Genomic DNA, 517,136 nt, shown 5'->3' on the forward strand with positions numbered 1-517,136 from the left:
AGAAACACACTTATATGCAAGAGCTGACATAATGACTGTTGGCAAGTCTGTTGCTAAAGCCCAGCAGTGTCATTCTGTCTAGTAATAATCAGGAAATATACTTTTTCTAATAGAGTGTAAAAGAAACTTATAAAACAATCAAAGTGGCCAGGTATACTAGCCATTTTTAAGAAGTCCTCAGCAACCAGATTGGATTTCTTTTTTAAACTCATAAAATCAAACAAAACAAAACACCTCATAAAATCTTAATGGCCTATGAGATTTCCAGGTACTTACCACCTTATCTCCTTCTAGGTTCCTTAGTGGAAGATGTAACCCGAACCTCACCTAAGGGAGCCTTTTAAAATATTCCTATTTGTCAGGTTCAAAGTCTCCTGTCTTGGATCTATGTTTTAAGAAGATCATTATGTCACCCATCAAAAGATTTCTTATTAATTTTTAGTTTCCTAAAGATACAATGTATAGAAGAAAGTTTCTTGAATGCTTCCTACTTAAGGCACTGGACTAGTAGCAGCAGCTTACAGGTAACTCCTGGTAGTGCTGGGTCTATCTATCTAGATAGCCTTCTATCCTAACCCTGCTCTCTTCTGGTCAGGAAAATTCAACTTCGGATGTCAGACAATTCTAAAAAAACCTTCCAGACCTGTTTCAAGAGAATTCATCATGAAATAACTAAAATCTCCAGAAGATAGCACTAACTTGCCGACAGGCAATGTCAATAGCAAAGTTTTGCCTCTGACTTCATTTGATGGGTCTTAACTAGATTATAACTTGTCCCCCTGAAGTATAGCCCAACCTTTGCTTTCATGCTTTGAGGTTTGGTCTTGGACACTTCTGAACTGAGTCCAAACACTATATAACTTTTCAGTAAAATTTACTGTTCTGAAAATCTTTCCATCTATTTAATCATTTTTCTTCTTGGAAAATAAATTCTTACTTGAGACCCGGCAGGCAACACAGAGAAACCAGGATCACTAATCTTTCATCAAAAACTGCCAAATGACCACCACTAGAACAATAAGTGGATGACACCTAGCAAACACTGTGAGGGTGGCAACTTGCTGTACCACCCTTTTTGAGCTTTGTGGTTTATTGAATCTCAATTAAAGGCAAGGAGGGTTTCTTATCAAAGACTGAATAAAACGAACTTTTCTAAAAATAATAGACCTGTACCTAGTTATTGCTCTTATATTTTTGGCTGTAGAAACTCAAAAGATACAGTAACAATACATTCCTTAAATGTTGGGTTTGTTCTCAAATAACCAAAACATTAAGGGAGAAACTCTTACACTACCACCATCTTCTACCTGAATAATGTGTGCAAATGTTTGAATACCTAGAAGTAAAAGCCTCCTTTAAAGTTCAGAATATGGCACTCTTTTATCATGATAAAATTTGTGGGAAAATATGGAGGTACCTGCCTTACATTAAGCAACTGATGTCCCTTAATTCTTATACAGCTTATTCTGGACTATTTTTAAAAAAATGCTACATGTTATGGTGAACACAGCATAATATATAAATTCATCAAATCACTACTAAGTTGTACAGCTGAAACTATGTGTCTAGTACACTTATTTTAAAAAAAGCAGTCTCATGAAAAGAAATTAAATCTAAACATGTTGTTCAAACATGCTGTTGTTCTTTATAAATAAATAAGCAAGCAAGTATGCGACCTGTCATTTTGACCCTGAGTGAAACCTCCAGCTTTATTTTACTTTGTAAAGATTTTATTTGAGAGCGTATACACACATGAGCGGTTGGGGGCGGGGTGGGGGGGGGAAGAGAAGAGGGAAGAGAGACAGACTTCACGCTAAGCGTGGAGCCCAATGTGGGGCTCAATCCCACAACCCTGAGATCATGACTCGAGCCGAAATCAAGAGTCAGACATTTAATCAACTGAACCACCCAGGCACACCAAAACCACCAGCTTTAAATTGTGACTTTAAAGAAAAGAGCATGATACTTTTAAAGATATGTATTTCATTTGTCAAACTCATGCACACTCATGGTCATACACATTTGGCCTGGCTTTGTATCTTCCAACATTTCCCAGTGGGAAATATTCACATCTGTGAAGCACAATGGTTTAAGGAAATAGCATTCCAAGTGAGGTTATACACAATCTCAGAAAGATAACAAATTATTAAGATAAGAGAGCAATAAGACTGCTTCTCTAAATCTGCTCAGAGGATGGCCATTGTACTAGGTCCTACAGAATGACTTGGCTCAGATTTCACCTTCACCAGCAAAGAAAGGATGTATGTTCATTGGCAAGGAATGATGTCACAACATTCCTGGCAATTCAAGCTATGTCAGAGAGAATTTGCCAATCTGTACCAGATTGAGAACTATTTACATGGGCTGTTAGCCTTTTATAGGGCCTTTAGCAGTTACAAAAATTGTACAAGGTATTGCAATAAGGTTAAAACTGTTAGTCCATATGTAGCAGTGACATTTATAAATATGTTATAGAAGTTGTAGTCTTAAAAGACTCATTTCAAATGTTATACCTGGTTAATAAACAAGTAGCGCACATTGGCAAAGAAAATCTAAGAATAAGTGATAAGGGGATTCCTATAGATTCTAATTTAAGATAAAGTATTGCCTAAGAAGCCCCACACCTCATTTTTGAGCTCAGTTTTCCCTAAAGTAAGGTCTTTTAGCTTATTCTACCATAATTCTATTTTTATTTTGCTTATTTTCTGTCACTTTCACTGATCAATGACTTCTGTTTAAACTTTTATATACTACTCTTTAAATAATAAATGATTCAGATAAATTTATGGTTTTATGCATATTTGCTTAGCAACTAACTATGACTCTGGAAATTGGATTTTATTAGCAAGACAGAAGGAGTGTTTAGTAGAAAAAAAAAAAAAAAAAGCACTGATTTGTGAGCCAGGAGGCACACTGTAAAATGTTTACCTTTTAAGAATGAGCTCAATGTGTAACATAAATCAAGTGCATCAGCCTAATTATTGGAGTCTGAGTAAAGCACATGTTTTCTCTCAAATATGCCCTTTCCCTTTGGTTCAGTAGGGAGTGGGCCAAAATCATACTGTTAATGTAGATATAAAAGATGATGAGATGGTACCCTTCCCCCACCCTCACAGATGATGCAGGGAATTCGATTTAAATAACAAGAATTATGCATATAAAGATCTATAAACAAAAAAGGGCAGAGAAATAATATATTTCTAATATCCATTGAACAATTCAGAATATGCTACTCAAGTAGTTTAGCATTTTTAAAAAAGGTTGTGATGAACTGCAGTCAGACTAGTATCCTTGAAGTTCCAATTATCATACACTGAGCCCACAGATAAGCTGCAAGAACCTGCTGTGAGATAAAGTACCCCTGTTGACAGATCTCTACAAAAGCAAGGTCTGGGCCTACTCCTAGGCACATTCCTCAGAAACTGCGGCAAAGAGGAATAGACCAAGTAAGCACAGTGGAGAACAGGAAGATTATTGCAGTGTGACCTGGCCAGGCCATTATAAACATTCTGATCAATGTCACCCAGGAACACAAAGCACACACTCCTATGCGTGCAATTATAATAAATGCATATATATCCTTAGACATTCCCTATTAGTTAGTTGAAGAATTATATTTGAGGCCCATTTTGAATTGACTTAATTTCTTATCTATAAATTTTCAGTAGAGGATGTTCATTGGCAAGGAATGAAGAAAGGTGGTTAAGTGCATTTAATTACACGTCATTTAAAAATCTAGTTTTTTTAGAAACATTTGCTTGTTTGCTGTAATTTTTTTTTAAAGTAGGCTCTACACCTAGCGTGAAGCCCAATGTAGAGCAGAACTCATGACCCTGAGCCTAGATCAAGAGTCAGACATTCAACCTCCTGAGCCAACTCAAGCACCCCTCATTTGCTCTAATTTTTATAATTTGATGAACTATAATGGTATTCCTTAACTAATGTTTCAAAATGGCTTTCCCTTGAGGCTCCCACACAAAATAAAAAGCAGTGCCTGAGGTGATCCTCTAAACTGATTACTTGTCCTTAGCAAATATAAGTTTAGCTTTTTGGGATCACAGGGCCCTTTAAGATGCCCAAGCCTGCTGAGACCCTTTCCCTAGAAGAACTGAATAAACACATTGTTTCATTGGGTTAGTGGACTCTCTGAACACCATATATAGACCACAAGTTAACTCTCTCTTACCTGGTTTAGGAATATACTAAGAGTAATATTCCAAGTTTCTTTAAAAACTATCATTGAGAACAAGGATAAGGTAGGGAGGAGAGTATCTATAGTGAGCACAAGCCCATGCAGAGTGGTGCAGTCTGATATCATTACTATTTTTGGTGGCCCCAACTTTAATGGGGTAGAAAAACTATTGAGGTTTGCAAATGACATGTCAAAGACGGATTTAATTCAGTGGGAAGAGAGCAAATTCCTGCATTTCCTAAAGAGTGGGAAGCTTCTTCTCAGTTTCCAAAAGAAGAGGACATCGTTTAACCCCCAGTTAACCGCGAGGCAATCTATCTTTCAATGTACTTAAAATTACTAGATGTTAGAACAGGACCTACACTTATACTTATTTAGGCTATCAATAATGACTGATGGCTAACTGCTTAATACAACTATTATTAATAAGAAGGAAATTTGGTTATAAGATATAGTACAACACTCTTAAAATTTTCATCTTTGTTTAAAGTACCTGCAAGCATTGTAGTTACCCCTAAAATAGTAAGTCAGTTATTTTATACCCCCAAAGAACAGATTATAAGTATTTCTCAAGTGCATTATCACAGATTATTCTAGACTATTTTTATTTTTTTAGACTATTTTTAAATTCTATATACTAGAATTTATACTGGCCTTGGTTGACTTGCAATTTTGAAATGTAGTTGGTGGCATATTTTCAGAGAAAAAAAACTAAATAAACTATTAAGTCACTACTACTCTGATTCATATAGCTACAAAAGAAAACCTGCATATATATTTATGAAACCTAATTATTACATAGTTTTGCATTTTGGCTTAATTCCTATTTTATTGTTTCACCAACAAGACTGCCAACTCTTTAAGCTTTACAGCTAGTCAAGAATTAAATCTGCATTAAATACTGAATTAATGTGTCTTTGGAGTTTAATTTTTTTAAATTAATAGCAAAGTGCAATGTCAGAAGAGTCAATGTACCAAAAAATTGAAACAGAAAATCAAATTTCATTAAAACAATTCCTGTTCGTTTGCTCAGTAGTATATTTTTTACACTCCTTTGCTTTTCCCATAATTAAAAAGTTAATTACTGGAATCATATTTTTTGTGGATCTGAGTTTTCAAAGAATGTAATTTAAATGCTGTTTTTAATATTTTTACAGCACTTGGAGTAACACCAATCTTACATTGATCCTAACAGTAACGTAATGCTATTTGTACCTAATTATATCTAAATGTCTCTATTCTAACTAGAATTTTGAATTTAACTCTATGCTAAATATCCTGCTTAAGTATTAAAAATTAAGAACCCTATGGTCTGAATAGTTCATTATAATCTTTTAAAGCTAGCAGTTAAGAAAAATGTAGTACTAGAGTATTCTAATTTCCTAGAGGCTCAAGTCAATTTCCCAATTCCTCCCTCCTACCTTTTGCCCAAAATAGGCAATCAATAAAAATTTATTCAGTGATCTGCACTGGTAAAAATAAGTATTTATGTTTATGCTCTTATAGTTTTCACAAGTGATTAAATGCTATAAAAAACCAAGTGTTAAGCTACTATAAACTGTGACACTTTATAAAGAGCACAGGATATTTGGGGCCTACTGTTCTTTTCAGTGATCAAATTAGATAAAATGAATAATGCACAAATGTAGCACCTTAAACCCATAAAAATCTTAAAAATTCAAGATTAGGTAACTGACCTAAACAATTAATGAGAACAACTCCCTGTCAAAAGCACAGTCAGGGATGTCTCTCAAAAGAACACTGTAATTGGCTAAAAGATGATTTCTTAAGTCTTATTAAAAAGTCTTCATTGGCTGAAAATTATCTTTTTTTAAAAACAAATTCCACTAGATTATGCACAAAGCATAGCCTTTAATATCTATTGAAAAGAAACTATAACAAAGAAATTCCCCGAAATTTATCAGATTCTTAGGGACAAATCACTCCAATCTCGGTTAGTTGCAGATTCAGAACATCTAACTTTACAAGTGCCTTAATCTGCATTAGAATAAACTATGTCCTCACTTTTTTAAAAAAGCTTAGTTACTACTATTCCCAGAGTCACTATCTGAGGAAAAAGGCCTTATCTGTGATATTATATTGTAATCAAAGGCTGAAATAAGACAAATTACATAGAAAAGTACAGCAGGAGACACAGGCAAGAGCAGCAAGAGGTGAAAGCATTCTCTTCTTAACAACAATACCTTTCTTAAGATCATTAAAGAAATAAAAATGAAAATTCAATACCCAGTTTAACCAGTTCTTTTAAACCGTTGAGTAACTTAATATCCAAAAATTTCTCCAGTAAATCCCTGTACCAATTCCTCAATTAAGTCTGTTCCAGTTGTTGTAATTTTATAACCTGACATGCTTGATTTGAAATTTGGTTTATTTTTTTTTTTTTAAGTTTACTGAGGGGCTTTTAAACATCACTATTTCTTGACTAAATAATATTAAAACTGACCATAAGACTCAGAGATGCACATTGAATAACAGAAACCTCCAATTATGATGTTCTGGCTTTGCAGTTACTATTAAAAACCACACTTACTTTTCCATTTTTTTTTTTTCCACATCAAAAGGTCTTGTCAATATTTCTCACCAGAACAGTAAACTACACAAACTGAATTTCAGCAATTTCCATGGTCACTGGTAATTTTTATAGGAATGATTTCTATTAATGCTTGAAAACGATGAAGTACATTTTATTTATATCACCAAACTAGAGAACGTTGTCAGACTGTTGGCACTTGTGGGACATGGTTTTCCAGGATCCACAGGCTCTATGCTGCCCACTATAGGAAATGCAGTACGGTTCGAAGGGACGTAATACTACCCGCCAGGGTTACTCGTAGTGCATGCATGCAGTCCCACAAAAAAAACATTCCCTGGGCCTCTTGGGTTCTAAGATGCGGTATTCTTGCAAGAGATACAGACTGATTTCGTGGTAACTACATTTATTAAATAAAAAGAACATCAGCAGGAACAGACAGTGCCAGAAGCTGTATCTTGGTGATCCACACGCCAGGAGTAGCAATTGGGTGCGGCAGGGCCTGGGGCATGGAACCTGGTGATGGGGGCACAGCCTGCAGGAAAACGCAGTTCTGCCCTCGAGAGTAAATACGAGGGTCAAACTCAACATAAATAAAACACTTCGACAAAACAAAACAAAACACTCACGGAAATACAAATGACCGCTGCAGCTGTAAAAAAAAAAAAAAAAAAAAAAAAAAAAAAAATTTGCAATAAATTCCCAAAACACTTAAGTTTCATCAGCTGTATCTCCTCTTCTTTTAAAACCTATGCACTCCTCTTAAAGCAAATACCCTTAAGAGCTTACTCTTGCCTTACATTTTTCTAGTTCTGGAGAAGTTGTAGTAATCCGTCCCTCAAATTTTATGTTTTTTTCTTTTTTTCTTCTCCGACTAGAGCATATCCAAAGTGTCATGAATTTAAATTCTATTCATTTAGATATACTTCAGGACTCCATTTTGAAGAGGACAGCTTCTCTTCAGAAAAGGCTTTTTGTTTTGTTTTTTCCAGAGTCAACTCTCCAGTGACAGATCACATCTTTCTTCTTCTTTTTTTTTTTTTTTTTTTTTTTCTTTTCCTAAAGGGCATTAAAACGTTAGTATCACCTTCCAGGTCTTTACCCTTAGAAATTAGTTCCTAAAAGTAAGACACACTATTGCACAGGCATGTGTGTGTACGCACAAACACAGACTGACAGACAGCAAACTGTGGCTTCCAAGTGGCAACCTCCCCCTGAAAAATAAAAAATAAAAAAATCTAAAAAAATGAAAAATGAAAAAAAAAAAAAAAAAAAAGAAAGAAAAAGGTCATCCTTCCACTCCGCGCTTCCCTACGAAAGAAGACCAAACAGCTCTGCCCACCGCACACCGGGATACTAGGGAAGATGTCCCAACGCCGGAGAACCGGAGACACTAGGAACGCACAGACCTACATCCCGACCGGCCGAGCTGTATCTCCGCGTCCGCGCCTCGGTTCCCAGGCCGGCCCCCTCAGCAGCGGCCCGGGGCCGGGGCCGGGGCCGGGGCGCGACCGGGGCGCGACCGGCGTCCGGGCCGGGGCTGCGGGCGTCGCCGCCGTCCGACCCCGCGGCTCCCCGGCTCCCCGGCCCCCGGCCGGCCGCGAGCGCCCCGAGCCCGCGACTCCCACACGGGCGACCGACGCTGCCGCGGGCTCCGGCGTCTCCAAACTACCGGAAAGTCTCGCGGCACGAGTGGCGCGGCTGAGGCGGAGACGGAGGCGGCCGCTGCCGTCGCGCGTCGCCCCGGCCCCGGCCCCGGCCCCTCGCGGCGGGCCGAGCGGCGCAGGCGACGCTCCGGGACGACATGGCGGGACGGGCCGGGCCGCGCCGGAGCTGCCGAGCCGCGGCGGCGGCAAGTGCCCCGAGCAGCCGGCCGCCGCTCTCCCTTCTCCCCTTAGTTACAGTTACCCCGGCGGCTGCTGGCGCTTCCTTCGAGACAATGAAAATAGTAAAAACAAAACAAAACAAAAAGCGTGGAGGGAAGAGACGTCGCGGACATTTTCCGTCGAACGCGGAAACTCGTTTCCCCTCGGCTCCAGCCCTTGAGCAGAATCTCCAAACTCCGATTGCATCCTCAGCCGAGGTATTCCATGTTGACAGATCTCTCGCCTCCCACAAAATGGGGCCGAGGAGGCGGCCGCTGTCTCCTCTATGGGCGCCGCCATTTTGTGAGGCGGCGGCGGCGGCGCGGCGGCAGCGGCCCGGGGTGTGTGTAATGGTTGAATAGAATGACCCCCTCTAGGGAATCCCCGGCGCTGACAGTTACGTAAGGGGCTGTGCGCAAGTGCGGCGTTTAGGGAATCCGCACAGCCCCGGCCACGCAGCTCTGCGGCCCACATCTCCACCACCCCTAAGAGGACCGGTGGGGGGAAGGGACAGATGACCTGGCCTCCCTCCTACCCCGCCCCCTCCCTCCCTCCCTCCCTCCCCCCCGCCCCCCCAGCCAGCCCGGGCCCGGCTCCTCCACTCCCCCAGCCGGGTCTCCGCCTTTCCCCGGCTTCCGTGACACTCACTGGCCCTCGGGTGTCAGGAACTTCCTAGCCACAGCCTCATTCCAATCCCCGTTGAAGACACAAACTTTACTTGGGAAATAAATCCGTTTCCTAGAGTGAGCACCGGAAGCACGCTGGGCTGTATTACATAATTTTTTTTTTTTTTATTCCCCCACCACCGCCGAATAAATGTTCCCATTGGAACCACTACCTGAAATGATCATCCTCCAGACCTTTATAAGCCTGTGACCTTGGGGTTACTCGGTGACTTTGCCCGTAGTGGCCATCGCTAAAATGGGAATGAGGAGACGCCTCCCGTTACAGCGAAGCCTCATTACCATTCGTGGCGAGGAGCCGACACCCCCTTGTAAATGCAAACTTAGGTGGGAGTATTTGTTGAGCTGATTAGCCTCCCTTTAAGCAGCCTTTTTCTTATTAACCTTCAGCGTTTTCTTTTTTTTTTTTTAACACGGGGATGGCTTTTGAGACGTTTGGAAGCAAGGGGGCACCAGGTCTTGCTATGTATTTATAAGCGCATCTATCTTGAAGGCACCTTAACGCGAAAATATAAAACGTTAATTATCGTCCAAGTTCAGAAGGTTGGCTCCCGAGCCGGTTTAATTACTGTTTTTGCATAACTCAGCATAAAATAATCTAGTTTGATAGGTGAAAGCGACCAGAGAGGCAAGACGACGTGGGCATCCGTGTATTTCCAGGAGAACTAGGACACACACACACACACACACACACACACACACACACACAGTTCCCATCGTATTTGATTTCCAGTTCGCTCAAGTTAGTTTGTGGATAATTCATGGAAAATGTGCTAATCAGGCCCCAAAATACTAGCACAAGGCTCGGAAACGCCGATTCCCTTAGACCCTCAAAAAAAAAAAAAAAAAAAAAAGGACTTTATTCGGATCCGTGAAGGATGCGTAGCGGCAGGAGCTGCCCCTCGGAGCTTCCCTTGCCCGCCGAGCGCCAGGCCGGTGCTGGGTGCTGCGGGGCCGGCGGGGACCCCGGGGCGGCCCTGGCAACAGCCGGGCCGGGGACGCGAACATCGCCTCCACCCCTAACCCTGGAACAACCGGTAGTGGCCGTTTCCCCGCGCCGCCCCCCTTTCCGCCGGCTTTGTGTGCGTGTGAAATGTGCGGCACATTGCAGATGAACCCTAAGCCCGGCGAGCCGAGTCTATTGTTCCCCGCGAGGAGCTGCCGGGGCGGTGTGGAGCCGGGCGCAGTGCCGCGGCCGGCCCTCGGGGGTCGCTGTGCGGCGCTGGCTGCCCGGCCGTGGCGGCGGCGGCGGCGGCGGCGGCGGCGGCGCTGGCGGCGGCGGCAGAGAGCGAGGCTGGCGGGGAAGGAAGCGGGCGGGCGGCGCGCAGCGGCTCGGCCGCCGCCGGTGCTTTCTGCCCGGGGACGCCCCGGCCGCCGCGGCCCAGGCCGCGCGTGAATGTGTGCGAGGGCCCCGCGGAGCCGCGGCCGGAATACACGCTGTCACCCCTCTCTCCACAAACCACCACACAGACCTCCCCCTCCCCACCCCCAGCCCCGCCTGCCCCAGCCCCGCCGCCGCCGCCGCCGCCGCCGCCGAAACTCCGGGCCTCCGGCCGCTCACCGTCGGCTCGCCCGGCCCCTCGCCCGCCCGCGCGCCCCCGGCAGCAGCCCCATGTTGAATCGCGTCCGCAGGCCGAGCCGCCTGGGCCGGCGGCGCTGAGAGGCGGGCGAGAGCCGGGCCGCGGGGAGGGAGGGAGGGAGGGAGGGAAGGAAGGGGTGGGGGCCGCGCTCGCCCCGCGGCTTCGCGCCGATCCGGCAGTCGCCTGCCCCTCTAGTTTCGCTCCGATTTCTTTAAACTTTTTTAGAAATTCCCCTCCCTCCTTCCCTCCTCTCCCCCCGGCCTCCGGCTCCCTCCTTCCCCTCCTCCTCCTCCTCCTCCCCCTCCCTCCCTCCCTCCCTGCGCCGCCGCCGCCGCCGCCGCCGCCGCCGCCGCCGCCGCCGCCGCCACCGCCGGCCCATGACTGAGCCCCGCCGCCGCCGCCGGCCGAGGAATGGGCTCCGGGCTCTGGTAGGACGCGCGGGGAGCGGGGGCCGCTTTTAAGACGCCGATCCGGGTTTTTTTTGAAACCTCCTTTGCAAAAATAATGGCAAACTCGACGGGGAAGGCGCCTCCGGACGAGCGGAGAAAGGGACTCGCTTTCCTGGACGAGCTGCGGCAGTTCCACCACAGCAGAGGGTGAGCGCAGAGCCGGGGGGGCAGCGCCGGGGCGAGCCGGGGCGAACGGGGCTCTCCCGCCCGGGCCGGGCGCGGGGTCCCGGCTGACAAGTGCGGGGCTTTCTCTCTCTCTCTCGCTCTCTCTCGCTCTCCTCTCGCTCTCCTCTCCTCTCTCTCTCTCTCTCTCTCTCTCGTCTCCTCTCCCGCAGGTCGCCTTTTAAAAAAATCCCTGCGGTGGGTGGGAAGGAGCTGGATCTTCACGGTCTCTACACCAGAGTCACTACTTTAGGCGGATTCGCGAAGGTGAGTGGAAGTTTTAATTCGTATTTCCCTCTCGCTGGCCTGCTCCGAAAAGTCTCCTTTGACCCCGGAGTGGGCGCTCGGGGCCCGGGGCGGGGGGGGCCCGGTGGCCCGCGGGGGCAAAAGGCGTTCTCGGCGCTCGCAGCCGGTGGCACGGAGGCGGCCGGGCGGCGGGGCTGTTTTTTTGGCCTGGTGGCTCGCGTGCGCGCGGCGGGGCGGCGGGGCTCGGGCGGGCGGGCGGCCCGGCGCCGGCTCGCGCCCTGCCCGCCGCCCGCCCGCCCGCCCGCCCGGCCGGCCGGCCCGGCGGGGTCCGAGCGCCGCGGCGGGGAGCGCGGGCGTGCAGGGGGCGCCCGCCCGAGCCCCGCCGCCCGGCCGAGCCCCGCCGCCCCGCGCCCGCCCGCCCGCCCGCCCGCCCGCGCGCCCGCCCGCCCGCTCGCTCGCGAGTCGGCTCCGCCGCGGCTGCCGCTCTAGCACAGGCGGAGACACAGAGACACACAGACTCTGAGAGCAGTTTTCGTGCAACTCAAAATTAGCGCGGGCAGGTTTCACATCGATAATCGGCCGCCAAATGATCCCGGCGGCCGGGGGCACAGCCTCGGCCCCGTCGCCCTCGGTTTATACGGCTAACAAAAGAAACCAGGACCTGTCTCCAAATAGCCATCTTAGGCTTCAAGGCTAGGCAGAAGCTGTAGGCCTCAAAGAAGGGCCTATGGAGATGGAGAGATGTGGGAGAGGGATCGGGAGCGGCCCCGGGCCCGGCCCCCCCCCCGGAACCCGCCGACGTCGCTGTCCGGAACAGTATTGATCCTTTTGAACTTTTTTTTTTTTTTTTTTTTAGTGTAAACGGACCGCGTTGAGATTTAAAAGGGGGCGACAGAGGGACTTGCGATTGGTTATTGTCCGGGCTTCAAAAACAAAACAAACCCACCAGTCTCCCCCACACACCCCCTCCCGGGCCCCCCGCCGCCGCCGCCCCCCCCCCCCCCAAACAAAACAAGTGCTATTAAATACAGGGCTCTCGGGTGAAAACACAGTGATTCGAGCCCCCCCCCCCCCCACACACACACTCCCTTGCTTAGTTCTCCTCACGGATCGATCCCAAACACCCACTGATGCCCGAGGTGGTGTATCCTCAGATCTCTGTAGAATGGGTATTTATTTCACGGTTAGGCTGCAGTCTCCCTGGACGGTGCACTCTCAGACAAGTGTGGCTGTGTTTTTAACAGGTTTCTGAGAAGAATCAGTGGGGAGAAATTGTTGAAGAGTTCAACTTTCCCAGAAGTTGTTCTAACGCTGCCTTTGCTTTAAAACAGTATTACTTGCGGTGAGTAGTAGTGACTCTTGCACAGTATTTGGAACTGAGGGACTCAAGGGGAGATTTGTGGGTGTTTTTTTTGTTGTTGTTGTTGTTGTTGTTTGTTTGTTTGTTTTTTGGTGGTGGTGGTAGGGATAAGCCCCCCACTCCCCCCAAACAAACCTTGCACACCAGTTTCTAAACTTGTCTTCATCTTTTCAGTCCGACAAACATCAAATATCCATAAAGTGAGGTTGTATAGGAAGGTGAAAGTTTTCCTCGCCTATTTTAGGACTGTTTACATTTTTCATACGGGATCATTACAGGTGACACCCCACCTCCCATCTTGGTAAACGTTCTTTTGTGACATTGTTATTGATTGGTTGATATCCACGGAGGGGCAGAGAGGTGATGCTTAGTAAAAGAGTTAAGATAGTTAATGAAACTTTGTATCCCCTGGGAAAATTTTTGCTTGGCTTCGGAAACTCCTTTGCCTTTTAAAATCCTCACTTTAAGATTCTCAAACAAAACAAAAATGATACCTCTTGCATGGAACCGTGTAACAGAGTAGTTTTTCAGTAGAATATTTACACACAGCATAGCATGTTTGGTGCCTTAGGTGACCAGGATTCTTTTTAGAATAAGTTCTTTGGGATTTTTGAGTGACTTAAAAACGTTCAGAAGGATTATTATATATGTAGGAAGATTAAGGATACTATGAAATGGAATACTATGATTTGGATTTTCTTTCATTCTCTCCCTCCTTTTTTGACAGTCTTTGACAAAGTAAGTTTCTTAGTTGATGTGTGGTACGCTTTAGATATTGTATTTTCTGATTAAGCTTTATTTTTTCCTTTTTCTGCTAAGAATATTTTCATATTGTAACCTATTATGAGGTCATCTTTTATTTTTAATGCTTGCTTACTCATAGAGGGTCTTTAGGTGGTGGTGGTGATTTAAAACTCAGAGGGTGCTCTTCGTATTTATTGCTGTTTAATAATGATACCATTAAGGGATATAAAAAAGGGATAGCCTTTTTTTTTTTTTTTTTTTTTTTTTAGTTAATGTACCTTCTACATAGTTTGAGTTTGGCATTTATCATTGCTCCAAATGCAATACCCAAATGTAGATATGCTGTGTTAAGTTCAGCTTTCTGAAGTAGGAAATGCGGTAATTGCCCAGGTGTACTTTCTATTGGCTATCTTAGATTGACTTCAGGCTTGAAGCTGAAGAGTTCACAGAACTTTGTGGGTAGTTACTGAGTTACACAGAAGTCTCGAAAATATTAAATATGGCTAGTTGTTATCTGTTCTGATGTGTGTGTGTGATGGCAGTGTGTGGCAGAGTACATTTTTAAATAAAGGTCTAAAACAAAACAAAACAAAAAAAAAAACAAAGTGAAATTCACCCCCCAAACTGCTGATTTGGTAATGTGGTGAGAAGTGGAGAATTTTATATTTGTGGTGATATTCATTTGTACATTTCCATTTATAACATTGAGAGGAATATTATTTATACAGGTCTTGGTTTTCTGGCAACCAGTTTGAACTATTTGGATTTTAAACTGTTTTAAACACAGTTTAAAGTTATGCCTTATTGGGTTGACTGATGATTGAAATTTAATATCCGGAAGGTACTGAAAGATACATATGATTCAGGAGATGTGTGTTATACTGAAGAAATTGCACGCATACTAAGAGGGTTTTAGCATAATCAATTAAATGTCTAGAACTCTAGTTTTTTTTTGTTTTTTTGTTTTTTTGTTTTTTTACAAGTCACATAAATACTGTTTTTCCAGTTGTGATTTCTGAGATGATATCATTCACTGATTATACTTATAAGTACTATTTTCAACTATATAGCTTCAGGGTTGTTTGCAACTCTTTACATTGTTCTCAGATCAATTTGAGCTTTACGCTCCCATTAGAAGCTGCTTTTTGAACTATGTCCTTAGCTAAACTTGTTTTTCCTCCATATGTCACTCTCCAGGTTTGTTTTTGTAGGGTTGTAGCTAGGCTACTAGGAAAAAAGTTGAAGCATTTGTTTTGGAAAATAAAGCCATGTGAAGATTTGCATGGCTTGTAAAGAAATACAAGAGAAATATGCTGGTCAAAAATTGGGTACTACCAACCTTGGAAGATTTTTTTTTTCCATGGTGGTGTAATATTGCACAATTAGAGGACATGTATTATGCTGGGTTTTACACCTTCCTCTGAAAAATCTTAACTGGCAGACAGGATGCCAAGCTTTCACAGTAATTCTCTTACTTAACCTTAAGAGTGCCTCTTCAGAGTAAGAAATAGTAATTGAGTGACTTTGTGAGTTCCCTCTCTGATGTATCAAACTGAATATCATGGTTTCTGATGAGTAGATAGCGCATTGTGTTTTCTAAATCACAGGTAGAATAATTTTTTTTTTTTAAATAAGGACCGCTTTTTCATTTGACTTATTGTAAGATTGCTATTACATATCAATTCTCATTTACTCTGTAAGTTTAATATTTGCTGACATTCCTCTGTAATTTTATTAATTGGATGGATGGCTGTTAGCTTAGTATGGCCAGTATGAAGATGTGATTACATCTTCATGGTATTACAGACATGTAAATAAAGAGGAGCAAACTAGTATGCTGGCCGTGTATATATTCTAATAGTTCTGTATTCGTTTGGATACAAACACAGACAGTCATTGAACGTAGAGACTTGAGTTTAGTGGTCTGCCAAAACTTTGCTTGATTGTATCAAGCATACATTTATTCAGTTGTAGATTGCGTGTAAAAATTCCTCAGTCTGAAATTGAAAATGTGATTGATTATTTGTTTAGGCATCAGCAGGTGATGGTTTAAACGTTAGTACCTACAAGTAACGGGTAAAAAGTACTCTATTTAAAAATTGGGTATTAATCCTCTGTGATGTCCATATATTTTGTTTTCACTTAGTTCGTTTCTTGGCCTCTACATCTCCATTTCTTCCACAAATGTTTATTACTAGAATATCCCTTTAAGTATAACAAGATAAGGTAATATTTTCTACATTTCGTAGTTGGAGAAATTAAAAGTGTAGAAAAAAATCTAAATGGCTTTAGGGGCACTTGTTAACTGGACAGAAAAGTTGTGTTCCTGACACATGTTCTGTAATACTTAGTCTGTTATGAATTCAGTTAGTCACAAATGATTTTAAATTAAAATATGGTTGTAAGTTACAAATGGTTAAATGTATGCCTGATAGGAATGTATAGCTATACATGATGTGTTCTGTATTTACTCCATGAATTTTTATTTTGTTTTGTTTTGTTTCTAATTTTCTGTTTTGGTGCAAAGATTGGGGGACAATTTGCCCCTCTATTTCTGTTAAAAATTTGAAGCTTTGGTATGAAGATTTATGTAAATATTTCAAATACTTAGTTGAAGAATTTTGCTGTAGCTTACGCCAACAGTAGTCAAGGTTAACTTGATGTTTCTATTATAAAACTTGAGTTTTTGGTAAGGAGGTGAAATATTTTGGACCTTAAAAAACTTGTGGTACAAAACTATGTACTAGTGATATTATTATAATATTAAATGATTTTTTTTTTTTTTTACACGTACTTACCTTTAGAAAAGTTGGCCACTTAATCATAGCATTGTATCCACCAGAGTGAATTTTTAATTGCATTGTGAATTTATTCTGTTTTTTCCCCCTTGGTGAATAAAGCCCTCCCTTAAATTATACCAATAGAAAGAGTTTACATTTGTCAGTAAATAGAATGAATACACTTGTGTTCTCTAGTTGGTGTACACCATGTAGATCACCTCTTTTAAGAGAAAACGTTCTATGAATCACTTGACGTTCAGTGAATGAATGCTTCACAATTGTGATATATAAAGTAGTACGCTGACTTTGTGACTTGCCAAATAGAATTGTTAAGCAGACACTGCTTGCTTTATTCAAGGAAGAAAAATAAAAGTAATATGGAGATTGGAAGGATAACTGTATTTAAATAAATTATTCAAATATGCATTTTACATTTAATCTTATAAACTGTATCCTTTCATTTTGAACAAACTTGATTTTGATCTCTTTGGATATTCTGTTACATTTTAAAGGGCATGCAGACATGTTGAAAGGAGGAGTAGAATGCAGAGAAGGTTGAAAGACTGATCAGCACTTGGCTGGGTTAATGTTGTGTCTTAGAAATCATGTTTAAACAGCTTAAATTTGCCACAAAATAGAAAGAAATCTAACACCAAAATAGTTCGTTCACCGAAGATACACGTATTTTACCGAGTATACCAACTAGAAACTGAACCGTAGTAACTCCCAAAAATATTTGCGTTTCTTAACATTTCACATTTTCTGCCTTAGCAGTTAACTAAAAATGTCTGTTTCTAAATAGGAGCACTCTTTTATAATCCTACCTGTACTCTGTTGTGGAGTATTTTCGTAGTTGGTCGTGTGGGAAATCCACTGTAACTTTGCTAGAAAAGCATATCACTACTGTGAATCATTTTTATTGTCAAACTGAATGATAATGGAAGTTGGAAAAGGAATGAAGAACAAACATTTTAATTCATTGGAATTTAGTCGCGTTAGTCTACAAGCAGGTACTCACTCAGTACATATTTTTAAGTGAAGTGTTTAGAGCTTTTATTAATATTTGGTAAAGTCTACTTACTGGGCATTTTCCAGAGTGGTATAGATCTTACTGAAGTTTACTGGCAAAAATAGGATTTGTCTGAATTGGGAATTAGAGGACACATGGGGCAGAGTGAGAGGGATTTTCTCTGTCTCCACTTCTTTGATCTGCCACCACCCGTTATCACCATACTCTTTGGTATTTAGGATCAATTAGTGTAGAAATTCCCAATTTGTGCTTTATGAAGTACTTGTTCTCTTGAAATGTCAATATGTTTCCTTGAAAAAGGGCCAAATGAATTTGAGCAGTAAAGCTAAACTTGGGTTACTTTATTGCAGGACTTCCAGAGACTTTATATTGTTAATGTGCATGTGGATTCTCTAGACAGCTTGGAGAAACACGATTTATTACATTCTTCTGCCTACCCATAGTAAATGGTGTTTCTCAAATGCTACCACAGATCGCAGTAGTGTGGTGTGAAACCCCATGTTTGAGGAACACTTATTAAGTTCTGTAGAGCATAGTTTGGGAAACTCTGATCTAGACCGAAGAAATGAGGCTTAAGGAAGAGAAATTTTAAATGTGGAAAATTATGAGGAAATGAGAAATGAGAGGTAATTATGTGTATTTATAGAGAGATATATATAAATATAAACGTAAATATTTAGGAGTTACCATTTTCACGTCCTTATCAATGGCTGTGCAAAATTACTTGGTAATACTTGTTAAATATTTGTTTGAAATAAAAGGACATTAAAATTATCTTGTGTTCATTGCTAGTAAAAGAAAGGTAAAGAAATATTGCAGTCCAGATGGAAGAAGAAAAATTGAACCTGTAAGATAAGCAGTGGCCTTAGTCTGGAATGGAGAAAGCTGTCCTTGTAGATACATAACAATATTTTTTTTCTATTATTTAAACTACAACGTGATGAAGGACAGAAGACCAAAAAAAAAAAAAAAAAAAAGTCCATGATAAAGATTTTTAAGTCTTAGGCAGTGTTCCTATAGTAGCTTGATATTCTTTATGACAAAGGAATTAATGATTGATTTTATTTGACCACTTAGTCTTGTTTTAGCTTAAGATTCTTGTTTGAATCAGCAACACCCCCCCCCCAAAAAAAAAGCAAGTAATTGCCCTTTATTTCTGCTGTTGTCCGTTGTTCTAACTGAAGGCTTTTTTTAAAGAGGGTATTTATATTTAAATTTTTAAAACAATTTCTGTTTATGCAAGGTTCTTTAAAGAATTATAGCAGAATTATTGATCACATTATTTTATGGAATAATACTACTTTTGTTAAAATATAGTGATAGTCCTGTTAAAAATTTATATTTGCTTCAATTCTATGACTTTAAAAATTGATAAGTCGTATCATCAATTTTGACGTTAGGAAAAGCTGTTTAGAAGTAAATATTGTTTTAAGGACCAAACTTACTGGAGTTAAAAATGGAGATGTTAGCATTAAAGATTATCTTCAAATATTTTATGGCTTGAAGTTAAAAGCATAATTTTTATGAAAAGCAAAAGCATTGTGAATTTGAAATAAATTTAAATAATATGGTTAGTACAGTTTATCCATAATAGAACTAAAGAAAATAGGCAGATTGATTCTGTTTATTCAGAAGTGCGCAAAAATGCATATATGCCAATTGATAATTGTTTTTGGTTACCTATCCTTCTGGGGGACCTAGAATTAAAAAAATGGTTTAGAGCAAATGTCACTCTCAGTACTGTTCAGATTATCTGTGAATTTCACTAAGCTTTCCAAGAATTTTGTTACTAACATCAGGGTCTAACATGTATTTTTCTGTTTCTAAATATAAAGAAATGTCTTTTGTATATTCATTATGTTGTGAGATGGAAATTAATTCATTTCTACAAGGTAAATACTCTGTTAACTAAGTATATTGTAATAACCTGTTGCTGGTACTGCAGTCTTTTGGTGATCTCTAGCAGTAGCTGTCAACATTCTGAATTGTTGCCCCAAAATGATAGATCCATAAATTATTAGTATCTAAGTCAGCGTTTACAGGGTCCACCCCATCTTATTGCAAGAGATTTTGCGGTGCGGCTGAATCTGTTGTTTTGGCTGCTTTATCTCAGTAGTCTCTTAACAGTTCCCTTTTTCTTTTCCTATTATGCCATTGATTTGTTGAAGTAAATGGGGTCATTTGTTCTTCAGGCTGCACCAAATTCTGGATTTGGTTCGTTGCTTCCTTCTAGTGTCAGTTAACTTGTTCCACTATCCCCTGTATTTATTTCCTGAAAATTGATAGTTAGATTTAAAGCTTGGTAACATTCAACTTCAGTATTTTAGGCATACTTTATATGTAGTGCTGTGCTTTTCATCAAATCATGAGACATACAATGTTTATGTTGTCCCATTTTAGTGGTGCTAAGATTGATCAGTGGTTTTAAATAGTAATAGTCTGTATTTTTAAAAAGTGTGCCATGGGTGACTCTTAGAGTGTGCTGAAGTTTGAGAACAGCTGATCTAAGTACTGTAATGAAACTAACTTAGTTGCTGAGATAACCAGTTTAACTTGGCATCAATATATTGGCCAGGGTTACATCCAGAACAAAACCTCTGGGTGACATCTGGTCTGGGGCACCTGCTTAAGCTGCACCTGTCATCTCTAAGCAGAGCTTGGACCACACCCTATACTTTGTCTCTGGACTCCAGAGAAGCTAACAAGGGCTCCACTTCAGTTAAGGGGAATAAAAGGGCACATGAATTAACCAATTCAAACTTATCCTAACTGTATTTTGTGTAATTTGGATTTTAAAAAGTAATTACGTTTTCCTCAGTATCTAGGTGGTTTGTTGTTGTTGTTGTTGTTGTTGTTTTTTCCCCTGTGCAGGACTTTGTGATATTCATCCCAAATGAGATGCCATTTGTTTTATTGAATTTATTGAATGCTTTTCCACTTTGTGAGGATTTTATCGATTGGTCCCAGTACTGCTGAGGGGAGTAAACTTATATGGCATAAGTTCCTATACAAATAACAACATCAACAGTAACTTGTTTTTTAATGTACTGTTTTCATTTTACAAACCATTTTCATATGTGAGATTTTATTTTTATCATTTCAAATTTCAGAAGTAATTGCTGTTATTTAATCTTAGAAAAAATAGCACTTAGAAAAAAAATTCTTTACACCATTCAAACTCTTTTGGAGCATATGGGCTACTTCTTAAAAAAAAAAAAAATGAAAAAGGCTGTAGGTTATATCCAACTTTCAGTCTCAAGTGTCAACCATAATGGCCAGTTAGAAAACATTTTTTAAAATATATTTTCAGAGCACACTTTTCCCCCCTTTGCCTTTCTGTTTCCTTCCCTAGAGATTCCCTTGCTTTAGCAAAGCATCATCTTATTTATCACCCATCATTATCCACAGTTTTAACATATCTTCAGGGATATTCCACGTTCTTGGTATGTTCATCTTTGGTTTCTATCAGTAGATGATTTTTTTCCTTACCATTTAGTGGGGCCAAAATAAAATGTTGCTTTCTTATGGAGCAGGATTTAAATAAAGTTGTATAAGAATCTATTGTTTGAGTATACGTCTTATTATGAAATATGGCAGGTATCTGATTCTAGCCTTTCTTAGTTCTTACTGTTGTTCTTGGTTAATTTCTTACTTACAGTGTTCAGGGGTCAACTGCTCTGTGCACAAAGATTATTTTTATTCTGTAATTCTAACGTATCTTTCGTGGTGAAGTGTTTTCAGATGAAATTTTATTTTGTTCCTCTCCTAGGCCATTGGCTAATTTTAAATGAATAAAAAGTTAATAGAAACATACATGAGGTGAATAGGAACATTCACTTTTTAAAATAGGACAAAGAAGAGGCCATAAGTTAGGGCTCTATGTAGAAAATACCTAACTTCCGGTATTTTAGAGAAGGAGCTAAATTTAAAATCATCAGTAATAATGCCCAGGTTGATCATACTTTAAGTGAATTTTCACCATACTGGAACTCAGATAGGACCACTTTGTACTTCATAAACAGAAGTCCCTACCTTAGCAGGCTGTATGTACCTCCAAGTGTACCCCCAAGTAATAGGTGAAATGTGCTTAAGTGGTTTGGTATGATCTTTAGTTTATACCTTTAAAAAGTCAAACCTCTGAATTTGAGTCGTTTTTCCAGGTAGCTCCACATTGCAATTCATTAGTTCAGCCTGGTAGTAAAAAAAATCTGTGTGAGAGGAACACCTGTGTGGCTCAGCGGTTGAGCATCTGCTTTTGGCTCAGATCGTGATCCTGGCGTCCTGGGATCAAGTCCTGCATCGGGTTCCCTGTAGCAAGCCGCCTGCTTCTCCCTCTGCCTATGTCTCTGCTTCTCTCATGCATAAATAACTAAAATTAAAAAAAAATAATCTGTGAGAAATACTAAACCTAATCATTTTCCTTCCTTGCTATGTTTTCTTTTTTAGAAATTGTTGAAATTTTTTTTTTTTTTTTTTTTTTTTTTTACTATAACGTGAATTCTTGTTCACACCTCATTTATACTGGTATATTTTGCCACATTTGCTTTGTAGTTTTGTCTTTATATGTGATGGTATGTATATATACAGACCGTATTATTACTGTTGTGTAATCATTTGATATTGTTATAGGTATAGTGCTGTTTACTTCTAAATACGAGTATATATTAAGAATAAAACATTCTCTTAATGTAGCAACAGTATAATTATCACATTGAGAAAACTTAACATGGATACAATCATATTATCTGTATTATATATAGACTTTATTCAAATTTTGCCAGTTGTCCCAAAGATGTCTTTTTTAGCAATCATACCCACCCCCACAAGTCCATGATCTTGTATTATATTTAGTTATATCTCCAAGTTTTTCAGCCTTTCATGATATTACTGTTTTTTGAGCAGTACAGGCCAACTGTACTATAAAATTTGGATTTGTCTGATGGTTTTTCAGGATTTGATTTAGGTTAGGTATTTTTGGCAGGAGGCCAAATGTCACTTTGTCCTATTGTTGATGTTAACTTTGGTTTAAGGTGGTATCCTCCTGGATTCTCTGCTGTAAAGTTTGCATTTTCTCTTTTGTAATTAATTATTAACCTGTGGGGATATTTTGAAAGCATATAAATATCTTGCTCATCATTATACTTTTACCCAATAATTTTAACATTCATTGATGATTCTTGCCTGAATCAGTTAATTATAATGACATGCAGCGCTTGTTTTCTAACTTTATCATTCCTTCTGCATTTCTTAGTTAGCAATCTATGATAAGGAAAATATTTTCGTTCTTATTATTTATTCTATCTTTATTTTATACAGTGGATTAGTATCAATTATTGCTGCTTAAATTTGGCCAGTAGGAGCCCTTTCAAGCTGGCTCCTATGTCTTTAACATGTCCTCATATTTAAGCTCTTCTGTGTTTTCTGACAAGACCTTCCAGGGTCAACTTGTGTTTTGCTTACCCATCTCTCGCATCATCTATTTCTCCCAAGGAGTGCCCTAGGTTGTGGTTTTTCTTTTTCTTTTTTTTTTAGTGTGGAATGGTATACAGAAACCAACGTCTTGTTGGTAGGTGTACTAATTGTTGTTGAGTTGTCTTTCTTCCAGGCTCTTTCAGAGTAAGAGCTAGGAAGTTTATTTTAAACATAAACATACATAGGTTAAAAATCACAATGCTGTATATACTGATACCTCTGGCTACAAATCCACACAAATTTCTTCTTGCCTTCTTCCATACCGTGGATGTATCTTCCTTCTTCTGCATTGAGAACTGTAGTTCTAACACCAGCATATTTACTCATCTTGTCAGATCTGTAATACACAGAGTATAGTTTCAGAACTGTTATACCTGTACCACTACAAACAACAAACCTGCTAAGTAGAGGTACAGATTTCTTTGCAATTTTTTTTGTGTTCAGACTGAAGCTATAATGTTAGTATTTTGTTAACAGATTTACAGTGGTTAGATTCTTCTTTTCCCATTACTGCTATTCACTTAAAAATACAGTGAAATTCCCATTTTTTCCATTTGTATTTCAATTTTGTGATTTCCCCACTTTTGTTTTTTAAGTTTTATTTATGAATATGTAAGACACTTAACAAAATTCTAAAATCAAAATTTAAGATACTTGGAGGTTATCCTCTTCCCTTCCTTTTACTTCTACCCTCTTCCCACACATGCTTTGTTGGTAACCAATTTCCTTAGTATCCGGTTATCTTAATATCTGTTATAAAATGAAGAATACATTTTGCTTTTTTAATTTCATGTATCTCAAATATCACTCTAAATAAATTCAAATTCATAAAGTCCTGTTCTTTGTTTAACATCTGCATAGTATTCCATTATATATATATATATCTCCTAGTTTATCCAATCAATTCCCCATACAGTGGCACTTAAGTTGTTTCCAATATTTAGAATAGGAAATAATGCCGTATGAGTAATCTTCTGCAAATCTAGTAACCTTATGCAAACCTATTTTTAAAGTTTTGGAGATGCATCTTCAGAGTCAGTTACACAAAGCGAGTGTTGATGTAGTAATCAGAGAATAAATGCATATGCAGTTTTGTTCAATATTGCCAAAGTGTCTTTGTGGAAACTATGTAGCATTTCTACCACAGTATATGGAAGTGCCTATTTCCCACAGCCTTGCCATATGCTTTTTAAGTTTTTCCAATGTGAGGGGTTAAAAAATGGTATCTCACTATATTTTAACTGCTGTGGCATACATAGCGTGTTTTACGATTTTACTTACTATTTTGGAGCGAGCGAACACGTGTGCACGTGTGAGCAGTGGGAGGGACAGGGGTGGAGAGGGACAGGCAGACTCCACATTAACCTTTCTGGGAGCTCAATCTCATGATCCTAAGATCAAGACCTCAGCTGAACCAAGAGTCTGTCATTTAACTGACTGAGCCACCCAGGCATCCCACAGATAGCATGTGTTAATATTTGGTAGTGCCATTTCCATTGCAGAGTTTTGTGTGGGGGGATTTTGTGAAGTTTTCTTGGCTGCTTTATGTTTGTTTTTCCACATGAACTTTATTTATTATTTTTTTAAATATTTATTTATTTATTTATGATAGACATAGAGAGAGAGAGAGAGAGAGGGAGAGGCAGAGACACAGGAGGAGGGAGAAGCAGGCTCCATGCCAGGAGCCTGACATGGGACTCGATCCCTGGACTCCAGGATCGCGCCCTGGGCCAAAGGCAGGTGCTAAACCGCTGAGCCACCCAGCGATCCCCTCCATATGAACTTTAATATCAATTTGTTCTAGTTCCAGAAAAAAGGAACTTGTTGGGGTTTTTTTTGAATGGAGATTGCAGTAAATTTATAAATTATTATAGACAACTGAGATGATGATATTGAGTTGAATTATCCAAGAACCACAGAAGTCCTCCCATTCAGATCTTTTTGTGTTATGCAAGAGTCTAAAATTTTCCTTTTATAGGTTTTAGACATTTTTAAAGTTTAATCTTAGATATAATTTTTGTTCCTACTACAAATGTGGTTTTTCTTTCATTTTAATCTTATTATTTATTTAGATGAAAGTTTTTATATTATAATCTGCCCTTCTGAATTGTTTTTTCACTGGGTTTGTTGGGGGGGGGGTTGTTTGTTTTGAGAGAGGGGGAGGGAAAGTTGGTAAGGAGCAGAAGGGAAGGGAGAATTCTAAGCAAGCTCCATGCCCACTCGGGGGGCTGATCTCACAACACTGAGATTCTGACCTGAGCTGAGATCAAGAGTCTGCTGCTTAACCAACTGAACTACCCAGGTGCCTAATTGTTTTACTGTTTATATTAGTTTTATCATCGATTTTTAAGAATTTTTAAGTGTGCTAACATGTACTCTGCAAATAGAGATGGTTTTACTTCTTTCCTAAATTTTATGCCTTTAATTATTTTATGTCCTTAATTATTTTCTTTTGTCCAGTTGTATTGGCCACTATTCAATAGTTGAAAAGGTGATGTCTTTGCCTTGATGCTGACCTTAATTTGGTATTTCTAGCATTTCCTTATTGACTAAGATATTGCCTCCTATGTGTTTTGTTTTAAGAGTTTTATTTATTTATTTTAGAGAGAGAGCATGCATTTGAGCATGGAAAGGGGCAGAGGAGGAGGGAAAGGGAAAGGGAGAGAATCTCAAGCAGACTCTGTCTGCACTGAGTACAGAGCCCAACCTGTGGCTTGATCTCACAGCCCTGAGATCATGACCTGAGCTGAAACCAATGACCTATGCTCAATGACTAAGCCACCCAGGCACCCTCTGCTATGTGTTCTTGATATAGTCTTAACTCTGTATGTTGTACTAACATAGTATTTCTGTATCTGTTTATTGGATGAACAATACTGTGAGACTTAGAAGTCAGATTTAGAGATAACCTTCATATGTATTATCTACTAGAATTTGGCTTTTTTTAATCTGTAATTATTTCTTTATTAACTGTATTCAAGAGAAGAGCTAAAACTGAATATTAAAGATTTTAAGTCCCATTTCACAGCTTATATTTATTTGAATGTGAATATTTCTCATATTCTAGGAATTTAACATATAAATAAAAATTAGCTACAGTGCTAAATGATAACCTCAGAGGAAGGTTACCTTTCCTGTTTTATCTATCCATTAAAAAGTCGTTACTATTTTATTCTTTGCTGGCCTGGCCGTTGCATCACCTGCTATGTGAAAACAAGATAATTTAATTCATTGCTGATTTTATGTTGTTAAAACTAGTGTAAACTATGATTCAATCATTGTTTAATTTTTATATTCTCAAGATGAGAAGTCATTGTTTTTGTCTAAAAGTTTTCTTTATAGGTTATCCACCCTGTAGAGATGAAAAGCAAATTCATATTTTAGTTATAATCAGAAATCTTACATGCTTGTTTCAGTGAATCCATTCAAATCCATTACCACAAAGTTAAATGTTATGTTTTTATATTGCGTATCTGATCCTCAGATTTAGTTATAATTTGGATATTAAAGTCTTATTAATTTTGAGAGTTGCTTGGAACATCCTTCCTTTTTTATAAACTATGAGAATTAACTTAAATGGGTGTGTGTGTGGGCCAACTCTATAAGAGTTGGCCTGTATGTGTGTGCACAAGTGCATGCAATACTGTTTATTAGCTTTAAGCAAACAGCTTGGTATTTCTTGGTCAGTACTTGGACATACCAACTCTTATAGATATTACCAAATCTTATACATTTAAGGGGTGAAGCTGAGGTAGACATTAGATACTATTTGCAGATGTTACATTTAGAGGCCTAGTAGTATAGCTTTAGGTTCCTAAAGATAGGAACAAGAAGTATATAGTTAGAAAGACTTGGATATGGCTACCTAATCTATCAATTCATAGCATCTTTATTCTTAGAACTTAGAGGGATTTTAAGAAAGTGGTCTAACCCCATGCTTTTTCGTAAGCTAGAAATAAGGATATTTTTTCTGTTAGGCCTACATAAGGATAATTAACTTGCCTACAATCACTATTACTGAATAATGGAAGGGGAAAGTAGAAGCCAGAGCTGCCTTTATTACTCTAGCTACTCTATTCTGACTTAAAAGGAGGAAATGTAGATTATCAAGAGATTTCTTTGCCACTATAAAATGTGACCTTTATTTTTATGTTAAGATGATTCTACTGACTTATACCATATATGAGGCATAGGTTTTAAATTGTTGGCCAGTAGCAGTGATAATTATGTATCTGATTTGTCATTTGTTTCAACAGTCTTATCTCTTATCTCTTTCCCCTTCTTGTGCAAAAGATTATGTTTATAAGACAGGTAAGTATTATTGGAAAGCCCATAGCAAAACGTATAACAATCACTGGGGGGGAAAAAAAGTCACTTTTTACTTGGGTGATATTCCTTGTTTTTAAATGTTTTGCTTGGAAACACTTAAACTTACATATTTGATAATTTTTTTTTTTTAATAGCCAGGAATACTAATTTAAAGTTTTCAGTCTGGTACATTATTTTTTAGATGGAGACCTCTACTGGAAGTATGAAGCAATAGATGGATTCTATTATACATTATTAAATATCTAGACAAAGGGATGGCAAGGAATTTTACTTCAGAAATAGTCAATGTAAAGTATCCTAGAGTCCTTTTAAAAGAATCTTTCTTATGGTACTTTAGATAATAATAGTATACTTTTGGTTTTATGACATCATCTTAAGTTTTTTATAAAGCAGAATACCAAGCTTATATTTGAGTTTTGCTTTTTAGCTGTGTATTGAATTTATCATATGCCAGACACTGTACTAAAATGGTTTACTGTAACTCATTTTTTCTTTGTATTTACCTATGATGTAGGCACTGTTATTAATATGCCAATGTTGTAGAAAAGGAAATAGGACAGAGAGGTCTAAGAATCTTGCCTAAGGCCATACAGTAAGTTCAGGAGCTGGTCTTTGAACCTGGGCCATTTGACTTTAGAAAAGGTATGCTATGTTGTCTTTCTCCGAGTGCACATGATTACAACTTGATAAAAAAGTGTATGAAGACAAGGACTTGAAGGAAATAAGCAAAGTATGAAAATGGTTGTAACTGTGGGATTGTGGCCTTTATTTTTTAAAAAAATTCTTTAACGTATCTTTTTTCAACAGAACTTGTGTGCTGCAGTGCAATTTATAGTTTTTATCTATAATTATTCATCTTACTGGATTTTCATAACTCTACAAGTTAGGTATTATCCTTTAGATGAGGAAAAAAGCCTTTACCATTGCTAAAAAGTAGTAGTATCAGGATTGGAGTTTAGCTTTGCAAATTATAATTCATTTCTCTTATTTTACTGCCAAAGTCTTGGGGTCAAGGATTTTTAAAATTTTTATGTATTTATTTTTTACTTTTATGTACCTCTTAAAGCCCCTAATTCAATATTTGACACATTACAGTTGAACCGAATTAGATCCTCTGCCATTGGGGAGATCCTTATGAACCCAGATAGGCATCATAGGCCTTTCAGCAAATGGAAAATCTAATTTGAGAATTCTGAAAGAATTGAACAATTCTAAAATACAGAATTAGAAGTGTAGCATTCCATTGATCAGGTCCTAAGCCTAACCTTTTCTTGTGTGGTTTTATGAAACAAGGACCAAGAGCCAGTTCTAGTTGTAGAGTAGAAGATTAACATTGTGATAAATGTGGCACTTTGTGCTGTTTTATATAGCATGCATTTATTTATTTGTTTATTTATTTATTTTTAGGTAAGATAGACGCTAACATTTCCCCATCTCTTTGTAAACTACAACAGAATAGAATCTTGTGTAAGAGTTGACCCAGCGTAATAATAGATTTTGTTTCGAACTGGCAGATGAGGAGCCAAGGATTTTGCCAAGTAACTACTATTTCTGAAAAAAATGGGTGTTGGAAATGATGTCATAACTCAGTGGAAAGATTTTGAGAGTCAGGAATGTTCATTATCATCATAGTAATAGCTAACATTTATTGAACATTTACTGTTTGCAAGACACTGTGCTCATCCTGCATTATTCTAATCCTCAAAACCATCCTCTAAGATTGATACCATCATCATCATTTTATAGATGAGGAGACTAAGATTGAGAGAGGGTAAGTAGCTTTCACAAGGTCACACAACTGCCAAGTGGTGGAGCTGGAATTTGATAACAGTCTTAACGCCCCTAGAGACCAAGCTTGTAACCACGAGGCAGAGTACTGCCCTTTATTCAAATCAGTGAATAACGATCATCTTTCATTTGCCAGACACCATTCTATGCACTGGACATAAATCAGTAATGAAAACAGAGGAAAATATTTCCCCTTTGAAGCTCAGGAAAGGAGACTGATAGTACACAGTGTATTAGAAAAGCACAGGGAGAAAAATAAAGCAAATGAAGGAGGTAGCTTTTGCATGGAGAGAGTGCAACTTCTTTAGATAGAGTGCCTTTATAATAGAGGGAGACATTTGAATAAAGACTCAAGGGAGATGAGGGGAGCAGACAGCAGTGGATATCTGGGATAAGAGTGAACAGACAGAAATGGAGTATGCCTGGTGTGTTCAAGAAACAGTAGAGAGGCAATTTTGGGCGGTGGGGAGGGAGGGAGGGAGAATGAGCTAGTAGCTTATCTTGTAGGGCCTTTGTAAGGTCTTTCCCTTATACTGAAGCCATTGGAGGATTTTAAGGATGATGTGCCATTGTCTGGATCTCTCTGGGTGTTTGTTATATATAGATGAAGGGGGGGTCAGGGCCAGAAGCAAGGAGACATGTTAGGGAGCTGATTGAATAATCCAGATGAGATATGACTTTGGTTTGTACCAACAAGATTCATAGTTCTTGAGGTGTTGATAAGTAGCCATATTTTGTATATCTAAAGTTCTGAATCTGAAACTTTTGAGACTTTAATTAGCAGACACCTACTCGAGAGACTTACGGAGAACCCATCGGGTGTCAATTTTTGTACTATTTCAGTTATAAACTATTTTCCATAATTATCAAAGTAGAGTAACACTTGCTCATTGTACACAATCTAGGAAATACAAAGAGGGAGAAAGTATTGAGCACAATTAATAATTGTAGTGTGTTTTCTCCTAGTCTTTTGTTATAAGGATTAAACCTTAAAACCTATCTACTGAAAGCTGACTGTCTCTTTTGCTAAAATGTTAGCTCTTTATTTCTCTGTCGTAGGTACATAGTTCATAATAAGTGTTCAGTACTGCTTGTTTTGTTTAAATTAATTGTGCCAACAATTGGGCGCTATATTCTTGCACTTTTTTTTTTAAGAGATACCGCACTTTTTCATTTGTTTTAAGGCTTGGTGAATGGGAAGCCAATAAGTGTTGGTAGACTTAGTTAATGTGCTCTGAACTCCAGCCATGCTCATCTATTTATAGTGGTCTAAACATGCCAAGTTTTTCTCGCCTCTCTGCCTTTGCATGTGCTGTTTTCTCTGCCTGGAATTCCTTTCCCTTCTTTTTTGCCTGACATACTCCTACCCATCTTTGAAACAACGTAAATGTCACCTTCTCTGAAAAGCTTTTTCTTATCTTACCAAACAGCTTGAAGTGATCCTTATGATCCCACTTTTCCTCCCATGTATACCTCTATTATAGATGTTGCTATAATATATTTCTTTCAGGTCTGTCTCCCATATTGCACTTTAAGCCGAAGGAAGTAGAGATTTAGTTTTTTTTTTTTTTTTAATGCTCATCAGAGAAATGAACTTTTTTTTCTTAAAGACTTTATTTATTTATTCATGAGAGACACAGAGAAAGAGAGAGAGAGAGAGAGAGAGAGGGAGGCAGAGACACAGGCAGAGGGAGAAGCAGGCTCCATGCAAGGAGCCCGACGTGGGGACACGATCCCGGGTCTCCAGGATCATGCCCTGGGCCGAAGGCAGCCCTAAATCGCTGAGCCACTTGGGCTGCCCGGGACTTAGTTTTTTTTTGTTTTTTTTTTTGTTTTTTTTGTTTTTTTTGTTTTTTTTTCTGGGATTTAGTTTTATGTATCTTTGTAGTCACATTATCATAACACAGTGATTATTAGTGCATAGGAGTTAATGTGTGGCTAATGGAATCAATGAATGAATGCTGGAGAAAGGGTCCTTGGAAATAAGGAAAGAAAGAAATCACTTTGGTTTAAGGGTAGGGAGGAGTTTATGGAAGAGGTCTCAAGCTTGGCATCGAAAGACCAGTTGGATTCAAATGGGGAAATAAAGGAGGATAGATTTTTTTAAGTATGAGGAAATGAGGGTATGCACAATGTATTTTGGTTATATTCATGAATCCCATTGCCTTAGAGGGTTTGTGCATGTGATTGGGGTTAAGGTAAGATAGAGACCAACATTTGGTAGTATATCATGGAGGACTTTGAAAATCAGATCAAGATGTTTGACCTTTATCATTTTGCATATAGTGAGGATGTGAGATTTTTATTGTTGTTTTTTAGCAGAACAGTTTCTTGATGAAAATATTTGGGGAACATTAATCTTACATTGGTGTGTAGGATAGATTTGAGATGGGGCAGATAGTGACAGGAATACCAACACACTTGTCTGGTTTGATCAGAAAATGGGGTATTAATCGAGTTTTCAGATAAATATGAATTGCTCTTTTTTCATATTAGTTTGAGGTGTACAGTACAATGATTTGATATTTGTATGTATTATAAAATGATCACCACAATAAGTCCAGATGTCATCTGTTACCATACATAGTTAATTTTTTCTTCTGATTCGAACTTTCAGGATCCATCTCCTAGTGGATCGTATTCTCTCACATATACGATACAGTATTAACTATAGTCACTATACCGTACATTATATCCCCATGACTTATTTACTTTGTAATTGGAAATTTGTACCTTTTGACTTCCTTCACTCATTTCGTCTACTCCCCACCCTCCTGCCTCAGGCAAGCATCAGTCTTTTTTGTATATCTATGAGCTCAGGGTGTTTTTGTTTTTTGATTTTTTTTTTTTAGATTACACATATGAGTGAGATCATGTGGTATTTATCCTTTTCTGTCTGACGTTTCATTTAGCATAATGCTCTCAAGGTCCATCCATGCTGTCACAAATGGCAAGATTCCTTTTTTTTTTTTTTTTTTTTTAAGGCTGAGGCAATATTCTATTTTGTATGTGTATACCACATTTGTTTTGTCCATTCATCCATTGATGGACATATAAGTGGTTTCCATGTGTTGGTTATTTATTGTAAATAATGTAACAGTTTTCATTGAACTGTCAATTTACTGAAGATAGAGTACTAGAGAATTCCAGGTGCTGGCAAGTTTAATAAACTGACTTGTGGTACTTCATTTTATTTTTTTGAGTGTAGGTCCATCGTTAGTTTACAGTTGTGCAAAATTTTAGATTATATGTAGATTCATTTTATATGTAAATTCAGTTTATCTTCTCTCTCTGTGCTGGAAGGAACTTTTTATAACTTCCTCTCTGAGTTCACTTCTTTCCCTAAGCTTGGAACTTAGCACTTCTGTTTATTTGCTCAAATAATTTAGCAATATTTTCCATTCTGTTTTTCTAAAACCATATGAGTAAGGTCTAGTGGGGATAAGTAGATATCCTCTTGACAGAAACAGGCTGCACTGAAGACAGATGAACATATTTGATAGATTTAGAGTTCTTTAGAATAAGTTTTCTAACTTAGGATATTCTTGGACACACATTTGTGTGACTATTATGTGTGGTTAAGAAAAAGGATTATTTTGGAAAGGGTGCTTAGGAGTGAGGAGAACGGTCTGGTAGGATGTGCATAGGACCATATCTTATCAAAATTCTCCTGTAAGTGCTTTGTCATTATTTGTAGTCTTATTTTGACAATAAACTGATTTGATTTGGTTTGGATATTTCTATATTCATTTGTGATTTTTCAGTGATCACAAAGGTTAGGACTAATAAAAATTACCTCCACTCTAACTCATCTTAATATATGAAGAAATTCATTACTGAGAAACATTCTGACTACAAATAAAGAGAGTACTGATATTCCCAAATCCAGCATTTAGAATGAAGATGATTTTTTCTGTGCTTCTTTAGCTGTAACACCCAAGGAATGGGTTTAATTTTGCCTGTAAGAGCAGAGGAAGTTGTGACATGGACAAAATATGGAGCTTTCTCTAGGATATTCAGAGAAAATTCAGGATTGTTCCCTTTGCTGCCCAGCAGGAAGGAGTCAGCCTTCCAAACTACAGCCTGGGTTGAGAATAGCTCAGTCCAGTTCCTTCTCAGCATCATTATTAAGAGGAAAAGGAGTTTACACTCCTGAAGAAATGTCAAGTCCTCTTTCACTGCACAATTTTAGATGGTTGGCTGAGGACTGGTTGTCTTCACAAAGGGTCTTTAGGCCAGTATTCTCAAACTGTTAATTAGGTGGGCTATGGGAAAAAGTATTCTGACTTAAGTACAGTTTGGAAACTTTGTTAGAAGAGTTAAAAATTGTTCTTTTCTGCAACACTTCTCAAAACCAGTGTGCTTATAATGTGTCTTATGACTGTCTATGGAATTTTCCAGACACATTGAGCCCATATTGTCCCATCCCTTCTACTCCTGGCCTCACCAGCCCCCAGCATGCATATCTACTTACAGGGTTACTGTAAAATGCTGCCGTCAGCAAAAAACTTGCTAGATAAAATAGACCCAGCTGGAGTGGTCTTGAAAAATGCTTAGTTTACTAAGATAGATGTGAAAGCCCATTGCTTTCCCAGTTCTGAGATGCATGGGAAACATGATTAATCATAGATAGCTTGGTTGAAAAAAAGAGAGAAGCCAAATTTTAATGGCTTTGATTTAAGATGCAGTTACTATCCTAAGGGAGAATAGGGTACTTTGAGAGAGGAGTCTTTTAAAGTCATAAGGTTATGAACCTTGATAGTGAATTAGCAAATATTTAGTGTGGAGAGTTGTTTAGAATTAGGCTTTAGCACTTCATTGCAGATTCTTACTGTTGTTGTACTCTGAAATACAATGTGAGAAAGCATTTCAGGTAGACCTCTAAGTTGTTGAATTGTCTTATATTCCTGAATTTAAATAGCCAGGGTGGTTCTTTCAGTTAATTATTAGCAAGGACATCCAATGGAAAATATGTTTGCTGTGCAGTATTTTTCTTTTTTAAAATATTTTCCAATATAGTCCTTTAAGCAAGTACACAAAGATCACAATAATAAATTTCCATTTATTAGTTCCTTAGGAAGCACTGTATTTTCATTGACAAAGTGATCCTTCAAGACAACACAACTTTGGGTTTTCTGGAATCTTTATAAGTGGAAAGCTTACACTGTCTTTTGACATAGCACATATTCCCTTCTTGAGAAAAATGTAAACGATAAATAATTGGGCATATATTAGAAATTAATAGGGAAAACAAACTTTGAGGACATTTCATTAAGTCAGGGTAGATTCATCCAACTTCTTAGACTTTCTGATACTCTGTAATACAGACAGTTGATGTATTAAGATACTGGTTTCATTGCCTTTATATACATTAAAATAACAGTGGCTTACACGTGGCATAAAGTTCTCCTAAATAAAAGAGTGCAAACATAGATATTTCCAGGACAGATAAAGTAGCTCTAAATGAAGCCCTCAGTCCATTCTTTCCTATCCTGTACATATGGCTTCCATCTCATGGAACCATATATAGATGGCTGATACATGTATAGATGGTACCATTTATAGACGGGTAGATCCTCCTCACTCTAGCCAGCAGGACAGAGTAAAAAGAGAGGAGAGGAGCTCTTTCTCTTCACATGCCTTTTCCATGTACATCTCATTGGTCAGAACCACACACAAGGAAGGGTGGAAGTCTTTGAGCTTTCACAAAACATTCCTTAAATTGGTTGTATAACAAGCCATAAAGGACACTTTCATACATTCCCCAAAAAGTCAGACAGATAATGTCTTGCTGAAACTTCTATTGCATAAAGAAGAGATAAAAGAAGAGACTGAGCCTTGGTGGCTCAGTCAGGTAAGCATCTGTCTTCTACTCAGGTCATGATCCCAGGGTCCAGGGCTTGAGCCCCACATCAGGCTCCCTGCTCTGCAGGGAGCCAGCTTCTCCTTTCCCTCTGCCTGCTTCTCCCTCTCCTTCTGCCTACTGCTCTCCCTGCTCTCTCTTTGTCAAATAAGTAAATAAATCTTTAAAAAAAGAGAGAACACAGACACCACACACATAGATTATATATATATATATGTATATGCATTATATTTGATATACATAGAATGTATGAGTATATGTGTAGACAGTTAACAGTCTGTTATTATTCTGAAGTAGTTTTCCAGATGCTAAAGTGCCCTCTGAGTTACCACAAAAAGAATAGATTGTACTTCATAGAACTTCAAGTTGTTAAGTATATTGTATTCTAATTCTCTATAAGTAAGTAAACCTATCCGTTTAAGAATTTATTGTGTATTAAGTTAAATGAAGACATTCAGTTCCCAAAGATGTCTGAGTGTGTATTGAGTTTCTTAATTAGTGATTTATGTATTCATGTATGGGAACACAATGTGATTTGTTATGCAGATACTTGATTCATAGGCTTTATCAAAAAAGTTGAAGTAGTGGTTTATTAAAATGAGTACTTTTGATTTTAATTGTTTTTCTCTGAAAGGAAAAAATAATGGCTTGGTGTATTAGTTCACTTAAATTGCAATATGATCTGGGAGGTTTCGGGTCTTGTTTCAAAATTAAATTACTATAGTTTTGAAATTGTGAAGATGATTGTTTTAAATGAAGGAAAATATCTATTCAGACACATACATTAATTTTTATAGGCCCCATAATATTTTGTTTATACAAACATGAACCTGGATGACAGTTCCTTTTAGAAACATGAACATGAATGACAGTTCTTTTAGTGTAATAATTTTTATTTTGAGTTCCAAATAAAGCAATTAAATTAGGAAACAATTTTAACTGCCATTTTAAAATAATACTTTATTAAATTTTATGGCCGAACAAGCATTTTTTCATATATATGATATTTAATACCATTCTGGAGCTTGTTTTTAATAATTCTTATTTTTGATAAATTTTTTCAAATCTTTACATTTCTCTTTAAGTCTTAACCAATTTTCACATCCTTTGACATGTGTTTTCTTTGTCTCCCTCTATTGAATATTACATTTAGAATTTCCTCTTTAATCCACAGATTAATTTCTAGGTAAAAGGTCTTTAAATTCTCTTTTGGTTATCTTCTTTATTTTGGTTTTAATTTTATTGCCTTAAACTTTGCAAACTTAGTCTGTATTTTGATGGGGAATTATGTATCAAGTATCTTTTGTGGCTTATTATGTGATTGATTTAAAACATGTTCTATGTAAGCTCAAAAAAATATATTCTATGTTGTAATATCATTTATGTCATGTTATCAGCCTCTCAAGGTAGTATATTTCAAGTCTTTCAAATCTTTGTTTTTTTTTTATTGCTTCATACTTTTTGAAAGGTATATAAAAACCTCCAGTTAGAATTATTGGTCTATTAGTTATGCACCAAAATTTTCAATTGTTGTTTCATGTACATTGAGGCTTCATATTCAAATTCATTTTTACTTTTTACTGCTATATATCTACCTGTCTCTTATGGCTTCCCCCCTTGAAGTTTAATTCTTTTGATAGTAACAGTCACTTTCTTTTGCCCTGTATTTTTCAGATACTTTTGTCTCTTTATTTTTTATTTTTATTGAATCTTGGCTTTATATTTAATCTAAGGATGTCTTTTGAGTTTAACCCATTTATATTTAATGTGATTATTGTTATATTAAAGTTTATTTCTGCCATTTTATGTTGTATCCTTTCAGTATGTGAATTTAATCTTTATATCCTCTCCTCTTCCTGCCCAGTAAATACCAAGAACCTTAGGATACTCTCCTCTTGTCACCTCTATTTTGTTGGAATAGGGAGATATTTTAATTTTTTTTATGAATTATACTTTTAAGAAAGATTTTATTTATTTGCTTTGAGAGAGAAAGAGAGCATGTGCAAGCAGGGGGAGAGGGAGAGAACCTCAGGCAGACTCCACACTGAGTGCAGAGTCCATTGTGGGGCTTGATCTCAAAACCATGAGATATTGACCTGAGCCCAAACCAAGAGTTGGACACTTAACTGACTGAGCCACCTACGTACCCCTGAATTATACTTTTTTAAAAAGATGAATCTTCTAAACTTTTGCCTTCTCATATTATTTTTTGCTTTTGTCTGGGTTCATTTCTCTTCCTGCTAGATTACATTCTTCAGAAGCTTTGAAAGAAGGTCTTTTTGTGGTGAACTTTGATAGATTATATGCCTCGAATGTTTACCACTCACATTTAAGTGATAATTTACTTTGATGTATAATGCTAAGTATAGGGGTTTTATTCCCTCAATATTTTGAGGATATGATTTCATTGTCCTCTTATTGACCTGGTGTTTGTTGCTCTTGAAAAGTCTGATATTTGATCTTGTTCTTTTGTATGTGACCTCTCCCCTTGCCCTTGTTGGAAGCTTTTAAATATATAAATATATAAATATATAAATATATATATATTAAGTATATATATATATATTTGGCTTTGGAAAGGCATAACTTTCACTTTAATATGTTTAGATATAGGCTTTTTCTTTTATTCTTAACATTCTAAGCCATTTCGGTCTGAGATCTCATTGAACTCTGTAAAGTTCTTGGCCATTATTTTTTCAAATTCTTCCCCTTCATCCTTTTTTCTTTTTTTAACGGAATTACTGTTAGGTAGATATTGATACTCATACTACTTTCTCTGTATCACTTTAACTTTCAGTATACATCTTTTTATCTCATTCTGCTGCTCTGTGGGAGATTTCCTGGACTTAAAGATTACTACAATGTTCTTCAGTTCTGTCCATTCTGTTATCCATACCATTTTTAAATCCTTTATTTTGATGATTACGTATGCTTTAATAGCCGGTATTTTCTTTGTTCTTAACTGCTTATTCCTGCTTTATGTTTCTAATATTTTTTCATGTCTCTCCAAGTCTATATATTATGAATGTTTAAAATTCTTCTTTAGATTAGTTCTGCTTCAAAGGTTATTGCAGTTAGGTGTGGATGTGGGTTTGGGTGTTTGTCTCCTCTCCTTATATGAGTGATTCTCAGATCTTTCCTTATTCTATTTATTACTCTTTTTATATTCCTGAGATGCTGGTGAATTTAGAGTGAGAGAGGGACATGCACTTAGTTCCACCATTCTTGTCATTTTACTCACACATAGTGTCTGTTTCTTAGGGACACTTCTCTGTAGGTACTACTCTTGTCAGTAGAGTGTCTCTGTGTCTTCTATTTGTTTTAGTCCTTGAGTCTGGCTGTTTCTGCTGCTTTCCTACACTGAGGTACTGGTAGCATGGGAAATAATCTACCTAAGAAAATCCTGCCTAATAAAAAGGCACATAGCCATAATTCTTAACCCCAGTTTATTCTCCCCATCAGTGGATGCTGGCTTTCATGTGCTCTGTAACTCCCTAACCAGGCCCTACAATTATCTGTGTGCTCAAGTGTTTTTGAACTAGATTCTGAAATTCAGCAATCTAGTATCTGCTGTCATCTCCAGAGTAGAGTTCATAGGGAGGCACCAACAACCAGCAGATGGTGCTGGTCTTTTACCTTTTCAGGAACCAAAAGCCATATCTTACTTTTACAAAAGGTAGTGGCTACTATAAGCAATTATTAAATTTCTCAGAACATCTTAAGAGTATTTGATTATTTTAATGAACAGATAAGAAGGAAATAAACGGACCTTAACAATTTATGTCTCTTTCCTCGTGTGTTTTAAACTTGTGCTGTTCTGGTTACAGTACATTTTGAATACCTTTTTTGATAGGTTAATTGACTTCTAAATATATTGTGATCTATAGTAGCTACTATTTATTGAGTGCTTACTGTATCCTGGGTAGTATAATAAGTGTTTTACGTTTGTACTGTTGGGGATACCAGGATAATTTCTCAGATGAGAAGTTTTAACAATAGATTTTTAAGAATTGTGGATTACTATTTGACTCTAGAAGACAAAAAAATTATATTCACATAGTTTAACAACAATAAATTCTGTTAAAGTCGTAAAGTGTTTTGCCTGCAGAAGAGGGAAATAATTGAAGAAGGGTACTTAAGAGATTGTTACTAATGAGAGAATGGAGACTTTGAATTTGTCACTTTTATGCAGTTCATGAGCTTTCTCAGTTTTTTGTGTTTTTTTTTTTTGGTTTGGGGATATATTTGGGATGACTACACAGAACCTTTTTGTTTTTAGAGTAATATTTATAGAATATTACAAATAGAAATGATCACTGAAAAGTTGTTTATTGAATGCTTATGTGTTTTGTACTCAGATGTGAAAATAGAAAATAAATCATTTCAGCTTCCTAAAGCAGTTTAGGTGATCATTATTTCTCATCTAGTTTCCTCTAAAAGACTAGTGTGCTTACCTATTTAAGTTTATTTTTAGTAATAAATCTTTAGATCCTTGCCCTTACCTCAGAGCCTAATTTTCTTCCCTTATCCTGTGTTTTCTGATTGTACTTGCTGGTGGAACCTAAAGCAATGATTGTATGAGATGAAGAAGTATACAGATTGGAAAATCGCTGGAATTATGTAGCTAGAGTTTTTTTGCTTGACATTATCAGTGGAACCATTTTTTTTGTTTTTTATATTTTATTATATTTTGTTTATAATTTACACACAGTAAAAGTCACTCTTAGTACACTGTTCTGTGAGTTTGAACAGAGCATATGAACAGGTATAAGCACCACTAGAATGAAAATACAGAGAGCATTTCCATCATACCCAAAATTGCTCTGTGTCCTTTTAGGTAGCCCAGCATCCCATTGTCTATCCCTTGTAACCACTAATCTGTTTTATACCCCTGTACTTTTATCTTTTTAAGAATATCGTATTAATGAAATTATACCATATGTAGCCTTTTCAGTCCAGCTTTTACTTCACACAATGCATCTGAGATTTATCTATGTTGCCTGTATCCATAGTTCATTCCTTTTTGTCAGCAAGTAATATTCTGTTGTATGGATATCCTACAGATTTTTTTTTATCATTTTTTAGTTCAGGAAGATTTTTTTTTCCAGTTTTTGGTGCTTCAAAATATTATAAACGTTATATAAGTTTGTATGTGAATAGAATTGTCCACATCATTTGGGTGAATACCAAGAAGCTGCTAAATTGTTTTTGTAAATGACTGAACCATTTTGTATTCTCATCAGCAATGTATGAGAATTCCAATTGCCTCCCTCCAGCCCCCACCCCTACCATCCTTGCTTGGTATTGGTATTGTTAGTTTCTTAGTATTAGCTATCCTATAAAATATGTAATGGTCTCTTATTGTTCTTTTAACTTGCATTTCCCTAAATGACTAGGGATGTTAACATTTTTTGTTTCTTTGCTATCTGTATATCTTCTATGGTGAAGTATCTGTTTAAGTCTTTTGCCCATTTTCTTATTGAGTTATTTTCTTATTGAATTTTTTGAGTTCTTTAAATATTCTGGATATAAATTCTTTATCAGATATATGATTTGCACATATTTTCCACAAACTGTTGCTTGTCCTTTCATTCTCTCTTTAAGATGTTTTTTTTAAAGTTATTGAGAAATAATTGTTAAACAATAAAATGAACATTTTATAAAAAGTTCCATTTTGTTATAAAGTATCCATTTTGGTAAGTCTCAACATATGTATACACCTGTGAAATCATCACCGTAATCAAGATAAAGAGCATGTCCATCACTCTTAAAAGTCTCCTTGTGCTCTTCTGAAATACTTCCCTCCCTCCCGATCCCAGGCAACAACTATTTTTTTTATTACAAATTTGCATTTTCTAGAATTTTATATGAATGAAATCATATACCATGTACTCCATTTTTTTCTTTTTTTTTGTCTGTCATCTTCTTTCAGCAAAATTATTTTGAGGTCCATCTATGGTATTGTGTGTATCAAAGGTCATTCTTGCTTTATTGCTGAGTAGCATTCTATTATATGGGTATGCCATGATTGGGTTATTTCTAGTTTGGGGCTATTATAAATACAGACACTGTTAACTTTTGTAGACAGATCTTTTTTTTTAATGGATTTATACTTTCATTTCTCTAGGAGTGAAATGTCTAGGTAATATGGAAAGTGTTTTTAACTTTTTAAGAAGCTCTCAGACTGTTTAATAACATTTTACATATTCATCAGCAGTGTATAAGAAGAGTTCTAATTGATCCACATTATTTCCAACATTTGATGGTCAGTCTTTAACTTTAGCTGTCCAAGTAGGTTCATTGTATTTTTGAAGCTCTCTTAATAGGTACATAGATGTTTCTACTTGTATGTCCTTTTGATAAAATGACCCCTTATATGACCAAGAAATTATCTTTATCCATGGTAATATTTTTTATTTGAAATCTGCTTTGTCTGATATTAACATAGCCATTCCAGCATTCTTTTGACTAATGTTAGCATGGTATATATATTTTTTCCATTCTTTTACTTCTAAACTGTTTCTTTATATTTTTTTTAAATATATTTTTAAAATTTATTTATTAGAGACACACAGCGAGAGAGAGAGAGAGAGAGAGAGAGAGAGAGAGAGAGGCAGAGACACAGGCAGAGGGAGAAGCAGGCTCCTTGCAGGGAGCCTGATGCGGGACTCGATCCCGGGTCTCCAGGATCACACCCTGGGCTGAAGGCGGCGTTAAACCACTGAGCCACCGGGGCTGCCCTGTTTCTTTATATTTCAAGTGCATTTCTTGGAGGATTATAGTTGGGTTGTCCTTTTTTTTTTTTTTTTTTTTTTTTTTCTGTTGATAATCTCTGCCTTTTAGTTGGGGATAGTTAGACCATTTACATTTAATGTTACTAATGATCTAGTTAGATTTAAATCCACCATCTTGATGTCTGTTTTCCATTTGTCTCATCTGCTCTTTGATTCCTTCTTCCTTTTTTGTTATCTTTTGAATTAAATCCACCATCTTGATGTCTGTTTTCCATTTGTCTAATCTGCTCTTTGATTCCTTCTTCCTTTTTTGTTATCTTTTGAATTGATTATTTTTATGGTTCAATTTATCTCCTGGGTTTGTATATCAGCTATAACTTTGTTTTAGAGGTTGCTTTAGCTTTCTGTACTCTACCATCTAATAATATCACATTTGTAGTATAATTACTTATAGTGGTATACTTCCTTCTCTCTCTTTTGGCCTTTGTGCTTTTTTTTCTTCTACTTCTAGCATGTTGTAAAGTAAGCACTGCATAGTAGTTACTTTTTAAAAAGATATCTTTTAAAGAGATTTAAATATTTTTTTAAAAATCATGTTTATTTTTTTCACATTATTACCATTTACAGTTCTCTTCCTTTTTTGTAGATCCAGATTTCCATAATATATGACTAGGATATTCTGTCTTGGCTGAAATGAGAAATCTCAGCTTTTCCACTCTTTGCTTTAAGGATTTATTATTATTATTATTATTATTATTATTTTAAGATTTTATTTATTTAGCCACGATAGACACAGAGAAAGAGAGGCAGAGACACAGTCAGAGGGAGAAGCAGGCTCCATGCAGGGAGCCTGACGTGGGACTCGATCCCGGGACTCCAGGATCACGCCCTGGGCCACAGGCAGGCGCCAAACCGCTGAGCCACCCAGGGATCCCCCTAAGGATTTATTATTTACAATTTAATAGATGGGCTTCAATTAATATAGGTATAGATGTCCTAACTGTATGCCTTTTAGGTTTTTCACCCCAAGAATTTTTAGATCACACATCTAAAGATATTATTCATTCTTTAAAGATAGTGTAAGTGAATGAGATTTATTCTTTAATGTATATACTTAACTATTTTCAATATTTCAATATTGAAATTATTTAGTATCATTTAGAATATTCTAAGTTCAGCTAACTCTAATATTCTAACATAAGACTATCACTTGACCTTCAAAATAGCATGCTTGCTATTTTCCTTCCCTTTCCCCCTTCTCATATACAGGAAAATAATCCTGTTGAATATATTTTTGCTGATCATTTAAGTCCTTTTGATAAATTGGAATTTTTAGTAGAAATGAATACTAGTTTATTTATTTATTTATTTGAATACTAGCTTGTTATACAGAATGCAGTTTATATGTTTAGGATTCAACTGATCATACCTTAAATGACTTCAAGACACCATATAAACCTGACTTCAAAAAACATATTTTCTTCTTTGGGGAAATTGGGTGGGTGAAAATCTCTATTTATAAAGGAGGTCTATTTAGAGGAGTATAACTTAAATTTTTGTTTAAATGGTTTCTTCTATAGTTACTTTAAAATATGTTTTTTCTATGCCTTTGAATAATCTAGTAAATGAGGAAATCTTTAATGCCTGGGCAGTTATGGCAAGTCACTAAAAACACCACCAGACTCGGGGTCCTGGGGAGGGTGGTAATATGTGCTATAGGATGTATCTGTGGAAATATAGCTGATATATCTTGCTCCTTGATGGTGTGTGGAAGAAACAAGTTTAACCCTATTGCTGGTAGTCCTCTCCTGTTTTGGGGAAAAGGGATGGTGAGGAAGATGCCATTAAGAAATCATTAAGAGACAGTTGAGGAATAGATTTGTTGAGACAGCCCACTTCTGTCAGGACAGCATCAGGATCTTTGTGGACCCACTTCCCAGTGAAACTGGTCAAAATTATTTCTTTTCATAGTAGTCATTTAAAGTCTCTGAAAATGATTCTAAGGGTATACAGCAGATGAAGAAAGAAAATCTGCTAAAACTTGGTAAGAACAGCCAAAGTCTGTGGTATCGGAACCAAGACTTGCTTCCTCTCTCCCCTTTTCTAGCTCAGCAAGATGGAAACTCCACTCCAGACTGGTGCAGCCATGAACACAGGATTCCCTCTCTCCCCACTGCCTAGTTGGAGGGTATCTTCCTGAGAGGAACAAGATGTCAGGATTTTTCATTCTGCCCCCAGCTACATGTTGCTGAGGCTAAGTTCTGGGCAAGTGGGGCTGAGAGGCAGGGACTTTACAACTTCTCTCCCACTCAAGGCACAGAGACTACACTTGTACCTAGTGCCGTTGAGAATTACTCATGCCTCAGCTCTTGAGATAGAAGTTCTACACTGGGAGAAAGAAACAAGTTGAGAAGAACTGAGGTTACTGTTCCCCTTCCCTCCACTCTACCAATAATTTTGGTCTCAAAGTTGAGTTGTCATTCTGTAGTGTACCACTATCCCTGCCCCCAGGCCTGTAGCTCAGAGCATTATAAAACAGACAGTTCTGCATCTCTTTCAAAAATAACTAACTTTATTTGCAACAATGTATGGAAAAGTTCAAGCCTAAGAGTACTTTCAAAAACAGTGGAGATTGTGAAAGGCAATGAGGAAGGGGTTGGTCGATGCATTGGAGATAAATAAACTGCAGTCTGGCTAGGCTAGCTTGCTGGAGGGAACCAGGGAAATAATGAGCTGGAAGGAGACCTCCTGGGGTCAGAATAAATCTCAAACACCTCTCTTCAAAGGAGCAGAGATTTGTTTAGATCAGTCTGTGGAGCAATTTATGCATCAGAGCATCATTTAAAACAATAGAGCAGTGAGCTGCTAGTAGTGATGCTTAAAAGCTGGGTTTTGTCAGGAAAAGAGACAGGGAGCCCTGCCAAAACTGCTGTCATCTTATGGTAACTTTGGGAATACCCAAGGCTGTGCCTCTTGATGAAGAACATCAGGGGCTTCACACTGAGGGACGATGAAGGAATAGACTTCACGGAAATGATCTAGCCAGTGAATAAATACAATAAAAAAATAAATAACAACAAACTGCAGAGGGAGGCAAACACTATCCAGAGTTGCTACAGTACCTAAAATGTCTAGTTTCCAATAATCATAGAAGACATACAAAGGAACAGCAAAGTATGACTTATAAACCAGAAAAAAGGGCAACTGAGACTGCCAGTGAAATTGACCAGATATGAGATTTAACAAAGATTTCAAACTAACCATTATAAATATGTTTGGAGAACTAAAGAACCATGATTAAAGAAGTAAGGGAAAGTATGATGACAATATCTATCAAAAATACCAATAAAGAGAAATTATTTTAAAAACTGAGTGGAAATTCTGAGTTTGAAATGAAAAATTCACTAGAGGGGTTCACTGATAGATTTGAACTGGCAGAAGAAAGAATTAGCCAACTTGTAGTTAGATTGATAGAGATTATGAATTCTGAAGAACAGAAAAAAGAATGAACAATAATGAACAGAGTCTTAGAGAAATATAGGATACCATTAAGTGTATCAGCACACACGTAATGGAAGTACCAAGAAAAGGAGAGAAAGCAGGAAAAGTTAAACAGTGGGTGAGACTTCCCAAATGTATTGAAAAACATTAACCTACATGTTTTGGAACCTCCATGAACTCCTAAGTAGGATAAATTTTAAGAGATTCACAGATACATCAAAATAAATATGCTGAAAGGCAAGGACACAGAGAAAATCTTGAAAGTAAGAAGAGAAAAACAACTCATCATTTACAATGAAACCCCAGTAAAATTAATAGTTAATTTCTCATCAGACAGAGGCTATAATGCAGTGGGGTAACAATCAGAAGTGCTTAAAGAAAAAAATTGCCAACCAAGAATATTTTCTTTCAGAAAGGATGACTAAAGAAAAACATTCTTAGATAAACAAAACTGAGAGGATTTGTTGGTATTAGACCCACTTTACAAGAAACACTTAAAGGAAGTACTTAAGGCTGAAAGCAGTTGACCCCACACAGTAATTCTAAGATATATGCCAAAGAGCATCAGTAAAGGTAATTCTATAATAATTAAAGACAGTATTGGGATCCCTGGGTGGCTCAGTGGTTTAGTGCCTGCCTTCGGCCCAGGGCGTGGTCCTGGAGTCCCGGGATTGAGTCCCACATCAGGCTCCCTGCATGGAGCCTGCTTTTCCCTCTGCCTGTGTCCCTGCCTCTTTTTCTCTCTGTGTCTCTCATGAATAAATAAATAAAATCTTAAAAAATTAAAGATAGTATAAATGCATATTTCTTCTCTTTACTGATTTTAAAAGCAGTTGTGTAAAAAATAGGTATATAATATATTTTAAGCTGATAACACATAGAAATGTAGTATATATGCCCATTATAGCATAAAAGAGGTTTATGGGAACAAAGCTGTGGTAAGCTAAAGAAAGGACTCCGCATGGTAACTTGAATCCACAGGAATAAATCAAGAGAAACAGAAATGATAAATATAAGACTAATAAAAGCTATAAATATTTACTTGTTCTCTTCTTTCAGCTTCTTTAAAGATCATGATTATATAAAGTAATGGTTATAGCAGTTAGAACAATTATGACATTTATAGCTTCATAACATTTTATTGTTGAGTTTGTAACATTTATAGATGTAATAGCACAAAAGGGGGGAAAAGGACTAGAACTATATCGGAATAATATTTTTATATCTCACCGAAGTTAGTATAAATCTGAAGCTGAATCTGATAAAATATATATGGAAAGGCCTAAAACAAGCATCAAGGAAATAACTTTTTTAAAAAGATCACTGAAAAGATTAGAATACTACATTAGAAAATATGCACTTAATGCAAAAGAAAGCAGTAAAGGAGGCAAAGGGCAACAAAAAGACATGAGATGCAATGGAAAACGAAAAGTAAGATGGCAGACATTAACTATATTAATAATGACATTAAATGTAAATGGGTTAAATAACCAGTCAAAAGGCATTGGTTGTCAGACTGGATAAAAAATAGAGAATCTAATCATATGCTCTCTATAGGAGACACACTTTAATTTTTTTTTTAATTTTTTTTTTTTTTTTTATGATAGTCACACAGAGATAGAGAGAGGCAGAGACACAGGCAGAGGGAGAAGCAGGCTCCATGCACCAGGAGCCCGATGTGGGATTCGATCCCGGGTCTCCAGGATCGCGCCCTGGGCCAAAGGCAGGCGCCAGACCGCTGCGCCACCCAGGGATCCCTAGGAGACACACTTTAGATGCAAGATACAAATACATCAGAAATAAAAGGACTGTGATCCCTGGGTGGTGCAGTGGTTTGGCGCCTGCCTTTGGCCCAGGGCGCAATCCTGGGGACCCGGGATCGAGTCCCACGTCCGGCTCCCAGTGCATGGAGCCTGCTTCTCCCTCTGCCTGTGTCTGCCTCTCTCTCTCTCTCTCTCTCTCTCTCTCTCTCTGTCTCTGTGACTATAAGAAAGAAAGAAAGAAAGAAAGAAAGAAAGAAAGAAAGAAAGAAAGAAAGAAAGAGGAAAGAAAGAAAGAAAAAGGAAAGAAAGAAAGAAAGAAAGAAGAAAGGAAAGAAAGAAAGAAAGAAAAGGATGGCAAAAGGTAATTATGCAAACAACAACCATAAGAAAGCTGGAATGTTTAATACTAATATCAGACAAAACAGACTTTAAAATGATTAAAGTCATTGGAGATAATGATGAGAGTGTCACTTCATCAGGAAGATGTAATAATTACATATATATATATATACATCTACCAACAAAGCTGTGATAAAGTAGAACCTGACAGAAATGAAGAAACAGACAACAATAATAATTGCAGCATCCCCATTTTTACTATTGGATAGAACAACCAGGCAGAAGATTAAAAAGAGGTCTGTTTTGAACAACATTACAAACCAACTATACCTAACAGATGACTTCTGTAGAACTCTTTACTCAATAATCGCAGAATATGTATTCTTCTAAAATGCACATGGAACATTTCCTAGGAAACACCTCAATACGTCGAAAAAGATAGAATACCAAGCATAGTTTCAAACCACAATGGAATGACATTAGAAATCAAACAAACCAAGGAAATTCACAAATGTATAGGACTTAAGCAAGAAACTCTTCAATAACTAATGGGTCAGAAATCAAAAGTAAAGTTAGGAAATGAGATGAATGAAAATGAAGACACAACATACAAAACCATGACTATAGCCAATGCAGTGCTTAGAAGAGTATTTATAACTTTAAAGAAGAAAGATGTCAATAACCTAACCTACTTTAAGACCCCAGAGCAAATTAAACATAAACCAGGAAAAAGGAAGGAAATTATTAAAATTACAGCAGAAATGAAATGAGTAGTAAAACCATAGAAAAAGTCAAACCAATAGATGGTTCTTTGAAAATATCAAGAAAATTGACAAACCCTTTAGCTAGAAAAGCTTATTTTCATTGATCAAGGAAAAAAAAGACTCAGGGCACCTGGATGGCTCAGCAGTTGAGTGTCTGTTTGCCTTCAGCTCAGGGTGTGATCCTGGAGTCTCGGGATCGAGTCCTGCATTGGGCTCCCTGCATGGAGCCTGCTTCTCCCTCTGTCTCTGCCCCCCCCCCCCCCACCTGTCTCTCATGAATAAATAAAATCTTTTTTTTTAAAGGAGATTCAAATTACCAGAATGAAAGATAAAGGATAGAATAAGGATAGAATGTTACTATTGTTCTTTTTTTTTTTTTTTTTTTATGATAGTCACAGAGAGAGAGAGAGAGAGGCAGAGACACAGGCAGAGGGAGAAGCAGGCTCCATGCACCGGGAGCCCGACGTGGGATTCGATCCCGGGTCTCCAGGATCGTGCCCTGGGCCAAAGGCAGGCACCAAACCGCTGCGCCACCCAGGGATCCCTATTACTATTGTTCTTAAGGAAATAAAAAAGATGGTAGAGGAATAATAATTATATGCCATTAAGATAATTTATATGACATGGACAAATTCCTAAGACTATACCAACTACCAAAATTGACTCAAGAAAATAATCTGAATAGATCTGTGACAAGTAAAAAAGACTGAATTAGTCATCCAAAAACTACCCACAAAGAAAAACCCAAGCCCAGATGGTTTCACAGGTGAGTTCTACCAAACATTAAAGGAAAAATCAATACCAGTTCTTTACAAATTCTTGCAAAAAATAGACTTAGCTGGCCATATATGTACCTTTTACACTTGAAGTGGAGAGGATGACAAGAGCATCAAGGGAGAGACAGTATATTTAGTTTCTCCTGTGACAGGAGCATTGAGCATCCCTACTTTGAGTATAAACTTCTTTTTATATAGTGGCCTCCTGGATTCATTGTGCTGTATCTGGTTTATAAGACTTCAATCTGTATATGTCCTTGATATTGTATTGTCTGAATGAGTCAGACCCTTTGAAGGCAGATCCACTGATGAATGATTCTGAATTTATTTCCAAACAGATTTTGGTTTACAAGAGAATAACAAATACTAATTGTACTTATTGGTTCTAACATAGTATCAGTCTGATGGCTTTGGTAAATTTTCTGTTTCCAGGTTTCTAATGATCTAGTTTTTGGTGTTAGGATCTATAATGAGAGTAAATGTGTTCCTTTCATTATTTTGGGTAAGGTTGCACAGTATAAGCTAGGACTGACTTTGCTGATTTTTTTTCATTTCCATTTGTGTTTTCTTTTTTACATCTTAGATTAACACTTTTTTCCAGAGAACCTTATTTACATTCATGTAGCATATTTGCCAAAGGTCATTTGTATATATCTCACTGGAGTCTCACAAAATTTTGAGATTAGTAGGTCAATTATTCTTTTCTTTTCTCTTCATGTGTATGTAGCCATATGTTTGGAGTGCGTGTGTTTAAATATATGAATCGTGGCATACTTTTTTACCATTCGGAACATAAACATGACTTTCCATGTTAGCGTTTAAATATATAGTAGTGCCGGAAGTCTTTAGATTAAGATGAAGCCCCTTCCATTTCACATTCCAATAAACCTTTTTGTTAACTATTATAGGAAGCTGATTCAGATTGCAGTTGTTGCCTTTGCACATACGACCAATTTATGCAAAGTAAAATAGTAATAGCTAACACTTACTGAGTACATAAGTGTCAGTCATTATGGTCAGAATTGTTCTAGCTAAAACCTAGATTATTTGAAGAAATTCTGAATTTGCTTGATCTTAACCTGGGCAGTGGTTCTCAACAAAGGACAAGTTTGGCCCCCAGGGAATATTTGAGAGTGTCTAGAACAGTTTCGATTGCCATAACTAGTGGGTGCTACTGGCCTCTAGTGGGTAGAGGCTAGTGATCCTGCTAAACATCATGTACTGTACCTGACAGTCTCCCATAAATTATCTGGCCCAAATTGTTTATAGTGTTGAGGCAGAGAATCCCTGGGCTAAAGGTGGTTTTTGGCTTCATTCTGTATGCAGTGACTTTTGAAAGGTCTCTGGAAAAAAACAATACTTTGTTCTAGTGTTTGGTTCCACTATGATATTTTCAGATTAGTATTCCTTGGATATAGGTTGGCCACCAGAATGTCTAGCTCTGGAAAGGTTTAGGTGTGTGCTATCTCAGGGAAAACCTAGAACAGCTATTTTTGGATCACTGCTCTCCATACCTGACCCAGTCTACCAAAATGTCTATTTCTTCCCTCAGGGTGACTTGATCAAAGGACCTCATTGCTGTCCTTTGCTTTTGGTTTTGGTCAAGGAACCCTCGTTCCACCTGAGGGAACTTTTTTTTCCCCACTTGATAGAACTTCATCATTGAATCCAAGTGACAAAAGAATTTTAAGTTTTCAATTTCTTCTCTCTCAGAAGCTTCTAGCTGCTTAGGAAAATTTATCTATTCCTATTTTTATATTTGGTTCTTTAAATACCAGTAGTTTCATGGAAGGAAGGCATGATGAAGCCATGATTTGGTTCTTTAAATATCAGTAGTTTCATGGAAGGAAGACATGGTGAAGCCATAATTCAGCCTTAGCTATGTCTGACATAAAAGCATACTTTATTCTATCAGAGAGATGTAAATATAGTTTAAATATATTAAAGAACTAATTTCATTTTGTAAGTTATTGAAGACTCTTTGTTTCTTCTGTTTGAACAAGAACTTCGTTGCTGATGCTTATCTCAGTAATTTCTAGCAGGTATACTGTTAACCTTTTGACAAATTTTATTTTCTTTTTAAAGATTTTATTCATTTATTCAGGAGAGACATGGAGAGAGAGAGACAGAGAGAGAGACAGAGACATAGGTGGAGAGAGAAGCAGGCTCCATGCAGGGAGCCCAATGTGGGACTCGATCCTAAGACTCCAGGATCACACCCTGGGCCAAAGTCAGGCGCTCAACCGCTGAGCCACCCGGGCATCCCTGAAGAATATTATGATCTCTGTTATTATAGCAGTAATTAGTGAAAAATCAAATGATACTATCTCTGAAAGAATTTACTTCCAGTAACTAATTAATACACTGTTAGAGAAGTTGTCACATAAGTTAAAATTTTTATTTCAGACAGTACAGTTCATGAGACTCAGTAGCAGTGGTTCAGTATGTGAGACCCCCAGACCAGCATGTGTCACCTTCAACTAGAAGCTTGTCAGAATGCCAAGTTTCAGACCGTCTCAGACCCACAGAATCAGAAACTCAGGTTAGGACTAAAGAGTCTGTTTAACAAGTCTTCCAGGTGATTCTTAACTTGGTAAAGTTTGGGAACTGCTCTACAGAGACTGTCTTATTTTATTAGTTCACTTGATTTTGATGCAGTGCACTTGTTCTCTTTTTGTTCTTACTACATTTTAAACCTGTATTATTTGTGGGAAGATAAGGTGTCCAAATCATAGACCTATCTCAAGTAGTGCATATAAAGTATTTTAAAAAGGGCTTCTTAGGCAGATTTGAGAAATATTATTATTTCAAGCAATCAGGATAGGTATTTGTGTAAATCACTATAAAGTAAAGCCCTCAAGAGATTTAAATCAGAATCTTGCATTGTGGGAATATAATTGTTTGGTACTCAGGGACTGCTGAGTTAAACAGACTTCTGAGGCATGAAATCAAGGGATATATATTTTTAAAAAACCCACACATGCTCCCATAGTAACTTTTAAAATGGAAATTAGGGTGATGATAATAGATATCAAAGAGGGAGTGTGCTGAAATCTGAACTGTTTAAGGAAAAAATATCTCAAACTATACTCTAAAGTCTTGGTGTAGTAAATATATGTAGTGTAGAGATGTTATTTTAAAAGTTAAAAAAAGAATTTCTGATTTGAGTACCTATCAAGGATTTTTGAGGATAGTTATTTTTTAACTGTAGCTTAATTAGTATTAATGCTCTAATTCATGTATTCATAATGACTGAATCACCATTGAAATGATAGTCTGTTACCTATAAAATATAAGAGAGATAGCAACACTGAATTTACAAAGCCGTGATGTCTGTAGATTCCAGATCTTTGGGCTGCTTATTGCACAAGTAGTGCATGAATATTGAGGTATTTCAACTAATGACCTTAATTTTCTCTTGGTAAGTTAATATTTTTTTCATATGCAGTTTGTACTACTAAACTCCAACTGGAGTTTATCCCCTGGTTCTCTTTCAATAGAGGTGCTATGTATATTGTGGTTTATTTATCTTTGTTGGCGAACTAACATATTTTATGTATATTTTAAATGTTAGTTTAGCATTTTTTAGTGAGGTCTTAAATTGTTAGGTCCTAGGTCTAGAGACTTTTATCTCTAAATCTTATATTCACAGGTAAGATTTTCGCAAACTGGACTCTTAAGTCATTTTGCTAATAAGAATGATTAAAATCCCAGACAAAGCCTGTTTTTTCTTTTTTTAGAGAATACTTTATTATAGATTCAGGATATAGATGGCAGAATTGGGGTAACCTTGTGTGTTGTGAATTTGAAGTTTCATTTTACTTCCAACTTTAGGGCATCTAACCTCCAGATCTGGATAGAGGCCAAGGATATTTGTATGCAGTGTGAAAAAGAATGTTCATAAGCTGGATGTCTATTAGTACTTGGTGCTGGTTTTGGTACTAGTTATGTACAAAGAGAAGGCAGAGAGAGCTGTAGAGATGGGGAGGGTGAGAGAGAAATACTATAAAAAGACTATAGGGTCTGAATTGATCTGTATTTGCCTTGAAGTTATATATAGTAAACATAGTTTATTGTTCAGTGTATTTAGCTTAGAAAGAATGTCAGTCTTTTCAGGATTTGTACTTTATTAAGTATTTGCACTTTTTTTAAATGACTTCATTTGCTAAATAATAATTTATTGTAGTTCAGTTAAAATTCAGTGACTCTTATTTAATCATCCAAATTTAATGCTTTGGAAAATAATGGGCTCTTTTTTCATACTGAAGTTAACACTGATTAATTATAGAAAACATGGAAAAGTCTGAAAAATTATTTAGAAGAACGTGTGTCGCACATGATTCTATGACTCAGAAGTAATCACACATAATGTTCTGGTGTGAAATAATCACATATAATGTTCTGGTGTATTTCTTCCCAGTCTTTAAAAAAATAAATGTTTAAAATTGAGATCATTCACATCTTTTTATTATATTCTTAATCTAATGTAGTTACAAGAACTTTTTTATATCATTAACAAGTCTTTAATAGCAATATTTTTATATCAAAATTTGTTTTTCTGTATTTTCAAACATTTGTTACCATTTTTCTTTAATATTATAAAGATCATGCAGTGAACTTTCCTGTTCATAAGTCTTTATCTATATAAATTTATCTGTATAAATCTTTATCTGTATCTGATTATTTCCTTCCAGATTCCTATGTTGGGAATTATAAATTTTTTCAAGATTCTTAATGTGGATTGCCACATTCCATCCAAAAACATTGATCCAATTTAACCTCCGCCAGCAATACATAAGATACCTAATAAAAAATACCCTTGTCAGCATAAGGTATTATTGCATTTAAGATTCACTGTCCATTTTCTTCATGAAAAATCATACCTTATTCTATCAAATATTGTCAAATACTAAAATTACTGTTATTGTTTACAATAGATTAATTGGACTTTAGACAAACCATACCTGGACTTTTTTTCAATTTGAATGAGAATGTAATATAGTAGAAAAGTGTCAACAATAGGAAATTTGAAAGTATTGGGTGTTCATAATGGTCTGATAGTCATTGGGAACCATTTTATTATTATTTTTGAAACAGTGCAACTAAAAGAAAGGGAAAATGTATACCAAGGAGATATTTTTCTACCATTGAAAAAAATAAGTGCTTGCTATTTATGAAGTTTTAGGAATACTAATAGGAGTATAGGACTTTAAGAGCACTGCTTTGAAATTAGATTTTTAGTATCTTATTAAGATTATGTTGGATAAATTAGTCTCTAGGTCTCAGTTTCTTTATTAAATGAATATTAAAAAGTTTCTTTTAAGGATTATAAAAGATAATACTTTTAAAGTACAAAGCAGAGTATCTGGCATTTGGTTAATGCCAAATAAATGCTAGTTATTATTTGGCAAATTCTGATTTATTTATTCAACAGATGTTTATTGAACACTTACAGTATGCCTCACACTCAAGACATTGAGGATACAGTCATGAAACGAACAAATCCCTAATGAAAATTATATTGTAATTAGGGCAGAAGGGGATGGTAATATCTTATAGAGTAACTACAAACAAGAGTTTTAGAAACTTGGACTGAATGACTTCATATGAATAAATGGCCCTGTAACTAAATCAGGTAAAGAATGACTTGTGTTTGTTGAGGGAGGAATACCTTTGTACTGTTGTTTTTTTGTTTTGTTTTGTTTTCTGTTCAATTTTTATTCATTTGAAACATGATATAATTAGTATCTGCTTTCCTTTACTTGGCAAACTCAAGTTGCTGGAAAATAAAGCATCTGGTTTTTATGGTAATGCATGTTGGAATTAATGATGCCATAATTATTTCTTTGAGAAAGGAAGAAGGAATTGCATTGAAAACTAAACAGCTGAGTTCGTGTATGTTTTGAAATATGTAAACAGAAAATATTAGTTTTCTTTGCTTAGCTTTTAGCAAAGTGTTTATAAAATTGGTCTTGAGAATGAGAGAGAAATGTAATATTTATTTTTAAGAGTAGTATTTGTCTTTAAAATGACTTATGAGGTAATTTTGATTATTTAAATCCCATACAGAGTTGCAAGAGAATGTACTAGTTACTATAGCTGCATAACAAATTATCCCAAAACCTAGCACTTAAAACAACAAACATTTATTATCTTGAGGTTCCTGTGGGTTCTGAATCTGGGTGAAATTTAGCTGTATACTCTGGCTAAGAGTCTCACAGTCAGTCTGTTTCAATCAAGATGTCAGGCAAGGTGTCGGCCTGGGCTACGGTCATCTCAGGGTTTGACTGAGGGACAATCTACTTCCAACCTAACTTAAATGGTTAGTTGTTGGCAAAATTCAGTTTCTCATGGGCCATTGGACTGAGAGCCTCAGTTCCTCTGAGTTCCTTGTTGGCTGGATTCCTCCCTCAGTTCTTGCTGAGGGCAAGATGATAGTAGGCTTCCATAGGGCAGCTGATAGTAGGCTAAGTGGCTTCTATCAGAGCAAGCAAGTGGGGGGAGCAGAACAAGGTAAACAAGATGGAAGCTAGAGTCTTTATTAACCTATATCTCAGAAGTGATATCCCTTCACTTCTGTCGTATTCTAATTTTAGAAGCAAAGCAATAGATTTAGCCCACACTGGAGAGAATTATACAGGGACATGATTAACTGTCACAAGTCAGGAATCACTAGGAGCCTATTTAGAAGCTGTCTACCATAGAGAGCAAAGCAAAACATCCATGGACAGCATCTATGAAAAACCAAGTGATAAGATAATCCAATGAGCCCTAAATACTAGAGTCTTTGGGCAAATCACAGCTATAAGAATCGAACAGTCTGTGAGGAAGTAAGCATAGAGAAACAATGGATCGTCTGACAGACTAGAAAATAGGAAAACCCCAAAATACTCTACAAATCAAAATATGCTGTTAAGTATTTATAAGAAGACACAGCTGACTAATTTGAGAAAAGTGGAACTAGAATAGGTACAAATGAAGGGCGCCAGGATGGCTCAGTTGGTTGAGAATCTGACTCTTGATTTTGGCTTAGGTCATGATCTCAGGGTTGTGAGATGGTGGAGCCCAGTGTCAGCTCCTCGCTCAGCAGGGAGTTTGCTTAAGATTCTCTCCCTCCCCTTCTCCCTCTGTCTCTCCCTTTGCTGTGTGCACTCTTTTTCTCTAAAACAAATAGAGATCTTAAAAAAATAAAATAAAAAGAATAGTTACAAATGATACATGGTAAGGTTGTTGAAGGGATTGGAACATCTGGGCATTAGGAACTCATAGAATGGCAGCCAAAGCTCTCATCCAGGACAAAACCACACTGAGAGGAAATTGCTAGGAAAAAGTCTAAACTGCAGTGCAGGGACCATAGAATATTAAAGGAGAAGATTCAGCTAAAAGCAAGGGGAGAGGTCTTAGGAGATCTCTGCAAGTTCCTGATGCTTTTTTGAGAGAGTGAGCAGGGGGAAGAGCAGAAGGGGAGGGAGAAGGACAAGCAAAGCAGTGTCTGTGCTGAGCACAGCACCCATCGTGGGGCTCCATCCCACAACACCAAGATCATGACCTGAGCCAAAACCAAGAGTCCATAGCTTAACTGACAGAGCCTACCCGGGCACCCCAAGCAAGCTGCTTCTTAAAAGATTGCACAAAAACAACAAAATGAGCTTTGAGATGTTAGAAAAGCTCTGTTGAACCATGCCTCGTTAAAAGTTCAGGAAAAGTAATTTCATTTAAACATGCATAGCAAAATAAGAGAAGAAAAATACTAAAGGGACCATAAGGGAAGGTGGGAAACTGAGTGGTGAAAAATTAGAGAGGAAGACAAACCATGAGAGACTCCTATCTCTGGGAAACTAAGGGGTTGCAGAAGGGGAGGTGGGTGGGAGGATAGATAGGATGACTGGGTGATGGGCATTAAGGAGGGCACATGATGAGCGCTGGGTGTTGTACTTTATGTTGGCAAATTGAATTTAAAATTTAAAAAAATACTGAACAAAGTTATTATAAAGGAAAAAATAAAGAGCAAAATGATTTCTTAAAGACAATTATTGCAAATCAGGAAGATGTGTCCACAAAACAGCTGATTACTATAATCTATTTCAAAACAAGCTGAATAAAGTTTTAAAAATAGTATGTTAAAGGAAAACATAAATTGGAGTTAGGAAAACTCAGGAAATAGGTGATAGACCTCAAGAAAGATCAGAATAAAAGTATAAAATTTCAGAAATGAATCCTAATTCAGAAGAAATTCAAGAGTAAATAAACATTACAGGTAATGTGTAAAGAGATACAAGATAAAAAGGAAAAAATATTGTTAGAAGATTTAAGAGAAAGGGACAGATATTGAAAACAAAGACAGTCCAGTATATGGATAGTGCATGTCCCTTATAGAAGGCAGGGAAACTGACCAGATACTAAAAGCTATGATTCAAAAAAAGTTCCTGAAATTAAAAAAAAAAATTTCTTTGAAACTGCATGTTGAAAGGATACACTGTATACCCAAGAATATTGACCCAGAACAATGACGACTGATACAAATGCTAGTAAAATCAATGAACTTTAAAGAAAAAAATGAACTGTGAGCATCAGGCATACAGACTAAATAATAAAGTAAGATTGTCATCAGACTTTTTTTGTCTTTTAGCATAATTTATTTTTCTAATTTAAGTTTTTATTTAAATTCCAGTTAACATATAGTGTAAGATTAGTTTCAGGTGTACAATTGAGCGATTCATCACTTCCATACATCACAGGGTGTTAATTACAACACGTGTGATCCTTAGTCGTTACCTCTTTCCCCCACCTGCTCACCTCCTTCCCCTCTGGTAATCATCAGTTTGTGCTCTTCTTGGTTTGCCTCTCCTCTTTTTTTTCTCTATGCTTATTTGTTTTGTTTATTCCACATATGAGTGAAATCATATGGTATTTGTCTAAGACTGATTTTGTTTAGTATAATACTCCCTAGTTCCATCCATGTCATTGGAAATGACAAGACCTCATTCCTTCTTATGGCTGAGTAATATTCCATTGTTAATATATACCACATCTATCTTTGTGCATTCATCAATTGATGGACATTTGGGCTGTTTCCATAGTTTGGCTCTTATAGATCATGTTGCTATAAATCAAGGTGCATGTCTTCTTAACAGTAATACTTTATTCCAGAAGAAGATAGAATAACATATTTAAGATACTCAAGGAAAGAAAATGTAAGTCAAGGGGTAATATGTGGATTTATTTTCAGCAAAATGACTGAAATGTGAAAGCTGTGAAAAATCTTTATGTAGACAACTCAGGGATTGTTGCTCTGTCCGCTAGTTCTGAAAAATTTTACTAGAGAATAAGCTTCATACAAAATTACTAACAAGATATGAACATGAGGATTGGTGGCTAACTTTAGGTATTTTTTTCTCTCTTGAGGATTCCTAATGCACAGTTATCTTCATTAGCTCAAGTTAATTCAAGTACTGTGTTATAAATGTTCATAATTTGGTTACTATCTTTAGTACAGCAGCCTTGAATGGAAGACTAATAGGTCTTTTATTAGAGTATTTTTTGTATAATGGTGTAACCATTGTTCCTATTGAGAATGGACCCACTACTTTGCTATGTAGAGCAGTTTCTCAATCTTGGCACTATTCACATTTTGGGCTGGATTATTGTTTGTGGGGCTGTCCTGCTCATTGTAGGATGTGTAGTAACATCCCTGGTCCCTACCTACTAGATGCCAGTAACACCCCATCTCTGTAATGACAACCAAAAATGTCTCTACATTGCCAGATGTACCTTAGAGGGCAAAATCAGCCCTAGTGGAGAGTCACTGCTATAGAAAAGTGTTGAATATTCCTACAAAGAACTTATTAGTATACCACTGCACTTGATCAAACATGAAAAACCATCTTCAAAATTGTAATGGAAGACCTGATAAAAAATACTAATATTAATCTGCCAGGATAATGCCATTATATATTGGATTATATGTTTCATAAGCTTTACTTTTGAAATCGGAGACAATATATATATATATACATATGTTTGTGTATAATTACTTATATAATCTATAAGTAATTCACTTACTGGATTAATTGTGAAATTAAGTTAGGTGTAATATGCTAGTTTCAGAGAAGACAAAGTGTCAGTATATATTATAACAAAAATGTGATTAATAGAATTTCAAATTTAAACATACATTTTTGTTCCATACATTCATGTTTAATCCTTAACATTAAATTTATCAAATAATTTTCAGTATTTTACATTTTAAACTTTCTATATATTTTTCAACATATTAAAACTTAAAAAATGTCTTCTTGATTATAACTTGTGCTAGTAGGAGGGACTTGCTTCTTGGTATATGGGAAAGGCACTTTTTTAAGCAAATATACTTGTAAGGTATAAGAAAGGCACTCACTTATAAATTCATACTTATCTGAAGGTATATATAGAAAAGGTATACTTCTTGGTATAACACTGAAATAAAGGGATGCAAAATTTGGGGGTGAATGTGTCCAGCCCCTAAAGTTCTGCATGACATTTCTTGGAGCTTTTAAACTAGAACACACAAAATCTTCCACTCCTAGGTGAGAATGTTCTATTTGAGGTTGCTTTGATTTCATGATGAACACACATGAAATAATAAAATTCACGTAGTTGAAATTTGCTTTACCTTGAATTTTCTCTACAATTTTATTTTTAAGTAAGGATAACTCTCAGGTCTTAAATTTTATCAAAATTGAATATTTTGCCCAATAAAACTAAACCTTTAAAGTATAGAATGTCCGTTAAAACTTGAAGAAGTTTACGTTACCAGCAATCAGTATTTATTATCTTCTATTTAAGTACCAAGTGTCAGAAGATTAATGGCTATATTTTCAGACAAATAAGATACCTTCACATCAGCTTACAAGCTCATTTTTCCTTAGAAGTGCTTTATACTTCGGATTGGTTTGAAGGACCTCATCATAATTCTGGTTTTCAGGATTTAAAAATAGATGTTATCTCCGTTGATTTAATGATTCATCTCTTTCTGGCCTTGAATTTCTCAGCACACTATTTCACAAATTGCCCTATAAGATATGCATGGGTTCAAGGATGGGGATTTCCAGGAGGATCTGTGAATCTGAGAAAAGCTGCATATTGTACCCTACTTAGAGATTCACTATGCATATTAGCATATTAAATGCTCTAAGCTAAAGAAAACCACTTAACCCAGTATTTCTCAAAGTTAGTGTACCATGGAATCTTTTTTGGTAGAATTTTAATTAAGATCTTGAAGAGCAAATATTTTGTGGACCAGATCTGCAAGTACTACTCTGAAACAAGATGAAACCCAGCTTCCTCAAACTATTAAATGACCAGTGGAGGGTAGATGTAGAAAGTATTAATATAGAAGTTGTAGAGAATTAAAGGAAAAAATTGAGGATGAAAAGAGAATGCTAGTAAGTTTTTAAAAAGGAGAGAGTGGTTTAAAAAAGATGACTAGCTATAAATTGAAATTGTTAAATTAAAGGAGTTTGGTATATGCTGCACTAATTCTTTTTTTTTCACTAATTCACTAATTTTCACTAATTCTTTAATAAAGAACATAGCTTGGTATGTGATATAGAAAGAAGTTAGCAGCATTAGAAATTATATTGACAAGAGTTTAAATACTGATTTGATAAAGTTATTAATACTATTTTTGCTATTTTGCAAGAAAATGAAATGTTATCCATCCTATACATTTATATTATTTTTGTATATATTTGTGTTTAATGGTTTTGTTTGTAATATTCTTGATTCATTCAGAAATGAACCGCTAATAGGAAAGACAAATTATTTAAACTCTTAACATTCTTTAGACAGCTAGTTTACACACAATGTTGCTTAATCTCCATAGCCGGTATTATCAGTAATTTCATCTCTTGTAGGTGGGGAAATTGTGCCTTAAAAAGGTGACTTGCCTAATACCATACAACTAGTTACTTAAGAAGCTGGTACTTGAAGCCTAGATCTTTCCATCACATTAGATTACTTACTTAAGTAAACAGTTGAAATTTATAATGGACACAGAAGGGAAAACTTTGTTCCAACCAAGAGTTTCCTATAAGTCTTTAGCCTGCCTTCTGGTTTTCTTTATTTCTTCTCCCAGAATGGAGGTAATGGAGGATGAAGTGAAGGCACTCAGCTTTACAAATAAGAGCAGGAGACTGCTCTGAAGTTAAAACAAGGTTAAGCCCTGATTCTATCACTTGACTAGTTTTGACCTCAGGCAAATTATTTAACGTTTGTCCTCATTAAGTGGACTCAGTAATACCTACCTCATAGTAAGTGTTTCATAATTGGCCTGAGTGCAAGGGCCTTGGATTATTGGGAAAAACCTTACTTAGGCAGATTACTAGTATTTGGGGCTTCTATTTTATTATTATTGAAATAGAAATACCATCTTAATAAGAAGATCCACTGAGATAATGGATATATATATATACTATATATATATGTATAATAGAGAGAGGGCCATGAAAATAAAAACTATTTCAAAAAACAGTGAATGCCTAATATCACATAGCTCTGTGGAGGAATACTGTCAAACTCTGAGTCACCATAAAGTTGTACAATTACAACCCTTTGTAACTATATATTATTATATAATTCATATTTATAAACCATACACATTTTTGTTTCCTCTGTAAAATACACCTTTTCTATTTCTAGTTCCTCACCAGCAAAAAAATAATGCACAAGTTCGTTTGATCCTTTCGGTTACTTAAAATAAGAAGGATCTAGCCTGAAGTAAAGAATCCTTCAGAAAGCAACATAGCATGGAAAGGGTGTGGATTAATTTGTCAGTGTGGTGACCATCCTCTTTATACCAAATCTTGGAATACGTATTCTGATGTAGTATGACAGCATGATTTAATTTTTGAAATCAATATGCCTTATAGAATATGGAAGATAGAATCACTGTCAAATAGAAGTGATATTAACAGTGGTAGTACTTCTCAGATCTTTTATTCCATAGGACATGTTACAGGCTTGGAGGCTAGTTGTGTTAAGGGAAAGACTTAGGGGAGGGAGAAGAGAAGGGAGAGATTTGGATCAGGCAGCGGTCTTCGCAAAAGAAGATGGTAATGCTGCTAGCTTGTATAGTGCTTAAGAGTTTAGCACATGATATTTTAAAAATATATTGTTTGGGACGCCTGAGTGGCTCAGATTGAGCATCTGCCTTTGGTTTAGGGCGTGATCCTGGGGTTCCGGGATCCAGTCCCACATCGGGCTCCTGCAAGGAGCCTGCTTCTCCCTTGCCTGTGTCTCTGCACTCCCACCGTGTCTCTCAGGAATAAATAAAATCTTTTAAAAATATTTTTTAAAAATATTGTCTCATTTAATCCTTACAGCACTTTGAAGTACTCCAAGTACTTCTAGCACTGTTTCTTGTTGAGCAGTTTAAACTGTTAATTTTTTAAAGATGTACAAAGTTTAAGAACTTTTAATTGCAGAAAGAGTCGATTTTGCATACATTTTATTCTTGATTCGCACAGTTAATTCACATTAATGTAATTATAATATCATTACTGTAATACTTCGGCCAATCTTTAGTTTTAAATTTTTTCAAGCTGCCTCAAGTTGATTTTTTTCTCTTTAACCTGGATAATTTTAATTTTAATTTTTATTATTTTTTAAAAAGATTTTATTTATTTAATCATGAGAGATACACAGAGAGAGAGGCAGGGGCACAGGCAGAGAGAAGCAGGCTCCATGCAGGGAGCCCGACATGGGACTCGATCCCAGGTCTCCAGGATCACGCCCTGGGCTGAAGGTGGCGCTAAACCGCTGAGCCACCCAGGCTGCCCCTGGATAATTTTTAAATGAATAGACATGAAGCTAGGCTTCTAGTATGTATTATCCTGATTAGGCTTCAGAAAAATCATATGAATTATAGAATAGAATAGATATATTGTCCCCCTTTTACCTATGTACCCAAAGTCACGTCACTTTAGGGGACTATAAAGTTAGAATTTGAAGTAAGATTTAACTTAACTTCAAAGTTTTCTATTCTTGTTTCTCTACCCTATTAGAATTTATTTCTATGCATCTTGCTTTCCTGAGCAAGCATTTATAGTGTACACTCAATATTTAAACTTGAAACTTTAGAGAGAGCTTGTGGCTTGATTTCTATGTTTCTTTCTGCTCTAAGTGGTTGATTGATTTTGAATATAGTTGACAAAAATCTTAACATTAGTTTCAGCTGTACAGCTTAGTGACTTGTATTGTTCAAGTTTATGCATTATGCTATGTTCACAAGTGTGGCTACCATCTGTCCCATTACATCTCTGTTATGATATCATTGCCTGTATGGTTTATGCTATGCTTTTAATTCCTGTGACTTAAATATAACTGGAGGTTTGTATCTCTCCTCTTCACCCATTTTGCCCAGCCTGCCATCCGCCTCCCCTCTGGCAACTATCAGTTTGTTCTCTGTATAGTTCTGATTCTGTTTTTTGTTTGTTTATTCATGTTCTTAAAGATTCTATTTATGACTGGAATCATATGGTATTTGTCTTTCCCAGTCTGACTTATTTCACTTAGTACCCTCTAGGTCTACCCAGGCTGTCTCAGATGGCATGATCTCATCCTTTTTATGGCTGAGTAATATTCCACAGCACACCTTCTTTATCTCTTTATCTATTCATCTATTGATGAGCACTTGGGTTGCTTCCATGTCTTGGCTGTTGTAAATGATGCTGTAGTAAACATAGGGATACGTGTATCTTTTCAAATTAGTGTTTTCATTTTCCTTGGGTAAAATACCCAATAGTAGAATTATTAGATCATATGATATTTCTTTTTAAATTTTTGAGGAACCTCCAGGATGTTTTCCATAGTGGTTGTACTAACATTTCTGGACATCTTGTTATATTTTTACCAACATTGCAAAAGGGTTCCCTTTTCTCTTCATCCTTGCTAACACTTGTTTCTTATCATCTTGATTTTAGCCATTCAAACAGGTGCAAGGTGGTTATCTCAGTGTGGTTTTAATTTGCATTTCTCTGATAGTTACTGATGTTAGGCACCTTTTTATGGTTCATTGCCATCTGTATGTCTTTGTTGGGAAAATGTCTATTCAGGTCCTCTGCCCATTTTTTGATCAGATCATTTGTTTTTTTAGTGTTGGATTGTATAAATTCTTAATATACTTTGGATATTAACCCCTTATTGGATAAATCATTTGCAAATATCTTCTCCCATTCAGTAGGTTGTTTTTTTGTTTTCTTGATGATTTCCTTTGCTGTGCAAAAGCTTCTATTTTCATGTAGTCCCAATAGTTTATTTTTGCTTTTGCCTTAAGAGACATACCTAGAAGAGTGTTTCCATGGTTGATGTCAGAGAAATTACTGCTGTGTTCTTTTCTAGGATTTTTATGGTTTTAGATTTCATGTTTAGGTCGTTAATCCATTTTGAGTTAATTTTTGTGTGTGGTATCAGAAAATAGTCCAGTTTCATTCTTTTACATGTAGCTCTCTGGTTTTCCCAGCATCATTTTTTGAAAACACTGTCTTTCCCCCATTATATATTCTTGCTTCCTTTATCATAGATTAATTGACCATATAAATGTGGGTTTATTTCTGGGGTTTCTATTGTGTTCCATTGATCTGTGTGTCTATTTTTGTGCCAGTACCATACTCTTGATTACATACAGCTTTGTAGTGTAATTTTGAAATCTGGAATTATATAACCTCCATCTTTGTACTTTCTTAGTACTGCTTTGGCTCTTCAGGGGTCTTCTGTGGCTCCATACAAATTTTAGTATTATTTGTTCTAGTTTTGTATAAAATGCTGTGAGTGTTTTTAATAGGGATTGCATTGACTGTAGATTGCTTTGGGTAATATGGACATTTTGACAATAGTAATTCTTCCAGTCCGTGAGCATTGGAATATCTTTCCATTTGTATCACCTTTAATTTCTTTCATCAGTATTTTATAATTTTCAGAGTAGTATAGGCCTTTCACCTCTTTGCTTAAGTTTATTCCTAGGTATATTATTCTTTTGGGTACAATTGTAAATTGTAATTTCTCTTTCTACAACTTTGTTGTTTATAGAAACACTACTGATTTCTGGATAGTAATTTTGTATCCTGCCATTTTACTGAATTCATTTATCAGTTCTAGTTGTTTTTTGGTAGAATCTTTAAGGTTTTTTATGGATAGTCTCATGTTATCTGTAAATAGTGATGGTGTAGCTCTTCTTTGCCATTATGGATGCCTTTTATTTCTTTTTCTTATCTGATTGCTATGGCTAGGACTTCCAGTGCTGTGTTGAATGAAAGTGGCAAGGGTGGACATCTTTTGTTTTATTCTTGACCCTAGAGGAAAAGCTCTCAGTTTTTTACCATTGAGGATGATGTTAGCTCTGGGTTTTTTGTATATGGCCTTTATTATGTTGAAGTATGTTCCCTTAACTGCATTTTGTTGATAGTTTTTATCATGGATGAATGTTAAATCTTGTCAAATGCTTTTTCTGCATCTATTAAGATGATCATATGATTTTTATCCTTTGTTTTGTTGATGTGGTATATGACATTGATTTAATTGTGAATATTGAACCACTATTGCATCTTGAAAATAAATCCTACCTTACTGTGGTGAATAATCTTTTTAATGTTCTATGGCATTACTTTACTAGATACTATTGAGAATATTAACATCAGTTACTATTTATTATATGCTTATTATATGCATAACACCATGACCTTAGCTCAATACACAGTCTCCTTTACAACAATACTATTAGGTAGATACTATCTGTCTTACATATAGAGAAATTGAGGATGAGACAAATTAAATTATATATGTCAGTTCATATATCTAATAAATGGCAGCAATGGTATTGAAATCTGGGTTTGATTTCATAACTCATATTGTATTTAACCATTGTATTCTTATGGCCCCATATGTCTGTATTTTAATAGAGAAATTTATGAAATCTTTCAAAAGATAAGCTATATAAAAATTTCTTTTTTCTCTCTGCATTGTCTCTCATATATTTTATGTAAGTCATCCTCCAAATAATTGTTAATGTTTACGTCTATAAGCACACACGTGCGCGTGCACGCACACACACGCGTACCAGGGAAACAAAGTAGAATTTGATAAGGAAATGAACTATAGTTGATTAAGAAAAAGGACTGTAGTCCTTAGGAGTAAAATTCATATAAAATTTCATGTAAAATCTTTTTATTCTTAAGAGCTATAAAATGGAGCACCAAGTCCATTTACACTATATTTTAATGCTTGAGTTTACTCAATTTTATAAGTTAATAAAGCTGTTTTATGATCAGCCATTTGAGGTTAAAAATGTTTGGCTTTGTTTAAACTTTTCTTAAAGCTAACATTTGCTTGTTTGACTATTAATGCATAGAAATGTGAACAGTGTATCATTGTGGTTCCTTTTGGAAGAAAAGTCTCATCAGCTTGGGAGAGACATTTGTTTTTTAAAGATTTTACTTATTTCTTTGAGAGAGAGAGCGGGGGGAAGAGCAGAGAGAGGGACAAGCAGATTCCATACTGAGTGCACAGCCTGAAACGAGACTCCATCTCAGGACCTTGAGATCATGACCTGAGCCAAAATCAGGAGTCCAGCACTTAACTGATTGAGCCACCCAGGCGTCGCTTTTTAAAAATTTTATTTAATAAATAAATAAATAAATAAATAAATAAAAATAAAAAATAAAAATTTTATTTACTTATTTGAGAGAGAGAGAGAGAGAGAAGGACAAACTTCAGAGACATTTTATATTCTTTAGAAAATCAACAATAGTTTCCATAATAGTTCTTTGGTATTTGTAAAAAAAAAAAAAAAAAAAAAAAAGAAGAAAAAGAAGAAGAAGAACTTTAGAGTTACTGTACAAAACCTATTTATCATTTAGAATGGCATCATTAATAGCATTCCTGAGGATCAAGCATTGACTATAGATGAATTTCTTTTTTTTTTTTATAGATGAATTTCTAATGGAGGTCTTAATGCCTAGAATTTTCTTTCCAGTAACCTAGAAAGATGACTGTACTGATTCATGCCATGCATTGCATCTTACTGAAATTTCCCTGTCATGATACTGCTATTGAAAAAGTACCAGGATTCATACTTTCATGTAGTTCTTTTCTCCTTTTGAAGAGGTGTTCTTCTGTGTTATCAGGAACACTAACTTTAGTACTTCTCTAAAGTTTCAAGAAAATAGATGTAGAGGAAACTTGTTATTTTTTATTAGAAACTTTGTTTATTCTTTTTCTCCCTTAGAATGTGGGTGCTTATATTACATACTAAAAGGTTTCAAGGAAATTTCTTTTTTTTCTATATTTTCTAAACTGAAGGTTTCCCAGCATCTGATGATTAAGTCATGATAGTGATAGAGTCTGGATGGAGAGTCACCTATCTTGAAGCAGTTCCCTTTCAGTGGTTAAAGCATCTGACTTCAGCTCAGGGCGTGATCCTGGGGGTCCTGGGATCGAGTTCTGCAACAGGCTCCCTGTATGGAGCCTGCTTTTTCCTCTTCCTGTGTCTCTGCCTCTCTCTCTCTCTCTCTTTCACTCTCTCTCTCTCACATGAATAAATAATCTTTTAAAAAATAAATAAAAAATAAAAAAAATTCTCTATAATACCAAAAAGGAAATTTTGATATCAATCAGATAATATCCATCAAAAATGTAACTACCTGGGTGGCTCCGTGGTTGAGCGTCTGCCTTTGGCTTAGGTCCTGATCCTGGGGTCCTGGAATCGAGTCCTGCATCAGGCTCCCTGTGGAGGAGGGCCTGTTACTTATTTGTTCAACAAACACTTATTAAATGCCTATACAAAGTTCAAAATAGTGGATAAGTTTTGGGTTCAGTAGATAACCTGGATTCAAATCCTGGCTCTACAACTCACTATTTTGTTTCACTTTCCTCATCTGTAAAATATTAGTTGACAGCACAACTGTTTAAAATCCAAGTGGAACACCATCCTCCCTCCTCAGATCCCCTGGGAGTGACAGTGGAAGGTTAATTTTTTGTTTGCCTACGGAAAGACTGGTGCATTTAAATCTATTAAGTTAGAACGTGGCATCTCAGGCTGGTTCCTCTGCTTTGTAGCCCTTGCACTTGCACTGGGTCAATAATTCTTTTCTTTCTTTCTTTTTTTTTTTTGTTATTCTAATATAATTGCACCGTTGTCGAAGATTGTAGTCTGTGTGATACTAGTTTTTTATATGTGTTGAGACTTTAGGGCTTAGTATGTGGTCTATTTTTATAAAATAAAAGCCCCATGGCTTGAGAAGAATGCATATAATCTAACTTAAATATTAGATTAAGCTTGCTAATGGTTTTATCCCTCTATATCTTTATTAATTTTTTTTTCTTGTCTATCTGAGCTATCAATAAACTTTTTTGAAATCTCTCACTAGCTTTAGTGGTAGATTTATAATTTTGTCTTGTGTTTGTAAATTTGTAAATCCTAACATTTGCTTTCTATATTTTGAAGTTATTTTATTAGTGTGTATTAGTTTTAGGATTATGAATCTTTCTAGTAAGCTGAACTTTTTATTATTGTATAGCGACCCTCCTTAAAAATAATGTTGTTTGCTTTACACCCATTTGTGTCTTCTCATATAGCTTCTCATATCCCAGCTTATGCTATTAGAATATAACTGGTATAACCTTTGAACCTTTGTGTATACATAAGAATTAGATGTCTTATAAATAATAACTTCCTATTTGATTTTAAATACAGTTTTACGGGATGCTTGGGTAGCTCAGCAGTTAAAGTGTCTGCCTTCAGCTCAGGGTGTGATCCTGGAGTCCTGGGATCGAGTCCCATATCAGGCTCCTTGCATGGAACCTGCTTCTCCCTCTGCCTGTGTCTCTGCCTCTCTCTCTCTCTTTCTGTGTCTCTCATGAATAAATAAATAAAATCTTTTTAAATAAATAAATAATTATATACATACATACAATTTTATTATCTGACTTTAAACTCGAGTTCATTAATCATTTTATTATTTCTGATTATTGGTATATTTAGACTTTTTTAACTCTCCTTAAATTATTTTTTTCTGCTTTTTCTGTATGGCTTAAAAAATAATGTATGTTTTGGTTTGTTTTTTATTCCATTTATAAACACAGCTGGCATAGAAACTGTACAGTATTTCTGTTATTTTTAGAAGCTTCTCTGGAAATATTGTCCTATGTATTAGCAGAGTCTTAAGTTATAACTTCCTCTCCTCTTGAACAGTTAAAAGCTTTTAGCTTACTTTCATTCTGATTATTTCTGTTCAGATTTTTGACTCTGGCTTCCTTTTTTTTTTTTTTTTTTTTTTTTTTTGAATCTTAATGCTGCTATTCTTGGACAGATCTACTCTTTTTAAGAAAAGACATTATTTTATATGAACAGTAGGAATTTGGAAGAAATATTTAATTGAGCAAACATTTGTTAATAAATATTTCACAAAGTACACAAAGCATAAGTATACAACTCAATATATACTATTTAAAGTCTATATGATATTTCAGGTATAACCATCACCTAGAGGTCCTTGTTTATTTTCTGTTTGAACATGTGAATGTTTTTCTATTTACTTGTGGGTTTACCAGTCTCTTCACCATTTTTTGGCCCTCTAAGACCTTTCTTCTAGTATTGTTGTCCTTCTTGAAGTACATCAGTTAGCATTTCCTTTACTGTGGGTCTTTCGGTGGTAAACTATTTGTCTGTCTGAAGATTCTTTTTTTAATCTGTTATTGAAAGGTAGTTTTGCTGAGGACATGTGTTTTTATGACTCATAATTTTCTAATAGAATTGATAATACCATTTCACTTTCTTCTGCCTTAAAGTTATTGGTGATGGGTCTATTTCAATCTAATGCCATTTGCTTGTCAGTAATCTGCATTTTCTCTTTTTCTTTGGGTTTGTTGAGTTTTATTACAATATACTTGGTGTGCATTTGTTTTTATTTACCTTTCTCGGTGTGTGTTTTCTTGTATCATTTGGGTCTTTCATCAGCTCTAGAAAATTTATAGCCATTATCTTTTCAAATCTCCTTTTGGTATATTATTTATTTTATCCTCTGAAGATCCTAATGGCCTGTTTTAGACACTCTTATTATAATTTCTTGTTGCTTGCTCAAGTTTCTGACTTCACATTTTATTTCTTTAAATTTTCTCTATATGTTTATTTTATCTTTTATAGCTGATGAATTGGTTATTGTTTATGCTGTGTAGCGCCCATGGTTGTTTATTTTCATGTGTATTTGGTAATCTTTGATTATGACCTCATCATCATTATTTTACTATTCAGAAAACCTGGGTACCTAAACTGAAGCATTTTCTTGGAACAAGATTTGAGCTGGATTACTGCGGACCTGGCACTAACTTTAGCTTCTTTTAGAGTTCGTTGCTTAGTATTGGAATTTCTTAAAGACATATTTAACTTCCCTCAACATTAAAAATGATATTTCAGCCTTAGACATTTCAAAATATTAAATCTATCACCCAAGATATGATACTTGACCAAACAATGTGTAAAACCACAGAAATGATTTTTATACTTAGGAATATTATGAAATTTAAATGATTTGTCACCATTTCAAAATATTACGTATTTTCCCTTGACAGCTAGATTACAGAGAAGTGTAGAAAAGTGAAGTCTTTCATTCATTGCCATTTTATTAATACAACACTGACATGTTGTGTACAGAGTGGTCATAATTGACCAGATTTACTATTTTCACCATTTTTTTCAACAGTGATTTGAGTACAAGAAGCATATTGTTTGGGATCCCTGGGTGGCGCAGCAGTTTGGCGCCTGCCTTTGGCCCAGGGCACGATCCTGGGGACCCGCGATCGAATCCCACGTTGGGCTCCCGGTGCATGGAGCCTGCTTCTCCCTCTGCCTGTGTCTCTGCCTCTCTCTCTCTCTCTTTCTCTATCATAAATAAATAAAAATTTAAAAAAAATAAAAAAGAAAAAATAAAAGAAAAAAAAGAAAAAAAGAAGCATATTGTTCAATACACTGTAGAAAAATTTTGGCAGTCCCTCAGTTAAACATAGAATTACCCTAGACCCAGCAATCTCCTAGATTGGGGAAGGAATTGAAAACAAATATTCAAACAATTTGCTCATGAGTATTCATAGCACTATTTGCAATAGACAAAAGGTGGAAAAAACCTACATGTCAATCAACTGATTAATAGATAAGCAAAATGTAGTGTAACCACACAATGGAATATTATTTGACCATAAAAAGGTCATCCCTGCTATTGATAGCAGGGATGAACCTTGAAAACAGTATGCTAAATAAAAGAAGCCAGACACAAAAGGTTACACATTGTATGATTCTGTTTATATGAAGTATCAAGAATGGGCAGATCTTTAGGGTCAGAAAGCCTATTAGTGGTTGCCTGGGTCAGGGTTATTAAGACAGAAATAGGAGTGACTTGTTTCATTGGTGGTTTCCTTTTAGAATAAGGAAAATATTTTGGAACTAGATAGTGAATGCACAACATTCTGAATGTTCTAAGTACCATTGAATTCTTTTTTTTCTTTTTAGTACCACTGAATTCTTAAAAATGATTACATTTATGTTATGTGAATCTTACCTTATTAGTAATTTTTAAAGGTATATTGTTAGCTTCTAATTGATCCTATGAAGGAAAGCAGATTTTGGAAGTGAATTCATATGAAGCCTCCTTGATACATTTGAACATAATGTTACATTAAAATTGCTTTCAGCTTAATAAATTAAAGAAATCTTGTTCTGTAGCTAGGGTTTTCAGTAACAAGTAGAATTGAAATTTGTGCATTTTGCTTTCATTTATAGTTCTCTATGTATACTGAGTTGATTCATACTTCGTGCATCAATGGTTTTGTTAAACTCTAAAGTAATAAAGTATCTATGGATATGCATGTGAGAAAGTAGTTGCTCTTCCAAATCATATGTCACTGATATTATATCTGATATAATATCTGATATCACTGATATCATATAATATCATATAATCACTGATATCACTCATTTGATAAGGAGATTTTTGCCAATTGTCTTTTCTGTTTGTTAATAGGCAAATAATTATGTGCTTAGTTTAAAAACTTCTTGGCAGTTGAGTAAATTATACCTATTTCTCTTGTGAGGAATAGAACTTCAAAGTCTGCCTCTTTAATCATGGTTTCTCCTCAGTTTTTTAGACAAAGTCTGCCAATATCCATCTGGAAAGTATTGAGGGGTGGAGAATTGTTCTGTTGAAATTTAGTTTACAAAGAAGTCACTGTTTGATTTGAAAATGACTAAGGCTTCAGCAGCTTTATTTCACTATTTGTTAAAGTGTCCCTATTGACAACACAGTGGGCTCTAGGGGCGTATAGGTAGTTAAATCTGATCTCATGTTTAAAAATTATTGTACCTTATGTTTTACACTTTTCTGATGTGTGTGATATCATCACACTTAAAGATTTATCTTAAGAGTTTTCATATTCATATTAGAGTTATTCCCTACCAACATTAATTAATCTGCGTGGTGGAGTTTGGTACTGTTTTCATCAACATTTTTATACTTCAGTGAAGCATTTTTCAGATGGCCAGTTAATTTTGTAATATGGGAATAATGAAATACAATAAGTGTAATGGAAAGGTACAAATTTAACCAAGTAAATAGTAAATTTTAAACTGAATATAGTCAAGATGAACCAGATGTTAGTCATTGTAACAGGTGTTCAATATTTAAGAACATGGGATGTAATAGGATTTCTGTGGAAATAATAATTTTACATTTCAAATTTATAATATGTATGTACAAAACTGCTTATCCCTGTCAAAGTGCTAATAGCTAGTGGATCACCTAATAAATCCAGGGACTGACAGAGATCCATTCCAGTGCCTTAGTTCATTGTTTTCCAACTTGAATCATTCACATGCCATTTTGACAGTATCTTTCTTATTCCATATTTTGCAGTTAGGGTTAAGGTTGTTGGGTTCAAACTACGGAGAGAGAGACTCCTTAAACAACAGTGACTTAACCAGTATAGAAGTCTGTTTTGCCATCACCTGGAAGCCTGGAAGTAGGTGCAAAGGGGCTGTATGGTAGCTCTGTTACACAAGGTACTCAGGGATCCAGGTTTCTTTTATCTCATTACTGTGCCATGTGTATCCTACATTGCCAAGTTCACCTTACAAACCTAGATGGCTTCTTTAGTTTCAGTCACCATCTGTATCTGTATCTAGCCAACAGGAAGGAGAAAGGAATGAAAAAGAGGAGGGCTGCGAGGGTGAATGCTAGCTGTGTTTAAGGAAGGTTCCTGGAAGCTTCCGTAAGTAACAATAATTGGGTCTTAAATTGTCCAGAACTTAGGCACATGGCCACACCTAGAATGAGGAAGCTGTGAAGTGTTTTCTTTATTCTGATGGCATGTGCCCAGTGAAAACTGGAGGAACATTTAGTGTCTGCTTTATTCAGTCACCTTTACTCCTACTTCCTTAATATTTTTCTTTGTTCGATCTCTTATTACTTAAGTAACTGTATTTGAAATGTAAATAATACATTGTCACATTAAATAGTAACACCTACCAGGAAAACAAGGAACTTTAAAAATCAGTGGAGTGAAAAGGCAATAATGAGCCCATTCCCTAGGTATGTACTCTTCGTTAACAGGGAGATTAGAGCTGCAGAGGTGGCAAAGAAATGCTAACATCAAACTGAGAAATATTTTATTTTCTTGCTGGTCATTAGTACTAGCCACATTTGCTAGCCCCTGGATCACTAGCTGGGTAATCTTTTTTTTTTTTTTTTTAATTTATTTATGATAGTCACATAGAGAAAGAGAGAGAGAGAGAGAGAGAGAGAGAGAGAGAGAGGAGCAGAGACATAGGCAGAGGGAGAAGCAGGCTCCATGCACCGGGAGCCCGACGTGGGACTCAATCCCGGGTCTCCAGGATCGCGCCCTGGGCCAAAGGCAGGCGCCAAACCACTGCGCTACCCAGGGATCCCCTAGCTGGGTAATCTTAAGAAAGAAAAAAGAATTCTGCCTGTAACTGGTTTGTAGAAGAACACTGTTATTAGTTTCTATAGCTAATATTCAGTGTTGTTTTATTATTTTGTATCTTGATTTTAAAAGCATAATGATACCAATAAGAGGAGACAGAGCTCAAAATATACTAGAAAATGTGAAGTATTGTAATATTAAATAATAACTATGTTTAATTTAATTAGGAATAGATCATTATTAACTGGTCAGCCTCAAAGTATAAAGCAAAAGAAGTTCAATACTTTGTTTCTAATTGTATATTTATTCTTTCTTAGGCAGTGGATTACACTGTCTGAAGATATGCTTTCTATAGACGTTATTTATGGCTTTCTATATAGGACTTACATTCAATGGAGAAAAAATACCAGAATTTCTCAGTAGGTTTATCATTTGTTTGTGGGTAAATTTAGATACCCTAGGATTGGTACAGTGTCTTATTTGGGGAGAACTAAAATATATAAGGGGAGTTTGGAATGGATCTAAAAGATTCCAAGTTTGGGTAAGGGAACTTGGATGAGGAAAAACTAGAGAAATGGAAATTTTTAAATCTAGAAAATAAATTTAAAACCTGATTTTTGTATTCAGCAGACATTTGTTGAATACCTACTGTGTGTTTGGATGTTACTGCTCTGCCCCATTGTTACTACAGGGCAACAATAGGGTATAAATGTTGGTGGAAATAATATAGACAGGAGAAATTACTGACTGGAAGAATTAAATTTAGCTAAGTTAACTTTATAACCTATCATGCGCCAACCACCATACTTGATTTGGATCAGTGAACAAGATAGACATTGCAAAAGAGCTTATCAGGTTTGTTTTGATTTTAATGATTTATTCTCTGGATATTGAATTTTAAATTTGTATTTATTTTCTTAGAGCACAGTGAAAATGTAATTCCATTACCTTTGTTTTCCATTGTTTCTAGTGAGTACTTGAATGTATTGCTTATCTTGCTCCTTGGAGGGTGATCTGTCTTATTTTTCTTCTGATTGTCTTTAATAATTCCTTTTGTCTTTGGTTTTCAGTACTCTTATATGTGATAAACAAGTATGGTTTTTTCAGAATACTGTTTGTGTTTGAATAATCCCAATATATGAAGCTCAGTTGACTGTATTTTTACTGACTTTTGTTTTGACTGGTTATTGTCTATTGCCTCCTGATTTTTCTTGTTGTCTCTTAATTATATACTGGATTGTACTTAAAAACCAATTATAGACATAATTTGAGACCTGAAATTATGTTATTTTTCTCCAGAATTTTTTGGTAGTTGCTTATGACTGGTAGTTGGAATTAGGAATCTAGGATCTTAAAAAAAAAAAAAAAAAAAGGAATCTAGGATCTTAGTCCAATAAGTCTTATACTGCTTTCTCATTCGCTGATGCCGTTGGGGAACATAAAAAATGAATATTCATATTTTTCAGCTTTCCTGGTTCTCTGTAGGAGCATGTGTCTTAAATGGTCTAGGCTAACCACTTCTGGAAGTAAAAATACCCATTTCAGGTCTTGCATTTCTTAAAAGAACAAAAGGTTTCCACCCTCAAGTGTTTTCATTGACACATCTGTTAAATAACATATTTTCTGATTAAATAATCTATAATTTTCAGTTTAATGTAGCCTTTCATTATCATTTGAAAGAAGTCTAATGTATAAACCAATAATAGTAAAAAGTTGGATATATGTATTTTAGTGGTTTTTTAATCAAAACTTACTCTTAATTTTGAGAAATTGTGAATTGATTTACTAATATGACTATATGACAATGTGTACTCAGTTTTCAGCAGAATACAGTCTTTTTCAAATCATTTAACAGTTCTCCAATTAATTTTTTCATAGTTCATAACTATTTATAAGGATACATTTGGATTTAGTTCATTTTGTACAACTTTGATGCAAAGTAATCAGTTGATACTATTTTTCTATATATTCAAAATGTATTCTCTTTTTAAAGATTAAAGTGATATTCATTTGAATAAGATAAACATATTTTGAATAGCATATGGTAAATATGTCCTTCAAACTCAAAAATTACACATATAAAATCTAATCATTTTGAAGTCAAAGACACAATTATTCTTTGTCACTGTAAAAAAAAGCAGTCAGTTTATAAATGAGTTTTATTTGGTAACTTGCAATCCATTGCTTAGAAATAAGTGTAAAGCTTCTGATAGAAATGTCATCATAATTCCTAGGCTGGCCTCTAGTGCTTACTTACTAACTAGTCGTGGCAAAATTTCAGCTCCAGATAACGTTCTTCCTAATGGAAAAAGTATTTTAAGTTCTTTCTGCAGTTGCTAGCATACACATTTCTTCTTCCCTTCATTCTGTATGGGGCGTTTTGTTTTCTTCTCTGGCCCCTCTCCCCCTTTCTCTATGTCTGTCTTTTCTTACGTGCTTTGCTTTGCTCTTTTGGGTGGATTGGGAAAGAGACATTCCTAGGAAGCAGCATGTTGTTAAACTCTGCATAAAAGAATATATAGTCGTTTTCTAGATGGTATGATTCAGTTATGCTAGGACTTTTTTTTCCATTGGAGGCAGGGCCTCTGGACTCAAGTCCCCATTTTCTTTGTTAAGAAATGATATTCATGAGTCAAATATTCATTGGGAATTTCCCAGTTTATTGGAAATTCTTAATGTTTACTTTTATAGTGGAATTGGATCAGTGTTTCTCAGTGGAAACACTTGGCATTTGGGATAGTACAAATCTTTGTGCCTTATAGTATGTTTAGCATTTCTGGCTCCTGCCTCCTAATTACCAGTAACATTCACATAGTCATGGTGACAAATAAAGATGGCCCCAGACTTTCCTGGACTGTCTCTGGCATGGTATCGCCCTGAATTGAGAATTACTGAATTAGATCAGCAGCTTTCTTACAGTAGCTTTTTATTGCCTAACAGAATTTTAATTCTTAGATTTAGAAAGGTTAAGAATATGGATATATTTATTGCTTTTCAGCACTGCATGCCTATTCAGCTTTGATTCTAATTTGTTCTGATTCATTATATAATAATATATGTCAATAATCAGCTTAAAATGTTCTACTCTTAAGCCAGTAATTTTCAGACTGCTTAATAGAGCTGCTGAGTGTCATATAAAAAAAGTACCTTAAGCCACAAGCAAGATGATATTGGGATAGGAGAGGTGGGCAGAAATCCTTAGCAGGTGTAATTTTCCTTTTACTTGTTTATAAACTGTGCTTTCAGACAAGGATTCTTTCTGTCCTAAGTTATATGATTTTTCTTCTCCCTTAACAGGTATAGATGATTTAAAAAATGAAACATGGCTTATGACAAAAATGTCCAAAAGTTTTTTGACAAAAATTTCTAGACCACTAGGTAGTATGTTGGAGTATTAATTTTTCAGAGGAAACTTAAATTATCTAATAGGTCATTTGAACTAAAACATTGAATTTGAAGATAATTCTTTGTTTCCATTATACATGGTCAGTCAGTCCTTCTTAAACCTATTTATTCATATTTGTTTCCATTGTAGACTTAATAATTTTATAAACTTATTAATTAAATAAGATTTCCATTGTAAACTTTATTAAAACCATGATGTCTGTTGGAATACCCAAGTCAGGTAGACTAAGTCTTATTACATTGTAGTATCTTGATTCTTTGAGGGTTGTAGTTTTGCTGCACATTCTGAATAAGTGCGACAAAATATTACCATCTATTTTTCCCCCTAAAAAAGAAATGGTAACTGTTTTCTAAATTCATAACAGTTTTACTTGGTAATTCCTACTTTGTGGTAAAGGAATTCATGCTAGGTGCTTTGATTCTGGAGGGATTCTTAATATGTGAGATTTTTTGTTAAGAAATAAATGTAATAAAATGTATACTATTTAGACAGTGGAATAATTGCTGTCAAGTAATTATAGACCAGAAAGAGAGAAAAGCAACTAAAGGTTTACAGATTTTATGAGAGTGTATAGACCAATAAAATGAAGTAACCTCTCAAAGATAATTTTTTTTTCTAGGAAAATTAACTTCTAGAGATATTTGGCTGGTCATACAGCCTATAATTAATCCAGTGACTTTCTGTCTTTCTCAGACACACACACACACACACACACACACGAAGATACTTTTATGGGTCCATTAGTACTACTATGCTTTTATTTATTATTTTGGTTATTAATTACTTTTTGAAAATTATTGGGAAATATGAAGAAAACATCTTATGCAAATGACCTGGAATACAACTCTTTGCTCTATCTCTGTTTTGTTCATTTCCTAATAAAATTTGGAAGAATAGGCTTACAGAGGCATAGTTGAGTGTGTATGTTGCTGAAATAAGACTAATGAGAATACAGATAGCTCAGCATACAAATAGTAAACTTGATTCACTGATTTAAAAAACTAGTCTTTAGGTCTCCGATATCCAGAACCAGTTGCAGCACCAGGGAGAGCTCCAGGTAGGCTCTTTGTTCTGATTGTGTTATTCTGATGGTTGGGTGATTTTTCCTGTGTATGTTAATTGGTTAAACATGCAAGGTTCCCCTAAGGATAATAGATTTTTCTTCTTGGTTTGGTCAGTTTTCACTGTCTTAAGTGAGAAAATAAAGTGCAGTTATTCAGTAATGAAAATTAATTTAAATATTATATGGTAGAACTGATTGTGAAAAGGAATTCTGTAATACTCTGCCTGCTTAGATACTATTTTCGTCTTGAACAATTTAGCATGATAATATTTATTTACCCCCTTTTCTCTGAGTTTCCAGGGGACTTTTTACCACAAGTCCCAATCTTTTTCCCATTTCAGTCTAAAACTACTTTCTTAGAATATTCTACTTCTATCCCTTTTTCCTTAGAATATTTATATTCTGCTCAGTTTTAAAACCTGAAAGAGTTCTTAGGTTATTTTAAAAATAGAAGTAAATATCTTCTGTAATTATTTAGAAGTAAGTCAGTATTTATAAAGGGTGTATTATAGTTTAGGGATATATTATATTACATCTTGTGCATCACTCATACACCAGTATCAAAGTTCCATCTAGAGCCTTATCCTATAAAGGAAAATTTTTACCACAGTATAGCCACCTTAAGTCTGTTCTCATGCAGTCACTGCTTTCAAGCTAGCCACAGCACTGCACTGTAGTCTCTAGTGATCCATATTTCATTTTTAATAAACTCTTATATCCTCATCCATTTCTTAGAGCACTCTGTCCTTTCTTCTTCGTTGGTCTTCCTTTTCTTCCTTTCCCTTTACCTCCTTTCATCTTTCATACTTCCAAATCATTTTCTCTCTTCTCTTCCCTTTTTCTTTCTTCTCATCCATTTCCTCTTGGCTTTCCTCATCTTTTTTCTTCTTCATTTCATATCCTTCCTGAACCTCTTTCTATCCCACCCATTTCCTGTCTCTCCAAATCTTCTTCCTTCCAATTTAAACTAAAACCTTTATTTCTCTGGTAACTCTGCTACTACCATCTCAAGAAATGGCCACATTCTCTTTTTCTAAAAAAAAAAAAAATTTAAAAATTTATTACTTCACTTAAATCCTGTAATTTGCACGGCTGCCTTCTCTACTCTTTTTAGATATCCTTCTAATGTATTAAGAAAATGGAAATTGGCATATATGATTTCTTCTTAAACTATTTTTCCTACCACTTCTACGTGATCTATATCTTAACTTGTTTTCTCCTCACTCTGGACCTATTCTATGTCTATATTCTATTTTTTCCCCCTTGATTAAATTAAAGCAAAGCGTATTTACTGTGGACAATTTAGTGAGTACAAACAAATCAACATTTTTAAATAAAAAATTTTACTTCTAACACTAAATACTCTCAACATTTTGTTGTATATGCTTTAAGACTTTTCTTTGCATATATTTATTTGTGAAATGTATATTTCAAATAAATTATATTGTTCATTGCATTTTCTAATTTATTTTTTTAAAGGAGTTTTTTTTTTTTTTAAAGATTTTATTCATTTATACATTGGAGACACACAGAGAGAGAGAGAGAGAGAGAGAGGCAGAGACACAGGCAGAGGAAGAAGCAGAGAGAGAGAGAGAGAGAGAGAGGCAGAGACACAGGCAGAGGGAGAAGCAGGCTTCCTGCAGGGAGCCCGATGTAGGACTCGATCCCAGGTCTCCAGGATCAGGCCCTGGACTGAAGGTGGCTCTAAACCGCTGAGCCACCCGGGCTGCCCCTATTTTCTAATTTATTATAGCATCTCAAGTATTCTTAAATGTTCTTAAATAATCTTTTACACCATTTTTATGGACTGCATAGAATTCTCGTGCCTAAAACTTAGTGTGCCAGTTCCTGGTTGGATAGGTTATCTTTCATCCTTATAAATGGTGATGGACAGCCTTGAATATATCTTTGAATACATTTTTGAATTATACGTTTAGTTATTTCCTTAAGGTAATTTGCTAGAGGAAAGATTTCTGAGATCAAATGATACTCATATGTTTAATGCTTTTAATGAATATTGCTAAATGCCCCACCAGAAAGGTTTTACCAGTGTACATTTCTACTGTGTGTATGAGTTTCTGCTTACCCAAACCTTTGCCAAAATTGGGTGTTGTAATATTTAATCCTTTTACATTTCAATTTGCATTTCTTATGTCAGATATTTCTTTTTAAAAAATAATTTGCTCATATAAAAAATTATAATATTGATACTATTCATAATGACTTGAAATATTTTAAGATCTAGGGGATCCCAGGGTGGCTCAGCAGTTTCGTACCTACTTTTGGCCCAGGGCGTGATCCTGGAGTCCTGGGATCGAGTCCCGCGTTGGGCTCCCTGCATGGAGCCTGCTTCTCCCTCTGTCTCTGTCTCTGTCTCTCTCTCTCTCTCTGTGTCTATCATAAATAAAAAATATATAAATAAATAAATCTTTAAAAAAAGAAATATTTTAAGATCTAAATGTGTGTGTTGACATATATGCATGTTTAAGAAATATTTTTCCACACACTCACTTATCATTGTGTTATTTTGTGCCCTATTAGAAGTTTTAAAATTTTCTTGAGGTAAACATTACTCTTAATTTATGGGTGCTTCCTCTCATGCTGGGCGGTGCCTTCCCCACTCTAATGTTATAAATATGTTAACTTATATTTTCTTCTGTGTTTTCTTTAATTTTTAAATTTATATTTAAATCTCTAACTCATCTGGAAATTAATTTGGTCTGTATTGTATGAGGCAAAAGTTTTAATGGTTTTCCAGTAACAAATTGGTTATCTCAGAATTAATTATTGAATACTCCATTTGTTTCCCGCACTTATTTGAAATGCTACTTTTTTGTATTGGACAATGGCTATCTCTCTTCTGTTCCATTAATTTATCTTTTCATTCCATTTTTAATACTGTAACTTTTAATAGATTTAATATTTGTAATTAATTAGCCTTTTCATTGAAGAAGTAATCAAGAGCATTGTTTTAAAAAATAGAAAACTCAGATAACATAAAGGGTGAGAAAGTTTCCACTATGAAGGTAACCACTACTATTATAGTCTTTTTATTTTATTCCAGAAGTACTTTGTTCATATGCAATTACACAGGTAGAAATATGCCATATACACCATTATTCTGCACTCTTTTTTTTATTACCTTTCAGCATATTTGTATAATTCATTTTCATAGCTATATAGTAACTCAATTTAAGAATTTAAAACCATAGTTTCCTTAAGTTCTTTTCCAGTCTTTTGTTGTGACCAGCTATAGTAATATTGTACAACCTTATTCTTTTCTTTGCTGCATGCAATTTCTAGAATCTAGAGTAGGATAAATTTCTAGAAGTGGAATTACTGGGTTATAAACTGTAACTATTTGCAAACAACATAAGTCAGCCCTGCCTAATTTCTGAAGAAAAGGAATTTGTAAGAAGTCTAGAAGAACAAATTCTCAAGTCCTATTGGTACTACTTTAAATCACCCATTTTTTTTGTTACTCCTTACAAGTTCAAAGTTCAGTTTAGACAAAACTGATTTGTATGCCCATATTGTAGCCAACATGAAGTAGAGAGAAACCATTTTTCAGCCTTTTTAGCAAGTTATGTGAGGCCAGACTCTGTTGCTTATCACTTTGGGGAGTTCCCCAAATTATAGAGTTCTTAAATGCTGGGTATCAGCAAACAAACATTTCATGCAGTCCTCATTTTTGGTTGCTTAATATCTAAATACACTCATTTTCTCACACATACACTTGATACCCTCGAACAAACATTTAGACATAGGAAAAAAAACAGCTAGAAGTATAAAATTTAAAAACAAAGAAACCGAAAAGAAATAATCCCCTGTCCCAAACTCATAAAATCACAAAGAGACCTAGGAAGAAATGGGAGAAGAGTTGGCTGAACTCAAGAAAGATGTGGAAGAAAAAGAAAAAAAATCTTAGAAATGAAGCCTAAATTCCAAGGTGCCCAAAGTGGAATGAACTCAACTGGAAATTTAATAAAGGACATTGAAGAAAGTCAGAAAAGTAATCCTGGGAAGGAAAATTAATTAAAGAAGTAAAACAAGGAAAGATGAAAGTGATTGTAATGCAAGTTAAACAAAAAGATCTGGCATATATGTATAATTGAATTTGAAAAACTATAAACAATGGGAACAAATATTTAAGACTATAATGTAAAAAAAAATTCCAGAAATAAAAGACCTATATGTACACATTGACAGGTCCATAGAGTACTTGGGGAAATTGATCAATTTGAGTCATGTTTTATAAGAGTGTTAGACTTTAAAGATGAAAAAATTTTGAGAGCCTCCAGGTAAACCAACAAAACAGGGCAAGAGAATTAAACTGGCACACACTTCTTAATAGAAACATTAAAAGCAAAGTACCAGCAGAGCAGTGTTTTCAAGAAACTACAGGGAACCAGTGAACCAAGAATTTTATGTGAGGCCAAGCTCTTCTTACGTGGGAAGGGTGTGTGCTTAAAGTTAGCATTTCTATACTTTGACCAGGGCTCTTATAGCACTTAGTAAACATGGCTGTGATGAAACAGTGGAGGGTTCCCAACAGCATGTAGCACACTGCCATCCCAAGACTGGGTTGAGCTGCTAAAAAATGACAATCAGATTCATTAAGAAATCTTGGTGAAAGAAAAGGAAGGAAGAAAAAAATAAATTTTGGTCATTACATTGATTCTACATATTTTTTATCTTTAAAGAGTTTATCACAGAACTTTAAAATCAACCATTTAGGGATCCCTGGGTGGCGCAGCGGTTTGGCGCCTGCCTTTGGCCCAGGGCGCGATCCTGGAGACCCGGGATCGAATCCCACGTCGGGCTCCCGGTGCATGGAGCCTGCTTCTCCCTCTGCCTCTCTCTCTCTCTCTCTCTCTCTCTCTCTGTGTGTGACTATCATAAATAAATAAAGAAAAAAATATTTTAAAAAAAATCAACCATTTACTTCGAAATATTTTTTTCTTTGTAATAGTTGTTAAGACATTCATCATTAGCACAGAACACTTGATTGCAGACAAATATATGGGAATTTTAGCATATAAATCGAGAATTCTGTGAATTTCAACATTAGTTTGAAGTAGCTCTTCAATTGTAATTAGAAGTGTTGTAAATATGTAATGTATTTTTGGTTTAGGTAATCTTCCAAAATACAAAGAAGTCCCAGTTACGTATCAGTGAACTTGAATTGATAAAATGTTGAAAATGTTAAGTGTTTGATTTTTATATAACAAGTTTATTAGATATATTTTTGTGGAAACGAGGAAAAAAGCCAAGCTGTTTTTTATATATCAAGAATAGAAAATTATTTTAAACATGTATGACTGAAGAGGATACTATACACATGAATCCTTGAGGAATCCACTAGAGGATGGGCTTTATCCAAACCAAGAGTTGACTAGGAAGATACTTGGAGAAGAATAATCCACGGTTATTATTAAATACATTATAATTGTAGATCTAAGACTAAAACGTAGGTGACAACAAAGGTGAAAGAAAAATGTGTAAATCTTACATATTCTTAAATAATGCAACTCTAAAGGAAGAAGTAAAGAGGAAGGTAGAAAAGTTTATTGATTGTTGTAAAAGCAGTAGTTGGGAATGAGAAGATACCATTGAAAGTTGACATATACTAGCTGATAAAATAATAAGACAATGAGTTTGTTTGCTATAGGATTGAGCAACTGTGCAGTTGTTTTGGGAAAAACATTATCCAGATTTCTAATTATCAGAGAAGAAAGTTAAGGGGCACTTGGGTGACTCAGTTAAGCATCTGCCTTCAGCTCAGGTCATGATCTCAGGATCCCTGGATGGAGCCCTGCATAAGGCTCCTGCTTCTCTCTGCCTCTCCCTCCTGCTCTGTTCTCTCTCTCAAATAAATAAATACAATTTTTTATTTTTATTTTTTATTTATTTTTTTTAAAAAGAGAAGGGGGCCACCTGGGTTGGCTTAGTCCATTGAGTGTCTGCCTTTGGCTCAAGTCATGATTACAGGGTCCTGCATTGGGCTCTCTGTTCAGCAGGGAGTCTGTTTGTCCTTCTTTCTCTGCCCTGCTCCCTACCCCACTTATGCTCTTTCTCCCCTCCTTTAAATAAATAAAATCTTTAAAAAGATAGAAGAAAGTTAAATATATGAAAGGGGAGGACTGTGGTGATAAATGGGAGTAGAGGTATAAGTATGATCTCATCCTTTTATAGAGATACAGAAATGGATTTATACATACTAATAAATATACAGAAAGGGCCTGGAAGAAAGATACCTCTATAAGCAGTGAGCATACCTAGTGTCCAGATAGTGGTTTCTCAATACCATTCCTCATTAAAAAGAAGCAGTGTTCCTTGGAGAAAAAGGTATTGCTAGTATAGAAGTGGGGAAAATAAAGGTAAGCCTGCTGTATCTTATGCCATAAAGCAAGCAGCTGCTCAAAAAATGATTGGGACACATCAAAAGATAGAGGAGCTGGCTTGAAAGGGCTCCCACTATCCAAATCTGGGACACTTTGAGCATTAGAGTAAATAATAATAATAGGAATATAATGTTTATGAAATAATCCATGATGTTGTAAATTAATGAATGAATGGGAGAAGATGGAAAGAGATCACTTATGGTAGAATGAATGCCAACTAATGTGGAAAGAATAATGGTGTTGAGAAAAATTACCATTGCAGTAATAATTGATTCAGGCAAGAATCTTCAATGGATACTAAAACTAATGGGTGAAGGTTTGATTAGAAACGGGTTATTTACATAGCTTTGAAGTGCTCTCCCATTAAGTTACTTATTAATTTCCAAAAGGAAAGAGTAACTTCTTAGTGATTTACCCTAATAATTCCAAGTTTATGAAGTAATCAAAATTAACAGCACCATTATTGGGACATGATATACCTCCTTATAATACACTAGGATACACATTCATTTCTGTGGTATTCCTGACAAAAGTGCATTCTCTGTATCTAATTTAATTATAAAGAAATCTCAGACAAACCTAAATGGATGGACTTTCTACAAAGTGACTGCTCTGTAGCCTTGAAAAATGTCAAGCTCATTAAAAACAAAGAGCAATAACTTAAATAGTTCAGAAAACAGAAAGGGGTGGTATTGCAGTGGTATGGGTGTGTGCATGTATGGACAGCCCTCTGTCCTCTGGAGGAGAGATTGAGAAAATGAGAACATGATAAAGCAAATGAACAACATATAAACAATTGGTATATCTGGATTGAAGGCATAAGAGTTGTTTGTACTATTCTTCTGACTGTTAAGTATGGAATTATATCAATATACAAGTCGTCTTAAAGGATTCAAAGCCCACAGAGTTTGGAAATTTTTTAATAGTTTTGAAAAATTCTCTTTCCTACAGCAATGTAGATATGAAGGTTTCAATGTATGACACATGCACAGTATTTTCAACAACAAGATCATGTCCTGTAAGGAAAATTATTTTTAAAAAACATCCTTTTGGGGCACTGTAAGGAAAATTATTTTTAAAAAACATCCTTTTGGGGCACTTGGGTGGCTTAGTTCATTAAGCATCAAACTCTTGGTGTTAGCATCAGGTCATGATCTTGGAGTTGTGGGATTGAGCCCTGTGGCAGGCTCCCTGCACAGACAGGAGTCTGCTAGACATTCTCTCCATCTGCCCCTCTCTCATGCTCATGCATACGCTTTCTCTCTCAAATTTTTAATATCTTTTAAAAAAAATAAAATAAAAAATAAAATACATCCTTTTCCTGGCTGGCTCAGTAGAGTATGTGACTCTATATCTCAGGCCGAAAGCCCAAGCCCCACATTGGGCATGAAGCCTACTTAAAAATAAAACAAAAATATCCTTTTTAAGAAAATGCTCTCTCCATAGCATTAAGTTCTTTTCTAAAGTAATTACTTTCTATTCATTGTTAAAATTTTTCTTTCACTTTAAAGGGTTGATTAGATGTCCTTTTGTTTTCTAAATTATCTGTTAGGTAAGATAACTGCTTATCACCTACTGCTATCATGAGAAAAGTGAACAAATCTGGGACTTTTTAAAAAGTGAAGCGTATAACACTCAAGATTGGCAGCACTTTTAAGTACTCTTCACTAGGATAGCCATTTAACCTCCCTGGTACAAAATATTTTTCTTAATCAGTTCACATCTCATTATGAAATATGCTTGAATATTTTTCTGTATTTCAAAGACCTTGTTTTTATATATATCGTTGACCTCACTGAAAAATCATCCTGAAGCATTTTTAGCACTTTTGACTTCAGCTTCTTTGCTGCATTATCCTGCCTGTAAATGATGGAGTAAAATGCTTTTTACGTGTCTCATAATCTTCCCTTTTCCCCTTCCCTCTGCCTGCTCTTTCATCTTCTTCAGTTCCCTACCCCCTACTTCTTCTCTCCTCTTTCCCTTAAAGCAGCTGCTGCTTCATTTTAGCTTTAAGTAGAATTAACATGTTTTCCTGAACACTTTTTTTCTAAAATCATTTGCTTTTGAGAATATATCCTCTCTGGTACAGCTTTCCTTTAATGACTCACCAAAAAGTAGTTCTTTGTGAATTTCATTTTTGAAAGAGAATCTAGGAAATACTTATAAGCTCAGATATGTTAGAAACATCTGTACTTGAATTCAGCTATATAGAAAACCTCCCACGCAATATAATTTGCCTTAATCCTTGTTTTTTCAACTCCTCAGTTGTGTTTTCTTACCATTTCCTAACAGTATTTGTTTTGTTGACATATTTTTCATATATTAATTTAGCCATTTTTATCATGAGAAAATGAAGATATGCTTCCTCAGTGATACGGATTTTGGCCATTAAAAGATTTATCAATACACTTGCTTGAAATAATATTTATTTTTAAATTTTAAAAAGTTTTGATTGAATTCCAATGACTTGAAAATATTACTGAGAAATATGTAGGGCTTATTTATCTTCAAAATCTGGGTAGTTTTAAACATCTTAGAAATTGTCAGTAACATAAAAAGTATATAACATTAACCTAGGACAGGGTTCATCATCAATGTTAATGTTAATCCACATAAAGGTATTTATTTTTTTGATAATTTATAAAATTTTTGGCCTGCTTTTATATCTGATCACATTGTGATGGTTTTTACTTCATAGTATGATTGACAATACAAATGAGCTCATGTTAAAAGTGGCAGCTTTGCTTTTTTTCTTGTTTTATTTTGCTACATTATTCAAATTGTGGCTTTTCAGAAATCTATTTAATCTTTTTTGTGGGAGTCTAATTAAAATTAGATAATATTAATTATCTAATTAATTATCTTTAAATCCCCTAAAACCTAGACATACATAGACATTATTAGTACATAATGATTAAGATTCCGCTGGTCAGAGAGTAATGAGTGAAAGAGACTTCCACTCTTAGCCCCTCCACATTGTCTCACATTGGATGAGTTAACATATGGACTATCCAGTAATGGAGTGAGCAAGGGAGGGAGGAGGAAGTGTGGATCTATAAATTAAATGTCTCTCCCTATTGGAGTATTTTGTTTGTGTACCCCATTTTCAGGGGTACTCTTCTCCAGAAGCAAGTACCCTGGGTCAAGTTGAGGTATAATATTCTGAGAAAACCTGTATTGGAAGGTAGATAGGGAAGCCTTTGTTTTGTATGGTACAACCAAGGTGGCCATATGAGACATCTAAAAGCAGCAGTATTCTAGAATTCTTCATTAATTAACTTTTTTTTCAATGAAGCATAGATGCTTCATTTTATTAAGTAACCTTTGGCATCCATTGTTTAGATAATATTCTTTTCTTGATCTATAAGTGAGAATAACGTTATAAAATCTTCAGTACTGAACTATTACTGGATTTCTGTAACAAAGTCTTGATATGTGTTTATTAACATATATTAATAGATTGCTTTTTCCAATTTTATATATATAGTCTTTTTTAATCTGTAGTTTTTATAAAATTTGTCAGATTTTACTGGATTACAGTTATCAGGGAGCTTCTAATCTTTTTCCTATAATTGGAAACATTTTATATAGCAACAGAAATACTTGTTTCATTTGAAACTTTGAAATAACACTACTTTTTTCATGTTTTAAAATTTGTTTTAATTATGAAATGTATACACACAAAAACTCTAATAATATAGGTTTATCCACATGAAAACAAAAACCAAAATGAGAACAATAAAAGTCTACTAATACCTTTGAAGCTGCCTGTTTCTTTCCTTATTGCATTTCTCTCTTAAGGGATAAACCCTAATTAATTAATTTACTTATTTTTAAAATTATTTTTTTCCTAATTTATTTTCTAAGTGATCATTGTTATGTGGCTTTTCTTTGTGGTTTTAGCACCCACTTGCCTATTGCTAAAAAATATATTTAAAATTTTTTTCTTGTTTATGATTTATGTAAATGCAATCATGTAATCTTTGGAAATGATTTTTTTTTACTTCACAGTTTGTTGGTGATGGCTACTTGAATCGCTCCCATGTTAGTTTACTAATTTTCACTGCCATATAATATTTCATTGCATGAATGTGCCACAGTGTTTTTATTTATACTGTCATTAATGAATATTTGGGTTGTTTCCAGTTTTTACTGGGCTAATATGCCTAAGAATGTAATTAGCCGCATCACAGGGTGATCTTTCTTTTCTCTTTTTCTCTGCATATTATATACGTTAATATTTTTATATCCCTGTAGTGATTTGGAAAGTAATTAGTCGATTTTAATTATGCTGTTAAACACTTGGAAAAAGTGAGAAACAGCTAAAAACATATTTTCCTTAATTTTAACAATGAACATTAACCCATCTTGTTCAGTCTTTATAGGCAACAGAGTACAGTTTTAATACTTCCTCCCACTACTTCTTTGTCTTTTAAAAAGTTCCTGAACTTCATATCAGGAGTATTTTTTTTCAAATTATTTTAATAGTTCTGTATTTTTATGTTCTTTCGTAACCAGTGGCATTTGTATTCTCTTTTGTAATGTAATAGTTATGATTGAGACTGATATTTTAAATGGTTTTGGGCATGTTATCAGTCATCATGACCTGAGCTGAAAGCAGATGCTTAACCAACTGAGCCACCAAGAGACCCCTCCATTAGAGTATAGTTAGTTGACCCTTGGACAACATGATTTGAACTGCACAGGTTCACTTATATGTGGATCTTTTGTACAGTACTATAAATGTATTTTCTCTTCCTTGTGATTTTCTTTTTTCTTTCTTTTTGTTTTAAGATTTTATTTATTTATTCATGAGAGACACAAAGAGGCAGACATAGGCAGAGGGAGAAGCAGGCTCCTTGCAGGGAGCCCGATGAGGGACTCGATCTCCTGACCTGGAATCAACGCCCTGCGCCAAAGGCATATGCTCCACTGCTAAGCCACTCAGGGATCCCTTCCTTGTGATTTTCTTAATATCATTCTCTTTTCTCTGGCTTATGTTATTGTAAGAAAACAGTATATAAAACATATACAAAATGTGTCAATCTACTGTACATGTTATTGGTGAGGTTTCTGATCAACAAGCTATTAGTAATTAGGTTTTTGATAATTCAGAAGTTATATGCAGATTTTTGACTGTATAGGAATGAGTGCCCCTAACCCCTGCATAGTTCAAGGGTCATTTGTACTTAATTTGAGTGGTATTTTTTCCCATGGGCTATGTGTTGCTATATCCTGAGTCCTTGCATATCTTTACAAATGAATTTCAATTGTCTTAGTTGAGCAACATGATTACGTAGGGATTTCTTATGAAATAACTTTCCTCCCCCCAGTTCTAATAATTACTTGTTATCTTCTAGCTGTTAATTTTGAATAGAAATCAAAGTCTAGTCCAGCTGTTCTATGTAACTTTTGGGGAGTAGCAGTCATTCTGAATATTTCTAGGAATCTTTATCTTTGAAGCTTAAATCTTTTATCAGAATATATCTGATTATTTTTCCCTTTAAATTAATTTTTGCTTGGTGGTCCATGTACCCTGACATCCCAGCTCCAGGGAGCTTTTTGATGTACACATTACATATTTTAGCTTAAGAAATTCTTTTATTATGTCAGTGATTATCACTTTTGTTCCATTTATTCTGGTCTTTCCTTCAGGACCAGCAGGTATTTTTTTCTTGTCTTTTTTGTTCTTTGATCTGTTTGATCCCCTGTTTATCATATATATATCTCATTTTTATCCACCAGTTTCATTAGTTCTTTTTTTTTTCCATATACAAGTTTCTCAAGCTTGTCTTCTGCATTACCCAGGTGATCTTCTACATTGTCATGTCATTCTTTCATGTCCTCCTTTTGAGGGGATATTCCTGGTCAAAGAAATTTCATTACTTTTATAGTTTCCAAGTCACCACATTTGATTTGTGCCTGTTGTGTTTATAAAGCATATCAATCGAGATCTAGTTGCTTGAAAACACTTGATGACAGCCTTTCTATGCTTATGCTTTTCATAGGTGCCCCGCATCCCTGAGGTCTTTGGGGTGATCTTGACAAAGAAGGTGTAGGTGAAATTTATTTAAAAAATTTTTTTAATTTAAATTCAATTTTTAATGTATCGCATATTATTAGTTTTGGAGGTAGAATTTAGTGATTCATCATTTGCATATAACACCCAGTGCTCATTACATCAAGTATTCTCCTTAATGCTCATCACCCAGTTTACCCTCATCCACCTCCCCTCCAGCAACCCTCAGTTTGAGTTTCTTATGGATTATCTTCCTCTCTGATTTTGTCTTATTTTTCCTTCCCTTCTCCTATGTTCAGCTATTTTGTTTCCTAAATTCCACATATGAGTGGAATCATATGGTATTTGTATTTCTGACTGACTTATTTTTTGTAGCATAATACCCTCTAGTTCCATCCACATTATAAAATTTCATTCTTTTTGATGGCTGAGTGATATTCCATCGTATTTATATACCACATCCTCTTTATCAGTTCATCTGTCAGTGGACATCTAGGCTCCTTCCATAATTTGGATATTGTGGACATTGCTGCTATAAACATTGGGGTGCATGTTCCCTGTACGGTGAAATTTATAAAGGACTTTGCCTCCCTGCAGAACCACTGAGCTCAACTCAACTTTATAGAAGTTCTTTTTTAGATAACTGATACTCTGGCTCCCATTATCAGACACATACTCACTTTATATTCATTTCTTAGTAGCTGAAGGAAATCTAAATGAACTTTCTTTTATATGTTTTCTGGCCTAGGATATCTTTCACTTTTCACTAGATCACATTAGTGTCTTAAAGAAGTGTTTTGCAAGTTACTCTTGTGGATCCTTGAAGTTGCTTTTAATGAACCAGAAATTCTGAAAGTTTTTAGCTTACAAATAATGCTGTATTCCTCTATTTTTATTCTTTAGAGGTCATTGCAATTAGATTTAAGGGAAGAAATGAATATGTGTCCTTGAACTGTCATCTTTAGCTAAAAACATTTCAAAAAGTTGCTATATTGAAGTGTTCCCAATCATATTCATTTGATTCTTTTTCTAGATCTAAGAATAATCAAGAGTTTTCTTGAATATTGTTGTTCTTGTTAATGTTAATTTCCAAGAATTCTACCAAAGTATTTACAGTTGAAACTATATCTGGGAATTGCTTTAAAATAATGTGATAGAGGATTGTGAAGATAATTGCATATAGATTTGGAATTTTATATCGTGAAAGATATTTTTAATTTTCCAAGAGTTTAATTTCTTTCCTAGAAAAAAAAACTTTCTTTGAATTGTATTGTGGTTAGAGAACGTGCCCTATATATTTAATCTGACATTTATTATGGTTTTCAGTGTGAATTGATATATGACCAATTTTGTAATTTCCTTGGAGTTTCAAAAAGAAATTCATTATATGTCTAATAAATCAATCTTACCAGTGATTATATTCAAATTTCGTACAACCTAATTTGTTTTTTTGTGTACTTAATCTGTCAGATATTACAAGAGGTTAAATTTTCCTGTATTCATAATAATACTGCCCATATTATTTGATGCTATTTTAAATGGACTCTTAAGCCACTACCCTGCATTGTATTTGTATTGGTCACATTTATTAAGGTTTTTAATTAAATAGTACCATTTAAAATAATTTCTCTATTATATGCCATCTGTTCATAATTGCCTTCCTCTATATCTGTAACCTGTGACATAGAGGCTACCATAAAATAAATTAATGCTAAGTTGAAGAAAAAGAAGATAAAACTCATCCCACCTGAATCTGTTCCTATCTGGATTGCAATATTTACCAGTGTTGAGTTAAATATGTAGTGTAGTAGGCAGATTACTGTAAGAACTCAGTAAATACTTACTTGATTAATATATTAAGTATTCAAAGTGATGTCATTGACCCTGAGAAGAGTGAAATGTACAATCTAGCATTGTAATTTAATGAGCGAACACAAAATATCCTTCAGTGTATAAGCTCAAGGTCGTGATAGAGAAATCAGAAAACTTAGACTTTGAAATGTAACTCTGTATTTTAGCTGCTTTCTCTTAACTGTTATTACTTTTTAGTTTTTAGAAGTATATAACTCCTTTAAAAGCCAAAGACTTTGTGCTTGTTTATTGAGAGAAACAGGAGATCAAAACTGGGTGCCAAAACCTTAGTTGAACTAAGAAGAAAAGTTGAGTCTTGGTTTGAAATATTTAATCATGACAGAACAAGTTGTGGTCCTCAAGCCAGGAACATAAAAATTTCAAATACCTTATTAATTTACCTAAACCACAGATTTTGGGGGAGTGGAACTAAAAATCATTTGGGAGGAATAGGGTAGAATGTGTCAAGGAACCGGAGGTCATATTTTTTTAACATTTTAAGAAAATTTGAATTATAAAGGGTTTCATGTATATAATACACTGTTTATTAATGAGTATATAGGGTTTGTGTTGTTGTCAAGCACTCTATATTGCACTCCATTTTGGGTATTTGGGAGGGAAAAATCGTATTTATGGTCCTTCTTTAGTAGTAATACTGTTTTCTCTCCTAGCTGTAATAAAAAACACAAATTTCAAATCTGCTCTGCTCAATTATGACTAACAAATTTATAGAAAGTATCATAAACATATTAATAATGGAAAGTTTTTATTTTAAAATTATTTTGTTATTTTTATTATGTTTAGATAAAAATTATTTAATAAAAATTATTTATCTTTAGTTTGTTTTTAACCTTTCCACAAGGAGTTTCGTCAATTCTGAAAGACTGTACTCTCTAAAATACCTGTCAGTACTATTGCCTGATTGATGTGGATAATCTCTCATTTACAGAAAATATGTCACGTAATTTTTGAGCAGATGTTTTTATCTTTTTTTTTTTAGGTGTTTGTATCTATAAATTTATATATACTCTTCTTTTTTGTGATATCTGCATTAGAAATCCAAAAAGAATCGGCTTGAGAAATAAATATCATTATTTACCTATTTAAGTCCATTGTGGGTCTATCTTGGAGAGAGACTGCTTCTTTTTAATCATCCTTTAGTTTTGTTTTATGGTTTTAGACTGTAAGTCTATATGCTGGGGGGACATCCCCAGGATCAGGGTGAAATGTGTGCAGCTGCATACTCTCCTCAATGTTCAAAGGTTATATCTGCATGTATGTCTCTACTTTAGTATGCTATGTCTCCAAAAGTAAAGAAAAATGTTGGATTCGTTAGCTAGCAAACTGCCAGCTAGGAAAGAGTTCCTTGCTCAAATTGAGCTTATATGGAGAATTTAGAAGGAATGTAGAGGGACAGTTTAATTTCTTTCCAGGCTCAAAGATGTGAATTATTGTCCCTTGTAAAACTGAAAGGGGAAAATAAGGAATGGTAACGATTTTCTATGTCATTAGTTTTTATATTTGTAAAATTATAGTTTCCATTTATCCCATCTTGGAAGTTAAGGTTTGGTGCTAAAAATAATACTTCTGAAATCATCGTATATCTTTATTGATAACCCCCTTTCCTCATCTCAGCTGTCTATAACTAAAAAGGAAAGGGGTGGGTAGCTGTAGGACTTTGAAAATAGCTACTAATGGGCTTGGTACCTGCTTGGATCAGGAATGGCTAAAGAGATGATCTGTAAAATAATCAAATCTAGATCTTTTCTGTGGTAAATATAAGTCATAATCAGCTCAGCTTCTAATCTGTGAAGTGTAGTAACAAGTTTGTTAGCTACAGTGTTGTATTTGACAAGAGTTTGACTTGTTTCCCTATTTTAAAAGTTTACTTGGAAATCTTATTATAAACAGGTAGGTTGAGGATTCAGAAATCTAATTAATGTCAAGAGGATTAATCAGGGGTGCCTAGATGGCTCAGTCAGTTGAGCATCCAGCTTTTGATTTTGTCTTAGGTCACATCCTCATGGGTAGTGGCATCCAGCCAGCATGGGGCTCTGTGCACAGTGAGGAGTCAGCTTAAAGATTCTCTCCCTCTGCCCTTCCCCTCATTTGTATGCTTGCTTGAGTGCTCGTGCTCTCTCTTTCTCTCTCTCCATCTCTCAAGTAAATAATCTTTTTTAAAAAAGAGGATTGGTATGCCTGGGTGGTTCAGTTGGTTAAGAGTCTGCCTTTGGCTTGGATCATGATCCTGAAGGTCCTGGGATCAATCCCTGCATCAGGCTCCCTGCTCAACGGGGAGTCTGCTTCTCCCTCCCTCCACTCTCCTCCCCTAACTCATGCATGCATGTGGGTGTGCCCTCTCTCTTAAAAATAAATAAAATTTTAAAAAATTAAAAATTAAAAACAGAATTAATCATACCCAGTAATGGTAATACAGTAGGGGATATAGGAACTATCTTATAAATTAGTTAAAATACATTAGGCCATCACTTTTGGATTGGAATTTATTTAGAACGAGCATACCATTTCCAATGTCTGTCCAGAGAAAAATATTCAAATAAGTGCACAGATTAAGCTTATTGCTGTTGCATGATTTGTGACAGCAAAAATCAAAACTGAAAGTAGTTAAGTATATCATTAGAGATCTAGTTAAATTATTATGTATGAATAGGGTCAAATATTATATAGCTGTTAAGAAAAACTGAGGCAGTATTAATGTATTGACATACTTAGATCTCTAAAATATATATATATTTTTTAATTTTTTTAAATTTTTATTTATTTATGATAGTCACACAGAGAGAGAGAGAGGCAGAGACACAGGCAGAGGGAGAAGCAGGCTCCATGCACCGGGAGCCCAATGTGGGATTCAATCCCAGGTCTCCAGGATCGCGCCCTGGGTCAAAGGCAGGCGCCAAACCGCTGCGCCACCCAGGGATCCCAAGATCTCTAAAATATATTGTAAATAAAATTAGGCACAGAAAATATATGTATTCCAGTATGTACATGAATCTGGTGAGTGGTTATCTCTGGTGATTGAGATTGAGCGTGACCAAAGGTTAGAGAATATCATTTTCACTTGGCTTTTAAGTGACCATGTGTAATTTTTTAAATCAGTAAGTCGAATGTTCTCCCATTCATGTACATGGATTTGTTCTTTGATATTACCTAGTTTTGTATGTTTATTTGAGTTAGTGGTCTGTTTTTTTCTAAAAATATAAAAACACTTTAGAAGTATTGCATGATTTTTGTCTGCAGTATCACTATTGAAGTGACTGTTTCACTAATATCAGAGATTTATGGTATCTTATTTTTTTTAATTTTGGGCCTCGGGAAGGAAAACAGATACATGTGATACAAGTTAAAAGATAAGAGATAAGATATAAATCTATTTGTAAAAGTCTGTTGTATTGTTTTTCTATTTCAGTTACCTAGAAAAGTACGAGAAAGTTCATCATTTTGGGGAGGATGATGATGAGGTACCACCAGGCAATCCAAAGCCACAGCTTCCTATTGGTGCAATTCCATCTTCCTACAATTACCAGCAACACAGTGTGTCAGGTAAATATCATTAAAAATTGTCCAGTTATGAATTAGGAAAATAACATCATCCATTGAATTAATTCTTTACTTTGCACATGTAACTTTGAAAGACCAACATCTAATTGGTATCAGGGCCCTTTCTGTAATAGGCTGTATACGATTTTTAGTTGCAGGAATTTTCAGAGTTACAAATACCTGTAAATTTCAAGTGAAGTTTTTTCCCTTTTTTTTGACTGATGGTCAGTTTAATTTGAATAGTTACTAAAATAAGAAGAAAGTCATGTAGGATTAGAGAGGCCAAGAATACTCAGCATTTACTAGATTTTCTACAATTGCTGGAATTCCAAGCATCAAAATTCCTCAAAAATATTTCTTACTATTTGAGTTTTTTTTTTTTCCCATGGTACCAGGAATAAGATTTTTTTTTCATGTAAGTCATTCTTAACAATGGTTATAGAGGAATCTGCAGCTAAAAAGATCAGGACTCAAATTGAAAATAATTAGGTTGAGAGTTTAATAAAATGTTATTGAGGCAGAGTAGATGGGGGTTCCTCTGTAGTAGCTTTGAGTGTTGAGACTGTGATGACTAGGAAGAGATCTCAGAAGAAACAAGCCTCTTCAGTCACCAACATTTGGCCTAAAAAAAAAGGAGATACAACTTTTTTAAGGCTATGTTGTTGATAAAACTTATAATTTTCTAGATAATTTATTATTCTTCATTGGTTCTAATCCCAGCCTCTTTTTTTTTTTTTAAGATTTTATTTATTTATTCATGAGAGACAGAGAGAGAGAGAGAGAGTCAGAGACAGGCATAGGCAGAGGGAGAAGCAGGGTCCATGCAGTAGCCTGATGCGGAACTCGATCCCAGGACTCCAGGATCATGCCCTGGGCCAAGGCAGGCGATAAACCGCTGAGCCACCCAGGGATTCCCTTGTCCCAGCCTCTTATAGATAATCACTAGATTTTAGCTTTCTCGTGTCAGTATCATTTTATTCTCCATTATTTATTTTCAAAGTTTTTTTCACTTTGAATTTGACTCCATATTTCTTCCTCAACCAGTATTAACTGAAAAAACAGAATCTCCTAGAATCTGATCATTACTAGAAGAGGCTTTATCATCTAATGTTTTTGTATAATGGAGATGGGAGTTGGTGATGAGTACAAACCAAACCTCACTTTATTTTTAATACGTAGTTTATTATCCAGGAACCAAGGTTAAATTAAAGGAGAACATTTTAAGTCACCGTGTAGAAAATCTTGCTAATAGTTTAAGCTGATAAAATGGAGTGATTTATTAAGTGATATACCCTCTGTTCCTAAAAAGGGCTAATGTGATCATTATTAAATTCAAGGATATTATAGAGGATATTCCTGCATTGAATGAGACATAATTATACTAATGGTCTTTAAGACCATTTTTAGCTTTATATAACTCTGTGTTGCTATATTACAGTAATAGAACTATTCAGTTTCTTGTCTACTGTTATGGCTTCCCAAATTGACCCATTTCTCCTCTTGATCATATTTAAAATGAAATGTTTTCTGGATCTGTTTTTTCTTTCCTTTCCTTCCTTAAATTAGAAACTGATTACCTCAAGAAAAAAGATGTGAAATATTTCTGGTATTTCAGAAACCTAATGAAAGTCATTGATGGAGTTATACAAGTTAAGGGAATAACAGAATTGCTTAACTTGGTGTTAGAATAACTCCTTTCTGATATGCTGTCATATATATGTCTTCTTTTTTATTATTTATTTTTAGAATAAGTTTTTTAAATTTTATTAAGTTCAGTTAATTAACATATAATGTATTCCTGGTTTCAAAGGCAGAGATAAGTGATTCATCAATCATATAATACCTAATGCTCATTGTATCATGTGCCACCCAGTTACCCTGCCCCCCGACCTCTCTCCCTTCCAGCAATCCTGTTTATTTCCTGTGATTAAGAGTCTCTTGTGGTTTGTCCCCGTCTCCAATTTCATCTTGTTTTATTTTTTACTCTCTTCCCTATGATCCTGTTTTGTTTACTAAATTCCGCATAAGAGTGAGATCATATGGGATCCCTGGGTGGCGCAGCGGTTTGGCACCTGCCTTTGGCCCAGGGTGCGATCCTGGAGACCCAGGATTGAGTCCCACGTCGGGCTCCTGGTGCATGGAGCCTGCTTCTCCCTCTGCCTGTGTCTCTGCCTCTCTCTCTCTCTCTCTCTCTCTCTCTGTGTGACTTTCATTAAAAAAAAAAAAGAGTGAGATCATATGATAATTGCCTTTCTCTGATTGACTAATTTCACTTAGCATAATGTCCTCTAGTTCCATCCACATCATTGTAAATGGCAAGGTCTCAAATTTTTGATGGCTGAGTAGTATTCCAGTGTGTGTGTATGTGTGTGTGTGTGTGTGTGTGTGTGCGCGCGCGCGCGCACCACATCTTCTTTATCCATTCATCTGTTGATGGCTGTTTCTGTTATTTGGCTATTATGGACATTTCTGCTATAAACATTGGGGTGTATGTGCTCCTTTGGATCACACTATACTTATCACTTTGGGGTTAATACCAAATAGTGCAATTGCTGGGTCAGCTTTATTTTTAACATTTTGAGGAACCGCCACAATGTTTTCCAGAGTTGGCTACACCGGCTTGCAGTCCCACCCCCACCAACAGTGTAAGAGGGTTCCCATTTCTTTGCACCTTGCCAACATCTGTTGTTTCCTGACTTACTAATTTTTAGCCATTCTTGAGCATTTTTTCATGTGTCTAAAGCTCTTTATAGATTCTGGATACTAGCCCTTTATCTGATGTATCATTCGCAAATATCTTCTTCTGTTCTGTAGATTGCCTTTTGGTTTTGTTAGCTATTTCCTTTGTTGTACAAAAGTTTTTTATCTTGATGAAGTCCCAATAGTTCATTTTTGCTTTTGTTTCCCTTGCCTTTGGAGATGTATCTAGCAAGAATTTGTGGCTGCTGAGGTCAAAGAGGTTGCTGCCTGTGTTTTTCTCTAGGATTTTGATGGATTCCTGTCTTTCTTTTAGGTCTCATCCATTTTGAGTCTATTTTTGTGTATGGTGTGAGAAATAGTCCAGTTTCATCTTCTACATGCGGCTGTCCAATTTTCCCAACACCATTTATTAAAGAGACTTTTTTTTTTCCAATGGATACTTTTTCCTGCTTTGTCAAAGATTAGTTGACCGTAGAGTTGAGGGTCCATTTCTGGGCTCTCTATTCTGTTCCATTGATCGATGTGTCTGTTTTTGTGCCAGTACCATACTATCTTGATGATTATAGCTTTGTCATAGAATTTAAAGTTGGAATTGCGATGCCACCAGTTTTGGTTTTCCTTTTCAACAATCCTTCGGCTATTTGGGGTCTTTTCTTCTTCCATACAAATTTTAGGATTTTTTGTTCCAACTCTGTGAAGATAGCCCATGATATTTTGATAGGGATTGCATGGAATATATAGATAGCTCTAGGTAGCTTAGACATTTGAACAATATTTATTCTTCCGATCCATGAGCATGGAATGTTTTTTCATTTCTTTTTGTCTTCCTCAATTTCTTTCATGAGTGTTCCATAGTTTTTGAGTACAGATCTTTTGTCTCTTTGGTTTTGGGTACAATTGTAAATGGGATTGACTCCTTAATTTCTCTTCTGTCTCATTGTTAGTGTATAGAAGTGCAACTTATTTCTGTGCATTGATTTTTATATCCTGCCAATTTGCCAAATTTTTATATGAGTTCTAGCAATTTTGTGGTGGAGTCTTTTGGGTTTTCTGTATACTGCATCATGTCATCTGCAAAGAGTGAGGGTTTGACTTCTTGTCGATTCAGATGCCTTTTATTTCTTTTTGTTGTCCTACAGAATATTTGTGACTACATATTTTCTTTTTACTTTCTTTGTAGGTTTGGACGAATGTGTGTGTATCACGAGACGTTTATATTGTTAATATTCAGAAAAACTATTCTAAAATATTTTTTGTATATTTTTTGTTTGGAGTTGGATTTGCCTAAAATATTTTGAAATAATATTTTGAAATAATAAATTTCAATAGACAGCTTTTAGGACATTTAGTATAGAGTGCTATTTTACTTGTTATAATATTGATAGAATATGGAACCAAAGTTTCCTTAAAGATACTGACTCTGGCTTTAAGTGGCCAAAAAAAATATTTAGCAGATTTTGCCTGGAGTTTTAGGACTATTAAATACTGGCATCAATATTTGACAGTTTTGTCTCTTATTTGCATGTTTTTCATGCTTTTCCTTGCCATAAATACCTAATCCTTTGTTTTCCTTCTTTCTCTGTTGTGTGTTGCTGTGTATTGATTTTGATGCAGTCAGTTCTGCAGAATTATGGGGTAGATTGTTTAAGGAATTTTTTGTTCATCTTCTCTTACATTTTAAAATAAAAATAAAAATAAATTTATATGCATAAAAATAAAAATAAAAAATTTATATGCATTATCATTAGTAGAAAAATTGTGAAAGGTAAAGTTGACATATGACAACTCATTGACATTGTAGAATTTCAGAGCTAACCAAGGTATTAGTGATCATTAATCCAATCTAATCTGTTTGGTAAAAGGAGGTTAAGCAGTCTGTCCATTTTCATTTTTGTTGCTTGAATTTGGAAAAGTTTTATACAGGATGATTTTTTTTTTAAGCTTTATCAGTTTTAGGGAAAGATTTCCCTTTAATCCTCCATATTTTAATAGATATTTAGTCTATAATAATATTACCAATAATGAAAAGAATGTATTGTGTAATTTCTACAGTATAAACAGCATTCCAGCAACAATTCTCCCTTTCCTTTAAACTGAAAACAAAGAGAAATGATTGCCTCAGATTAAGTTTGTCAGCAGTGATCCATTTGTATAAACTGTCAATCAAAAATGTTGAAAATAAATTTCTAATCCCATATCAATTATGAAATTGTAGCTGTTCAGTCATATATTTCCTTGGGGAAGGGAAGGGATCCTAAAATCTTATAAGCAGTTTCTTTTACATTATGTTAGAAATCTTTACCAAGCCTGATATAGTTAAAGGACTTCTCATAATTATCATATTTATTTATTGTATTTTAATTGGAGATCTCTTTGGCAAAGTCACTTAGGTAAGGATATACTGAATTGAGTATCTGGTGGCATCTTTCATTCTTCAGTAGTGAACAATAGCAATTCTAAGGTCATATTGAATGCACATAAACAAGACTGTGACAAACATTGAATATGGGTTCCCAGTTTTTTTCTATTCAGGAGATTTGTCGAGATCCCTGGGTGGCTCAAAGGTTTAGCGCCTGCCTTTAGCCCAGGGCACGATCCTGGGGCCCTGGGATCGAGTCCCGCGTCGGGCTCCTGGCACAGAGCCTGCTTTTCCCTCTGCCTGTGTCTCTGCCTCTCTCTCTCTCTATGTGCGTCATGAATAAATAAATAAATAAATCTTTTTTTTTTTTTTAAAGGAGATTTGTCTGAAAGTTTCTTGGAAGCTATAATTTAACTATTACTGAGACTTAATATCTCATCATCAATTTCAGTGTACGATATCGAAATATCAAAATCTGTTCCTATGTTCACAGTTTTGTTCCCTTTTCTTCAGATTTTATGTTTATCTTATGTTATTAGAAATTTCATTTCTCAAGTTTGTAGAAAATGAACAATATATTATTCAGTTTTAAATATTATAAAGAATTGTGTCATAGTAATTTATAACTATTGTGGAACCTCTTTATCATTATATTATTGGAGAAATTCCTGTAATATTTTAGAATTAAAAGAGGTGTTAGCTTACTTGTCTAAGATGGGAAATAAAGAAAATTCTTTCCTATATGATTTTCTTTTGTGTCATGTTGTGATGATAGATCTCTTCTTGCAATCCATTTAGCAAGGTCTTAAAAAAATTCTTTAAAAAATTCATGTGTTCCTGAAATGTCTCTTCTAAAAGTTTTATTTTCTTCTTCCCATTAAACTAGTTATATCTTTATGTGAAAAATGTACTTGGATTATGTCTGAGGGCATAGCTGCCAAGGCCTAAACTTCCCCAAGTAAGAGTCAGTATTTCTAGAAATATGATGTTTTCTTATATATTATGATAATATAATATATTAGTGTTTTATAACCCCACTTCCCTACCTTCAAAGTGTTGAAGATATTTTAAGTTAATTGTCCTACAGAAAATCTTAGTTACCTCAGTTTAGGCAAAGATTTCTTAGGGCATGAAAGCATGAACCATAAAGGTAAAAATTTAAAAATCAGACTATCAAAAGTAAAACTTGTGCTCTTCAAAGACACTGTTAAGAAAATGAAAAGCCACTATTTGGGAGAAAATATTTATTAAACATATATTAGATAGATAACTCCCATTCAGAACATTTAAAATTGACAATATTAAAATGCTGGCAGAGATGCCAGGCACTCTGTACATTGCTGGTGGAAATGCAAGATGTTATAAGCTACTTTGAAAATAGCTTCACAGTTTCTTACCAGTTTAAACATATACTTATGTCCAGCAATCCACGAATAATAAGAAATATTTCTGCATGAAATTCTGCATATGAATGTTTATAGCAGCAGTGTTCATAAGTCCCAAAAACTGAACCAAATGTCCCTAGACTAGAGAATGGATAAACAAATTGTGTTGTACCCTTACTATAGCACCAAAAGAAACAAACTACTGAGACATGGATATTGACCATGTTCTTTCATTTAACTAAATAAAAGAAGTCAGGTATAAAAGACTACATACAATATGATTCCATTTATTTGTCATTTTGAAATAAAGTTATAGGAACAGAAAGTAGATCAGAGTTTGTGGGTAGAACAGGGGTTTAATTGCAAAAGAGCATAAAGAAACTTTTTGGGATGATGAAAATATTCCAGATCTTCACTGTGGTTGTGTCAAACTCATAGAACTAAAAAGCATGAATTTTACTCTGTTAATGATATTGCAATAAATCTGATCTGAGCAAAAAAGTAATAATTCTCCTACAGTTAGATAAAGAAGGTAGGCAATGTATCTAAAATCATGATATTCTTAAAAATTTCAAAGGAACAAGTATCCCTGGCTTATAATATATAAAAACGAGAAATAGTCCCTTGAAGTACAAGAGTAAAAAGAGTACAGTACGTAAATTTAAATAATGATAAAATAATAATTGGTAATGATATCCAAGAGGGTCTAATAGTAGTACATTTTTTTATATTTTTAATACTTTTTGAAGAATATAATTTTAACTTAAGTTTAGAAAGTTGAACTCATTAAGCTTCTACTCAATTTAAATTTTATAAAGGAAAACAAGCCTCTGTCCTGTAATTGTAAGATATTAACCATAATGTTTTTTAATCCTTGATATACTTCAGGTGTTTTTATTTTTATCTTAGATTATCTGCGTCAAAGTTATGGGCTATCTATGGACTTCAATTCGCCAAATGATTATAATAAATTGGTGCTTTCACTGTTATCTGGACTCCCAAATGAAGTGGACTTTGCTATTAATGTATGCACTCTTCTATCGAATGAAAGCAAGCACGTCATGCAACTTGAAAAAGACCCTAAAATCATCACTTTATTACTTGCTAATGCTGGGGTGTTTGATGACAGTAAGTTTTAAACTGAACCTATTGTGTGATCATTCTATAAAGGTGTTAGGGATTTTTAAAAAAAGATTTTTAAGAAGAAAAATTCCTTTTATTGGTATAATAGCATTCTTTATTTGCTTTTATTATATTAATGTGTTATTTAAGACAATGAATGTTTGGGTTTTTTTAAAACCTTACATATTTTTGAATAGTAATGATCTCACTAGAACTTTGGAAATAAAAATCTTGGATTTTTCTTACAGTAGTTATATGGGTTTCTTGATGTTAGAAGATTGTTTGATAAAATATCCTGATAGAGAAAATTAGGGCCTGGAAGAAATTGTTTTTTTTTTTTTTTTTTTCTAGTGTGTGATTATAATTTTTAATTAAACAGTTTAAGTAAATGCATTTAAAAATTTGCTACCTAAATAAGAGTTTTCAAATATATCATGTCCATTTTACTTGTAGTATTTGCCAAGAAGATTTTTATATAAGTCAAATTCTTTATTTTCTGTGACATTCTCTCATTAAATCTAGGTTACTAAGACTAAATTGCTCATTTCTCTCATTGTAGTTTAAAAGGGATTTAGAAAATATGTTTTGAGAACATGTAGAAAATATATTAGCTGAATGTTATTGATATACAGTTTTTTCTTGCTAATAATCATCCCTCCTTCTATTCCAATGCCATTGTAACTTCTTTATTCCAGAAGTATATATTATTAAAGGATAAGGCATGGGGGTAATTCCTAGACTACATGAATCAAAAGCAAATTCTAAGTGTACATAGTCACAAGGAAAGAGGTATTTAATTTTTATCCCCTGGGGAAAAGATTCAGCAGTTCAAGACAAAACTACCATAATGTCTTCCCAACAATTCAGATATATTGGGGGGAGGAAAGATAAGGTAATGACATATTGAAATTATTTTGTCATATAGAAACTGTATAGCACAGTAGAGACAGTTTGAGAGAAAATTTCTTATATTTTATAGATTTATGACCATTGTTTTTATCTTTAAATAGCAACATGTTTGCAAATGAGTTCATTTTTCTGCAATTTGATTTGGGTCAAGTAGTATACTTTTCAAACATAATTTTATTTGGGACTGTCTAAGTAGGATTCCTTAGAATTTGACAGGTACTTCGGTTGTATGAAGACAATTTTGAAATGTTTAAACAAAAGTGAAATTAGTTTCTCACCCTGCCTGAAAGTCTCATTGGTTACATGAGGGAGGAACAAAGTACTTTACTTCTCAGTTTATATCATAACTTTGGAGATCTAAATTTGGTAGATTTGTCTCACCTTCATGTTCTGTGGTTCCTAATGTTTTGATCTTTTAAGAACATCTTTTAGCATTTAATACAGAATAAAGTTAAAATTTTTCACATTTAGAAACCTTAAAATGAAGTTTTTAGAAAAATAATTCTCAAACCAGAACAATTTTAGTAGTCCTTGAATAAGGATTATATATGTGTGTGTGTGTATATATATATGTATATACATGCTACTATATATATGTGTGTGTATATACATATATGTGTTTATGTGTGTGTATATATGTATATATATATATGGTAAAAGTTTTCTTAGCAAATTTTGCTCTAAGGCATGACATTCTTCAGACCTAGTTGATCTTTCTGCATTTTTTAGTCACTTCTATTTATCTAAAAACCTAAATCATTATTCATTGTAGCAATCTAAAACTAATAATCTAGCAAATGATATTTAAGGAATATTACTATCATTCCAGTAGTCAGAAGTTTAAGAGTTCCAGAGTTCCAGAGTACATAGGGATTTTATGAAGACACTATACTTAAAACCGTGATTTGCATTAGGAAAATAAATACTTTGACTTTGAGGATTATCAATATATTTGATTTGGTTAGGCTTTTGAGAGGTTTTGATTTATTTCTTAGAGTATAGAATTTTAATAAGAGATAAAAGTAGATGACACTTCCTTTAGAAAGTGTGGAATGTTTATATTTTTTGTGTGTATGAAGAAGTATAATAAAAATTCTATTTAACAAAAAAATTTTATTTTTCCATTTTATATTTCCATCCAGTATTCTTTTCCCAGTGAAGTTTTTCTTTATAAGGTTTTTTTCAGGACAAACAAATCCTTGTTTCTCTTTAGTGGTATGTGGGCTTCATTTTTCTAATTAAGCTGCTACTTATATGTAAGTGTGATATTTTATGAAATTCTTCTTTAGGACATAATAGTTTATTAAAAACTTTCACATCTATTTTATCATTTCCTCATGACCCTCTTATCAGTATTAAAATTCATTGATAAACTTAATTTATGTTAACATTTACTCCTCACTCTTTTTAGTGTGTTTTTCAATGAAAATTCTTATTCTAACCTAAATACTTCGTAAACTTTATCATACTTAATATTAAGGAAATATTAGGTCTGTACCTAAAGGCATAATAAGATTATAAAGATTCAGTGAACCTACAACTGAAAATATATCCATTTGTTAGGTTAATCACAACACATCCATTAAGGAGGCTTACTTTTGTTTTTTAAAGAATTCTTTTCACAAAACTAGTTTTTCTATTAACAATTACCACTGTATAGTTTTCTGAAAGAAGTAGCTTTCATTACAGAATTAATATCATAGTTGATGAAAGCACTTCCCTAATTTTTAAAGGCAGATGGTTGGTTATGTATCACAGTTTAAGACATTTGTATCGTACTACTTTATTGTCTGGTCCCATAAACTGACAGTACCAGCCGGCAGCATAAAGGAGAAAAAATGATGTAACATGTACTTATATGCCTTAATCTTTGTTGTAGGGGGTTGGGGGAGTAGGGTATTATTAAGGTTTTGAATTGAATGATTTGATTTTTCTTCTAAAACAAATGTAAAGAAGCTATAGGCCTGAGTATGTTTCTTAAGGGAGGTTTCATTTGTGGGAATTATTTCCAAACAATGCCTTGCACTAATTATTTGAAATATGTATTAGGCAATTATTTTTGAAATTAACATAAAGATTTAAGATTTTAAAAATCTGGCAACCTGATAGCATTAGCATTAGTTTGACTTTTTGATATTTTTCTTATCTGCAAATGAAACCTAATGTAGAGTAACTTTTAAAGAACTCTTCATTTCCTTTCTTGGTTGTATAAATATTATAAAGATAAGTTCTATAGTTTTATAGAAAGACAAGTTTCTTTGAATTCTGTAATTTAAAAAGCTGTCTCAGAAGAGGTTATCATGACTGTATCATGTACTATGAAATAGTTTTTAACAAAGAAGATACTTAAGTGTTTTTTTACTGTTTTTTTCCACATGCATCTATTAAGGAATTAAGTAAAAGAATAATTTCATTTTACTGAATATATTATTTATTCTTTTAGCTTTAGGATCCTTTTCTACTGTATTTGGTGAAGAATGGAAAGAGAAGACTGATAGAGATTTTGTTAAGGTAACTTATAAAATATTAAACCATTGAATTACATATTGCCAAGGGCCAAGGATCAATGATTGCTCATCTTATACATGCTACTTATACTTTAATCTTTAGTATAATACATAAAGATACCTATTTAAGAGTTGCGACTGAGTAAAAAAATATTTTAAAATACCTAACAGATGAAATTCTGTTTTCATTATACATTGATTTCTGAAAATAATAAATCTGTAACAAAAGCAATAAATCTGAGAATACCTAGATTCTGAGCAGTATTCTAGCTAATTTTCTTAGGTTTGTTATCAGTTCACTTAATCACTCTTTAGTTGTGTCTAATATTTCACTTGATTCATTTGTTAAATTTTATTTGTGTTTTACTTTTATTTATTTTTTAACATGACATCAAGATTTTATTGTCTTCAAAACAAAATATGAAATTTAGAACTGGATCGCTTGGTCCTTTCTCTTCTTATTTCCTCCCAGCTCAAAATACTTGCATCTCTTAATAGCCAGCATTCTCTTCTCTTAGATCTGCAGTTGGGCTCAACACATTCAAGCCTCAGCACAATCTTCTTTGTAGTTTTAGCCTTTTTCTGGAAGATCGGCTTAGTCTGCCCACCATAGCCACTCTGCTTCCTGTCATAATGCCGCTTTCCCTGGGCATAAAGAGAATCTTTGCCTTTCTTGTACTGTGTCACTTTGTGGGGTTGGTGCTTACCACATTTCTTGCAGAAAGTCCGGCGGATTTTAGAACATTCACCATCTTTGCGAGAGCGCTATCGGCACGGAAAGAAGCTGTGTTTTACTTTTAATTTCTAGGCCTTCTCTTTGTATTTTTTCAAATTTACCATTTTGATCTTTTATGCTTTTAATAATTCAAAGAAGATATATTTTAAATATACTTTATTAATATGAAAATTTTGTATAAATATATAATATAGAAATGTAAATATGTATAAATATATAAAATATAAGTCAAAAATTAAATGTGTGTGGACAAAAACACATACACATCTGACAATTCTGATATGTAAGCCTCTTGCAAGTCTAATTGTAGTCACTCTGACTCATGGATTATTCCTTTGTGTTTTATAATGTTGATTTATAAATTTTAGCAAACTCCTCTGTGGGATTTTTTTTTTTTTTAAGATTTTATTTTTACTTATTTGAGATGGAGAGAGAGTACAGGAACAAAGGGTTCAGGGGTGGAGGGGGAGGGAGAAGCAGACTACCCACTGAGCAGGGAGCCTGATGCAGGGCTTATCCCAGGATGCTGAGATCATGACCTAAGCCAAAGGCAGACACTTAACTGACTGAGCCACCCAGGTACCCCTCTGTGGGATTTTTTTATAGATTGGATGCTCATTTCTTCACTTCTTGTTTGCATTTGCCAGTCACCTAAAAAGAAATAGTGGTCAGAATGACTTTATATTAATTTTGTTATTAGAGATTCTCTGATGATTTTAAGAATAAAACCAAACCCATGGGGTTGTGGATCAGGCTAATGATGAAATATTTTAGAGATTGTTTTTCACTCAAACTCAAGTAGTCAACCCCTTTAGCTCCCTTTATTTGAGGATATTAGACCTTCCAATTTCTCACCATGATGTGGACTTGCATATTAATTCCCCACTTCACAAGTACACCCAAAATCCTATATTCTGTCCTCATCCCCACCTATTAAAAGCCAAGCCTCTTGGTTGTAGTTAGGCAAATAATTTCCTTAACTCTAGAAAAGTGGTGATTAAAGAATAAGATGCATGTATTGTATATTACACAATCACAGTGGGGATTGGGGGTTGTCAGTATAATCACTAATCACTTGAAATCTAGAAGACACAAATATGTTGAAGATGACTAGATCACCTCTTGCATGTTTTCATTAATTTCTGCTCTTTATATATTTCTTATATGCTATATTCTTTGGATTTAATATATTGCACTATTTTTAATCTCTTGGGCTGGTGCTTAGATTTGATTTTTGTTTTTTATTTTTTCGATACGTACATTTTAATACATATATTTAAAGCCATGAAATTCTTTCTAAGCACATTTAATTTTATTCTCCCAGTTCTGCTTTTCATGTTTTCATTAAAACTCCACTTAAATTATCTCATAATTTCCATTATGAAATCCTTTTGATACATGGATTATTTTCAAAGAAAGTTTCTTTTTTTGTTTTTGTTTTTTTATTTTTTAATTCATGGATTATTTTCAAAGCAAGTTTCTTTTTTTGTTCTTGTTTTTTTTTTTAATTCCAGTTAATGTGTAGTGCAGTATTAATTTCCATACAAAAATCTTTGCTAATCACAGCAAGTGTGCTCCTTAATCTCCATTACCTATTTCACCCATACACCCACACACCTTCCCTCTGGTAACCATCAGTTTGTTCCCTATAGTTAAGAGTCTGTTTCTTGATTTGCTTCTCTCTCTCTTTTTTCCCCTTTTGCTTATTTGTTTTCTTTCTTAAATTCACATATGAGTGAAATCATATGATATTCATCTTTCTCTGTCTTACTAGCTCTATCCAGGTCATTACAAATGGCAAGATTCCATTCATTTTTTGGTTGAATAATATTTTATATGTATATAATCTACACATATAGAGATGTGGATATAAATATAGATAGATATATACACCACTCTTCTTTATCCATTCATCAGTTGATGTACACTTGGGCTGTTTCCATAATTTGGCTATTGTGGATCATGCTGTTATAAATAAACATCAGAGTGCATGTATTCCTTTGAATGAATATTTTTGTATTCTTTGGGTAAATACCTGGTAGTTAGGATTGCTGGATCCTAGGGTAGTTCTATTTTTAATGTTTTGAGGAACCTCCAGAGTTTTCCAAAGTGACTATACCAGTTTGAATACCCACCAGCAATGCAAGAGGGTTCCCCTTTTGCTACATCCTTACCAACACCTGTTCTTCTTCTGTTGATTTTAGCCATTCTGACAGGTGTGAGGTGATATTTCTTGTAGTTTTGATTTGTATTCTCTGATGATGAGTGATGTTGAGCATTTTTTCATGTCACTTTTGGCCATCTGTATGTCTTCTTTGGAAAAATGTCTGTTCATATCTTCTGCCCACTTTTAATTAGATTATTTATTTTGGGGTATTGAGTTTTATAATTTCTTTATATATTTTGGATTTTATCAGATGTGTCATTTGCAAATATTTTCCCCTGAAAGGAAGTTTCTTAATATCCAAAAAACATGCAAACTTTTTCCAGTTTTCTTTTTCTTACTAATATCTAACTGAATTTCACTATGCAGAAATAATAAACTCTGTATAATCTTAAACTTTTGAAATATTTTCACTTTTATCTATTTCATAGCCTAGCACTGATGAGATTTTATAAACACTTTGTATTTGAAGATGAAATATATTTCGAAGTTGTTGGGTGTAAATTTCTGTGTGTCAGGACAACATGGTTAATCATGGTATTCATATTTACATGTCAGTACTGGCTTTTTTGTCCATTTTTTCCTTCATTTATGGAAAGAGGTATGTTAACACCCAGTGTGATTGTGGAGATGAGTTTTCATATAGTTCTGTTTATATTTCAATACTGATATGTATTGTACATTATAGATGTTAAACCTTTCTGGTCAGTTGAACATGTAAGTATCCTTTTTACCTTTAAGTCTACTTTTTTGTTGATGTTTTTATATCAACATAATACCATCTTCCATTTGTTTTTGGTTTATATGGCTCCTATTTTGCTTTGAACCTTTCTTATCCTTGTATTTTAAATGTTTTTTGTGCCTATTTTTAATTAACAACATATGTTTGGGCTTTTTATTCCATTGTGAAAAACTTTGTTTTAATAAATTAGTGCATTTAGTTGGGCTCCCTCCCCAGCAGGGAGCTTGCTTCTCCCTATCCTCCTTACTCATGCTCTCTCTTTCTCAAAATTAAAAAAAAAAAAAAAAAAAAAAAAAAAAAAAAACCTTAAAAAAATAGTGCATTTATTAAATTTTGATATAATTGTGTTTAAATGTGCAGTGCCTTGAATTGGTTTCTATATGTCTTTACCTTTTTGGTTTTGTTTTCTTCCCTTCCTCCTTTCTTACCTTTTTTTAAAAAATTGATTTAACTGATTATTGTTTATTCTGCCTAATATTAGTTTGATATTTATACACTTTTTCTGTTCTCTTAGTGGTTACACTAGAGATTATAATTTTAACTTTTACTAATTTAGCAAATTCGTACTTTCACCACTTTTTAGATAATGCAGGGACATTAGAACAACTCTCATCTCCATTTACTCACTTTTGATTTGTATTTACTGTACTTGTTACGCATTACTTTGCTCTTTTTCAGACTTCTTAAAACAGAATCTTAGAACATTGGTTTTAAACTTTCCTTCTTGTTTAATGTCAGTATATAAAGCTATAAATTCCTTCTATACACTGCTTGAGTTGTATCCCACAAATTTTCTAATGTTGAGTTTTCATTATCATTTCAAGGAATTTTCAAGGAATTTTCTCATGTCTCATGATTTGTTCTCTGATTTATGGCTAATATAGAAGTATGCCATTTAATTTTTTTTTCAAAGTAGCTTTTACTATTAGTACTATTGTTGATTCATTTTTTAATCACACCATTGTTGTCCAAGAACATAATCTATATGTTATTTATTTATTTATTTATTTATTTATTTATTTATTTAGTGTGCATACATGAAGAGGGCTGGGAACAGGGAGCAGAGGGAGAGAATTTTTAAGCAGCCTCCCACAGACTGCAGACCTTACATGGGACTCAGTCCCATGATCTCTAGATCATGACTTTAGCAAGAGCCACCCTGGCACCCCAGATAAGATCCTTTAAACTTATAAAGACTTGTTTTATGGCTTATCATATGGTCTTAGTGAATGTTTCATGCACACTCGAAAACAATGTATTCTCTACTCTTGTTGTATGAAGGTTTATTAATAACAAGTTAAAGTATTCGACAGTGTTCAAGATTTTTGTATCATTATGCTTTTCTGTATAATTACTCTATAATTTCCTGAGAGGCAAGTGTTAAAATCATCAACAGTATTAAGGTTTATATCTTCTTTTAGTTCTGTCAGTGTTTGTGTATTTTGAACCTGTGTTGCCTATATACTTAAGATTATTACATTTTCTTGATAACTTTTATTTATCATTACATAATATTCCTCTGACCTCTAGTAATATGCCATCTCCTGAAGTCTCTTCACTGGTGTAATTTATCTACAACAGCTTTCTTTCTCTCTTTTTTTCTTCCTTCCTTTCCTTATTTAAGATTTTATTTGAGAGAGAGAGAGAGAACAAGCAGGGCAGAGGGAGAGGGAGAAGCAAGACTCCCCGCTGAGCAGGGAGCCCAACCTGGGACTTGATCCTGGGATCATGACCTGAGCTGAAGGCAGATGCTTAACTGACTGAGCCACCCAGGTGTTTCTACAGCAGCTTTCTTATGATTAATATTTTTATGGTATATCTTTTTCTTCCTTATACATTTCATCTGTTTTTTGTTGTTGTTTTTTGGGTTTTTTTAAAGATTTATTTATTTGAGAGAGAGAGAAAGAGCAGGAGAGGAAGAAGGAATCCCAAGCAGATTCCTTGATGCAGGGCTTGATTTCATGACCCTGAGACGGCAACCTGACCTAGAAACAAGAGTCAGATCCCTAACTGACTAGGCCCTTTTCATCTGTAGTTTTACATACAGTTTCTTAAAGATAGCTTATAGTTGGATCTTGCCTCCTCCTTTCCTGTAATTTGCTTTTTGTGCAATTTCTTCCTTCTCCTCAGTGTATTCAGGCCAATTATACTTCATGAAATTATTGATGTGGTTGAATTTTGGTTCTTGGCTTTTATTTTCCTGAAAATTATATTTTGCCTTTATGTTTGAAAGGTATTTTTGCTGGATATAAAATTGTGCTTGTAAACTATCATCTGAGCAGTTTTAAGGTAAAGTTTCATTGGCATCTCATTTGCATTTTTCCTGACAAGTCAGTTTTAATCTTATTGTCTTGTGTGATCTTTTTTCTCTGACTGCTTTCAAAGTGCTCTCAATCATTGATTTTTATTTTGGTCGGGATGTGTTTTGTTGATGTTTTCTTCATGTTTCTTACTTGGGACTTAGTTAGATCTTTTGTATTTTTCATGAAATTTGGAATATTTTGGCAATTATTCAGATTTTTTCTTTCTTCTCCTATTTTTCTGAGACTATGTTTATCCAAATGTTAGACCATATATTGTCCCACAGGCTACAAAAGTTCTGTTCATTGTTTTTAGACCTTTTTTCTGTGTACCTCATGGATAGTTTCTATTGTTTTCATTTTCTCTTATCCTGTTAAGCGCTTCTAGTCATATTTTTAAATTTTAGGTACTATGTTTTTCAGCTCTAGCAATTCTATTTGATTCTCTCCCATATCTTCCCATTTTTCTCCTAATTATGCTTATACTTTCTTTTAAATCTTTGCCCATATTTAATAAAAAAATAAAAATTGTATTAAAAATGTTTTTAAAGCTTTGGTAATTCCATCTTGAGTCTGTTTTTGTTGAAACTATTTTTGTCTTAGTTATGGGTCATGTTTCCTACTTTCTTTGTACATGAAGTAATTTTTCTATTAGATATGCATATTGGGAATGTGACATTATTGAGTGTTTGGATTTTGGTGACTTTTAAGAATGTAGAACTTTTTTCTGGCGTGTTTTTAATTGACATATGGATTGTGACGTATCTTTTAGAAGATTGTTTTAAAGCTTTGCTGTGATTCAGATAGATTAGCCATTTTTTTCTTTCTTTTCATTTCTTTTTTTTTTTTTTTTTTTGAGATAGATTAGCCTTTAGCACCAGTTTATTCCTACACCTAAGGTATGGCTTTGTTTGGATTTCTCCTGAATTAGCAGGGTATTTAATGAATTTTCTCTATTTTGTGAGTTGTTCAGTTATAGCTCTTCATTAGTTTTCTCCATTTTTTGCTTGGTGTTTTGGATTTTAGCCATCATATGTGTAGTTTTAGTACTCAGCAATCAGTTCAAAGCATTCTTGTGCAGATTAGTTGAGTTCTTTTTCTTCATGACTCCTCTTTCTAGCAAATTTGCTCTCAAATTCTAGTTCTGTTGTCCTTGCTGAACTCTGATCAGCTTCCTCAGCTTAGAAATTGCTATGATCTCTTGGATTTATTGTCCCTGTGCTGTATAGAGTGTCCTATAAAACTATAAGGAAGTGATTGAACTCACTTCATTTGTTTTCCATATTCCAGCAATTAAAGTTTTGCATTGCTATGTTGTCCAATCTCTGAAAACAGTTGTTTTATACATATTGGTTTTGATAGGAAGATGACTGCTGAAGTACCAGTTACTCCATTATGGCCTGAGAAAAAAAGTCTTCCAGGCTTTTTTTTCTTAGATTTTAATTTTATGCATATTTTTACCTCATAAGACATTGTTTTTAGTATTTTATTCATTTATTATTTATTTTGATTTAAACCACATCTACCTTTTCATGTATTTTTCCTTAGTGCTGTTTTGTAGATGAGTTGTCTCAGTTTTCCTTTGCCAGTTTTCATTTTTAAAGGGCAGTTTCACTGTTTAAAGATTTTAGTTTAGGAGATATATTCTTCCATCACTTAGAAAATGTCCCATTGTCTTATGGTTTCTATTATTCTATTTTATTTTTTTAGAAAGTCTGCTATCAGTTTAGTTGTTGTCCTTTTTAATATTATCTGTTCTTTTTCTGCCTTTGCATTCTAGTTGGGGTTCTTTTTTGTCTTTGCTTTTCAGGAATTTTATTATTTTATTTTGATGTTCTTACACATCTTTATCTTTCTTAATTGTTTGGAGTGCTTCTTCAATCTCTAGGTTAACATCTTTGAACCTTTTAAAAAAATTCTTTGCCCAATCTCTTTGAATACTTTTTCTGGCCATTCTCATATTTATGTCCAGTAATTAAATATATAGCACATAATGATGTCTGTATGGATTTTTTTTAAGTACAAATTTAGGGACCTCTGTGTGGCTCGTTCAGTTAAGTGTCAAACTCTTGATTTCAGCTCAGGTCATTATCTTAGAGTTGTGAGAAGGAGCCACATGTAAGGCTCCATGCTGGGCTTGGAGTCTGCTTAAGGTTCTCTCTCTCCCTGTCTGCCCCTTCCCCTTTTACTCTTCCCTTGTCTTTAAAAAAAAAGAAAAAAATCTCTCCCTCTTGCCCTCCCCACCCCCCTTTCTCTCCCTCTTTAAAAATAAATAAGTATATAATGGAAATTTTTTAGTGTATTTGACTATTTTTAAAGTAATAGAATAGTTGTTTCAAATATCAGACTTTAGTATAATAATTTCTTAATTACAGTTTTGGAAAGACATTGTTGATGACAATGAAGTACGTGACCTCATTTCTGACAGAAACAAGTCTCATGGTAAGGCAATAAGAACAATTTAAATAACTTTGAAATATCTACAATAATAAATGAATTATCAATTTAAATAAAATATGTGTTTTCTGTTATAGAAGGTACATCAGGAGAATGGATTTGGGAATCTTTATTTCATCCACCTCGAAAGCTGGGCATTAATGATATTGAAGGACAACGGGTACTTCAGATTGCAGTGATTTTGCGAAATCTTTCCTTTGAGGAGGGCAATGTTAAGCTCTTGGCAGCTAATCGTACCTGTCTTCGTTTCCTGTTACTTTCTGCACATAGTCATTTTATTTCTCTAAGGCAATTAGGCCTTGACACATTAGGAAATATTGCAGCTGAGGTAAGTATGTGATAGTAACTTAAGACAGTTTTGATAGTTAGCAATGATATTTACTTTAAAATTTTAGTATGTAGCATTATTATATTTGCTATACTTACAGGATATGAAATGTAGGCTTACATACAATTTTGCCTAAAGTGGTATAGTTTGACATGCTTTTTTGGAAGAAATATTTGAAGTGATGCTCTAGATTTAGTGATGGCTATTCCCACAGTAATTACCATTTTTAAAACATAGGCAACACTGTTCTATTAATTTTTATTAAATTTGAAGTATACAACACTGAAGAGGGCTACCTCAACAATAGTGTCTTTTCTTTTTTCCAGCTTCTATTGGACCCTGTCGATTTTAAAACTACTCATCTGATGTTTCATACTGTTACAAAATGCCTAATGTCAAGGGATAGATTTTTAAAGATGAGGGGTAAGTGCTTACTTAATTTTCTGTGTATAACATGCACAGATTTCTTATCTGTTAAAAAATAAATTCATGTTTGTGTACATATACTTTTCAGGCATGGAAATTTTGGGAAATCTTTGCAAAGCAGAAGATAATGGTGTTTTGATTTGTGAATATGTCGATCAAGACTCATATAGAGAGATCATTTGTCATCTCACTTTACCTGATGTGCTGCTTGTGATCTCAACACTTGAGGTGCTATATATGCTCACAGAAATGGGAGATGTTGCTTGCACAAAAATTGCAAAAGTAGAAAAGAGCATAGGTAAGACTAAACCAAAGAAATCTTTCTTCCTTTATTGAAGATAAAAGTATTTAATGGGGTGCTGTACTAAATTACAATTGATATTTGGGGTTTACTGTTTATTTTGAGGAGTCCTTACGCATTCAGACACACTTGTTTGTGTTATTCTTCCTTCGTGTTTTAGATTAGCAAGAAGCTCTGTCATTTAGAGACCAGGGTATATGTGGCTATCAATAATTCCTATTCCTTTCTGTATTTCTGTTATTACTTATCAAATTCAACCAAACAACCCCAATAAGACTGCTATCACTCTGAGGAGCAGGTCTTTCTGTTTCAAATGGTCAGCTGCTACTATTAAGAAACTGAAGCTGAGTGAAAAAGTTTCCTTGTGTTTGTAGAAGTTGCTGGTAATGGTACTATTCTTAAATTACTACCTCTTTAGTGGCTTATCAGTTTTAAACACAATTGTGAAAGTAGGTCATGTTAACATTTACTCATTTATTAAAATGATTTCTGTCTTTGATATAAATACTAAACCCAGAGTTAATAGAGATTTGGCTTGAAATTATTCTTGAGAAATTAAGATGTCACTTTCCATATCAATGGTTCCTAAATCTAACTACACATCAGAATCAGTTGGGAAACTTTTCAAAAATAAAGATACCTAATCCCGATCCCAGAGCTACTAAATCAGTCTTCAGAGATTGAGCCTAAAAATCTTTTTTTTTAAAGATTTACAGATAATTCTGATGTACAGTGATTCATAGACTGGCATTTGAGAAGCAGCTATTGTGTATGGCATGTGTTTTTCAGTGATGTCATTGTTTGATAATATCATTAATAACTATTGGTTTTTAATTTATTTTAGATATGTTAGTGTGTTTGGTTTCTATGGATATTCAAATGTTTGGCCCTGACGCACTAGCTGCAGTAAAACTCGTCGAACATCCAAGTTCCAGTCATCAAGTTTTATCTGAAATTAGGCCACAAGCTGTAGAGCAAGTCCAAACCCAGACCCATGTAGCATCTGCCCCAGGTTAGTGTTTTTACATAATGTTTTCAGTATGGTTATGGGTGTATAAGACGTGAATATACAGTACAGGGAGCTGATATTACATAATGGAATAGGCTAAAACAGAACTTAAGTGTGAGCTTCAATTTCTTAGATTCTAGGAGCAGTAGGACCAAAGTGAGCACAAAGGAAGAATAGCATAATAGATTTTTTTTAAAAAGACATTTAGAAGAATGTGAGGGATTAGATATTTACAGTTGTGAGAACAATATGAAGTACCCCAGTGGACTTCTTATTTGTGATTTTGTCATTGGAAGTTGGTATGCCAAGAGTAAGTTAATCATACATAACCTTATAATTCTCCCAGCTGGTATCCAAGTACATAAATATAATACCTCCTAATACCTGAACCAAATCCATAGAATCAGAGCTTTGAATCAGACACACGTGCATGTGTACACACATGACACATTTATAAGCATGTGTACCTGCACTTGTGCACCTTTCTTAGGGTCTCTTGGATAATTCTATTTAACTCAAATGTCTTTAATTACAAATCATAGCTGTCTAATAATGAGCATTCTCTTCAGTCCTTGGACTTCTTTTTCCTGGCTTGTTTTGAATTGTCCTTTTTATATTTTAGCACTGTCCACCTTTTTGGGAGTGCTTTCTCTGCCTTCATTTGTCTTAACAAAACAATCCGTCTTTCACCTCATCTGCTTTCCACCTCCCACCATTCCCAAAATATTTCTCTTCCCTTGTGTTAATGGAGGATACTCTTTTTCTCAGTTGATCTTATTACTTCTCACTTTGCAATTAATATGGAAGCCAGGTAGCATGAATTCTTCAACTTGTTACCCCTTCACTTACAAACTTATTAGCATCTGAACTCATTTTCCTTCAACTTCCCCTTGTCTTCAGAGATGTCAGCTTCTGAATCTGTGCTCTGAATATCAGTCTCATTCCTGTATCTTAAACCTCTTTTTCTTTACCTGCTTTTTCCTTTCAGCCTAAAATACATTTAGATCATCAACTTCTCCCACTACCTTTAATTCAAAAATTTCATTTTTTATCTTTAATTACCACATCCATTTAATCACCAAATCTTGTTGAGTCTTTCTTCCTAAATACCTTGGCTTCTTCAATTGCCAGTGCAGTAATGCCCCAGTTCAGACTTCCATCACATCTCTCAGCTATTTGTTCTCCTCTCATTTAGTCATGGTACCAGTCTCTCCTCTACTCTAACTCATAGTATCACAATTATATACTACTCTATTCACACAAAAAGTATGTAATATATATATCACATATTTTATGGATTTCCACTATGTCCTTCTAAAGTTTATAGTAGAGTTAGTTGTATCATATGTGCATTTAACTTACTTGGTGTCACCTAATAGAATTGGATAAATAATAAAGCAGAAAAAGAATAGATAATTTTGACTACTAACCTACTCAGTAACTTTCACCTGCAGGCAATAGATGTTAAATAGCCAGTCCATTTTGGGGAATCAGCAGTCAAATTAGTAATGTTTTCTCAACCTTGACAAATGAAACAGTTCTTTTTGCCAGTTAACTGGGTCATGGAGGTATATTCCTATCCTCAAAGAAGAAATTGCAGATTAAATTAACTGAGAGCCAGAGAGAAACTTGTTCAGCAAAGCGAGGGACTAATTTGTCAGTGATACACTAAAATATAATGGGCCATTTGAAGAATATTTAAGGGTAATTTTGATGAAAGCTACTGATTTTTGCCTTATCACTGACCGTCCCCCCAACTAAGATTTGGTCCTCATTTGGCAAATGGATGAAATTAAATGTTGAGAATCTGTGACTTGTTCATATATATAGTAATTCGTTGGTAGATATGGGAATAAGCCTCTAAAGACCTAAAATTCACTTTTGAACTGGTGAGCATTTTATTACTTGCTCATCATGAATGATAACTTCTAATTGCTTGATTAGTTATCATTTATAGTTTGACCTCCCACCCTCCCCATTATCTGTTTAATACTACTTACCTTTGGAATGGTCCTCTTCAAAGGTTTTGCTCACTTCCCCTCATTACTATCTATGAAAACTTATATAATCTTTCACCCACTTTTAGTTTGACATCCAAATTTTTTCATTATAATTTAAATAGTAATAAATAATTCTTTTGTGTATATTAAATTAACATTTTAAAATAAAAAATACTTTCTGTATCCAGTGGAATATTGATATTTGCCATCATCCATTTTAAAAGTACATAAACCCTTAATAGCAGAAATTTTATTGTAGCCTCTTTCTCTTTGAACTCATATCCACCACTCTATCAATAATAGCAGCTATTAATGTAGGTATTTTAATTTAACTTTCTCAAAAAAGTTTCTTTTTTTAAAAAGTTAATTTAACTTTTTCTATTTCCTGTTACTCTGTAAAGTTTTAAGTTTTTAAAATTTTATCATTATAAGTTTTAGAATTAAACAGTACATAAAACAACAGTACATGACAAAGTAGTAATTGGAAGTTCATCTCTTTTAATGAGATAGTTCTCTGGAAAATGTTACTCTAGTATTCCCAGAATGAGTATTTTTTTATTTCTAGAGTGAAACTGGGTTCAACATTAATACTATCTCCATTTTTCCTTTTTATAGATTTAATTTGAAAATCTAGTTCACATCAATAAATAGCTAAGGGTAGAACTTAAATTCTTTGAGCTTCAGAATTATCCAAAATTATTAAAACTATATTTAATGATCTTCTGGCAACTTGAGTTCTTTGATTTTATTGAAATAAGAGAATTTGTTGCCTAGTCATTATATTTATTTTTAAATTTTATTGGAAATATGTGAAAAAGATATGAACAAGATATGGCTATAAAATATACTTGCTGACTCTTGCTTAGGTGCACCTTGTTTAACCTGATATAGTCAAGAAGTATTAGCACAGTGGTTCTCAAGCTTTAGGGTGCATCACAATTGGCTGGTGGGTTTAATTTATTTATTCATGATAGACACAGAGAGAGAGACAGAGACACAGGCAGAGGGAGAAGCAGGCTCCATGCAGGGAGCCTGATGCGGGACTCGATCCCGAGTCTCCAAGATCACACCCTGGGCTGAAGACAGGTGCTCAAACCGCTGAGCCACCCAGGCTGCCCTACACACTGATTTCTAGGCTCCATACCCTGAATTTCTGAATCAGGTGGACTAGAGAATTTTAATTTCTAAAAATTTCTCATGAGATGCTGATACTGCAGGTCAGGGGACTCTACTTTGAGGACCACTGGGTTAGGAAAATTGAAATATTGTTCAAGATAGTTTTTGTTTTTTTTTTTTTTTAATTTTTTTTTTTTTTTATTATTTATTTATGATAGTCATACAGAGAGAGAGAGAGAGAGGCAGAGACATAGGCAGAGGGAGAAGCAGGCTCCATGCACCGGGAGCCCAATGTGGGATTCAATCCCGGGTCTCCAGGATTGCGCCCTGGGCCAAAGGCAGGCGCCAAACCGCTGCGCCACCCAGGGATCCCTCAAGATAGTTTTTTGATAAGGTGCTTTTATCACGTGCTTTGAGTACTTTTTTTTGTCAAAACCTTAGACGTGCAGATTTATCCCAGTTATAGAAAATGTCTGACACATAATCTAACTGATAAGGTTAGTATTTATTATCAAAAGTATCAGGCAGCCTGGGTGGCTCAGCGGTTTAGCGCTGCCTTCAGCCCAGGGTGTGATCCTGGAGACCTGGGATCAAGTCCCACGTCAGGCTCCCTGCATGGAGCCTGCTTCTCCCTCTGCCTGTGTCTCTGCCTCTCTCTCTCTCTCTCTCTGTGTTGTCTCTCATGAATAAATAAATAAAATCTTAAAAAAAAAAAAAAAGTATCTTGCTTAATTGGCCTCAGTTTCCATCACTTAGAAGTCCAATTTTATTTTTGTTTCCAAGAAAGTATAGTTAAATAGGTGTTCCCATGACACTTTCCTTACTTCAAAATTCTAAGATAATTTAGCCATAAGTTTATCATCTGAAATAAAATGCCACCACTTTCAGTATTTCTTTAAAAAATTCTCTGTGCTTTACTTCTACAAGATTCTGCCTCAAAAATAATGCCCTTTTTGACAGTAGTTGAAGGATAGAGGAGGGAAGGACATTAAAGAAAATTTGTCATCACTCTAGATCTGAATTTATAAAACACCAAATGGCCAGAATACTCAATATGTCATGCCAAACATTGCTCTTAACTATAATATATAAAACATTCATAAAATGTAGACAGGAAGCCCTACCATAATACCTTGGTTAAAAGAAGCTTTGTGAATTCTAATGATTCTAATTCTCCATTTGGTTTTTACATCATTTATCATCATCATCACATCATAGGTGACAATTATATAGTGCTAACTATGTGCCAAGCATTGTTTTAAGTGACTTATATATAAACTTCTCTAATCCTAATAACTATCTATGAGGTCAGTGTACTATTACTTTTCCCCTTTTTATAAACAGAGGTTAAGTAACTTGCCCATGGTTACACAGCTAGTTAAGTGCTGAAACTCTAGAGCCAGCCACAGAGCCATGCCTTTAACCATAACCTGCATTACTATAAAGGATGGATGAAAGTTAAGACTTTCTGTTCCAAAAATGGGAGAAGAGCAGTTTTAGGAAGGAATATATATAAAAGTTGAGTATCTGGAGAATGATTTCTTTTAAAGATTTTTATTTATTTACTTTAAGGGAGATAGGGAAAGAGATAGAGAAGGGACAGAGGCAGAATGAGAGAGAATCTCAAGCAGACTCCCTACTGAGTATGGAGCCTGTATGAGGGCTCAATCCCATAATCCTGAGATCATGAGCTGAGTTGAAATCAAGAGTCAACTGTTCAACTGGCTGAGCCACCAAGGTGCCCCTGGAAATTGATTCCTTTTAAAATATAAGTCCCTTTGTATCATTTGGAATGTCTTCAGGTATCATTCTGAGCGAATGCTTCTCAGTTTATAGCCACTTTTATAGTAATTCTATGGTTCCAGTTTATATTCTTAATTTAATTGTGGCTGCTTTATTCTTTATGCATTATTTTTAAAACTTATAATTTAAACATAATTTCTTATATTTTACTCAATTGGTTATTAATTGATTCATGAGAATCCAGTCTAAGTAGGGTATATGCTCTAGTAATGTAATTGGTAAAGAAAAAGGAGGAAGATTTCCACATAGGTTCAGGCCCTGCTCGGATATCTTCTGTAATGGTGTCATCAAGTTAGGAAAAGATAAGCTGTGGTTGCACCAGGAAAATAATTTTGGTTGTAATTATTTTGTTCTATTAAGAAATAGCATGTCATAGTATGGTACCTGAAATTTGACAGACCTGGATTCAAATCCAATACCCCTAATAGGTTTTCCAGCTACATACAGCTGTGCCATTTCCATCATGTGTTTCTTTGTAAACTTAATCTCTGAGCTTAATTTTTTTCATTAGCAAAATGGGGATAATTAAATTTATGCCTATAAATAAGATTAAAACAAACAGTATTTTATAAATGTAAGTGGCTTGATACAGAGTAAATGTTCAGTAAGTGGCTGCTTATTAGCTCTTATCCCAATGAAAGCTTGGGGGCTTCATCAAACAAAAGTCAAGATTGCTTTCGATCATTCACAGATTTGACTGTGCTGTAGAGCTGCTTTGATTATTAATTAGAAATTTAGAAATACATTTGTTCTGTTTGAGGGTTCCGAGTTTCGCTAAAATGTTATCTGAAAAATAGTGGGTACATTTTATAAGTTTAAAAACTATAAAATAATGCTGAAGCAGTATAATTTTTCATTTTATAAATATGTAAGATTCATATTTATAAATTACAATATGACTAAGTTAATATAATCACATTTTTCATGTTTTCATTAGTTCCTTTATATACAGCAGAAAACATTTTTCTACAGATCTGTTCAACTTGTTAGAAAATAATAGATGATTTAGTTTATTCATTGGAGTTGAATTGTTTTAAAAGATATCATGAGTAAAATCTCAGAAATTGGTATTGTCTTAAGATAATAGCTAGTACATTTTTTACCCAGCCATCTTCCCTCTCTTAGGACAAAAGGTATACTTCAAAACTATTATTACAACTGATTTTTTCCCCCAGAATAATAATAATATAAAAATCCTTTCTTGAATATAGGACTTTAAATTAGTTCAGACTTTTTGTTCACCTTTTTCCAAAAGCGTCATATATGCTGCTTGCAGAGTTAGTCTTCTAAATTCAGAAGTGAAGTGATTATTTCTGATACTCTCTGCTTCTATAACTATACTGCTTCTTATTTACTGGTATGTTCAGCTGTGTGACCTTGGGCTAGTTATTTTAATCACTTTGAGTCTGTTTCCTTATGTGTACCCATCTCACAGGAGAATTAAAATAATATATGTATTTAACTCAGTGTCTGACCCATGGGAAAAACAGAGTTTATATTAGCTATATAATCCATATTATTGTTATTATTTGAATGATTGTAAAGTTAAAAAAGGAGTTTATATAAAGCATCTAAGACACTGCCTGGTATGATATGTGCTCCATTATAATAAGTTTCTTTCTCAAATTTGTATATTTTCATTATGTTTATACCCTTTTAAAAAGATACTCGTTGTGAATATTGTTTCAGTATCCATGAACTAAACATGGCATATAGTGACTAAGTTTTTACAAATGATGTAGCTAATGTATTTTTTTCTTTAGCTTCCAGAGCAGTTGTAGCACAGCATGTTGCTCCACCTCCAGGAATAGTGGAAATAGATAGTGAGAAGTTTGCTTGTCAGTGGTAAGTGGTTTATTTCTATTAAGGCTTTATCCTTGGGAAGAATAAAGCAAAAAAGAAAAGGAAATGTATTTCAACAGTCATCCAGAATGTTTTATTCTGTATTTCTTTTTAGTCAGAGTAGAATATCATTTATCCAAAGAAAGGACAATGTAAAATCATTTCACCTGCATTTTAGAATAATTTGAAAGAAAAACATCAGAATCTTCACAATTAAAATAATCTTTGACTAGAATATCATTAAATTGCACCACTTCTTTTCAGAGTAAAATTTGTGTTAAAATGTTATCTCTGTCTTTGTGAAAAATAAGATTTGTCAGATTGTAGGATTTTTATTTCTTAAATTAATGTTTCATTAAAACTGAACTGGGCTGTCTTTAAGAAAGTAAAACCAGGTTTTGTTGTTAAATATCTCTTCTTTTTCATCACAAGCAATACTTCCTGTTCATTGATAGTTAATTTTTCCTCTTTGGTCATAGTAAGGGGAAATGAATCAAATGATACAATAGTTAGTGGGTTTACGTGGAAATAAACAACTTGAAAATTATATTTTATCTGAGAAGACTGAATAATCCTGTATCAGCCACTTTCTGAAAAAAATATAGACTTGGCTAGATTTCATTTTCTCATGGATAATTGCTTCCACATAGTTTATAAATTCCAACTTAAAATTCTTTAGATTTACAGGTTGAATATAAAAGATCACTTTCTGATGATCTATTACTTAAAAATTTCCTTTCTTTGATCCCTTCTCTCCCATTCTTTAACATTTTTTGTCTCCCATTCCATGTTCCTGTCATTCTGTGTTCCATATTTTTGGTGCTTTCATATCTTTGTTCCTGTGGCAGTTTTCTCTAGACTTTTCCACTTTGCTTAAAATCAGGTTTATAGTTTTAAATATCCCTAATTATTTGCTTTTTTCCTCCACCTCCTATATTTTTGCCCCTTATACTTGATGAATCTCTTCCAGTAATACTTGGAAATGTTTATCTTCTACACTAAAACCAAAAAAAAAAAAGTTTTTATGTCTAGTCCTTTTGAAAACTCAGTACTCAAAGAATTATGAACACTGGAAAAAGTATCTACTACACGCACAGTAAAATGTGTGTGTGTTAGGAATAGATTTGGTCTTCTAAATCACATTTGTACATTTCTGCTAGTTCTAGTGTGGAAGGGGGAGAGAACTGTTTTAAGTATTATTTGATTCAGTTTATATAAACAACTATAATAAGTCCTAGAAAAGAATCCTGTGAAGATAATTTGACCTTCAGTTCTAACTTATGTGTGGATGGAAAAGACAAATTGAAGTTTGAATTAATTTTGTGATGCATTAGTAATAGAAGTTTCTGAAATTGGGGAATGGGAGTGTGAGACATGGGAGAAGTAGGATTGTCTTAAAGAGTAGTCAAAAGCTTGGGTAAGTTTTTTTCTTAAGGAATTTGATCCAAGAGAGAGCAAAAGTTTAATTTTAGTTCAGTTTTTCCTCCATTTTCTACATCGCCAATGGAAATAGCTCATTATTGGGAATTTCTGTTATATTTTAATTATCGCAAGACAGGAAATTGAGTAGGTATTGACTAAATAAAATTTATTTGTTGTAGAATATTTTTTTGCCAACAGACCAACCCTATTCTCACTGAGATGTGAACATAGTTTTTATATTTGTTGTTAATGATTTTTATACTAAAATAAATATGATTAAATAATTAATCTCCTTTTAGTTTCATCAGGCTAAAACCTAGCATGCATTTTTGCTAATAACATGAGATAGTCAAATTTGATTGACAGGCATAAATATTACCTTATGATACATTGCCTTCAAGTAGTTTTACTATATTTAAATATGAACTCTACTGTAATATATTGCGTAATGCCATTTATTTTTCTCCTTTTTAGGCTAAATGCTCATTTTGAAGTAAATCCAGACTGTTCTGTCTCTCGAGCAGAGATGTATTCTGAGTACCTCTCAACGTGCAGTAAATTAGCTCGTGGTGGAATCCTAACTTCAACTGGATTTTATAAATGTCTTAGGTAGGATGTTTAGTTATTAACTTTAAACAAAGTTAATTTGAATCACCTAGAATATCTCTTGCTCTTTGGGGAAAATACCAACTATCTATCTACTTTTAAATATTTCTACTACTTGAAATTTCATATAGGCTATGTTGTAATAAGATGGAAATTTAAATACAAGGAGATTTTTGGAAATCAAACCTCATGTTTGTGTTTAAACATTATGAGGCTTATCAAAGAAAGAGAAGGGAAAAACTTCTTTCTACCCACTGAAATATGTTAGAGACATGACTTTTGCCCTTTTTATCTTGAATAATAGTCTACAACTAATACTCTTATCTTCAAATATCAAGGCTTTTGATATTTTGCAAAAGTTCATAAAATAGACATTGCCTAGATGCAGCTTCTTTGTTCATTAGATATGGTATAGAATTATTTAAAACCCAACAATGTTAATAATGATTTTAAAAATTGGGAAATTGATCTTTTATATTTTTTCTTTGCTTCCCACCCTTACAGAATAGATCTATATGAATCATACTGGTTCGTATTAGTAGCAGTAACTATCCTGCTACTGTTCATGTAAACATTGTTTGAAATGTTTTTTGCTCGTTTGCTAGTTTATAAAACTAAGTTATGTGTGTACTTTACAGAACGGTCTTTCCAAATCATACAGTGAAGAGAGTGGAGGATTCCAGTAGCAACGGGCAGGCACATATTCATGTAGTAGGAGTAAAAAGGAGGGCTATACCACTTCCCATTCAGATGTACTATCAGCAGCAACCAGTTTCTACTCCTGTTGTTCGTGTTGATTCTGTTCCTGATGTATCTCCAAGTCCTTCACCTGCAGGTATTAATTTTTGAGTTTTTAAGTATTACTAACTTAACAAACAAAATGAAACAGTATATTATATAAATTTAAAATGAATAATTTTTCCTTGTTTTTCCAGTTGCATTTTGCTTATTCTGTTACTTTTATCATATTCATATGATGCAGAGGTGTTAAATGTTAATTTCTTAAAAGGATTTTTCTTTTGTATTAAGTAAAGCAATGCCTACATTCAGCTTTTCAGTCCTTTCCTTATGAATTTTGACCTTTCCCTCATATTTTCAGGAATCCCTCATGGACCACAAACTGTAGGAAACCATTTTCAGAGGACTTCTGTTACCAACCAGTCTTCAAATTTGACTGCAACACAAATGTCTTTTCCAGTACAAGGTGTTCATACTGTGGCACAGACTGTTTCCAGAATTCCACCAAATCCTGCAGTTCATACCCACCAGCAGCAAAATGCTCCAGTGACTGTCATTCAAAATAAAGCTCCAATTCCTTGTGAAGTTGTTAAGGCTACAGTAATCCAGAATTCTATATCCCAGACAGCAGTTCCTGTTAGCATTGCTGTGGGAGGTGGAGCTGCTCAGAGTTCTGTGGTTCAGAATCACAGTACAGGGCCACAACCTGTTACGGTTGTAAATTCCCAGACATTGCTTCATCATCCATCTGTAATTCCACAACAGTCTCCATTACACACAGTGGTACCAGGACAGATACCTTCCGGCACTCCTGTTACAGTAATTCAACAAGCTGTCCCACAGAGTCATATATTTGGCAGAGTACAGAACATACCAGCATGTACTTCTTCAGTATCACAGGGTCAACAGTTAATCACCACATCACCCCAACCTGTGCAAACTTCATCTCAACAGACGTCAGCTGGTAGCCAGCCGCAAGACACTGTTATCATAGCACCTTCACAGTATGTAACAACTTCTGCATCCAATATTGTCTCAGCAACTTCAGTACAGAATTTTCAGGTAGCTACGGGACAAATGGTTACCATTGCTGGTGTCCCAAGTCCACAACCCTCAAGGGTAGGGTTTCAGAACATTGCACCAAAACCTCTCCCTTCTCAGCAAGTTTCATCAACAGTGGTACAACAGCCCATTCAACAACCACAGCAGCCAACCCAACAGAGTGTAGTGATTGTAAGCCAGCCAGCTCAACAAGGTCAGACTTATGCACCAGCCATTCACCAAATTGTTCTTGCTAATCCAGCAGCTCTTCCAGCTGGTCAGACAGTTCAGTTAACTGGGCAACCAAACATAACTCCATCTTCCTCACCATCACCTGTCCCAGCTACTAATAACCAAGTTCCTACTGCCATGTCATCATCTTCCACCCCTCAATCACAGGGACCACCTCCTACCGTCAGTCAGATGCTATCTGTGAAAAGGCAGCAACAGCAGCAGCATTCACCAGCACCCTCACCGCAACAGGTACAAGTACAGGTTCAGCAGCCCCAACAAGTACAGATGCAAGTTCAGCCACAGCAAGCGAATGCAGGCGTTGGTCAGCCTGCTTCTGGTGAGTCAAGTCTGATAAAACAGTTGCTGCTTCCAAAGCGTGGCCCTTCGACACCGGGTGGTAAGCTAATTCTCCCAGCTCCACAGATTCCTCCCCCTAATAACGCGAGAGCTCCCAGCCCTCAGGTGGTATACCAGGTGGCCAATAACCAAGCAGCAGGTTTTGGAGTGCAGGGGCAGTCTTCAGCTCAGCAGCTGTTGGTTGGGCAGCAAAATGTTCAGTTGGTACAAAGTGCAATGCCACCCACAGGCGGAGTGCAAACTGTACCTATCTCGAACTTACAAATATTACCAGGCCCACTGATTTCAAACAGCCCAGCAACCATTTTCCAAGGGACTTCTGGCAACCAGGTAACCATAACAGTTGTGCCAAATACAAGTTTTGCAACTGCAACTGTGAGTCAGGGAAATGCAACTCAGCTCATTGCTCCAGCAGGAATTACCATGAGTGGGACACAGGCAGGAGTTGGACTTCAGGTGCAAACGCTTCCAGCCACTCAGACATCTCCAGCTGGACAATCATCCTGTACTACTGCTACTCCCCCATTCAAAGGTGATAAGATAATTTGCCAAAAGGAGGAGGAAGCAAAAGAAGCAACAGGTTTACATGTTCACGAACGTAAAATTGAAGTAATGGAGAACCCGTCCTGCCGGCGAGGAACCACGAACACCAGCAATGGGGATACAAAGGAAAATGAAATGCAGGTGGGAAGTCTTTTAAATGGGAGAAAGTACAGTGACTCAAGTCTACCTCCTTCAAACTCAGGGAAAATTCAAAGTGAGGCTAATCAGTGCTCACTAATCAGTAATGGGCCATCGTTAGAATTAGGTGAGAATGGAACATCTGGAAAACAGAACTTGGAACAAATGGACATGCCGGATATCAAAAGTGATTTGAAAAAACCTCTAGTTAATGGAATCTGTGATTTTGATAAGGGAGATGGTTCTCATTTAAGCAAAAACATTCCAAATCACAAAACTTCCAATCATGTAGGAAACGGTGAGATATCTCCAGTGGAACCACAAGGGACTCTAGATGCCACTCAGCAAGATACTGCCAAAGGTGATCAACTAGAAAGAATTTCTAATGGACCTATATTAACTTTGGGTGGTTCACCATCTGTGAGCAGTATACAAGAGGCTCAAAATGTGGTAACACAGCAGTTTAGTGGTACTGACTTGCCTAATGGACCTCTAGCTTCAAGTTTGAATTCAGATGTGCCTCAGCAACGCCCAAGTGTAGTTGTCTCACCACATTCTACAACCTCTGTTATACAGGGGCATCAAATCATAGCAGTTCCCCACTCAGGATCAAGAGTGTCCCATTCTCCTGCCCTATCATCTGACGTTCGGTCTACAAATGGCACAGCAGAATGCAAAACTGTAAAGAGGCCAGCAGAGGATAATGATAGGGAAACAGTCACAGGAATTCCAAATAAAGTAGGAGTTAGAATTGTTACAATCAGTGACCCCAACAATGCTGGCTGCAGTGCAACAATGGTTGCCGTGCCAGCAGGAGCAGATCCAAGCACGGTAGCTAAAGTAGCAATAGAAAGTGCTGTTCAGCAAAAGCAGCAGCATCCACCAACATACGTACAGAATGTGGTCCCACAGGTAAGTCATTCTGCTGTCAACGTTTCTCTTAAAAATTTTCCTACTTGTACATAGGATTTTAGGAGAATGTGCACTCTTGTTCTGTGTGTCATCCTGAAGAGTTAATTGTATTAACAGATGGTTTAAAGAATCTTTTTGAACTTAAGGATGTGGTTTAAGACTCTTGAATTTTGTTATAGACCCAAATTAGTAATTTTGTAGACCCAGGATAGAGGAGCACTTGCTAATCACTTGCTAATCTGACATCTTCTGGAGAGTTTTTTAAATGTAAGTTAGTCTCCTTTGGGGGGGAAAAAAAAGTTTCCTTTGGTTGGGGGGGATATACTAAAAGCATTTCAAAAGGGAGATTCTGTATTTGATTTTGACATGGGTATGTTTTTGTGGCTCTTTTCACCGTTCTTTTGTAAAAAAAAAAAAAAAAAAAGATGGATCCCTAAGTTTATCAAGTGTTTTCTTATTATTTTTATATATTGACTTAGTTGCCTTTATTCTTTAAAAAGTATTATAATTTCAATTTCTTTCAGCTATACTGATATTCTTGCTTTTGTGTTTCTTACTCCTTTGCCCTACTATCATGTTTCTGCCATCACCTCTTTAATAATCTACCGTCCAATCACTGTTGTACCATTAAGTAAAAAAAGTATTTTCTAGAATCAGTTCTACTGAATTGAATTTACAGTTCGTTCTCCCTGTAAAAATTTTAAGATCAATCTTGTGTGCTGTTTCCACTGAAACTAAGGGTTTGCTTAACAGTTGTCTTTCACCTAATTTCCTGGATTACTTTTTCTTCATTCTCTTTCCTAAGTACTATATAGCCAGAACCTTCTGTGACTATTACCAACTCTACCAGCACTCCTCTGACATGAGTTTCTTCTGTCTGCTCTTGGTGTTTACAGCAGATCTATGGTGGCCATTGTTGGCATTAATACCAAATCTGGGGATGGGGGTGCAGCAAAATGAAAGAACAGAACATCAGAACAGTTCGTCCACTGATGTGCATCCTTTTTCATATGAGTAGATAAAACTGGACATTGCTGTCGGGGAGCATAATGAGATTTTAATTCATATGTTAATTACTATATAGCTTAGATTTATTTTTATTGCAAGGTACCTAAATAGGTTGAGAATTTAGTTGATGTATACATGGCAATATTTAATACTAAGTTTTAGCGAAAAATACTATACTCAAACTGCTACAAGTTGAGTTTTTCATTTATTAATAAACACACTAAAATTTTTTTAATAGTGCAGTGGCTGGCATATAATAAGCATTCAGTAAGTTGGATTTTCATAGTTTTTCCTACATTTATAATTTCCCAATTCATCTTGATTATGTTCCTGACTCTGTTTTTTCCTCTCAGATTCCCTCATAATCCTAAATAGTTATAATAGACTAAGCCAAATGAGAGAAAAACTCCATTACTGTGAAATTAGGAATCCCCATTTTTTTGTGTGTCCTTAATCTTCCAGTGTGATTATATTCAATAACTCTATGAGGTAAAAATTGTTATTACCGTTTTAGAGATGAGGCTCCAAGATGCAAAATAACTTCTCCAAGATCATCAACAAATGTGAAGTGGTTCCAAGATTGAACCACTTGGGTGTGTGTGAAACAAAAATTCATCCTCTTAACCCATTTCTCCACTGTTTTAAAAGATTTCCTTGAAAAGTTCTAGAAAGCCCTTTATTATATAACATACTGATTATTTGAATTATTATATTACAGAATGTAATATTAAATTACAATTTTAGGACATTAATGCTAAAACTTTTTCTTAACACACTGGACAAAATATGCATCTAATTCAAGCCATAAAATCACTACATTTTATTCCTAACCTGAAAAATGGGTTTTTCTGTATATTCTCCCAAGGAATATAGTCTATTTAAAATAGCTACATTCTTCATTTTTAAAATAAGTATTTGATTGGCACGTAGAAATTTAAAACTTTGCAAGGAAAAGGAAATAGCATGCACAGTATCTAGGAGAGTAAGAATTAAAAATCGAGGTTCGTATGTGTGACACTTAGCTTGGTGATTGCTACATAGTTAGGTACTCACTCAGTAATATAGTACATACAGTACTATATAGTATAGTATATAGTAATAGCAGTACTGCTGTATTTTACCTTCATATATATGAGAATAAAGTGCCATAAAGGCTAAAAAAGATGAACTGTTCAAGATGGGATCATAAATTTCCTTTGAAAGGTCAGCTGTTGGGCCTTTTTAAGAGCCTGCTAATAGAAAATCATTTCCATTGTTACCCAGATTCTTTAAATTTCTTTTATGTAGACCTTGGTTTAACACCATTTTATTCACTATTTGAATTGGTACCTTAAAAGGGTAGAGGAAATAGAGGATTTTAAATGTGAATTTTCAGCCAAACCTTGTTATTTCCGCCATTTCAAGGGTTCTGGCGATATTAAGGAGGCACCTGAACCCCAAGAAGGGACTTTGAGACTTGCAGAATGTTCAGGGCTGGAAAGACTGCAGGGAAATGTCCCTGCTGAGAATGGCCAACAGGTAATCCTTCCTAATACCATTGTTACTTCGTGTTTCTTTTTCCAATTTTATTCCCTGTAACTCCCATTAATCACCTATATTAATTTCATTATCTAAAAAATAGCAACCAAAAAAGAGAAAGATATGTGAAAGTAATTGATATAACCATAGATTTTGTGTTTAAGATTTAGCTGGATAGTTCATAGAAATACAAAATAAATTGTACCTGTTTCAAGGCAGATTTCTTTATTTGTAGCTGCTTATTTTTAATCTTGTATTTGCGAGTTATAGGATAACTATTTCTGAAAGCACTACCCTCTTCCACTATTCATGAATTGGTATCTTCTAGGGGCATCAAACCAGATTAATATATAAAAAATAAAAATGAGGGGCACCTGGGTGGCTCAGTCAGCTAAGCCTCTGCCTTTGGCTTGGGTCATGATCCCAAGGTCCTGGGATCAAGCCTCACATCTGCCTCCCTGTTTGGTGGAGAGTCTGCTGTTCCATCTCTCCCTGCTTATGGTTACTCTCTCTCTGTCAGATAATAAATAAAAATCTTGAAAAAAAATAAAAATGAATAAAAAAGAAAAATAATTATATTTACTGAAAGACTTGCCTTTTTCAGGAGCGTGTAAAAACATATTGAACACAACTATAACTGTTAATCCCGTGATCTGAAGACATTCTGAATTCTTGTCCCTAAAAATAGTTTACTTAAGGATGTATTTAAGGTGTTTCATATATGCCTTCTCCTCAGTTCCGTGTCCTTCACTTAGGAATCATTGCTGATATGGTTTTGTGTGACACTGCATTTTAGTGTCTCTCTGGTCCCTTCCTTTCTTTGATGAAGAGCTTGAAATTACTCAGCCCATCAGAAAGCAGCTCTGTAGCCTCAAGGGGGCAGCATTTAGTCATAGCCAAAAATCATTTTAGCAAGAGCCACAGGAATTATCATTTCAGTATTTTCTTAAGAGTACTACTGCTTAGTTTTGTAGAGTAGTAGCACATTGTAAAAATAAAAACTAAGAAGCATTACTACTAAACATAATTTTTTTGTTTGCATTTCAGTATGTTCTTATAAGCCAGGCTTGGTATGTATTGATTACCTAGGTTTATACTTTATAAAAGTAAAAAAACTTGGTAGTTTAAGAACATGAGGGAATGTTAGAGCAGAAAGACACCTAGGTATTATCTTGTCCCAAACCCTCATTTTTAAGAATTAGAGTTACTTTTCCACGCTCACAGAGATCTCTTTTCCAATGATTTCTATAATTGTCTTAATTCTGTTCTCAAAGGTCTGTGCATTTAGACTAACCATAATCACTTACATCACATTTAGAGTAAATCTAATTATTGTTCCTTATAACTGTTTCAGAGTATCTTTCCTTATTTGCTTATGCTTTAGAATATACTTTCTCAGTTCCTTCAATTACATCTTGTGTCAGGGTGTCTGGTTTATTCATCATCCTATTTATCTCAGTCCATTTTATAAGTGGCTTTCAAAATCTGTAGCTAGAATTAAGCACAGTATTTCATTACTATCTAGTAAAGAATTTATTTTGAGAACAGATTATGAATTTGTGTCTTTTTAACACAGATTGAAGTGTTTAAATTTTCATCTTTCTAAGGTTTTTAAAGTTTAATATTAAGAATGTAAGGATTTAAAAAAAATGTAAGGATTTAAGAGCCTCAAATCCCAAGTCTTACATCAGGAAATATTACCACTATAAGGACACCTGAGTGGCACAGTTGGTTGAGCATCCCACTCTTGATTGCAGCTCAGGACATGATATTGGGGTGCTGGGATCAAGCCTCACAGTTGGGCTCTGTGCTGAGCGGGGAGTCTGCTTGAGGATTCTCTCCTCCTGCCCCTCCCTCTCTCCCTATCAAATAAATCTTAAAATATTATCACTATAATCTAGAATTTTTAGCCATAGTTTACTCTTGAAAAGATGATAGAGGGAAGCAAAGTTAAAATTACCTTTTTTTTTTTTTAACAAAAAGAGCAATAATAAAACTGCTGCATTAACTTTTTTAACTAAAAAATTCTGTAATTTTACATTGCAGAATAAATCACATAGTTGTTTTGTATCCTTCATGTAATTTTTCTGGTCACTCACTGCCAGAATTGTGGCTTTGATTTTCTGGTCACTCACTGCCGGAGTTGTGGCTTTGATTTGAAAAATAACTATACTATTAAAAAAATAGCTTTTCCTCAATAGATGATAGAGAATATTTTTCAAGAGAGATCATTCCAAAAACTTTGGCTTTGAAACTTACTTTTACATTTACATTTGAGTTAGGGTTCTGGCTAATGGCCTAGCAATTCATAGTAAATAATAAAATTAAGAAAAAAGCTTACACATCCTAAAAAATGTATTTTTGCACTCTTGTGTAAAAGGCCTAATCCTATTGATGATTGAACAATTGATTGATTGGGGCGGGGGCAGAGGGAGAGGGAAGGTGAGTCTTTTAAGTAGACTCCAAGCTAAGTACAGAGCCCATCACTGGGCTGGATTTCACCATCTTGAGATCATGACCTGGGCCAAAATCAAGAGATGGATATTTAGCCACACAGGTGCCCCAGAAAAGGGCTGTCTTTTAATAACAAGAGGAATCCTAAAAATATTCACCCATACAGTTAAAGGAAATATGATTCTTAGAATTTCTCATTTGGTATATTATATAAATGCTTTAATTCTTGGGGCACCTAGGTGGCTCAGTTGGTTAGTCATCTGCCTTCAGCTCAGGTCATGATCCCAGGGTCCTTGGATTGAGCCCCACATCAGGCTCCCTACTCAGTGGGGAGAGGGAGAGAGAGAAGCAGGCTCTCCCCATGCTTTCTCTCATTCTCTCTCTCATATAAATAAATTAAATCTTTTTTTTTAAAGTACTGTTTTGGTTTCGGTGATAATATTTAGACCTATTCTTGTCATTTAATTTTTATTGTAAATTTTTTTCCAGCATATACAAAAGTAGAGACAGTAAATCATGTATTACTACCTAGCTTAAAATATTTATACCGTTTTGCCTTTTTAGTTTCATCTGTTCTTCACCACTATCATTTTTTTTTCTTGGAGTACTTTAAAACAAATATCAAACATTATTTCATTTTGCCAGTACATAATTCAGAATCGATTTCTCTAATAATCAAGTGAAGTACTTTTAAATATTTAAATCTGTCTTTCTCTATAATACCGAAGCACATCTAACAGAAATAGTAATGTTTTAATATTATTTGGCACCTAGTTCATGGTCAGTGTTCTCTAGCTGTCTTTAAGAAACGTGGTTTTTTTTTTTTTTTTTTAACAACTTGCTCAAATTAAGATCCACAGGTTTTTTACATATTGCATTTGGTTAATGTGTCTTTATTCATTCTTAATTTAACTTAGATTAGTTTCAGTCATCCTTACCATATCCGTCATTAACATTTGGGGTCAAAATACCCTGTGATTCCTTGTTAAATTTTTGTGTGACAATAAATAAGAGTTCCACAATGGAAGAAAAAATTGGATAAAGATTTGTTAGCACTTAAGAAAGTAAAAATAAGCTTAACCTACAAATATATGACAAGATAGTCAATAAAATACCTAATTTAAATGGTAATAGTATGGGGAACCAGAAGGTTCATTGTGAGGGAATTTGATGCCTTTAGCAAATTTACCCTTTAATTAAAATTCTGGGATATTTGTAACTTGTTACTCCCTAATATTTGTATTTGGCTGAAACTGATCTTGATTACTCTCCCTTATTAGAATTTCCTGGATTTTTAATGCAATATTTTCATTTCAGGGAAGCAATTTGAGTAATTCTTTTGATAGACTAATTCTAATGTTACCTTCCATTCCTTTATCTTTGATCTCCTTTTCTTTCTGTCTGCTTTCTCAGCATTGGTTTTTATAGCTTTAAGGATTCCCTGGTGAATGACTGTCAGATCTGTGTTTCCAGCATTAACTTCTATTAATAGACATTTGTAGTTGTTGATCTGTCAGTGTTCCCAAAGCAAACTCATTACATTATCTTTCTTCCAAAGTATTGTTTCCCTTTTGGACTTCTCTATTTGGACTTCTAGCATAATAAAATAGGATCTCTTGCCATTTTTTGAGAATCTAGAACTAGGCTCTTCATCTGTAGTTTCTCTGTTCTTCCCACCATTCCTTAAGTTAGATTTCATTACTTAACAGTTTATAGATGAGGAAACTGAGGAAAATAGGTTGGCCAAGGTCACATAATTAGTTTAAAAGGCAAATTGAAAGTTTGAGTGCTGATGTGTCAAGCCAGAAAGTCCACATCCTATCCATGATGCCTATTTTCCACGCATGTATATACACGTGTATGTTTTCTCATTGTAAAATGTTAAGGGTGGAACCGTATAATAGGAACAATTTCAATCACATCCCAAAAGTAGATTTTTTTTCTTAGACCTTAGAACTCAAAAGTTCTTATGACTTCACATTTTGAAACTTTTTTCCCAGCATTTTATTCTCTTTTTTCATTTTTGTTCTCTAGCCTAATATGTGTTTTGTGTTTTTTTCTAATTATTATGGCTTTTATCTGATGTTTGCAGCAATTTTTAGCTAGTTTTGCCCAACTATTTCCAATATTACCTTACAAGTGAACAAGTATATTTAGTATTTTCCCAAAGTGTAAATGTATTGCCATTAAGCAATGCTTTGAAAATGGCATGATACCATTTATATATGAAAATTTCAATTTTATTTTTCCCTTTGTGATACATTATGAATAAAATCTAAGGTTCAAAGAAAATATTTTGCCTCAAATTGTTTTAAACTATATTATAATTATATATTTTTCAAAGGGATGAGTTATAGAAGAAGAAAACATAGCTCGTATTTAAAAGACTTATGTGTATAATTAGAATCCTTTTACTTGTATTGTCCATCAAAAGCTGTAATGGAACAACTTTGAAGTTGTTAAAATGGCTTAATATAAAATAACATTTTACAACATTGTACTTATGGTTACTTCATTTTTAACATCAGAAATTTTCTTTGCTTTTTACTATGTTTTATGTTGTATTCATTTAAAAATCTAAAAGGAAATATATGCAAAGAAATAATTGCAGTTGATTTGTTTTTGTGCAGAATGTACGTAAGTAAATCAAGTGGGTGCATTTAGATTTATTCCTTATTTTAATCCATAATTGTATTTCTGCCTAATTTTATCAATCTAAAAATTCTTAATTCTAAATAATGTATATTCTGTAGCAATAACAGTGTGATCTTGCCTTTGTTGTTCATATGAAATAAAAGAATCTGACTTCCTAGTTATTTTTATAAAAAGTTCTCTTTTTAGAGAATTGTTTTTAAAATGATCATTAAAACTACAGATGTAAAAAAATAAAAATAAAAAATAAAACTATAGATGTAAATTTTAGGTTAGAAGTGCATGAATATCGATGTAATCATATAATTGTCATTATAATCATTTTAAGCCTACACTATAAAATATGAATGTTTTTCAGTGTCACCTCACAAACTGCATGGTTGTATTTTTTCACAGAACACTCCTATGACGCCTTCACCAGCTGTGCAAGTGCAGAGCCAGCCTAACACTTCCCAGCCTTCTCCATTCAGTGCATCTAGTCAACAAGGGGATCCAGTGAGAAAACCTGGACACAACTTCATGTGTCTGTGGCAGTCTTGTAAAAAGTAAATGGCAATTTTATTTGATACACATAAATGTTCTTTTGTTCTTTATATTTATATTTGTCATCTATACTTCAATGAAAATTTTCTTTTGAAACCACTGAAGTCTTTGAGCAAAAATACTTTCTGTTAAGAGGGATGTTTATGTAGCTCCAGTGGCATTTAAACTAAGAAATTTATATAAATGGTAGACCTTCCTTGCCTAATGGTAGGGGTAGGTTATTGGGGAATTTGTTTCAGTATTAGCTTTTAAAAAAAGAAAATCAGCTAAGCATTTAGTTCCATATTTGTTTATGAAAAGAGATAGGTTTTTTAAAGTGACTTGAAGTTGATGGCAGCCATAGAATTTCTCTATTGTAGCAATTTAAAGATAATGATCTGTTAGGAAGACTGACTTGTCTTAAATTTGAGTTTGGGTTGGACATCCCATGCAAATTATTTTTAAAGCTATGTCATCTCACAATTTGATATCTAAGATGATTAATGAGTAGAACTGAACTTCCTAAAACAGGGCTTTCTTACACTTGAAGAAATACTTGAGAATAATGTTGGTTAAAATAAGATAGTTCTTTTAACATTTCTCAACCATGACCCTTTGCTTTGTCACTTTTTAAAGGTCTACGACGAAGGCACTTGTCTTAATAGACCTAATACCCTTCATTTTTTAGGTATCAAAGATTCCATTTCCCTCTGATAGCAGAAATTACCACATTCATTTAAAAATTATGCTTGCTATTCATAATCTTTATGATATACTACAGACATTGTACTTTACTGTAAACTTCATATGTGGGCTTTTTGTGGGACTGTGATTATCACTGTAGCCCAGGGATTATTAATAGTGTGCACAATTTCTTTGGACAGTGTTCATCAAACTTTAAATCTCAATCCAGTAGGGATATCATGAAATCATTTTGTCTGGTCTCTACCTGTGGGTTTTTGCTGATTTCGTTTAGTTTTGTTTTTCCCAACAACAACAAAAAAATGAATAAAACATACCAGATTCCATCATATTAGTAAGGGTAACTATTGTTTCCAGTTTTATATGTGTATAGTATAGGCATGTGTGTACTAGACTATAGTATAAAATCTATTTGTCAAAAGGTAGTTTACAAGTCAGTGTGTTAGGTGGTCTCTGATTATTTCTTTGATTTGTTTATTTTGACCGTCTTGTTTTGTTTATGTTATAATAATCTGAAACTTCTTCACCAATGTCAATTGTATTCTTTACTTTTTTCAGATTTTTTTTGTCTTTCCATGAAAATGGAATTTATGGAGTAGGGGGTCAACTAATACTGTTTGTTGACTAAAAAGTTTGAGAATAGCTACTTTAAATGAAGCACTTACAGTATTTCAAGAAAAAAGGTTGCTGGAAGAGCTAATGAGCCTAAATGCACAACCCAATTTCCCATCTTGCTAGTAGGATCAGTGCTACAAAATTTGATATGTGCCTCCTCTTTGGAAGTCTTTTTTGAATAAGACTCAGCAAGGCTTCCTAGAGCTTGTCATTTTTTAAAGCCATTTTTAGATGCTGCAATAGTAATTCAGTTTGATTCTGCAAATATTTATCGAGCACCCTCTGGGAGAGTATATGTGCTATGAGTTAGAAATAAAAAAGATCATTCTCAGCTTTTAGAGAAGCGCATCCAAAAACAAATTTATGGTATAAATAAGTGCTATAAAAAGATAGTTGGCAGCATAGCGGACAGTTAATGTAATGCTGGGGGTAGTTAGAAAAGTTTCACTACAGAGGCGCCTAGGTGGCTCAGTCCATTAAGCAGCTGACTCTTGCTCTCACCTTAGGTTGTGATCTTGTGATCATGAGATTGGAGCCCTCTATCAGGCCTGCGCTTAGCGCAGTCTGCTTCAGATTCTCTGTCTCCCTCTCCCTCTTCCTTTGCTTCTTCTCTCTCTCTCTCTCAAATAAATAAAATCTATAAAATAAAATAAAATAAAATAAAATAATAAAAAAATAAAATAAAATGGAATGGTTTCACTACAGTCATTACTTTTGAATTGAGTCTTAAGGGATGTGTAGTGGTTTGTCTTGGAAAAATAATTTTGGTTAGAATAGCAAATGCAGGAAATTATAGAAGGAGCTCATAAGCCCAGGGATCTATGAGAAGCATAGGATACCAAGAGCAGAAGGGCATGAAGAGAATAGTGACTTATATTATTCAGATTAAGTTTTAATTCCAAGTGGAAAATACATATCATTGCCATTGTCCACTAAAGGCTATATTCTAATTTTTTTTAAATGACAGATCAATTTTTCTTCCTTGTTTCCATCAGACTTTAATTAAAATTATTTCCTTCACTGATACATTATTGTGAAATACTCCATATTGAAAGTTGAAATCACTGACCATGCACTCTTTTCCTTTCATGGAATTAAAAATGACTTTAGTTATACATTTAACCTCTTTTTCATTCTGTGGTACAACCATATTTTACATGGTGTTTTTGTATTTGTAATTCTTCTTTTCTTAATTTAATATATTCTTTTCATCCAGCCACTTACTCTTCAACACTGCACATCAATAATTGCTTTTTATAGATTTATTTATTTACTTTAGAGAGAGAGAGAGAAAGAGTATGTGCAAGGAAAGGGGCAGGAGAGGGAGAGAGAGAATCCTTAAGCAGACTTTTCCCTGAGTGTGGAGCCCAACACAGAGCTTGATCTCATGACCTTGAAATCATGATCTGAGCTGAAATCAAGAGTTGATTGCTTAACCAACTGAGCCATTCAGGAGCCCTCAATAATTGCTTTTTAAATAAGCAGGCATTTTATCTCTAAAAAATGGGGACCCCAATCTACATAATTTGCACCCTTTGCAGAAAATAAGCCCTTCAATATTGTGAGTTCTTCAAATATCCTTTCAGAATTTCCATTTCTCCACTTGTATTTTGTTTAGAGTTTGAAATGAAATCTAAGATTCAAACATTGCTTTTGGTTGAGAAGACTTTTAGGTTTCTTTTAACCTGTATATTGCCCTTTCATCTCTGTTAATCTTTTTTTAAGTTTTTGTTGATAAACATAGGTTATTTGCCCTTTAAGAACATCACAATCTGGATTTTACTGGTATCATTTGGCATGTTACTCCTGACCCTACAGTTAGTAATTAGGTCCAGATGTTTGATCAGATTTTGATTTGAGTTTTATGAAGAGCATTTTAGAAGAGGCATTGTGTACTTCCATTAGGAGATATGTAATGTCTTGTGTCTTTATTTGTGATGTCAACAGCCACTGAAGATCATTGCCTACATCCATTATTTCATTAAGAGTTGTAAAATGTAAAAATTCCCCTCTTTATCAACTCTTTGATTTTTCTGAGGAATAATAAGTTCCTAGAAAAGAAGCTAGATAGGTTATATATGATATCTCTTATTTACCAGTTTTCAAAGTATTGTGTTACTTACTTGAATTCTTTGCAGGTGTCCCATGAAGTTTGGATTTTGTGTTTGTTTTTCATATCATTGTAAGTGAACTTATGAATTTAAAAATATTTGAGGTATTTTAGTCCATTGCAATTGTTATTTCTTGATGTTCAGATTGCCTCATCTTTAGCTGGTAAAGGTCTATTCGTGCTGGTTCCCAGTTCCTTTGGTTGATCTTAAAATACGTGATCTTAATATGTCTTTGACAGTTTCCTTGCTGTCTGTTAGACAAAACGTTCCAGGCTTATCTTGTACATTTCCTGCCATACACATGGCATCAAATTTCTCCAAGGAGGTCTTTTAATGAATGGGAAATAGTATTTAGTCTAGGTTTGAAGGAGTATGCATTGCTTTTAAGTTGGTTAGTGTTCTAGACATTTTAGTAGACATACTAGAAAGACTAAAGATTTTTATTTCATGCTTAGACCTTCTAAACTCTTAGATCACATAATATACATTTTGTTGCTTTCTGCTACTTCAATTTTTTAACTTTCTGATCCATCTGTATTTTAGTTTCATGTATAAAGTGAAGCATGAAGATAGCTTTATTGTTTTCCAAATGGCTAACATATTGGTGCTTATCTTTCCCTTAGGTGTTTGAAATTCCACCCTTGATATATTAAATTCCTGTATGCTTTGTCTGTTTCTGGATTACTTATTATCCCACTGGTCTCTGTCCTTATTATACCATCACTTTAAATTTGGATATGACAAGATCCCCCTCCAAATTTTTCTTTTTTCAGGGTGTTTCTTAATTTTTTCAAGCACTTATACCAGGCACTATGCTAGATTTTGAAATAAGAGTGATTTATAAATTGGACTTAGTACATATACAGATACTTATCCTTTCAAATGAACTTTAGAATGTTTCTAGAGATCAAAAAAAAAAAAAAGCATGTTGGCATTTTTGTTGTAATTGCTTTTAATGAATTTTTTTGGTAGTGTTTGTCTTATGGTAGTAAACATTGTTCCAGTGTTATTTCTTCCCTTAAAGGAAAAAGGTATCAGCTTATGGTATTATAGTCTTTTTTTATCCCAGTATAGCTTGAAAGTTTTCTTCACATACATTAATTGCAGAACTTATTGCTAGTTGTGCTTTTTATTTTTTTGTTGCTGTCATAAATTTTGACTTCTATATTTTCAACTGTTTTTTCTATATTAATACCTCTTATTTTGTCCTCTTGTCCAAGTATAATATCTTATGTTTCTAGAATAGTTGTACAATAGTAGTGATAATATTCATCCTTATCTTTTAAAAAAAAATAGTAGACTATTTTTAGAGCCGTTTTAGATTTAGAGAAAAGTTGAGCAGATAGTGCAGAGTTCCCATATATTCTCTCTTCCTAACAGTTTCCCTAATATTAACATTTTGTATTAGTGTGATGCATATGTTACGATTGATGAGTAATATTTATACATTATCATAAGCTAAAATCTATAGTTTACATGAGGATTCACTCTTTGTGCTATAGTTGTGTGGATTTTGACAACGTAAAATGTCACATATTCATCTTTACAGTATTGTACAGAATAATTTCACCACCCTGAAAATGCCCTGTTTGATCTATTCATCTATCTCTCTTCACTACCTCCCGTCTTTCCCCTGCCTCCATGCCCCTAGCAACTACTGATTTTCTCTATAGTTGCCTTTGCCCAGAATATATAGTTGGAATCATATAGTAATATACATACAGTATGTAGTTTTCAGACTTTTAAGACTGGTTTCTTCACTAAGAATATGAATTTAAGGTTCTGAACTATGTCTTTTGTGGCTTGATTACTCATTTCTTTTTATTGCTGAATAATAATTCTGTTGTATGGATGCATCCGTTTATCTATCAAAGGACATTTTGGTTCCTTCTAGTTTTTGGCAGTTAGGAAGTTACTATAAATATTTGTATGTAGTTTTGTAGTTTTTATTTATTTATTTTTTTTCCTAAGTAAGCTCTGCACTCAACACAGGACTTTAACTTACAACCATGAGATCAAGAGTCACATGCTCCACCATCTGAGCCAGCCAAGTGCTCTTGTATGGACATGATTTTTAACTCCTTTGGGCAGTTACCTAGGGTTACAATTTCTTGATTGTATGGCAAGACTATATTTAGCATTGTAGAAACTGTCCAACTGTTTTTCAAAGTGGCTGTACTATTTTGTACTTGTAACCATCAATGAATGAATAAGAAGTTCCTGCTCCTGCACACCCTCACCACCATTCAGTATTGTCAGTTTTTTAGATTTTAGCCATTCTAATAAATGTGCGTTCACATCTATGTTATTTTCATTTGTATTTCCCTGATGACAAAAGATGTTGAACATCTTTTCATTTACTTATTTACCATCTGAATATAATCTTTGGTAGGGTATCCAGATTTAACCTATTTTTTAATTAGGACATTTGCTGAGTTTTTAGTAATATATAGGTGTTAGATTTTGTCATACCTATTTTTTCTTTTTCTACAGCTATTGATATGATATGATTTTCCTTCTTTAGCCTGTTGATGTGATGAATTATATAAATTAACTTGAATTATCCTTGCATAGCTGCAGTGAAGAAGTTAAATAAATATGCATATTTTTCAGCTTAGCCTAAGATATTTCTTTAGTGTTCTTATATTTGGCCTTAGTGGTTCAGCAAAAGGCATACGATAACACAGTGCATCCTTCATTTTTCATTGGTATGTAGTTTTTTTTAATGTTACTTAATAGATTTACTAATATTTTTCTTGAGGATTTTTTTCCCCAAAGTGAGCTCCACAGTATAGAGCCCAGTGCAGGGCTTGAACTCATGACCCTGAGGTCAAGACCTAAACTGAGATCAAGAGTCAGATGCTTAACTGACTAAGCCAACCAGATGTGCCACCTTTGGAGGATTTTTACACCTATGTTCATGAGAAATACTGGTCTATAGTTTTTCTGTCTTTGTATGTTTTTGGTATTAGGGCAATGCTGATCTTATATAATGAATTAGGAAATGTTCTCTCTTTGTTTTCTGGTAGGGATTATAGAGAATGGTATCATTTCTTCCTTAAATTTTTGGTAGAATTCACCAGTGAAAGTATCTTGGCCTAGTTTTCTTTTTTGCAAGATAAACCATTGGTTCAATTTTTTCAGTAGTTAAGTTTTATTCAGATTATTCTTCTTGTGTGAGTTTTAGCAGGTTGTTGATCATTCATTTCATAAATTACCAAATTTGTGGCATAGAGTTATTCATAACATTTATTATCCTTTTAATGTCCATGGGCTCAGTAGCAATTAAAGAAGCTTTCATTTCTGATGTTAGTAATTGTGCCTTTTCCCATTCTTTTTCTTGCTTAAGCTAGCTGGAGATTTATCTATTTTATTGATTTTTTTTTTATTGATCTTTTCAAACAACCAATTTTTGGTTTCATTGATTTTTTTCTGTTGATTTCCTGTTTTCATTTCATTGATTTCTACTCTAATTTTTATTTTTTTCTTCTGCTTACCTTGATTTATATTTTTACTTTTTTGGTTTCCTAAAGTGGGAGCTTAGATGTATACATTTAGATCTTTTCTAATTATATACATTTCATGCTATAACTTTCCCTCTATGTACTGCTTTAGCTGTATCCCACAAATTTGGTAAGTTATAATTTCATTATCACGTAGTTCAAAATATTTTAGAAGGGTGTTGTTTAATTTCCAAATATTTTGGGATATTCCACCTATCTTTTTGTTAGTGATTTTTAGCTTAATCACATTGTAATCTGAGAGCGTACTTTATGTGATTTCTGTTCTTTTAAATTTGTTAAGGTGTGTTTTATATCCCAGATGTAGTCTCTTTTGGTGAATGTTCCAGGTGAGCATGAGAAGAATGTTTTTTCCATTGTTTTTGAAGCATTATATAAATGTCAGAGCCAATTGATTGATAGTGTTGTTTAGTTCAACTACATCTTTACTGATTTTCAGCCTGCTGAATCTGTCAGTCACTGATAGAGTTGTGCTAAGTTTCCAAATATAATTAGTGGATTTGTCTGTTTTCTTCTTGCAGTTCTGTCAGATTTTGCTCATTTTTTGATGCTTTGTGTTAAGAGTACAGACCTTAAGACTTCTGTCTTTGTGAAGAGTTGACCTCCGTATCATTGTGTAATGTCCCTCTTTATTTCTCATAGTCCCTGTACTCTGAAGTCTGCTTTGTCTGACATTAGTATAGTTACTTCACCTTTCTTTTGATTACTGTTAGTGTGGTATATCTTTCACCATCCTTTTATATTTTGGGAGGGAGGGTGGATGGAGGGATGGAGCATAAAGTGGATTTTAATGTTCAAATTAATTAGTCCCCAACTTTCAACTTTGAATATGATTTTCTCTTCTTCCCATAGGTTTTCTTCACATAAGTCAATCCTTCAACTGTTGCTAACTACCTTTTTAAAAAAATTTTAATTGAAAAAAAAAATGTTTTTTAATTGAAGTATAGTTGACATCCACTATTGTATTGTGTGATGTGTACAGCATAGCCATTTGACAGTTATACGCATTACACAACATTCAGTATGCTAAGGTTAGTTACCATGTGTTATCCTACAAAGTTATTACAGTATTATTGACTAAGCTCCCTGTGCTGTACTTTTCATCCCTATGACTTACTTATTTTACAACTGGAAGTTTGTAACTTTTAATCCCCTTCACCTATTTTGCTAATTCCCCAACCATCTCTATCACTTTACTTTTAATCTGTGTTGTTATATCTAACCACACATACTTGAGTTTCATTTTGTTTATCCTCTCTGGGAGTCTCTTTGTTTTTTAATTAGTGTATTTAGATCATTCACGTTTAAAGTGATTATTGAGGGATCCCTGGGTGGCGCAGCGGTTTGGCGCCTGCCTTTGGCCCAGGGCGCGATCCTGGAGACCCGGGATCGAATCCCACATCAGGCTCCTGGTGCATGGAGCCTGCTTCTCCCTCTGCCTGTGTCTCTGCCTCTCTCTCTCTCTGTGACTATCATAAATAAATTTAAAAAAAAAAATAAAGTGATTATTGATACAGTTGCATTAATAACTGTCATATTTACAAATATTTTCTATTCATTTCACTTGCTTTTTGTATCTTTTGTTTTCACATGCTTTACTTTCTTTGGTTTTTAATGAAGTAATTTATATGATTCTATTTGTTCCTCTTAGCAAATCAATTATGCTTCTTTTAAAAATTTTTTTTATTGGGGCAGCCCGGGTGGCTCAGCGGTTTAGTGCCAACTTCGGCCCAGGGTGTGATCCTGGAGACCCGGGATCAAATCCCACATCAGGCTCCCTGCATGGAGCCTGCTTCTCCCTCTGCCTGTGTCTCTGCCTCTCTCTCTCTCTGTGTCTCTCATGAATAAATAAATAAAATCTTAAACTTTTTTTTTTTTTTTATGATTGTTCGGGTTATATGTTGATGGCTAATCTAGTTCACTTTCAAACAACAATGTGTAGTACGAGTCCTTTGTAATGCAGTATTCTTGATTCTTCCCTCATGTCCTTATGCAGTTGCTATCATTCATTTCACTTATCCAAAGATTTAATCACCAAATACATTGTAGCTGTTATTCTGAACACTTACCTACTAAATCCGTTAAAAATAAGAAAAGTAAAATATTTTATTCTACTTCCATTCTTTCCTTCTCCAGTACTCTTCCTTTCTTTATATACATCCCAGTTTCTGACCTCCACCAATTTTTCTTCTGTAGTCTGTATGAAGAACTTTTTTTTTTAATTTATTTTTATTGGTGTTCAATTTACTAACATACAGAATAACACCCAGTGCCCGTCACCCATTCACTCCCACCCCCCGCCCTCCTCCCCTTCTACCACCCCTAGTTCGTTTCCCAGAGTTAGCAGTCTTTACGTTCTGTCTCCCTTTCTGATATTTCCCACACATTTCTTCTCCCTTCCCTTATATTCCCTTTCACTATTATTTATATTCCCCAAATGAATGAGAACATATAATGTTTGTCCTTCTCCGACTGACTTACTTCACTCAGCATAATACCCTCCAGTTCCATCCACGTTGAAGCAAATGGTGGGTATTTGTCATTTCTAATAGCTGAGTAATAATTCCATTGTATACATAAACCACATTGAAGAACTTCTTTTAACATTTCTTATAAGGTAGCTCTACAGTGAAGATATGCCCTCAGTTTTTGTCTGAAAAAAGTATTTCTCCTTCACTTTTGAAAAATAACTTTGTGGACAAAAAATCTTTTTCTCTTAACTTTAAAATATTTCATTCTACTCTTCTTGCTTATGTGGTTTCTCAAGAGACATCAGATAATCTTACCTTTCTTGTGCTATCAGTAAGGTTTTTGTTTTTGCTATTTTCCATCTAGCTACTTTCAAGATTTTTTGTCTTTGGTTTTTAGCAGTTTGAATATAACATGCCTAGGTGGTGTTGTTTTTATATGTATCCTATATGGTATTCTCTGAATTTCCTAATCTATGGTTTGGGGTGTCATTAATTTTGGAAAATTCTCAGCCATTCTTACTTCAAGTATTTTTTCCATTTTTTTCTCTTTCCTCTTTCTGATATTCCCATTACACATATGTTACAACTTTTGTAATTGTCCCACAGTTCTTGAATATGTTTCCTTTTTTCATTTTTTTTCTCTTTATTTTTTAGTTTGTGAAGTTTCTATTCATACATGTTTAAACTCACTGATTCTTTTCTTGGCTGTATCTCATCAAAAGCATTCTTTTTCTTTTTTCTTTTTTTTTTTTTAAGATTTTATTTTTTAAGTAATCTCTAACACCCAACAGAAGACTCAAACCCACAGCCCTGAGATCAAATCACATGCTCAACCAACTGAACCGGCCACTCCTCCACCCACTGAGCCAGCCACTCCTTAAAGGCATTCTTTATTTCTGATACAGTATTTTTTATTTCTGGCATTTCTTTTTTATTTTTAATATCTCCATTTCTCTGCTTACTTTATCCATATCTTTTTTACATGTTGCCACTTCTTTGCATGAGTCTTAGCATATTAATTATATTATAATATGTGATTAGCATATTATATTAATCATAACTATGTTTAGTCTGCAGTATGATAATTTCAAAGTCCCTGCCATATCTGAGTCCAGTTCACATGCACCGGATATCAGTTAATAGGAACTGAGGTATAGAGACCTTTAGTGTTAAGTTTTATATTTACCTGCTTAGGAATTATGCTGTATTTAATGTTTGCTGTAGCAGTGAGAGAGGCTTCAGTTTCTTCTAGTGTCCTTTTTCCCCCTCCCTTGTTGTCTTTGGGTTTTGTTAGAAGCTCTTTTTTTCTTTTTTTTTTTTTCCCAAAGACTTTAATTTTAGGGCATGTTGGGGCTGGGGAGGGAGGGAAAGAGAATCTGAGGCAGACTCTGTGCTGAGCGCAGAGCCCCCTTGGGGCTTGGTCTGAAGACCCATGAGATCATGACCCTAGCCAAAACCAAGAATCAGATGCTCAACTGACTGAGCCACACAGGCATCCTGAAGCTCATTGTTAAATTGAGTCTGTATCTTACAGCTTTCTCAGTTGTAATCCACTGTTATTATACTGGAGCCCGGTTGATATGTTGATAAGGTATGCAGATGGGAAGCATTCTATAATCTCATGATTAAATCTAACTTTTATTGGGCTTGAGTCTAAGGGCTGTGACATGAAGAAGAGTTTTTCTTTTGTTTTCTTTATTTTTCTCCCCTTATGTGAGGAATTTGGAGGGCTCAAATTACCTAATTGCTCCTTCCCATCGGCCAGATAAGGCTTTGGTGAAGTAATTTTTCTTGAGGGCAGGCCTTTGGTAAGGAGAGAATATTCTGGGCAAATTTAAAATTGATCCCCCACCCCCAACCCCCACCCCCATGCTGGAATCCGTAGGGAATTTTTTTCCTCCAGTCTTTACTATGAGACCTTGGTAAAATTCCTGGAGTTAAAACTCAAAAAAGCTCTCTACCGAGACTGCAGCCGCATACCATCCCCCAAAGTTTTCATCTTTCAAGATAATCCATACTAGACCTTCCGACAATTCATCAATTTCTGCTTAAGTATTCCTACCAGTTATTGACTCTTGAAGTTATTTGTGATTCTCTATATTTGACTGTCTCCAGTTTTCAGGGAGGCAGTTGCCTTGTGACCTCAGTCCTCTGATGGATTTAAGAAGAATTGTTAACTGTCAATTCAGCTTTTTTTCTTGTTCTGAGAATGAGTGACAACTTCTAACGTCTTTGTATGTCTGACAAAAATTTGGAAGGTCTTTGTCCTTAATCTTTATTCTTATAAAGTCCATGATGTAGACTGCTAGTTTATAACTGAAATATATAAATAACATGTGATTATATTTTGTGTTTGATCTTTATTTAAGGAATGGGACCCAAAAAATTCTCTGTAATAAAAGATACCCATGAACTGCTCTTTTAATTCTGTATAATTAGAGGAAAAGACTTAGTGCCTCTGGTAAGCCAAGAATTTACATCCATTGTTTTTAGTACTTTTAGTACTATTTCTTGGCCAGTGTTCTTTGAATAAGCAGTGCCAGGATAAAGGGGATATTTGAAAGAGGCCTCCAACTTACATTTAACCATAGTATCTCTGCTTTCTGCTTTATGCATAAAGACTCTAAGTCATATTTTGTTTGAAAAGACTGTTCTGCTGCTATAAAAGACATTTGAAAGCTTCTTTTTTTTTTTAGAATACATTGTTTCTCATTCATATCTAGCTAATAGCTGTTATAGAAAAGACAAAAATTCTTTTCCCTTGGGAGGAGTGTAACCTATATCGTGTTTATATTTAGAGTTGTATCATTAAAGAGTCAAAGAGAATTTATAGGATATCAATAAACAAACATTTCCAAAGTGGAAACTGTTCTTTTTAGAAACTAGGGACTTTTATTTGCACTAATAAAATTGATATTCCCTGGCCACCTAAGAATCTACTTAAGTGATGTTGAGGCTCAAACTACTGGGTTCCTACTGAACCTTTTGCAGTTGTATTTCCTCCTAAAGATTCTAATATAAGGTTTTGTTACTCCTGTATAATCCTAAAGATATTTTTGCATCAAGATGGGATTTGAATAATCAATGGTCTCATGGGAACTAACAGAGAGCAACATGAAACATCAACTTCACTCTCTGTGACAAATGAATGAGAACTTACAGGCAACTAGAATTTCTCTGTAAAGGTCCTTCTAATTCTTCCAGAAGTATCACCCAGAATTCATGGTAAATCTTTAATTTCTCCTAGCAATTGAAATTTCAGAAATAATGTAGTGAGTTTGAGTTAAATGAAAAAATTGAAATATTTAACAAAAACTGAATGCAGTTTGATGTATTTTATTTTAAGGTAAAGAAGGTTTCCAAAGACTAGTTGATTATGATATATAAAACTGCAATCTTGATAGATTTGGAAGTATTTAATATAGGATAAGATGTCCAGAGTAGAAATTGGTAATTCAGGATACATCAGTGACTGCTTAATTCTACTTAAATTACAAGTTTTGGTTGAAATTAATTCAGTAGTTACATTACTTGACAGCTTAGACTTCACTTTTATAGCATTCTTTGTCCAAATTTTGTGGTCATAAGGCCAGAAGATATCTTCAGAGGGTTGATGTTTTGCATCCTGGAGTTTTTATCATATTAGCACAATGTCTAGCACATAAAGGGCTTTTAATTAATATTATTGAGTGAGGTCAATTAATGAAGATTGGCTTGATTCTGTAGTCAACAGTTCTTTGCTGACCTAGCCTGTTGGCATCTTATATTTTCAACTGTAAAGATGTAGCCCTTGCTGTTTCTCCATTTATAAAAGATTTTATGTAAAAGCTATAGAATCAATGGGTATTTTGTTATACTTGTTATTATACTTAAAGTTTGAAATAATAAGCCTAAAAAATAATAATAATAAGCCTATATAAGTGTGAGATTAATTTTATATAATACTTTTTGGTAATATTAGTTTAAGATACATTCCTTGGGCTACTACTGATACATAAAAATATCTTATTAGGAAAAGCCCTAATTCATTCCACAGCTAATGGCAGAACTTTTTATTTTACTTCATTCTTCCAAACACTGGATACCAAAGAATATTTAAAGATGGTACCCAAAACCAAAAGTTATATACCATGACACAAATTAGTCAAATTGTGTCGAAGTCCTTTTTAGAGTTATTTAAAATATTTGCGAATAGAATTTACTAAGGACTTAGCCTGTAGTTTACTAATAAACTTTATTTATTCCTTAGAAACTATACACGGAATAAAGAAAATTATGTAACAGTGTTAACCTCTTAAATCTACTATGCTTTCAGAATTTACCAGCATTAAAAATAGGAAAAAAATTATAGCATCATAAGTACTGTGTATAAAATTATACTTCAGTTTTAACCTGGGCATGAACTTAGGTTTATTATCCAAGTAAATAGTCATGTGTTAGAATAGGAAAAGTTAGGCCTTTACACATACCTGGTTTCAAACTCCAGCTCTTGCCACATAGTTCTATGGCTCTGGAAAGTTACTTGTTTGAAAGCATGTTTTCTTTAGCAGTAAAGTGGGGATAATTTTACCTTTAACAAAGAGCCATCATAGAAATCAAATAAGATGATGTTTGTGAACATACTAAATTTAGAGTAAATAATGAGCAAACAGAAGCTCAGGTAGAGAGGTACTTTATGTTGGGTGTAGCTTTATCATGAGCAGTATGAACCTATATACTGCCCTATCTTTCAAGAAGTCCAGGTGAGTATCCAGTCTCAAATTCATTTGTATGCTTTGTCTTATTAAAAACACACAAATACACACATCATCATTCATTTTTATTTTATCTCCAAGCTTATATTTAGTTAATTATTAAGTATAACATATTTATTGAAGTGCCTAAATTGTGCTTATGTACTTCTATACTGCTTTCAGATGTGATTAAAATTTTGGTGGAGGGTACAGATTTCAAAAGCATAGTTATTTAAACAAGGTCCCTGAGAATATATTTCCTATTTTGTTGTATAAAATACATGACTGCTTCACAGTAGCAGTAGGTTGGTAGGTTAGTAGGAGCTGGCGCTAAAGGATCAAAGAGCAAAAAGAAAAATCCTTTTCTTTATAATTAATAATATTAATTATTATTAATACTACTACTATTACTTGTAATATTGTCAATAGTATTAATTATTAGGAGAAAAGGAGATAGGGCCAAAGACATTTGGTTTTGAATATCTTCCATCCAAACTCCCTTCCTATGTTTGAGATATTTCCCATAATTTTAGTCTTACTAGACGGCAGGACTTATCTCTTTCTACAAAAGGCAAAAAAAAAAAAAAAAAAAAGGTCAAATACTTGCTTTCTCCCCCATTACCTCTGGCAGCTAAGCCAATCAATCAGTTGCTCCTACCTGTGGCTTTGAATCTGGTTTGACTGTGGCAGACAGAGCGCTGTAGCAACTGCAGCATTTAGTTTTGCAAGGGCACCATATTTAGTTTGGGGTTGTTCAGTTTGCACTTGCAATTTTTAGTCCTCTACTAAGGCAATAAATTAACTTCTTTTAATAATAAAGCAAGTTGTCTTTTTTTTTTTTTTTTTGGTTTTTCCATTTTGGACTTTGATGATTGGGTATGTAATAAAATTGGATAAGTCTCCCACCATCATTATTGGTTTGGGCTCCCCCCCCCCTCCAAATTTTAGCAGCTTGCTACTAAATCTCATGTGAATATAAAATAATGCATACCCTTGGTATTTCTTTGGCCAGAGAATGTTATCTGCGTAGAACAGTTAGATATATCAAGGGTTGAAGTAAAAGTTAATTCGTCCAAATTAACAGTATAACTTTTAAAACCTCTTTTTGCAGTATAGTTTTTTTCGATGTACTATCATTTATGTGCATTTATTAACATTTAAATGTGCATCTTTTAAACTAGAATTTTCCTATTAAAAATACATATCCTATGTGTTTTAAGTCAAATTATATGTTTTTGCAGCAGGAAGGCTATGAAGGAGGGACATAGAATCCTTTTGGTTGTTAAAGAAAAACAGCCTAAGAACTTCAGCAACTAAGAAAACTTTAAATGAAACTGTCTGAACTAAAATGCTATTTTCAACCTTTTTATTTATGGGTTTTTTTTTTTTAAGATTTTATTTATGTATTTGAGGGCATGAGCCTGGGGAGAGGTAGATAGCGTGGAAGGGGCAGATGGAGAGGGAAAAAGCAGACTCCCCACTGAACAGGGAGCCTGCCGTGGGGCTCTATCCCAGGACCCTGAGATCATGACCAGGGCAGACACTTAACCAACTAAGCCACCTAGGCACCCTCCTTTTATTTATGTTTTAAAAACAAAGGAAACAACCATAGCTTTATAGCCACAGATGTTTGTTTCTAAATTGTTCTTTTAAATATGGTGAATTATTAAAACATCATAGTATATATAAATATATATAACCTACATAGATTGCAGGTTTTTAAATAATAAAATCTTTAAGGTAGTAGGAAAAGTATGCTTTATTTACTTCACTTATTTATATATTTATGATGCCTGAGAAATTGCTTGATGGAAAGAAAAGTGATAGTAATAATCATTTTATAATTAACACCAATAAAGTAATGGTTATTGGCTTTATTTTCAGGTGGAAAGTGGTATAACCTTAAGCGGCTGTTTAGGGTAACTAGAATCCACAAACTTGCGCTGAGTAGCCATATGCAAATAATTTGTTCAGTTGAAACAAACAGCTGAAAGAAAAAAGAATTTGGTGAAGGGGTTTTAAATAAAGAAATAAAAGCTAATCCTATGCTTTATCTGCCACCATTTATGTAAAGAGCAGGGGACTAGCCATTATAAATTGTATTGATGATATAATTGAAAAATAATATGTATCTTTGAAAGATGGCCAATGATGGAGAAAAAAATCATCAGATATGTTACTATAATAAATATATTCAATTACTATAATAAATGTATTAAATATTAATTAAATTTATCATTGCTTTGCCAGATATTATAAATCTAGTTCCTATCTTTTATGATAGTAATGAGATCAAATGAAAAGTGTTATTTCATTTCTTTTTAGTTGGAGTAGCATATATAATGTTACAATTAAGTACAGGGTTCAGTAGAAAGGAAAAGATAGATGCAAAAGAGGAGGTAGTTTACAAAGGTAATTAACAGATTCCAGAATATAAGTGAAAGAATTAACTCTGGAAGTTAAGTTAATCTCTGGCTAAGATCAAAGACAAGGGGGAAGTCTGAGTAATGACAGAATATTTAATACAGAGAAAGAGGAAGTTAGAGCATCTCTCATAGAATAAATTTAAATTCTTTCAGTAATAAGCCCTTTTTTTTTTTCAGACACAGAACAGTTAGGTAATATCCCTAAATTTACAAACTCACACTATTTGGGGGAAGACAAACTCTAAAACAATCAAATTGAAATTTAGTGTTTATTTAACAAAAAGTGAAAAAGTTCGGAGCAGTTTCTATGGGGAATGTTTTCTTTTTTTTTTTTTTTAAAGACTTTATTTATTTATTCATGAAAGACACAGAGAGAGAGAGGCAGAGGGAGAAGCAGACTCCATGCGGGGAGCCCGACGCAGGACTCGATCCTGGGTCTCCAGGATCACACCCTGGACCGAAGGCAACACTTAACCTCTGGGCCACTGGGCTGCCCTGGGGAATGTCTTCAGAAGTAGAAATTAATAAATTGCAGTGATGAGAATCCATTGATAATTGGGAGCATTAACTTGGAGGTGGACTAAACTTTATTGAGCAAGACTTGGCAATTTTGGGATAGTTGTGGGGAAAGCCTCAGTGTAGGTAATTAGTGAGATGGGTATGGTGAAAAGACAAGAGATTACTAGTGCCACCACTATGATTGCTTTTGCTGCTACTAATGATCATCATAATAGCTCTCATTTATTGTTGGCCAAATGACTTTACATGTGTCATCAGATTTAAGCCTCACACCCACCCTGAAAGGTAGATTGACAATAAGTAAAATGAGTTTCAGAAATGTTATTTGTCTAGTGCTTCCATCTGTTGTGCACAGGAGCCCCAGGGGTGGAGGGTGTGCTATTCACATTGGACATGTCAGGAAATGTATTTATTTTTTTTCAGCAGACAACAGTGAAGTGTCTTAGTGAAGGGCATTCATTTAATTGGTAAAGTGGGGATCCCTGGGTGGCAGTTTAGCACCTGCCTTTGGCCCAGGACGTGATCCTGGCGTCCTGGGACCGAGTCTCGCATCAAGCTCCTTGCATGGAGCCTGCTTCTCCCTCTGCCTGTGTCTCTGCCTCTGTGTGTGTGTGTGTGTGTCTCTCATGAATAAATAAATAAGATCTTTAAAAAAAAATAGTACAAATGTACTATATAGCCGTACTGTAGCAGCAGTGTATCAAATTTTATGAGTAACAGTCCCAGTTGTGTATAAAAACACACACACATATGATGGGGGCAGGGGTGCAGGTGAGGGGTGCAGCTTAAAGGAAGTACTTCAAAATCTTTAACAGTCTGGGCAATTAAATCACAGGGAATGTTTATTTTCATTAGATACTCTTGAATTTTTCTGGTTTCTTTAAATGACCGTGTTATTTTGGATGGCAGCTGTACCTTGATGGAAGGGTAGTAGTAAGGAAAATTGTTCTAGACACACTAGTATACAAGTAGCGCATCCTACCTTATCTCTTTCTGTATCCCATTCCAGAAAAATCAGTAATATTCTGCAAACTCAGTATCTGTTTTACATTGAAATTGCGTTTAAGCTTTAAAAATCTACATATTCCATGTAATGTATTTGGAAACTGTAAGTTATTTCTACCCTTATATGATCATTGCAACTGCTCCATTCATAGTTATATTAGAACTTGTACCATCACCAGACAATGAATGGTTTGTATGACGAGTAGTTAGATAAATAAAAAACAGACTTAAGATGAGGGAAAAGGTAGTAGTTAGTAGAGAAATACTAGACTGTGCTAGGCAGGTAAAATCATGAACTCTTGAAAATCCCTGTGATCCTAAAACCATACATATACACAGTTTTATATATTTAGTAATTTGAGTTGATTTAAAGAGCACTAATTTTATCCCTTTTTCTAGTGACTGGCAAATTCATCAATCTTGGGTGTTGTAGTAATCTTGATTCATTTAATGTACTGCTGGAATATTTTAGAATCAGACATCATTTTGACTAGTGACTAGTAGTACATTTGGATTTTGGTGTGTGTGTGTGTGTGTGCGCGCGCAAACAGCTTTACCTTTCAATTAATAATTTATAGTATTTAGGTAAGATATTAAAAATACAATAAGAAATGCCTCCTTGAAAAAAAAGAAATGCCTCGTGACGATTATTAGAGCTCCAGTCATATTTATTTCATATTTAATGAAATAGCATTTTGAGTACTGAAGATTAAAAGATTCTAAAACTAAAACGTACTTATTAATTTTAATTACATCATAAGCTCTTCTTTTTGTTACATCTCCATGACTTTATAACTATAAATTTGTACATTTTGTTCCCTTTACCCATTTGCCCAACTGCCATTCCCCATCTGACAACCACCAGGCTGTTCTGTTTATCCATGAGCTTAGTTTGTTTTTTTAAGATTCCACATATAAGTGAGATTATATGTCTTTCTCTGACTTCTTTCACTTGGCATAATACCCTCTAGGTCCATCCATGATGTTGCAAATGGCAAGATTTTATTCTTTGTATGGCTAAGTAATATTCCATTGTATATGTGTATACCACAACTTTTTTTATCCTTTCATCTATCTGTGGACATGTAGGTTGCTTCCATGTCTTGGCTTTTGTAAATAATACTGTAATTAATGTAGGGATGTGTATGTCTTTTCTAATGAGTGTTTTCATTTTCTTCAGATAAATACCCAGAAGTAGAATTACTACTGTATCATATGGTAGTTCTATTATTTATTTCTTGAGAAACCTTCATACCGTTCGTCACAATGGTTATACCAGTTTTCATTCCTACCAACAGTGCACGAGTGTTCTCTTTTGCATACCTTCACCAATACTTGTCAGTTCCTTGTCTTTTCTATTAGCCATTCTGACAGGTGTGAGGTGATATATCTTACCTTGCTTTTCATTTGCATTTCCCTGATGATTAGTGGTGTTGAGTACATCTTTTCATGTACCTGTTGACCATCTGTATGTCTTCTTTGTAAAAATATTCAGATCCTCTGCTGTTTTTTAATTGGGTTATTTTTTGCTATTGGTTTGCATGAGTTCTTCATATATTTTGGATATTAATCCTGTATTAGATGCATGATTTGCAAATACTTTTTCCCATTCAGTAGGTTGCCTTTTCCTTTTGTTGATTGTTTTCCTTTGTTGTTCAAAAGCTTTTAGTTTGATATAGTCCTACTTATTTTTGCTTTTGTTGCCTTTGCTTTCAATATCAAATCCAAGAAAATCATTGCCAAGACTGATATCAAAGAGCTTACCACTTATGTTTTCTCCTAGGAGTCTTCTAGTTTCAGGTTTTACATTCAATATCTTTCATCCATTTTTAGTTAATTTTTATGTATGATGTAATATGTTTAGTTTCATTCTTTTGCATTGGTCTGTCTAGTTCCCCCAAAACAATTTATTGAAGAGACACTCCTTTCCCTACCATGTATTCCTGTCTCCTCTCTTGTAAATTAATCAATCATAGAATGTGGGTTTATTTCTGGGCTCTCTACTGTTCCGTTGATCTGTGTGTCTGTCTATATGCTAATACCATACTGTTTTAATTGCTATGGCTCTATAATACAGTTTGAAATCAGGCAGCGTGATGTCTCCAGCTTTGTTGTTCTTTTTCAAGATTCTTTGGTTATTCACGGTCTTTTGCATTTCCGTATAAACTTTAAGATTGTTCTGTTTCTGCCAAAAATGCCATTCAAATTTTGATAGGGATTGTATTGAATCTGTAGATTGCTTTAGGTCGTTTGGACATTTTTACAATATTTTTCCAAGCCATGACAGCTTCACAATAAACTCTTGGTATGTGTCTATATAAATGAATATGAATGTATATGAATATGAATGTATGTATAATGATTTTGGCATTGTCTTTTATAGTTCAGTATTCAGTTACTCTGATTAAAATTTATTTTAAAATTTCTATCATATATACCACACATCAACATCTGGTTTATTTATTTATTTATTTTTAACATCTGGTTTAAATACAGACCTAATTTTATGACATCCATAAAAAATCAAGTCCTAAGAGAGCTCTGCTGTAAACTTTAAAGATACTGATTATGAAAATATTTGAGTCACTAATTCATAATTGAAGCCTTTTAATATACTCTTTGCTGTCTGGATACCAGTATTCTCTTTCATTGCCATATATTTTAATTACTAAGAGAAAATAGTATCTGACTTTCTTTAGGTTGTGTCCTTGGCTACTTATCCACTCAGACCTTTGTACGTTGTTAAGCCCAGGTACATGAGTGAGTAGGGTATGACATTAGAGAGGTGAGGACTGTGACTTCTTAAACATGGACAGACAAAATGTGAATTCAACTAAAAAGCCAGACTTGCCAAAATTTGTAGCATTCATATTGTTAGATCTAATATGCTAGAGTTAATTATGTGTACTGTGAAGTCTATAAATGCTTAAGCAGCTTCTAAAAGTATAAGAAAATATGGCATTTGTTTATAAAATAATTCTCTGTTGTGTTTTAAAAAGATCTTACTTGGGGCAGCCCCGGTGGCTCACCGGTTTGGCACTTCCTTCAGCCCAGGGTGGGATCCTGGAGACCCAGGATCGAGTCCCACGTCGGGCTCCCTGCATGGCGCCTGCTTCTTCCTCTGCCTGTGTCTCTGCCTCTCTCTCTCTATCTCTCTCTCTCTCTCTCTCTCTCATGAATGAATGAATGAATGAATAAATAAATAAATAAAATCTTTAAAAAAAAAAGATACTACTTACTTTCAAGAGATTCTTGGCTGACTTTCATTGAAGGTAGGGAATTGAGAATGAAACATAAAAAAGTCTTCAGTATAGTTGAATGATTTGATTTAGAAATATAAACAAATTTTCAGAATAATTTCAAAATATTCTTTGAAATGAAATAAATGTAAGATTTGCCTACACTATTTTGCTTATAGTGTTTTTGTATACTGGTCTGGGGCTTTTGTATTAGGAGAGCAAGTGTTCTGATTTAAAGGACATATGCAAATGCCAGAAAATTTCTACTACTTTTATTTTTTCTAGGTGGTTTCAGACACCCTCACAGGTTTTCTACCATGCAGCAACTGAACACGGAGGAAAAGATGTATATCCAGGGCAATGTCTTTGGGAAGGTTGTGAGCCTTTTCAGCGGCAGAGGTTTTCTTTTATTACCCACTTACAGGTACACTTTCTTCATACTATTTGGTCAGTAAGTCACTTGGTTGCATTAAAGATCTTGATGGATATTCTTTTACTTCCTCTTTCTCAAAAAGGATAAGCACTGTTCAAAAGATGCCCTGCTTGCAGGATTAAAACAAGATGAACCAGGACAAGCAGGAAGTCAAAAATCTTCTACCAAGTAAGAATCATGAGTTTACTTTCTATTGTACATAAAAAAGGAAAGTCAGGAATCTAGGCAAAACATAGTACCAGTGAAGACAGCTTAGCATATAGACCAGAGACCTAGGTTTAGCTGAGCTCTTCCATTCACCAGCTGTGTGACCCTGTCAAACTGTTTAAATTCCCTAAGTACGACTTTTCATTCTGGCTAGAATGCATGGTCTGTTAGGACTTTGTAGCTATAATGTTTTGATTCTAAGTTGTAGACAAGTCATTAGAAGTAATGACAGATGATATTTGAGAAATGCTTTATTAACTGGAAATGTATATATGGTTCTTTGTCTTTTGAGAGAGTAATTGAATATGTATTTGATAATGGCAAAGAGATTTCTTCTTAAAACGATTCCTCGGGCAGCCCCTATGGCGCAGAGGTTTGGCGCCGCCTTCAGCCCAGGGTGTGATCCTGGAGACCCGGGATCGAGTCCCGCGTCGGGCTCCCTGCATGGGGCCTGCTTCTCCCCCTGCCTGTGTCTCTGAATCTCTCTCTCTCTCTGTGTGTGTGTGTGTGTGTGTGTGTGTCTCATGAATAAATAAATAAAATCTTTAAAAAAAAAAGATTCCTCTGAGGACAGGCCAGGGTGTCACGGGAAGACTATATACATATCACATTTTCTTTATGGTTAGTCATTTACCTGTTATTTCATGACCATATACTTATAATGCATGTAGTCAAGTTCTAGTTACAGATTTCCTTTAAGAGCCTTACTAGATTTACATAGTATTTATCTCCTGTTCTGTTTTTGAGGCCTTTAGTTGTAGATTCTATAACCTAAATAATATATTTAACTGACAAAATGTGAAGATAAATTGATATGTCACCATTATTGAGATACTGATGTGTACCTGGCATTATGTCAGAGATACAGAATTCTAAGAACAAGACCAGTCTATAACTTCACAGAACTCAAATTCTAGAAGAACTAGAGATATGGGAACACAGAAGCTGCTTACACACTTTATTCATTCCATTACTGTTTAGTGAGCATCTACTAGGTGCTGGTCACTAAAGTATGATATGAAGTATATGCGACCTAGGTACCTTTTGCTGTTCAGTGTCTTAGAGATCCAGTGAGAAATAAGTAATTCTTATTAATCTAGTGTAATAACTGCTAAAATGAGGACATGTTCAAGGCACTGTGAGAGCCCACGTAAACCAATCTAAGAGACCAAGGAAGGCTTTCTGATAGGAAAGTGCAACCAAACTGAGACTCAAAGAATGACAGATAATTTGTTGGGATCCCTGGGTGGCTCAGCAGTTTAGTGCCTGCCTTCGGCCCAAGGCGTGGTCCTGGAGTCCCGGGATTGAGTTCCACATCAGGCTTCCTGGATGGAGCCTGCTTCTCCTTCTGCCTGTGTCTCTGCCTGCTTCTCTCTCTCTCTCTCATTAATAAATAAATAAAATCTTAAAATTAAAAAAAGAATGACAGATAATTTGCTGAGAGTCTCATAAGCCATACTCATGAGTTTGGATTTTATCCTAAATGCAAGGGGAAGTCCTTTTTCTCCCAAATATATTTTTCTATAATTTCCACTGTACTTAATTTATATATATTATGTAGGATATAAGTATATGTTGGAATAGGGCACCTGGGTAGCTCAGTTGGTCAAGCATCTGCCTTCAGCTCAGGTCATGATCCCAGGGTCCTGGGATCCAACCCCATGTTGGGCTCCCTGCTCTGCTGGGAGCCTGCTTCTCCTTTTCCCTCTGCCTTCTACTCCCTCTGCTTGTGCTCTCTGTAAAATAAATAAATAAAATCTTAAAGAAAAAAGAATATATTGGAATATATTTGGTCTTGCTTTTTGAAGAAAAGATATATGGAATATCAATTACAATCAATCGAAAATCTTTGTCTCTTATACCTAAACTCCAATAACAGTTGTATCTATATATAGATATTCTTATCTGTAGACATATATATATAGACATGGATGTGAACTGGTTTACAATTTTAAGATGACTTTTACACTCAGAATTAGTATACTTATATTTAAAAGTGCCAGAAATAAACCCACATTACAGATATGAAACCTGAAGCAAGGAGAGACAAATTGAAATTTTCAAAGTCACACCAAAAGTTATGGTGTCAGAAATAGACTGTGTTTCCTCTGGTGTGTGTTATTGCTCTTTCCACCATTGCCTCACGAGAATGCAGGAGATATTGATGCAATTTTTCTCCTTGACCAAGGAAATCTAGTGTAGTTTCAACCTTCTATGTAAAATTTGTCTCTGCAGTCCTTCCATTCTGTATCTTTCAAAAAGGACAGAAGTATACTGAAAGGATTGATTGAAATGATCAAATAGTGATGAAAAATAAGATGATTTAACAAAGTAGTAGTTTGAAATACAGTGTTCAGCATAATTTGTTGTTATCGTGTTAGGTTGTCTTTTTCTGGATGACCTATCCCTGTTTCAACATATTCTTAAGTAATATTGTTTTGCTGTTAGATACTGTTTAGCAAAAAATAACTTGCAACTCAAGTTGTAGACTATTTTCTTCATTGTTAAAAATCTTCATATGACATTCAAAGATGTGAATGACACAACTCTGATACCATGTTGTATTGATTTTTATTCCATGTTTAAAGCACAGAAACTTTAAAGATGGACTACACTAGAACATCTGTTGTTTGCTTTAAAATTGCTAGATTGGAAAATAAAAAACTTGAAACTTCACCCTGATAATAAGAGCCCCTTTGCCTAGGCTGACACAAAGTAAACATCAATGCTGGGCCATAGGAACTTTTATTTATCCTATATCCAATTTCAAAGTAACTACCCTTTGGTTGGCAGGTTGGTCACTCTTGTCGATCTGTCTGTAGCATCATGTTAACAATCTCTCTCTCTCCCCAATTTAGGCAGCCTGCTGTAGGGGGCACAGGCTCAACTCCTAGAGCACAAAAGGCCATTGTGAATCATCCCAGTGCTGCCCTTATGGCTCTTAGGAGAGGATCAAGAAACCTTGTCTTTCGAGATTTTACAGTAAGCAAGCCTTGAAAGCCTTATCTGTAAAGATGTGAGCACTGTATGATTTAGATCTTTATTCTTTTCTTTTCCTTTCTTTTTAAGGATGAAAAAGAGGGACCAATAACTAAACACATCCGACTAACAGCTGCCTTAATATTAAAAAATATTGGTAAATATTCAGAATGTGGTCGCAGGTGAGTAATCTGTTTTCCATAGCCAGAGTGCATTTAGATTATTTTACATATACATTAATAAGATTAGATATCTGTGTTTTATTTACTGTTTTTCTCATCAATTTTGTGAATATGTTCAAAACCTTATGCTAAGGTTAGGCCATCATGATCTCTTAAAAGCCAAAAAAGTAAGGGTTGAAACAACTAAAAGGTGATCTTTTAATTTGTTGTTAGGCTGATTTTCTTGCTGACCATAGAATTTAAAGCAAAAAGTAGGTTTACTAAAGAGAAACCTTAGAAGTTTATTGGGGTGGGCAGGGCGGGGGGCGGGGGGGGGAGATGAATTGGAAAATGATTATGTATCATTTGACTCATATGGAATTAGGATGGATTTTAGTTTGGTCATTGACATGTTAATGAAGCATCAAAGTCATAGATACTGCTAAGATTCACTATAATGCTTTGAAGTTTAAAGTTTACTTTCTGGGGCTCCTGGGTGGTTCAGTTGGTTAAATGCCTGATCCTTGATTTTAGCTCAGGGTCTTGATCTTCGAGTCAGGAGTTCCAAAAAACAAACAAATGTACTTTCTAATGGACTTAAGCAAGACAAACTCAGGATTTTATAGATCTGTAGAAATAGAAACAATCACTCTAATCCTTGAGAAAGCAAACATGGAAAGTTCTGTTGATGACTTTTGGACTCTGTCTTCCTCAGAGCTTGTCTTTACTTGTCTAATATTCCTTCCACATCTTTAACTGACTCATTTTAGGGTCTTTTGTTGAGAAGTTGTCCTCTGAGATCTCCTACCTTCTAGCTAGTGACTTTCTCTCTGAAATTCTCTTCTCTTACATATTAGTAATCCCATCTTCCAGATGGATCTTGAATCTACCTTAGTTCTCCCCCACCTTTATTTTTACCTCGCCTTATTAGTTCTTTTACATTTCTTGCAATAACCTTCCAGCTGGATTTTCCCAACGTAAATAGTGGTATCAATTACAAAAGGAAAAAAATAATGAATTTGAGTATATCAAACTTAAGAGATGAATAAAACTTAAAACTGAAGTTCTAAAAACAGTATTTGCAATGCAAAAGTTACTATATTTAGTGTATCTGGTGTTCTCACAAGTGAATAAGAAAAATTATTAACATTCAAATAGAAAAGTAAGCAAAATTTTCAGAAAGGAAGAAATATGAAAGTTTAGTCACCACATGAGGATACCAGCACGTTCCTCCTTCATTTGTAACATGGTTTCTTCCTACCTTTCTCACTGTATTTTCCTCTCCATCCTCCTTGTGCTTCATAGCCTGCACTTCAGTTTCAGTCCAGCTAAGCCACATACAGATTCCTAATTAAGCTAGACTCTTTCAGGTTGCACTTTTGTACCTTGGTTCTAGTTTCATACTATTTTCCCTGCCTACAATGCCCTTCTGCCTGTGGTGCTGGCCTTTCTAGAAACCCTTCATGATTCAGCTCAAATAGTAACTTTTGTGTGCTGCCTCCTATACTGTGTTCCCCTTCCTCATCAAGTTTGTTGCTCTCTATTACTTGTAACATTTATTATTTTTTTAATTTAAATTCAGGTTTGTTTACATACACTGTAGTATTGGCTTCAGTAGTAGAATTTAGTGATCATCACTTCCATACAACACCCAGTGCTCATCCCAGCAAATACTATCCTTAATGCCCATCACCCATTTAGTCCATCCTCAACCACCCCCCCTCCCTCCAGCAACCCTCAGTTTTTTTCTCTTTAGTTAGGAGTCTCTTATGGTTTGCTTCCCTCTCTATTTTTATCTTATTTTTCCTTCCCTTCCCCTATGTTCATCTGTTTTGTTTCTTAAATTCCACATATGAGAGAAATCATATGGTATTTGTCTTTCTCTGGCTGACCTATTTCATGTCACATAATACCTTCTAGTTCCATCCACATTGTTGCAAATGGCAGGATTTAATTCTTTGCTGGCTGAGTAATATTCCATTGTATATGTATATTACATCATCATTATCCATTCATCAGTTGATGGACATTTGGGCTCTTTCCATAATTTGGAAATTGGGGTGCATGTGCCCCTTTGAATCAGCATTTTGTATCCTTTGGATAAATACCTTATAATGCAATTGCTAGGTTGTAGGGTAGTTTAAGAAACTTCCATACTCTTCCACAGTGGCTGTACCAGTTTGCATTTCCACCAAAAGTACAAATGTTCCCCTTTCTCTACATACTCACCAATAGCTATTGTTTCCTGAGTTACTAACTTTAGCCATTCAGACAGACATGAGGTATATCTCATCGTGGTTTTAATTTTAATTTCTCTGACGCTGGGTGATGTTGAGCATTTTCTAATGTATCTGTTAGCCATGTGTATATGTCTTCTTTGGAGAAGTGTCTATTCATGTCTTCTGCCCATTTCTTAAACAGATTATTTATACTTTGAGTGTTGATTTTGATGAGTTCTCTATAGATTCCCGGATACTAACGATTTATCCAATATATCATTTGCAGACATCTTCTCCTCTTCTATTGGTTGCCTTTTAGCTTTGTTGATTGTTTCCTTCTCTGTACAGAAGCCTTTTTTATCTTGATGAGGTCCCAATAGTTCATTTTTGTTTCCCTTGCCTCCAGAGATGCGCCTAGAAAGAAGTTGCTGCAGTCAAGGTCAAAGAGTTTGCTTCCTATTTTCTCCCCTAGGATTTTGATGGTTTCCTGTCTTATACTTAGGTCTGTCACCTATTTTGAATTTATTTTTATGTATAGTATAAGAAAGTGGTCGAGTTTCATTCTTCTACAAGTCGCTGTCCAGTTTTCCCAACACAATTTGTTGAAGAGATACAACATTTAATCTTACTGTTTTGTAAACAGTTTTTAGGTGTGCATGGGTGTTTCAGTTAAATGTCCAGCTCTTGGTTTTAGCTCAGGTCATGATGTCATGAGTCTATGGATCAAGCCCAGGTCAGGCTCTGTGCTCAGTGGGGAGTCTGCTTGGGATTCTCTTCCTCTGCCCCTCCCTCTTGTGCACACTCATGCATGCTCTCAAATAAATAAATAGTCTTTAAGATAGTTGTTATATGACTTTTTTCTCCTGCTGACCTCTGTATAGATTTTTTTCCGAGTAATCTTTGTAGCCTGAACACCTAGCACAGTACTTAATATGTGGTTGATAATCTCTACTTTCTATTCATCCTTAAGATTCAAGATTCACCACCCTAGATGTAGAGCTCTTTGAAAACAGGGATCAAATATTGATTTTCATTTTTTGTGTCCTCAGTGCCTAGCATGGTTTGGAATGTAATAGCAATTCAATAAGTATATGATTGATAGATGGAAGGAAAGAAGTCTCACAAATTCATTCTTTTCTAGAGTTTTGCTGGAATTTGTATAGATAATTGGAATTCTAAAAGTAATTTTAGAACTTTTTCTTAGCACTTTTTCCTCACATTCAAATTGCACATTCTTAGGCTTATAGCAGAGCCACTTTGGCTAGACTTAATATTACCCAGCCAAAAGTTTTCATTTTACTGTTTTTGTTTTGGTGTTGATTTTGTTACTTTATATTTAACTCTAAACCTTCCAAATGTCTTCTGGCACCTTCAGTTACTATGATCTTAGAATAGCAGAATAAAAAAAAAAATGAAAACAACCCATAATTTTCTTACCATTCAACCTCCCAGTCCAGGTTAGGCTGCAGAACTTTATTCAAACATCTCTAGCGATGTGAAGTTTTACTTAGCAAGAATACTGACAGAATCTGGCAAAACCTATATATGTGAAGAAGAGAGTATAAGAAATCAGATAGCAGCAAAAGATAATTCTGTGTTGAGATTTCTCATCTCTGGTGGAATAAGTAACAGGGTATGATTTTTTTTTTAAGACTAAAGCCAACTCTATTTGCAATAAGAAAATTGCACATTGATAAGAAGATATATGGAAATTTACCTTTATTCTTGTAGTACAGTGTACTGAACAGTATGAAATGTCAGCATTTTTAAAATTTGAAATTCAGAATCTGATTGTTTGAATAATGTAAAATGTTTAAATCCAATTTATCTCCATTCTGATTAAGTTTGAGCTCTGGGGAATTGCAATATATTTCTTCTTTTGATTTATATACCATTTGTCAATCTAATACATGGGTCTTATTTAAAAATCAAATGGTACTTTTCTATACACTAATAAGGAACAGTCTGAAAAATAAATTAAGAATTCCATTTACAGTATGTCAATCAAATAAAATACTTAGGAATCATATTAGCCAAGGAGATGGAAGACTTACACACTGAAAACTATAAAACATTGTTGAAAGAAATTAAAGCAGACATTAATAAATGGAAAGACATTCTGTGTTCATGGATTGGAAGACTTAATATAGTTAAGATGTCAGTACTACCCAGAGCAATCCGCAGATTCAGTGAAATCCCTGTCAAAATCCCAATGACATTTTTTTGCAGAAATAGAAAAATCCATTCTAAAATTCCTATGGGATTTTTTTTAAAGACTTTATTTATTTATGAGAGACACAGATTGAGAGAGAGGCAGAGACACAGACAGAGGGAGAAGAAGGCTCCATGAAGGCAGCCTGACGTGGGATTCAATCCTGGGTCTCCAGGATCACACCCTGGGCTGAAGGCAGCACTAAACTGCTGAGCCACCCAGGCTGCCCTCCTATGGGTTTTCATGGAACCTTGAATAGCCAAAGCTATCTTGAAAAAGAACAGAGTTGGAGGATCCATACTGCCTGATTTCAAAATTTACAACAAAGCTACAGTAATCAAAACAGTGTAGTACTGGCATAAAGACAGACCTAATCAGTGCAATAGAACAGAGCCCAGACATAAGTCCTGGTACAGATGGTCAAATGATTTTCATTAAGGTGCCACTTCTCCATCCAATCAGAAGAAGGCAGATGGAGCTGGGAAAACTGGATATTCACATGCAAAAGAACAAAGTTGAACCCTTACCTACCACAAAAATTAACTCAAAATGGATCAAAGACCTAGAAATAAGAGCTAAAACTACAAAACATAGGGAGAAAGCTTCATGACATTGGATCTGGCAGTGATTTATCAGCTATGACACCAAAGACAGAGGCAACAAAATGAAAAATAAATTGAACTTCATCAAAATTAGAAACTTATGCACAGTGGACACTATCACCAGAACAAAAAGGCAACCTACAGATGGAGAAAATACTTGTAGTTTTATGTATCTGATAAAATGGTTGAGGTCTAGAATATATAATGAACTCCTAAAACTCAACAACATAAATAGTCTGGTTTTAAAAATAGGCAAAGGACTTGAAAAGACATTTCTCCAAAGAAAATAAACAAATGGCCAATAAGAACATGGAAAGAGGGGCAGCCCGGGTGTCTCAGCGGTTTAGCACCGCCTTCAGCCCAGGGCCTGATCCTGGAGTCCCGGGATTGAGTCCCATGTCAGGCTCCCTCCATGGAGCCTGCTTCTCCCTCTGCCTGTGTCTCTGCCTCTCTCTCTCTCTCTCTCTCTCTCTCTCTCTCTCATGAATAAATAAATAAAGTCTTTAAGAAAAAAGAAAAGAACATGGAAAGAGGGGCACCTGGGTGGTTGAGCATCTGCCTTTGGCTCAGGTCATGATCCTGGGTCCTGGGATTGAGTCCCACGTCTGGCTCCTTGGGGGGAGTTTGCTTCTCTCTCCCTCTGCCTGTGTCTCTGCTTCTCTCTCTTTGTCTCTCATGTATAAATAAGTAAACTCTCTAAAAAAGAAATGGGAAGATGCTCAACATTACTATTATTAGAGAAGCACAAATCAAAACCACAGTGAAATGCTGCCTCATGCTTATTAGAGTGGTGATTATTTTTAAAAAACACGAGGCAGAAAACAAGTGTTGACATAGATGTAAAAAAGTTAGAACCCTTGTGCATTGCTGGTGCCATGGTGCAGCCATTATGGAAAACAGTATTTCACTTTCTGTAAGAATTAAATAGAGGATTGCTGTTTGGTCCAACAATTCCATTTCTGGTTTTGTACACTAAAGAAAGGGAATTCAACAGATAACTTATGCACCATTGTTCATACCAGCATTATTTACAATAGCCAAAAGTTGGAAGTAACCTATGTCCATCAATAGATGAATGAATAACTAAAATGTGGTTAAAATAGCATCTTATTCAGCCTTAAAAAAAGAATGAAATTTTGAATACAGGCTACTACATGTAGCATGCAAAGGGAAATAAGCCAGTGGTACAAGGACAAATGTTATATGATTCTACTTATTTCAGGTACCTAAAATAATTAAATGTGTAGATACAAAAAGTAGAGCAATGATTGTTGGGGGGAGGAACACAAGGAACTTGCACAACTGTGTAAGTGTATGTAACGCCACTGTACTGACACTTAAAACTGCTTTAAAGAGGGGGATCCCTGGGTGGCTCAGTGGTTTAGCATCTGCCTTTGGCCCAGGGCACAATCCTGGAGTCCTGGGATCAAGTCCCACGTCGGGCTCCCGGCATAGAGCCTGCTACTCCCTCCTCCTGTGTCTCTGCGTCTCTCTCTCTCTCTATGTCTATCATGAATGAATGAATGAATGAATGAATGAATGAATAAATAAATAAATAAATAAATAAATCTTTTTTAAAAAACCTGCATAAAAGAGGCCAGTGTGAAGATAGTGGGAATATAATATAATATAATGTAATATACTATAATTAATATATATAATATAAAGCTTATGACAGAATATACTAGTCCCCTACTTCATCCCTGCTACCAATCTTCAACAGGGAGCTTTAAACAATTTGAACCAATTTTTCTGGTATTTACCTACATATTTTCAAATATGTTTATGTTACTATTTCTTATTTTACCTATTTTACACATTAGCTGTTGACACTCTTTCTAAAGAATGGAATACCCTTAACACCTTTCATCCCTCGGCTTTTGCTTTCCTCATAATATTGTTGCATCACAGTTTTGGTTAAATCTTAAGTCGGATATTGTCAGATTGTTTGATGCTGAGCCAAGTGCTATTATTAAGGGTTTCTTTCTTTCTTTGTATTTCTGGGGTTAATGATTGCCTTTTTCGTTAGCTTTTATGGACCTATTGGTGATTTCTCCATATATTTCAGTATTTCTCAAGCCCATATATAAGCTATCTAGCTATTCAGCATCTCTCACTTTTACATTTTTCCCCTACAGCCAAAACAGTTTGCTTTCTAAGCCTAGTATACAGCCATTCTTGGGAATTCCTTCAATATCAAATCCCTTTTTCTTTCTTTTTTTTTTTTAAGATTTTATTTATTTATTCATGAGAGATAAAGAGAGAGAGGCAGACACAGGCAGAGGGAGAAGCAGGCTCCACACAGGGAGCCTGACATGGGACTCGATCCCAGGACTCCAGGATCACGCCCTGGGCCAAAGGCGGCACTAAACTGCTGAGCCACCCAGGCTGCCCCTCATATCCCTTTTTTCTTGAATCAGAATTATTTCCTTTACTTGATTGACTTGATTTACTCCTTCATCATAGTAAAGCATATCTTCTAATAATTTTGAAGCCATAAATATCTGAAAATGCCTTTATTTTTATCCATGATAGTTTGGCTAGATATAGAATTCTAGATTGGAAAGTCCTTTTTAAAAAAAACAAAACAAAAAAACAAAAACAAAAAAGGCTGTGAGGGCATTGCTCTAATGTCTTCCAGCATGCAGCTTTACTCTTGAGAAGAGTATAACATCCTGGCTCCCTTTCCTGTGTTTATGATCAATTTTTCCCCCTAGAAGTATTTTGGATCTTTTTCCCCCTTAATTTCTAAAATTCTGATATTTTATGATAAGTCTTGGTGTAGGTGTTTTGTTGTATTCCCTGAAGTGGGCATTTCATGTCAGTGGATCCTTTTAATCAGGAGATTGACATCCTTCAATAATGGGAATTATTCTTGAATGTCTCTTTTTATAATTCTCTGCCTACCATTGTCTATATTCCCCATTTCTTAAACTTGTTTTTTAGATGCTAGACTCTTACAGATTGATCCTCTAATTTTCTGTCCTCTTTTAGCTTTCATTTTTGTCTACATAATAAATTTTCTGGAAATTTCTTTGACTTTATCATCAAATCTATTGCATTTTTACTTAGGCTTTTTTTTTTTTTTTTTTTAAAGATTTTTTATTTATTTATTCATGATAGTCACAGAGAGAGAGAGAGAGGCAGAGACACAGGCAGAGGGAGAAGCAGGCTCCATGCACCGGGAGCCCGATGTGGGATTCGATCCCGGGTCTCCAGGATCGCGCCCTGGGCCAAAGGCAGGCGCCAAACCGCTGCGCCACCCAGGGATCCCCCATTTTTACTTAGGCTTTAATTTCTGAGACATCTTTCTGAGTCCCACTTGTTGCTGTTTTATAACACCCTGTTCATATGTTGAATACAAGGCCTTCTCCTCTTTCTCTGGGGATTTTAGTGCTAGGATTTTGAAATTTTCTTCTCCTTGTAAGTATAGTTGCTATTTCCTCTAAATTCCTCAAATAAACATATATTAAGAATAAAATGCCAGCCAGCCAGTTAGAAGCTTTGAGTACATGATCTCCTCTTGTCACTGGTTATTGCCTTTTTTGGTGACCCCTAATGAATCAATTTGTTTATTAGAAGTCCTTCAAATGTCAGTCTCTAGAGAGAGATTGTTTGTCCAAGAAAAGAAAATCTCTGATTTTCTTGCCTTTGGAGGTAGGCAGTTTGAAGGACGGTCAATGTAAAATCCAGTGTTATAGAAACAGAAAGGCAGAGAAGAACCAGGGAGATATCACTGTATTTAAGCATGTTACTTTCACCCAATCCTGTTTTTTGTCTGATTGATCCCTCACTCCCTAACTTTCACTGTGTCTATGTTTCTGTAGGTTCTAAGCCTTTCTGGATTAGTTTCTTCAGAAAATTTCCTCTAACTCATTTTGGTGCTATTTTGGATGGGAAAGGAGAAAAACTTGCATTCAAACTGCTAATTTGTGTCTTAAATTGTTTTCAGTGATGCTTACAAATTATTTTTCATTATCAAGTTTATTAAAGTGACATGGTGTTTAGCTTTCTTTAAACATATCAAAAAAAACTTGAAATTTGAAGAATACCATTTTATTTTATATTTTATCTAGTTGAGTGCTTATTTTTTAAAACCCCCAAAAGTAAAATATATTAATTTATTTTATTTTATTTTTTTTTTTTTTTTAATTGGTGTTCAATTTACTAACATACAGAATAATACCCAGTGCCCGTCACCCATTCACTCCCACCCCCCGCCCTCCTCCCCTTCTACCACCCCTAGTTCGTTTCCCAGAGTTAGCAGTCTTTACGTTCTGTCTCCCTTTCTGATATTTCCCACACATTTCTTCTCCCTTCCCTTATATTCCCTTTCACTATTATTTATATTCCCCAAATGAATGAGAACATATAATGTTTGTCCTTCTCCGACTGACTTACTTCACTCAGCATAATACCCTCCAGTATTAATTTATTTTAAAAATGGAATTGTCAGGCAGCCTGGGTGGCTCAGTGGTTTAGCACTGCCTTCAACCCAGGGTGTGATCCTGGAGACCTGGGATCAAGTCCCACATCAGGCTCCCTGCATGGAGCCTGCTTCTCCCTCTGCCTGTGTCTCTGCCTCTCTCTCCGTGTGTGTCTCATGAATAAATGAATAAAATCTTTTTTAAAAAATGGAATTGTTATGGGGTCCCTGTCTGGCCATTGGTAGAGTGGGCAACTCTTGATCACAGGGTTGTGGGTTTGAGCCCCATGTTGAGTGGAGAGATTATTTTTTAAAAAGTAAAGTCTTGGAGTACCTGGGTGGCTCAGTAGTTGAGTGTCTGCCTTCAACCCAGGTCATGATCCCTAGGGTCCTGGGATCGAGTCCCGCATCAGGCTCCCTGGATGGAGCTGCTTCTCCCTCTGACTATGTCTCTGCCTCTCTCTGTGTCTCTCATGAATAAATAAATCTTTTAAAAATGATAAAGTAAAATAAAAAAATTTTTAAAGTAAAATCTCTTTAAAAAAATTGTTACTTTCAAATCATCCTGCTGATTTAAATTTAGTTTTCTAGTTTTATCCATGTGACATAAAAATAAATATTTTTTTAACATGTGACTATTTATCAGTTTGGAAAAATTAGTGTAATTTGTGAAATATTTGAAACTGAAAGATTTTTCTTTTTCAAAATGTTCATTAATTATAGAGCAAAAATAATTTATACCACTGTAATTTTTTATTATTGAAATATAATTAACATACACTGTTTCAGGTATATAATATAAAGATTCAACAATTCTACTCTACATTACTTAGCACACATCAATATAAGTATACTTTTAATCCCTGTAACTATTTCACCCATCCCCTTACCCACCTCCCTGCTGGCAACCACCAGTTTGTTTTCTGTATTTAGCGTCTGTTTCTCTTTACTCATTTGTTTTGTTTCTTAAGTTCTGTGTCAGTGAAATCATATGGTATCTGTCTTTCTCCAACTTATTTCCTTAGCATTATATCCTCTAGGTCCATCCACATTGTTGCAGATGGCAAGATTTCATTCTTTGTATGGTTGAGTAATATTCCATTGTGTGTGTATGTGTGTGCGTGTGTGTGTGCATGCATGCTCACACTATATCTGTTATCCATCTATGAATGGACAATTGAGTTGCATCTATATCTTGGCTATTGGAAATAAAGCTACAATAAACATAAGGATGCATGTATCTTTTCAAATTGTGTAAGTTATTTATAAATCAAGTTTTACAGGACTATTTTTTTCCAGAAAAAAAATTGTAGAAATTTCATAGTTCATTTAAAAATTTGTTTAATAGGAGTGCCTGGGTGGCTCAGTTTGTTAAGTGTCTGCCTTTGGCTCAGGTCATGATTTCAGGGTCCTGGGATCAATCGAGCCCCTCAACAGGCTCTCTGCTCAGCAGAGAATCTGCTTCTGTCTCTCTCTCTCTCTTCTTCTCCCTCTCTTCCTCTCCCTCCCCCCCTCTCCGCCTGTCCCTCCCCACCATTCATTCTCTCTCTTTCAAATAAATAAAGTATTTTTTAAAAATCTAGTAAATTTTTGAAGTAAATCATACCTAAAGTATAAAAAACAGAAGTGTAAAGCTCAGTGAATTATCACAGAATGAATCACCCACATAACCAACTATCTAACTTCAGAAACAGAGGAATACCAGTACCGCAGAGTCTTTGAATCCTCACCTGTCTTTATCCCATTTTCCTTAGTGAGACCACAATCCCTGATGATACACCACAGAATTTTGCCTGATTTAGAATTTTATATAAGTAGGATCATATGGTGTACATTCTTTTGTATTCACTTTCGTATTCAGCATTGTGAGATTCATTCGTGTTACATGTAGCAATACACGGTTCTTATTGTAGTATAGAATTCTGTTCTAAAAATATACTCAAATTTGTTTTTTTCCATTCTACTTTTGGTAGACATATTGGTTGTTTTCAGTTTGAAGCTATTACAAATAGTGCTGTTATGAACATTCTATACATGTTTTTGGCCATAAATATTTCTATTGAGCTTTTAAGAAGGGATGGTGAGTCATTGTATATTACAACTTGAGTACATAATGCCAAACAATTCCAAAGAGGTTTTATTAATTTGTGCTCCCTCCAGTGATATATGAGAGTCATAGTTGCTCCCCATACTTGCCAACAATTGGTATTATAATTTTAATTTTTAGTATTAGCCATTTTGTGGGGTAAAGCATGGAAATTACATAAAAGCAAATATCAAAATAGCCAAAACACATGAAAGATGGTCAGCTCTATAATCTTTAATCTCCTTTTTTAAATAAGACTTATTTATGGGACGCCTGAGTAGCTCAGCAGTTGAGCATCTGCCTTCGGCTCGGCGTGCTCCCGGGATCCAGGATCGAGTCCCATATCAGGCTCCTTGCAGGAAGCCTACTTCTCCCTCTGCCTGTGTCTCTGCCTCTCTCTCTCTCTTTCTCTCTCTTTTTTTTTACAGTTGTTTTACTTCTTCATTTGGTTTCCTATGGTAAAAATGGTACAGTCTCCATGTGTTCAATTTTAGTTTTGAATTTCTGTGTCTTTTCCCTAATTTTTTTCCCTACAATGTTCATTCAGAATTTAGAAGTCTTCAGCTCCTTCCTCTTGTTTAGTTCCTTTTACCCAGGGTTATTTTAATGAAGGCACTGCAGTTCTTGGGTAATCTTATACTGGTTGATATTTTTTTTTCTGACATTTAATGAAGGAATTTTCACACATAAAGGTAAACTTGACATAATTTTGAACACCTATAATATACCAATCGCCTAGCTTTTACCATTGACATTTTACTGTACATTTCTTATCACATAACTATTCATCCTGTCATTTCTGGTTGATTTTTACCACTTTTCTCCTCACCACTCAGCATCACTCTGTTTTTGCTGGACAGTGCTCACTTTTGTCATTTTTTTATATACATAGCCACATCAATATTGTAATTTTAGGGGTAGAAAATTTATTTTTTAAGGTTATAAAAAAGGGGCACCTGGTGGTAAGTGTCTGCCTTTGGCTCAGGTCGTGATCCTGGAGTCTCAGGATGGAGTCCCACATCAGGCTCCCCTTGGGGAGCCTGCTTCTCTCTCTTCCTGGGTCTCTGCCTCTCCCTCTGTCTCTCATGAATAAATAAAATCTTTTTAAAAAATGTGTTTAAGTTCATAAATTAAAAAGAAATAGCTGCTTTTTTGGAGTAATATTCAGGTGATAAGCTTCACTTAATGAAGGGAAAGAAACTTAAATCAGCTCTAGAATATGATTTTTATTTTCAAATAAAAATCTCTTAAAAGCAACCATCCTAGGGGCACCTGGGCAATTCAGGTGGTTAAGCATCTGACTTTTGGTTTTGGCTCAGGTCATTAAGTCATGGGTTTTGGGATTTGAGCCCTGCATCCAGCTCCACACTCAGCAGGGAGTCTGCTTGACGATTTTCTTCCTCTGCCCCTACCCCCAATTCATGTGCTCACTCTCTCTCTAAAATAAATAAATCTTTTTTTTAAAAAAAAAAAGCAAAAATATAAATTAATTAATTTAATTACATTAAATTTTAAAAAGCCATCTTATTTCTCTCCAGCTGTTTTCTGACATCTGAATTTTTATTTAATTTTGCCTTATTGTGGCAAGGACACTTACATGAGATCTACCCTCTTAACAAATTATTAAGTGTGTAATATGGTTGACTATAGGTGCAATGTTGTATAGAGCATCTCTCAAGCTTATCCATCTTGCTTAACTGATCATCATTTCCTTCTCCCCCACCCAGCCGTGGTAAACACCATTTTCACTCTTTGATTCTATGAGTTTGACTGTTGTAGAGACATGATCTGAATTTTCTAGAAGCATGAATGAAGCTTGTTACAGAATTATGCCTGGCAGTCTCCAATACTTAGAAATGTACCACAGAGAAAAGTTAAATAGTCAGAGGATCTTCCCTAATTCTGCATTTCTGTTCAGCTAGAAAGTCTTGTAGGTTTGGAATGCCTCAGATTACTCGTCTGTAAATTGAACAGATTAAACCAGTTGTTTCCCAGATTCCTCCTCTTCCTGCAATACTCTATTAACATTACTGGGTGCAGAACTATGTATTGTTTCTTTACATACTTTAGAGGTTTTTTTTTTTCTCTTTTTTAGATTCCATTTATTAGTGAAATCCTAGATTTGTCTTCCTGACACTTTGCAGTTAGCATAAGACCCTCTAGGTCCATCCAGGTTATTGTAAATGCCAAGATCTCATTTTGTTTCATGGTTGAGTGATGCTCTATTGTGTGTATGTACCACATCTTTACCCATTCATCTGTAGTTGGACACTTGGGTTGCTCCCATTCCTTGGCTATTGTAAATAATGTTTTGGTAAACATAGAAGTGCACATATATTTTCAAATTACCTTTTTTGTTTCCTTTGGGCAAATCCTCAGTAGTGGGATTACTGGATCATATGATATTTCTATTTTTTTAAAACTTTTTGAGGAACTTTAGATATTTGGTATAATTCACCAGAGAACCCGTGAACCTGGTGCTTTCTGTTTTGGGAAACTTTTTTTTTTTTTTTTTTTTTAATTCAATTTCTTTAATAGATACAGGCCTTTTCAGTTGGTCTGTTTCCCATTGTGTAACTTTTAGAAGCCTGTTTCTTTCAAGGTAGTGGTTGCTTTCATTTAGAGTTTCAAATTTGTAGGCATTCTTTATCTGTAGGGATCTTTGGTACCTTTCCCTCTTTCATTTCCAATATTAGTTACTTACATACACACTCTTTTTCCTTAGATAGCATGTCTTAGAGACTTCTTGATTTTATTGATAATTTTCAAAGAATCAGCTTTTGGTTTCATTGATTTCCTCTTTCCAATATCACTGATTTCTGCTTGAATTATTTCTTCTACTTACTTTGGATTTACTTTGCTCTTCTGTTATTAGGTTCCTAAGGTGAAAATTTTAATTATAGATTTTAGATCTTCTTTTATAATAATATGCATTCAGTCAATGCTATATATTTCCCTCAAAGCACTGCTTTCATTCATGGCATTCCACAGATTTTAACAATTTGTATTTTTATTTTAATTTAATCTAAAATATTTTTTAAGTTCTTTTGAGATTTCTTCTTGACCCATGTATAACTTTGTGTTACCCATGTAGTTACCCATGTATTGTTTACATCTTGGACTTGGGGATTTTCCAGTCAACTTTCTGTTACTAATTTCTGGTTTAATTCCATTTTGGTCTGAAAACTGACACATTGCTACTAGCATTCTTTGAACCATCCTTTATACATGTAGCTTCTCAAAGTGTATTAAAAGCAGCAGCATGTGGTACATGGTAAACACATTTGTTCACTGAAAAATCACTACATGGATACACGGAAGTTCTGTCAAGTTTAGAAACATCCTTTATCCATGTAAGTGTATAGTGTATTCCGTTCACCGAAGTGTGCTGAACACATCCACTCAATGAAATAAAAAATATTTAGTTTTTAAACTTGCAAAATCCATAAGGAATCATCACTGACCTTGGATACTGACGAACCTCTGTTTTTTGTTTTTTTTTTCAGATTGTTAAAGAGACATGAAAACAACTTATCAGTGCTAGCCATTAGTAACATGGAAGCTTCCTCCACCCTTGCCAAATGCCTTTATGAACTTAATTTTACAGTTCAGAGTAAAGAACAAGAAAAAGACTCAGAAATGCTGCAGTGAAAAATAATTCCACTTCTCTAGTGGGGACTCAAAGTCACATACATTTCACATACTGTTACTGAAGAAAGCACCAAGTCTTAATGGAACAGAGACCATAGAATGAATTATTTTATCTCCTCCCATGATGCTGAGAGGAAGCTTCGTATTCTGATCTCTGAGCGAATCCCTTTGTTCTCTGTTTAAAAAAAATCTAAAAAGAAAAAAAAAAAACTGCTGTGGGATTGTCAACCAGCTTATCTGCAGGATGTCTCTCAGATCTGATAAATCCTGATGGAAACTGGTATGATCAGAATTCAGTACCATCCACATTGGAATATACATGGAATATTGTAAAACCTACATGAGCAGATGAAATAGAAGCATTAAATATTTTTATCTATATCCAAAAAGGAGCACATTTTTATATTTACAAAACCGTTTAAGCTGGTTTGAATAATTAAAAAAAAATTTCAGCACACCTATACCCCCTGATCTCAGAGGGGGCCACCAATATCTAGCTATGGATTGTGTGTTTTGTTTAGAAATCAGTAGCTTGGTTTTCTTACTTGAGCCAATATATTTTCACTTATTTATTATCATAAAAATTTACCAGTCTGAATAGATCTTGTAAATATTTGTGAATAGAACGAACACCTTTCATGCCACTGCAGCCACTGGAAATACATTCTGTGGTGTCCTAGAAGCATTATTGGTAGGTTCTAAAGTTTTCTAGACTTTCCTGTCAATTGTAAGTAATTGTGATATATTCTACGCAGTGGATGAATGTTCTTTAAATTTGTGTAAATACTTCTGCAAAGGTACTGATGCTGTAAAGTCAAAACAGTTTTGTGGAACTGTGATTTTTTTTTCTTTTTTTTTCTTTTTTCTTTTTTTCTTTTGTTTTGTTTTGTATTATACACCTTGTAGAACTCATTTTGCTGGCTGAAAGAGTATGGAATAATATATCTCATGTCATTTTTGTAGAAGAAAAACTATTTGAAGGTATTTTTTGGTTTTCCCTAACATGTATCCACTGTAAACGTTTGTCATGTGCAAGCTCAGAGCTTGGACAGAATTTTTTGTATTTGTAAATTGGTTTAAATACATGGAATTTTATACAGGTTTTCTCCTGTGTTATATATGCATTATGTGCAGGTATGATATTTTCTTCACTACTTTTTCTATCTTAATATAGTGTGGAATTTTATTGTATTATTCTTCCATTCTTAATACTGTACCACATTCCTGCTCAGAAACTGCTCACTTCCTTAAATTGTCTTCTTCCCCCAGCGTGAAATGTATCCATTTATAACTGCCTATTGCCTGTTCTATTAGCATCCAAAAATGTGGAAGGCCTCCCAACCACCATTTCTGCTGTGTCCTTAGGATGTGCAGTAAAAAATATAGACCTAACAGTTTATGTTATAGAATGGCTTTATTTACTTTGGTGACTGTTTATAGTTTTTAAATAAAAGACTGAACATTTTCTTGAGTCCTTCATTTCTGAGTATGCTTAAGACATTCTTTTAAAAATATAGAGAGAATCCCAAATTTAGCTGAAGACAAGGTCCAGTCACCTATTTAATTTTATGTCATTTATAATACATTAAGTAGAGAACAGATAAAAGAGATCCTTTACATGACAAATTTGCATGAGATAGCAGGAGATTGAGCGTACTTTCCATTTGTTATAATGTAAAGCAAACCCAGATTATTGTTTGATACTGTGTTTCTCTGTTCATTCAGAACCACAAGGCGCCCAGACCTTCAACTTGAATTTAGGGACAGATTCCTAGAGTAAAAGGATATAAAAATTTTTTTTTGGTTTGGATGGATATTAAAAAATTTGGATATAAAAAACAATTTTTTAATGGTTTGATTCAACTGGTGTTGAAGGAAAATCTAATTTCTCCCTGCAGAGGGGATCCATGGCACTGCACTGTGCTGTGTATTAATGGATGCAAAAGAGACTTTTTATCCAACATCAGCCCCGATCATTTCCTAGGGTTGTGGGGGTTATTCTTAGCCCACCTCCCAAGATTGAGGCTATCCCGTAGATGCCACATTAAAGTGGTCCTCCACTCCTCTGAACTGAGCTCAGTTGTTGATACCAGTTAGAACGTATTCACTGTACTTTTCTAAAAAAAAAAATCTCAAATTTTTCTAAAATAATTTTGTGCAATACCAATGTTTGTTTTAAAAGGTACATGTTTCTTTGCAAAATAAGAAACTGTACAGTAATTAGATAGAAAAGAGAAGAAACTCCAGGCTCAGAAAAATGGTTTTCATACTCACCATTCTTCCGCTCATTAGAATTGCATGCTGTAGTTCTAGCTTCTGTGCTATGATATGTAAATATGTCTGTAGTCCCTTTGAGCATTGGTCTCAGCCGAGAGTTTTTTAAATGTGTTTGACCTAATGAAACCAGTTATGGCTTCCCACTTAGGTTTTTCTCGTATAGCTTTATAGAACTATTATACAATGAAATAACGTGGACTTTCTGGGTAATGGAATCAAAGTGCTCTTGCACAATAAGTTCTGCATAACCCTCTCATTCATGAAAAGGTGCTCCTCGCTAGACGGAAACTTGATTTCCAGTATTGTTATTTTGTCTAAAGTTCTGTAAATACATGCTTTAATGTTATCTTTGAGAAATCTATGTAAATAATATAGTCTACAACATAGAGACTGTACAATTCTGTGTTATATATGTGCCTAGTGCTCTGTTGGCACTCAATAAATTTTAAGTAACAAAATTGATTATCATATAGCCAAGGCATATTTTTCTTCCAAGCTCTAGACAGGATGTGACTATATACTAATGAGACTCTGGAGTGCAAGCCACCCGATGAAAACTTGTCTCATTACTTTATAGTCATGCCATGTATGTTTTTTTTAACCATAAAATGACAATAAAAATGATTTTTAAAATGAGAATGTTTTGGATAAGTGACTTCTGTCCTGATCTTCATCACCGTGATGAAAATATTAAACACCGAACAAAGAAAACATGATGTTCTTCATCTCTAAAACAGAAGCTGCTAAGACGTAGGAGCACAGCTGCCGGATTACCCACATGGGATCCCATTGGATCATCTTGATCAAATAGTAGTAAGGTGAAAAAGGAAAAAGAAAAAGTCTAGTATCTCTCCTAGATAACTATGCTCGTATTACTTTAACTCTCTTAAGAGTACATAAACAGTCCCTGAAACACTCAAAAATTTAACTACCTTCTCTGAGGCGGCAAGACGAAGACTGTGTTACTCTCTAGTTACATTACAGCCAACAACTTTGTCTACTCCCTTGATATCTGCGAACCTTTATGGATTCCTAGATTTTCATTTCATGAAGGAAAGGAACAGATGCTTCTCAGTAAAAATTAAATCCAGGATTGCGTTGTGTAGAAGTTAAACGCTAAGGCACATTGTCATATTCCTAGGTGAGTAGATCCATTTCTTCTGATAGTGAGTACACTTGAATATTAAGAGAAAAAGGTATCATGATGAGTCCTGGTTCTTGTGGATTTCAGTCTGAGACACAATCCACACCAGATACATGCATTCAAAAGATAAACGGCTTTTAAAAAGCAACTTTTGTGAACTGGTAATATAACTGTGCAATTGAAGAATCAAAAAGCTTTGAAAAGATATTCACTGAAAAGCCTCCCCCTTCTTCCCCATCTCCTGGCTCCCACCCCTGCTGCCAGATAACCACTGGTCATGTTTCTTAAGTACCCCTCTAGCGTTGATTACAGAAAAGGCAAATGTATGTTATTTTTATGCAAAATATTTTATACCATGAACCACTGCTGCACTTAAAAAAATGTTTAGTATCTTAAGACTTTCCATACTGGTATGTAAAGATCTTTCACATCCATTTTTACAGCTGTATAGTACTCCATCGCACGGGTACACTGTGCATGATCTATTATTTGGACCCCTTATTGATGGATATTTAAATTACTGCCAAACTTTAATTATGTTGGTCACTAACATTTGCTTAACACGGTTCCTGCCATTCATGATGCTGAGCATTTTCCATGTATTGGCTCAGTCTTTATGAACACTCCGTGTAATGGCTAATGTTACAAGGTGGTGTGTACAGAGGGTTGGGATGACTAAGCTCCTTGACCAAGGTCATGGCAAGTAAGTAAGGCTGTTTGGTCAGCACACAGGAAGCTAACTGTAATTAGAATTCTCTCCAGGAGTCAGACATAAGATGCTTGTTTTGGGTGCAAATTTTGTTTGTATTTGCTGCATTGTTTCTAAAAAGTATTTTCTTCCTAAGCATCATGTTGTCTTTTTTAAGATTTTCTATAACTCCTCAGAATTTTTCTCCCCCAAGTATTTCACTTATTAATTTGGCATCATCTAACTTCTTAGAGCCAGGAAAACTTTCTGGAAATTCCCTTAAAGAAACATTTCTAAGAGAAGGGTTTATATTGTACATTGAAACCACAGTTTCCAACCAACAACTATCTCGCCGCTCTGGTGTATAATTTGAACAACTGTTAGCTGATTCTTCTGGACAAAGTTACTCTATGCTTTATTGGGATGTTAATAGGAATTTTTCCCTCTGTTTATACCTGCCTCCCTTACATCTCATTCAGCTTGAGCGTTGATGGAGTACTTCGGCTGCTTGTTCGGAAGATGAAGGAGACAGTCCTGCCCTGAGGCTGAGCCAAGCTTCCCAGCGCTGCCCAGTAGCAAAGGTAAAACACAGGCTGTATGAGAATTAAGAGAGTGTTCTGGAAGTTCAGTCATGTGGTGGGCTTCCCTTAAGTGATGGGTGGGGAAGGCTTCATGGAGAAAGAAAAATGTCTTCTGGAGACCTTAGGGGCTGATAGAAATTTGACAAGACCCAACAGTGATGAGCGAGTGTTTGAGTTTGGAGAGGTCTTGGTTCAAGAAGAGAGGTTACAGATTAAATGGTGCAGCGCCAGTTAGATGTTGCTAGAGCAGAGAAACGCTTTGGCCACCAAGTAAAGGACCTAAAGTGTGGTCCTGCGGAGTGTGGTCTGGCCGTCAATCATAACGAATAGGTTGAAACACATTTGGTTGGGGGAAGAGGAGGGTTTGTCCAGAATCTCTGGACTGTACTTTTATGGTTTCCCTAAACCAATGGAGAAATGTGTGGCCTTTACTTTAGAAAGGATTTATTGATTTGAATGCTCAGACATGATGCTCTGTTTATAGCCAACCTATGTGAAAGATAACAAGACTAGTTTGGGGGTTGACCCCTTCAACAAACTTGCTGAGCAGTTGTTGCGGTCTTTGAAAATTGACATCGTTTGACAAAATAATAACTGAAAGAAAGGAACAACAGCTGCCACGATCCAATGAATTCACTCTCGGGCATGGAGTAGGGACTGGCACATTTGTTGCTCTAGTTTTCTGGTTCCAAACAGAAGCACATTTTTGAAAAAGATTTTATTTATTATTCATGAGAGACACAGAGAGAGAGAGGGGCAGAGACACAGGCAGAGGGAGAAGCAGGCTCCATGCAGGGAGCCCGACGTGGGACTCGAACCCGGGACTCCAGGATCACACCCTGAGCCAAAGGCAGCTACTAAACCACTGAGCCACCCAGGGATCCCCCAGAAGCACATTTTATGTGATGCAGAATTCTTTCAGTGGCAATTTTTTCCCCAAATTGATGATGGTTTTTTCTTTCCCCCAATTGGGACTGGATTGAAAGAAGGGAAAAGATGAAGAATAGTAGATTGACTACCACAAATATAAACAGTGACTCTGAGCTAATTGTTGGCTTTTTTTTTTTTTTTTTTTTTTTTACACCTAGTCTTATTGTGAAATCCCACCTTGGACGCATATAACAAAGCGCATAAAATAAGGAGTAGAGCTGCTTTACTGTAAAGCAAACCTCTCTGTAACCACTGCCCAGATCAAGAAGGAGAACTTGGTAGGCCTCCCCTCCCCAAAAGGCCCTGGCCCAGCTCAAGCATACCCCCTCCCTCACCACCACCCCCCACCGACAACTCTCCAGATTTTTTTTTAACTCTCCAGATTTTAAGGACAATCCTTTCCTTTAAAGTTTTTTCTTAATCACCTAAGCATAGATCTCTAGATGCTATAATATAGTTTTGTCTCTTTTTGAACTTACTCTAGAAATACAGCATTGAATCGTATTTTTTGGTTTCTGCCATCTTTTCCTCAGCTGCAAGATTCATCTATGTGATAGTATTCCTTTTTTTTTTTTTTTTTGAACTGAGTAGTATTCCAAAATTGATGGCACTTGGGTTGTTTCCAGTTTGGGGCTATTACAAATGATACTAGGAACTTTCTTATCCTTGTCCCTCAGTGTGCTTGGGCACGTACTTCTGTTGACCGTTTTCTCCGCTGTGGAATCGTGTCTAGTTGTCTATTAAGATCCTGCCACAGAGCGGCCTACAAGAGTTTGCACATCGTCGATACAGCTCGGGATCAGAGCTAAGAGAGCCTGGAACTATCCAAAGATGCCACGAAGTCAGGTGGGTGGAGGGATGGGCAAGAGGAGGGCTGGGCAGGTGTGCTGCCCTCACCTGGAGCCTGGGCAGACCCATTCGTAATGGTTTAAGATTTTGTTTAGAAGGTTCTGGAGGAAGTTTGTTGGCAATACGGTTATAGGAATCAACATGACTCGGAGCAAGTGTTTCATATGAATGGAATTAAGTGGTTAAAGGAAGTCTGAAGGAGGAACCGGAGGAGAAGACCAGGGAGAGGGGCCAGCGCTTACACGGTTGACTAGGTGAGTGAGTGTGAAAACTTCACACGCCCTGGGGAGAGGCAGTGCAAATAGAAATAGGGCCGAGCCATTGCTGGGGCCCGAACTGGGTATGTTGGGTGAGGAGGGCTACGTGCAGGGCACATCTTGGGAGGAGCCAGAGGCGACACTAGCAGATGGCTACGGCCAGAGGCTTTGGACTCAGCCACCCCTGTGAGGTCTGAGTGATCCTGATCCTCATTTGACAAATGAGGTTAATAATAGGGCCTCCTTTAAAAGTTGTTATGTGGGCGGGTGGCCCCGTGGTTTAGCGCCGCCTTCAGCCCAGGGCGTGACCTGGGGACCCAGGATCGAGTCCCGCGTCGGGCTCCCTGCATGGGGCCTGCTTCTCCCTCTGCCTGTGTCTCTGCCTCTCTCTCTGGGTCCTTCATGAATAAGTAAATAGAATCTTTAAAAAAAAATAAGAAAAATATAAGTTGTTATGAAAAGGGAGGTGACGCAAATACAGTGTGGGCACAGAGGCAGAAAGAGCCCCTCCGTGTGGGCCCTGCTGCAGGGGCTGGCCATCCTAAGCTGGATGGAGTAAGGAGGACGTGGCTGGAGTAAGGAGGACGTGCTACCGGCGGTTTAACATGTAAAAGAAAGACTTCTGGAAATGCTGATTTAGGAAAAAAGCCATGTTACAGTCATAATGTTAGAAATGTCTAGAATTCCTCTAGGCAAGCGTGTCAATAAAAACCTGTTGAATTGAGCGTACACAACCTGGCCTTACCGACAGCTGGATTCCCTCAAGAGTCCTAGCGCACCCTGGAACCGTGAGCACCCAGGGAATGTTCCAGATCTTCTCTCTCTCCGCTTCATGAGGTCCAAACCCCACAGAGTGGCTTTTGAAAACCAGGTTTAAACCAGAGTGACGATAAACCGTCAGGTGCTATTGCTGCCCCCGAGAGGGAGGAAAGAATCTGCGTGGTTTAAAGACACGCTGTGATCTAATTAATTATGTTGTTCTAACAGAGCAGCTGGGATCTACGGGGGATCTAAAAACGTTGCCATGCGGTTTGGTTTTTTGGCTGCACATCAGCCTCCACCTGGGGAGATTTTAAACTATCCCAAATCCAAAGACTGGTTAAATCGGCCTGGGGTGAGTCGGTGTATTGCCTTTTTATTTTTTTATTTTTATTTTTTTTTTGGTGTATTGCCTTTTTAATTAATTAATTAATAGTTTGCCAACAGTGTTCTGTGGGATTCAGGTGTGCGATACGGTGATTCAGCAGCCTGCACGGCACTCGGTGCTCAGGAATATCCGTGTCCCCACCCTCAGAGCGGCTTATTACCACATTAAATCTATGGTGGCTTAAGTTTGAACCTATTCTTTTTTTTTCTTTTTTTTTTTAAGATTCTATTTATTTATTCATGAGAGAGAGCGAGCGGCAGAGGGAGAAGCAGGCCCCATGCAGGGAGCCGGACGTGGGACTCGATCCCGGGTCCTCAGGATCACACCCTGGGCCGAAGGCAAGTGCTCCACCGCTGAGCCCCCCGGGGGGCCCAAGTTTGAACCTATTCTTTACTTCCCCCCCTGGGCCCCGTGTTCGAGGCCCATGGTGTCCTACTTTACACCCTTTTATTTTGTGGACTGATTTTTATTTTTTTATTTTATTTTATTTTATTTTATTTTTTACTTTTTTTTTTTACTTTTTTTTTTCCCTTGACTGATTTTTACACAAACGCCTAAGTTTACTGCTTTTGCGCTTCCTACTTTTCTCACTCCTACTAATGGCCTCTCCACCCAAAAAGCCCCCTTTAACAATTCTCGTAGGGCTGCTTTAGTGCTGATCAATTCCTCAAACTTGTCTGTCTAGGAAACTCTTTTTGGGTCCTTCTATTGTGAATGATGCCTGGGCAGGGCAGGGCAGGGCGCTCCTGGCTGTAGGTCGCTTCCCTTCAGCTCTTTGACTATACCCTGCCGCTCCCTCCCGGCCTCGGCTTAGCCTGGCAGCCTTATGGGGTTGCCGTCCAGGTCACTGTTTTTTCTTGCCGCTTTTAAAATTCTCTGTAACTTTTTTATTTTTTTTGTCTATCACTACTTTTTGAAAAGTAGACGTTTTAATTACTATGTATCTTGGTGACCCCCTTGGCTTGATTTTGTTGGTGGCTTTCTGTGCCTCCTGGATCTGGATTCGTTTCTTTCCCCAGATTAAGGACACTCCGGTATTTATTTATTTATTTATTTATTTATTTATTTATTTATTTATTTATTTATTTATTTATTTACTTACTTACTTACTTACTTACTTACTTACTTACTTACTTGATTTTATTCATGAGAGACACAGAGAGAGAGAGAGAGAGAGAGGCAGAGACACAAGCAGGCTCCATGCAGGGAGCCCGACGCAGGACTCGACCCCGGGTCTCCAGGATCACACCCTGAAGGCAGCGCTAAACCACTGGGCCACCCAAGGCTGCCCGGAAACTCGGGTATTTAAACTACATTTTCCGCCCCCTTTTCTTTCCCTTCGCCTCTGGGTTCTCCGCAATGGGGAAATGTTACTGCGCACCACGGGCGCTGAGCTCCCCAAGTCAGTTTTGCTCCTGTTATTTTTTTCTCTTTCCGTTGAGCTTGATTGCAATTCCTCTGCCCTCGGGTTACTGATCCATTTTTCGGCTTTCTCTAGTCTATTTATTCCCACTAGTCTACTTTTAGTTTGATTTTTTGAGCTCTTTTTTTTTCTTTGTTAAGGGTCTCGCTGAGGTCCTCCCTTCTCTGAAGTCCAGCGGGTCTCTTTATGACCGTTACTTTATGCAGATTATTCATCTCCGTTTCCTTGAGCTCTCTTGCTAGGATTTCCTCCGATTCTTTCACTTGAGACCCAGTCCTCTGGCTCATTGCGTCTACACCTCTGTCTGTGTCTGTGTCCGGAGTTAGCCGGGTCTCCTGCTCTTGAAGGTAGGGGGCTGCGGAAGAGGCCCCGGAGCGCCCTGCAGTAGTGTCCCCTGCTCCCCACAACCTGGCGCGTCAGAGGTGTCTCGAAGTATCGCGTGCACCCTAGTGTTGCGGCTGGGCCACTTCGGCCTCCGGTCCCCCTGGAAGGTCCCCCTTGGCTGCTGTGTGCAGGGTTTGGTCCCTGTGTTGTTGGGGAGCCAGGCTGGGGCTGCCTCGGCCTTGAGCGAGTCGGACCAGGTGTTTGCCAGATGCAGTGGCACCAAACTGCAGGACGCCTTCTGCGCTGTCCCCCAAGCAGCTTGGCCCCCAGCCCACTGTTGGGGCCACAGTGGGCCTCCCTCGTGTGTGAGGTTACCTTCCCCTCTCCCCAGAACAGGCGTCACTTTGGGGTGGTGCTGGGCCCTGTGGGCGCTTCTTGCACGCTGCCGGGCTAGTGGCACCACTTTGGATGGGCTCTGGCCAACGGCACGATGGGGGGGGCAAGTGCCCAGGCGAACCCAGGAGTGGGGGCCTGGAGCTGGTGGGGTGGGGTGGGGTGGGCCGCGCGGCTGCTAAGGTTACGTTAGGCGCGGGGCTGCTGCGGGGGATGGAGGGGTCGCGGCCACACAACCCAGGGCAGGTGCACGTGGACAAGCTGGGTGGAGGCGTCGCTGCCCTGGTTCCCCCAGGTGCCCGCGGGGCCGCTCTCTCGTTCCTGGAGGAGTCAGTCTCCCCAAGGCAGCCCCTGCCCTCCTAGTTTAGCTCCCCACGGTTTCTCTGCACCGCCCCCCCCTCCCCCCCCCCCCCCCCCCCCCCCCCCCCCCCCCCCCCCCCCCGGCCCCCATGTGGCCTCTTCCGCACTTACCTGCACAGGAGGCTGCTCGGCCTCAGGTCCTCTCCTGGGCTACTTACACCGACGTGGGGGTTACCTCGTTGTACCCACGGGGGGCTGGGAGCTTCCTGGAAGGCGGTGTGTGACCCCAAACATGCAGCTAGATTGCAAACCGTCGGGCAAGTTGTGTTTCCATCATCGCCCAAGAGGAAATGGTGGGGAAGCCGGTCTGGATTACAGGGCAGAGGCTCTCCTGGTCAATATGCGGGAAATCGGGGCTCCGAGCTCTCACCTCTAGGCGGAGGGCGGGCAGCAGCCGCTTTTACGTGCCACTGGCTCAGAGAAGTAATGGAACATGCTCAGGGCTCCAAGCTGTACCTTAGTTCTCTGGGGCCTTTAAAGCCAAGACCCCTACTTACCTTAAGTGGACTATCTTCTCTGGGCGCACAGGATCGGCGGCAGTGTGCCCAAACCAGTTAGGGACCGGGAGGGAAACCTACTTCCTTAGGACTAGGGATCTCCGCCCATAAAGCCAGTGGGGCTTGACCCCTTACAGACGAGCACCCACCGGCTACCATAGGACGCTGTGCCCCGGGAGCTGCGCGCGGAGGGCCCTCCGGGAGGCACCTGCCACAGGAGCTCAAGCTGGAACCTGAGGCCAGTTCAGTGGGGAGCTGCGAGTGCCCAGCCTAAGGCCAAGCCTCGGGCCCGCTCCCCCACCGTCAGGTCCCAAGCAGCGAGGACTGCAATTTTCTTTTTTTAAGGTTTTATTTATTTATGAGAGACAGAGAGAGAAAGAGAGAGAGAGAGAGAGAGGCAGAGACACAGGCCGAGGGAGAAGCAGGCTCCATGCAGGGAGCCGGACATGTGGGACTCGATCCCGGGCCTCCAGGATCGCGCCCCAGGCTGCAGGTGGCGCTAAACCGCTGTGCCATGGTGGCTGCCCAGGACAGCCTTACATTTTCTTAAGTTTTTTCTGATCATACAAGTCTTGTTCGCTGTAATAAATCTGGAAGCTAAAAAGCATTAAAAATCCTCTGCTACCCAGAAATAACCCCCATTAATAATTTGTATGTTTTTGCCTTAAAAAAAAGTAAGTTGGCTTATTATGTATAGTTACCCCTCAAGTTTGGTCTGCACGTGTCCACTTACACACGGATTTTTTTTTTTTATAAATATGCTAGCGTACTATAAACATATTTTCCTTAGGATTTTAACACTTTCTTTTCTCCAGTTTATATTATTTATATTATGGTTAAACCATAGTTTAACCATCCCCTCCAACTTCCCACTATTAAATACTAGAAAGGACTAGGAGTCAGTAGGTTTTATCATCATGGAAAGAGCATATGGCTCCTTTAAGGCTCTTTATACTTATTTTCAAGCTGCCTTTCAGAAAAATCATACAAATTCCCACCAGCGCTATTTCCTCGTGGCACTCCCGGCAGAGAATTAAATTGATCAGTTTGATAAAAGAAAGTGTATACCATTAACTGTGAACCTTTTCATGCTTATTAACTAACCACTTTTATTAAGCCATTAAAAGATGAGAACAATCTTTCAAAATGCAAATCTGCTCTTATCGAACACCTCCTGCTTGAAAGATTTCAAAAGCTTTTCTTTGCAAGACCGATTGCCGTAAGAACGCTCCACCAGTCTTCACTCCAGCCAACTTGGGCTTGGGGGTTGCCATGCTTTTCCAGTCCCAGACCTTTTGCACCTATTTCCTTTTTCAGCTCGTCTTTTCCTCTTTGCTTAGTTCTTATTCATCTTTCAGCTTTTTTTTTTTTTAATTTTTATTTATTTATGATAGTCACACAGAGAGAGAGGGAGGCAGAGACACAGGCAGAGGGAGAAGCAGGCTCCATGCACCGGGAGCCTGATGTGGGATTCGATCCCGGGTCTCCAGGATCGCGCCCTGGGCCAAAGGCAGGCGCCAAACCGCTGCGCCACCCAGGGATCCCTCTTTCAGCTCTTAAATGCCACTTCCCGCAGGGACCCTCAAGGACTGCCCTTAGGTCCTAGTGCCCTATCAGATTCTCGGATCACGCGGAGTCCTGGCATTCCTGATCAGTTATATAAAATATATGGCTGCTTTCCCACCATATTGCGTTAGTTCTGGGAGAGCGAAGCCAGTGCTGTTTTGCTCCCTCTTCCCTAGTGTGGATCACACGAGGCTGGCCCTGTATGTTGAGATGATGTAGAGTGTGACCAAAGCTGTGCTATCAGCGTAGCCTGTAGTGTCTAGGATGAACTGATGCATAGGGAACCTAAGTCCTAGTTGGGACTATTAGAAGAGGCCAGATCGTAACACTGCGGGGAACTAAGGGAGCTGGATTTTTACTGCAAAGGAATTCCAGGTTGCTATGGAGGAGAACAGGAAGTGTTGAGAGAATGGAGATGGGAGGAGAATGGAAAATGCAGGAAAGATGACGGCTTCAATACTAAAAGCTTCGGACCTCCAGGACAGGAAACACGGTCACGTTAAAAAGGCAACGAAACAACGGAGACACAGAACTGTCCCCCTGCCTCTCTTCTTCCCGTCAGCTGTGTCCTGGTCCGTGCTCCCGGTATTTCACTTTTTAGTTCAGCTCTAGCTCCCGTGTGTTATACGTGTCGATCTACATCTGGGAACTCCGTGTAACACCTCGCACCCCAAGTCAAGCACTGATTCAGGGTCTACTGATCCCCTATCTGAATCCTCTATCAGTACATAGCTGGGTAACTCCGTTCATGTTTTCTAGATCTCAATTTTCTCATCAGAACAAAGAACTATTAGAATTGATTTTATTAATCAAAAGGGGTAACACAAGATTGCCTGGCACGTATTATAAGGTTAATAAATAATATTACTATGCAGCTTTTAGAAGTTTGTGGGTATGATGAAATCTCAGTATGTGAAGACTCTGCAAGTCCCTGACACATCGGTATGTACTGTTTGATGAAATCAGTGAACATTAAGGCCTATAACCAAGAGCAATTTTAATTTTACGTGTTCAGTCAACAATATCAAAGGGGGACCTACACTCTAAGTTCAGGCACTGTGAAGGGACTATAGTATACCCTTTTCTGAGAGGAGTTTGGCAAACACTAGTCAAATTAAAAACATGCATATCTGAAACTCTATGTAAGCGCATATGCAACAAAGAGGTTCGTAGAGCAAAGTGACAAAGGGTGCTCAGTAAAACAGTGTTTCTAAGGACAAAACCTGCACATAACTTCAATGTCCATCACCATGGGAACATGACATGGCCATTATACAACAGGCAGGACACGGACATTAGGACAGATGTACCTTCAACTGATGAAGGAGCCTAGAGATGCAGAACAGTTTAAAGAATATAATTCATGTGCTGGGGGGATAAGCTGTGAAACCTATATTCCTGGAAACTTAATAAGCATTTTTGTAAATGCACTGAAGATTAGGAAAGACACACAGACCTTTCGGACAGTTCTATATGGAGAAAAAAACCAGCTTAGGAAAATAATAGTTTTACATTAGATATAATTGAATTTGTAAAATTATACATTGAGTGTGTATATAATCACACTTAAAATTCTTTTATGGGAAAAAAAAAATTCTTTTATGGGGAAATAAAAATTGATTGGCCAAGAGAGTCTACTTCTAGGAATTAATCCCCAGAGAATAATTTGAAATGGGATACATCAATTTATATACAAAAATGTTCACATCAGTGTTAGTACAATTTTTACTTTACATTTATTTATATTAGTAAAAACAACTTAATATCCAACAGCAGAGGATTGGTTTAAGTAATGGCACAATATGTAACAGAGTACTATCGAGCCATTACAAAATCATGCTGTAGAGTTTTTATTAAAATGAAAACTTCTAAACACATCATTAAGTGAAAAGGGTAAGTTACAACAGAGTTATGGACAGTTTAGCATTGTTACCTTTAAATGGTAGGATTACAGGTGATTTTTCTCCTTTAAGTTTTTCAGTTTCCTCCTCCTAATTTCCTATGATTTTGCAATTTAAAAAATGCTATTAAAATATATGCTTCTAGCGGACTCTAAGCTTGCTTTACAACTTGGAATTAATGTACCTACAGTGGTGCTGCTTATTTTGGTTCTTTTTTTTTTTTTTTTGGCTCTAATCAAAGAAATACTTCAACATGGGTTTGGAAAGAGTTATAATGAGTTAAAAGTCACTATTTTCGAAGAATCATTTTTTAAAAAAACCTTAGAAAGTTTTTTTTTAATTTTATATATTTTTTAAGATATTTCCTTTATTTATTCATGAGAGACACAGAGAGAGGCAGAGACATAGGCAGAGGGAGAAGCAGGCTCCATGCAGGAACCCCGATGTGGGACTCAATCCAGAGTGGGATCTGAGCTGAAGGCAGATGCCCAACCGCTGAGTCACCCAGGCGTCCCTATATCCCAAGAATCTTAATAATAAAACATTAAAGACACTTATTTGTTTATCAAAAGAATTTATTAGAAAATATTACATACTACATATCTGTTTAAGAGTATTGTTTCAGTAGACAGCACTCCATCCTCGTACTACAAACAACGTCTCATGGACCATGGGGCAACCACTGTGCTTCTGAAGCTACATCTTTCGAATGGAACATTCAAACAGTACACACTGTGGCCATTTAAAGGACGAAATGGAGAAAATGTGGTAATTACCAGAGAAAAAAAAAAATCACAAAACTTTTGGAATGTTAAAATAATAAGTAACTACTTTTAGTCTCAAAATTCTAGGCATCGCTATAGCCTAAAACATTGGTCAATGTGACTAGTAAGTTAATGGGACCAAGATTTCAAAGGCCAACTTAATACTGAATCTTAATAAATAACAAGAAATCTGTAACCCCACAAAATGTTTAAGTTTGTACACATGCAAAATTAATGTAAATTTCTGAAAAAAGCAAGAATGGGGAATGTTAAAGCATTGTTGTTGTTTTTTAACATAAAGCATGCACTTTCTAATACATTCTTAAGTATTTCTAAGTTTGAATTCTAATCCAGTAACATTCATTAGCATTTTAAATGCAGTCTAACCATGTACCCCAAGCAGATATGGAATACACACTTCTAATTTTCAAAGGTGGGAATAATTCATGGCACTGATACCAAAGATGTGAGACTTTAACTCTTGACCATACCACCTAGTTTTCCTTCAAAATTTTTAAACATGTTCTCAAAGCTAAATGGTATAAAGCAAATTTTAAAATGTAACCCTACTCCCAAACAACACTGAAAGAAAATATAGGAAACATATGCACTGTGTGATTAATCATCTCAGGCTATTTGCTACAAAATTTTCAAAGTGTGAACCTGCTTTAACTGAAAATAGATTCAAAGTTCACACAATTGTTTCTAGAGTTCAAAACAAACAAATGAGGAGGTGTGTGTTGATATTTAAAACAGTCTTAATATTTTATTAGAAGAAATATACTTCCAAACTTCTTTCCCCTTCGTATCTAAACACAAACTTTAATTAAAAATATATATATAAATCAGTAGAATACCATATTACAAATGCCCAGAAATGCAGAATAAAGATCAAGAACTGCTTGGAAATACTTCTAACACTTTTTGGGATTACACTCATAATCTAATGAAGATTATGAACTAGCACAATCATTATTGGGGCCAACAATTCAAAATATTTGCCTTATCAAAGCTAGCACCAAGAAAGTATTATGCACATAAACTTGAAAAACAGATCATCTTTACTTCAGAAAAGCACAGTCCTACAGAGTATTGCTCTCTAGTTTAGCTAGTAAAAGGATCAATCTGTCTCAATGAGGCATACATCTATCTGAGCCATTAATAACATCTTATCCGAATCGCTTTCCAGTTATTTGGTATCTATTAAAAATTGTTACTGGAATGAAAATTTGTCATGGACATAACTCATTTTTTCTTCTAAGATGCCAGTTAAAATAGTGGCTCTCTAACACTTCAAACTTACCTTTTGTAAAAATTAACATTAGTATTTTAAAAAAAGACAATCAAATCCCTAGTCCCTGAAAGTCTAACCAAGACTCCATTTATTTAATTCCTCTCAATTCCAAAACACAGGTTTTGCAGCATGGTTCATGGCTACCATATGGTCACCTAATTAACACTTTATTCACGGGAAAGCATTTGGAGATTTCTCAAGTATGAAAAGAATTTCATTAGTGATTAGATGAGCAACTGAAAGCCACTGAAGTGAGTCCACCTTCATCCCAAGGAAGGGAGGATCACCACTCAACAGCAATTCTCCAGTTGCACAAATAATTTATCATTTCTCTAACAGGTAGAAGATCTCATGAAAACATAATTTTTACAAAGTCAACAAACACTTTTCCCAAACTGGTCTTCTAAATTCAACAGAATTTTAGACTTCCAAGTTGTGAATCTAGCAAATCAAACCGCTTCATCTCATTTGGGGGAAAAAAGGCACAAAAGAAAAACAAGCAGCATAACCTTTATTTGGTGATACAATAACAGTGTTCCAAAGTTTTGAACACTGAATTTTACTTATGTGATAATTTGTTTTCTATCTAAGCAATTTATTCAGATGTGTGCTTTAAAAATACACATTATGAACCCTGCAATTGGTATATTCTGTTATTAGAAATATTTTTCACGGTAATACATTATTTAACTTTCTATAATTAGAGGGAAAAATCATAAAGATCATACTTTATTTTTAGCCTGACAGAATAAATGTATTATATATATCTTTTTCAAAACCAGTGCACTTAGAAGACTCTAATTTATGCACTCCATTGTTCAAATCAAAAAGCTGTACATCTTCCAGTATCCACACTATAACACAGTCCTAGTAAAAATGCACACTCCTTTAATCCCTTTACTTTCCCTTGAATTTGCTTTTATTTTCGGGAGGAGGAAAGGATAAAGAAGTTGCAGTGCAGAACTATATTTATTTAGAACAAAACTTTATATTCTACATTAAAAAAAATAATTTTATCAAAACCAAATTTCAATCACAGTTATGTATGATTTTCATTTAAAGGTACATGTTGAAATTGCACTTTGCAGACATCTTGATAGTGTCCTTTATACTGCTCCCCATTTCAACCTATGTTTTTTTCGGTAGACACAGGTTCTTCCAGAGTTTTCTTTTGGCTTCCTTTCCGTGAATATTTGTATTTGTCTACATAGGCTTTAACCAGATTTGCCACTTTAGTAGAATTTACTTCTCCACTCTTACTATGACAAACCTATGAAAAAAGGACGGGAATATTTTTCTCATACTTACAAAGATTACAGCAAAATGGAAAGCTTTTTGAAAAACAACCCCCAAAAGATAAGCAGACATTTTTATATGCTTCATCTCTCTCATATGAACTCACTTGAAAGGTAAAAAAAGCAAGTAAGAATCAGAAGTTAGTGTTTATTATTTTAATTAGGCTTAAGCATTCCTTTATTAGAATAGGATTCAAAACAATACATACATAATTCTGTTAAAGCTAGAACTTACTTTATCTACTGCTTTCCGCACAATCTCTTTATATTCTTCCTTGGTGATATCTTTATTTTGGTAAAATGGCTTAATGGCCAATTTTACCTCCTGTGCTGCTTTTTCTTGGATTTGTAATTTCTGGCAAGAGGAAAAAGTATAATTATTATTTGCCCAATCACATACTTTAAAAAGTTTCTTTAAAAATATGAAATTGAAAACACCACACTTTTACATTATTGCAAGAATTCTTCAATTAGTGTCATAAATACAAAAGTTATTTATTAACACACACACACACACCCCAAACATTTCAAAAAACAAAATCATGAAATACTACCAGTAACTCACTGGACATCAACATATGTATATAGAACCCTTCAAATAGCATTAGAATTTAAGACTATCAACAGTAAATTCCCTTTACCAATTATACAAAACAAAACTGTTATTTTTTCATCTTTAGCATATACAGAATATGTAGGTTGCTCTCAACCTTGAACTTGCCTTGTCTGTCTTCGAGCTATCTGCGCTGGCTTCCACTGTAACACTTACTTTGCTTTCTGTTAATTTTACAGCAGCATTAGAGGATTTGCTGTGACTTGATGACGAAGTATTACCAGAACTTGGTCCTTGAACTGTTCCCAAATTTCCTGGGGCTGCTGTTGGAGCAGGCAAGACTGGTGTACTCATGTTGTTACTTACATGAGAAGCACTAGGAATACCCTGTTTTAAAGAGGTATCAGTTAATGAATTACTTGTATTCGATAGAAGTCTTTTAAGTCATATATTAGCAATAACAAAAAAATTCAAAGTGAGTCAACCTTGGTACTTAAGGAAAATTTGTATTTCAGGTCATGTATATCTAAAGGACTCTGAAGAAATCAGTTGCATTTCTATACACTAACAATAAAACAGAAGAGAGAGAAATTAAGGAATCCATCCCATTTACAATTGCACCCAAAACCCTAAGATACCTAGGAATAAACCTAACCACAGAGGTAAAGGATCTGTACTCTAAAAACTACAGAACAGTTATGAAAGAAATTGAAGAAGACACAAAGAGATGGAAAAACAGAAAAACATCCCATGCTTATGGATTGGAAGAACAAATATTGTTCAAATGTCTATGTTACCTAGAGCAATCTATACATTCAATGCAATCCCTATCAAAATACCATAAGCTTTCTTCACAGAGGTGGAACAAATAATCCTAAACCTGAAAAGACCCTGAATAGCCAGAGGCATGTTGAAAAAGAAAACCAATGCTGGGAGCATCACATTGCCTGACCTCAAGCTGTATTACAAAGCTAGAAGCATCAAGATGACAGTATGGTACTGGCACAAAAACAGACACATAGATCAGTGGAACAGAATAGAGAACACAGAAACGGGCCCTCAACTCTATGGTCAACTCATCTTCAACAAAGCAGGAAAGAATATCCATTGGAAAAAAGTCTCTCCAAAATGGTGGTGTGAAAACTGGACAGCCACAAGCAGAAGAATGAAACTGGAATATTCTAAGATAAAAAGGCTGAAAGATCTAAACGTGAGACAAGAATCCATCAAAATCCTAGAGGAGAACACAGGCAACACCCTTTTTGAACTTGGCCACAGCAACTCCCTGCAAGACGCCTCTATGAAGGCAAGGGAAAAGCAATAATGAACTACTGGGACTTAATCAATCAGGATAAAAAGCTTCTGCACAGCAAAAGAAACCATCAACAAAACTAAAAGACAACCTACAGAATGGGAGAAGATATCTGCAAATGTCTTATCAGATAAAGGACTAGTATCCAAGATCTAGAAAGAACTTATTTAAACTCAACACCCAAGAAACAAACAATCCAGTCAAGAAATGGACAGAAGACATGAAGAGAGAACGTATACGTGGCCAACAAGCACATGAGAAAATGCTCCACATCCCTTGCCATCACGGAAATACAAATCAAAACCACAATGAGATACCACCTCACACCAGTGAGAATGGGGAAAATTAACAAGACAGGAAACAACAAATGTTGGAGAGGATGTGGAGAAAGGGGAACCCTCTTGCACTGTTAGAATGTGAACTGGTACAGCCACTCTGGAAAACTGTGTGGAGGTTCCTCAAAAGGTTAAAAATAGAGCTACCCTATGACCCAGCAATTGCACTACTGGGTATTTACCCCAAAGATACAGATGTAGTGAAACAGGACACCTGTACCCCAAATGTTCATAGCACCATGATGTCCTTCAACAGATGAATGGATAAAGAAGATGTGGTATATATATATATACACAATGGGATATTACGCAGCCATTAGAAAGGACGAGTGCCTACCATTTACACTGACATGGATGGAACTGGAGGGTATTATGCTGAAATAAGTTAATCGGAGAAAGACAATCATCATATGGTTTCACTCATATGTGGAATGTAAGAAATAGTGAAAGGGACCATAAGGGAAGGTGGGAAACTGAGTGGTGAAAAGTTAGAATGAGAGACTCCTAACTCTGGGAAACAAAGGGTTGCAGAAGGGGAGGTGGGCAGGGGGATAGAGTAACTGGGTGACCAACACGGAGGAGGGCACTTGATGAGATGAGCACTGGGTGTTATATTCTATGTTGGCAAACTGAATTTAAATAAAAAAAATTTTAAATGAAGGACTCTGAAGAAAAATGAGGTTTCTTAAACAGAAACCTATGTAAATATGTCAAGTGACTTTTATTTTTTTTTAATTTTTTTTAATTTATTTTTTATTGGTGTTCAATTTACCAACATACAGAATAACCCCCAGTGCCCATCACCTATTCACTACCACCCCCGTCAAGTGACTTTTAAATTACATTTGTGAATTATAATGTTCCAACAACACTAAAACAACAAAAAACAACAGCATTTAAAAAGTAAATGCCTTCTTCAAAAGCTCCTTATGAAAACGAACTAAAGTACATGCCCCACTTTAAAGACAGAAGAAAAGGAGATAGTGAAGTCAAACAGCTTGCAGGGAGCTGAGCGGGGGGGGGGGGGTAGGAAGTCCCAAATTCTGGAATCCTATTCCCCGTACTTTCCAACCATACACTACTCTTAGGATGCTAGAATTTATGAAACGTAGGCACAGAACTATAAGGAACACAGTGTTTACAAACTATTATTCAAATTTTCTATATGCCTCAGAGGCACTTCTTTCTTTTTAGCATGGTAAACTCGTGAAAATGAAACACAGATGGTAATGGATAATGAACAGCTTTATCTGGCATTTGTCCCAACAGACAATATAAGCTTCATCACAAGTTCCCACCTCCTAAAAAGTCCAATAAATTAGAGAATTATTTTAAAGCACCCATCACTTGATTCCAATTTAGTCTTAACTTGAAAAAGCAAACCTGTTTGGACATCAACCACAGTATCTAGTAGGTCAGATTTGATAAATATGCATTCATTTTCTTATTTGAGGGGTGGGAAGTTGAAGGAAGACAGTGAAGGGAGGCCATGAAAGTTTATCATAAACCTAATCAAATAAATGTCTCTGGATGCCAAGAAGCCCCTTCTTGCACATCTGTCCCTAACAGTTTAAAAAATGCTTACAATGGCTATGTTGATTAAACTTTAGTTGTTAAAAAACATACCTGCAATTGCTTTCCATCTGGCTGTGAAGCAATGTAGCTGACTTGCTGGGATGGTGGGGGAGGGGGTGGTGGTGGTGGGAGTCCCTGAGATACACTGGTAGGAGCAGCTACCTGCATGAGAGGCACTCCTGTGTGCAGATGCAAGGGTAGCTGAGGATGAATGTTAAATGGATTGCGCTGGATGTTCATCAAAGGAGCATGAACACCCACTGGATATGGGAAGATATTCATAGGCTGTTGTTGTGCATTCATCTGTTGCTGCATTACATTCATCTGTGGTTGCATCATATTTATAGGTAGCTGAGAACCATCTCCATGTTGGTTGGTTTGGTCTTTTAGGTTAGAATCTATCAAAAGAAAAAAGGCTTGTGAAAAAAAATTGTGTTACAAATTTCTTTGGACAGCAGCAAAGAACCACTGGTTATAGACTAAGATTAAATAACAATGAACAGACTCAGAACACCTAAATGAACTTCCAGAATTTAGTTTAATTCTGTCATCTCTAAATAATGTGGGCTGACTTTCTAACTTAAAAAAACATCCAAAATTATTTTTAAGAATAAGTTCACATAGGAACATTTGTCAACATTAGCAAAGAATCAGTACCTCAAGACATTTACTAAAGAAATAATCCTATAAAATTTAATTAGTTTACTAAATTAGAAGATTAACCATCTTTTCAATCTTTAACAGCCTTTTTCTTGCAATGTTCTTAACCAGAAAAGCCAAGGAAAGATAAATCCTTATTAGAAGAGTAACTTATTTATAGAACAATAATCAAAAAATTCAACTACACACATCTGAGATAAATGAAATAGAAGTTAAATCCTACACAACATCCCGAATTCTTCTATTTGTAGCAAACTGTACTTACAGTATTTAAGTCGTTGGCAGGGTTTGGGAGAGGTGAAAAAGGCAGTAAATACGAATGTGTATATATCTCTCTATAAATGCAAAGGGACTTGTTAAATGGGGATTCGATTTAACATTATAAAGCTATCAATAGGGATCGTTACAATTCATATAAATAAGATGTTAAATTTAAAATCTCTTTCTTCAAATAAAACTGTTATTAAGTAAACAGGATATGTTACCTTGTTCAGTTGTTTCCTCTTCTTGTCTCATCCATCCAGACTGTGGACCCGAAGAATTCCTCCCTCGTCGTGAATAATAATTTTGTACATCTGCTGGTAGAGTCTTTCTCACCGCCCAACTAGATGCAGATGTCCACCCAGATCTATCTGCCGGTGTATCAAATGAGAACTCTTGCTCATTTTTCCGCTTATAGGGTTGCTGTTCCACAAACTTAAAAGACTCATTCCCTGAACTATTTGAATTCCCTGAGAGGGGTTTTCGGTTTTGCCACCGATTTTCATTTTGATCTGTGTAGGCAAAACCACCTCTGTAAGTGCCTCTGCCACGGTTACCTCTACCACGGTTAGACATCCAACCTGAACCAAAGTTTTTATTCCAAGAATTCCCTGAATTTTCATTTCTGTTTTCTTCCCAGTGAGAATCTTTTAACTTTTCTGGATTCCTGGTCCTTGGATCGGGCCCAGAATTTATTTTTTCTGTTACCCAACTGGGACAGTCATTTCTATGTTTGTCGGCAGAATTTGGATCATCAGCAGCATCTGAACTGATGTCATTTTTTTCTTTTCTTGTATTTTCATTCTGTTTCTCTGGGTCATTCTTTCTGTACCGATCATTTCCTCGTGGACATCTCCAACCATCATTTGCCCATCTTTCCTTCCACCGAGGAGAATAAGTGTCTCTGTCATTTCTACCAAATGATGAACTCTTAATTTTTGTTCTAGATCTTGATGGTGACCGAGAACGAGATCTGGATCTAGACCATCTTCTGGTTCTCCTTTCTCTATCTCGATCTCTCCTTGACCCATCTCTATCACTTTCTCTTTCTCTGCTCCGAGACCTGGACTTTTCCCTTGGAGAGGAATCTTTCACTCTTGACTGAGATCTTCTGTTTTCTCTAGAAGTGTCTCTTTTGGGGGAGAGTGATACAGATCTCTTGCCTTCCCTCATACTATCTCTTTTTGGAGATCGAGACTGGGATCGTCTCCTTTCTCTTACGATATCCTGTTTCGGGGACTGAGAACGAGATTTTCTACGTCCTCTTGAAGATTCTTTCTTGGGAGATGGTGATTGAGACTTCCTACTTTCTTTTCCAGTTTCTCTTTTGGGAGATGGAGACTGAGACCGCTTCTTTTCTCGTGCAGTATCTTTGTTGGGAGACCAAGTTGTAGATGGGGAGTGAAATCTAGATCTTCGGGTACGAGGCTTTTTGGCTTTCTCTATCACATCTACTGGGCTTTCAGATGGTTGAGATGCAGTTTCAACTTTTTCATTTGCAGGATCAGAAGACAGCATATTATTTTGAGAACTCTGCTCCACAGAATTTTCATTCAATTGTTTAGTATCAGCATTTACAGAAGGTTCAATTTCAGATTCATTCTGGTCACTGCAAAACGAATCACATTCCATCGGTATCATTTCATTATTGTCCTCACTAAAATGCTTCTGAATTTGTTCAATGTGTGTGTGAGGCAATTCTGCAGATCTGGAATGTTCATTAGGAGATTCAGTCTTTTCTCCTGAACATTTGTCTAATTTTGTGTTAAGATTATTTTGTAATAAATTACTTCTAGAGTCTTGCATACTATTGAAATTTTCATTCTCTGAAGTATCACAGGCTGTAGTTATTTCTACATCTTCAGTTTCAACGTGCCCAAGCAATTGAACCTCTGAACTCTCTATGGATTTTTTGTCCACTGTCTGTATAATTTTACTCTCAGAAGATTCTAATGTGGGGCTGTCTACAAGCTGTTCTGTTTTTACTATTGAATCTTTATGATCAATAACTTCTACTACAGGATTCTCCATAACTTTTTCTTCATTAACCACAGAGACTGCATTCTCTGGGAACTCACCTAAGCTTGGTACAGGTTCATGTAATTCAATTTCAGACCCTGAACATGTAAGAAAATCATTTGAATGATCATCTGTGCATTTATCTGCCTTTACCTCTGATTCTGAAGGTCCAGATGTTTGGTCTTGATTTTCCAATAGATCACCTCCTTTTCCAGAAATATCTTCAGGAGTCTCACTTACTAAACATAAAACATTAGCCTCTATACTTGTATTCTCAACTTTTTGAGTTTCCTCTTCCTCTTCAACTAGTTCAGGAGGATCTTGGGTATGAGACTCAGAATATGAAGATTCCACTGCTTCCTCTGGATCATGGTTCTCAGTATGTTCCTCACTTTCTTCTACCTGTTCATTGCAACTTTTCAAGTTATCAGCAGACACATTTTCTACACTTGCCTGTACAGTACAACTGTTACCACTTTCTACATCTGATTGGTGCTCTTTCTCTATCACAGGTGGTGTGTCAGATTCTGCTGTTTCTTCATCTACTGAATCACTGGAAGATGATTTTTCAGGGGCAGGTATAGAGCTCCGAAGTTTCTTTTTCAATAAAGGTGGTTTCCTTCCTCTTCTTACAGACTTCCGTTTTGGAGCCTGTCTTGTTTGCTTTTCTGATGCAGCTGAAGAGGGAATGCTTACAGATGGACTGCTGTTATCTGGAGCATCACACCCAGAATTATTTGATACTGGGGACCTCTGAGACTGACCGGCTGCTTCAGCTCTCACGTTACGTGTCGATCTCCTGGTAGGAGTTGTTGCTGCAGGTTTTCGTCTTGTTCCTCTGGTGTTTGATGTGCCAGAAGTTTGCTTCTTCTCCTCTCCTTCTTGAGTATGTGCTAATGCATATCCCTTGCAAGAGGTACCTAGTAATATGTTTTTTTTTTAAAGTAAAAAGTAAATACATGTTTCAATAAATAAGAATAGTCTGGCTTCAGGTTATGTTAGCATAAAATAAATGTCTAAGAATGAAACCAAATATACTTATGAATCACGTTATGAATAAATGCATAGCTATTAACATCTAAGTAACAGCATGTATTTTTCAGGTTCTTTTAATGCTACCAAAATGAGTTATAAGATTTGAATTCCTGTGGGCAATCTATAGGGGAGGAAAAAACCAAAGAAAATATGTTTGGCTTGATAACTACCACTGCTTTATGAATTGATATTAACTAGGCAAAAAAACAAGAGAAAACAAGCTATCCACAAATATATAGATTGAAACTATTTGTTCATAATTAGTAGGAGATGTAACTTCTAAAGATCTACATTTTGGACACTAAAGTCCTAAACAGAAGAGAATTCTAACCAGTTCCTCAAAGATTTGAAGATGTAATTTCTTAAAGTAAAAAAGATCTACTTAGAACAATTTAAAAGTCACTGCCCAAATATTTACAGGAACATCTAGGATTTACTATTTTTACCTCATTTTATAAGCTTTCCTAAGTCATTAACACTTACTTTGTAGGATAGTGAAAGAAACTAACAAATTTTTTTTAAAAAACTAGAAAAGCATTACACAAACTTTACCAAGATTTTCTAAAGATATGGTACTGGTTGGAAAAATAGTTCTTGGCAACACAGGAGAGATGAGAGGAAGCACTTGTGTTTCAATATTCCAGGGTATAAAACCAATTCTGAAAATTCAAAACAAAATAAAGACATTTTTGTTTAAATGGTTTTAAAAAATTACACCAACATTTAAAATTATTAATTTCCCAAGTCAGGTTAGCAATTTTAAAATCAGTGTACTTAAATTATTTTTTGCCAAAAGACTAAAAATATAAATTCAAGGTTACTCATTATTCAAAGATGGCTAGCAGCTGGCTGCAAAGAACCCCGAGAAGCATGTTGTTCTGATAAAATTAATAGCAAAAGGAGATCAAGGGCAACTTCACATGTTTATCTTTTAAATAATTTAATATAATACTTTGTCAATAACTTTTTTAGCTTCTGCTTTCTCTATACTAAAGTCAATTTGTATAATAAAATGTATATAAAATGCACAGATTTTCAAAGTGTACAGTTTGATGACTTTTGACTGATGTATATCTATACCTGTGTAATCACTACCGCCTCCTACCAGAAAATGCCTTTATGCCTCTTGCACCCTCCCCTCCCTTTCTGGGCAACCAAAAAATAATTTAGCCAGGTTAATCAAATCATGGTTTTAAAGAAATCAGCAAGGTTAAAGAGAATCCGTCCTTGAAAAAATAACTTAAAACTTGGAAACAGAACATCACTTGAATTTGAAGCATATTATTCACACACGATTATCATGTTTTTCCTTAATTTGTTTTATAAGCACTTATCCAAAGCAAAAACATCAAATACATTAAAAAAAAAAACATGATTTCTTTTCCTGTTACATTGTAAAGTTCCTCAATCTAAAAACAATGGCTCTTCAAAACTCCCAGTGTCCCTGTTAAGTTTCTGCATTCAAACCCAATCCACTCTCAGCTTCTTTCTTTCTGATTTGTATTTGTTTAATTGAGATCTCCTAAAAAAAACTACTTTATCCCATATAAGGTGAGGTTTCGGAGTAGGAAGAGAAAAACTTCAAAAACAATGTGCAGCTTATACATACACAAAAACAGAGAACTCTAAGATTTCATATTATACGTATCTGGACTTCCTAATTTCACTTCTATTTATGTTCCACTCTCATTCCTACAGGGTGAAGGCCCTAGGCAGAACTATATTACAACGTTATATAAGATAAAATTAAAATGTTACAGGGATGACAGTGGCAAGGACCTTAATCTTTATGTAGGAACTTGATTTAAGTATATATATAATACACTTCTAGCAATGTGACAGTAGTTTTAGAACTTAAACTAAGAAAGAAAGGACTACATTATAAAAAGTCATGAATGCCAGGGTTAGAGTACAAAGACTTGGTCAAATAGTCACTGAGATCTTTTGGGGAGGGGAAATGTCATGACAAAAGTAGCGCGTCAGCTAACAGCACACAGGTAAGATTCGAATGGGTGAAACAGTAGAAGTATAACAGAGCTGAATGGTATTACTAATAATGAATCTTGTCATTTGGGTGCTCTCCCTTTTAAAATACCCGTATATCTACATTTACTAAACACATAAAGGTACTTTTCAAGGGATTCTTTAAACAGCAATCTTCTTTAGGCACTGAAACACCAAATTTAATTTACACAAAACTTTCTTAAAAATGTAACTATTGATTAAAATACCTCTGGTATTAATGACATCTTCTGCTCATGTTAGCCTGTAAACACTTTGGTACAAAAAAATTTGGGGGGGGGGGGGATCCCTGGGTGGCGCAGCGGTTTGGCGCCTGCCTTTGGCCCAGGGCGCGATCCTGGAGACCCAGGATCGAATCCCGCGTTGGGCTCCCTGCATGGAGCCTGCTTCTCCCTCTGCCTCTCTCTCTCTCTCTGTGACTATCATGAATAAATAAATAAAATCTTAAGAAAAGAAAAAAATTGGGGGGGGCCACCTGGGTGGCTCAGAGGTTGGGCGTCTGCCTTCAGCCCAGGGGGTGATCCCAGGGTCCTGGGATCGAGTCCCACATGGGGCTCCCCGTGGGAGGAGTCTGCATCTCAGCCTCTCTCTCTCTCTCAGTCTCTCATGAATAAATAGATAACATCTTTAAAAGAAATGTCGTTTTTACCTCCCAGCTCCAGGTGACATATGAGGAAACCAGGACAGTTCCAATTCCTGTCTCTTCTGCCTAATCAAGGCACTCATTTCGCTGACCTCACCAAGTTCTGTACTAAAAGACAGATTTAGGCCTTATCAGACAGAACTCGAAGAACTTTTCAGCCGAACAAGTAGGTTATTATCATAGCAGAAATTTTTGTACCTAGCACTGTAAATCACATTTAAAAGACTATGAACCTTTTTCTAAATACTTTTGATATAAACTCATTCCTAATGTAAAGTTTTTTATTACAAATCAAAATCGTATTTATATGATTCATTAAAATAATGCTTGAATTTATATCTTAAGTGACAAAATTTTTTAAAAGTCAGTTCAGAATAATATCCTTATTACTGAGAGAAAAAAAAGCAACACCATTTTCCATCTCATGAATCAAAGCTGCAGCAAGCAGTCCCAGCAGAAACTGTACCTTCAAGTTTCCCCTCTGAAACTAAGTGTAAGACAAAAGGAAAAAATAAAGGAAGCTATAGTTACTGTAACCAAAAATGGGTATAGTTCAGCTTTTCAAAAGGCTACTAAGACGTAATTGTTGTCTTTGGTAACTTGAGCCAAGCTCTAAAATTAAATCACACAATCTTAACCTGTCTTGCTTGTTCAACCAAAGCTAGGTGACTTTAAAATCCCAACTTAATCTTCAAACTCCACAAATATTTACTTAGTATCCACACACCAGTCACTCACTATAGATTCAAAGATGACTGGGTCTACTCTAAAAGTTTTGGCTGGATTACAATTTAACAAGTAGCCTACCCCTCCAGCACATAAAAAACCTGTGTAGAACAATTTATTAATGAAACAAAACCCACTAGATCAGAGGTAGTTACTACACACTACAGAGTGTCACAAAATAACAGGGTTTCTCTTTACTAGAACTAGTTTATTTTCTAAAACAAAAATAAAAAACAAGGTAGGCTTTTATGTTTGAGACAATTTAAATTTTTACCAAAAGTTAATTATAATAATTAAACCACCAAGTACAAAGACATAAATTAAAAGTAGAAAATTAAAAGTAGAAAATACTAACCAGTAAGTTCTACAGGTAAAAGAAGATTCTCCAGTGTGATTACTAGAAGAAAACATATTGGAGAAAAAATTTCTGAAGCACTGACTGGTACACTGATTTGCTCTTTGAGGCTAGAAAAGTAAAAAGAAGTTAGTGAAACAGCAAACAGACCTCCATGACAAGTAATAGTTATACTTAAATATTTTGAAATATGAGTTATGGAGTTATGTACTAAACAACCATAGAGTGTTATTATCTAGAAGACTTTTCTGTATTTGAACAAACCTTATTTATCTTTAATGTTCCATTTTTCTTTCCTTCCATTTCACTGTGTGAAGAGTTTCCTGTATAAAGACACAAAAAGACTCAATTACCTTGTCTTAAAATATTTTTTATTTTTTTAAGAAGATTTTATTTATTTTAGAGAAAGAGAGTGTGTGCAGGGGGAGGGGCACAGGAAGAGAGAGGGCCAATTCTCACTGAGCCCTACAACTGGGCTCAATCTCACGATCCTGAGATCATGACCTAAGCCGAAACTAAGAGTTGAATGCTTACAGACTGAGCCACCCAGGTGCCCATTTTTATTTTAAAAGGTTATACCCCACCAGTGGATCCCCTCATAAACAAACAAACAAACAAATAAATAAATAAATATAAATAAATATAAATAATGAATGAATGAATGAATGAATAAATGCATGCATGCAAAAAACCAAAAAGGGATGCCTGGGTGGTTCAGTCCGTTAAGTATCTGACTCCTGATTTTGGCTCAGGTCATGATCTAAGGGTAGTTGAATAGAACCCCTTGTTGGGCTCCATGCTGGACATGGGGGCCTGCTTCAGAGTCTCTCTCCTTCTGATCCTCCCCCTCCCTACCCCTACTCACTCACTCTCTGTCACTCTCCAAAAAAATTAATTAAAATTAAAATTAAAATTAAAAATTAAAAAAGTTTGTAAACCAGTATTGATACTGAAAGTTAAATATGCAGAAAAGCTGTGTTTAAAATAATACTTGTATTTGTATAATTTTTCCAAATGCCTTTTTTATCTTGTTAAGCTGGAAATACAAAGAAAATTTAAAAAGCCACAACACAGAAAACTGGTAGAAGCACTGGTAAAGTGCTGTGCTCAGAGCATGAATAATCAAATTCTAGTCAACATTTTCTGGTAGCCTATGCAAACCTTAAACCACCATGTTACAAGAAATATATGCAAGATATCAAATTACTATTATTTTTTAAAGATTTTATTTACTTATTCATGAGAGACACACAGAGAGAGGCAGTCTCCCTGCGGGGAGCCCGATGCAGGATTTGATCCCAGGACCCCGGGATCACACCCTGAGCTGAAGGCAGATGCTCAACTGCTGAGCCACCCAAGTGCCCCGATATCAAATTATTTAATACCAGTAATGCAATGAATAGGTCTTTTTCTGCTATAACCTAAAAACAGGCATTGCTAATTCACCTCAAGTAGCAGCTGACCAGAGGAACTGAGGCCATCAGCCCTTGTCAACCATAAATTACCATTTAGCTACTGGCAGCAATGTCAAGTACCTTCCTTCCTTCTCAAACTTTAAAATTAGGAAGAGCAGAAGTGTTGATTAAAATAGCTTTCTGTTATAGCAATGTTTTTGGCTGCACTGCTTATGATTGTGTTTTTTGTGGTCTTACTTGTCATATCAGGAAATTTATTTCTATGGATACACACTTCCAGATAAAGGATACTTTCTGCTAACCACTAAAATTGTGTTAACACCTTTACAAATTACTGCTCTAGTTTTTCTTTACCACAAAGCCTATGTTATTAGTAATCTCAATGCATTTGTTGTCCGCAATAAACCGCTGTTGGTACTGTTGTCACTGCTCTCACCTCAGAACCCTAGAAAGTACACAGTGCAAGTGACAACAGATCTTTCAACCTTCTGCCTTGCTTGCCTCACAAAGGGCCTCGTGACTTAGTTAAAAATAAATCACACTAATGAGGAGGCCTGTTTCCTGCTACCTATAAGACCATATGTATTTGGAGTTTCTTCTGTTAGTCCAGTTGGTAATAGGCTACTTTCTACTTAATAACATACTAATTTCCTTTCACGTTACCATACAACAGCTGTTTGGTTTCCTGCTATTATCCATCCTTCACACATGTCCCACCCAGAACTGTTCTAACAAATGTAATTTCAACATTGGGGAAAGGAGTACTGGCTGAGTTCCAGGAATTTAATTTCTTGCTCTTCAATGTTTATTTAAAAGATACTTTTGTTATAAGAAGATTTTATTTGAGGGGGGGCAAGCAGGGGGAGGGGCAAATAGAGAGGGAAAGCAGACTTCCCACTGAGTGAGAAGCCTGACAGAGGCCTCAATTCCAGGACCCCGAGATCATGGCCTGAACCAAAGTCAGACACTTAACCGACTGAGCCACCCAGGTGCCCTGATACTGATTTTTAAAAACTGAGTGTAAAGAAGTCAGGAATAAAAAATCATAGGCACTCAACCACATTCTAGAAGTAACTATCTCCTTCAGCTAAACAGAATTGCTGTGTTGTAGCTATACGGAGTCTTTTATACCCTAAGGGTACTGAGTTGTTTTCACTCAAGTTTCATTCACTTAATACTTACTGAGTATGTAAAGCTTATATAGCACTCCCCTTGGAAACCCATCTCAGGAAGACATATTAAAAAGAATGCGCTCTATGTGAAGAACTGTTTTATGGCCAATGCTACATGTGAAAATTCAAAAGGTATTTCACCTATCTGGGTATTTCTCAGGTAATTACTGAGCAGCTCCAATAACAATCTCAAAAATATTCAATACTGGTGGATTTGTCTGAACTGTGGTCTCCAAGAGACAATTTCACAAATCCACCCTACTAATAATCTATCTGCCTCTGGACAGCAATGATAGGCCTTTACCTTTCTTTTTTTTTTTTTTTTTTTTACATTTCATTTTTTATTAAAGGAATGAATGTAAACAGGACTTCTAGATTTATAGAGAAAAACTACAGAAATTTCCCACTCCCTGTAAGCACTCATCAAATCTCTTACCTATTTCTTCTAAATATTTGCCTCTTTACTTCTAAATAATAGGTCTATGCTACTCCACCTTGATTTTTTGGTTTCAGACATTTTCTAGTGATTTTTTTTTTTTTTAACTACAGAAGATAAGACTTTAAACACTACTGCCCTACCCACTCCCTTAGCTGCTTCCACTGAATGTTCTTTTTGATATATCAACATTTGATAAGCAATATTACATTAATATAACTATATAAACATTATTCACAACCATGTACTAACTTATGATTATTTTTCTTGTACACTGTTTGCTTTTTCTAGGGTTAATTAACTACTGTTTTCTCTTTTCCTTTTTCTCTATATTAGCTAACTCTACAACAAAAGTATAAATCTCCTATTAATACACTCAAACACATCAACTCACCCACAAAATCTATTTCCTACTCTCTCGGAAATGCTATTTCTTTGTCCTGCTCCAGTCTGAACTGGTAACTCTCTAAAAGCTGTTTAGCAGTCATTCTCAACTATCCTCTATCATTATTATCCCAGTAATCCCATTTATCTTTTCTCTAGGTCAGAACTCATTTTCTGAATCTCACATTGTTCCTTCATTTACTTTCTCATTTAGTGAAGCATGCACATCCTCCAGCTGAATACTGAGAAAGGGTGTGTGATAATTGATTTTTGAGCTCTTACGTGTTTGACAATGTCTTTATTCTACCCTAATACTTGGCTGACAGTTTAACAGGGTTTACAACGTCCTACGTTAGTAATTATTTTCCCCAGAATTTTCAAGGCATCGCTCCAGTGCTGCATCCATTGTTGATAACATTCTTTTATACATGGGTCTGTTTTCTCTCTCTGGAACCTCTTAGGATCTTGTTATCTGCAGAGTTCTAGAATTTTATGAAGCATATGAGTTCTTTCCTCTCTGCTATTCTGGGAAAATTTCCTTTGTAGTACCTTTTCTTGATAAGTTTCTGCCTTTTGACTTTCTTCTTTCTAAAATTCTATTATTTGATACTGAATCTCACAGACTAATAGTTTATTGTCTCATTAACTTTTCATCTCACTTTCTCGGATTTTTCAGCTTATCCTCTATGCCTGTTGAATTTTTAAAATTTCTACTATAACATTTTTGATTTCCAAAAGTTTTCCTTTTTTAGTCTTTGTTTCAATGATGAGCTATCCTTTCTTTTATCTGTGAGAATACTAACTTTTAAGTTGTTTTGTGTTTCCCAGAACTTGGTTTATTCTTTCAGGTTCCTTTTGTCTCTGTTTTGACCTCTATTATATTGGAGGTTTCCCTCAAATATCTGGTGATCCTTGATTTGTAAGACACTAAAATACTGATTGAAAAATGGTGAGAATGGGTGGTCAGAGCATTTCAACTAACAGGTTTTAATGCAGGGTGATCAAGCAGAGATCTGGCTATTTCATTTGGAGACTCCCAAACATCAGTAACTTAAGTCTTTTCTCTTAGGCAAGATAGTATCCCAGAAGATGCCTCCTATTTCCCACTCTGGGAATAAACAAGACTGCCAGTGCTATAGGTAGAGAACTAGAGGCCTTAATTTTTTGACTTAATTTCCCTCTCTTTACTCTGTTGTTTCATCTATACTCATTTGTGCCAGAGTTTAATCTGGTTTAACCACTCACTCTAGAGAGTTAGCCTCCAGTCAGCCTGGGTAGACTCCTTCCCCTACCCTGTTCAGCCAAGACTCTGCAGGATAAAGATCTTTTTTTTTTTTTTTTTAAGATTTTATTTATTTACTCATGAGAGACACAGACAGAGGCAGAGACATAACATAGACAGATGGAGAAGCAGGCTCCCAAGAGGGGAGCCTGATGCAGAACTCCATCCCAGGACCCCAGGATGACATCCTAAGCCAAAAGGCAGATGCTCAACCACTGAGTCATCCAGGTGCCCCAGGATAAAGTTCTTTAAAACATTTTAACCAATTCTGGGTTTTGGCACCACCCATATCCCTGCCTTCAAAGATAATGGAGGACTTCAGACCCAAGACAGACTAAGATTCTATGGTATGTTAACTGATTTCTTCTTAGCTCCACTTTCCCCATGAAAGGTTCAGCTTTCTGCTAAGACAATTAAAAAAAAAAAAAAACTGTACCTTCAACATAGGGCTTGAACTCATGCCCCCAAGATCAAGAATCACATGCTATATCAACTGAGCCGGCCAGACGCCCTATCTGTTAAGACAATTTACCATTCACTTCACACAATCACTTTCAAGTTTTGTGGACATCTCTTATCTGCTGTCTCTTCTCCCTAGTTCTCTGGTCTTGTGGCTTTACATTTTTCTTTCATTCTTTTGTTGTCATTTTAGTAGGGTCCTGGGAAGGAGTAGGGAATTAAACAGGTGCTATGCTTATCAATCTGCTATGCTTAGCTGAAAGCTTGTCTTACTGGAGTTCAGCACATCCTAAAACATGCTTCATGAAATACTCATCCTGAAAGATGTTTCATTAAAACATCTTTTCTACAACACAAACTATTACGAAAAAGGCTCTTAGCTTACAGCCCAGTACTTGGCAGGTAGCCAACTACAGCCTGTTTGATTCCAAAGTTAATAAACCCATAATTAAATGGACCTAGCATGTACTTACAGTACTCCATTAAGAAATGCCTGAAAAGGGGATACTTTTTATAAACTATATCATTTATAAACTATTAGCCCAAACCAAAGATTAATGTTCATTCTAAGTACAAAGTAAAGGACTTCAAAATAAAAAAAGTAAGACAACTCAGTTGTCTAGCATACATAAAGAATGAAAGTGACATCTCCTTAACAAATTTGCCAAAGGTATGCAATCTAACCTTTGCCAGTATCTTCAGTAAGGCACCAGTATCATCATCAAATGAAGAAACTAAACAATTTACATAATTTTACTTCAGTCACAGACAATTTAATGGAAAAACCAGTACAGAACCCAAGTGGCCCTACGTCCAATAAAATTGCCTATTACAATTTTACAATTTTAACTAACATTATGCCAATAATTTCTAATCCAGATGAATGAATTTCACAATTTCATATACTTTATTCATTAGTTTGAGTAGTGTATAACATATAAATAACTTCAGGCATAAAGTCACACATGAATGTTCAAATAACAGCCCCTCCCTACTTCAAAAAATGTTAAGAAATGAAAGAAGCTGGGCAGCCTGGGTGGCTCAGCGGTTTAGCGCTGCCTTCAGCCCAGGGTGTGATCCTGGAGACCCGGGATCGAGTCCCACATCGGGCTTCCTGCATGGAGCCTGTTTCTCCCTCTGCCTGTGTCTCTGCCTGTGTCTCTCTCTGTATATCTCATGAATAAATAAATAAAATCTTAAAAAAAAGAGAAAGAAATGAAAGAAGCTAAACGAGTTGCTTCCAAAATCTACTCAAGCAGTCCTAGGGGAAAGACAAGGTTTTCTCAAGAAGTTCTTTTATAAAAAGAAATTTAAATTACCCTTAGGACACAATGGCTCTTATTCAGTGTAACTAGGTAAATAAAGATGTATTTAATATGCATAACTTGCTGCTAACTCTACCTTCATCTTAATCTCTTAATTCTTTGCTCAGTCATCAAATGCCTACATTTAAGCACCTAAGGTTGCTTTTCTCTGGTATAACTTTGAGACATTACTGCCCTCAAACTTTGAGACAATTACAAGTGACATTTATAGGTTCTCTTCGTGTCTTCTAAAGAGGCAATTTGTTAATAAATAGTATTGAAGAAATATAAGAAACATGAATTTTTTTAAAAAGGAGAAACAGTTTAATGTAGTAGAACCAATGAAAACAAACATCAGAAGAAATGTTCCCACCAAAGGGCAGAGGTCAGACCATGAGCACCATTAGATGCTAGCAACTCTCCCTGCCACCACTTCACACTGAAATGAAGGAAGGGGCTGCTGAGTGACTTGCCTTTTTTCAGATTTTAATTCAATTAACATATAGTGTATTATATTAAGTTTCAGAGGTAGAGTTCAATGGTTCATCAATTATATATAACACCCAGTGCTCATTACATCATGTGCCTTCCTTAATGCCTGTCACTCAATTGCTTCATCCCCCCCACCCTTCCCCTCCAAGGACCCTCAGTTTGTTTCCTATGATTATTAAGAGTCTCTTATATGGTTTTGTTTTCCTCTCTGATTTCGTCTTTATTTTTCCTTCCCCTATGCTCCCTCTGTTTTGTTTCTTAAATTTCACGAGTGAAATCATGATAACAGTCTTCCTCTGATTTATTTTGCTTAGCATAACACCTTCTAGTTCCATCCATATCATTGCAAATGGCAAGATTTCATTTGTTTTTGGTGGCTGGGTAATATTCCATTTTATAAATATATATATATATATATATATATATATATATATATATATATATATATATATATATATATAAATAACACATCTGCTGAGGGACTCCGGGCTCTTTCCATAGTTTGGCTTTCGTGGACATTGCTGCTATAAACATTGGGACTTAGGTGCCCCTTCCGAGCCCTACCTTTGTATCTTTGGGGTAAATACCTAGTAGTGCCAATTGCTGGATTATAGGGTAGCTCTATTTTTAACTTTCTGAGGAACCACCATACTGTTTTCCAGAGTGGCTGTACCAGCTTGTGTTCCCACTAGCATTGTAAAAGGGAGGAACATGAAAAGTAAAAACTCTTAAAGGTCCTATTCCTATAACTGTGATTTATGAACTTTACTCTGAAAAAAAAAAAAAAAAAAGAGACTTATTACATTTCTGAAAGGCAAGGCAAAATAATTAGATAATTGATCTGTAAGTAGGGAACAGACATGATGCTATCAAAATGATAGTTAATTCTATACTAATTATTTTTTTAGCTCAAAAGTACATCCAAACAAGAGCTATCAAAATAAGATAATAATTTGAGTTATAAAGATGAAAGGTTTAAGATGGCTAAAATTACTAATATCATGCTTTCATATTACCTGTAGTGGGAAGAGACCCCAGATCCAGAGTCAGAAAACTGGTCAAATCCTGGCTGCTCCGAATGTTAGCTATGTGGTCTTGGTCAAGACACGGAGCCTTTTAAAACTGCCTTAAAGTTTACAATTATGAACGTCTCTGAACATTCTACAACATACAAAAACAGGATACCTACAGAACAGATTTGACTAATGTTAACATTTAGCCATTTTTATTTAACATTAATCTGTCTCCTTCCTTCATTAAAGGAAACTACTTACCTGAAATTGGTAGTATGTTCTCATGCATGTTTTTATTACTTAAGCTTCCTGAGTCTTGGTTTTCTATTTGTTACTCTATAGGTCAATTATCTTTTATTATCATAAGTAGTTGCAGCCAAGGACAATCAAAGAGTAAGTACTTAATAGCCACTACCACTTTGCATGATATCCTTGAAAATGCTATTCAGAAAATACCCACAAGAAACTTAAAATCTTATAGAAGAAAAAAGAAAAAAAAAAACAAACAACCCACACACCTATGTGACAGGTTTCAATAACTCTAGCAATTACTCTTTTTGGTGCTCATATTGTCCCATTTTTTGGCTAGAGGGAGCCCAATCAAATTGATCCCTAAGACTTTATGTTATGATGCCAATAGCCTAAAAAACTTCCTTGATTTTAGAAAAATGTTCTAGGAACATCTTATTTACTACCTCAAACCCAGAATCAGTTGTTTACTTCAAGGTGCCCTGGTACTTTTATTGGGAAATAGTATTTGAAGAAATCCAGGCACCAGGGCTGGGTTACAGTGTTTTCGTATCATTTACAAATTTTATTTTATAAATCCTAAAACAGCTCTTTAGTTACCTTGTAATGAAAAGAACCCTTCTCCCCCAATTCATGTCTACCTGGAAACCTCAGAATACTGCCATTTAGAAATAGGGTCTTGGTAGATGCAATTAAGGTAAGATTGATAGAAGATCATACTGGATTAGGGTGGACGCTAACTAAATACAATGAGAGTGTCCTTATCAGACACAGAAAATTATATAGAGAGACAAAGAGAAGGATATATAGGGAGACAATGAAAGGACATGTGGAGATGGAGATGCCAAAGATGCAGCTACAAGCCAAAGAATGCCAAAGATTGCCAGGAGCCACCAGAAGTTAGGAAGAAGCAAGGAACTGTTGGGGATTTACCCCAAAGATACAGATGCAATGAAACGCCGGGACACCTGCACCCCGATGTTTATAGCAGCAATGTCCACAATAGCCAAACTGTGGAAGGAGCCTCGGTGTCTACCAAAAGATGAATGGATAAAGAAGATGTGGTTTATGTATACAATGGAATATTACTCAGCCATTAGAAACGACAAATACCCACCATTTGCTTCAACGCGGATGGAACTGGAGCTGGAGGGTATTATGCTGAGTGAAGTAAGTCAATCGGAGAAGGACAAACATTATGTGTTCTCATTCATTTGGGGAATATAAATAGTAGTGAAAGGGAATATAAGGGAAGGGAGAGGAAATGTGTGGGAAATATCAGAAAGGGAGACAGAGCATAAAGACTCCTAAGTCTGGGAAACGAACTAGGGGTGGTGGAAGGGGAGGAGGGCGGGGGTGGGGGTAAATGGGTGACGGGCACTGAGGGGGGCACTTGACGGGATGAGCACTGGGTGTTATTCTGTATGTTGGTAAATTGAACACCAATAAAAAATAAATTTATTATAAAAAAAAAAAAAGGAAGAAGCAAGGAAGGATTCTTCCCTAGAACCTTCAGAGGGAGCATGGGCCTGCCAACATCTGGACTTCAGAATTCTAACCTCCAGAATGGTGAGAAAACAAATTTCTGTTGTTTTAGGCCACCAAGTTTGTGGTTAATTTGTTACAACAGCTCTAGCGAACTAATATAGACCTAGGCATAGCTTTCTTTTGTTTTTAAATCAAATCATAAATAAAAATTAGTAATACAGGCATAATAAATCGTAAAACTTCCTTACATGCAGAATCAAACTTTTTCTAATTACACACCTTTCTGGACTTACGATGGGATTATGTTTCAACAAACACACTACACTGTAAGTTGAAAATACTTACATTTAATACACCTGAGCTACCAAACATCACAGCTTAGCCTACCCTACCTTAAACACACTCAGAACACTGCCATTAGCCTACAGTTGGGCAAAATCATCTAATACAAAACCTATTTTATAATAGTGTTGAATATCTCATAGATAGAATTTACTGAATACTGTACTGAAAGTGAAAAACAGATAGGCTGTATGGGTACAGATTGGTTATATTAGTAGAAGTATATTAGCTTTTTACTCTCATGATTGCATGGCCCAGCATCACAAGAGTACTGTATGTACTATGTATACGTATCACTGGCCCAAGAAAAGATCAAAATTCAAAGTGTACTTTCTACTGAATGTGTGTCACTTTCTCACCAACAGAAAGTCAGAAATCCTAAGTCTAAACATCATAAATTGGGGACCATCTGTAATCTGAAAATAAATAGATCTTATTTACATATGACATGCAAATATCCATGTTTCTTCAGAGCACCTCTAGTGGTTGTAGTGTAGGCTTCTTAAGTGTGAGAATTCTTGATAATACTCCTAAACATTCTATCAGCATTCACCATTTCAGTAATTAGCAACACCATTTTAACAGTTCATCAGGCCAAGACCTTAGAATCAGCCTTATATGCAACATTCAATCCATCAGCAAATTCTGTTAATTTCACCTCTGAAATATATTCAGAATTGAACCACTTCTCACTATTTCCACCAATACCTTCTTGGCTCAATCTACCATGATCCGTAGCTTAGAAAATGGCCACCTAACTAGTCTCTCAGACCTCCTATGATCTATTCTCCCCATAACAGGAAATTTACCCTTTAATAACATGTCAGATCACGTTACCCTAGAAAATTCCTCTCATTTCACACAGGCCCTAAAGGACCTGCCTACCAATGTCCTACTCTTCCTCCTCTACCTAACTCAATCATTTTAGTTATACTGATCAATGTGCTATTCCTTGAACATATCAAGGTTGCTCTTGCTCAGGGCTTTTGTATTTGCTATTGCCTCACAAACTAGAACACTCTTCCCTGGGATATCTTTATCGCTTCCATCCCTTAATTCTTTTAGGTTGCTAATTTAAATATCCAAGAGGATAAAATATCCAATTTTATCCAAGAGGATTTCCCTGATCCCTTATATAAAATATCATATCCACAATGTCATCACCCTTTATCACTTTACCCTGTTCTTCTTTAAAAGCACTTATCACTACCTGTCATATTATACATTTATCTTTTTATTGTCCACAGAAGATACACTATTAGCAAGTACTTTATCTCTTTTGTATACTACTATACTCCTAAGAGTCTAGAACAGTGCTTAGTATGGTTTGTTGAATGGGAAGAGTTGATCCCAATTCCCTTTGGCTCTACTAGTATAAATAAACATCTTTTTCTTTTTTTAAATTTTTTTTTTATTTATTTATGATAGTCACACAGAGAGAAAGAGGGAGGCAGAGACACAGGCAGAGGAAGAAGCAGGCTCCATGCACCGGGAGCCCGACGTGGGATTCGATCCTGGGTCTCCAGGATCGCGCCCTGGGCCAAAGGCAGGCGCTAAACCGCTGCGCCACCCAGGGATCCCCATAAATAAACATCTTATACTGAGTACGTGCTGTATACGGATTTAGAATTTAAATCTGAGTAATTTTCATTAAATAACTAAATACATGTTAACTGTGTCATCAGGTACATAATCTATTTTAATGAAATAAATAAAACTGGCCATTTCACATATATTAAACTCCTTCAAGTAAAAAGCAACATCATAGGAAAAACTAAAAGGAAAATCAAGTACCCTCAATGAATCCAGGTTTGTAAAGACATTTGCTCATAACTACCTAGGTATTAGTTAGTACTCCTGTAGTATCCACTCATAAAGCATAATGAGTATTTCTAACTATTCTAAGCCACACAAATTAATTAAGGCATCTTCACTTAAGTAGACACTGTGTTACAGGGCTTGGACAGTGTTAACCTTCTGGCAGGAAGAGTTTTCTCTCCCTAAAAAGAAGTCCATGCAGAAGACATATACTAAAGGAATTTTTAGTAGTCCTAAAATTAAGATTAATATAGGGAGAACATGCCAAGTTACTAAAGAAAATCTAACTCATTTATCTTCCTCAGCATTAAATTTCATATCAGATCTTAGAGTTACTGAGCAAAGGTTATCCATAAAAAAGGATGCTAATCTATAGCAATGACAGAAAAACAAAGTTTTGACACCTAAACTTTTTAACAAAAGAAAAATGCTATATAACCACAGAAGCCCTTATACTACTACTTTCATGTTAATAGTAAATTCAACGGCAGTAAATGTGGGGACCTATAAACCTGAAAGATCATGTTAATTCCACTCAGAAAAAGTAACAACACCCAAACTTCATAACATAAAAAATGAAGCTGATTATCATTTATTTTTAAGACCAATGAATTCATTAATTCTTTGAATCTATAAATAGAAATTCATTGTAACCTAACCTGGAAAATAAATGTTCATCCCCTTGCTTACAAACAGCTCATAGTAAATTTTTCTTTGGAACAGAATAAACGGCTTGAACCCTGAGGAGGAGTCACAAAGCACAAAAATGGTGCCATTTTTCTCAGGCCCTGTTGCAGGCTTTCCTGAATTAGAGAACCACACACCAGACAAGAACAAAAGACAGGAATATTTAACTGCTCATGTAGATAAATCTATAAGAGGTGCTTCATTTCCAAACAAAAGTTTCAAATTAAAAGTGTGGCTAGAGGCCAAACCACAACTTCTCCTGGGAACTGTGACTTAACTTCCTACTGCCACAGACTTCTCCTAGTAACCATGAAGCTACTGCTTAGTTTCTGGCCCACAAACTGTTTTACCTCACCCCCCTAAGGACTTGTGCAGAGTGCAGTTAAGACCACATGCAGGCTGCTAACCACCAAATAATTAGAAAACTCTTCTCTCCTTCCCTTTTCTAACACAAACAGCACGTGTGTGCACATACACTCACAGGCCATCTCTTCCATCCCTCCAAGCTGAGCATAAAGGGGAGAAGACAGCATAGGTGACTCCAGGAAAACAGTTTATATAGGACTGATCACAAGAGGCAGAGCTCAGTAGAGTTTTGGACATGACTATTTTCCAAACCAAAACATAACTAATAATTCTTATTAGAACTTTAACACAAGCATTGAAGTTAAAAAACAAATAAGATAGAAAACACAAGAAAGTCACTTACTATGTGTCATCTTCAAGTCATTAAGTTTTGCACTTAATAGATCTTCTTTTACTTTTTTCCTGTAAACATTAATAAAGAGGTGAAATAACTAAGTTATTACTCTGCCCATTTATTTTCAATTTGCTGCTAAGCAAAATAAGACTGATAATGCACTGGATTTTAAATTCTAGCAAAGAAAGCATGACTAGTTGTCACTCCCCATTCAGTTGCCACTTTCCACTCCAATGACTTATAAATGAGGTTCATTACCAAGAAAAAAAAAATCTACCAAGAAAAAAAAAATTTCCCAATTCACTCAGTAAATTAGTATAAAGTATCAGATAGGGAGAGATGTCAGTTTTTTTTTTTTTTCTTCAACTGCTTTAGAAGGGAGGCCAACACTGAATGGATATCTAAGTGTTGTAGAGACTAGCCTATGTGCAGTAAATGTAAGATTGAATGAGAGGAATGCTAAAAACATTCAGAGCCTACAAAGATATTGAAATATTGAATATAAATATTCAATAGCTGACAGATTTTCCACCTTGGGAGAAATCATGAAGGAACTGACTTGGTAGGCAAAAGCAAATTATTATTTTGCATCTGTTATTTCTCTATACCATCCCACTACCACAAATCCCTGAGGAAAAAGCAGTTAAGCATATGGACTATTTCAGCTGTGTTAGACCCACTGAATGGCCCTGTTATAGGTCAGACAGTGACAACCACTGCACTCTCAGTAAGGGCCAGAAAAAATTCAGAGAAAGCATAAAATCCATATCCATGACACAGCTACACCTAGTGATAGGAGATGAAGCTAGCAGAAGTTCTTCAGTGTGCTGGGAGAAGTGTGCAACTATCTTCTATGTAAACATAAAATGCAAGAATCAAAACTGACTCATACAGTTAAAACATTAATAAAATTTGCTCTAATGCATTTACTAACTTGGGTTTATGACTGGGTTCTTGGAATGCTGTGTTCCATAAATCCCTTAAAATCACATACAAAGTTTTGTCTGTAAGTATGTTTTATGAACTGCTTTTCCAGTAGAAGGTGTCTGTAGCCTTCTTCAGATTCTCAAAGTCTATAACGTCCAAAAAGATTAAGAGCTACAGTACTATAAATTGTGGCATAATTTAATAAACCTTAAGAACTACTGTCAAATGTTTTAGCAACTAAATAAATCTACTCTGTTAATAAATAAGTAGTCTGGGGGGGTGCCTGAGAGGTGTCCAACTCTTGGTTTCAGCTTGGGTCTTGATCTCAACTGAGATCAAGCTCCATGTGAGGCTACATGCTCAGCATGGAGTCTGCTTAAGACTCTCTCTCCCTCTGCTGCCCCCTTGCCTAAAATAAATGAATCTTTAAAAGAAGAAGAAAAAAAAGTAATTAGTACCCTGATTTAATGTATTAATCAATCATAGATTTAAGTATGAATTGGCAATATATATTGTCTTAGGAATACAACTTTTGGACAGTTCTGAATATATGTCAGATCAAAATGGGCTTAACTTTTAAATGTATTAGAACAATTCACATATTAATAAATTAATTTCCAGTACACTATTAACTCAATTTAGTTAAAAAAATATATTAAACATCTATTATACTTATGTACTAAACAATGTATTTCTAGGCATTTATGTTTTAACAGCAGCAATTAAAGAAACAAATCCAAACTTGTTAAAACACAAATGGTTGTTACGGTAGGTACCAAGTACCTGCTACAATATAAAGAAAGAAAACCATCAATAATAAGCAGTTTCAATTACAACTGTCTTATGAAGAATGCTGTGCTATACATCATTAGTTACTTTCTACTTTTTGCCCATAAATATTAAAGCAGTGCTATGCAAAATGTGGTCAGTGGAGTAGGGCTTATTCATTATTTGTCATATACAAAAATGAGTAAGCTTTAACTTACACTGCTATAACGTTTTTATTTTACAAAAATATCCATCTAAACAGATTACAGAAAAAAAACTAAAAAAAATCATCAAAGATACAGTTAAAATTCTATTTTCAGATTTCAGCTGGTCTTTTCTTAAATTACCAAGTGTGTGCTTTAAAAGAGGTAACTGAATACATTTAAACTCCACATCATTAAAAAAAAGAAGAAAAAGTATTCTTCTTCATACTAGCTCTCTTCTGGTTCTAAACATTTGGATTCCAGGTTCTAAAGTTTATCACTAACCTCATATAGCTTTTAGAATTTTCACAACAGGAGAGCTGTTTCTTAAAAGAACTTTCAGTTTTGTCTTTTGTTTCTCTCAACTGTCTTCTTACTTGAACCTAGAAGAAAAGCAAAATCATTTATTTAGAGTGATAATCCAGCATCACAAATGATAACTTATCAATTCTCCTTTGAAAGGATAAAAAAGAAACAAAATTGTCTGAATGAAAGAGTAGCCCATATACATATGCTTATTTATTCAAGCATGCTAAACCGTTAAGACTGGGTAAGTATGCTAAAGCTCTGTGGAAAAAAAAATAGTGAGAGGCGTGTAAACAGAAAGTGCTCATGAGCATAAATATATGTATATACATAGGACTGAGAAATTAACTCTATTTGAGGATAACAAAGAAGACTTTAATGACACGGTCTTAATGGCAGGAATTTGTCTAAGGAAAAAATATTCTGAATGGAACAAAGGATACGGTTGCAAGCAACAATGAGAAGCCAATGAAGACAGGGAAGAGTGTATTAGCAGGATATGAAGTCGATGTAATATATTAGGACCAGATTATAAAGGGCCTCAAATAAGAAAATAACTCCAAGGGAACCAAAGAATAAATGGAGCTACTAAAGCAAATGAATGAAATGATCAAATCTCCTTTTCAAGATAAACTTTGCCAGTGATATGGAAAATGAACCAGTTAAGGAAGAGACTATTAAGGCTGGGAAACCAAAAGAAAATTCTTATAGTCATGTCTTATAGTCATGTCGATCTACACTGTGTGTGAGACAATAGTCATTAGCCATATGTGACTAGTGAGCACTGAAATGTGGCTTGGTTGAATTGAGATGTACTCTAAGTGTAAAATATACACTGGATTTCAAAGATACAGAACAACAAAACACAAGGTAAAATATCTCAATAATAATTTTTTAAAAATACTGTATGTTGACATATTAGATATGTTGGATTAAATTAATTATAAAGATTGTTTCTTTTTACTCTTCTAATGTGACTACTAAAATTTTTAAATTATCATAGCTTGTAGTATATTTCTATCGGCAGAACCAGTCTAGACGACAATATGAGGGCTTACAAAAAAGTGACGAGAGGAATGAAGAAGAAACACATTTAAGACATTTCTCTACCCAAAGATGACAGAGAAAGAAAAAATGGAAAAGTCTCAGATGAGTTCTTGATTTATTAATGTTAGATGAAGATATAAATCTGGTTCTGAGGAAAGAGATCTGGGCTAGTGTTAGAGTTTTAGAAGCCATGCAAATACACGTAAGAGCTTAAAGCTACTGGAGTACTCGAGAAGATGTAGAAAGTACCCCCAGAAAATTGAGAGGAACTTAAAATTTTAGAAATTATTTTTAAAAAGGTTAAGGTAGGCAGAGAGCAAAGATTGTAAAAGGTCAGATTAGTAAGACAAACATATATACAAAATTCATAAAAGGATTTTACCGTAAGCCCAAGAAAATAAAGGGTAGTCAAGAGCATCACATGCAGAAAACAAAAACTATTCCAACCTTAGTGAGGACAGTTTTAGTAAAATAACATGATAGAGGTAAATGTTCAATGTAAGTTGAAAAGGAATTATGAAAAGGGAGTAAGTAAGCAAGTATAGATGTCTCTATAGTAAGCAACTATAGATAATTGGAAAGGAATAAGGATGATAAAGTGAAGATTCAGAAGTAAAGGTCAAAAGAAAATATTAAGAACATATAAGTAATGTCACATAATAGGAAATACTTTTTAAGTCTAACTAAATTAGGTTACCACTGCACCAAACTTTTTTATTACTATTTTCTATTTATTTTTTAAAGATTTTATTTACTTATTCATGAGAGACACACAGAGAGAGGCAAAGACATAGGCAGAGTGGAGAAGCAGGCTCCCTGCCAGGAGCCTGATGCAGAACTCAATCCCAGGACCCGAAGGGTCACGACATGAGCCAAAGGCAGACACTTAACCACTGAGCCACCCAGGTGCCCTGCACCAAACTTTTTTGAAATATAGATAGATAGATAGATTAGATAGATGATAGATAGATAGATAGATAGATAGATAGATAGATAGATAGATAGATGATAGATTGATTGACTTGAGAGGGGGAGGGGCGGGGGGAGAGAGAGAGAGAGAAAGAGAGAAAGTCCCAAGCAGACTCTGCGCTCAGTGTGGTGCCTGACCTGGGCCCAATCTCACAACCCTGAGATCACAATCTGAGTGGAAAGCAAGAGTGAGATACTCAACCCACCCAGGCAACACTGCACCAAAATTTTAATTGAAGTAAAACATACACCATATTAAATATAAAACATAAACTGTTATTCCAAGCAACAAAACTTTATTTCACATAAAGCAACAAAAAAAGTTTTAGAGGAAAATGTCTTTGGAAGCTAGTTCATGCTAATACATCTTCAGCAACATAATATATACATAGTCTGGAAAAACAGAGAAGCTGTCTTTCAAAGAAGCCCTGTCTTAATTTTGATCATAATATTACACATTTATATAACGTATCTTTTCTCCAAGAATACTAATTTATACAGATTTATAATTACACAATTACAACCAGCAAAATCATTTTTTACATATGTCATGTTATTTCAATTGCAGTCTCATTTGTTCCTTGTCACTGAGATTCATCTGGTAAAAATATATCAAAACAAATTATAAATACCTACACTGCGAATATCTTTGCTTAAATAGTTTTAGGTCACTTCCATACCTCTTCCTACTCATAAAGACAGGAACCAAGCTGTTTTTGACTTATCCTGATACTTGGGAACATCCCCCCAACCAACCATCAAGGGCATCAGGTATGTATATAGTAAGAATTCTTTTTTTTTTTTTTTAAAGTAAACTCTACCTGCAACGGGGGCTCAAATTCACTACCTGAGATCAAGAGCTGCATACTCAGGGGCACCTGGGTGGCTCAGTGGTTGAGCATCTATCTGCCTTTGGCTCAGGTTGTGATCCCGGGATCGAATCCTGCACTGGGCTCCTCATAGGGAGCCTGTTTCTCCCTCTGCCTATGTCTCTGCCTCTCTCTCTGTGTGAAAGAAAGAAAGAAAAGGAAGAAAAGAAAGAAAAGGAAGAAAGGAAGAAAGAAAGAAAGAGAAAGAGAAAAAGAAAGAAAAGAAAAGAAGGAGTTGCTCACTCCACCAATGGAGCCAGAATTGCTAATTCTTAAAAGTATTTTTGGCTATACATCATTCCTGACTTGTAAATGATACCTCAAGAAATCGTCTCATACATTTTACATAACTACTTACTCTCCTTTTGTCTTTTTGCCTTTTACTCATTAACTCAGGAATATGTTCCTATTTCTTTTTATTCTTTTATTTGTAAAAATGAATCTAACTATAAATCATAATCATGATTCATAATCATAAATAACATCAATGAGATATGTATTTAAATGTGCATCTCATGAAAGTTATTAGGATTAAGCATTATAATAAAATCATACTTAATAAAAGAATAAAAGTCATCTGCCCATGCCAACCTGGAAACTATGAGAAATCTCTCAAGATCTCTATCAATCCCTGCATTCTCCTCCAACTGCTCACTTTCTTTCAAGCACCAGCACTTAAAGACACCATTTTATATTTAGTTTTATTAGCTTAATTTTCCTAACATAATAATGCTTTTCATGAAAGACAATTTTGGGGTATTTCAAACTTAAGTTTCAGTGCACTTGGTCTTTGAATCTCCTATTTCATTTCAAACCCCTTCTCAATGGAAAAATGTATCCAAAGCACTATCCAATTAATCAATAAGTGTTCCTAACATACAAAAGTCCTCACACTAAAAAATTTTTAAATTTAAACCTCCTGCAATATAAGACTAAATGTAAAACTTCTTTTAGAGCAACAGAAGAAGTATTTTGTGGAAAATCATAAGGTAACTAACATGGATATGTCTTCTTTAAGAGGGCAAAGAAATAAAAGGTTCAGAATTTTTGTATCCTTGTAGGTAAGTCTGGGCTTGCCATGCTAAAGAGAAATGATAAATCATATATTAAATCTAAAGTGGAACAATTCATAAATATACTCAAACTGGCAATCTATGAAGGCAAAATCATCTCAACTAAGTTTATGCAATTCATGCTACAAAATAAAACTTGAGTCTTACCTTAACACAACCTTCCAATGCACTCAATTTAAACACTGCCTGAAACGGTTTTCGGTCAACAGGACATGAAGCCAGTATCTGAAAAATGATTAGCAAATTATAACTTTACAAGTGTTTCTTTAGGAAAGATCAAAATTAAACTATAACAAATGCATTTATAATAAGTTTTCTACTGGAAAAGGAAATAGAAAAATAACTTTTTTCTTCTTTCAAATATAAAAATACTTTCCATCTGTACCATGTCAGAGAGTAATAAATATCTTAAATTTGTTAAATTCATTCAAACACTTATTAAGCACCTACTATATGCTAGATAAGTGCACTATAACAATCAATGAGAGATAAAAATCTGTTATCAAGATAATATCTATTAAGACCTGCTTATGGGGATCCCTGGGTGGCTCAGCAGTTTAGCCACCTGTCTTGGGCCCAGGGCCTGATCCTGGAGTCCCGGGATTGAGTCCTACATCGGGCTCCCTGCATGGAGCCTGCTTCTCCCTCTGCCTGTGTCTCTGCCCCTCTCTCTCTCTCTCTCTCCATCTCTCATGAATAAATAAAATCTTTAAAAAAAAAAAAAAAAAGACCTGCTTACACAGCTGAGAACTACTGGTATATTGAAAGGAGAACTACACTCCTTTAGATCACTACAGCTCTGTGATCTAAAGCACTTGGGCAACTCTAAATCAGCTATAGAAGGAATGGCTGAGACAGGTCCTGTACAGATTTCAATATTCTATGACTTAATAATTCTCTCCAAATCAATTATTTTGAATAAACAGTTATATCAGCAATAACTTCTCCGGAAAGTTTCTTATATATCCTTCAGAGAATATCCAATGCATATACATATATATATGGTATATCTTTTTAACATACAAGATAATTAATTCATATGCTGAACTGAATTTTGTTTTTCTTTTAATTATGTATCTTAGATTGGTTTATATTACTATTTCTAAGTAGGCCCTATTCTTAATTAATACCATGGTATGCCTAAGAGTTTTAATTTACACTTTCTTTCAAATAAGTAAAAGTGGGCATATTTTCTTATCTTTAAGAGCTCTTCAAAGTTCTTTTTCTTTAAATTGTTTATTCATGCCCTTTGCCTAACTTTTTTATTAGGTTGCTGGTCTCTTTAAGAAAACTGAATTGCAGGCATTCTTTATAGATTAAGGAAAATCATCTTTTGATCACTAATTGGTTCTAAATGAACTTTATTCTGATAAAATTATTTCCTGTACTTTCAAAACTAATGTGATCAACTACAGGAGTTTCTCTCATTATATATTTAACTATTTATACAGGAATAGGTCTATATTTAAATAATTTGAGATGGAGTGTGTTGTCCACTAGAGTAGGAGGGAAGATTGTGTACCATATAAAAATGCCAAAAGATGATATTATTAATACTTACAGTTATAAAAGTAAAACAGGATTTTAACAACATAATAGCAACAGTCTAAAAGACCACAAGATAGTAAATGGAATTTTGATAAAATTATCTTATATTCCTTAGTGGAAAAAATGTCATTTTTGCCTTTCTGGACTTTGGAACATATCAAGATATGTTTATACAAGCAAAGGAAGACCAGACCATATGTAGACTTTGATCATAAAATACATTTTCACAAAGCCTATGAGAGAAGTCAAAATATAAATTGAGTTACTTTTCACTACTCTGCTAAAAAGTAATTTTTCTTTTCCTGTTAAGTAAATAGGTCTTAATAAAATGCTTTACCACATCTGAATTAGGAAATGTCACCTTCCTGTATTAAATTGGTTCTGACTGGTAAAAGCCAGCTCAGCTTACTTCCAAGTTTTATAGATTTAGGATGCTATTACTTTCCCTACAGAAAACTTGACCTTAAGAAGCTTTGCGACAAGTAGTGACAAAGCTGTCCATATCTTTTTAATAATGCATTGCAAATAGCAATTCTAAGTTCAAGGAACTCAACTATGTGATTGTTGTTTACCACATTAGCATTTTACTATATGAAATTTCTTAAACTAGAAGTTGTATTAATATATTTATAATTCAAAATAATATTTAAAAGTAAAAACTTTCGGGGCGTCTGCATGGTTAAGTGCTCAACTCTTGATTCAGCTCAGGTCATGATCTCATGGTTGTGGGGTCAAGCCCCATGTTGGGCTCTGCACTGGGTGTTGAGCCTGCTTAAGATTTTCTTTCTACCTCTCTCTAGTTTAAATTTTTTTTTAATTTAAAAAAATAAAAATTTTCAAGTTCTTACAAATAACTAAAATTTCAGAATACACCTATTTCTATTTTAAAGGTAAATTTAGATAGACATTCAAAAAAAGAAAAAACAATGATAGATGTAAACTTTGTCTCTGTCAAGGTTTTTTAAAGAACTACTAACAAAGGGAAGTTCTGAATTTATTACCTACTTTCATATCTTGTCCTGATAAGTAACCTTGAGCAAATTAGACTGTGTGTCTTGGCTACCTCATTTGTGAATATACAGATAATAGAACCTCTCTCTATGGTTCTTATGGGAATGAATGGAATTACTCTAAGAGTGTATCGCATATACTAAGCATTGTGTAAAGTCTTCCAAATATCAACTAACTCCACTATACAAACAAACAAACAAACAAAAAGCTTAGTTTGTTAAGAAAAAGACAACCCACAATATGTTGTTTTACACCCAGGGGAGAGAAGTTCCTAAAGATTTTTTGTTGGAATTTGCAAAGCTCATGACACATATGGAAATTAATATATTTCATTGTATCTATTTCAATTTGTAACACTTAAGATCTAATGATAAAGCCAGAGTGTTCAAGAAATTTACTCTATATCAGGTGCACTGAATCTTTCAAAACCTCTGAAATTACATAACCTTATTTTCTTCCTTATTAAATTTCCTTGGTTGACACCAGCTAAACGGTACTCCTTCCTTTAAAACTGACAGTTTTAACCTGAGCCATTCCATTTTGATCTGTTTCAAATAATAGGGTTCTGAGTAAGATTTTGGTTTTGTTCTCTTCTCCGTAAGCATAATTGCCACAGATTTGTTTAAGGTTTCATTTGAAAAAAAGGTTGCAACTGCTACTACAAAAACAAAAAGAAAACAAAAAAATAGTTGGAAAACCACTGCTATATATTCTCACAATCTGTGTATACTTACATTTTCTAAATCTAGTTAGTACTAGAAAATTAAGTTAATAGGTTTTCTTTAGCTCAGACTCAGTCATCAGAAAAAATGCTGAGAACCAAGTTATCCTCTCCAGTTAAGGAAAGCATAGGGAAGAAAATGAGCTACCTATAGTAGATAGAATAAACTATCTTTGCTATGGCTACTCAGAAATGAGAACATCCATTTCTGACCTTACAACAGTTTAACAAACATTTCAAAGGGGAAATAGAAAAGAATTTCGGTATCCTGAGTTAAGTCTTCATTGCATACTTCAGTAAATTAAGATTGACTAAAGAATAAAAAAAATCAAAAACAGATTCTTAAAAATTAAATGGATCATTAATTTTGTATTAATGTATATCGTAAGAAAAGTACAAGGCTACATTAACACATGGCAGAATTGAAAGACATCATCATTAGCAGGAACTAATGCATAAAATTACACATAATGCGATGATCAAATTAAAAATGGTTTGCGTTGGCCTAATTTTAAGGCATTCCCAAGGGTACTTCACCCTTATAAATCCAAGAGATACCCATTCAGAAAATGTCAGATATTTTAATCTTACTTTTCATAGTTTGTGTTACTAATATAATTGATTTATAATTTTTAAATTGTTTTAAAACTGCATATTTAAAACCAATGTAGAAAATTTTGAATATACTTATCATGCTTAAAAATGTGATTTTAGTTTTGAAAACTGTCCCAAATTGTTTTCCTTATATACAACAAAAAAATACCCCTTGATTATTCACCATTTTGATTCCTTATATACAACAAAAATACTCTTTAATTAATCACCTATTTAAACCAATATGGCTTTCATTTAAGTAATTTGTAAAGTAGTTTCATAATCGAGGTAGTTCAATATCACCATTCAACTTGATACAACTACAAAATTAATAGAATTTGATCACTGCTTTACAATGTAACATGTATTAAAAAGTAGAGCATATATTTTATTGTGAAAGCTCTGTACTAAGGTTGTATCATTTAAGGTGGCAATTTTGATAGGAAAAAAAAAATCTTCCTAATGATTTCAGTAAAACATACCCTAGTATTCTGAAGCGTTGTAAATTCCCAGCTCAGATAAACCCATATTTAAATGTAAGAACAGGAAACCTTCCTTATTTGGAATTCAGGATTCTTGATTTCTAATATTTCTTGCTTCCTGTTGCTGCTCTATCCTCAATCACAAAGGCTGCCTACAGATAGCCCCTCCTAGAGAGAGAGAAGCAAGTGTTAAAGGTAAGTGCTTAAAGACTAAATCTCAGTACCTATGCTCATAAGTAGGTTTGTCTGTTTATGGGAATCTCTAGAACATCTATCTTTCCTACTAACAAACAGAGCACATTATATATAACTACAGTTCTAAAACAAATAAAAAGGATTTAGAATGCATATCATTAGAGGCTATTTTTAAAAACTATTTACAAGAACCTATTTTTCTTGTTGATGGTTCCAAGATACCTAGCCTGGACCTCCAAAGAAACTGCTCACCTGTATTCAGACTACATGTTCCCTATCACACTTAAACCAATTCTTTCAAGACAGTCCTTATCAATCCACATTAATGAAACTCCTGAGTTTTTTATAACAGCTTTTAAGAATGTATTCCTAAAGGACAAATGACTGTCAGTGATAAAATTAACATCAAGAAAGTATTTTATCTAACTACTCAAGAACCCTTTCATGTTCTTGAAGATACAACAGTTGGGTAAGAATTACATTTAATTCTAATTTATTTTTACATTTAATAGTTTATATTTTCTTTTCCTAGTAAAATAAAAAAAGAAAATTCCACAAACTACCTGTACAAATCATTTTAAAATTCTGACATTTAAAACTAGGCTATATACGATATGCATTAATTTACCCAATGGGTAAAAGCAGTATTAAATAAAAATCTATTACATTTATGCTTCAATGAATGTTCACAATTAAAAATATTCTTTGCTCTACTAAAGGTTTTACCAAAGGCTTAATTCATGAGGTGAAAACAACAGGGGATTTGGAATAATTAGTCACAAATTTAAGTTCTGGAGGACCCAGAACTAGCAACCTCTCTCACTTTTAAGGATGAAGACAGTGCTGAATCACCTATTGCACAAGTTGTAATAATTAAATGAAATGTATCTGACCATGCTTTATAAGTTTTAAAGATAAGGACTAATAGTATTGTTCCATAGATGTTTAAATTTTTGTTTATGGAGAACTATATAACAGAGAGGTTTAGTTTAATTCAGGAATAAAAATTAAAATTCCAGGAAAAATTTAAGAAATCCAGACAATACAGCTTTTAAAAGCATTCTAATCACCAGAATGTATAAATTTCTAATCGCTGTATAAAAGAATATCTGTACATAAAACACATCAGTAGTCAAGATGTAAGTCAACTAGTCAAATTCTAATTTCTTGGTTTATATTAATTCAAAAATATATTCCTCACCTGTCTGCATTGGGCACTGTTGTTTGACTTCTTCAAGAACTGTACTCATCATAGTAAGACCCTCTTCATTTCTAGTCTCAGAAGAGAAAACATACCTTTGCCAGCTGTTCAATTTTGATTTCTTTAACCTTACTTTCTCAAACTGAAGCTGTGAGCATTTGATATAAAATGGAGGGCTGAGATAAATAAGTTGAAGGAGGATAATTTGCTTATAGCAGAAAAGTTAATCACATTTTAAAAGTTACTTACAAGGGAAATATCTTACTTTAAGATAAAAAAAACTCTAGTGGATTATCAAAACCTCCTGATCACATATATTGTATGTCCCTTTAAACAAAATAATAACTCTTAAATACTTCACACATAAAAATGCTTCCAAGGCTTTAAACTTTAACTGTATTAGGGCCAAAATTTTAACCACTTCTTGGCAATCTGTCAAATCATAAACCCTATTTTCTCAACCTGTGTGTGTGTGAAAGCAGTATCTAAAGGGAATCACAATTATGATCAGCTGACATGACTGCAGCTGTGTGTCAGACTTCTGTAGCCTTCACCTTTCTGATTATCTACTTTAAAATGTGCAAACTCAGAGGATGAAGATTAAACTTATGGGCAAAGTAAAAACTGTCAATATGCTTAGACTATAAAGGTATAATAAGAGATAAAATTTATATAAGTAATATAAGTAAAATATAGGTACATATATATAAGTAAAATTAACTTTTTGAGTGTCTGATAAACTTCAGTGTATTGCTCTGTACATATTTCATCAGTACAAAGGTCTTCCTTGTTTGGTATAGATTCTCAGCTCTAATATTAATGCTTTAATAAAAATTTCAACTTTCCTTAAGTTGAAAGTGTCAATTACTGTTTATTTCAATACAGGCCTATCATGCAAGAATTTCTTGAAATTAGTGGACATGCTTCATTTGTTCTAATGTCCCCAAGGGCAAGAAATTACGATATGGGCCATGAAGGCCACTACGGGTTCCATTACCCTGAATCTTTCTGCCCTGGGTAAGGTGAATTGTATAGAATACCTGCAGACTAAAGCTCAGTTACTTGATCATCTACACGGCCTTGACTTTGGATATAGGTATTTTAGGAGCATGAAAAATTTCAGGAGGGTGTCTGAAATAAATATACTGTGCTACTATATGCCCAAGTTTACTTTTTTCTTACAGAGAATTTCTACAAGGCCTCAAATATTAAGGTGAAAATAAATAAGTACTTCTTTTTGGTTCTTGATATCTATTCTGAATCATATTTTAATGAACTTGGAGTTCATTAAAAATCTCAGATAGCCTAGCTGAATTTCTGAAAGACATATACACTAGGAAGATAATTCTCAACCCATTTTGCACTATTTTCTTATTATGTAGATTTCTAGTCACTATAAATCTCACTTTGATTTCTACCTTCCTACTAAAAGTTAAACATTGGTAAAATTTTGAACTATGGATCAATTTTTTTTTTTTTTTTTTTTACTATGGATCAATTTTTAAAAATTATTTTAATTTCAGGCTATTCCTTGAAGTATTTAGCAACAAACACGGTTTCAGAATCCTTGACTTGAATATTAAATAAACACTGATTTAAATGAAAGAATATTTTAAAAAGCCTTAGTATAGGACCTGGCTGGTTAGGAGCCTCTAAATACAGATGTATATCCTAATCATGAAATCCAACATAAACTGCAAGTCCCTCTTTAGAAAACAGAAAGTGGCTAAGTCCATTAAGTGTCTGCCTTTGGCTCAGGTCATGATCCAGGGTCTGGGATCTAGCCCCACATCAGGATCCTGCTCAACAGGAAGTCTGCTTCTCCCTCTCCCTCAGTCCTTCCCTGACTCATGTTTTCTCTCTCAAATAAGTAAAATCTGTAAAGAAAAAAAAAAAAAAAAAAAAAAAAACAGGAAAAAGAAAAAAGAAAACAAAAGGTGGCTAAGGAAAATGAGAGGCCAATGACAACTAATGAAAAAAAAAAACCCACCAGTGAATCTGAAATCTGATTCTATTTGTCAAAGCACATATATGCTTCAAAACACATCCAAATTTTTATCTTACCAATAAAAGATTTAAATGGAAAATTTAATTCAAAGCCTAAGTGATTCTGTTAACCAATATTCATTTATTATTTATAATGAACAATTTATTGGATTGTGCTCTTGTTACTGTTCAATTTAATGATGGCTGCTATCCTGATTAGGGACAATGAAATAATTCAGAATAACCTCTGGTTATTCTCTGCTTTCAAGGTTAATTACTTCTGTTTAAACAATATTACAATGCCCTACCTACTTTCTTTTAAAAGCAGTTTGGCTTCAATAAATGTTTATATCCAAAGGAATAACACAAAGAGAAAATATTACATACAAGACAGGTATTGATTTCAACACTTAATGTTATCAAGTATTTCTAACTTAAAAAAAATTACTAGGTGGCTCAATAAAGCCTTCAACTCGATTTCAACTCAGGTCATGATCTCAGGCTCATGAGATCAAGACCTACATGGAGTTTTACACTCAGCTGGGAGCTGGCTTGAGATTCTCTCTCCTTCTTTTTGTCCTCCCCCCTCCCCCCCTGCACTGCCATTCTCCCTCAAATAGAATCATGAAAAAAAAATTCTCAGCAAGAGTTTAAAAAAAAAGGTAAGTTTAGAACTGTCTGATAGAGTTGAAAATGTGCATAGTACACAATCAACTAGTAGTTCCACTTCTAGGTACATACCCTAGAGAAACCTGGAACATGTACACCATGATAAAGTAGATGATTGTATTGAAGTTGCATGTAGAGCACAAGGATGGAGAATCATGTCTATTCTATACATTCTAATTTCAGAGAAAAGCATATGCTCAGACTATGCTGCTGAACCTTACAATTATGTGATCACTAATCTTATAAAGGCACTGAATTGAAACCCTCTACCCATCTAATAACACTGCCTCTCTACGGAAGCAAAATCTCTATTTTTAAAATATTTAATCACAAAGCAAACTAAGGTGCGTTAAATTCAACACAGATGAAATCTTTAATTGGATGGCATTGAAAAATATGCATTCATTAGTCAATGCTCCTGCAAACACATCAAGATTTATAATTATATTAAATAATTAAATTAAACTCAACATATTTTTTCCCAAAATACATTTTTACTTCTGCTTAGTCCCTTCTTGCCAAGATCAGTTTAGGCTTTAATCTAATTACAACTGTTTCCAAGTATACTACTATGAATTTGATTCATAGTAGTGAATCAGAACTTTTTCCTCCTTCCAGAACTCAGCCAAAAAGTCAGTATACAGTTATATTCTCCTTTCTACATTGTTAATGAAAATGTAAATAAAACACAGAACTTTGAAAACCCCAATTATGTAACAAGCAATTAATTCCAATGTGCTTAAGGACATCAAACAATCTGAATGCAGCTGTTAAAAATATTTTTGTGATTTATCTCCTTTATTTATTTTTACACACTGAAAGACTACTAACTCAGAAAATACAGCATGACTCCTATGATGAGTTTTTATTTCATAATTCATAACAATCGGGCTTATAATGCATACTCAATGATTCAATGTACCAGTACCATGATCTACTTGGCCTGAACTAAGTCAATATAATACATTAAAAATCTAAAATATCCTTACTACCTATGAAGAATCTCAGTAATATCTTTAACTCGGACTCTGAAATTAGTTCACATTACATTAAAAACAGGAATTAGAAAAGGTAGTTCAATATTCACTTCTGCCTCTTTAAGCTATGAAGTCTTGGTCAAGTTCTAAAACACAAATCCAAGCTCTTCATTTATAAAATTGAAGAACACTACTATACTACATCTGCTCTTATTATACCACAAGGCTGATGTAAAAAGAAATCAAATAATCTATGTAATACTACTCTGAAAAATATAAAACACAAAACAGACAGAAGGTGTTATTAGTAGTAAACAGATATTATCCCAAGAGGGTCAAGTACACCAAAGATGAATTACTGCATTTCTACTACCCACCCCCACCCTCCCCCCCGCCAAATCTGTTATTCCTGTAAGGTTGTTTTTTTTGTTTTGCCTTTTTTTTTTTTTTTTAAAGATATGCACTTAAAAATGTTTAATTATAAAAGAACAAAAAAGATGTGTTAAAAAAAAAATACAGAAGAAAATATACTGACAGCATTTGAGTAATACAGGGAAATTTGTCCAGAGTAAGGAAAAAAGTTGTTACTGTGAAATAACTTACAAAAGGCATTATCAAATCTTTAGGTAGAATGATATCATGGCTAAGGAATTAAAATACAATATTTAATTTATACTCAGACTCACCTCTGCCCATTTAAGAATACAGGTCATGCAGAAGACATGATTACAGCTTTCTGGAAAACCAACTTCTTTCTCTAATAGGCAATTAAGACATATCGGACATCTGTCAGCTTCACTGTACAACAGACCAGTGGTAGCAGTATTATCTTTGTTTTCTTCACCTATAAAATAGAGCAGCCATATATGCTTTCAAGTTTTCGAAACCAAATGACATGTTTGTGGCAGTATCATGAATAAGATATTCTAAAGAGACTCCCTACTACAAAAGTATTAGATTTTACAGTGTAACAAACTTACTCCTTGAGTACAATGCCTTGAGCACAACGTTTACTCATCTATATTTTTTAGTAGGGAAGTAAAAAGAATTAAATAATAGCCAGATGGTTCAAAAATGTTAAAAGCAAAAAAAGATTACAGTGACAAATCTCCCACTCAAACCTACTCCCATCCATCCAGTCAACGCATAACACCCATCCACCCAATGCAACGTATAACAACTATTAAGTTTCTTCTGTGTTCTTCCAAAGATTTTTTAATGCATAAGCATCTCTTAAAACACACCCTTTTAAAGCTCCTTCTTCACATAAATACTAGAACTCTATACACACTAAGTCTGCTTTTTTTTTTTTTTTTTTTAACTTATTGATGGACATTCACTTATTTCCAACTTTTGGCTATTACAAACATGTTACAATGAAAAACTGTCATTTCGGGCAGCCCAGGTGGCTCAGCGGTTTAGCGCCACCTTCAGCCCAGGGCATGATCCTGGAGACCCAGGATGGAGTCCCATGTCAGGCTCCCTGCATGGAGCCTGCTTCTCCCTCTGCCTGTGTCTCTGCCTCCTTCTCTCTGTGTGTCTCTCATGAATAAATAAATAAAATCTTAAAAAAAATTATGTATTAAAAAAAGTCATTTCACATTGTTAATAGCATATCTATAGGATAAATTCCTAAAAAAGGAATTATATAAAAATGGTCAGCCGAAATGCAAACAATACACACCAAGCAAATGGAAAAGTGGGGATCATCCTGGGAGCAAATGTCTGTATTAGTGCTCACATCTAGAGACTAACCCTTACAACCAACTCAGGAAGCAGAACTGATCCTAAGAGACTTCCCTACTAAGTCAAAGACCCCAAATGAGGCTAAAGTAAAGCATGGGTTCAGGAAACAGCAAATATAAATCCTCTGAAGGAAAACATCCCTTATATGGACCCTGAGAATTCTATAGATTAAGTTTAACAAACATGCATTCATAATCAAACATTACCAAATCTAAGAAAATAAGCTGCCTTGAGTAAGAATCAGCAGAAACAAGGACTTAGATTTTTTCATTTTATATATTACACATGTTAACCATAAATTTATTTAGATGCCCACTGGCTTCAAATATCAGAATTTGTAAACACTACAGAGAATAATTAGCATATTAGACCCAGATGAAAAGAATATTTGTGAAGTGGAAGACAGATCTGAGAAAACTACCTAGACTGTAAGAGACATACAAGGAAATGTAACCTGGGAAAGGAGAGTGGGAAATGAGGTCAGAACAAAGTCTAACATACTAATTGAAGCCCAGAAGAAGAAAATAAAGAATACACACTAGTTAAAACAGTAATGGCTGAGAAATGAGAAAACAAACAAAAAAGATCCAAAAGATAAAGGACATACACAAGGGATAGTAACCAAGAGAAATGACAATTATCCATGCCAGAAACAATGTAGCAGATCTTTTTATTTTTTTTAAAGATTTATTTATTTATTCATGAGAGAGAGAGAGAGAGAGAGAGAGAGAGGGGCAGAGGCAGGCAGAGGGAGCCCGATGCAGCACTCGATCCCAGGACCCAGGATCATGCCCTGAGCCAAAGGCAGATGCTCAACTGCTGAGCCACCCAGGCATCCCCAACATAGCAGATCTGTACAACATCAAGGCATCAAAGATAAAAATAAGATCTAAGAAGAAAAATGACAGAAAAGACAGATCATTTATAGGGGATTGACAATTAGGCTGAAAAGAGATTTCTTGATAGCAAAAGAAAACCAGAAAATGGTTATAATGTCTCCAAAGTGCTAAGGGGGGGAGGGGAACCCTATCAATCCAGAATTGTGTATCTCCGAATAATTTTGAATACAAAAACTTAAGAATCTACCACTAATAGACTTTCACTAAAGGAACTTAAAGTGTTTTTCAGGAAGAAAAGAAGAAATGGGAGAAGAAATTTCCCCCAACCACTATTTATATTAAAATACCAATTAATTTGTGGTGTTTCAAAAAGAAAGGGTGACTATAACCCATAAATCAAGAGTAGGATGATCAGAGTTAACTTTAGAAACAGAAGAAAAAAATCAATGCCAAATATTTTTAAAAACCCTAACAGAAGATTACAACAACAACAAAAACAGAAAAGTATATTCAGAAAACATTAGGAAATAAAAATTTAAGAAGAAAAAGAAACTTCAAACAAACCAAAACCTCCCAGGATGATCCCCACTTTTCCATTTGCTTGGTGTATATTGTTTGCATTTCGGCTGACCATTTTTATATAATTCCTTTTTTAGGAATTTATCCTATAGATATGCTATTAACAATGTGAAAAGCAAAAATAAGACATGGGAGGAGGAACAAAAAATGTGTACACATCTTATTCAGGTAGCATATTCAGGTAGAACAATAAAAAGAAGTGAAAACAAAACAAAACAAAAAACCACTCTGGTATTTTGAAATATATTCAAATGAACAGTTCAGAAACACTAAGTTTTGCTTTCAACACACAAGCTTTATAAAAAATAAAAAGTTACCTTCCATATCTTCATACTCCCGATCTCCCACATTTAAGGTATATACAGTCTTCCTCTTCATTTCTCCTTGAGAAAGGGTTTCCTATAGGATGAATTATAACAGAGAATTTTTATGTTTGCTTTCTCCCAGTATCAATGAAAAACGAAAACCCCCAGAACTATAAGAAATTATTTTATACATAAAAGAACACAGTACAAGCCAAGTCAGTAAATTTTACATATAATCCAGTAGTTTTTTATACTCCTTGCCATCAAGTCTTACTGAAAGGGAAAGCCTTATATAGGTACTAAGCAACAAAAACTAAATGATAGATTTTATGGAACAGGCTTAAAATAATTAGAGTTTAGGGAAAAGAAATCAATTTGAACTGGAGTTTTCACTGAAGGTGATAGGTTATGTGTGTTGAGGAGTTTAAGGCATTTAAGGGACAACACAGTATAAAGTAATAAATACATTTAACTAGGCCAATCTGACAAGAATGAGTAAAAAGTATGAGAGAAAGAAAGAAAGAGCATGTGTTGTGAGTGTTGTGTGTGTGTACTGTAGAGGGATATATGCCAAGAAGTTCATCTGAAAGACTATAGTCATGAGTAAGGAAAGCAATAAGCAGAGCAATGTAAATCAAGTAGGGACAGATTACAAATCGATCACCAATGATGGAGAAGTTCAGATGCAATCTTACAGATTCCTCTGAAGAAGACTGAAATGATAAAAGGAATATAAATGCATCTTTTAAAAGAATGATCTGCCAGCAAAGCACAGAAATGGATTATAGCAGGGAGAGATGAGAAGCAGACAGATTTGGAATTAACAAGAATTTCTGAGATATGGTAACTAAATAAATACGGGGAAGGAGTCAAAGATTATTCTGGCCTAAAGGACTAAGAAAATGGCGATTCCAAAAGGCAAAAAGAGAAACGTGGGAAAGAAAATTAATTTGTTAGTAAAGGGGAATAAGTTTTTGAGGTAAAATTATTTTGTAAGTTAACCCAAAATTCTTTCTTGAACTGATACAAAACACATGATTCTAATGAGCTGTTCAAAAACATTCTGGAATATCTAGGCACAAGAAATCCCCAATTTCATCAGTTATAATTCTTTTTTTTTCATCAGTTATAATGCTCCCGCAATTATACAAAGGAATTTTTCTATTAGTTTCTTAAATAATTTAAACATACTAGTTTCTACATTTAAAGTACGTATTGCCTAGGAAAATTTTTTTAAGCTAAATAAGGAGAAATGCAAAGACCCATAATTTGGTTCAAAAACCAAATGTAAAGCAGATAAGAAACTTAGCAGCACAAAGATAAAGGATTTAAAGGTTTTCGTACATTAAAAAGTCAAAATCAGTAAGGATTAGAGTTACTTTAAAAAGTTAATTTAATCAGTCTCCCTTAATAAAAAGATTGTCAAAAACAAAAAGAAAACTTCCCTTCAGCCTACATTTGCAAAACTTTAGTTCTGATGCTATTCCCCTTTAGGGGACAAACAACAAAATGATGAATGTCCAGGGAAGATGACCAAACTGGTGACAGCCCTGGAGATCGTATCAAATAAAAAAAGGTAAAAAGTAGTAAGAATGTTTAGCCTGGAAGAACAGAAAAGCTTAAGGAGGTTAGCAGTTACTTTCAAATGGAATGGGCTGTACTAAAGGGAGGTAGAATAACTAACCTATCAATGAAGACATTCAAACAGAGATCCAATCACTTCCGTGGGCTTTTTTTTTTTTTTTTTTTAATTCAAAGATTTACTAAGTGCCTTAGGTATACAATTAGGCAATGCTCTAAATATAGCACTGAATAAGAGACAGAAATTCCTGACTTTACATTCTAGTAGGGGAGAAACAATGAACACACTAAAATATCTAGTATGTTGAGATGTTGAAAAAAATAATTATAAAATAAACCCACAATTATGAAGAAGTCATTATGTATACAAAGTATTTAGTGAAAGACTTTCTGATAAAGTAAAATTTGAAATGGCAATCTGAAACAATCAAGAGAGAATTATGTGAATACTGAGAGGACCTATATTCTAGGCAGAAAAGAACAGTAAATATCAAAGTCCAAAGGCAGAGAAGAGCAGCATGTGTGATGTGTTCAAGGAAAAACAAGGAGGTAAATGTGGTTAGAATAGAATGAAAAAGAGGAAAAGTAATAAAAAAAGACAGAAAGGTAATAAGATCATGCAACACCTTAAGGGCTAAGGTAAACACACCTGTTTCTTTGAATGACATGGGCCAGTAGCAGATTGTAAGCAGAGGAGGTGGCAAAGGAAAAAGCAAGGACACTAATCATCTAGGGAGGAAGATGACAGCAGCTTGTACCAGAGTAGCAGCAATGGTGATGAAAAGGGTTCAAATTCCAGGTGTTTTCAAAATACAGCCGTCAGGATTTGCAGAGAGAACGGAAGTCCAGGATAATTCCAAAGTATCAAGAGTCCAGGATAATTTCAAAGTATTCTGACCGGAGCGACTACAATAACGGAATTACTGAGACAGAAGATTACTTTTAAAATATTCTGTCAGTCATAGGTTACTCTACTTGGTATTCACTTAGGACAGTATCAGTGTCACATGGGAACTTGTTACAAACGCAGGATACCACAGGCACCATTCCAGACCTAGTGAATAAGAATTTAATCAAGATCTGGACATGATGGGATCCCTGGGTGGCTCAGCGGTTTAGCGCCTGCCTTTGGCCCGGGGCGCGATCCTGGAGTCCCGGGATCGAGTCCCGCGTCAGGCTCCCGGCATGGAGCCTGCTTCTCCCTCCTCCTGTGTCTTTGCCTCTCTCTCTCTCTCTCTCTCTCTCTCTAGCTCTCTCATGAAGTCTGCTTGCTTCTCCCTCCTCCTGTGTCTCTGCCTCGCTCTCTATCATAAATAAATAAATAAATCTTAAAAAAAAAAAAAAGATCTGGACATGATTTATACCTACCTACGTTAAAACCTGAGAAACATTGCTCTAGGCAACTTCCCAACTTAATTGATTTTGGAGGCATACTGTGTTCCTGATATGATCTATAATTGAGTGTAATCCTTATGTGGGGAAATTCATACCACATCAACTCCCCTGGTATCCTAAGTATCTAAGAATAAAAAATATTAAATGTGATAAAACATCAATTTGAAAATTAACATATTTTAAAAATCTAGGAAGTTATCAAAATGTGCAATATACCATTCCTTTACGTAGCTAAATAATTTATGTCCCATTGGGTAGTCTAACCTTATGCTGTTTTCACATTTCCTCCCTTAAGAATATTAAGCTTGTATTAATATATAAATTACAATTTATAACTAATATTTTACAGTGAATACTGCTCTATTTTAATTCATGCAATGAAGTACATAAGCAATAGTTTACCACTTAGAAACTAAGAAGCCTCAATCAAGTTACAGACTGCCCTTGTTAGAAATCTGCTTAAAAAACTAAGTGCTCCAAATTCTTAAAAGTTCTATGCTTCTTGAGTACATCATGTATTAACTGCTGCCATATCTAAAACAATTAGGCTACATTGCCAGTTTATTCGCTCAAAATGATAGGGTTCAGGCATTTCACTAGATAAAAGTCACAAATTTTAGTTCAACAACTTAGAAACTTACAGTTTGTTCACATTTATTTGTTCTATCTGCCTCGATTCCAATTTTTAATCTAAGGATTCATAGTTTTTAATATCAGTTTTGTTTTAAATTTCCAGTAACAGGAGCATAGGAATACAATGCAGACTCTTAGTCCTAGGCCAATATTTGTCATAAAAAAAAAAAAACCTAAGAGATAAGCCGTGGGTGGGCAGGACTATCCCTCCTGTGGTTATCCAAAAAGTTAAATATAACTTGAGTTTATGATGCTATTTATGATTCTGAATCATGCCGTATTCTACCTATGCTACTTAATAGTTCAACCGAGTTCTGTAATTACCTATAAACCAAACCGAATTTTCTTTTAATTTTGGTTTACTTCAATAAATTTCGAAGAATGGTTCTTCATTCTTGACTTTAAGTTAGTTCTGTTTACTTTTCATATGACTTTAATTTACAGATTTCAATCTTTTAATATCTCTTCCCAGGCTCCACCTTTCCAAGGTACAGTATCTCTTAAGTCTGTTATCTCTAACAGAACGATCTTAAAGCACTTGTATCTTCCAAGTTACCCTTCTTATTTCATTATATAATTGCTTCTGTTATGTATTAGAAATACTATTCCAAATATGTTCATAAAAACAGTTTGGGGGAGAATGGCCTAACTTAAAAATTTTCTTTATCATAAAAGCCATCAACTTTTAGATGTGGAATTTAAAACAAAACAAAACGAAACAAAAAACAGCACTAATACAAATCAGTTTTCAGAATTCAGAATTCATTCTCCCAAACCCTGGAATACATGGAAATGAGAATCCTAGGCCAGCCATTATAGTGCATTCAACTAACAGTAGTGTAGAAGACAGTTCAATTTTCTAGAACAGGACTGTCCAACAGGGAATTGTTCTATCAAGTACTTGAAATGCAGCTAGTACAACTGAGGAACTAAGTTTTTCATTTTCTTTAGGTTTTTAATTAAATTTAAGTAATTCAGTGTGGTTACTGGCTCCAGTCACAGCAAAATTCTAGGATATAACTACCATCCTCTATAAAAGAAAACTGTTTCAAGTTACACCTAAGATGCTAATAATGTATTTTCTCTTGTAGTGGTTGCTGAAGCACCTCAAGCTTCAAGGAATCAGAGAAGGGAACAGAGGTTCCTGGTAACAGAAATTAAACATTTTAGCCTTGACTGGCTCTACTTAAAATTCCTATCCTTCCCTTCCCCCCATCCTTTTCTCTTCCAAAGCCTTCCAAAGCCTTTCTCTTTTTCTTTTCTCCTTTTCTTTTCTCCTTTTCTCTTCCAAAGTCTTTCCATCGACATCCAGTTCACACTTTCAACTTTGCTCTCCTTGTTCCCTCCTACTGTCCTTCCGGCCAAGTCCATTGTATCTAAAGATATGAACATCCTAGTTAAGACTCAGACCTAACTTCAAATCCCAGCTCCACTGCCATGCATTAAATAGCTGTTATTATTATCATTACTTTTTAAAAAAGATTTATTTGTAGAGAGCATGCACACCCATGCATGAAGAGGGGCAGGGAGAAAGAATCCTCAACCTGACTCCCTGCTGAGCACGGAGCCTGATGTGGGACTTGGTCCCAGGACCCTGAGATCATTACCTGAGCAGAAATCAAGAGCCCATGCTCAAGCAACTGAACCATCCAGGTGCCCCTATTGTTATTATTAGTGCTAGTAAGAATATAAAAATAGGGAAGGGTAATAAAAGTGTTAACTGCCCATTTTTTTTTTATTTTCCCTAGACACGAGGGAAAGACAAAGACAAACACCGAACTGAAAAAATACAAATCAACATTTCTGAGTAACAACTAAATTGATCAAGTCCACTAATATTCTGTCAGAAGAGTACCTCAGATCTTTTGTGCACACAAAGACATATAAAAGGCCATGAGGAAGTTTAACTCTATTTCCCACCCCACTCCCAAACCCAATCCTGCCATTACAGATTCTACCATAGAAGAGAACAGATAGGATAAATGAGAGCCAAGGCTGAATGAAAGGGATACTGGGAAAAAGTTAAGAGCTATCCCTGTGTTGGACATACTTATGCCAAGGACAAAGCATATTTCATGAAGATGCTAAATACTATACTGATTCACATGGCTAAAGTCTTCAGAGTATCCAGTGACTCCCAGAACCACTCTCAGATAATCTATTCTTTCTCCTTCATTTCCAATCCTCTATCCAAGATACACTGTTCCCAAATTCAATCCCCTGTCCAAAAAAATTCAATTTAAAAAGAAGGGGCACTCAGTAAGGTACTCTGAGTGGTATATTTCAGTGATTAATGACTTGGGCACTGGTGTCAGTCAGGCAAACCTGTGTTTATGATATTATCTAGCAGTAATAAACACTCAAATGTTAATAACCATTACAATTAAATGCACAATTTTTCATCTCAATCCCAGTCTTATATAAAGCCATTAACTGCCTCCCAATTACCTATTCAGAAATTTGATCCTCCCTTTAAGAATGTTATTTTCATTGGGAGAAACCATAGCAAAGCTATTTTTTACTAATATCTCGGGAGGGATAGTGTGCATTATCATAAGCCAGTGGTCAAAAAAATGGCCAAGGTTTTCTGTAAATAAAATTTTGTTGAACACAGCCACGCTCATTCATTTACATATTGCCTATGGCTTCTTTCACAGTACAGTGGCAAAGATGAGTAGCTGAAAGAAACCATATACACTGCAAAGCCTAAATAAAAATACCTATGACCTGGCCCTTTCCAGAAAAAGTTTACAGATGTGTTTCAGTCTCTCACAGCAGAAGGCTCTTCAAGTTTTCTAAAGTATAGGCATCTACCTACATCTATATTCAACCTGTACTCTGGCATGACAGTTACTACACATCTTAAGTCCATGGTTCTACAACCCTGTCCTTGGGTTCCTTTTAAAACACCCCTGAAGGCTATGTGATTTTGTTGATTTATATCTACATTTATTTTACCAATCTGGCTTAAACTATCACAGATATTTGCTCTAGTGCCCTCAGCTAATTCACTTCAGAGTAAGGTTAAGGCAATTAACTCCTTCAGTTTAATAAATATTTCCTTTCCAAGTCTCTGCTACATAATCAACTCAGTCCTGCTCTGTAACTGTTGATCTGTAAAACCCTTACAAAAGGCTCTCAAAGTTTTTTGTTTTTTCTACCTGTATAACAGTTTTATTGGAGTTTGTAAGTAGATTTCTTTGCTTCACATGGCCTGTTCTGACATGTTTTTGTTTACAATATCCCTCACCTGCATGTTTGTTGCTGAAGCTTTAATATTAGTACTCTTCAGTATATAGACAGAATGTCCCTTTAAGCACAGGTTTTAGAAAAAAAAACTAAGTTCAAACTGCAATTAGTCTGCCACTTACTAGCTGTGTGACCTTAACCTCTTTAAGCTTGTTTCCTCACCTAGCTAATGGAGATAATACTAATAACCACTTTGGTCATTATGAAGACTAAATTATATAATCACATAATCCTTTTAAAGTGCTTAGCACCAAAACTAGCACAAAAGAAATAACAACTAACGCACAGGCACAAACACATGAACACCATCCCACCCTAAGAGGATCTTAAGTATATCACAGGATGGAAGATTGATAAATCTTTAGGACTCTCACTAAGAAGAGATTTCCATTATTTTAAAAACTACTGTATTTCAAAGAATATCTACATAAAGAATGTGAGTAAAGAATTCACAAAATTTAAATCTGTCAAATAGCTTTTCAAATAGATAATACAAAAATAAACATGCTCTCTATTCTACACTGATAGTACTTATCAAGATTCCTATTTATCTGGAGATAAAAATGTTGAAGCAAGAAAAAAAATCTAGGAATCAAAAAGAAAACAATCCTAGGATTTTTGCATCCTATCCTACTTTATATAGGTATAGGAAATAAAACACTAAATGGTTTTAACACGGCAACTTCAGAAAAAAAGAAGAGGTTATATGTAAGTAAAGCTATAACCAGAATTTCCAGGGTAGTACCTAAAAGTGTCATTTTAATTTTTTCATAAGTATACAAATATTCACAAGCCCTCTTACCTTTAAGATTCTTGAAGACAAGGGGTCACGTAATCAGTTTTCCAGCAAACTATTCTGGGGAGGGAATTATGAAAATTAGTCCTATTTTACTTTACTTTCACCTAGCTACTCCCCTATTTATCTTGGGTTCAGAAAAAAAGAAAACAGGAAAACATAAAAGATGATTTATTGCAGAGGCCTCTGAATAGTGAATACAATTTATTTACAATATAGGACATTTTTGACAGAGTAACTATATGCCTTCATATATGAAGATGCACACAGGTAATGGAAGCAAACAACAATGAAAACATTCTGTTTAGTAAAAAAAAAAAAAGCACAAGAAGTCACATTTTAGCGTACAGGAAAAAACCAACTGAAAACAAAGTAATGGAGAATTAGAAAAAGATCTACCTCAACAAATAGACTGGTCTCATCACCTAAGAAGACAATTTTGAAAAAGATACAGAAAATTCAACAACTACTAGAATTTAAATTACTTGCTGAACTCCAGACCTGAAATATGCTTAACCAGCAGTCACTTCTTTTTTTTTCCTCTTTGTTCAGATAGGACCCATACCAGACTCTCTACCTTGCTACAGCCTATCTTTATTTATTCACTCAATATTTAGTCAGTGCCCCTATTTCCTAGGTGCCATTAGGCCTTACACACTGACACACCTGACAATAACAAAAACAAAAAAAAATCAAAAATTACAATACAGTACAGCAGGTGCTGTAATGGGGTTAAGCACAAAATGTAACAGGAGCACATAATGAGCACAAAATCCTTGCAACATATATGCATTTGTAAAAAAGGCTTTCCAACTGAGACCAAACAGATTAAAAACGCATTTTTCTAACTCCCTGACCATTCTGTACCACTGTGACATTTCCATCTTTAAAGGACTCAGAGCTGGAACTATCAATTTTAACGTGACAGTGAGAATTTTAATTTTCAAAACAAAGGAAGGATACATGTAAATCAGAGCACAGGTAAACTGATGTTCTATGTTCAACTTCCTATATGGAAATGACCATTAGGCAAACATAAAAGATAACACTGTGCCAGACCCCACACCATGAAGGTTTATCTTCCAAAAAAGGTTTTCAGATAATGGATGGACATTCACACTGCCTGTGGACATTCTACTTTGTAGAAATAGAAGTATCTTTTCTCTTTCTACAAATTTTATAAAATAGTGTATTTCACACAATTATCTGCCACACAATTAAAAAAAATAATCCGAGGGCCTGGGTGACTCAGTTGGTCAATTGTCCAACTCTTGATCTCAACTCAGATCTTTCTTTTTCACCTCAGACCTTAATCTCAGGTCATGAGTTCAAGCGCCACACATTGGATGAAGCCTACTTTATAATTTTTTTTTAAAAATAACTAATAGGGGACGACGCTTGGGTGGCTCAGTGGTTGAGCGACTGCCTTCAGCTCAGGGCATGGTCCTGGAGTCCTGGAATCAAGTCCCACATCAGACTCCTTGAAGGGAACTTGCATCTCCCTCTGCCAATGTCTCTGCCTCTGTGTGTCTCTCATGAATAAATAAAATCTTTAAAAAAATATATAAAAACACTAATAGGTCTTTAATAAATGTCCCTTTAACACAATGTTTTTTCAACATCACATTTTTTTTTAAAAAATAAAAAAATTTTTTAAGATTTTATTTATTCATGAGAGACAGAGAGAGGCAGAGACAGGCAGAGGAAGAAGCAGGCTCCCCCATGGGGAGCCTGATGCAGGACTCGATCCCAGGACCCCGGGATCACAATGCAAGCCAAGGCAGACACTCAACCACTAAGCCCCCAGCAACCCTAAATATAAAATTCTTACTCAGAATGAAGAACCAGTAAATTATATGTAGTAACAAAAACAGCAACAAAATTTTCATTTCTACCAATAGTTTCAATTTCACCCCAACTTTATAACTACTGAAATGGATATGAAACTTAAGACTTTCAATCAGTTTTAGTTTTTGCGGACTCATTTATATGTTGCAATGGTCTGAATGTTTTTATCTCCCAAAATTTACATGTTAAAATGCTGAGTATGTGATGATGTTATTAGTAAGTGGGGCCTTTGGGAAGTGCTTAAATCATATAAGTAGAACCCTCAAGAATGGGATTAGTGCCTTATAAAAAGAAGCTCCAGAGAGATCCCAAGCCCCTTCTTCGACCACATGAGGACGCAAAAGATAGTCTGTGACCCGGAAGAGGGCCCTCACTCAACCATCCTGCCACCAGAACTGTGAGAAATACACTTCTATTGCTTATAAGCCATTTGGTTTGTGACTTCTGTTATAGCAACCTGAACATATAAGACACATATTCTTCTTTCAGTTACTATTCCACATCAGGCCCTGGAAATACTTCCTATATTTAATGTTGGCTAAGATTTTCAGTGATGTGGTTGCTTATCAGCAACTGATCAACCACAGGAATTTCTGAGAATCTTTCATATTCAATTCCTTCACTCTGGACCTATATCCAAAAAAAGCTTGTTTTCCAAGCACCATTCATCAATGAACAAAATAATCTTATATCTTGTTGTTTCAAACAAACTGAAAATAAAAAAGGTGAAGTCATCCAGACTTATCAGTCTTATAATAAAATCAGCTTCCCATATCAATTAAAGAAGTGAAGATATGCTTCAGAACGTCTCTATAATTTTTGTGCAGTGTCTGCAACAACACGTGAGAGCCAAGAGTCCACTAATATGAAGCATACCACCTCATACTTAACTCTACAATAACCAATAGCCTAATTTTTAAAGAAAATCATTTTTTAAAAAGATTTTACTTGAGAAAGGGACACCACAAGTGGGGAGGGAAGGGCAGAGGGAGAGGGAGAAGCAGACTCCCCAGTGAGTGGGGAGCCTGATGCGGGGCTCAATCCCAGGATCATGACCCAAGTCAAAGGTAGACACTCAACTGACTGAGTCACCCCGGTGCCCCTCAAATCATTTTGAGAGAGGGAGGGAGAGTGCGCATGTGCACGCATACATGCATGTGAGTACAAGCTGCGGGGAGGGACGCAAACTCTCAGTTGAGCAGAGAGCCCAATGTGAGGCTCAATCCCAGGACCCTGAGATCATAATCTGAGCCAAAGGCAGACACTTAACTGAGTGAGCCACCAGATGCCCCTGAAGTAAATCACTGTAAAAGGTTAGAATGCATAAAGAATAAAATATTTCCAAAGTGAAGGGAAACTGGAAATCCTTAGAGAGAAAACAGATTGAAAATAGGAAAACAGGTTTTCAAATGTAATATAATTACAGAAAATGAGAGTTCATCAAGACTATGCTCTAAAAGAGACATTAATTTTCCTGTTTTACATTACATGTAGCATCTCCGCAATAGGGCTTGCACTGTTACACAGAGGATCACACATATGTTTAAAGAAATGTAACTGAGAGACCATATTTAACTGAAATAAGGAGATCCTAAATCTAAATAAGGAGATTATCATTACATTCTAAAACTGGTAATAAGTAATCTGGGGAGTTCTGGTTCTGGGTAAAATGGAGTAAGCACATTCCACCTTGTTTATCTCATTGACTGAAACTATAAAACCCAGACAGAATAAAAGCAGCAGCTAACTGAAATTTTGAAAGTAAGTAACAACAGGTGAATTGGGGAAGAGCCCAGAATCTGATATATTATCAGGTTGGTGGTGAACTTATAATTTTTCCATCCTATTTTGCCCCCACCCTGGGCTTAATTGGAACCTAAACCCAAAAGTGGCTATTGGTAAAAGAGAGAGAGAGAGAGAGAGAGAGAGAGAGAGGGAGAAAGCTAGCTCTAGGAAAAGCCCTCTATCTCTGTCCAAAGAGTGGAAAGGGGGGTCTCCTAATTGCTCAGAAAGAGTAAGGGGAATCTCTTCTTTTTCCGTTTTTCATTCCCCATGACCCAATTTCCAAGCAATCCTGTGGTGAGAGTTGCAACTGTGGCAGCAGCATAGTCAGCAGGAGCTTAAAACTCTGAGGGAAAGGTACCATCCTCACTGAGTAAAGAAACTGGACTAATCTCCGTTTTTCTCCTGTCTTCCTGTCACTTGCTTCCAGATGCAACTGTAGAAAATATGCACCAGAGTGAAATAAATGAAATGAAGACTGGGGTTTCTAGCCAGGGGAAGAAAGCAAGGAGGGTGTCCCAGGGATCTAGAAAATACCATGAGCATAACAGGGGAAAATTTAAGTAACTTGTAAGTTAGTTATGAACTCCCAGCTCACCCCTGAACTGTACATTTATAGGTTTAACCTTAAGCAGCATACCATAGACTTAATACTAAACCTCCGTATACAGGTCATAGATTGGCTACTGGATAATACACAATAAGAGAAAAATCCAAATGTAGTACAATGGTTTTGAAAATAGAACTGAGATTAAAACTAGAACCTAAAGAAAAGTGGCTAGAACTTGTGGTCTAAAACCCAACTGAATCAACTACGTGTCCAAACAAAAATATCGACATTCTCCATAGCATTTAAACAAGACAGTAAAATTCATATGTTTAAAATCTCCAAAACACAACTCAAAATTACTTGGCAGGGAGAACAAAAAACCCTCAAACTCCTGTGGGAAAAGAGAATCAACAGAAAACAACACCAAGACAACACAGATATTAGAACACTGGGTGAATTACCTGACAAGACTTTAAAGCAGGTATAAAAATGTTCCACAAATAAGAGCAAATACTCTTGAAACAAATGGAAAACCAGAAAGTCACAGGAAAAAAAAAAAAAAACCACCCACAAAACACACAAGATATAAAGAATCATCAAATAGAAATTTCGGAACTAAAAAATGCAATACCTGAAAGAGAAAATACACTGGACTCAATAGCAGAATGGAAACTCACATCAACAGAAATTACCCAATCTGAAAAATAGAAAAAATATTGGGAAAAAAATATTGAAAACAAAAATAGTGCCTCAGAGACCTGTGGAACAACACTAAAACCCTAACATTCATGTCAAGTGCCCAAAGAGAAGAAAATGAGTTCTAGAAACTCCCAAATTTAGTAGAAGATATCAACCTCTAAATTCAAAAGGCTCACAAACCCCAAATAGGATAATGAAATCCATGCCTACCGAAAATTACAAAGTAAAAAATCTTGCAAGCAGACTGAAAGAAACAGTGCATTACTTACGAGGAGAAGGTGGGCTAATGACTTGAATAACTAAATTATTAGTTATTCACACTTAAAGCACACTTAAAGAAGTGCTAAGATAGAAAAGAACTGTAAGCCTAGAATCCTCAATCTAGTAAAATTATCCTTAAAAAGAACACAAGAAATGATGGAAGAGCAACACAAGTGATAAATATCTGGATAAATATAATGAACTACCTTCCTCTTGAATTCTTTAAAATATGTTTGGCAATTAAAAGGAAATATTACAAAACTTTCTAATAAGATTTCCAATACATGTAGATGTAACAGAAGACAATTACAACATAAAGGGTAAAGGGACCCCAAATGGTAATAAGAATTCTATATTTCACTTGAAGTAATAAAATATTGATTCTAAGGAAACTGTGAAAATAAAAATGTATTATAATCCTTAGAGCAATCACTAAAAAAAGAATGATATCTAGGCAAAAAGAGAATAAACTGGACTACTAAAAACTGTTCAAATAACCCAAAGAAACAGGTTACATAAGAACAAAGAGAGAATCACAAAAATAAAATGGGAACACCTGGGTGGCTCAGTCAGCTGGGCATCTGACTCTTGATTTCAGCTCAGGTGGTGATCCCAGGGTGGTGAGATCAAGCCCTGGTCAAGGGCATGGAACCTGCTTAAGATTCTCTCCCTCTGCCCCCACCCCTGCTCCCATGTATGCTCTCTCTCTCTCTCTCTCTCTCTAAAAAATAAAATAGTAGGGCAGCCTGGGTGGCTCAGTGGTTTAGCGCCACCTTCAGTCCAGGGCCTGATCCTGGAGACCCGGGATCGAGTCCCATGTCAGGCTCCCTGCATCTCCGCCTCTGTGTGTGTGTGTATGTGTGTCATGAATAAATAAAATCTTAAAAAAAAAAAATAGTAAAACTAAATCCAAACATGTCAACAGTTAGAATATGTAAGATGCAGCAAAAGCATGACTACATCAAAGTATTTACATTAGAAAAGATCTCAATGATCTAACTTTTACATTATAAAACTAAAAAACAGGGGCACCTGGGTAGCTCAGTGGTTGAGAGTCTGCCTTTGGCTCAGGTTGTGATCCCAGAGTCCTGGAATCGAGTCCCGCACTGGGCTCCCTGTGGGAAGCCTGCTTCTCCCTCTGCCTATGAATCTGCCTTTCTCGGTGTCTCTCATGAAAAAATAAAATCCTTAAAAAAAAAAAAAAAAAAACCTACACTAAAAAAAAGAAAAAGATCTACAAAGCAGACAGAAGGAAGGAAATAAAGAGAGCAGAAATCAATGAAATCGAAAGCAGAAAAACAGAAAAATCAATGAAACCAGAAGCCTGTTCTTTGACAAATCAGTAAAATTTAAACCTCTAGCAAACAACACTGAATAGCATGAGTACTATTTATAAAGAAATTAAATCTGTAGTCTTCCAAAAAAGAAATCTCCAGGCCTAGATAATTTCCCTGGTGAATTTTACTAAACATTTAAAGAAATAACACCAGTTCAACACAATCTCCTCCAGAAAAATGGAAGATACTTTCCTAATCCATTTTGAGCCTAGATTTATTTTGATAGAAAAGCCAAAGACAGTACGAGAAATTAAAATATTAGATTTAATCAAAATAAACTACAGTATATTCAGCCATATAATGGAATATTACTCAGCCAAAAAAAAAAAAGAAAGAAAGAAAGAAAAAGCACTTTACTCAACAACCTGAATGAATCTTAAAGGCAATATACTCAAGCCAACATCAAAAGGTTACATCCTACACAAATGAATATAATGACATTCTCAAAGGCTAAAACTGTAATAACAAAGAATTCTCATCAGTTGTCACTTGGGTTTGGGTAAGGTTTACCTACAAAGATACCATCAGGGAGCTTTTTAGAGGTCATACATAGAACCATTCTGAATCCTGACTCTGGTGGTGATAATACAAATCCACACGTGTATTAAAATTCACAGAACGAGGGATATCTGGGTGGCTCAGCAGTTGCACATCTGTCTACCTTTGGCTCATGATTCTGGGGTCCTGGGATCGAGTCCTGCATCTGGCTCCCCACAGGGAGCCTGCTTCTCCCTCTAGCTATGTCTCTGCCTTTTTCTTTGTGTCTCTCATGAATAAATAAAATCTTTTTAAAAAAAATAAATAAAAAGGTGAGAGCCTTCTATGTGCCTGTCTACTTTCATGAAGAGTTTGATAAGGAAAGAAAATCATATGAAAGGCTTCCACTATTTCTCCAAATGAGAAATAATATAAAAAAGCAGTATCATGTTATATGTCCTTCAATAATTTCAATATATATTTTATGCAATTCTTCTCTAATAACCCCACCCTAAGGTATGGTGGAGGGAACAGAAAGGAGGAGCTGATTGTGCAATCTTCACTTGTCTTCAAGATTCTTAACTCCATTTTCTCATCCCTATTTACTAAAACAAGATGACAATTAATTCAAATGGTAAAGGCAAACCTAAAGCTCTTCCTTTTTGGGTTTCTTTCCATCAGCAATTCCTCTATGTCTGTTACAGGTCCCTTGAACAGAAGAGCTGTAAGTGTGGAAAAGCAGAATTTACATTCAGAAGATTGTTATGCTTATTAAAGACAAAAAAAAAAAACCAACTCTCAAAAGAACAGTGAGGTGGTAGAGACTCCTCTAACTAAACCAAACTTCTCAGGACTAGCTACAGGAGCCCTTGAGATTAAGAGCACCATAACCTCTTACGTAGCAAGCAGAAAGGCCCAAAGAAAGTGATCTTGGATGGAAGTGTGGGAAGTAGAGGAACCGGTATCTCTTCATCTTTTTTTGTAATCCAAAACAGAAAAATTGTCAATTATATCTTTAATGTAACCTTTGTTCTACCTTAGAAAGACGCCCAACCTGAACTGGCAATCCCAGTCTGGCCACCTCCCAAAAACATACATAGCATAGGAACACTTGCAAATAAATCCTAAGAATTGAAGAAGAATCAATGACAATAAATGACCATACACAAATGCCTGGTACAGGAGAATGGAAATGGAGTTCATCTATAAGAGGGGGGAAAAAGGACAACATTTAAAACACTGCTTCTGAAATATTGCTGTGTTGTGTTTAAAAAAGATTTTAAAAACATTAATTATAGTTTCAACTCCAGAAATTAGACTCTTTTTTACACGTATGCTAAAGGTCACTCTTTGGTTCCTCAAGAAATGTCATTCTCTAATTCTTTGTAAATTGGTACAAATTGCTATAGTGAAACTAGTATTGAAAAGAAAAAAGCAATTGTTTTGTGTAGTGAGCAAGAAAAGTGCTCTATTGCAGCTCTATTATCTGAATTTCTTAAACTCACCTAGGTAGTTATCACAGATAAATATAATTTTATGTTACAATGTATATGATCAATGTATTCCCAAATGAATATTTCACATTTATTTTATTTTATTTTATTTTTTTTAAATTTTTTTTTTATTTATGATAGTCACAGAGAGAGAGAGAGAGGCAGAGACACAGGCAGAGGGAGAAGCAGGCTCCATGCACCGGGAGCCTGATGTGGGATTCGATCCCGGGTCTCCAGGATCGCGCCCTGGGCCAAAGGCAGGCGCCAAACCGCTGCGCCACCCAGGGATCCCAATATTTCACATTTAAAGAGACATTTCACAGTCCTACTTCTGTAAAACATTACTAATCTGGAAATATGTTATCACTTACTATGAAAACTTAACTTAAAATATAAAAAAGAACATTCTTCTACACTGACATCAAGAAGATACTGGGATTCTTTCCTAAACGTAATCTTATTATAAATGCTTCAAATGCCCCAAGAGCTGGACTATTGAGTATGCATTCCATACTATCTCTAGATATTACTTTCTGACATTTCCTATGTTATCTCACTTAACTTTTACAATATTTTGTGAAGACATCTCCATTCTATATACAATGAAATTAAGTAACTTGCCTAAGGTCACAAAGCCAGTTTTAAGTATCAGGATAGGAACTCACTAGCCCTTTGCCAGAAAACAAAAACAAAAACAGAAAACAAATATTAATCCGGGTCACTAGATGTTAAAGGAAATTAATGGAAAGGCACAGATTCTCAGGAGAGAAATAGTGGCTATAAAAAATAGAGAAACAAATGGAAATTTTAAAACTGAAAAATACAGTATCTGAAATAAGATCTCAATAACAGACTGGAAATACAAAAGAATGATTCAGAAAATGTGAGGATACATCAAAGAAATGATCTAATCTGAAGAAGAGAGAAGGGGAACACTGAAAGAAAATGAAGTCTCTGGGTCCTGTGGACAACATCCAAAGTTCTATTTATGCCATCTGGGTTCCAGGAAAACAAGAGAAAGAGACTGGTACATTATAAAAAGTATTGAAGAAATAATCTTCAAAACCTTTCGTAATTTAAAAATTCACAAATTTCGGAAGATACGTAATAAGATTAACTCAAAATAAAGATAAACATGCCCAGACAAATCATAATCAAGCACAAAAAAGGAAAAAAAAATCTTTAAAATAGACTGAGAAACATAAAGATGAAATCAATGATTCAAATTACTGCAAGCTTATCAGAAACAATGGGATTCAAGAAGGTAGGACATCTTCAGTACTAAAGAACTGTTAAACCAGAATTCTGTATCTGGTAAAGAAACCTATCAGAAATTAAAGTGGAAAGAAGCGTTTTCAGTTCAGAAAAACAAAGAATTTATCACCAGCAAGGCTACCTTAAAAGATATGCTAAAGGAAGTTCTACCAGCTAAGGAGAAATGATAGGAGAGAAACTCGAAATTTCTTTAACAAAGAAGATAGTCAACAGCTATGTATAGACATGAGACTATTAAGTTCTCTAAAAAATACATGATTGCTGTAAGCAAAAATTGTATTATTGTCTGGTGGGGTTTTCATTCCATATGCATGTAATATATACGACTTTAACATAAAGGTCACTGGAAGAGTTGTTTGGCTTTTACCATCACTTCAAGTGGTAAATATTAACTCTGAATAGATTGTTAATGTTTCAGTGTATATATTATCATTCCTAGAGCAGCACTGTCCAACAGAAATATAATGTGAGCCACATACATAACTTTAAGTTTTGGGTAGCCATACTATGAAAGCTAAAATCAATCTAGTATATTTTATTAACCCAATATGTCCAAATATTAACATTTCAACATTAACCAGTAAAAAACTTATTAAATGTGACTTTTATATTCTTTCTTGTGTGGCAATTGTCTTTGAAATCTGGTGTATATTTTACATTTACAGCATATCTCAAATCAAACTAGACACATTTCTAGTTGTCAAGAGTAGTCCTAAAGCAACCACTAAAACATAATCCAAAGAGATATAGTCAAAAGGTCAATAGGTGAATTTAGAGAATATTAAATATATTCCCATAATCAAAAAAGGGGGCAGGAAATGGGAAACAAAACAGTGTATCATATCAATAATTACATATAAACAACCTAAACACACTAATTAACAGAGAGATCGTCAGATTGGATTTTACAAAAACACTGGATTACATAATGTCTACAAGAAACCCAACTTCTTTTTTTTTTTTTAAGATTTTATTTATTTCTTCATGAGAGACACAGAAAAGAAAGGCAGAGACATAGGCAGAAGTAGGCTCCCTATGGGAGGCCCGATGCAGGACTTGATCCCAGGACCCCAGGATCACGCCCTGAGCCAAAGGTAGATGCTCAACCACTGAGCCACCCAGGTGTCCTGAAACTCAATTTTTTTTTTAATTTTATTTTAGTATAATTGACAATGTTAGTTTCAGGTGTACAACACAGTGATTCAATTTCTCTGTAGGTTATGCTATGCTCATCACACAATGCTACTACAATATTAAGACAATATTCTCTATGCTGTATCTTTTATTGTTGTGATTTATTCATTATATAACTGGAAGCTTGTACCTCCCACTCCCCTTTACCCATTTTTCCCAGCCTCCCACCCTCTCCTTTCTGCCAGCAACCATCAGTTTGTTCTCTGTATTTGTAAGTCTGGTTCTGCCCTTTTTTTTTTTTTTTTTAATTTATGATAGTCACAGAGAGAGAGAGAGAGAGAGAGAGAGAGAGAGAGAGGCAGAGACATAGGCAGAGGGAGAAGCAGGCTCCATGCACTGGGAGCCCGACGTGGGATTCGATCCCGGGTCTCCAGGATCGCGCCCTGGGTCAAAGGCAGGCAACAAACCGCTGCGCCACCCAGGGATCCCTGGTTCTGCTTTTTAAGAAACTCACTTTAAATATAAAGACACAGGGTAAAATGAAAGTTTGGAAAAAGATATGCCATGCAAATAGTAATCCAAGAAAGTTGGGATGGCTATATTGATTTAAAATATATTTTAAACTTCTCTTAAGAATTTGACTAGATTTGTTTCTCCTTCATTTAATTTTATTAATTTTATCTACTTCTGTAGCAGCTTTGAAACAATAAAGCTATTTCCGTTTCATGCATCTCCCTCATATTATTCATGTTGATGTCTAAGTTAACTGGACATACACAATTCCTAAAGAAATACAGCCTTAATGCATTAAAGCTGTCCTATCTAAAGGCTCTTCCATGATAAGGTTTTCAGGTGCAAGACAGCTTACAAAATTTTTACATTATTAATATTTATTCCCCATTAGAGCAATAATTTGAAGAAACAATTTTCTTGACAGGTCATCCAGGCATACAAAATAGTGTTAACAAGTATATGTACCTTAACAGATAATTTATCATTTGTAAACTGTTTCACTGATCCCAAAGAATTTTCTTTTTTTTTTTTTTTTTTTTTTTAAATTTTTTATTTTTATTTATTTATGATAGTCACAGAGAGAGAGAGAGGCGCAGAGACACAGGCAGAGGGAGAAGCAGGCTCCATGCACCGGGAGCCCGATGTGGGATTCGATCCCGGGTCTCCAGGATCGCGCCCTGGGCCAAAGGCAGGCACCAAACCGCTGCGCCACCCAGGGATCCCATGATCCCAAAGAATTTTCAAAGCAATGTTGCTGTGGCTGCTCTCTTTAATATTTATATTTCTGTTTTCGTTTACTTTAAGCTGCTGAACTACTACTTTGGCCAGGGTATTGAGAATGGCTTGGAATACAAAAACAGATTAAGATACTATAATAGAAAAACAGACTAAGATACTATAACCTTTTCTGCTGCAAAAAAGAGTTGGAGTACTAGCATACAAAAGATGAACAAGTGATGAACACGCTAAGTGCCAAATGTGAGCTACAGGCATTTTTCAGGACTAATTTAGTCAGAAAGAATTCATTTAGAACAGCAATAGGAGAGGGATCCCTGGGTGGCGCAGTGGTTTGGCGCCTGCCTTTGGCCCAGGGCGCGATCCTGGAGATCCGGGATCGAATCCCACATCGGGCTCCCGGTGCATGGAGCCTGCTTCTCCCTCTGCCTGTGTCTCTGCCTCTCTCTCTCTCTCTCTCTCTGTGACTATCATAAAAAAATTAAAAAAAAAAAAAAAAAAAAAAGAACAGCAATAGGAGATAAAGGTACAGACTTAATTACAGGCCAGAATGTAAAGGGACTTAAAGTTTAAGTCCAAGGTAGGACTTAAATTGTGTTTTGTAAAAAGTAGGAAATCACTAAGGAAAAGTCCACCTCTATCCCATTTATCTACTTTGACATGTTTAAACTGGAGGTTTTGAAAATAATGCAGCAGCAGAAAGTGGAGAAAGAGAGGAAGATATAGAAAACTCGTCAGGAAAAAATGAAGAACACTGGGAGCAATAAAGAAGGCCTGATTAGGACTAAGCCCCTCAAGGGCAAAGGCCATGTTTCATCCCCAGACCTCTGAGACACACAGCTATCAACAAACCTATAGCAGAAGATTATGGGTAGGGGAAATGCCTGTTTTATATTAGGCAATAAACTCTGACATGCTTTTGTACATTTAATCCTCAAGATACCATACAATTTTAAAAATTAAAATACCACCAACATTGCACAACTAACACTGCATTGAAAAGGTTTAAAAATTGCTAGAGTTAACTTAAAGTTGTAAAACGAGATTGGAGTTAAGCTATTACCACTAGATTTAGGTAAATGTTACTTAAAATAGATGAGGACACTGATTAAGTCACCAATAAAAGATGAGAATCAGTATATGGGACAACTAGAATGCAAAGCTAGGTCTGACTGACCCCAAAGAACTAATTTTTACCTTACTGTCAAAATTATATTAAAAAGACTCTCCTGAAAGTACATCTGAGAACTCTCTGGTAAAAGGGAAAATAAGGAAGATTAGTATTATCACTAACAGATGTGAGAGTCTCAAGAGGACTTAAATTTTAAAGGTGAGGACATATTTGATCATAATTTTCACAAGTTTTGGTGTGATAATCTTTTATAAAAACAAATGAGCACAATCTTTAAGAAAAATATGTCTGCATGTTGGTAGTCTGCCTGGAGGTGTTGGAGCCCAAGTTACTGAGCAAGGTGTCCATGTGAAGATTGTTGAGGGAGCCCAGAGGTACTGGAACTCAAGAAGAATGGTGAGATCCTCAATATGAGGTATGGTGAGGGGCCTAGAGTGAGGAATGCATCTTGGCACAAGGCAGCAGAGCCTTGAGAAGAATGAAAATATTACCCAACTCTGGAGAAGAAGCAACAGTGACAATAGAATTTGGCTACACCTTGGTGACTGATCATAAGTAAACACACTAAGGATACTGGAAGTCAGGCTTCCCCTTAGAAGAAAGCAATAAATCTGGAAAGGGAGAAAATGAAAACACCGGAACTGGAAAAATTGGTAATAGCCCATGGTTTTTTATATATATACAGAAATAAATCTTGGCTTTCTAAACATCTTTCTCCACTAAAAGAAATCACTCCTTGGAGAAATGGATGATTCTAGGGTTACAACAGGGAAAGTACGTACAAGGTAACCCTGGAACATTTTCTTGTGTCAAACAGTAAGGAAGTGCTCAAAGCAAGTCAAAAGAACAAAGAAAGCATTTGAAGGGGCTTTCACTGGTCAAAGCTGGGACAATTTGATAATAAATAGCAAATCTGATGAAGAATGGGCTATTTATAAAGTCTGAAAATGCGTCCCACAAAATACTTATTGATTACTAAGAGGAAAAAAAAAAAAAAAACTTGGGTGAAGAAGCTTGGGAAACTTCATCTTAATCAAATGATCAAAGTGTACATCATCAGTAATGGCACAAAAAGAAAATTGTATGCCATCCAATAGGATGCAATGAGAACACAGCATCATTGCTGAGACACTCCTGCACAATTTGAACCCAGCCATAAGGAAATACTAGGCAAATCTAAATTGAGAGACATTTAACAACAAAACTAACCTGTAATCCTTTGACGTGTCAAGGTCATGAAATTTAAGGAAAAACAAGGGATTGTTCTAGGTTGAAGGAGTGTAAAAAGACATTACAATTAAATGCAACGCAGGACTCTAGACTGGATCCTCTTCTTAAATGAAACTACTATGCAAACTGGCAAAACCTAAATGAGGTCTGAGAGTTAAATTGTAATAATATAGTGATGTTAATTTCCTGATTTTGATATATTTATATAAAAGAAAGTCCTTATCCTGGGTTTGGGGCTATGAGAAGGCATCGTAACTTACTCCCAAATGGTTCAGGGTTTGAAAAAAACTTCGTACTTGTACTGGGGCCTTAGCGGGATGGTGTCTGAAACTTATTCTCAAATGGCTACGGGGAAAAAAGTCTTTTGTATTCTACTTGAACTTTTCTGAAAGTTTGAAATTGTTTTTAAAAAAGAAAAAGTTAATTTACAATGTTCATTTATAGCACCTAAAACTAGCATATAAGTAAAACAGTACTCTTCCCAAATAAATATGTTTCCACCTCTTCTAATTATGACTCTGCTTTATTATTTATGAGGTTCTTAATGACTTTTGATCTATATCTGCACCATAACGACTACTCAGTTCCTTGGTCGCGCTGGCCATATTTCAAATGCTCAACAGCCACATTAGCTACTACTGTATTGGCAGTACACACACTTCGATCATCACAGAAAAGTCTACTACTAGATAGCGCTGACCTAGAGTTTGAGAGGCCAACCCACAGACACAATGAATAACTAAAGACTAAAGGCCCAAGAGTCAAACGGACTTGAGTGTATATTCTTAACAAGTGCTCTGACACTTAGCAAGTCATATAACTTCTCTAGAGCCTCAGACTCCTTTCCATAAAAAGGATTAACATACCCAACATAGCAAGGCTACTGAAAAGGTCAAATGAAAATTTATGTAAAATGTCTAAAACAGAGAGGGTGGCACACAGGAAATATCCAACAAACATTAGGTCTCTTCTGTAATGTAGACAGCTAATTTCTTAATGTTTGATCTCAGTTGTTTTTTTTTTTTTAATCTACTTCAGCAATTACAGGAGCATCAATTGGAAAATAAGAAACTTACTACCTTGCTTATTCAAAGGCCAATGAGCTCCTTGTTAAATTCAGTGAAAAGTCTTTTAGCTCTTGGGGCACCTGGGTGGCTGAGTCCTGCTTAAGTGCTTAAGCATCCCCACTCTTGATTTCGTATCAGGTCATGATCTCAGGGAGGTGAGATCAAGCCCACCGCCAGGCTCCACACCGGGCATGGCACCTGCTTACCATTTTATCTCCCTCTGCACCTCCCCTCTTTCTCTCTCGTCTCTAAAAAAAGAAAAAAAAAAAAAAAAAAGCAAAATCTTAAAACTCTTACATTACTCAACTCTCATCAACACTGGAATCTACTGATTACTCTTCCTTGAAATACTCTCTTCCTTTAGTTTTTGTAATATCACACTCACCTTGTACTTCTCTGATCTTCACAGTAGTTTTGGGGAACTTCCATTCACCCAAGCAAACTTTTTTTTTTTTTTTTTAATGTTATAGGCCACTGTGATTCCATTCCAGTTATAGTCCCTCCCTTAGGCAATTCCACCTATAGTTTCAACTACCTACATAAGTGACACCAATTTTCTATTCCAAGCACAATTCCTCTGAAATTTAGAACCATATTATCTAATTGCCTACAGAAATTTCCATCTGAAAAGTTCCAGAGGTACTTTAAATGCAAGATGTCAGAATCAAAAGAACCTTGAACCCTATGTGGTATTACCATCAATCCAGCTGTTTCCTTGAGTTGATGGTTCAAATTTCTGTCCTTCACTTTCCATTCATCAACAGAGGCCTGGTGATCTCTTGTTTTGTCCCCAAATACTGGCACAATGTCTAATACGTAGTAGGTGCTTAGTAAATATTTAATGGATTTTAAACAGAAAGACAATTATACCACTCTACCCTTAGCTAAGTATTCTTATTTCCAACTATATCCTGATAAATCAGTTTCAAGTTCACATTCTATATATGCTTCTTTAAAAATGTCCCCTGAACTGAATATAAAGCAGAGACCCAAGTAACTATGCAAAAGAGTGAGAGCTGGGTAATGTTTCAAACCATAATTACTATCTTTAAAGTTTTAACGTTTCCAGCAGAAAGGAGATTAATCAAATATTTACTAAGCACCTACTACGTATTAGGCATTGTGCCAGCATTTGGGGACAAAACAATGGCCCAAACTGACAAACCCTGTTCTCACAGAACTTTCATTAAAGTGAAGAAGAAATACAATAAACTTAAGATAGTAAATTATACAGTATGTTAGAAAGTGATAAATGCTATGTAGAAAATGTGGCTTAAAAAGTGGTAGGAAATGCGGGAGGAAGGTTTGGTTTTGACAGAGCAGTCAGAGAAAACTTATGTAGGAGAGTAGAAGTCAGTTGGACAAAGAATGAGGTAATCAAGTCGAGAGAGGAAGACGAGACTCAAAACACTCACAGCCTGGTAAACCATGGACTTGGATTTTACTATGAGAAGGGAAGCCAGTTAAGAAGAAAAGTAACATGATTTGACAAATTTCATCAGGATCACTCTGGCAGTTGAGCGTAAAAGACCATATAGGTAAGCAAAGGTCATAGTGAGACTTTTTAGGAAACTATTTTGCAAGTAAGAGAGGATGGTACTGTTTTCACATTTTACAGTAGAACCATATCTGCCTAAGTACTAGAATTAACAAATCTACGACTTTTAAAGAAAGACAACAATGACAATACAAAAATGAGTCTTGGTAATAATACCAAGAGAATACTAGGTATTTTAACTCTGAGCCCTACTCAGTGCTACTACCAGTTAGAATACAGATGCAAGATAAGGTGCAAACCTGCTAATTTATTCTTTCAGATAGAGAGTATAACTAAGAATTTAGGTTTGAAGCTTCTTTATTTCAGTGGGCAAGGTAAGTCAAGATCCAACACACATCACTTAAAGGTAAGGGTAGATGATGATGGTAGAGCTTGCAAAAGGGAAGTTAAAATGAAAATCATTCTAAGGCTGAGATTTTATTACCTCTATCTCTGCCACTCTCTTTAGTTAGGCTTTATAATTATCTCATTGGTGTATCTAAAAAGCTCAGTGTTAAGTCGGTGAGTAGTAGTGTACTCTCCTACTATTAAAACATGCTACTAATGGTGAATCAACATCAGCCAACTGCACGGTTTCCTCCTATAACAGCACAGCTTTTCAGGAAAATTGCCTAAACACAGGCTAGTGCCCAAAAAATAATGGGGAAGCTGGGTGACCCCTGAAGAGTTTCAGTCTTAACTCATGGATCCCACTGCCATTACCTAAAGACGTGACAAAACAAATCACGCTTAAAGTTTTCTCCATTACACGTTTCAGGCAGGCAATATATTTACCAACAATTTTCTCTTTGCCTCTACAGTTTTATTCCCCCTTGACATATCGAAAAATGTTTTTACAGCGTGAGTACACTGGAAGTAAGCAAACATCCTAATCTTATCCGACCAAAATCTTAAAATGTACTCAAAATCCTTTAAAAAAAAAAAAAAAAAAAAAAAAGCATACTCAAACTCTCAGGCAGAAAGGTCACCATCTGAACGTACACTGATTAATATACTTGCACCAAAAAAAAAAATTATAATGAAAAAGTGCAGCTACAGTTGAGAATAACTTTAAAAACTCCTATGGCATAAACTAAGCATATAAAAAGTAAATTCAGATTATCTTCCAGAGAAGAGTATAAAACAAACTCAAAGCCAATGCCAAATCTTTATCTGCTCAATCAATCAAAGCAACAAAAATTAAAATCCCACAAACTTCTTTACTGCAGCTTTTAACCAACGGCCAAAAAAAAGAAAAAAAAAAAAGGGGGGGGGGGGACGATTTAAGGCAACTGCCAAAAAAACAGGAAAGAGAAAGCGGCGGTCTAGAGATTTGAACCTTATCAAAATTGTAATACAATTAATTACCAATAAAAACAAACAACAACACAAAAACCACCAGTTACTGAAGAATGTTTCGCGTCCCATATTCTGAGGGAAGGAGCCACATGCTTGAATTAAGTTTCTAGAATGAAAACTGCATCTCTTCCTTCATTAGGCTTTTCCTGATTTTCCAGTGGGGGATTAAAAAAAAAAAAAAAATTCCCCACAATGGGAAAACCTAAGGCCAGCGTCCACCGGCCAAACCTTAAGGACCTCCTGAGCAGTTTCCCCCTAAACCCCTCGGCTCACGGAGGGCGTGCGGGGACGTTAGCTGCTAACACGGCCCGGGATTAAGGAAGACCGCGCGGTGTGGACGCTACGAAAATCCTCCACAGAAACCCGCTGAGGGGGGGCGGGGGTGGGGGGGGGAACTCTCACGATTTCAACACTTCCATCTGTATTCTAACCCGACTACTTCAACCGGGCGTTTACTTCCAAAGCAGGTTTTCCAAAATACGTGAGGGGGGGGAGGGGCCGGACGGCCCGCGCGATCCCCAAAGAAACGGGATCCCGGTAGGTGCGAGCGAGGAAGGGAGGGCGACGCATCCGGAGAAGTTCAGATCCGGCCCTTTTGTTGTCAGCCCAGGAAACGGGCTGAAAAGTCGAGGGGGTGGGGGTGGGGGTGGGGGTGGGGGGAGAAGAGTTTGAAATTCGGGGCGGGGGGGGGGGGGGGGGGGGGAGCGCGGCCGCCTCGCCCGCCGCCTCGGCCCGTCCGCGCGGAGGTCACGGCGCCGTGAAGTTTGGTCTCACGCGCGGGCCGGGACGCGGCTGACAAAAGCCAAGTCTCCCAAGTCTCCCAAGTCGGGGGGGCGGGCGTCGCGGCGCCGCGGGCAGCCTCCGCGGGCTCGGGCGGCGGGCGCGGGCCAGGCCCCGGCCCCGGGGTGCGGACGGCGCGGCGGCCGGAGCGGGGCCTCCCGGCGGGGCGGCGGCGACCAAGGGGCCCCCCCCGCCTCCACAGGCGGCTCCAACTTTCCTCCCGGCGCGCGACGCCGCCTGGGCCGCGCGCAACCCGCAAACTTCGCGCGCCCGCCCGCCCCCCGCCCGCCGGAGCCCGCCCGCCCCCGCGGCCGGCCCGCGTTTACCTCAGGCCGAGGTGGAGGCGCTCGCTCCGGCGGGTCCCCGTCACGACGCCAAGTTCCCCAACATGGACTCCGCGGCCCGCTCGGAGTTGTCGCCGGGGGCGCCGGGTCGGGAGGCGGCGAGAGCGGCCCCGGGCTGCGCTGCTCCGCGCGACTTGCGCCACCGCTGCTCCCCCTCCCCCCGCCTTGTCTGGCCTCCTCCCTCCCCTCCCCTCCCCTCCCCTCCCCGCGCGTGCCCTCCCCCTCCTCCCTCCTCCCCCCTCCCCTCCGCTCAGCCGCGCCGCCACATGTCGGCGCGCTACGGTGACGACGGCGGCCGCGGCGGCGGCGGCGGCGGCGGCGGCGGCGGCCCAACCCGCCGCGCTCCCTGCCTCGCTCGCTGGGCCCCCGCGCGCGGCGCTGCAACGCTCCACCGGACCACTGGGGGGCGCCGGCAAACCACCCTTAGCGTCTCAGGAACGTGGCGGGCGGAGTGACGTCACGCGGCCTGTGAGCGGGAGGGAGAAGGGCGGCGAGCGGCGCGGGCTTCTGGGAAACGTCTCGCGCGCGCTGTCATCCTCCCTCCCCCGCCCCCTCCCCGCTGCGGACTGTGCGCAGGCGCCGTGAGGGAGGCGCTGCTCGGGCGGCGGACAATGCAGGCGGCCCCTGGGGGCCTGGGCGCGAGGTGGTTTGCGTGGCGCTTGCCGCCCTGTCGTTATGGTAACCGGGTAGCGGAGAGCGTCCTTCGGCTGCTGGGAGGTGGGGCGAGTCCTGCTCACCTGAGACACGCCCTCCGGGGAGGTGGGCGTGCGGGAGACTTGGAGCCCCCCTCCCCCGGCCTCCTCCTTCCCTCCCGGCGGGCGTTTAAAAGGTGCGGGGGGGACAGGTTCCCCCCGGGCCCCCCGGGCCCCCCGAGCCTACGCGCGACCGCGCGTCTTATTTCCAACAACAAAGAAACTTGCTGATGATTAACTTGGAGGCGGGCCGTGCGCTCCGGGCCCCGCAGGGCGACAGGTCGGCCGCCGCGACGGGAGCAGGTGCGCCTCGTGGATCCCCCGCCGGGGCCTGGGAGCCGCGGCCTCACCCTCGCACCGGCGGCTATTTTCAAAGCTCCGGACTCTTCAACCTCGTGGTTGTCCCTCCGGGCGGCGTCTGCGCGCGCCCGAGCGCCCTCCCCGCGCCCTCCCCGCGCCCTCCCCGCGCCCTCCCCGCGCCCTCCCCGCGCCTTCCCCGCGCCCTCCCCGCGCCCGCCGCCTCTTGGCGCAGGCGGCAGCCCCGCGGGGCGGAGCCCAGGAGCCGGGCCGGCCAGCTGCGCCGCGCGTCCCTAACCCCGCTCGCTCGCTGCCCGGCTCCGCTGCGCCGCTCCCCCGGCAGGCGCCCTCCCCCCGCGCACCCCCCGCGGACGTCTCGCTGCCCGCCTCACCACCCCACTGTGGGCCCGGGGACAGCGTCTCCCTTTGATAACAACCGCTCCTGGCCCAGGGCCTGTCACTCCATGAAAACTCGACAAGGAGTTGCTGGAGGAGTGTGTGAACGGCAGCCTTGTCCCTATCTCAAAGTCTCGGGGGGTTCACGTTGTGCAGTTTTTTTGATACGAGGTGTGGGGCTTCCGATGGGCTTTGCTGTGTTTGGAAAATGTGAAGGAATCGCGATCTAGAGGAGTTCACTTCCCCCCCCCTCCCCCCCCCCCCCCCCCGGAAGAACAAAATTTTTATGAAACGTCTTTCCCTGTCACTCTCAGAGGGAAGAATGCCCTAAAATTACAAGGTCAACGAGGACAGTGACGAGCCCTCCCAACAGAATGAGTGTAGCTTTGTCGTGTATAGAGGATAGGACCTCCAGGAGTGTAGCTTCAGGTGGAGGCTAACGGGGCAACGTTCTCCTGTAGGTATTTTACGTGAAAATCTATTTATTTGTTTAAAAAAAGTAGTCCTTGGGGATCCCTGGGTGGCGCAGCGGTTTGGCGCCTGCCTTTGGCCCAGGGCGCGATCCTGGAGACCCGGGATCTAATCCCACGTCGGGCTCCCGGTGCATGGAGCCTGCTTCTCCCTCTGCCTGTGTCTCTGCCTCTCTCTCTCTCTGTCTATCATGAATAAATAAACAAAAAAATAAATAAATAAATAAAGTAGTCCTTAAAATTCAATTAAAGGTCAAACGATCATATCTGCCAATAGAAAACCATAATTTCGGGATCTCTGGGTGGCGCAGCGGTTTGGCGCCTGCCTTCGGCCCAGGGTGTGATCCTGGAGACCCGGGATCGAATCCCACATCGGGCTCCCGGTGCATGGAGCCTGCTTCTCCCTCTGCCTATGTCTCTGCCTCTCTCTCTCTCTCTCTCTCTCTCTCTCTCTCTCTCTCTCTCTCTCTCTCTCTGTGACTATCATAAATAAATAAAAAAATTAAAAAAAAAAAACCATAATTTCGGGATCCCTGGGTGGCCCAGCAGTTTAGTGCCGCCTGCAGCCCAGGGCGTGATCCTGGAGACCATCGGGCTCCCTGCATGGAGCCTGCTTCTCTCTCTGCTTGTGTCCCTGCCTCTCTCTGTGTGTCTCTCATGAATAAGTAAATAAAATCCTTTAAAAAAAAAAAACTATAATTCTAAAAAAGACCATACCATTTCCACAAAACTAAACAATGGGAATACCCCCCCCCCCGCCCCCCAGGCCATTTCTCCCTTGTTTTATCATTTTATTTTATTTTGTTTTCATCATGATAAATATACTTTTTAATCCCTACCCACGTCCCCTTTGGTAACAATTAGTTGTCTATAGTTAAAGAGTCTGGTTTGTCTTTTTCCCCTTTGCTCCTTTGCTTACTTAAATGCCACATATGAGTGAGATCATATGTTATTTCTCTTTTTCTATTTCATTTAGTTTTATACTCTCTAGCTCTATTCATGTTGCAAATGGCAAAATTTCATTATTTTCTATGGACTGAATAATATTCCATCGTGTATATGGACCACATTCTCTTTATCCATTCGTCTGTTGATGGACGCTTGGGTTGCTTCCATAGTTTGACTATTGTAAATAATGTTGTAATAAACATAGGGGTGCCTGTGTCCCTTTGAATTATTGTTTTTGTATTTTGGGGGTGAATACCCAATAGTGTGCTTACTGGATCATAGGGTGGTTCTATTTTCAGTTTTTGGAGGAACCTCCATACTGAAGAATATGAATTTTTAAATATTTTCTCTGGCGGATAATTAATTTTCCACCTTTTTTAGAGTTGGACTCCTAGGTATTATGTGAGAATGTTTTAAGCGGGGAAAAAAAGGCTCTTAACGCTAATGTACTAGTGGTTTCTACTTTCATGTGCAAATAGAAAAGAGGGTGGTGATCTGTAATAGGTCATCTCTTGCCTCCCCGGGGAAAACACTGTATTTCTTTACCTGCAGCATCCTCCTAGTTATGTTTGCATGTGAGGATTTGTTACTCTCTCTGTGGTTTCAATATTTTTTATTTACAGGGTAATAAAGAGATACAGTTTTAAATAAGTGATGAACTATAAAATGCAGGAGTAAAGATTGATATATAGCAATCATCACTGTCAACATTTAGATTTGATTATAATCATAAATAACACAAATGTTATGCATCATAAAACAACCTTCAACTGAATGCCCAATTGGCTTATTGTACGTTACTAGGCACTTAAAATATCAAACATGTCACACAGCAGCAGAAACACATACTGGCATCTTTAAAAAAAAAAAAGGAAGGGTAATAGTCTATTGGTTTTAAGAGAGCTTTACCAAAAATAACTATTATTAATTTAACTGCTATAAGTTGAATACAAAATAAAATTGAAATTAAGAGGTGGAATCACCATGTAAAGACTCTGAATTAAGTTGGAAGCAATTCTCATATCGACTTGCACATGATACCCTTGCAGTTTTGAACAAATTGCCTAATTTTTCTGGTCCTCAGTTTTCATATCCATTATAGTGGAAAATTTTATTTTAATGATCTCTGTGGCATTTTTATAACAGGAGTGTATGAATTCCAAGGGTGTACAGTTTAAGACTCATAAGGAAAATATGACCAAATATATAGTGTCTTTTTAAGGAATGAAAAATACATACTATAGGGAAAAGTTAGTTTTGCAGAAATTAAAAAAAAAAGCCCATGATTTATCTCTATTTTCACAACTGTGAAGAATTTTAATCAAGGTGATACTGATTTTTACCCAATCATTTTCTGTGTGGAATTAAATTTACTACAGCACCAATCAGTTGGGTGTCTACTATCTGGGAGGTGGTGTCAGGTGGTTATAGATGAATGAACAGGGTCTCAGAGACAAGTTAGTAAGTACAGAGAAGTACAAAAACAATCTAAAGAAGAATGTGTCATCAAAGAAATAAAACCAAAACTGCTGGTTGGGAAAGAGGGTGTCAAATGAGGGAGAGAATACAAAAAGGACCAAGGGCAATTTCATAAAAGAGCAAATCTGAACAAAATATAGCCAGATATTATTATTCCATATAAAAACTCTACAAGTTTCTCTCAGGTTGGTCTCCCATCCCCCACAGCACCTCTTACCATTTTTTACCACTTCCCTCAAGTTTCAACCTCACAATCACTCCTGCAGAGCCATTCAACCCTGAACCCAGCAAAAGATCTCACCATAGTCTTTTATTTACGTCTTTCCCCTATACCTGCCGAGTCTGTCTGTAACTGTCTGCCCACACTTGTTTTCCTTTACAACAGAGGAAGCCCTAGCTCTTCTCTTGCTTAATCCTTAGCTTTCTACTTGCTCTGTAGATCTGTTTTTTTACAGACTTTGGGATTTATAGACCATCAGCATTTCCAACAGTTTAGGAACTGACATAGGGCTGCTAACTTTTTAATCTTGACAACAGTATATATATATTTTTAAAATCCTCCCATCTCCTATCACTCTGAATTCCTTTTTTAAAAATGCGCTTTCAACCCTAAAGTTTTATGAACTTTACTGTTTATTTGCATTTCCCTGTGGAACAGTGAAGCCATCCCAGGACTGGTACTTTGGGGACTGCTCTGAAATGAATCCTCTCCATCCCCTCAGGGCCCATGCTATGGATTATTCTATCTTCAATATTTTCAATCTCTGCTTTACTGAAGATTAATTTATCTTCTCTCCAAATCTAAAAATAGTTTATATCTAAAACTACTTCCTCATTTCACTTTCTACTCACTTGTTTAAAAGGCAGCAAACATTCATTTTAACAACTCAGACAACACGGAAGTATAACAAAGTATACCTCAGAAGCAAATAAAGAAAAAGATAGTTTTCCTTTCCCTATCTCAATCCTAGGTAAAATCAAGGTTAAAAGGTCAATGTCTCTCTCCATACTTTTTCCAATGGTAATAGAAACACATTAATAGAAATTTTGATTTTTGCAAATAATGAATTACATCGTATGTATTTTTCTGCAACTTTTTCTTCCTGAAGTTTATCATGGATACTCTTATCTAGCTCCTTCTTTTAACTAGCTGTACAATATACTATTAATGTGCCATAATTTTTAAGCCATTTCTTTATTAATAGATCATTTAGATTTGTCCAGATTTTGTGCCATTATAAACATTGCTAGAATGAGTATCCTTATACATGTAGCTTCTTTAAATTGTGTGTTTTTTTCTATAGACTCAAATCCTTAGAGTGAGATTGTTGAAGCAAAAGATATGTGTACATTTTGAATAGATACTGCCTGTAGAAGATCTATATGGATTTTGTTTGTCTTGTTTGTTTTGACACCCAACATCCATCCCCTCTTCTTCTAGTGACAGCACCTCATTTTCTTTAGATGATTTAGTCCTCCTCTATTAATTACTCTGTGCAGTTACAATGGTATTGACTCCTCCTTTGGCTTCTACATTTGGTCAATAAGAGCATAATATCACATAGGTATAATATTCTGCAGTTCAGGGATGAGCATATGACTCAATTTCAGGACAATAAGAGATCAAGGACTTTTCTTCTTTGCTAGACTTGTTGCTGTAAGGATGTAAGCTCTCTTCATGAAGACAGACTGAAGAAGAAGATAGAACTAAGACTTGGAAAGAAATTAGATTCTAATAACATTTAAATAGATTCCATCTAGCTATGTCTAGATTTTCAGTTATGTGACTCTATAAGTAACTTTTGGCTCAGAGGGGTTGTAAATTGGATTTTCTTTTTTTTTTTTTTTTAAGATTTATTTATTCAGAGAGACACAGAGAGAGAGAGACTGAGAGAGGCAGAGACACAGGCAGAGGGAGAAGCCGACTCCATGCAGGGAGCCCAACAAGACTCCATCCAGGGTCTCCAGGATCACACCCTGGACTGAAGGTGGCGCTAAACCTCTGAGCGCCCCCCCCCCCCCCCCCCCCCCCCCCCCCCCCGGGCTGCCCTGTAAATTGGATTTTCTGTTACTTTTGACCGAAGATGTCTTGAGTGAGACACTGCCAGATTACCTGTAGAATTATTGCAGTTCACATTCCAGTCAAAAGGTAGAAGAATGTCTATTCTCTGACCAGGACTGAAGCACAAATCCTAACATTTTTGTTCATACAATGTGCATTAAATGATCTCTCACTATTATTTTAATTAGTGTTTCCCTGATGACTAATAGGGCTGAACTTGTTTTCATATATTTTTGGGCTGTACATGGTCTTTTTTATGTTTTTATATTAAGTTGTTTGTCTTCATATTTTTCTGATCTTTTTTATATTAGGCCTTATTAACTCCTGGTGTTCCATATATGTAGATACTATTTTTTTCATAATCCTCTTTTGACTTTCCTCATGATGCCTTTTGTCATAAGAAGGTTTTAATTTTTGTATCGTCGAACCTGTCCATTCACTCTTAAACCCACAACAATTAGGTTATTTGGTCACCATTCCATTGAAACTGCTCTAGGAAAAAATCACCAGTGACCTCATACTTACCAAGTATGACGAACTCTTTATAGTCCTTAGCAAGCAGTTGTGTCTTCTTTTGACTACCTACTGTGTACCAAACTCTGTGCTGGGCACTGGTGGTATAAATGAGATATTGTTCTTGCCCTTAAAGAGTTTACAGTTTATTGCAACGGTCAATCAAATGAACATATTTCAGTATGTAATTGATGATGTTGAGTTTGTGTTATGGGCTGAATCATGCCCCCAAAAAAAGTTCATGTGTTTAGTATACCTCAGGACGTAATGTATTTGAAGACAAGGTTCTTAAAGAGGTGATTAAGTTAAAATAAGTTCTTTAGGGTAGGCCTGCATCATTCAGCTACTGTATCAAGCCCAATGTGACTGATATCCTTACAGCAAGAGGAGATTAGGACATAGACATGTGTGCACACAGAGGGGAAACCATGCAAAGGCGGGAGAGGATGGTCATCTACAAGCCAAGAAGAAAGGCCTCAGAAGAAACAACCCTACCAACCTCTTAATCTCAGACTGGTAGCCTCCAGAACTGTGAGAAAATATATTTCTCTTGTTTAAGCACCCAGTCTGTGGTACTTTGTTATGGCAGCATTAGCAAATGAATATAGTTTGTCTCCACAACATATCTTTCATACCTCCCCCTTGTGTAGCATCCCTGTGATTTTGGAAGGCATAGATATAAACAAACCAACAATTCCAGCACTCAAGATAATCCCATACCTCTTGTCACAGTGAGTGGATTAGGAAACCCAGACTTTGACCAATTTGTCTGTGAACCTTGAATTGCTAGTGACTCTGAGAAAGATTTTTCCTTATTCTTTAAATAAAGCTGCTAAAAGCCTGCTCTCTTTCCATTTGGATGGTGAAGGTTGAGAATATAAACCCTGGAATTACTGCAGTTACTGTCATTGTGAACAAAGCTGGCTTTAGAATAATGCTGATTCTAAAGCAGAGCAGAGAAATGGAGCAAAACTGGGGCCTTGACATCATTCAGCTACTGAATCAAATCAATCCTGATACCTGCCCAGTTATGTGAGCCAATAAATCCCCTTTGTCATTTAAGCAACTTTTATTTTTTTAAAAAACTTACAATACAAAAGGTCTTAGTTATGAGGTACACAGGGAAGGGAATCCATCACAGATCGAGTTCCCCAGGAAATACTCTTTGACATGAAGATTCAGGTGCAGAAATTTCACTGGCCTTGCTCTTGGGATCCACCTCTGGAATGAGTGAAAGAAGTAAGATTGGACACAGGAAGAAGTCAAACTATGATGCAGTCCAGCAAAGGTGTCAGCCTTGTCTACAGACAGCTTTGAAGACTTTATGCTACCTCAGTGATCAATCATTTTGGCTGAACCCAGAGAAGTAAGGAGGTCCTCCTTGAGCCAAAGGTAAGTTCTAGAGTATGATCAGTTGAAAGCTATCAGCCTCCAGTAATTCTAGCAGCTGGTATAGAATGACCTTGGTCCTGGATGGGGTGATCTCTGCAGTACACCACAATATTTATGACCATCCACCCCTTTACATATAATAAGTTCTAGAAGCAGCTCTTCCGAAGTTCTGTTGGGTCCCTTTTCCTGGAAAAATTCACTAGAAAAGGGCTGGTGGGATTAACTACAGTCCTTGAAGCTGCTTTGGGGGCCCAAATTGAAGCTAGTATCTCCTTTCTCTGCCACCCGTTCTAGATTCCCCTCGCCTGCTGTTTATTTAGTGCTTTTTTATTTATTTATTTTTAAACATTTTATTTATTTATTTATTCATGAGAGACACACAGAGAGAGGCAGAAACATAGGTAGAGGGATAAGCAGGCTCCATGCAGGGAGCCCGATGTGGGACTCGATCCCAGACCCTGGGATCACGTCCTGAGCCAAAGGCAGACGCTCAACAGCTGAGCCACCCAGATGTCCCTATTTAGTGCTTTTTTAGTGCAATGACCTAGACCATCTTCTCTGAAGTAACTTAGCCCTTCATCACCAGGTCCTTCTCAAGTTGTGGCTGTTGCACTTGCCCATGTACCATCTACATTGGTCAAGTGGAAACTAAGACACCCAAATGGATTACTTGATTATCAAACATACTCTTTCCTGTCTGCATTGTATAAGCTGTGAAGATCAGGGTCAATTATTCTTTCCTGCTGGTTTCTTGAAATGAAGATTCTAAAGTGACCTAGCAGTAGCTGGGGGTTTAACGGGACTCTTCCTGAAGCCAACATCCCTAACCTCTGGGAGAAAAAGGTTAAAAATTCCCCACGTGGATCAGTGATAACCAATGTAGAGAAATAATCCTACTTCCACCCTTCAGCTATTGGACCCCCATATATTCTCCCTATTGAGGAACCTGTACCATATAATGAATATCAATTTAGAGTTTACCTTGAGTCCTAGAGGATGATGTCCCTTCTCAGAAGGTATCCTTTGCAAGCTAGCACCTCAACTGAATCTTCAACAAGTAAGACTAATAGTTGGTCTAGGTGGCATAGTTTATGAAAAGATCAGTGGATCCTATGGTCATGTGTCCACTACTGTATTAACTCCCTGGTCATTGGACCAAACACTTTAAATCCTCAATGGTACTGGTTAAGACCATTCAGGCAAGAGGTCTAACTTGGAATATATTTTTTGTATTCCAGTCAAGATACGTACTACTTCCAGGATGGAATGAATCCAGGGTAGACAACTTGCCACCAAGTAGCTGGCAAAAGACTGGGTGATGTTATCTGGACAAGTTACTATTTCTTGTAGTTGTTTAGTGCTCTTCTGTGATGAAAGCTCTGTTGGGCTTTAATGTGTGAAGCAAAGATCTTCACATTTCATATCTACTTTTACAGATTGAACCACACGCCTTTTTCCCAGACCTCTTTATCTCCTGTCTTTCTCCCTCCAGACTCTGACCAAGCAGAGAAGCTTTTTGCCAATGCCCATAACTTTCCACTCAAACTACCCGATGCACAAGTCAAATCTCTACCCAGACGGAGATATTTCCCTCACTTTCAGGGCCACTCATAAGTGGCTGCCTGTGGCACCTGGACATTGGGACTGTCACATCCTAGATACCAATGGAAGATGGAAAGGCCAAGCCAAGCATGAGAAATAGTCTTTTGGGGACCCAAACAAAGAGTCCATGGGTCTTGAAGACTTCTTTGTATTTGTTAAATGTCTGCTCCACATTCTTGGCCTGTTTCTGCTACCTCATGAGCTACTATTTCTTCCCATAATGGAACTTGACCTTCTTTCTCTTCTCCTCTAGCATAGCTATCATGGCCTATACCTCCAGGGAATCTTGCAAACCAGGTGCCCCAGGTATGCAAACTTCTGAGTAAACTTCAGATATACAACCTTGAGGGCAATAAAAACCACCATCTGCTTTTTCTTCTTATGGGGAAGGGGTCACAGGAGCAGGAGTGGGATCCCATCAAATACCACGAGGCTGTCCAAGGTGGCTAGGCCTTACCTGGTCTTGATCAGCAAAATGCCTTGTACCATTCTACCAAAAGATATAGCCAGTGGCCCAGAAGTAACAGGGGACTGGAAGTGGTAGGGCTCACAGGATGAGTTGGTGTTCATGCATTTGTGGAAGAAGACCAGGTACCACAATTTGTTTCTGTAGAAATTGCCAGAAATGTGGATGCCCTCACAGTGCATGACTACCAACTTCCTGGTGGGCAGTACTACTTAGCCATGATGCTCACCTGACAACACCGAAGATGGCCATGGCTATCCATGTACTGTGACTAGCCCCAATACTGTCTTTGGCATCTGACTGGAAAAGGCCAGAAATTATTCAAAAGATATTTAAGACTCCATTGCAGATGATATGACCTCACTCCAGAACCCATGGGATCTGTGTTGTGATGGTCCCACTGGGACTTGCCATAAACTATTAAATTTATTTATAGACAAAGAAGTTTGAATATATATGGAGAAAGCAAAAATCTTTATGAATCTCATCATTAGAGACAATTCTTGTCATCAGCATCCTAGTAAGCATCTCTTTAGACCTTTTTCCGTATATTTACATAAACAAAACTATCAATGTGATTGCTGTTCTGCTTTTTGATTCAATAATATGTCAGTGGATCTAGAAATACATCATTTCTTTGTTTGGATATATCATAAATTATCTAACCAGCTTGCTGTAGATAATGAGTTCTTACCTGGATGGTACTGCCCTCTAGAGTATGTTTTGTGTTTAGAGTATTTACATTTTTAAATACGAATTTTGTTACAAATTGCTTTCCTTTTATTTCTCTTTAATATTACAATTAGGTATATTTTGTTTTAGATATCTATGACTTCCATTTCAGGACTGTAAAGGAAGTCTTAACAAAATATTTATTATATAAAGGGGACTGAGTCAGCTAGGATGGATTGAGAAGCATTACTTATAGATGGACATAGAATACTTCCAATTTTCAATATTACAAAGCAGGCTCTAATGAATATATATATATATATATATATACATATATATATATACACACACATTCATCCTTTGGAGTAGGTTTGCTACATTAAAGAGATTGCTCTTTCTACAAAAGCTAGATAAAACTTTCTCAAAACTCAGATTTTATGCTCTAGGATAAACCTAGAATCTTCCCCATGATTCTGAAAGTTGCAGTAATTTATTTTATTCCTAGTCACTTCTGATTTTAATTTCTGATTTACCTAATTTCTCTTTCTCTTCTGTGTTTTTGTTTGTTTTGTTTTTAGCAACAGCTATTTTGAGATATACTTTACACACCATACAATTCACCCATTTAATGTATACAGTGCAATGGTTTTTGATGTATTCAGAGTTGGGCAAGCATCCTTGCAATCAATGTTTGTTTCTTTTTTATTTTTAAATATTTTATTTATTTATTCATGAGACACACACACATACACACAGAGAGAGAGAGAGAGAGAGAGAGGCAGAGACACAGGCAGAGGGATAAGCAGGCTCCCTGTGGGGAGCTCAATGTGGGACCCAGTCCACAGACCCCCGGAACACAACCTGAGCCAAAGGCAGTTGCTCAATCACTGAGCCACCCAGGTGCTACTCAATGTTTGTTTCTTTTAAAGATTTTATTTACTTTAGAAAGTGTGTCGGCGGGAGTGGGGCAGGAGGGGCAGAGGGAGAAGGTGAGGAAGACAGAATACCAAGCCAACTCTGCGCTGAGTACAGAGCCTGACATAGGGCTCAATCCCAGGACCCTGAGATCATGACCTGAGCTGAAATCAAGAGTTGGTCACTCAACCAATTGAGCTACCTAGATGCCCCTTTCAAAAATCAATGTTTTAAGAGCATTGTTTTCATCACCCTCTTCCCCTAAATCCTATACCCACTAGAATTCACTCCTCATCTCCCTAGCTGCAACCCTTTGGCCCGAGGCAACCCCTAATCTACTTTATGTCTATGGACTTGCCTATTCTGGATAGTTTTTATAAATGGGATCATAAAAGATGTGGGCTTTTGTGACTGGCTTTCACTTAGCATAATGTTTTTCAAGGTTCATTCATGTTCTAGCATGTAACAGCATTTCTTTTTTTATTCTTGTTTAATTTATTTTGTTGAATAATATTCTGTCTTATGGATATACCACATTTTATTTATCTGTTCATCAGTTGATGGGCATTTCGGTTGTATCCACTTTTTGGCTATTATGAATAATACTGTTATGAATATTCATGTACAAGTTTTTGTGTGAACATATGTTTTTATTTCTCTTGGGTGTATACTTATCAGTGGAATTGCTAGGTCCATATGGTAACTCTGTTTAACTATTTGAAGAACTGCCAAATTCTTTACCAAAGAAGCTGCACTATTTTATATTCCCATCAGTAATGTATGAGGATTCCAAATTCTCTACACACCCTACAACACTTGTAACTTTCTGTGTTTTTATTACAACCATTCTATTGAGTGTGAATTTGTATCTCATTGTGATTTTAATTTGCCTTTCCCTCATAGCTAATGATGCTGAACATCTTTTCATGTGTTAATTTGTCTGTATATCTTTGGAGAAATGGCCATTCAAATCATTTACCCATTTTTTTTTTTTTTAAGTAGGCCCCGCATCCAGTATGGAGTCCAAGAAGGGGCTTGGGCTCACTACCCTGAGATCAAGACCTGAGCCGAGGTCAAGAGTTGGACACCTAACTGACTGAGCCACGCAGGTGCCCCTCATTTGCCCATTTTTATTTTTTTTTATTTTTTTTTTAAATTTTTATTTATTTATGATAGTCACACAGAGAGAGAGAGAGAGAGAGAGAGAGAGGCAGAGACACAGGCAGAGGGAGAAGCAGGCTCCATGCACCGGGAGCCCGACGTGGGACTCGATTCCGGGTCTCCAGGATCGCGCCCTGGGCCAAAGGCAGGCGCCAAACCGCTGCGCCACCCAGGGATCCCATCATTTGCCCATTTTTAATTGGACTATTTTTCTTATTATTGAGTTGTAAATTCTTTATATATTCTAGATAAAAACCTTTATCATATATTTGCTTTGTAAATATTTTTCCCACTCTATGAATTATCTTCACTTTCTTGATGGTGTTCTTTGAAGAACAAATTTTTAAATTTTGATGATGTCCAATTTATCTATCTTTTCTTTAGTTGCTTGTGATTTGGTGTCATATCTAATGAACTGTTGCCCATTCCAGCATCACGAAGATATATGCCTATCTTATCCTGTAAGATTTTAAGTTTTAACTCATACATTTAGGCCTTTGATCCATTTTTTGTATGTGTATATGCATAAATTTTGTGTATATGCAATTTCAGTCTTTTGCATGTGCATATCCAGTTGCAGTCCAGAAAGACTTCCTTTCTTTATTAAAATGTCATCACATTGTTGTTGAAAACCAATTGACCACAAATTTGAAGGTTTATTTCTGGACTCCTCAGTTCTATTCCATTGATCTTTTTTTTTCTTTAATTTTTTTTAATTATTTTTTTTCTTCATTTTATGATAGTCACACAGAGAGAGAGAAAGAGAGGCAGAGACACAGGCAGAGGGAGAAGCAGGCTCCATGCACCGGGAGCCCGATGTGGGATTCGATCCCGGGTCTCCAGGATCGCGCCCTGGGCCAAAGGCAGGCGCCAAACCACTGCGCCACCCAGGGATCCCTATTCCATTGATCTTTATGTCTGTCCTTGTGCCAGTTGATCTCTTGTCTTGATTACAAATAGCTTTGTAGTAAGTTTTGAAATTGGAAAATATGGGTCCTTCCACTTTGTTCTTTTTCCAAATTGTTTTGGTTATCCTGGATCCCTGAGTTTTCTTATGAATTTTAATATCAGCTTGTCAGTTTCTGAAAAAAAGATGCAGCTAGGATTTTGATAGTGATCAGATTGAATCTGTAGATCAGTTTGGGAATTATTGCCATCTTAACAGTATTAAGTTTTCCAGTATGGCACATGAAATGCCTTTCTATTTGTTTAGGTCTTCTTTAAATTTTTTTCAATGAAGTTTTTGTAGTTTCCAGAGCATAGGTTTTTCTTTCCTTTTCTTTTTTTTTTCTTTTGGTTGAGTTTATTCCTATTTTATTCTTTTTGATGCTATTGCAAATGGAATTTTCTTTTATTTTCAGTTTGTTCATTACAAGTACATAGACGTAAAATTTATTTTTGTGTATTGATCATGTATTCTAAATTTTGCAGAAAACATTTTAGTTCTAATAGTTTTTAGGTGGATTCCTTAGGATTTTTGGCATACAAGATCATGTCACATGTGAATAGAAATAGTTTTTCTTCTTCCCTTCCAATCTGATGCCTTGTATTTCCTTTTCTTGCCTAATTGCCCTTGCTAGAATTGCCAGGACAGTGTCGAATAAAAATGGTAAGAGCTGACATCCTCGTCTTATCCTTGATCTTAGGGGCGAAAGCATTCAGTCTTTCATCATTAAGTATGATGTTAACCACGGGTTTTCATAGAAGTCCTTTACCTTGATGAAGTTCCTTTCTATTCTTAGTTTGTTGAATGTTTTTATCATGTGTTGAATTTTGTCAAATACTCTTTCTGTTGAGACAATCATGCTATTTTCCCCTTTATTCTAGTGATATCGTATATTATATGAATTGATTTTTTGGATATCAACCACCCTACATTTGTGGAATAAATTCCATGTGGTCGTGGTGTGCCATCCTTTTTATATGTTGCTGGACTCAGTTTACTAATTCATCTCTGTGTTTTGAAGTTTATTCTTTTTTTTTTTTTAAGATTTTAATTTATTTATTCATAGAGACACAGAGAGAGAGAGAGGCGCAGACACACACAGGCAGAGAGAGAAGCAGGCACCATGCAGAGAGCCTGACGTGGGACTTGATCCTGGGTCTCCAGGATCACGCCCTGGGCCGCAGGCAGCACTAAACCGCTGCACCACCCGGGCTGCCCAGCAGTTTATTCTTTTTTTTTTTTTTTTGCAGTTTATTCTTTATCAATGTGCAGGCATTAGCCCAAATATGGGGCACAACTGCTTCTCCTTGATTTTTCTCCAAATATCACAGCAGTGACCATTTCTCATTATTCTGGTACCTAGAATCTGAACTCTCTGAGTTTTGGTAGGAGTCAAAGTCCATTCTCACCACAGGAATTACAACAGTTCACTTTTGTAACCTCCCTTGGTGCTACATCAGAGGAATATGACCAGCCAGAAACGCTTTAGTTTGTGTATAATTTGGGATCTAATGACACTGATAGTATGGTAAAATTCTCTCTTGCTCTCTCTCTTTCTCTGCAGACTGTTAAGTGTTTCCCTGCCAAAACCAGGTTTGGACATGATTTGGTTGTTTTAACCAGCTGCTTAGTCCCATGCCTAGTTCTCTAGCTCTCCTTCTCCTTGGGTAAGCTGCCCAATATCCTTCTGTTAAATCCCCTTATGATTAACTCAACCAGAGTCCACTTTTATAAACAGCAACTAGTAGCCTTGCCAGATATAGGCAAGGCGTTACTGTTATTTGTATTTCTGATTTAAGAGATTATGTTAGATAATGCTTCAAAGAAATAATTTAAATATTTAATATAGGAAATAATTTAAAATTAAATATTTGACTTCTCCTTTTTTTTTTTTAAGATCTTATTTACTTATTAATGAGAGATACAGAAAGAAAGGCAGAGACACAGGCAGAAGGAGAAGCAGGCTTCATGCAGGGAGCCCAATGCGGCACTCAATCCCGGGTCTCCAGGATCAGGCCCTGGGCTGAAGGCAGCACTAAACCCCTGAGCCACCTGGGCTGCCCTCCTTTTATATTTTTTAAAGATTTTATTTATTTATTCATGAGAGACACACACACAGAGGCAGAGACACAGGCAGAGGGAGAAGCAGACTCCATGCAGGGAGCCCAATGCAGGACTCAATCCCAGGACTCCAGGATCACACCCTGGACAGGCACTAAACCACTGAGCCACCCAGGGATCCCCTTGACTTCTCCTTTTATTTATTTTTTTTTTTAAGATTTTTTATTTATTTATGAGAATGCACAGAGAGGAGAGAGAGAGAGGCAGAGACGCAGGCAGAGGGAGAAGCAGGCTCCATGCACTGGGAGCCCGATGTGGGACTCGATCCCAGGTCTCCAGGATCACGCCCTGGGCCAAAGGCAGGCGCCAAACCGCTGCGCCACCCAGGGATCCCGACTTCTCCTTTTAAAAAAGAACTTTGGCTGGGGTGCCTGGGTGGCTTAGTTGATTAAGTGTTCCTCTTGATTTCAGCTCATATCATGATCTCAGAGTCTTGAGATGGAGCCCAATGCTGGGCTCCATATTCAGCAGGGAGTCTACTTGAGATTCTCTTCCTTTCCCTCTGTCCCTACTGCTCATGGGCTCACTCTCTCTCTCTCTCTAAAATAACTAAATAAATCTTTTTTAAAAAATAATAAAAATAAATTTAAGAGAACCTTGGCCATTTCTCCTAAAATAAGCTCCAGCTTTCCACAGTAGCTTTATTCCAGTCTCTTTGTTTATTCCTCCCCCTACTCCATCCAAAATTCCTGTTCATTTTTTATCTAATTCTGTTTTTTCCTACCAATCCCAAATAAGTTATTAAGATCTTTTTGTAAGTAAAGATAACTCTTTTCCTAAAATAAACCAGTTACAATTTTTTTCATTCCCCCACATTGGATATTCCACATTGTTTAGTCATAACCAATCTGACAATTAACAAAGGATATCACACTTGTAAACATTTGCATTCATCAGATTTTTTTTTAAATTTTTATTTATTTATGATAGTCACAGAGAGAGAGAGAGAGAGAGAGGCAGAGACACAGGCAGAGGGAGAAGCAGGCTCCATGCAGGGAGCCCGATGTGGGACTCGATTCCGGGTCTCCAGGATCGCGCCCTGGACCAAAGGCAGGCGCCAAACCGCTGCGCCACCCAGGGATCCCTCATCAGATTTTTTTTAAGAGATAGTATGTGCAGGTGCACACCAGTGGTCCAGTGGTGGTGGAGGTGCAGGGGGAGAGGAAGAGAGAGAATCTTAAGCAAGCTTCATGCCCAGCGGGAAACCCAACCCAAGTAGGGGTCAATTTCACAATCTGAGATCTTGATCTAGGCCAAAATCAAGAGACCAAAGCTTAACCAGCTGTGTCATCCAAGTGCTCCTGGATTATTCCATTTTAAAAAAATAATTTGGAGTCTGAGTTCTTTTGGAAATTGCTTGTGATTTTACTCCTTTATTCTACTGGAATATTTGTCTTTTTCTTGTTGTTTTATAAATTCTTTGAAGCTCTTTATATACATGATCAAGTTTGTTTCAAACACTTTCCCTGTCATCATCATTGTTTATGATGAAGTTTTCTTTGTTTCACCTGGTGGAAATTTTGGGTTTATTTTTTATAAAATCAAACCTTTTAGGCTTTTCTTTTATGACTTCTATATTGTGGTATGCTTAGAAAAGCTTCTCCTACTCACTGCCTCTGGCCCTGAGATCATATAAATGTTTACCTGTCTTTTCTTCTCCACCCATAATTCATTAAAAATTAAGAAGCCAATGTCCATATTGATAAAATGACTTACCCATAGTCATACAGCTAATTAAAGTTAGGAATAGTCTACAGAAAAGATGGCAGTCCTTCTCAAAGCAGTTCTAAAGAGTGGTACTTTGTTTAATTTTTAAAAGTTTTTTTTATGTTAAATGAGATTTTCACCCTTTAAAAATTCTGGCAATTTTCCAGAAGCTCTTTTAGGAAATAAAAAGAAAATACTCTTTCAAACACTAATAATCCTAAAGACACAGTAGGATTTATTAAACAAATATATACTCACCCTTGAGAAATTCCTTTTTAAAACATATGGGGAAAAACATATAGGAAAATTTGCATCAGCCTAATAAAACAGCCACTCTCTTAAGTACCATTTCCCTAGAGCTTATTATTTTCAGTTGTTTATATTACACATACTTTACAAAGAATTTGAGGCTGTATAAAAGTAGAAAATAGATAATTGAGGTAGATATAAAGAATGCTTTGTAGGGACGCCTGGGTGATTCAGTTGGTTGAATGTCCAGCTCTTGATTTCTGCTCGGGTCTTGGTCTCAAGGTTGTAAGATCGAGCTCCACATCAGGAATCCCACTCAGTGTGGAATCTGCTTGAGATTCTCTTTCCTCTCCCTACCCCGACCCCCGCAACTTGCATGCTTTTTCTCTAGCTCTCTAAAATAAATAAATCTTAAAAAAAAGAGAAAGCTTTATAAAGCATTTAATAAATAAATATGTTAAAAATCTGTGTGATTTAATTAAACAGCTTTAAATTTTATTCCAGAGTACTTTCAAACAGCTGTATCTATAATAAGTCAACCTAGGTAGAAAAGTGTAAGCCTACAAACATTTGGAAGTAAATTTTTTTACAGAAATACTTACTTCCAGCTGCTTTAAAAAAATGAAGCTTCTTCATTTTGTTTAATACTATCTTGGCCAGACTTTTTATTTTGGTGATATTAGCCTCATGAAATGAGTTGAGAAAGTATTCCCTTATTCTCTAATTTTGGAAAGTTTTGTATACTATTAGTATTGTTTCCTCCTTAAATATTTCATAAAATTCACCAGTGAATCCATATAAGCTTGGCATTTTCTTTGAACAAATAGATAATAGATATTTCTTTTTGTTTTGAGTCAAATTTGGTAAGTAGGATTTCTTAAGGAATCTGTCCATTTTGGCTAAGTGGTTGAAATTGTTGGCAAAATGTTTTTTAAAAATTTTTATCTATTTATTCGAGAGGGGCGGGGGGAGAAGCAGGCCCCATGCAGGGAGCCGGACATGGGACTCCATCCCTGGTCTCCAGGACCACACCCTGGGCTGAAGGCGGCGCTAAACCACTAGCCACCCGGGATGCCCCTGTTGGCAAAATGTTTTTTAAAAATATTCTCTTATTTTCCTTTTGATATCTGTGAAGTTTGTGGTGAGGATCCCTCTTTTATGTCTTATATTGGTAATTTGTGCTGTCTTTCTATCTTGATCAGGGTAAGTAGGACTTTAAGTGATTTAGTTGATCTTTTCAAAGAACCAGCATTTGCCTCTATGAATTTTGTCTATTTTCTATTTTACTGATTTCTGCTTATTTTTATTTCCTTCTTTAGGTTTCATTGGCTCTTAAAAAAAAAAAAAACTTTTGAAGAGGGATCCTTAAGTCATTGATTTTAACTTCTGTATCTTTCTCTCTCTTTTAAATGATTTTATTTGCTTACTGAGAGAGAATGTGCATGAGCAGGGGAAGGGGCCAAGGAGAATCTCAAGCAGAATCCCCACTAAGAGTGGAGCCTGATGCAGGGCTCTATCTCATGACCCTGAGAACATGACCTGAGCTGAAATCAAGAGTTGGGTGCTTAATTGACTTAGCCACCCAGGGGCCCCTTAACTTCTCTTCTAATATAAACATTTTAAAGCTATAAACTTTACTCTGAGCATTGCTTTAGCTGCATCCCACAAATTTTGATATATTGTGCTTTAATTTTTACTCAGTTCTAAATGTTTTCTGATTTCCTTTGTCATTTCGCTTTGACCCATGTATTTATAAAGGTGTTATTTAATTTCCAAATATTTGGAAGTTTCTTCAATAATATACGTATCTTATTGCTATTTATTCCCAATTTAATTTCACTGTTTTCCAAGAGCATAATTTGTGTGATGTCAATCATACAGCATTTGAGACATTTTTTATAGCCAAGTATACTTGTCTGTCTTGATATAAAGTATCCTGTGCACTTAAAAAGAACATCTATTCTGCAGTTGTTGGGTGTAGTGTTCTGTATTAGGCCAGATGGTTGATCATGTTATTCAGGTCATCCGTATTCTTACTGATATTTTACCTATGTATTCCATAAATTTGTAAGAGAGAGATATTAATACCTCCAAATATATTTAGGGTATTATCTTTCTCTTTCTTTAAGTCTGTCAATTTTGCCTCATGAATTTGAAGCTTGGTTATTGAATGGGTATGCAATTATGATTGTTTTATCTTCCTGTGAACTGGCCCATTTTCATCAGTATGAAATGCCCCCTTTGGCCTCTGGAAATACTCTGTTTGAAGCTATTTATTAGTATTTAACATACTAATTTGGCTATTCCATCTTTCTTATACTTGCAATTTTCATGGTTTTTTTTTTTCCCATTTACTTTCAACTCATCTGTATATTTATATTTAAAATATCTTATAGAGAGCATATGGTTGGATCTTCTGGGTTTTTTTTTTTTAAGATTTTATTTATTGATTTATGAGAGACAGAAAGGCAAAGACATAGGCAGAGGAAGAAGCAGGCTCCCTGAAAGGAGCCTGATGTGGGACTCAATCCCACGACCCCAGGATTATACCCTGAGCCAAAGGCAGACACTCAACCACTGAGCCACCCAGGTGTCCCTGGTTGGGTATTCTGTTACAAAAATCTATTCTGATAATCTCTGTCTTTAATTGGGTTTAGTCAATTAACATATAATACAATTATTGATGTGATTGGATTTAGGTCTACTATTTTATTATTTTGTTTACTACTTGTCCTCCCCATTTTTGGTTCTTCTCTTTCTCCTTTTTTGACTTATTTTGGTTTATTTAGTTATTTTTTAAAATTTCACTTAATTCTATCTAGCATTTTAGGAAATTTTAGCTAGACTTTTTTTGTGTAGTCTCTTTAGAATTTTTACCTTTTTGCCTTTTTTTTTTTTTTTTTTTTTAGTAGTTACTCTGGGGATTACAATATATACTTTTAGTTTTTCAGTCTACCTTGAATTAATAGTATATCACTTCACATAAAATGTAAAAACCTTGAAATTGTATTGGTCCATTTTTCTTCTCCCTACTGTTCTTTTGGCTATAATTGTCATGTATTTTATTTATATATATTAAAAATTTCGTAAGAAAATGTTATAATTTTTGCTTTGAATCATCCTATGTATTTTAAAGGAATTAAGAGGAAAATAGCCCTTTATATGTATCTAGATACTTAGCATTTCTGATGATCTTCATTCTTTCCTGAAGATCCAAGATTCTCTGGTACCATTTTTCTTCAATGTAAAAATCTTCCTTCAGCATTTCTTATATTGAAAATCTGATGGAGATAAATTTTCTGAGTTATCTTTCTTTTTTAAAGATTTTATTTATTTTTCATGAAAGATACACACACAGAGAGAGAGGCAGAGACACAGGCAGAGGGAGAAGCAGGCTCCATGCAGGGAGCCCAACGTGGGACTCGATCCCAGGTCTCCAGGATCACACCCTGGGCTGAAGGCAGGTGCTAAACCACTGAACCACCCAGGGATTCCACGAGTTCTCTTTTATCTGTGTTTTTATTTTGCATTCTTGAAGGGTATTTTCACTGGATGGAGAATTCAGTTTTGACGAGTTTTTTACTGTTTGACTGTGTGGTTCCAATATCTTTTGGCTTCCATTATTTCTGATGAGAAGTAATCCATTTGGGGCAACTGGGTAGCTCAACTGAGCATCCAACTCATGATTTTGGCTCAGGTCATGAGATTGAGTGCTGCATCAAGCTCCATGCTCAACGGAAAGTCTGCTTGGGATTCTCTTTCTCCCTCTCTTTTTGCCCATCCCCTTATTCTTTCTGTCTCTAAAATAAATAAATAAAATCTTTTAAAAAGTCAACCATTAACCATATCATCTATATGTTACATATCATTTTTCTGTTGTTGCTTTCAAGATTTCTCTTTATCTTTTGTTTTCATCAATTTGACTGTGTTATGCCGAGTCATCATTTTCCTCATATTTATTATCCTTGGGATTTGCTGAGTTTCTTCTATCTGTTTTTTTGTTTGTATCAACAAATTGAGTGCATTTGCAGACATTTTTTCCAAACTTTTTTTTTCTGCTTCATCCTTTCCTTATTTTCCTTCTGTAACTTCAATTTCTTAAATTTTGGACCTTGTTACACTGATTCATGAATATCTGTTTATTTTCTTTCAGTCATTCTTTCTCTATTTTGCAGATTGGAGCATTTCTATTGATTTATTTTCAAGTTTACTGACATTTTTTTTCTCCTGTTATCGCCATTCTACTGTTTAGACCATCCAGTAAATTTTTTATTTCATTTATTATTTTTTGTGTGGTAGTTTACATTTGGTTCTTTTTTATAATTTTCATTTCTTTTCTGAGCCTTTCTATTTTTAATTTATTACAGTGCATTTTTCTTTACCTCATTAAGCATAACTATAATAGCTTGATTAAGTGCTTGTCTGCTAGCTTCAGTCTGCTAATACCAACATCTGAGTCATCTTTAGATTAGCCTCCATTATTATCTTTTCTTTAGAGAATACATTACAGTTTCCTGATCCTTTGCATGTCATATAATTTTAGATATTATCTTGAGTATTTTGAATTTAATATTTTGGAGATTTTGTTCTGTGTTATAGTCCTCCAAAGAGTGCGTATCTTTTTCTTTGAGCATGCAATATACAGCAAACTCTTTTTGACGACAGCTCTAATTCCAGTTTAGTTTTTTTATACTGAGCTATTTGCAGGGTGTTCATAGTTTAAGGATCAACTAGAAAGTTATATTTTAGAAACAGAATTTAGGGATCTCTCTTTGGTTCTTTTTTTTTTTTTTTACATATAATCTTTATCCCTATTTTATATATAATACATATAAAATCATTTATACAAGCATACTTTATTTTACTTCATTTCATTTATTGGGTTTTGCTAATATTGTGTTTACAATTTTTTTTTAAAGATTTTATTTATTTATTCATGATAGTCACAGAGAGAGAGAGAGAGAGGCAGCGACACAGGCAGAGGGAGAAGCAGGCTCCATGCACCGGGAGCCCGATGTGGGATTCGATCCCGGGTCTCCAGGATCGCGCCCTGGGCCAAAGGCAGGCGCCAAACCGCTGCGCCACCCAGGGATCCCTGTTTACAATTTTTTAATTGAAATTCAATTTGCTAACGTATAACACCCAGTGCTCACCCCATCAAGTGCCCTCCTCAGTGCCCATCACCCAGTTTCCCCATCCCTCCAGCCCGCCTCCCCTTCCACTACCTTTTGTTTGTTTCCTAGAGTTAGGAGTCTCTCTTACACTATTGGTGGGAATGCAAACTGGTGCAGCCACTCTGGAAAACAGTGGGGAGGTTCTTCAAAGAGTTAAAAATAGAGCTACCCTATGACCCAGCAATTGCACTACTGGGTTTTTACCCCAAAGATACACATATAGTGAAACACCAGGACACCTGCACCCCAATGTTTATAGCAGCAATGTCCGCAATAGCCAAACTGTAGAAGGAGCCTCAACATTCTTCTTTGGTTCTTTCTTTTCTAAGTTTCCAATCTCACCTTATAATGATGCAGGTTGCCCTGAACTCTGTATTTTGGATCTTCGCACCAGAAAAACTACAGATTATTGGAGCCCCACACTGTGCCACAACTTTGGCCTAACCTCAGGCTTAATGGTCTTCCACCCAAAATGTGAAGTACCTTGTGTCACTCTCTTCTTCCAGTTTTTCAGTTTTTCTCTCAAAACTGCGTCTTGTTTTTTTTGCTTACTCTCCAGAAACTTCAAGTAATTTTTGTCTTTTGTCCAAAGTTTATTATCCTTAGAAGAGTTAGTATTTTAGGAGCTGACTCTGCCATCTAGTTCTCTATTCAGTTCTTTTCTTTTGAAAAGATGTATAAAAAATTCTCACAAGTGCCCTCTACAAACTGGAAAAGAACATGGTCAATTTGCCAAGGAAAAATTACTCCCTTTTTTCTCTCCTAATCAACTCCCACCCACTTGTAAGTATCCATTATTATCTCCCTCCTTACTCATCCCTAGACTCACAAACTTATATTAAGATATAAAGGATTTTCCCTTTTTAAAAAAAGAATCAAACTATACTTATTACTATGTAGCTTTTTTTAGTGTGTCTTGAACAGATTTATAGGTTAACATACATATCTAATACATTTTCAATAACTTCAGAAGTCTAGATTTTTTTAAAAGATTTTATTTATTTATTTATTAATGAAAGACAGAGAGGCAGAGACAGGCAGAGGGAGAAGCAGACTCCTCTTGGGGAGCCTGATGTGGAACTCGATCCCAGGACACTGGGGTCACAACCTGAGCCAAAGGCAAATGCTCAACCACTGAGGCACCCTGGTGCCCCAAAAGTCTAGATTTTTGACTGTCCATATAGAACATTAGCAAATAATGTCTTGAAGGTAGAAGTAATATTTCCCATCAATCCGTGTGAGCTCAGAGCCCAGCCCCAGTCTGGATTAGCAGAGAGGAAGACCCAGCAACCTCAATACTAGTTTTAGAATCTTTCTGGGTTAAAGAAGATGGAGGTCTCTTTCTACAGCAGATTAGAATCACTACAGATGGAAATTGTATAGTGTGTCTTCTTCATGCAAAGAGAATTTCCTGAGAGTATTATAAATAATCAGAGCAAAACACAGAGAATTTTACATTATTAAAACAACAGATGAAGCACTTTTCATGACAACACTCTAAAGCTTTATATAATTCTCTCTTTCCCTTGGATGGTGGCGTCATTAGAGTCAACTAAGAGTAGTTCCACGATAAAATAGGATACTAAGAATAATAGGACAGATTTTTAAAATCCAGATGATTTTATAGCCATTTATGGAATAGTTAGCTGCAAATTATAAAACAATCTTATCTGATGCCTATCTAATCATGTTGTCACTTGAAGAGCTCAAGGAATAAATTTTACTAAACCTAACATCAGTTGAGATCTTTATAACACATTTATTTTTTCTTTTGATCATATAAAGCTTTAGCTCTCTTCCAGAGATATGACACTTTTTCCTGAGATCTACCAGTTTGTTTAAACACAATGCCAGCACATTTCATTCTGGGTATTATATTCTGAATATGAATATATGTTTTGACTATTGTAAATAATGCTGCAATGAATATAGGGGTGCAGCTATCTCTCCAAAATGGTGAATTAATTTCCTTCTGATATATACCCAGGAAAGGAATTAATGAATAATGAGATAGTTCTATATTTAATTTTTTGAGGACTTTCCATACTGTTCTCCACAGTGCTGAAACTTATTTTTTTTTAATATTTTATTTATTTATTCATGAGAAACACAGAGAGAGAGAGAGAGAGAGAGAGGCAGAGACACAGGCAGAGGGAGAAACAGGCTCCACACAGAGAGCCCGATGTGGGACCCGATCCTGGAGATCCAGGATCAAACCCAGGGCTGCAGGCGGAGCTAAACCGCTGCACTATCGGGGCTGCCCTGAAACTTAATTTTGATTGCATAAAAAACCCAACCCTTTCACTCCTTCTCTGTTTATGCTTCTGATGTCACAATATATCTCCTTTGTATTATGTATTCATTAATAGTGTAAGGTAGTTACATGTATTTCTTTTTAAGATTTATTTATTTGAGAGAGAGCAAGAGAGAGAATGAACTGGGGGGAGAAGGACAAGCAGGCTCCTCACTGAGCTGAGAACCCAACGTGGGGCTTGATCCTAGGACCCTGGGATCATGACCTTCGCCAAAGGCAGATGCTTAACTGACTAGAGATGTACGCAGGCACCCTGTGTATTTTTATATTTTTGTTGCTTAAGCTTTATTAGCATCAAATGGTTAACACCCCACCATAATCGAGTATTAAAGTATTCTAAATTTGATTATAACTTTACCTTTACCTATGTGTTGTATATTTTCACATGTTTTCGTGTTACTAGTGTTCTTTCATTTCAGTTTGAAAAACTCCTTTCAGCATATCCTGTAAGGCAGTTCTAGTGGCGATAAACTTCCTTCATGTTCATGAACTTAGATGCCCGGATCTCTCCCCTGATTTGGAAAGTTCTCAGCCATTATTTCTTTAAATAAGTTTTCTGCCCCCCTCTATTTCTTGGACTCCAATAATTCACAGATCATGTCTTTTAGTGTTACTCATAGATCACATAGGATTTCTTCATTCTTTTTCATTTTGTTTCTCTATTCTCTGACTGGATAATATAAAGGTCCTATCTTCTGATTCCGATTTTTTGCTTCATTCTGATGTTGATGTAATCTGTTGCATTTTTTCATTTCATTCATTGTATTAATCAGCTCCAGAATCTCTGTTTTGTTCTTTTTATTTATATCTCTTTGCTAAACTACTCATTTTAGTCATGTATTCTTTTCACCATTTCATTGCATTCTCCTCCTTTGTTTTCTTGTAGTTAATTGAGATTTCTTAAAACAGCCATTTTGAATTCTGTATTGGGTAAATTACAGATTTCCATGTCTTTGTGTTGATGACAAATGAGTTTTGTGATCATTTGATAGTGTCTTGTTTCCTTGATTTTTCATGTTCCTTGATGTCTTGCACCATTGTCTTCGCATACTTCCTTCAGTCTTTGTTGGGTGACTTTGGGAAAGAAAATCTTCCTTCAGCCTTGCTACAGATTCTGAGGCATTCTCAGACCTTTTATGGATATGCCTGCTGAACATTTCTTACTTCATCTTGTGACAGAATTCTTAAGCTTCTTTGCTTTCTTTCAATCCTGCAACATACCAGGCCAGGTGCCAATAGCCTACATTTTGCTTTTCTTAGGATAATGCTAAAGCTCAAATTTGTAGTCTCTCTTTGACTCATGGATTCAGTCTGGTTTTCTGTGTATACTCACTAAATTACTCTCATTGCCATTGAGAGTTCACATAGGGAGCCAACCACAGAGTGGGGTACGTGGGTGAGGCAAGTTGAGTGCTGGGGGTACCTATGTGCAGTTGAGGTGATTTGTAAGTAGTGTCCTCAGTGGCTTGTGGGCAGGCTTCTTGATGGAGTTGATGATGCTGTTAGTAAGATCCATGTCCCTTTAATGCCCTCAGAGAGTCCTATCTGCTGCCCTTCAAGCCTTTAGCCACCTGCCAGTTGTGCAGCTTAAGACTCAGTACTACTTTAGGTGGGATGAGAAAGGTATAAACCTCTTGGGCTGCATCCTGCACAGTCACACACACTCACTTTCCCCTGTAGGAGAAATCATATGCCAGTTAGTTCTCCCTTGACACTGAACTGTGCCACCTCAGATGAAGGATGACATGAGTAAAGTCACTTTTTCTTACCCTCTCTAATGTGTCCAAATTTGTATTTTTAAAAAGATTTTATTTATTTATTCATGAGAGACACACAGAGAGAGGCAGAGACACAGGCAGAGGGAGAAGCAGGCTCCAAGCAGGGAGCCTGATGTGGGACTTGATCCCATGACTCCAGTTTCATGCCCTGAACTGAAGGCAGGTGCTCAACTGCTGAGCCACCCAGGTGTCCCCAAACTTGTATTTTTTTGTACTAGCAGTGTGCTGGAACTTCTCTCCTAAACTCCTGGACTTTCACAAAGGCTCTGCAGGTGATTTTCTAAGGCCAAGTTCAGTGGTCTTCCAGACCACAGCCAAGAGGGACTGGAGCTGGTTTATGGACCATTGGAGAGGCCATAGCCAAGACAAAGGTCAGTATGTCTACTACTGAAGGAATGAGGTGGTGATACTCCTCTCAGGTCTTTTGGTGTATGGTGATGGATCCTGATGGACTTCCCCCCTACACACCCACAAAACCAAACAATTTTCAGCAATACCAGCTGGGAGTCCTATAGTCCAATTTAATATTGACACTATCTGGAGTTAGTGTAGATCCCACAGGTTAAGGACTTGGTCCCAGAAGACTGCCCTTGCAGCTTTAGCTGTCATTTGTAAGTCCTAGTTTGTCATCTTTTCTTCTTCTTCTTCCCAGCTATAAATTGTATGGTTTGATGCCCCGTACCACTTGGATTCAGTCTTTGGTAGAACAGCTCACTGAACTCACAGAAACAGTTACTTATGTGTCTGTTATACAATAAAGGATATGAAAAAGGGTACAGATGAACAGTCACATGAAGAGATACATTGGGTGAGGTCCTGAAGAGTCTTGAGTGCAAGAACTTCTGTCACCATGGAGTTGAGTGCACCACCTTCCTGGTACCTGGATGTATTCACCAACCTGGAAGCTCTCTTTGAGGGGTTTTATGGAGGCTTCATCATATAGGTATGATCAGTCAGTAACTCAGTCTCTAGTACCTCATCCCTACCTGGAGGATAGGGAGTGGGTTGGAATTTCCTTGTCCATTTCTGCTGAACAACTCCCATCCTAAAGCTGTCCAGGAGCCCATCAAGAGTCACCTCCTTAGAGCAAAAGACACAGCTGTCACCCAGGAATTCCAGGGAATTTAGGACCTTTATGTTATTGACTGGGATCAAAGACTAAATATTAAAAGGAAGATGTTCCGAACGTTCTTATCACTTAGAAAATTACAAGATTTACAAGGTACCAGGAACTAGGGGCAAAGACCAATATACATATATTTTCTATTAGGTCACAATAATTGTCCCACAGTTCTTGGAAAGTCTGTTCTGGTTGTTTTGTTTTGCTTTGTTTTGTTTTGTTTTTTTCGGTATTCTTTTTTTCTTTTCCTTTCATTTTTGGAAGTTCCTGTTGTGATATCTTCAATCTCAGCTATCCTTTTCTCAGCTATATTTTCATTTCTATTACAATGTTTTTGACCTCTAGCATTTCTTTTGATTTTTTTCTTAGAACTTTCATCTCTTTGCTTACATCATCCGTTTCTTCTTGCATGTGTCTATTTTATGCAGTAGAGCCTTTAGCATGCTAATTGTAGTTGTTTTAAATACCTGGTCAGATTATTCCATTATCTTTGCCATATTTGAGTCTTGTCCTGATGCTTTGTCTTTTTTTTTTTTTAAGATTTTCTTTATTTATTCATTGAGAGACACAGAGAGAGAGAGGCAGAGACACAGGCAGAGAAGCAGGCTCCATGCAGGGAGCCCGACGTGGGACTCGATCCTGGGTCTCCAGGATCAGGCCTTGGGCTGAAGGCGGTGCTCAACCACTGAGCCACCAGGGCTGCCCTGCTTTGTCTTTTCAAAGTGTGTTTTTTGCCTTTTAGTATTAGTATGCCTTGTGATATTTTTCTTGTTAGCCATTCATGATGTACTCTCTATAGACTGAATATTTGTATCGTCCCCAACTTTAAAATTCCCCCCAAAATGTTGAAACCTATTCCCAATGGGATGATATTTAGCAGTAGGGTTTTGGAAGGTGATTAGTTCATGAGGGTGGAATGCTTACAAAGGGGACTACAACACTTATAAAAGACACCCCAGAGAGCTCCCTTGCCCCTTCTACCATTTGAGGACACAGCTAGAAGATAGCTGTCTATAAACCAGGAAGTAGGCACCTACAAGGTACCTTGATCTTTAACTATCCAGCCTCTAGAACTGTGAGAAATAATTTTTGTTGGTTTAGAATCCACCCAGTTTATAAGCTCCTACAAAAAAATATATAGTAGCCTCAATGGACGGAGGCATACTAGGTGAAAGTAACTGCTTTAAGTAGGTCTTTAGGAATAGAATATGATAGTAAGTTATGGGGGGAGGGGTGAGTAGGAAATGTTTGATAATCCTATGGTTATATCTCAATATATTTTTTTAAGATTTTATTTTTAAGTAATCTTGACACCCAACGTGGGGCTAAAACTTATAATCCTGAGCTTAAGAGCCACGTGCTCTACTAACTGATCCCGCCAGGCACCCCAGTTAAGTCTTGGTCTTTTAGTGAAGATTGCATGTCTCAACTGTGGACCTCACAAGTGCTTCTCAGTGCTCCCATTTCCTCTTTAGGTGGGAAGAATGGGCTGGAGTTAGGTATTTCCTTTCCTCTAGGCCAGTTAGTCTCTGATGAAACTCCAATAGTTCATGCTGTGCTAAAATAGTTTCTCTTAAGGATAGGTCTTGTTAAGAACAGAATGCTCTGGCTTATTTGAAGCTTGAGTGTATTTTTCTCTGATATGAGAACTGTAGAGCTCCAGGAATTAAAACACCAAAATACGGGAGCCCTTCTATAAGTGGGTCTTCCTGGAGTTTTTAACTATCAGAATTGTCCGTACTGAGTTTCCAGAAATTCATCAGTGACAGTTTAGGCTTTCCTACTTTGGCCCTGGCTCTCCTTGTTTCTGCTTGTGTTTCTTCTCTGGTAAGTCATGATTCTTTGTATTCACATCTGTGTCTCTCCAATTTGGGGGGAATGGGTATTTGCCTCATGATTTCACTTCTCTGACAATCATAAGAAAAGGTTTTGGTTTTTCGATTTGTTCAGCTTTTACTTGTCAGAACTGAGTGATGACTTCTATGTTGCTTATATGCCAGACTGGAAACTAGAAGAACCATATCATTTTAATGATGAAAAAAAAAACTAAGGGAGTAACAAAGAATTGTTGAATGAAAAATAAAATAGTTTAAAGTTCAAATATTATCTCTCTGTACATTTCAATTCAAATGTCATCTATATTTAGCTCAAATATTATTCCCCTGTATATTTAGTAAGAAAAAGCAATCTGTTACTGCTTCTCTCTACTTAAGTATAGTAGATTCTCAGCTTTATATTTGGCCATATTTTCTGCTGGTAGAATAAGGATTCTGAGTATAGTTCAGTTCATTATTACTCAATCTGTATTAGGTCTAGCCTCCTAAAGACATTTCTGAGTCCTAGGGAGAAAAAACTAAATGGCTTTAAGTAAAAAATCAAAAGGGCTGTTTCAATAAAATCTTTAACCCAGTAGGCCCCAAGTTTTGGTATTGCACTCAGAGTTAGAAATCTGAGGAGCCATCTGCCCACCCCTGTTATAGACAACAATGCAGTTTGGGTACCTTGAGAAAAAGTGTCATTGTCTTTGGAAAACTATTCTGCTTGGCAAGTCTTCAGGAGGGACTATGACATGCAGAGGAACAGCATGTGATGGTGTTAAGTTCCCACCATTGCTCAACAGAGCAGCAGTAGTCATCAGTGAAGAATTGCTTTGTTAGATGTAACTGTAAGAGAGTTTTTTTGCAGTCAAATATGGTAGAACAAATATGGTGGGAGTTTAGGGCAAGCGAGACATTGTAGGAATACTTAGGGGATACCTTGGAAGGGATCAGAGATACTATATCATCACTAGGAAGCCACTGGGAAGTAAAATTTGGACCTTAAGAAAAGTGTGGCATAATTTTTGGTGCCAAGTGAAATTTGGCTATATTATACTAATATCCATTCAATATCTTGACACATAGCCTTTTCTACCCTTATTACCATTAGTGAGAAGCAGCAGATTTTTTTCGTAGTCTTCAAGTTGTTAACAGTGAGTATATGAAGTGAATAAATAAAAGAACCTCTGCTAAAATGCACTCAACTGCTAAGAGGATAAAGTAAAACTCATTTTGGCTTACATATAGTGTCAAAAGGGATAAGGCAAGCCAGTATTTATTATCCATAAATCACAATATACCATTTTCAAAATGAGTTTTATATTAATACATATTAAAGAAAAGACATATTCTAACTTTTTAAAACAAATTGAAGAATGACTCATTCCACTTGCAAACACATTTTAAAATAAATGCAATCTTAATTTAGAGACCACCAACATTAACACTGTTCCTTTCAAATTAAAACACACAAAGGAAAATTTAATAGCATTCAACGGAAAGAAGTTATCTCATTATAGAACCTATAACAAAGAGTTCCTGTGTTTTGGAGGAACAGTGAAATGAGATGTTAGATAATTGACCATGTAATGCTATTTTGCCATATTTTCTCCTGAGGAAGATATTGGCTACATGGTTTTCCTTAAGTAGAGACCAAGCGATTTCAAGTGGAATCCCCACTGATTATTTTAATATCACATTGTTTTAGTTCTAACATTTAACATTTCCTGAAGATTCTGAAACACTTAGTACTAAAGAGAAGACACTAAAATTTATATTACTCAAGGGAAGAAATGAGCATTTCTTCTTTTTAAATGGTGATAAAAATAAAATTTCCTGAGCTTTCTTGCTTGTTTGAAAATCCATCATTCTGAGTACTTGGACTAATTTGGAATCAGGAACATTAATTCTGTGGCAGTCTTGAATTGCCCCTTAAGCTCAAGAACCTTTAAATCCTTTAGAAGAATCTTCTATCACATTGGCTCTTTTTCTCAGATTTACTCAAGTTTTCCAGAGACATCAGTAGTAAGTATAGGGCATTTGTTCATCTTAGCAACGAATTCACTTTAAAATTTCTTCACTGGAAAAATTAGAATGGAATATGACAGATTATCTCTTACATGCTTTTTGTCACATACATTACTTTTAGATAAAAATCCCAACACTCATTCTATTTTTAAAGGATAGGCTTATTTGGAAGATTTTGTATGTTAATTCTAGTAAAATTAGATCTCTGTCATGATCAAGGTGTTATAAATGGTTTTGGTGATAGAGAGTAGATTCACAAATTGAGACATTGACTGATAATAGTGTATGCAACTTGGGGATCTAGGATCATAGTGTTAATAACTGTACATTTTCCAATGGTGTAGAGTAGTAATCCTCATAAATTTTCTGTCCTTCCTCACGTCTTTTCAATATACTGTTGTGCTGCTTTTCATGATTGTGTAACAAAAGATCCTTGGAACATCTCTATTCCTTTTTCTCAAATACATTTACCTAATATTACATACTTTAAAGTTCACCATGCCTGGCAGCTGTTTTGTTATGGTGTGTTTTAAAAAGATAATTAAGGACAAAGATACAGATCTGAGTATATAAAATAAACAACACAAAACTGAAAAGCAAGATAAAATTAGAGAACTCAAACTACCATATTTCAACACTTTACTATAAAGCTATAATAATCAAGCAGGATGGCATTAGCAAAATAATAGACACATAACTCAATGAAGCAGAATAGAGAATTCAGAAATAGAATATCACAAATATAGTCAACTGAGTAACAAAGGTACAAAAGCAATTCATCAGGCAAGTAATAGTCTTTTTTTTTAATTTTTTAAAAATTTTTTATTTATTTATGATAGTCACACAGAGAGAGAGAGAGAGGCAGAGACATAGGCAGAGGGAGAAGCAGGCTCCATGCACCAGGAGCCCGACGTGGGATTCGATCCCGGGTCTCCAGGATCAGGCCCTGGGCCAAAGGCAGGCGCTAAACCACTGCGCCACCCAGGGTTCCCAAGTAATAGTCTTTTCAACAAATATTGCTTATATGATTGGATATCCATATGCAAAAAATTAATGTAGACACAGACTTTACACCCTTCACAAAAATTAGTTCAAAGCAGATTATAGATCTAAATATGAAATGAAAAATGTAAAGCTTATAGAAGAAAACATGAGAAAATTGCAACTTTGAATTTGGTGATACAGTTTTATTTATTTATTTATTTATTTATTTATTTATTTATTTAGGTTTTTCTTTTTTTTGAGAGAGAGAGGGAGAATGTGAGTAGTGGGGAGGGGCAAAAGGAAAAGGAGAATCTCAAGCAGGCTCTATGCCCAGCACAGAGCCTGACATGGGGCTTGATGCCATGACCCTGGGATCATGACCTGAGCTGTAATCAAGAGTCAGACCAACTGAGTCACCCAGGTGTCCCGATAATGCGGTTTTATTTTATTTTATTTCTTTTTTTTTAAGATTTTATTTATTTAATCATGATAGAGAGAAAGGCAGAGACACTGGCAGAGGGAGAAGCAGGCTCCATTCAGGGAGCCTGATGTGGGACTTGATCCTGGGACTCCAGGATCATGCCCTGGGCCGAATGCAGGGGCTAAACTGCTGAGCCACCCAGGGATCCCCGATAATGTGGTTTTATATACAACACCAAACACATAATCCATGAAAGAACACATAGATGTTGGACTCATTAAAATTCAAAAATTTTGCTCTGCAGAAGATCCTGTTAGAAGAATGAAAACATAAATCACTGTCTGGTAAGATATTTGCAAATCAAACATCCAAAGTATCCAAAGTATACAAAGAACTGTTAAAAATCAACAATAAGAAAACAAACCAATTTAGAAATGGGCAAAAGAGAGAGAGAGAGAGATCAGTGAAATGGCATAGTAGGGAATTCTAAAAGTCCACCTCTCTCTACAAAAGCAATGAGTAAGTGGCAAAAAAACTGTCACAATAAACCTTGTCAGGGGATTCTGGAATATAAATAAAAGTTTGCAACCAGCAGAGCAACACTTAATAGAAAAAAAAAAAGCCTACTTTTCGTGAGAGGATAATTAAGGTCATGGGAAGGGTGGTTACTCTGATAGAGATACTGGAGGTCTCTTTCAGGACATGTGTGCACAGAGAAAAGGCCACATGAAGACACAGTGAGAAAGTTCTGTTTACAAATCCAAGGAGAGAGGCCTCACAGAAACCAACCCTGCCTGATACTTTGATCTTGGACTTCCAGCCTCCAGAACTGTCAGAAAAATAAATTTCTGTTGCTTAAGCCATTCAGGCTATAATATTTTGTTATGGTAGCCCTAACAGTCTAAGATGATCAAGAATTCTATATACAGTCAAACTATTTTTCAAAGATGGAGAAATTAGGGCACTCACAGAAAGAGCTAAAAGACCTGCTCTACAAGAAATGCTAAAGGAAGTTCTTCTTGCTGAATGAAATGACATTAAGCAGTACTTCAAGCCCCAACAAAACTATATGAAGCAAAACAGAATTGAAGAGAGAAATAGACAGTTCAATAATGGTAGCTAGAGACTTCAATGCCTCATTTTCAATAAGGATAAAGCAATTAGAAGATCAAGAAGTAAATAGGGGGCTTGAACACTATAAAATAACTAGACCTAGAGACATACAGAATGCTCTACCCGACAACAGAAGCATGCACACTCTCATTAAGTACACATAGGATATTCCACAGGATAGATTAAATGTTATGGCACCAAACAAGTTTCAATAAATGTGAAGTTATAAAACCATTCAAAGTATCTTCTCCAGTCACAATGGAATGAAAATAGATATCAGTAACAGAAGGAAGTCTGGATAATTCACAAATGGGTGGAAATTGACACCCTCTTTTAAAAAAAAAGATTTTATTTATTCATGAGACACAGAGAGAGAGAGGCAGAGACATAGGCAAAGGGGAAAAAAGTTCTTCCACCTTGAAGAACTAGAATAAGAAGAGTAAATTAAACCCAAAACAAGCAGAAGGAAATAACAAAGATTAGAATTTATAAAGCTCAACATAGTTTTGTCATGTGGTTCAGAAATAATGCTCCTAAGTATTTACCAAACTGACTTGAAAAATCATGTCTACACAAAAGACTGCATGCAAATGTTTATTCATAATTACCAAAAACTGGGAGCACTCAATAGATTCTTTAATAAGTGAATGCATAAACAAACTATGGTACATCCACACAAGGAATACTATTCAGATATAGAAAGGAGTGGGCTATCAACCACACAAAACATGGGTGAATCATAAATGCATATTGTAAAGAAAAAGAAGTGTCTGAAAAGGTTATATGTTGTATGACTCCATATATATGACATTTTGAAGAAGGCAAATCTGTAGAGATGGTAAACAGATCAGTTGTTGCCAAAGGTTTTCAGAGGAGGGAGCGTTGAACAGGTGAAGTACAGGAAATTTTTTATGGTGGAAAATATTCTGTATGCAACTGTAATGGTGAATATGACATTATGTCTTTGTTAAAACCCATAGAACTACAGCACAGAGTAGTAAATTTTAAAATATCACTTGGGCAGTTGGGCAGTCCCGGGATGAAATTCATACTCTAAGAAAACTGGGGTATGGGAAGGTGCTCACTTCACTAATTTTGTAAAGAGTGAAAACTAAGACAAAAGGCAAAAAAACAAAACAAAACAAAAAAAACCCACCTGTACATAAGCACTGTACTCTAGTTGGTAAAGATGTTTCTCATCAATGCATGACATGAATATGAACTCATGTTTAGCTTCATATAAATACATATGGGAACATAAAGAAATATTTATAAGTGTGTGTAATCTGGGCCAGTACACACGCATGTTTCCTTTTTTTGTCCTCCAAGAGGGCTAGGAAGCAATGACACCCTAGTAACAATGAGCACACCCAGCACTCATTTCTTGGTTTCTAATACTATTCTTCAGCAATAGGAACCAAGGCTCCTTGGAGAAATGGCTGATAGTAGAACTGGGACAAGGCATATATACAAGATGCTCTTACAGTGTTTTGTAGTTCCAGAAGGTAAGGGAATTCTCAAAGAAATAAATACTACAACAATGTGTGTCAAAAAGAACAGGAGCCAATTAAAAGAGCTCCCAGTGGCCAAAGCTGGAACAATTTTAGCAACAAAATAAATAATGTAATATTGGATTACAACCCAAAGTATAAAATAAATATCTATGAGTCCATATAAGGGAATTATTGAATAAACAAGTAAATGTGAGAGAATATACAAATTTTCTATACAGAAGCATTCCAAATTATTTATATAGATATTTTGCTGTTAAGGTGGTGGGTCTCTAGTAACTTCTTTCCAAAGAATACAATATGAAAAAGAGGAATAAAGAGTAACTTCACAGTGGAGAAACCTGGCAAATACTACCTTAGCCAGATGGTCAAGGTCAACACCAACAGTGATAAGTCACGTTGATAGTATGTACACTTGATATGATTTGATGTGAATAGTATTTTGCGTCTATGATATTTCATTCCAAAATGCATCAAACCCCAGTCTAATCATGAGAAAAATACTAGACAACCCCAATATTGAGACTCTACAAAATAATGACCAGTACATTTCAAAACCAAAGGTCATTAAAAATGAGGAAATTCTGAGAAACTGTCACCGTATAGAGGAGCCAGCCTGAGGCAGCATGATGAACAAATCGTAGTATGATATCCTGGATGAGATCATGGAAAGGACATAGGTAAAAATGAAGAAAAACAGGATAAAATATGGACTTTAGTTAATAATGATGTATCAATAGTGGTTTATTAGTTGTGTCAAATGTACCATACTAATGTAAGATGTTAACAAAAGGGGAATGGATGTAGGAGGTATATGCTATTTTTGCTACTGTTCTGTAATCTAAAGCTCTTCTAAAATGAAAACCTTTAGGGCAGCCCGGGTGGTTCAGCAGTTTAGCGCCGCCTTCAGCCCAAGGCGTGATCCTGGAGACCTGGGATTGAGTCCCACGACAGGCTCCTTGCATGGAGCCTGCTTCTCTCTCTCTGTGTGTGTCTCCCTCTCTGTGTCTCTCATGAATCTCTGTGTCTTTCATGAACAAATGAATAAAATCTTTTAAAAAAATAAAACGAAAAAAGTTTTTTTCAAGAATATAGAGAATTTATAAGAATGCATTCATGGGTGATGTAAGTAAATGAGGGCTGTCCCTTTGTGGGCCTAGGCGTCGGTAGTGCTAATGAGACCGTGCTCCCTGGTCAGAAGAGACTCTGCAGTGGTAGGGTGTTCTGGGCTTAGAGCCTTGCCCTCAACAGTAGTAGTAGACTTTGTGGTTAATACTCTTACTGAACACAAGCAGGAAAAGCTATGACCATAGTCACCCACACAAAATCATTCACATGACTTGTAGATACAGCTCATTAGCTTTCCTTTGCTTCCTGTGCAGCCGCATCTCATGCCACTCCTTTCTTGGTTGCTACACTCTAGCTACACTGGATTTTTTTTACTTCCTCATAGATGTAATACCCTTCCTCCCCTCTGTGTCTTTTCCTTCTACTTGCAGTTCTTCCCAAGTCCCAAACCCCATCTCTACCCTGTTTGCCCAGTTATTTCTACTTTATCCTTTAGTTGAAATGCCATATTTTCGGGAAAGTCTTCCCTGGCATCCTAGGCAATGTGCTGTACTTCTCCATCTGTGTCATGCATTCTCCTTGTAATTGGTTGTTTCTTCTTAATCGAAATATAATTGATATAAAACATAGTTTCACTTATACAACATAATTATTCAATACTTGTATACATAGTGAAAGATCACTACAATAAAACTAGTTCCTCTGTTGCCGTATAAATTTACTTAATGTGCAATACAATATTATTGACTATAGTCACCATGCTGTACATTACATCCTCATGTCTTATTTTTTTTTTTTTTAATGACTGGAAGTTTGTACCTCTTGACCCCCTTCCTCCATTTTTCTCACCTTACGAAACTCTTCCTTCTGGCAACCACCAGTCTTTTCTCTGCATTTGTGAGTTTTGTTTCATTTGTTCATTTCTTTTTTTTAGATTCCACATATAAGTGAAATCATACGGTGCTTGTCTTTCTGTCTGACTTATTTCACTTAGCATAATGCCCTCAAGGTCTATCCATTTTGTCGCAAGTGGTCAGATTTCATTTTTATGGCTAAATGTAGGTTATTGCATATGTGTATACTCATTTATCCATTGATGGACACTGGTTGTTTCCATATCTTTTTGTATTGTGAATAATGCTGCCATGAACACAGGGGTTCATATATCTTCTTGAATTAGTGTTCTCATTTTCTTCAGATAAGTACCCAAAAGTGAAATTGCTAGATCATAGGTTAGTTCTATTTTTAGTTTTTTGAGGAACCTCCAAACTCTTTTTCCATAATGGCTGCATCAATTTACATACTCTCCAACAGTGCACAACGGTTCCCTTTCCTCGACATCCATTCCAGAACTTGCTGTTTCTTATCTTTTTGATAATAGCCATTCTGAGACATGTGAGATAACATCATATTGTTATTTTGATTTGCATTCCCCTGAGGTTGAGCATCTTTTCATGTGCCCATGGGCTATCTATATATTGTTTGGAAAAATGTCTATTCAGATCCTCTGTCCATTTTAATTTTTTAAGGTTTTATTTTTTTATTCATGAGAGACACACAGAGAGAGGCAGAGACATTAGGGAGGCATGGGGAGAAGCAAGCTCCTCACAGGGAGTCTGATGTAGGACTCCATCCCAAGACCCTGGGCTCATGGCCTGAGCCGAAAGGCAGATGCTCAACCACTGAGCTACCCAGGCGTCCCTCTCTGCCCATTTTTAAATTGTATAGTTCATTTTCTTGTTATTGAGTTGTAGGAGTCCTTTATGTATTTTGATTATTAACCCCTTATTGGATGTATGATTTGCAAGTATTTTCTTCCATTTAATAGATTGCCTTTTTATTTTGTTGACTGTTTCCTTCACTTTTCAGAAGCTTTTTAGGTTGATGTAGTCTCATGTATTTTTTTCCTCTTGATGACATTGCTTTTGAGGTCAGATCCAAAAAAAAGATATGATGTCAAAAAGCGATGTCAGGGAGTTTATTCTAGGAGTTTTATGATTTTTGGTCTTATATTCATATCTTTAATCCATTTTGAGTTAGTTTTTGTGTATGGTATAAGATATTGGCTCAGTTTTATTCTTTTGTGTGTGTCTGTCCAGTTTTTCCAACACCATCTGTTGAAGAAACTATGCTCTCCCCATTGTATATTCTTGGCTTCTTTGTCATAAATTAATTGACCAAATATGCATGGGCTTTCTGTTTCATTATGTATGTGTCTGTTTTTATGCCAATACCATACTATTTTGATTATCATAGCTTGGTAATAGTTTGAAATCAGGGAATATGATTATAGATAGGTATGTGCTTATTGCCATTTTGTTACTTGTTTTCCGGCTGTTGTGTAGTAACTCTCTGTACCTTTTTTATTCTCTTGCTGTCTTCCTTTCTGGTTCGATACTTTTCTTTAAGTGTTACTTTCAGATTCCATTTTTGTTATCTTTTGTATATTTACTATAGGATTTTACTTTATGGTTACCATATGGTTTACATATATCAACTATATATAAACCTGTTTAAGTAAATAGCAAGCTAAATTTGAATGTATTCTATACTATATTTTTCTCTCCCCCACCACATTTTATGTTTTTGATGTCAAATTTTATATCTTTTTGTGTATCCTTTAACTAATTGTTGTCATTCTAGTTATTTTTACTACTTTTGTCTTTTAATCTTCATGCTAGCTTTGTAAGTGATTAATCCATTACCATTATTATATATTTACCTTTATCAGTGAGATTTTACATGTTTTCTTGTCCTTTCTTTTCAGCTTCAAGATATTCCTTTATAGGAATACATAGGTTACACCTGCTGGGCTTAACAGGGCAGGGTTGCTTGGGGCACCTGGTGAGGGCAGACCCATCTGCCAGGTTTAGTGGGGCAGGGCTGTTGGGGCAGAGGAAATGGCAATAGCAAGGTAGAGATAGAGTGCAAAAATGGTGTGCATAGTGCCTCTGTCCCTGGACAGAGTTTCAGTAGACCTCTGTCCCTCCAGCAGATACTTTACAGTTAGTCAATGAATCTTCTTACATATTGTCTAAGTGTTTTTCAAATGGCTACTTTTGCCCTGGGCCTCAGAGGAAGTGAGTGTGTGTACAAGCCCTTTAGGAGTGGAGTTTTAGTTTGTTCCATCCCTTTGAATCTCCTGGAGATAAGCCATGGTGATTTTCAAAGCTAAATGTTCTGGGGGCTCACTTCTCTGGTGCAGGTCCCAAGAATTGGCAATGCCTGATGTGGGACTCAAAACCTTCTCTCATCAGGGATACATTCTGTATTTGTGAAATTTTTCCCACTTGTAGGTCACTTGTGCTGATTGTGAGGTTTTGGCAAGACCATATCTCTGCCTCTCCTATCCATCTATCTCAATGTGGCCTTTTTATACTTTGTTATGGAGGTAGCTGTTAAGCTGGTTTTCAGGTCTTTAAAACAAATAAACAAAAACTTGTCCTATGTGTAGCTGTGTATTTGGTGTGTCCATAGGCAGAGGTGAGTTCGGGGTTCTCCTGTGCCACTATATTGAAGTGCACTTTCCTAAAATTGCTGGCTGAGTTAGACTCCCCTTCTAGATAAACCTCCTGAGGACAGCTGTATCCCAGTGCCTAACACAGGGCCTGAAACATCACAGGTGTTTGATAAGTATTTCTTGAACTGAAAACAACAAAGGAAGGTTTAGTACTGAACGTGATGTTCATAGAGCAAGAGCTCTGAATGGTTGGCTGTAGAGGAGATTGAAAAGGCAGGTAGAAAGATTATAAAGGAATTTATAAAGACTAACCATAGAGTTTGGGTTTCAACCCACAGTCTTGAATGGTCTAAGGCTGAAGAATGATACAAGCTAACTCGTACGGAATTTCCTGAAATTTTATATGCTGAAAATATTTCTCATTACCTTTATACTTACAAGACAACCCAGCATCGTTTATGCCTTTCATCTTCCGCTTCCAGTCATTCAGATCCTTACAGGCATTGCAACACTATCATATAGCATTGACTTTTGTTATGTTGAAGCCTGAGACCAACACAATTGTTTCTCTTTTCTATGATCTGCTTTTCCCACTTGGATGCTCCCATCATTCTTTATCCTGAAATTTTAGTCAGTATGCCAAGAATCAATTTTTTCTTGCTTTACAGATCTGCAGACTTCCTTATGTTAGAAATACTTAGAGTGTAAGAGTACAGGTTGTTAAGTAAGGCAGTTTTAAATCCTGGCTCTAATACTAACTGTGTGACTTTAAGCAAGTTATTTAACTTCTCTCTGTTTCAGTTACTTTTATCTATAAAATGGGGAGAATAATAGTAGCTAATAGGATTATTATGAAGATTAAATGAGATAATTGTCAGAACTTTTTGGAATAGTGCCTGGCACATAAGGGCTCAGATAATTAGTAGCTATTGTAATGATCATTACTAATAGATTTTTAAATTTTTACCATTTTGTTTTTCAGCTTCAGAAATACAAATGATAACTATTTTGTATCTGCTCTATCATTCATAACATGTTCACACAACTATCCCTGTAGTTTGTTCTGTTTAATTTTCTCATCCATCCTGTTCCCCAGAACTGTGTTTAAATTTTGTTTATTCTATTTGTAATGTGACTTTTTATCTCTGTGACATTTTAATTTTTCTCTCATTTCTTTACTAAGCTTTGCTGGCTAACTTTTTATCTCCTTCTATTGCCATATAAGGTCATCTTTGAATTATTTTACCTCTTCTTTCAGCCCTTTTTAATGTGAAGTTACATTTGTAATTTCTTTGAAGCTCTTTCTTTAACTTTTAAAAATCTGTTTCCCTGGAATTGTTTTTGTTTTCATTTTTTAGGTACGTACCTTCTACTTTCCTTGTATTTCTCCTTTTAAAAAATATTTATTTATTTATTTATTTTAGAGAAGAGAGAGAGAGAGAGAGAGAGAGAGAGAATCCCAAGCAGACTCCCTGCAGAGCATGGAGCCTGAGGTGGGGCTCCATCCTACAACCCTGAGACCATGATTTGAGCTGAAATCAAGTCAGAGGCTTAACCAACTGAGTTGCCTGGATGCCCTCTGTATTTTTCCTTATGTCTCTTTTATCTTCCCTTGGCTTTCCTTCCTTTCTTTCCTCCTTCTCTTCATCTCTCTTCTCTCTGTCTCCACCTCTTTCACTTCTTTCTGTCTGCCTTTGTGACTGTTATTTATGTTTGTGAATAATACAGGAGAGATGATGGGAGCCAAGTAGAGTAAAATGCTGAGGTATGAGCCAGAGAAGACCGGCTGCTAGATAGGATTGCTAGATGTAGTGAATTAAAGTACAAGATTCCAGTTAAATTTAAATTTCAGATAAACAACGAATAATTTCTTAGTATAAGAATATGGTGAATATTGCATACTATATTTTATCTGGCAAGCATATTCCTAGGGTTGTTTTTGCCAGTACTTTCTCTCCAAATTCCTGGGGTGGACCTCAGGACCTTCTGGCTTTCCAGAAATGGATGGGCCTTATAGCAAAGGTTCCTATGATCTTCTTCTTTTATCCTACCTCATTTTAGTGAGGAATTTAAGTCAGATGGCTTGGACTTAGGTATTAGAAATAACATGATCTCTCCTGCTTCACTGTCATTCTTTGTTGTAAAATTGGGTTCCCTCTCTCTGTGTCTCTCATGAATAAATAAATAAAATCTTTAAAAAAAAAAATTGGGTCCCTACAGGATACCTTCTGTCCTCATGGGTGACTGAGATCACTAGATTTTATTGTCTTACTGATCAAGAATAACCAGCTATTCCTTTCAGCAGACTCATCCCTGTACAAAGTATACTCTATTTTGATGTGTTATATTGTTCTAAAATAGTAGTCTGGGTGAAATGCTTTTCTGAGTACTCTCAAATTCCCATAGATTATCTTGGCATTTACTATTTACTTAAACTTACTCACTTTTCTCCAAAGAAAATATTGTGTTTTAAGCAATAGCCAAACTGGACCAATAGCCAATGGGAGCTAGAAACCAAAAATTTTATTGACAGTCTTTTGTGAGGAAGGAGAATGGATATGAATCATTCAGTGCTGGGAGAGACCAGGACAGAAAGAACACTAAGAATAGGTCACTGTTTGCTCTGTTTTTGTCTTTTATTCTTTTGAAATTTCTCTCCTTTCCCTTTTTTAGTGTGGTATTTCTGTGTACACATCTAAAGCATATATGTTTTCTTAAGAATTACTTTTGAAATAATGATTTTTAAGTCATTTGAACTCTTTCACGTCTGTGTAGATTAGGTGTTCTGAAAGTCTTAATCTGATCCTAATCACTGCTTCTAGTATAACATCGGGCATGCTACGGGCATCACTGGCTTTTCATGGCTAAAAATCTCAGGCAGCTTTCTGCTCTTATAGACTCTTAAATATAACATCATTTTAAAAAATATTTTGAGAGAATTAAGCTGTGTAGAAGGAAGTCAATGAACTAAGAGTGATACAAATTTAAGGATGATAAGAGAAAATGAAATGCACAAAATTTTAGGGACTTATCCTCAAATTTGTGCTGTGCAACTATTTTATAACAATGAATTGCTATTTAAAAAATCCCATCTGTATCTATTTCAAAAACCTATGCTGCCATTAAACCATTCTTGTAGAAAAATGTTTCTGCCCCGAAATGGAAATATAATAGATGAAAATTAACTGTTCTTTCCACTACAATTCACTTCACCAAAGTCTTAAACTCAAAGTTTAACTTTGACCTTATAATTACTATTACATTCCCAAACTAAAGATGAGTTCTGAGTAGTGTAGATAGTACTATCTGCCAAGTTCATATAATATGAAAAAGTTCTTTTCATTTTACAGTGTACTTCTTTTAAAAAATATTAAGTTCATGGCTTTCCCCTTTAAATTTTCTTATAAAGCTTTTCAAGGCTGCGCTAATAGTTTACTTTCTGATATCATTTTATAGGAATGGTTACATAGCCTTCTTTACTTTGGAAATTATGATGATTTCTTCTCCTTAATAACTCTGATCATACCAATTAATTTCAATCTAATGGAGACATACGGCAAGGAGCCCAGAGGTATCTGGGCAGAAGTATTATTACTTTATGGGGATTAGGAAAATAATCATTGACTTGGAGAATTCTCTAGCCATTTCTACCTGGGAATTTATACAATGATACCCATCAGTCTCAAACTGCTTACCTCATGTGTCCATCTCTTTCTTCCATGTCCATAATCTGTCAGATGCTAAGTTTCATTTTAAAATGCTAGTGGAAAGCAAAAGTAAATCTACCTGAAGGGTCATCTGGATAAGAATGATACCAGTTGGCAAAACCAGATTATCTTGGAATTGTTCCTATGTCCTGTGGATACATGATATTGGTGTCTCGTGACTCCTACTGATGGCCTTGACTTCTTTGGTGACGCCCTGTCTGCTGCCCTCTGAATTGTTCCCAACATGCCACCAGTTAACGACTTCTTCCTTTTCCTGGACACTCCTTACTACAGGCCTTCAATTGTTTGTTATTCCTTACCACTGGCCTCCCTACCTCAGAATTCTCCTCTCATTCAGTCCTTCTTACCCACTCATGCCATATTGAGTCTTCAGAATGTACTGAAGATCCTGGCACCAACTTTAAAGGCTCCTCATAGCTTAGTGGATTAAATCTAAAATCTTCAGTTAGGACCTTCACAATGTAAATTCACCTTCATTCCCTACAAGGCTCCATAAACATTCTTACCCCCCATTCAATCAGGTCCCTTCAGTCTGTGATGAACTAGAACACATAGGTCTTCTAGGAGAGAAGTCAGCAAAGTTTTTCTGTGAATGGCTGATAGTAACTATTTTTGGTTTTATGGGCCATAGGGTCTCTGTCATAAGTATTCAACTCTGCTGTTGTGACATGAAAGCAACTGTAGGCAATATATAAATGTATATGTCCATGTCCTGATAAAACCTTTATGGAATGGAAGTTTTTTTTAGATTTATTTATTTATCTGAGAGAAAGCACATACATGAACAGGAGGGAGGAGCAGAGGGAGAGAATCTCAAGCAGACCCCTCTGAGCCCAGAACTGAACACAGTGCTCTATCTCATGACCCTAAGATCATGACCTGAGCCAAAACTGAATCAGATGCTTAACCAACTGAGCCACCCAGATGCCCCTGAAAAATTTAATTTCATATAATTTTCATGTGTCTTTTTATTTTTTTTCTCAACCATTTAAAAATATAAAAAGCATTCTTTGCCTGTGGGCCATACAAAAACAGGTAGCAGGCTAGATTTTACCCATGAGCCATACTTTCCCAACCCTTCTCCTAGAAGATCAGTGATCATGGGCTTTTAGTCAAGCAAAGCCAAGGACCACAAGATAGCAAAAGCAGCACTTCTTCTCCCCACAATGGCATCCTTTGTTACCCACTGTTAGTGTTTATCCTGTCACATAAGGTGCAGGCCTGCCCAACATCTTTGAATCTGTTTCTAAAGAAGAAGGCCCCTTACTAACCACACTGCCATGAGAAGCTGGAATACCACTGCATGTGGCTAGAGCACTGAGCAAGGGTCACAGTGGAGGCCTTGGCAGGAAGGCAAGCCCAAACTACCGGCAATTCCTTCCTCTCAGTACCACTGGAGTCCTTCTAGGAACTAAAACCTCATGACTGAATTCTTCCCTTTCAGCTTTTAGGTGAGATATCTCTCCTGGGGATAAAGTTTGCTGACAAATTCCTGGCAAAGTTATAGGTAGTGTCAGGGGTCATATCATTAGGTATGAACACTAAACCTGCAGGCTAATGCTGCTGAGAAGCCAAGAAGATTTTTTGGCTGTTCACTACCAAAGAAAGACACTGCTTACCTTCAGATATTCAATCTTTGAGACCCAGAGGACAACCCTCTATGCCTTGCCTGAAAATTGTAGATAAAAGAGATAAAATCCACTTCCAAAAGAGAAAGATTGGAGTCAATAGCCACTAGAGGGTACCAGAGCCTGAAGTTGGGGGAGCCCAAAGAGTTCTCTCTCATACAGCCTGGAGAATTATTAAGCCAACCAAGAAGCAAAGACAATAAACCACCTGACCAGGTAGAGCAAGACAAGCAGGATCTCAGAAAATCCAGATCCTTAAAGTACAGCAGACCAAATGACTTCCTACTTTGTCTGGAAACAATGACCGAAGCTAGCATCTCATAAAATTGAGCTGGGGTGAGAATTGTTTATGGCTGAAACAATTGTATGAAACCAGCATACTCCCTGGCTTCATGGATCCTACATTGAAATCACCGAATACATTTTTGGTATTTTTCTTTCAAATGCTAGGAAGTAAAATAAAGAATAAGAATTCGGTAGAGGTATAGGCGCTTGGATGGAGAGTAGTCAGGTCCGTGTTCAGATGAGAGTAGGTCAGGAAACAAGGGAAGGTTAAAAATGTTCTTTTCAAGTGAGCAGTGGAGAGCAAAGCAGGATCTAAGCCTTAGCCACAGAGGCTTTCCCACTCTACTCTCTGTCACTCCCAATTATAACTGTCCCTATTCGCTTTAGAAATTCTTCAAACCAAAAAAAAAGAAAAGAAAAGAAAAGAAATTCTTCAAACCAGAGAGAAAGTGTGTGTGGAGTCACCTTTTTGGAGACAAAGATGATGATCAATTGTTCAAGAGGCTGTTTAAGTAACACTGTGTGGGTGATGGAAGGGAGGGCTGGTCAAGTGTAGAAGGCAATAAAATCTCAATATGATTCTTATATAGGTTAGGACATATAGATTCTGATTAATACTAGATATTGTTAGAAAAAAATTTAATATGTAAATAAGGGAAACCATTAAAGGAGAAATAAACTGTACAATTTTCAAATCAGTTGGGGAAAAAAAAAAAAAAAAAAACAGAGAAAGTTCGATCAGTTCATCCAAAACCAAGAAAAGGAGATAGGAAGAAGAAACAACCAGGAAATGTGGAAAACAGAAAAGATAAGATGGCAGAAATAAATTCAGTATCACCATAAATGAGTTCAATGTACCTAATTAAAATTCAGAGACTTATATATTGGGTTAAAAAAAATCAGCTGACTTTATAAGAAGTGTCTAAAATAAAATGACATGGGGAAGTTGAAAATAAAAGATGGGAAAAGTTGTATGAGCAAATACTAACAAATAAAAGACAGGAGTAGTAAGAGGTTGTTGGAGTGACTTCTGTGTCTCAGTTTTGGTTGAACGCCCAAATGCTAAAAACAGTGCAGGGGGTATCAGGTATCCCACAGTCTAAAGTGAGGTACCCAAACTCCCCAAATAGGACATGCTAAGAAATGGTAAGACTCAGGTCATGATCCTGAGGCCCTGGGATCGAGCCCCAAGTCATGCTCCCTGCTCAGCAGGGAGTCTGCTTCTTCCTTTCCCTCTGCCCCTCTTCCCTGCTTGTGTTCTCTCTCCCTCTCTCAAATGAAATGAAATGAAATGAAATGAAATGAAATTAAATTAAATTAAATTAAATTAAATTAAATAAAAGGTAAGACCACTCCCTCAGCCTCCAAAAGAATAGAAAAGTGGAAGGTGTATATTGGAGAGAGTTGTTGGTTGCTCTGTGCTTCTACTGTCATGGGCAAAGTAAATGGTGTGACTCCCCTTCACCTCATGGCAAGGGAGGAGGGCTCCATTTGGAGAATTTGATTGGAGTCCCTGGAGTTAGGAGAGCATATGGGCTACATAAGAAGCTGTGGCTAGATTTGCTTGAAGCATCAGAGGAAAGAAAGCAAAGCTGTTTAGGGAACGAGCCACAGTTGTTAATGGCAACATGACAGCTGGGGCAAGGTGCATATTTCCCATGAACCAAAAATGAACCCACGGATTGGAGATGGGATGAGGGAGCTGACCTGAAGTCTAAAAGAGAACACTTCCCCCAAAGGACTGCTGAGAAGGATGATAGCACCTCGTTGAATGGTAATCCATTGGAATCCTGGAGCTGGGAAGCAGAAAATAGCCAGCTGGTGTCAAAGGACCAATGGTGGCATGTTTCACTGGGGGATTCTCTAAGAAACCCCAAAATTGCTTCCAAGAGAAAGGGTCAATTTGGAGCATCCAGATCACAACAGTAGCAGATAATACTCATCCCTCTCCTCCAGGCCCAGCCCTGGTGGAAAGAGGTAAGCAGGAGAGAGAGAAGTTGACCATATCCTTCTGTCTTGTTGCAGACTCCACAGTGCAGCAAATCCAAACCTGTATAAGGAAGAGACTACCCAAAGTGGAGGTTGGAGTTCTCATTATCACACTGGATTTGTTCTCTAGATGTCAAAACAAAAGGATAATTCGTATATTATCTAAGAATGATCCAAAGAACTATGGGACTTGTCCAAGATTTCATTTAAGGGCAGGGAACGGATTGTTTGATGGAGTGAGTTTAGTAAGGAGTGGTAGGAAAGAGTAAATTTGCTTCATAACTATATTATTAAGCTCAGTTCATTTGACATAGCTATTGAGTTAAAATAAGATGAATTCTAATTCAAGGTGAAAATTATTAAATAAAACCAAGGAGGATATTTCATATTAATGAAATATGAAGACCTCTATAACAAGATTTCTCTTTTATACTCCCTCCTGTTCTTTTTCCATCCATCCACTTAGGAGACTTTCCTTTTCCTCTCTTGTTCAACCTGCCTCATACTTTACATTCTGTGAATGTGACATGGGTTTCAGTTCCCTTCCTCTGTCTTCTTATGGTTAGAAGTCCTTCCATCTCTGTATATCCTCCAAGAATTAAAGGGTGACTCCATCAATCCATTTCCGTGTGATTTTGAGCAGCTGAAAGTTCCTATCTTAAGGTTTAAGTAAAAATAATGCTTATAAATTGTTTAATGTGGTATCTGGTGCATAATAATAAACGACAGTTATCAGTAAAACAAAGTGAGTGATAAGAAAAAATCTATATAGCCACTTCATCTTCTTTCAAGAGCAGAGAATGAGACTTCTCTGTGATATGTGCCAATCTAGCATATATGGAAGTTCAGGATATGTTCCTGAGGGGGATTATAATGACAATGAAATGGTAAGAACAGCAGTAATAGATACCCCAGAAATGTAACACCTAAAGCAAGTGTCCCAGGAAAAAGATCACTGTGGGTAATGGAGCCTAGCAGATTATTATAAGGAATTGACAATAGCAGGGAGATTAGGTTGAGATCCTGTAATTGGAAATTTGGGTGGCTCAAGTCCAGCACAAATTCCATGCAGCCTTCAGAGCAAAACCAAACACACAAAGAAAATATTTGATAAATATCCTCTGTGTGTAACACTCAGATAGGCCCTGCAGATCACCTTGGTTTTTTTTTTTTTTCACTGTTTTTATACATGGCATGCTATCATATTTAAATATGAAGGACAGCTATAAATCTTTTTAATCTAAGCCAAGCACTATCACATAATGTCAGAAACATTAAAAGAAAATGCAAATATCTAAAGGCTGAGGGAATTGCAATTTGGAGTAAGCAATGGTTCTATAAAACAAATTGCTTCCGACAAAACCAATTGCAGTTTTGATAGAATTATGAAATCATCCCCTTATGGGACAGCAGTTATATTTGAACATTATCAAATCATTTGCCAATTCCTCATGCAATTTTAAATAATTCAGATTAGACTTAAACATGAGCAATTGCAAGTGGAATGAGTCAATGAAAACTGGCTGAGGGTCTAAAGATAACGAGGTCATAGTAATAATATGTGAAGCTCCAAGTAGGGTTCGAGTGGGATTGCTCTTTCCATGTTTAATATCTTGATTAATAGAGTGGGTGATGGAATAGCAATATAAAATGTTACATTAGGTCATTTTCAGGAGAGTGGTTGAATATAAAGAAAAAAAGAACAATGGAAATAGAAACTCATAGAAATTAAAAATTGCGGCAGAAAATAAAAAGCTGCCCTTTCAGTTGTAAAATTCAATGTAAATAATGTGATATAAAGTATTCTGATACACAGGTTTATTAAGAATATGTGCCTAAGAAGCAATTGGATAATGGCAGGCAGGAAATTTGAAATAATTTGTGCAGACAGTTGCTCTGCATTCTAACCATCTATCTCAACCCTCTCAACCAAAAGGGTCCAATCTATATGTAGATGCCTATACACTTTGTAAAATGGGGAAAATTAGGAACTAGACGTCAAAATATTAACTGAATAACAACAATATTATAAATTGTAAATAAAGGCTCTGTATGTTTGTTTGATAAGTAAATTGTAAAACTGGATTTAACTTTCCAGAGGATAGTATGTGTGTGCCTGCTTGGTTTCTTGTTTGCTTCCTTTCCTTCTTTCTTCCTGTTATTTCTGCATTGTTTTATTGATCACCTAGATCATATCTGATCCAGTGTTGGAAGAGGCTTCCCCAGGCATGAATACCAGCTGGCAAGGATCATTTGTGTCCATCAGGCAGCGTAACCAATGCACCCACCTTTTCTCCAGGCCATCATTTATCATCAGTCCAGAATTCCTTTTATTATTTTGCCTCAGTTTATGACACTGCTTTCTTATTTATTTGGTTGAGTAACAATTTAAAAACAATTAGGTATCAGAGATACTGGGTTGAAATTGAGGGTTGGAAAATTTTGGGGAAAATGATAGCAAAAAAAAGAAAAGAGTCCAATAAATGCAAGGTCTAGTTTGCAGAAGAGCCCTCTGATATATCTGGTTCTTTAAGTTTGGACATATTTCCTTATGGACAAAGTTGGGGAAATATACCTGAATCTTAAAAATGGACTAAATATGGGCAGCCCGGGTGGCTCAGCGGTTTAGCGCCACCTTCAGCCCAGGGCCTGATGCTGGAGACGTGGGATGGAGTCCCACATCAGGCTTCCTATATGGAGCCTGCTTCTCCCTCTGCCTGTGTCTCTTCCTCTCTCTCTCTCTCTCTGTGTCTCTCATGAATGAATAAATAAGTAAAACCTTTTAAAAAATGGACTAAATATGTGCTAATAATATCATTCATCAAAATTGCTATTGATTCCATTATAATTTTCGACCTGGAAAAAAAAGGTTAGAGATATGCATTTTATAAATGAGAAATTGAAGCTCAAGGAGATTTAATAACTTGCTCAGAATGACACAGCCGTTTTAAGGCCAAGAGCATCCTGTGCTCCAATGCTTTCTACTCTGCCACAACTGGCCACCGAGTAAACGGTGACATAAATGCTATGACTAATCTCTCTCTCCTTGATAAGGACTGGGTTCCCCACTTAACTCTGGGAGCCAAGTTACTTAGCTACTTAGGTTCAAATCCTGGCTCTACCCCTTACTAGTAGTGTAACCTTAATCTCTCTGTTTCCTAATCTATTAAATGGGGGTCATAATAGTATCTGCCTCATAGTGTTGTTGAAAAGATTAAAGTAGTTAGCTTGTGTAAAATGCCTAGAAGAATTTTCCCATACATGGTAAATGTTAAGTGAATGTCACTATTTATTGTATTTGTGACCAAAAGTCTAGATTTCATGCTGCTAAATTTAATAGAAAACATCATGGAGTTTTTTGAGAAGTGGTCTTGTAATTTATGAACAAAGGAACAATTTTCTTGGCAATAAAGGCCGTATCGTTTAGTATGTCTCAAATATAATAGGGACTTCCACTTTTATAAGTTTTCCTGCATTATTTTACTTGGGAAAATATCACAAAAAGATATTTCAAGTTATTTTTAGCTGGTAAACTTTGTATATATTTTCTTCATGGTTTGCATTGAAATGCCTATGAAGGTAGTCTATAATCATCATTGCCTAAATCAGGTATGTTCTAAGGGAAGGATTTCAAAGCCTCATGGAGGATTGAAGATACACACACATGCACACATATACACACATAAATATATGTACATATATATTTTTTTAATTATTTTACTCTCATCTCTGTGATTTAAGAAAAAGCAAGAATCTCTTACTTAATTCGGGTGATAACCAGAACCAACCTAAGTCCAAAGCACTTAAGAACAGAAAAAACCTGAGTTTTCTTATTGCCTTTGGTATCTAATGTGGTCTAACTATTTTGCACATTTTCTGAGGGAAGGAAAGTGAATAATTTCATTTTAAAATGTTTAAAATGTTTTATTTTGGAGAATTTTAAACATATAGGATAAAGTAATAAAGCTGCTTGTACCTACCACCAAGATGAACAATTTACCAACTCTTGGCCAGCCTTCTTTAACCTGTATACCTTCCCAGGTGGTGTGCTGGAATCAGCTCAGACCTCTTGAGCATTCGCTCAAGAGCATCTTTTCGCAACGTCAAGTTCTGCCTCACAGTCTGATAGCTTGAAATCAGTCATGGTGTATGGATACCAAGGCAATCAGAGATGCTATGAACACTACAAATCAGGCCACCCTGAAACCACCCCCAAGCTAGCATTTACCAGCACACCACTGCCCTTCTCACTTTTTCCTCCCATATTATTTTGAAACAAGTTCCAAATTATATGTATTTCAGCCCCCAAAGAAGAGGATTCTTTTTATCTAAACATAACCATAATCGTATATAAAATTAATAAGTAATTCTTTAATATCAAATGGCCCATCAGTGATCAAAGCTGTAGTCATCTCTTTTTTTATACATCTGTTTGAAATAGGATTCAGATAAGGTCCCCTCATTGTAATTGATTGGTATGTCTTAAGAGATATATTCTAAGATGTATAGATTCCACCTCCATCCTCTTTCTTTTTTGCCTTGCAATTTGTTCAAGAACGCAATTTGTTTCTTGGGTAATTCCCTAAAGTGTGGATTTTGCTGTTGTATTCCTATAGTGTTGTTATTATACATTATTATTATTATTATTATACATTATTATTATACATTATTATTTGTCCTTTGCATGTCCTGTAAATTGGTAGTTGGATCAGACTCCGGTTCAGCTTTTTAGCCAGACTACCTCATAAGGTGGTATGTTATTTCATTAGGAGTACATAGTATTTGCTGATCTCTACTATCACCAATGGTTTGGTGATAGTGTCAACTGTTGATGATTACTACCAAATCTATTATTTCATTATGGGTTCAAATGCTGCTGTTCTAATTCTAATTCACCGCAGAATACTTCTATAAATAGATCTCTCCCTTCATCTTCTTGGTAAGCCAGGAATGCAATTTGTATAAAAAAGGCAGGACAAGTGTTTGAATGCTTCTTCATTTAACAGTGTTTAAGCTGCCTTTTGAACGTTCACGTTACACCACGTGCTTTTATATTAGTACCTGTTTTTGCTAATTCAAAGAAATCCCATGAGGATTTTTGCTTTCCGCAGAAAGGCAGTAAATTCAGCAATAAGCCATTAGAGCAGCAAGTTCCTCAGTAGCAGCAGTGGCGCCCCCAAGTGCTTTCCCTGGGAACTACTCAGCATCCCGGTGTCTTGGCTTTCAACTGTGTCTGGACATCTATGCTTTATCTCGATTTATAATTAACAAAAATATTTACATTCTTCCAAAGAATGTAAAGAATGTAAATACATTTTACATACATTTACAAATATTTACATGCATTCTTTATTAAAGAGCGTTGTCTTATGTAAAATAAGAAATTTACATACATTTACATACATTCTTTATTAAAGAATTACATACATTTTACATATATTTACAAATATTTAACACAAATATTTACATACTTTACATTCTTCCAAAGTCAAATTTATAAAACAAGATCTATAACCAAAAAGTCTAACTCCACCTCATTTTCTTTCCCATAGGTAGAACCACTGTAAAATTTGTTACGGTCTTTCTAATACCAGCAAACTTTTTAAAGATTTTGCTTATTTTCACTAAAAACTATAACCCAAAGATGATTCCATAGTAATATATAGAGATACTCTTCCTTTTTACAGCTGCAAATTATCCCATTGGGTGGACATACCAAATAATGGTTCTCAAAGTTCTCAAAGGGATGGACCAGCAGCCAACCATCACCTGAAAACCTGATAAAAACGCAGATTTTCGGGCTCCACCCCAGACTTATTGAATCAGAGAAACTCAGTAGGGTTGGGACCCAGCAGTTTGTGTGTTAAAAAGATCTCTGAGTGATTCTGATGCACCTAAAGTTTGAGAATCACTGGACCATAATTTCTTCAGTCATTCCTCTCTTGATGCACAGTAGGTTTGCTTTAAAGCGAAAATTAAAAAATACTTAAGTATGTTTCTATTTCAGATAACTTTGTAATGAATCCTTTTTTTTAAAGGTTTTATTTATTTATTCATGAGACAGAGAGAGAGAGAGAGAGAGAGAGGCAGAGACATAGGCAGAGGGAGAAGCAGGCCCAAGGCAGGGAGCCCAATGTGGGACTCAATCCCAGGACCCCAGGATCACGCCCTGGGCCAAAGGCAGGTGCTAAAGCTCTGAGCCACTCAGGGATCCTGTAATGAAACCTTTGTACATATATCTGTTCATAATGTTGCTAGCGTTGTCTTTGGGATAGATTTCAAGATGTGGGATTCTTGGATAGAGGGTAAGTTCATCTATAATTTTGCTGGATATTGCCATATATAAGTGTTATTTCCTTAGGTCTTTCCAACAGACTACCCTGTTATACTTTGGATAACAAGTATATTTTGGATATACTTTTGGATGTGTAAGGAACTGTGTATCTCAGTGAAGTTTTTATTTACATTTTTCTTATGCTTGAGAACTGTTTGCATTTTTTTAAAGCTCTAGCCCATTTTTTTTTCTAGTGTTAATGGAGCTTTTGCTCCCTATTTTTACAAGTGCTTTATATAGTAAGACCATTTTTGAGATACCTGGGTGGCTCAGCGGTTGAGCATCCACCTTTGTCTCAAAGCATATTCAAGGATTGAGTCCCACATGGGGCTCCCTGCATGGAGCCTGCTTCTCCTGTGTCTCTGCCTCTCTCTCTCTGTGACTATCATTAATAAAAAAAAAAAAAAAAAAGACCATTTTTCATGTGATATATTGCAATGATTTTCTCTAAATTTGTCACTTTTTAAACTTTCCTTACAGTGTCTTTTTTGAAGCAAAGCATTTTTATTGTATGTACTTCCTCAATCCATAACTCAATTTATTGAGTTGGTTACTTTTCAGTTTTAGTCCATCCCCATGTCTCTGAAAGTCTTATAGGGAGAGATATGTGGGGGTTTTTTAAGGATAAACCTTTGGTAAGGAAGTTTTACCATGGGAACCTCAGGAGAAAATAAATCAACACTGCCAGAGTATGGAATTTAGAGCATTGTGCTTAGGCGCTCAATATTGTCTGTAACTTCTTCATGATTTTTAACAGGTGTTCAATGGTGTTGGCTGGAAAAAGTTCAAGCTGGGCCCATTAAATTCTCTCTAGGCTGTGCTCTTATTCTCTTCCTGGCTTCTGAACAAGTTGGTGCATTAATGCAGTTTTTATAAAGCACTGATGCTTCACACTGTGCTTATTTGTAAAGCAATTCATGTAATAAAAATAGATAGATTCCTGACACATTGGAAGTCCCTGGAAATAGGGAGAGTGGATTATGTTCACTCCCCTGGTGTGAGCTAATTAAGAGAATTCAATGAAAATTCTGTTACCAGCTTATTCTGTTTCCACCTCCTGACAAATATCTATAGGTATATAGCAATCGTTACATGACTCGTATGGACCCACATGCTCTTTTGTGATTATTTCCTAATTTGGCTTCCAGGAGGAGGTTCACAAGGTAGATGTTTCAGGTTCCTTTTATAGAGATTATGAGTATGAACTGAAAAGAAGGAGAGCCTTTATTCTGAAAATCAATTCCTAACTCATTTCTTATTTTGGAGGCAGTTTTAGATATGGATGACTATTAACTCTTGACATCAACATGAATAATATTGTCTTATATTTCTTTTATGCTTTCTATATTTGTAGAGCATTCTCACATAAGTGGTCTTATTTAAGCTTCACAATAATTTCATAATATAGGTGGATAAGTCTGCTCCCAATCCCATTGTAGTGGGATTTCTCCCCCTCCACAGCACCAAACAATTCTCAAACAAGAGCTGGGCGTCCTACTACTGTTCAAGTCAGTTCTGACACTATCCAGAGAAAGCATCGGAGTCCACAGGTTAAGGACTCAGTCCCACAATACTGCCCTCTACTCCAGAGGCCAATTGCAAGTGCAGGCCATTATTTGTGCTTCTGACTGACTGGCTGTAAATCAGAGGTTCCCACAATCCCCTCCTTGGGTTCAATTAATTTTCTAGAGCAGCTCACAAAACTCAGGAAACCAGTTTACTCACTAGATTACCGGTTTATTACAAAGGATATTAAAAAGTATAAATCAACAGCCACATAAAGAGATACATGATGCAAAGTCCCAGGCAAAGGAGCTTCTATCCCTGTGGACTCTGGTGCCCAGCACAGGGGCTTGTGGTTGCATTCTGCGTCACCCACCTGGAAGGTCTCTGAATCTGTCCCTTTGGAGTTTTTATAGAGGCTTCATTACATAGGCACGATTGATTAAATCATTTGCCATTGGCAACTGATTCAAACTCCACTCCCTCTCTTCTCTCCAGAAATCAGGTGGTGACATTGAAAGTTCTAACCCTCTATTCATGGTTTGTTCCCCTGGTAGCCAGCACTCCCCCCTCCATCTTTAGGGGTTATCCAGAAGTCACCTCATTAAAATAAACTCCATTGTAGTTGAAAGGGGCTTGTTATGAACAGCAAGACACCCATTTCACCTTTATGGCTCTGAAGCGGTTTCAGGAACTGAGGACAAAAGACCAAATATCATGATGAAAGGTGCTCCCCTTGCTCTCACTGCTCAGGAAATTCCAAAGGTTTTTGGAAGCTGTGAACCAGGAACTGAGGACTAAAACCCCAAAATGTATTTATTAAAAATCACAACATCATAGGCTTAATATCCTTATTTCACACAAGTTAAAAGATAACTCAGAAATTTTGATAACTTGATCAACGACACATAGCTAGTAAGTAGAGAAGTTAGTATTTCTACTAAGATATTCTAGCTGTAACTACAGGGTTCTTTTGTAGTTGGCCTCATCCCTTTTTCGGTGAAAATTCCAGATGGTCCCCAATTTACAATGGTTCAACTTACAACTTTTCAACTTTATGATGGTGCAAAAGTGATACACGTTTAATAAAAACATACTTCAATTTTTGGATTTTGATCTTTTCCCGGGCTAGCAATATGCAGAGAAAGAATCTCTCTCTCTCTCTCTCTCTCTGTTTCTCATGTTGCTGGATAGCAGCAGAGAGCCACAGCTACCCAGGTCACGAGGGTAAACAACTGCTATAACCATTGTGTTTTTCATTTTCAGCACAACATTCAATAATTTGCATGAGAAGCTCAACACGTTATTATAAAATAGGCTTTATGTTAGATGATATTGTCCAACTGTAGTCTAAGTGTTTTGAACATGTTTAAGGGACTCTCGGTTACCTATGATGTTTTTGATAAGGTCAGGTGTATTAAATGCATTTTCAATTTATGATATTTTCAACTTACAGTAGGTTTATCAGGACATTACCCCATTGTAGGTTAAGGAACATCTATCTATCTAAGCATATATACCTGTTTTAAAAATATGTTATTATTTGAATAGTGCAGATCTTCACTATATTATAGGAGAAAGGAAAAGAGACATGTCCTATTTTATAGGATATTACTATAAGCAATATAGATACTGTGTACAATTAAAAATTAGTCCAGGAGTGCACCTGGGTGGTTTAGATGAAGTGTCTGACTTTTGATTTTAGCTCAGGTGTGGTGAATTCAAGCCCCAGTTTGGACTCCATGCTAGGTGTGGTGCCTACCTAAAAAATAATAATAATAACTGGTTCAAAGAACTGTGCATCTAATCTAGACAACACAAGGTCTGTGATAATTAAATGATTTGTCTCAAGTCATGTCACATGGTGTTAGTATAGCCAGATCTCTATTGGTTAAAGGGATGGGAAATGTGACTGCTAGAAGATAGCAGGTGGGGAGGTGCCTTGCCTAAGTGACGCAGCAGATTGGTGGTTCTAGATGAGAGTTATCAGGATTCCCAGTAGAAAAGATTTGGAAAGATAAATAGTTGTCATCTATTGATAGAATGTTTTCTCTCTTTTTTTTTTAAAGATTTATTTATTTATTTATTCCTAGAGATGCAGAGAGAAAGAGAGGCAGAGACACAGGCAGAGGGAGAAGCAGGCTCCATGCAGAGAGCCTGACATGGGACTCCATCCAGGGTCTCCAGGATCAGGCCCTGGGCTGCAGGCGGCGCTAAACCGCTGCGCCACCAGGGCTGCCCGATAGAATGTTTTCTTTATTTAACATTTATTGGGCACTTATTCTGTGCCTTGGGGTTCAGAGATCCATATGAAAGAGACTGGCCAGAGCAAGGTGGATTAACAGAACTCCACGTACTAGACTAATTGAAAGGCCAGGATTCCAATCTCTAGGGAAATAAGTGAGCAGAAACATCCAGTACAGCTCTTTCAAAGCAGAAGCCCAGTGCTGGATACTTGGGCCCCAGAAGCAGGGGAAGCTGTGACTCAGCAGGGGATAACCACAGAAACTCAGTGGTCATCACTAGGACCCTAAATCCTGGGTCTCGTGAGCAATAAAAGAGACTCAGGAAATGGGAATCAGAATTCAGAACATAAATTACAGCTGCCCACGCACAGGTATCTGATCTATTCTTCACCAAATAGGTGACCTCAAGGGAGACTTCACATTGGGAATGAGCAGTAATAGGGAGTGCGTATTGTGTGGCAGTTCTATTTTGCAGGTGTGGTAGCAGCAGCAGTTGCAGGGGTGAGTTTTTGCTACCAAAGTAGCAACAGTATTGGTTTAAGTGAGGGTGAGTCCGTGGCTTTAGGTGCCTGGTGGCAGCAGCACTAGTAGTGATGGTTTTTCACTGGACCCATTCTTTGGGATGGTCATGGGCGCTATTCCTGGAGGTATAGTCTCAAATCTATTTCTCCAACCCTTCTACTCATCCTCTAATAAAATAATTTTCTATTTAAACTAATCAGAAGGGGCTCTTGTTTGCAACTAAGAACCCTGACCTTTGTCTCTGGCCTGTGTGGAATTAGGGCCTAAGACTAGGCTAAGGCTAGCTTCGTGACGATAAGAGCCCAGAAAGCAGGCAGATCCTGGAGAAACAAGGCAATTGCAAGGGAAACCTGCACAGGATCGATTTCTATAAGAGCTGCAGTCGTGGAGCTCAATTCTCAATACGTAATGTAGCCAGGGAAATATAAACTTAGCATATTTTCATTTCTTGGTTGAAAAGATCGTGTCAATATAAAGCATTATGTATCTATATTTTGTATAAACACAAACATAACACTTTGGTGAAAACACTGAATAAAATTTACATGAAGATACAGCCTTTTGGTTAACAATCAGCTTAAAGGTTAAACACTAGCTACTTTGCTTAAAGTTGCACACAAACTGAATACACATCACGTTGTGAAAGGTACTATGCTATTCAATCTGGGGCAGTAAAAGTAAAAGAGAGCAGTATTTACTGCAACATGATTTGTTGATAATATAAATATGTATATTTATATTATAATTATATATAATTATAATTATATAATATATAATAATATATAATATAGTATATAATATAATATATCGTAATATATAATTACTATAATATATACATATATATTATTATATATTATTGTGTATACATATATTGTGTATATATATTATGTATACATAATATTATATAATATATATACATACATATATTATTATATATTATTGTGTATATTTACAGAATATTATAATATTATTATGTATATTTCATCTGACTGTTTCATTCATTCATTTATTTTGTCCACTATGTGGTCCTGCATCATCAGGTACTTGTTGGATGCAACCTGAGCATTCAATCAGCGCCTCATATCATCTTCAACATGCCTGATAGTAAACTCATCATCTCTCCCACATGTGAAATCCTCTCCCGATGTTTCTGTTTCTTCTCCTGCATCAGCATTCTCCCAGACAGACTGACTTGAGGTCTCAATGTTTTTTTTGACTACTCTTGTCCATGTTCAGTCAGCTTCTAAAGGTACTTAACTTCTGAGTCTTCACCTTTTTAATTTCATCCTGTAGCTGGCCAGCACTAGGTTCATATTTTAGAGAGAATCCCAACTTTCAGTTTTAGGAAAAATATAGGTGATTTGGAAAATGGCAGGAATATTTTAATGATAAAATTTTCTACTAGAGCAGTGGTTTTAAAGCAAACTAGCAAATCTAAGATGCAGAGTAACACCAACCTACATCCAATTCTGAAAGCACCAAGAACATCAAAATCTAAGTTAGTACTAAACATCAAAGAGAAACTGAAGTGCAATACTGTTGTGATTTCTCTGTTAAAGGAGAATTTACCTACATTTAAAAGCATGGTTTGATAATCAGTCTATTTAAACAATGCCTAAATCCATCCACTGTGGGTGCAGCGTGGGTTTCAACAAAGACATGGTGATCCTTTTGTCTTTTTGCACAGTTCAAATTTTATTCTTTAATTTTCTGAAATGTGTCAAATACCAATAGCCTCTGGGCTGCTTATAAAATATTTACTTAAAAAATTATGCAATAAAAAATCCAAACAGCAGCTGAGCTCATAAATAATTTAGCAAATGGCAAACTGACTTTTACTCATGTGCACAGGGCCATCCGCAGAGATGCTGCTGCTGTGAAACCCGAAAGCAAACACAGTGTGAGACAGTTCTAGCAGAGCTGGAGAAGAAGAAGCCAAAACAAAATATGAATGGCCTTCCTCCCTTTTCTGTAAAATTTGCATTTGGGGTCAGAATTTGTGTCTGTCTTTAGTTTATTATTATTTTCACAAAATGGCACTATCTCCACTACTTAGGTCTCTTGAACCTTTTTCAAGTAAACAGAGTGGCAATCGAGTGGCAATATTTTTTTTTTTCGAGTGGCAATATTTTGGAGAGAAACTGGATTTCCTTTGGCCATTGTCTGATGGGCAATCAGTCTGGTGTATGTGGTTCCACCCCCAAAGCTTTGGGTGGAGTTGGTAGGTAGATTTTTATGGTACCTGGACCTGAATTCTTTTAACTACTTACTAGCTCTAGGCTTGAAATTCAATTTAATTTACTACTATGAATGCACAATTTCTGTGAAGCTGTAATTCAGTATCTGCGACGCTACCCCTCAATTTATATGCAGAGAAATAATGTGCTTTAATGGAGGAGTCTTGCTAGAGGCACTGATGGCTGGGTGCAGTCTCTCCAAGAATGCAGTGTCCCTTCGCTATTTTTTTCCTTCCCTTATGTATCTGAAGTGAAAGCCTCTAGTGGATTACTCTTTTTGAGATGTATGAAGGCCCAGGGAAACAAGGAAGTGTGGACTGCTTTATCAGTGATTAGATTACAGCTACACGGTCATACATTGTGGCTGAGCTGGGTTTTATTTCAATGGGGATTTTACTTTTAACATTTTATCTAACTTTAAAATGTTTGCTGATGATATCAGTTGTAAAAATAAATGAAATGTTATTTATTCATTACAAAGGTGAATGACAGGGCAGCCCTGGTGGCTCAGCGGTTTAGTGCCGCCTTCAGCCCAGGGCCTGATCCTGGAGACTAGGCATCGAGTCCCACGTCGGGCTCCCTGCATGAAGCCTGCTTCTCCCTCTGCCTGTGTCTCTGCCTCTGTGTGTGTGTGTCTCCCATAAATAAATAAATAAAATCTTTAAAAAACAAAAACAAACAAACAAAAAAACAAAGGTGAATGACATTGAAATATAACCTCTTAGTGTCTGATGGCCAGGTTTATAGTTACTTAGTTGCATATTTGTTGATCACTAACATATGAAATGAGAAGTAAGACAATGCATATTAGCTACAGAAACCTCTAGAAATATACCTCTATCTTCTTTTTCAAAGATGTATATATCTACTAAAATGGAAATATTATGGAAGGTTAGCTTGTAATTGCTTTCTGGTTTTCTTCGTATCTTTTCCTTTTTATTTTTGCTTTCCTAGGAAACCAAGTAATGGAAAAACAGCTGTTGCAGTGTCTTGCTCAGAACTCAAGTGTCATAGGTTAAAAGCATATATTTTTGGCTTTCACAAATAATTAATATCCTCTAGGCATTGTATTTGTGTATTATGCAAGCTTTACTATGAGAAAGTGGAGGCTATTTCTGTTTTCCTTCCATATCAGTGAAATTCTGTTTCTCTCTTTCTGTACTCCCAGAACGGATGACCCATCTCAAATATCTCAAATGGCAAGTAATTCTACATGAAGATAAATATTATTTTTATTTACTATTACTGGTTGACTTTCTTACCAAGAGAGTATTCATCATCTTTATAGAACCAGCCATACACTTTTCCTTCCTCTTTTAAGAGGCACTTCTTCTTCCCTTTTTTTTTTTTTTTTTTTTCACAGTGTCACTATGGAACTCCATCCTTGCTGCTACTCCACAGACATGCAAGTTTCTGTCTTGGCTCAAGCTCTTTGCGCTTCTCCCAGGTATCCGCATGGATACCCTCTCACTTCCTTTAGGTTTCCTTTTCAAAAATTTCCTTATCAGAGAGGCCTTTTGACAAAGTTATAGAAAATAGCAACCTTCCCCAAACCCCATACTTTCTATTCTGTTGATGCTTTTTTTATGTTTCTTCATTTAATTTTCCTGACATATTATATTTCTCAGGGTTGTTTGTTGTCTGTGTTCAACCATAGAATGGTTGAGGACAAGAAAGTTGCCTGTTATATTAATATTCTATGTATACTTTGTCTAATGTAAAGTCTGGCACATAGTAGAGACCCAATTAATATTTTCAAGTGAATAAATGAATCAACTAGATATTGATTGAACACTTTGTGGGTGTCAGGTACAAGGATAGATTCTGGGACATGACTGTGAATACAACAGACTTGTTTTTTGTCTTTGTGATGTTTACAGTCTAGTGGGCAAGAACGTGATACTAACTTCCCTTTCTCATGAATGAAGGTTAGATGTATTCCTGTAAACTTCAATATGCAAATATTAATTGCTCCAAATCTCCAGAAAGCTCAATCTTTTACAATCACCCTGCCATAGTCCTCTGAGTCTTGATAATAAATTATAATCAATTCTTGTTGTTTATAGAAGTTATATTCTTTAAAGTTTTCATGAACAGTCAATGAGTAAATACTGAACCATTGCTTCAAAGGAAATACAGAGTTAAGTTTCTCTAAGACTAGGGCCACAACATTTTCATTAGTTACTCGATATATAACCTTGCTTTATGTGTGTTTCTCTTCTTTTTTTTAAGATTTCATTTATTTATTTGAGAGAGAAAGAGAAAGCACAAGTGGGGTAGGGGAGGGGCAGAGGCAGCTGGAGAAGCAGAGAGCCCAAGACAGGGTTCGAACCCAGGACCCAGAGATCATGACCCCAGTCAAAGGATTAACTGACTGAGCTACCCAGGTGCCCCTCTTTTTTGTTTAAAATTTTTTTAATTTTATTTGAGACAGAGAGAGAACATGAGCAGGGGGAGAGGGGCAGAAGGAGAGGGAGAGGGATAAGCAGACTCACCACTGAGCAGGGAGCTGGCATGGGCCTTGATCCCAGAACCCTGGGATCATGACCTGAGCTAAAGGCAGACACTTACCTGACTGAGCTACCCAGGCACCCCATGTGTGTTTCTCTTTAAAGATAACTTATTTAATATATATTGTTGATTCATCAACTTTGAACTCATGGCCAACAGCACTATAGCTCATGCCTGAATAAAGCTTTTCTAGCACATGTGTTTTCTCTGTAAGGCACATCATAGCCTTGTGCTAGGAACCTGGGACAGCATTTCAGCACTGTGCTTGTGAACTATTTAAAACAGTGATATCACCAACAAAAAAGCAAAAATATGAGAAAAATATGACACTAAATAGATTTCAAGAAGGGCACTTGTTTATAGAAGGAAAGCTGAAGCAAGAACCGTGTCACCTTATTTGACCTCAGCTGGGAACGTGCTCATGGTGTGACTCAGATTTTTTGCTGCTGAACACATGTTCACAAATGACCACAAAAGTGTCCACAAATATTAATTTGGGAGTTACAAATAAATTTTAGCAAATAGGCAAGTTTGCAAATATAGAATCTGCAAATCATTAGAATCAACTGTATTTAGAGGGTAAAGGAAAGAGAAGAATCTAAGATAGTTTTTAAGTATCTGGGCTTGATAGATGATAGAGGAGTAGCAATGCTAGTTTTGAAAGAAACTTGTGAAAGATATTAATGTTGATTGGAGCTCTGGCTGCTTCCCTACTGGACTTACTAAAATTTGAGCAAGAACCAAAACTTTTGTAATTTAATGACTCAACTGGAGCTACAGAAGAGGAAAAAAAATGAAGCTATGTCTGCAAAGAGAAAGGGAAAAAGGAAATCCAGTGTTTAGGCACTTCCAATAATTCATTTAATTTTGGCAAGACGGCCAGTTGCTGTGATTTTGGCTCAATCAGTTCTGGCCCTCTGATTTTCTTTAGAAAATCTGGTGTGTTTCTCTACTTGTAAAATATTTTTAAAAGAAATTTAAGTAGAAGTTATTTTAAATATGAAGTATAGAAAAAAATATCACAATTCATGTGCTGTTTGGTTCTCTATTGCTACACAGCAAGCCATCCCTAAAGTAGAGACTTAGAATAGTAACTATGCTCATGATACGATGGATTAAAAGGAATTCTGGCTAAGTCCAGAGGGGTGGCTTCTTTGAAAGGGCTTCAGCTTTTATGATGGCGGCTCTAACAGCCTCTGAAAGCTACAGTAGGTTCAGGTGGGGTTGTATGTTTGGGGCCTCAATTTTATCTTTCACCTGAGTTCCTCACTTCACCTTACACTGTACCTGCTGGGCCTATTATGTCCAAGATGACTTCTTTACAAACTTGTTTGGTGCCTGGGCTGGGATGGTTAGGAATGACTGGGCCTCTCTTTCTCTCACTCTGGGCACATCATGTCCACATGGCTAGCTCGGGCTTCCTCACAGTATGGTGATCCCTAGAGTGGTCAAACTTCTGGTTTTTCCCCAAAAGGAACATTCCAAGAGACAGAGCTGGAAACTCAGTTTCTTACAGCTTTGGCTTAAAAAGACAGATACAGTTTATGTTCACTGTATTCTATTGTTATGGCAATCACAGAGCCCACCCAGAATCAAGAGGAAGGGACATCACAGAATCAAAGCCCATGCTTGGTTTAATGCTTGCAATATGAGCCTTGAACAAATAAAATTAACTATTATAGTGTGAAAAAAAAAAAAAAAGAGGAAGGGACAGAGACCCTGATCTATTGAAGGGAAGAGTGACAAAGAATTCATGGCCATTTTCAATCCACCGTGTGTACCCACTGCTGAGATTTTTTTTTAAAGATTTTATTTATTTATTCATGAGAGACACAGAGAGAGAGAGAGAGAGAGAGAGGCAGAGATACAGGCAGAGGGAGAAGCAGGCTCCATGCAGGGAGCCCAATGTGGGACTTCATCCCGGGTCTCCAGGATCGGGCCCTGGGCTGAAGGTGGTGTAAACCACTGAGCCACCGGGACTGCCCACCACTGCTGAGATTTAATAGATCTTAACATTCTCCCCTTATTTTCTTTGTATCTTTCTCCTAAAGAAATAAAGCATTGCAGATAGAGTGCAAGACCTATGGCTCCATCACATCACTCCTTTCCCAAAGGTAATCATCTTCCTGAGGTGGTTGTGTTTCAGTCCCATTCATTGATACTATATAACTTTATCTAGTCACAAACAATATATTTGCACATATTTGCAACTTTCTCTTCCTACTGTTAGGCTTTTGAGATGTATACATATTTGTACATGTTGCTGTGGTTCATTTATTTGAACTACTAAATAGAATTATTTTGTATGGATAAACTATCATTTATCTACACATACACACACTTTCTCTTATTAAAGAAATGTTGCTGCAAACTCCTTTACGTATTTCTTCCTGCTACAAGTGTAAGAATTTCTCTAGGATTACTCTGTCCAGTATGGGAGCCATTAGCTACATGCAGCTATGGGGCACTGGAAATTCAAATTGAACATGATCTAATTATTAAGTACATACAAGATCTTGAAGATTTAGTACAAAAGTACATAAAATACTCCAATACTTTTTAGTATTGATTACATATTGAAATGAAAATATTTTTAATATGTTAATGAACATTAAAATTACTTTCACTTGTTTTTTTACTCTCTTAATGTGGCTACCAGAGAATTCAAAATTATAATTATGGTTCACATTATATTTCTAATGGACAGAATTGCTCTAGGGTATATGATTAAAAGAGTTTTTATCTTTAGCTTTACTAGATATTGCCAAATTGCCCTCCCAAGTGGTTGCACCAGTGTATTTCTGCCAAACAGTGTGTTACAAGAGCTTCCGTTTCTCATATCCTCTCCAGTCCTTGTTATCAGACATTGATCTCTGCCAGTTTTATAAGATATGAAATGGTATCTAATCATTGTTTTAATTAGGATTTCCCTGATTACTAGTGAAGTTAAGAACTTCTTATATGTTTATTGATGATTTTCCTAATGATGGTTTTGCCTTAAGATCCATTTTATAGTTTTAAAAAAAAAATTTAGGTATAATTGACATAACATTATATTAGTTCCAGATTATTAAAAAGAAAGAGTAGTCCCAAAATGGAGTCACTTTTGCTAAGCCCCACCAAGACTTAATACTTAACCTGAATGCAATTTCACCCTCCCCCAGGAGTAGAATTTTTAAGCCAATCAGTCTAAAATTTCCTGACTAGCACTAGTGAGGTAATCTCCGTGATAAGAACCCTGCCTACTTTTAAAGGAAGATAACCTTACAAAAATAATTCACTCTTTTAATTTCCTTCTCCCATCCTCCCTCTGCCTATAAAATCTTTCAATTTTATACAACTCCTTGGAATTTCCTTCTACCTGCTAGATGGGATGGCCCCCAATTCTTGAATTGTTGATAAAGCCAGTTAGATCCTCAACTTTACTCAGTTGAATTCTAGTTTGTTTGTTTGGTTTTTTTAAGATTTTATTTATTTATTCATGAGAGACACAGAGGGAGGCAGAGACATAGGCACATTTTCTTTGTCTATTCACTTATTGATGGACATTTAAGTTGTTTCCATGTCTTGGCTATTGTAAATAATGCTTTAATGAACTTGAACTTGATTCATTAAAATATATATATTTTATGCATATATCTTTTTAAATTAGTGTTTTTGTTTTTTTTTTTTTTCAGATAAATACCTAGAAGTAGGATTGCTGGATCATATAATAGTTCTATTTTTAATTTTTTTGAGGAACCTCCACACTGTTTTCCAGGGTGGCTACACTAACATTTCTGGACATTTCATTACATTTCTATCAACAGTGCACAAGACTTCCCTTTTCTCTTCATCCTTGCTAACACTTGTTATTTCTTACGTTTTTTATAATAGCCATTTTAGCAGGTGTGAGGTGATATGGCTTTTATTTGCACTGCCCTGGTGATTGATGATGCTGAGCACCTTCTCAAGTGCCTGTCGGCCATCTATATTCCTTCTCTGGAAAAATGTCTATTCAGATCCTCTGCCCATTCTTAAATTGGATTGTTTGGTGATTTTTGGTATTGAGTTGTATGAGTCCTTTACATATTTTGTATAGAAACCCCTTATCAGTCATTTCATTTGCAAATATTTTTTCCACTTAATTGGTTGCCTTTTCATTTTGTTGATTATTTCCTTTGCTGCACACAAGCTTTTTAGTTTCGTGTAGTCCCACTTGTTTATTTTTGCTTTTGTTGCCCTTTTTTTTTTTGTGTGTCAAATCTAAAAAATTATTGCTAAGATAGGTGTCAAGGAACTTATGCCTGTGTTTTATGGTTTCAAGTCTTATATTCGAAACTTTGATCCATTTTGAGTTTTTTTTGTGTGTATGTGTGGATGGTATAAGATAGTGGTCCTTTTAATTCTTATGTATGTAGCTGTCCAGTTTCCCAGCACCACTTATTGAGATTGTCCTTTCACCATATAATTTTTTTAAAATTAATTTATTTATTTGGGAGAAAGAGAGAGAGTGCGCGTGCAAATTGGGGGACAGACAGAGGGAGATAATCTTCAAGCAGACTCCTCACTGAGCATGGACCCAGACACGGGGCTTGATCCCACAACCCTCATGAGATCATGACCTGAGACAAAACCGGGAGTTGCACACCTAACCAACTGAGCCACCCCGGGGCCCCCTTTCCCCATATATTCTTATATATTCATTCTTGTCTTCATGTATGTTCTTGACTCCTTTGTTAGAAATTAATAGTCCATATATGCATGAGTTTATTCCTGGGTTTTCTAGTCTGTTCCATTGATCTATATTTGTTTTTATGCCAATACCATACTGTTTTGAAAATTGTTTTAAAAGATTTTATTTATTTATTCATGAGTGTCATAGAAAGAGGCAGAGACACAGGCAGAGGGAGGAGAAGCAGGCTGCATGCAAGGAGCCAAATGTGGGACTCAATCCCGGGAATCCAGGATCACACCCTGAGCCAAAGGCAGATGCTCAACCGCTGAGCCACCCAGGCATCCCGAAAATCTTTTTATCTAGTTTTAATATAGCAGTATCTTTTTTGGATTAGTTTGCCAGGTTTACTGTATGCCTTTCCATATCTTTATGTTTTGAGTGTGTATCTTACAAACATTGTGTAGCAAATATTTTTATAATACAATCTTATAATCTGTATTTTAACTCAAAAGTTTAGTCCATTTGTATTTATGTTGACTAGTGAAATGTAAGGATTTAATTTCTGCCACTTCATTTTCACTTACTACTTATGATGCTTTTCTCTTTGCTTCCTCCCACCTTTTCTTCATTCTACTGAAACGAGCTTTTTATATCTGCCCCTCTTTACCTTTTTTCTCCTTGATTTAGAAGCTATGCATTCTGTGTCCAGTATTTACTCATCACCTGTAAAATTTTAGCATGCATAGTTGATTTACTGTCTGATTTAAGCAACATCTCTACTTCACTCCTGGAAGGATACAAGGACTCCCAATACCCCCTGTGGCTTTTAATACTTTATTATCATCATGTTTTAATATCCCCTGAATTAGTCATTCTTATTATGACTATTCTATAACATCCACATTTATTTGAGTTAGCTAGATGTTTAACAATTTACTTGCTTAGAATTGCTTCACATTTCACTCTATTCTTTTGGATTCGACTCGCTGCTCTCTAAAATATATATCCTTTAGTAGTTCATCAGAAAGACTCTACAGTGAACTTTAGTTGAAGTTGTCTGAAAATGTCTGAGTTTCCCAATCAATCATGAAAGATACTTGAGTCATATAGAATTCAGAGTATACAGTTATTTTCCTCTAGCTCTTTTAAGATACTCTTGTGTCTTCTGGCTTTGAAGTAGGGTGACCTAGCAGTCCTCATTATGGCGACTTTCCAATTTCAAAACTAGAAAGTCCTAAGTCCTGGGAATCCCCTCAGTTCTGGACAGACTGGAATGTTTGATCATTCCACCTTGAATGTCGCAGTTGGGAAATCTGTTACGTGCCTAATTTTTGTTCTGTATTTTTTTTTTTTTTTTTTTTGGTTGTTCTTACTCTTAGGGTTTTCTCTTTGCTTTTGGTGTGTGTATAAACTTGGTTGCCAGCATTCTGGGAACTGGGGTGGGAGGAGGGTACTGAGGGAAGCAGCATCTCACTGCTCCCTGCATAAACTTTAATTCTTTTGTTTTCAGTATGTGCCTTCAGCAGGTCTTGTGTCCTCTAGTCCAGAGCTTATTTGGTTTAATTTTTCCTCTTCTGCCTGGTTAAAAAAGTGGCTTAAAAAAGTGGTTGCTTGACCACTTGGGTGTCAGAAGAGTGTTTGAAGCATTAAATCCTACCTTTTAAAGGCTTCCAACCAGTCCTCATCCTTTCAGGCCCTTTAGTACCCCTGGTGCCGCAATTCTGAGGCTTCCTGGGGTTCAGTTGCAAGAATTACCTTGCTTCTTTGTAGCTTCTCCTCCCCACACATCTCCCTCTTACCACCAACACCACAGATTTAGATTTATGTTGTCTCCAACCCAATAACCAACCCAGTTACCATTTGTAGATTTGTAGATCTGAGTTCCAGCTTATAAAATTTCTGTTGGCACTTGTTATCTTTTCTCCTATTGTCTTGTCCTTACATGTTTAAGCCTTTTTTATTTCTTCATTTTCATTTTGGTGGGGTTTCAGGATTAGACATAAAGGCTCAAAAGTTAAATGTGCCATGTCTTACCAGTTCTCAAGGACAATATAGTTTTTTTTTTCTAAAATTTCTATTTAGTGCTTTATAAAATCTCAAATTTTACTTTTTAACTATCATTTTTTAAGGATTTTATTTGTTTATTCATTAGAGATATAGAGAAAGAGGCAGAGACACAGCCCGAGGGAGAAAGGGCTACCTGTGGGGAGCCTGACAGGGACTCGATCCCAGGACCCCAGGATCACAACCTGGGCCAAAGGCAGATGTTCAACCATGAGCCATCCAGGCATCCCTAAAATTTCAAATTTTATAGTACGATTTTATTTTCTCAGTATTTTGGTAATACTTGATTCTGATCATTTCAAACTTTCTGGTTTCATTGTCTTGTCTTTTTCTGGCTGTTTTTTCATCTCAAGTCTTTGCGTGTGTCTTACTTTTTGTGTCATTTAGCACTCACTAGTGGCAGGTGGTTTCTTATGTTTGATTATTTTGTATTGTGGACTTCTTTGTTTTTTGATAATCACATGTGATGTGTGTTGAGGGAGTGCCCCTCTACAGTGACTGTGTGTACTACACAAACGGAAGCACTTGCATGGGACAGTTTTAATGGTGATTTCTTGACATAAAGGAGGCTCCTTGACCATGAGAGTTGAGCAATTTCAGTCCTGCACTTGCACAAGGCACAGAACCAGGGATTTGACTTCTCAGGAACATGTTTTTTTTACCCAGAGAGAATGGCTTCCTTGCCTGCTCCCTGCTTTTCCTAGAGTACAGTTTCACTGAGGGGTAGTCCTTTGAGATTCCTGGGTTTTTTTTTTTATGCAGAGATTTCAGTTCCAATCTCCTCCCACATGGGCCTGAAGAATTCATCTTCTATTGCTTCTTGAGATGTTAAAACAAAGAGGATTATGGAGAGTAGTAAACACTCCCCAGAGTATTGCAGCATCTGCTTATGTAACTACTACTCTAGTTTTCAGTTCCTGCTTCATTTCTGCTCCTGGAATTTATTCTTTTTTGTAAGCTTAGATACACACTCACTTTTATTTGTTTTTTTTTAATTATAAATATTTTTTATTTTTGTATATTTTTTTATTGGAGTTCGATTTGCCAACATATAACACCCAGTGCTCAGCCCATCAAGTGCCCCTCTCATTGCCCGTCCCTAAAAACTGCAGAACACTTCTGAAAGAAATTGAAGAAGACACAAAGAGATGGAAAAATATTCCATGCTAATGGATTGGAAGAATTAATATTGTGAAAATGTCTATGCTACCCAGGGCAATTTACACTTTCAATGCAATCCCTATCAGAATACCATGGGCTTTCTTCATAGAGTTGGAACAAATAATCTTAAAATTTGTGTGGAATCAGAGAGGACACTGAATAGCCAGGGGAATATTGAAAAAGAAAGCCAGAGCCGGGGGCATCACAATGACGGGATTCAAGTTGTACTACAAAGCTGTGATCATCAAGACAGTGTGGCACTGGTACAAAAACAGACACATAGATCAATGGAACAGAATAGGGAACCCAGAAATGGGCCCTCAACCCTATGGTCAACTAATACTCGACAAAGCAAGAAAGACTATCCACTGGAAAAAGCATAGTCTCTTCAATAAATGGTGCTGGGAAAATTGGACAGCCACGTGCAGAAGAATGAAACTAGACCATTCTTTTACACCATACACAAAGATAAACTCAAAATGTTTTTGTTTTCTAAATGTCTGTAGAGAGAATTCTCCATGTATTCTTGATCTACCCTCTTACCACAATCCTATTTCTTTGTTTTCCTCAAAAATACACTAGGATTCTTAGTGTGGATAGATAGAAGTAAAAAAATGCAAACGTAGAGATGAAAAGAATGAGTAGCACTCAACATTGTAACCACCGAAACACAGAAGATGTCTTTTATGCAGGGAAACAAACCATTTTCTGAGAAAGATAGTTAATTTAAAGTGAAGAGTATACTGGAAAATGATAAGAAAGCAGTTAAGAACTAGATTTTTAGATAAGCAGCAGTTTAGGCAACATATTATTAAGTTTCAATTTCATCCAGCTTACTTCAAGACACAGGGAAAATCAGTGTTTATACTCTGTGTTACAAATCTATTAGCTAACAAGAAGAATGCTACTATTCTCATAATTGTGTTAAATTAAGTAAAAACAAACAGGCTTGCATAAAATTTTATTAGAGACAGAAAATATGTGAAAGTGTTAGATTTTGAATGTTCTGAAGAAATACTGCCAAGTTTCTGTACTCCTCCTCTTTGAATTTAAGAATTATATGTTCATATTTTTATCTTGAAATTTTAACAATATCAAGATAGTTTATTTTGACATTCTACGAACTTATAGACCTAAAATCTTCTGAGAGAAAAAAATTAATATGATCAATCAAAATGTTACTCTCCAAAACAAACAAAATACAGAAAGGCAGAGATTTGGGGTAGAGATGATATATTAATTCTCTATTGCTACTGTGACATATTACCATAGACTCAATAGTTTTAAACACAGGAATTTATTATTTTTACAGTTCTGTTGGTTAGAAATCTGACATGAGTCTTCGGATAAAATCGAGATGTCAGCAGGGCTGTATTCCCCTAAGAGAGGAACTAAGAGAGGATCTATTTCTTTGCCTTTTCCATTTTGTACAGGCTTGGCCCACAGTCCTTGGCCCGTGTCTGACTCCCCTTTCTACATCCTGAAAGCCAATAACACTGCATCTCTCTGATACTGATCTCCCTGTAACTCCCTTCTTCTACCCCTCTTTTCTACCTTACAAGCCTTTGTGGGGGCACTTGGCTGCCTCAATTGGTAGAGTATATGACTCTTGATCTCAAGGTTGCGAGTTCAAGCCCCATGTTGGGTGTACGATTATTAAAAAAAAAAAAACAATTACTGTGATTACATGGTGTCCACCTGAATAATTCAAGATAATGTCTCTAGTTTAAGTTCAGTTGATTAGCAACCTTAATCCCTTTTTACCATGTAACCTAACATATTCATAGTTTCTGGGGTTTAGGATGTGGACATCTTTGATGGGCCGTTATTCTGCTTTGCACAGATGGCAGATTACACATTAGACAAGCCAAGTTTGAAGGTCTCCAGTGAAATTCCTTGTATGTAGCTATAAAAAAATATACCTGGCACTCAATAAAAAAAAAAAAGTGGTGATGCAGATTTTATGAGGTATTGATGTATTCGTCGTTGGAGCTGAGGTTATAGAGGAGCTCATGATGTTAGGGTGAATAGGCTAAGAAGAGAAGGAAGAAAGAGAAGTAAGAGAAGGGTCAGGGGGGAAAGATCAAGGATAGAAGGTATGAGGAGGGAAATAAATTAAAAAGATAAGCAACATATACACTTTGGGGGTCACGCTGAGACACGCTGAAGGAATTCACTGATGATTTTTATTCGATCACAAAGCGATGGTTCAAGTCATTTGCTACCAAACACAGTGGCAAGGATCTTAAGGAGGCTGATGATGTTTGAAATGGTTACTGAGCACTGAAGGAAGGCGAGCTGACTAAAGACTGGTTATAAGACTTGTTGAGTTGTATCTGGGGCTTAGCTGAACTTATTCCAATATTATAAAAGGTTGACGAAAACAAATTCTCCATGCTTGATAATTATAGATCTATCTAATCTAGTCTTGTCATGAAGACAAGAAGGTATATATAGGGTTACTCATGAGTTAGATCACAGTTTATGTCCTTATTCCTTATCTCATAGGGAAAAATATTCTGAATTATAAACAAACTAAAAGGCAAACCTTGACTCTTGATCCACTGATGATTCATTCATCTGTCTTTTAGCAACCTGGTCCCATTTGTTGTCTAACTTTTTTTTGACTCTACTCCTTATCTCCAGGGTCTAGGTTGCCAATTTTCTCACTGACTCAATACCTTACCTTTTGACCTTTATTTATGACCTTCTTTTTTCATTTGAAATACAGGCTCTCTTTCTAATGCTTCTGTCAATAGCACTTAACCTGAAATGCTGTGTGCATGCTTTACCAAGAGGACTTCAGTCCATATTCATTTCTCTCTTCTTTGAATTCCTGTATGCCCACAGCTGCACCACCATCTAAGGGAGTCATTAGCTGCGCATTAACTTGCATTCTCTCTAGCTTCTCATGTGGTAGTTTTCTCAGAGCTCCTATTACTCATTCAATATATATATATAAATATATATATATATATATAATTTTATTTATTTTATTTTATTTTATTTTATTTTATTTTATTTTATTTTACCTCTTATGTGTCAAGGACATTTTCAAGAGGCTGGATATACAGTCATATTCAAAACAGAAGCAGGTATTATTTCTACTTCTGAATCTCCCAAATCATAGTGCAGAGCCTATGATAGGCACCTAATAACACATGCTGTTGATTATCATATGATGCAAGGTATGTGTCAAGGCTACACTTGATGCTGGTATTGAAGTCTGGAGTGAGAATCCAGGGCTTCACTCTGCTAAATGTGTGCTTTTTCTTGAAAATCCATTGGCAGGACCCAGATGCTTTCCAGAGAACAAAGAGATGCTGAGTAGAAGACTGATTTTAGGCTTGGAATGTAAATGCTTCAGGTGATAACAGACATTTGTCAGACTAATGAATGGGCAGGGAAACCAAAATACAGGCTGCAGAGTATTCTGAAATTATAGGTCACCATACTGAGGGAATATAGAAAGGAGCATTCTGGCTTTCCTGGGAACTGAAAGACACCCCAAGTCTGCAGCATTTACAGTAAATTTGAAGGTGCTTTGTTGAGTTGTCTTGTAAGTAGAAATAATATAATTTATGGAGTTCCTGGGACCCACTCAAGATGAAATTAAGCAGATTCAAAAACTACATGGTTAAAATTTGTTGTATAAGATGAGGGAAGGGTAGAATGGACCAATGGACCAATCGACTCATATAGGCATCTTTGGATCTCCTCTTTCCATGGCCCAAGAATAGAGAAGATTTGTTCTGAGAGCAATAGCTCTTTTTTTCTACAGACAAGATAACTTCGTTACATGCACATGTAAGTGTATGTGTGGTGCATTTAAGTGTGTGGAGAATGCTGACTTTGTACTGGGGTGAAGGTTAAATGACAACTCTAATTATGAGGCTGATAAGCTAGGATTAGATATAACTATGGGATGAGAATTTTAATAAGGAACGGAAAAAGGAAATGGAAAAGGAGAGGAAAAAAAAACAAAAAAAAGGAGAGCATGAAGAAGTTAAAAAATAAATAATAAATAAAAAGAAGTTAAAAATAATCTTTTGTAGTTTGATAGTTGGTGGAAGCATCTGCATTTGTGAGGTCGTGGAAGCAGTGAATCAGAGGAGGTCCACAGAGAGGGGTTTTGGGGTTGGTCAAGAGAGGTTGGTATAGCAGCCTGTAGAATTTGACCAAGCTTGGAAGTTTTGGAAGAGATGAGTTCAAGTGTTTACTGGTGAAGAAAAGAGAGAATGTGAGCGTAGAGATATTTAGGAACAAGCTCAGGGCATTAGGGACCTTCAGGAAGAGAAATTTCATTTCATACTGGAGGATGATCATGTTGAATTTGACAGAAAAGACCAGGACCTCGTCATATTCAGAATTACTCTGTAGGGAAAGCATCAGCAATGTTTTTATTTTCCAGATGAGGAAGCTGATTTCTAGAGTGACATGTTGCTAATAGATGGAAAATTCAGGAGTTGAATCTCACTTTTAAATATACATAAGCCCCAGGGCACCGGGTGGCTCAGTCAGTTAGGTGTTGACACTTGGTTTCAGTTCAGGCCATGATTTCACTGTTGTGAGATTGAACCCTGAGTCATGCTCCCCACTCAGTAGGGGGTCTGCTTGAGATTTTTCTTTCTCTCCCTCTGCTCCTCTGCCCCCATTCTCTCTCACTCTTTCTCTCTAAAATAAATAAATATATTGTTAAAAATAAATACATAAATAAAGTTGTGCCTGTCTATTGGGATCTCCACCTGGGTGACTTTCCTCTGAATCACTTTTTCCTCATATCTCTGTTTTTCCTCACTAATGCTTTTTTCAGTACCCAAGTTGAAAGGCTTAGAGTTGCCCTGCCTCCTCCCCATCCCTTATACTTCAGACTCAGTCCTATGAATTATTTCTCTAAAGGTTTTTCCAAACTATCCTTTCTCTTCTGATCCTCCTTCTATATTCTTCCACCTTACCTATAATTTCTGATTCTTCTTCTCTGGACAATTGTAAAATTCTTCATCTGGTATCCTTAATTGTAGCTTTTTCAACTACCTTTAATTTTTTTTTTTAAGATTTTATTTGTTTATTCATGAGAGACAGAGAGAGAGGAGAGGCAGAGACACAGGCAGAGGGAGAAGCAGGCTCCATGCAGGGAGCCCGACATGGGACTCGATCCCGGGTCTCCAGGATCAGGCCCTGGGCTGAAGGCGGCGCTAAACCGCTGGGCCACCCGGGCTGCCCCAACTCTCTTTAATTTATCTTAAGTCTCACTGATAGATTTTTTAAAAATTAAATTCAATTAATTAACATACAGTGTATCATTGGTTTTAGAGGTAGAGTTCAGCTATTCATCAGTTGCATATAGTACCCAGTGCTCATTACATCAAGTATCCTCCTTAATACCCATCACCCAGTTACATCTGACCCACCTCCCCTCCAGCAACCCTCAGTTTGTTTCCTATAGTTAAGAGTCTCTTTTGGTTTGTCTCCCTCTCTACTTCCATCTTATTTTATTTTTCCCTCCCTCCCCTTATGATTTTCTATTTTGTTTCTTAAATTCCACATATTAAATCTTATTGATAAGTTAATCACTCTAAAGTTTTAGCTTCAGATATACAGCTCTTCTGTTCAGAAACCTTTGATAGTTTTCACTGCTCAGTAAATCAAGTACAAACTCACTAAAAACAGTAAGTAATAGTTACTGTTTGAAAGCGTTTCTACAAGGTAGGGGCTTCTTTTGCATCATTTTATAGAAAAAGCAGTTGAGGACTAAGTATGCTAAATAACTTAAGTTATTAAGTATTAAGTGTCCTAAAGTCACACAGCAAACAAGTGATGGGGCCAGGACTTGATCCAGACACTTGATCCCAGAACCTCTACTTTATGCTACTGTCCTAACTTTTTGACAGTGAAGACCAGGATCATAGTAGTCAAATTGAACTCATCTAGTTCATAGACGTATTTGGTGTCTCCTAAATGTTGTTTGTGAATTTTTTTCCCCTACTCAAATCTCAAACCAGAAAATTCTACTTATTCTTAAAGATCTGTTCAAATTGTACTTCCTTCATGATGTCATTCAGAATCCCTCCAACCAGATATGATCAAATACTTTTTTGAATCTTAAGAAGATTCAAATATTATAATCATTTGTTCATTCTATCTATTGTTTCTGGTTAAATCCCATTCTCTTCTGAAGCAAGAGCTTTTTTCTTATACATTGTGAAATGCATTAAGTTGGATAGTTTGATACAAAGATCCCAGAAAAATTGCGATGGCTCCAGTGTTGTACTCTGTGCCTCATGTCCTTATATATCTTCTTAGCCAATGCACACTGTAGAATTGAGAAACCCTGAATAGAATACATATCCAGACCATAATTTGTTGGGCTTCTGGCCAATGTACACATGTGATTATAGGCGCATGAATTTAATGTAAAATTGCTTGGCCCCTTCCTAGCTTTGGCTATATGAGTCTAGTTTTAGTGGACTAAAAAGCAGAAAGTGCTTCCCCAAGCTAAATAAGTTTCTTTAAACATGAAGGCTAAGCAAATTGTTCTTAAAACTCTTTCTAATCCTCCTAATTAGATATAGGTTCCTCTTCAACTTTCTTCCTAGATTTTGTCATCCCTGGGAGACACATTTAAAGTTAACCTTCAGCCCTGAGCCAAGTTTTACAGTTCAGCTTACAATATACTAAAAACTTAATTGATAAATGATGTTGACTGAAGTGGAAAATTGAGAAGTTATCTTAGTGATTCAGGTCCAAGCTAATTTTTCACCGGAAATATCCAAATAACCAAAGCAAAATAGAAACAGGATCATTTGGATTCTGATGCACTCCTTGGAGCTCAAACAGAAAATTTCAGAGAAATAGAAAGAGGCTCTACGTATTTGTTCATTCAACTAATATGTGGTTGGGACTGAACAAAGAGCCTGAAATATATTAGTGAATATAAAATTTCGGTGAATATATAAAATTCCTTGCTCTCCTCTGTTTACATTATTCATTGGGTATTGTTTGGGAAACTTTGCTCACCCAAAGAGTGAGCCAACTGGACACATGCTTAAAAAAGGATTTAGGTTCATTCCATAGATATGTAAAGGGTCATTAAAGGGGAAATAGAGTTGTTTAGGAACAGATCCATCTCCCTATGAGTAATAGCCTACCCTGTCCTCACTAATGACCATATCCCTCTTGCAAAAAATTCCTTAGTGACATAATGTGAGACTGACTGGACCACTAGTTTATATTAGTATAGCAATGTTTATGTTCCTTCGTCCCTTTTTCTTGTTAACAGAATGATTCAACTGTTACTTCAATCCTTCACAGAAGTTTGCAACTAAGCTTTCTAACCTTTAAATTTGTGTGGTCATTCATACACATCCATCAGTTTTCTTTTTCAGTTTAACCAAAGGGCATGATAATTACCCCCCTAGAGTTAACAGTCTTGCATGTGTTAATTACTGTATTTAAAATAAGATAATATAAACACCTATTCTGAAGTTTTGGTTTAAAGTTTTTTGAAAATTACTTTTGCGTCCTGAGCTACACTTTCATTCAGGTGTCAGTAGGTGGCAGCACATTATTTTTTGTTCACTGAGGGAGAAAGGGGAAATTGATTTTTCAACAAGTCCTATTTTGTAAAGACAGCCTTGACTAGAACAAAGGCAAATAGTTTCCGTATATAATCTTCATTATCTCATAAAAGTATTCCTTTAATTCTATGCATTATTTTGTATCTGCTGTGCCTTTATTTCAAATTCTACCCACATTAGCTCAATTATATGTGCCAAATTAGTTTTAGTTAGGTTTTGAGAAATTTGCTTTTTGTAATTAAATAGCCAGTTAAGGAATGAATGCCCTGAGTAACGTAAATCTGTTTTGGAAAGCTATCTCTGAGCAGATGTTGGAAGTTAGGGACTAGAGGGCTAGAGAGAAGTGGTCTTCCCTAGGTCAGTTTTCAGGATTGTTGTTGTACTTCCTCAGGGCAAGACAGATGGAAATAAAAATCACTAATCTATTATTTAGCTATTTGGGCCTTATCTCTTTCCAAGGATTTTGATCCATGCCAGTGTTTTTAGGGAAAGGGAGCATATTTGCTCTTTAGAAAAACTCAAAATAATTTTGAAGGAATATAAACCACTTGGTTTTTAAAGCTAAAGACTTTTAAGCTTCGAAAAATGTATAAGGACAAAGTATTCATTTCAATTCAACAAATACTTACTGAGTGCTGTGCTACGAAAGACTCCATTATCTCTCCTTTACTATTCATACAGAACGCTTCTTTCTGACTCTTCTGGTCACCAAAGGTGTGGGTTCTTCCCCACATACCACGCAATTCTCTGTGACACCAGCTGAATGTCCTACAATTTAACTCAAATCCAACACTGTCTACCTGGAAAGAATGTCAGGTTCCACAGGGTAAGGGCACAGTCCCACAAAACTTCTTCCATTCCACTGCAAATGCCAGTCACAAGTCATAGCTACTCATAACTTCTGTCTGAGATGGCCACAAATCAGGGGTTCCTACAACCTTCTCTTGGGTTCAGTTGATTTGCTAGCATGGCACACAGAACTCAGGGAAACACTTAACTATTTACTACTTTGAGATGAAGAGATACATAGGTGAGGTCTGGGAGGGTCCCAAGCATAGGAGCTCTATCCTCATGAAGTGAGTTGTTTCACCTTCCAGATGTGGATATGTTTGCCAACCTGGAAGCTATCCAAACCTCCTACTGGGTTTTATGGAGGTTTCCTCATGTAGGCATGATCAATTATTAACTCAATTTCCAGCCCTCCTCCTCTCTCTGGAGGTTGGGAGCAGGGCCGAAAATGCTAAGCTTCTAATTATGGTTTAGTCTTTTTGGTGACTAGCACTCATCCAGGAGCCATCAAGGACCTACGGAGAGTCACCTGATTAAAAGAATAGACGCTCCTAGTGCTCTTTCACTTAGGAATTTATAAGGGTTTTAGGAGCTCTGGGCTAGGAACTGGGCGCAGAAACCAACATATGTATTTTTTCTATTCTCTCACAGTGCTCCTTTATTTAATTATTCAAGAAACATTCTTTGACTTTTATTCTTTAAAGGGTATTACACTGACTGCTGTAGAAGTACCAAATGAGTGTGACTATTTCCTACCCTCTGATAATTATTCTAAGACAAAGGGTAAGACATATAATACAAGCAAATATAAGGCACATGGTTGTGTTCAGTAACATTTGTTGAATGAATGGATTGTGATAAGTAGTTGTTAAAATGTGCTATGGGGCTTCAACGGGGAAAATCGAGTAGACAGATTAGGAAGAGGTAAATGGAAGATGCAGTTTCTGGCCATGGCTTTGAAGGACAAATGCAATCGAAGGGTCACAGAGGCAGAGGCTCTTCCAGGTGCTCAGAATACCAGGAGCAAAAGCATCTTGGGAAACAACAGATAGTCTAGTTTGGCAGGAAGGTAGCTCAAGGCATCAAGTCTTCCACTTGAAGAATCAGCAAGGCACACAGTGGGACATAATAGCTCCTTGCCAACTCATTTAGTAAATTAAGAGTTAGGGCCTAGACTAAGGCCCTCCTGGCTGGCCTTTGGCATTCAGAACCCAGTCTCTTATGAGGTGCGGACAAACCCCTTGTTCTTCCTTGTCAACTAAGGTAACAATTGGTGACAGTTTTTTCTTTATTTATTTAGAACAACGACATTTTAAAAAATGATATATTCTTAATTAAAATTTCAAGTAATTCTAAAAAATACGAGTAAGAAAAAGAATACCCCAAATTTCATCTCTCAAGAAATAATCATTGTTAACATTAGATATCGTTCAGATCTTTTCCTTTGCTTATATGCAGATGAAGGGCTGTCTGGTGAGGAATAGTTTTGCAAAAATGGAACCATAGTACATCCTAATTTTATAGAAGTTATTAAATGTAATTCTACTTGAGTTTAAAAAGAAAAACTGATAAAAATGAAGGTATTATGGAAACTTATGTAAATGTTTCATTAATATTAGTTGCTTTAAAAGAAATAGATAATATATTCCTGTGGTACACATTTGAAAAGCTACACATTAGTGAAAAGCCATGAAAATTCTCCCTCCCACCTGATCTCTCATCTATTCAGTGTTCTCCAGAGGTATCCATGTTACCAAATCGTTGTCCACATTTTCAGAGTTCAGTGTTTTTAAAATTCTTTACCACAGTGATATGGTTCCTAAAATTAAGGAAAAAATTATTGTAAAATATAATTAAAAGCCATACAATTTTGGAGATGTTATGTTTAAATAATTGTGTTTTGATTTTTTTTATAATGGTATCTAATACTGGGCACTAAACTAAGAAATTTACAGAGATTATTTCATCTGCTACCCACAACATTATCATCTTCATCTCACTGGCAAGGGAACTGAGATAATTAAATACTTTGTTTGAGGCCAAAGGTAAGAATTGACAGAGCCAATTTTTAAACTCAGGTGGGTCTAATTCCTGACATACCCACTACATGTACATGTCCTTCTAACAGTGAATAGAATTCCAGTGCTTTCCCCCTGGCACCTCCATTCGTTTCTTGTATAGCTTGATTTCATCTCTGGTAGTTTTTCCCAAGAAGAGCTGTATCTGCTAAGGCCTCTCAGAATGTATACCTACTACCTTAATTCTCAAACAACAAAACCATCTGGTTATTCCTAAGTCACACTTTCTTTCCTTCAGAATTTTGTAGACAGAGCTCCATTATCCTCATTGATTGTTGTGGAGAAGTCTAGCCAGTCTAACTTTGTTCTCGTAGGTGACTTGTTTTTTGTCTACCTGGATTTATAACTCTTCATTTGATCCCCAAAGGTAATTAGCCTAACTAGGCTGTGTGTCTGTTTTAATAATTCTATACCAGTTCTCCCTGGAATATGGACTGCCTATTTCACATGCAAAACTACTTCTTCATTAATTTGTGGAAAATCCTCTTTTAAAAACATTGGTTTTCTGTTCCATTTTTCTGGTTCTCTATTCAGAGACACCAATTATCCTTGTATAGGATCATCACTACTATCTCTCTTTCACGTTACTTCCTCTCTAACTGTCAAAATCCTTTGTCCTTTTTTTCTGAATGTGCAGTGACAGCACTAAGCCTTCCTCTCAGTCAGCATTGCAATTCTGTTTTCAGTCTATTTGATCTTTTTCTTTCACATGTATTAGTTCTCTCATGGTGTCATTTTGGTCCTCAAGTTGCAGTCTTAGCTGTATTCCTTTTTATCTCTGTTCTTTTACCATTTTTGTCTTTGAAGGTTTTTTTGGTTTTTTTTTTTTTTTTTTTTTTTTTTTTTATGATAGGCACACAGTGAGAGAGAGAGAGAGAGAGAGAGAGAGAGAGGCTGAGACACAGGCAGAGGGGGAAGCAGGCTCCATGCACCGGGAGCCTGACATGGGATTCGATCCCGGGTCTCCAGTATCGCGCCCTGGGCCAAAGGCAGGCGCTAAACCCCTGCGCCACCCAGGGATCCTGTCTTTGAAGTTTTATTATGTTTTCATATAATACAAAAACACTGGAAGTAAAGTTTTTTAAATTTTTGAGTCATATTTTCTTTCAGATTGGGTCCCTCACCTTTTGTTCTTATCTGTCTTTTCTCCTTTTTAATTGTTATTATTTTGTGCTATAGTATATTTACATCATCGTGACATCAGTTATTTTTCTCTTGCTCATGCTTAACAGAAAAAAACATTTTCCAAGATCTCTTACTTGTGTCAAGATATTATGGGTAAATTCATCTTGATTTCCTTCCCATACTACCTGGAGCATGTTGTTGTCTCTTCCATGCAGGTGAGGACCATTCTCCTGATGCCTGAGGTGTGCACAGGGATGCAGGGGATAGGAATAGACATCAGCTGGGGCTGTGTGCAGCCTTTCATGGAAAATCAATGCATACATGTTGAATCACACACACACACACACACACACTGCAAGGATATACTTTAATTCCCAGAGATGGTACAATCTACATTTATATTTAATTTTCCTTTTAAATATAAAAAGGAAAACATTGTCATAACTGCAGCATAACCTGTACAGCTGCTGCTGGGAATATAATGATGTTTCTTTCATTATTATTCAGGAGACGGTATAATGTGATGGTTGAGAGCACATCCCCCTAGGTTCAAATCCTAGGTCTGCTACCTGTGTAACTATGAACAAGATACTTCTGTTTCAAAGCCCAGGCTTCCAAATTGGGGATGATGATAGAACCTATCCACACAGCTATTGTGTCATAAGTGGATTTGTACATAGGAAGGCTTTAGCACAGTCAGGCATACAGGTAAGGACATAATAAATGCCAGCTATTATTATCATCCAAAAGAGTAGCAATTTCTTTTTATTTTTCCTCCTGCTTTTGGAATTTGATCCAGAACCTTCATGAGTGAGAGCCATTAACAAGCCATCCACTTTCTAATAGCACATCTTGGTTAAACATGACTAAAGATCTGAAAGTAAGAACATGATTTATACATACATTGATGGTGGAGATGTAAATGATACAATCACTCTGGAAAGCATTTTAACAGTTTCTTAAGAAACTGTGTGATTACCATTCAACCCAGCAATTGTACTCTTGGGTATTTGCCCCAGAAAAATGAAAATTTATGTTCATACAAAAACCTATACACAAATGTTCATAGAAGTTTTATTTGTAATAGCTAAAAACTGGAATCAACCCAGATGTTTTTCAGCAGGTGATGGTTAAACAAACTGTGGTACATACATACCATGGAATATTACTAAGCAATAAAAAGGATTGAGCTATTGATATCTGCAATAATTTGGAGGAATCTCCAGGGAAATATTCTGAGAAAAAAAAATCCAATCCCCAAATTACATGTTGTATGATTTGTTTATGTCACATTTATAAGAAGCAAAAACTTACAAATGTAGAGCAGATTAATAATTGCTGGACTTTAGGGATAGGGGATGGGGGAAAGGGAGGTGGTTGTAGTTGTAAAAGGACAATAAGAGGGATCCTTGTGGTGTTGGAACTGTTCTTATCTTGACTGTGATGGTGGATATTTCAACCCACACAGGTGACAAAATTCTGTGGACCTCGATACACACACACTCAAATGAGTACAAGTAAAACTGAGGAAATCTAATCTGAATAAGATAGGTAGATAGTATCAATGTCAATATACTGGTTGGATATACATTTTTCTATACATGTTTCTGTATAACATTCTATACAATGTTACCATTGGTGAAAACTGTACAAGGGATTTCTCTCTCAACTATTACTTACAACTGCATGGGAATCTACAATTTTCTCAGCAAAAATTTCAATTCAAAAATGAAGGGGGAAAATTGCCTCAACTTCCCCCCTCCCTGCAGAAAAAGAAGGAGAAGGGAAAGAGGAGGAAGAGTGGGAGGAGGAGGAGAAGAAGAACGAGGGGGAAGAGACAGAGGGAAAAAAAGAAATCTTTCTCTACTTTTTGGAGCCTCAGTAGATTTTCAGGCAGAAAATTCTTCTGTAATGTCTGAATAGGAAGGGAAGAAGTGTGAGAATATATTATATCCTTTGGTGCTGACAACTCCCCTCCACAGTGGTATAGATGGGGCGGGGGGCACTGGCAGGGAATATTCTACCAGCTGAAGGAGGGTAGGATAGGAGAAGGAGAAGAACCTTTAAATGATTTTGAGCCAAGGGGTGATCCAGTGTGTCACAAAAAGAATAACCCTGGTGGAAATGTGATGTGAGATAAAGTAGGAGCTTAGGATACTACTTCATGGTGCAAATTTGAGTGCTAAACAGTTCTCGCGGTTTACTGACAGGCTCTTTCTGGCCTCAGTGTTCGAAATTTGCATGTGAGGCAACCCTCCTATTAGGGTTGGGAAATATCCCATTTGCAGTGCTCTTATGTTATCTGGGATGCTGATATATCTCATTTGATGCCTCAGATGAGACATCAAATAGTTACCTAGCTTATGTCTGTTCAGCTAGATTAAGATTTTGGAGGAAAGGGATTTAAGAAACTATAAAGTTTGGTAGTAGAGGAGAGGCTCAGGAAGTGCCAAAATATATTGAGTTGCCCATATGCCCATGCCATGTGCCCATATGCCATGTGGCCATGAAGGTCATATGGTGGGATGCACTAGTAGGGTTCTAAACTGTCTAGGAAACCACTTGAGGGCACTAGAGGACCATGGAGAATTTGGAAACAGATGTCCCAAGTCCTACATATGCTTTGCATGTATTATGTCATTAAATCTCACAATAACCTCCTGTGAGCTAAGTGTTGTTACCACTATTTTAAAGAGAAAAAAAAAAAAAAAAGCTGAGACTCAGGTAATTTAATTTGTCCAAGAGCACATCATTAGAAAGTTGTAAAGGCAGGATGTCATTGGAGAGCTTCTGAGCACCAGTCTAGGGCTCTCTCACTTTCCCACGCCACCTTCTGCTGGGAGTTTGACTTTGCCTGTCTTTTATTTAACTAAAAATTCATCTCATAGGCATCAGTGTGGATCCTACACATTTTATAAATGCTAAAGGTGAAAAACCAAACCTGCCTCTCGTTCTCATTCAGTATCTCTGGTCTCCTTCTTACCCAAGTTTCTGGAAAGAACGACCTGCATACTTGGTCACCCTTCCTCACTTTCATTCACTCCTCACTCCCTTCCATTAGACTTTATCCTTGCCACCCACTGAAGGTGCTGGTGTTTGGGCCACCAAGGGCCTTACACCTTACTTGAACTTTCAACAGCTTTCAACAAGGTAGGCCAATGCTTTTTAACAATGGCTGCATTTTAGAATCACCTAGAAAGCATTTTTTAAAAAAAACTATCCAGGCCACAGATATTTTCCCTAAGAAAAATATCCCGAGATGGTGACTTAATTGGTCTAGGGTGGAGCTTCATTATTAACACAATGGGTAGTGCTCGGGGGCTTTAGGGAGGATAGTAACGTAATTTGATTATGACGACTGGAACTAGGATTGCAGCCTTGGAGATGGAGAGAAATAGAAGCTTTTGGGAATGGGTTCAGCAGGATTCAGTGATTGGATGGGGGAGAGGCAAGTGTCAAAAATGATTCGTAGATTTCTGGCATATGTGATTGGTGGTTGGTGGGACCATTTACAAGCATGCAGAACTTTGGAGAGGGAGCATATAGGAGAGAGCGGCAGATGGGAACTGAGAGCTCAGTGTTGCCATGTTAAGTCAGGCATGTTTTTGCTAATGCTCAAGTAGAGATTGAAGTATGTAGTTGAATGTTTGGATCTGGAGGTTGGAAAGGAGTCTGAAGTTGTCACCATTGTTAAAAACAAGACAAAAGGCTCAAAATGGAGCTGTTGATGCTAAGCCCCACACCACCAAATGAAGATTTAACTTAATCATAGTTTCAGCTCTCCCAGAAATGGAATTTTAAGCCAGTCAATCAGGAATTGCCTGAACTGTGCTAATTAGCTAATCTGCCTGATGGACCCCTGCCACCCCAAAAGGAAAAGGAACAAACTGATTTTCGTCTAGTATAACTTCCTTGTCTCTTCTCTCTAAAATAAAAAGTCTTTCATTTTATACAGCTCCTTATAGCTCCCCTCTGTCTTCTAGATTGGACGGTGATCAACTCATGAATCATTGAATAAAGCCAATAAGGTCTTTCCATTTTATTTGAATATTTTTAACAGCATATAGATTGTACATAAGGCCATGGGTGGATGAAATCATACATGGAGAGACTAGAAAGAAGAGAGAATGGGGGCAAATCCTGTAGAGTTCTATCATGTATAGATCAGTAGAGAAGGTATAACCAGCAAAATAAATCATGAAAAGAAGTGGCAGTGAAGTACAAGGAAAAGAGTGTGGCCACCTAGAGTCCAAAAGAAGAAGGAATCAAGGAGGAGGAAATTATCCCTGTAGCCGTTCTCAGCCTGCCTGAACATTAGAATTCACCAGAGAGGCTCTTCCTTCTGCCTCCCTACACCTCAGCTACCTCCTGATGAATGCTTTCAGTCCTTAGAGTCTTGGCTTAAAAGTCCTGCTCTCTGAGCCCCAATATAAAAATAGTCCTCTTGTCTATCCTCTCGTACTGTCTGTACTTTCTCTTCTCAGCACTTAATAGGATTTGTAATAATAAATTTACTTCTGTGGTATTTGTTTAAAGATGGTTTCTCCACCAGACTGCAAACTCTGTATGAAGGAGCAGAGACTGTGTAATTTTGCTCACCTCTCTAGTGTTAGGGCTTTCATGTATCTGGCATGTAGGAGGTGCTTAAAAATTCTTGTTGAGGAAATGCTTAGGGAAACAATTTTTTTTTTTTTTTACCAGACCATCTATGTTATTATAAAATTTTCATGATGCCAGAAATCTTCAACTTCAATAATTTAGAGGTTTTTAAACTGATGCTTCAGGATCTTCCTTCTGCTTCCTTTCCTTTCCTTTCCTTTCCTTTCCTTTCCTTTCCTTTCCTTTCCTTTCCTTTCCTTTCCTTTCCTTTCCTTTCCTTTCCTTTCCTTTCCTTTCCTTTCCTTTCCTTTCCTTCCCCTCCCTCTCTCCCTATCTTCCTTCCCTCCCTTGAAAAGCCAGCTGACTTCTTTATTCCTTTGGAGGTTGGGGCAGTAGTCTCAGGGGCTCCTGGTGGGTGGGACTGCTTCCATTTCAACATCACTGCCTTCTGGTTGCACAGGTGATGCCCATTCTGCAGATGGCTGTGGTTCATTGATGAGGAGTAGTACTTATTCTGTGGATCATGTCCCAGATGCTGCGGAGGGTGGCCTGGGAGTGATACCCAAGTAGGAGGTGGCCAGCTTTCAATGGCCAGATCTTCACTTAATGACCACCAGGGACATCTTTGCCCTGGGCTGCTAGCTCCTTGCCCACAGTCTTGCGGTGAATCACACCCATTAATAGCAGCGGTTGAGAGACTTCAGGTTGCTGTGTTTGATGCTCTATATCTGCTTGTTCCTCCTGACTGGAAAATGAGAGCAGTGCCCCATGAACAGCTATTGCAGATACCTGGCCATGGAGGCAGCTGCTCTTGCTGAGGCAGCAAGAACTGGAAAGAGCAGGGTTCCTTCTTTAGAGAAGAAAAGAAGTATGTTTACAGGTGACACTCCATTGAGTTTGTGCATAATTTGGGGGATAGGGAATATAAAGAAAAAAAATGACATATTCTATTTGCATAACTGACACACTTTTCTCTTTCATCAGATACTTTATTAAAAAGTTAATTATAAAGAAACACTCTATTGTTTTCATTTACATTGAACACAATACTCCCTGAATACTTCTGATTCAAACACCCCACACGTGTCTGGGGTTTTCTTTACACCAAGCATACTGCAACACCAGCTGGGTGTCCTGTCCTGCGATTTAACTCAATTCTGACACTACCTATCTGCAAATATCATCAGATTTCACAGAGTAAGGGCTGTCTCACAAGACTGCCTCCTCTACCCCTCACCCCCACTGCCCACTCCCACCTTAGGTGTCAATTGTAAGTCCAAGTTGTCACCTGTGGTTAAGTATAAATTGACAACCAAGTATAAATTGACACCTTCCTCAGATCCAATTAATTTGCTAGCACAGCTCACAGAACTCAGGAAAACAGTTTATTTATTAGATTACTGGTTTATTACAAAGGATATCAAAGGACACCAATGAACACTCAGATGAAAAGACACACAAGACCATTTCTGTAAGGATCCTGAACACAAGAGCCTCTGTCTGCAGGGAGTTTGGGGTACATCACCCTCCCAGCACATGGATGCATTCTACTCCACCAACCCAGAAGCTCTTCAAACTCCATTTTATTGTGCATGTGTTTTTGTTTTTGTTTTTTTCTGGAGGCTTCAATATAGAAGCATGACTTATTAAATAAAATAATTGACCATTGGTGATTGAACTCAATTTCAAGTCCCCGTCAGTCTCTGGAGGTCAGAAGTCAGAGCTGAAAGTTTCAACCCTCTAATCACATGGTTGGTTCCACTAGCAACCTTCTGTAAAGGTTGAAGTAGTTGGGTTTCATTTCTGTCCTCCAAACACATCTCATTTAATTTTATGGTCGCCCTAATTGGCACCACACCTGTTGTATGATAGTATACATTATCCTTTATCTATGTAAAATAAAATACCTTATATATTATTGAAGAGTAAGTGCAACAATATGAAATAGCCTGTACATTTTTAAAATGTTGTCGCCAAGCTATGTTAATCCACATCTCTGTTAACCCCCTTTTTTAAGTAATTAAAAAAAAAATAAACACTCTGGTTACTAAAAAAAAGTGGGCAGCTTTCCAAAGGTTGTGGTTGAAAGGGGCTTGTAAAAGGATAACAAAAACATCCATTTCACCTTTATCCCTGTGAAGCTATTTCAGGAACTGAGGACGGAAAGACTAATGTTATAACAAGAGATGTTCCCATCACTCTTATTGCTTAGGAAATTCCAAGGTTTTGGGAGCTGTGAGCCAGGAATCATGGATAAATACCAAAATATACAAGTCCCAAACTTATTTAAAATTTTGAACTTTGATCTTTTTCCAGGTTAGCAATATGCAGTACGATTCCCTTTCATGACGCTGGGCAGTGACAGCAAGCATATAATCACAAGTAAACAACCGGTACACTAAAGGCCACTCTGCACTCATATACAACCATTCTGTTTTTCACTTTCAGTACAATATATAATAAATTACATTAAATATCCAATACTTTATTATAAGACAGGCATAGTGTTAGGTGACGTTGCCCAACTGTAGGCTAATGTAAGTGTTCTGAGCACATTTAGGATAGGCTAAGCTAAACTAGAATGGTTGGTACCTTAGGGGTATTAAATGCATTTTAGACTTAATGGTACTTTCAACTTAACAATGGTTTTATTGGGACATAATCTCATCATAAGCCAAGGAGGACCATATTTATTTTTTATTATATGTCACAATATCACAGAATGAGTTTTGGAGATTTAACACCTACACCCAAGAACATCATTTATTTCATTAGTGGAGAGTCAGAGGATTTAAGGGACATTTATTGTACTTATTGTATTGACTTTAGATGTCAGATTTGATTTACTCTTTTCAATATTTATAGAATATAAATATCATTATCCCATTTTACAGATCAGAAAACTGAGGATTAAAGGATTAACTAACTTGCTAAGGGTGTGAAACAGCACAAAGGATCAGATAATCAAATCAGACTCATGGGACCACATATCTCACACAGCAGCAAACTTTACTAATAGTTTCAAGGATACAAATAACTTCAAGGCACTGATGAAGCAGGAAGAGTTCTAGGACCCACTGACACAGCTCCCTGGTCACTTCTTGTTGCCCAGGGACTAGTTTGGGTCCTAATTAACAAACAGGATCTCTATGTGATGTGCACAATCACACCGCTTACACAGAAGAGAGCTGTATCTTTCAAGAAACATCTCCATTTTGCACTCTAATAGTTAAATAGGTTACATGACCTTTTTTAGGGAGGAAAATTACATAAATCCATAAATTGCAGATTTGATTACCATAGTAATCAATCCTGGACAGATGAGGTTCATCTTGCCCAAAGCAGTCCATAAATAAGGGTGCTTAGCTACTAATACTACAAACAGTATTAGTGTATTTGTCTGGATGTCTGTGGTCACATGCTTACAAGGAAATTTGACCAGATTATCTTCCTTCTTTCTTTCCCAGGGGCATTTCCTCAGTAATGGGAGAGCGTGTCACAGGCCCGCTGCTAATCACCTTGCCAAGGTGGCAGCACCAGTAAACATCAGAGCTGGCATTCAGATCCAGCTCTGTCACTTGCAAGTGACATTCTTCCCAATACCCTATCCTCTCTTTAGACTTCAGGAGGACCTAGCTAGGGGACTTCACAAGTATTAATACTTCTTAATGTGTCTCAGCTTTTGATTTTCATGAATGTTACCATTTGCATCTCTCAAACTCCCATGAATAGTTTTTCATAGGGTTGTTTCTGCTGCTACTACTGACAGCCAAACAGTCTGATTTGTAAAAGAGAGAAAGAAAGAAGGAAATAAATAAATAAATAAATAAATAAATAAATAAATAAATAAATAAATATTTTTTAAAAATGTAGAGAAGAAGGGAAAGATGGTTCAACTAATAACATTTTATTTGAAATGGATGTTGAAGTCTGTGATCCTTTTTCTTTTTTTTTTAATTTTTTTTTTTTTTTTTTTTTTATTCATGATAGTCACACAGAGAGAGAGAGAGAGAGAGAGGCAGAGACACAGGCAGAGGGAGAAGCAGGCTCCATGCACCGGGAGCCCGACGTGGGATTCGATCCCGGGTCTCCAGGATCGCGCCCTGGGCCAAAGGCAGGCGCCAAACCGCTGCGCCACCCAGGGATCCCTCTGTGATCCTTCTTTAACGGATAGCTGGATTATAAGTATTGTAGTCACCTTATTAGTTTTAATAGATGATAAAGTGGTTGTTTATAAAAGTAGGCTGATAATCCTCGTTATTTACATTTCAGGATATAACAGAAACTCAGCATGCTTCATAGATAGTGGTAGGTTATAGCCAGTTAGTACTGGTTTGTGAGAGCTCATTGTGAGCGGGATGTCACTCACTTTGGTAGCTTGATATGGCCATGGTAGAGATATTCACACCACAGAAATGATCAAGTACTATAGACCAGGACTTTTCCCCCCAGAAAGTTGGTTGTTGAAGGTTTACCAGCACATCAATATTCATAGAAAGATATTCATACACTTTCCCATTCTTACATTCAGCATTAATCTGGTGTCAGAATTAGAAAGTCAATGGAGAATCAAAATATTTACTATAAGAGGCAATTGGAGTTTAAATGTATTGGATTTTCTGGGAGGGGCAGTAAATAATGTCCATTTCTTTCTCTCCTGAGTTTGGAACCGACAGAAAGATAAAGATAAGATAAAAATCAGTATCTCAATCTCAACAGCATAGCTCTGTGCCCAAGTGGGCTTCCTCATTCCTTGCCCTGCAACTGAATTCACCCATTCTGTTAGTGGCAGGGCCAGATCATCACAGACTATGGGGCCCCCCTCCACTTCCTGAATGTTTGAGCTGAAAATGTGTTTGTCCCAAGGTCAGGGGATTCAGAGGCACACAGAGACTGAGAGGAAGAGATAGACAGATTCTGGGCCTGCACACTCGGGTCCTGCTTCCCAGGTGTTCCAGTCACACTCATTGGGTGAGTCACTTCTCTTCCTTTGGGCGGGGACAAAGAGAGGAATGGAAGAGAGGGAAGAAGCTGGTACTGTATAATCCAAAGTTGTGGAAGAGAATGTTTGCCCTATATTATATTTTAATCCCCTTTCTTATCACTTAGTAAGATCAGATGTTGATCATACATCAGACATTTTGCTCTGTAATGCTGTAATGCTGTTGAATTGAACAATTGAGGTGAAAGGGTGATAAAGTTTTCAAATCTTTTTGTGGGAAGTGGTGGTTATGGTGGTGTATTTTACCCACAGAGGCACATAAAATATATGCTAGGCAGTTTTGATTTCTCTTTCTCCTTTTAAAAAAACTGTGAACAAAAGAGTTCCTGGCTGGTTCAGTTGGTGGAGGATATGACTCTTGATCTTGTGGTTATGAGTTCCGACCCCACATTGGGTGTAATTAATTAAAAACAATTTTTTTAAAGATTTTATTTATTTATTCATGCAGAGACACAGGCAGAGGGAAAAGCAGGCTCCATGCAGAGACCCCTATGTGGACATCAACCCTGGGGCTCCAGGATCACGCCCTGAGCCAAAGGCAGACTCTCAACCCCTGAGCCACCCAGCCATCCCTTAAAAATAAAATCTTAAAAAAAAAAGTTGTTAACAAAGATTCTCACTTATGTCTACCGATACTAAAATATCAGATCCCTTTGAGCATTTTCATCAAGCAACCAGTTAATTCATTGAAAAAGAGATAATCAGGCGAAGCATTTATTTAAATGACTTATTGTTTAGCTGAATTGCCTAGCTGCTTAAAAGAATTGACATCAGTTCTTTTGGGGTTGTTAATCCAGTGGCCCTGTGGATACAGACAGCCTCTTTTTCTCTGTCAAATCACAACATAGTAAAGTTTTGTCTACATTTCCAGTTTTGTGTGGAAATGTTTAAAAGAATGCACAATCCAATTTTTTTTTTTTTAATTTTAAGTATGATATATTATCCTTTGTGCTGAGCATTGTATTTTCTTTTGGGGGGAAGATAATTTCAGACTTTTGTGTGGCTCTTGTCTTTTCCTTATGGTCCAATAAGGTCAAATTACCCAACGAGGATCTTGATGTTAGACTTGTCTAATAAACATGTCCTTCGAAGGATGGCTGTTAGTCTAAGGAGCATATACTGTTTAGAAGGCTGATTTGGGGAATCTCTAGATTATGTTAAAATCCAACCTAGGTTGATGATGACTTGACTGCGGACATCTGCAGACTATTTTCTCATCCACGGGAAATGAGGTGGTCCTGTCTCAGTGCCACAGGGCCTCAGAGCTGGTACTAAGTGGCACCATTGTTGACAGGCCCAGCAAGAGGCCAGGGACAGGGTAGTCATCACTGGGCTCCATCTCTATGCCCGGGTGAGGAAACACTGGTGCACCATTGTAAGGAGGCTTGTTGTCCTGCGCATGTGGCCCCCAAGTGAACAGTACCAGGGCACCTCAGCTCTGGTGTGAACTGCCTGCCCTGTTCACAAACTCACGCCCACACAGCACTTAAGAGAATCAATGCGTTTTGTCTTTCATTTGTTTGATGGGCTTCGTTTTAGGGAATGTCTCAGTTTCCCAAGTATCCACTGAAAAATCAATATCCACATATTGATTATAATTTTGGCAGAGATTACTATTAGTAATGTTATTTTCTACAATAGTCCTATTACCTTTCTAGGATATTTATTGGAAATAATAGACTCTGGTTTGCATATAACTTGCATTAAATTTATATGTCATCCATTTATAGTCAAAAATCATAGATGCCTCTTTACATCCTAATGCTCCTTCCCATCCAGAGACCTTGAGTACCATTTTTCTTAAACCTAATCCTCTTCAGACTCTGTCTTCTTCACTTTGAAGGAAAACAAAATCATTTGTAGGAAGGGCTCTGACTCTATGTATGAAACAATGACATTTCACAGATGATAAGAGATGAATAGACTATTAAACCCCACATTTTGGTGAGGCTGTGCTTAAAATTCCAGCTGATAATTGTTGTCATCTTTTATTACGTGCTTATTAAATAAGACATTGTCATTGTATGAAGAAATTCCTAAATGGTTATTATTGAAGATAGAATTTAAGTTATTTAAATGCTTGTAATTTTGAGGATCTATGGGCATCATTTTGAATTCTCCTTTGTCCCTTATTCAACAAATATTTTATCGACACCTGCCATATGCCCAGGATCACACAAAGTATCAGGAATATAAGAGGGTACTTGTGGCCCAAGAGACTTGGCTTTGTCTCCTCCCTTATGGTAGCTCACAGTCTAGATATGAAGATAAACAAGTAAAGGAGTTATATTAAATTGTAAGGTTAATAACAGGAACAGAGTAGCCATTTTAGTTGGTTGAAATTGAGGCTTGGCTATATTTAAAGTATGAAATAAACATTTCTTTCCTTAAGAATCTACTCTATCCACACGAATGAGTGGAGAACAACTTGGAGATGTGTTTAAAATTGATGGTAAGTATATTCAAACATATTTGGTACAGGTGCGTATTTGTGAGCTGCATTTGAAGTGTGTGAGATGACATGATCATATTGTGGGAATGTTGACTTTGGTATGATGACCCAAATTTAGCAACAGGACTGACTGAGGAATGGAGGGAAATTTTTATTTCATATATGGTGTGGCAATGGGCTTTGTACTCATTCAACCTTTTCCAGCATTCCTAAATCTCTGTGTTTGAATTAAAATTCCTCTTGTTTTGAAGTTCAAGCAACTCTCCACAGTGGTACCCTCCAAATAATCTACAACAGGGAATAAAGTGCATCTCCTTCACTTTGTGAGAGACGGCAGAGATATTGGAGCGTGGTGAAGATGTCTAGTGTCAGTAGTCAAGGCAATGAGCAGTAATCTGAAGCTCAGTAGGAACCATGCAGAGCATAGCATGACTGAGGCCAGTGGCACTGAATATGGCTTGGATTGCCAGGGCTAGCAGAGGCATCCGCAGACCGTAACATACCTTCTCCGGGTATCTCTCTATCTAGTTTCACCTTTAGACACTGTCAAAGGTCTCTCACGAATATGCATGAAATGGTGTCATAGAGACCAATGCAAATGGCGGCCCAGATTGATTCTTTTTTTTTTTTTAATTTATTCTTTTCCAGATTGATTCTTAAGTGTATTGCAAGACCCTCCTTGGCAACCTCCCAGAGGACCTCATGACATAGTTCCTTTACAAACTGGTGGGGGCTTAGCACAACCAAGATTCAGTATGAATAATAATGGATCCTCTATTCCCCAACTGGAAAGAACTCTTAATTTAAACCTAAATCAAATTCTTGTTTTTGTTACCTTTCCTTCCCAGGTTCATTCCAATTCTGCCCAGATGCCCATTACACTGGACCCACTAGTTGCTTAGTTATCTCAATTCTCTTTCAAACTGGAATCCTAAACAGATAAAGCCAGGACTCATTGTCTTGAAGTACACATATCATTGTCTGTAGAAAGCAGGGGAGGGATAATGTCGGTGGCATTGTTAAAGAGGCCCATCCTCAGCCCCCTCTGGTACAAAGACACATTTTCTTTTTGGTGGGTGAAATAAGGCACTTCTCCCTTGTAGGTTGCCTAACTTGTACAACATCTGACATTGTCAACCATGAAAGCAATTCCCCAGTCCAGGAACAGTACTTTGGAATTCATTCCCGTGATAAACAGAAGACATAAATCACTTAACAGGGTGCAAAAGAGGAAAGGACTAAGATTTCATGTTTTAAGATGTTTTCTGCACAATTATATATGTATCTTCATTTTCAGGGTGATAAAAGGGCACCAGTGAGAAAGAAAATACCAATATGCACACATAAGAACCCAACTTGTGTTTGGCAAATATAAAGAAAATTTGGACTGCAAAATAGTAATTCAGTTGTATTCCCTAATCACTCCGTATTTGAAAAGTAGGTAAAATTATTTTCAAATTGTCAGAGGAACTTAAAGGAACATACCACTGTGTATTTAGATGTATATGTGATTTTAAAATAAAAAGATCTGAGGCCAAGCTTTCCTTTAATGTGTTTTACCAACCATTGGCACATATGAAGTAATAGATACTAGGAAAGTTTAGAAATCCTCTGCCTCGTTAGGGTAACTGCTCTTTCTCCTACAATCAGACATTTATAGAGGCCTCTTTCAGTTTAAGAGCTATAATATATAAAATGAAGCAAGCTTTTGCAATTTGGTGTAAGTGCCTCTATCCTCCAATGGATTCCATCCCTTCAGTAGTTTTAAGAAGAAGACCTCTTGGGATGCCTGGGTGGCTCAGTCAGTTAAGCGTCTGCTTTCACCTTAGGTCAAGACTGAGATCAAGCCCCACATCGAACCCCACATCGGGGTCCCTGCCCAGCAGGAGCCTGCTTCTCCCTCTCCCTCTGATGCTTCCCCTGCTTGCTCTCTGTCAAATGAATAGATAAAACCTGAAAAAAAAAAAAAAAAAAAAAACCCAGGCCTCAAAGTTTTTGATCCACCTTCCATTAAGAGGTAACATCTATGTTCCATTTCCTGAATCTGAGATTTGTGACTCCTCAATTAATAGATGTAAATGTGTGTAAATGGTGCTGTGACAGGAGCAGGAGACTGTGTAGCTCCTGCTTTGCCTCTGGGAGACCTGAGCTGCTAGGTAGGAAGTCTCACTACCTGTGCCCACTGCCCTGGAACGGTAACATGTAGGTGCTCTGGTGGACAGTCTCCGCTGAGTCCAGCCTTCCAGACATCCCTGCCGAGGCACCAGTCATGCAAATGAGCCATCTTGGATCCCCAAACCTTCAGTCTTCCGGCTGACTACCGAGTGGTCAACACCATGACAAACAGACAAATCACCCAAGATCACTTAAAAATGTTGCCTTTCCACCACATCTCAGTTGTTATTGCTCATATCATTTAAAAATCCCATTTCAATTAAAAGCTGTCAAGTAGGAACTATGTAAGTGGAGACATTTCTCCTTCAATTCTGTTCAAACCCATAAAATCGTGATATAACTAAGTATTGTTTTGAGCCACCATGTTCTAGAGGGCCCCAGCGATAGATAAGTGGAACAATCTCCCTTGGGAGATTGGGCAAGCCTCTTCTGCCCAGAAATTATATGTCCTTATTTTGAAATTGCATTTTTTTAAAGATTTTATTTATTTATTCATGAGAGACAGAGAGAGAGGCAGAGACATAGGCAGAGGGACAAGCAGGCTGCTCACAGGGAGCCCGGTACAGGACTCCATCCCAGGCCCCGGGATCACACCCTGAGCTGAAGGCAGACGCTCAACCCCTGAGCCACCCAGGGGTCCCCTGAAATTGCATTTTGTATCATGACTGAATGGATGGAGTTAACTGATGTCAAAACAGCCTTGCCAGGACTCTCAGTTACTTTACACTTTCAATTAATTGGCTTTTATTGGCTGGTTTGGGAACCTCATCACCATTAGGAATCACATGTGGCTTCTGAGTACCCAACACCTAAGTAATCAATGAGTTTCTGGGTTTAACTATTGGCTGATTGGGAACTGTTTCCACTGAAAGCAGCTGTCACTCCGGGAAGAAAGGCAGCTGCACAGGTTGATGCTGTCTGCAAATTGAGTGGATAGAGCTGCAGCAGGGCTCCAGGGCAAGCTCCGGCACCTCTCTGCGGCATTCACCTCCACGCTCTGCTACACGGTGGCTGGAGGCCTCTGGTGCTCAGTAACATTTTGGGCAGCCTGTGTGGCTTAGCGGTTTAGTGCCGCCTTCAGCCCAGGGCCTGATCCTGGAGACCGGGATGGAGTCTCACGTCAGGCTCCCTGCATGGAGCCTGCTTCTCCCTCTGCCTGTGTCTCTGCCTCTCTCTGTGTGTCTCTCATAAATAAATAAATTATATATATATATATATATATATATATATATATATATATATATATATAAAAAGACATTTTGTTTGTATCTCTTCCACGGTGCCTGCCACGCTCTGCCTTGATTTTCACTTATTCCTACATACTTATTTTCCTCTCCTCTGCTAAATTGTCAGCTCCCAAGAGGGGGGTGCGATGCTGCATTAATTCTCTATCATTGGACAGTGCATGCTGCCTTATGAGACAGATAAACATCTGTTGACTAAATGGATGTTTCTCCACTAAAGTGACTGCAGTGGCCAATGGAGAAGGTTCTAGCTTTAAATTGCGAACGTGTGTAAATTCTCCTCTCCTTTTTCTTCATGATTTAGCATCACAGAATATCAGAGCTGGCTGGGAATTTAGAGAGACAGCTGGAGAAACTGAGAACAGGGCCTGCTGAGTGAGTGTAAGAGCTGGGACTGGAGCCCAGGTCCTCTGACTCCGCGCCAGAGCTGCTTCCACCAGACTAAGCAGCCTCTTCATCTCATTGATTTACCTGGTAACTCCAGCCTGGCAGTGGTGACAATATGCCATCAATTAGGTGCTCAACAGAGTCTCTGGCCAGTTCTACATCTTTGATCGTTGTCCAAAGTCTTGTAGCTTTGCTTTTCCAGCTCATCTCAATTATTGGGGTTACATTTGAACAGCTCATTTTCAAGCAGGAACTTGATGCAGGAGGGTCTCCTTCAAATGAGTTGTTTTCTTAATGCTCAGACCCATATTGTATGCATTCATTGATCCAGTGGGTATTCCTTGCATATTTATCATCAATCAGTATTGCAACAGATGGTTCTGTGAGGGTTTTTCTATTTATCATGTTATCATTCATTTTTAAAATGTACTCAACAGTATCATTTGCTTTCATTTCTTTCCCAAAATATTTACTGTTGTGTTAGATGTGCTTTTCATTCATTCATTCATTCATTCATTCATTCATTCAGCAAATACTTGTGTAGGCCTCTGTATGCACCATCCTTGGAAATGGGGACAGAGTGCTGAATGAGACAGATGTGGCCCTTATCTTCACAGAGATTACAGTGAAGCTTTGTCCTGGCTATCTTAGCTCTGTCCTTCTTTAACTCATCCTGAAATTCCCTGGGGGAGGGGGAAAGGAAGTACATTTTCCATCCCATCACATTCTTTCTTGCATTTCAGGACTCAGCCCTGACTTCTGCTCAAAGCCAGTCTTTTCTCTCCTCCCCACCCCCCTCCTTCGCCCCTAGGGCTCTGCTGCTTGTTGCAGTGCTTATTCATATCTCTATGTTTCCATGCAAGGCTATTCCCAAACTCTGGAATGTCCTCACCACTCTCCTCTGTCAGAAAGACACCTATTTATCCTTCAAAGTCTAGACCACATGTTTGCTTCTCACAAAACTTTCTAGCCCTCAGCCACTGGCAACCTCTTTTCAAGTGTGCAGGCACCTAGATTCTTATGTAAAGGCACAAAACCCATCTGGAATACATATGAATGCAACTGAAATTAAAATACCAAAATCAGAATACTAATATAAAAAAGAACAACTCAGAAGAGATTTTTATTTTTTTAAATAATATATGTACATGTTAAAAATTCAGTTGTGTGAAGTCCCAACTTACTCCTTTCCACAGAGGAAACTATGGTTATAAGTCTGTTGTACTGTTTTCCAAGTGCATATTCTATGCATATATGAATAAGAATCCTAAAAATTTTGTGAGGGGACTGGACAATTATTTTAAGCTCATTTGGAAAAATAAAAATCAATGAAGACCCAAGAAAACTATATCTAAGGGTAGTGAAAAATGATGTAGGGGAAGAAAAAAGTTTCCTTGACCCTCTTAGGGTCCCTGGCTGGGCCTGAAAATTAAATTGGCAAAGACAGATTTACAGGAGAAGAGCAAGCAAATTTATTTAATGTTCATTTCATGTGACACAAGAACCTTCATAAGAAAATGAAGACCGAAAAAAAAAAGAAAAGAAAAGAAAAGAAAAGAAAGAAAAGAAAAGAAAGAAAAGAAAAGAAAAGAAAAGAAAAGAAAAGAAAAGAAAAGAAAAGAAAAGAAAAGAAAAGAAAATGAAGACTGGAAGAAACAGACCTGAGTATTTTTATGCTAGTAGATTTGCTGAAGATTGGACAGGTGTGAAGAAATATGCTAGGTCGAAGAGTATGAGATAAGTGTGATAAACTGGGGGAAACAGCAACACCGGTTTGTCAGGATTCTTTTCAGGATCCTTTGTCTTCAGAGATAAAGATGCTTCTTTCCGTCGAGTGTAGGGAGAGCACCTCTCACTTGAGAGTTTTATGACCTATTTCATGGGAAAAGGACACAGGAAACACCAAAGTGACCTTGTTTCTGCTGTTTTCTCAAACCTCTTCAATTCAAAATATTTAATATGCCAAGGTGCCAATTTGGGGGGTAATGTGTCCTGAACCCCATCCATGCCAATGACCAATTACAATAATCACAGCAATACTCACCATTTATGCAGGCATCAGGCACTGTTCTGAACACTCATTAATCGTCACAACAACTCCATGAGTTAGATACTATTATTATCCCCCTTTTACGGAGAGAGATATTGAAGTAACTTGCCAAAGATCACGAAGTTGTTAGAATCTGATCTAAATCTAGGCCTTTCATTTCAGGAGCCCACATCCTTAACCACGATGCCATCCTGTTCAAGATTATGAAGCTGGTCATAAAAAGTACAGCAATAAAAAGTACAATATTGACATAGGAATAGATAAATTGATCACTGGAATAGAACAGAGTCCAGAAATAGATTCATGATAAAAACGATGTTCCAATTTAGTGGGAAGGGGTGGGATATTTAATAAATGATGCCAGCATAGTGTGCTATTCCTTTAGATATATCTTTAATATTTATTGAGATTTAAAGTCCACATAGTCTTTGACTTAGCAAATACATACTCAGAAATCCATCCCTTACAAATATAAACCACAAAAATTAGGACACACAAAAGGGTGGTGTTCATAAAAGCGTTGTTTGTATTGTGAGGGGGGAAAAAAGGATGAAGTAAAAAGCTGAATGCTGAACAAACAGGGAAATGACTGAATACATTCCACACTATACAAAAGTATGCAGGTATCTAACACGTCAGATATATATTCATTGACCAGGAGACATATCCTTGGGTAGATTGTTAGATAATTTTTTTTTAAGTTGAACAATATGGGGCGCCTGACTGGCTCAGTCAGTAGAGCATATGACTCGGTGTTGGAGTTGTGAGTTCAAGCCCACAGTGGGCATGAAGCCTCCTTAAAAAAATGTAAAGTTGAATAATAACGTGTGTGCATGATTCCACATTTGCCAAAAGTAAGCATGTGGCTTGTGTTTGGTGGAGAAACTGTGGAAGGAATCATTCAAGCTGTTAACTCTATTACCTCAGGAAGTGAGAATGGAGGAATGGGAATAGGAAAGGTAATGAATGCTTTGAACTTTTTATTTAAATACTTTTGATTGTTTAATTTGTTATAAGAACATACTTCTTCTGTAAGCTAAAACAATCTGTTATTTGAGCACCCCAACCCTGGTGTATCTTTCATCTTTTTTTCATTATGCCTTGGAATGCTGCTAATATGGTCATTATTTCCTCTTCCCCACTGAAGACAAATACTGTGATTGCTGTAGCCCCAGCTCAAGAGTTACACCATCATGGAGCTTTTTTCACTGGTTTCCCAGGTAGACTTTCTTTGCATTCCTATACTTGTTACTGTTACTTTAGCATTTAGCAGAGTTAACTGTATTATTTATTTCCTTGTCGGCCTGCCCTTTGCTAGAAAGTAAACCTTTTAAGAGTAGAGGCTGTTTACTTACTTAGTATCCTCTGTGCCTGGCACAAAGTCAGGGCTTAATAAGTGTTTGTTTAGTGAAGAGGCTAAACCTTTGAAGGAAAGATCTTGTCTGGTGTAGTTCAGGAGCCTATTTATGGTGCTGTTTAAAAATATCATTGTTCCAGTCAGCAACCTCTAAAAAATTTGATGATTAAGGAAATTATAAACCCTCTTCTGCTGAACCTTAGTGGAAAAAAATCCCTAGGATGTTTATATTTAAATTAGCCTTGAGAGGTTAAGCCCACATATCAAGTATTTACATTTGTAATAAAAATAGATTTTCCCCCTAGTTCTGCTTTCACTCTTCTGTCTACCAAATGCATGGAAACATCATGGAGAGAACTAAAAGGTAGTGATAAGAAGGGTGGTATGTTATACTCACCTTTCAAGGTTTGCTTCTGGCTTCCCCAATTAAAAATATTATTTTAAAAATTGCCATGAAAGTAATGCCTCATCATCATTAAAAAGAATACATCCGGGGCACCTGGGTGGCTCAGTGGTTGAGTTCAGGTCGTGATCCTGAGTCAAAGGATTGAGTCCCACATTGGGCTCCCTGCGAGGAGTCTGCTTCTTCCTCTGCCTACGTCTCTGCCTTTCTCTCTGTGTCTCTCATGAAAAAATAAATAAAATCTTAAAAAAAAAAAAAAAAAAAGGAAAAAGGAAAAAGAATACACACAAAGGTGCCAGGGTAGCTCAGTTGGTTAAGCATCTGACTCTTGATCTCAGCTCAGGTCTTGATGTCTGGGTCATGAATTCAGGCTCTGCATTGGGCTCCCTGCTCAGCATGGAGCCTACTTAAATATATTTATATATATAAATATTTATGTGTATAATATATAAATACTTTAATATTATGCATAGAATATATGTTATATTAAATAGAATACAAACATTTATGGGGCACCTGGATGGCTCAGTAGTTGAGCATCTGCCTTTGGCTCAGGTCCTGATCCTGGAGTCCTGGAATCGAATTCTGCATCAGGCTCCCCAGAGAGAACCTGTGTCTCCCTCTGCCCATGTCTCTGCCTCTCTCTGTGTGTCTCTCATGAATAAATAAATAAATTAAATATTTTTTTTAAAAAAAGAATACACACATATATAAAGAAGAAAGTGAAACAACTGGATTTTTTTTTAAATTTATTTATGATAGTCACACACAGAGAGAGAGAGAGAGGCAGAGACACAGGCAGAGGGAGAAGCAGGCTCCATGCACTGGGAGCCCGACGTGGGAATCGATCCCTGGGCTCCAGGATCGCGCCCTGGGCCAAAGGCAGGCGCCAAACCGCTGCACCACCCAGGGATCCCCTGGATTTTTATTATGTGGCAATTAATATAGAAAGCATTTTAACAATATGTATCATTTCATGCTGTATGTGTGTGCATGCATGTGTGCACCCATACCCACAAATATTTTTACAAAAAACGATTGTATTTTTAAAATATTTTTTATTTTTATTTTTCTAAGTAATTTCTACACCCAATGTGGGGCTCTGAACTCACAACCCCAAGTCACATGCTCTACTGATTGAGCCAGCCAGGTGCCCCAAAAAAGGATTGTATTAGTCATACTACTTTGTAACCTGATTTTTTCACTTAAAATAAATCTGGTCATTTTCCATATTAATAAATATAGATCTGAGTTATATTTTTTAGTATGATTTCTTATCTGGATATACCATAAATTACTGAACTGAATTAATTTTCCTATTAATGGATATTTTAAGTTGCATCTAATTTTTCACTGATACAAAAACATGTCTTGGGATTGCTATCTTGAATTTTGCACATACCTGATTATTTTCCTAGAATAAATTACTAATCATGCAATTGCTAGGCCAAAAGGCACATGTATTTTAAAGTTTTGGAAACAATGACAAATTTTTCTCCAGAAAATTCTCCAATTTCTACTACACTCAACATTATAGAGAAGTGAGACAAGTGCCTATTTTGCTGCATTTTCCTGCAGCTTTGAGTTTTGTCATTCTTGTTAATTTGTATCTCTTTGATTACTAGAGAGGTCAAATATTTTCTCATTGCTTTTCTTTGAACTTCCATTATGGCATTTTGTATGTGTGTTTAAAAAGTTTTTCGTTTTTATGTATTATTATGTTCAATCTATCATCTTTTTCAAGGTACTGGCTTTTGAGATCATGTGTAGAAAGGTGTCTTTAGTGACTACGATGCATTATGCACTTATGTTTTCTATTATACCTTTATTATTTGGCTTTTTAATATTTAAATCTTTGATCCACCTGCTAATTATTTTGGGGGAAGGTATAAAATAGAGTTCTAACTTAATTTCATTTTAGTTGGTTATCATACTCCCTTTAAAAAAAATAATTACTGGGGATCCCTGGATGGCTCAGCGGTTTGGTGCCTGCCTTTGGCCCAGGGCATGATCCTGGAGTCCTGGGATCGACTCCCACATCGGGGTACCTGCATGGAGCCTGCTTCTCCCTCTGCCTGTGTCTGCCTCTCTCTCTGTGTATCTCTCATAAATAAATAAATAAAATCTTTAAAATAAATAAATAAATAATTACCCTTCCCCTGTTCAATTAAAACCATTACAGCAAATACTTAAACAGTGATTTGTGTGCCACACACTGTTCTTCATGCTTTATGTTTACGAACTCATTTAAACCTTGCCACCACATGATGAAATAGGTACTATTATTACCCTCAGTTTATTAACAAGAAAACTGAGGATAGAGAATCTAAGTAACATGCCCAAGATCACATGGCAAATCACTGCTAAAGCCAGATTGGAATCCAGGGAGCTCAGGTCCAGAATCCACTCACCCAAACCCTATGCTGCCTCAGGAAAACACCTCAAGATCCAGTTCTAACGCTGCTTCCCCCTACACCTTCTCTGCTCACCCTAGTGAGACATGCTTTCCCTCCTTTTACTTGAAATCTTCCTACTCACTGCACTAAAATTCCTGCTTGGCAGTAAAACTGCATGTGCACATGGCTCCTCTTCCATAACAAATGTCAATTTCCTTGGTGGCAGGGACAGGCATTAACTATCTTTGCTCCAAATGCAGTGCTCTGCTCATAGAAGCATAAATTATTCCTTTCTACAGAAAGTCATTAGTCTATTCCTACAACCTCCCTCCGAAGACATTTACTAGACATTTTCTATTTAAATATAGTTATATGTGTATATTTTTGTTTCATGTAAATAGGAATATTCTAAGTATCTCTTCTGTACCTTTTCTTCAATTCATATATCTTTAATCTAGTTCCATATGAATACATAAAACTCTGGCTCATTATTTTTAATGATATTATAGCATCCCATTATAAGGAAAGGTCATAATTTATTTAACCAATCCCCTATGTGTGGGCATTTAGATAACTTCTAATCTTTTGCTTTTACAGCGATAAAATGACCATTCTTGTACATTTGTCTTTAAGGACACATGGGAGGTTTTACATATATATGAAAATTATAGCAGTAGAACAGCTAATTCAAAGTATATGTGCATCATAATTTTTGATAGATAATGCCAAACTGAACCATAGATTTTTTTTAAAGTAGGTAATATTTTAGGAATTATATAGTTGGCTTTCAATAGTTTTGAATACTGAAAGACTTGAAAAAAGAGCAGTTTAAACCTGTGGACAAAAGCAAATATTATGTATGGAAAAAAGCCTTAAAAATTGATTTGATATTTACTGCAAAATAAGATAAGCCTGGATTTAAATTGATAAAATATAAAGAGGCAGCCAAAATCAAAGGCAACCGATAACCCTGCCATCATATACCAGTTAAGAAGCAGCATTAGAATGGTTTAAATTAGGGCATTAGAAATGAGGCTTCCTTTGTTGAAATCCATGGTGTGCCTCTTCTCAGTTGTGTGACCTAGGGCAAATTTGCTTAACTTCTCTGGGCCTCAGCTTCTTCATCTTTAAATGTGGGGGAGGAATAGATATAGAAGCATGTTTATCCATAGTGTTCATCTGACCCTGCTGGAGAATCTTCGCCTTTGTTTTTCAGGAAACAGTTGTTTCAGTTGTTCTTGGCTCCACTTTAGAGGATGCACATGGCTCAGTGCAGGATGAGACTGATTTTGGCAACTGAATGGAACACTGGAGTGTTCAGTTTCAAGGCTGATTTATGAAAAACAATGGCAATAAAGCCATTGATTAAAACATCCTAATCCAACAATACAAGAAAATGATTGTTTAGAGTGTTGGATGTGATTTTTGACTCTTGAATGAATTGCTTTGTTCCATTCATGAGAATAGTAGGGATTTTAACAAACATTATATAGTGTTTTCCATTTTTGAAGAACTTAAAGTTTGCGTAGTTTTATATACTGTTTAGTAAAACTATTAGAACTATATTTGATCCACATGTATATACTTAGATATACCACACCATTAATGGTCCCATTATATAATAATGATAATAATTCTGTGCATTTATATAGTGCTTAAAATTCTTTTACAGTCTTTTTAAATGTTTGAGAGCTGGTTCAATTGTTTTTCTTCATGTACATAGATTAATCTCTACTTTTGAAAAAAAATTGTAACATCAAATTTATTTAACATGAGATTAAAGAAAAAAATATATTTTTCTAATGTGAAGAAAATGCAGTCGGATAGGTGGTGTGGGGGAGAGGGAGAAAATGCAGTCAGGAGGACATATGAAATTAATCCCTGTTGAAATGTTAATTTTGTAATAACATTAGCTATGACAGAAACCGTGTGAGAGTGTGATACCAATTAAATCTGTGGATTTCTGTAAGGACACAAACTACATGAATCCCTGGTGGTGTTGCGGGGAGGGAAGAACATAGTTATTTCTTACTCGATAACAAAATGCTATTTCTGCATCATTTCTATCTGTAAAATCTCTTAGGAAGAGACAAGTTGCTCTTCTACCAGCTAACACAAAATACAAGGAAACCTTGTAATTTATTGCACAAGCTGTAAAATTCCAGATGGTGGTGCTGTTTTCATGAAGGAAAATATTTTATAAATCTTATTTTTCTTAAGAGGTAAATTATTATAATTGCTCTTTTATTTGCAAATTAAGCCATTAAAACAACAATACAATATAGATACAATTTCTTTTAACCTTTGAAAAATTACTGTTTTCCATATAGGATTATTTTAATCTGTAGTGATTTTTTTTTAATCTGTAGTGATTAATCAGCAATGTACTTAGCAAAAAGATAGTGGTATATTTATTTATAGTGAGTAGTAATGTAAAAATGTGTATCACCATCCTTTGTATTTGAAAAGTAAAATGTCCAGAAAATGCCCTTATCTTTGCAAAACACAGTGCTGCATTTATGAAGATATAAAAACCTGTAGAAAAGATGCAAAATTCAAGACAAAAGCATTACTTAGGTGGTTAAAATGGCAACGCTATTCAAATTCAAACAAGGAAGCAGACTGTTAAAGCCAAGCAATATATAACTGCCAATAGCACTGCTTTTAATTTAGATAACATTTTATTGTTATTGTTTGTTGTTTTGTTTTGTTTTGTTTTGTTTTTTTCAGTTTGGCCTCCTTGGTGTGAAAGAAAGAGAAAAAAGTAAATGCTTGCATGTCTTTATTTTCAAAAGTCCCTTCCTAAGAGGTGAGAATATCTTTCTATAAAATTTCCTATATGAAATAATGCCCAAATATCTGGATGTGGCTTTCTGAATACCTGTGGATGCTTAAGGGAAAAATATCACCACATATTTACTTAAATTAGATAAAACCCAAATGTTTCTTGGAAAGGATCTTCAGCAGTTCTGTGAATCTGGGCAGGGCCTAGTCTCTGGTGTGGAAATTGTTACCCTGGCAGAGGCTCGTATAAAAATGATGGAACGAAACTCACTGTAGGAAAATCAGCCACTCCCTATCAGGACAGTAGACACCTGTGCCCTTTCCCTCAGCCAAAATGTCCTGAAAATTTTGGAACTATTTTCTGTTTTTGGTGGAGTAGACAACACACTGGATCAGAAAGGAATCCAAAGACTTGGATTCTAGAATCTCATCAACTATTAACTTTTGGCCTTGGGCAAGGTGCCTCACTCGTCTAAGCTGTCCTTATAAATAAATGAAAGGATTGGACTAGAGTGTAGATGACCTGTATGGCCACTTTCAAATCTGTATCTATAATTAGAAGTCAAAAACATTAATAGAGATGTAACTTTAAATATATTAATTAATATATGTACTTAGGCATATTAAAACGTATATACTTGGGAGTGCCTGGGTGGCTCGGCAGTTGAGCATCTGCCTTTGGCTCAGGGCATGATCCCGGAGTCCCGGGATCGAGTCCCACATTGGGCTCCCCACAGGGAGTTGCTTCTCCCTCTGCCTATGTCTCTGTCTCTCTTTCTGTGTCTCTCATGAATAAATAAATAAAATCTTTAAAAATAAATAAATAAAACACATATACTTAAACAAGCAAAATCAATCATAGGCAAGGGGATAGGGTGGTTATAGGGTTACTTAATTTAGCAGTCAGTGATATTATCAAGAATGTAGATTTTTGGGATGCCTGGCTGGCTCAGTGATTTAGCATCTGCCTTTGGCTCAGGTCATGATCCTGGAGTCCAGGGATGGAGTTTCACATCAGGCTCCTGCTGGGAAGCCTGCTTCTCTCTCTGCCTATATCTGTGCCTCTCTCTGTGTGTCTGTCATGAATAAATAAATAATATCTTTAAAAAAAAAAAGAATATAGATTTTTTTTTCTATCTTTCTGCTCTATTATCTTCATTATCTTGTCTTTTCTCCTTAGGCCTGTTCTCCACATGGTTCCAAAGTGACTGTTTTAGTTCTAGGTGTTATATGTAGCCATGACCCCATCAAACAGAAGAAGAGCTACCTCATTCGGTGACCTCTTATTATTAACAAGGAAAATCTTTCCTTAAGGCAACCCTACTACCACTCCAGCAGACTTGCTTTCATGTATCATACATCATTAACCAAAATTATATTTCACATGCCCATGCCTAAACCACTACTATCTTAGACCAAAAAAAAATTCACTTTATGGGAGAAGAAAGGATCAGATGTCCTATCTCAATGAAATTAGGGTTCTATTAACGAGAGAGAACTAAAGGAAGGAATGACAAGTAGGCAACCAACAGGGCCAACCACACTGCTAAATAGGGATTGTTTGATGTTTTTATTCCCATAGGCTGCATATTCCCAGAAATATATTGCATGGATAGAAACATTCTTTCCCATAATAGATTTCATTGATCAATAATCAATAATTGATCAACAACTCTTGAGTCACATATTCAACATAAGATATTAATGGGGGGGGGGGGGGGCAAGGACAATAACTCCTGCTCACCATTTGGTCTTAAATTGCCAACATCATGCCCCATTACTCACAAATACTTAAAAGTATAATTCCTACAAACATAGACATTCTCCTATATAATTACAATACATCCAACAAAATCAGGAAATAAACACTGACACATTACTATTATCTAATTCTTAGAAACTGTTCAAGTCAAATAACATTGAAATTTAGGATAGAGCATGATGAAAAACATTTGGTGAGCATCAAATCAAAAGACACAGGAATAGAAAAGTTGCTATGACAGAGACCAAGGAATTACTGGCCAGATGGAAGGAATAGATGATGTTTTCCTACTGCAGATTATAAAACTAAAACTAAGGCATGATATTATAGACATGAGGAAGAGGATAGGATACACTTTTTTAGCTTCTCTTGCTAAAGATAAGTTTTGTCTCTTGGGATGCTCCAAAGACCACCTTGGCCTGAATTCTGACCAGCTTAAAGGAGCCTATGCACTAAGGGAATGAGACAGGAACCTTGTGACCATGTGAGAAAGCAAGTGCATCATCTCAAAGCTTTGATTATTAAATAAGGGGATGCTCGGCATGGTTGGAATGCACATGAGGCTTGAGGAAAGCAGATTTCAAAGGTTTTGAAAAAAATTCACAGTCTGAGACATGTCAAAAATAAAGTAGAACTCTGACAAAGTGAAATCTTATGTTTTATAGAAGAATATCAAACTGGTTGTGTTTAGGAACATCAAGTCCAAGTGACTGGGGTGAGTTACTAGGGAGAGCATAAGTGAAATTATGGAATCTAGTAGAAGAGCACACAAAGGGCCAGGTTCCTGGTTAACAACACAATTCTCTAGGGAAAGAAGAGGATAAATACCATACTTACCTATCAGAGTTCAAATAAAGTTTTGCTTTGGAACAGAAGGATTTATTCATAGAATGAATTGTATATACAGAAGGAAAAATAATTTTTGTTGAAGAGGAATACATTACAGAAGAAATTCTAATCAGTTAGAAAGCCAACTGATCATCAGCAAAGAATCAGTAAAACTTGGATTATGGAGTTGTAATGGAGCTTGTCCCCCAAATCCTAAGATACTCTGACTTTTGTAATTGAGACCCAACATTAAAAAATCATGACAACAAAGTTTATGCCATGGGCCACTACTTTTCTTTCATAGCTTCTAATCTTTTCAACCAGAAGTGAGAGAAAGCAAAGGGATCAGCTGAACAGCATCACATTACCCACCCAAACCCAATAGGCTCCTTTCTCAACTCCTAGACTGTTGTGACAACACTTAGAACATAAATTTTAGTGGACCATATATCTAAATATAAAAGCTAAAGCTAAAAAACCATTAGAGGAAAACAAGAATAAATCTTCATGATTTTAGGTTAGGCGATGACTTTTCTGATACAACATGAAAAGCACAAGTCTTAGAAGATTGATAAGTTGATAAATTGGGCTTCATAAAAATTAAAAATGTTCATGCTTCAAAGAACACTATCAAAACTGAAGGACAACCACAATGGGAGAAAATACTTGAAAGTCGTACATCTAATAAGACCCTCATATCTAGAATATATAAAGAACCCTTACAACTCAACAACAACAACAATAACAACAAATTAAAGATGGGCAAAGGACGAGAATAGACATTTCCTCAAAAAATATACGTGAATGGCTAATAAGCACATGAAAAGCAGTCATTGTCATTAGTCACAAGGGAAATACAAATCAAAACCACAATGAGATACCAAACCACATGTACTAGAATGTCTATAATAAAAAAGACAGGCATAACAGATATTGGTGAAGATATGAAGAAATTAGAGTCCTCCTACACTGCTGATAGGAATGCAAAATGGTTGGGACACCTGGGTGGCTCAGCGGTTGAGCATCTGCCTTTGGCTCAGGGCATGATCCTGGAGTCTTGGGATCGAGTCCCACATCAGGCTCCCTGCATGGAGACTGCTTCTGCCTCTGCCTCTGTCTCTACCCTCTCTCTGTTTCTCATAAATAAATAAATAAATAAATAAATAAATAAATAAATAAATAAATCCTAAAAATAAAAACAAAAACAAAGGAATGCAAAATGGTGCAACCACTTCGGAGGATGAGGCAACAGAGGGTAGGAATTGACTTTTAATGGATGAAAGATTTCTTTTGGAGGTGATGAAATGTTTTAAAACTAGTTTATAGTGATGATTGCATAACTCTGAAAGTATACTAAAGCCATTGAACTGCACCCTCTAAATCAATGAACTTTGTAGTACATAAATTATAAAGCTTAAAAACATATATATGCATCCATATATATGTGTATTTATTTATTTATTTATTTATTTATTTATGTAAACTCTAAAGTAGCGTGGAGTTCCTGTGATAATTCCTTGGCACTATAGCATGCAGCACGATCTTGGAGCTGTTACATGTGTAACATGTTATAGGAAGGTATGATTCCCATGAGAAGGAAATGTATAAATATATGAAACAGCAATCTGGCTTTTCAAGTGTCTGGTTTTGAGGCAGATGCTTTGGACAGGCCTGGGTTCAATATTATCCTTTCCTGGAACGAAAGTTACAAGATCAAGGAGTCCCTCCTTCTAGGATGCCTTATTCTAAAATGAGACCTCCCTATAAGGCCTGTTTTCATTGTTCTTAATACCTCAGGTAAATTTATAAAAAATATATAATGTTTGCTTCACAAACACAACTTCTTTTTATTTATCAGACCTGCTTTTTAACCATGGTTCAAATCCTATGCGATTTACTTTTGGCCTACCTGATTTATCCGTCTCTAAGAGGGGCATGCTAGAGATTTCCACTATAATTGGGAGTTTTTTGTATCTCTTTGCATGCCCACCAGTCTTTCCCTTATTTACTAATGCTGTAATGTTAGAGACATAATGGATTTATAATTGCTCTACCCTCTTAGTGAATTGTTCTATCAATATGAAACATTCCTTGTTTTTCTTCTTGGTACATTGCGTCTTGAATTCTATTTTGCTTAATATGAATGTTGCTATACTTGCTTTCCATTTCTCAGCATTTGCCTAGAAAATGCCTTTTTTTCCCCTTTTTTGTTCCAGCTGTGTCTCTTACAAATGACATATAGTTGAGGTCTCTTTCTTTATTTTATTTTGCTTTGTTTTAGACCAGCCTGAGAATCTCTGCTTTTTAAATAAAGGAATTTAATCCATTCATCTTATCATAAATACTGATTATTATACTTATATGTGCCATGTTAGTTTAGTATTTCTTCTTTGTAATAGTCTCATACTTACAGAATTCTTGTAAAAATAATCCAAAGGACTTCAATATGCTTTTCACTCAGATTCACCATCTGTTAATATTTTGCCACATTCTTGATATTCTCTCTCTTGATATATATACATACACCTATGTCATGTATGTGTATTATATATTACAAAGTTATACATATAGTTATTTTTCATTTCTGAACCATTTGAGAGTACATTGCAAAGATCATATCCCTTCATTCCTGTATACTTCAGTGTGAATATTCTAAAAGAAAGAAAATTACGCTACAGACCACAGTACCATTATTAAAATAAGGATATTTAACATTATTATGTTACATTATTCGACCTAGAATTCATCTTCAAATTTTTCCTAGTAATATGTCTTATGGCAATTCTTTTTCCATCCCTGCTTCCAGTCCAGTATTGTGCATTGCATTTAGTTGTCATGTTTCTTTAGTATCCTTTAATCTGGAACATTTCTGTAGTCTTTATTTTATTTTCATGATTTTGACATTTTAAAGAATATAGGTCAGTTCTTTCCTAGAATGTACCTCCATTTGGGTTTCCTATCATCTTGTTTTATGGGCTTTGTATTTTTCATTGCTTATTTTTCTTCTTTCTAGTCTTTTATCCAGTTGCTGAAGTTTTTTGTTTATTTTTGTTTGATTTTAGTTACATTTAGTTGCTCTAGTTCCTTGGAAGTTACACAATCTATTTCTACTTTTTGAATGGTTATTTTTACATGTTTAATATGCTTGTTCAACATATTTTTACCTAGAATTATGCAGCATTTGACTTCACCCAAGACAAAAATGAACTTTTGCTCACTTTCATTTACCAGCTCCCTCTACTCCTGCTGCCATTTCCTACACCGAGATCATCTGGGATTTTAATTTCTGATTGTTTTTTTTAATCATCCCTCCAATAATCATTAAGGGTTAATTATAATTTATTCTGATTTCTTAACACCTTTCTTTCTTGTTTTATCTGTCCTATGTCTTCTACTTGGGTTTATTTTTCATTATTTGCAAATACATTCTTTACTAGTTTTTTCGGAAATGATTTATGATAGATAATTTTTTGAGACTTTACATTTAGAAAAATGTTTTTTCTTTCATACTTTCATGTTTGACTAGGTTAAATTTTGGGGCTCAGGTTTTTTTCCTCAGAATTTTGAAGATGTTCTAATTTCTTTTTGATTTCAGTATTATTGATGAGGTCTGATGTTAATCTTTGTTCTCATGTAGATTATCTGGTTTTTTTACTCTCTAGAGCCTTTATTTATTTTATTTTATTTTTTAAGTAAGCTCTATGCCCAGCATGAGGCTTGAACTCATGACCTTGAGATCAAGAGTTGCATGCTCTGCTGACTGAGTCAGCCAGGTGCCCCAACTCTAAAGCCTTTAGAATGCCCTCTTTATCCTTTTTGTTCTGAAATTTCACAAGAATGGATCTAGATATAAATTATTTTTTCATTTATCCTGCTTATAACCTATTAGATACCAATATGAAAATTTTTTTCCTCAGAGAAATTTTATTTTACTAATTTTTCAATTATTTCCTCTCATATTCTCTTTGTTCTCTCTTTCTGGAACTGCTATTAAATGGCCATGGAAATCCGTAAATCCTTATGTCTGTTAACTTTTCTTTCATATTCTTCTTGTCTTTTCCCACTATGTTTTGAAACTATTCCTCAACTTGGTATTTCAAAATGCTGCTTATATGTGTCTATTCTATTAACTCTCAAATTGATCTTTTTTATTTTAATTATTGAATTTTTTTATTTCTACAATATTCAGTTAATGTTTCAGCTACAGTATCCTACACTTTTCCAGAGATATTTTTACACTTATTCTGAAACTTTACAAGCTTTTTAAAATCTTATTCTTCAAAATTGTTTGTTGAATTTTGGCCTTTCTTCCAAGGTGTTAATTTTCCTCAAATGTTTGCATAGTCTTGGTTGTTTGTTCATTTTCTGAGAATCAGTAAATGTTTCTGTTCTGTTCAAACACTGTGCCAGACAGGCAAGATGTGCTGGGGGTTCAGGTTGGCTCTGGTAGTCTGTTTTCTCCTGGTGTCGCGTCCTCAACCCTTAGAGGGAACTCTTGGTTTCTTTGCCCCATTCCCCAGCTCCAGACACAGATTTCTGATTTAGCTTGTGAGTTAATACTACTACTTTTGTCCTGCCTTTGTATATTCCCCTGTGTCTTTCAGGGCCTTTCTTGGCTTACCACTGCCTCTTTCCTGCTATTGGCTAAAATTTCCTGAAAGAAGAGGGGAATTGGATGACGAGGTCCTGGCTACTCTTAGACTTGTTGTTGTTTTACCTCATCTTAGGAACTCAGAGAGTTACAAAGCCCTAGAGATTTAAGAAAAAAAGGAAGTATGTTTAACCAACAAAGTTGGGATCCCTGCTCAGACCAGGTGATGCTGACTACTGTGGCCTCAAATGTTACTTAAAACTTGGCATAAAAAAATTTAAAAAGCTGATAGAAGTTCCACTTCTACCACATTTTCTAGGTGTTGTGACCCACCTCTGTATCTCAATTTCTTCATCTAGATGCTGAGGATAGTAAAATTATCTGCTGCATGTCTTCCATGATGATGAAATATGGCAGAAAAGTGAATATACTTGGTGAGTGTCAAAGAGCTACTCAAAAGCCATTATTCATTACACTAAATAATGCCTCCTCAGACCTTGTGATGGGGAGGAGTAGGAAGTACCACATGAAGGAAGGAGAACATGAGAAAGTAGAAGAACATGAGAAAAGATTGAAATGACCAAGATGGGGCAGGAGGAGCTGGTTACAAGCTCTCACCCCAGACTTCTGCTTTATAATCAATGCTCTCAATTCCTTAGACTTCTTAAAACCAAGGTTTTCAGTGTGTCAAATCCAGAAACTCTGCTTTCCTTACTGTATAAAATCTAGCCAAAAGAATCACTGTGAAGACTATCATTTAACCAGAGCAGATAATTGATTGTGGGGGAGAGGGAGGAAGGGATGGCTGTTGAAACTCAGTAGGTAGGATTATAAAATCATATTAATTTTTCCTTAGAACTTTTCCAATTTTATACGTATCTTGTTCCCTGCGTAAAACAACCTGGGGAGAAAATAAATGAAAATAAAAATAAAGAACCTGGGAGTTATCTAAAATCTGAATCTGAAAATATCTTCTGTGAAGTGAGGATTTTGTAATGGGTTTTTTCCCCTCAGTGATGAAAAATTGGGTAGAAACAAAAACATTACAAACAATCCGAACTCTACATGGGCTGAACTCATAACCAGAGTCCCCACTAGGATCCTTACCTCAAAGGATTCTCATGTTCTTCCTTTCTTTAGGGAATGCAATTTCTCAGCCAATTCAGCCCAAGCTGTGCTGCTGTTACAGTACTCACTTCGGGGCTTAACGTTAAGAGGGCCAATGAGCATCAGTAATACTACAATGTAATAGATAGAGAGATTTCCTTCCGATGTGCTTTCATGTGGGTTATAACAGATGGCCTTAGCTAAGATTGGAATTTTGTATTTTACTTCTTGGCTAAAATAGTTTTTTGCCAAAATGTTTTCTTCACTAGTGTGAAAATGTCTAGCTGAATCAAAATGGTGCTGCCTGCGTACAGATTTCTTGTGTTGGCTGATCATCATCACTTTTTTTTTTTTTTAGGGAGGAGAGAATATTTGAATATTTGTTTCCCTCCATTTTCATTCAGGGATTATTTTGTCATTTAGGATTCAGTGTGGCTACCCGGCACTCACTCTTCTTGGAATCAAATGAAAGATGAGTTTGATCCAAGGTTTCCTATATTTCAAAATGAAGGTATCTACTGATGGTCAGGGTTCCAGGAGGGGGTGGATTTAATAAACCAGGAGAAGGGCAAAAGACTGGACACCATCTGGGGATATTTTCAGCTAGCTCAGCCAGATTGTTATTGACCTGAAGCTGGCAGCTTTTCTGTGGCCGGCACAATATGAATATAGTGAGCTCAGCCAATTCTTAACTGACAGGCTCTCATATTTCTAGACATTCCAGCAGTGGTTCCCAGAATGTAGATTTCATGGACAAGTACAATTAAAAGTAAAAGAAGTATGGAGATGAACGAAGATCAAAGATCCTGCAATTAAGGTCAGCCCTTTAAATAGAATAATTTCAAATACATAAAAAAGTTTTGCTCTAATGTCCTTCATTTTCTCATTTTTTTCCAGATCAATGAAAATCAGATCTTGGGTCAGTCCTGGGGCACACATAGATGTTTGAAAACCACTATCCCTAGTCCATGGGGTAGCTTGTGACTTTTTAATCTGCAAATCCACTTTAGGCACTTAAATAGCGCCTACTATGTGGGAATATAAAAGTGAAAAAAAAAAACCCTCTCTATTGTGAATATACCTGCACAACTAATTATTCAGAACACTTCACCAATAATGTCTTATTGGAGTTCACTATTCTTCCAAAAATATTTATGCAGTCACAATCACTCAAATAGCTGTTTTAGGCTATTATTTCAATCACAAATCGGAATGACCCTGAAGCAAGTAAAAGGCTAATGTTTAAAGATTAAGAGTGTTTTTGTATTTGAGCAAATGATTTTAAATCTCTGCTTGCTGAAAAAGCAAGGAAAGTGAAGTATGAATAAGTATGAATATGAAGGTGAGTACGTACATCCATGCAAGCTCATTTTTTTGGTAGTAAATGTGTGTACCTAAGAAACGAGAATTAAGATAAATGAGTTGTGATCCTCATAGCATGCTCCTGGAAAATCAAAACTGCATTTCTCTTTTGTCAGGAGTGGAAATATGCATTGTTGCCCAATTAAGGAAAGGTTGACTGAAGGTGAGGAAGGTTCCACTTTTCTGCCCTTATTGCTCAACAGGCTTGTTTAACAGGCTAAATGGAAGGGAGGGTACTGCTTCACTCCAAGTATTATTGGGCAGTTGCCAAAGACAGTTTAAAAAAATAAACTAAAATAAAACTGCTCAGGCATCTAATGCCATGGAGCACAAAACTGACATGTTGGGGCTCGCAGTTTTAGTTACAGCAAACTAATTACCACACACGTAATTTCTAGTTATGGATAAGGGGCCATTTGCGCAGCAACTAGTACTTTTCATATTATCTCACCCTGGAATCTTGCAAATTAATAGAGGTAATATATTATTATGGGAAAAGATTGAATCTGACAATGATCTCAGGCACTAAAGAAACTGGCTGTCCTGCAGCACATGTGAATTTTTCATGCTTCTTGGAGACTGGCGTTCTTACCCTTCCACTGGCATTCATTTTTACTAGTAAGCTTTTGCCCTTCTGGCCCTGCTTACATGGCTCAGCAGACCACAAATCTGATGTTACAACGTAATGCTCTGTCCTTTGCCAGGAGTCTCTGCTGTGGGCACACTTTCTTGAGGAGACTCTACTCTGCTTTCAGTCTCCGTCAATTACCCTTGTGAAAAGAATTCCTCTAAAGCATGGGGTGTATTTGGCTTTTGTACAATGGTCTAGTCCTAAACTCTGTGACAGCTCTACCTTGAGTAGCCTATTTGCGAATTCAGAAGAGCTAGGGTTGCATTTGGGCTCTCTTTAACCACAGCATTATTTTGGCTTTTACGCTGGCCTCCAACATGGTATAAACAGTGATTTCATTATTGCTGGATAGAGTTTTCTCACTGGTTTCTGCTGAAACAAGGAACACGGGCCCGCAGATAAAAGCATCGTAATGATAAGAGGTAACCTTTGTTGCAGGCTTACTACGTGACTGGCACTGCACTGAGCGATTTACAACGCGCTGTCCCCTTTATTCCTCACAACCATTCTGTGGGGTATGATTCTTCCCATTTTATGATTGAGGAAATTGAGCCTGAGAAAAACTGAGGAAACTTGCCCAAAGTCACGTAGCTTGTATGTGGTAGAGGCCAGATTCCAGTGAAGGTCAGTCTGAGTTCAAAGCCATGTTCCTAATTTCTTACCTTTTTTCCTAGGCAAGCCATTTGTTCTTGGGCTGTGTGGGGAATTCTGGAATAGAAGATTGGACATTAAACACACACACATACACACACACGCGCACACACACACATACACAAGTCTAGGTTTGCTCCCAATCAAACATGGAATTAATACTTGTAGGGCTGACTGAGAGGGAGTCGCCACTCTGCTTAGGGCACCAACTCCCTCCAAAAGACAATCCTTTCTTGAAGCATCAACAGGCGGTGGTGGCCCTGATATACCATCTTGCTCAGGCCAGTTCTCTATCCCAAGGATAAAGCTTTTCCCCTACCCCAGGCCCCTAAGGATCACTTTCCAAATGGGAGGCCCAAGCCAGTTCCCTGAAAAGCAGAGTATGAAGGATGCCTCTTTGACAAGATGGAAACCATATCACCTATGTTATTCTCATTTTATGTGGAGGTTTGCTCTAAGGCTTCACTTGGAGGCAGTGCTGTAGGACCGGTGTATAAGTGACACTGCCTTCTGAGGACAGCCTTCTTTGTCAGTTAATACTTCCCTTTACAAACCTGCCATATAAGATGGACCTCCCTGCTTATCAATTCCTCTCTTTAGTAAATAGCATTATGCAAGTCTAGCTTAGATTTAATAAATTTACAAGACATTCAACCAACTGCCCCAAAGATAGGAAAATTGGAAAAGGAGCCAATTTTATAGTACTATTTTGAGAACTGAAAACTAAAAGATAATACAGACTAGGGGTGTCTGGCTGTCTCAATCGGTAGAACATGTGACTCTTGATCTTGAAGTCGTGAGTTCAAGCCCTATGTTGGGCGTGGAGCCTACTTTATGAAATAGGTAAAAAAAATAATACTGAATAAATAGGAATTCCAAAATGACAAACATTTCAGCATACCCCTCTAAAATGGTGATAAACAGAACTCTTCTTTCTCAAGGGAACTAGGTTCTAAAGAAACAGAGTATATTGAGAGTTTCCTATGCTCTGAAAGGATTTTGGAATTCTGCTTGATTGCCAGAGGTAGTTGGGGTATTATTTGGAGAAAGCTAACTCAACATCAAAATGGATCTGTTTGGAATGATCCCAGTGTCTGCTGAATTCTCTTAAGCCTCAAAGATAAGAAATGAACTGGGCAAAAAGAACTTCCTCTGAAGCCCCCTTTGATGAAAGCTGACTTGTTTTATTTTAGAGAAAAGCTGGAATGATAGGAATTTTATTACTGAAATCTCTTCTGTTGAACTTCTCTTTAAGAAATATTCTGGAAGATCTTAAGATTATCCGATTATTTGCTAAAATAAAATTGAATGATAACTTTTGGAGGAACTTTCTTAGCTATGATCTTATGTCTGTGTGCTGCTCAGTCAGTGGGTTGGTCTGTAAGGGAAGCATAGCCAAGGACTGCAGTTCGTGAATGAATTGTTCTAAATAATGGATGACGTACAGGATAGTCTGCCTAGAATAATTTGGTCTTGAATTAACTGATATTTGGAATCATATTTTAGCTTGTTTCTTCTGTGTTCTTTTTTTTTTTTTTAAAGATTTTATTTATTCATTCATGAGAGACACACAGAGAGGCAGAGACACAGGCAGAGGGAGAAGCAGGCTCCGTGCAGGGAGCCTGATGTGGGAATCGATCCTGGGACTCCAGGATCACGCCTTGGGCCAAAGGCAGGCACCAAACCGCTGCGCCACCCAGGTATCCCTTCTTCTGTGTTCTTATATTTGATGTGAAACTGTCCACTTTCGCCAAGAGGCAGTCCTTAAATTTGAAGGAATTAGTAGTCTGGAGTTGGGGGCAAAGTAATCTAAAAGTTCATCACAGGTCCAACCAGAAGAAAAGAGCAATTTGTATGCCTGGTTTGTATATGGATTGGTGCCTCTTTTCCTCTTTCTAACAATAAGTGGAGCAGAATAAAATGGGTCACAGGAATTATTGAATCAAGCCAATTTCATCTATAACTTCCTAACTAATCCCAAACATGGGTTATTTTCAGAATACAGTGTTCCTTTTATATTTTTAAAAGTGAAACAGAGAGGACGAGACACAGAATAAAAGATGAAACAGTATAGACACATTAATCTAGGGCAAAACAATTCCTTTCATTTATAGCACTGGTTCTCAGACTTTAGTATGAATCAAAATTGTCTAGGGAGCTTATTGAGTATGCACATTCCTGGCCCTACCACATGATTTAATAAGTTTGCGAGGGACTCAGGAATTTACATTTTTAAGAGACATCCAACTGTTCTTATTCAGGTAACCCACAGATCATACTCTGAAGGATATTGAAACCATCTGAGGGGAGATTAATGTCTGTAGATGCTAATACAGCATTTCCTCAGGGAGTGAAACTTGAGGTAGAGGATCCTGAACAGAGAATCTTGGGAATCCATCTTTGGTCTGGAGCTTACATATGGTTTCATTTCCTTTGGATTAGATAAATGACATCCAGGAAAATGTGGAAGCAACAACACACGTGTGTGCACACACACACACATCTATAATTTCTAGGCCCATTAATATTTTCTACAAATAGATTCTGAGATGCTTATTTTTATCATTAGCAAAAACTTTCTTCACTTTGAATAAACCTTTGACCTCTCTTACTTTCTTCACATCTGGACCATGTAGAACTCTCCAAACTCCAACCAGCAGTGACAAGGGACCTCTCAGCTAAGGCTTACACTGCTCCAAGATTTGGGGGAGCTTCTGGCCCTTTCTCCCCCTCCTTTCCCTACATCTACCTCTGCATTGACTAGATTCTCCTGTCCAGATCCATTGAGCTAGACTGCATCTATAAGCTCTGACCTGGCCTAGTGGTTGATCCCATTTTGTTTGAGATAAGCAGGATGTTAACAGATTTGGATTCCTACACTAAGCCAGCAAGATTTAGTATTTAATTTATCTCCTATTCATTCAACAACATGTGAGTGCCTACTCAATATTTGAGTGCCTACTATGTGACAGGTGATGTTCTAAACATTTGGGTTACATTAGTGAATCCAACAGAAAGATTCCTGACCTTATAGAGCTTATATTCCAGTACCGGAGAGAGACAACAAACAACATGATTAAGGCATAAGTGCTATGAGAAAATGAGAAAGTAGATCAGGGGGTGTGCACATGCATATGTGTGTGTGTGTATTTGTGTGTTGTCAGGGTAAGCCTTATTAAGAAAATGAGAATTGGGCAAAGATTAAAAGATGGGAGGAAGTTAGAGGATATTTGGAGGGAAAGCACGGTAGCCAGAGGATAAGCTAGGGCAATGACCCTATGGCAGGGATGTGCCTTCCATGCTCAAAGAATAATCAGGAAGCCAGTGTAGCTGGAACAGATTGAACAAGAGGCTTAAAGAAGGAGACAAAATAAGAGGTAATGGTAGGGAAAGTCAAGAAAAACTTCATCTTTTCTCTGCAAGCTGCTAGAATATTGGAGTGGATATCATCTGAGAAAGGAAGGACTATGGATGAGGGGGTGTTGACATGGAGCAAGTTTAGGGAATAGGGAGAAATCAAGAGATTTGTCTTGAAACTGGGCAGCCTGGTGGCTCAGTGGTTTAGCACCGCCTTCATCCCAGGGCGTGATCCTGGAATCCTGGGATTGAGTCCCACGTCGGGCTCCCTGCATGGAGCCTGCTTCACCCTCTGCCTGTGTCTCTGCCTCTCTCTGTGTGTCTCTCATGAATAAATAAATAAAATCTTTAAAAAAAAAAAAGAGAGAGAGAGATAGAGAGAGATTTGTCTTGAAACTATCAGACACCAAATCAAAATTTTGAGTAGGCACTTGGGTTCTTGAGCTTGGAGTTCAAGAGCAATGTAAATATGGGAATGATCAGCATATAGATTTTATTTAAAGACATGGAACTGATTTAAGTTATAAAGATGAGGATAGATAAGAGGTTTGATTCTGAGCTCTGAGGAACTTGAACAGTAAGAAGATGAACTAAGAGAAGCAAACAGCAACAGAACTTGGGAGGAAGCAACCAGAGAAGTAGGTTGAAAAGCAAGAGAATGTGGTGTGCTGGGAGAATAGTAAGAAAGAGGGATAGTATTGTAAGCTGGTGGCAGGCCAAGGTCTGAGGTTTACCCATTGTAATGAGCCACATCAAGGTCATTGGTGACCCTGCCAAAAGCAATTTCAGGGGAGTCATTGGGAGTGAAACCTGATTGGAGAGGACTCAAGAAGAATAAAAGGAAAGTAAGTGGAGACAGTTAGTATATACAATTCTTTCTAGGAATCCTGCTACAAATGGAAAGGAAAAGAAATGGGCAGAAACTAATAAGAGAGGTGCTGTTGTCACTGTTATTTTTATTTTTTTATTTTATTTTATTTTTTAGAGGTTTTATTTATTCTTTGTGAGAGAGAGTGGGAGAGAGAGAGCACAAGCAGGGGGAGGGAGAGAGGGAGATGGAGAAGCAGACTCCCTGCTGAGCTTGAGCCCAGGACCCTGGGATCATGACCAGAACCAAAGGCAGATGTTTAACTGACTGAGCCACCCAGGGGCCCCTCACTGTTGTTTTTAAATGGGAGAAATATGACTAATAAGGAGAGAATAGAGAGAAATAGAAATAGAAGTAGAGTGAAAAAATTGAAGTTCAAGAGAGACAAGTAAAATTGCTAGAGCAATGTTCTTGATTAGATGAATGTTCTTGATTAGGGTCAGAGTCCGCATGTACAGGATTGGCTTCGTAGAGAGTTTGGGTAGTTCATTTATGGCCATAGACAGGAAAGCTGAGCAGGTGGTAGACGATGTCATTTGGTAAGTACATGAGATGGTGTGAGTCTCGGGGAGTTCTCTTCTGATATTTCCATTTTCCCAGTGAATTAGGAAATAAAACCTATTAAAATGAAGATGGGGATGAGGTTTGGGGGTTTAAGAAAAGGGGAGGAGGTGTGAAAGACTATCTGAGAGAGTGGGAGAATAAGGGATCTTGAGATATATGGTATGATTGCCTGTAGACATTAGGGGCCCAGCTGTGGTTTCTGTTTATAAATTTAAAAGTTCAACTTGTCTAGAGTTTGTGGTTTTTCTCTGGTCATATTTAGCTACGCAGGTGCAGACACAAAATGGGCTAAGAATTGGATTTAAACCAGGGAGAAAAGGGAAGGCACTCCCAAGAGGAATTACATGAAGAAAATGTAAAGGAGGACCAATTTTCAAAGGTACAAGCAACGTCAAGGGGACCAGCAAGGATGGTGCAGCACCTGAGGGCTGGCAGCCGTAGGGAGCCATTATCACACCCAGGCTGAAAGGGCAGGAGATGGGCAGTTATCAGAACTCCTTGAGAGGTGCAGCTGCAGGAGGAGGACCCGTCAGTCCAGGCTCTGGCCTTAGGGAAACTCAGCTGCTGCTGAACTGCAGCCTGACATGGAGGGAGCAGGGGATTAATACCCCTACTCTTCTTTCCTCCCCTTTCCTGCCTGCACCTCTCGTTGGTTGAATGTAGCTGGTAGCTAAAGGGTAAGAGGGTCCTGTGCAACCATCTGTAAAGGGCAGCGCCTAGCAGACAGAGCAGAGTAGAGAAGGATGGAGAGTGGATGTGGAGGAGCAAACACAGAAGAATCTCCAGCTGGACCAGAGTTGTGCTTTTGCCCCACGAGTACACTGAAGTGAGTCAGGGGCAAGTGAGTCAAGCCAACATGCAAGGGAGTGATTATAATGGCTGCCTGTGGAATTCAAGTGGGTAAAGAGGGAAGAGAGAAGGACATCAAGGGTTTGAGAGACAGTGAGAGTGCAGAGGAAATGCCATCTGCTGAGGGTGAAGGATAGTTGGCCTTCAGGTAGCAGAAGGAGTGAAGACAGGAGGTACAGGTAGGAGGTGGTCCAAAAGGTCAAAGCTGAGATTGTGGAGGAGTTTCAGGTATTGACATTGACAAGGGCTAGATGTTAATTATGATGTGAGTGAGTGGGTGGGATGGGGTGGGTGGAATCTCAACAAAGTCGTTGAGAGTGGAGACGTCAAGGAACTAAGGGGTCAGACCTGGGATCTGGTGCTATACTGGCAGCCACTGGGTTCAAGAGCTACTCCCAGACCACTGCTTAGTGTTATCAGATATGACAGCTGGATCCTTCTCTTGCTCTCCTGCTTGCTGCCTTGACTGGTAGCACTGATTTTTGGCCTAAGTCCTGGTTGCTAAGTTCCAACCAGTACTTTGTTTGGTACAAACCACAGTTGACTGTGGTTCTGTTGTCTTTGGTTAAGTTTCCTGGCCAATGTTTAGGATTATCCTGACCTGGGAATCACTTCTGATTTGCTGTTGCAGAGTTTCACCGCTAGGAGGAACCTGGACACTTTCTCCTTGGACCCTGTAGCTTTGACAGATGGCTGATCATGACTGATACTGTGTGACAGTCCCTCTGGGCCTCCTTCACTTCGCTAAACCTTCAAAGTCAGTTTTGGCAGCTGGGTGGATTCCCATAAAAGCTTATCCTTATGCAAAATCTCTTAACGTCCCTACTTGTTCATATTGCTATGAGGCCATTTTACCTTGAGTCAGAGGACCAAGTTATAACATACTACTCAAGGGAGGATCTATAAATGGACACAGAAGTGGCAGGTACTAGACACATAATCTTTTCCAGAGAAACTTAGGTTCATTTCAAATCCTCCATGCTTAGAGTTCCTTCTCATAAATATTCACGTAGCATACCTTTTGGTTCATAGCTAAAAACTAAGCACTATGTTAAACCTTTCTGGTAAAGGAAAATCTATGAGTTATATATAAAGCACATGATATAAAGCAGAAATAGCTTTCCAAATGCACTATAAATTTTTAGAGCTAGAATGATGATAAATGTTAAAAGAAAAAAGAATATCTGTGATAATTTGATAATGCTGGGAATGAGATGCTTCTTCTACCTGACATAATAAAACAAAGAATCTAGAGTCTACTAATAATCAATTAGAAATGGAAGTGGAGGGACGCCTGGGTGGCTCAGCAGTTGAGCATCTGCCTTCAGCCCAGGGCTCATGGAGCCTGCTTTTCCCTCTGCCTGTGTCTCTGCCTCTCTATCTCTTATGAATAAATAAATAAAATATGAAGAAAGAAAGAAAGAAAGAAAGAAAGAAAGAAAGAAAGAAAGAAAGAAAGAAAGAAAGAAAGAAGAAAGGAAGGAAGGAAGGAAGGAAGGAAGGAAGGAAGGAAGGAAGGAAGGAAGGAAGAAAGAAAGAAAGAAAGAAAGAAAGAAAGAAAGAAAGAAAGAAGAAAGAAAGAAAGAAAGAAAGAAAGAAAGAAAGAAAGAAAAAAGAAAGAAAGAAAGAAAAGAAAGAAAGAAAAAAAAGAAGAAAGAAAGAAAGAAAGAAAGAAAGAAAGAAAGAAAGAAAGAAAGAAGAAAGAGGGGATCCCTGGGTGGCGCAGTGGTTTAGCGCCTGCCTTTGGCCCAGGGCGCGATCCTGGAGACCCGGGATCGAGTCCCACGTCAGGCTCCCGGTGCATGGAGCCTGCTTCTCCCTCTGCCTGTGTCTCTGCCTCTCTCTCTCTCTCTGTGACTATCATAAATAGGTAAAAATTAAAAAAAAAATTAAAAAAAAGAAGAAAGAAAGAAAGAAAGAAAGAAAGAAAGAAAGAAAGAAAGAAAGAAAGAAAGAAAGAAAGAAAGAAAGAAAGAAAGAAAAAGTGGAGAGGTGAGCACCTGGGTGGCTCAGTCGGTTAAGTGCCTGCCCTCAGCTCAGGTCATGATTCCAGGGTCCTGGGATTGAGCCCAGAGTTGGGCTCCCTGCTCAGTGGGGAGTCTACTTCTCCCTCTCCCTCTGCCTTTCCCCCTCCCCTGCTTGTGTGCTCTCTCTCTCTCTCTTTCTCGCTTTGCTCACTGGCTTTCAAATAAATAAATAAATAAATAAATAAATAAATAAATAAATAAATAAATAAATAAAATCTTTGAATAAGGAACACCTGGATGGCTCAACGGTTGGGCATCTGCCCTCAGCTTAGTAGGGCGTGATCACCGGATCCCAGATAGAGTCCCACATCGGGCTCCCTGCATGGAGTCTGCTTCTCCCTCTGCCTGTGTCTCTGCCTCTCTCTGTGTGTCTCTCATGAATAAATAAATAAACATCTTTTAAAAAAAATCTTTAAAGGTGGAGAAAAAGATTCAGTTTATAATAGTGACAAAAACTATACAATTCTTAGGAATAACTTTTAAAAGGAAGGTATAGGACCTATATGAAGCAGACTGGAAAATCTTTCTGAATATAAGATGCACATAACCTGAGAGACATTTTTGTTTTGGAAGAGAGGAAGACTCACTCCAAGAAAAATGTCTATTCTTTCCAGATAAATGTGATTCATGTATTGGCATTCTAACTTGTATCCCAATAAGCTTAAAAAAAAAAAACAAAACAAAACCTGGGCAAAATACTTCAGAGTGAAGATAGAAGGTTAAATATCTAAATGTGACCAATAGTTTTTTAGAAGGACTGAGACGGACACATCTCACCAATTATTAAGACATCATATGAAACAACCGTGACTGTAGTTAATACCATCTTGTGTAATTACAATTTGCTGAGAGAATGGAAGTAAAATGTTCTCACGCACACACACACAAAAGGTCCATATGTGAGGTGATGGATGTATTAATTAACTAGATGACAGAAATCCTTTCACAATGTACACACATATCAAATCATCATGCTGTACATTTTAAATATCTTCAATCTTGGGGTGCCTGGGTGGCTCAGTTGGTTAAGTGCCTGACTCTTGGTTTCAGCTCAGGTCATAAACTCCAGGCCATGAGTCTGAGCCCCACATTGAGCTGTGCTTCAGACTCTCTCTCTACCCATTCCCCCCATGATGCTCTGTCTCCCTAAAATAAATAAATAAATATTTTAATAATATTTAAATAAATCTTTAAAATAAATAAATAAATAAATATCTTACCATTTTTTCAGTTGTAGCACAATAAAGCTGAAAAACAAGAAAAAAAGAATATTAAGTAAATTGAAATTATTTTGAAAACCAAAAAATAAAAATGAAAAAAAAAAGATTCCAATTCATACAGTTTTAGTGCAGGACTGCAAATATTGATAGAAAGAATAAAATAAAAAAAAGAAAGAATAGAATAGAAAGTCCAGAAACAGATCAACATATAGGAACTTAATAAAACAAGGACAAATGATGGTTTATATAATAAATGGTGCTGACCTAGCTACCTACCTATCTATAAGAAAAGTTCTAGTCTCCTTTCACATACACAAATATCTTACTAGTGGATTGAATATTACTAAATAATAAATAATAAATGAAAAATAAATAAATGAATAAAATAATAATATATAAAATGAAATAATATAAATAAAAAATATTTTATTTATATTGTAAATAATAAAATAAAATAAATATAATAATAAATTATATTAAATGAAATAATATAATATTATTATAAATAATAAATATATTAAATGAAATTAGAGTGATATTTTTATTACTTGGCACTAAGAATTTCTTTATAAAAACTATAGACTCAGGAAAGCCAAAATCCATAAAGTAACAATAGCTTTATTTGACCACATGAAAGCAGAAAATAAAAGGATGCATCACAAAATCCAGAAACAAATAGAATAGAAAAAAATTAATATTTTACAATATATGTAGTAAACAAAGCATTCCTTTGTTCCTTTTACAAGTCAGTGAGTAAAAGATAAACAATCCTACTGAACAATGGATAAAGAATGTGAATAGGCATTTATAAGAAAGGAAATGAAAATGGCAATAAGTATTTGAAAAAAATGATCAATTTCATTAATAGTTTGGAAATTTAAAATTAGTAAAAACAAGATCCCATTTTTTGGTCATCACTTGACAAAAACGTTAAAAGTGTCACAGCTTCCATTTCTGGTGAGGATGCAGAAAAAGGGACAGTTATATATTATTTGTGGGTGTGTGGATTATTACTAGTAGCTTAGAAAGTAATTAGGCAACTTCTGTTAAAATTAAATAATACAGATCTTTTGGTCCAGTAGTCTCACTCTGGGGAATTTTATCCTAGAGAAATAATACACCAATGTATAGGTCTTGCAGTCATGGGTATTTAATTTAGCACATATACCACAAAAATCTGTATGTCTCTCATGGAAAAAGATTGAAAAAATATATATCCCTGTCTCATGCATACCAGGGAATGCTAATGCATCTAGTCACAGAATGAGTTTAATCTGTAGGTACTGTGATTGGCATGAACTCCAAGATCCATTGTTAAGTGGGAAAAAAATTAGATAATTTGCTTAGTGTTTACAGTATGAGTTTTTGCCCATGTTTTAATGAAGCCATTTAATCCTCACAGCAATTCTATGGAAAGGTTCTGTTATTACTTCCGTTGTACAAAAGCAAAATCCGGCATCAAGATATTGAAGTAACATGTCTGAGCTTGCAGATCCAATAAACTTGAATCCAGACAGTCTGATTTTAGAATCCATGTGTGTAGCCACTGTGTCAGAAGTTATATTTTGGATGTTTAGTATCAATCTAGTGTTCCAAAAACAGATTCTTAACCATTTTTAATACGTCTCTGTAATGTTTGATTTATTGCAAGGAGGGGCTTATAATTCTTAAAACACCTATTAAGAAAAATATTTAAAAATTAAATTTCAAAATAAAAAAGGGTTTGGGGACACCTGGGTGGCCCATCGGTTGAGCGTCTGGCTTCGGCTCAGGACAAGATCCTGGAGTTCCAGCATCGAGTCCCACGTCGGGCTCCCTGTATGGAGCCTGTTTCTCCCTCTATGTCTCTGCCTTCTCTGTGTCTCTCATGAATAAATAAATAAAATCTTAAAAATAAATAAATAACTAAAAATTAAAAAGTGCTTTAATTACTACATTGTGCACTTGAAACTAATACAACACTCTATGTTAACTAACTGGAATTAAAACAAAAACTTAAAAAGAAAATTAAAAGGGGGAAGAAACATAAATCTGGGAGTAGGATGTTGAATCCTGCATCTAATTATCCCACTTACAGAGAGAGAGTAACATAGACTCAATGTAACCTCTTTAATTTATTCATTCACTCATTCGACAAGTATTTATTGAATACCTACCTACCCTGTTCTAGGTGCTAGGGATATGGCAGTGAAGAAAATAGACATAAACCCTGCTCTCGTAGAGTTACATTCCAGCTAGAAAGAGACAGGCAAACAAGCTAATTAAAGCATTTCAGATGGAAATAAGAATTCTAGCAACAAAAATGAAACAAGATAAGGGATACAGGAACTAAGGTATGAGTGTTACAGGTAGGTGAGTTGCTATTTTTCATGGAATGGTCAGAGAAGGTCTTAGGGATAAGGTGACATTTGGGAAAAGAACTGAAGGCAGTGAGGTAACTGCCACATGGGTAACTGTGCGAAGAGTGTGATGGCAGGAGGAAGAGCAAGTGCAAAGGCTCTGAGATCAGAGTATGCTTGGTATGTTCAGAGAACAAGGTCAGAGTGGGGTCGGGGTGGTCAGGAGGAAAAGGTCATGGGCTGACTATGTAAATAAACGATCTAATTTTTTCTACGAGTGATATGGGAAACCACTGGAGGATGTTGAACAGACCATGACATGATTTGACTTACTAACCGATGATGAATATTAGTCGGTCATTTCAGATTTGAAAGTGTTTGCTGTTCACTCCACACAGTCCACATAAACACTCCACTGAGAGTCTCTTGAAACCATTATCAGAAAAGAGAATTTTCAAATGGCCTGGGAATGTTGTCAGGAAAGTCTGAGAGGGCAACTGAGTGGGATTCCAGAGACTGATTGGAAATCCCATCCTCGTTTGAATGGACACGGCTGACAAAATGTGCCATCTATGTGGTTTGCTTTGTGGCTGTCCCATTCAGAGAAAGAACCTTAGAAAACTGAGAAAGACATTTTATTCCAGAAGGAATATTGTTTGTTTGATTGATTGATTGATTGATTGATTTTCAGCAAAGGGAAGGTGGTTCATAGGATTTACCTAAGGCCTGACTTCCTTCCCCCAACAAACAAAACTAAACAAATAAAACCTCCAGGATTTTGGTTTGTCAAGAAAGCTCAGAACAACATGGAGGAAATTATTATTTCAAAAACATTTTATACGTTATGGGCCCAGGCAAACTTAGGGTATTAGGTTGGGTTTCCCAGAAGCAAATTTTAAGACTGATTTATTAGGGAGTGTTCCTAAGAAGAACCTACAGAGGTCAGAGAGTGGGGCTGGGAAGAGAAGGAACCAAGCAAGGAAGCATGTAGTATCAAGAAAGCCTGAAGGGAAACTGGCTCCATGGCACAGGGGAGTTCTACAGACAGTAGGCACGCCTCCATGTTGGCCCCATGAGGACCATGAGGTTGCGGTGCTATTTATGCCACAGCTTAACATCAATGACACCTTACATCACTTACTGATCAAGTGCTGTGGGAAGAGAAGAAATGCTAGATCCTCAGGCATACACATCCCCGAGTGGACTCCACTGAAAATCTCTAAGAGAAAAGATCCAGGATAAGGACATCATTTGACTACTATTAATAGAAAGTATATCTCACTCTTTCCTTCATGTTCTGAAAACCATCATGCTTCCACAGAAAAATAAACCTTTAGCTCAAACATCAGCTTGGATGTTTGAAAAGTGAAAACAAGATGCTTTCCCAGGCAGAAAAGACAGTTTCTTAACTACTTAGAAGAGCTGTCTTGTCTTTTTTTTTTTTTAAGATTTATTTATTTGAGACAGCACAAGCGAGGGTGGGGGGGCCAGAGGGAAAGGGAGAAGCAGAGTTCCCACTGAGCAGGGAGCTTGATCCCAGGACCCTGGGATTGTGAACCGAGCTGTGGGCAATGAACCGACTGAGCCACCCAGGTGCCCCAGAAGAGCTATCTTTTCAAAAGGTATAGATAGTAAGTACATAGTACTTTCTCTGATGCCCAACTCCCAAGTGCTGAGAGTTCATGCAGACTTGGTTGCCAGGTGCCTGATTGAGGAAAAAGGTGCTCACTAGTGGTCAGGCACCTCTCCTGCTCTTAGACATGCTTCCTTTAGCTACATATGTTTAAAAATTTAAATTGCAATATTTGTCTGCATATAAGATATATTTTGCCCACAAAGAACGTATTAAAAAATTTATTCTGTGTTTAGAGTGTTTGTATTATGAATAAAAGCTTGAGAATCCAAGATGTAAAATAATCTATGCTAGGGGGACAGTGAGTATGGCAACATAAAATATCACAACAGAGATAGGAATTTCACATCCTATGGGTAGTTTCCTTAATGCAAATAATAAGCCAAAGATAACACACATCCAACCTGAAGTAAAATGGTCAAACCAATTTAAAGGGATTTGGAGGGGTGGTACAATTGGTTAATCATCCGACTCTTGATCTCAGGGTGTGAGTTCAAGCCCCACATTGCTGGGTGTGGAGCCTACTTTAAAAAATGAATAAATAGGGCTGCCCAGGTGGCTCAGTCTATTAAGCATCTGCTTTATCTCAAGTCATGATCCTGGGGTCCTGAGATCAAACCCCATGTTGGGATCCCTGCTGAGCGGTGATTCTGCTTCTGCTTCTGTTTCTCCTCTTTCCCCTTCCCTCCCCTAGTTCTCTCTCTTATTTTCTCTCTCTCTCTCTTTTTTTCCCCTCTCTCTTAAATAAATAAATAAAATCTTTAACAAAAATAAATAAAATAAAAATAAAGGGCATTTTGAGGAACTGATTATAGGCATTTAAAAAGGAATGATAGAATAAGATTTCTAAATTAAATACAGATTTTTTGAGGTTATATTTCACCAAAACAGAATCACATATGTAAATATGTAATTACCTATTACATTTAAATATTACAATATATAATTTTACAACATATTTAGGTTTATTGCAAAATCTAGGCCTTTAGTCAATAGTAAATAGCACATCAAAAAAAAGCAGATTCCTCTAGATGATTAAATAATACATAAGTGAGATTGGTAAATGACATCCTGGCCTAATATTATGTCCTCTCTTTGTCTTATTTCTAAATTTTGGATAATTTCTAATATCTTGGATGTACCACTAGAGATTATAATTTAATGGGTCTGAAGAAGGTCCCTGGCATAACTATGTTTTAAAGCTGTCCTAAATTCATAATATATGTAAAACTTACCCATCATCGTTTTGAAACCAGCTATGAAGTCAAACAATGGTGGACCAGGGATCTACCAATGGAGATTTTCTGATGCATAAGACCAAGAGTTGTCTCTAGTTTCTATCTGTGATATGGATGGAGCTAGACTAACTGGGAGCCTGAAGATAGAAAACAAGGAGTGGGGCTGGGTTTAGTCGCGGGGAGTGTTAATTAACATGCAGACTGTTCAAGAGGTTATTGAGGAAAGAGAAGAGATGAAGAAATAGCATAAAGGACAACAGAAAACAGTAGAAGAAGAGAGACCGGAGTATGAAATGAGATAAAGACATAGGAAGAGAATCTGAGAGCATATTGTTCTTAGAAGTTACAAAACCTCATCATAGAATTGATGGGGCAAAAGTTAAGAGCATTTCCAATATTAATAGATATTGTTAAATTTCTCTCCAAAAAAAGTCATGACAGTTTACACTGTCATCAGCCACATATGAAGATGAATGTTTCGTACATCTTTACCTGAACTATAATAGCAATTGTTTTGGTTTTGCCAGTATGAAAGGAGTCGTTTTAAAAGGTATACACCGATGTTCCAATTTTCATTTATTTACCTACGACTTAGTTAGATCAAACATCTTTTCAAGGCTTATTTTTTTTCTGTTCGTTTTTTATATTTGTGTAGCCCTTTTTACTATTGGGCTTTATATATATTTGTTTTTCTTAGTGATTTTTAAAAAGATAGATTTATTTATTTATTTATTTATTTATTTATTTATTTATTTATTTATGATAGATGGATATATAGAGAGAGATAGAGGCAGAGACCCAGGCAGAGGGAGAAGCAGGCTCCATGCCAGGAGCCCGACACGGGACTTGATTCCGGAACTCCAGGATCGCACCCTGGGCCAAAGGCAGCGCCAAACCGCTGAGCCACCCAGGGATCCCCTTCTTAGTGATTTTTAAAACTAGATTTGTTAAGGAGATTTGCTCTATGTCAAGGACTATGTAGGCAGAACTGTAGGAAGTTTCTAGGTGCTTCTTTTTGAAGACAGTTTAGTCACTGTTAAACAAGGAAAAGTCAATTGAATGGCGCCTCTTAAGTTCCAAATAGAAGCCAAACTGGCAGGCATCACCCCAGGGAAAGATGTAACTGGAACATTTTTGTGGTTTATCTATGATTGTCCAAAGCCAAATATCCCTTGGTATGTTGAAACAGTAACTGTTGAAAGGGTCAAGCAAATTTGCAGAGGCACCAGGAAGCCTCCCAGGAAGATAATATTATGTCTTCTACCCAATTCCTTTCCTTTTGAGTTTTGTTTTCGAACCTCTCTTGTAGATTGAGATGATCTCAGAGGGGACAGGAAACAGTCCTGAGAGTCCCAAAGGGAAACTCACCATGAGGGACACCTGGAGTTGAGACCTGAGATCAATATCAGGTTTAAATGCCCATGGATGGGGAAGGGGACCGGGGTGGCTCTGATACAGTGTGCAAGTATAATTGGAGCCCCTTCTGAGCCCCTTCTGGAGGGCATGAGCTGGGAATGAACTTCTGGCAAACTGAGGCACTCTTCATTGCTTGGGCTCTCAAGGTGATGTCTATCATAGCACTGCATTGATTAAGGTCATCATTCCTCTATGACTTCAGCCCTCATAGAACTGTGAGCCTGTGACAGCATTATTGCCATAGTAGGCACACGTAAGAAATTGTGCAGAGCTGGTGTTCACCAGTGACCACATGTGGCAGCAACAGAAGCTGCACTGCAGTGAGAAAGAGGCCTGATGTAAATGGGTTAAATTCTCCAGTTCTCTTTTACCTGGAATTTGGAAGCACACCTCTGCTTGGACAATTTGAAGGCAGAAGTATCAAGAAAGACATGTTGGGCATCCTGATAATTTGACCAAGAGAATATTTTGAATAATTTTGACCTCAAATTTGAGAGTCAGATTATACCAGTTGATACGTGTTATGGCAAATGTGTTTCGCAAATGTGTTTCATCTTTCAATTGGAATTTTTGGATTTTTTTTCTGTTTGGCACTTTTATAAATCATAGAAAATTTTAAAAATTTATTTATTTAATTTGGGAGAGAGCATGAACAAGAGGGGCAGGGGGAGGGGGAGAATCCAAAGCAGACACCGTGCTGAGCATAGAGACAGACGGACAGGGGGCTCGAGGTCATGACCTGAGCCGAAACCAGTGGTCGGACCCTTAGCTATGCTACCCAGGTGTACCATACATAGAGAGATTTAAAATAATGATTAGTCAGTTACTTCCCGTGTGACTCCTGTGTTTTGTACCAAGAAAGGCCTTCCTTTCTCCCAAGATATTATATATATGAGATATAGATAGGTAGTGCCAGAAAAACTTTGAAAGACTCTAAAGTAGGGGGAGGGGGGGAAAGATGGCCAGATGATCTTTCAGTGACACACTATACAGCTTTTCAAGGTGATGTGGAAAAACACTGATGATAGGATGGATATCCATTCATGGCTACAGTCTGTTAGCAACAGTTTTCCAGTCTCATCATCAACTAGACTTCTGCTTCCTGAAACTTGCCTGAGGCTCTACAACAAACTTCAGGCCAAAAATCTGGTTCTTTAGCAAAGACAAACTGCCCAGATTCTCAGGGAGTTGGACTGTGCCAAGTACATTGAACTATTGACACTTCAAAGAACAGATGTTTGGGTACAAGCTTGAGCTGACATAGTTTGGATGGCTTTCAGGCTGTACCTGTGCAGTGTGGGTGGACATCCAGGACTCGATTCCAGAAGCAGACAACTTTATAAAAGCAGAATGCTACATCAAGATCCCACAGAATAGAATTTCACAGGATGAAATGAGCTGATAGAAATTTGACTGTGGTTGTTGAGGCTGTCTTAAATGCTCTATTTTCTGAATCCATAAGGAGGCCATTTTTCTTCTTAAGTGACCTTTAATCTACAATCCAGTAGACCCTGCTCTTGTAAGGTGAAGTTAAACTTTTTTTTTTCCCTGCTTCTCACTGACCTTTCTTCCACCCACCAAAGTAAAAAGCTGAGTTCCCATACTGTTTCACAGCAATATACTTATTTGCATAGGTTCAACAAGAATCTTTTCCTTTCTACCAGTACATAATTTGAAAAAAATTGATCGTGTAACAATGGTCTTTCCTGGAATGTCATATTCGAGAATGATGCTCAGTCAGTTATGTCAAACAACTCTAGGGAACAAAGGTTATTTTACTTATGGAGCCAATGCCTACAAAACCATCCCAGCAAAACTGGCCGAGTACAATCCTTAAAGGTGGTGAAAATGGGGCCGGGCAGAGGGTAGGGAGGGGGACGGGACTCAAGTAGAGAGGAATTCACTCAAATTTATAGACAGTGCAAGCAAAATATGGTAGTTTCTTGGGGTTCCTTTCCCAGCCTTGAGCTAGTAAATAATAGAGACATTAAACATACAATTCTGTGGCTCCAGTAGCTGTTCAGTACTACATGGCTATGAGTTTTAAATGCAAATTCAAAGAACCCTATATGATTAATACTTGCCTAACTTAAGAAAATAATCAGGCCAAACCTAATGAGTCCAGCCCTTTTTTATTATCAAAAACAGTCTTTGAGATTTTTATAGTCACAAAAAAAGGAAGCCGTTAGGGAAATTGGAAAGACTTTGGAAGCAGCAGAAAAGGCTACTGGGAATACTTTTGATATCTCTTCTGGGTTAGCTGATTCTGTACATATTTTGCCTTTTTGGGGAGATGGGGGTTTTGAATTATGTTATAGCCTTGTAAATTATGCAAAACTGATGTAGAAATGATTACTGCCCAGAGAAATAAAAGAATTCTGCTGGTGGAGATGCAACTGATTTCCCTGTGGGTTAGTCCAGTTTTGTGTCTATTAGCAAATTCATTTCAGCTCCCCCAATTGCTTATATATGTGTCTGTTCTTTGAGTTATCCTTTGAACCATTTTTAAAATATCTTACTTGTTCCTTCATTAATAGTGAGCTAAATAAAATTTTTGACGCATGACAGCCTTATGAGAGTCATGGGTTTATACTTGTGAAAAAACATACTTGCCCACGTGTTGTGTATTCGAGCCGTCTTTAGATATAAGGGGCAATAGAGGATCCTTGCTTTACTTTCTTTAAAAAGCTAATCATTTTTTTCATAGTTATTGAATAACCCTTATTTCCCCTATTAATTTAAAGGCCACCATTCTGGTGTTATTTGGACCATTTATGTGTTCTCTATTATGATCTATTTATTTATTTTCACATCAGTAAAAATCTGTTGTAGGTGCTACAGCTTTATAATACACTTTGGTAATCTGACAGGTTATTTTGATGTTACACTGAGCCCAGAGAGGAAGAACAGATTGTCCTGCCAATTCGGATTAGTCTAAAATTTAAACTAACTAATGATAAAACATTGGTATACAAAAAAATTGCCCTGCTATTTGGGTCTCGTCAACCTCTTCCAGATTATCCAACCAGACAAAATACAATTGTGAGTCTAGAAGGTAAGTAAACAGGTCTTTTGAGTTGCAAAGTCAATGAGCCTGAAGTTTATCCCATAGGGGAGGTAGAGAGAGAATAACCCTGACCCAGACTGTAATATGTAAAACAGGGCACAACAGAACAGTATTGGCAGACATTCACGGAGTAATAGTGGAAGAAGTCAGAACTGTCAAAAGCACTGGAGGATTGAATCTTTTGATTTAGAACAAAACCAGCTCATATATTCAATGGCCTTTTGGATGTTTGCATTTTAACAACTACTTGGGTTTGAAAGTAATAATTACTTATACTCTTTGCCTCGGGGGTTTTGATTGGCTAAGGAATAGACAAGGAATACATGTATAAAAATATCAGCTTTCTTGCCAATGAAGCTGATTTGGAATAACAGCTCCTGTGCCCCGAATTTCCACCTTGAGATCCACACATGCACCTGTGCTCTGCAGAATGGGCTGTCATCCAGGCAGCTCAGGGAGAGGCAAGAAGGGCTGCATACCCAGTCATACCATCAAGGTCCAGGTTGTTTTTGCACTAACCCCATCTGCAAAAGGAATCTGGATATCAGAATCTGGCCATCTTGCTGGTCTGATAAACCTTTCCTAAGATCATGGAGGAGGAGCCAGGAATAGACAAAGAAAAGGTCAAGGTGCAGAAGCTTTCCCCATAATAGTTCAGAGAAATGGAGGCGTTGATAGAATTTTCTGTTACAGGTGGCTACAATATGAGGAGAGGAAGACTAGAGTCCCTATTACAATATAACATAGAAATTGATCCATAGGGGATCCCTGGGTGGCTCAGCGGTTTAGCACCTGCCTTTGGCCCGGGGCGCCATCCTGGAGTCCTGGGATCGAGTCCCACATCGTGCTCCCTGAATGGAGCCTGCTTCTCCCTCCTGTGTCTCTGCCTCTCTCTCTCTATCATCAATAAATAAATAAATCTTAAAAAAAAAAAAGAAAAAAAAAGAAATTGATCCATAAAGATGAACCTGAGTTTAAAAGGGAAATATTATGTTTAGTCTACCCTGATTACAAAGAATGGAGAAATATGTAATATGTTTCAGATCAGATTTCTATCAGAGGTATTGTTTTTCAAGTTTGGATATGTAAATATAAGTTTTCATGAACATACAACGTTCCAGAACACTGACAAATGTGTGCAAATCTGTCTCCAACAATCAAATGCCCCCCATTTTAGTACTGCATCCCAAAAGAATGAAGGCAAAACTCAAAAATGCTTTTAGTTCACATTTTTTAATGTTTAAAAACTATGTTAACAGAGCAATTATAGAACAGAACTTCTTAATATTTCTTTATTTACACCACATCCTGGGGGGAAAAGAAACTGTTTGATTAACCATGAATAGCAAGGTTTTGTGACTTGTGACTTACTTCTATCACCCATCTGAAAGTCATTTACAAGTTTTTATATTAATAAAACAGTGGTGTGCTACACATACTGGACTTATATGAAGTCTAAAATACAACTGGACCCTGGAGCGTGGACTACGTACCAACGATCAAGATTCAAGTGTTTTGGGAAAAAAATGACTTAAGACAATCTATGTTGGTGTCAACGCTGAAAATGAAAGGCAAACATGCAAGACTTTCAAAAGCTTGATAAAATAAAGGTCTTTCCCCCCCCCCCATCAAATTTGTGCTCATAGTTAATATTCAGGTTTTTTTCCCCCTGTCAAAGATCCCAAGGTTTGGGAAATGCAGCAATTCAATTTAATTTTGAAAAGAAAAATTCTCCCCAACCTCTGTTTTCATAAATACTGTGTAGTGGTATCAGTGTTAACGGCAAAAGAGCATTATGAAGAAACAATTTGTCCTTTTGGGTATATCTATGTCTATATGACAGTAATTTGGGTCTAAATATTCCTTATTTGTAGCTCAGAGGATTATCTCTTAAATAATTGATCTTAATACAAGAAATCAATGCAACTATTTCTCAGACATTTTGCTTTCTAAACAATTAAGTAAGATTTTTAGAATCCAAGTTTACACTGAGAGGATGATGTTACCTGGGCAAGAATGTAAATTTTCCTAATTCCCAAACAAAACCACTAATATCTATGACAACATTTATTCTCGTTATGCAGATACTAGATTCTTGATATGCAGACTTCTATTTCAGTGTGAATCAACAACTGCAAAAATATACAGCCTCCTATTTATTTACAACATATTTACATACAAATGAAATATTTCCTACAATAAACCTCAGCTGCATAGATTCTTCCTTTTAAAAACACAAAGTCAAGCCTGTAGACAGATGGGCCCAGTTCACAGCCCTTCCTCTGAGAAAACCCTAAAGAAGGAGAAGGACTGAGCTTTGTGAATTTTACAATTTTCAAGCACTTTCCCTTTTAGATTTAGGGAGGTTTTTCCGTTGTTAGCCACCCCATTCCCAATTTGTACCTAAAGCCCTATGTCATCATCAATAATTCACTGCGTGTATTTTAGAGGAAGTATGTTCTGTTGCTGAAGGATCCTCAGATCTGCCATCCATAGGGAAAACCATTTATTGGCCCTGCTCAATGATGTAGTCTGTCTTCTTTGTTTTGAGAGTGGCTACAAGTTTACAGGGAAGTGGACTGGAGGCATTCTATTCTCAAAGCTTCCGCCCTTTCCAAGCCTCAAGCCATTTCCATTGATAAACTGAGGGAAGCCAGTGGCTTTGCTCTGAGGCATGAGATCAAATACCTGATGGTGTCCTCAACCTCCTCCCCACCCCATAAGTGGCCAACATTGTGACCTACTGAAACCCGGCCTTCTCCGAGCAGCTGGTCGATGCTTATGCGGTGCATACCTTTCTAGAGAATTCACTTTAAAAGGAGGGCACGATGGATCATTACACAACGCACAGGAACATTGTGGAGAACTTAACTCCTGGCACGAATTCAGGATCTCCTCTATGGAAGGCCACATTTACCAAGGGGGTTTTCTTTGCGTTCTCCACAAAAACAGAAACACTTCACTTTCATGTCTTCACAGCTTCAAAAGAAAGGTAATCCCAGTGCACCTCAGCCCGGTAGACCCGAGTGCGGGGAGCCTTCCTTTACGACTGTGCGTCAGCACCAACATTTCCTAGGCACCGCACTCTGAGGTAGGACGACTGGGGAGAAGCAAAGAGAGACAAGTTGGCCTGTGGTGGTTCTCTGACTTGACGTGCATCAAGGTTACATGGGGGGCTTGTTCAAACCCAGACTGCTGAGGGTTTCCGCCCCCACAGTTTCTGATTCCATTAGTTCTGGGGTGGGGCCCCAAACCCTGCATCCCCACAAGTCCTCAGGTGCTGCTGCTGCTGCGGCCCATCCGGGGAGCACTCTGTGAGAACCACGGCCTTAGAGGCTTGAGTCCAACTCCAGAAGGAAGTCAGTTGTGGGGGCCATTTCTGCGGTGTCCTCTCAAACACAGGGATCCCACCACAGTCCCCTGTCCACCCCCAGCCCCGTGGCCGTCACCCACGTGTGCCTTTCTCAACAGGGTCCGCAAACACAGAGAAGGAAAGTCAGTAGAGAGCCTCTTGGACAGCGACCTGCTTACTAGGCGGCTAGACCACGGTCCACTAGCCCGAAACCCATTCGAAGTGCTGTGTGCTGGCACTCGGGGGAAGCTCTGCGCCAGCATCCTGCCCTGTAACTGGGGTGGGGTGAGGGGGCACAAACCACGGAGCAACAGGTCCTACAAAACAGAAAAGCCAGGCCAAGCCTGAGACCTCTAGGCAAAAGAAAGGACACCAGCCGAGGAATGAACGTCCCCGGCGGTTTACAACCCACAAGAGGCCCCATCCTCCTCCTCTTCCTCCTCTTCCTCCTCCTCCCACCTGGTTCTCTGGTGGCCCTGGACTTAACTCTTCCCTCCTTTGCCAGAGACCTTGCTTCAGGCCACACGGTCTCCACTAACTGGTGGTCACCCTCCCCCCACCGTCCAGCAGCTGGTGTGTGGCTAGCGTGGGCCGTCCAGATTCCATGAACAGGAGTGACGTCTTCTTGGCAACTCTGAACAAATACTCCTTAGAAACAGTATTCTCTCTGGTGGCTAGGCTTTTTAGCAATCACGCTTTATTATCCTTATTCTGCTAAATGATGGGTTTGATCATCCTTCCTAGCTGCTCTGGGGCCTAACCACCATGTATAACCTGGTTTTTAGAGGAAAATACATTCCAGGTTGCAAACAACCAACTAACAGGGTTTTGCAACATGATCTACTTATAAATCGGGGACAGCCTGTGTTTAATGAGATTCGATTTCTCTCCCGTACACACTTTACTACCCCACTCCCAACACTACGTTAAATTAGGGATTTACTAGTATATTGTGTGATAATAACTAGAGAACAGGTCTAAATCCAAAGTATGAAACTGGCACTGTTCACTAGTGTTAAGGTTCTAGCTACCAAAGGAAAACGTGCTGCTCCCAATGGCCAAGGTATAATATTCTTTAGTCTACTAATTTAGCAGAAAAACTTCTATAGCACTTGACTGTTGTTTAAATTCTACCTAACATCTGTGATACATGTATTTTTGGCTACCAGTTCACTATTCTGAACAAGAAGAATTATTGCAGTACACTTTACAGCTAATCCCACACAAATGATGTGATTAATCTGTGGTATTTGACAAATTACAGTAGGGTCTATTATATTCAGTCAAAACTCAACTTAGATAAACATACAAAGAAGATTTTAAAAACCTGCAGTATCACAGGCATCAACAACAATGTGCCTCCTCTAAATAAATATCTTAAATAATAATAAAAGTTCCCTGTACTGACACAGAAAATCCAGAGATCCAAAAATATCACTACACATCCCAAGAGTTACAATTTTCTAAGTTGACTTTGTGTCAAATGAGCTGTTATAAATTAAGGAGGAAAATAGAAAGTAGCATAATATTGCTTGCAAACTAAACTCAGTACTTTTTTAACGGAGGGTCAGTCCACTACCTGGCTATTTCATTGCTCGGTGCCCTAGACGAGCCTCTGAGGGCCAACTGACTCGTGTTGCTCAGTTTCTCTCCCTGTTCATCCAATATGGAAGACACTGCTGAAAAGGCCAGAGGTGGCTGTGGATTTTACTAGGCTAGGTATTCATGATGAGTAGGTATTCCTATCTAATTACCCGAACTCTGACCTAACGTGGATAGAACTCAGGAGCATTACATTAAAAGCTATGATGATCCTACCAAGAAATGCAGGAAATAACCTTTCCATCACAAGGTGCTTCGATGCCTGCCTTTTCTATGGGGGAGGGACAGTTCCTTGTTACTCCTGGGGAATGATGAATAAAGATCTTTGGGGATTTGAGTGAAGGAGGAACAGAACGCAGAGCTAAGTGCTTGGAAATCCCGCCAAGGTTCTACGGTTTAGATCCTACTTATCTCTGGATAAGAAATCTGTGCTCAGTGAACGTACAAGTTTGAGAAATTCAACCAGAATATGAATAAACCACAAGTCCTATTTCAAGAGCACAAACATTTCTTACTGCGTGATAAGGACTGTCCAATCACAGGTGGTGGCCCAGCTTCGGGGGGATGCGATTCTGGGTTTCCTTGCTGTCCTCCAACTTTCCAAGCTATGCCTTGTCCCCAACTCTCTTCTTTTTCAGTCTCTGTGTAATTTCCTTCCACCCCCTTTAGGAGGCAGTGGGGCTGGGGTAAGGGTGTGAGGCAACGCTGTCCTTCTGTGTGAGTGACGCTGGGCAGGCGGTAATGGCCCACCCCTTGGTTAGGGATGAGAAGAGGAGACAGCACAGGCACCAAAGTCCCCGTCGGAGGGAAGGAAGGTACACTGATTTTGTCACAGGTTCTTCTCAAAAGCTATATCTGAAGGTTCTTTTTCTTTATTTTTTCCCCCAAGACTCTGAGTGGATTGTTGATGGAGAAGAAATAGGAATGAGGCTTATTTAAGGTACAAAAATCTTATATTTGTAATAACCTAAATTTATAGATATAAAACAAGTCTTTTAAAGACCCCCTAAAGTACCCAATATAAAACAGGAATTACTTATCCTAGATCATCCTTGGTTAGATACACATTATTCTCTGTGCAAAAAGCTGGTGGACATGAGTAAAAGCTGCTGGGTTTATAATTTAAGAAAATGTCTTCTCTCCCTTCAACAATACAGGCATAGGGTTGAAGGCTATTTGCATCAGAGGAATATTTTCTTAGGCATTTTGGATGCTCTTTTTGCAATACTCTAGCTTCTCAACTTATTACAAAGGTGTCACAGGTCTCCCTCAGTGGAAGGTGACTTGGATTGGAATTTGACACAGTTGGCCAAGAGGGAAACAAAACTCCATTTGCTAGATAACCCAAATGTGTAGTTTAAAATATTTACCAAGGTAAGAAATCATTCTCACCCCCTCCCCAGCTGAGAACACTCATTGCAGAATGTCTCTGCATGAAGCAGGATGTAGTACCAGTGAGGCCACTGGCCCGCCGGAACCTGGCTGCCAGCTGATCAGAGCCACCTCAAATATTGGGCAGGTTCTGATCCAGCAATGGCACACACCCTGTCACTCTCTTATGATTATCCCTGTGTGCTATGTTAACCAAAGTAGGCAAAATATTTATGAAACCATTTTTTTTTTCTGTAAAGCAAAATAACTATATACAATTCAAGATTCGTTTTCTCTTCTAAAAAGGTACAGATGGTGTGAGTGGAACATCGGCAGGGAAATTATTTTAGAATCCAGATGCATAATAAATAAACATGATTGATCATTATGTTTTCAAAGTTCTAAAGGACCATGAAGTCACAAAAAATAGAGTTAGGAGGGTGAAGAATAACTGATTGTGAAGAATACTGAGAAATACAATTGCATGAAACTTTAAAAAAAAAAAACAAAAAAACACCACAATCCTGAAATCGATCCCAAATCTTAGAGGAACAGGAACCATTATACAAACAGGTTTTTTGTTTTGCTACCGAAGTGTTATTCCATTTTAGGTGTCTTGTGAATTTCTGTTTGCTTCTGTAAACTTGCGAAAGAAGTGATGAGAGATTGCTGATGTGTGGTGACATGACGGGGCAGCGGGCTGGAACGATTCCTGTCCTCAGCTGGTCTCAGTGGCCTTCGTCACTACTTGATGAGCAGGCCCAGTCGTAGATGACCAAGGGAATGCTGACCAGGGAAAACAACACCCCCAGGCCCAAGAAAAGGGCAGCCTGGAGCAACACAAAGGCATGGGTTATTTTCAGTGAGGCCCACATTTCCCACATACACCTGGGGAAAAAAAATAGAAATACTTTCCCTCTTCTTTGTGTGTCCCCAAAATTTGGAGTTTGTTACAACCATTGCTGAACTGTGAGAATCATCCCAAGATTGTGTGGATCTGATTCTTCAAGGATGGGAAAACAAGAACTAGCTATGCAGGGCCATCCTCCACATTCTGATCTTTGACTTCATGTCACCTCAGAACAAATATCCATTCTATAACTCTCTGGGTATCCTTATAGTTTCTTTCAAACTAAGCTCCTAACAAAAAAAAAAAAAAAAAGCCTCTGAAAATATACAGGTCATTTTGTTATTTTTTTATGAACCAACCAAGGTTAGTTATCATTGGCAGGCAAACATTTCTGTTTGGAAAAGTGGGGAAAAAGTTATATAAAAGCAAAGTCAATCTGAGCAAGTGAAATAGGAAATGGGTGTCCACAACTAAGTTATTTTAAGAGTTCAGGAAGGCAGAAGAGGGGACCAAAATCTGGAGAACATGATATTAGAAATTGCTTGGCCTTAAAAGTATCCAATGAGGGATGCCTGGGTGGCTCAGCGGTTGAGCATCTGCCTTTGGCTCAGGGCGTGATCCGAGAGTCTCGGGATCGAGTCCCACATGGGGCTCCCCGCAGGGAGCCTGCTTCTTCCTCTGCCTATGTCTCTCTCTCTCTCTGTGTCTCTCATGAATAAATATATAAAATATTAAAAAAAAAAGGTATCCAATGAGAGCTTTGCAGGAAGAAGGATGAAGTAACAGGAGAACCAAGGGGGCTGGACTGGAACCTGGGGGATAGAGCTAAGGGAAGGAGAAGAGGCAAATGGTAGGCAGGGCTGTACACCGCTTACCATCACAGGTCTGGTCTAACTCCCAGTGGGGCCCCACATGGACAGGAGCCCTTGTCTAATGCTATCTGCTAGATCCTACTACCAGTTTTAACGTTAAGGAGGCCCAGAGAATTCACGAGCAACAGGCCTCTACCATGTTCAGATTTAATCTGAGTGTATTTGACGGGCTCCTTCTCTGTCCTTGTGAAGCCCCTACTGGTATGGTTTAGTAAGATTTGGGACTTCTGGCTTCAGGGATAATCCTGTTGGGGAAGTAGATGTTGTACCAGCATCAGTGCTGCTTTTCCTAAATGCACAAGGATGATCCCTTCTGCCTACATCTCTCACCCGGGTCTGTTGACTCGGGTGATACGTGCAGTTGGAGCGCTTACACTATCTGGGAGGGCAGCTGAGAAGCCTTCTCCGAGGCCAAACAAAATGGTGCTCCAGAAGGTACTCATGTAGCAGCCACTTCACCCCTGCTTCCCTTACTGTCTCCAAGTGCACCACCTTCAAGATGCCTTTGAACTTCATCAGACCTGGAAACAAGAATCCCAATGTAGAAAGGTAGTTTCTGAATCCAGGTCTGTTGTTCCAAAGTATTTCTGTCAAACCATAAAAAGGCTCTTTAAGCTAACTCAGCCATTTTAAGTTAAGGCGTCCCACATTCCCTGGGCTGTTGGAAGGAGTTACATGACCACGAATTGTACAGAAGCAGTGGGCTGCCCTTAATCTTTGAGTCCCTCTCCCTTTCCTAGCTTGCTGAAGACAAGGCATCGCCTTACAGAGACGATGACAACATCCAGTTTCCCAGGTGGCCCAACCCTCGCTCAGGGAAAAGTTAAAACACGGTAAGAGTAACATATTTTCAGAGAATAGATCAGATTCTGATAAGGTATTTTAAATCCCCCAAAGGGGAAAACTATAGGACTGCTCCCCTTTTGAGGTTGCTACCAGTAGGGTCAGGTAGGGGAGAGATGGGCTATTTATTTGGGGAATAAATAATTTTTAATTTACATGAAAAACTAATCAGAAAAATCAGAGTGGCAGGCATGAGACATACCCAAATTCTTTGAGTTCCTTTATCTCCATCCTGGCTTGTGATTTTTAAATAAAGAGATGAAGGAAGAATGAAAATGAGCATATTAGCAGACGTAACTCCTGTAAAATAAGAAAAAAAATTGATGTTGTTATGGTGAAATTTTAGCTTTCTAAACAGCTGTTGTAGAGCACTGATAAGTGTAAAGTCATCAAGCCTTACCTACGACCCCAAAAATATCCTTCATGGAGGGTATGAAGATCACCAACAAGTTGATTATCACCAAGAGTATGAAGGTAACCAAGATATGGCGACACAAATTAAACTTCGTTTTCTTAGCCAGTTCAAATAAAGATGATCGAACCTACAGGAAAAGAAAACAAAGACTCCGTGACGGCCTCCGGCTTGCCAACCTCCACATTTTCAGCAGAAACTCATGTACTGGTGCACAGGAATCTGTGAAATGTTTTGCAAAGCCTTGCACAGTATTACAAGCAAAGGTCTTGATTTAAGGAAAGTATTTTTATTTACAAATAGGTAGTTTGCTTTGGTGAGGGGTAATTGCTGTTTCTATCTATGACTAAGTGTTCTCTTCCAGTCCCTTTCTGTTCTCTCATCGTGTACGAGGAAGATTCAAACACTCCGTCTTGGACGCCTGGGTGGCTTAGTCTGTTAAGCGTCTGCCTTCTGCTCAGGTCGTGATCCCAGGGTCCTGGGATCGAGCCCCGCATCGGGCTCCCAGCTCAGTGGGGAGTCTGTTTCTCCCTCTGCCCCTACCCCTGCTCATGCTCATTCTCTCTCTCTCTCAAGTAAATAAATAAAATCTTTAAAAACAATCATTCTGTCTACATTTCTTTGTGAAGAAGGAAGAGATTATGAGAATTAAGATTTATTCCATCAGAGCCTGCCCTATCTCACTGACCCTACTTTCTCTCTGAAGGGCCCTAACCGAGTCTCAGGGTCCTTCCCTACTATATATGGTTCCAGTGACACTGGGAAGTCACCCTCAGCAGGCTTTCTCTGGAGCGGGCTCCTGAACACAGGAGAAAAGGGGAGGCCTTGGCTTTTTGTATGTCGACAGCTCGGAGGCCTCTTACTCACCGTGAAGAATAACACGGGCACTGTGAGGATGACAGCCACGATGACAGCCAGCCGCACTGTCAGGATGAGAATGTCATCTTTACTCTGGTACTTGTGGAGGAGGTCCGACTGTACGTTTTCTAAAGCGAGGGAGAGTATTAGAAAGAAACAAACACATTGCTGAATGACAGTTTTTCCTAACAACACAGAATCTGGAAACAAAAGGGCAAGGAAAGCAACGTTCTAGGTGTTGAGGTAACTATTACAACAATTTATGAAGTTGAAAAGAAAAAAATGCCCTGTGTGAGACAGGCTCCACTTGTCCGTATGTAACTTTAAAAGGAATTTACAGTAATTTCTAGAAGCAGTTACACAGACAGTGTGGGGATGCTCAGCTTATACTAAATTCAACCTGGGAGTAAATCAGAATTAAAAATAACAGAGTTGAAGCACAAAAACCTTCCTCATCTAGACTTTTCCCCACTTGGTGCCACTCATCAAACGACGCTACACCTCTGCAGTCTTGCCAGGTGGACTGCACGCCACGCAGAGCCTCATTCAGACCCTCCTCTTATCATTCCACTTCCAGGGGCCAAGAGAAGGTGGTGCTAACTTCACCACCAGCAGGAAAGAATTCTCTTCCATACATGTTTTTCTTATTAAAAAAGAAAAAGTATTTAGCTTATGTAGCATTTTGAACTTTTCTTAACTCTGAACTTCAGGACGTGATTTCAAAGACAACCAAAGCTAGAATGGCAGTCCCTGCAAATGCTCACTCCTTTGACCAGAGCACCTTCCCCTCCTGCATGTCTCCTGTAAGGTCTAGCACCTTCCCTTCCTGCATGTCTCCCCTAAGGTCTAGCACCTTCCCTTCCTGCATGTCTCCCATAAGGTCTAGCACCTTCCCCTCCTGCATGTCTCCCCTAAGGTCTAGCACCTTCCCTTCCTGCATGTCTCCCCTAAGGTCTAGCACCTTCCCTTCCTGCATGTCTCCCGTAAGGTCTAGCACTTTCCCCTCCTGCATGTCTCCCGTAAGGTCTTCTCACTATACCGGTCTCAAGGTTCTGGGGGTGGAATTCCAATTCGATTCTGTGCCATAGATTGGTCTCAGTTTTGGAAAAGGGACCCTAGGTTATAATGAGAGTCTTATTAGTTCTAATTTTCTTGATTCAGAATTTATAACCATCTAAAAATAGCTGAGCCTCTTTCTTTAACCAAAGAGTATAAAAGGGTTTGATATTCTATTTTTTGTGGGGGAAAAATGGATTTGCAAAGAAAATTCATGCATGAAGGGGTAACAGTGACACTGTTCAATTAACAGGGAGGCTCTCCCTCCCTCCCTCCCTTTACCTACCCCCAGCCCTGCAACTCTGCAGGAAAGCTAGAAACACTATTTTTATGCAGAAATTCAACATGGTATTTATGGATTTATCAGACAGTGCTGTTTGCCATTGCTTACAAAAACAGTAACAATACAACTGTATATTCAGGGTAGCCAATCTTCTCCAGGCTGAATTAATTGTCTCCAAACCTATTTAAGTTTGGAGACATTAGGGTTTATGGAAAAAAATGCCCCAAAGAAATATGATTTAATAAAGAACAATGTGAAATATATGTATTTAAATTTAAATCAAGTCCCAAATCATAATGGTAATGAAAGATGTTAAATACAGCTTGAGGATAATCTGAATAGGAGAGGATGAAGACCTAGTAAAAGAAGGAAAACTATTCCCACAGGGCCAATAAATTACAAATGAAACCTAGTTGTTCTCTTTTTCAGATTTCATGCCTTTGAACCTTCTCTGCCATTCCTTCACATCTTTGTAGGGCTCCAACTTCCAGTGAACAATCAGGCGTTTTATTTTTAATTAACACAAGTGTCATGAGTGTAGCACTCTGCTCTTTCTCACTTTCAACATCTGTCTCTGTCTCTCTATTAATGGAATCTGACCCAATTCGCAACAGCAATTAGGAGAGCCTTCTCCGGTATAGTTCTAAACTTTCCTCAGTAAAGGCGGCATGCTTATAAAATGCAGTTTCTTTTAAGGACAGTATTAGGAGAGAAAAAAATTACAGTATCTTGTTTCAGTAATTATTCTATTGCGCAGTCTGCACAAAATATACAAAGGAATCATCACCACTTGCTTTATGCAGAAGAAAAGACCTGCACAATCAATGGGTAGATTTTTTTTTGCTTTTTTGGGCTATCATGTTAAAAAGTTATTTAGATATTGGGGTGCCTGGGTGGCTCAGTTGATTAAGCGGCTGACTCTTGATTTCAGCTCAGGTCGTGATCTCAGGGTCCTGGGACTGAGCTGTGCTTTGGACTCTGGGCTGAGCAAGGAGTCTAATTCAGGATTCTTTTCAGGATTCTTTCCCCTACCTTTCCCCTCCCCCTGCACTCAGACTTTTTTTCTCTCTCTCTCAAATAAATAAATAAATCTTTTTAAAAATGTTAAAAGTTATTTGGATATTGCTTTTCACTAATTTACTTACAAATACCTATATTTACGCGCTAACAGAAGTCACTTACCATAGAATGTCAAGTAGCCAAAAATGGCAGTCAGGAAGTACATAACAAACATGGCGAAGAAGGAGATATTGGAAACCATCTGCATCTTTTTCTGTGATCGACTAAGAACAAAGATAAGGGGATTGTAAAACTTACAAACCATGTTACTGAGCTTCACTACCAGTGCTAACACAGAAGAATACTAATGACGTTCTATCAGGCTAGGGAAGATCTGACCAGCTGAGATCACCCCTCTTCTACACTCACTGCCCCCAGCAATTACTCCAGTTTAAAATAACTTCTTTTATACCAAACGGATATTGTGAGAGAGATCCATGGAACTACCGATCCCTTGAATGTCCTTCCCCATTCTTTCAAAAGAATATCAGGTTCTCATCAAAAGGCGGAGAATATTTTTTAATATTTGTTTTTGATATTATCTCCACACTCAGCATGTAAGGGGAAAAAAGCAGAATAAATTCAAATGGGCGGCCCCAGAGATGAACAGCAAAGCTAGAACTTGACCTCAGGTATTCTGCTGCTACAGCTGCTACTTAGGTTCCTTTTTCCCCTCACTGTGTGGCCCCAGGATACACCTGCCATTCCTTGGTCTGTGTTTCCAGACCAATAAGTACCCAAGTGATCACAGCTGTGATGGTGAAGGGCTCTTTCTCTCTCAGGTCAGGTTTACTCTGGGAGTTTTGGGTGAACTTTAAGTTTCTTTAATGGCCCAAACAATTAAGCTATCAGGCCTGTAGTCAATAACAGATCATGACTGTCATAACATTTGTTTGCGTCATAATAGGAAAAATTGAGAGAAGTATACACATCAGAAAAAATACAAACTAAAAGCTGGACTATTAGGTTTAAAAGAGGTCAAAGACATATTTAAATATTTATGATCCTGAGTATAGGATCATAAAGTAGGACTGATGTACATATAGGTAGATGTAGGTATTTCCAAATATATCCACATATCAATTACATATGAAAGAGGAAGAGTCATAAGTGAATCAATGCTAACAGACATCTATTTCATTTTTCAAAATGGAAATAGATAGCTACATGGTATATCTTTTCTGAGCTTAAGACTACGCCATGATGACTATTTTAATCTATAAAGTCTGCTAAGAGTCGGCTAAAAAGAGAATCCAGGAGGAAATTTATAAGCAGGATTTTTAGTTTTCTCTAAAACAGCAATCAAAAAACAAATCCACAGAATCATCTTCATGGTTTAAAATGAACAATAATATTCTTTTATCCAGTTTGTGGCCTTAACATTGATTTCTTTCTCCCTGATTTCGCAGCCTTTTCCATCTAAACCAGTAAGAGGCAAATCAGACATGAAGCATTTTGCAGTTTATAGATGCTGATTATTATTATACACTTGTAAAATAAGCATAAGTAACATAAAGTAACACGAATACTTGAACTCTCCTAAGAAACACAGTATGTGAAAAACTAATTTAACAAAAAAGTCCACATAGTTGGCCACTTTATATATTTATGGCCAAAATATACTACAGTTTTCTGATTTTTTTTTTTGTTCTTTTTTTTTTCTCCTTTATTATAGTACTTGCTCAAGAATGGCAGAAAGTAAATGTTGAAGCTGGGTGATGAGTCCTTGGAGGTTTATTATATAAGTCTATTTATTTTAATACAATACCTGGCTATTAATGAGGGGATGTAAAAAATGATTAAGATAAAAAACAAATCTCTTACTCTTTAAGCTCACTGTAAATTGGCAGGACTGACGGGTGGCAGACAAAAGCAAATGCGATGGTTGGTAAAGCGTACACGGTCTAGTTGAAAGAGAAAAATAAACATTAAGAAGAAACATTTTTACTCGAAAAATTATTCTGCCCCAATATCTCTGAGCTGATTTTTGTCTGACAGCTCTTCAGAATCCCAGGATTATTTGGTTATTAGGAGGGCTTTGATATCTAAAATAGAAGCAGCTTTTCTAAGAGAGCTTATCTAGCATGAGACGTGAGGCACTTGGCACAGAGGGGTTTTAGGTTCACCTCACCTACAGTGTATTGCACCTACTTCAGGCATAGCATCATCCCATATTTACATGGTGCAGGGCGGTCACACAGCGCTTTCCCTACGTCATTTCACTGAGTCTCTACAACAACCCTGAGCAGTAGACAGACCACCGATACTCTTCTGACTCCCTCCAAAAATTCAGGTGACACACTCAGGACTTCCACCTCTATTCCATGGCTCTTTGCTCCATAGGGTACATCAAATCAGACTTAAAAGATGACATCTAAAAAGACAACTACTTCCACGTTTGTTACTTTGGCTGTGTCCTTAGAGTTGCCGGAGAGAGAGAGAGATCTCTCTGTATAGAAATAGATCTGTATCTATTTTGTTTTCTCAGATAAGGCTTTTTAAAGCTCTCAATCTCAATATAACTTCTGATACAAAAAGAAGGAAGAAAAACTGACATTCCTCATGCTCTAATTCTGCAAAAGCTCTATACCAGGCCCATTCTATAAAACCCTATAAGATACAGAATTCTAGTTTTTTACATGGAATTTGGTAACTTGCCAAAGGATTTGAATCCAAGCCTGACTGGTTCTGTAGTCTACTGTTCCCCATACTACTAACAACACCCCAACTGTATGAAAGTTTTCTAAGTGCCAATGTGTGGCGGTATCCGTACTTAACAACTGTGCGAGCTGGTGTGCTTTACAGTCACTACGAGAGAAGAGCAGTGGGCTAAGGATGTTATTAATCTGTTTTTTCAAAATCTACAAGGAAAAGAGGAGCTGAGCTAATGATCCAGAAAGAGATTTTCACAGAGAATGCTTAAGGTTGTCCCATACATAAACTGGATAAAAGGAGGCATGAAATACAATCTTTGTCTATTTCTCAAAGGTCTCTAAATTTATGGAATTTGGGAAGCAGTGGTATGGTGTCCTATCGAGAATGAATACTTTCAAAGCAGTTTAATTACAACAAATATGAGAACTACAATGCCCTTAATAAAATGCTCTTTTTTATATTTAAAAGATAAGGAAACTTACCTTTGAATTGAAGGTAACATATTTTGGTGTACACATGTCAGGATTTGTTAAATTAGCACTTATTGTTGAATTTAGCTCTGCAACATCGCAGCGAATTTGAAATTTCTTGTAGATAACCTGGTATTAAGAAATATAGGAGAAACAAAATGGACTTGATCAAATTAAAGCCAAACAATGAATAACTGGCATTGTACTATGGCAAAACTAAACCAACCCTTTTCATCAGCACTTACCACTATAAGGAAAAATACCATACAGCTCAAAGAAAATCCACTAGTATAGCCAAGATACCCTAAAAGAAAAGGTGAAAAAAATTGTTATTATTTCACGTATCATCTTGTTTTTTCAATGCATTATTTCAAGCATAGTTCCAATAATATGCAAATATGCCTGTGTGAACATAAGATTTATTATTTGAGAGTGCTACTTTATTTGTTAAAAAAAAATGGTGACTTTAAATAAAAACATTATATTACTGTTTTGATTCCAGTTTTCCCTGATACACTAGACAATGAAGATTCCCAGATCCAGGGAAAAAATTGGCCCCAAATTTGGCCATAGCTCTTGGTTGCTATACTCTCTGATGGAGACCTATGGCCAGATGCATTTGCTCCTTGATCTACTCCATAGTTCTTTATTATGTACCTATTGTGTACATAGTGAATATCAGCTACAACACTTCTCTTCCCACATGAGGGGCACACACAGGGGAGATGAAGTGATTTCTAGGAATAAATTGAGCATCTGGGGCTCTTCACCTTGCTACCCTTGGAATCCCCCAACCACCATAATTTCCACAAAAGCAGGGTTAACTTGTATGTGGGAGGCTGCACAGAAGCAACTTTCTGTCTTGATACTAGATTTGAAAATCTACTTATCTAAATAATCTGGATATTTAAGATGTTGTATAAAGAGAATTCCATTTTCTGTACTTTTCTCAGAGGAGACTGTAAGTTGTGCTATTGGATATATCACCATGTCTGCCGCTGGCCCCAGAACTTCACTTCTCCGCTCCATATCTCAGTAGGATTGCTTAGGAGGGTCACATACTGACCAGCGTTTTCATCCCATATTAAAGTTAAGCCTGATTAATACTTGTAAATTTATCATTCACTTAAATCTTTACCCCACGAGTGAAAGTAGAGTTGGCAAAGTTGTTCATTTTTATCCGGTTTCTGATTCATCTGGGCACTGTAGAGACTATGATAAAAGCAAGCTCTTTCCTTACCTAAGTTCTTCAAGAGACACAGAGGAAGGATTATGCCAAAGGTAACCACCACCACCAGAACACGGCCATCCACATACCAGGCTCTGAAAGAGGCATTTAAATGGTTGGGTCACATTTTTGTAGAAAGTTGTATTTTTTTTTTCCTCAAATGTAAAATTTCACGATGTATTTTAAGGAATTTTTACTATTATTAATTTTTACCATTAATTTCTATCATTATTCAGGTTTATCCAAACACTTGAACCCAGCCACTCCTCATTTACTATCGTCTAGCTCCCAAGTGGTAGAAGGGATTTTTCCCCTCCCCCATCAGCTAAATGTGGCGTTCCTTTGAATTATTTACATGGTTTCAAAGCTGAATGCACACACTGCATTCTGTTAGATTACAACATGTCTTATCAATTATTTAAAGATAAGTTCCTTTTTGTTTTGCTTGGCTAATACCATTGAAAAACAAGTCAGCACAGGTAGGCATTGCTTTCTCCCTAACCTCTTGTATTTGACCTTGAGTCCTGATGATAGAACACAAGGAACTCTGGCTTCTATGATTCTCCCTTGAAAGAAAACAGAAAAACTAGACTGACAAGAACTGTTAAACAAGAGGGAGTCAAAACAACCGATGTGCCAGGTGTACCTCCAACATTTTCCAAGCTTAGCTGTATCTTTAATAAAGTTGGCTCATGTAAATTTTGCTCCCTTCTTTAAGAAAGAGACAACGGTCTTAATGCGTGTTCCACTTCTGTGTTAAATATACGTCTGTGTTAAAAGTACTCCGTATCTGTTCTATTTTGTAGAAACTAGATATAGATCTCAGGCTCTCTGGGAGGTGCAGCATCTACCGTTTGCAGCCTGACAGATAAATCTACCTTTTAAATGTTCATATTCAAATGGCTTTCATTTATATAGCCCTAGAGAAATTTGTTAGAGCAACAAAGAAAGAAAAAAAAAAACCTAGGGAAAACTCAAAAACTTTGGTTAGCCCACACTTAAATTAAAAACATTTTAGTTATTTCACAAAAAACATGGTCGATAACTTACGAAAATGCCTCTTCCTTTCCCATGAGAAACTTTATGGCAGAGGGTAGTTCATTTTTTACTATGAAGAGGTAGCTCAGCATTGCTAGAGGAAAATGAGAACATTTTTAGAAAGAAGATACTAAGGCTCACGTTGCAAGCTATATAAAAGGCTAGCAGCCTGTTCTTAGACTGACCTTCAGTAAGACACAAAGACAGTTTTAGCTACTCCGTATACTTGGTTTTAAATAAGTGACTGCTCTCTCCGCTTTGCTTTCCATGTGCCATTTTAGCAATGAGAACGATCCTGCTTCCATTTTGTTAAAATTCATCCGGCCACCCAACCACCAGAATTAGAAAAGATAATAATATTCACATACTTTTAAAGTTATGTATAGAAAGCGTGTTCTTTTTACCTCCAGTGTTCTGTAGAGAGGTGGCTCCAAAGATTACGAGCTTCCCTGTGGTGCCAAAGACCTGTTCTCCCAGCTTTTCATAAACCATGCAGCCTATTTAAAAACCATAGTTGAGAACACAAGAAATGACAGGGTTCTAAAAGTTAAAGAAAGCCAAGATTTCCTCATTCCATGGACTATTCCCCAAGTTATTCTGTCTTTCTCAAAATCACACAAATAGCCTTTTGGGCTTTGCAAGGGGTAAGGCGTTGCAACCTCGTGACATTTTAAAATGTCAGACATGACCACCATTTCTCCTTTTTCAGGTTGGCTACAAAAGCATTACAATTAAATTATTAGGTCATAAGGCTTATTTTAAACTATCTCGAAAAGTCTTTGTCTTCTTACTTTACTGGGGGGAAATTCCTATTCTGGTCTCCCTCTCAGGTCTGATGATATCATTAAAATAAAGATTTGATTTAAAAATACAAATCCTATGGCTGGGATGAAAGTTCCCTTCTGAATTAATTACGTGAACCGATGAGGTTAACAAGGAATTATCTTAATCACATTCCACAAATGCCTCATGTGTCCTAAACACAGTAAGAAACATGTAAGAGTGAACACCAGAACTTTGATCATTTGTAAAATTTAGTTCAAAGATACGCAACTCAGAAAAGAGACCAATAGGTAAATCTGTCAAAAGAATAATTTGGCTACAGCAAAATCCTAACATGTTCAATGGTCTCATCTCAATAAATACTAAGCTGCTAAGCCATTCATTTAAAAAAAAAGTGTTTATATTTCTTTATGACAGTTTGGCTCACATTTTTAAAACGTTCACAGAAAGCAATATAGGTCAGACTATAATTAAAGCTTTGTTTAATCTCTCATAAGACTGGTGTTTACACAAGACAATGGTAGATCCTCAATTTATTACAAAATGTCCCAGCTAAATGGAGTCATCTATGTACAGTAATAGTTGGTCAATGTGGTTTTAGCTAAAGTCAAAGTCAAAGTATTACAAACAGAATCCATTTGTCCCAGGAATAGAAAATAAACACTTCAGGTATTACACTGCCCAGAACCTGGAGCCTTTCCACAGCACCCTCACTCCCACGTTGCCTCAGGCGTAACATTTTCTCCTCGGAATATACACAAAAAAGAATGAGAGCTCTGTTTACTTTTAAAATCTTGAAGGCTATAATATCAAAACATGGAATCCTTGTTCTGAATTTATTAAGACCTAAGGAAAAACTGAAGCCTTTCAAACAGAGGCATCTCAAACTAGAAAAACAGGTATAATTGGGGGTTTGCTTTACATGACAACGCTACCCTCTCAATGTCCAAGACAATGCAATTTCCATGGTGCTGTGTTTATTTCTCTGGGTCAATACCACTGTAGGTTTTTGAGGGACTGTAGGTCAAAGTACTCTTCAATAATCAGTTGCTGAATCGGGACGGTATCACTTGTTTATAGTATCACCATGCAAATCAGTCACCCTGGCTTTAACAAAACTAGACATTTATTATCAGCTTACCTGTTTCCTTGGAACAGATCAAAAGAAGGTTTATTGAATATATAGATAGCAGTGTCACAGAAGTCAAAAGTATCCTAAAGCAAAGAAAAGAAGTCTTGTAATAACAATAAAAGAACATAACTCGGACCTTACATTTTCGAAGGGCAAAGGCTTATTTATATGGTTAACCCTATATGGTAACATCCAAATTTTGGAAACTATTAGTCACACCCTCTTTAAAATCCTCCATAAAAATGCTCTACCAAATAAAGAACTGTTCATTAGAATCTGAGTAACCCTAACAGTGCAAATCCTCTACATAATTCAGAGCCTAAATAGCTCTCTGAGGTCATTTCAGTTGAGATGACTTTCAGACAGTATTATGAAAGAAAGCTTTTATTGTCTATGATGCACTTTCTGTTACATCTGAGTGAGAAAGTGTGAAAAGGGTGTGGGGACTGGGGGTGGTGGCGGGGGTAGAGGGAAAAGCTTGCGGTGACTCTTAGGTCAACGACCACGTGCCTTTAGGCAACCTGCTCAGTTCTCTCATCCCTTAGAGGCCTCACCTATAGCACAGACGCAAGCTAAATGATGTCTGAGGTTCTTTTCATCTAATTACTCGGTGGCTATTTTTGAATCGATACACTGGACCACTGAGATAATTCATTTTTTTTTGCACCTGGTTCCTCTTAAAGACTAAGCACTTCTTTTAACGGATGGGAAAATCTTGACAAGCAAAGTGAAAAGACTTTTTTGACAAACTCATGTTTTTGTTTTAGTACATATGGCTCATTATCAAACCCTCCTCGAGAAAAAACACAGCTAAAATGGTGTGGGAGATTGCATAGATTATTTCTGAATCATTTGGTTAAGACACACTTAGTAATTGAAAATAAAGCCTATTTACTAAAAAGAAAAAAAATTCCAGTCCCCCAAATGAAACCACTTACTCCCTGATGTAGGGAAATATAGTCCTAGAACAATATATTACGGCAGTTGATTCCACATTTGAATAATTAAAGCTATGATTTTTCTAGCAAGTGCAGTTGGGAGGCACTTGGCACATCACGCAATTCTCTCTGTGTGAGCTCTCTCTTCCCAACCCCTTCCCCCACCCCACACACCTGCTGAACCACTGTCCTCGGGCCCAGCTCAGATGTCACCTTCTTAGGTGCCTTCCCTTGCCCCAGGCAGAAAGAAAGACAGCTCCACGGCTCTCTCATGTCTTATGGCGTTTTGCTGCTCCTGTGTGCAGTGCAGCCACAAGGAGATAAGGGAGGGACTACAGAATGGTCAACTGCAGAGAAGATGGAATGCCATAGATTGGTCACAAAACGTAAAAGGGGGACAGAGCTCAGCAGAGGTAAAAACAAACACTGGGGGAAGGAACAGAAAACCTAACACTCTGGGTGAAGACCAAACTGACCAGCTAATAAGAAGGGGAATTTGGGTTAAGGTATGATTGTAAGGAAGAACATTCAGACATATATGGACTTATCTAAGGTCCTTGAGTAGGAGGGTGAATAAGGGGTAAGACCCTTATTATCTATTCTGGCTTAGGGAAAGGAGAAACTGAGAGCAGGCATTTATGAACCATCCCAGTAGTGTTGATATACGTAATGGACCACAACTGGATATGCTCTGCCAGAGAGGAAGATACAGGACAAAACTGTGGTATGATTTTTCTTTCATCTCATAAGAGATAAGCCATATTTATTTTGAAGTTCACTCATGTTTTTTAGGGACACTGAACACTAGCTGGCAACTCCTACATGTGACAAGCCATAGAGGACTTCTCTGACCAGCATGGGCATCCAGCTTGGGATAGGATAGATGGAATTTTCGGATTAGCCATGGGCTGTTCTAGAGTGATCACATGTCCTGTTGAGTCTATTCTCCCGGGACTGACCTAGTGGGGAGAGGGGATCTTGCCACTGGGCCCCAGGCTAATGAGTAAAGAGTATGACCTTGGAGGAGCTATGTGCCTAGTGGGAGGGATAATTACTAACGTCTACATAATAATTAACCAAAGGCCCTAAGCTGAGGAGAACTGGGTCTTTATTAGCAAAAGAAACATAAGGAAACATCTGTTCACTCAGCTAGTAGCCCCTGGGATCACATGGTTCTTGCACATGGTTGCCTCTTAACACATTCTACTGGGTTGAATCTCTTTGTAGGTGATGCTCAGCTGGCCTGTGGCCGTTGACAAGAAGTAAAGGATTTCTTCACTCCTAACACGTCTTTTTCTCTTTCTGGGAGAAAAGTGTTGGTCAGGGAGGACATTAGCAGGGAGTTCCACCTATCTTCTCCCCTACACTTAACAGCACAGTGAGGTTCTCCCACAGTCATGAAAATGACCCTTGTGCTCCCCTGTTTAAGGACATAAACATTGTACCCTAGACGTAAAGACCTGTAGCAAGAAGTCTGACAGCCTCTGCCTTTAATCATCCCATCGCTGAAGATGGTCTTTCCATCCCTCCCAAAATATAGAGCTTCCCTCCACAAACTGAAAACTCATATGCAGCAAACCCTTTTTCTAGCAGGTCATAAGAGGTAAAATCCGGATGTAAAATTTTAAGACGGCTTTAGGCTATAAAAAAGATCTAGTAATATCAATGGAATTAAAATTTAGGGAAGTACATCTCCTTGTTTAGATTCTTAGAAAGAAGCGCTAAGTTGTCTAACTGGCTACAATGACCCTAGAGTAGTTTAAGGGGATCCAGGGATGTCAAAGACACAAAACATAACATCAAAGAGAAGGAGCAGGAGGGATGATTTGCCAGAATGTGATGACTTATTTGAACATTTCTCCTGTCCTTGAGCATGATTGTACCTCTCTTTGTCCAGTTAGATATTTGTACATATTATTGTGGTTTGCTGGAAGAGAAATATACGCAGGTATTCCTGTGCTAAGAGGAAGATGAGTGATTCAGGTTTTCATCTCATCCAGACATCATGATTGCTTGCACACCTCTAATCACTGACTACAAGTTCTAACGAGGTTAGAGCAAAAGCCGCCTGCTGAAAAAGGTGTTGTGGTGGCAACTGAACCTCTGCAATAGAATCTGAGCTCTCAAAGTGTTGCTATTTCAGACTTAGGTTTTGCCTGGAAGAGAAGGGGATCCAGAACATGTATCTGGACATGGGCACTGGGGAAGCAGCAGCGGGAGAGTTCTCTAGTGAAGAACGTGGTCAGGAACTTCTGAGAACCCTCGCATGTCAGCAACATCTTGAAAGAGGTGGTGCGGGGACAATCCTTGGAGAGTCTGTGTCCCCTGAGGAGAAAGAGTCCTCAATTCTAGACTCTAGGATCAGAGGGGGGCCTTTAAACATTGCCCTGCCCAGTTTTCCACCCAGCACAGGAATGCTCCATGCTCCATCCAACATACAGGCATCTATCCAGGTCTGTGAAGTGTGTCACAGGGGACACATGTGGCACTCACCCCATCCTGTTTCTGGAAAGAGCCACACATAGGGAACAGAGGCTGAGCTGAAACTACTGCTGCTCTTCTATCCTCGGGGTCCTCATTTCACCCTTTGGACCTACTTGCATCTACTTGTAATGGAAACCGTCTTCCACCAAATAGTCCATCTGATGGTGCTCATTTTAACATTGTGCCCTTTGACCTAAATCTCTCCAAATCTCCCAGCTATCATCCTGTGATGGAGGTTTCAGGCTCTTTACATCTTAGTCATGGTCCAGTTCCTCAACCATCCTTCTTCATGGCTGTGTGCCCCCAAACGCAAATGCCATCACATTGGTTTTGGTCCAAATAGTGCAAAGCGTGTTAAGATTATTAACTTGAGCTGGACATCATGCTTCCTTGAAGGCAACCTATTTTGGCGTTCATTTTTACAGCAGCCAAGGCACACCTGATTCTTACTGAGCTTCTGTTGGAAACGGCTATTAGGCTACTCTTCCTGGCTCTGTCTCATGTACTTTTTTTGAAAAGATTCTGCACTTTTCCATTACATCTATCTTTCCAGTCTCATGATATCTTTTTAAATTGTTGATCTTTTTACTTATGTATCAACTGTCTCATCAAGCTTTGTATCTTGAATTTGCCTTCATCCAAGTCACTGGTACAAACTTTGAATACAACAAGACCCCCATCTAAAAAAAGCCCCCAGTCCAGTCAACTGCTCCAGCCAGAAACCTGGAAGTCACCCTTGATCTTTTGTCCACTCTCTCATCCCTCATATCTAATCACTGACAAGTGTCCTATTACTTCTCCCTCCAAAATAGATCCTAAATCCATATCCATTTTTTTTCCATCTCCACTGCCACTACTCTAATCCATCACTTCTAATTTCTGGGCAACTGTAGTAATCTCTATCTATTTCTTGTTTCCTACCCACCCCCACCCCCCCAGTCCTTCCTCCACTTGACAGCCAAAGGAATCTTTTTATTTCATTGCTTTATTATGTTCCTCTGTTACTAGACATGACAGTTTAATTCAGAGTCACGGCCCATCCTATTTGCCTATTTACATACAATACCAAGCAAAGCACATAGCAGACTCTTGGCTAAAAATAAGTGAATTTACAGAATATTAGCATCTCATTTGTAAATCATATAAGATTATGCCAAATGTCTTGCTAAAATCAAAATACATTCTGCCTAAGACAGTTCTGTGACCTACTAGTTCACTATTATCTCAAAAAATGAAGTTAGTTTAGCAAAACCATTTAGGAAAACCCTATTGACTACTATGAAGCTATATTTTCTACAGTATTTGCATATAAACAAGCTATTTAAGAATTTGCCCTTGAATATTGCTTGGGATCTATGTTTTACCACTTCTGAAAGCTGGGATGAAATCTGCCCATTTCTAGTCCGCTGGTGATACTCCTGCTCTTCATGATTTCTTAAATATTTCTGACAGTGGTCTCAGATATATTTACTGTATTTGGTGCAAGAAAATTTTGGTTCCTACCTTAAAGCAATAACATGTAAACATCTGTTTTAAAAACATTTATTTGCTATTATTTTGAATCACATCAGTAAGACTGTAATTCTTTGTTCTCCCATAACTTACCCAAAGACTACATGGATAACATTATAATAAATTTCATTTCTTAAAGTACTATATGCTAATCAAATGGAAAACTGTGACAATAAATGGAACCAAACATTTAAGACAACTGAAATGTTTTGTTTTTTAAGTAGGCTCCACACTGGGCTACAGGGGCTTAAACTCACGACCCTGAGATCAAGAGTCAGACACTTCATGGACCAAGTGAGTCACCCAACACCCCAGTAATTGAAATGTTCTATGCCATGATTGTGGTGGTGATTTCACAACTGTATCTGGGCAAACTTATCAAATCCTATCCTTTAAACTGGAGAATTTTATTGTATATAAATTATGCCTCAAAAAAAAAATTAAAAAAAGACCAACTCCACATTGCTTCAAGGATGATGAGACTATCTTTTAAGTCTCGCTAAATAACAAGCAATCATATGACATACTCCCCACCCAGCATCCATCGGAGCCCTTGAAAGAGGTGGAGATGAAGCAGCAGTCATCGCTGTGGATCCAGAAATAGATTCCATGGGGGTGTTCGGGGCTGCCATGCAGGTGAGTGCTTTCAACTCCTCCTGGACCCATTCCTCTTAAAAAAAAAATAAGAGAACCCTTCCCAACCTTCCCTGCATGACTCTCCCTGTGCTCTCCCTTGCCAAAGTTTAAAGCAGCTGTCCTCAAAGTTTAATGATATATCCGAATCTCCTTAGGATCTTGTTAAATTGGAGATTCTAATTCAGTAGATCTGGGGTGGGACCCGAGACGCCGCATTTCTCACAAGCCCCCAGGTATCGTGGATGCTGTTGCTCCACGGGCCACACCTGGAGCAGCAAGGATTTAAAGTCGCAGGCATGGGCTGCGACACATACGTCTCGGTGTTTCTGTTTCTCACGACTGCTGTGCCACATCGCCTGCCACACTGTGGGTGGGGTGCCATGCCAACGTCACAGTGTGACTACCTATGACATGCACCCCACGCTGTCCAGGTGGGACTGCAGTGAAGGGAAGCATTTACAGCTGGAGCATTATCACTCCTGTGGGATGCTGACCGGCTCTCAGTGTGAATGCGAGGTCCAGTCGACTTCCTTTGGTCAACTTCCCCAGGGTATTAGGGCATTATATACCTCACCAACATATATATTCTAAAATTAGGGGCGCCTTGGTGGGGGGGGGGTCAGTTGGTGAAGCATTTGCCTTCAGCTCAGGTCATGGTCCTGAGGTCCTCTGATTCCCACACCCCGGCTTATGTGTGTGCTCTCTCTCCCTCTCTTGCTCTCTCTCTCTCCCTCTCTCTCAAATAAATAAAATTATTTCCAATGCTACATCCCTCCCCCACCCCAGCCACATCTCTTTCCTTCCAAAAGGGATCTGAGGCTCACCACACTATATACTTCTTCCTCTTTTAAATCCAGTTAAAAGTATAAAACTTTTAACACCCTCATGATTAGAATAGTCCATAGAAAAACTCCCTGCACTAGAGGAAAAGTAGTCTTTATTACTAGTCTTGCTTTTATCTACCATCATCTCCCACCAATCTACAGCCCCTCCCTCCACAACTCAGACACATACAAGCTGGTCAAGGCAAAATATGTATAAGAAATCTTAAAACTCCAGGACAAGGGAATTGGACAAACTGTAAGGAACATATTGTTTTCTGGCCAACCATCTTCCTCCAGTCCTTCTCTGTTACTGGCCTCTCTCTTACTCTCCTCTACCTCTTCCCTTTTTCCTACCTTTCCAAGCTGTGTCCACCTTCCTATTTTCCCCCTCCAGTTTTTTACACTAACTCTCTCCGCTGTTCCATCCCCTCCCCACCAACTCCTCCAAAGGGAAATATCTATGTGAAGTGAGTAAAGATTTAAAAACACTGCTGCAGAGAGCAGAGCGCTAGCTGGGGACGAAGGGAGGGCTGGGCAGGGTGGAGGACTTTGAAAGAGTTACCCAACTGTGTGGGTTAAAGAGCTCAGATTCGGGGGTGGTTTCCAGCCAGTGTGACAGAGGACCAGTGGAGAAGGGAATTTTAGGGTGTGGGAAAGAGAGGGGGTTTTCAAGTGAAGGGCAGTGACATCTAAGCTGGACAGGGAAGGAAGTGTGCTTCTCTGTGAGGTTCTCAGAGACAATGGTTCTCCATGACATTGGAGGAGAGACCCAGTGGGAGTACCTGAGGAAGGAGCCTGGAAGTGGAGGGCATTGTGGTCAGAAGTAGGATATCTGGAGGGTAACTGCAGAGGCAGGATGGTGCAGCATGGTTCCTGGCCCAGGGGAGCCATACCACTAGGAGGCTTAAGTGGAGAAGAACTGGCAACCAGAGAAAGAATCATCTATTTAATGAGAGCTCAAATGGAAGGAGATGTGCCTGAAAGTGAGGAGAGAGGGACCAGGTGTTCTGAATCCCTAACCCATACGAAAATTTTAAATATTTTGGAAAATGTAAAATTCTCTTTTACATACAAATCCACTTCCTAGAACTTTAATTGACTTTAATGAGAACTCAATATAATTCACAAAACACAAATTGATCATTACTACTAGTAAATTTAGGGCATTTTCACTATATCAGGCCCACACTAAGCACTTTTTAAAATATTTCACTTATAAGTAGTACTATTACTATTTTACAGATAAGGAAATTGAAGTTCAGAGAGGTTAAGTATTTTGTCTAAGGTCACACAGTTAGCATGAGAACCCTCAAACCCGGGATGCCTGGGCGGCTCAGTGGCTGAGTGTCTACCTTCGGCTCAGGGCGTGATCCCGGGGTCCTGGGATCGAGTCCCACATTGGGTTCCCTGCAGGAGACCTACTTCTCCCTCTGCCTATGTCTCTGCCTCTCTGTATATCTCTCATGAATAAATAAATCTTTTTTTTTAAGATTTTATTTATTTATTCATGAGACACAGAGAGAGAGAGAGAGAGGTAGAGACACAGGCAGAGGGAGAAGCAGGCTCCATGCAGGGAGCCCGATGTGGGACTCGATCCTGGGTCTCCAGAATCATGCCCTGGGCTGAAGGCGGCGCTAAACCGCTGAGCCACTTGGGCTGCCCTGAATAAATAAATCTTAAAAAAAAAGAAAGAGCCCTCAAACCCTCATAGTCTGACTCCAAAGACCTTACCCACCCATGCTCTATTGTCTGCCAAAGTCAAATGTCCACAGAGGAATGACAGTGTAAAAAGGAAAACCTTGCAGAAGACAAACAACTTAGAATGAAATACATCATAATGTTAACAGAGCCTGTTGTAACAGTGAGCTTTTGGGTGATTTCTTTATACTTCATTTATTTTTTGCATTTTCAAAATGGTCTTTAATGATTATCTTACTTTTACAATATTATTAAAATGAAAATGAAAAGAACCTTTCAAATGACGGTAGTATTGTTTCAAATCTTCCTTTCACGGGGGGGGGGGGGGGGGCGGAGTGGTTAAGAGTTGCATCTGTTTAAACCTCAAAATCATTAATGTAGTCCCTATTTCCTTGAAGGATCTCACCAAATATTTAAAGAAAGGAGCAGAAACATATAATTATTCAGTTCCAAAGTGCACTTCCCAGTCACTAGATCATGATTGGATTTCAACATTCTGGGGGTCAGAAGACCAGCACACCAGGACCTAGTAGCATGCAGTTATTTGTAATATTTACACATTAAACTAGAGAGTGAAAGGGATGGTTTTAAAATGCTGAGCTGGGAAGAGGCAGGGATCAATTATTTGTACAATTCCTTCCATTTCTTTCCTTGCAGGTCAATCTAAGTTTTCTAGTATGAAGCTGCTCTTAAACCGCCCTCACTGCTGGTTACGTATGTCAATTTGTCTAATGAAAGAAATATGCCTCACTGATGACCAAGCCAAATAATATCTGGTATAATCTTAAAAAGAAAGAAGTACTTACAAGAGGTATGCAGACAGAACTAGAATTTATCAATTTAGTTGATACTTTGTGAGGTTAGGAGGGGACTTGACTATAAATGAGGAAGTTGTACTGGTAAGAAAGAAAGCCATGCGCCACCACCACTTCCTGTTTTTGCCTATAGTCGTTGGCAGAGGGCTGTGGGTTTTGCGGGCATTCCATTTATAACTCTTGACATGTCCTCCTTCCTCTTCTTCTACTCCACAAGAATAACTGGCTTCCTTTCCCCTCAAACCTAGATCCTTACCTTTGAAAATGATGCCCCCCTTTATCACGCTCTTAAGATGTTAACTCCAGAGTGACAGAAAAATTCCATGTAACCATTAAATAAGGAAGTATGCTGTTCTTGGTGGGTATTTTGGACTTTCACTCCAGCAGGAATGATGGAACTGGGGCTTCATTCATATTTTCCTACTCTGTTTCCATGGTAACAATGCACATTTAAAAAAGAAATGGAAGAGTTTAGGAGGCCTACACCATGGGCTTGTTGCCCTCCCTTCCCTCATCCTACCACCAATCACAGTGTCGTCCTCGCAAGTCCCTTAGCCCCTGTGAATCTTAGTTTCCTTACCTATAAATTAGGGATGTTACATAGGGTTGTTATAAAGATCCCATGAAACATGTACACTTTATAACATCTTTTTTTCTAACTCTTAAAAAAAAAAAAAAGCTTTTCCCAGCTAACAAACCATACCAAAAGAGGTTACAGGTGGTTTCGGTCGGTACGCTGTAGTTTGCGAACCCCTGATATAGATGTAGATCACTGATACCATGTACCCAAAGTGAAGTGAAGCCTGTGGCTATAGAACAAGGCATAACTAACTGGCCCACACGAGGGCAGTTTCCCACTCTACTAAACCAACTACCACTCTGAGCAATAAAAATTCAAGTCAACCCTGAAAATCCAAATTTCTGGACTATACTGACCTACTGTGCTGATATGCACCTGGCCTACTGCAACCCAGTAGAGTGGACGAAAAGGAGGCCTCCATGCGTCATCATGGAGGCTGAATGATGGCAAAACCTTAGACAGTATAGTTAAGTTGGTTCTTGCTGGCTAAGAAAGACACAATGCTCCAAAACGGAGGCGATGCTGTTGTCCTCGGGTAGCACGATGGCACCGGATGCAATTCGGTATAGAAAGGACTGAGCATATACTCCCTGCACATGCTCTTGCGCATGTACTCGGTGCACACACTCGCCCGCCTTTCTGGGGCCACGAGAACTGCCTTCTTGGAACCCCTTATCAGACACATCTTAGATGACTCACCCAACTAAGCATAACTGCTCAACTTTTAAAAACAATGGGTGGGACTCATCTCCTACGCTTGCCAACCCTCTTCGTTTACAAAATAGGCACTCATTTTTAGCACAACACAAACCATTTTCCTATTTCCCTATTTCTGAAAAGCTTCTTAATCCAGTGAATTTCAATAGAGTTCAATGGCACTGCCACTGTCCTTTTTACATGTATCTCAAATGTTGGCAAGCCTGAATGTGCCATTTCTCCCCTTCCTGTATTATTATTATTCCCAAACAAGAGACTCTGATGCCAATGATTTTTGCTGCCAGCTAAAGGACAACAATTTTCTCTTCAGATCATTTCTAAGGAACAGTGATGATGACTCAAAGAATTTTAAAAACAACTAACTGATTGACAAGAAAGAGAAGATGAATGTGTCTATACTCCTGGACCTCCTAGGATCACCGGAAGCGTCGGGTTTCCCTACTGACTTCCTCTTTAATCGCATGGTTTTTTAGATCACAAGATCCAGTTTGGTCTTTCCTCAGGAAGCAAAGAACTGCCTGCTTAGGAGCCCACAGAGAAAGACAACTTAACATTTATGAGGAATAACTTGATAAATATCACACAGACCATCTTTGTCACTGCTAAGAGCAAAATTATCATCTTGGTGGGCGTGATTCAAACTTTTCAGAATATATATGAAGTAATGAAGCAAGGAGAGTTCAAGAACATGCAGAGTACATACTGGCGAAGGTACACTGCAATCTCACTCCAATCTAGTAGAATTTGCTGAAAAAATATTAGACTTTAGAGCTATACTGAGGCGATTGTTTAAGAATACAAACCTCTTGATATCATAAGAAGCCCATTTTGGGGGACAGGATAATAATGATCAAATACCTACAAGATACGAACAGGACTTAGGGCAATGTGTTGATGCACCTGTGGTCCTAATTCCATTTCTATCTTCCCCTTATGTAGGCTCAACTGTAAAACACTGAATTTAAAGAGAGAAGGCCCCTGCTAGTCTCGTCTTGCTTTACAGAGATCTTTATATTCTAGGTTGACCCTCACTGACATGGCTATTTACTGGTTTGTTTGTAAACAGTGTCATTATAGGTAATACAGTGTTGCATCTTTTTGGTGGTAGGATAATGATAAATGGTCCACTGAGATAAATATTAAGAAAAAGGGAGACAGAATTCACCTACAATTGAAGCAAACAATTCACCACAAAGTGAAAGTAATTGCTCTAAACTGAAAATGACAATTACTGTCCTTTTTGCAAGTAGCAATTTAACAACAAATGCCCATTTAGCAATGTAATACTAACCTCTTACAGGATTTAATAGGCTCTGAACTATTTAGACTTTTCAAATGAAGGAGGCATTCCCAGGAAAGTAACCAAGTAACCACTTGGTAGTGAGTCCTCTACTAACCTGGTTATTATCATTACAGCTCCCATAGCCCACTTAAACTTTGAGAGTGAGCCAAACCTTTCTATTGGTATTTGCCCTATGAGAAGGTTACAACATTATGAAAGCCATCGCTTTGCCCTTAAGCCCTGTTTTGGTGTTTGCTAAATCTAATTAATTCACTCATTTCAATGCATATTCATTCACTCATTTCAATGAAACTTTATTGAGAATCGCCTAGATGCAAGCAACCGTTCTAGATCTTATTGGGGCAGGGGGGATGACTCGAAAAAGGAAGAATTAGACATTAATCTTGCTCCTCGTAGGGCTCAGAGTTCAATAGGGAAGGCAAAATAAACGCATAATTAATGGACATAATACTTGCTATTGGAAAGGTTAAGAAAGGAGAAAGAAGAGAGAGAGAGCCTCTCTTGTACCTGGGAGGATGGGGAAACATTTCTGGAGATGGCATCCGATTCAGAAGCCCAGAGGCCTGTGGGAATAAGGAGGGGGAAAGGCCAGGGTGACAAGGACGGGGCAGGAGGCCTTTACAGAATAGAAAGAGGTTGCCTGGCTCAAGCAGAGGCTATCAGAAGGGAGATGGGGTTGAAAATATAGTTTGGAACAGGTGGCACAGCACCAACTGCTTATTTTCACTCTTATGGTCTTAAATATCAATACTGAAAATCTGTTCTTCCTCAAGTTTTCTGTAAGAGGGGGAAAGTCTTACTGCATAGGTTTTAAATTCCCTAAAAAAGAAGTTTTTTTTTTAAATTAGTTTCCTCCCCTAAAAACACATGGTAGCAAAGATAATACAGAGAGTGTAAACTTTGCACCCCAGCCCCTGTGTCACTCTCCAAAAGTAACCACTGTCAACAGCTTACTTGTGTAGGGTATATGCATTTACACACAACCTCCCTCCTTGCTCATTTCCACTTAACATTCAGGTTTTTCCACATAATATTATTCCTGGGAAGTTTTTCCATACCAGTACATAGATATCCAGTTTGCTTTTTTATTTTTAAAGATTTTTATTTATTTGAGAGAGAATAAGAACATGAGTGGGGTGAGGGGCAGAGGGAGAAGCAGACTCCCCACTGAGCAGCGAGCCTGATGTGGGACTCGATCCCAGGACCCTGAGATCATGACCTGAGCTGAAGGCAGATGTTTAACCAATCAAGCCACCCAGGTACCCCCAGTTTGCTCTTCTAAATAGTCATGTAATATTCTACTTTATGGAACTACTATGATTATTTAACCAATTCTCTCATAATGGACTTGGTATTATCTGACTTTGCTAGTACTTGGTTTTTAATTCTTAATAACAATAATTTAGTTAAATCTTTGGAATTAAATCCAAGGGCTCACAAAGACAGTAAGGAGTCTTAAAAGCACACAAGGCCAAGTCAGATGTAGATATGACATGTACAAAGAAGTTCAGAATGTTTATTAATTTTATGATATATTTTAGGCATATATTTCATTGGCTGTGACCAGAAACTTGGTTACCCCTGAGCTACAATTTAATGCACTTGATATTCCAAAACTATTTCCTTTACAATATGGGTGGTAAAAAGTAGTAAAATAGCCCCTGATGATTATACAAGGCGATTTTTAAAGCTAAAATATTAACTTGCAAGTATCTATTGATAAGAATAAAATTTCTCTCATGATGTATATTAATTATGCAAATTTGGTTTCTGAAAAGCAATATAGTGTTTTAGATTACACAGGTTCTAGGGTCAAAAAAAGCCTGAATGGAACTCTGGCTCTCCACCTTGCTAAGTTGTTATTAAGCCTCAGTTACTTCATCTGTAAAATGAAGCTAATACTTCATAGTGTTGATGGAGATTATTATTATTTTCAAAGATTTTATTTATTTATTCATGAAAGACATGAGAGAGAGAGAGAGAGAGAGGCAGAGACACAGGCCGAGGGAGAAGCAGGCTCCATGCAGGGAGCCAGACATGGGACGCGATCCCAGATCTCCAGGATCACGCCCTGGGCTGAAGGCGGCACTAAACCACTGAGCCACTTGGGCTGCCCTGTTGATGGAGATTAAATGAGATATATGGCATATATAATTACTGTTCAATAAATGTTAACCATTATTTTTTTTTTGTTAACCATTATTTAATGACTACCTAATTAATACTTCAGCAACACATACTATATAGTGTTATTATATACCAGGCACTACTGGTGTTCCCTTCATCTCTCTCTTTCTCACATGCACACTCACTCTTTCTCTGTCATACACACACACATACACACACACACTCTCACGGCAGCCCTATGGGATTGATACTAATTAATAAATGTCTTCTTGCATACCACTTTTCAAAGTGTGTCTTTAGCTAGATTATCTTTTTATCCTCATAAAAAGTGACATAAAAAATGCCAAATGAGACAAAAAATTCAAAAACTTAAAAAATGAGAGACTCTGGAATGGTCATCAACCAAAATAAAATTTAAACCAAACTAAAATTTAAACAATCTATATAGATTGTTATGTTATTTCACAATTATCATTTCAAACAGATGGTTTATAAACTCAGTGTTTACGATAAATGATCATATCTTTTGAACTCTCAGAAGTATTATCAATTAGTTTCTCCTTTTTCATGGTTTTACACTTAAGGACTATATTATTAAAGTAATAATAAATGATGATAACTGCTAATAAGTTATGGAAAAATATAAAGCATTTATTGCTTTTCAGATTAGACATTGTTTAATAAGCCTCTCATTTACTTGCTACTGTGAAGAAATTGTACATTCTAAAGATATTCATTTTCTATAAAATGCATACCTTTTTAATAGATACCTTTAGAAATGTAACTTCCCTGTTTCAGGCTGGCTTGGGGCAGATGGTAAGGTGAAATAAAAAAACAAAACAAAACCCACCAAAAAAAAAAAAAAACAACAAAACAAAACAAAACAAAAAAAAACAAAACAAAACAAAACCCACCATTCTTCCATGCCAATATTTACTTTTCTCTTCTTTTCTTTTTTGGGGGGGAGGGGCTGAGGAAGAGGGAGAGAGAGAATCTTAAGCAGGCTCCATATCTAGTACACAGCCCTAGTCCGGGTTCAATCACTGAGACCCTGAGATCTCAACCTGAGCTGAAATCAGACGTTTGACACTTAACCCACTGAGCCATCCAGACACCCTGCCGATATTTACTGTTAATGCCACTATGGCCAAGATGGAGTTACAGAGAAGCTATGTAAAAAAAATCAGTGATAGAAGAGAGAGCTAGTAGAAGAGTTTTTAGCACCCACTGCCTTTTCCTTGGATCCCATATCTTAGGGTGCATTTTACCCTGAGAAACTTGTACCTCAGCACATCCCCAAACTGCTGCCTCAGGGTATAGCCCTATTTTGTTTCTAACAGAGAACACATACTGTCAGAACAGCTGTAAGCTGAGATTCCCATTCCCGTACTTCCTCTTCCTAAGATGGAATTATAGGGCTTCAGAATTCAGGAAAATACAAAACCTAACTGCATTTTTCCATTGGGGCAGAGTTCACTGAATCCAACTGAATCAGATGTGTGTTAAACAAGGATGACAGCCATTATGGTTAGGTCAAAAAACGAGCCCCACATTCATCCAAGAAAAAGAAATCACTCCCGCAAGTTTTCAGATGACCCGAGTGAAGAGCTCCGCACCCAGCCTCAGGGAGACTCAGAGGAGCCTTCCCAGCTGCTTTTCTAAAGAAGCTTGGACAAGCTTGGACTCTTTTTCGGGTTGGCTAATATGAGTCTGGAACAGGGCCCTGTACCAGATGAAATATCTTGATCCTGCCAACTGCTTCTTGGCTTTGAGCAGCTGTAGGAGCAGCTGGTTTTACAACACACAGAGTGAGTCCTTGTTCTAAGGTAGGAGATTTCAACATTTTGTGAAAAGCTTATAAGTTTGGGTCTTTATACAACTACCTTAGGAGCTTTCACCTGATGATTTGGTGTGTTGTGCTTGCTACTCATGCATCTTGCAAATAACCAAATAATTTATGAGAGTTTTATACAGGGAAGTCTTCCTGCAACCGAAGAGTCAAGTTTATCCAATTCTTTGCTTCAGTCAGAACCTGAAGAGTCATGAGATAAGAGATCAATTATCCCTGAATCACTATAATTAAAAATCAACTGAATCCTAGGAATGGTAGATTGAATATAAGAACTTGCCCTGCTCCCTCCTAAGAACACAAGAAGAGCCAAGAATCACAAAATTTCAGAACTAGAAAGCAGACAAAGCTGAACCTTAAATTGGCAGTGGAGAAAGCCAAGACCACAGAATTCCCAAAAGGCCCTGGTGGCATTACTGGAAGTAGGGAACAATGGAAGGGATGAGCTAAAATAAAGAGGATCTTCAAGAAATAGCTAGATTCCTCAGACCAGGCACCTATTCCGTAAAGTTGAGTCATTGCTCATCCCCCACCTAGCAAAAGATATTTATCTGAAGATACATTCTCTGGAAAGTGCCAAATATAGGTCTCTAGGTGAGGGATTCAGCACAACTTATGGGGGGGTAGGTACTGTCAGGAAAACTGGGATTTGGTGAACACATGCAACTGAGATATTCACTCCAAACCTTTCCCCCAACTTGGTTCCCAGAAAGACGGCAGCAATGCTCAGCCCCTCCGGACAGGTGACTGGAAGACCCTGGGTGCTCCAAACAGCCAAAGAGTAACTGACACTGGTAGTTCCCCAAGAAAAGGGCTGCTGACAAAAAAAGAAAGAAAAAGAAAAGAAAAGAAAAGAAAAGAAAAGAAAAGAAAGAAAAGAAAAGAAAAGAAAAGAAAAGAAAAGAAAAGAAAAGAAAAGGAAAGGAAAGGGCTGCTGACAACACCTTAAATGAAGTTATTGCCAACAAGCCCCACCCACCGGTAGCAGGCCTAAATTAATCTTGTTTTCCTCATCCCTTACTTTTGAATATAAAAGACAAAGAAGGACCACTTGACATCTGAGGAAAGATTCTACAAAATGAAAGATAATGTCCAAAGCAAACAAAAAATCAACTTGCACCAGAGAGATACTGAATTCAGCAGAATTCAGGCTGTGGGAAACTCTAAGAGGACAAATGGCCCAGTTTCTTTAACAACTAAACTGTATACAAAAAAAGGAGAAAGAGAAGTGGGGAAGTCTTTAGTCTATAGACTAAAAGAGATTAAAACACACATCAACCAATTGTACTGTATGGACCTTATTTGAGTACTGATTTGGAAAATCCAGTTGTTCTTTTTAATGAGATAGATAGGCAATCCAAATATCATTCAGATATTTGATGACATTAAGGAACTGGGTTTTTAGCTGTGACATATCATGGTTCTGTTTTAGTAAACCTTGTATTTTAAATGAGACATATACAGAGATATTTATGGATAAAATAATATTAGAGCTGGGATTTGCTTCAAGACAAACCAGGTGAGGGGGATGATTAAACAAGAATGGCCATGGGATGAAGGGAACATGGGAATCTTTTATGCTCTTCTTTCCACATTATGCTTGAAATTCACTAGAAGCCTTAGAGAAAACACGGACATCAAAAAACAAAATAATATAATATAAAAAGGAATATTCCAAGAATCTTTAAAAACTCCTATAAATAAAACAATAATAACAGAAATAAAGCATTCAGTAAAGAGCTGGGGGAAATTGAGGACATATCCCAGAAGCTATAGTGAAAAATCATAGAAATGAAAATAAAGAATAAAAATTAGAGGACTAGTCCAGAAGGTCCAGAATCTGGGGAGCAGTTCCAGAAACAGAGAAAAGGAAAAGAGGAAGAAGGAATTCATTAACACAATAATGTATAAGAGAATGTCCCCAAACTACTTTTTTTTTTTTTTAAGATTTTACTTTTTTATTCAGGAGAGGCAGAGACATAGGCAGAGGAAGAACCAGTCCCTGAACTTCTAAAAGAAAAGGAGGCACACATGCCTGACACAATAGATGATAAAGACCCACATTAAGACACATCACTGTAGGGGTGCCTGGGTGGCTCAGTGGTTGAGCGTCTGCTTTCAGCTCAGGGCATGATCCTGGGGTCCTGGGATCGAGTCCTGCATCAGGCTCCTTGCAGGGAACCTGCTTCTCCCTCTGCCTATGCCTCTGCCTCTCTCTCTGTCTCTCATGAATAAATAAATAAAATCTTAAAAAAAAAAAAAAGACACATCACTGTAACACTGCAGAACATGGGGGACAAATTTCTAGAAACAAATTTCCAGAAACAAAATGGAACAAAACAAAACCACTGGCTGTATAGGAAAGAGCAGGAATCAGAAGGATACAGGACTTCAAAACAGAAGAAACCAGAAAACATTAGAGTAATACCTTCAAATTCTGGAGGAAAATTATTGCCAGTATAGAGTTCCATATCCAGCCCAACTACCAATCAAAGGTGAAGGTAGAATAAAAACATTGTGCAGACATGAAGGTCTTGAAACAAAAAACTTATTTCTATTTATCCTTTCTCAGCAATAAAAACAAGGAAGTAAATCCAGAAAAAGGAAGAAGTGGAATACAGGGAATAGGGATCTAGCCGAGAAGAGAGGTGAAGGGGATTCCCAGAATGTGACAAGGAGAGACTCCACAATGAAAGTCTGTTCCCTCTACCTCAGTTCTCTTATCTGTAAAGTGGGGAGCTAACACTAGTACCTATCTCAGAGATTTGCAAGGATTCAGCATAAAACACTTCGAGTAGTACCTGGTACAAAGTAAGAGCTACAAGTTACTGTCGCTACCATCCTCAAAGAATTGACTCTTACTATGTTAACATAGAACTAACTACTTGATATAATGCAATAACTGAAAAAAATTAATGGAAAACACATTTCTGAACTGAACATATTTCCAACTTTAGAAAAACTGAAAACAGTCACAGACCATAGGGTTTCAAAGGTTGGCGGGGTTCTGAGATTTTTCTAGTGCAATTTTCTTGTTTTACAGAGTAGACAACTGCAGCTCAGAGTGGAAAAGTAACTTGCTTAAGACTACACAGCCATTTAGAAGAGCTGGGACTAGCAGTTAGGTGTCCCTGGCCACTGCTCTGAAAATCACAAGTGCAGCAAACCCTCAGGTATCCTCAGAGTTCCACACATACCAAAAAAGTCACCATAGAAATATTTTGCCCAACTCCATGATTTTACCCTAAAACCTAGCACTTGGCTCAAGATACACATAAACAGAAAGACCATATAGAATGATTCACCCAGCACAATAAAGAGAAGAGGCTACAGTTGGGTTTACTGAGTTGGGCGGACAATGAGGAGGAAAATGTATTGAATTCACTGTCCTATCGCAGAGTTTTAATTCTAGAAAGGAGGTATCTAGTGGGTTTACACATAAGAGGAAGAATTTTAATCCCTAGCGCTACTGACCAATATGGCACATCACGGATGGACATCACTGATCCCTGAGTAATGGAATGGATACCAATGTACTTTCATCACAGTTTTCTAAGTCTTTCTAAAGGAACATACACAATTTGTAGGAGTACTAGCCATTTCAGTCACTGCTTCCAAGGAAATGATGCTTTCATCTAAACAATCCAGCAATGAAGACTAATGAGTGAGGCCAATGAAGAACGTGAGTGTAGTCACGTGGGAAAAGGCTGGAGGAGAGAATTTCCTCCTTGCCTTATCAGGCAAAACACCACTAATACTCCATGAGGTTTGAGAGGGGAATCAGGCTGGGTGAGCATTTTCCTGGCATCAATTCTAGGATCTGTTTTCACCTTGGTCCAACTGAAAATAAGCCCTCTGTACATCTGCAGAAAGTCCCATTCAACACTGCGAGAAAAAGTTATATAAAACAAAATTGCCTATTTTCTTTTAACTAACTCTCAGAGGAAAAGTACATGCTAATTTCTCGTCTGTGCTTCTTGGCTATTTATTATAAACAAATTTGCAATTACCCTTGGATATGGTACATGTTCCATTGCAATCCAAATACCAAAGTGGTGAGTGGCTGGATTAAACACCTCTAAATATTTTGACCTTTTAGCTGAGATTTAAAGTGACAGGTAAGGAATCCAAAAATACCAAAAGTGCTATTATGAAATCTTTTAATCCTTTTTATAAAGGCTTATTTTGGTATTTTTGATAAATAAAAAGATTTCCTCTTTTCCACTTTCTTATAAACATTAGACGCAACTTGGAAAATCATTCCAACAAATAATATAAAAGTATGTACTCATGACTTCACCAAATTACTAAAAACATAAAAAGAAATATTCGGAAATACTTCCAATTTCTTCCATATATGATCAGAAACATACAGAAAATAGTTTTAAAATGGAAAGTATTGTAGTGTCAAAACTCACAGAAAAAGTAGGATTCCGGTGTTTGCCAGGGCAAAGGCGAGTCCCAAAATCCCACTGCCCATAATGGCGTTGCTTAGGTTAAAAACAGACATTCCTAAGGACGTTGTTCCTGGAATCTAAACAAAGAGACACACATAAGCACAACAGTCCCCAAGAAAGTACCTCATGCCAAAGTCTTTAAAGCACTATTAGGAACCAGTGGAGAAAAAAAATTCAAGAAATACTTCCTTAGTGGTCTAGTTATTTATTTTCTAAAATGGGTTTTGGGAGAAAATACACAGGATCAGAGGAATACCCTGGTGAATATAAATAGCTGTACTTGGGGTATTATGCTACACGATTTAAAAACATCTGTCCCAATTTATGTGATTAAAACAAATAAACATACTTTATTATGATGACACTTACATATTCATCACATTTCTTTTTCTCCAAATGGCTGTTGGTGAGACTTCTTCTACTTTCGCGATCAGAAATAAACTTGCTGTAAAGACATGTATAATAATTTAACATCACACTGATGATTGAAGCTTAAAATTATAACTTATCAAGATATCACACATAAAAAGTCATGAGAGGGTTACTTAAGAGTTTACTGCCCTATTCAACCACTTTTCTGTTTTGTTTGCTTTGTTCTTTGCCCGTAATAGTTGTCTACGCTCTTGTTTTACCAAATAAACTGAGTCTCCAAGGGCAGATCTTTGCTTCATTTGTTTCTATACCCCTCGCTCTACTTAGTAGAAAACACTGATAGTAGCAGGTGTCCATCTTTAGATGAAATGAAAGACAACCACCTTCATCAAAAAGAATAATCTCAAATCATTTCAATACTAATAAATTAAAACACTATACGCACTATAAGTTAACTTTCACATAGATTTTTCTCTAACTGAAAATTAGATGATGTCAAGGATACTATAAAGCTGGCATTTTAAAAGAATACTGGAAACAGATCTCCTTCGGAGCTCACATCCCTGGCGCACAAACTTAAATAAGCATCCCTCTCTGCTGCAAAAAAAGAAAATAACTCTTTCCCCATCAAACATTCCTTCAGCAACTGCTATATGCAAGTCAGCAGGCCAGACGGTAAGGGAGACATGGGGCTATGTAATAAATGATGCAGACACTAGGCTATATGAGTTCAGGCTAAGAGATCATGGTGAGGGGGAAGGCAGGGCATATAGTCCATGGTGAGGGACAGTTAGGGCTTTAAGAAAGCATGGCATTTAGAACTTGAGCTCGAATCCTCACTAGCTCTGAGGGACTGAGATATGAGCCATGCTACCTCCGTTTTCTCATCTGTGAAGTGGGAGTAACTCTATTCCATTATCTCATAGCATTAAGTAAGAGAGCATGAGTAAAACATCAGTACAGCTCCAGGCACAGAGTAACAGCAATAGATGCTAATCACTACTCACCACCAAGGAGGTGGGACTTAAGTTGGGATGGAAAGATTCAGACAGGCTGCCTAGAGTAAAGTATATACAAACGTATAGAAACAGGAATTCAGAAAGCTCTAAGAACTATCAAATATATTCATGATTAATATGAGAACTTTATGGTCTAAATTCGTAATTAAAAAAAAAAAATTCCCATGGTGCCTGGGTGGCTCAGTTGGTTGAGCAGCTAACTCTTGATCTCAACTCAGGTCTTGCTTGATCTCAGAGTCCTGAGTTCAAGCCCCACATTGGAGCCTAGTTAGAAAAAAATCCTGGCGCACCTGGGTGGCTCAATCAGTTAAGTGTCTGCCTTCAGCTCAAGTCATGATCCCAGAGTCCTGGGATTGAGCCACCGGTGGGGCTCCATACTCAGCAGGGAGTCTGCTTCTTGGTTTCCCTCTGCCCCTCCTCTGCCCTGCGCCCCTCCCCTGCCCTGCTCGTGTGCACTCTCTCTCTCTCTAAAATAAAATCTTTTTAAAAATATCTCCATTAACAAAACAAGTGTTATTGTCAAAGAAAAGTCCATTCATGGGTAAACTGCTACATGGATTAGCAGGACACTTTAGGGATGCTTTTTAGCTCTTCTGAAAATTTGATTGTCCAGTTTTAGCAAGAACTAGTCACAGTGAATTTTTCACCAATGAACGTAAAGCCACTTGAATTGGGCTTTTTAAAGACTCAGATATCTTTAAATTGTGCACTACATTTTCATATATGTTTTGAATGATGCTATATTTCACAATAAAACATTTTTTAAATGAAAGATACATATCATCAATGTTGGTTTAATTTAGCTACCTTTTCTCATCTTTGATCCAAGGGGTCTGGCTTCTCTTACTTCTCCAAGTTCGCCTTATTTTGCCAAGCTAACCTCAAGAGAGGTGACACACAGGCTACGAACTTCCCCGGGGGGCCACCACCTCACATAAGCAGCACAATCTGCAGTTTATCCCTTTGGCATCTAGGCAGATGTGTCTGCAACCTGTCCTGTTAGGGTGAGAGAGCGAAAGGAAGTAGAAGGGAATCTCCGTCTCCTGAAACGTAGGAGAGACTGTCCCAGATAAACCCAGAATAGGGAGGTCTGGCTGTGCAAAAGGCAGACGAGATAAGGAATCCAGAGAAGGAAAAGCTGCTTCTATCGGTAGAATTAGCCAGACAAAACTTAAAGGCAGAGGCCTAAGAAACAGTATTACAGGTTCTTAGCAAGAGAATGGCATCAGGAAACCAGTATCTTTGGAGACCAATCTGGAAGTTGTATAGCATTGTTATTAATGATTGGTGTGGCCCTCCTTTTGCCCTCAACATTTTTTAAAAACGATTTTATTTAATTTATCTGAGAGACAGAGGGAGGGAGAGAGAGATTGCAAGCATGAGCGGGGGGAGAGGTAGAAGGACAGGGAGAGGGACAAGCAGACTCTCCACCATGCACAGAGCCCGCCAAGGGGCTCAATCCCAGGACACAGGGGTTGGGCACTTAACCAACTGAGCTGCCCAGGTGCTCCTGCCCTTAACATTTTAAATCTTTATACAGAATTGAGGCTAATAGATCTGGCTGAAAAGAGGCAAAGGAAGGCTGTCTTCCATTTCACACAGGCAGACCCAAAAAACATGGGTGCTGGACTTGCCAAGATGAAAGCGACTCCTATTTAGTGTTGCTATTACACAAAAGATTATTTAATCAGACTGACTTTGACAACCAACTCAAGTCTAACTAAATCTTTATCCAGAAGGTCCCCCATTTGCCTTCCTTGTAGAGGGACTTGATTTCCAAAAAGCATTTCCACTATTTTTAAATCAAGAGGAAAGCCCCCAATGTTTTCAAAGAAGACACCCAAAACACCAGTAAATGGCGACCCAACTTATGGCAGACCCAAGTTCCCAGCCCGGCAGCTCTCCTCAGAATTGGTGGCAGAGGACTGGTGGGCAGAGAAGAATGGGACACAGGCACCGTGACACCAAGGGCGTCTACCAGGGTCAAACACCGTGCAATGGAATGGGATAAAGAATAAGGTCCCTGCGTGATTGCCAGGTCTCCCCTGCAGGACTTCTGCAGGATGAGAATAACCAAACTAACTTTCAGAGCTGCGGTAGTGAGTTACCATTACAAAGCACATTAAAAAAATGTGTGTCAGGCGCCTCCCTGGTTCTGCTTCTCCCAGTCTACTTTCTGCCACATGGCTTAATCGGTTTTCCCCCAAAATCTTCACTGGCTCCCCCACTGAGAAAGTTTCAAGGACAGATTCCCTACCCTGCAATTCTAGGTATTGCTTAATTTAATTTTGTCTCAATGCTCCAATCTCAGCTCCCCCTGACCCTCAAAATGATCTTCCAAAGAGAAGTGAGAACTGAGACAAGCAAGGCCAGTGCATTCTGCAGTATATCCCAAAACTTAACTCCTAATAGCCTACTGTTGGCCAGAAGCCTTACCGAGCACATGAACAGTTGATTAACACACATTTTGTATACGTGCTACATACTGTTTTCTTACAAGAAAGCAAGCTAGAGAAAAGAAAACGTTATGAAGAAAATCATGAGGAAGAGAAATTACATTTACAGGACTGTACTGTATTTACTAAAAAAAAATTTTTTTTTTAAATTGGACGCATGCAGTTCAAGCCCATGTTGTTCAAGGATCAACTCTAGTAGGAATCCACTCTCACCTCAGAAGGCCCTCCACCCTCCTCTTAGCCTGCACCATCCTGCCAGTTCAAAGCCCTCTCCTTCCATGAGTCTTCTTATACTTTGGTCTAAATGGAGTTTTCTGACTCTGACCTATTTACTATTTTTCTGTGGCACAGACTGAGCCCTGAGGTCATTTTGCATCCTGAGCTGTTATGTGGCACCCTCACTCCCTCTCCTTATACGTACCTGCCCATGCATCTGCAATTCAGAAGACCCTCCATAACCTGCATAGGCATCTTCTTTTAAGGAACTGTGGAGTAGCTTAGGCTGCAGGGAAATCTAACTCACAAGAATGAAGTACTTAAAGAAAGCCTCTTTATTCCCTTTGATTGTTCCAAATTTTTCTTCCCTGTAGTCTTTATAGCTTTGCTCTGTACTTCTGTAAATGTCTTTAAAACAAATAAAACCAACCCTTTTTGTAATGGAAAAGTCCATTCAAAATAACTAGGTCATGCAGCTTATTACAGGTTCCTGTTATCTCACCATTTAAAAAAAAAATGCAATTGCATGTTAAAAACCACTGACCTCTGGCAAAGAAATAGGAATAAAACTTCTTTTTTATTGACTTAAAAATGGGCTATGGGTGAAGGTGCCTTTGACATATGGTCTCAGACGATAGAAGTATTATTAAAAGAAGAATTTCCACTGGGTCGGTCTGTACCTACAAAGCAGAATTCAACAACTCTTAGGGAACCAATTGTTCTGTGTCCAAAACAAAACAAAGTAAAACCTACAGTGGCTGTCGTGGTGACCTTCAATAGACAAAGCCTTAAAAAGGATGTAGGCGTTATACTGAGATAGTGTGAAAGGAGGAGAGAAATACAGAGCAGTTATTTAAAACTAAAAATAAATCAACAACAATCCAATTAAGGATGGGTTGTACGATAGGAAGATAATCTTCCTATTGTAATCTCTACCAATCAGGTTCTTACTAGATGATAGTGTTTCATTTGAGGATTCATAACACAAAAGAGATGAGTGCTTGAACCTAAATGACCTTTGCTAGTTCTTTACCGAAATTCTAACACTCTATTAAAAAGGAAAAGGAAGAGAGAACTGGAGGAAAGAAGTAACAAAGAGATTGGAAAACATGAAAGAATGAAAGAAACAGAAGGCATTTAAAGAGAAGACAGATCCAGATGGCCAACAGACACATGAAAAGATGCTCGATATCACTCATCATCAGGGAAATGCAAATCAAAACCACAGATATCACCTCACACCTGTCAGAATGGCTAAAATAAAAAACAAGAAACAATAAGTATTGGTGAAGATGTGGAGAAAAAGGAACCCTCACACACTGTTGATGGGAATGGAAACTGGTGTGGCCACTCTGGGAAACAGTATGGAGGTTCCTCAAAAAATTAAATAAAATAAATCAAAAATAGAATTACTGCTGAGTGAAGTAAGTCCATCGGAGGACAAACATTATATGTTCTCATTCATTTGGGGAATATAAATAATAGTGAAAGGGAATATAAGGGAAGGGAGAAGAAATGTGTGGGAAATATCAGAAAGGGAGACAGAACATAAAGACTCCTAACTCTGGGAACCGAACTAGGGGTGGTGGAAGGGGAGGAGGGCTGGGGGTGGGGGTGAATGGGTGATGGGCACTGGGGGGGGGGCACTTGACAGGATGAGCACTGGGTGTTATTCTGTATGTTGGTAAATTGAACACCAATAACAAATAAATTTATTAAAAAAATAATAATAATAATTACCATATGATCCAGTAATTCCCCTACTGGGTATTTACCCAAAGAATACAAAAACTAATTTGAAAAGATATATGCACCCCTATGTTTATTGCAGCATTATTTAGGATAGCCAAATTATGGAAGGGACCCAAGCATCCATCCATAGATGGGATGGATAAAGAAGATAAGGTACATACAAAGAGCCACACACAACAAAGAATGAAATCTTGCCATTCACAACAACGTGGATGGACCTAAAGGGTATAGTGCTAAGTACAATGTCAGAGAAAGACTAATACAGTATGATTTTACTCATATGTGGAATTTAAGAAACAAAGAGACAAAAAACAGATTCTTAACTATAGAAAACAAACCAAAGGTCACCAGAGGGGAGGGGCTTGGGGGGGATGGGGGAAATAGGTGAAGGGGATTAGGAGGACAGTGATTAGTGATAAGCACTGAATAATGTATAGAATTGCTGAAGAATTGCTGAATCACTATATTGCACACTCAAAACTAATATAATGTTTGTTAACTATACTTGAATTATTTTAAATGAATAAATAAATAACTTAAAAAAAACTTGAACTTAAATGACCTTTGCTAGTTCTTAACCGAAATTCTAACACTCTATTAAAAAGGAAAAGGAAGTTAAAAAACTTAAAAAAATAAAAGACTAGAGGGTAAACAAAGCCTTACCTGACAGTCAAACTCTACTGAAAAGAAAGGGAACAGAAGCCATTAAAGCAAGGAAAGAATTTTCTGACATGAAAACTGAAGACAGAAGTTGTGGAAACTTCGTCCTTAACATGTAGAAAAGATAGTACATTCTCAAGCGTCCTTCCAAATGATACGAATTTAGTACATAAATTCTTCTGGAAGATACAGAGGGATCGAAACAAACAAAGGCTGATGCAGGGTATAGTGACAAGAGTTGTCCCGGATTCTTTCAAGAAAAATCTTAAAGACTTTTCTGGGGTCATAACAATACTAACTCTACATAAAGACCAGAACAAGAATAGATAACATACATGAATATTCTCATGGATACAGCTGGGATAATCTATGAATATTTTGACAACTTTAGTATTTCAACAGCTTTAAGGTAACAATAACCAGCAACCCTCCAAAAGCTAAAGCGATAAAAAAAAAAACAAAAAAAAAACAAAAGCTAAAGCGAAATTGTTATTCCTCGGAGTGGAGAACACAGAAGTGCTTCCCAAGGAAAGAGGGTTGCCCTATTATTGATACAAACTTTTCTCCTACTAAACTAAAAGTCTTACTATTGCCAGACACTCTGCCAAACACTGTACATGGATTTGCTCATCTATTTTCACAATCATTACATGTGATCAGTACTATCATTAGTCCCATTTTAGAGAAATTAAGTAACTTGACCAAAGTGACATCGCTAGTAAGTAAAGTGCTGAGCCAGGATTTGAACCTGAGCAGGCTGGATGCAGAGCCTGAATTCTTTTTTTTTTTTTTTAACTTTTTTTTTCTTTTTAAGATTTTATTTATTTATTCACAAGAGACACAGAGAGAGAGAGGCAGAGACACAGGCAGAGGCGGGACTCGATCCTGGGACTCTGGGATCCCGTCCTGGGCTGAAGGCGGCGCCAAACCGTTGAGCCACCCGGGCTGCCCCAGAGTCTTAACCTATTCTTAACCTATAAACAGTATAACAGTATTGCATTTAATATTCCCCAACGATCCCATGAGGTAAGGTATTATTATTATCCCTGTCTCACAGGGATAGAACTAAGGCTCAAAGCACAAGGTCTACTGATTGAATCCCAATCCAAACCATGCACTAACTGTTCTCTCTGTTTGTGACTGTCTCTCTCTCATTTAACCAATATTTTGTAACATCCACCCTGTACCAGGCACTATTATCATATCATTACAAGGTATAAGAGATATAAAGATGACTAAGATGGCTCTGTCAAGAAGCTCACATCCAGAAAAAGAGTCTAGAGCCTGCCTCTCTGAAGTGTGGTCCCTGGATCAACAACATGGGCATAACATACATGAATATGAATCTCAGGCCCTGAAATAGAATCTCAGGCCCCATCACAGACCTCCCGAACCAGAATCCGCATTTTAACAAGGCTTCCAGGTGTTGAGTATGCACATTAAAATGTCAGCAGTACTGGTCCCATGGACATTTCGAAAGGTTTTGCTGTTTTAGGTAGAGATTTCTATGACTACAACCCCAAAATTAGGGCATGAAATAAAACAACTGAACTGGAATAAGGGCAGGAGTTCTAATACCCGGATGGCTCTACTCTATTTTTAACTAAACTTAAAAAGATGACTCTTACAGTACCCTAGTGGGGGAGTTCTCAGGCAAAGACATCAGTTACATGCCACGTAAGCAGAGATCAATATTTGCTTTCCACATTCTCTCTAGCTTTGTAAAAAGAGGGACCGTGACCCCAAAAGTTCACTGTTTTGGCAGATGGCCCTCTTAGATTCCTATAACTGAGCCTACTTTCCTCACTCCCATGTGAAAACGCCACAAGAAGAGTGAGAGGTATTTAGGTGTAGCTTTTGCAGGAATCATGATGGGGATCTTTTGTTTCTTTCATTGGCCTCTTTTGGCTTCATGTTGCCATATGCTGTTTTTAATTTGAATTGTCCTGGAGCCAGAAAGGAAGCAAGATTCATGAACTATGTCAGTGAAAGAGAGGACATAAAATAAAGAAAGAAATGCATCACACTGTATTTGCAGTAGCAGAACCAGATTCCACAAAGCAAGTGGTCAACACCCGCCAGCTCTCCCGCTGTACCCACTTACTGCTTTAATCAGTCTGTGAGGAAGTGAGCTCAGGCAAGGTGCCCAAGCCATGGGCGAGAATGGGTGCTTCCAGCTATTGCAAGCTGGAATCTCCTCAACAACTTAATATATTTAGTTTACTAAGTACAACTTTTAAAGATCAAATTCAGATTCTAAACTGAACATTGTAATGACTCATTTTAAGGTCCTTACAGTTTGTACTGCTTGGGCAATCAATGAAGCTTCATTATAAAACTAAACTGTCTTGTGAAATGGTTGGACTCCCATCCACTGTTAAGTGGAGGTCAGTAGTGACTGCAGAACACTCCGGGTGTACGCAGCTTAAAATAGCATTGGTATTTTAATAAAACTGGGAAAGACTACCCTTTTTTCATTAATGCCCCAATAGTCGGAGGCAGCAGCATAGAACAGAAAGACGGGGATTTCTGACAGAACCTGTGTGCACTATTGGGCAAGTTATTTTATTTCTGAGTCCCAGCATCCTGATTTGTAAAATGCATTTTAAATTTTTCCTTATTTGCAAAAGAATGTTATAAGGAAAAATGGCAATATATGCAAAAAATACTTGGCACTCAAGAAATGGTAGTCATTATTGATAATTACTCAGAAAAAGTCCAAGAAGCAAATTTAATTCCAACAGTAAGATATGTCACAACCCAGTGAATGGTACTTGGATGATAATGAGGAAGTGTCTGGGTTGCACACTTAACCTCTGAGAACATTTAGGGAAGAGAAAAGGGAGAAGCAGGGCTGGAACTTTTGAGTTTGTGATGACCACAGCTGAGGGCTCAGCAGGCCTTCCAATTGCACACCATATTAAAACATAGAGCAGATTTCCAGAAACAATTTCCACAAAGATGCCTGGTTAGCTGTTGTAGGTTTTCATCTTCTTCCATCCCATTTCCGTCTGATCACCCCCCAAATATGTACATCTCTGGAATGTTCTAGTAAGTGGTCCTGTCTATTCCACTGTCTTCCCCTGGCCTTTTAGGAGGCTACATGCTTTAAACAGACCACATCACTGAGTCCCAAGCTAGAGAGCTTCCTGTGAAATGATCCACAGACACTGGCTATAAAATCAGCATGTCAGAGAATGGCCCAGATCACTTAAAAAAGAGGGAAAAAAAGACATCAGTCCTTCTCTTCTAACTTAAGAAACATAAGACCCAAGAGTTGCAAGGACCTGCTGAGGTCATGACTGGGGCTGAGAGCTTTTGGGGCAGACTCTTCCCACCTGCCTCCCATCTACCTCCTCCCACTCATGCTCTCTTCTCTTTCTGTTTCATGTACTAATTCCCTACTACAGTTTCTCAGAGAACTACTGGGGCTCAACTATTATTATTACTATTTAAAATCTGTGATAGACATCATGCTTGTAAAGCTGTATTTGCAGTTTTAAAATGGGATCATTGGCAAATGGGATGTTGACTGTTAGTAAAAATGTGGGTGAGGGCAGATGACTGTAGTACATGCTCAGATATGAGATGCAGCAAAATTCTAGCAGCCTGTCTGATTCACAAGCATAGAGCTTTTGAAAAGTTAGGTCTGGTTGGGGTCCAGTGTATTTATATATTTTTATTAGACTCAATTGAAACATTTGAAAGGATGAATAAATTACTTTCCTATTTGCTTCATTTGCTATTGCAGACTGTGCCCAACAGATGTCACATAAGAAATTCAAATTACGTCTTCAAATGGAGCATAACTTTAGTAATGAATAATTCAGGAGAATAACCTAACACCAGAATAATATTTTAGAGACATTTCTTTCATAGGGTTGAGAGTGTTAGCTGAGAAATACTCACCTATTTATCTGACCATTTTCTACTTCGGTGAAATCATTGGAATCGTTGCTAATGTTATCATCCTCGGGCACTGTCATGTTCTGCAACTCAGTTAATTCGAGTCCACTTTTGAAATGCATCATGTTTAGAAAGTAGTATCGATAGTCAAAAAATTAGTCCAAATTCTGCTCTGAGTGTATTACAAATGGATAGCAGCAAAAATATAAGCTTGACACCCCTAAAATACAACACAATAAAAAATAAACATATGAATATCACTACTGATTAAACTGTGACAAGTAAACAATAGTCAACTTACTGATAATTTATACATTTTGCTATTCAATGCATTTGAGCAGTCTTTGTACATCAAGTTATAGAGGCTTATCTCTAAATTTTATGCCTGTCATAACTCTCCCCTCTTTATAACTACAAAATGAGTCCTGTCCCATAATTTTCCCGTTCACATTTATAGGAATACCAAGTCAACTCCAGGCATTATAGATGCCTTTTATGAAACTGTTTAAAAGGAAAGGGATGCAGTTATTTTAATGCATCCCATCACAGGGCACACACATAATGGGTGCAGACTACACAGACACAAAAGCACCTCTGATCTAGCAATCCTCGTTTAATAAAAATGCGAATCCTCAAAAAATGGCATCATGAGGGATCAACTACCCAACCTGGAGGTCAAGCAGCAAAGGACAAACCTGTGTTTTGAAATTTAGCAAACACTTTATCCATCAACTGCAAGAGATTAAATCAATCTCTTCCATGAAATCACTCCATGTTGGGGAATTAGGGAATTAAAAACTCATACTCAGGGGATTTAGGTTAATCTACCTAAAACTGTATTTCCTCTCCAGAAACAAAAGACTTGTAGAGTTCCTAGTCTGCCCTACATGGATGACTGGGACTTACATTTTGATGGCATATAAGGGGAAAAAGAGCTTCCGACACATCACAAATTAAGCAGGTGGCAACCAAAAAGAGCTAGATGTGACCTGAAAAGTAAGGCCTATGTATGTATATACAGGAACCTCACCACGGTCATCTCGATGAGGTGATGGACACCAGGGAATGAAGCAGAAAAACAAGAAAGTTTGTGTTTTTTTTTTTTTTTTTCTTTTTACCACCAAAGGCAAACCCCTTTGGATGATACTTTGTCTGATCCTGAATTCCATAAGCTGACTATAGCCTAGTTAAGAGTCAAAACCCTAATGTGCCCAGGTAAGCATCCCGGTACATCCCAACCAGTATTTTGCTAATTGACAAAATTTTCAGGACCCGTAGAAAATACCTCAGAATGATCATTTTTTAAGACTGTTCACTTTCCCACAACCAAGGCACGCAGTATTCCTTTTTGTTCGTACCGACTCCTATCTAGCATGAAATTCCCTTGGTTCCAGGATCCTTTACAACTTCCAACAGGGAGACTCACCTCAGTGCCGGTGACCTCTGTTCCCCTTTACACCTGTCCTCTTGAGTCTGGACCCCCAAATGAGGGGATGGGGAAAACCCTAGAAACCAGGCATGGACGAGACTGGAGACAAAGCCAATGAAAATACATTTTAAACCTGCGGCACTGGCGTGCTAGACTGCCCCTGCCTTTTGGGGCCAGGATAGACGGACCTTGCAGTGGGGGCCTGGAGCTTCCTACCACACCCCCAGGGAGAGGGGGCCATTGCTGTCCCCTGCTGGTGAAGACATTCTCACTGCCCACTGGGGAAGATAGGCTTAAAAAAAAAAAAAAATACTTCCTAATACTTCAGGTCCTGGGAGCTCCACTTCCCTGCAGGGCAGGGCCTCTCCTGGAGAGCAGGAGGCCAGGGCAGGGAGGGTCAAGCCCCACGTCTCCCTGGGTGGTGTGGGAGATCTCCCTAGGCTGATTCTCTAGCTGGAATGGTAGTACTAGCAACTAGGCCCATCTCTAATTGTTTTTAGTGCCTTCACACAGCAGCAGCATTTACAACCTCTTTATAAACGTCGCAGTGTGTTAACACGCACTCTTGTCGGCCGCCTTAATGAAAGCCACACAGATGGGCTAGACTGGGTGATTTCCAGGAGCCCTGCCACAAGGTCTCTTTTCTGTATCACTTCCCTCGGAGTCTGAAGTGTTACTGAAGTGATACTGCGGGGCTCGTATAAAGTTGATTCAGTGGGTGGTGTTTGCAATTTGGGCTGAGTCCTCTCCTCTGACAGAGCAGGAGGAAAGAGGACGCTGGACAAAAATTTTCTGAGGGGAGAAAAAGTTGACTAATAATAGATCTGGAGTCTACTGTTTGAATTTAAACTTTCATATCAATATACATGTGTATGTGTGTGTGTACAAATAACATACATATATATAGATAGATGGTCAATTAAATAAATGGATTAAAAAAAAGGCAAAAGCATCATAAAAAGGAAGTCCTGGCCACTAAGATGATGTCAGTATAAAGCAAATGCCAGTACTAAGTTAATCACACAGAATAAATGTTTTTTTCTTTGGCTTACACAGAAAAAAATTTTTCACAGTCAAGGAGCCTAGAAGTCCAAGATCAAGGAGTCAGCAAGTTTTGTTTCTTCTGAGGCCTATGGTCCACAGCTTGTGGATAGCGCTGCTTCTCTCTGTTCTCAATGGTCTTTCTGCTGCCTGTGTGTTGTCTGTGTCCTAATCTTTTTTTTTTAATAAATTTATTTTATTTTATTTATTTATTCATGAGAGACACAGAGAGAGAGAGAGAGAGAGAGAGGCAGAGACACAGGCAGAGGGAGAAGCAGGCTCCATGCAGGGAGCCGACATGGGACTCGATCCCGGGACTCCCAGGATCATGCCCTGGGCTGAAGGTGGCGCTAAACTGCTGAGCCACCTGGGCTCCCCAAGAATAAATTTTTATTGTTATGAAATAACCTATCTGAAATCTAACTCGTTCTTGAAAATGAAAACTGCAAAACTGGGTAAATTAACAAAGTTAGTGACACCTCTCACCAAGGCTGAGGCCACACTTAGAAATTCCTCACTGTTCAATTTATCATCTATTTACTGAGGCTCGATGATGAAGGGATTTCAAAGTTTGAGAAAGGTCAAATTCAAGAATCTGAGGCAGCTTCACAGAAAAGTCACATTTGGACCAGCCCTTGAAAAAGACATTTTTTTTTTTCTTATTCTAAAACTAATACATACCAGGGAGTCTTCAGAACCAGGCCTTGCAAAAGAGATCCCACCACCCAAAACTGGGCCACTATTAGACTCTGGTGTACTTCCTCTCCCCTCTTCTTCTTTTTTCTTCATTTTCCTTTCCTGATTTTTCTTTCTCCCTCTCTAGTTCCTTCTCTCCCCCCTCCTTTTTTTTTAACATTGGGATTTTAGATTGTTTTTAACCTACTTTTCCTCATGTTGCATTACCTTATAAGCATTTTGGAGAACAGGTATCTTTTCTAAAACCACATTAGTTCCTTATTAATAAAGAATATAGGCTTTGGTAGAAAAATTAGAAGAAACATGCATGCAAAGGAAGGGGGGGGGCAAGTAAACAGAAAAAAGTCACCTGTTATGTCAGCAAACAGAGATGATCACTGTGTATATACTGGAGTATGACCTTCCGGGGCTCTTCTGTGCACATAGATATGGTGCTGAGCACACAGTAGGCACTCAATAAATATCTGTGAAATGAAAAGAGTACAAATAAAAAATAGGTCTACATTTACAAAAATGGAAATCATATCATAGAGTCTCGAAAACATTTCATTTTTTTTGCTTAACAAGATACGATCTCCTCTCCTGAGTTAGGTTGAGATAGTGAACACGGGGCTACACCATTGCTGCAAATGCTTGCTTATCTGCTGGACTGTGCTATAAGCTGACATCCAGCCCTTTCCATCTGGACAGCCACACTGCTTGGCAGACAAGTGACGGGGGGCGGGGGGTGGGGGCACTGAGCTGAGACTTCTCAATGAAGGAGAACATGGTCAACAGCACAGGCAGGAAATGCAGGCTGAGTTCAAGAAGCAAAGAATGAGAGCTTCACTGAAATTACTGAGGCGATTATCAGACAACAGAATTAATTAAAAGGCCTACCAGGGTTATTGTGTGAAGATCTTGATGTTCGCCCAACCATAATTACAATCTCTCAATATTTATAATAGGCTGCAAATTAAAGGTTTTTTTTAAAGAATTATTTATTTATTTATTTATTTATTTATTTATTTATTTATTTATTTATGAATGATAGAGAGAGAGGCAGAGACACAGGAGGAGGGAGAAGCAGGCTCCATACTGGGAGCCCAACGCGGGACTTGATTCCAGAACTCCAGGATCGCGCCCTGGGCCATAGGCAGGTGCTAAACAGCTGAGCCACGCAGGGATCCCCTGCAAATTAAAGTTTAATCGGCACAGAATATCTTTGGTCCTTTACCACAATCTCGTGAGGTACTCTTGAGCAAACATTATCTCGGTATGCCTATTGGTATACTTTACCAATAGTAAAATTAGAGCAACGTGAAATATGTAAGTCTCTACTCTTCATGGTGTTACATATCAAAGAAGATAGAGAAACTCGTCTGGCCTTACATTGCTTAAGCCCTATATAAGCGAGCAGACTATCCCATATAAGGTGACAGCATACCATAAAATATCTGCTAACTCTATGATAGAGCAAAGAATAAATCCAGAGGTTTCAGAGATATGCATGCTTACAGGTGTACGGAAGGAAGGAGGGAAGGAGGGAAGGAGGGAAGGAGGGAAGGAAGGAAGGAAGGAAGGAAGGAAGGAAGGAAGGAAGGAAGGAAGGAAGGAAGGAAGGAAGGAAGGAAGGAAGGAAAAAATAGGGCCTGGAGAAATTAGGAAAGAGTTTACAAAGTTAGGCCTTGAGCTGTATCTAAAAACAAGGAGACTTAGATGGGGGATTGGGAAGGCGTTACTTGTACTGGGAACAGCACATGCCAAATGTACACAGAACAGCCTTACACGACCATTCAGATGAACCTAGCTAGAGCAGAGGGAGCAAGGGACATGTTCTTGAGGAACAGAAGTTTTATAGGTTTGGTAAAAGCTGATTAAAAGACTGTAGGGGGGATGCCTGGGTGGCTCAATCGGTTAAGCATCCAACTCCTGATCTCAACTCAGGTCTTGATCTCAGGGTTGTGAGCTCAAGCTCCACACTGGGCTCCACATTGGGCATGGAGCCTACTTAAAACTAAACAAAATAAAATAAGATAAAATAAAATACTGTATAGGGAAAGCCAAACTATAAAGAATATATTGTAACTCGATGTCAAAAATCACTTCTTGGATGTGGTCTATGTATACAATGGAATATTCCTCAGCCATTAGAAACGACAAATACCCACCATTTGCTTCGACGTGGATGGACCTGGAGGGTATTATGCTGAGTGAAATAAGTCAATCAGAAAAGGACAAACATTATATAGTCTCATTCATTTGGGGAATATAAAAATTAGTGAAAGGGAATAAAGGGAAAGGAGAGGAAATGAGTGAAAATATCAGTGAGGGTGACAACACATGAGACACCTAACTCTGGGAAACGAACAAGGGGTAGTGGAAGGGGAGGTGGGCGGGGGGGTTGGGGTGACTGGGTGATGGGCACTGAGGGGGGCACTTGGCGGGATGAGCACTGGGTGTTATGCTATATGTTGGCAAATTGAACTCCAATAAAAAAAAAAAAAAGAAAAAAATCACTTCTTGGGAAAAATACAAATTCAATTGCTTTCTAGTTTCTAGACTTTCTAGTGGATTGGCCTGCTCAGTATTTGTTCCTACTTCTTGTAGTCCAGTTCTATAGATGAGGGCAACTTGAGAGCTACATTTCCCACACTCTTTTGCAGCTAGGGTTCTAGGTCTGATACAGATTCCACCAATCAGAGAGCAAAGTGGTGGGGGCAAGGCATCCATTTGGCTGGTACAATTCTAGCAGGTGCAATACATGGCTCTGGAACCAACAACTGCAGCTATGGACTCCTGATCATCAGGTGTGGCTCAAATGATGTATTCCTGGAGCATGGAGCTGAGATAGTGAGAAACTGGCTTCATGGTTTCCTGGCTTCCTGATGGAGACGCAAGTGGCAGTTCCCTTAGCAGACTAGTTTTAAGTGGTGGTATTCCCATAATTATTCCTAGAGACCCAGCCTGCTCTGTCTTCTTTTCCAACAATTTTACAGGCACTTAATTGCCTGTATTAAATCCCTTACACTTACCATACATAGAAAAATCTCTGTTACATGCAACTAAACCCTGACTGATAGTCATTAATTTTATTCCCCCCACCCTTTTAAATGTTTTATCATGGGAACTTTTAAACATATACACAAGTAGATAGAATGGAATAAGGGACCCCCGTGAAACGACTTCAACAATTATCAATGCAGGCCAGTCTTACTGAAGTTTTACTTCCACCATCACAGAGAATTATTTTAAAGCAGATTTCAGACATCCTATCCCCTGTAAATGTTTCAGCACATATCTCTGAAGGAAAACTTTTATAAAACAATACCAGCAGATCACTATCAAGCCTAAAAAAATGACAAGAATTCCTTCCTATCAATAATATCCAGTCACATACACTTAATTTTAAAATTGTTATGAATCACTATTGGTTTTTTATTCTGTAAAACTAATTAGATTAAACCTCTCCTAGCTCAACTGCTGAGAATCAATTATGGTAGTTAGGTCAGTAGTTTTGAGAAAGCATGAGGCCTAAGGCCAAAGATGCTCCTATTCTTCCCGCCATCTCTTCCCATAACTGAGCCGGTTTACCCATTTGAGATCTTTGGATCATCTGACTCTTAGATGGTGAAAATATCAATCTATGAACTGCTTTTCTGTTTCTCAAAAGGCCTCAAAGAGGCCCAAGAGGTTGACTAAAATGTCAAGTATTCTTGCTTTGGGCTAGGGTGCATTAACTTGGTGTGATAAGCCTAAATTCTGACCGGCAATTTTATATTTCTTTGAGTAATAAAACCAGGACATAAACTGATATATTAAAGTTGTAGGCAAAACTCATTAAACAGTATACTTACAATCTGAATATTGCATCGTATATAAATTATACCTCAGTTAAAAGCTTAGTGTATAGAAATACAACGGACTTCTGTGCACTGATTTTATATCCTGTGACTGCTGAATTTCTCTATCAGTTCTAGCAATGTTAGGGTGGAGTCTTATGGGTTTTCTACATAAAGTATCACATGTCATCTCTGAAGAGTGAAAGTTTGACTACTTCTTTGCCAATTTGGATGACTTTTCTTTTTGTTGTCTGACTGCTGAGGCCAGGACTTCCAGTACTGTGTTGAACAACAGTGGTGACAGTGGACATCCCTGTTGTGTTCCTGATCTTAGAGGAAAGGCTCTCAGTTTTTCCCTATTGAGGATAATATTCGCTGTGGGTTTTTCCCATATGGCTTTTATGATATTGATGTATATTCCCTCTATCCCTACACTGCAGAGTTTTCATCAGGAAAGGATCCTGTATTTTGTCAAATCCTTTTTCTGCATCTATTGAGCAGATCATATGGTTCTTATCCTTTCTTTTATTAATGTGGTGTATCACACTGGCTGATTTGCCGATGTTGGACCACCCTTGTGGCCAAGGAACGAACCCTACTTGGTCATGGTGAATGATCCTATTGATGTACTGTTGGGGGATCCCTGGGTGGCTCAGCAGTTTAGCATCTGCCTTTGGCCAGAGGCGTGATCCTGGAGTCCCAGGATTGAGTCCCACATCACGTTCCCTGCATTGGGCCTGCTTCTCCCTCTGCCTATGTCTCTGCCTCTCCCTCTCTCTCTCTGTGTGTGTCTCTCATGAATAAATAAATAAAATCTTTTAAAAAATGTACTGTTGGACCCAATTAACTAGTATCTTTGTGAGAGTTTTTGCATCCATGTTCATCAGGGATATTGGTCTGTAATTCTTTTTGGCGGGGTCTTTGGTTTGGGGATCAAGGTAATCCTGGCCTCATAGAATGCGTCTGGAAGTTTTCCTTCCATTTCTATTTTTTGAAACAGCTTCAGAAGAATAGGTATTCATTCTTCTTTAAATGTTTGGTAGAAGTCCCCTGGGAAGCCACCTGACTTCTGTCTGTTGGGAGATTTTTGATTACTGCTTTGATTTCTTTAGGGCTTATGGGTCTGTTCAGGTTTTCTATTTCTTCCTGTTTCAGTTTTGGTAGGTTTTTTTTTTTTTTTTCCTAAAGATTTTATTTATTTATTCATGAGACACAGAGAGAGAGAGAGCCTGCGTGGAGCCTGACATGGGACTTGATCCCGGGTCTCCAGGATTATGCCCTGGGCTGAAGGCGGCACTAAACCGCTGAGCCACCGGGGCTGCCCAAGTTTTGGTAGTTTATATGTTTCTAGGAATGCATCTATTTCTTCCAGATTGCCTAATCTGTTGGCATATAATTACTCATAAGATTCTCTTATAATTGCTTTTATTTCTGCAATGTTGGTTGTGAACTCTCCTCTTTCATTCATGATTTTATTTATTTGGGTCCTTTCTCTTTTCTTTTGGTAACTCTGTCTAGGGGTTCATTGATCTTACTAATTCTTTCAAAGAACCAGCTCCTAGTTTCATTGACCTGTTCTACTATTTTTTTTATTTTTATATCATTGATTTCTGCTTTGATCTTTATTGTTTCTATTCTCCTGCTGGATTTTGGCTTTATTTGCTGTTCTTTTTCCAGCTCCTTTAGGTGTTAGGTTAGGTTGTGTATCTGAGACTTTTCCTGTTTCTTAAGAAAGGCCTGTATTGCTATATACTACCCTATGACCCAGCAGTTGCACTATTAGCTATTTATCCAAAGGATATAAACATAGGGATTCAAAGGGGCACATGCACCCCAATGTTTATAGCAGCAATGTCCACAAAAGCCAAAATATGGAAAAAGTCCAGATGTCCATTGACAGATGAATGGATAAAGATGTGATACATATATACATATATGTATATATATCGCATACATACACACAATGGAATATTACTCAGCCATCTAAAAGAATGAAATCTTGCCATTTGCAACAACGTGGATGGAACTAGAGGGTACTATACTAAGTGAAATAAATCAGAGAAAGACAAATACCATATGATTTCACTCCTATGTGGAATTTAATAAACAAAACAGATGAACATAGGGGAAGAGAAGGAAAAATAAAATAAGACAAAGGCAGAGAGAGGGGCAAACCATAAGAGGCTCTTAACTATATGAAACAAACTAAGGATCACTGGAGGGGAGCGGGGTGGGGGACGGGGTAACTGGGTGATGGGCGTTAAGAAGGGCACGTGTTGTAATGAGCATTGGGTGTTACATTCAACTGATGAATCACTAAGTTCTACATCCGAAACTAATAATATACTGTATGTTAATTGAGTTTAAATAAAAAAATTTTAAAGACCAAAAGCTTAAAATTGATACTTATAATCTTTGAAAAAGATCTTTGGGGGATGCCTGGGTGGCTCAGGGGTTGGGTGCCTGCCTTCGGCCCAGGGCGTGATTCCGGAGTCCCAGGATCAAGTCCCACGTTGGGCTCCCTGCTTGGGGCCTGCTTCTCTCCCTGCCTATGTCTCTGCCTCTCTGTGTGCCTCTCATGAATAAATAAATAAAATCTTTAAAAAAAAAAAAGAAAAAAGAAAGGAAAAGATCTTTGGGAAGTGGGAAATACTAAAAGAGGTCTTTGGTAATAAAAAGGCTAGGAGCCAAGAAGCAATCTCCAATTAAAGGTGTTTTCTCTCTTCTTAAGACTCATGGCTTAACCAAGTACAAGTGCTCTTAGCTCTGTTAGCATTTTTCTATCACTACTTCCTCTCCACGCACTTCCCTGACTTCCACCCATCACTCTCAGCTCCGTATCTGGAAAGTGACTTTGTCTATAACCTTGAAATACCAGCCCCCAACCCGCCCGTTACTGCCAACAATCTGAACTTGCTCCTGTCCTCATCACTCCCCTGAAACCATGCTCAACTGGCAAATTCTGGCTCTACCGTTCAGGAGCTGTGGACTCTGGGCAAGTAGGTCAACTTCTCTTTGCCTCAGTTTCTGAATCTGTAAGACTACCCACCTCATACAGTCATTATAAAGATTCCACGCTCGGATCCATGGGCAGCACCTACAACAGGCCTGGCCTGGGTCTCGAAGGCTACTGTAGCTATACTTGCTACTCCTGCTACCACTTCCTAATCAAGACAAGTGGCCTTTTCTGGGTTCTCATTCTCTCCAACGCCTTCCAGGCAGGCAGGGAGCATTGCTTCTTGGACTCCAACTTGCTCCTAAGCACTGCCTCTGGGCCTCCTGGGCCAGCCCCCTTCCTTCTCCGGCCTGCAGTGTAGGGGTCACTCCTCCAGCATACACTCTGAATTCTTTCCTTTCTAAGGTTTCAAGCCTGTAGTGTCAGATTTCAGCCCACAAAGGCATCTTCCAGACGTTTTCCCCAGTCTTTTTCATTTGCTAAAACTAGCATTCCTCTGCATTATGAAATAGGCTCTCCCTCATAAATACTACTTGGTAATAATCAAGTCACTTAACATGTCACATGTTTCTTCATCTGTAAAATGAGAAGGCTGGAGAGAGAGAGGATCTCTCAGGTTCCTTCCTGTTCAGAAAAATTTCCACAAATTCTTTTTAGACGCCAGCTGCCCGCTGGACTTCTCCATGTGGATGCTTGCCATTACTTCAAACCCCACATGCTTAGTTGAACATATCACTGACCTCACACGTCGGCTTTGCTATTCCTGTTAAAGATAATGTTCTTTTTCCTCATCACTCAGACTTGGAGCCCGGGTATGGCTTTAATGCCGCTAAATATCTAATCAGTCACCAAGCCCCATCAACATTCTTTCATAGTCCCCTCCTGCCCCTTATTCCCCTCTGCCCACAATCCTAACTCACTTTCCTCCATGCTACCTGCTGGCCCTACCCTCTCTCCCCTACAGAGGCAGGTTGTTCCTGAAAACCTGTGTCTGGCACATTCCTCTTCTCTTCTTGCCAATCATAACTTCCCAGCGTCTACAGGATGAAGCCTAATCTCTGGAATCTTCCAAAGCAATCCTAGATTGCTCATAACTAGCTCTTTAATTTGCTCTCCCATGACATTCCTCCTGGGCCCTCCATTCCCTCAATGGATCTAGTCTTAGGCAGTTTTCTGCTTTGTTCACACCATTTCTTTGACCCCGAACTGCTCCCCTCCCCCTTCCCATGAAGTCCACTCCTCTGGAAGTATAACATTGCTTTCAAAGCCCAGCTTGTTTGCTTTCATGCTCTTTTTAAAAAATTCAAATCAGGGCAGCCCCAGTGGCTTAGCGGTTTAGCGCTGCCTTCAACCCAGGGTGTGATCCTGGAGACCCAGGATAGAGTCCCATGTCGGGCTCCCTGCAGGGAGCCTGCTTCTCCCTCTGCCTGTCTCTCTCTCTCTCTCTCTAATAAATAAATAAATTTTTTAAAAAATTTCAAATCAAACTTCTCTGTGATAGCTTTCTCCAATGACCAACCCATGAGTATGTACCTGTGATGAATTCTTTCAACATTTTTGTATAGATTACTCATTGGCCTGTACAAGGGTTTTCATATAGGTTAACAATCTTTTTATGTACTTATCATCTTCCCTAATTACAATCTCAACTTCTTGAGGATAGGGACCATAGACCTGATAGCTCCCTTAGCAAATAGTATTAGCAAATATGTTAACAATAATAGTGATGACTAAATTTAAAGAGCAAGCTATGATCATCTGTCTGCAGAAAACATATCAGTGATCCTCACACACTTTCCCTGGAAAATAAAATAGAAGCGGGAAGATAAAGGAAGCAAGATGAATGCCCCTTTCCATGAAGTCTGCCACTTAATTCCTTTCACATTTAATCTGGGTATGTGAGAATTATGTGGAAATACATTTAAAACTGTGCGGTACTATATAAACGGGAGGTATTTATCATTAACCAAGGTTAATGCCATGATATGATACGCAAAGAGAATGCAAGAGCCAGGGGAGGGAGAAGCAGACTCCTCGCTGAGCAGACCTACAAGACTGGCCTCAATCCCAAGATGCCAGGATCGATGCCAGGATCAATGACCTGAGCTAAAGGCAGACTGAGCCACCCAGGTGCACCCCATATTCAGACGTTTCAGAACTACTCTGATTTCTCTAAGACCGAAAATACTGATAAACTCCAAGAGTTGGTGAAGTCAATCTGTAACTTTCTATATAGGACAAACTGTATATCACATTTGTTTAAAAAAATCCCCTTAAAACTTTATTTAATGAGAACAGTGAGTGTATTTGAGCAGTGTGGATACCACAAAACTAAAAATCTTTCTTATCAACTGAAAATTTGTAGATTTAAATAGTTACAAAGGGCAGAGTTTAAATGTTTAAAAAAAAATAGTTACAAAATGCAGAGTTGAAAACAGCCTGGAATAGTTCAGCTTTTGAGAAAATTATCTTTCTTTGCATATATATGTTTTTGCTCTAATGATATATTTTTTAAAGATTTTATTTATTCATTCATGACAGACACAGAGAGAAAGAGAGAGGCATAGACACAGGCAGAGGGAGAAGCAGGCTCCATGCAGGGAGCCTGACATGGGACTGGATCCCGGATCTCCGGGATCACACCCTGGGCTGAAGGCGGCGCTAAACCGCTGAGCCACCGGGGCTGCCCTCTAATGATATTTTTGATCAAGAACTGCTGTTGAGGGGAGCCTGGATAGCTCAGTTGGTTAAGTGGCTGCCTTCAACTCAGGTCACGATCCTGAAGTCCTGGGATGGAGCCCTGCCTCAGTCTCCCTACTAGTGGAAAGCCTGCTTCTGCCTCTCACTCGTTCTCTCTCTCTCTCTCCCCCCACCCAATCTCAAATAAATAAAATCTTAAAAAAAAAAAAAAAAAAAGGAAAAAAAGGACTATTGTTGAACTAAAAACACTGGATGGAATTTTCTTTGTTTTTAAGGCTTAGCTAAGTTATGACAGCTAGTGCCCAACAAACTATTCAAGAAAGAACAGAAATAATAAGAAATTTAAAGCATCACAAAGTGGTGCATATAAAGAGGATCATTTATTAAAAAATTACACATATGCCTGTGCCTGAAAATAGAAAACATAATAAAACACACTATAGGGATCCCTGGGTGGCGCAGCGGTTTGGCGCCTGCCTTTGGCCCAGGGCGCGATCTTGGAGACCCGGGATCGAATCCCACATCGGGCTCCCGGTGCATGGAGCCTGCTTCTCCCTCTGCCCGTGTCTCTGCGCCCCTCTCTCTCTCTCTGTGACTATCATAAATAAATAAAAATTAAAAAAAATTAAACACACTATATACCCCAATACCAAATGATATAATAATCCTTGGACAAGTTTTTCTTCCCTCTAGGCCTGTTTTCTCACCTTAAACTAGGAAGTTCTTTTTTTTTTTTTTTAAGATTTTATTTATTTATTCATAAGAGACACAGAGAGAGAGGCAGAGGGAGAAGGAGCTTCCATGCAGGGACCCCGATGTGGGACTCGATCCCAGGACTCCAGGATCATGCCCTGAGCCAAAGGCAGACGCTCAACCACTGAGCCACCCAGGTGTCCCAAACTAGTTAGTTCTGATTAACCAATGCTCTCTCAAAGATCTCCAGTCTTAAGGCCCTCTGAATTTATAATGCTATCGAGTGTTTCCTAATGGATCACTTTCAGAGACAAGAAACGGGCTTGTGGACAAATCTTCTGAATAGGTGACTTAGGCTAGAAGTCCTCAGTTCCGGATACAGATACAGGAATCACTTCAAGAGTTAAAAAAAAAAAAAATTGCCTAACACACACCAATTTCTGATTTAATTGGTCTATGGTGGGATCGAGCATGGATAGTTTAAATGCTCCCCAGGGGATTCGAATGTGTAGCCAGGACTAAGGTCTACAGATGCAGAGCAAGGGTTGCAAGTGCCACCACAGCCTGGATATGGGAGACAAATGGGCAAGGCAGATGAAGCATAAGGAACTGGAGAACACATATCCCACCTATTTCAGTAGGAATAAGCCAGATCTTTCTACTGTTTGTTTTTTTTTTCCTAAGAAATGCCTGAAATCCAGATTTTAAGTGAATATCCGAAGTTTAAATATTGACAGGTAATTCCAAACAATTTTTTTAAAAGTCTAGGTCACATAAAATGTACCCACACGCTTTATTTGGCTTTATAGCCAGTCGTGTGCAAGCTCAACTAGACGAGTTCCATAAGCCAAATACAACTTTTTCTCTGTGCTCTGTCCTTGTCTCTTCTACTCAGAGCTTCCTCCTCCCTTACCTGGGTCAGACCCTATCCTTTTCCTTTTCCTTTCCATTGTCTGTTTCTTTTCCAGTCTTCTTCATCACTCCTAAAAGATGGAAACTGAGATCCACACATTAAATCTTTATGTGGCCCTGACTGTATCAGTGGGCAGGATTGTATATACCTGGGAAAATTCAGGCTGTAAATTGTAATCTAAGGCTGTGGCTCCCTGATGTCAACAACAGGCTGGTTTAGTCAAAATCAAGGGAAAAGTCACTCAAGGTCACAGCTCTGCATTATTTAGACTATATCAAACAACATATGGAGCTCTTCATTTAATTTCTGGCTTTTTTTGTTTGTTTGTTTGCTTTAAAATCTAAGTCACTGTAATTAGAATCACCCTGAGTGTTTTAAAGAAAAAAAAAAAAAAACCAAGTCTGGGCTCCACCCCAGGCCAACTAAATCTGAAGGTCTGGAAATGGAGTCTGGGCATTGGTAGCTTTTAAAAGACTCCGAGTGGGGGGCAACTGGGTGGCTCAGCTGGTTGAACGTCTGGCTCTTGGTTCCAGTTCAGGTTGTGATCTCATGGATCATGGGATTCAGGCCTGTACCGAGATCTGGGCTTAGCAGGGAGTCTGCCTGGATTCTCTCCCTCTGTCCCTCCCACCTGCTTGCTCACTCTTCTTTTTTTTCTCTCTCTCTCAAGTAAATATTTTTAAAAATAAATGAAAAATAAAAATATAAGACCCCAAGGAGGTCTAATGTGAAGCCAGAGTTGAGAATCACTAATCTGAACTTGTGCCCTAAGGCTGTGGATTAGCAGCACATTTAACTCAAGATGATTATCATCTTGAGTACTTCTTTGAAGTTGTTCAAGGATTTCCTCAGCTCTGTTCTCATTGTATCTGCACAACTCTGTGGGTTAGGCAGCTTGGACACTATTTATTAGCGCTGGACGGATGAGAAAATGAGGCATAAAAACGTTAAATGATTTGCCCAAGTGCACCCAGCTAATTAGTGGCAAAGGCACACTGTAACTTTACCAGGTAAACTGAGGCAGAGTTCCTTGATCGTAAGCCTGGTTCTTGCAAAGTTTCCCCAAAACATGGTGCCCCCCTGATGACTGAATTCCTTTACTGTTATTAAGTAGCCCTAACACGTAGGTGGTCACTAGAAAACCAATGACTATAATATGTCAGATTTTAGAAGCAAGCGTAACAGCGCTTTTAAAAGACGTAATTTAGGGTCAGTGGTCCAAGGTGCCTTTTTCTGAAGTCTGTGATGCGATTTTGAAAGTACTTACTTCTACACACATCCTTTCCCCGCCCCCACACCACCTTTCATAGTTTCCATTAAGATGTTATTTTCAGAAAAGTATTTTAAATGATTAAATATGCACAGAATACCAGAGGTAAGGGGAACTTTACTGATCAACTTTCCCACCACTTCTGATAAATGAGAAACCTTAAGTCCTTTTTTAATACAATATATATGGAGTGCTGACATGGTGCCCAGCACTTCACACACGTTATCTTAATTAAATATTCAGGATACCTCAAGAAGATAGGGACCACTACCACCACCATCACAATTACCTTCATTCCCATTTAACAAATGAAAAAACAAAGCCAGGGGCGCCTGGATGGCTTAGGGGTTGAGCAGCCGACTCTTGATTTCGGCTCAGGTCATAATCTCAGGGCCATGAGACTGAACCCCACATCCAGCTCCCAGCTCCACACTCAGTGGGGAGTTTGCTTGAGGATTCTCTCTCTCTCCTCCTCTGCCCCTCCCCCAGCTCTCTCTCTCTCAAATAAATCAATAAAATCTTTTAAAAAGACAAAACAAAAACACTAAGGTTTAGAGATGCTAAACAAGCCCCCATGTCCCTGGGCTGGTTGGTAAGTTGAAACTCAGTATTTACTTTTTTTTTTAATAATGTGTTCTGAATTATTATTTTTAAAATTGTATTTATTCATTCATGAGAGACAGAGAGACAGAGAGAGAGAGAGAGAGAGAGAGAGAGGCAGAGACACAGGCAGAGGGAGAAGCAGGCTCCATGCAGGGAGCCTGATGTGGGACTCGATCCCGGGACTCCAGGATCAAGCCCTGGGCCAAAGGCAGGAGCTAAACCATTGAGCCACCCAGGGATCCCCTCAGTATGTACTTTTAACTCGAAGCCTGTGGCCTTATCTCCTGCCTTCCGTGACCTGGAGTGACAAAAGTGCAAAAAGTAAGAGATACATCCTTATGAAAATGCTAAGAGATGATCAGTGAACACTTTATTTGAAGGGGGAGAAAAGTGACACTCAGGCTAGGCCTTCACAAATACACAGGATTACAGGAGGCATTCCAGTCCAGAATCAACACCGGTGCTGAAGCAGCAAAGTGACAGGGAGAGCACAGGGTAAACTGTGAGAAAGATGGAAAGAGATGAGGCATCAGACCGTGGAGGGTCCTGAGCTGACTAGCTAAGAAATGGAGACTTTAATTTTAGGTGACGAGAACCCCCTGAAGGTTTTTAGAAGCAAAGTCACTAAAAAATGCAAACCGAGTTTAAGAAATACAGATCCATGGAAGCCTGGAGACTGATTAGGGAGCAGGGGCTTGATACCCGAGCAGATCAACTAGAAAGTTGTTACAGCTCATTAATTCCCTGCTCCACTCTTAATCACGTGTTGTGTCTGCAGGAAGCACTGGTTTCTTCAGAGCACCCCCATGTCTGTTTCGTGATCCTTGTATCCCAACACACTACTTGCATTGCCATGTCTAAGACTGGTGACAGGGACCTGAACTTGGGGCAGTGGGAATGTAGATGAGAAGACAGGTTTGAGAGGCATTAACAAGGGCCTGGTAAGTGCTCAGAAGAGGGAGGAGAGTAAGAGGGAAAGAGAAGCAGAAAGAAAGCTCTCACATTTTCACTTGGGAGAAAGGGAAACAAATAATGTGATATAGAAAGGAAGAGATGATGGGGCACCTGGGTGGCTCAGTGGTTGAGCATCTGCCTTTGGCTCAGGTCATGATCCTGGAGATCTGGGATCAAGTCCCACATTGGGCTCCCTGCATGGGGCCTGCTTCTCCCCCTGCCTGTGTCTCTGCCTTTCTCGGTGTCTCTCATGAATAACTAAATAAAATCTTAAAAAAATAAAAAAAATAAAGGAAGGGATGGTCAACAGTCGCATAAAGAAGTGAATGAGATGGCTAAGGTCTCAAGCCAAGAGGCATATCTTAAGCAGCTACTCCATGCTGGGCATTAGGGGAACAATTATAAGACTGGTTTTTGCCCTCAAGTGTCATCCAGGGGGAGGAAAATACCCGACAAGAGCAGCCAGATGCCTGGCCTCCTAGTCTCTGGACAAACGTCACCCTCCCACACAGATCCTGCTAGACGGTCATCTATTTCAAGCACCTTCCCCCATCATGTGATCCTGTTTTATGTCTTCATTCTGCTAACACACACCTGAAATTCATTATACGTGCATTTATCGTCGGTTTCCTCTAGGAAAAGGGAAACAGAAACAGGAACTTTAGTTACATATAATAAGTCCTCAAGTAGGAAATATTTATTGAATATTTGGGGGCAGGAGGGGAAGTGAATAAACCACATCAAGGTTTTAAGATCTCAAACCAGACTAGGCAAGTTTCCTAAATACCTTAAGGAGACATGCTGAGAATTGATGTGACTGAGAGGGGCAAAGCCATTTTGAGGTTGGGGCCCGAAGCAAAATCCAGGATCGGTGGCTCCTCTGGGCTGTTTCACATAGATTTCAGGAGTACCCGCCCCGCAGTGAGATGTTTTAACAATGAGGCCAGCCAGCCACCTAGCTCAGGTTTTATTTCCGCGGTCCTGACGTCAGAAACAGCACAAGTTGCTACCCAGTTTTTTCTATCAAGGTGACAAATTACAGCCTGGCTGTACCCTGCAGTCTGCAAACCATTGCTTTATTCCCTCCTCCCCCTGACATTAAAAAAAACAAAAAAAAAACAAAAAAACTCCACTGCAGAGATGTCAAATCCCCTTCGCATACAAATAAATACCGTTTCTTCGCGCTTGGGGTCCCTTTCACTCTTAGCTACGCGCGGCGCCAGGGATTAGTCTGAGAAAGTGCGCGATCCCGGGGGCGGGGAGGCTTCCACCCGAGACGCGGCGCCCCGAAAAGGGGGTCCGCGCCGCAGAGCGAGACACAAAGGGCTCCCGACGGGGGAGCCCCACCTTCCCAAGCCCGAGACGGCCCGTGGAGGCGCCCCGAAACGCGCTGACGCCGTGACCGCCAAATTCCTTTTGCCGCCATCCGCTCCTGTGCATCCTCTGATCGCAGTTCACCCCGAACCCGGGGTGGGGGGGGCGACTCCGCAGGGCAGCAGCGCCCGGGCAGCCCCGTGACCTGCGGGGTCCCCGCGGGTGCGGAGGAGCCGGGCGCTCGGGGCGCGCTGGGGGGGGGCGCGGGCGGGGGGCGCCCCAGGGCGCGCGCCGGGGCGGCGGAGCGCAGGATTTCCTCCCGGCGCTGGCGCGGCGAGTTCAAAAGGCCCTTTTGTGGCAACGTTTAGGGACGCGAGCGCGGTGCCGGGGAGGAAGGAGGAAGGGGCGCGGCGAGGGGAGGCGAGGGCGGTCCGCGCCCGGGCCCCGCGCGGGGCGGCCTTTTGTTCGCCAGCTCCCCGAGCAGCGCTTCTCGTCCTCGCCCTCCTCCCGTTGTAAAGCGCCTCGTGGGGCGGGAAGCGACCGTGAATCACCGCCCGCGTCGCCAGCCCCCCTCCCCCCGGAGCCCCCCGACGCGGCGCCGCCGAGGGAGGGGCCCAGCCCGAGGAGGGGGCCGCAGGCGAGCTCCCGGGGGCCGGCTCGGCCCCGCCGCACGCGCCCCGCGCGCCGCACCACCTGCCCTCCAACGGCCCCGCGGGCGCAGGAAATCCCCCCGAAAAGCCCGGACCCCGCGTGCGTAACGGCGGAGCGCCCCGGCCCCGCGCGGCCCGGACCCCGCAGCCAGATCCCGGCGGCGCTCGGCCGCCGCGCACACGCCCGCCGGCTGAGCCACGGCCCCGCACAGGTGCAGGAGGGGAGCCCCGGGCTGGTCCCGAGCGAGAGCCGCGCTCCCCGCCGCCGCCTCCCGCGCCGCGAACTCCCTTCCCTCCCGGCCGCCGCCCGCTCGCCCGCCCCCCAGCCCCCAGGGCGAAGTCGCCTCACCTCGGGCACTAAAGGGGAAAGCGGCCAGAGGAGGCCGGGCGTCCGCCCTTCCGGGGTGCCCCGGGCCGAGGGCCGGCCTCCGTGCGAGGTCGGGGCGCCGGGCGCGCGGGCGGCGGCGGGGGTCGCGGCGGGCTGCGCGGGGAGGCCCGGCGTGCGCGGCGGATCTCCGCGGAAGGTGAAGGGCGGAGGCTCCCGGCGACCTTCAGCGGCGCGGCGTGGCCGCCCCAGCCCGCGCTCTCGGGCTCTCCTCCTCCTCCTCCTCCTCCTCCTCCTCCTCCTGGGCCCGATTGCATCAGAATCTCCCCCACCGCCAACCCCCACCCCACCCCACCCCCACCCCAGCCCGCTCGCCAGCCTCGCACTTACACGCGCGCGCTCGGGCTCGGAGGGTCCCGGGCCGCAGTCATTCTCCCACCGGCGCGGCGCGGCGCCTCGGCGCATCCATGGCTCGTGACGGCTCCGAGGGGGGGAAAGTCAGGCCATTCTCCGCGCGCCGCCGCCTCCCCTCCCGCGCGCCCGCCCCTGAGCCCGAGCCGCGTGTCACCGCGCCGAGCCCCGTCACATGGCGACTCCCCGCGGGCCCCGCTGGCCGCTCGCAGAGGGTGCGGCGACCGCGCGTCGGGGAAGGGGCGGCGGGGCGGGGGCGCGGGGCGCGGGGCGGGGGGCGTGTGCGGGGCGCCCTGGCGGCGGCACCGGGCACGGCGGCGGCGCGCAGCCCGGACACCTGCCCACGCCCCCCTGGGGTCGGCGGCGGCGGGGCACCGGGGGCCCTCGGGGGCGCGAGTGGGAGCGGCTGGGGGGCGGCTTTCGGGGCACGCCGGGGAGGGGGGCGCCGCGGGCAGCTCGCAGCGCGTGGGTGAGGGGCTGGCTCCGGGGGCCGGGGAGGCCGCGCGGCGGGCGGGCCGAGCGGGGCGCACGGGCGCCCCTGCAGCCCCTTTGTCCCCGGCCCGCAGCGGGGGGCGCCCCCCTCGGCCGACCCCGCGGCCGCCGCCCGCCTGCCCGCCTGCCCGCCCGAGCCCCGTGCGCGGCGCCGGCTCCGGGGGCCTGGGCGCGACCCGCCGAGCCGGGAGCGCGCACCTGCCCGCGCGCCGCGGGGCCCGCTCCCCTCGGCCTCGGCCTCGGCCTCGGCGCGGACCCTTCCCGGGCGCCCCCCGGCCCCGAGGTTGGGTTTTCCTGAAAATGGCGCCCGGAGGTCCCACCTGCGCCTCCGCCAGCTGCGCCGCGGTCACAAAGCCAGTTTGCGGGCTGGGGACGCGAGCTCTCCATGGGCAGGGATCGCGCCGTCCCCGTGTTCCATCAAAACAGGAAAGGGAAGGTGAATCATCGCTCAGATTAATCTACCTGGAGCGTCTCCGGCGGGCGCATGGACCGGCCCCCGTAGTGGAGTGGCCACCAATCGCTTTATTGAAAAAAAAAATGTTAATCACGTCTGGAAAAGTGAGAGGACACCCCACCATTCAAACCCCTGGTAATTCAAAGTCTCCCCCCCCCCCCGCCCACTGCATCCCCCCAAATGGCAGCAAATGGCAATAGCCATTCACTGGGCAGTAGCTTCCTGAGAAGGCACGTCGGTGAATGAGCTTGAGAAATGGAAAATCCAGGGGAGCGAAATGATGGCAGCTCACCTCAGGCCTGCGTTCAAATTCTGCCTCTGACGTGGTGGCCTCACCTGCTTCACTTTTGTCCTAGTCCTGTTTTCCCGACTTGCACAACAGAGGGTTAATTGTACCCGCAGCACGGGAATATTCTACAGGTCTTCAAAGAGCTGGTTCCAACCCCCTGTCCTTTCCTGGAGGAAGCTAATGTGGTATGGAGTTAATTTTTTTTTTTTTAAGTGATTTTAAGTAGTGTGCACCTTTGCGCGACACAATGATTCTAATAAATAAGGACAGAAATCTGAACGGGCAGCGTAGGTAAACTGTGAGCATAGTTCCAAAGGCTGTTGAAATCTTTGCCTTATTAGGCAGGATGTATGTTCATCACTATTTGTTTGGAGAGAATCTGATTTCAAGCTCATCCTTCCATTGTCTGCTGGTTTCTAGGCACCCGAAAGACTGCAGTTTTTACCGAGCGTTTTTTTGAATTGGATTCAGGAGTGATGGAACTGCTACTCCTCTCCAGCTACCGTGCTATGAACTTTACAAGTAAATAGTATCTCATTTAATCCCTCCAACCCGCTCCATTAGGTCCTGTCCTCTCTGTATAAACAAGAAAGTGGGTTCAAAGAGGCGGAATTGGCTCTGTTCGCTCCAGACAGAACACAGTGCAAGGGGGGGAGCCTGGAAGTGATTCCTGAAAATCTATGCTCAAGTCTTTTAAACCGTGACACTGCGGCCTTTTGCGAGCAGACACTCTTGGTCCTCGGGTTGAGAAGGAGCTTCAGCCCTCATCTGGATATGAGTTGACAACCTAGAAGGAGAGTGTAAGTAAGCATGAACGAGGCTGAAAGAAGGGTTGCTCCTGCGTGGGGAACTGGGGGTGGGGGGCCGGAGTGGGGGTGCTCAGATCAACTTCCTGCTCTCTGCAGTGTATGTGTTTTTTTTTTATTTAATTTATTCATTTATTTATTTATTTGTCAAAAAGATGCTATTTATTCATGAGAGACAGAGAGAGAGAGAGGCAGAGAAGCAGGCGGAGAGAGAAGCAGGCTCCATGTGGGGAGCCCAATGTGGGACTCCATCCCAGGACTCCAGGATCATACCCTGGTCTAAAGGCAGGCGCTCAACCACTAAGCCACCCAGGTGTCCCAATTTTATTTATTTATTCATGAGAGACACAGAGAGAGAGAGAGAGGCAGAGACATAGGCAGAGGGAGAAGCAGGCTCCATGCAGGGAGCCTGACGTGGGACTTGATCCCGGGTCTCCAGGATCACACCCGGGACTGAAGGTGGTGCTAAGCCACTGAACCACCCGGGCTGCCCAGTGTGTGGTTTTCTTTAGGATTGCTTGTAGGTGAGACTTCCTTTCAGTAGCTCAGCACTTAAACCCATTGCATGAAAGGGGGCAAAGGGTGTTGTGATGACAACCTCCCCATTCACTGGGCTGAGACATAAGCAGCAGGATAAGCACTTTACAGATGGGTTCTTTTTCTTTTTTCTTTTTTTTTCTTTTTTTCTATTTGTTTATTCATGAGAGACCCAGAGAGAGGCAGAGACACAGGCAGAGGGAGAAGCAGGCCTGATCCTGGGACTCCAGGATCACACCCTGAACCAAAGGCAGATGCTCAACCGCTGGGCCACCCAGGTGTCCCTACAGATGGTTTCTTACCTAATCCTTACAACATTCCTAAAAGGTGCCGACCATCCAAACTCCTGATTCAGACACTGAGGAAATTATCCTAAGGTCTAACTGGCCCATCTAGCTCTAGAATCCTGAGCTGATTCCAAAGCTGATTCTCTGTGTCTAGGTCTAAAATGTTGCCCAATGTGAAAACAACCCTCTTTGGAGGGCCGAGGGGTGGAACAGGTCCCAGGTCCCTGTGCCTTCTGGTGGGAAACCACTGGCCTGTTTCCAGAGAATCCAGGGTGTCAGTTTGCTCTATAATGGGTTTGTGAAAAAAAATAATAATAAAATAAAATTAAAAAATATATATAATGGGTTTGTGAACTCCAAGGGCATTGTTGTCGATAGTGTCTAATGTTCCCAAAATGGTACAAAGGTAGTCAGGACACACTCACAGGTTGTACTGTGGACTGCTCCAGGAAACCAAGAAAATGAAAATTCTGTGTCTGCTCTGAATGTGATGTTGAGGAAGGAATCTACTGTGAAAGGAGAATTGAATCACCTGGGGTCACCTGGAAGTTTTCTGGTAGCCCCATAGGTCCTTTCTGTTTGGTTCCAGGAGGGACGGGTAGCTTTGTGAAGAAAGATCCCCAAGGAGGATTCAGCCTAAACTTAAGTCACAGCTGCTCTCAATGCAGCTTCACCGTGTCCTCACCTGGCTTGCACTCGCTCCCTGGGTGGGTTGCCCGGCAGGATAGCTAGAAGGGTCACCACTAGCTGTGCACTTACGGAGAAACTGTGCTTTCTCCGTGCATCTTCAAAACTTTCCAAATACATCTGGCCCAATACTAGCAGACATCTTGTGGATGAATCTTGAGTCATAGGATTAATACTATCTTCTGAATATGTCGCTTTTCCTTTTAATCTACAAAGGACTATTTCAGGACAGTCTGAATTTTAATAATGATAAAAAATAGAAAAGTCGACTGGTGAGGTTAATTCAGAATAAGTGTCCTGTACATTTTCTACTTGTAACAGAAGCAGTACAGCCATCTGTGAACAAAACTTACCTTATTAGGAAATAAGTTATTTATTCTGAAATTGGTTTTTTTTAATCCCTATTGATAGGATCTACTCTAAAATCACTGATGATCTTTGAAATTACTGGTTCTTCTTTTGACTGATGTAATCGCATTTCTTGGCCTGATTAACCCTTTTTTATCATTCTTGTTCTTTGGATCATATCCATAGATGCCAATATTTTGGTACTAGGAGTTAAACAGCCGCAGCAAAAAGTAATTTGCCATTAAAGGCGTTCCCAGTTGTCCTGGCCATCTTTCTCCAGACACGTGGCACTATGAGAACTAACCTTTCTCCATAGCACTGTGACAGACAGATCCTACTGTCCCTTCTTCCAGCACTGAGATGAACATTCTACCTCGCTGGATTTGTAGTTGATTGGTCCTGGCAGGAGGTCAACAATCCCCACTCTAAGCTGAATGTAAATTAAAATCCCAGAGTGAGCCTCTTTAAAGGTGTCTATTGTCTCTGATTTGGGCCCAGGCCAGCTTTGTAGGGTCATTTATTTGTTTCATCTCTTAGGGGAGCAGGGAGTAGGGTTCATTAAGTATTGCGACTGTATGGCAAGATAAAGAACCAGGGCTGATGACCAGTCCTGAAAGTTTGATGTCAAATTTATCTGACATTTAGGCATCATTGTACAGGTCAACTGTGACTGTATTTCCCTAGCTTGTTGCCGCATGGGGTAATAATACCCATCTCATGGTCAAATGAGTCAGTGTCTACAGAATACTTACCATAATGCTTGCTTGGGGCATAAGTGCTCAGTAAGTGGTATTTGTTTATTATTTTCACACTTTGCAGAAAAAAAAGCATGCGGCACTGACTGTTCAAAGCCTGAATTTAGGGGCACAATGTGTACTTTACTGTCCTCACCCCATACTGAGTATCAAGCCCACGCCTCTACTCCCATTTCATTCACCACTGTGGTAATGGGGAGAGAGATGGTATTAGAGAATAGTTAGCTCTCCATTTCGGCTCTCAACCTTATCTTTAAGGTGAGAAAGGGAAGTTTGGGATCTACCCAATAATGTATTAATTAAGAAGTAGAAGTGTTCCAGAGTAGTGTAGCATCTTAGCATGTACTTACTAACGGTGCCGGTGGAAATTGGTACAACTTTTTGTAAAGCAGCAAACTAGGTGTTTGAGTGTGGGCTCTGGGCCAGATTGCCTGAGTTCTAATTCTGACGCCACAGCCTATTAGCTCTGTGACCTTGGGCAAGTTACATAATGTCTCCGTGCCTCAGTGTCCTCATCTTTAAAACAGAAGTGAACCAGGGCAGCCCTGGTGGCGCAGCGGTTTAGTGCCGCCTGCAGCCCAGGGTGTGATCCTGGAGACCCTGGATCGAGTCCCACGTCGGGCTCTCTATATGATGCCCTCTGCCTGTCTCTCTCTCTCTCTCTCTCTCTCTCCCTGAATAAATAAATTTTTAAAATCTTAAAAAAAAAAAAACCAGAAGTGAACCATAATACCTATCTCATAAGGTTAGGTGAAATGTGTATGTCAATAAACTTAAGAGAGTTCACAACATATCTTAAGTATTCAACAAGTAATGAAAATTGTTACTGGAAAACAGTTTGGCAGTAAGTTGAAGGAACTTAGATTTCATCAGTGTCACTTCTGAGAAACTGCACCCTAAATATAATATGCAAAGATGTCACTACTAGCGCAGAGGGCATGGACACAGGCTTTAGAATCACACAAGTAAAGGTCAAAGGCATGTTTCCAAGCATTCATTTTTTCCCCCAAGTATTCGTTTAAAGCAAGGATGACATAAATTCATAAATGACAAATTGAAATAAAATGCTCCAGTGGCTAGGCAGAGCTATAAACCCTCCATAGCCCTTAGAGATGCTTTGGCAAACAGGATACAGAGCTGACTATTCCTTTATTCTAATCCAATGTGATCCTTCTTTCTTTCTTATCAGTTTGGGTATCCAAACGCAAGAGAGCTGGAGAGAGGATCTGCATCCAAGAGTGAGAGAAAGGAAAGTGATAGAGAAGTGGTGGAAAGACACCAGGGAAAGATAAGAAAGACAAGAAAATGAGAAAATGAATGACAAGATCAGGAGGCAGGAACATCTGAAACAAGTCGGAAATGCTTGGCATGGAGCTATCAGGGCAGGACTAGAGCTGGGTCATCCCAGGGTGTTGGAGGCTCTCCTGACGCTCTTTGATGCTGCAGTCTCACTGGGGGGAAATGCAGCTTTTGCCTTTTCTGATGAAAAGATAGCTTTGAAATGGAGGGGCTGCTTTTTGTTTTTATTTCATGTTATTTTATTTTTTACTGCAGGCAGTTCTTAGGGGGAAGAATCCTATTCATTACTTGAGTAGAGTAACATGCTTTACTAAAATAAGTTTCTATTCTAAATGATTGTTCTTAAAATAGGAGATACCCAGAAATATCCATTTTGAAGAAATATCCATCTCTTTATTCAGTTTATTTTAGGCATATGAAGCTACTTCATAATCACAAAGGGGGTAATTTAACAAGAGATGTAAAACTGATAGTCTTGTGTTGTACATGTTTATGGTTATTTATACGATGTATATTTATACACATATAGTCATTTATACACACGTGAATAAAATGCTCAAAGTTCTTTAATCAAATGTAACATGTCCAAGATTGAGCTCATCATTTCTTCCCCCAACCCAAAGTCTTCTCCTCCAATAGACGCCATCTTGGGAAAGAGCACCATCATGGGCACAACCACTCAAGCCAAGAGAAGGGGAGTCTCTTGGCTGTCTCCTTCACTCTTCACATTGAATTCATTAATTCTTTGAATTAACATTTACTAAGTGCCAGGTATTTTTTTAAGATTATTTATTTATTCATGAGAGACAGAGAGAGAGGCAGAGACACAGAGGGAGAAGCAGGCTCCATGTGGGGAGCCTGATGTGGGACTCGATCCCAAGACTCCAGGATCATGACCTGAGCCAAAGGCAGATGCTCAACCACTGAGCCACCCAGGCGTCCCAGTGCCAGGCATTTTGCTGGTCTTTCACGGAGCTTGGAGTTAGAGTGGGAGGCCAGTATTCCTCAGATGATCTTGGCAGTGGATGTAAAAATTACAGATGGAGAGGAATGCTCCGAGGAAAAGAACTCAGAGTATGATTCTGTGAGAGTGACAGAGGAACATGCACCAGCCTGGGAGTCAGGAAGGCTCCCCCGAGGACAAGAGCCTTGTTTGGATTCTGTCCTCTTTATGCTAAGGGTTTGAACAGGGAAAGGGTAATGGACATAGTCCAGTGTGCATTTTCAAAGGAATAATCTCCAGTCCCATTGCTCCACCGCTTAAATATTTCTGCATCTGTTCCATCTTCTCCATCCTCCTGGCTATCACTAGCATGAGCTTCCATCAATTCACTCCTGGCCAACTTCTCTCCCAAGGATGTTGATTATGTACTGAATCATTAAAAGCACCTGATTATACTTACTCAACATGATATGTACATGTACATATTAGTCAGTAACATATATGTATTACTGTCCCATTTATTATATACATTAAAAACATTGCCCCAAGTTTTTAACAATTAATAGGATTTTGCATTTTATATTTATTTAACAATATTTTGTTCTATTACTAAAATATATTCCTAATTATTACTAAAATGTTAACATTTTAATGGGATATATTTGATTCAGTGTACCTTATTTTTAAAATTGTTCTTCATGTTCGTGGTACAGCAATTCACAAGTCTGGCTCCAGAGTTGATTTATTTTGACTCTGAATTTAATGGCTGTCATAGCTGGGAAAGAACCTCAAAAACACATGTCCCGATGGAGGAGTGCACCGTTAGCTTCCCAAAGAAGTGAATGAAGCCATTCATTTCTCAATCTCATCCACTAATTTACAAAGACTTATTTTATTCATTGTCCACCTACAAATGTACACTTAGATAAGGATCGTCATTAATGACCATGGAAGAGAGCCCATAAATCTTACTTGATAATTCTGAGTTTGTTTTAATGGACTTCTTATCACTTTGACTAGATAGGCATTGGTTTACCTTGCAGTGTGACCAACCAAAGAGCCCTTACTAGGAGTGAGAGTGTCAGTTCTACTTTTTCTTATTTCCTTATGCTTGTATTGTTAGTTTTTTCTAAATCTGGAGTTTCTTTAGATGGATCTTTTCAATCTACTATTATACAAGTTAAACTGAAATATAATTTGTTAATTTAATCAACTAAGCACACGGAAAAGCAATACATCACAATATGCCAAAAGGAGACAAATTAACAAGGGCACCATTATACCTTCCTGGACTCCTTCCTCAAGATACCCTGAGTGCTGCGAGTGACAGGATCCCTTCTAACATGTGGGCTGAGGGAGGGTCATCAATGATCTATGTATTAATCTAAACAGGAATTATAGTATTTTCTCCCCGAGGTCCACTTTGTTACTCCACATCAGCCTTCCCTGAGAGCCTCCAAAAACTCAGTCTAACTGCTCTTGATCACCTAATGTCTCCACTGCAGTTTAGAAGTCACTTGCCATTTCTGAAGTCCAAAGTAGCTTACGTGCTTCTCTACATTGAAATTATTTATTCAAAGACCACTTCCCCACTAGTCTCCAAACTTCATAAAGTCAATAAAGTCAAATGGCATGTTTTCACTTGTTTCCAAGTACCTCAGGCATAATGGGAGCTCAATAAATATTTGTGCAATTAATAAATGTATGAAAGAGTAAATAGAATATAGTTAAGTAGCTCTAATTGTTTCATGTTGTTTTTTTTTTAAGATTTTATTTGTTTATTCATGAGAGACACAAAGAGAGGCCAAGACACAGGCAGAGGGAGAAGCAGATTCCATGAAGGGAGCCGGACATGGGACTCGATCCCAGGACTCCAGGATCACACCCTGGGCCGAAGGCAGGCACTAAACCACTGAGCCACCCGGGTGTCCCTTGTTTCATGTTTAATTTAAATGTCAGGTCTTTAAAAGGACAAGGAATATAACAAAAATATAAAATATTTATCAAATATACATTTAGCTAAGTTTTCAAAGTTTAGGAGCCTGTATATATGTTATCAAATGAACAGCAATTTTTGGAATCTCATGATGAATAATTTACAATTTTAAAACACCAAGGGTGTCTATTGAATATCATTCTTAAAAGGAAACAAACAAAAAACAAAACCCCAGCCTGTGTTTAAGGAGTAGTATATTTAGCTTAACAGTTTTCTAGCTTATGTGAATTATCTAGAAAATTCAGAGCCCAAACCACTTCCTTAATGATCGGAAAGTTTTTACTTCCAGAATTATCGGGATGAATGCCAGCATTCTCCACGTCACACTCCCTGTATGAAATTAACATTTGTAAATGGAGTCCAATTAAATTTTGTACTTTAAAAAAAAGTTCCAATTTGTTCTATTGTTCCTCCTTGCCCTTCATACAAAAATGAGAATTTAGATATAATCCTATAGTTAGGATATGAGCCATTTAGCAATATCAATTTAACCATGAATATGATAGTTCTTGTCTCTATTCAAGTTGTTATTCTAAATCCACTGATTTCAGTTTTGAGAAGGAACAGAACTCCAGCAAAACTATCATACTGCATGGTGTTAGTGTATTCATTCATTCATTCATTCGTGTCTTCCAGGAATGTGCTTGAAGTTAATTCCTTTTAAAGGCAGCATTCTTTAACTGATTCTGTCATCTTTGGAAACTTGCTCCTGCATTCATTTCTTTACTACTGTATTTTCATTCCCTTCTCTACTGACGGTAAAGTATTCAAACCTCTCATCATTAGAAAAGAAAGGGATGAGGAGGGAGGAAACAGGAGAGGAAAGCAAAACAAGGAAAAAGAAAGGGAGGAAATTTCTCGATTTTACATCTGTCTCTAGATGCAGCTTTTTTCTTTCTTCTATTTGAGAGCAAGCTTCTCCAAAGAATAGTTAACAATACGTTTCCAATTTTTTTACCTCCTGTTCATTCCTTAAATACACACACATATATACGCAAAATTGCAAAATTAATTTCTCTCACTGTAGAAAAGTTGGAAAACGCAGTAAAATCTAAGGAAAACCAAACTCACCCATAAGTTTGTAGACCATTAGATAAGCACTACTGACATTTAGTTCATTTTGTTTTTGTGCCCATCTTTTCTACATTCAGAATCATGTCCAGTTCTGCATTTTATGAAATTATGATCATTTATTATATCATTAACATTTATTCAAAAACATAAATTTTAATGACTACGAAATATCCCATCATATGGTTTTGCATTCTCATTAACTTCAGATTTTCATTTTATTATATATGTGTATAATACTTCTTCCCCATCTCTGAGTATTTCTGTAAGATAAAATTCTAGAAGTAGAATCAAAGGGCTTAAATGTAGCAATATTTTAAAATATTTGATACAAATTTAAGATCACTTTTTAGAAAGAGAGTATGCATTAAAACATTAATAGCTGGGTGATATGCTATATGTTGGCAAATTGAACTCCCATAAAAGAAAACATTAATAGCATGTGAAGGTACTTGTGACATGGCATCTTTAGTAGTCTTGAGAATTATAATTTTGCTCATAATTTAGTAGTAAGTGAAAAAAGAATTTCTGGATTTAATTTGCATTTCTTTTGTTACTGGTTTTACTGAAGTTTTAAAATGTGCTTATTAGACCTTTTTAAATTTGTTCTATGAATTCTTATATCATAGGCTTTATTCATTGTTCCAATATTTTGGTGTTTTTAAATCCAGTTGTGCATGTGTTTTATATTTTAAAAGTCATAATTGTAGCTAATTATGCATTTCTTCAATTTTCTGTTTGCTTTTTAGTTATGTTCAGAAGGTTAAAATTTTTATGTCAATGAACTCTTGAATTTTTTTCTTACATCTACAAATTTATTTCACAGATACAACATTCACCAGAATTTGGCCTTAGTTCTTATGACTTGGGCTTTTACTGAATTCTTTCATCCACTTAGGAGCAAGAGTTAAGAATCTAAATTGATTTGTTCCAAATCACTAACCAATTATTCTAGTACCACCTGTGAAAATTCCTTCTCTCTACTGCTGTGGTGCCTCCTTTATCAGATGTCATCACACTTTAAAATATATATGTAATAAGTTCCTACTCCTGATCTAACTACTCTGTCTGCTGATATGCCTATTCTTTTATCACCTATGCTGATTTAGTAGACCTTTGTCGTGGGCTTTAATATCAACTAGGGCACAAGCCTTTACATATTTTTCTTAGTTAGTCTTATCTGTTTATTATTCCACATGAATTTTAGGATCATTACTAAGTCAATAAAACAAAAACCATAGATTTGGACTTTTTTATGCCTATAAGTCAATGTGAACATACACATAAAACCTTTACCATAAAAATGCATAAAAATCTAAGAGTTCCTGTAAAAGAAATGTATAGGCTCTCTATCTATAATTTTGAATATATAGGGGGGCTTGGCTGGCTCAGTTGGTAGAACATGTGGTTCTTGATCTTGAGGTCATAAGTTTGAACCCCCACATTGGATGTAGAGATTACTTTAAAAAATATAAAAGAGGGGGGCACCTGAGTGGCTCAGTCGGTTAGGCATCTACTATGGTCCCAGGGTCCTCAGATCAAGTCCCACATCAGGATCCCTGCTCAGTAGGGTGTCTGCTTCTCCCTCTGCCTCTGCCTCCCTCTCTGTCTGTCATGGATAAATAAATAAAATCTTTATATATATAAAAGAAACACACTTTAAGAGTAAAGTATAAAATATTGCTAATATATAAATGACGTACTGAATACATTGAGAAATATACCGTACAGGCAGAAGGTTACAATTTTTTCCTAAATTAATTTATAGAAAATTAACTTTTAGGGCAGCCCAGGTGGCTCAGTGGTTTAGCCCCTGCCCTCAGCCCAGGGCCTGATCCTGGAGGCCCAGGATCGTGTCCCATGTCAGGCTCCCTGCATGGAACCTGCTTCTCCCTCTGCCTGTGTCTCTACCTCTGTGTGTGTGTGTGTGTGTGTGTGTGTGTGTGTGTGTGTCTCATGAATAAATAAATAAAAATCTTTAAAAAAAAGAAAATTAACTTTTAAAATAAACCCTTATTTTTATTATTTTTCTAAGATTTTATTTATAAATAACCTCTACACCCAACATGGGGCTTGAACTCACATCCTCAAGATCAAGAGACTCATTTTCTACGGACTGAGCCAGACAGGCGCCTCTTTTATTATTATTATTATTATTATTATTATTATTAGAGAGAAAGAACTGGAAAGAGAGGGAGAGAAAATCCTAAGCAGGCTCCCTGCCCAGTGGGGCTCCATTTCACCACTCATGAGATCATGACTTGAGGGAAGATCAAGATCCAAAGCTTAACAGATTGAGCCACCCAGGCACCCTGACCCATAGATCCATTTTCAAAACAATAAAATGAGGGCACCTGGGTGGCTCAGTCAGTTAAGGATCCCAAGCTTGGTTTCTGCTCGGGTCATGACCTCCTGCTCCCTGAGATGGAGCCTCCCGCAACCTCTCAGAGCTCAGCAGGGAAGATTCTCTACTGCCAGGCTCTCAAATAAATAGGTAAATCTTAAAATAATAATAATAATAAGGCACCCATTTTTAGACAAATTACATTTCTGTATTAGGAAAGCATAAATAACCTTATGTACTTGAGTTTCGGGGGAGGGAGTTGGGTTTGGTTTTGGGTTTTGCTGCAAAAAAAGCTTTATTGTTTCCCCTGGTCCACGGCTGGGGGAGGCTCCGCGGAGGGGCTCAGGCACCAGCGCCGGCACCAGGGGGCCCGGGGGGCCCGGAAGGCTGCGGGGCTCCGGGTCGCGCTCGCGGGGCGGGGCGGGGGGTCTGCGGGCGGCCCCGGGGGGGGGGGGCAGGAGGGCAGGAGGGCCTCCCCGGGCGGGGCCGGGCGGGGCGGGCGCAGAGCCCCAGGTGGGGTGCCGGCCGCCCCGGGGCCCGAGGGGTGAGGACACGGTGGCCCGGTGTGTGGCCGAGGCTGCAGGAAGGGGCGTCGGCGGGTCCGCGGGGTCCCCCCTGCCGACGCTGAGCCCGAGCAAGGCAGCGTGTCACGGTCCCCGCCTCCACCCCCGCCCCGCCGACGGGGTCCGCTGGGTACCCCCCGCCGACGGGGTCCCCCCAACCCCCGCCGAGGGGTCCTCTGGGTCCCCCCCCCGCTGACCTGGTCGGCAGGGTCCCCCCCCACCGACGGGGTCCCTCCCCCGCCGAGGGGTCCGCGGGGTCCCCCATCCCACGGACGGGGTCCTCCCACACCCGACGGGGTCCGCTGGGTCGCCCCACACCCCACCGACGGGGTCCCCCCACCCCGCCGACAGGGTCCACGGGGTCCCCCATCCCACCGACGGGGTCCCCCCACCCCCGACGGGGTCCGCAGGGTCCCCCCATCCCACCGACGGAGTCCCCCCACCCCCCGCCGAGGGGTCCGCTGGGTCCCCCCCCCGTCCCCCCCCGCTGACCGGGTCCGCAGGGTCCCCCCTACCGACGGGGTCCCCCCACCCCCCCGCCGATGGGGTCCGCGGGGTCCCACTTCCTGCCGATGGGGTCCCCCCACGCCCCCCGGACGGGGTCCACGGGGTCCCCCATCCCACCGACGGGGTCCCCCGACCCCCCGCCGACAGAGTCCGCGGGGTCCCCCATCCCACCGACGGGGTCCCTCCACCCCCCGCAGAGGGGTCCGCTGGGTTCCCCCCCCCCGCCGATGGGGTCAGCTCTGTCACCCCCCCACCCCCCCACCCCGCGCCGAGGAGTCCGCTGGGCCCCCCACCCTGCGGACGCCGAGCGGGATCCAGCACCGCCGTAGATGCGCTCAGGTTGTAGCGACGCCCGATCTAGTTGTGGAGATTCCGTAGGTCAAAGTGAAAGACACCACTTGGGTTTGCTCTCTCCAGTAAAGAGAGCCTCGGTCCAAGTTATCAAAAATATTTAATAATCCACAAAGTAGGTATCTGTCGAGGTTTTGGATTCTCTGGGGAAGAGTCAGTCTTAAGACTGAGACTAATGAGCGGGAAGTTGATTACTTGGGATCTACCCTGGAGGGAAGGAAGCAAGACCAAAGGGACACCCCCAGGGAGTCCCAAGCGGTGACGGGCCTTCAGGGTGGCCTTGAGTTAGAGGAGGAGCAGGATAGGTGCCCTGGGGCCAATCAGCCTTCTGTGGTCGAGATACTTCTGCAAAAGAGCAAATAAATGAGGGCTTCTGTGGGCTTCCAAAGGAGGACAAGGACAGTGTCCCATGGTGTCCTCTGTAGCACAGACTGAAATTGGGCCTTATGATTGCCCCATCGTGCATCGGTGTGGACTCAGGAAATATAAATGTAAATGCAAAAGTAGAAAATTCTTGGGGATCCCTGGGTGGCCCAGCGGTTTAGCGCCTGCCTTTGGCCCAGGGTGTGATCCTGGGGTCCTGAGATCGAGTCCCACATTGGGGTCCCTACCTTGGGCCTGCTTCTCCCTCTGCCTGTGTCTCTGCCTCTCTCTCCCTATGTCTATCATGAATAAATAAAAAATCTTAAAAAAAAAAAAGTAGAAAATTCTTGAGAGAATGGTTTTAAAATACACACAGCCTGCTGTACTTCATGTCACAAACAGGAAGAAATACAAAAAGGAAGGATCCTAGGGTTCTCATTGTTCTGACTTATCTGACTCTTGGGCATGAAAAACTAGGGTCGAAGAATTCGATGCTCATTTCCTTTGTTTTCCATCCCCTTCTCTAGTGAAACAGCAAAATAATATGAAGCCAGGAGGAATAGCAAGGGATCAAAGTTCACCATACATTCCTGAACAGGCAGGGAGGGGATGGAACTTAGTCGAGATTTCGTAGACAGCAGCTAAGCCGAGTTCAAACTCAGGTCTGGCTGCTTTGAATGACTGTGTTTCTTTTTCTATATGCTGTAAATATGAGGGATAGAACCAGACAAAACAATTAGAAATTATTCCTCTATTCTGGCATAACTCCGCTTTTAAAATATTCTATTTATTTATTATTTATTTATTTATTTATTTATTTATTTATTTATTTATTTTAGAGAGAGCACGCGCACATACTCCTGCACATGAGTGAGGTGGGAGAGGAAAAGAGAGAGAATCTTAAGCAGGCTTCACACCCAGCATGTCAGGGCCCATTGCTATTGTGGGGCTCGATGTCACAACCCTGAGATCATGACCTGGGTGGAAGTCAAGAGTCAGATGCTTAACCAACGGAGCTACCCGGGGAACCCCCATAGCATAACCCAGTTTTTTTCATTCATTGGTTTAATAAATATTTATGGACTGCTTACCAGGCACCTGACTCTTTGTTGGGATAGAAAGGAGATGGATGAAATATAGTTGTAGTCACAAAGATCTACCGAGCTTATCCATCCTGTTAATTATTAGGGTGTTTGCTATTTTGCTATTTTGCTCCTGTACCAGTGGCAAAGTAACTGAAGTAGTTACGTAATTAATTCTTTTGATGGCTTGCCTGAGCTACGCAAATGAGTGAGCATCTGAAAGACATTAAAGGCATAAGGCACACCTTTAAATAGATTTTTGGAGATGAAGGTGGATATGGTGGCATGGGGAAGGGAGACAAAGGTGACCCATTTTTGAAAGGGAGGCAAAGTAAAATTGTACTCCTATCATGGGAGTAAAAGTGCAAGTTATGAGGGGCATTCCTGGGGATCCCTGAGTGGCTCAGCAGTTTAGTGCCTGCCTTCGGCCCAGGGAGTGATCCTGGAGTCCCGGGATCGAGTCCTATATCGGGCTCCCTGCATGGAGCCTGCTTCTCCCTCTGCCTGTGTCTCTGCCTCTGTGTGTGTGTGTGTCTCTCATGAATAAATAAATAATCTAAAAAAAAAAAGGGGCATTCCTGAATTGTTTGTTGATTTTAATGAAGAACCTAAAATAGTAAGTTAGATGCCACTCATTCTTTCTTTTGGTATAGGGTCCTGCTCACAAGCATGAGCTTTGTTACTAAATATACCCAAATTCTAGTCTTGTCCACATGTAAGAAGCACGTGTGCGGAAGTGACTTAACCACCTCGGTCTCTGAGTATCTCCCTCCACTTGTAAGATAGGAATGATAGCAGTACCAATCTCATAGGTTCATTGTGTGGATTACATGAGATTCAAGATTAAATAGGGCCTGGTACTTATTGCTTACTATTTATTAGCTCTTGTTAAGAATTGGTAGTCTTGGGACCCCTGGGTGGCTCAGCGGTTTAGCGCCTGCCTTGGGCCCAGGGCGTGATCCTGGAGGCCCAGATCGAGTCCCACATTGGGCTCCTTGCATGAAGCCTGCTTCTCCCTCTGCCTGTGTCTCTGCCTCTCTCTGTGTCTTGTGAATAAATAAATAAAATACTAAAAAAAAAAAAAAAAAGAATTGGTAGTCTTTACGTGAACATGTATTTAACTCTATTTGTAGTCGGCATGAGAGACAGTAGAGACTGATGGTTAAGAAAATGACCTCCAGAACCAGACAGCCAGAGTTCAAACCTAGACTCTTCCTTGGGCTGGCTGCATGACTTTGGGCTAGTTACTTACCCACACTATCCCTCAATTCCTCGTCTGCAAAGTGGAGGTTACACAGTTCCCACTCACGGTGTTATTGTGAAGATTGAGTGAGTACGTATCTATAAAGCCTCTAGGATAATAGTACCACGCAGAAAGGGCCGGGTAGGGGCACCTGGGTGTCTCAGTTGGCTGAGGTCTGCCTTTGGCCCAGGTCATGATCTCAGGGTCCTGGGATGGAGCCCCACATTGGGCTCCCTGCTTAGTGGGGAGTCTGCTCCTCCCTCTCCTGCAGCCCTCCCTCTGTTTGTGCTCCCAGTTTCTCTCTCTCTCTCAAATAAGTAAAATCTTAAAAAAAAAAAAAAAAGGAAAGAAAGAAAAGCAAGAAAGAGCCATGTAAATATTAGCTATCATCGTCATCACCACCACCACCATCATCATCACCGCTTGTTAAAGACACGTGCTTCTCCAGATCAGTTGATGTTGCAAAACCCGTAGCCCTCAGACATACACCCACATACTGGAATGCACACATGCACAAACACACCTCAGCTGCAGAGTCCTCGCTGCTACAGACCGTTCTCTGGGGAGACCAGCAGTGAGTGCACCTACTCCTCTGCTGAATTTCCCCTGGAAAGGAAAGGGAGCTGACTTCTGGAACAGAATGTAAGGGCAAGATAAGACCGGAGGAATGAGCAGCCTCTGGCGCTGCCAGCCCAGGGCAAAGGGTAACCCTGGTGCCTTCCTCACTTCCCTTATCAGCCTCCTTTCCTTCCTTTTGCCACTCCCACTCTCTCCTGCCCTCCCTCTCCTGTGTCTGGTCTCCAGTTTCAGTGACTTCTAGCCATGAGCCCTTGCCAAAGTACCAACTCTAATTAAGGCAATTGCTGAGAACCTCAGGTATGCAGCTCCCAGAGGGCCTTTTCATATTATACAGGAGGTAGGAAGGGGCAATATCTGCTCTGTTGCTCCCGCCCCTTCAGCCCCCCTCCTTCTTAACCCGTGTCAGGGTCATGGTGAGAGCCAGCAGCAGGGGGGTGGAGCAGTGGGGCCCTTCTTTCCGACTCTACCTGCTCCTCCTCTGGAGGGGCAGGGTTTTGTGACCAGGCTTTGCTGAACACAACCCGTGTCAGCTCTTTCCACTCCCTCACCGGATTATGTGTCAACACACAGGGGTTCCTACTTTGGGTTCAGAAAGGCATCATCGGGTATCCAGTCAGTCTCTTACACTTTTCTTCCACAAGAAACATTCACACTTTTACCTAGAAAGAAGAAAGGAGCCATTAAAAAAGAGGAAGGAGAAAGAAGTTTAAGTGAGGGCTTCAGGAGGTTCCTTGAACCAGCCAGACCTGCCTGAGTGTGCCAGTGGCCACACAGGTGCAGCTAAATGAGTGGCCAGATGGATCTTGGAAGCTTCATAGAAATACGTCATTCCAAGATGGGACTCTGGCATTTCCTTTACAACATCCCCGATAAGTGGATGGGTCTAGCCACATGGGGTTATTTGTTTTGTTTTCAGGTTATTATGTTTCTCCTGGCTCTGCCCTTCACCAGCCAACCCTCCTTTTCACATGACAGACGCTAGATACTCAAGAGCAACCTCTCAAGAGTGTTCTCTCCGTAGCCACCATCTCGCCCAGGCCAACCCTACCCTAACCTGCTTGTCTTCCCTGCCTCAGCAGTATTTCTAGTTCCCTTGATCATTCCCTGTATGTGTGTTGACAATATGTTCTGCACTTTCAAATTTTCAAATATATGATCTGTGCTCACTTTGGCTATTCCAGTGTCAGATCATGTGTTCTAAATATTGTTTGGAGAAGATGTTGCTTTGGACCACGAGGCTACTCCTCCAAATTCTCTAATTCTGACTCCTGATCTGGCTCTCTCCCTTTCCTTTCAATCCATTACAACTTCCTAAATACTTTGCATAGGTACCTGCGAAAGTTCCCGATCCCTAAAGAACCCTAAATGCTATTCTAAGGTGCTAGTGGATGCGGAATTCAGGAGTGACCAGAATGTATCAGGAGGAGCACAAGTAACAAATCGGAGATGGTGGAGGGGAGCACAGAGTTAGGGTCTAAGTTCATATAAAAGAAGAAAACATACATCCAGTCAAATGTGTACTTGAAATCCTTTTAAACTTTGAGTCTTTCTGTTCCTTCATGAGTATTTGTCTTCTATACATTATTTTTATTTCTTTATCTCTTTATTAGTTCTTCAGTTAATTCTTGCTACACAAGAATCAACAGTGTTAGCATCACACAGGAGTTTGTTAGAAGTGCAGGACATCAGGTTGCACCTTAGACCTACAGAATCAGAGTCTGCATTTTAACCAGACCCCCAAAGAGATTACCTCACATACTGAAGCCATCATAGCCACCTGCAAATACACTATGCTTCTTTATCAGTGGCTGGAAAATCTTAATGATGCTTTGTCCCAAAATTCCACCAACATACACCAATCATTTTATCCTTGACCACATGTGTTGATTTTTTAAACTCCTGACACTTAAACTTCTTTCTCCTTCCTCTTTTTTAATGGCTCCTTTCTTCTTTCTAGCTGAAAGTGTGAACGTTTCTTGTGGAAGAAAAATTAAAGAGACTGACTGGATGTGTTCAAACTATGGGGTATATACTCCAAGAAGTATAAGGGTAGAGCACTTTACTGTAATTCTAGGAAAAGATGGAGATTTAAATCTTTGTCTTTGGGTAAAAATGGTGATGAGGAAAGAGAGGGGCATGAGTGGAAACAAAAGCAACCTTAGGACTGGAGCTGTTTTCAGGAATAGACATGGGATGGCCATATTTGCTCGTAGTGAGAATGAATTAACAGGCGCTACCCAATTCCCATGATTGGAAAGCTGAAGCAATGTGGAGGCAGTTAATAGACTATCTTGTGGACATTTGAGCAAAGAAATGATATAACTAAAAAGGATTTTGCAATTTTTAAGAGGCTGTAAAGGATGGACTCTAACTTTTATAAGTGTCAGTTTTCCCATCTGTGAAATGGAATGTAATTTTTAGTGTACAGATTGTTGTAAGGAATAAAAATAAACTATATAAAGAGCTTAGACAGGGTTGGCACATGGATGGGAAGCACCCAACTGGCACAGAGGTAGTTGTAATTATGCAGGTGGGGCGTAGGGGGAGGATGAGAGCTGTAAGTGTGGGGCACTCTTCTGAAAGTGCTTTACAGGGCAGCCCGGGTGGCTCAGTGGTTTAGCGTCACCTTCAGTCCAGGTCGTGATCCTGGAGACCTGGGATCAAGTCCTATGTCAGGCTTCCTGCATGAAGCCTGCTTCTCCCTCTGCCTGTGTCTCTGCCTCTTTCTTTCTCTTTGTGTCTCTCATGAATAAATAAATAGAATCTTTTTTTAAAAAAAGTGCTTTACAGAAAGTGGCACATGTACTTCTCACCATTGTCCTATGAGGTGGATGCTGTTATTCCCATTTTCCAGATTGGAAACTGAGGGACAGAGAGGATAGTGACTTGCTCAAGTTGCCACAGACAGAATTCAAATGCACAATGTGACTTCAAACCTGACACTCTTGGGACGCCTGAGTGGCTCAGTTAGTTAAACCTCTGCCTTTGGCTCAGGTTGTGATCCCGGGGTCCTGGGATTGAGCCCTACGTCGGGCTCCCTGCTCAGTGGGGAGTCTGCTTGCTTCTCCCTCTCCCTCTGCCTTTCCCCTAGCTCGTGCTCACTCTCTATCAAATAAATAAATTAAACCTTTAAAAAAATCTGACACTCTTGAACACCATGCTATTCCATTACTGGTGTCTCCTTGAAGACAAGGAGCAGGGGTGTGATGGGAGAAATAGAAAAGAACGAGAGGAGCCAACAAACACCCATCAACGAGGAGAGATGGCAGTGTGTGAGCAAACAGGATGAGCATACAAAGTCCAAAATAACTCTGAGCCGGTAAGCAGAGCTGGGAGGAAATCGGCACAGGTGCCAGAGACAGAGGCTTGTTTTGATTTCGGCTTACTGTCCTTGGAATGTTTAAGGTTTGATTAAAATCTCTTGGATCATTTTGGAGCTATAAGACACTATTTAAAAAGAGTGAGAGAGAGAGAGAGAGAGAGAGCATTGCTTTTGCTTTTGCTTTTTGAACAAAGAGCACTCAGAACTGGTCATTCACCTGAAGCCTGTGTGTTCAGTGATTAGTTCTGTACACAGGTGAGAATTCCTCTCAAGTAGCACATATTTAAAGAGCATAAGTGGCTTTTTTTCACACCCCATTTAATTTACACTGGTTTTACCTTCCTGCACAGATGGCCTGCTTTTCCTCTTCCTGTGCTCAATTCTCACTGAAGCCAGAGAATGCTAAATGCCCATGAGGATTCAGCAGAGTTAAGGAATACAGGAAGAGGAGTCAGATGGTGCTAATATTACAACCCAACTGCAGGGAATGGTTCCTAAAGTTATGATTTTATGCATAAGGCACTAAAACCATTTGCGCAGCATGGCTAGGAAAATGGGACATTAAAGGAATATTAAATAAAAAACTAAATACTAGATGCTGTAGGAGTCTTAAATGGTGAAAGTAAAAAAAAAAAAAAAGTGTTGATAAATGTCCCTGTCACATCGTTTTTATTTTTTTAAAGGCAGGACTTTATTTTCAAAAACTGTTAGTGGTCATTTTGGTGGAACAGACTTAGGGTGATTTTATTTTCTTCTTTAAATTCATTTTCATTTCTCCACGCTGAGCGTGTGCTCCTTGTATAATCACAAGAATCCCATTCTTTTGAAAAAGAAGAGTGACATTTAGAACCTCTGTGTTCCCCATTCCGTGTTTAACTCTGAACGAAAGCTGCAGTTTCGGCTGAGTTTTTTGCCTGGCGGGGGCAGTATGAGTCCCCAGGATTTCTGTCGTTGTCATGTTATTGGTCCCTGGGCAAAGTGCAGGGAAGGGGTGAAGCTCCTCCTCTCTCACCCGCTGTTAACTGATTAGCAACGCGAAGTAGAGCTGTTCTTCCTATTAAGTGGAAGAGTCAGCCTAAAGGAACAGAAAGTGGGAGTGGTGGTGAGGGAAGAACCTTCAGGAGAGCTTCCTCTTCAGCATTTTTCAGTGATGATTACTCCAGGGACTCAGCCAGCTGCAGCTTGCAGCTGTGTTTCCAGCTGTGCTGAGTGGGGCAGGATGCTGTGTTTGGCAGGTGCCCCAGTGGCCCTTTTCTGGGGGCACGTAGAGCAGCCGGGAGAAAGGGTAGAGCTGGGGCTACTCTGAAACCCTAGGGAGTGGGCTTTCTGGACAACTTTCAGAAAGTTGAAGTTGTACCTTTCAGGTGTCAGAAAGATCAAGTGAGCCAATATACATAAAATTGAAACCTAAAAACACTATCTTGACGTGTTTGTATGAGAGTACACTTACTTCTCTCCTTAAGCTCTAAGACTTTAAAGCTTAACCACTGTTACTTTTGTAAATGGAATAGACCACATTTTTTTTATTACTTGGCATATTTTAAAATTCTGAAAACAGTATTACAATGACCATAAAGAATGCTTTAGAACATGGAAAGGATCGATCATGTAAGACTCCAATTATTTAAAAGAAAAAAAAAGAATCCTATTATTTTCATTTGGGGGGCCTTAAAGTGTTTTTGTTTGTTTGTTTGTTTGTTTTTAAAGATTCTATTTATTTATTCATGAGCGACACAGAGAGAGAGAGGCAGAGACACAGGCAGAGGGAGAAACAGGCTCCCTGCAAAGAGCCTGTTGCAGAACTTGATCCTAGGTCCCAGGACCATGCCCTGAGCCAAAGGCAGATGCTCAAACCCTGAGCCACCCAGTCGTCCTTAAAGTGCTTATGCTTAAAAGAATAATGAAACTATGTTACAGAAAATTTGGGGTAAATATCATCCCCCTCAGATTATACTACCCTAAGACAACTGGGCAGACAGTTGTCTCCTGGGTAGTAGACAGTTGTCTAGGGATAGTATACTACCCTAAGACAACCGTCATCAATTCTGTATGTTCTCTTCCAAGTTTTTTTTTTCTAAAGGCAACATCTTTAAACTTTAAATTGTGTGGGATATAATACTTTTGTATCTGATTTCTTTTTGCTCTCTGTTTAACATTATATTGAATAGGAGACAGTTTAGGGTAATGCTTAAAAACCCATGCTCCAAAGTCAACAGCAGGATAGGAAGGTAGGAACTTCTTTAAGGAATTTTCTTTCTGTTAAGTAGAAGGGAAGTCAGTGTGGAGAGATAATTGAAAGGAAGCAGGGGGGATAAAAGAAGAACCTTGAAAAGTACCTTAAAGGGGAGTAATACCTACTTCACAGAATTATTATGAGACAGAAATGAAGTAATATCCACCACATAGCTACTACATAGCCCGGGACACAATAAGCATTCCATGAATGGTAGCTATTGTACCATACATATAGTGTTCTATAGACTTTATAATTCTTTTAATACCAATATCAATATTTTAATTTCAATATAGAATGTCAGCAGATACATTTACTCTAATATCTTTATTGGTGACCACTAATTCTCTTATAATTTTTCAGCATAATAAATAATGCAGGACATGACTTTTCTCACATTTTAGATTCTCTTCTGAGACTATATATATAATTTAAAAGAATTACTGTGTCAATGAACATTTTTATGGTTCTTGATACATTTTGCGATATTGATTTTCAAATATGTTCCAATTTATAATGCCATCATCAATATTTGAAAACAATAGTATTGTTGCCAGAATTGAATATTAAAGTTAATTTGTGTGTGTGTGTGTGCATGCGTGTGCCACACACATGCTTGCATGCATGTCACACATTGTGTGTTTGTGTATGCTTACTAATGTGGTGAAAAGCAAATGATGATGTAACAGCATTTTTGCTAAGCCAGAGGAAGCCTCTGATAGGCTGGCATGTGGAACAAGGAAGCACCACTCCCTAGAGGATCCTGGTCTGCAGGATCTGGGTGAACTAACTTCCTAACTGAATCGGAAAGTTCCAGAAATTTGACTCCCACAGGATGTGCAGACAGATGCCGATTTGCGTTGGTTCAGGAGCTCAGTGGGAGTAAATCAGAATTCAACTTACAACAAACGGGCCTCAGATGTAGAAGGTTTTAAAGGTGGCTGAAGATGGCTCAATGGAAAAGAGAGAATCCCCCCAAAAGAAAGAAAGATGTATTAAACTTGAGGAAAATGCAGTTGAGACTTTGAGGAAAAAGTCTCTTTTGAGTAAAGATTTATTCTGACAGAGTGGCTCAGGTTCAACAGCAGGATCTGACTGCTAAAAGCAGCTGGCATGCTTCTGAGCTCTTAAAGGAAGATAGTAATAAAGGAAAAGAAAAAAAAAATATCACCTAGGATACAGCATCTTTGCTGTGGCAACTTTCTCTGAAACAGCTGGTCAGGAAAAGCAGGCGTCTCCAACTAGCTGGAGAGTGAGAAAAGCCCTTGAGTGGGTGGCAGAGGTGGGATGGGAGGTGGTGGCAGCAGGGCAATAACCATCAGTGGAGCAGGGATGGCTGAAAACCAGGCACTGAGGTAGGGACAGCAGTGCTTTGGCACCATGGATGGTGTATGAGGCCATGGGCCTCCCTGTAGCTGCTTGCTGCCCTCTTTCTGAATTACTGCTTCTGATCTACTTTGGGCTTGGAAACCAGATACCCAATCTCATTAGAATTTTGGGTAAAATAACAATAAAAAGTTTCTGGGATGATAGTGGAATAGGAAGTGCCAGAAATCTGTTTCCCTACCTAGACAAAAATTATACTGGCAGACTCTGTCTGATGTAACTATTTTGGAACTGTGGAATCTGTTGAAAGCTTGCAACTTCCAGAGGAAGGTTTGGATGGTAAATTGCAGTAAATTGTAGTTAATTTTGGTCAATTTCAGCTCTTAGCACAGTCTCAGCTACCCAGCCCTCACCCTCTAGATCCCCCACAGGCAGCCATGAATGCATTCCAGAAGAAGCCTATATGCAGCTTGTAGGGGTGGGCAATAAGAACCCTGTCCTCCAAACATTGAGGATCTACACTCCAATCACTAATTATTGCTCTGATCACAGAGATGCAGACAAAGAAGGGAGTGGCCGTTGTTGTTGCGCTTCTCCCCATTTTTGCAAGTCCCTCCTGCTCTGGCTGACATGACTTCCAGAGAACTTGAAGGGCCAATGGCCTTTTTTCCCCTTCATTTTTCTTTTTTCCTTCTGGGAGTCAGACATTAAAAGCCAAAAATTTGTTTTTGGAAAAACAAGAAAGATCTCAAGACTTTCAAAAGCAACTGCAGGAGTGCCTGGCTGACTCAGCTGGTACAGCATCTGACTCTTGATCTCAGGGTTGTGAGTTCAAACCCCATGTTGGGCATAGACTTACTTAAAAAAAAAAAAAAAAAAAAAAAAAAGTAAGTCCATATATGAGGACATTAGAAAGTCACTGTACATGCCCAGAGAAGAGTATATGCATAGAAAAGACCTAAGAACACCTTAATTTTACTTTGCAGGTTGATCCCTGACAAAGAGATAGCTCACAACAATCAAAACAGAAATAAAAGCAACAAATTAAATCAAAACAAAACCCAGACAACCCTGGGCAAAGGGTAGAATCCGATTTTCAGAGTTACTACATTATTAGATTCAACTGTTAAGTTTTTAATAACAACAACAAAAATATCACAAGACCACAAAGAAACAAGAGAGTAAGGCCCATTCAAGGGAAAAACAGTTAGTCAAAGGAAAAAAAAATGTCCTTGAAAAAGACCAGATGGCAGATCTTCCAGAAAAAGTCTTTAAAGCAACTGTCTTAAAGATGCTGAAAGAACTAAAAGAAGATGTGGAGAGGGGATCCCTGGGTGGCTCAGCGGTTTAGCGCCTGCCTTTGGCCCAGGGCATGATCCTGGAGTCCCGGGATCGAGTCCCACATCAGGCTCCCTGCATGGAGCCTGCTTCTCCCTCTGCCTGTGTCTATGCCTCTTTCTCTCCCTATGTCTATCATGAATAAATAAATAAAATCTTAAAAAAAAAAAAAAGAAGATGTGGAGAAAATCATGAAAACAAAGTATGAATAAAATGAAAATATCAATAGAGAGAGAAAAAAAATGAAAAACCAAAAAGAAATTCTGAAGCTGAAAATTGCAATAACAGAAATGAAAAAAATCACTAGAGGGATTCAAAGACAAATTTGAGTAGGCAAATAAAAAAAGAATCATTAAACTTGAAGATGGCTCAATGGAAATTATCAAGTCTGAGGAACAGAAAGAAAAAAGATTGAAGAAAAGTGAACATAGAGAGTCTAAGGGACCTGTGGGACACCATCAAGTGAACATAGAGAGTAGAAGGGACCTGTGGGACACCATCAAACAGATCAACACACATATTGTGGGAGTCTCAGAAGGAGAGGAGAGAAAGAGGCAGAGAGAATATTTGGAGAAATAATAGCTTAAACTCTCCAAATTTTATGAAGACATGAGTATCACCATCCAAAAAGCTTGATGACTCCAAGGAGGATGAACCTAAAGACACTCACACTGAGACACGTTATAATCAAACTATCAACACACAGTGAGAATCTTGAAAGCAGCAAGAGAGAAGTGACTCATCACGTACAAGGGATCCTCCATAAGATTATAAGCAGATTTCTCAAAACTTTGGAGGCCAGAAGACAGTAGGATGGTGAATCCAAAGTGCTAAGAGAACAAAACTAGTAACCAAGAATCCTGTCTATATCCAGCAAAACTATTTGTCAAAATTAAGGGGAGAAATTAAGTCATTGCCAGATAACAAAATCTGAGGGAGTTTGTTACCATTAGAACTGCCTTCCTAGAGGGACACCTGGGTGGCTCAGCATTTGAGCATCTGCTTTTGGCTCAGGGCGTGATCCTGGGGTCCTGGGATCGAGTCCAGCATCGGGCTCCCTGCAAGGAGTCTGCTTCTCCCTCTGCCTATGTCTCTGCCTCTCTCTGTGTGTCTTTCATGAATAAATAAATAAAATATTTTTTAAAAAGAACTGCCTTGGGATCCCTGGGTGGCTCAGCGGTTTAGTGCCTGCCTTCCACCCAGGGCATGATCCTGGAGATCCAGGATCGAGTCCCACATCGAGCTCCCTACATGGAGCCTGCTTCTCCCTCTGCCTGTGTCTCTGCCTCTCACTCTCTCTCTGTATCTCTCATGAATAAATAAATTAAAATCTTAAAAAAAAAAAAAAAAAAAAAAGAACTGCCTTACTAGGAATGGTATAGTGAGTCCTGCAGGTTGAAATGAAAAGGTAATAGACAGTAACTCAAAACCATGTGAAGAAATAAAAAGCCCAATAAAGATAAATACAAGGACAATTATAAAATCTAGTATCTTTGTAACAATGGTTTGTATCTTCATCTTTTATTTTCTGCATGATTTGAGACTGATCCATTTAAAAAAAGAATTATTTGTCTAAATGCTAGTATTATTATTGCAACTTTGGTTTATAACTTCACATTTTGTTTTTTACATAATTTAAAAGACAAACACATTTTTAAAAATTATCAGTTTATGTTTTTGAACATGCAGTATATAAAGATGTCATTTTATGACCTCAATAACTGAAAGGGGTAGGGGCAGAAATGTACAGGAGCAGTTTTTGTATGTTATTGACATTAAGCTGTTATAAATCCAAATTAGCATGTTATAACTTTAGGATGTTAAATGTAATCCCCATGGTAACCACAAATAAAATAAAACCCAAATCAAAAATGGGCAAAGAACCTGAATAAATATTTCTCCAAAGAAGATATGCACATGGCCAACAAGCACTTGAAAAGATGTTCAGCATCACTAATCATTAGGGAAATGCAAATCAAAACCACAATGAGATACTACCTCAAACCACCAAGATGGCTACTATAAAAAAACAAAAACAAAAACAAAAACAAAAAACAAACAAACAAAAAAACCCTCAGAAATTTAGCAACTGTTAGCTAGGGTCTGGAAAAATTAGAACCCTTGTGCACTGTTGATGCGTATGTAAAATGGAACTGCTGCTGTGAAAAACCATATGGCAATTCTTCAAAAACTTAAAAATGGAATTTCAGTTTAATCCATTAAACCCCATTTCTTGGGTAAATACCCCAAAATTTAAAGGCACAGTCTTGGGGAGAAATTTTTTCACCCATGTTCATAGCAGCATTATTCACAATAGCAACATGAAAGCGTGGAAGCAAACTGAGTGGCCTTTGACGGATAAATGGATAAGCAGAATGTGGTATATACATACAATGGAATATTGTTTAAGCCTTAAGTAGGAAGGAAATTCTGACATATGCTACGAGATGGATGAACCTTGAGGACTGTTAAGCTAAGTGAAATAAGCCAGTCAAAGAAAGACACTTAGTCAAATCATAGAAACAGAAAGTAAAATGGTGATTCCCAGGGGGTGAGGGGAGGAGGGAATGGGGAATTATTGTTTAATGAGTATAGAGTATCAGTTTTGCAAGATGAAAAGATTTCTGGAAATGGATGGTGGCAATGATAGCACAATAAGAACATACTTAATGCCACTAAGCTGTACACTTAAAAATGGCTAAGATGGTAAATTTTACATTATGTATGTTTTAGCACAGTAAAAATCTCTGAGACAGAACCTGAGGAATTATCTTTACAAGCAGTGTGTGTGTGCTTTAGTATACGAAATTTATAAACTCTGTTTTAACTTATTTTTTTGTTTCTTTCCTGATTCTGTGCTCTGTTTTATGCAAAGGAGTTTGTCTAAGAGCTAAAGTTCTAAATGGGTGAAATCCTTTGGCAAATTTTATATAAGTTTCTTTGCCCTCTTCCAGGTTCATAATATATAAAGGCACTGTAATGAAGTGGATAAAAATTTAGGCTCTGGAGTCAGAAAAAGTCAGGAAGATCTGGGTTTGAATTTGAGTTCCACAAGGAACTACCTATGTGATCTTGGGAAGTTATGCAACCTCTCCAAGTTTAAGTTTATTTATTCATGAAATGGAGATAATAAGTTACCTGTGGGGTCCTTTGTGAGGATTAAGGAGAAAATGCATGTGTAATGATACAATACACGGAGCCTGACACCAGTGAGAGCCAAGGTGTGTTACCACTATACTGAGAAGCTCCAGAATTCTCTCCTGCTCATTCTGCTTAGTGATGAGTCACTATTCAGCATAATATAGCCACTTTACAGTGTGGAGGGGAATTAAACCCAGAGCATTGCTTTATGATTAGATGATATCAACAGCATGCAGATTTGTAGTGGATTTCCTAAAAGAGAGAATGAGCTTTCAATTAAATTTAGAAAATAAGCAAACAGAAAGCAACTTACTTCACATGAGTTTACCCTAAAATCACAAACTGGGCCTGACTGAGCATTTGGCCTCTGAGAACAAGGGTAAAATAAAGTCTTTCAAGACCTAGCTGTATGCCTTAGTTTTCCCCCACAAGACCTAGAGGTCAGAAATTCAAAAGAAATACAATTTAAATAATATTAGTATTTAAATTTGAAAGTCTTTTTTCTCACTTTTTATTTGCCTTTTGGATGAAGCCTTTACACACACACACACACACACACACACTCATAGGTGTGTGTGTGTGTGTGTGTGTGTGTTCTTAGTTTGCCTACTTACATTTTTTTCCTATGGAAAAAAAAGAAATGTACAGTTGCCAGATGACCTTGGTAAATGTACCCCCTTATTTTGAATCAGGAAAGGGGTGTTTGGGGCTCCAGGTCACCTTCTCTTTTACCTTCCTTAGCTACTCTCTTCTTTTTCTTTTTAAAGATCTATTTATTTATTCATGAGAGACACAGAGAGAGAAGCAGAGACACAGGCAGAGGGAGAAGCAGGCTCCATGCAGGGAGCCTGATGTGGGACTCAATCTCAGGTCTTCAGGATCACGCCCTGGGCTGAAGGCAAGTGCTAAACTGCTGAGCCACCCAGGCTGCCCCTACTTTCTTCTTTCCTCAGACTTAAAGAGAATGTGAAGGAATAATTGATGATAAAGTGTCTTTTTCTTAGAAGACAGAAGAAAAAAAGCATATGTCAATAAGCTATGTAAATGTATACTGGGATTGAAAACATATGTCTAAAGACTTGTACATGAATGTTCATTGCAGCATTATTCATAATAGCCAAAAAGTTGATACAACCCAAATGTCAATCCCTTGATGAATAGACAAAATATGGTATGTTCATACAATGGAATATGTCTGTATGTATATAAATATATACATATTTGTATTTAGTTTATTCAACTCTGTTGTAGTCACTGAGTTGTATACTTTAAAAGGGTAATTTTTATGGTATGTGGATTATATCAAAATAGAGCGCCTTATTTATTTTATTTTATTTTTTTAATGCTAGACATTTTTATCTTATTTTACTTATTTATTGTTTTAAGTAGGCTCCACACCCAGCATGGAGCCCAACTGGGGCTTGAACTTAAGAACTCTGAGATCAAGACCTGATCAAGATCAGCTTAACCAACTGAGCCACCCAGGAACCCCCTTTTTAAAGCTGCTTTCAGAAAAAGGAAAAGAAAGGCATGACTAGGTTCTCACAGACCTGTTGTTGTTTTTTTTTTTTTATCACATCTATATATAACTTCACCATAGCAGAGTTAGAGCATTTTCATAAATAACCTGAAGTTATTTACATAAAGCCAATTTATTCTGAAAAATAAAATTCAGAATTTTCCAGGAAAAGCAGGCAACATTAATGGTAAATTTGCTCCAGCTCACTTGGAGGATTATGGAAATATTCGTACTCTCTATTCACATTCATCAGTTGAAGCTTCTGAGGCAATGTTTGTTTTCTGAATGTTTCCCGCTTCCTGGAGAGGTAGAAGAATTCTTCTTATTAAGAGTAATGCCAAAACAGCATTACGCATTTGACATGAAGAATTAAAGAGAATGACTAATGAAGTTCCAGGCTAAGCTTTTGCATTCTACCTCTGTTCTCTACTAGTAAGTGTGAGGCTTGTTTTCCTATGCCCTGTTTATTTAAGCAATGAATTTCTTCCAGAAACAGAAAACCCATTAAGTAATGATAAAGTCTCCTCTAAAAACAAATTTGAGTATTTGATTGCTTTTCCATTTGATCTTCTTTAAGGATTAAAATGAACAATGTCATCAATATGTTAAAGTAAGGAATTACATTGAAATAATATTACAGGCTTTAAATTATGCTGTCTTTAATCTTGTAGGTATGACAACTGATATTTTGGGACTAGGGATCATTTCTTAATTACCAATAGAAAAATTCCTGCATCATGAATCATGTGATTTAGATTCAGAGCTTATTTGGATCATACATTTAATTATGCTTTTTGAAAAAAAAAAAACTTCTGATCTATAAAACAGATTAGAAATAACAGCACCAATCCTCTTAGCCTGCCAGCTAGTTTTATTGTCAGTTAGTGTCAGAAATTATCTATAATAGTCAATGAGCCTATCTACTACTAGGTCCTCTAAGAACAGTCTCCAAAATAAAGCAAAAATAAATTAAATGAGAAATAGAGAGACAGAATCAATCATTTACAACCTCCTTAAAGTCAAATGAGATGATCCTTCCCTGAGCCCAAACAGCTTTCTTTTCAGCTGATGTCACCTGAGTTCCATATATAGCAATACCTGAGGACTATGGTGGAAGTGCAAAGATACCCTGGTTTCCAGGGACAGCTTCCTGGACTAGAGACATCTGAACCCAGGACTGCCCTCCCCACCCCCCAGCGAGTCTTTATGATACATTTTTAAACTTCTGAAGTCACTTCTGGTGGCCCTACTTTTGATATGACCCATCCAATGACTAGGCAGCCATATCTGGTCATGAACTAGGGACCACTATTCGCTTCTAATACCCTGGGACTCACTACATTAGACTTAATTTTTCACCAGTGCCTCTCCTAACTCATGTATTTGTCCAAGTTTATCTTCTATTTTGTTTCCTCAACCCACATATGCTTCTCAGTCTCCATTTACCCTACCCTCAACCTTACGTGATTACTTATTCTTTTCCACCCTGAACTGTGCTTTTCTAGAGGTTGAGCTTCACTAAAACAGCTCCTGAGTTTTTGGCTTTTTAGAGTCCAGTTGGGTTTGGCCAATGGCAGGCACCAGAAGTCAGATTGGAGGGTGAAGGTAGAGAGGTTAGGATATTTATTCTTTTTTTTTTTTTTTTTTTTTTTTTACTTCATGAAAGACACAGAGAGGGAGGCAGAGACATAGGCAGAGGAAGATGCAGGCTTCTTGCAGGGAGCCAGGTGCAGGACTCGATTCCGGGACCCTGGGATCACACCATGAGCCAAAGGCAGGCGCTCAACCATTGAGCCATCGGGGGGTTGGGGGGGGTGTCCCCTGGGATATTTATCCTTATGGTCTTTCTAACCAACTCCCATCCCTTGCTTCCTTGTGATCCTGGCCATAGCTTCATCCCTCTACAGCCAAAGACCCCTCTTCTATACCTCCAGCTCCCAGTAGACTACCTTTCTGTCTCTGCCTTTTCAGAACAAGTGGTGATAATGGCTTCCTGCTAGTACTTGTCTCAGATGCCTCATCTTTCCTCGTTGACCTCTTTAATCCTGCCCCCCTCTGTTTCTTGTGGGGACAGTGACTGACATCCTATTTCTTTCCCTTAGCATCTCCCTGATACCTAACTCTGAGGCTTCTTGGTGCGATTCCTACTAACCACTTCTGAACATCTTGCTTATTCTCTAGGAATGACCACATTGATGATGGGGAGTGGAAAAAGGATTGCATATTTCTGGTTCCTATCCTTCTGTTTCATTCTCCAGATATTATTGAGAGATGGCAGCTACTGGTGACACAGTGCAGGGCTTTCCTCTGTCCGGATCATTGGTCTTAGAGGGACAGAGACAGAAAGGGGCTCAGTGGGCAGTCTGGCTGTGCACCCATGGCATTTTTAGAGACAACCTGGGACCCAAGTCACCATGAACCATTTAGGACTTCAGCTACTGTTATTTCTAAACCTCATAGCTCTTGAGTGAGGGTTTATATTATAGGGACCAGCTGGCTTTGTTTTTCTAGGAAAGGAGCAATCTTCAGAAAGCAAAGATAGTTTCTAGAGTCAAGGCAGGGTCTGACAAGAACCTCCAATTATTTCATTATATAAAATACAGATCTTCCAATGCCAGAAGTTTATAATGAGTTGAATGTCTTCTCTTAGCCCAATCAGCTCCAAACCACTAAAAAACAAACCCCTTTATTAGGCAAAATCAGATTTATTGAGCCATTGCTAGGGGAGGGACCACACACTAGAGAAACTGCAGGGCATCTCACCAAACAAAGGGAAAGACAGAGTTAGGATTGATAGGATTCCAGGAGAGTAGAGTTTAGGTAAAATTTAAATAAATCAGTCTTTTGATACGTTCCAAGCAAAGCAAGGCTGGGTAAAGTGTTTAACATCACGTCTGGACTGCAAGAGACCAAAGGCCTTGTTTCCTTGGGGGAAACAAAAGTTAAGATAGATGTGGAATGTTATGTACTCAAACCCCTTATCTGAAGCTTTGCACCTGGGCTGTAAATCCAGATTGCTTCTCTGTGTCCAAGTAACTTACCCCCCAGGCAAGTGGGTTGTTTCATCCTTACTGACATCATCTCAAACAATTTAAATCAAAGTATTTCAAATTTTGATGGTCTCTGATTTTAGACAATACTTTCTCAGTGAGTGAGAAAGCAGTAGTCACTTAAAGGAGGAGGGGTGTGATGACAGTTTACAGCTGCAGTGTGTCCTTGGGGAAAATATTGTTTCCTGTTAACTCTGCAGCTGGCTTTATCTGTGTCTTTTATTCCAATCTGATGAATGGCAGGACGGATTTTTACAGTCCGAGCTATTTTTACTTTCTCATTGCCTCGATGAACTGCATTGGACATGTAGCATAAGCAAGAAACTTTTGTAAGATTAAGCTGCTGACATTCTGAGGTTTTTGTTTAGTTTCGTTGAGTTTTGTTTTACCAGAGCATAACTTAGCCGATTTGGGATGTCATAGAAATTTCTATTTTAATTACATTCCTGTAAAATGAAGTATTGGCTTAGGGGCCGGTAGCAGGTGGTAGAAAACTATTACTGGAAGATGAAAGGATGTATATCCGTACTCTGCAGGAGCAAAACATTTGGTACAGTTGTCATCCGAAGTAATTTGTGTGGCACATCGAATTTCTAATAATTTATGGCTTAAGAAAAAGAGGTTGGAAAATAGAATGTTGATAGCCTATGTTGCTTGCTGATGATGACTTTTGGCAAGGTATTAGAAGGAATAGATAAGCTTAGGAAAGAATTGGCCAGTTTGCATGCAGGGAAGGGAATAGAGTGTCCACAAATTTGGGAATTTTATAAGGTTGTAAAAGGCAACCATTGCTGAAGCTCGAACCTAAAAAGCAGCATTAAGAAATGCTCTGATGACAAAGTCTGATTAAAACTCAAACCTGCCTGGATGGCTCAGCAGTTAAGCTCTGCTTTCGGCTCAGGGCATGATCCTAAAGTTCAGGGATCGAGTCCCACATTGGGCTCCAAGGGGAACCTGCTTCTCCCTCTGCCTCTCTCTCTCTCTCTCTCTGTGTCTCTCATGAATAAATAAATAAAATCTTTTAAAAATTAAAAAAAAAAAAACTCAAACCCATAGCAAGGATCAAATCAAGGTACAGCCATAGGACATATTGTTAAAAATCTCTGTATTGGTTAGGGTGGCACTTGCTATATCTTTTCAGTTGGACAGACTAGCTCAGGGTAAATGTGACTGTCCCACCAAAGACAGGCCCAAAGTAATTTCAATTGAGAGAAAGAGAGAAAGAGAAGGGAGGGGGGTGCAATAAGACAAAGAAATGTAGGGATCCCTGGGTGGCGCAGCAGTTTAGCGCCTGCCTTTGGCCCAGGGCGCGATCCTGGAGACCTGGGATTGAATCCCATGTCGGGCTCCTGGTGCATGGAGCCTGCTTCTCCCTCTGCCTATGTCTCTGCCTCTCTCTCTGTGTGACTATCATAAATAAATAAAAATTTTAAAAAAGACAAAGAAATGTAGAAAATTCAAGAAGTATGACTAAAGAGAAATGAAAACATACGTCTGTTCAAAAACTTGTACGCAAGGGTTTATAGCAGTATTATTCATAATCTCCAAAATGTAGAAACAATCCCAAACTCTATCATTTAACGGATAAATCAAATACGGTATATTCACAAACAAAAATATTCATACAATGGAATATTATTCAATAAAAAGATATCGAGCACAGATATATGTTACAACATGGGTGAACCTTGAAAACGTTACGCTAAGGGAAAGAAGCCAGTCACAGTAATCGATGGGCCACTTCTCTGTTATCCTCATCAGTGTGAGTTCTTTAAGGACACTGTGTATCTGTGTATTCCCAGCTCATGCAAACAGTAAGTAACCAATAAATGATGATGACAGCAACTATCACTTATTGGATGCTTACCATATCTTGGTGCCAGGGTAAAGGCGTTACCCACAATATTTCATTGAATCCTGATAAGTCATGTGTAGGTCTGTTTAACACAAATATTGGTTGAATGAGTCTTCCAGGCATCTGGGATCTTTGTGTCTTTAGCATGTGAGTCAATGTTGTGTGAGCCCTTACCATAAACACTGTCTTCCCCAAGATTTTTGCCCATGTCTGAGAGCTTGGTTGTTTTCTTTGTGTCTTCTTGTTTTTCTATTTCGGTTCCTCCTGAATCCCTGACCTCACTTGGATCTTTTCTCCTGCCTGTGTCATCGCTCAGCTTTATATCAAACACGGAACCTGGACCTTTTCTTTATCTTCACCACACTCATTAGCATGAGGTAGTTGGGGGTAGCGGGTCGTTACCAAAATCTTGAGAAAAACAGAGTCGCATGTTGCATTGCAGCACAGCATACACTATAAAATTGAACATTATGCCAAATATCTCTGAAAGAATACACAAGAAGCTGCTAATTGTAGATGCCTAAGGGGGAGGGACCTGGAGGATGGAGGGCTCAGGAGTGAAAGACGGGCTTTTCATTTATACCACGGGCTTATGTCGTTTTTTCAAGAAAACCAAAAAAAAAAAAAAAATGCAATTTATACAATTGTTTTTTAAGTTATTACATCGCTCTTAAAAGTCCCATGGCCATTCTTTTTTTTTTTAAGATTTTATTTATTTATTTATGAGAGACACAGAGAGAGGCAGAGACATAGGCAGAGGGAGAAGCAGGCTCCTCATGGGAAGTCCGATTTGGGACTTGATCCCAGAACCCCGGGATCATGACCTGAGCCAAAGATAGATGCTCAACCACTGAGCCATCCAGGGCCCCCCTTGCCCATTCTTATCCTCAAAGCATGTCCTCTGGTTGCCTCTTGGAATACCTCAGCCTTCTGCCTTGTAAATGTACCTTCTCCTTCCTCCTCACTCCCTTTACTCTTAACCCTTGTTTTCCATTTTCCCACCTCTTTTTGGGTTCTCCATTAATTGCACTCTTTTCCCACTTTTCCAGACTAGACCCAGAAGGAGAAAGGAGGGGGGAGTTTTACCTTTCATGTCCGAAGAGGCCGTCTGTCTTTTCTGTGAATCATGCGTCGAGGATAGGAAGCTGCAGTCTGTTCTTGTTTTAAGTTACACCTACCAAGATGGCTCTGATTTTTTTAAACATGAAAAGATCAAGTATTGGTGAAGGTTAGAGAGATGGGAACTCTTGGGCTTTGCTTATCAGAATGTAAAATGGTGCGGCCACTATGGAAAACGTTTTGGCAGTTTCTCACAAGGTTAAACATAGAATTTTCCTATAATCCAGCAACTCCACTCCTAGGTATGTATGCAAAAGAACTGAAATCAGGGACTTGTACAGATATTTGTATGCCCATGTTCATAGCCCAATAGCCAAAAAGATGGAAACGACCAGTGCCCATCAGCAGATGAAAGGATAAACACAATGTGGCATCTACATACAACAGAATATTATTTAACCATAAAAAGGAATAAAATTCTGTTATATGCAACAACATAGGTGGACCCAGAAACATAAAATATGAGCCAGACACAGAAAGACAAATATTATATGGTTCTGTTTATACGTGGTGCCTAGAATTCATGAACTTACAGAAACAGAAAGCAGGAAACAAATTACTAGGAACAGAAGGGAGGGGATAAGGAGAGTTGTTGTTTAATGGGTATAGATTTTTTTTCTTGGGGATAATGAAAAAGTTTTGGGCACGGAGAATGGTGATGGTCACACATTGCACATATATCTAGTGCCACTGAATGAACAGTTAAAATGATATATATTAGCTTATGTAAGCTTTACTGTAATAACCCTCCCCCTGAATCCTATGCTTGTCTACCCACTATGTACTATCTTCTCCATTACGGAGATGCAGACTCAGGTTTAGGAAAATAACATTCTCCAGGTCACACATCTGGGAAGTGCAGGATTGGGATTCAAATTCCAAGTGTGCATTCAAGCCTTCTCTTGCTCATATACTACATAAATCATTCTCTTATTTGCTGTACCGCTTTATGATAGCACTTCTAATATTAAATTGCAATTCATCTGTTCCCCTCACTTGATCACTTGATCTTGAACTTCTTAAAAGAAGGGAAAAATTCCTCTATCTTTGAATGCTTTTTTTTTTAATGATTTTATTTATTTATTCATGAGAGACACAGAGAGAGGCAGAGATATAGGCTGAGAGAGAAGCAGACTCCATGCAGGGAGCCTGATGTGGGACTCGATCCTGGGACTCCAGGATCAGGCCTTGAGCTGAAGGCAGATGCTCAACCACTGAGCCACCCAGGCATCCCTCTCGAAAGTCTTATTAAAATGAACTGTAGCTCGTTCATTTTCAGCGCTTACAGTATTCCATTGTGTGATATACACAGCAAAAGGCACTTTCTGGGTTACTTTACTCCATCTCCAAAACAATCCCCCCAATGGGCAGTTAATGTTCATCCTTACTCTGATAGCAAGTTAATTAATGGCAAGACATCAGGACTGAGGCTTGAATCTCAACTTCATCACTTTCTGGGCAAATGACTTAACCTTGTAAGGGGGAGGCTTGACCTACAAGCCTCAATTTCTTCTTCAGCAAAATTTGGATTAAAAAAAAAAAAGCTCCTGCCACAGGGGATGGTAGTGATTACCCTCAGTGCTACCTGGCACGTGGTAAGCACTAAATGATGTGACTTATGTTAGATTTTATTACAAAGTGAGCCAAGTGGGCCAAAGACAAGTTAAGGAACTTGCTGGAGATCAGAGAGCTGGTAATGGCAGACCAGAGCTTGGACCTGTCTTTACACAATACAATTACCAGGTCATGCTTTTCCCCAAGACTTTTTCAGTGTATTATGGTGTGTGTGTGTATGTGTATGTGTGTGTGTGTGTGTGTGTGTGTGTGTGTGTGTGTGTGTGTAAGAAGAAAGGGTGCTTGTTTAAAATGTAATTCATTAGGCTTTCTTTCTCTCACAAGCAAGAAGGAATTTCTCTTCTTGCCTCATTGCCTTTAATACAGGCAGTAAGGACTAAACATTTCTTTTTGGAACAGTTTATGAGAGAAGAATGTTTTCAAATTTATGAGGCTCTCATGCATTTTGAGAAGAGATTTTCATATTCCACATATTTCCTTCTTTGGATCTTTCTATTTTGGGATTGGTTTAAAAATACAATCCCCCTATCTGGAGCAAAAGGGTTGTGAACTCTGAGTTCCACATCTCTTGAGACTTTCAGTCACTTTAGAGGAGAAATACAAAGAAAATGAAAGGAAATAAAAAACAAATATAGCTTGTTCTTGGCTTGGAAAACAGGGCAATTCTGTGATAGGCTGCAGGAGATTGAAGACACTGGAAGAAAATTCATCATTTACCAAAACTTAAGGGGTACTTTTCCCCTCAAGAAAAATAAACAGTTGCTTACTGGAATTACAGCTTCAAAATAGGCATCTTCAATATATTTGCTTTCTTTTACTGTCTGTTGACCAGATGCCTCACTTTAAAAAATTATATCAATGTATGATTTTGCCACATTTCCAGTAAAAACAGTGTATAACTTTGGAAGTTTAAAGTTATACACTGAGGACCTGAAAATAATTCCAGAAACCTCTGAGAAACAGAGGATTCCCGAGATTCGTTTGTGATCACTTGCCCTTTTAAAACTAAAGACCTCCAGAACTAGATCTAACAGGAATTCAATGTTTTTAAAGATTTCTTCCCCTACCTATTTGAAAAGACAACAGCTTTTTTTCAGCAAATGGAAGGCACTTCTTGGCAACGGCATCATCATTGATTAGGGGGCAGGAAATAGATTATTCAATATCTGTATTGATTCCTTACTTTGATTACTTACTCAACCTTAGAGGTAGATACCTGGAAGGACCTGAGTCCTTCCTCAGCCACATGATCATAGTCAAGGAGACTTGACCTCTATGTGACCTTAGTGTCAATCTGAGGTCGTTGGGTGGTACAGAGGTCAAGATCATAGGGTTACAGAGAGGATGCTACAGCCCCCCCACCTTGTCAATGAGAAGAGACTGTTTGAAAATGGTGACTTAGTGGGTGAGCTTCAGACTGGCAGGTTTCTTAGTATCTTGGGGTCTTGTTCTCCTGAAAGAATTTAGAGCCATGTTTTCAAACCATGTTCCATAGGGCTCCAGGGCTCCCTCATAGACCATTGTGGAGAGATTAATCAGATGGAGAGAGATTGGAAGCCACAGCTCTTAGGCTGTAGACCTCACCCCTCACCATTTTAGCCAGCACAGCTCTGCTTTTATCTCCTTTATAGATTGGGCTCTACATCAAATATTTTTCAGATAATCAGATGAGAAAGTTGAACTTGTCAGAACTCCTTGTAGGGAAAGTAAGTAGTTAAGAAGGATACTAAGACGAGTCTAGTAAGTAAATTTATGTCCAGTAAAAAACCATCTCAGGAAAGTGAGTCCTGATGACTTAAAAACTTTTGTTTATCTGAGAAGGATAGACAGGTTTGAAGACAGAGTTGAACTACTCGCGGGAATCAAAGACAGGCTGTGTTATGTTGTGGGGTGAAGGGCAGACAGAGAATCTCCAGGTTACAGTGCAGCCAAAGGGACTTGGGAGGAGAAATACATCAAGTGGCATTTTACAAAGTGGCACACAGTAGGACGTGCAATGTAAGAAATTTTCTTTGCTATCTAACCCTCTTGATACCCCACACCCCAAATAATATTTAGTGAAACATGCTCAGTAATGCTTTGAGGTTTCATTGTGAATAGATTCTTTCTGGAGAAGGCAAGATGTATTGAGGTTTGCAAACTGATAGTGTAGAAAAAAAACAAAAAAAAAAACCAGATACCATACACATATTTCATTTGATGATTCACCAGAAGGACTCCCAAGACTCAAAATCAGATAATACTAACTGCTAAGATTTATCAAAGCAAGGGATACAGAGCAAAAGGAAGAGGGAAAAGATATGCAACAGTGGAATCCAGAGGGGTCTGGCACAGGGTTCCAAGAGCTTCCTCGGCCGAGGCCACACAGGAATGAGTGCTGTTTTTCCAGCAGTGAACTACAGGGATGTGTGTGGAATGTCTCTCCTCAGGGAAGCCAAAACGAGTCTCAACGTCCAAGGCTTTTATGGGGGACCGGTTATGTAGGCATATTCTGCTTGGCAACCGGTCTTGGCAACCAAAACTCAGGACCCCAACAATGAAACCAGGTGCACATCATTAATCTTGGTGTCTGTGTAGAGTAACCGGAGAAGCCAGTATAGCCTGGTCTGTTGTTTCAGGTATATGTAACAGAATCATCAATCACTAACAGAAGAAACATTCTGAGGCCCACTTTCCCAGAAGTTGCCCAAGGAATATTCATGGTTCCCTTGAAGACATAAGTAGCAAGCCACCAGAAGAACTAGACTGGCTGTGTGAATTTTCCCCTCACAACACCTGGAGTACAACCAAGTCTGGCTAGCATTTGAAATGGATTTCACCGCCACAAAATCACTTCTATGGAGTAGAGGTTAAAGATGGCGTCTGCCACCTGGAGGCAGATCGCAGCCTAGGCAAGAAAGCCTTCCTGTCGGAGGCTTCTGGTTGGAGATGAATAAACGATCTTGTTTGAGTCAGAGTGTTAAATTTCATAGTACTCACTGCATTTATGTTACAAGCATCTAGTAAGGTTTTTTTTTTTTTCTTAAAAGTTTGAGCCTCCTCTCAACTATGCTATAAGAAATACAGGCCATGTCTATTCATTCAACAATTTTTTTGAGGACTTAATGTGGTATTTGCTGGACTGTTGTGAATGTTGGGGGTAAATTAATAAAAAGATGTCTGCTCTTATAAAGCTTACTATTCGTGTGGGAGAAATCAGGAAAAAAAATGTGATTTAAGGAAGGTATAATCCATGGACTTTGGGCAAAGTCATAAAAGACAGTGGTTCTACCTAGAAGTCTAGAAAAAGGAAATCCAGGGAGAATGAGTTGATCGGTATCCTGAGGTTGTTTGATCACTTTGCTGCGTGCCTTCCTAACAAGAGTGACCAACCATCCCAGTTTGCATGGACTGAGGGGTCCCCCAGGATGCAATACTTCCAGTGCTAAAGCTGTAACAGTTGGTGACCCTATTTCCAGCCCGTGATCCTGTCACTCCTCCTCTGAGAACTATTCTCCCCACCAGGGTTGGGTCCTAGTAGCTATGTTTGTGTTGTGTCACCCTGCCCACCTGCCTGTATTAGAGACCAGGACTCATTATTGGCCAATGCTTATCTTGAGAAGTTGGCTGAAGAAATTGCTCAGAATCTAACTGCAGAGCTCTACAGTGAGCTCTCGAAGGTGTCTGTCATTAAGGTCTCTCGAACAAATCTAGCATTTGACCTTTGGGAAGCCTATCTTTTAATTCTCTGAGGTACCTGGTCCTCTAAGTTCTTTTCCTCTGCCACCATTTTTGCTTACGCTAATTTAAATGATTTTCTTTACTGTTACCAGAAACTTAACTAAGCCAGTTGTCCAAGAAAGAGTATTTCCAAGTCAGGTCTACTCTGGTTCTCTAGTTAGAAACATTCCTAGAATATTCCTCAGGTTTACTGGAAACGTCTTTTGGGAATAGCTGACTCCCTGGTTGCAGAGCTGTATTTTCGTCCCTTGAGTAGACCTACCCACCAAATATATTTATTTGGGATTAATAAATTGGCATTGTGCTTCATTTCGGTATCATTTTTCTAGAATGGCTCATTGCAAGTGTATGAATTCTGTTAAAACTGTGGAGTCTGACACATAACCCCACCCTCTTTCCCATGGGCATGTTAATTGTATGCAGTAAGCATTCAATTAAAACTTCTCAGACAAGTAACTGCTAACTCCTCCAGGCTTTTTGTCCAATTCAGACGTGTTGCAAATTCTGCTGTACTTTCTCACCACACATAACCCCTTCCCACTTGACTATCACGACGGGATTATTTTCTTGCAGAAAACTTCCCCTGCCTTTGCAACCACTCCCAAGCACGCCTGCTGCTCTGAGGCATCTTGCTTTTTGTCGTGGGTATTTCACTGTACACGCCCTAGGTTTTCCAGGCTCCCAGCAGACCATACCTGAACTACCTGGTGTATTTTAGCAACTCCCCTCACATCTAGTCTCAGCTTGCCTGCACATTCCTCT

At 37.6% G+C, this 517,136-nt stretch overlaps 3 protein-coding genes, 3 long non-coding RNA genes and 2 pseudogenes across 21 annotated transcripts; 2 read left to right on the forward strand and 6 right to left on the reverse strand.

Annotated features, from left to right (window-relative positions):
- Positions 1-1,876: 1,876 nt before the first annotated feature.
- On the reverse strand, positions 1,877-8,255 carry LOC102155300. The gene is made up of 2 exons (XR_005380073.1): positions 7,544-8,255; positions 1,877-7,395 (listed from the first exon to the last, which is right to left on the reverse strand). It is a non-coding gene; the product is annotated as an uncharacterized LOC102155300 (long non-coding RNA).
- A 2,969-nt stretch (positions 8,256-11,224) lies between these two features.
- On the forward strand, positions 11,225-180,372 carry ARID2 (AT-rich interaction domain 2). 2 transcript variants are annotated; one of them, XM_038577417.1, is made up of 22 exons: positions 11,225-11,467; positions 11,656-11,749; positions 12,973-13,070; positions 96,102-96,235; positions 103,586-103,804; positions 107,151-107,218; positions 115,532-115,598; positions 115,691-115,941; positions 116,268-116,364; positions 116,456-116,665; positions 117,513-117,680; positions 124,360-124,441; positions 126,335-126,469; positions 127,105-127,301; positions 127,566-130,429; positions 132,842-132,955; positions 138,458-138,606; positions 160,211-160,349; positions 160,441-160,526; positions 163,424-163,547; positions 163,635-163,726; positions 178,757-180,372. In XM_038577417.1, the coding sequence occupies exons 1-22, from the start codon at positions 11,376-11,378 to the stop codon at positions 178,899-178,901; spliced, it is 5,625 nt and encodes a 1,874-aa protein (XP_038433345.1). In that variant the 5' UTR covers positions 11,225-11,375; the 3' UTR covers positions 178,902-180,372. The 2 variants fall into 2 exon arrangements, with proteins under 2 accessions (XP_038433345.1, XP_038433346.1); XM_038577418.1 differs by lacking the exon at positions 132,842-132,955.
- On the reverse strand, positions 107,642-109,555 carry LOC102151578 (annotated as a pseudogene).
- A 7,564-nt stretch (positions 180,373-187,936) lies between the features above and the next one.
- Positions 187,937-197,809, forward strand: LOC119866390. Its single transcript, XR_005380074.1, has 3 exons — positions 187,937-188,075; positions 193,851-197,544; positions 197,660-197,809. It is a non-coding gene; the product is annotated as an uncharacterized LOC119866390 (long non-coding RNA).
- On the reverse strand, positions 193,796-267,724 carry SCAF11 (SR-related CTD associated factor 11). Of its 7 annotated transcripts, none has more exons than XM_038577424.1 (16): positions 267,533-267,724; positions 248,004-248,057; positions 240,356-240,437; positions 237,561-237,718; positions 227,638-227,715; positions 223,512-223,609; positions 221,338-221,396; positions 208,352-208,410; positions 208,088-208,197; positions 207,013-207,114; positions 204,894-205,000; positions 201,512-204,226; positions 200,418-200,764; positions 197,361-197,531; positions 196,827-196,946; positions 193,796-196,566 (listed from the first exon to the last, which is right to left on the reverse strand). In XM_038577424.1, the coding sequence occupies exons 3-16, from the start codon at positions 240,414-240,416 to the stop codon at positions 196,420-196,422; spliced, it is 4,332 nt and encodes a 1,443-aa protein (XP_038433352.1). In that variant the 5' UTR covers positions 240,417-240,437; positions 248,004-248,057; positions 267,533-267,724; the 3' UTR covers positions 193,796-196,419. The 7 variants fall into 7 exon arrangements, with proteins under 7 accessions (XP_038433352.1, XP_038433347.1, XP_038433348.1 ...); XM_038577419.1 differs by having other exon boundaries at positions 197,313-197,531; XM_038577420.1 differs by lacking the exon at positions 267,533-267,724 and adding an exon at positions 255,598-255,615 and having other exon boundaries at positions 197,313-197,531.
- A 9,729-nt stretch (positions 267,725-277,453) lies between these two features.
- Positions 277,454-278,129, reverse strand: LOC119866348 (annotated as a pseudogene).
- Positions 278,130-386,472: 108,343 nt separating this feature from the next.
- Positions 386,473-402,282, reverse strand: LOC111092912. The gene is made up of 4 exons (XR_005379663.1): positions 402,105-402,282; positions 399,007-399,084; positions 395,527-395,553; positions 386,473-386,698 (listed from the first exon to the last, which is right to left on the reverse strand). It is a non-coding gene; the product is annotated as an uncharacterized LOC111092912 (long non-coding RNA).
- Positions 402,283-406,839: 4,557 nt separating this feature from the next.
- On the reverse strand, positions 406,840-476,146 carry SLC38A1 (solute carrier family 38 member 1). Of its 9 annotated transcripts, none has more exons than XR_005380075.1 (18): positions 475,160-475,316; positions 458,920-459,034; positions 455,408-455,624; positions 445,393-445,468; positions 444,985-445,100; positions 425,093-425,166; positions 423,573-423,665; positions 423,181-423,262; positions 422,143-422,225; positions 421,148-421,206; positions 420,915-421,031; positions 419,602-419,681; positions 417,901-418,001; positions 415,389-415,507; positions 414,510-414,651; positions 414,312-414,409; positions 413,641-413,787; positions 406,840-412,374 (listed from the first exon to the last, which is right to left on the reverse strand). XR_005380075.1 is itself a non-coding variant. In XM_038577432.1 (18 exons), exons 4-18 carry the CDS (start codon positions 455,527-455,529, stop codon positions 412,273-412,275), a joined length of 1,464 nt encoding a protein of 487 aa, XP_038433360.1. In that variant the 5' UTR covers positions 455,530-455,624; positions 456,831-456,932; positions 458,920-459,034; positions 475,993-476,146; the 3' UTR covers positions 406,840-412,272. The 9 variants fall into 9 exon arrangements, 8 of the variants coding, with proteins under 8 accessions (XP_038433360.1, XP_038433359.1, XP_038433362.1 ...); XM_038577432.1 differs by lacking the exons at positions 413,641-413,787; positions 475,160-475,316 and adding exons at positions 456,831-456,932; positions 475,993-476,146; XM_038577431.1 differs by lacking the exon at positions 413,641-413,787 and adding an exon at positions 456,831-456,932.
- Between the last annotated feature and the right edge of the window lie 40,990 nt (positions 476,147-517,136).

The sequence above is a fragment of the Canis lupus genome, chromosome 27 (assembly GCF_011100685.1).
Source record: "Canis lupus familiaris isolate Mischka breed German Shepherd chromosome 27, alternate assembly UU_Cfam_GSD_1.0, whole genome shotgun sequence".
Lineage (NCBI taxonomy): Eukaryota > Metazoa > Chordata > Mammalia > Carnivora > Canidae > Canis > Canis lupus.

Coding starts and splice junctions, on each gene's coding strand:
- ARID2 (XM_038577417.1), top strand. CDS start 11,376: ATGGCAAACTCGACGGGGAAGGCGCCTCCGGACGAGCGGAGAAAGGGA. Junction 115,599..115,690: donor TGACAGAAACAAGTCTCATG/GTAAGGCAATAA, acceptor TTTCTGTTATAG/AAGGTACATCAGGAGAATGG. Junction 132,956..138,457: donor CTGCTGAGAATGGCCAACAG/GTAATCCTTCCT, acceptor ATTTTTTCACAG/AACACTCCTATGACGCCTTC.
- SCAF11 (XM_038577421.1), bottom strand. CDS start 240,416: ATGAAGAGGAAGACTGTATATACCTTAAATGTGGGAGATCGGGAGTAT. Junction 223,610..227,637: donor CATTGGAAGGTTGTGTTAAG/GTAAGACTCAAG, acceptor CTTTTCTTCTAG/GTTCAAGTAAGAAGACAGTT. Junction 196,567..196,826: donor TGCGGAAAGCAGTAGATAAA/GTAAGTTCTAGC, acceptor CTTTTTTCATAG/GTTTGTCATAGTAAGAGTGG.
- SLC38A1 (XM_038577428.1), bottom strand. CDS start 455,529: ATGATGCATTTCAAAAGTGGACTCGAATTAACTGAGTTGCAGAACATG. Junction 445,469..455,407: donor GAAAATGGTCAGATAAATAG/GTGAGTATTTCT, acceptor ATGTCTTTACAG/CAAGTTTATTTCTGATCGCG. Junction 423,263..423,572: donor CTCTCTACAGAACACTGGAG/GTAAAAAGAACA, acceptor ATTTTCCTCTAG/CAATGCTGAGCTACCTCTTC.